The following is a 494581-nucleotide window of genomic DNA, read 5'->3' on the forward strand; positions in this document are numbered from 1 at the left end:
TCATCACCCCTATACCTGTACCCCAGGGACCCCCTTAGGCTCAAGAGGCCCAGCTTGACAAGCACTGAAGGAACCCAATGCCACTTTGTCTACCTTTTGGCTACTGTAGATCCACACAAAAACTTGTTCATGACTGCCCGTAGCAGCACTAAAAAATAGTGCTGTTATATCTAAGACTCCATTGCCTAAAAGATAGTGCTGCTATGAGCAGTCATGAACAAGTTTTTGTGTGGATGCATATTTTCATTTCTCTTGGGTATATACCAATTACTAGGTCAAAAAGTAACTCTAGGCTGGGCACAGTGGCTCACACTTGTCATCCCAGCACTTTGGGAGGCTGAGGCAGGTGGATCACTTGAGGTCAGGAGTTAAGAGACCAGCCTGGCCAAGATGGTGAAACCTGTCTCTACTGAAAATACGAAATTAGCCAGGGGTGGTGGTGCACACCTGTAGTCCCAGCTGCTTGGGAGGCTGAGCCATGAGAATTGCTTGAGCCCAGGAGGGGGAGGTTGCAGTGAGCCGAGATCATGCCATTGCTCTCCAGCCTAGGCAACAGAGCGAGACTCTGTCTCAAAAAAAAAAAAAAAAAAAAAAAGTAACTGTATGCTTAACTTTTTGAGAAAGTGCCAGACTGTTTCCCAAAGTAGCTGTACCACTTTATATCAGTCTTGGCAGTATATAAAGGCTCTGATTTCTCCACATCATTGCCAAATCTTATTATTATCTGACTTTTGGATGATAACCATCCCAGTAGGTGTGAAGTTGTATCTCATTATAGTCTTAATTTGCATTTGCGATGACTAATGATGTTGAGTATCTTTTCATGTGCTTATTGGCCATTTGAATATCTTCTCTGGAGAAATGTATTCAAGTTCTTTATCAATTTTTAATTAGATTACTTTTATTATTGAGTTGTTAGAGTTCTTTATATATTCAAGCCACTGGACCCTTATCAGACATATGATTTGCAAATATTTTCTCCCAATTGTATGTTGTTTTCACTTACAAAATTATCTCTAGATCAGTTGTAATTCACTTTCTTGATAGTGTCCTTTGATACACAAAAGTTTATAATTTTGAGGAAGTCCAGTTTATTCTTTCTTGGGTTGCTTGTGCTTTTGGTGTTGTATCTAAAACTCCATTGCCTAAGCCAAAGTCACAAAGATTTACTGCTGTTTTCTAAGAGCTGTATAGTTGTTTTATTTGTTTGTTTGTTCTTTTTTGAGACAGGGTCTTACTCTCTCGCCCAGACTGGAGTGCAGTGGTGTGATCTTAGCTCACTGCAACCTCCTCCTCCCGGGTTCAAGCGATTCTCCTGCCTCAGCCTCCCGAGTAGCTGGGACTACAGGCATGCACCACTACTGCCCAGCTAATTTTTGTATTTTTAGTAGAGATGGGGTTTCACCATGTTGGCCAGGCTGGTCTCGAACTCCTGACCTCAAATAATCCACCTGCCTCGGCCTCCCAAAGTGCTGGGATTACAGGCGTGAGCCACCACACCCAGCCTAGAGTTGTATAGTTTTAATTCTTCTACTTAGGTCTTTGATCCATTTTAAGTTAATTTTGTACATAGCGGTAAGTGTTCAACTTTATTCTCTTGCATTTGGCTACCAGTTGTTCCAGCACCATTTCTTGAAAATACTGATCTTTCCCCCATTAAATTGTCTTGGCACCTGTGATATAGTGAAATACATGTTTGGTTTTCTTCCCCATGTTCTGATGTGCAGCTCCTAAAACCCTTAGAATCTCTGGAGTGATAAGAGTGTCTTTTGTATGCTAATGAGACGACTGGTGGCTGGGGACCCCTGGACAGCTTCAGGACAGGGGCTGGTCAACAGAAAGATCAAGGCATGGTTAGAGGACTGAGACTCTCAGCCCCAAACCCCAAGGAGTTGATAACTAAGTTATCAACTAATGATCAATGATCAATTATTTAGTCAATCATGCCTATGTAATGCAGCATCCATAAAACTCCAAAAGCACAGCATTCTGGGAGCTTCCAGATAGCTGGCCACATGGAGATTCCTGGAGGGAGGCATGCCCAGCAAGATCATGGAAGCTCCGTGCCCCTTCTCCCATTCCTTGCCCTAAGTATCGCCTCCATCTGGTTGTTTGTCTGTATCCTTTATTAATAAACAAGTAAATGTAAGTAAAGTGTTTCCCTGAGTTCTGTGAGCTGCTCTAGCAAATTAATAAAACCCAAGGAGGAAGTTATGGGAACCCTGATTTAGAGCCAGTTTCTCAAGAATACTCACTTACTGGCATCTAAAGTTTCTCAAGTACTACTCACTATTGGCATCTAAAAGTGGAGGGCAGTCTTGTGGGACTGGGCCCTCAGCCTGTCTCCAGGTAGACGATATCAGAATGGAATTGAATTAGAGGACCCCTAATGCCCACTGCAGAATTGCTGGGTGTGTGGGGAGATGACCTTCACACATCCGGTATCAGACGTATTGTATTGAGTGGTGTGTGAGTAGAGGGAAAAGCCACTTTTTCCCTATATCTTACATATTGGATGCCTTTTCATTTTATTTCCTTGCCTAATTGCCCAGGCTAAAACCTCTAGTACAATGTTGAATAAAAGTGTCAAGAGCTGACATCCTTGTCTTGTCCCTGTTCATGCAAGGAAAGCATCTGGTCTTTCACCATTCAGCATCATGTTAGCTGTGGATTTCTTCTGGTGTTCTTTACTATGCCAAGGAAATTCCCTTCTGTTTTTTATTTGTTGAGTTTTTATCATGAAGTGATATTGGATATTGTCAATTGCCTTTCCTGCATCGATTGTGATGCTTTTTGAAAATGTGATTTTTAGGCCACGTGTTAGTGGCTCATGCCTGTAATCCCAGCACTCTGAGAGGCCAAGGTAGGTGGATCACCTGAGGTCAGGAGTTCAAGACAGTCTGGCCAACATGGTGAAACCCTGTCTCTATTAAAAATACAAAAATTAGCCAGGCATGGTGGTGTGTGCCTGTAATCCCAGCTACTCAGGAGGCTGAGGCAGGAGAATTGCTTGAACCCAGGAGGCAGAGGTTGCAGTGAGCTGAGATCGCACCACTGCCCTCCAGCCTGGGCGACAGAGCAAGACTCCATCTCAAAAAAAAAAAAAAAAGTGATATTTGTTTCTAATCCTGTTGATATGGTGTATTACATTCACTGTTACTGTTCAAAGTCACCAACAAATCATAGGCAGAACCAGCTTGAGATCCAGAGTGTCAATCTAAAATAATTTAAAAGGTTACGATCTGATTTAAAGAGAGTTTATTCAAGCACACAGTGTGAAGGTGGCCATCTGGGGAGCAGAGCTACAATGAAGAATGGTGATCAGTGCTTCAGTGTGTGGGGAAAAATGAGGACCATTTATACAGGCAAAACAGAGGTGCTGAACAGAACTACAGCACTGTCCGTACAAAGGCTGACATATGGATATACTGACTACACTCTAAGAGAGTTGTTTAACACTCTATTGTAAAAAGGCAACAGTCCCAAGGGTCTCTGTCTGCACCTCTTTTAGTCTAGGTTTGAATAAAGAGCAGAGAGTCTGGTTAATGTATAACATCTCAATGCAAAGGTCAGAAAGTAAAGGTCATGCACCAAAGAAGAAAAACAGTCATATTATGTGAGTCAGCTTCCAGGACTTTTCCCTTTGGCATAATAAATTTGGAAGATCCTGAAACTTAATTTTCTTTTTATAAGAGGCTCCTAGAAACTGGACTAAGACTTCAAGTTCATCCTCTTAAACTGTACCCTGTTGCTGCCAAGGTGCCAAGGCCCAACAGGGCCAAGACAAATGTCTGGGTCTACATTGAGCTTTACAAGAGACCCCCTCTTGGCACCCTGGAGAATGCTGGCTCTTGCTCCAGTGAGAAGCTTGTTTTTTAGGTAAGGAAAGTGAAGCCCCTGGCACTAGGTTTAGAAGGCCTTCCTCAAGTCTGCAGACCCCCTCCACCAAGGGCTCTACAGTCAAGGAAGTTATGCAGAACACACCAGAAAATCGCACCAAGAATCAGGAAGATCTCAACTTGGATGAGAACAGACAATCAGTATGTGTGAATACCAAGATGCCAGATGTTGGAATTATCTGACAGTGGTTTGAAATAGCCATAATAATAATGTTTTAATAAGCAATTATAAACACACTTGAAACAAATGAAAAATTAGAAAATCGTAACAAAAAAATAGAAGAAAGAAATCCAAGTGGAAGCTTCAACTGAAAAATATAATAACCAAAATTTAAAAACTCAATGTGTAGGCTCAACAGGTTTCAAAAGTGAGGAGAAAGAATCTATGAACAAAAAGAACAACAGAAATGACCAATCTAAACAACAGGGAGGGGAATGAACAGAGTCAGAGAAGCAGAGGGGAAGCACTTGGGGTGAGTGCAGGGCAGTGCCTGTTTACCACCCTGATTGGAAGCATTTCAGTATTTTAGTTGGTATGGCTGTATCCCTGCATGCCTGTGGATCATCAGTTTGGAGGCATAAAACCCCAAAAGGACAGGATTCTGGGAGCTTCCAGATAGCTGGCCACATGGAGATTCCTGGAGGGAGGCACGCCCAGAAAGGTCATGGAAGCTCCGTGCCCCTTCTTCCATTCCCTGCCCTATGTATTGCCTCCATCTGGCTGTTTATCTGCATCCTTTATTAATAAACAAGTAGGCCAGGTGCAGTGGCTCACATCTGTAATCCCAGCCCTTTGGGAGGCTGAGGCGGGCGGATCACAAGGTCAAGAAATCGAGACCATCCTGGCCAACATGGTGAAACCCCATCTGTACTAAAAATGCAAAAATTAGCTGGGCACGGTGGCATGCATCTGTAGTCCCAGATACTCAGGAGGCTGAGGCAGGAGAATCACTTGAACCCGGGAGGCAGAGGTTGCAGTGAGCTGAGAGCGCCACTGCACTCCAGCCTGGCGACAGAATGAGACTCCGTCTCAATAAGTAAATAAACAAACAACTAAATGTAAGTAAAGTGTTTACCTGAGTTCTGTGAGCTGCTCTAGCAAATTAATCAAGCCCAAGAAGGAAGTTACAGGAACCCTGATTTACAGCCAGTTTCTAAAGAATGTATTAACCAGGTGACAGCCTACTACTTGCTACGGGCATCTGAAGTGGAGGGCAGTCTTGTGGGACTGGGCACTCAGCCTGTCTCCAGGTAGATAGTATCAGAATGGAATTGAATTAGAGGATGCCTAATTCACTGCCTAATACACTGCAGAATTGCTTGATGTATGGGGAAATGACCTTCACACATCCGTTATCAGACGTATTGTATTGAGTGGTGTGTGAGTAGAGGGAAAAACCACTTTTTCCCTATATCTTACATATTGAATGCCTTTCATTTTATTTTCTTGCCTAATTGCTGGGCCCTCCCATGCCTCCCACTCACTGCCCCCCTAATGCCTCACCTTCAACTCTCCCCACGGGAAAAGTTCACAGTCCCCCCCACTCCTGCCCACTTTGCCCCATGAAATAACCACAGTACAAGACTGGACAGAGGATAAAGCCATCCAGGGGGCTGTAAGCTCTAAGGACTCGGGCCAGCTTGCCCTTAGGACAAGTCAGTAACAACACAACTGAGTGTGTAAACAGGGGACCCCCAAGACCTTGGACCTCAGGAACACAGGACCCCAGACTTCACCTTGGCCAGTATGGGAGTGTGGGGTCTGTCGTTGACAAGGAATAAGTACCCTTATCCTGGCAAACCAGAGCTCACCTGTGGTTCATCAGGCTCCAGCCAGGAAGGAATGGCCAGGATGTGCCTGACAGAGAGGCTGGGAGTCTTCTAGGGAATTTCCGCCTTGAAAGGAATTATACCAGGAATTGCAGGGATGCTGGAAATCCTAGATCTTAGGTAGTAGCAATGTTTATGCAATGAGGCCCAGCTGCAGCCTTAAAAATTGCATTGCAAAATCTTTCCCCCTGGATAAGAAACCAGCAAGAAAAGAAGTGCTAAGGTCAAAGACAGAATCCCAGGAGGAGTCAAATCTAAGGTCAAGGGTCACTCACGGCTCTCCTGGAAGTGAACTGAAGATGCAATGTCCAGCCTGCCCTAAGTCCATTTGCAAATAATCCTCCTTTGGCCTTATCCTTTCCACATTACACATTTGGATCTTTTTACACTCCCCCCGCCCCAACACATACACACATACACACTTAGTACTGATGCAATTCCAGTGTTTGAACAAGAAAACTACAAGTCCCTAATAGTTGATCAAAGGAAACCTCAGTAAGCAAATCAACATGTTCCCTCTTCCTCCAAAGCAGTAGAAAGGTAGCCACTGTCTTGGGTCAGGAAATGGTCCCTGGAAGGGTATTTTTAAAGACACCCAGATTCCCAAGGGTGCTGCTATGCCGTGTGAAAGCCCCTTCAGCTGCTAACCTGGGAGTTCTGAGGGGCTGTCTCTGCTTCTTGCCCAAGCTGACGATACAGAAGTGAACATGGGCCCTGAGGAAGTCCTACTTTTCTCCCATCTCCCTTCTCCTGCAGTCAACACACAGGCACCCCTGCAAGATGCCTCATCTCTAGGAGGGATATGAGAGCCTGTATCTCCAATTAACACAGGAAGTGAAAGAACAAAACCACAGCTCCTAGGCTGTAACAGAAACAGGATTTTAATACAGTATTCATCTCTATTGTATCCATTTTTATAGTAAATAAATTTTGCCCCTCTTCAAAGCAGCCAGGGCTGGGGGAGAGCTCTTAGGGAGCGGGGACAGGAGTGTCTCATGTTCTCCTGGGCTTCAAGGGATCCCAGAAAAAGACTCACCTTGCTGTCCTTCTCATCTGGGCTGGAGGAGCCGGCCCAGGGTCCCTGGGGGGCCCAGCTGTGCCCTGCTGCGTACGTAGGGGTCACAGTTGAGCGTGCCTCGTGTCTGTCCAGCCACTGGTCCAGGGCTCTGCTCTGGGGGCCTGGTGGCTGGATGGGAGGGCAGGATGACCTGGAGGGGACTACCCCAGGGTCTCAGACTACCCTGCCACCCACTCTCACTCTGTGCTCCGGGCACTGTGCTGCGTGCTTGGTGTCCCGGTCCCGAGAGTGATCATTTAGCATCAGCCCATTTCATAGAGGAGGAAAGCGAGGCCCTGAGAGGTGAGGTGCCCTGCCCCAGCCACAGGGCTGTTCAGTGATGGAGCCGGGAGCCCAGTGCCAGCTGTCCGACACTCCAAACCCACACTTAGCCCAAAGCTGCACTGAGCCCTGGGACAGTCCGCCCAGTACACCAGGTCACTCACAGGCACCTGAGCTTGACTGTGGCCTTTTCTCCTTGGCATTGAGGCCGTTGCTGGCTGACTCAGGTGGTGGTTCTGACTGGCAGGACTGCTTATAGCTACAGGACAGGGTGGCAGCCCTGAGACTACCTGGAGCCACACCTCAGCTCTCCCTCCCAATGCCTGCCCAGCACCTGCAGTCTGGATGGCCCAGCTGTCACCACATACTAGAGGATGACTCTGACCAGGAGCCATAGCTTCAGGCTTCCTGCTACTGGCCACCAGAGAGAGTCGACCCCTGCCCTCACCCAAGTCCTTCCCCAGCCTGATCTCTCATCCTCACTGAGCTGCTCCATGGTCTGGAACCAGGTTCCAAAGTCCTCAGGTGGAAATTATCTGCAGCCACCTGAGGCAGCTGCAGCTCCCTAATTACTGTGCATTCCTGGTGCCAGAGGGAAGAACAGCAGGGTGACAGGGCCCGGTGGGGGGTGCTGGAGGAGCCCTGGTGGGGGTGTGGAGTGGGGCTAAGGGTCTTGGCCTCTCTAGGTCTTTGCTTTTAAGAGGCTCCCACCTCCACTCCAATCCCATCCAGTCCCTACTTGTTCTCAGAGTTGGGTTCAAACAGTCCCTCCTCCAGGAAGTTGTCCTTGATTCCAGCGCCTACCCCCACCCTCCAGTGGGATGGTTCCTCCTCTGCTCTGTATCAAGCCCTCCCAATGAGTCTAAGATGTAGGGGATGGGTCCAGGGAGTGTCTGGCAGGCGGGGAGTCTCCGACTTCCACGCCCCCAGCCTCCCGCAGTGAATGCCACAGCTGCTTACCTAACTCCTTTCCTGGAAGTTGATCAGATTTGCCTGGAAGTCACACAGCCAAAGCCCATCAAAAAGTCCCTGGCCCCTGACCACCTCCCGACCACATTCCTCTCACGTTGCAGTACCAACAGGGTCCACCAGGGGGCAGGGCGTGCATACAAAATGGGACTTGAACCTGGGTCAGACTAGGCTCCAGAGGAGGCGGTCACGGCAGCGGAGGCTCAGGGACTTTAGAGCCCAGCCCTCTCTGATGACAGACAGGGAAACCGAGGCATCGAGCTGGAAGGGATTGTTCACCTACTCCCGTGCTCTCTAACTTCACTCTCCTGCCACCATGGACAGCGCCCGAGGGAGCGTCTGACTCCAGCGCAGCTACAATCTCCTGCAGCTGGGCAGCGAGGCAGCTGGGCCGCTTCACTACACGGGGAACGGGGTCTGGCGGCTCCGTGGAGCCTCCGTTCCCCTCATCAATACGGTGGGCGCGACGCCCGGCTCACAGGGGAAGTGTGAGGACCGCCTAAGAGGAGGTTTGCCGAGAGCTCAAGACTCGGTGAGGGGCTCTCTCCTCCCAAGCTCAGGACCCTGGCCCCGCCCTGCCCCTCCCCAGCCTCAATCGCATCTGGATAATCCTTCATCGCAGTGCCCAGCATCACCAGGTCAGATGGAATGGGCCAAGGAGGGGTCGGACCCTGTGCCCATGGGGTGGGGTGTTGATGAGCACTGGCTCTCCGGTACCGCCCTCGGGTTGATCAGATCAAACAATCTGCAGCCACCTGGGGCAGCTGCAGCTCCCTAATTACCTAATCAAATCCCTCACACTCAGCCTCCCGGACCCACCCAGGCCTCCCACGTGGAGCAGCCAAGATTTGCCCCCACCCAAAACCCGTCCCCACACCTCTCTGCGTCTAGCAAACTCGCTGTAGCCACTCCTACAGCCGGCTTTGGCAATCACAAAGGTTGTGAGGGGCCAGCCCTGGTTCTCCCTGCTCCTCTCCAACCCACCATCTCCACCCTCTGCGCCAGCCCAGCTCTCCCTGACCCTTGCTCTGGCCACTTCTGTTGGAGGCATTTCAGGCACTGCTGGAGAAGCAAGGCCCCCTCCTCTCTTGATGTGAGGCCTACGCTGGGAGGGAGGAGTCCTGCCCTCTGACTCCCAGGAGTTTCTCCCACCCCACCTGCAGCTGCTGCCTCTTCTGGGCTCTCTGGGGCTCCATCTCCAGGGTGGCCACCCTGAAGGTCCCCTCCTGCCAGGGTCGAGGGCAAGGTCAGTGAGGATATCCTCTTCACCCCTTTATTCTCCCAGCCCCCTGACCCTGGGGCCCTGGACACCTGGCCAGATCAGCTGGTACTAGTACTACTGCCACCACTTCTGGGGCGCTTTGATTCCAGCTTCACTCCCTTGGCCTCCCTGAACCTGTGTGTTTCCTCCTCTGGGAAAGTGCGGCAGGAACTCCACCTGCCTCACAGGCTCTCCTGAGCACCTGGTTCCTAGCACTCACAGCATTGTTCCTGCCATCACACCCCTCCCCCAGGGCAGAGCCAGGCACAAAGCCCTCCACATTCCTCTCCATTGTCACCATGTGAGTCCTGCACCACAGGGCCATCATCCCTCCACTTTTCAGATGAGAAAACAGAGGCCAAAGAGGAGAGTGACTTGCCCAGGGCCCCATAGGAGAGGCCAGCTTCCTCCTCCTAGCTGGAGGCCCCATCCCAGCTGCCTTCACCATGCCCCTCAGCACCACTGCTGACCAGGGTCCCATCCTCTGGGCTCTCGATGTGTGTCCAGGCCCCCAGCCAGGCCCAGCCGTGGTGGGAGAAGACAGGGTAGTCCCAGGAGGCCCAAATGAGTGGCTCCTGCCTGCCTCAGCCACAGGATTCTCTGCCCCAAAGGCTGGGCTGAGGCCATGCAAAGGCTCCACCTCCCCAGGGAAACCCCCAGGAAGTTCCCCTGCACAGAACACTTTCTTCCTCCACTCAGGAAGGGGGACTCCGAGGTGCTATCTCTAATTGACAGGCTAGGGGTGCCCAGGGTGATGGGTGAGGCCACTTTGCTTCCTCTTTTGTGTGGATGCTTGTGAAATCCTCTCAGGAAGTAGCCACCGGGGATCCATTAGTCCCCATATACTCCTCATAAACCATCTGGGATATGTGTCATTGCAAATGAGGCATCAGGGCCGGAATCTGTGACTGATCAGCAGTGCCTGCTATGGTGCCAGAGAGGGCAGTTGCAGAGTGCACATACCTGTCCTCTACTCTAGCCATTTGGACCCATGGCTGGGCAGCCTTTTTGACTACCTGGCCTATGGGATTCCTCGGCAGTGCCCATCCCTGGTGCAGGCAGGGAGCCCCCTCCCCTTGGAGCTGCAGTCCAGACAGAAGAGCAGCTGGAGGCCAGCTTCCTGAGGACCCTCTACCTTCCCCATCTGCCAACAGCCTGGAGGGGGCTACCAGCCAGTGCGATGGGCCAGCCAGGGACCCAAGCCAGGGACCTGCTCAATCTGCCACCTCATCAAGCCCTCCTGGCTCAGCACAGCACAGCCACCACTATGACCCATTGCTGGGACCTCCTGCTCTCTGAAGTGCCCCCCACCCCCACCCCGCCTGCCCATGGACCAGAGGGGTCCCTCTGCTATGAATCCAGAAAAGATGCTATGAATCCAGAAAAGATGGAGACTGAAGATTTTCAAAGAAACTCTCAATAAGAAACTGAAAAACCACACCCTGTCCAGTCCTTCCACCCTCTCAGTTCCCTCCCTCCCAAAGGCTTGCCCCCATCTCCTCCTCCACTTTGCCATGGTGAGCAGAACCCTGCACAGTGCACTATCTTACACACCTTGGAAATTTCTGGGACTGTTCCTGTGCAGAGGGGAAAGAAGGAAGGAGAAATTTGGGAATCACGGGGAGGGGTATGAGTGCAAATCCCATTTACTTAAGAAGTCACAGACCCAAACACCCTAGATGAGAGGTTCCAACAGGTTCCTCTGAGTCTAAGGGCCCCATGAGACTGGGGAGGGGAGGGGAGTCTCAGGTTGGTCCACTGGGCCCCCACTCCCATTTCAGCTGAGCAGGTCTGTTTTGACCAGTTTTGATTTCAATCATCAGAGAAATTTGTTGCTGTGAGGTAAGCTCTTGATAGTCTCCGATTTGGCCCCAGCCTATATCTGACAGGTAAGGAAAGGTAACCTAATTTGAAGCAGAACTGCTGGCCTAAGATCCCAGGGAGGCTCAGAGACCCCACCCAGGTTCCCAGTCCCTACCTCAAGGGTTCACAGCCTCCCAGTGCCTCCTAGGCTCACTGAGAGGCAATGCCCAGCCCAGCCCCGTGGATGTCCCTGATCCACCCTGGTGCTCCTATAGAGAGAGGCCTTCTCACCTGGAAACTTCTCTCCATGTGAATTGAGGTACTCTGCAGAGCAGAGAGGATGGTGTGGAGTGAGGAGAAGTTCTTGAGGACTCAGCACTCCTGGGGAGGAGGGAGAATGAGCCAGGAGGTGGGGAGCTGGAATCCCCCCTGCTCCACTCCAGCTCCTCCACTGACATCTCCCCTCCTGGAGGAGACAGAAGCCCCGGGGAGCTGTGACAGGGAGTAGGGGCACACCTGGGACCTAGTGAGCAACACTCACAGGGAAGGAGCCCAGTAGGAAGTGAGCATCCCATCTCTGAGACACATGTTCAAGGCCAGCATGCCCCTGACAGGAAGGCCTAGGGACTGTGTGGGGGCTTAGACCACAGACCACACACCTGAGAGCTGACAAGGAGGCCATTCCCAAGGCTGCAAGAGGGAGCATATTAGTCCGTTTTCACACTGCTAATAAAGACACACCTGAGACTGGGAAATTTACAAAAGAAAGAGGTTTAATTAAACTTACAGTTCCACATGGTTGGTGGCTGGGGAAGCCTCACAATCATGGTGGAAGACGAGAAGCAAGTCACATCTTACATGGATGGCAGCAGGCAAAAAGAGCTTGTGCAGGAAAAGCTCCCCCTTATAATAACCATCAGATCTCGTGAGACTTACTGTCACGAGAACAGCACAGAAAGACCTGCCCCCATGATTCAGTTACCTCCCACTGGGTCCCTCCCACAACACGTGGGAATTCAAGATGAGATTTGGAAGGGGACACAGACGGGAGCTCCCTGGGCCTCCCACAGCAAACCTTGGCCACCTCGATTCAAAGTTGCACCACCCTGCGCCGGCCCGGGCCTTCACTCTCTGGTCTCTGCATCACATGGTGGTTCACTGAGGGCACCCAGCACATGATGACCCAGGACCCAATATTGGTAGGCACAGGAGAGTGGCATTTTCACTCAGCCCTTCCTCACTAACTCCAAGCACCAGAAAGTGGCTTATGCCTGTCCCTCCCCAGATGGCATCTGTCTCCTTCTTGATCAGCCATCTAGTCTGTCTCCCCATTTGGATACATGTCGTCTTCCCCAGGGGCAGCTTTGTTTCAGTGTCTGTCTTAGAATCCACATTAGGTGCCTAATAAGGGCTGAGGTGGGTGAGGTTTCCTGAGCACAAGTGGGCAACCCATGCACCTGGCTGCTCCTCAGTGAGCACCCTCCACCTACAAAGGGACCAGGCCCTGACCTGCCTTCCCTCTCTCCTCTCATTCTGCACAGTCACTGTGTGTGGCAGGTGCTGTTATGTCCCATCTCTGCCCTGTACATGTGGACAGTGAAGGTCTGGAGGTTAAGAATCTAGTCCAGGCCATATGGTTGGTAAGAGGTGGAGATGGGATTGGGCCCGCATCATTCGACTGAGGCTCAGGGAAAGGTCCCAGAGGGGAGGCTGTCCCAACCCTGCCCTGAGAGCCCAGCGCTCATTGCATCCATCAGAGTCAATTGCTCTGCCACCAGCATAGGAAAGAATCCCCCAGGAGGCTGGGGACCTCCTCACTGGGCCAGTTCTGTATGGTCCCAGGCTAGGGGCAGGAGTGCTCTGGGACTGATTCTATCTTGGGCTGTCACTGGAGCAGGCTCCTTCCCCGGAGTGCCCTCAGGGTACTTTTCTGGCCAGGTGCCCAGGATAGAAGAGATAGTGTTAGGGGGTGGGGGTGGGGGGCAGCAGAGTCACATACCTGGCCTTTCCTTCCACATTGCTCTTCTAGGGCACCTTGTTTGGATGTGGGCCCCTGTGCCTGCCCTGCCTGTCCAGAGACGGCCCCACCCAACCCCTCTGTGACTGTCCTGGCAGAGACAGCCCTGGTCTTCAGGCAGGGCAGGCATAGAACCTACATGGGCTGGGTCTTGCCAGTGACTCTTGCTCTGAAGGGCTACCTGCACCAGGAATGAGGTTTGAGGTAGAAGTGTGAGCGGGTTGCTCACTACAGCTCCTGTTCTAGGTCCCCTAGAGGTTGGGTCTGGAGGGGTGGATGTGGAAGGAGGCGGGCAGAGCTGGGATGGGACTGTGGTGGGGATGGCTCTGAGCCCCAGCCTCCCTTTCACTTCCCAGGGGACTTGGATCCTATCCATAACTCTCACTAACTAATTTCCTCCTGCAGAGGAAGCCCCCAGACCTCAGCCCTCTCATGGGAATCCTAAGATGTATGAGATCCAGGGTTCTGCCAGCCCCTCCCCAGCCACAGACTCCCATATGCCCCCAACTGTTCTGGGGAAACAGGAGCCTGTCCTTCTAGACCTGAAGTCCACTGACATTTTTAGTTGATCCTGAGGTCCATCATCTCTGTCAGAATATGGCAGGATGCATGTGTATCTGGAAGAGGCCAGGAGGACATCACAATGTCAACATACTGTGGACGCAGCCTGCTTATGATGTCTAGTGCACCCATGACTCCCCAGCTAGAATTCAGACAATCCCCAGGGAGTGCCTTCTGCAGGCAGAAAAGTACCTGCACAAAGTAGGTGCTCAATGTATATTTGTTGAAAGAATGAACCCCAACCAGAATTTTCCCAGATATCTGAGTTAGCGTAGGGCCCCTCCACCAGCCCCCAGGGAGCCCTGTTCTGGGTACCCCAAGCACAGGGATCAGCCATGTGGAAACTCAAACCCTCTTCACAAATGGGAAAACAGGTTTGCTTTCCATATGCTTTCCCAAACATAGGAAGGCCATGAGTGAGGCAGAGAGCTACTTCGTGTTCAAAAAATAAATAACAGCCACAGCACATCTGGCAGCCATTTCCACAGAGCCAAGCACCAGGTCAGCACCTGCCATGGCTCACCCCATTTAGTCCCTGCAAGAACCCTGTGAGATTCATCCTCTTACCACCTTTCTTCTCAGAGGAGCAAATTGAGGCTAAGAGAGGTGCAGCAAAATTCCTGAGACACACAGCTAGCTGGTGGCAGAGTCCCCACTGTGCTGTCGAAGGGACAGGCTCCCACCTATTGAATACCCAGTCCAGGAACTGTGGGGTAGAGACGAAGAACCAGTGGTTTCCCAGGAAGGTGGTGCTGTAGGGTATGTGTCTGCTCTGGAAGCCTGGTCCAGGGATGCCACCATATGCTCCTGAGTGCCCACCTGGAGGGTCCACATTGTGCAGATCTCGCCCAGGTGCAGGGTTAACTCATTTTTATACTGAGTGGGACAAGGAAGGACACAGAGTCAGAGGCAGCACCAAAAACCACCAGGAGAATCGTGAGCTAGAGCTCAGACCAGGAAGCCCCAACTCCTTGGGGACTTGTGTGTGAAGAGGGATGTGAGTGCCCACAGCAAGAGAGGTTAGCATTCCCCTATTAAGAGCTTGTATGAAGAGCATCACTCTAGTGCGTCCTAAAAAAATCCCCATTGTTGAGATGGAAAACAGAGGCTTAGGGATGTCAAATGGCTGCTCAAGGTCACACAAGACAGAACTAAGAACTGCCCAAAGCTAGGGCCGCATCACCTTCCCCCTAAGCTACCTGAAGCTTAGTCTTCTTCTGGCATGGAGGGAGAGGATCTGGGGGAACCTCATTCCCCACCCCACTGCCCCCACCAAGTTGAGAGACCAGTTTACAGTGTGGATCCACTGCTATGGTGTGCATGTTTGTCTTCTCTAAAACTCATGTTGAAGTGTAGTTGCCATTGTGACCATATTGGGAGATGGGACCTTTAAGAGGTGTTTAGGTCATGAGAGCTCTACCACCATGGGTAGATTAATGTGAGTATCGTGGAGGTGGGTCTGCCCCCTCTTGCTGTCTCTCACTCTCTCTTTGCCCTTCTGCCCTGTGAAGCCTTCCGCCATGGGATGATGCAGCAAGAAGGCCCTCACCAGATGCCAGCATCTTGACTGTGGACTTCCCAGCCTCCAAAACTGTGAGAAATAAATTTCTGTACAATATAAATTACCCAGTCTATGGTGTTTTGTTGCAGCAGCACAAAATGGACTACAACACCCACCCTAGGAGAGTCCTTTAGACTTCAAAGCAAGGCACTTAATTTTCTTTCTTTTACAATAAAGGCAGTCTTGAGAACCTGAGCTATGAGGATCCCAGATCCAGCAAAGGGGCGAATGCCTGGAGGTTCCAGGGTGCGAGAAGGGCTGTCACGGCAACAAGAACACGAGCAGACAACTGGGGGAAGAGAAAATCCAAATGGCTGGCAAACAACTGACAGGTGCTCAAGCCTGTAAGTGGGAAATTAAAAAGCAAAGGAAGCATACGGTGGCATTTGCCACATGGACACCAGATTATCAGGAATGTAAATGAATGACATCCCCCATTGTCAGGCTGGATGCAGGGAAGCAGCCACCATTGGAGACTGCTGTGGCAACGCAACTGCCACAGCCTCTCTGGAAAGTAATTTGGCTGAAGCGATTTAAGATTTCTCATATGCATACCCTTCCACCAGCAACCCTATGCCTGGAGTCTGTCTTCTGTAGGGAAGAAGTATGTGGTATGAGCCAAATTATGTCTCCCAAAATTCATATGTTGAAGTGCTAACCCCCAGGACCTCATAATGTGACTGTATTTGGAGACATAGTCTTTAAAGAGGTCATTAAGGTTGAGTTCATTGAGGTGGACTCTAATCCAGTCTGACTGATGTCCTCATAAGAAGAGGAGATTAGGGCACAAAGAGGCACAGAGTAGGGAGGTAGAGGTTGCAGTGAGCTGAGACCAAGCCACTGCACTCCAGCCTGGGCGACAGAACAAGACTCTGTCTCAAGAAAAACAAACAAACAACAAGGACAACAAAAATGAGGCACAGAGTAAAGACAATGTCAACACAGAGATAAAAGGCGGCCATCTGCAAGCCACAGAGAGAGGCCTCAGAAGAAACCGCCCCAGCCCACACCTTGGTCTCAGAATTCTAGCCCCAGAATTGTGAGAAAACCAATTCTGTTGTTTAAGCCACACAATCTGGGTACTGTTATGGCAGCCCTAGCAGGCCAGTGCTCTCTAATAGGACACACATAAGGTGTTCCCCGCAGCCCTGCTGAAATGGCAGCAGAATGGAATCACATCCAGGTCCACCAGCATTGGAAGGTGGAATTGCTGTGGCAAAAAAAAAAAAGCCCTCCTTTTGGAATATTGTGAAGACAGGTGAGGCCAAGGCTCTGGCCCTAGTGGGCTAAGATGATGTGTTCTGGGACATGACAAGTTGCAGAGACACATAAAGAAGAGCTGAACCAACCCCCACCGCCTCCATTTTTGTGTATAAACCACCCTATTAAGCCTGATGATTTCTAAGGCTTGGAGCAGGTCTGGAAGGGCAGGGGAGCTGATTCTTACATGGGATATCTGGGGCAGGTGGCTAAAAAAACAAAAATAGTAGCAACATGCAAAAATGCTCATGGCCTGGTGTGATATGAAAACAATGAAAAAGTCTTTTCTCTGATATTCCTACAAGTGTGTGAAGTGTCTTTCCACCTTACCAATTTGCAGGTGGAGGAGGAGTGGCAGCCCAGATTTCTGCGGGGTAGAACTGTGGGCCACTCTAGTGGGAAGGCCCTGCTTGAGAGACCCCAGGAGTCCTTGTATACAAAACTGGGTTCTGGACCCGGGCTGTTCATCTCGTGATACTGGCAGTGGAGACACCAGCACCACCACCCTCCCCCATGCCCGCTCTCACTCCAGACCAGTGCTGGTCATTATTGGTGGCATGGTGCACCTACCCCTTGTCTAGGAAGATGGAGGAGTTGAACCCATCAACCAGCTCCTCACTGATCTCTCACATGGAGCTCTGCACAAATGATGCTCGGCAGCCAGATCATCAGACATCAGGGCCCTGCCTGGCCATCACCGCAGCGGGAAACTCACATTAGAAATTCTGCTCCCCAGATAAGGCACAGGTAGGCAACTGCATAGAGGAAATGAGCTGAAGTCTCAGGAGCACAGGATAACATCTGGGGAAATGTCCTTCACCCAGCACTCACCTTCCCATCTTGCCAGGCCCACCAGGGTTCCAACACCCAACAACCTGCTCCAGCCCAGGAAGGGCCCAACGCTCATCCCTTGCCTTCCCTCCACTGCCTCCCTCCACACACACGGCGATGGAGAGGGGTGTGGGGCTGCCCAGGTGGGATCACAGTTGTGGCCTGGCCCGGACTTCTCTGTGTTACCTTTGGGTACTTCCTGCCAAATGGCCAGAGGTGCCAAAAGTGAGTGCTGAGCCAAAAAGCCTGCAGCAATGGAAAAGGCCCTCGTGCCGGGCTTTCCTGGAGTCAGAGCCTCAGAAAGTCGGGATACAGCAGGAGAACATCTTATTCCCTCTAGTGGCTCCCATCGAGTGAGCTGGACAGGGGGTCTCTAGAATGTGAGTGCTGGTTATCAAAGTTCTAAGTTCTGTTGGGGCCTATCACCAAGGAAGTTAGGTCACTTCTCTAAGGTTCCATTACCTCGGCTCCTTCCTTCAAAGAGCTCCCTCCCCAAAGGTCTCTCTGAGCCATTGACTGCTCACCCTCCTCCTCTATGTCATCTCCTTAACTGTTCACAATTTTGCCAACATCCCCCCTCTGGGAAAACCCAAATGCAGCGAGGGCCCTAGGTTTGAGGAGATACAGCTGGGTTCCAACCCTTCTTTTTCTTACCAGTTCTGTGCCCTGGAAAACTCACTGTACCTCTCAGAGCCTCTCCAGTCCCCTAACCTGCACAATGCAAATCATCCCAGCATCTGCTTCCCAGAGACATCATCAGGCATACATGAGATAATTCTCATAACACTCATAGGTTGGTGTCACAAGTAACAAATGCACAAACTCAAGAGAAGGAAGAATTATAAGGATAGATGGGATGCAGCACGGACTTAAACTGAAGACATGCCCGGGTTCCAACAGTGTAATATTGGAAAAGTTACTTCCACTCTGGGCCTCATTTCTCATTCTGCACCATGAGAGAGTTAACATAAAATGAAACTGGTATATGGTCATCCTGTGGCATAAAGCCTTCCAGTGGTTTCCTGTTATATTTAGAATCAGACCTAGGTGTCTCATCCCAGCCTATGTGGTAGTCTGCATGCATGCACAGCAGCTTGCAATGAACCTCACTGCTGGGATTCATGCCCTTGTTTAACCATAAAGTGGTTACTGACTCCCCTTCTGACTAAGAGTATACAGCAAAGTGACGGGTTGTCTCTCCTGTCTGAGTCAGTTAGGGCTGCTATAAGAAAGTGCCACAGACAGGGTGGCTCACCAATAACAGAAATGTATTCCTTGCAGTTCTGGAGGCTGGAAGTCTGAAATCAGGGTATCAGCATGGTCCAGTTTTGCCGAGGTCCCTCTTCAGGGTTGCAGACTGCCAGCTTCTTGTTGTGTCCTCAGATGGTTGAAAAAGGGTGACGGAGCTCCCTGGGGTCCCTTTGAAAAGGGCACTAATCCCATTCATGAGGGCTCCACCTTTATGAGCTAATTATCTCACAAAGTCCCCACCTCCTAATATTATCACATTGGGAATTTGGCTAACAACACATGACTTTTGGGGGACGTAAACATTCAATCCATTGCAACTTCCAATATTTAGTTACAAAAAAAGCACCAATTCCCTCGTACTTGCTGTCTCCTGTGTTTCTCCCTCCCTTTCCTTGTCCTTCTCTGTCCCTCCTCCTCTCGCTGCCTCTGTCACAGTCCTCTAACTGAGGAAGCAAGCTTTCATGTCAGGAGCTACCCGACATAGAGGCCCACATGGCAAAGAACTGGGGAACATCCAGGCCAACAGACAGAAAGGAACTCAGGCTTAGTCCAAACTGGTTCTGCCAATACCTACATGAGTGAGCTTGGGAGCAGCTCTTCCCACAGCCCAGCCTCGGTTGAGACCACAGTCCCAGCTTCATGGGAGACCTTCAGGCAGAGGCACCCAGGTAAGCCATGCCCAGGTTACTGATCCACAGACTGTGAGATATTAAATATTTGTACTTTCACATTGCTAATGTTGTGAGAAGAATGGGTAACTCACCTAGTCTACCAGGCCCCAGGATCTGGCCCTGCCATCATTTCCCTCCTCTCCCATCCTCCCTCCAGGGCTCCCCCAAGCCACACTCCCCAAGCCACACTGGCTCTTTCTCTTCTTTCTTCTTCTTCTTATTTATTTATTTATTTATTTTGAGACAGAGTCTCACTCTGTTGCCCAGGCTGGAGTGCAGAGGCACGATCTCAGCTCACTGCAACCTCCACCTCCCAAGTTTAAGCAATTCTCCTGCCTCAGCCTCCCAAGTAGCTGGGATTACAGGTGTACACTACCACACCTGGCTAATTTTTGTACTTTTAGTAGAAATGGGGTTTCACCATGTTGGCCAGGCTGGCCTCAAACTCCTGAACTCAGGTGATCCACCTGCCTCGGCCTCCCAAAGTGCTGGGATTACAGGCATGAGCCACCACACCCAGCCTACACACTTGCTCTTTCTAACCTCCTCTGCCAAACCCACCTCTGTTTGGGAGTCTCTGCTTCAGTGGTGCCTTCTCCTTGACACATTGTTCCCAAATGTGTGCAGGGCTGGCTCCCTCTGGTCCTTCTGCTCACAGCATAAAAGTAAGGCCCCTCTGAGGCCCACCCAGTGACTTCCCAGGCCCACCTCTCAGCACTCGACTTCATTTTCTCTACAGCACTTGCTCTTTTCTTTCACATGCCTTTGTCCATCTCCCCCTCCAGACTGTGAGCTCCTGGAGAGCAGGGACCACTTGGCTGATCTCAGCACAGCATGCTGGGCCCACTGGGGCACCTGCACAGGGTGAGTGCTCAGGCGTAGTTGCTGCATGAATAAATGGGAGGATCGCAGACTTTCCACCTCCCCACCTTCTGACCAGCTAAGACTGTGGAGATGATCAATGCAAATAAAAGGTGTGAGTCAGACCTGAGGAAGGAGGACGGCAGGCGTGACCTCTGCGTGACTTTTCCCTGGCACCAGTTGCTGGTAAAGCAGAGTAGGCACCGCGGACACAGGAGGCTGACCGCCTCCTGGTGGCCAGCCGTAGCACTGCAGCCCCAGGCCAGAGCGCCTCGACTTAAGTCACACACTCCGGCTGGCTGACCTCAAGGCAGTGGTTTTTTGGGGGTCTCCAGGGGGCAAAGGAGCAGGTCCGCAGGCTCCAAAGGGCAGTGTGAGGAACCTCGGAAGCCTCCCTTGACCCCTTTTTGCCTCCACTTCCTTTGGCGTCAAGCATCCTTATCTCGGCCAGGACAATGCTTCCCCCTACTTCCAAATGCAGACTCAGGATCCAACAAGGATCAGCCTCGTTCCTGGACCACAGACACGGTGTCCGACGCTCTGGCACCCTCTGCCCTATAGCAAGCCCTCATCACCCAAGCCCCAAACCTAACTCTGCTCTGAATGATGTCCAGGGAGTGGAGAGCATTTTCCCAGGGTCTCAGAGCACAATGGGCACTGATGGATAAGCCATATCAACAGACACTTTCTGAGTATGTGGAACCCTTGGGGTCACTCACCCAAGCACCCCAATTAATACAGGAGGAAACGGAGGCTTTCTCTCCCATAGTCTCTGTCCGCACTAGCAGGGAGGGCTCATCCTACTTCCAGGTGCCCAGACCAATGGCCTGAGGACCCCGGCCCTGGCCTCTCAAGGCTGTGCTGGGGCCCTTAGGGAGCCCTATGTCTGCCCTGCTCATGCCCTGGGTTCCTGAGCATGTTGCCGATGCCACTGACTCATAACAGAGCTGCCTCCAACCTCTTTCTTCTTTCCCTCTGGGAGGAGGCTCAGCACTGGCCTAGGAAGCTGGAGCCCTCCCTTACCTTTTAGACTCTGTGCATTTTCTGTGGTCTAAGCCAGGCCCTGTCTCTTTCTGGAATTCGGTTTCCCAAATGCACAATGAGGGGATGGGTGTGAAACTGCCTCAGTGTGCTCAGTGAGGATGCAGCGTCAAGTTCCATCAATACAGGACGGGGTGTCAGGGTGGGGTGGCTCAGGTGCATATGGTGAAGAAGCCTCCCTAACTCGGGCAGATGCTGAGGGACACCACATATAACAGCCAGGCCTAGTGCCCATGGCCAGGCATGCTCAAGGGGCCCTGTGTCTGGACCAAGAAGAGAACATGCTGGTGAGTTCCTCCTTCACTGTGTCCACAAGTGCAGTACACAAGGGAGCCCCAGGCAAGGTTGGTCTCATGCAGCCAGCTCTGTGCCTCCCACACTTGCAGGGGCCTGGGTCACATGTTCACCACTGGAGCCAAGAAGTGGTGTCAGTCTCACTTAAGCACTAAGAGTGAGGGCAGGGAGGGGTAGTTTCTTAAGAAAAAAACTGAGGTGCTGTCTTCAATAGAAGATGAGTTGGATGTCAGAAAGATAAAAGCACCCGATCTCAGAATCATACATATAGACCCCATATCTACCTCTGCCACTAGGCACACGGGGATATATATGTCCCAGAGAAGGTAGGTGTCTTGTCCAAAGTCACACAATGAGCAATGGCAAAACTCATAATTTGGTTAACATTCACTATGGCTACATATACTAGAATCCCTAAAATAATAGTGACATGTATTAGTTAGGGTTCTCTAGAGGGACAGAACTAATAGGATAGATGTATACATAAAGGGGAGTTTATTAAGCATTAACTTACACAATCACAAGGTCCCACAATAGGCTGTCTGCAAGCTAAGAGTGAGGAGAGCCAGTCCAAATTCCAAAACTGAAGAACTAGGAATCTGATGTTTGAGGGCAGGAAGCATCCAGCATAGGAGAAAGATGCAGGCTGGGAGGCTAGGCCAGTCTCTCTTTTCACATTTTTCTGCCTGCTTTATATTCTAGCTGTGCTGGCAGCTGATTAGATGGTGCCCACCCAGATTAAGGGTGGGTCTGCCTTTCCCAGCCCACTGACTCAAATGTTAATCTCCTTTGGCAACACCCTCACAGACACACCCAGGATCAATACTTTACAGAGACAGGCCATCCATACTGACCTTGAACTGACCACCACAGAAGTTTATAAATCATGTGTTTCTGTTCGAGCATCTTGTATGTGCTTTCCATCCTCAATGCGGTCTCATGGTCCAATGTGGCTGCTGGAGCTCCAGCCTCGACCGGCCACCATTTTTGCATTTCAGAGAGCAGGCAAGGCAGGGCAAAGGGGGCCCTCTCAGCTGGGTCACTTCCATCTGAGCAGTCTCCCCAGAGTCCCACACCACACTGTGGTCACATCTAATTGGCTGGAACTTAGGTCATTCTTAGCTGCAAGAGAGGTTGGGAACTTTTTAGTCTTTTAGTTGGTGAATTGCTGTCCTGAATAAAACTGAGCATCTGCATGTAAGAATAAGAGGAGAATGAAAACCGTGGAAACTAACAGTGCTCTCTCTCTACAGTAAATGCCAAGATAGAGAGGAAGGGATGGGGTTGCTTTCAGATGAATTGGGCATTTGTTTACCTATCACAGCCTCTCTTTTCTCACTGTTTATTCATTCACAGAGAGAGAAAAAGCTTGGTTCCAAACCAGGATATATGAATGGGACCCCTGCTTTCAACTCCCTAGCAGAATGTCTAGAACCACTGTGTTGGCTTTCATCTGTTTGTACCTTGTAAGTAAATCTGAGAACATCCTTTCCTGTTTCATAAATGGGGCAGGGAGGGGCTGAGAGCTGTGAAGCTTTTAAGACAAGCAGCATGTCCCTAAAAAGCTGGGTCAAAATTGAATGTCTGTAAATTTTAAAAGTACAATGTATTCACCCCAAGGACACTTTGACCCTCATAATAAATATTACCAGTAAAATGAATCCACCCAAAATAAAACTTAGTCCATTCAGGCTGCTACAACAAAACACCATAAACGGGATGACATATCAATAACTGAAATTTATTCCTCACAGTTCTGGAAGCTGGGATGTCCTAGCTCAAAGTCCCAGAAGATTTGGTATCTGGTGAGGGCCAACCCCCTGGTTCACAGATAGCTGTCTTCTCACTGTGTCCTCAGATGGCAGAAGGCAGAAAGGGAGCTCTCTGTGGCTTGTTTTGTAAGGGCACTGATGCCATTCATGAGGGCTCTACCCTCACAACCTTATCACCTCCCAAAGGTCAAACCTCCAAATACCATCATACTGGGGGACAGGTTTCAAAACAGGAATCTGGGGGGACACAAACAGTCTATAGCAAAAACTGATAATGGTTAAAACTGCACGTGGTAAAATTTATCATTGACTGAAAATTGATGGAAGAAAAGTATATTTAACATTTTGATATGCATAATTTGACCAAGGAAAATTGACTTGGTAGGAATAATAATCCCTAAAGAAAGCTTACAATAGCAGAATCTACAGTCAGTAAATTATGATGTGGATCCCCAAAATATCAAGTCATTTACATAAAAAATTGATCTTGATAAAAATAACTTCAAGCCAGGCCTGGTGGCGCACATCTGTAATCCTAACACTTTAGGAGGCTGAGGTGGGAGGATTGCTTGAGGTCAGGGGTTTGAGACCAGCCTAAGCAACATAATAAGACCTTGTCTCTACAAAAAAAAAAAATAAACATTCTGTCCACTGTAGCATCCTAAATTTATAACAGTCTAGTTTGAATTAATACCAACTTAGCTTCAACAGCACACAAAAATTCTGCTCCTATACGGTTCATCCCCTCCTACCTTTATGTTGCTGTTATCACAATTAATATCTTTTTTTCCCTTGAGACAGGGTCTTGCCTGTTCACCCAGGCTGGAGTGCAGTGGTGTGATCATAGATCACTGCACCCTCAAACTCCTGGGCTCAAGCAATCCTCACACCTCAGCCTCCTGAGTAGCTGAGACTACAGGCATGTGCCACTATGCCTGGCTATTTTTTTTTAATTTAATTTTTTTTTTTTTTTTAGATATGGGGTCTCTCTACATTGCACAGGCTGATCTTGAATTCTTGGCTTCAAGTGGTCGCTCAACCTTGGCCTCCCAAAGGGCTGGGATTACAGGCATGAGCCACTGTGCCTGGCCATAAATTACACATTTTACATGTATGCCTGTTAAAAGATTTATAATTACTTTTCATGTATTTGTCTTTTGAACTGCATAGGAAATAGTTACAAACCAAAAATGCAACAATACTGTTTTTATATTAATCTATGCAGTTATCTTTACTAGAGATCTTTATTTCTTCATATGGCTTCAATTTGCTGTCCAGTGTCCTCTCATTTCAGCCCCCAAGGACTCCCATTAGCATTTCTTGTGAGAGCAGGTCTACTGGCAGTGAATGTTCTCAGATTTTATCTGTGAATGTCTTAATTTATCCTTCATTTTTGAAAGATAGTTTTGCCAGAGAGAGAATTCTTCCTTGAGTTTTTTCTTTCAGCACTTTTTCATTCCACTGCCTGCTGGTCTCCATGGTTTCTGATGAGAAAGCAGCTCTTAATCTTATTGAGGAGTCCTTGTGTGTGACTAATCATTTCTCTTTTTCTGTTTTCAAGATTCTCTTTGTCTCTGACTTTTGACACTTTGATTATAATATGTCTTGGGGTGAAGCTCTTTGAGTTTATCCTAGGAGTTTGTTGAGTTTATCCTTGGAGGTTTGTTGAGTTTCTCGGATCTGTAGATTCATTTCTTTCATCGAATTTGGGACATTTGCCAGTCATTATTTCGTCAGATGTTCTTTCTTTCCCAACTCTCTCTACTCTTTCTGAAACTCTCATATTGTAAATTTGATTCACTTGATGGTGTCCTACAGGGCCCTTAGCCTCTGTTCACTTTTACTTATTCTTTTGTCTTTGTGCTCCCCAGACTGGATAATTTCAATTGCCCCGTCTTCAAGTTCATAGACACTTTTTTCCACTTGCTCAAACCTGCTGTTGAATGCCTCTAGTTAATTTTTCATTTCAGTTATTACAGTTTTCACCTCCAGAATTTCAGTTTAGTTCTTTTTTATTTCTATTTATTAATTGATATTCTTTCTTTGTTCATATATAATTCTACTGATTCCTTTTAGTTCTTGGTTTATGGTTTTCCTTATCTCATTAAACATATTTAAGGCAGTTGACTTAATGCCATTGACTAATAATTCCAATGTCTGGTCTTTCTTAGAAAAGATTTCTGTAAACTTCTTTTTTTCTGTGAATGGACCATGTTTTCCTCTTTTTTTGTATGTTTTGTAATTGTTTGTTGAGAGCTAGAAATTTTAAATACCATGTTGCACTAACTGGATATCTAATTCTTCAATACCTCAGAGATTTCTTGTACTTTATGAGGACTGGGTCATCTATTTATGACTTTTTAAAACTATTTTTGCAAGATATATATTGTTGTTTGTGGTCACTAAAGTTTCTGTTCCATCATTTCTGTAATCAACCAGTGACCCGACAAAGATTTCCTTAAATGTCTGGTTCCCAAAAGACATGGGGGTGGGAGCACAAGTATTGTCTCTTTAAATCCCCAGGAAGCTGCTTCCTGGAGGTTCAGCTCATGGAGGTTGAAACAATGGCTGTCAGCCTCTGTGCTGGCCCCTGAAAAATCAAAAGCAGAAATCAGCACTCAGAACACAAAACCTAATATTTGAAGGACAAAGTCCTTATTGCTTACCCTAGCTCTAGCAAGTCACACCAGGAATGTGGGCCGCCACTCCTAAGGATGCACACATACACACACACACACACACACACACACACACACACACAGCTTTGTAAATAAAGCTCCCATAATTACCGTGATATTTACAAGTGAGCTTATAGTTCAACCTGTAGTGTACAAAGGAAGGAAAATACCATGTTAGTGCTGACACACCATATCACTCTCAGATTAAGAACCACATCGTTAGAGGAAATCTCCTGCACTGTCTTACTCCAGCCAGCAGCTTGCTAGCCCTCCTTAGCCAACTGCTAGCCCCCAGGTGCTATACTTTTCTAATTATAAATATAAAAATCCAGTCTTAAGGAAGTTGCTGCTGAGAGTGAGGAGTCCAGTTTTAAATGAAAAAGACTGTGTGAGGCGATGAGGGAGAATTGGGAGGAAGATGAAGAAGACTATCTCTTGTACCTATGGTAGGGGAAATACAATTTGGGGCTAAGTAAACTCCAGAAAGACCCCCAAAAAGAATGATTCTAACTTCCTCAACTGGTCTGAGCACTAGGGCAAGTGAGGTAATTTTATCTAGTAAAGATAAATTTGTGTATCCCTATGTCTACTGGTGTAAACAAGAATATCCTGCTCAGCTTCTCTCTGGGTGGAGTTGGCTGTTGGGGGATTTCGAGTAGCAGTATTATCTGACCTGGCACCCCCGTTTTATGACAAATATTTTGTAATCCCTTCATTTACTTTCCTAAAGTGAAATTCACAGATAAAAATAGCATTGGAAAATTCACTGTATAGTAAAACTGTGGGGAAAATTATTTGTGTTTATATATAAGGCAGAGGTCTGTCATCTACATAGATGACTGGCATGACATCCACATGTTGGTTGAGACAAGGGGAACTTCTCTGATATGGGGGAAGTACCACAAGCATCCCAGCCCCACCCACTCAATGCCAGGAGGTGCACCTGATCTTTTTGACAACCAAAAATAACCTCATAAAAGTACAAAACAACGTGCCCCAGGCTTGGGGGCAGGGGGCTTGGACTGGGGCAGAGCCCACTGTCTCAAGAGTGGTTGAGTATCTATGGGGAGTGGTTATTTCCCATAGATAACCACTGATGAATAGAAATTGACCAAACAGCCCCAAGAGAAGCCTCTTTCACTACTTTCTGTGTTCACTTTGCCACATAAGGGAATCCAAGGCTAGAACCAGAGCCAAAGGGCTCTGGAGTTCTATGCAACCTCCCAATTTAACGAAAGGTCAAGTCCTAAATGATCCAGGGCAAGCAACTAACGGGTAGTGATTCTTCCTGTATAGTACACTTCTAATCGGAGCCCACACTTCTCGAATACTGTCTGCTTCTTTCAGTGTCAGCTCACCTATACTGAGCACCTCCTCTGCACCCATGTAGTTTCTCCTCACTGCCTCCCCAATTCCTCACCACTAGCAGCTATTGCAGTATAATTCTTGTGCCATCTGGTTTATTGACTATTACAAAATCAGTCATATTGTGGTTGATTGCCTTGCTTAAAATATTAGTTACCTCACCTCCACACCCCACCCCACAGCGGGGGCCCTAAGCCAGCTAACTCTTAACGATATCCACATCCTTGGAATCATTCTTATTTTGGGGTCCTAAGACTGAGCTATATGAATGAACTACAAGTCAGGAGAGGGCAAAGGTGACCTCTTAGACAGCCAAGACCCTCCTCTGTTGGTTCTATGACCTTTCTCTACACAATATCCCTTTAAGCTTTCATTATCCCCTGTTTTCCAGTGTGCTGTGGCTGTGTGGCCTCTAAAGCTTTAGTGATCAGTCCCTTCTGGGGATTAGGCCCTTTCAGCTGACTCACCTTGGAGGGCTTTGTGGGCAGATTAGGGGGTTTTGCTTGATCAGCACATCCTTAGCTTTACCGGGGCCTGGATTTTAGCAGGGCTCCGGCAATCTCTGCCTTTTGTTTTTTGTTTTGTTTTGTTTTGTCTTTTCTCCTTACTCAGTTGAAACAAATGCAGTTGTCTAGAAATTCCTCTGCATTTGTTCATGAGGCAATTAAAGCTGATGGGAGAGGCAGTGATTATGGTGTTAATGATTAACCAAAAGTAGATCTGTCCAAAGATTCCTTTTGTCGTGGATCTATTTTTCCTGACCTTATGTAAGCAAAAAGTACTCATGTGGCTGGGTTCCATCTGTATACATAATTTCAAACATGCTGTAGTTTAGTTTCAAATAGGGGTATTGTTAAAATTATTTGCAATCAAATAACTCAGCAACCAAAGATGAATAAAATGTAAACTCTTTTCAAGTTGTTCACAAGGGAGATGAGATATAAAATCACTTGTTATGTTCTCTCTGCTATAAATATATTTAAGGAACAAAGCAGTCTAGAAGCTCAGCTAAAGGAACAATGATTGTCAGGTGGGGGATTCGAGGAAGGCTTCCTGAGAGAGGAACTACTCCAGACATTGAATAATGTTATTACCAAGTCCCCGCTGTTCATTTGATGGGTCATAAACTGATAGAAATGAAAGTTTTGTTTTTGGTTTTTGCTTTCTTTTAGGAGTCAATATAGAGAGGAAGGGAAGTGAGATGACAGCACCTAGAGGTCTATCAAGTTGTTGCTCTAAATTTTGCAAGTGACAAAGCTGCCTATGGTGGTTGTAAAGTCTGACAGGCTCTTAGAGAAAGGATGAGGAATGTATTGTTCTTGGGCTATATTGCTAAGACCAAAAGAACTATCAGATAAGAAAAAAAAAAATGAACTACAGACATGTTCCTGGACCATGCTTGCTGTCTCACCCTCATTCTAAATGGTGCTTGCTGATGAGAGATGAAAAAGAGGAAGGACAGAGATTCAACTCAACCAATAGTATTGGTCCTGCCTGCTTTGTACAGGCATTTTGGTGTTTGTATCCAATGTGACTCTCTCCAAATATATAGGCTCCTCAGGTGTGGACAAAATGCATGAAGGGCTTTGGATGGAGGTTTCACACTGGAAATATGTCCATCTTTCTCTGCCAAGGATAAGCTACCAACAAAGCTGTCTTCCTTCCCCATACTTGGGCCTTGATTTGCACTCCCTTCCCACGATAACCTCTCTCTTGTCTCTGGACAGGCACAATGACCTGCCAGCCTTCTGCTTAGTGGCCAGCTTTTACTAATTTCCCCTTCCATCTACCTTTCCTACCCTAAAAACCACATTAAGCAGAGTACCAAGGACCTCTCTACAGCCCTTGAGGATGGGAAATTATGCCTGCCTCTCTTAAAAGAGATCTAGATGCTCCTGGCCACTGCCCTTGTTGTCCAAAGATATGCTTGGGCATTTGCAGAGGAAGAATGCCTTCCATCTGAGTCCTGTTCATTTCAAAAACTCTGCTATTTGGCCCCAGGATATATGCTTTCCTCTAAGGAAATTTTTAACGTGGGTTCACAGTGGAGCTTTAAGGACTCTATATCCTCTCTGAAATCATACATCAAAATTTGCTTTCATCTATTCTGACTTCGCCACAAAAGGGTAAGAACCATTGTGCCTACGGAGTAACCAGTCTGTTCCATCTCTGATATCTCTTAATTCTCCTGAAATCCAATTATATCCAGGGTATGGGGGTGAATTCTTGAACTCCCTGGGTCTTGGACCACTTCACAAAGACAAACAAACAAAAAAAACAACGTTCTAATCTGCCCTTGCTCTGTCAGATACCCAGGCAATTCTGAGAACCTCCTGATGTCTTGGACAAAAATCTACCTGCAGAACAGACACTTTACCCAAGAACACATATGAAGGGCCAATAAACACATGAAGAGATGCTCAACATCATTAGTCCTGGGGAAATGCAAATTGACACCTCGGTGTGCTATCCCTATACATCCACTGGAATGGCTAAAATTAGAAAGACAGGCAATACCAAGTATTGGAGAAGATTTAGAGCAACTGGAAGTCTTACACATTACCAAGGAGAGAGTAAAAGTGGGAGTACAAAATGGCACAGCCACATTAGAAAACAGTTTGACGGTTTCTTAAAACGTTAAGCGTACACCTATCCCACAACCAGATGTTCTATACTTAAGTCTTTATGCCAAAAAACCACATCACCACACAAAGACCTGCATATGGCTGTTATTACAGCTTTATTTATAACAGCCCAAACTGGAAACAACACAAATGTGCATGAAATGTGAATGAATAAACAAATTGTGATAAAGCCATGCAATGGCTTACTATTCAGCACTAAAAAGGAACCGACTACCACTATGTGCAACAACATGGATGACTTTCAAAACCATCATGCTAAGTGATGAAGCCAGACACAAAAGATGACATCCTGCATGATTCCACTTATATGATATGCTAGAAAAGGCAAACCTATGATGACAAAAATCAGATCAGTAGCTGCTAGTGGATAAAGGTATGGGGAGAGAATTAACTGTAAAGGGGCACAGGAGAAGTTTTGGAATTATGAACTAATCCCATATGTTGATTGTGGTGGTAGGTACACAATTAAAGACGTTGGTCAAAACTCATCACACTGTACATTTAAATATGTATTATATGTCAACTATCAAAAAAGCTGGTTTAAAAAAAACTAGCTGCAGAGCTTCATTTTTCTTTACATATAGGGCAGTCTAAACATGGAACATCTTTGCAAGGATAAAGGATCTCAAACTTGGGTTCAACTCACATTATTTTATGATTTATTCTACATATTAGACTCTGAAATTTTTTTTTATTTCCTGCTACTACTAGCACTCTTTCCTTTGGCAGCTGCTTTTTACATCTTTCCCTTCTAAAATGTGGAGCCACAGGATGTTGTGAGTACTGCAGAGACCAAATTGGGGCTGGTTGTCTTTTAGGTCTGTCTTGGTCCATTCCTGCTGCTATAACAAAATATCTTAGACTGGATAATTTATAAATAATAGAAATTTTTTTCTTACAGTTCTGGAGGTTTGGAAGTCTAAGATCAAGGTGCCAGCAGATTTGGCATCCTGTGAGGACTTGCTCTCCTCTTCAAAGATGGCACCTTCTTGCTGAATCCTTACACAGTGGAAGGGGCAGAAGGCTCCCTTAAGCCCCTAAGGGCACTAATTCTATTCACAAGGACGAAGCCATCATGACTTCTCAAAGGTCCCACCTCTCAACACCGCAAGAATGGGGATTAGGTTTCAACATGAATTTTGTAGGGACACAAACATTCAGACCATAGCAAAGTCTATTAAAAATCCACTGCAATGTTTGGAGTAGACTGGAAGGGAAAGAACAGAAAGACATCTGAAATAGACTGAAATAGAGCAAAGGAGATGCAGAGAAATTCCAGAGAGAGACATTTAGGCAAACTTAGTCAGGGACCAGATCTAGGATATGAAAGAGAACAGTGTTCAAAGAAAAGCCCTGTTCAAAAACTCTGAACAATTCCCTACCGCCTTTGGGGAAACATCCAAGTGTCTGAGAGCTGGATATCAGGTTTTCCAGATTTACTTCCAATTTTTCTTTGTATTGCCTACTGCATCTTTTCACTGAATCAAAAGCTCTATAAGCACAGGCTTATCCATGAAAATTTGTTATTTAACAGCAGGTGTTCAATATATATTAGTTGATTGTCCATTCACCTTCTGACGGATGTTTGTATTCTTTCCATGTGGGGCTACGGCCAACACAACTGCCATGAGCACTCTTGTACAGGTTTTTGTGTGGACATCTGCTTTCATTTCTCCTGGGTAAATACCCAGGAGCAGAATTGCTGGGTTGCGTGGTAGGTTTGGTACATCCCTACAATACCATTCAGCAATAGAAAGACATGAACTATTGATACATGTAACAACATGGATGAACATAATTTGCTAAATAAAAGAAGCCAGGCAGCCCCCCAAAGGATAGTACATACGATTCCATACATAAAAGTTTTACATATAACTCTAGAAAAAGCAAAATAATCTATAGCAACAGAAAGCAGGTGAGCAGTTGAGGGGGCAAGTGACAGGGAGGGACAAGATATAAGAATTACAAAGGATCACAGTAAAACTTTTTTGGGTGATGGATATGTTCATGATTTTGATTGCAGTGATGGTCTCACAGTGATATATATATATCAAAACTTATCAAACTGTACATTTTAAACATTCAGTTTATTGTATGTCTTATACATGGCAGTCAAGCTGTAATAAAATACCGGTTGAATAAGCAGCAGGTTCTCAGTAAATGCATAATTTATCAAGCTGTACATTTTAAACGTTCAGTTTATTGTATGTCTTATACATGGCAGTCAAGCTGTAATAAAATACCGGTTGAATAAGCAGCAGGTTCTCAGTAAATGCATAATTTATCAAGCTGTACATTTTAAACGTTCAGTTTATTGTATGTCTTATACATGGCAGTCAAGCTGTAATAAAATACCGGTTGAATAAGCAGCAGGTTCTCAGTAAATGCATATCCAATGGTGCAGAGAAGTGTTCAATGTTGGCTGCAGGGATGCAAAGCAGGTGCCAATAAGTGTTGGTGGAATTAATGTGCAGAATAAATAAGTATTCACTTATTAGGTGTTCAATAACTTTAGAGTGAATGAATAAATTTGACAGATATTTATTGCTGATCGTGTGCTAGGCACTATCCTAGGCTCTGGGAATAGGTTAAGGAACCAAACAAAAATCCTTGTGCTCACAGAGCTTTAATTTTAGAAGGATAGCAGACAATAAAAGCATAAGTAAAATACATATAGTGTGCTAGATAGGTGCTAAGGAGAAATAAGGTTGAGAATGGGGATAGGGAAAGTCAAGGAAGGAGGTTGACATGTTAGAGACTGTGTCCACCGTCATTGAAAGGGTAATGCTTGAGAAAGGCCTGAAGGATATGGGCGGACAGAGTGTGTGTCTAGGGCAATAAAAAGTAACTGCTCCAGATGTTGAAGAAAATAATGTGCAGGAGTTGAACTGTTTGGAAGGAGGGTGAGCCCCATAGAAGGAGCCACCCTCGCCCCCTGCTGAGTCCCGGCTCGCTCGGCCCGCGCGTACCTGCGTTGTCCACCAGGAGGCGCTCCCGCACCCGCCCCGCAGGCGTCTTCCGCCGCCGGCCGGTGCGTGGGCACGCGCAGAAACCGCTAGGTGGCGACGGTTTCCCTTCCCACGCGCGGACGCCGGCGTGGGCCGACGCGGCCGGAGCGCCCGCGCGTGCGCAGAGCCGAGGCCAGGCTGCCCTCGAAGCGGGGCGGGGCGAAGCGGGGCGGGGCCGAGCAGGGCGGGGCGGGGGCTTGAGGTGATTCCCAAGCCGCGGGGCGGCTCCGGTGGTGCGGGGAAACCGAAAGTGGGCGGCGGCCGCGGCGGGGCCCCTGGCGGAGACGGCGGCAGGAGCTGGGCCCAGAGACGCGGGGACGGGCCGTGGGCCCCCGGAACGAGGTGAGTGCAGGTCCTGCGGGCTCCGGGCGCGACAGGTGCCGGGCGACGTCGGACGAGATTTCGGGCGGGCGCGGCGCACCTGGGTCACCGGTGGGACCGCGGCCAGGGCCGGGGGCTCCAACAGGCTCGGGGCCTTTTCCCTGCAGCCGCAGGGGATTGCCCCCGCCCCGACGCCTGGGAACCGGGCTGGGCGCCGGGGGAGTTGGAGTTCCAGAGCGTTGTGTTTTAAATCTCTGAAGGGACCCTGCTCCGGGCCGGGCGTTCACGCGGGAGTCGGACGGAGCCTCCTGCCGCCTCGGAAGCTCTGCGCCGTGGGGGAAATGCAGCAGCGGGGTGTGGACGCGGGCGGGAGATGCGGACCAGGAAGTGGTTCCCGCTACCGGCGCGACAGGCCGCAGCCGCCGCCCCCAGCGAGGGATGTCCGCGCTCCCCTATTTGAACCCAAGTATTTTACACCACGAACTTCTCTTGAAGGTCTCTATAATCTGGAGACGAGCCCCAGGCAGGCCGCTTAAGTAATGCAGGACACACATCCCCATTTCTCTCAAACGAGGAGCACCCAGTGGGTACAGAGCACCCAGCTGGGAGGGAAACATGGATCCGTGAGTAAGTTGTCTCTCAACTTTCAGTAGCATCCCCTCAGCAGGGTCAGACTCTCAGCTTCAGCTTGCTAGGAGGGAGCTTGGAGCCGGCATATCTTTCTGCTCCCATTCACTTGAGAGGTATATTTCCATTAATAGCTAAAGGTACCATTCTCAAATAATTTCTAAGAGCAGGGAAGGGAAACAACCACATTAGAACAAGTCCTGGCCCAGAAGAATTCTGATCACCGCCCATCCAAACCAAACCAAACCAAAAAACCACAGATCTAGTTCATTAACCCTCCTACCAACACCTCTCTGCTCTCCAATCGTGCCGGTGAAAAAAATGCAGAGAAATGTTCTCTCTAGAGAGATAGGCAACAGCTTAATAGCAGAAGTAAAACTTGGACCCAAATCCCTGTCTCGTCCTGGGCTGCCTTGATGTGTATGAATGTGTTGCATACTGCAAATAATGTGAACTTTGCAGACCTGGATTGAAATCTGGGCTTCTCATTTTACAAATTGTGTGATCTTGAACAAATTACATGCTTTCTCTTAGCCTGGTTTTCTATGTGTCAAATAGAGGTACCTGGCTTACTTTGCAAGGCTTTTCCAAGATAACCACTGTATATCCTTTGCCTCATAATAATTGCCAAGCAGTATTCACTCTCTTCCTCCCAACAAACGGTCCATGTTTTACATAATTGGATTTTAGTTTTTTGAGGGCAGGGACACAAAGATCTTTGTGTTTACTATATAATATAAATGGGCACATGGTGGATATTTTTGCATTTCCTCTCAGCTGACATTCATTGAGCATCAGTTACGTGCAAAGTACTGTTCTGGGTATAGGGAATTGCCCCTGGGGCCAGCTGGATTAGCACTCACATCTCCTGTGCCCCAATCCAGGGCCCTTTGGTGGCACACAGCCTCCGTCTTTGGTAGTTGCACGGTGAGACTGTGAGGCAGCAGTTGGCAGTGCCTTCAGATTTCAGTCTCTGTAGATTGAAAATGAAGTGTAATCCCCTGCTAATGCCCTTTTAAGTGTACAGGTTGAACATGGCTGAATGAACTATTGTATTGTGCATCAAGAGATTTTAAACTCCTTGCAGAACCCCTCTTTTAAGTTCTCTGTGCAATATAATCTAGCTGGATACTTAATGTGAATATAAAGAAAAAATATAATCCAACCCCGAGTGCCTAATTTGTGTTTGTCAAGTGCTGTTTTCAAGAATTGAGATTTGACATAGAGTGCTTTGCATCTGGACACTTTCACAGAAGTTCCTTGGTGAAATTTTATATTTACGTGAACTGTTGTTTCTTTGTGCCAAACCTGCTTTTTCCTCCCTCCACTCCCACCTCTGTACTTTTGAAAGCTTCATTCTTGTCATTATTTCCCTGTAAGCCAAATATGTTTACAGTTTTGTCTTTCAAACTAAAAGTAATTAATTTTGCAATTTTTAGTTGAAGACATGTATATATGCCAATCAGAACTTGATCAGTGCAAGCTACCCAGTGTGACTTCAAAGTAAGCTTGGCATTTTAGCCTGTGCAGCTTTGTCATGAGTAAGCAAACTCGGTTTTCATTACATATTTGGACCTTATTTCAGCCTTCAGTGAATCCAAGGAAAGTTGAGAATCATGGCTCTTGCCCACCTTTCTTATCTTCCTTGTGAAAAAAAGAGACCTGAAGTGACTTGTCACAGGTAATCAGTAGCGGAACTAGGATTAAGACACAAACTCCTTACTAAGCCACTTTATTATCTCAGGGTTTTTTCGTCTAGTATGTAGACTTATGGAAATCCCTTACTTACGTACATTCGTGGTATGCAGTTAAAATGCACGAATAATTTGGAACTTGAGATCACAAGAATAAAAAAGATAACTCCCTGAAAAAAACTCTTAAGGAAGTATACCATCATCTGAGGGTATTAATCATCTTTTTCCTTTAAAAACCGGTTGGTGAAGGAGTAATTGAAGTGGTAACAGACTATGATTAGAAAGAAAAGAGCATTTAAAAGTGTCGCAAGGTGAGAAATCATTTATTGGGTAAAGATCTTAGGAAAAAATTTTCCCTCTGAGGCTCAGTTTATTGATTTGTAAGATAAGGAGCTTGGGTTAGCCTAGACGATGCCTAAAATGTGTCAGCACAGACATTATGGGACTTTAAGTTCCCGCTGTTGCTAAAATAGTGTCTTCAAGGAGAAGGGCAGTTAGTTATTAGAAGTATATGCCCTAAAGAGATATCCAGATACTTCAAAATTGAACATCTAACTAAAAGAAGCTAAGAGAGATTACTTGGTGTTTTCAGTTTACCCTAATAATTCTTCTGATTTGTTTTAAGATTTAGTGCCACTCGACAACTTAAACTGATGACATGAAAAATGTAGTAAGGAAGATGAGCCAAATCATACAGTTGGAAATAGTTGAGCAAGAAGAAACTTAGAAAAGAGAAGGCATAGGATGGAAGCCAGACTAGCTCAGCTAAAGGCCTTTGACACCAGTAGTTAGAGGAAGCAGATAACATGCAAATGACTGAGCCAGGGAGGATCAATCAATGGTAGAAGGCGTTTATCTGGGATACACCAAAACCAGGTTCTTCAGAATAGGACTTCCTTGGGCCATTTTCAGGTATAGTAAAGAGAAAAGCTGTGAATTTACAAAATGCAGTTTTGAAGTAGAGTGAGAATTATTTTAGGCCACTTAAATTATTTAAATTTTGTTTCCCTAAAGATTGTCATCACTCCCCAACTCCCCACCCCACCTCATGTGCATTATTAGTGTCTTGGATAATTAAGATTAACTGGGTATAAGCGAAGAAAAAAAGGAAAGCACGAAAGCATAAAAAAGATAGTCTCAGCTACTCAGGAGGCTGAGGCGGGAGAATCACTTGAACCCGGCAGGCGGAGGTTGCAGTGAGCCAAGATTGCGCCACTGCACTCCAGTTGAAATTCCTATGATATACTTTCTTTTATGCTTCTAATGGATGATGTCTAAGATATTAAACTTTATTTTTATAGTTAGAACAAAGTATTCTTATATACCTTGAGAGTATAATTGCCATCTTCCGAAAGTTTCAAAAAAAAGTCATCATGAGCCACGTAACAAAACTCAGAGCATTTCCAAAGTGATATAGTTTAGAAAATAATGACGATTTTTTTTAAAGCTTACACTTTCTTTTTCGTTCACTGCCTGAAGTGATGTTGCTAATGTGGGAATTGAAATCAGACTGGCAAGTCGTGCATTTGAATACAATCACATTTAGCCTTCCAGGTTTTACTGCATTTAACTGCTTCTCACCAGCTTGGAGACCCACAGTCTTATACTCCAAGGGATTCCCCTTCCCTTCAAAAAGTTGTTTGCAAATAGAGAGTTATAGTCCTCCATGAAAGATAGCATACTTTAAAAAGGCAGGCAGGGGGAGGGAACTTAATTTACAGATTGCAACCATGTGGTCAAGCGTTGATTCTCAGTCTCCTCAAGTATGAGGCCATTTTTTGTAGCTTTAGAAAAATTTCGTGAAACCTCATACACTAGTAGTTGTGCTTGCAGTATCCATTGGTCAATTAAACATATAACTACCAAAAGCTGTTGTGAATTTAATATCAGTTTGTGTTTATGGATCCCAATAATATCTGCACACTCTGAAAAACAGGACTATAAGTACATGTGAGACATTTACTAATATTCAAGCCGTGCCTGCTGCTTGTCAGGATGTGTGGGCTCCTTGCAATCATGCTGCGGCCCTGACAGGGCCTAATCTGGCTCAGAGTGGACATGCTCAGAAATAATCTACTTGATGATTCTCAACCACAGTTTGGTGTTGCGATTGGCTGTCTCATTCAGTTTATAAGAATTGTTAACATTTGCAGATAATTTTTTAGTAACTTAAATTGGATTCAGAGTTATGCCTTTAATAGCTCACCTATGTTATGCTGTATTTTAGTGAGTAGGAGAGAAAAGGAGTGGTAGGTGGATGGAGAATTTCTTATTCATTCAACAAATATTTATTGAGCTCTCGGTGGGCTAGGCACTAGGGATTCAGCAATGAACAAAACAGACACAAATCCTTGCTTTCATGGAGCTTGCATTGAAGTTGGGGAGAAAGATAAAACCATTAAATGGAGAAGAATATTGGATGGTGATAAGTGCTAAGGAGAAAATCAGGGAAGCTGGCATCTCAGTTTTGATTTTGAATAGGGTGGCCAGAGAAGGCCTTACTGTGGAGGTGACAGTTGAGCACGTACTTTAGCTGAAGGAGGTAAGGCTGTGAGCCACATGTGCCCCTGGAGTCAATATGTCCCAGGTAGAGAGAATGGCAAGTACAAAAGCCCTGTTGTGAGGCCATCTCAGGCATGTTCAAGGAAAAGCATGGAGCCCAGGATGGGTGAATGAAAATAAAGAGAAGAGAGAACTTAGGGCAAAGAAGTGGGGGTTGCAGGTTATGCAGGGCCCTTTTTGGCTCTGTAAGGACTTGGCTTTTTGTCTGAGTTAACACAGGAAGCATTAGAGGGTTTTGAGTGACGTGATATAATAGTATATATTATATGAAAAGATCACTCAGGCTGATATGTGGAGAACAGATTCTAGGAGGTGAAGTGGAAGCAGAGAGACCAGCTAAGAGCCCAGCTGCTCTGCTCCAGGAAAGAGATGTTGCTGACACGGACTAGGACAACTGCCATGGAAGTGGTGAAGAGTGAAGGAATTGTAGACATCCGCCTTCCATCTTTATGTATCACATTGCTTGGGGGAGGATTGAGAACTAATACTGACCTCACTCATCTTACAGATAAAGAGAATGAGATCCAGGAGAAGGGGCTTATCCCAGGAAAATGAGTGAGCAGTGGCATTAAACTTGCGGAACACAAGTAAAAGGAGGCTCAGGCATAATCTTCTGCAATCCCCTGCCCTTCCCCCAAAACCAAATCAAAATATATCAATGGCCAGGTGTTAGCAACTTTACTATTGAAATATTTTAAAGTAGATTTTAACTGTGATAATATGTGCATTAAAAAGGGGGTGAAAGGCCAGGCACGGTGGCTCACACCTGTAATCCCAGCACTTTGGGAGGCCAAGGCAGGTGGATCGTGAGGTCAGGAGTTCAAGACCAGCCTGGCCAACATGGTGAAACCCCGTCCCTACTAAAAATACAAAAAGTAGCCAGGCATGGTGATGGGTGCCTGGAATCCCAGCTATTCAAGAGGCTGAGGCAGGAGAATTGCTTCAACCTAGGAGGCAGAGGTTGCAGTGAGCGGAGATCACGCCACTGCCCTCCAGCCTGGGTGACAGAGCAAGACTCTATCTGGGGGAAAAATAAAGGGGGAGTGAAAGTAGGAAGTATGTGTGTGGCATAAGCTTTTCTCAGGTCAGATTGAGAAATATAACTTAGAAAAAACAGTCTGACAATGCCAAGAAATCAAGGTGGGTAAATGTGAGGTTGGATAGGGTGGGAAAAGTGAAAAATAAGGATGAGCACTTCTGTGCCGTGCAGATTCACACTGGTATTTTATTTAATTTTCTTCCAAGAGTCTCGGGGCAAAGGATAGAACAATTAGGATGGAGGTCACGAGACATCTGCTATATAAAGGAGAAGACACATTTAAAGAGGGTGGGACTAGAGAAGCAAGCATTAGGCAAAGCTTCGTACCTCACTCTGCTCTGGCCGTTAAACAGGTCATGGGTGGGGACAAGAGGAAGACTCTACCTGAATGCCGCTCCTTAAAAAAAAAAATTGTGAAGTGCCCTTTTTGGGAGATCCCTGCTTGCAGCTGTTTCAGAGCAGAAATAAGGAAGATAGAAGGGACATTTCAGGGGCAGTGGTCTAAAATGGTTCTCCCAAGGGTGGAAGGAGTGGAAGGCTTTCGCAGAGGGCAACCTGTAGAACAAGCCTCTGATTAGACTCTAAGACAGGGCTGGACCTGTCCTTTCAAACCTGAATCACAGTGTTCTGTTAGGTTTTAGTAACAGGACACCCATTAGTAAAATGCATTTATCCGACATTTTTTCCCCATAAATTAATGGTTGCTGTCCACTCCTAATGTAGCTGAGAAAAGTAGACCACAGAGGGGAGGTGGCAGTGGAGCAGATGCTCTTTCCAAAATGAAGGGAAGGAGAATACCATGGAAACTCTATTCTTAAGGCAAAGGGTAAGGCCTTCTTACTGAAACTCTGGCAGGGGAATATAAAGTAGTCTGGCCAGGGAGGAGTCAGATATATTGAACAGTCTAATTTGAGTCGTTTACACTGGTCACACCCAGATGGATATTTTCCCTGGATGTGTGCTAACCACCTGACATTATATCTATATGTAATGCGTATGTAGCTGATAGCCAAGGCCCACTTAGGCATACGGATATACAAAGATGCAAAGCCCAGTTTCACTCAGAAGAGCTCTAGATGAACTGATGGGAGGGATTGGGTTTTGAAGGGAAGAAGAGCACATAGATGGGGAAGGTGGAGATCAGAAATGGATAGTCAGGGTGGATTGGCACTGAGGAGTAAGCAAGTGATGCTTTAGTATGTCCTCTTGCAAATTAAAACTTGGCCAGTCTCCACTGTTGCTTTTACTACTTGTGGAAATAACTGTATAGTAGTTCAGTGATCTTTGACTCATGAGTCATGAACCATTGTTAAACTATTTTCCGTGTCATCAGTTTACTATTCAGGACCCAAAATTCATACTTCAGCATTGACATCTGGCAACCGTGAAGTATAGGTCCCAAAGCTGTCCTCTTTCCTGCTCCCTGGCATTCATTCAGAGTGTGGACTTCAGAGGTAGTGGAGGTGTGCAGACTCTGCAGTTCTCTGTCTCTGCCATGAATTTCTATTGAGTATCTCCAGCTGTTCCATTGTCTTGGAATCCACACCAGCCCTGTGACTAAGTGGAGTCAGCTGTGGATTTCACACCACTGTTTTTTTCTTTTTTACTCTGCTTACCCTTTCTTTCCTGTCTTGTCTCCTGTTCTTAATTCTTCAGGGTTTGCTGGGTGTTTTTCCCAGTACCAGTAGACAGGGTGATATAATGGGAAAAGTGTGGCCTTTGGCATCAAACAGACCTGGATTGAAATCCTAGCTTATCTACATCCCGCGATATCTTAAGTATTTAACTTATCTGAACCTTGGTTTTCACATCTATAAGTTGAGGATAATAGCCTCCCAGCATTATTATAGATACTAGATTTTTAGAAAAGCCATTTCTCAGAATTTACATAAGAGAAATAAAAACATGTGCCTACCTAAATACTTGTACATGAATGATCAAGGCAACTTTATTTATAATATCTCAAAATTGGATGCAACCCAAATGTGTATCAACATTTGAATTGATAAACAAATTGTAGTATACCCATACAGTGGAATACTACTCATCAATAAAAAGGAATGAACTGAGTTAAATGCAGTAACATAGATGGAACACAAAGCACTAGGCAAAAATAATCCATAGTGACAGAAAGCAGATTGGTAGTTGCCAGGAGCCAGGGCAGTGTGTGTATGAACCAGAGAGGGCTGACCACAGAGAAGCATAGCTTAAAAGAACTTTTTTTTGGGGGGGGCGGGTGGGGGAGGGTGTGGTGGTTAAAGATATGCTGTACATGCAGTAAAAATCCCTCTTTATAGCCAATCACCTCCCCTTACCCCCAGCCCTTGGCAACCACTGATCTAATTTCTGTGTCTGTAGTTTCGCCTTTTCCAGAATGTTCACATAAATAGAATCATGTATGTAGCCTTTTGTGTCCAGCTTTTTCCTTTAGCATAATATAAGAGTCATGCATGTTTTATGTATCAACAGATTGTTCCTTTCTATTACTGAATAGTATTCCACTGTATGGCGCTACTAGTTTGGTTTATCTACTTACCTTTTGATAGACATTTTGATTGTTTCCAGTTTGGGGGGCAATTATAAATAATGCTGTTATATACACACACACGTTTCTGTGTGGACATATGTCATCATTTCTCTTGGGCAATAATGTAGGAGAGGACTGCTGGGTTATATAAGTGTATACTTTACTTTGTAAGAAATTGTCAAACTGGCCGGGGCAGTGGCTTATGTCTGTAATCCCAGCATTTTGGAAGGCCAGGGCGGGTGGATCACCTGAGGTCAGGAGTTCAAGGCCAGCCTGACCAATATGGTGAAACCCCATATCTACCAAAAATACAAAAAAATTAGCTGGGCGAGGTGGTGTGTGCCTGTAGTCCCAGCAACTCGGGAGGCTGAGACAGGAGAATTGCTTGAACCTGGGTGGCAGAGGTTGCAGTGAGCCGAGATCGGGCTACTGCACTCCAGCCTGGGCCACAGAGCTGGACTCTGTCTCAAAAAAAAAAAAAAAAAGAAATTGTCAAACTATTTTTCAAGGTACTATTTTGCATGCCCACCAGAAATGTATGAGAGTTCTAAATGCTCTGCTTTCTCATCAGCACTTCGTATTGTCAGTTTTTTAAAAAATTAAGCTGCTCTAATAGATGTGTAGTGATACTTCATTGTGAATTTAATTTGCATTTCCCTAATGACTAATGCTGTTGAGCATCTTTTCATGTGTTTTTTTGCCATCTTCATTTTTACTTTAGTGACATATGTATTCAGGTGTTTTGCACATTTTAAATTGGGATCTTTGTTTTATTATTGAGTTTTGAGTATTGTTTATATATGACTACCAACTTTACCACGTCTGTTATGAAAATATCTTCTCACAATCTGTGGCTTTTCATTTTTGAACAGCTTTTGGAAGAGCAGACATTTTAAATTTTGATGAGATCCAATTTGTCAATTTCTTCTTTTTTTCTTTTTGAGACAGGTTCTCACTCTGTCGCACCATGACGGCTCACTGCAGCCTCTCAGGTAGCTGGGACTACAGGCACGTGCGACTATGCCCAGCTTTTGTGTGTGTGTGTGTGTGTGTGTGTGTGTGTGTGTGTGTGTGTGTGAAGACGGAGTCTCACTATGTTGCCCAGGCGAGTCTCGAACTCCTGAGCTCAGGTGACCCATGTGCCTTGGTCTCCCAAAGTGCTGAAATTACAGACGTGAACCACCGTGCCCAGCCAATTTTTTCTTCTATGGTTCTCAAAAGTCTTTGCCTAACCCAAGGCCACAAAGATTTACTCCTGTGTATTTTTTAGAAGTTTTATACTATTAGCCTTTTCATTTAGGACCTAAATTATTTATTTTGAGTTAATTTTTTGTATATATAATATGAAGTTCATTATTTGCATATGAATGACCAGTTTTACTAGCACTGTTCATTGAACTTTCTTCATTGAATTTCCTTAGCATCTTTGTTAAAAATCAGTTTACTAGGCCGGAGGTGGCTCACACCTGTAATCCCAGCACTTTGGGAGGCTGAAGTGGGTGGATCACTTGAGGTCAGGAGTTTGAGACCAGCCTAGCCAACATGGCAAAACCCTGTCTCTACTAAAAATACAAAAAAATTAGCCAGGCATGGTGGCACATGCCTGTAATCCCAGCCAACTTGGGAGGCTGAGGCACAAGAATCACCTGAACCCAGGAGGCAGAGGTTACAGTGAGCCAAGATTGTGCCACTGCACTCCAGCCTGGGCAACAGATCAAGACCCTGTCTCAAAAAAAAAAATCAGTTTACCATATATGGGTTTATTTCTGGATTACATATTCTGTTCCATTGATCTATATGATTGTTCTTTTGATAATATTATACTATTTTGACTAATATAGCTTTATAGTAAATCTTGAAATCAGCCTTATTGCACTGGCTAGGACCTCCACTGTGATAATGAATGGGAGTGCTGAGCATGGGCATTCTTGCCCTGTTCCCAGTCTTAGGGAGACAGCACTCACTCTTTAGCTGTGAGTAATGATGTTAACTGTGGGTTTTTTCACAGATGGTCTTTATCAGGTTAAGGACTTCCCATTTTATTCTAATATTCTGAGAGTTTTTTATCATAAATACATTTTTTATTTTGTCAGCTGTCTTTTTTTCACCTATTGATATGATTGTGTTGTTTAATTTCCTTTAATCTGTTGATGTAGTAAGTTATATTGATTGACTTAATGAATATTGAACCATACCTGCATTCCTGGAATAAACTTTAACTGGTTATTATGTCTTATCCTTTTCACTAATTGTTGGATTTTATTTGCTAATGTTTTGTTAAGAATTTTTGCATTTATGTTCATGAGGGATATGGTCTGTACTTTTCATGCAGTGTCTTTGTATAGTTTTTGTATCAGCATAATGCTTGCCTCATAAAATGAGTTCAGAAATGTTCTCTTCCCTCTGTTTTCTGGGAGAATCTGTAAGAGTAGTATTGATTCTTCTATAAATGTTTGGTAGAATTTGCCAGTAAAGCAATCCGGGCTTCAGGTTTTCTTTGTGTGAAGATTTTTAACTGTAAATTCAAATTCTCTAATAGCTATAGGGATATTTGAGGGTTATTTATTTCTTCTTGAGTAAGCTTTGACATTTGTGTCTTTCAATAAATTTATCTATTTCATCTAAGCTACAAACTTACTGGCATAACTGTTTTATCATGTTCTCTTTTTAATGTCTGTAGGATCTGTATTGATGGCCCCTCTTTCAATCACATTATGGTAATTTGTGCCTTCTTTTTTTTTTTTCTATGTTTCTAGGAGTTTATCAATTTTATTGATGGTTTGAAAACTAGTTTTAGTTTCATGATTCTTTTCTCTCCTATTTTTAAACTTCATTATTGATCTGTTTCATCATTTCAGAATTGATTTCTGCTCTCACCTTTATTTCCTTTCTTCTGCTTACTTTTGATATAAATTTCTCTTTTTGTTCTCAAAGTAGGAGAATAGATCATTGATTTGCCACTTTTCTTCTTTCTAACAGAAACATAATGCTATAAATTTTCCTCTAATACTTTTACCGCATCCAGCAAAATTTTACATTTGTGTCTTCATTTATTTAAAAATATTTTTCTAATTTTGGAGGTAGCCTTTCTCTTTGACCCTTGGTTATTTAGAAGTATCTTGTTAAATTTGCATGGAGATTGTTCACATATCTTTGTGTTAGTGATACCTAATGTAATTTTGTTCTATTCACAGAATATACTTTTTATAATATGAGTTATTTTAAGTTGTTTGAATATCATTTTAAGTCCAAGAATATATTTTATTTTGGTGAACATCTCATGTGCTCTTGAAAAGAATGTATATTCTGCTGTCTTTGGAGTGGAGTGTTCTGTCAATATCATTAGGTCACTTTGGTTGATAGTGTTTAGATCTTTTATATTCTTTTTTTTTTTTTTTTTTTTTTTTGAGATGGAGTCACTCTGTTGTTTAGGCTGGAGTTCAGTGGCATGATTTTGGCTCACTGCAACCTCCACCGCCTGAGTTCAAGCAATTATCCTGCCTCAGCCTCCTGAGTAGCTGGGATTACAGGCACGAACCACCACGTCCGACTGAGTTTTTGTATTTTTTAGTAGAGGTAGGGTTTCACCACATTGGCCAGACTGATCTTGAACTCCCAACCTCAGATGAACCGCCCACCTCGGCCTCCCAAAGTGCTGGGATTACAGGTGTGAGCCACCACACCCGGCCAGCTCTCTTATTTTCTTACTGATTTTATTTTTTTGATCTACTGGTTCTATCTATTGACGAGAAAGGAGTTTTGAAGTGTCCAACGATAATTGTGAAATTGTGAATAAGTTTTTTCAGCTATCAGATTTTGTGTGTTTGGAAGCTCTGATGTTTGGTGCACCTATGCTTAGGATTGTTTTATCTTTCTGATGAATTAGCCCCTTAATCATTATGTAATGTCTCTCTTTATCTCTGATAAGATTCCTTGTTCTGATATTTATACAGTCATAGTGTTTGCATGGTACATCTTTTTTCTTTTTACTTTTAACCTATGCATTCATATTTAAAGTGGGTTTCTTGAAGGTGGTATATAAGTAAGTCTTGCTTTTTTATCCACTCTGCCAACCCCTAATGTTTTATAGGGCTATTTCAGTTATTTACAGTTAATGTAATTATTGATATGATTGGCTTTAAACCTGCCATTTTGCTGGATGTTTTCTATTTTCTCTACCCTTTTTTTTCTCCTTTTTCCTGTCTAATTTTTTTTAACTTCTGCTTGCATAGGTATTGTCTTATTACATTTTACCTTTACTACTGGCATATTATTATACCTTTTTAAAAAATTTTAGTGGTTGCCATATGGTTTACAATATCCCTCTTTATCATAGTCAGCTTTCAAATGACACTACAGCGCCTCATGTGTAGTGTAAGAACCTTCCATTGGTTCTATTCTTCGTACTACCTTTGTACATTTTACTTTTACATATATTATGTACCCCACATGAGGGAATTTTTTTGGATGATGGGAATGTCTGTATCTTGATTGTGGTATGATTACATAGGTGTGTATATTTTTTAAAACTCAAGAAGTGCTACATATAAAATGAGTTAATTTTATTTTGGGTAAACTTTCCCTAAAGGAAGATTTTGATATTTAGTCTTGTGCCAATAACAATGTTTTGGTCAACAATGGACTGCATAATCATTTGTCCTGTAAGATTATAATACTGTATTTTTCTATACCTTATCTATGCTCAGATATGTTTAGACATACAGTACTTACCATTGTGTTAAAATTGCCTACAGTATTCAGTATAGTAGCATGCTGTACAGGTGTGTAGCCTGGGAGCAATAGGTTATACCATATAGCCTAGGTGTGTACTAGGCTATACCATCTAGGTTTGCAAGTCCACTCAATAATGTTTACACAATAACTAAATTGCCTAACGACACATTTCTCAGAATGTATCCCCATTGTTAAGTGACGCATGACTATACACACAAACACACACACACACACATCTGTGAAAAGAATAAGAATACAGACCTAGTATAGGGCTTTTGTAGGTTATAGTATTAATTAAATGTTGTTGGTCCTGGTGATAATAATTTGAAAAGAGTTAATGTTTAGTAATGGAAGGTACATAATGCATGCAGTCGTACATTGCCTAACGACAGGGATATGTTCTGAGAAATGCATTGTTAGGCAGTTTCATTGCTGTGCAAACATTATAGAGTGGACTCACAAACCTAGACAGTAGAACCTACCACACAACTGAGCTATGTGGTATATAGCCTGTTGTTCCCAGGCTTCAACCCTGTTCAGCATGTTACTGTACTGAATGCTATTAACATTCAGATAAAGAGGGATACTGCAACCATTAACACAATGGTAAGTATTCGTGTATCTAAACGTAGAAAAGATACAGTAAAAATATGGTATATAAAACAAAAAATGGCATACCTATATAGGTCACTTGCCATGAATGGAGCTGGCAGGACTGGAAGTTACTCTGGATGAGTCAGTGAGTGAATGGTGAATGAATGTGAAGGCCTAGGACATTACTGTACACTACTGTAGACTTATAAACACTGTACACTTAGGCGACACTAAATTTATTAAAAGTTTTCATTTCTTTTACTTTTCATTTATTTTTATTTTTTTGACACAAGTCTCATTCTGTCACCCAGGCTGGAGTGCAGTGGTGCTCCATTGCAGCTTTGACCTCCTGGGCTCAATGATCCTCCCACCACAGCCTCCTGAGTAGCTGGGACTATAGACATATGCTGCCACATCCAGCTAATTTTTCTATTTTTTGTAGAGATGGGGTTTCGCCATGTTGCCCAGGCTGGTCTCAAACTCCTGGGCTCAAGTGATTCTGCCCACCTTGGCCTCCCAAAGCATTAGGACTGCAGGTGCGAGCCACTGCATCTGGCCTCTTTTACTTTTTAAACTTTTTAAATTAAAAACTAAGACAAAAACACACACATTAGCCTTGGCCTATACAAGGCCAGGATTATCAAGATATTACTAGGCTATAGGAATTTTTCAGCTCCATTATGATTTTACAGAACCTCTTTTATATATGCAGTCCGTTGTTGACTAAAACACTGTTAAGTGGCACATGACTATGTAGATTTTTGTTTGCTATTGAAACCTTGCTGTAACTTCAATATTATGTTTATAATTAATAGCAGGACAAACAGGCTGATATTTTGTTTTCTTTTTAAGATGGACGAATGATGGAATTGATAGAATTGTATGTCATTCTTCTTTTGTGTTTTCTAAGCCAGAGAAAGAAAATGGCTATTTGTCTAGAATTCTCCGCTGTCCAGTATGGTAGCCAGTGGCCACATTTAATTTAAGGTAAAATTTTAGTTCCTCAGTCATCCTGGCCATATTTTAAGTGCTCAGAGCCATATGTGGACATTGTGGACATTGCAATAATATAAAACATCACAGAAAGTTCTATTGAACATCACTGTTGAAGGAAAAGTAACAAATTGCCCATGGTTTGCCTTCCTCTTTCCTTTAATAAAAGGGTAAGCCATTTTTTCCAGGCTACTTATTCTCTGAATGTATCTCCTAGTATGTATCTATACATTCTCTGAATGTATCTCCTGAATTTGTCTTTTTTTTTCTCTGCAAAACTACAACTAGATGTAATCATTAGTCCAAAGGAAATGATTCTTTCCTCCTTTTATTCATATGGCATTATGACTCTGCTTCTTTTTCTTCCATCTCTCTAGTCCCTTTTTCTTAGCCTTTTATAGGTTCGTCTTCCTCTATCCATTTCTTGAATGGTAGCCTTCTGCAGAGGTCCATCTGTAACCTTGTTTTTTACTCCCTGGATGTCAAGTACCCCATATAAGTCAAAGACCAACAAATCTGTGACCAGCTTAGACTTCTAACCTAATTTCCTAGTGAATATATCTGCATGGCTGTTCTATAAGCATTCCAACTTCTCCGTGTCCAAAATGAATTGGCCTCTTCCTCTCTTGCAAACCTGCCTTTATCCCACCTCAATGTGGGTCATTACTCTCTACCTTACTTCTAAGCTGGAAACATTGGAGCCCACCTCTTCATCCAAACCAATTAATCAATTCCTGCTGATTCCACCTCCTAATTACCTCTCAAATTGATTTTTTTATTTATTCCTAAGGCCCTGTATTGTGGTCCTCCACATTTCCAAGTATTCTGAAAACTTGTTAATCTTTCTCCTTCCCATTTATCTTCTCCATTGCTGAGTAGTGATCTTTCTAAAATACAGAGCTGATCATTTTTTTCCCCTATTTAAAATATCCCTAAGGCCCCCGTTACTTTTGGCAAAAATGCAAACATGAGCATAATATAGTAGTCTCAGGGTCTGCCCCTCCCTGGCCCTCTGAGCCCTCAGCTTGGAGTCTTTGTTCAGTCACGTCCAGCCACCTAACTGTCTGGAATTTTTGGAACACACCATGTGCTTCTCTCTCACCTCTGTGCACTCGCACATCCTGTTCCCTTCCTTGGGCTGATACCACTCCCAGCCCCACAGCCCACCCTCTTCCTCCTTGTTAGGTGATTCCATCTTGCTCTTCAGGACTCCATTCAGGCTTCCCCGCCTGAATCTGGGAACATTCCCTGATATATTCCCTCTTCAGGCTGGTCTTGTGCCTTCTGACTTTCCCCTGCATTCTTATGGTATTTGTGCTTTTCTCTACCGTGGCAGTTGTTTCCCCATATTGTAATTGCACAGAAAGTATGCAGTAATAATTTATAAAGTAACAAGTTTCAGCTCTGAAAATCTATTTGAATTCACAAACGAATGAGCCATATTATAGTAACCTTCTACTGTGTTCTTATAGGCAAAGATGCTGGAAGGAGATCTGGTTTCAAAGATGCTACGAGCTGTTCTGCAGTCTCATAAGAATGGAGTAGCATTACCCCGGCTCCAAGGAGAGTACAGATCCTTGACTGGAGACTGGATCCCCTTCAAACAGCTAGGTTTCCCTACACTAGAAGCCTATCTGAGAAGTGTGCCAGCAGTGGTCAGGATAGAGACTAGTAGATCTGGAGAGGTAAGAAGGTAATTGTGCGTGTCAGAAGAATCAAACCAATTCATAATTGCCTCTCTGGCACTTCCAATCTCCTACCTGTGATAGACGTCTAAGTGAAAGTACTAGCTTAGTTGTTTGGGATTGGTAGTGACAGAGAAAACAGCATGTAAAGCACAGCCTACATTCTTATGTCTTTTTCTTATTCCTCAAATTCTTTTCATTGTAAAAATAAGATTTTAACCACACAAAATTAAAAATATTTACCCAATGTCAACATCTAAACAAAATAGTTGTACTGGAGGCCTTAAGTGCATAAATATCACACCTGCCTATTACAGACCTGTTACAAATGTTTTTGCCAAAGTCACTAATGACCTTGTGATCACCAAATCTAATAGACAGTTTTAAATTCTCATCAAGTCAATTCCTGCTATCTGGACCTAGTCAGTCCAGAGCTGATCCTTCATCACTTTTCATAACTACCGGGGCCTCCTTGCTGTTGTGTCTTCTCTTCTGTTCTTTTCCTCTCCTTCACACCAATATGATCATATCATTATACCGTTTTAAATCCTTCTGCCTCTCTGGAAGAACACAGTTTATAGATAGTATAGGCCATTTAGTGGTAGCCGGTTGATCTGTCATTGCTCTTCCACTGCGACCTAGCAGCTTCACTTCTTGGTACCTACCCATTGTACAGCATAATAGATATGGACAGACCACCAACCAAAAGAGAAACAAAAACACCCACACCCCCTCATACACTATGGTTTCCTGGGTATGTTTCTACATGTGTAAATATGTGGATCAGGTCTGGAGTGTTTCTCACCAAAACCTGACATAGTGGTTTTTCTATATGGGGGGATGAGGAGGCAGTGGTGGAGGAGGACAAGGGAACCAGGAGCAGGAAAGTAGTCAAAGGGGAAGTTCACCTTGTAGTTAATAATTTTCCTAAGGAGAAGATATAAATTAATTAAATGTTATATGAATAATAAAATATGCTTTGGCATCCCTGATCGTTCCAGACAGACTTAAGCCCTCCTTTCTGTCTACTTGCACCTTGTAATACATCCGTTATCACACTTGACACAATGTTTTCTGTTTAATTTCTTGCTTCTCTCTTTTTCCTCCATAAGTTTATTAAGGATGAAGGGCTTAATAAATCTGTGTTGAATGCATGAATGAATGAATAGCTGAATGAATTAATAAATTAATGCTTTATAGAGTTACTATACTGTAATTTACTCAACTCTTTGTTCCCCTGTTTTGGACATTTTAAATGTTTCCAGGTTTTGACTATTAAAATACCCCCGTTGCTCATACTTGGGTAGGTAACATTTGTTTTTTTAAATTATGTTCTTGTAATATAGTCTCAGAAATAGAAATACTGGGCCAAAGAGTAGGAACATATTTTAGCTTGTGACATAAAGCCTCATTGTTTTCCTGTTTTTGATTTCAAATTAGAGTCAAAGACTTGAAAACTACACAGGTCTGTAGAGAGCATCTTGTCCCAGTAGTCTCTATCTTCAAATCTTTTTTCGATATCATATCATACCAATTTTTTCTTTAAAGATACAGAGCTGAGCTACAGTGTTTTGAGAGATGTGGAAGCTCCGGAGACCCTGCTTGCCCTGCCTTGCTCTCATGCCCCTGCCAGTAGCAGCCCCTTGAGGCCTCTCCATAGAACTCTATGGCTCCCATGAACACAGTTTGAAAACACCAGGTCTAAACCACCCCTGTTTTACAGCTGAGAATACTTAGATTTGCCCAGAGTCACCCAGCAGATCCATCACAGAGGCAAGAGAAGGATTTAGTAGTCTTGTATTCAACATAGTAGTTATGAGTACATACTTTGGACTCAAAGAGCCTCGCCATGTGACTTGGAAGGTTGCTTAACTTTCCCGAGCCTCTGCATTCCCATGTGTAAAGTGTGAATGAAATGTACCTCACAGATTATATGATATTATACATCAGATCATAGGTTGCTTTTTGTTCATTTGGTAATCTCATAGTATCTAGTACACTGTAGATGCTTAATACCTATTTAAAAATAAATGGAATTTTCAGTTTAGGAAAGATAATTCAATGTACTAGACTATGCCAGATTCCTCTTGCAGAAAATATAATTTTCTTCTAGCATTATCAAGGAGCGAGACACATGAATATTTGCATACCACTTGACTTGGGATATGTAGGCTCACTAAGATCCACTTTTAAGAACTGGCCTCTAGGCAACACGGAATCTGAGAAATGTTTCTCCTCTTACCCTGCCTCTAATGAATAGATTACCTGCTATGCCATGGCCTGCACAGAAACTGCAAGAATTGCTCAGCTTGTGGCTCGTCAAAGGAGTTCTAAAAGGAAAACCGGGCGTCAAGTTAATTGTCAGATGAGAGTGAAGAAAACCATGCCATTTTTTCTAGAAGGTAGGAGCTTTTTACATGCTAAAATTTTTAGGGCTGTCTACGAATACATTATCATAGGGAATTATGGAAATATTGTTTGTATTATGATAAATACTTGTATCTGTTAACATACATATGTCAGGGGAAAGATCCTGAAGCTAGCATTTCCATTTGAAATTCTTAAGTGAATGCGCTGAGCATGACTTACTAAGTGAAGTAATTACACAGTGGGAAATAACTCAGAACAGATTTTAATTGAGCTTGTTACGGTAGTGTGTAGTTTTATTTTTTTTAAGCTCATTTCAGGGAATGTCTTGTCCAGAATGTTGGCTGCACCAAGAACCTATGATTTTATGTCTTATTTGACAAATTATGTCTTCTGGTAGAAAACCTCTAGTTTCAGAAATATATGAATTATGTAGTACAGAGAAATGTTATAGACAACTCAGCCTTTGTTTACCGAACACTTATCTCAAGGATCTTACAATCAGTTCTAAAACTAAATTCCCATGAAGTGGTTCAATGATAATACAAAGCAGTAGATGACTAAATGCCACAGAGAGCATTTAGGACAAGGGAGCAATCATTTTGAATGAAAAAGGCAAAGGGGAGACTTGACCCCAGACCGCAAACAATGGGTAGAATTTGGATTTATGGGGAAGAGACGGGAGGACCAAGATATAGCTGAGTGTGCTGTATTTGCAAGAACATGAGGTGGCTGCCACTGAAGTGTTCAGTTGGTGAGAAGCAGGAGTTACTGGCCAGTCTGATGGATGAAGAACCTTATCTGCCAAATACTCACCAATCTATTCTTTCCCTGTTGACCAGCCCTCCAGTGGCAACCTCCTCGTGTTCTTACAAACTGTTCTGAGAATAGACACCCACAGAAAACATCTGGTCAGGGGAGTGTCATAATGAAAGTGGGGTTTGGGGATGCTAATTGATTTCGTTATGTATGCCTAACTTCATAGGAAAACCAAAAGCAACCCTCAGACAACCAGGATTTGCTTCAAATTTTTCTGTTGGCAAAAAACCTAATCCAGCACCGTTAAGAGACAAAGGAAACTCTGTTGGAGTTAAGCCTGATGCTGAAATGTCTCCTTATATGCTACACACAACTCTTGGAAATGAAGCATTCAAAGACATTCCAGTGCAAAGGCATGTGACCATGTCCACCAACAACAGGTATTTGGCCTCTGACTCACAGAAGTTTGGTGAATCTAGGGTAAAAAGTGTTACAAATGTATGTTCAGGTTAAGAAAGAAACACTTTCTATTTTATCTAAGTTCACATATAGTAGAGACATGCATCATTACCAGTTAAGTTCACTTCTAGCTGCCTGAACATCATTCTCTAAGTGCATCTCTATTCTATATTTTCTCTGTATTGTCAATCTCTCCTTGTAAAGTTCATTTAAAAGCTCTCACAAATTGTTTTGAGATACTGTTTCAGTATAACTTATAACTTTTTCAGAAAACCTTTTTTTAACGATTTTGTGGGTTTAAGTAAAATCTGATGGAGTTTCAGACACTCCACTGTGCTGCAAATATCATGCCCATGATTATGTAGTAGCATCAGACATCCATGCATCAGAATACCAGACTGGCAATAATAAGACAACCTATAAGTCTTTGTTTGGGTGCTGCCATTCACTAGTCAGGTAAATTAAGTTGTTTCATCTTTTGGGTCTGTGGTTTGTTCATTTGTCCAAAGAAAATGTTAAACGAGATGATCTCAAAGTTCCTTTCTGGTTCAAAACTATGGTTTTATAAGGTAGCTCAGAGGGTGGCAAACTACAATCGATGGACTACATCAAGCCCACAGCCTGTTTTGGTAAATTAAGTTTTATTAGAACATGGCCATTTTGCTTTGTTTGCATATGCCTCTGGGTGCTTTTGCAAAATAGTGGCAGAAGTGAGTAGTTGTACAGAGACTAGATGGCCTACAAAGCCAAAAATCCACTGGTGGACCCTTTACAGAAAAAGGTTGCTGACCCCTGATGTAGATGCATCAAGATCACATTCTTCTGTCCTACTTGTGCCTTTTCAAAACAAATTTTGTTGTATTATATTCCTTTAAATCAGTGTTCAAAAATTCTGTTTTGTGAAAGATAATTTCCCCCCAGGAACTTTCCCCCAGATACTAGAATATTTATGAAGAATTAATTTTTTAAAAAAGTTAGGTAGAGTTGGTACTAATTTTTTATATTACAGAATTTTTAATAAAGTAACCCTAAATATTTTTATAATGGTATACATTTAATATTATTTATAATTATTATAATTTTTATAAGGTCTAGAAAATACATAGTTAAAACACAGATCTTGACCCAAAGTGCTAGTTGAATCCAGTATGTGACAGAGGTATTCTCTGGTTGTGTGCCTACATTTCAGCAATACATTTTGAATGATTTTTTTGGATGTGACCCTAAAAGGACGGGCAACAAAAGCAAAAATAGACAAATGGGATTACATCAAGCTAAAAAGCTTCTGCACCACCGAGGAAACAGTCAACAGAGTGAAAAGACAAGCTATGGAATGGGAGAAAATATTGCAAACCATATACCTGATAAGGGCTTAATATTCAAAATATAGAGAACTCAACTCAATAGCAAGAAAACAACCTAATTTTAAAAACGAGCAAAGGACCTGAACAGACATTTCTCAATAGAAGACATACAAATGATCAACAAGTATATGGAAAAATGCTCAACATCACAAATCATTAGGGAAATGCAAATTAAAACCACAATGAGATACCACTTCCCACCCAGTAGTATGTAGTATGGCTACTATCAAAACGCAGAAAATAACAAGTGCTGGTAAGGATGTGGAGAAAAGGGGAACCCCAATACACTGCTGGGGGAAATGTAGGTTAGTACAGCTATTATGGAAAACGGTATGGAGATTTCTCAAAAACTTAAAAAGAACTGTCAGCAATCCCACTACTAGGTATATATTCAAAGGCTATGAAATCCGTATATCAGTTGAAGAGGTATCTGCACGCCCATGTTCATTGCAGCAGCATTCACAATAGCCAAGGCATGGAATCAACTGAAGTGTCCATTAATGAATGAATGGATAAAGAATATGCGTTGTATCTACTGAATGGAATACTTACTCTTCAGCCTTTATAAAGGAGGAAATCCTGTCATTTGCAACAACATGGATGAACCTGGGAGACATTATGTTAAGTGAAATAAGCTGGGCATAGAAAGAAACACCACATTATCTTATATGTGGAATCTAAAAAAGTCAAACTCATAGAAACAGTAAAATGGCAGTTACCAAAGGCAGGGACGTGGGGTTAGGATGGGGGTTGTGGACGTACACAATTTCAGTTAGGAGAAATAGGTTCAATACATCTGTTGTATTTCATGGTGACTATAGTTAATGATATATTGTGTACTTGCAAATTGCTAAGAGTAGATTTTAAGTGTTCTTACCACAAAAAATAAGCATGTGAAGTAATGCATGTGTTAAGCAGCTTGATTTAGCCATTCCACAGTGTACACGTATCAAAATATCACATCATATTGCATACCATAAATATATACAATTTTTTCTTGTCAACTAAAAGCATGCAACTATAATAGGGCCCAGCAGTTGCGCTCCTGGACATTTATCTCAGAGAAATGAAAACTTATGTTAACACAAAAACCTGTCCACTTATGTTCACTATAACTTTATTTATATTAGCCAAAAAATAGAAACAACCCAGACATCCTTTGGTAAGTGAATGGTTCAACAAACTGTACACAGAATATGTCTCCACAGTAAAAAGGAGTAATGAACTATTGATACACAGAGCAACTCTGATGGATCTCAAGGGAATCATGCTGAGTGAAAGAAGCCAATCTCAAAAAGCGACATACTGTGTGATTTTATTTATATAACATTCTTGAAATTATAAAATTATAAAGATAGATAACAGATTAGTGGTTGCCAGAGGTTAAGGATTTGGGTGATTTGAGGGATGGGTATGGCTATAAAGAGAGAGCAAGAGGAACCCTTGTAGCCATGGGACAGTTCTGTATGTTGATTGTACTGGTGGGCACGTGAATCTGTACGTGTGGTAAATTGCACAGAACTACACACACACATCCATATGCAACTGGAAATCTGAATAAGCTCTGAATTGTACTATTGCCAATATTCTGGTTTTGATATGTACTATGCAAGATTTTACTATTAGGGGAAACAGTGAAGGACACATGGGACCTCTAAGTACACTTTTTGAAATTTCCCATGAATTTATAGGTATTTCAGAATAAAAAGTTTTCAAATTGACAGCAGGCCAGGCACCATGGCTCATGCCTGTAATTCCAACACTTTAGGAGGCTGACGCAGGAGGATCTCTTGAGACCAGGAGTACAAGAACAGCCTGGGCAACATGGTGAGACCTCATCTCTACTAAAAAAAAAAAAAAAAAAATTACCTGGACATGGTGGTGTGCACCTGTAGTCTCAGCTGCTTGAGAGATTGAGGTGGGAAGATCACTTGAGCCTGAGAGTTCCAGGGTACAGTGAGTTATAATCACACCACTGCACTCAAGCCTGGGTGACAGGGTAAGACCCTCTTAAAAAAAAAAAGCTACATATTTTAATTAAAGACTGCTTGAGATGTTGTAAAACATTTTAATCAAGTCTTTTTTTAAGCACATAGTATTTGAAAGATATCTTTTAAGAGAAATCTAAATACTACCCAGTGGCAGATGTTATGGGTAACATTTCTAGTTATAAAATCAAAATATCAAAATGGAACAATAGCAGAAACATCTATATCTACTTATGAAATATTAATGTAGTAAAAAGCAGTTAAACCTGTTATGAAGGACACTTAAACTTTTTGAGGTCACCAAACCTCTTGAAAAGCTGATGAAAGCTGTAAATGATCTTCCCAGAAAAATTCACACATGTACATTTACATATGCATACATAATCTCGTGCCAGTCAGTAGATTCATGAACCCCCAAAGCTCATTCTCAAGAGTTCCGGTTAAGAACTCATGCCTGCCTGTTAACAAATTGAAAAGTTCTAGAAAAATGGCATGGCTAGTTTCCTGTAGAATAAATTAGTAGAGATAAAATGTGTGGGGAAGAGGGTATATGTACTAAGGCTCCTATTAAATTGTTCTCTAAACAGATTATAATAATTTGTTTTCTTCTAGAAGAATATGAGAGTGATTATTTTCTTGTATGCCTGCCAATATTGGGCATCTGTTTTTTGCTTTGCTACTTTGAAAAGTGAAAAAAATCTATTTATGTTTTAATTTTTATTTCCCTGATTTTGATTCTTAAGGGAGTTACATTTTTGTCATATATTTTTTAGCCCATTATAGGTCTTATGTGAATTACATGTCTTTGTCCTTTACATAATTTTTCTATTGGCTCTTTTCCTTCTAACATATAAAAGTGGTTTATAAATTAAATAAGTTGGCCCTTTGTAATATCTTGACAGTATTCCCTCAGTTTGTTTAATTATTGTATTTTTTGTATACAAAAACTTTAAAATGTTGCATGCTTATAGCTATCGATCTTTTACTATGTGACTTCTGCTTTTAGGTATTATGTTTAGAAAAGCATTTCCACTCAATATTATGTAATATGTCTTCTGTTTTCTTTTGTAATTGTTGTGGCTTCATTTTTTACATTTTAGTCTTTAATTCATCCAGAATTTATTTTATTTTATAGTGTGAGAGTTGGAATCCTTTTTTATTGTTAGCCAGATGTCCTGTATCAGTCATTACACAATCCTTTCTTTCTCTGCTGGTTTGTAATTCTATCTTTACCAGTACTAAAGCCTTATAAACATATGGTTCAGTTCCTGGGCTTTCCATTCAGAATAATTGATTACCTCCCTATTCTGCAGTACCAGGCTATTCACATTATTATAACTTCATAATAAGTGCTAATAACCTTTACTCTCTACTTCCTCCTCTATCTCCTAATTTGGTTTATTAGTTCCATTGTGTGCTTTTATTATACCTACTGCCCTTATCATAACACTTAGTAGACTTTGTTCTTAGATTTTGTCAATGCATTAATTATCTATTGCTGTGTTACAGATTACCCCAAAGTTATTAGCTTACAACAAGACACATTTTCTTACCTCATAGTTTCTGTGGGTCAGGAAGGAAGACACGGTCAAGCTGGGTCCTCTGCTTCAGGGTCTCTCATGAGGCTGCTGTCAAGGTGTCAGCCATGGCTGGGATCTTATCTGAAGGCTCAGTTAAAGATAAATCTGCTTTCAGTCCTACTCACATGGTTATTGGCACAGTGTACTTCCTTCTGAGTTGTTCATTAGTCCCTAGGTGGCTATTGGCCAAAGGCCATCTTCAGTTTCTTGCCACATGGTTCTTCCCAACATGGCCATTTGCTTCATCAAAGCAACAAAGGAGAGATTATACTAGCAAAGTTGAAATTAGAATCTTCTGTAATCTAGTTATTTGTGATCCCTTCAGCCTTGAAGTCTTCTATTGATTAGAAGCAGGTTACTCAAGGGGAAGGGATTACACAAGGCTGTGAATACCTGGAGGGAAGAATCTTTGGGGTTATCTCAGCAGCTACTTACCACGGTCCGTTTCTCAACTATACCGTGTAGTCCCAGAGAATAGGGCATGTTTATCTTGCTGATCATTGACAGTTACTGTCTGACATAATGTCTGGCACATAGTATGTCTTAAATATTTATGAGCTATAAATATGTCTCTAATAAACAACATATGTTTAGATTTGGAAGGTTTTTTTCTGGACCAGTCTAACTCTTTGTCTTTTAAGAGACAATATATTTTATTCTTAGTGTTATAAAACTGCTTAGACCTCTGTCATCTTATTTTATTATGTCTGTTTTTCATGCATCCTAGCAGTTTTCTTTGAAGAGCTTTCTTTTGCTATATACACTTTTTTCTTTCCTCTCCAGTAGACCTCTTGATGACTGAACCATAACAGTCCCTTCCATAGTTTCTGTGTACTCACTCTTTGCTCATATCCCTCTACCTTCTACTGGAGCCTTCGATGCTTGTTTAAAGCAGGGGAAGCTTCCAGTTTACATGTTTTGGGCTGGTGTGCGGGAAGGAGTACTATCTCCCTACCAGTTCTGCAAAATAGGAGTTGGATATATTTTTGGCATCTTCTGCTATTACACAGATATATTAATATAGAAATAGGATGATCTTATAATTGCATATACCAAATAAGTTTTTATTGGTAGCCTAGAACCTAATCATTTCTTTTAGAATTAAAATTTTATAAGAAAATGTGCTTCATTTCAAGGAATTGATCTAATTTTTAGACTGTTCCATACTATTCAAAAACTGGCAGCTATGTGTACCATGTCACTATCACTCACTATAGTCCCGTACCCACTGCTGGGCAGGTTGTAGTCATTTATTCATTCGGTCATGATTCATTCAGTCATTCTTACAATATTCATTTGCCTTGCATGTATCAAGCTCTGCCCCAGGCACTTGGGAACACAAACAATTAAGACACTTAGAGTCTAGTGTGGGAAACAGACATGAATATAAATGATGTGTGTGGGGTTTATTTATGTGTCTTCATATTTGGAAAAATCTTCCTACATATATCCAGTATAATTTATATAAAATTTATTTTTAGTGAGGGTATGAGGTAGGGATCTATTTCTTTTTTTCAAATAGTTATTTGACCAGTCCCTCACCTGTCTGTTTTGAAATGCCACTTTCATTATGTACCAAGATATAATGCAAATTGCATGTTTCTAAGTTCTCTACCATTTTACCTGTCTGTACAACTCATTTAAGTGTTGTAACTTCATAATGCATTTCAACATCTGGTGATGCAAGTCCTTCATTTTTTGGTTATATTCCAAAATGTTCTTTGTTTCCAACTGTTTATTTTTGCATGGTCTTCTTTATTCTGTTTTACCAGTTTCTTATAAGTGATTAATTGGAATTCTGACATCCAAGTTTTGAAAGAGGCTTTCAAAGACCTAGTTTAAATTTAGCTTTTAACATACTTTTCTCTGAGTGAATATGAAACATGAAAGATGATGCCAGGTTTTATTTTTATTTTTTCTGATTTTAAATTATTTTAATGACTTGTTTTGCTGTTAAATGCCACTGAGACTTTAAATGAAAAGTGTAGTGTTTAAAACTTGGTATAGACTTTGTTATTTACATTTATTTTACTTTTTTTTTTTTTAATATCTTAGGTTTAGCCCAAAGGCGTCCCTTCAACCACCTTTGCAGATGCATCTCTCAAGAACCTCTACTAAGGAAATGAGTGGTATGTTTTCCAAACATTTTTGAGATACATATTGGCTTCCGGAGTCAAGAAACATATCTGGTGGTGGCTTTTGACATTTGCTCTCACCTTCTCCTGTTTGGAATATATCCTTCCTCCCCTTTTTCCTAATTGCTTTGCATCATGAATCAAAGTGATCTTAAGAGAAAATGGTGCCTCCCAAAGATATCATTATCTAAACACTGACTTGAGGCCTTCCTCACCCCAGCCCTACTCTGTGTCACCTCTATGTGTGGCCTGCAGAGATGCTTGTGTCCCTTACTCTCTCACCTCTTAGGGGGTGCACCCCTGAGACTTCAGAGGCTGAGGCCTCACATAAAGGAAACATCTGCTGTGGATTAAAAGTGCATAAATATGGGACTTAAATTTATAAAAGAGTTTCAGATACTCCACCACTTAAAAGCTAGCACCCTAAACTGTGTACAGTTACCACTAATCATCTAAATATGAATATAAATAATTCTTTGGGTAATAGAATCCAAGTGGGCTGTTAGGAAAACAATAGGAGACATAGTATAAGTCAAAGAATCTGAAGGTTAGAAATGCAACCACTTGTTATCTTTTCTTCTCCAACCAATGTGTAAATCCCCTGCTCATAGACCCACCCAGGGAGACAGTGTTTTCGTATCAGTGCTTATAGTGTGTGAAATGTAAATGTGATTTTACATTATTTGCTGCTTTAAGTGTGATTCTTACTTAGTTGAAATGCTTTTTTTTTTATAAGAACACATCTCCAGTATTTCTTAATGGAAATTAATTGAACAATATGATTTTTGTTTACATGAATTACTTTTACATAGGCATTTTCTGAAACATGACTACATGGCAAAGTTGAATATCCTTTTAGAAGCTTAAATTAGTATAAACTACTTCTACAGAAACAAGAGGACTTATTTCAGGAGGATTGCAGTTCACCTGGCAGAGCTGATAGGCACACATGTGTACACAACCTCTCCTACATGATGGACACCTCCATTACTACTTTAATTTGTTTAACAAAAGGTGCAGGGACTTAGATGGCCCCAGTGGCCCCACAGAGCAAGTGCATTTGCAGACACAGCTGTCGGTCAGCTGCTGACACATTCTCATTATGGGAAGGTCTGGCCAGTTATGAGAAACTTAATCTTTTCCTCCTTCCCAGTCCTTTTATATCATTATTTGGGAAGAACTTAAATAAATTAGCTATACCCTTAATAGGAAATATATGTGGATATCCTGGAGCCTTCTCTTCTCTGTGCCAATCTAAGACTTAGCAAGGCCAGATCCTGCCCTTTGATGGAAGAGCAGAGTCAGCGTCCAAGTGTCCTCAAGGAATAGCTCACTCTGGGCTTCCTGGCATTCTCAGAGGCAGCATCCCCAAATCAGACTGTCTCTACCTGCAAATTAAAAATTACTGAATCCCAGCAGAGATACTATCTGCTTAAAATATGCATATATTTTGCATATAGATGGTAATATTTAATATACTCAGATCTGTATCTCAGTGAAATTTCGTAGAGATTTGGAATAAATTTCATAGTTCTTAAAATTCCAGGACTGTCAGCTATAGTAAACACTCAGATTTCTTTATTTTCTGGGGATATTAACTCTCACATTCTAAGTTTTAAGTAAAAACGAAATGCAAAATAGCTATAAAGCCAAAACTTTATAAATACACACTTATGAAAGATAAATGATTGATATTGGGGAAATAAAAGTTATCTGTGGGTTCCAAACCTTTTATGTTTATAAACTGAGGCTAGGATGATGATGATTATAGATGGATCAATTTTTTAACTTTTGTGTGTTGCTAAATTATTTGTTTTCCATTAATAAAGGTGAAAATTGATCATAATATTCAAACTCAGGCAATTTTTTATCTTCTACAAAACTAGTATAAGATCAAAAAGTTATTTGATCTGTTAAGGAATTATTCCTATGTTCTGTGGAATATAGCTTTAAATTCAGTATTGTCTGTAAACTAATATATAAAATGCAATCTTCCTCAGCAGGTAGAAAACGGTTGGTTAAATAATTTAATTATTCTTTATGTAGCAAGATCATCTTGATGTTTAAACTATGAAGCATCCTTGCAAAATAAAGGGACTAGGTTCCCTCTTTGGGTGTTTCTTGACCCACAAGAAACACTGCTGGTTATTTCAGGGTTAAAACTTAGAATGAAGTTGTCACGGTGCTGCTCTGCCTAATCCTGCTCCCTTCTAAGTCCTTTGGCTACCACAAGCCCACACTATAGCAAAACCTGAAGATGCAAATATTAGGTAATGGGGATAATCTAAAATGTTAAGCATTTTGGTTAATTCTATTATTTTTTTAATTTAAAGATAATTTAAATCAGACTGTTGAAAAACCCAATGTCAAGCCTCCTGCCTCTTACACTTATAAAATGGATGAGGTTCAAAATCGCATAAAGGAAATACTAAACAAGCATAACAATGGCATTTGGATATCTAAGCTTCCACATTTTTACAAAGAGTTATATAAAGAAGACCTTAATCAAGGAATTTTACAACAGTTTGAACACTGGCCTCATATTTGCACGGTATGTTTTTCCTTATTCCTCCCTTCTGATACCTCCTCCCTGCCCAACTTTGAGATCTTGAGTTATTAGTCATATCACCTTTTATCCCCAGAAGACAAAGCACTTTACATATGTTACCTCATTAATCTTTATCTCTTAAGATTAACATATGTCAGTTCTTATTTATAGAAGTATGTCAAAGTTGAAGGTTCTCCTGTGTTGTAATTGCTATTTTTATATATTTTGTTTTATGTCATTTTTAAAATGCATTTAATATGTGATAATATGTAAACCATTTTATAATGATTGAACTGTTACCAGTAAACACTGATAGCTTTGCCATTTTAATAAATCTGAACTTATTGGGAAGAATTGTTTTATTAGCCTCAAATTTTATTTGCTCACTCTTGAGCATTTTTAAAGACTTGTAGCTGAGCAAATTTTAGTTATTTTGACTAATTATATAGAGTTCTTAATTTTTATTTTGAAATTAATAATAGTGTTTATATTATAATTTTTACAAGCTATCTTTAGAGAGAAAATTGGAAATTAGAAAAAAAATTTAAAAATGATTTATCAATTTCCATTTCTATTCCTACTTCAGAGTCTGTGATTATAAGATTATGGATCAGCATAGTTTATTAAAGATCTTAGTTCAGCCAGAAGTAGAGACAACTGGATTCTTACACCAAAGTAACTAACTTTTAGATGTTTCTTAGTGGTTTTGCTTACATAAGATATATTTAAAACATAACTTTTAAATGGTCACATTAACAGCTACTCGATGCTTCTAGGCTTGTAGAATTAAATATGCATGAGGATTATGTATGCTTTGGTAGAGGGCTTTTATTTCTTTAACATATATTTTGGCCCCCAAGCCTGTTGGGCAGTGTAGGGCATTCCCTCTTTATAAGCACCTGGCCTAAAGAAAGCATGTATTTTTTTTTTTTCTTTTTTTGAGACGGAGTTTCACTTTTTGTCACCCAGGCTGAGTACAGTGGAACGATCTTGGCTCACTGCAACCTTCGCCTCCAGGGTTCAGGTGGTTCTCCTGCCTCAGCCTTCCGAGTAAATGGGGCTATGGGCGTTAGCCACTACGCCCAGCTAATATTTGTGTATTTAGTAGAGACAGGGTTTCACCATGTTGGCCAGGCTGGAGTCTCGAATTCCTGACCTCAGGTGATCCGCCCACCTCGGCCTCCCAAAGTGCTGGGATTACAGGCATGAGCCACCATGCCTGGCCGAAAACATGTGTTTTTGTAACCACTTTTTCCTCCACTTGAGTCTGTGGCCTCTTAGAGACTGGTGTCATTCAATCATTCATCCATCCCATTTGCTCATATACTATTTACTGTGCACTTGCATGTGCTAATTTTTGCCTTAGGTGTTTTAAGAACAAAGACGATGAAGACACTTGGAGTGTAGTGAGGGAAATAGGGAAAAAAATGATTAGGACAATGTGACAAATGTTAGAATATACAGTCTAAGGTGGGAAAATAAGGAATGTTAAACTCTGGAAATATGGCTCTGTTTCCCTACTAATAAACTCAAGAACAATTAATATTCGTAAGAATGTGACCTCTGATTTATGTGGAATATAGGGTTAGTTCTCCTAATGGAAATTCCCAGGGTTACTTTTTCAGTTCAGTTCAGTTTTTTCCAGTTTTTTTCAGTTCAGTTTTTTCCATTTATACTCCATTCTGGGAAGAATTTTCCTCACTCGATGCAGGTTTAGTGACATTGAGGTATTCCCTTAGAAGTCTCATTAGGCTGTTCAGTTTGAAGGTTCAGGGCCTGTGGCCCCTTCTTGAAATGCATATGGCTCCTTTATGGTTTAAATCCATAGAACTTTATGAGTTCTTTTATTTCAGCTTTTATTTTAAATATAGGGGATACCTGTGCAGGTTTGTTACATGGGTATTTGCACACCGTAGAAAGTTTTCTGTAAAACTTAGAGCATTTTTTTAATCATCAGGATACATATATAACTCATTTTTAAGCTCTGATAAAGAAGTCTTTAGAGTAAAAACTTTAAAAATATACTTCACTGGTTCTTAATGTAATGTGTTTCTAGTTTTTTTATATTCCATGATAATACTAATATTTGTGTAGCTTTATTATGGCCTTTCTGGGAAATTTTAATCTTTGCTACTCTACATGCCTTCACAATTCTAGAATTTCTCTTGCTAGGATTGTAGATGAGAGAATATATATCTCTTTGATTTAAAAACTTTTCCTAAAATGAATAGTTTTCTACTAAACCTCTGGTGCTAAAACAACTGACTGTTTTTTTGGTTGCTTTTTATAGCACTTGAATTCATCTTTTATTGCGTTATTATATTCCGTCCAAGCAATGAGAGTCAGAAGCAGAAACACAATATAACTTTCCTATCTATATATTGTGTCTGTTACCTTTGTTCAGATATAATCAGTACCAAGTATTAGGTTATAGTAATTTGCTTAGTCAAGTGGGATGCCAGAAAACACCAATCATATTGATGTCTACTGATACCTTTCAAAACTGTTTAACCTCTGAATATTTTTCAGCAGACTGTTGTTAAACAGTTTTAGACAGTTAAACCATGGTTATTTTTAAACAGCTTTAAACACTTACACAATGGTTATTTTCCCCCTTCTTATAACTTCTTCTTTTCACCTTGCTGCAAAGCAGAAACACTGATACCATGCCTAGGACAGATGTTACTACAAGCAAAATTAGATAGTCTCAAGGCAGTGCAAAAAGTTTAGGATAAGACAGAACTTGGTAATGGGTATCTCTCTTTATGGCTTGTCTCTCTATATGGCTTGTCATGTAACTGAAGGAGAAATCTAAGTGCAGTGTATTTCTTTTTTTAAGGGTTTTTTCCTCCAACCAGATAAAATATTCTATATTAAAAGATTGAAAAATAAAGTTATAAGAGAAATAAAAATCACCCATCATTCTACCACCCAGAGATTACTACTTACAGGAATTCCATTTGAATATCAGAATGCACAGCATCAGCTTTAGGGACCAAATAGCAGCTTTGAAATTTTATCTTCAGGGAGGCTCTAATTAGTATGCTGTAAGCCGCTTCACATGGATATTGGAAAACATTTTGATGCAGGCAGAAGGATGCTTTGAATCTGTTGTCCTTAACCTTTTGGGTCTGTCCAGTAGCAAAATGTGTACTGAGAGTTTTCAAAGCTAGGGAGAACACAGAGTTATTCACAACAATGAGCCAGCTCCAAGGTATTCCTAGACAACTTGTGAGGGAAGTGGAAATTGTGCAGAAACTGTCTTGAAAAGGCAAAGATTCCAAGACAGTAAGCCTGCAGATCAAGGACACTGCACTCTAAGAGTTCCCATTGGGTCCTAGGAGTACAGCAACACCTCTTGGCTGTTCTAGAGCAGTAGTCTTGTTAATAGTGCTCTCGTTTAACTGTTGTATTTGACTTGACTGGTATTTATAAAATGCTTCCGTGTGCTAGCCACTGACCTGGGTGTTAGGGATAAAACAGTAAACAAGACAGACATGGTCCTTGCCCTTATGGAACTTTCTGTCCAATGGGAAAATAAACATTGAACAAATAATGATAAGCCTGCAATGGTTATGAAGGAGAAGTACAGGATGCTGAGGGAATGTCTAAACAGGAGACTCTACATAGTCTGATGAGTCAAGTAAAGCTTCCAGGGGAGGTGGCTGTTAAACTAAAACCTGACAGATGGGTTAGTGTGAGTTAGGTAAAGAGGGAGGAGAAAAGCACCTCAGACAAAAGAAACAGATTGTGCCAAAGCCCTGAGATAGAAAAGCATAGTATTTTCAGGAAGCTGAAAGAAATTCAGTAAGAAGAGAGTTGCTCAGGAAGAAGCTGAAGAGGCAAGCAGAGGCCAGGTCACTTCATTAAGGAGTCATCATTTGGTGGAAACACAGCGGGTCTCAGCCTTGAGGTCACCCAGGATCCATGGCCTCTGGCTGACTTTGATTTCTAGAAAAATTACAAATCTTGGTCAGGCACATTGGCTTATGCCTGTAATCTCAGCACTTTAGGAGGTCAAGGCAGGAGAATTGCTTGAGGTGAGGAATTTGAGACCAGCCTGGGCAACATAACAAGGCTCTGTCTCTACAAAAAATAAATTTAAAAAAATTAGCTGGGCATGGTGATGCATGCTTGTAGTTCCATCTGCTCAGGAGGCTGAGGTGGGAGGATTGCTTGATCCCAGAAATTCAAGGTTGCAGAGCTATGATGGCACCACTGCACTCCAGCCTGGGTGACAGCATGAGACCTGTCTTAAATTCCAAATCCTGCAACAATGACTGCTGAACACCAGAGATTTTATTGAAAATTTCTACTCTCTGAAACGGGTAAAGAAACCTCTCCATTCTTACATTAGCCAGAATATCTGTCTCCCATGTCTTGCCTGAAGCTGTTAGAGAGCTGAGGGGCTCATTGGTGGGCAGAACTAGATGCACTCAGCTAAGGAGAATTTCTGTCAGTAGCCCCAAGACCTACTGGTAGGCAACCAGCAGGTAGCTGGGAAACATTCTATGTTGGGCTGGAGGCACACCAAGCCTTAATTATAAAACATAACATTTTGTGAATGACAAAATTATAGAACATAAAATGTTGTGAATGAGGAAAAACTGCCTAATTACACTAATTATTCATAGCTTCTACAAGGATGTTTTACTGTTAATCTGGTTTTATTATATATCATTTTCCTATTCATTAGAAATCACTGAGCTTTAAGTTGTTTCATATCTAATCCTGCAGACTCTTAAAAATTCTTAAAATTCTGAGTTGCATCAGTATAGCAGTTTCTCTAATATCAAAGGAGGCAAGAGTTTCTGTCACTTACATAGAGATGTTTTTATATTTGGGGATGTTCAGGAATCTAACTTAATTTTAATTACGGTAATTAATTGTATGAGATAATAAAGCACCTTTTTGCCCATGTAAAATGAATTGCCTTTTTAAAAAGCCTGGAACTTCTGGGGTAAAACCAAAACAACTTGGATTTCTAAGGAAATGGAACATAAACAGCAATCGATATCCTCAGGCTTAGTGGTATTGAATATACTCTATATATTGAATATATTCTAAATAATGCCAGCAGAAGCAGAAGTGAAGAGGTAAACTGAAGACTTGGAAGTATAATCATAATATTTTTTAAATGGAATCTAACTTATTTTCCATTTTTTCACCAGTGAAAAGAAATATATAATGAACACATGATTGGAACAATTTTTAAATTTAAATTCGGTGAACGTCTGAGTAGAAAAAAGATAAAATAGCACTGTTGTGAAATCAGAATAGCGAAGTTGAGGAATAATGAGAAGTTGCTGTTCTGGAACTTGAAACAGAAACTACCCATAAGGCCCCATAGTACACTAGAAGGAGTTTGGGCTTTGAGGTAGATTTTTACCTTATCATTTCTTAGCTGTATACCTTTCAGCATACAGACCATCCTCTCAGTGCCACAATCTACTCTAAAATGTCACTAATTCTACCCATGTCATAGGGTGGTTGTGAGAATTAGATAAAATATATAAAGCAGCTATTAATGTGGTATCAGAAACATAATAGGTGTTTAGTAAAAGACAACTGCTGTTAATTTTTGAGAGGCACCCCAGCCTAAAGCAGGCCAAAACCCACTGCTCAACCAGGGACATGCCCAGCAAGCTCTACAAGGAAACTGAATACAAACAGAGGAAAAGCTAAAGAGGGAAAAACAAAACTTTAACTTGAAAAGAAATAAAGAGCAGTGGAGGAAATGAAGTCAAAATAAACTCCAAGCCAAAGAGAGTTCCTGACGTTTTAACAATCCATGAATGGATCCCAGTCCCCCTACCCTCCCTGCACCTGCCCCAACTCCTGCCCAAGGTAATGAGAGCAAGGAATAATGAGAGCAAGGAATGTGTCCAATGCACATTGAAAGCCACAGCTACTGGCCAAAAGCAATTCCAAAAAGCTCTGCACATGTTCAACTAGGAGAAGACTCCATTATCTTCCTTAAGGAACATGAGCAAGAGGCCTAACCTCAGGCCATGCTAAAGGGAAATGACTTGAAGTTTATCCTAATATAAATAATTGCAATGTGTGTCTAAAGAGCATTGGTGAAAGGTCTTTCCTAGTTAAAGGGGTGGGAGTAAGCGGAAGTGTTGACCTTGAAGTACATGGAGTCTATTAAATGACTCATCTAAGATGGCAGAGAAGAGTTTCTCTAAGTAGATGGTTTGTCAACAGTCAAGGATTACCCTCTACAAGGATCTTTTTACTTTTACCTTTGATTAAGTCTCTGTGGAATATGCTACAAAACCTTAACTTTCTCAAAGAGAATTGACTGAAAAACTGTAACCATTTCTGAATATCTTGGGCTTATCATCACTAGCCTCAGTACCTTCTGGCAGAGATGGCTGTGGTTGTAGGTGATATGGAACGGTGGATTGGATGGGTTTAGCTCCTGCATACAGGGTACACCACACCGGCTGCCCTTGCATGTTTCACATCTGTCCTGATCAGTGCATCTGCATTGTGACATAGTGATGCCATTGGGGACCATTTCCCTATCTCTTTCTCAGTTGTCTGACTTTTCCAGCACTCGTCAGCTTTAGCATAAAAAGGCCACCTCTTAAGGAAGTCATCAGCTGGTCAACCTTTCTGTGAACTGGCTAATCGTAGGGTGCAAGCTTCTGGTCAGTGACTTTGATGTTTTAGTTGTTGCTAGGCACTCAGGGATCTTTTATTCACTACTGAAGTCAAGTTTTAAAATGGGATTATTTTTTGCTTTTTCTTTGTTGTTTTTGTTTGTTTTGAGCTCATAACCATTATTAATGCTTGCAGTGCTAGAAAGCAGGTCTCTAGGTAAATGTGATTTTGCTGTACTGTCTCAGGTTTGTATTGGGTGGTGACCATATAAAATGAAATTTAGAACTTAATTTAAAACTTCAACAAAAATGACTACTACCCTGTGGAAACAAAACTGTGCCCATATAAATGCTTTGGAAAGCTTGATTTAACTGGACAATACCAATTCTGTTATAGAACCCTAAAGAATATTCTAATTTCAGAAGAAAGAGTAAGCTTACCTCAGAGGCCCATGCTAAAGAATTAGCAGGTAAGCCTTCATAGACTCAAAGGAGTTTGGCTTCAAGAACTTTTAAGTTTACAGCACAGGTAAAACTAGAAAGAAAGAAGTAAAGACCCTTAGAGTTAAGGAGAAGCAAGTTTCTAGGCGTGTAGGATGAAGACTTCTATTTGTCTGAACAAACAGACTCCTGAAGAAATTCATATTTTAAGTTTTTGGGCCTGTTTTGGAAAAAATACTCAAACTATGTTTTTCCTCTGCTGTCACACCACAACAATCAACACAGAAGGCTTCTGTGACCAAATGTGGGCGTTTTCCCCAGAAACCAAGCAGCGGACACCAGCTGGGTGCCCTCTAATTTAATACTAACACTGTCTACCTGGAGATAGCATCAGATCCCACAGGGTGAAGGCTCAATCCCCAAAATTGCTGGTCCTCTACATATACACTAGTTGCGCAGATCCAGGCCTCCAGAACTTCTGACTGACCAGCTTCAAATTGGGGTTCCCAAAACCTCCTCTTTGGGTTTGATTAATTTGCTGGAGTGGCTCGCAGAACTCAGGCAAACAGTTATATTTACTGATTTATTACAAAGGATATTACAGAGGATACAGATGAAGAAATGCATAAATGGGGGAAGCAGCATGGAGTCTCTGTGCCCTCTCTGGGCCTGCCACCCTCCAGGCAGCCCTCCAAACCTGTCATCTTGGGGTTTTATGGAGGCTTCATTACGCAGGCATGTTGATTAAACCATTGACCATTGGTGATCAGCTTGACCTTCAGTGCCTCTTCCCTCCCGGCATTTGAATGGTGGGGCCAAAAGTTTCAACCCTCTAATCCTGCCTTGGACTTTCTGGTAAGCAGCCCTACCCTGAAGCTCTCAGTCAGTATTAGCATAGAAAAAGATAAGCTCTTTGGAGATTCCAGGGATTTTAGGAATTGTATTTAGGAAACTGGGAAGGAAGACCAAATATATATTTCACGGTATCACAGCCTCACATCTGCCAAGCCTAGTATTTCTGCTCCAAACTTACAGAAATCCAGAGGGGTGTGAGGGAAGTGTCTCATTCAAATTGTGATTCCAACTGTGGCAGAAATCAAACTGATTATCATGAACTTACGGGAATAGAAAGTTTAAGGCGTATTAGGTACAGCATCTTCTGATGATCAGCAAAGGAAAGGGCTTGACTCCATGGTCTAGGGAGTTCATCTTTAATGTTACCTGTCTCTCCTGCTGGAGGTGGGGGTGGGAGTGTACACATGGTACGTGAAGTTACAAGTCATGCTAGTTCCCAGTCGTTGGACTGATGGATTTTTTGGGTGGACATTCAGAACCAAAGAGAAAATTACAGAGCCACAAAACAAAGAAAACATGAAGGACAAGGATAGGAGTATTGTCCTGAGTCTTCTCCCACAGTAGAGGAGGCCTTCTGACTCCCTCCTTAGGTATATGCCTGAATCAAGTGGGCTAAAGGAACTAGATGCCGTAAAAGTTCCCTTTTGAGAGATCTACCTGAAGTGGTTAGCAGTTGATTATCACACTAAGGAAATAATAAAAGCCATGTTTCAAGTAGATGTTGGCTTGCCTTGGTCATTTGTGAAGACCATAAGATGGCTGTTCTGTCTTGGGAAATGAGGCAGGAGATGAACATGTAAATCTTTTCAGATGCACCAGAGCCCAGTAAAGAATGGACACCACACTGTCCATTATAGCAATTCTTTATCTTTAGCAAGGTTCTTGTGGGATACATATAGTAGTAGGTCTCTTTCCTAAACCTATTTGCCAGAAAATTAAAAAGAGGTGGCACTTTTTGTAGATGACAGATGGTGATCACAGTAGAATGCCCAGGAAAAGCAAATTTCTATTCATATGAAAATTTAGAGAGTTTGAGCTGGGTGATATTGTAAAATATATATTTGGCCTTCTCCATTCTCTGGCATACAATTCCTAAAATCCAAAGTGACTCTCCAAAGTTAGGTCTCTTTTTTTTTTTTTTTAAACTAATGAGTGATGACTGGCAACCCCTAGTAGCTTTAGGATGGGGCTGGTCACCAGAAAGACCAACGCATGATTAGAGGGTTGGGACTTTCAGCCCCAACCAACCTCTGGGGAAGGTAGAGGGCCTAAAGATTAGGTTGATCGCCAGTGGCCAATGACTTAACCAATCATGCCTGCGGAATGATGCCTCCCTAAAAACCCAAAGCAGGAAGAGCTTCCAGATAGCCAAACATATGGAGCTTCCTGTAGGGTAGCAGAGAGGGCATGGAAGCTCCACACTCCTTCCGGCATACGTCACACTAAGCATCTCTTCATTGGTATTTTTTTGTAATATCCTTTAATTTATACATATATCTGCCATACACACACACACGTGTATTTTTTTAGAGACAGGTTTTGCTCTGTCCCTTAGGCTGGAGTGCAGTGCCACCATCATAACTCACTGCAGCCTGGACATCCTGGGCTCAAGCAGTCTTCCCACCCCAGCCTTCCAAAGTGCTGGGATTATAGATGCACACTATCACATCCAGCTAATTTTTAAAATTTTTTTGTTGAGATTCTCACTATGTTGCCCCGGCTGGTCTTCAACTATTAGTCTGAAGTGAGTTATCCTCCTGCCCCAGGCTCCCAAAGTGCTGGGATTATAGGCGTGCGCTGCTGCACCCAGCCATATCCTTCATAGTAAACCAGTAAACATGTTTCCCTGATTTCTGTGAGCCACTGTAGCAAATTAAAACTAAAGAGAGGGTCTTGGGAACCCCAGCTTGATCCAGGTGGTCAGAAGTTCCAGAGCCGCAGGCTTGTAACTGGTGTCTGAAGAGGAGACAGTCTTGTGGGACTGAGCCCTCAACCTGTGGGATCTGATGCTGTCTCCAGGTAGATAGTGTCAGAATTGAGTTGGTGGAATTCAGCTGATATCCAATGCAGAATTAATTGATTGACTGAAGTGGGGAGACCCCCCCACCCATTTGGTCACACAAGTCTTCTGTGTTGATGATTGTTGTTGAATGAGAAAATAGGAAAAACTTGTTTGTGTTTTCCATACTCATAACTGAAAAAGAATTATATTTGCTTTAAATTATATTTTTTAACTTTAAAAGGAGTTTCATGAATTGTTGCCTTTGAATTGAAAAACCCCTCAGCTGGCCTGGCATGGCAGCTCATGCTTGTAATCCCAACTCCTTAGAAGGCTGAGGCAGGAGGATCACTTGAGCCCAGGAGGTGGAGGCTGCAGTGAGTCGAGATTGCGCCACTGCACTCTAGCCTGGGCAACGGAACAAGTCCCAGCCTTAACAAAAAGAGAGAGAGAAAGAAAAGAAACCCCAAAGATTGGAATGAAGTATGTGGACCAGGTATTTTTTCCATATCACTAAATTTATCTGTGAATATTTGCCTAAAGTGTTGAAGGATATCTGAATCAATTCCAGGTAGAGTCAGGTTCGGTGCCTTGTTAGGCCTATGTTTAATCTTAGTAAATGCTTATTTGAATGTATAGAAGCCAAATCATTGGAGAACAAGTGAAATGTAGGCACATAACTAACTGTTTTGAGATAAAAGAATAAACCATTAAAGACTGGAAAGTGCTTACAATTCAAGGAACTGGTCATTAGAGTGGGATATGGTTATCTACTTTAAACAATAAGAATAATATAAAACTGCTGAGGGAAAAAATCTGTCTTCTAATTCAGATGATTATTTGGCTATGGTTTGTACTTTGGGTAAATTCAGACTTATTGGTCAAAAATTCACTTTATAGGCTGACTGGCAAAGTTTGACTTAAATGCTGCAGACACAGCCCTGGAAGCTTAGTACCTCCAGATGATCTTTAAGTATTATTCTGGAATAAAAGCCAGAAAAAAATGGGAATTCTGCTCTTGCCCTGGACCAACTCAAGTGGACATAACGTCCCTAACTTCAGTTAAGACAGCAGTTCCTATTTGGAAGAACTTGTGCTGGTCATGTCAGAGGTCATTGTTAGAGGTTTGATAGGTATGTTATTAGGTAATTGGCACTAATCACATCTAAGGCACAGATGGAATGGCAGTCTGGGGACTGGGAGAGGGGAGACTAAGCAATGAAGCATCCCAGATTCTCAGTACACTCCTTGGAAAGAAAAAGATAATAAAGCCGAAGAACCCTCTTACCTTCTTTGGGTTAGAAGAAGGCTATATGGACAGTGGGGGATGGGGCTTAGGAAGTTATTTTAGATAAGATGGGTTATCGTCCACTGAAAGTAGTTTCTACCACCCACTTCAGAGAAAGTATTGAGATTGGTATGTGAAAACTGAAGAAAAGTTTTAAGGTGGGCTTTACAGGCTCATCTGGGTTTGGCTGCAGAGAACCACCACATCTAAATCTAAAATTAGTCAAGTGCTGCATAACAACATTTTGGTCAATGATGGACTGTATGTATACACAATGGTGGTCCCATAAGATTATAATGGAGCTGGGGGCGGGGGGCAAGAAAGCTGACTAGAAGCAGCAGCTTTTGGAGGCTCCCATTGAAAAAAACCATAATAAGTGTGTGAATCCTTCATTGGCAACCCAGGGTATCCAGGTTCTCTCAGCAAAGTAGAGTAGAAGGCTGGCATGACTCACAGAGAGAATGAAGAACAGTATGGTACGGCAGCCCACCTGAGAGCCACATGGGGAAGGGGAACCCTTTTCCCCCAGCCAAGGGAGGCAGTGAGTGAGCAACCCATCAGTGTGCTATGTTCAGGAGACCCATCTTACATGCAAAGACACACACAGGCTCAAAATAAAGGGATGGAGGAAAATTTACCAAGCAAATGGAAAGCAAAAAAATAAAAAAGCAGGTGTTGCAATCCTAGTCTCTGACAAAATGGACTTTAAACCAACAAAGATAAAAAAAGACAAAGAAGGGCATTACATAATAGTAAAGGGAACAATTCAACAAGAAGAGCTGACTATTCTAAATATATATGCACCCAATACAAGAGCGCGCAGATTCATGAAACAAGTTCTTAGACACCTACAAAGAGACTTAGACTCCCACAGAATAGTAGTGGGAGACTTTAACACCCCGCTGTCAATATTAGACCAACAAGACAGAAAATTAACAATGATATTCAGGACTTGAACTCAGCTCTGGATCAAGTGGACCTAATAGACATTTACAGAACTCTCTACCCCAAATCAACAGAATATACATTCTTCACAGCACCACATGGCACTTATTCTGAAATTGACCGCATATTTGGAAGTAAAATGCTCCTCAGCAAATGCAAAAGAACTGAAATTATAAAAAACAGTCTCGGCTGGGTGTGATGGCTCACGCCTGTAATCCCAGCACTTTGGGAGGCTGAGGTGGGTGGATCACGAGGTCAGGAGATTGAGACCATCCTGACTAACATGGTGAAACCCCATCTCTACTAAAAATACAAAAAATTAGCCGGGTGTGGTGGCAGGCACCTGTAGTCCCAGCTACTCAGGAGGCTGAGGGAGGAAAAATGGCGTGCACCAGGGAGGCAGAGCTTGCAGTGAGCCGAGATCGTGCCACTGCACTCCAGCCTGGGGGACAGAGCAAGACTCCGTCACAATAAAAGAGAGAACGCAGTGCAGTTAGATTAGAATTCAGGATTAAGAAACTCACTTAAAACCACACAATTTCATGGAAATTGAACAACCTGCTCCTGAATGACTCCTGGGTAAATAATGAAATTAAGACAGAAATCAAGAAGTTCTTTGAAACAAATAAGAACAAACAGACAATGTACCAGAATCTCTGAGACACAGCTAATGCAGTGTTAAGAGGGAAATGTATAGTCTAAATGCCCACATCAGAAATCTAGTAAGATCTCAAATCGACACCCTAACATCACAAAAGAGCTAGAAAAGCAAGAGCAAACTAATTCAAAAGCTTGCAGAAGACAAGAAATAACTAAGATCAGAGAAGAATTGAAGGAGATGGAGACAGGAAAAACCCTCCAAAAAATCGACGAATCCAAGAGCAGTTTTTCTTTTTGAAGATTAACGAAATAGACCTCTAGCTAGACTAATAAGAAGAGAGAGAAGAATCAGATAGACACAATAAAAAACGATAAAGGGGATATCACCACTGACCCCACAGAAATACAGACTACCATCAGAGAATAGTATAAACACCTCTACACAAATAAACTAGAAAATCTAGAAGAAATGAATAAATTCCTGGATGCATACACCCTACCAAGACTAAACCAGGAAGAAATCGAATCCCTGAGTAGACCAATAACAAGCTCTGAAATTGAGGTAGTAATTAATAGCCTACCAACCAAAAAAAGCCCGGGCCCAGGTGGATTCACAGCTGAATTCTACCAGAAATACAAGAGGAACTGGTACCCTTCCTTCTGAAACTATTCCAAACAATTGAAAAGGAGGGACTTTGCCCTAACTCATTTTATGAAGCCAGCATCATCCTGATACCAAAACTGGGAAGAGATGCACAACAACAAAAAAACTTCAGCCAATATCCCTGATGAACATCAATGTGAAAATCCTCAAGAAAATACTGGCAAACTGAATCCAGCAACACATCAAAAAACTTATCCACCATGATCAAGTCGGCTTCATCCCTGGGATGCAAGCCTGGTTCAACATATGTAAATCAGTAAATGTAATCCATCACATAAACAGAACCAAAGACAAAAACCACATGATTATCTCAATAGATGCAGAAAAGGCCTTTGATAAAATTCAGTATCCCTCCATGTTAAAAACTCTGAATAAACTACGTATTGATGGAACATACCTCAAAATATGAAGAGTTATTCATGACAAATCACAGCCAATATCATATTGAATGTGCAAAAGCTGGAAGCATTCTCTTTGAAAACTGGTACAAGATGAGGATGCCCTCTCTCACCACTCCTATTCAACATAGTGTTGGAAGTTCTGGCCAGGGCAATCAGGCAAAAGAAAGAAATAAAGGGTATTCAAATAGGAAGAGAGGGAGCCAAGTTGTCTCTGTTTGCAGATGACATGATTTTATATTTAGAAAACCCCATTATCTCAGCCCAAAAACTTCTTGAACTGATAAGCAACTTCAGCAAAGTCTTAGGATACAAAACCAACATGCAAAAATCACAAGCATTTCTTTACACCAACAATAGGCAAGCAGAGAGCCAAATCATGAATGAACTCCCATTGGCGATCGCTACAAAGAGAATAAAATACCTAGGAACACAGCTAACAAAGGACATGAAGGACCTCTTCAAAGACAACTACAAACCACTGCTCAAGGAAATAAGAGAGGACACAAACAAATGGAAAAATATTCCATCCTCATGGATAGGAAGAATCAATATCATGAAAATGGCCATACTGCCCAAAGTGATTTCTAGATTAAATGCTATTCTCATCAAACTACCATTGACATTCTTCACAGAATTAGAAAAAACTATGTTAAATTTCATATGGAATCAAAGAAGACCCCTTATAGCCAAGACAATCCTAGCAAAAAAAGCAAAGCTGGAGGCATCACACTATCTGACTTCAGACTGACTATACTACAAGGCTAGAGAAACCAAAACAAGTTGGTACTGGTACCAAAGCAGACAAATAGACCAATGGAGCAGAACAGAGACCTCAGAAATAACACCACACATCTACAACCATCTGATTTCAACAAACCTGACAAAAGCAATGGGGAAAGGATCTCCTATTCAGTAAATGATGCTGGGAAAACTGGCTAGCCATATTCAGAAAACTGAAACTGGACCCCTTCCTTACACCTTATACAAAAAATAACTCAGGATGAATTAAAGACTTAAATGTAAAACCCCAAACCATAAAAACCCTAGAAGAAAACCTACGCAACACCATTCAGGACATAGGCCTGGGCAAAAACTTCATGACAAAAACACCAAAAGCAATTGCAACAAAAGCCAAAATTCACAAATGGTGTTAAACTAAAGTGCTTCTGCACAGCAAAAGAAGCTATCATCAGAGTGAACAGGCACCCTACAGAATGGGAGAAAATTTTTGCAAACTACCCATCTGACAAAGGTCTAATAATTATCTAAAATTTACAAGGAACTTAAACATATGTACAAGAAAAAAACAACCCCATCAAAAAGTGGGCAAAGGGTATGAACAGACACTTCTCAAAAGAAGACATTTACACAGCCAACAAACATGAAAAAAAGCTCAACATCACTGATCATCAGAGAAATGTTAATCAAAACCAACCACAGTGAGATACTATCTCATGCCAGGCAGAATGGCAATTATTAAAAAGTGAGGAAACAGTGTTGGTGAGGCTGTGGATAAATAGGAACACTTTTACACTGTTGGTGGGAATGTAAATTAGTTCAACTGTTGTGGAAGACAGTATGGCGACAATTCCTCAAGGATCTAGAATCAGAAATACATTTGACCCAGCAATTCCATTACTGGCTATGTACCCAAAGGAATATAAATCATTCTACTATAAAGACACACACACACACACAAATATATATATATTTTTTTTTTGAGACAGAGTCTCAAACTGTCACCTGGGCTGGCGTGCAATGGCATGATCTTGGCTCACTGCAACCTCTGCCTCCCGGGTTCAAGTGATTCTCTTGCATCAGCCTCCCAAGTAGTTGGGATTACAGGCACCTGCCACCACACCCAGCTAATATTTTGCATTTTTAGTAGAGACAGGATTTCACTATGTTGGCCAGGCTGGTCTCGAACTCCTGACCTCATGATCTGCCCGCCTTGGCCTCCCAAAGTGCTGGGATTACAGGTGTGAGCCACTGCACCCGGCCACACACGTATGTTTATTGCAGTGCTATTTACAATAGCAAAGACATGGAACCAACCAAAATGCCCATCAGTGATAGACTAGATAAAGAAAATGTGGTGCGTACACACTATGGAATACCATGCAGCCATAGAAAGGAATGAGATTATCTCCTTGCGGGGACATGGATGAAACCGGAAGCCATTATCCTCAGCAAACTAACACAGGAATGGAAAACCAAACGCCACATGTTCTCACTCCTAAGTGGGAGTTGAACATTGAGAATACATGGATACAGAGAGGGGAACAACACTTACCAGGGCCTATTAGGGGGTTATTAGGGGCCTATTAGGGTGGTTGAGGGGAGGGAACTTAGAGGGCAGGTGGATAGGTGTAGCAAACCACTATGGCACATGTATACCTATGTAACAAACCTGCACATTCTGCACATGTATCCCATTTTTTTTAGAAGGAAAAAAGATTATAATGAACCTATATAATGGAGTAGGCTATACCATCTAGGTTTGTATAAGTACACACTATGATATTTGCACAACAGATGACACGTTTCTGAGAATGTATTCCCATCGTTAAGTGATGCATGACTGACTACACTAATTGGGATTCTATATGGCAAGTTAATCATTCACTTATAATGCTGTTTTCCTTATCCATTGGCTCCGAAAGTGTGCGTTTCAAACCTCTGGATACCTAATCTGTATTCTTGTATCTTATTGAGTGTCATAAAGCACAGCGAAGATTGGCATTTTAAGATTTCAGATTTTAAAACATGGGTCTCTAGAGAAGTAGACTAACCATCAAGAGAAAGATGAGGAATGCTCCAACTATTTGTGTCCCTATGGCTTAAAATGAGGGACATAAACTGCGCCAATCATATAACATGCCATTTAGAGGGATCACAGAGTGCCAGCAGGAGACCATGACAGATTACAGGAGGTGCCATTAGACCTCTGCTTTCAGTGATGCTTTAGGCTTTCCAGGTGTGGAAGTTTTCCTCAGTCCTCAAAACTTAAGCATACATTGGTAAAAGTATGAAGAGGAAAACCTAATGTTTTATATTAATATCGTTCACTTCCTATGTGATGTAGAATATGTAGTCAGACTAAAAGGAATTTTATTACCAAGTTGCCTATGTCTTTTAACTTGTCAAAACTCTTCTCTGATAACAAGATAGCGCCTTCTTTCTTTGTACATAAATGTTTATGTTCACTCTTCCTAAGCATTGTATGGAGAGTGAAGTAAAAAGTCAGTGTTCTTTACTAATAAGCTACCTAACCAGCATACTTTAAAATTCTGTTCTTCTGGGTGGACCATGGTTCATGTAAACTTGTAATTATTACCCTAAGGGGTTAAATTGCAGCTAAGGGGTAGGTAAAATAGGATCTGACAAAATAGAAATATTTTGGAAGGCAAGGAATTTTAACTTCAGTCTAATGGTCTCGTACAGGGTTCAAGAAACTGCTTTTGTAAAGGTCCATGGTAAATGTTTAGGCTCTGCAGGCCAAGAGCTGCAACTAACAGATGCAGTCCATCACAGTTATTCAACTGTGTCACTGTAGAGCAAAAGCAGCCAGAGAGAATATGTAAATAAATGAGCATGACTGTGTTCCAATAAAACTTTATGTATATTGAGTTTCATATAATTTTTGCAAGTTATGAAATAATTCTTTTGATTTTTTTTCTAGCATTTGAAAATATAAAAATCATTTTTTAGCCCATGAGCCATGAACTGCATTGGGCCATGCTCTAGTAGTAGAGCTGACCTCTGCTCTAGTAGTAGAAAGGCTTAAAACTCAGGGAGAAAAATTATGCCATACATCAGTTTCTCTTCTCCTTCTTCTCTTACATAAAAATATGTCATCAAGCTGTGCCTCTCAGAAATGGCATGCAAATGAAATTCAAGATTGGATGACATACAAGTGCTAGGTATTTTTAATACTTGTTTGTTAGAGTGACAACACTTGCAGCTAAACTTTCTGCTGTGGTTGTTTTAAAACTGTACTTATCTCTGGAGCATCTTTTTCTAAATAATGGAAAGCCAAGGGTTTTCTCAGGCTATTGCAAGAAGAAGAGAGATGGCACTCCTATTTTTTCTAAATATTTTCTAGTTTTCTTCCCAGTGGTTTATTCCTGACAGTTTTAATACCTTTTCACAACTTATTTTTAGTCAGTTTTGTAAGCTATTGTTTTGGATTTGGCAGAAACAACTAAATGAGAGTACACGTTACAGGGCAGAGCACTTGTGATTTTCTAGGGCAGCTGGAGTCTCGATGCCGCACAAATGAATTTAATACTATTTTATTTTCCTTTTTATTTCTGAAATGTGGCTCATGTTATTTGCAGGTGGAGATAATGCATTAAAGTCCTAGCAATTGAAAAGAGTAAATCGTACACTTGATTAATTTGGAAACAGCATGACTCTCAAATTTAGAATGCATTAATGTGTTTGTGGGTTGTTTATAGTCACTGAAATATCTGTCATTTGCTTTATTTAAAAATTTCAGGTGGAGAAACCTTGCAGTGGTGGCCAAGATTTACTTCTTTATCCAGCTAAGAGAAAGCAGCTTTTGAGAAGTGAACTGGATACTGAGAAAGTACCTCTATCCCCACTACCTGGTCCCAAACAAACACCACCGTTGAAAGGGTGTCCAACAGTTATGGCAGGAGACTTTAAAGAAAAAGTGGCAGACCTGCTGGTGAAATACACAAGTGGCCTTTGGGCCAGTGCACTTCCGAAAGCATTTGAGGAAATGTACAAAGTGAAATTCCCTGAGGATGCCTTAAAAAATCTTGCCTCACTTTCTGATGTATGCAGCATAGACTACATTTCTGGAAATCCCCAGAAGGCCATTCTCTATGCTAAACTTCCATTGCCCACTGACAAAATCCAAAAGGATGCAGGGCAAGCACATGGTGATAATGATATCAAGGCTATGGTTGAACAAGAGTATTTGCAGGTAGAAGAAAGCATTGCTGAAAGTGCTAATACCTTTATGGAGGACATAACAGTTCCTCCTTTAATGATTCCAACTGAAGCATCACCATCTGTATTGGTGGTTGAACTGAGCAACACAAATGAAGTGGTTATCAGGCAAGTTTCATTTTCTAATTCTTTAGGATTCTGATATACTTTTGTCACTTGTCTATTCTTCACATGGATGTTGAGGGTTAAAGGAAGAATAATATGGCCGGGTGCGGTGGCTCACACCTGTAATCCCAGCACTTTGGGAGGCCGAGGTGGGCGGATCACAAGGTCAGGAGATCGAGACCATCCTGGCTAACATGGCGAAACCCCGTCTCTACTAAAAATACAAAAAATTAGCAGGGCGTGGTGGCGGGTGCCTGTAGTCCCAGCTACTCGGGAGGCTGAGGCAAGAGAATGGTGTCAACTTGGGAGGTGGAGCTTGCAGTGAGCCAAGATTGTGCCACTGCACTCCAGCCTGGGCGAAAGAGCAAGACTCCATCTCAAAAAAAAAAAAAAGGATAACATATTCTTAGTTCTATAGAGTTATAGTGAGGCTTAATAATGTATTAATATTTGTTAATTGTTCAAAATATACAGCTATCCTAAGACTACTAATAGCTTTAAACATTGGAATGATAATATGAACTTGAAAAAAAGATTCATGTCAAAAGCTTGTTGGTAACTATATTATGTCAAAAGCAATACCTAGTTCGCAGAAAAGGCAAGTGCCCTACACACTGCATAATACTATTTATAATCTGGGACTATGTAGTATTTCCTAAAAGTAAAAATAGCTCAGAGCTGCTTTCCTTGTATAATACATCAGATTAGACCTTGGACCCAAAGGTGCTCTATTTATTTGAGTCTTTCAGTATCGTTGCCTGAGAGGAGGTGTCATTGCCTAAGGCATCATTGCCTAGGTAGCTAACAATAACTAGAATAACAAAAAACAGTACAGCTCCAGGCACCTGTCTTGGACTTTTGGAGAAAATGCAGAATACGTGGAAAATATAGAAAGACTATAATTTGCAGTCTCCATTTGGGAAAAAGAATGGGAACCTATGTAGCTGAACCCCTGGAGGTACCAGTCCAGGGTGTGGCCATGGCTGGGCAGATCAGAAAAATGCTGAAGCAAACAGAATCTGGGCTCCTTCAACCAAATGGTCCTTTGGTTTGGGCTGTCCCTCCTCCAGAGACCCATAACTGAGATGGAAAAGCCCAAAGAAGAACCACAAAAAATAATTAGAATCCTTCAATGAAAGAAGAGCTCAAAAATTTAAAGCTCTTCCATTTGAACAAATGAAATCTGAGTAGATAATAGAGTGAACCTAGTATCTTCAGATGCTCAAACTGGAAGAACCTCCAGAAACTTTAGAGAGGATAAAGCTTTTATTCTAAGATGTGGTGTGGCCTGAAGATATAAATAGGTTGCTGAAGGCTAGAGGTCCCAATATGTTTCACTATTGTATTGAAGTAAAGGAAAGATATTGAAGGCCACATTACCACCTTTTACCATTTGACTATACTATAAAGAAACTTACACGGCAGGATCCTTTGGTATCTGTAACTAGTAACTGTTGGTGCCATAGTCAGAGACCAAGCACCGGGCCAGACCAATCACATGGTTTCTGTTGTTCACACCAAGGTTTGTCAAGGATGATTATGTCCAGGGTCGTCAGATTATTTAAATACCTTATCCCAGTAGGAATTTAAATCCTGGAGTCAGCATTTTATGTGTTCAGCAGAGTGGCTGGCAACCAGCAAGCAAGATGGGTAATGTCTGCCATTAGGTTGACCTTAGGTTATTGGCTTCTGCCCTCCCCACAAGACTTTGCAAACCTCCACCAGACTGAACCCTGTTCTGTACTGGCATCTTCACCCAGGCAGGCAGTAGGCACTGGAAGCTGGATCTCTGGCTCATTAGGGCCTGGAGGGTACTATGGCAGAACCCTCATCTCAAATATGGGAATCCCTTGTCTCAGAAATTAACTTTGTAAAACTTTGTATTTAGGGCATCTCTAAATTGGCCTATCCATCATTCTTTGCCCCCCTTGCTCAGGTAATTTGAGGATAATATATGACCTCATTCTCGTCATTACCCACTGTCATACAAGCTGTAATGTCAGTCCTGCACTGTGCCTCATCCAACACCGTCCATCTTCCCCCTATCTGTGCAGCCCTCCTTCTCTCCTGGCTGCTTAAGAGAAGAGAAGCTGCCTGCAGATCCCAAGCCATTTCTCATCACCTTCCTCCCTTCTGGCAGGAGCCTGTGTTTGGCAGACCACCACATCAGGGCTGCAGCCCAGGCCTCTGCCAGTTGAGCACCCAGGGCTACATAGCAGCACTAGGGGGAGGCCCAGTGAGACTCTAGGTCCCAGCAAATGGGCAGTCGGGTGCAGTTGCAGACCTTCTGGAGGACTTCAGAGCCAAGAGTGCAACTGCATTCAAGGCAGTGCCTTAGTATTTGCAAAGCTCAATACATTTAAATGATAATACCTGGCTCAGTGACACATACACATCCTCCCAACTACTCAGCAGGCTGAAGTGGGAGGATTGCTTGAGCCCAAGAGTCCAACCTAGGTAACACAGCAGTGAAACCCTGTCTCAAAAAAAAAATTAAACTATAAGAGTATGGCAAAGCTTCTGCAGCTATTTCTGAAGCCAATAATATGCACATAATATTTCATTTTAAAATAGCCATTGCACATGGTTTCCATTTTGTGTAGGACTTTCTGAGTTTTGTTTTTTTTTTTTTTTTTCTCCTTGTAATGAATAGCTTGACTATGGCATCTTCTGCCCTGCTGATAATTACCAAGAATACATAGAAATAGTCCTAAAGGAACCATTTCTTAGAGCTGTACAGGCCTACTTGGAGCCTGGGTGAAACCTGGAACAATACAAAGAACAAGGTTCTTGTGGCATCTCCCCTGTCTCCTGGGCCAAGTGATGCTGGTGCTGTTAGAGTATAGCCTTCCAGCTAAAAAGGCCTCGATCCTATGGCTGGGACAGCTTCTCTTACATGACCCAAACTTGATATGCCAGGTTTTACACCCTAGAAGGAGACCCTGGACGAAATCATCTCTGAGGACTAAAGCGCAAGAAAACAGTAGCCTGTTTTGATAACATGAACTGGAACAAGGTGACCACAGTTGTCAACAGTAGAAAAGTGTAGAAAGGAATAAGGACATAATCCTGAAAAAAAATATTTCTCAACAAGCATACAGTTTTAGAGACATTTGACTAGAATATGGTACCTCTTTTAAGGGTATCAGAAGTCAACATTTTGTTGTAATTTGTTCAAATTCTTTAATAAGTTTGGAGGGGGGGTGTCAACGTTGTGTTTAGTGTACTCACAGCTTTGTTTTTTCTCTAGTAAAATTTCATTGCTTTTCAAAGCTTGACCCAGCCCTAGTTAGGTTAAAACTATGTTCTAGAGTCTCTTCTTAGTAATCTGTAAAGATTTCCAGCAGCCTTAGTCAAGATCCAGCATCGACCCTCACTTCTCTGGCCTCCAGGCCTCCCTTGGTGTCTCCATTTTCCACGTCTCCTCCTCTCTCCCCTTCCTGACTTTTCTCAGCCTTGTCCTTCCTGAGGACACTATCGCTGCTTCCTGTTATGCCCTCTCGTTGTCTGGATTGCTCCACGTTTCCTTTGTTGTGGGATATGTTGGACCAAATGTTTGCTGTGTTGTTTGGTGTGTGTTTTGTGCAGTCTCCATTGTCCCTTATCTGAGAGGGAGTCTCACTCTGTCATCCAGGCTGGAGTGCAGTGGTGTGATCTTGGCTCACTGCAACCTGCAACTTCCACCTCCTGGGTTCAAGCGATTCTCCTGCCTTAGCCTCCCAAGTAGCTGGGACTACAGGCGCCCACCCCCACACCCAGCTAATTTTTGTATTTTTAGTAGAGATAGGATTTCACCATATTGGCCAGGCTGGTCTCAAACTCCTGACCTTGTGATCTGCCTGCCTCGGCCTCCCAGAGTGCTGGGATTACAGGTGTGAGCCACTGTGACCAGCCCCCTTATCTTCTTTTTCAAGAGATAAGTATTTCACTGAATACACGTTCTCCTCCCTGTTGATATAAGCAAGTCTGAGACTGGAACCAAAGATGGCAGCAGGGAAAAAAGAAGGACAAAAACGAATTCCTATTGCTTTTCTTCTTCTAGGTTACTTCATTTGCATTCTCTTCTTTTAACTGATTCAGGTATGTGGGCAAAGACTATTCTGCTGCTCAGGAATTAATGGAAGATGAGATGAAGGAATATTACAGTAAGAATCCTAAGATCACACCAGTCCAGGCTGTGAATGTTGGGCAGTTGCTGGCCGTAAATGCCGAGGAGGACGCCTGGTTACGGGCACAGGTCATCTCAACAGAAGAGAACAAAATAAAGGCAAGCACTGTTTACTTTGTCATAGCATTATGGATACAAATACCTTATTATTTTCCAAATGTAAATATTTTTTACATTTTTGAAATTTAAATGTTGTATCCTATAATTAAATGTAGTTTTCAATGGAAGTTGAAAAGATAATATCTGTAAAAGGTTATCCCTGTCAGCCTTTAAATTCGTGGTAGTTATTATTATCTCAGAGTTTTAGTTAAAAAAATAAATTCCCCATGGGAGTATTCATAACACATTATCCAATCAGGGAAAGACACTTCCTATTCCTAGGGGATGTATAATGAATACTGACCAGAACTCTGTGGGCCTCTTATCAAGGCCAGTACTTCGGAGTGAGGGAAGCCATACAGACCAAAGGAGACAATTCTTCTTCTCCCTCTTCTGTAGCCAAGACACAGGTCCTTCTCCACAGCTGCTCCCAGCGTAGCCCTCTCCACCCTCTTGAAAAGGCCAGTGGGCCCGTTTGCCACTTGCTTCCATCAGCAGACTCTTCTGGGCTTGGCTACATTCGTGGATATCAGCCTCTGCCCTTTGCCTCTTCATACTGTCAATGCAGAGACCAAGAAGCACAGTTTCCCTGAGAGCGGTAGTGTCTCAGGGCCTTGGAACACCCAAATAACATGCAGAGAAATTAGGTATTAGCTCCGTGTGCTGTGTGGTCAGTTGTACTAGTGTATTTTTAATGTGTTACTTCTTTCTATCTTGGTGGAAGCTGTGTGTCTATTTGGAATTTATCCTTTGAATAATGGGCCTGCTACTTGATAGAGAATTTGGAGGGAGAGAAAGTCTTTTCTTTCTCGATTGTTAAGATGTCTCCCTTCCCTAAAGGGAAATGCGCTTTAAGACTTGGGTTCATTTCTGTCCTTCATGATGGGAAGGACACTGTGTAGAAGGGTGACCCTAGTTCCCCACTTCTATAGTCCCTTGTATTTATACAGAGCGCTCTTGGACTGTGAGGGGAATGTATCTAAGATCTTTTGGTTTTCTCTAGATTTTGCAAGCAGGGAAATATGTTTCTATTTCTGCAGCCTCTGTTCCATAATACAAAACCTTATTCCATGTGCCACTATCAGCCGCCAGCCAGTAATCCTGTATGTGTCACTGAGTGCAAATGACCAGTCCCTGAACACAGGCTTAAGTCCATCAGTTACTGGCCACTGAACCCTAGCTACAAGTGGGAGTTAGGAGGTCAGAAAGGGATACTGCTGTTTCTTAGCAGGTTGCTCAATAGGAGAGGCCCTGACCCTCTCCAGAAGTAAGCTCACCCAACCACCCAGCCACCCTTTCCCATTTGCAGAGGCATTTAGGAAACTCCCCAGCTGAATCTACAGAGGCACAAATTTTAAGTAATTTGACTGACTTTAAAAATCTGAAAATTGGAAAATAGTTTGCCAGTTTCTTACGAACACTTAACCATATGACCCCTAAGGCCCACAAGGTGTCTTGTACATACATGTGTGTTGCAGTATTATTATTAATAGCCCCAAACTGGACACAGCCCAAATGTTCACCAACAGGTGGATCATAAAAACAAATTATAGTTTATTCATGTAGTAGAACACTGTTAACAATACAAAGGAATTAACTACTGATATAAATAGTTTCATGGACAAACCTCACAGATTTTGTGCTGAGCAAAAGAAGCCAGGCACAAGAGAGTAATGTATAATTTCATGTAAATGATGTCTAAGAGCAGGTAAAATTCATCTGCAGTGATAGAAATCAGATCAGTGGTTGCCTGGGACAGGAGGTGGAGGGGGGCTAATTGCAAAGGGCAAAAGGAGACTTTTTGGGGTGGTGTAAATGGTCTATATGTTGATTATGGTGATGATTATATGGATGTATACATTGATCAAAGCCCATCAAACTGTATTGTAAACAGGTATCTTTTATTCAGTGTAAATTATACTTGGATAAAGTTTGAAACCTGGAAGAAGCTAAGGACCACAATGGTCACTGGACCAAAGGAGAACACAGGGCTTGGGCACTAGTCCTGAGTCTGCCTGTATTTGGGTGTGTGCCTTTGGTCAAGTCCCTCCATTCCTCTGGGTCTCTAGTTGATAGGAGATAACTATCCCTAAACGTTCCTAGATAAACTTCTGTTTCCTGGCCATTTCACTCCCCCGGCCCTTAGGAAGTTCAACAAAAGCTAAGCTATTTTGAGGCACAGAGATTTCTTATGAAGAGAAGAATCATACGTAAATCCTAATGACACATTAACAGTGTAACAATATTTACAATAAATAATGCAGCTATTCCACAAGGATATCTCCCAGTCTGAAGTCTATAGGGCAGTCACTTTCTTTCCTCCCTCCCTCCTTCTACTTTGGGAATTCAGGCTCTCGTGTCAGATAGAACTGAGTCTCAGCTTTGCCATTTCTAGCTGTGTGGCCTTAGGAAAGTTATTTAACTTCCCTGATTGCTTATCTGTAAATTCAAACACTCCCATCGTGTTGTATATACCTGATACACTTTTTCACTTTTTACTGGAGCCAAGAACAAAACATACAAGTCCTTCTTCTCAAGAAGCTTACATTCTAGTGAGAAGAGAGAGATGACAAGCATACAGTAAACACACAAAACAATTTTAGTACAATGAAGGAAATAACCAATAAAGGAAATAACTATGATAGAAAATAACTCTGAAGCAAGAGATAGGCAGAGTGATGTGATCTCATTTAGATGCTTCAGAAATCATTCTGGGACTGTTGTGGGGGAATGGATTGTATTATAGTAGGGCACAGAAGGAAAGTAATACTGGTTAGGTGGCTGTTGTAATAGCCAGCTACCTTGTAACCTGGATTAGTGAAGATGGAGGTAGTGGAAGAGATTCAGGATATATTTGGAGGTAGAACTGACAGGACACTGACCTGTTGGAAGTGGATGGTAAGCAAAAGAGAAGATTCAAGATAAGCTACTGGGTTTGGGGCTTGAGCAATTGACTAGATATTGGTGCCATTTGTTGAAATTGGGAAGTCAGAGAGAAAAACCATTGTGGAGAACAATTGAGAATTTCATAGGACCTGCTAGGTTTGAGAATAGCTATCAGATGTCACATGGATGAATTTGGAGCTCAGGGAGCAGTTAGGACTGGAGATGTGTCAGGTTGGGAGGCATCAGCATATAGGTGCTATGTGAAATCACAGGACAAGATGAGATCCCCTAGAGAGAGAATACACGTAGAGAGGAGGAGGGGCCTGGGCCCAGGTCCTGAAACCCTTCAGTATTTACATGGAGGCATAAGGGGAGCAGAAAAGCCTGTAAAGATGGCCAAAGAAGAAAAACCAAGAGAGTGGTGTCACAGAAGCCAGAAAAAGAAAGCGTCTCATAAAGAAGGGAGTGACCAGCCTCGTCATTGCTGCTGAGAATTATGGGCTGGATGTGAAGAATAAAAAAGGTAGCTCGGTATTTTGTGCAGTAGCAAGCTCTTGGGACAGCGGTGATTGTAGCAATCCGGGCCTGAACTTGTTCCCCACATCCCCTTGAAGCTGACAGAGATGATTTCTCCCTTTATTTGGAGAAACCCCAGCTACTTAGCACCAGTCTTGCTTCGCTTGAATTGAACTTTGTCTGGTGGTAAGTACTGATTCCTTCCTTGCTTTCCCTGTCAGATCCTTGGTGAGTAGGAGAAACAGGAGATGTGGTCACCCGCTGAGGCTGGTGCCAGTTTGGCCTGACCCAGGCCCACATCCCAGGGGAGTCTGCTGGGTGATAGGTAGTGCTGGGAGACCTTTGGCCACTTGATGGTGCCAGAGAACCAGGAATGGACTGGGGCCTTATGCCAGATTATGTGACTACTGGCCCTGATCCCAGGACATTAGAGAGAGAGAGACTACTGAGCCCTCACAGAGCAAAGGACACAGAGCAGAGTGTGGTGAGAGTCACACTGGCCAATGCATGGACAAGTGTTTTATAAACTGCAGTTGCCATACAAACATGTATGATTAAAAACAAGAAAAGAAGCTACAAACAGTTCAGAAACACTTTCTTTTGAGGCTTTGGAGCAGTTATTCTTTAATCTGTTCTTGTGCTAAGAATACATTCTGAATTTCCCAGGAGTCATGATTTCACATGCTATGTCCTATTGTCAGACCACGTTACCTCCATTTTGGGCCTGGGAAGAACAGAATCTAAGTTGTAGGTGGTGATAGCTATTAAAGGAAATGAAAGCTGCCTGACTCCTGAGGCCTATGAGAAGCAAAAGCAGGTGCTAATTTAGGATTGGAGAAATAGACTTGTGCACTTAAATGGCCAGCTGCCTGACATGCAGCCCTACCAGCGATCTAGGCCTAAGTCAGTGTTGAGTCAGATGTGGATTCTAAGAGATGGTCTTTCTGATACAAGGTAGACAGGCCCCACAGGCCCGCTTATCACATGGCCAAGGAAAGGAGTTAGTGGTGTCTTCTGCTTTTTTCCCTTAGATTCTCTGCTGGGAAGGGTTTTTGTTTCGTGTGTTTAGTACCATAATCTAGGTACTAAGAAGCTGGCCTGTGGACTTTATTTTCAGGGAGGCAGTGAAAGGAACCTACCTCATGTTACTTGGTATTAAGGCCAAGACTTTGCCCTGGTGTTTGTTGTTTTGTTTGCTTTGTTTCTTTCAATAACCATCATCTCCTTTAATTAGAGATGCATATTAGGTTTTCAACATTTCCCTTAGATTCTTAGTTATTCTAAACCATAGCTTAATGTTTCTAGATTTTTATTTTTCTCAAAAAAAGGCTTTGTGTTTATATAATCCTTTTAAACTGAAGATTCTATAAATATTCTTAAAAATAATATCCAGGCTCTTAACAGTCTGTGCTAATGGTGAGGAAAAGTTGTTCAGGTTTCTGCAAACACAGACCTCTGTTCAGCAGACTTAGGGCCTTTTGCTGAGCTGAAAGAAGACCTAACCCAGCTTCACACCCTTGAAAAAAATAGGTACGCCTGTTTTTTAGTTTAGAATTCCATGTTGTTCAGCAGTGATACCATTGTTGTCATTGATGAAGCATCTCGGTCCCTGGAAGCACAGTAGCTGAGAATAGCCATCACAAATGCTGCTTTGGGGATTTAGAATCTGATAAATACCACAAGGATGATGCCTGCCATAGAAACAAATACTGCTGTCCAGGGAACGGGTGGAAATGTGTAACTCAAAAAAGAATAAGCTGATATAGGCATTATGATATTAATGAAAGCACCAAAGGGGAGGGGAGCAGAGTTGGCAGAACCAGGTAGATAGGCTGCTGAAAGACTGGCGACAGCAAGGTGGCAGGGCTGAGCAGTCTTGTTCTTCCCATTGAAGGGGTAGGGTGAGGTAGAAGACTGGGACCTGGAACTAGGACCCCTGGTTTCCTTGGTCTCAGCTCCAGCCTTTCTCTTCTGTGGTAAGTCAGGGGCACCTCCCCAGCTTTTTCCAGGTGCCACTCTGCCACTCAGCTTGCTGATCATGGAATAAGATTGAGCCAATTAAGTGTATCAAATGAATTTTTTAAAGAGAGGATAAAGAACTAAACATTCTGTGTTTTTAATCATTAGGTATGCTATGTTGACTATGGTTTTAGTGAAAATGTTGAAAAAAGCAAAGCATACAAATTAAACCCGAAGTTTTGTTCACTCTCATTTCAAGCTACAAAATGTAAGCTTGCAGGTAAGAGGAACTTTTTAAAAAACTCTCTCCATTTCAATAGGCTATTACCACTGTACATTTGGATAGTTGAATCCTAAAATGGACTAAGTATCTCATGTTATAATGTGTTACTTCTTGAAAGGTTTAAATTCATGTCGAATGTATTCTTTATAAGATACCATTATAAAAATGTTATGTTTTTATATTTTGTGTTATATATAAAAACGTATTATAATTTCTTATAAAAATTTCAGCCATCTTAAAGGGATTTTTCTTGTTCTAACTGCCCTAGTAACAATTGATAGAGGCCCTGTTTCATGACATTTGATGAGTTTCAATATGTTGTTCAGCATGTTGTGAGGTGACTCTCAGCCCCTTTCCCACTGAGATGTACTGTGGTGATGCTGTGAGGGTGTGACTGACACACCTTCATGTGCCCAAGCATGGGTTTGATCACAGGTCACATGCAGTTTTTGGCATAGTAGATGTATCATTGTTCTTTTCCTTCCTCCTAAAGGAAACAGAGGAATCCACCTGTATGAGAGTGCCATGTAGGGATAAACTTAAAGGACAGATGACACATTGGTCATGTCCGTGATAAGGAAAGGCATTGAAATATGCACCATGCCGGGGGGGACTTGAGCCAAATGCAGAAAATGATCATAATTATTTCATGAAAATTAGTACTCTGAAGAAATGCCTCCTTCCCAGTGGGATGAATTCTTATGTCACAGGAGCTGGGTTTGACTCTTATCTGTGAGATTAACCTGAAGAAATTTTAAAAACTTGTTAACAACTTTTAGAAGTTGGTGTTGGAAAGAACGTATCAAGGGCATAGGACAGGATTTAGGGTGTTGAAATTAAATGTTTGAGAAAAGTTCAAAGTTATATGTCTGGAGAACAGAACAAGAAGAAGAAAAAACTCGGAGGAGTCTGAATTTTAGCTTGTGGATTTAAAGTAGAAAAATATGGAAATAGGCATTATAGTACCATTGGGGGAATATGAGCTAGTTTTAATTCATTTAATACATTAACTTAGAATTGTCATATATGTTATGTGGAACTATAATTTTCTAAGAATTTAAAGAGTAGTTGGACTACAACAAAATTCATCTAATACCTGTGTTAAACACTACTTAATCTGTCTTTGATAAATCAGAAGGTTCTTTGGTATCCTAAGGGTCAATAAAAAAGAAACAATAGTGGTTGTCTCAATTTCCAATAAATGTGTGTTCATTTTATAAGAAAAATAATTGTATATATGTAGGAAGTGCATTACAAACATATGACTGGAAGACATAATTGATGGCTTCTCATATGTGTTAGTTTTTTGGTTTTAAATATGTGTTCATGTATAAAGTGAAGACTGTTTCTCCCAAGGTAGAAATTCTGATTGATTATCCGTTTCTCTGCTTGTTTTAAGATTGCCTGCCTTAGTGTATCATTCAAAAGGGCGTTTACATTATATTTTTTTAAAACCTAAGAGGTAAGATAAAGATTGTAAAACAAAGCTTTCATATAAAATTTAATAATTTTGCAGTAGGCTTATAATTTTAATAATGGTCAAAACAGACACAATCCATCTATTCATCTTGAAATGATTTTTCTAATTAAGTAGAAATTAAAAGATTCAATATTTTTCAGGCTTGGAAGTCCTAAGCGATGACCCTGATCTAGTGAAGGTGGTTGAATCTTTAACTTGTGGAAAGATCTTTGCAGTGGAAATACTTGACAAAGCTGACATTCCACTTGTTGTTCTGTACGATACCTCAGGAGAAGATGATATCAATATCAATGCCACCTGCTTGAAGGCTATATGTGACAAGTCACTAGAGGTTCACCTGCAGGTACCACTGTGATCACTGTTGTTGCTTGTTACACATTTTGTATGAGAGAAAAATCACCAGAATATTATACATTTTAGGCTAACAATTGATAGAGACAGATTACATTTACATTGAGGGGAAAAAAGGAGGGAGTGGGGCTAGAAGGGAAAAAAGTACCAAAATGTTCAGAGTAATTGTTTCTTAGGAACTGGATTTTTTATTTTCCATTTCCTGCAATGAGCATCTATTGATTTTATATGAGATTATTTTGTAAAGATAATAAGGAAAAATAACACAAAAGAAGGGAAAATTGGGTCCATGAAGATGTTGATTATTAGCTTTAACTTTTTTTTAATGTGAAGAACATAAATGCCCCAAAAGAAGGAAGCCTTTAAATAAATTATAGAATATCTACCCAAGAGAATAGGATGAGATGTTAAAAATGGTCATTTTAAAGATTTCATAGAAACAATGGGAAAACTTCTGTTTTAATAAGTAGAACCACTGTGAATGTCTTTATTATGGTTTGACTAAAAATGGGTAAAATTGAATATTTACTTTGATTATGGTTTTTTAAAATTACTCAAATTCATATGACCTCTGGACACAGGTTAGAAAGTAGACTGATGATGGATTTGATTTTGTGAGAGTTTATTTTCACTTCTGTTAATGTTACAAAACATGGTTTATGTAATTCTTTTTCTAAATAAATGGGGAGAAAATAAACCAACATTAAAGATAGTCTTGGCCTTTCAGACAATGGAGTATGGGAATGTATGCACAATGTCTATTTTGTGCTTGGCATAAATGATATTAGACATTTCTTTTAAAAAGAAAAGAATCCAAATTAGTTTTGTACATTTAAGCTATAAATTGCATTTCATCTTACATATACTCTAACTTAAAGATTTTAAAATGCAAAGACTTGTTATGGGATGTTTAGGTAGATACCCTTTAGGTAGGTAAGAGCTGCATTCTGCTCTCAAGCATTCACGAGGTATCCTTTGTCTGTTATAGGTTGACGCCATGTACACAAATGTCAAAGTAACTAATATTTGCTCTGATGGGACACTCTACTGCCAGGTGCCTTGTAAGGGTCTGAACAAGCTCAGTGACCTTCTACGTAAGATAGAGGACTACTTCCATTGCAAGGTATAGCAGAACCTCTTCTACCTCTAAAATTAGCCCTAAAATTACAAGCAAGAGTAATTTACTAAATTGCATAAGTATGAACAATTTTTTTTGTATGAACGATTTTTTAGTAGTCTGAAATGGAATCTCTAGAATAGTAGGTAAAGAGCTCCAGACTTCAGAGCTTTAAAAGAAAAACACAACACTAGTTTCTGCAATGTAAAACGAAGATAGCAATAGTGTGTACCCTATAGGATTGTCCTGAGGACACTGTGCCTGGCATGTAGTCAGTGCACAGCAATCGGTAGATGTGTTATTTATAACATGCAGTTGATGATGCCACAGTGCAGCTGCCTGTGACTGTCTGCTAGAGCCAGCTGACTCTTCTGCCTTAGGCAAGGAGAAACCTTGGAATTTAGGAGGATAATAAAACTTTCCTCCTTAGTTCTGCCTTCATCTTCCTCCTTACCCATCACTCCTTGAGCTCTTTATGGACCCTGAGAACCTGCCACCTGATAAATTTGGTTCTGCAGTTCAAATTGTATTAATAAGCTCCTTATCCTTTAATTCTACTATTTTTTTCTGAATCGAGCTCTGTAGAGGTTTTATTGTGCTTTAAGTTCCTAAAATGGTTTCCTTACCTCCATTAGGACATTATGGTCATATTTCAGAATATGCTGTGGTTTCCAAATCACTAAACCCTACTGCCACTTCTGCCCTTACCCCCTCGTCCCTGGAAGTGAACTCTTCCCTCTAACCCACAAAGCACATCAGGCACCTCAGGGCATTCATATTCAGGTTTATATTTTAGCTATTTGGGTACTTATTTGCCTTTCTAGACCGTATGCTTCTTGAGGGCATAGACTGTGCCTTACCAATTTTCTGCATCCCTTACAGTATCTAATCTAGTGTCTTATGTAGAATAGGTATGCCAAAATATGTGCCGAATCAGCTTAAACCCGCATTCAAAGTACAGTCTGGAATTGAGACATTCCTATAGCTTTATCTTGTTCTGTGTTACAGAGGTTTAATTTTAAGTCTATCTTTGAAAAATCTGAAACCCCCAGCTTGGCTGACTCTAGTGACTCATTTGTATGGATGTTGTCCTTATAACCTTTGGTGGTGAAAAGGACTCGATATTTCCTACTGCACTCGTAACCTAAGTGAGACATTGCCTTTGGGGAGAGTAGAAACACACACCCTGAACAGAAAGAGACCATGGACAGGTACCCCCAACTTCAAACTACAGCAGAAGAGGAAGATGAGGAGACTTCATCTTTACAGCTGTGATTTGTTGGTATTTAACTGGCACTGACATACATATTTGTGTTGATAACATTTCTTTGTTTTGGAATTAAAATGTTATCTTTGCATCTAAATGTGAAGAGATGAAAATGAAAAGAATAGGCCCACAGACAGCTCTCGCAACCTCCTCACTGTTCTTCTTTTTGTCAGATTCAACACCTCTCTTCATGTGTAACTGATGGAGCCAGTGCCTAAGTGAATCATAATGATCTTATGCTAATGTTTTTAGACATGTTAACAATGCTGATTTATGAGCCATGTGCATGTAGGGAGAGTAAACTACTGATGTCAACAAATGTATGAGTAACAAGACAAAAGTTTTATAACCCTGTGTGTTTGCTGCATCCATTGCTGGAAGTCTGACTACATGTCGGTTAAGTCTGCCAGTGCCACAGCGATCTGTTTTTCTAATGGTGTAGCAATATGCTCTTTGCTAAGAGTAATAAGAGTATCATGCATTTCTGTTTTGCAGCACATGACCTCTGAGTGCTTTGTTTCATTACCCTTCTGTGGGAAAATCTGCCTCTTCCATTGCAAAGGAAAATGGTTACGAGTAGAGGTAAAAATCAGTCACTTGGCTTTTTAATCTTAACTTATTGTGAAATATTTCAAATATACACATAGGTTTTTTTAAAAAATTGAATAAATACTCACAGACTCATCATCAGTTTATGAAATAAAACATGACCAGTATGGTTGAAATTTCCTGGTTGAAGTTATGGTCGAAGAAAGTTTACATCTCCTTTCTTCTGCCTCCACCCCAGTTTCATTTGTGTTTTTCTCATTCTTACTTGTTTATATTCTTACTGTATTTGTACTTGTAGATACACACTTTTACTATATATTTTTAATATTTAAATAGTGGAAATATATTAATGAATATGTGTATATAATATAAAGGCAAATGAATAAGTGTAACTAAATGAATAAATATTTTCAAACTTTATGTAAGTTGTAAGAGGTATTGGTCATGCTTTTTCATTCATTATGTTTGTGAGATTCATTCATGTTGATGTGTGCAGCTGTAGTTCATCTATTTTTACTGCTGTATGATTGAACACTATTAATATGCCAACGTTATCACTCCATCTTCCTGATGATGGATATTTAGATTGTTCCTAATTTTTTGAACCTTCCTGTCTGTGTCTTCCAGGGTACATACATAGGAATGGAGTTTCTAGGTATTGGGAATGCATATCTTCAATTTTACTAGATCTTGCTTAATTGCTCTCCAAAGTTGCCTTCCATTGAGAGTATATCCCTTTAAGAACTGTGGCTTCATGGGGCAGTGTCAGATCCTCCCTGCCTCCTGCCTGGATCTAAGGCCATGTCTCCTGCCCAAGACAATTTTGGCTTTAAAGTTCACATACTCTTCTATTTCTAGTCACTAACAATTGTCTTATTTTCTTGCAAGCTCAGTTACGAACTTGAAGGGAGTTTTGTTGTGGTTTATCTTGCGTTTCTATATGTTTTTAAAAAGGCAAGTTTTGGATTTTTGTGATTGCTTTCCCTCCCTCTCTTCATCTAGTTTGAGGTGGCACACACCTATAATCCCAGCACTTTGGGAGGCCAAGGCGGGAGGATCACTTGATGTCAGGAGTTTGAGACCAGCCTGGTCACAATAGTGACATACCATCTCTACAAAACCAAAAAGAAAAAAAAAAAAAACTAAACAAAAAAAAATTAAGAAAAAAACATTGGCTTGATTTTTTTTTTCTTTTTTTTCTTTGATACAGAGGTTCTTAACCTAGATGCAAGGACCTCAACTTTCAGGGGGGTCCCTCAACCCTCCTGGAATTGTATGCAAATTGTGTGTGTGCTTGTATTATATATTTTGGGGGAAAAGTATGCATAATTTTGTAAGATTCTCAAATCAACCCCCAAAAGGTAAGAATCGTTGCTTTACTGAATTTTTTAAATGCTGCACAGCAACATTTTGATAACTTAATTGAATTGATTTTTTTCATTATTTAAATAAAACTTGGTCATGTCTACTTGAATGAGAGTAGCAGTTTTGAAGTAATTATTGCTATTAATGTGACTGTATGTCAGAAGGCTGAAATCTCGGGTCATATGACCAAGGGGTATGTGCCTAGGTATAAACTTCAAAAACATGACTCGTTGAAAAGGTCATGGCATTCTTCAGATCTTAAAGTTCTGTGTGATTTAATTTAAAATATATAAGTGTATGCATACTAACTTTTTCAACTTTTTATTTTGAAATAATTTTCCTTTTTTACAAGTTGCAAAAATAGCACAAAGAGGTCTCATTGGCCTTTTACCTTCTCAAATGTTAACATCTATATAACCATTGCATAATTATCAAAGCCAGGAAATTGACATTAATACAAAACCATTAGTTAATCCACAGAACATACATTTCCCAAATTGTCCCACAAAGTACTTTTTCTGCTCCAGCATACAATCTGGATCCCACATTGTCTTTAGTTGTCATGTCTTCTTAGTATACTCCACCCTGGCAGTTACTCAGCCTTTCTTTGCTATTCCTGACTTTTTGAAGAATAGCATTATGTTGTAAAGTATCTCACAATTTGAGTATCTTCATGTTTAAATTTAGGTTATGCATTTTTGGCAGAAAGAAGCCTTCTTAGTGTATGTCCAAATATTTTAGATAAATATCTAGTATTATTTTTGTTATTATCAAATTGTATATTGTCTACCTTCAAGGTAGACAAAAGGTTTGAGTACTCATTCTCTTAGTGATGTATGGAAAGTCAGAGAAGGAAAAATAATTAGTGAAAAGCAGATCCTATGTTTAATCATGTATTTATTCTTGATAGTTATACAAATAATTGCAAAGGTAATTATTGTTTTGACCCCAAAACAATAGTTTTTCCCTTATATTTTAATATTTTGGAGAACAGACTGTATCTTATAATCAGCAATATATAATAATGTATCAAATCATTTTATAATAAATCACGTCCTAGAATTGGAGAAATAATAAATATTACTATACTTATTTTACTGTTTATTGTCAGTTTGCTGATTATTACTGATTAACTAGATGTTGAAAGCAATTCTACTCTAAAACAATGTTTAGTAGGCTGGGCGCGGTGGCTCACACCTGTAATCGTAGCACTTGGGAGGCCAAGGTGGGTGGATCTTTTGAGGTCAGGAGTTTGAGACCAGCCTGGCCAACATGGTGAAACCCCATCTCTACTAAAAAATACAAAAAAATTAGCTGGTTGTGGTGGTGGGCACCTGTAATCCCAGCTACTTGGGAGGCTGAGGCAGGAGAATCACTTGAACCTGGGAGGCGGAGGTTGCAGCGAGCTGAGATTGCACCACTGCACTCCAGCCTGGGTGACAGATCAAGACTCTGTCTCAAAATAATAATAATAATAATATTTAGTAAATAAATACATTTTAAATTAGGGGAAAATTTTAACACTGATAGTCTGTTCCTTTTAATATGCATTCAGGATTGTACAAAATGTAATTGCACAGAAGCATTTTGGTCTTTTGAATATGCTAATAAATGAGCCAACACTTATCTCATTTCAGATCACAAATGTTCACAGCAGCCGGGCTCTTGATGTTCAGTTCCTGGACTCTGGCACTGTGACATCTGTAAAAGTGTCAGAGCTCAGGGAAATTCCACCTCGGTTTCTACAAGAAATGATTGCAATACCACCTCAGGTACTATGTTACCAGCCTGGGAGATTTGCTGGAACAGATTTGGATGTGTTCATAATCTTATTGTAAGATGCCTTCTCAGTTTTGATCTCATTAATTTTTAAGAAAATTGGAAATTGTCCAAATGTGGTTGTCTGCTGGTTTTCAGAAGTAAAACATTGCTGACTTAGACAAGAAGACCAGTCATATTTACATACTGTTGTTTGAGAAATGTTTGTTTTCAAGAGCATCCAGTCATTAAGCTGTGTTGTCCAGTTACAGGTTCCATTTTGATAATTAGATGCCAGTACTGACTTATGTACAGTTCCAGAATATTGTGTATAAATGTTTATTTTTAGAGTTTTTAGTTTATTTAGGTAACCATTTTCTTTGGAAATCTGTTTAGACATAATCATTTTCTCGGTGACTTCCCCACCATACATTTTAATTAAAAGATGAACTTCGGCTGATCCTTTCTTTATTCATGAATGTTCAGATGATAAGGATTTTGAATATTTTGAATTGTTTAGAACTACTCACTACCTTTAGGAGAAATAGAGGATTTTGTGCAGAAATTAATATCTTTTAAAAAATAAAACAATGCGGTATTCTACAACTTCAAGATGCCCAGTTACTAATATTTTCAAGAAGACATCTTCTGCCATCAAACTCAGTAAATAAAACATTGTCCATAATTAGCATGGCTTTTGACATGTCTCTCCCTCCCATCACCATTGCTTTTTCTAGCCGTGACTATTACAGAGAAGCTTTTTTCAAAATCATTTTTACTGTCCATTGTTCAGCCATAATTCTGGAAATTGATGGGCCTTTAAGTGCTACTCTGACTTAATAATACCTCTTGTTGGAACAGCCATGCAGGGCCAGGCTTACCTAGAAAAGATCCCCTGGGCTGGAGGGCAGTTGGGAATCTGTCCCACCGCTGTGATTGTCTGAAAGTCCACAACAGTACCACCTGTATGCTACGGCATTAACAATCACTAAACTTTTTTTTTTCATAATCTTGTGTAGGTTTATTATTTGACAAATGGGAAGACTGTTGGTTGGGAGTACTTTAAAAGCCAGCCAGCCCAAGCCTCTGGCTCACAACATCTCTCCAAGAGTCTAAATCAGAGTACCAAACTGATGGACTGTAAGCCAAAGCCAACCCTTAAATACTGAGTTTTGGCTCTTGGCTCTTACAGTATTTTAAAAATGTGAACTGGTTGCCAGGATTTTAAAATTAGGAAATTTCACACAAAAATTCCTACTTCTAGCTTCTCTCTTGACAAATTGGAAAATCTGACTGCTGAGCACTCTTCTTGTGGGGAAGTGCTCCTTAGGAGTTTGGGGCCTTCTCCTCTGCTGGCCCCATCGGGTCTGCCCCACTCCCTCGTTGCCTGCCCAGCCCCTGCAGATATTCAAGTGTGCTGCCTGCTCTAAAGTGACCTCCTCTCCAACAAGAAAGGTACCACATCCAGCCAGCAGAGCAAGGAAAGGCTTAGAGCTCCTGAGGGAGGAAGGCAGGAAGACAGGAAGGGGCTCAGAGAGGAAAAGGAATCCTGGAACTGGGTTTCATCCCCTTCACAAAATTGTTTCCGTTGATTCGAGGGTTTGCTTGAAGCTGAAGGAAATCCCTGAGTTCACTTTTTAGCCTCTGTTGTAGCCATTCTACAGATGCTTGTATAGTGGTGGTAGGAGCTAAAAAGCACTGGGGAAAATGAAGCTTTTAGGGACCTGTGGATTTCAGTTTTTCTCACCCTCCTTAGTTCTCATTACAGCCTTGTTCAAAAGGCAAACAAATGTGCCTGGTACCCACGAGGTACTCAGGAAATGCTGAATGAAGCAACAGGAGTCAGATTTCCTCCAAATGACAATTGATTTTTTTTTTTTTTTAAGTTGAGCTAGAGGGTAGACCTTGATAAAAGTCCCAACCCTGTCTTTGCAACTTTGGTATCTTATACAGTCTTTCTGAGTCCATTTCCCCATCTGTGAAATGGGGCTGCAACACCTGTCATGCAGAAGTATTGTACGGTGGGAAGTATATGGAGTGCTGGGGGTAAGCCCTGGCTCATAAAGGAGTAAAGACAATAGTAGTTATATAAATAGAGTTAGGAACATAGCAGATGCTCAAACCAGGAACTGTGATTGTCGTTATTAGCTGTTGTTGCTTGCTGTCTATCTTGGTACCATTTGATTTGTAGGAAAATAATATTAACATTACTCATAACTAGGTATTTTAACATGGTGTGTTCACTTTTCCATCATATTTTCTTTTCAGGCCATTAAGTGCTGTTTAGCAGATCTTCCACAATCTATTGGCATGTGGACACCAGATGCAGTGCTGTGGTTAAGAGATTCTGTTTTGAATTGCTCGGACTGTAGCATTAAGGTTAGCTATCTTGTTGGGCCTGATACATTTAGAAAGGGAGCTGGCAGCTGTCAGGGCTCATTTAGTTTTTGTGAAGGAATTTTATCTCACTGTAAAATGGATGCTTCCACATCCAACACATTTTTTATATTCAGCAAATTGGCTACATGTGTAGCTGTAAGATATTTTATGGTTTAATTCTTATTTAAGAAGTTATCCTGTCTCTCCAGTATTATTTTTAAATCCTTCTTATAATTTTTCCCATTATTAATGTAGAAGAGATGGTTCTCCACTTCTGTTTTGCTTCATGATAAGGGATTAAGTCCCCAACAGAGGGACCACAGATCTCTTGATAAATGTTTCTAAAGATCATTTAAATAAGTCCTCTATTTCTTTTTTATTCACAAAGTAGAATAGATTATAAACAAATCATTTATTTATAATTGTGGTTCTCAGCCTCTTTTTCCTAAAGTTTATTTAATCTGCCATACTTATTTCACTAGCTCTTGTTTCTTTTTCTGTACTTTTGCATCTTTAAATCAAAAACATTGCTCATATATCCAAGAATACAAATTTAAGAAGATAGTTTTTCTCTGTTAACTGATGGAAATTGTATGACTGTTTTATATAAACATTTAAAATGAAATGTCCTTGAAAAATATCTTCATGAAGACCTCTAAATTATTCTAGCTAGCAGTGATTTTTCTGTCTTTGTATTCCTCTGGGGTTTATAGTGTACAATTACATGCTTAATTATATACTATTCCATATTCTTCAGTTGTCACATGATAATACTGTTTTCTCAGCTACTCTTTAAGCTCCTAAAGCCAGAATATTGGATGGTTACTCAATAAAAGTACTTTTTGTTAATTTTTAAAACTGTACTTCTGTATTATAAATTTCAAAATGAATTTGCAGTCAGTATTTAATTAGTACTTCAGAGGATGAATGTAATAGAGGCATCTTGTTGGGAAAAAAAAGAAATTTTAAGTAAATCACTGTAGATGGGTTGCCTTGCTGTTATCTCCCTCTCCGCAGACCTGTGTTCCTGCCTTTCATTTCTAGCCCTATTTGGTAAAAGATAAATGTGGCTGGAAGTATCTTATTTTTATCATTCCTAAGATAAACCAGAGTTGCTGATGAGAATAGCCAACAGTCACCTAGCTCCTTGGGACACACAGCAGTACAGTCCCAATTATTAATGTATGATATTTCCATACAAACACCCCTCTGGCCGAAAGAGCAAAGATGGTTAGGTAGTCAGAGGTCTCCTGGACAAAAAGTGTAAAACTAATTTTGACCCGTTCTGTGGAGCTTGCTTCCTCTTTTTCTCCCCAGGTCCCTCTCCTCCCATGTAATTGGCGATGGGGAAAGGGGTGAGGACATATACTAGGACCAGACAAGGAATTTGAAAGAGGGGTGCTTACAGATATGGTGGTTGTCAGAGCTTTTTCCTTCCCTTCCCAGTCTTGAGGACACACCAGCCTTAAGCAGAACGCTCATAAATCATTTTGCCATCATTGTGATTGTTTTTTATTATTGATGCTGGGTGATGAGTATATCAGGGTTCATCATACTTATCATTTCTACTTTAAGTGTTTCGAAATATCATTAATTTAAACTATTTTAATCATGATATATAGAATCCTTTCTGTCAATGATAATGACCTTAGCAAGTTATAAAGTTTTCTCAGACTTTTTAAAGATTAGTAAATTTTTTATTTCCATAAGGCTGCACTGTTCCCTAGACTATTTTGACTTCAGAGCCCATTCATTGCCAAGCTGTGATAATTTATTTTTCCTTAAATAAAATGGATTTTAGCAAGGGTTTTGGCAAAATACTGTGTTTTAATGATTAAGGTTACTATAACTGCCTCTCAAAATTTAATGTGAACTTGTATTTCTTATATCATTTTTTGTGTTTTCCAAAGGTTACAAAAGTGGATGAAACCAGAGGGATCGCACATGTTTATTTATTTACCCCTAAGAACTTCCCTGACCCTCATCGCAGTATTAATCGCCAGATTACAAATGCAGACTTGTGGAAGCATCAGAAGGATGTGTTTTTGAGTGCCATATCCAGTGGAGCTGACTCTCCCAACAGCAAAAATGGCAACATGCCCATGTCGGGCAACACTGGAGAGAATTTCAGAAAGAACCTCACAGATGTCATCAAAAAGTCCATGGTGGACCATACGAGCGCTTTCTCCACAGAGGAACTGCCACCTCCTGTCCACTTATCAAAGCCAGGGGAACACATGGATGTGTATGTGCCTGTGGCCTGTCACCCAGGCTACTTCGTCATCCAGCCTTGGCAGGAGATACATAAGTTGGAAGTTCTGATGGAAGAGATGATTCTATATTACAGCGTGTCTGAAGAGCGCCACATAGCAGTGGAGAAAGACCAAGTGTATGCTGCAAAAGTGGAAAATAAGTAGGTCCTTGGACAAAGCATTTTATTCTACTCCTAAGAAAAATGTGTAAAATGATGCCAGAGTCTTAATCTTGGCGGGGGGACTTCGAACTGTACTAATGGGAATTTTGAATGTGAAACAAACACAGTAATTTTTCCGATTTTCTAGTATTTAAAATGATGTCACTTATCAAAAAATCTATTGGCCATATTCCTGTTAAAACCCAATTATATAACTAAAATGAATGTTTAAATATTTTTTCTATTTTTCTATTAGAAAAATATTTTTATTCAGAAAATAACCAGATTTTTTCATTTAATGACTTTTTATTTTAAAAATAAAAATATTATGGAAAAATTTTAAAATATAAAAAAAGCATAAGAAATTAAAATCAACCACCCACACATAACACTTGTTAAACTACTTATGTATTTCCTCTAATTTTATATGTGCATATTTATATAGTTGGTATATTATTAGTATGTATAATTTTGTACCTGCTTTTTTCACCTAACATTATGTCATGAACATTTTTCCATGTGATAAAATTTCTTCAGGAACCTTTATAATGGCTATTTTAATCATGATATACAGAATTCCTTTTTCCCAATGAAATCATAATTTACTTACCATTCTATTTTGTTATGTAAGGTTTTCTCTCCTGTATTTTTCACTATTATAAATAATAGTGAATGTAAATCTTTGCATTTCTGATTATTTATTTACGGGATAGATTCCTAGAAGAAAAGTCACTTGTTGGAAGATGGCAAGACTCTTGCTTTATGTTGTCAGCTGCATCCTGGCATCTGTGCCATCTTTCATAAGGAGCAACAATGCTTATTTCACTACTCTTTGGCCTTGGGGCTGTGAGAACATACTTTCTCTTACATTTCTTTAGCGCTTCAGTGTTTTTTCTAATATTTTCACATTTGGGTCCACACCCTCCTCCCCAAAGCCCTGCAGGATGTGCTGGTTTCATCCAAGTGAAGCCCAGACACCCCACTGTCCACTTTCCACTCAGGCCATGAAGCCCTGGGAAATGGCACAATGCCCATCCTGTTCCTTTGCCAGCTTGCTTAGGAGAAATGAACAAGCTTATTTATCAATGCTGAACACAAAGAACAGTCACCCCTCCCCAACACACACACACACACACACACACCCCAAAACTCAGTTTAAAAGGTCAAACTGCTTATTTTTTATATGAAATGTTTTAATTCTTTAAGATAGCAAACATAGGCATGTATAAAGTTTTGTCATTTTCATGGGAGAAAAAAACTAATTTTTAACTCTCAGTGAAGCGTATAAAAGCTCTCATTTCGAAAAACATACAATTTGTATGTCATAAGCTTTTCTTCTCTAAAAAACCATTTCTACTGTTGTGTTATTTATAACCACAAGCATAAATAGGTTTAATTCAGCTTGTGTAGGTTTGCCTCAATCAGAGCTCTTTGTAAGATAATTCAATCACAGTTAAAAACCAAACTAATGTTCTGGGGGGCAGATTGATGATTAAAGGTGAGGAGATCCTCCTTGGAGTAAAGGGGTTGGGTAGGAAGGAGAACACATCAACTGGAGAGCTCCAATATGAGCCCTTGCACTCCCCACTCTGCCCTCCATGGCTTTGAACCATTCTGCCCCAGGACTCTTGGACTTTAGTTAATTTGTCCCAGATAATCAAGGGATGTTTTGTATATAAAAACAGATAATCTGATTTTTTTAAAACTTCATGAACTGAATCAGTATAAAATGTTTAGAACTTCTGTCTTCCTTAAGACTCAGGACTATTTACTAAACTTTGTTCCCAACTATGGTAAGTTAAGACTTAGAAATTTTAGATACATATTTTTATTACAGCGGTTTCCAAATCTATCGCAGCATAAGAACAACTTGGAAAACCTATTAAAAATGCAGATTCTTCTTCCTTACCCCAGGCATTCTGAATCAGAATCTTTGCAGGTGGAGCTCCAGAATCTGTTGTTAACAAATTCCAGGTGATGCCAGTACTGAATTTTAGTAATCTAGTCAAAACTGAAGTCTTCCCTTAAGCTATTAGTTTTGAAAGTTGAAAACTAAATAGAAATACAACACATCAGTTTTCTGGGACTCTCTCTTCACTGCCCTATACCACTTATTTATGGACTAAAAACACAGACCACCACCAATTTGCCCTGTACAATTTTAAGATGACGCTGTTGGTGGAAACCAAGTGTTTTTACCTCCTTTTGTGCTTACACAAATTAGCAACCTACACCGAAAGTGTTTCCACCTGTGAAAATTTCTCTTCAGTTTGATCTGAAGTTCTTATTTATAGTAGCTTGTCTTCATTTTAATAATAATGATGATAACTATCATTTGCCAAGTGCCTATTATTAGCCAAGTAATGTCCCAGGCACTTTCCATGTATTATTTCTGTAAGTGAATTTACATTAAATATTAAACATGAGATGATTGAGGCTCAGAGCTTAAATGAAGAGCCCAGGTGGGACTCTAATTCAGGTCTATTTGGCCCCCAAAACTCATGTACATACTATGTATCCTTTCTGTGTCCCAGTTGTCTCTGGGACTCATGGAGTATTGCTTGCTGCACTTTGAGCCTGTCTGAAAGTTTCTGGAGTTCCCTCAGAAGCCCCCAGTTACAGTGTTGAAAGCTGACCTTTTTGTTTCGGGGTTTCTCTGTAGTTCATCCTATAGCAGCTGCATGGGTTTCCTATACTAGGTGTATATGGGCTGGAGAAACAGTCCATTCCAGCCAGCCCCAGTCCAGCAGTGTGTTGTGGTACAGGGCTTGCTGTTCTGGTGGGCTTCTGGCTGGCAAACCTGTTCCAGAGAATGACTGACCATGCCACCTGAACTAGAGGCCAATTTCCACCATTTAGCAGCAGAGACCACCTCCATAGACACTTTCTTTCAGCTGTTAGGAACAATCTTCCTTTCCTTCATGTAGTAATACTTTTTAATCATGTATTTGAGACTATAGGACTTTAAAGTGATCTTTCATTATTAACCTTGAAGTCTGGGTTTTTCTCATTTTAATGATGTTGATGTAGCTTCTGTAGGGGTAAGTAGATTCCTGTGGATTTCCTTCTGGTGCCTTGAGCTCCAGATCTGAAGCCATACTCCACCTCCCTCATACTCCTCTACCTTTTCCAGGTTCTTTATTTTAGGTGGTGGGTTGAATCTTGTGTTTTGTTCTTTTTTTAATGACCTTGTCATAATTAAAATTGCAAACTTTTTTTGTACAAAACTGATTTGATCTGTCCCCAGCGTGCCTTCCTAGTCTGACTTCTCTTCCATTCTTCCACACATTCCACTCTCTAACTATACTGGAAGGTTTGCTCTGCTCCAAAACACTATGCCCTCTCCAGTCCTCTGTGCTTTTCTTCTCAAGCATTTCTTCATCCCCAGCTGGTCCTGCTTGCCTCTCTCTTTCCATCGTCCAAGCATGTACCATATCCAAACATGTGGCCATCTTCTGTCCACCCTCCTTCAGTGAAGGGATCCCCTGGCTTTGTCCTGGTCATCCTCCATGGTGTTTGTTTCTTCTAATTAATGATGGTTGACAGTTTATATGTCTCTTTCCTTCACTAACTCCAGGGGCTTATAAAAGTCTCTTGAATGAGCAAATTCTATCAAATAAGACAGTGGCAAAGCAGAGAATAGTAAGCTTTGGAAAAAGGAGCAGGAAATGCTTTTAAAACTTTTTTGAAAATATAGTTTTAAATTTTGATAAACATAATTTGCATTAATTTTTCTTTTTATCATAAAATATTTCTTGCCCTTAAAGCAGGTACTGAGTTTATGTGTTTTCTCTTCCTTTTTAATTTAATGTACATCTAGGTGGCACAGGGTGCTTTTAAAAGGAATCCTGACCAATGGACTGGTATCTGTGTATGAGCTGGATTATGGCAAACACGAATTAGTCAACATAAGAAAAGTACAGCCCCTAGTGGACATGTTCCGAAAGCTGCCCTTCCAAGCAGTCACAGCTCAACTTGCAGGTAATTTCTGTGGAATCTGAACTCATGCTACAACAATGCAATATTGTCATTTTATCCTGGGTACTTAGCAAGTACTGAATCATTGGCCTCTTGAGTTTAGGTATGTTGGGTTTTTGTTTTTTTGTGCTAATAATATTGCAACCATAATGGAAATAATTTTAATGATGTCTTACAGTCGTGCTCTATCATTATATCTGCTGTTTCTCTTTTCTCTACTCCTTCTGTCTCTGGTTTCAAGCATGAGTATATTTCTAAAGCTGTGATCTTAGTACAGATATAATACTGCATTCTGCTTTTCTTCATCTAGTGTTGTTTTCTAATGACTTTCTGGGTGGTTTTATGGTTGTCCTACTTGTTTTTAATGGGTGCAAAAATTCTATCTAATCAATACTTCCCTATTGATGAACATTTTTATTGTAATATCAAGAAAAACCCTGCATCTTTACACTAGCTAAAACGAACCAAAAAACAATGGAAACAACCTATTATAATAACCAGTAGGAGGATCATACTTTATTATTATCGCATAAATTATAATACATCTACATAATAGAGTATTATGCAATCTTAAAACATTCCTGGGTCATGGAATATATGACCATTTTCATGACCAAGTGAGTTTCCAGTTTGCAGCACAACTAACAGCATACAAGGGAGCAATTTCACCACATTCACATCAGCCTCTTGATTGTCATTAAAATGGGAGGAACCAATTTAACAGGCATACAATGACACTTCCTTGTAATGTGGTCTAATGAGACTTCCCTTTTATCTTTTGTGAAAGCAATACAACTGTTGGTGGCTCCCCTGTGAGCACCCTACCATTATGTAGCATGAACAGCTGGATGAAGCTCAACCCAGAGGCCTTGTAGCGTTAGCAGAGGTTTTTGAGGCCCAAAGAGTTGAGGGGTGCCTCCCTGATCACTTTGCTGCTGCTCACAGTCCTCAGCACCTTGCCCCATATGTGGAACACAGTGACAGAAGTGATGTGATGTCAGCAATGAAAGAAATTGTGTATATAGGTTCTTCTTTTACTTATTGATCAGCTTTTATTGGAAGCCTGTGTATTGCCTTATTTTGAAATATTGCCAGCTTCTCTGTGTCTTCCTACTAGAATTCAAAGGCAAATCCTATGGTAATTGGATATAAAGCAAAAATAACACTGTCATGTAGCATGGCCACCAGTTAGTGTGGTTTAGATTCAGACCTTCTTCTTCAGATTTAATGGTTTTTTTTTTTTTTTTTTTGTTTTCACTTTCTAATGCTCAGGTTTTCCTAACAACACATTTTGTTAAATGTGACAGTTATACTCCCCAGAGAAGGCTTCTCTGTGAAGAATGAGTGCATGGTACCATCATCCCCATCACCAGCATTGTGGCTAAGAGTTATTGGTACTTATGGTGTGCTAGGCGCTCTACCAGTCACTTTAGAGCTTTCTTCCTGTTTAATATATGCATTCGGTGCTACAAGTTTCCCTCTAAGTACAGCTTTGGCTGCATCCCACAAGTTTTGATGTGCTATATTTTCATTCAGCTGAAAATACTTTTTCATTTCTCTTGAAATGTATCCTTTGACCCATGTGTTATTTAGAACTGTGCTTAATCTCTTAAGTATTTGGGGATTTTCCAGCTATCTTTCTGTTACTGATTTCTAATTTAATTCCATTGTGGTCTGAGGGAAAACATTGTATTATTTTTAAATTGTTAATGTGTGTTTTATTTCCCAAAATGTGGTTCGTCTTGATGAATGTTCCATGTGAGCTTGAGAAGAATGTATAATCTGCTGTTTTGAGATGAAGTATTCTATAGATGTTAATTACATCCAGTTGACTTATGATGCTGTTGAGTTCACTTATGTCCTTACTTATTTTTATGCCTTCTGGATCTGTCCATTTCTGATAAAGGGGTTTTAAAATCTCTACCTATCAGAGTGGATTTTTTTCATTTCTCCTTGCAGATCTATCCATTTTTGCCTCATGTATTTTGATGATCTGTTATTAGATGCATGTACATTAAGGATTAGTATGTCGTCTTGGAGAATTGACCCCTCTACCATTATGTAATGCCCCTCTTTATCCCTGATAACTTTCCTTGCACTGAAGTCTGCTTTGCCTGAAATGAATATACCTACTCCTGCTTTCTTTCAATTAGTGTTAACGTGGTATATCTTTCTCCATCCCTTTACTTTTACTCTATATGTGTCTTTATATTTAAAGTGGTCTTGTAGATAATATGTAGTTGAGTCTTATTTTTTTTTATTTACTCTGACAATCTCTGTCTTTTAATTGGTGTATTTAGACTATTGACATTGAAAGTGATTATTAATATAGTTGGATTAACATCTACCATATTTGTTACTGTTTTCTATTTGTTTTCCTTGTTCTTTGCTCTTATTTTTGTCATTACTCTTTTTCTGCTTTTTGTTATTTTAATTGAGCATTTTAAGTAATGCCACTTTCTCTCCTTTCTTAGGATATCAATTATATCTCTATTTTTTCCTTTTCTTAGTGGGTGCTCTAGAGTTTGCTATATACAGTTAGAACTAATCCATGTCTACTTTCATGTGACATTGCACTGTTTCATAGACAGTGCAAGTACTGTATAATAACAAAATAATGTTAATTCCTTCCTCCAGGCTCCTGTATCATTGCAGTCATTTACTTCACTTACATATAAGCAGATACATGCACATGTGCACACGTGCACACACACACACACGCATACAGAATCAAATACATTGTTGCTATTATTTTGAACAAACCCTATCTAATAGATGAATTAAGAAAAAGAAATATAAAAGTTTTACTTTACCTTCACTTATTCATTCTCTGATTTTCTTTATGTCGATATTAATTTCTGACCTATATTATTTTCCTTCTCTGAAGAACTTCTTTAATATTTCTTCCAAGGCAGGTGTGCTGGCAACAAATTCTCCCAATTTTTGTTTGTCTGAGAGTCTGTATTTCTCCTTTACTTTTGAAGGATAATTTCATAAGGTACAGAACTTTAGCTGGTGGGTTTTTTCCTTTCAACCCTCTAGTCTCTTCTTGCTGCATGATTTCTGAAAAGTCAGATGCTTCTCTGAGAAGTCAGAACAAAGATTCTTATCTTTGTTCTTCTATGGATAAGGTGGTTTTTTGCTTCTGGTCTCTTTCAAGACTTTTGTTCATCTTTGATTTTCTAAAGTTTGAATGTGATATGCCTAGATATATTTTGGTGGGGGGGGGGGCATTTATCTTGCTTGGTGTTCTCTGAGCTTCCTAGATCAATGATTTAGTGTGTGACATTAATTTGGAGAAATTCTCAGTCATTATTGTTTCAAATGTTTCTGTTCCTTTCTCTCCTTCTAGAATTCTTATTATGCATTTGTTACACCTTTGATAGATCTTGGATTTTTGTTCTGTTTTTTTTTTCAGTACTTTTTCTCTTTGCTTTTCAGTTTTGAAAGTTTCTGTTGTCATATCCTTGAACTCAGAGATCTTCCCTCAGCCAAGTCTAATCTATTAAGAAGCCCAAGACATTCTTATTTTCTTTTATAGTGTTTCTGACCTCTGACCTCTAGCATTTCTTTTCTTTTCTTTTTTTTTTTTTTTTTTTTTTTTGAGACAGAGTCTTGCTCTGTCACCCACACTGGAGTGCAGTGGCACGATCTCAGCTCACTGCAACCTCCGCCTCCCAGGTTCAAGCAATTCTTCTGCCTCAGCCTCCTGAGTAGCTAGGACTACAGGCATGCACCACCACACCTGGCTAATTTTTGTATTTTTAGTAGAGACAGGCTTTTTCACCATGTTGGCCAGACTGGTCTCGAACTCCTGACTTCGTGATCCACCCACTTTGGTGATCCTCCCACCTTGGCCTCCAAAGTGCTGGGATTACAGGTGTGAGCCACCACACCCAGCCCACATTTCTGTTTTATTGTTTCTTAGAATTTCTGTGTTTCTACTTCCATTATCCATCTGTTCTTAAATTTTGTCTGCTTTTCCATTAACACTGGTACCGTATTAATCATAGTTGTTTTAAATTCCTGGTCTGATTATTTCCAGCATTCCTGCCATATTTGACTCTGATTCTGATGCTTGCTCAGTCTCTTCAAACTGTGTTTTTTTCCTTCCATATCACTTGTAGTTCTTTGTTGAAAGGTGGACATGATACATTGGGTAAAAGGAAATCTGGGTAAATAAGGCTTTTGTAATGTAGCAGCAGCAATGTGTGTCTGGGGTGTGAGGGATGTTATGTAGTCCTATGATTAGGTCTCAGTCTTTTGTTGAGCCTGTGCCCCTGGACTGGGAACTTCACCAGTGCTTCTTGGGGTCTTTCCCCCTAGCTTAGGTGGAGCAGGATGGCTAGAGGGGAGTGGAGTTGGGTATTTCCCTTCCCCCAGGAAGGTTAAGCTCTATAAAACCCTGTGAGGTCAGGCTCTAGTAAAATAGTTTCTTCTGAGGACAGAGCTTGTTAAGAAAAACAGAAAGCTCTGGTGTATTTCAAAATGTTCCTTTTCTCCTCCCCCAACTGGAAGCATGAGGAGATTTTTCCCTGATATTCACTGTGAGTACCAGGTAGTGCTTCTGGAGGTAAAACTCTCAAAAGTGTGGGAGACAGGGCCCTATAACTGGGTTCCCCTGGAGTTTTTAACTCTCAGACTTATTTACATGTACCCCTAGCAATTTGTCAGTTACAGTTTAGGTTTCCCTCCTCTGGCTTCCAGGCCTCTGCTCATTGGTTTCTGCTCTAGTACGCTTTGACTCTCAGTATCTTCCTGTCTGTCTCTCTGGTTTTGGGGACAGTGAATTGCCCTGTGACCTTCCTTCTCTGATGGACCTAGGAGTAGTTGTTGATTTTCTGTTTGTTCAGCTTTTTGTTTCTTATTAGGAGGCAGTAGCAACTTCTAAGCTCTTTACATGCCAGATCGGTAGGCAGAAGTTCTACCAACTGCTTTACTTCATTGAACTCTCCCCATGCTAGGAGGTTTAGGTACTGTTACTATAACTGTTATACACATCAGGGAATAGCAGCTTAGTGAAGTTAAATATCTTGTCCAAGATCCCACACCACAGCCTTAAACTCAGCACTCTGCCTCTTCAGTGTGTGCCTTTCTTCACTGTATACTTCCTTCTCCATGAAAAGTGTGGTTTTTGAAGTCAAAAGGCTGAGATTCAAGTCATTTAACTTCTAAACCTACCCCATGATTATTTATAAAATTACCAGTAAATTCCTATCCTGTCTATGTGACTGAACTAATATGTGGATCAGATGAAAAAGTGAATATGAAATTGCCTTTTGAACTAAAACTCATAGTCCAAATACATGAAAGTTTCTTTGTACACTTACATCTGAAACAGCATTGCTGTTGGGTCCCATCCATGTCCTGAGTTCCTTTTCTAGGCTCACCTCTGCCAAGCCTTCTTTCTTCCTTTTGACTTGCTCCTAAGTCACAAAATCTTCCTGGGTATCACATTATCCATTTTGAAGGGAGGACCTCCATTTTATAATTAATTGAAAACATATGAACTGGAACTATTAAACTATATGTGGCGGAGAGTATGTCTCTCTTGGGCCAACATAGGCATCCACTAGAGAGAAGCGAGGTAGACTAGAAGTTTCATGGAAGTCACTGGTTGTGACATGGCCATTGGAGTCATCACTTTGGTAGACTTGGTTCACACCTAGCCAAGCCCTTTGACATATTTAGGAATATCTCTAGATGTAAAGGAGCTCTGTGGAATCTAAGTGGAACCCATGGGAATGCCCTGAGTGTTTAAACTGGAATGCTTTAAGGATTCTCCAGGGACCTTGGGATTACCCCTTACTCGCTCACAAATGGGATCACTGGATGCCCACCCTTTCAAGGTTCCCAGTGTATTGGGGGAAATTTCAGCCAGATATCGGGTAAAATTCACCCCCGATATTTCATGTAGGTTCTTTTCTATTTTCCCTAAGTGTCGGCCGGTCTGAGAAATAAAGGGACAGAGTACAAAAGAGAGAAATTTTAAAGCTGGGTGTCCGGGGGAGACATCACATGTCCGCAAGTTCCGTGATGCCCCCTAAGCCGTAAAATCAGCAAGTTTCTATTAGTGATTTTCAAAAGGGGAGAGAGTGTACAAATAGGGTGTGGGTCGCAGAGATCACATGCTTCACAAGGTAATAAGATATCACAAGGCAAATGGAGGCAGGGCGAGATCACAGGACCACAGGACCGGGGCGAAATTAAAAGTGCTAATGAAGTTTCGGGCACACGTTGTCATTGATAACATCTTATCAGGAGACAGGGTTTGAGAGCAGACAACTGGTCTGACCAAAATTTATTAGGTGGGAATTTCCTCGTCCTAATAAGCCTGGGAGCACTACAGGAGACTGGGGCTTATTTCATCCCTACAGCAGTGACCATAAAAGACGGCCGCACCCGAAGCGGCCATTTCAGAGGCCTACCCTCAGGGACGCATTCTCTTTCTCAGGGATGTTCCTTGCTGAGAAAAAGAATTCAGCGATATTTCTCCCATTTGCTTTTGAAAGAAGAGAAATATGGCTCTGTTCCGCCCGGCTTACTGGCAGTCAGAGTTTAAGGTTATCTCTCTTGTTCCCTGAACATTGCTGTTATCCTGTTCTTTTTTCAAGGTGCCCAGATTTCATATTGTTCAAACACACATGCTCTACAAACAATTTGTGCAGTTAACGCAATCATCACAGGGTCCCTGAGGTGACATACATCCTCCTCATCTTACAAAGATGATGGGATTAAGAGATTAAAGTAAAGACAGGCATAGGAAATCACAAGGGTATTGATTGGGGAAGTGATAAGTGTCCATGAAATCTTCACAATTTATGTTCAGAGATTGCAGTAAAGACAGGAGTAAGAAATTATAAAAGTATTAATTTGGGGAACTAATAAATGTCCATGAAATTTTCACAATTTATGTTCTTCTGCCATGGCTTCAGCCGGTCCCTCCATTTGGGGTTCCTGACTTCCCACAACACCAGTGAGTTGTTGCTTCATTACATCTGGCCTTGACCTGGGCATTCTTTGCATCAGTGCACCATGGCCATGCACAAAATTTTCTGAATCCTAGAAGAAAGGGAGCCATACTGTGGAATCATCTTTTACCTTACCAATGGGTTACCTTTTTTCTTCTTAAATAACATGGCTCAAAGATTGTCAGGGCTGCTGCAGATAAAATGAAATTTCTAGGCTTCTCTTGTGGGAAATAAATAATCAAAGAATTTAGCCCATTTGCTATATAGATAGCAAGTCTTCCAAAATTATGTCTGAAATTTCCATATCTTAATTACTTTGGGGCATAATTTACAGTTTATGTAATCCAGTATATGTGGACTTAATTGTATTTCTTGAAATATGTATATATATATGTATATATATATATATATATTTTTTTTTTTTTCGAGAGGGTCTCACTTTGTCACCCAGGCTGGATGGAGTACAGTGATGCAGTCACGGCTCACTGCAGCCCTGACCTCCCAGGCTCAAGCGATCCTCCTCCCTTAGCCTCCTGAGTAGCTGGGACTATAGGCACAGGCCATTACACCCGGCTAATTTTTGTATTTTTTGTAGAGACAGGGCTGGGCTATGTTGCCCAGGCTGGTCTCGAACTCCTGAGCTCAAGATACCTGCCCGCCTTGGCCTCCCAAAGTGCTGGGATTACAGGTGTGAGCCACTGTGCCCGGCCAATGTGTACTTTCTTGTCCCAGTTTTGTTTTAAAATCGAATTTAGAATTCTCTAACTTGATTTCTCATGATCTGATCCAATCAGGTTCTTTTATCATAGGTGAGATCAGCTGATTTGCCTAAGACCACACCACCCGATAGAGGAAAAGCTGGGAATAGTAACTGAGTCTGTTGACTTTCAATTCAGTGCTTTTCCCACGATGCTGTGTATAATTTTAAATAACTATACTGTAAATGAATCATACAATAATTCTTTTTTTTTATGATATTTGGTCCATCAGAAAAAAAATTTTTAATGAAAGAAATGTCATTTAATATGATATTGATATTTTATTCTGTTATTAGTTTAAATATGCATATACTTTATGGGGGTTGTACAGTAGTCATTATTACCTCATTTTATAATACAATGTTAAGTCTCAAATGAAACTTGTTTTTTAGTTAAAGATTTCCAGAGTGACTCCATTCAGAGTAGAAAAACTATAAGCTGGAGTGTTTTAAGATTGTTCAGTAACCGTTTTTCAGTTCAGGCAAGTCTAACCTGGGATGCTTAAGTTACTTTGGAATTGACTAAATAATTTTCCATCATAATGGATCAAAGAAAAGCTCCTTTGACTCCTCACTGCTCCCTCTTCTTCCTCTCTTCCTCCTAGGAGTGAAGTGCAACCAGTGGTCTGAGGAGGCTTCTATGGTGTTTCGAAATCATGTGGAGAAGAAACCTCTGGTGGCACTGGTGCAGACAGTCATTGAAAATGCTAACCCTTGGGACCGGAAAGTAGTGGTCTACTTAGTGGACACATCGTTGCCAGACACCGATACCTGGATTCATGATTTTATGTCAGAGTATCTGATAGAGCTTTCAAAAGTTAATTAATGACTGCCTCTGAAACCTTGACAACTAATTCAGATTTTTTAGCAATAACAAAATGTAGTAGGCTTAAAAAAAATCTTAACTCTGCTACATGGCTCTGACTGCTGTGGGGGATTGAAAAGAATATGCTTATGTTTGATGAAAGATATTTAACAAGTTTTGTTTTAACAGAGTTGACTTTTCAAAGAAAATTGTACTTGAATTATTACTATAATATTAGAATAAAAATGTTTATCAATATAAAAGCTGACTACCTTTTAATTTCTAGGCTTCATGATCTTAAGATGAAAGCTTCCGTTTCATGTTGTCTTCCTTGCAGAGCTGGGTTCTTCTCCAGTGAAGCTGAGACTATTATGACTTAACTCTACCCTGATGTAGTAGTGTATCTCAAAGCAAGTGATCACCAAAGCATGTGAGGACTTATCCTGAGTCTTAACACATCAGCATTTCTAGAGGAGCAGCCCAGGCAAACCAACGTGACCCTCAACCCAAATCTTGAGTGGCTTCTCTTCTCATTGCCCACAGAGTCCAGCTAGGACCCAGGCTTTCTACAATCCTCCTACCCAACCTCCTTATCTACCACTCCCTGCCACACTGTACCTTTATTTGGTCACTGAACCCCTGCTTATTCCATTCTGTCAACCTGCATCTCATTCTCCTCCCATCATTTTTGCTTGTCAGTGTCCTGCCTGACCTCCTGGGCCAACCATGAAGCTTTCTCTGGTACCCCTTTCTACTCCATCGTACTTTGATCATGCCTCTCTTGGTGCCCATATGTCACTGTGTTTTATAGTATATGACTAGTCTGTGCACCGATTACCCCAGCTAGATCATGGTCTCCCTGAAAGAGGGACGGGTCTTAGTCATCTCCGGTGATATACCAGTAAATGTTTGACAACTGGTTCTGTTGAGTGGGGAGCTGAGCCTTGATTTGTAGTGTCTGAAAATTCTCATATTGTAAATGGTCCCACCATTGTTGATTTTCAGCTAATAATATGACAAGACTGAATGTGGAGTTGGGAAGAGACTCACCTAAGCAGCTCTTGAGACCGCATATGACAGGCTCTCCAGCACACCACCGTCTGAGCATCCACAGCCGTCAGAATGGCATCTTACACACATCAGGCACTCCTTTTGTGCTTGCTAATTGATGGGCAGATAGATTGGCAGACAGGTTATAGGCTTTAGCAGTGGTCCAAAGATGAGGTGGGGAGGCCCTGGACTAAGAGTGGAGCAATGGTGTTGAAGAAAAAGTGTTGATGACCTTGTAAAGTTTTTAATTACAATTATTAGACAGCTTAGATACAGATTGGGAAGAGTGAAGCCAAGTCTTAAGGTATGAGAGCCTAGGACCTTACTCAGATGGAGTGGGGGAGTGGGAAGCTTAAAAATTTGATTTTGAACACACTGAATTTGAGCTAATAGACTTCCATGTGAAGATATGCAGAATCTTGGAAATGTGGAATAAACTTCAGGGGCAAAAACCAGGCTGGAAATAAAAATTCTCAATGTCATTTGTTTGTTTTTATTTGAGAAAAATCCAGAAACAAATGAGAACAGAAAGAGGAAGGTAGAGACCAAATATTTGAAGTTTTTCATTTTAAACATGTCAAAATTATCTCTAGCTTTTTAAAACTCAGTATTTACAACAAGTGATTCAAAATTCAGGAGTGCTGAATGCCAGTGATTTATCACTTATGATGAAATAAAAATATCCCAACACAGAAATGTTTAAGTGAAATAAACTGGTATGTTTTTAATAATTGTTTCATTCTCTAATAAAAAAATGGAAAAATCCTCAAATTGTCTACAGGTTAGGAAAAGGTTTCTATTTCACTGACTTTAGAAATGTTTCCATTACTTTTATTTATTTATTTATTTATTTATTTATTTATTTATTTTTTGCAAGGCAGAAGAATTTTTCTTAGTACAGAACAAAATGGAGTCTCCCATGTCTACTTCTTTCTACACAGACACAGCAACAATCTGATTTCTCTTTCCTTTCCCCACACTTCCCCCGCTTCCACTCGACAAAACCGCCATCGTCATCATGGCCCGTTCTCAATGAGCTGCTGGGTACACTTCCCAGATGGGGTGGCGGCCGGGCAGAGGGGCCCCCCCACCTCCCAGACAGGGCGGCTGGGCAGAGGCGCCCCCCCACCTCCCTCCCGGACGGGGCGGCTGGCCGGGCGGGGGCTGCCCCCCACCTCCTGGAGGGGGCGTCTGCTGGGCGGAGACGCTCCTCACTTCCCAGATGGGGCGGCTGCCAGGCGGAGGGGCTCCTCACTTCTCAGACGGGGCGGCTGGGCAGAGACGCTCCTCACCTCCCAGACGGGGTGGTGGTCGGGCAGAGACACTCCTCAGTTTCCAGACGGGGTCGCGGCGGGGCAGAGGCGCTTCTCACATCCCAGACGGGGCAGTGGGGCAGAGGCGCTCCCCACATCTCAGACGATGGGCGGCCGGGCAGAGACGCTCCTCACTTCCTAGACGGGATGGCGGCCGGGAAGAGGCGCTCCTCACTTCCCAGACTGGGCTGCTGGGCAGAGGGGCTCCTCACATCCTAGACGATGGGTGGCCAGGCAGAGATGCTCCTCACTTCCCAGACGGGGTGGCGGCCGGGCAGAGGCTGCAATCTCGGCACTTTGGGAGGCCAAGGCAGGCGGCTGGGAGGTGGAGGTTATAGCGAGCCGAGATCACGCCACTGCACTCCAGCCTGGGCAACATTGAGCACTGAGTGAGCGAGACTCCGTCTGCAATCCCGGCACCTCGGGAGGCCGAGGCTAGCAGATCACTCGTGGTTAGGAGCTGGAGACCAGCCCGGCCAACATGGCGAAACCCCATCTCCACCAAAAAAATACGAAAACCAGTCAGGCGTGGCGGCGTGCGCCTGCAATCCCAGGCACTCGGCAGGCTGAAGCAGGAGAATCAGGCAGGGAGGTTGCAGTGAGCCGAGATGGCGGCACTACAGTCCAGCCTCCGCTGGGCATCAGAGGGAGACCGTGGAGAGAGAGGGAGAGGGAGAGGGAGACTGTGGGGAGAGGGAGAGGGGGAGGGGGAGGGGGAGGAGTCCATTACTTTTTAAAATAAAGCAATAGATTGTTTCTTGATGTAACCACAAAATTAGTGCTAAGTCAGTGTGACACAAACAAATGAAATGTGAATGAACCCTTCCTCATACCATATTCAAAAGTCAATTCCAGATGGATTGAAAACCTAAACATTGGCCGGGCATGGTGGCTCATGCCTGTAATCCCAGCACTTTGAGGTGGGCGGATCACTTAAGGCCAGGAGTTTGAGACCAGCCTGGGCAACGTGGCAAAACCCTGTCTTTACCAAAAAATTAGCTGGATGTGGTGGTGCACAACTGTAGTTCTAGCTATTCAGGAGGCTGAGGTGGGAGGATCACCTGAGCCTGGGAGGCAGAGGTTGTAGTGAGCCGAGATCGCGCCACTGCACTCCAGCCTGGATGACAGAGACCCTGTCTCAAAAAAAAAAAACAAACAAACAAAAAAAAAAAACAAAAAACTAAACATGAGGCTGGGCACAGTGGCTCGCGCCTGTAATACCAGCACTTTGGGAGGCTGAGGCGGGAGGATTGCTTGAGCATAGGAGTTTCAGACCAGCCTGGGCAATATAGCAAGTCCCCTATCTCTACAAAAAACATTTTTTTAAATAGCTGGGCATGGTGGCTCATGCCTGTAATCCCAGCACTTTGAGGGGCTGATGTGGGGGTTAAGGGGTTGGCTTGAGCCCAGGAGGTTGAGGCTGCAATGAGCCGTGATCACACCACTTTACTCCAGCCTGGCCAACAAAGCGCAAGACTCTATCTCAAAAACAAAAACAAAAACAAACAAACAAAAAACCTAAACATGAAAGGCTAAGGTGGGAAGATAACATAGGAAGATAACTTTATAACCCAGGAACAGGAAAGAGTTCTTAAACAGGACACAGAGTGCTGCCAATAAGGGAAAAGATTGCCAGACTGTATTTAAGAACACCTGTTTATCAAAATACGTTAATAAGGTGAAAAGGCAAAAGAGTGGAATATAACTGAGGATACACACACCATTGAATCTATTCAATACACAGGACTATCCAGAAGAAAAATGGACAATAAATCTGAACAATTCACAAAACAAATCCAACTGGCCAATAAATATGAAGTGATACTCAACACATTAGGATATAGGGAAATGCAAGTTTGAACCTCAATGAGATACCATTACTCACATATCAGAATTTCTAAAGTGTTTCAATTTTTGTAACTTCAAGTGTTGTTGAAGATGGGAAACTGCACTGTACAATGGTACTATAACTTTGGAAGAGTTCAGGCTTATCTCTGCCGAAGTTGAGGTTAGGCTTTCTCTATCACCCAGCACTTCCAACAGCAGGCTGTGCGCGTGGACAGGAGGATTCTGGCAAGGAATGTTCGCAGCAGCACTATTTGTAATAGCTAAAACCTGGAAACAACCTAAATGCCCATTAATAGTCAAATGGATTTTTTTTTAAACTGTGGCATATTCATACAGTGAAAAACTACAGCTGCATAAAACCACAGATTAACAACAGATTTGAACAAATGAAGACATACTACAGAGGGAAGAAAAAAAACAAGGACATGATCACCGTAAGGGTCAAGAAAGTGATCATCTTTAGAAGGGAGTTGGGACCCAGGAGGGACAGGTTGGCTTCTGGGCTGTAGGCAATGTTCTCTGAGTGACTGGTTGCACAGGTGTTCACGTTGTAAAAAGTCATGAAGCTGCACATTTATTTTGTTTACACATACAACATAACTTATGTTGTATGTTCTTATATGTTCGATTCACAACAAAAATGTTTTAAAATAATCTGAAATATTAGATCACTGCTTATTTTTAAATGTATGGCATATACCCCTTGAAAAGAGCGTTCTCATTGTGAGGACTTTAGAGAAATTCATTTTCTTGAGAAACAAAATTTGGTTAATGAGTGTTTCTCATTAATAATCTATACATCAGGATTAAGAGCTGATTTTATTAAGGTCTACCCTACCAAAAGCTTTCCCATAATAATCCAAAATAAGACGTTTTCCTATTTCTATATAAATTCCTTTGCATGAGACATTTGTTTATTAAAACACTTAAAATTGTATTTGGAATAAACCACCTAAAGTGGTTTGTTCTGAAAAAAAAAAAAAAAAAAAAAAGCCTTTTAAGAACTTGGGTCTTTTTGTTGTGGTCATTTAAAATCAGTATTTTAGACACTCCACTCGCTCTCAGTGTAGAGAGAATGTATTCGATTGCGTGTTGGAACTACGTGTAGACAAAACGATCGCGGTTAAAGCTTGCGGCTCAGAGCCCACCTGGCCGCGCTGCTGGGAAACGGACGGAGCGGCGCTTCAATCAGAGGTGAAGGTGCAGCAGCTGCTTAGCTGGCTTTGGTCCATCACTTCTGGGGACTTCAGATTCTCAAAATCTTAAATTCTAAACCCCACAGGAATGCAAATCTGCCCACCTTTTCCCACATAACTCTACCGTCGCTCAAACTCTTCCTGGTACCAGCGGGGAAGCGGAGGAGACCCAGGCAGGGGCCCGCGCTCGCTCGGCTGCAGCCCGACTCCCCTGCGCTCCCGGCCCAGGGCCGCGTCCCGACGGGGAAGTGCGCTGCGCCCGGGCGCCCCCGAGTGGAGGGGGGGGGAAGGAGGGAGCCGGCGGCGGGCGGGGCGGGGCGCGGTGACAGCCGAGCCGGGCCCGCCCCTGGCTCCCACCCCCGAGCCCACAGCTCCCGCCCGCCCGCGGCCGCCCGGGAGCTCGTCCAGCCCCGCGCTGCGCTCGCCCGCCCGCTGCCCGCCGGAGCACCGCGGCCTCCGCCCGCGTCCATCTGCCCGCCGCCCGCGCCTGTTCCGCAGCCCGCGTCCGCGCCGGCCCCACAGCTCTGCGTCCGGGTAAGCCCCCACCCCGCCTGGGGTCCCCCTCGCGCTCGCGGGGCTCCCTGCCCCCGCTCCGGGGCCTCAGCCATATCTGGGCAAAATATTCAGCTGTCGCCGCCGCCGCCAAGAGGGACTGAGCGTGGCTCCCTCTATAAATAGCTGCCGCCTCGGGTTGCCTCTGGGGCTAGGGAGCCCGGGTCTCGGGGTTCCGAGCCCAGCGCTCCCGTCCCCGCCTCCCCGCGCGCGCAGCCCTGGCCAGGGCGCCCTCCGCTCTGGACCTCCGCACCGCGTCTGTGAACGCGAGAAGGACCCGGGGTTCTGGAGGAGACGGCGCCCCGGGCTGGGGTCCTGGCGGAGGGGCGCCCCCGCCACCCGCAGGACTCCAGCGCGGCGGGGCTCTGAGCCCGCGGGGTGCTCAGCTGGGTACAGGTGCCAGCCGGAGCTGGGCTCGGGGGCGCGGCCTCTTCTCCGCCTGCAAGAGTCTGGGGGTGGGAGTGGGGGAGTAAAGGCTCGACTGGACGTGGATCCCAGGTTCGCGCTGAGAGTGTTTGGGGCAGGTGAAGTTTCCCAAACTGGGAGAGACAAGGTTTAAAGCACCACGACACGCGCTACGCGGCCAAGTGGAGCTGGAAAGAGCTTGGAGGCGGGAGCCCCAGGTTGTCGCCGGCTCTCGGCATGGCCTTGGCAATCCCCCTCTTGTTTCTGGATCTCAGTCTCCCATTTGTAGGGGCGAGGTTTGGTAGCCGCGATGGAGCTGGGAGCCCAAGCCCTGAGAGCTGCAGGGCGCGCTCTTGGCCGCCTGCGCTCCCCACACCTGTTCACCCTCTCCGGGCCTGGGACGCTGGGGTCCCAGCCGCGCACATGCGGAGACGCTGCAGAAATCGGAGACTGACTGCCCCAGACTCGATCGTATCCTGGGACTCACTAAGGCCGTCGGATATCCTAAGCCGTACAACCCTAGGAAGTGCACTTTTGGGGTGCCTATGGGCATCTCTCTGCTCCGTAGCCGGCAAAGCAGCCTGTGAGCCACGCAGCTTCAGATGCGATGAGCTGGGCAGGGGCAGTGGTTCCAGTACAGCCGCTCCCTGGCCACAGTTTCCCGGTCTATATCGGGCCTATGATGCGTCCTCCAACCTGCGCAGCGCCGCCCCCTCCTACACCCTTCACCCACCGCTACTATTACAGACCCTGTCTCCAGCCCTCGCCCTATGCCCTCAGACTCTCGGAGACGACCTGGCCCAAGCTCCTCCGTGTCTGAATCGCAGAACCAGACCCTGAACCCAGGTGCTGGGCCCTCAGCGTGAGAACCCCTAGGGCCCCCACCCCATCTTTCTTCCAGAGGTGACTGCCATTTTGTCCTCTGTGCAGGGCCGCAGAGCCCCCTGCTCAAGGTCACACAGGGCCGGTCACGCCAGAAGTTCTGCAGTCTCCCAGCCTTTCCCATCTCTTTCCGCACCCTTCCCACTGCTCAGGCAGGTCCGGGAGCTCTGGGAGCACCCGATCAATGCCCCCTCTTCTTGAATCTGCTGCTGTTCTGGACTTTACCTTGTCTGGACAATAGCGCCCTCATCCTGAAGTTTCCTTTTTGCTTCTACTTTACTTTCTGTTATGTGTTTTTTTCTAAAGCCATCTCAAAGACTTACAGAAAAAAGAATTAACGGGAAATGGAGTCAGATAATAAAGTTTCCATCAGTTAGAGCCACACAACCAACAGGCAGAGTGAAAACAAGAATACTGTCACTTTGGTGTATTATCTTTAATGAGCTAGTCTTACAAACCCGTGTTTTAGAGAGTCATTGACCCTTGAGTTTCTCCCAGCCTAAGATGAAAGCCAGTGTCCTCTAAAAATAGCCTCCGCCCCACCTTATCAGGGTCTCACACCTTCTCCCTCCTTCAGGGTAGGGCGTTTTCTTGCAGCTCAGCAAAAACAGAAAACACAAAGTAGGTGTGGCAGCTCTGAGCAATGGGAGGTGGACTGGCCTGGAGGTTAGGATATCTGGCTCCAGCCCCAACTCTGCCACCCACTCAGAGGAACCTTGAGCAATGAGGGGGCAGACAAGGTGGTCTCTAGTGGACCTGGAGTGGAGAGGGCTTAGAGTCTTCCTTGGAAGCCTTTCTAGCATGACCCATCCTGTAAGGAGGAGCTGGGGAAGGAGTGAGAGACAGTGGCTTTCCCAGGTGCCAAGGGAGGACAGAGGTGGGCAGTGTCACTTGCTGTGGAGAGACAGGAGTAGGGGGATGAGGACTGGGAAAAGACCATCAGGATTGGCAGGGATCATGAGTGACTTAGACCAGGGTATTGCAGCAGGCTCAAAAAATGAGATCTGCCAGTGACCCAGCCTGTCTGAGCCTCGTTTTCTCCTCATACAATGGAGACAACAATAGCCCCATTTCATAGGGGCTGCTTGTGAGAATTAAGTGAGATGATTCAGGGCAAGCCCTCAGCCCAGAGCCTGATATTGCAATGATAGTATTCGTTGTGGTGAGGGGGAAAGGCAGGAGCTAACAGGAGCTGAAGAAGTTCTCCACTTCTTCAGGCTGTAGGCTGAAGAAGGCTCTCAACAGAGCCAGCAACTCTTTCTAAAAGCTTGGATGAGAAAGGAAGGGAGAGGGAAGGTAGCAGGAACTGAGGACAAGGAACAGAAGGGAGGCAGGCATTCTAGGATAAAGAGTATGGCAAGTAGTGAGAAGAACCCAGGAGAGGGGAGAGAGTTAAAGGGGAATCTAAAAGGTGTGCCCATAATGAGGATTGGGGACCTTCCTTAGTGACTTGCAGAATGTCACAGACTCTGCAGGTGGCCTTCATCCCCTGGAATGAGCAAAAAAAGGTAAAACGAAGCAGATCCTGGCTCAGACCCCTATGTCTCTGGCAGACCAGTATCTGCGATGGAGGATGGTGATGGGCTGTGAAGAGTGTTTTGACCCTGCTCTGGGGCCTCATAACCTTGGCTTATTTATTTCTGAAATGACATCATCTATCGATGACTCCTGCTGAGCCCGGTCGTAATGGCCTTTTCCAGTCAATGTTTTGACTTTTCAGTCTTACTAATGGACCAGCCAGGCTGCCAACATTTCTAAAGAGGCCAGTTTACTTTTCCCTTAAAGCCAGAACACCAGATAAATCAATTATTGGGCTGCTAGGAGCCATTATCAGTTTAAAACCACAGGCCTGTTTCTATGGAAAAGCATGAACCAGATAGCACAATTCCGGGCCATTTCCTCTCTTTTGTTTTGTTTTGTAAAATCTTCCTTTGGCTAATCATGATAGAACCTAATTCTCTTTGCTCTTAATGAGAGAATGAGCTCATTGGAGTCAACTTAGGACACGGTCTGGGAGGTTTTCTTTCGTGTTAGGTGTTGCTGGGTTTTTGTCTGATCTGAAAAACTAAACAAACTCAAGCATGCCTTTTGTTTCTCCTTCTCTTATGTCCTTTTGGTTTTCTTTCAGAGAAAAAAATGATTTGTGAAAGGGTTGGACATTACCATCTGTGAGGAGGAAAGAGGGAGGGAGAGGGAGACAAGGGCTTGCGTCCGTCCACGCATGTCCATCCCTGTCTCAGTTCATGTTCTCAGGGGCCCCAGCCTCAGGCCCCACTCACTCTGGGGCTTCAAGGGTGGTGACCCCAGGGCCGTTTCTAGCGATGATTCTGGAGGGTGATGAGTTGTGACCACTGCGTTGTTGCTCTCCATGCCCAAAGGAATGAAGGAAAGCAGAACTGCCTCTGGGCATCCTTCAGCCTCCTTCATAGACTCATCGCTGCTGCCCATCGCTTTGCTGTTGGTGCCTTGGTGCCACTCCTACCCCTATTCTCTTTCCACCGCACACTCTCACAGTCTCATTCACTCCCACGACTCCAGTCACCTCCCAACTCCCTAATTCTTGCATCAAGCTGGACTGTGCTCCTCATCTATAGACATCTCTGCCTCCTGATTCCTTTCTCTTCACCACCCCATTCATTTGCCCACCAAGTCCTGTCAATGCTACCTTCCTTAATTTCTCTTACATCCATTTCTATCGCCACATCCAGTACCCCAGTAAGGACTTCCTCTCTCCCCTAAGCTGCTCTCAGAGCCTCTTAAAGGTATTTCTGCCTCAAGTCATTCCTTCTTCCATGCTGCTCTTAAAAGATCTTCACCTGCGTCAATTGTCTCCCTTCAGGGACTCCCCATTTCCTAAGGGATAAAGACCAGATTCATTAGCCTCTAAGACCGGGCCTCAAGCTACTTCTCCAAAATCATCTCTAGGCACTCCTCCAAATTCTCTTTACCTTCTGGCCATGGCAAAAGCATGCTGTGCCTTCATGCCTCCCTGCCTTTCCCCTGCTGTTCTTTCGGCCTTCAGTGCTGTTCTCCCTCTTCTCAGTCTGTGAACTTGTAATCACCCTTAAAAGCAAAGTTCTTCATTGATTTACCTGTACCCCCACAGCCCCCTGTGCCAACTCAGAGCACCAGCCAGAGTGTGTTCTAAATGGAACCACCCAATGATGTATCTCTGTCTCTGGCTAGACTAAAAGCTCCCTGAGGACGAGGTTTCTGACTCATTTATTTCTGCTTCCCCATGTGCAGCTCAGAGCTTAATGTGTGACATAGTACAGGCACTTCAGGTTTTAATAAATGGCTGACCACCGAATGAATGAATGAATGCATGAAATAAATGAATGAAGGCTCTGTGATAACCAGGACAGTCACACAACACCAACCAGCATTTACAGCATGTTCTCCTACCCGACCAAATCATCAGCTCTATGAGGGCAGAGACCACACCTATTCTGCTCCCCACTGCCAGCTCTCCAGCTCCTATCAGCCCCATCATGATACGTAGCTAGTGTGAATCCAAGAGCTCATTTGAAATTCACAGTAACCCCATGAGGGAGGAACAGCAAGTATTGTTACCTACCTTTTGTAATGGGACAGTGAACCCTAGTAGGAATTGTCCCAGGTCATCCAATTCCAGAAAACTGAAGTGCTCTCCAGGGTTTGACAAACTTGAGAAATGAGTCTTCTTGTTTTATATCCGTGCTTCTCTAACTTTAATGTGCATTGAAATTACTTGGGATCTTTTCAGAAATGCAGATTCTGGTTCAGTAGGTATGAGATGGGGCTTGAGAGTCTGAGTTTCTAAAAAGCTCCTTGCTTCTAATAAGCTCTAATAAGTTGATTAGAAAATAAACTTAATAATTCCTAATAAGCTCTAATAAACATCTAGTCAGGTGGTGTTGACTAGTATCTACAAACCACCACATTTTGAACACCAAGGTGAGTGCTAGTTACCACAAAGCTTCCTCCTGGCCATTGCATTAAGATAGTGGATTTTTAAATCTACAAATGAATTCATTTGTGCCTTGGATCAAAATCAAGGGCTCTTTCTGGTCAGCAAACTTCTTGCAAGTTTGGATCTATGAGCACAAGATGGGTGCCTGGGCAGTGCTGGGATGGGAACCTGAGACACCTGAGACCCTGAGACATCAAAACCACTCAGAAGTGTGCAAAGTGAAGGTAAGAGAGAGGGAGACGTGAGGACAGACTTCCTCCATGCAAACCAAGAGAGATTTAAAAATTCAGAATGGATAGCAACATTGCACGCATTTGCTTATTATGGTTTTACATTGTATTCCACTTACAGCATTAAAAAGGCTTGAGATGGCTTAAAAAATAAACTACATGACCAATGCAACTAGTAAGAACAGAAATTCTAGAAAGACAGGCAGAAACCCTGAAGATTAAGATCACGAAACTCCTGGAGAATCTGATTAGAGCTTATGAATTCTTGCTCCACAAAAATGAATATATTCATATACACAACAATTTGCATATCATTTCAGTGGGTGTGTGATTCCCCTGAAGCCTATTCAAAAGTCCGGGTTAAGAGCACCCGATACAGAGAATAAAGAGAGAAAATTATGCCAGTGCCCTGGCTGAAGATGACAACTGTATTTGGACACTCAAATTGGCTCTGAGATGACTCATGGCAGCCAAGGGGAAAGGGGGGGACAAGATGAATGGGAGGACTCTTGGTGTCTGATAGTAGAAGGAAGAACATCAATCAGTCTTTCAGGAGAGGGAACTATTTTCTTAACCCCAATCCTCAGTATATTGTCAAGACAGGCCACTAGACAGAGGGCATAGTAGTTAAGGCGGACTCCGGATCAGTCTGCACAAGGCCAGGGAACCTAGGAGCAATGAAGGGCAGACTCAAATCCTTCATTAGTCCTTTGGGGGGCCTTAAATAGCAATTGACACATAATGAAACACAATCTATCTTCCTGATTCACACACACACACACACACACACACACACACACACACACACACACACAGACTCTGGAGACCACCTTGCTGGATTCAAATCCAAGGTCTACTAGTTACTGGCTCTGTAATCTCAGGTAACTTTTAACATTTCTTTCTTTCTTTTTTTTTTGAGACAGAGTCTCGCTCTGTCACCCAGGCTGGAGGGCAGTGGGGCGATCTCAGCTCACTGCAACCTCCGCCTCCCAGGTTCAAGCAATTCTCCTATCTCAGCCTCCCGAGTAGCTGGGACTACAGGTGCACACCACCACACCTGGCAAATTTTTGTATTTTTTAGTAGAGATGGGGTTTCGCCATGTTGGTCAGGCTGGTCTCGAACTCCTGACCTCAGGTGATCCACCCACCTCGGCCTCCCACAGTGCTGGAATTACAGGTGCGAGCCACCGTACCCAGCCAACTTTTAACATTTCTGTGCCTGGTGTCCCCATCTATAAACTGGGGTTGTTGTGGGGATGAAATTAGTTCTTATATGTAAAATGCTTAAGACGTGCCTGGGATATTATGTAAGCGTGAGCTGTTATATTATGGGAAGGTGGCAGCATGGAGTACTGGTAATGAGTACTGATGGCCTGCCTGGATGTAAATCCTGGCTCTACCACTTATTAGCTTTGTGACCTTGGTCAGTGTACTTACTGGGTTAAACAGGGTCCCCCCCAAAAGTCATGCCCACCTAGCACCCCAGAATGTGACCTTTCTCTGGAAATATGGTCTTTACAAATGTAATTAATGAAGTTAAAATGAGGTCACACTGGATTAGGGTACGTCCTAACTACCCTATGACTGGTGTCTTAAGAAGAAGAGTGGACACACGCCCTTAAAAAGGCTTGAGATGGCTTAAAATAAACCTATATAGGCAGCATAACTAGTAAGAACAGATGATGATAGAGTCAGAGATTGGAGTGATGTGGCTGCAAACCAAGGACTGTCAGGGATGGCCAGCAGACACCAGAAGGTAGGAATGAGGCATGGAACAGATTCCCCGTCAAAGCCTCCAGATGGAATCAACCCTGCTGACACCTCGATTTTGGACTTCTGGTCCTCTGAACTGAGACAGAGTAAATCTCTGTTGTTTTAAGCCATCCAGTTTGTGGTCATTTATTATGGCAGCCCTATAAATCTAACATAGTCTGCACTTCTTCATCTGTAAAATGGGGATAATAAAAGTATCTGCTTCACAATTATTAAGACTGCAAGAAATAATCCATGTAAAGAGCTTAGCATTGTGCCTGGTATGCAGTAAGAACAAAACAAAGCTTCTATTATAAGGTACAGTGACAAGTGGCCAACAGTAGCCTCAAGGATGGTGTTAATAGTAGTCTGTTGTATGTCTCTAATTTATTTACTCAATGTCTTATTGAATTTTTATGCCGTTTTGGGGGTTTTGGGTTTTTCTTCGCTAATAGAGGTTTTTTTTTTTGTTTTTTGTTTTTTTTTTAGACAAGGTCTCACTCTTTCACCCAGGCTGGAGTGCAGTGGCTCACTGCAACCTCCACCTTCTGGGCTCAAGTGGTCCTCCCCCAAACCCCAGAAGCTGGGACCACAGGTGCATGCCACCATGCCCAGCTAATTTTTTGTATTTTTAGGCGAGACGGGGTTTCACCATGTTGCCCAGGCTGGTCTTGAACTGAAAAAGGGTATACCAATGTAACTTCTCTTCTGTGTGAGGACACTGGTCTCCCCACATCTTGTCAACACTGGGAATTCTCAGACTTTTAAATCTCTGTCAATCTGATAGAACTGATATCTCCTTCCACAATTTGCTTTTTTATAATTATAAGTGAGTTTTGTTATTATTTATATGTGTATTAGCCATTAGTATTTCCTTTTGTGTGAACTGTCTATTCCTCTCCTCTTTCCACATTTTCTGGCCTGTTCTGTTTTTTTATTGGAGGAACTCTTTGTCTATTAAACAAATCAGCCTTTTGTTTAATATGAAGCAAATATATTTTCCCCCAGCTTGCCGTTTGCTTTTTGGTATTGTTCGTATTAATTTTCATATTGGTTTTTTGGAAAATACAAAAACATGTTTCATAAAGCTCTATCTTACATTAACACCTGCTATGAGGCTATGTGATGAAGTTCATGTTTGTAAAATGGAGAATGAGGATAGGAATGAATTCCACAAGCTTTCCTACAAGTTAGCTTTTTTTTTTTGACACTGAGTCTCACTCTGTTGCCCAGGCAAGAGTACAGTGACACAGTCTCGGCTCACTGCAACCTCCACTGCCCAGGTTCAAGCGATTCTTTTGCCTCATCCTCCCGAGTAGCTGGAATTACAGGTGCCCACCACCACGCCTGGCTAATTTTTGTATTTTTAGTAGAGATGGGGTTTCACCATGTTGGCCAGGCTGGTCTCGAACTCCTGACCTCAGGGGATCCACCCACGTCAGCCTCCCAAAGTGCTGGGATTACAGGCCTGAGCCACCACACCCGGTCTACAGGTTAGCTTTTATTCTACAAGTGCTTTTGACTTACGGCTATCAAAGCTAATAATAATGCTAGGCATTTATTCATTCATTCATTCATTCAACGAATATGTCTTCAGCACTGGACAGGTGCAGGGCTTTGTGAAGGACCATGGGAGACAGAGATGTTTGTCCTCAGGTAGCTTTTAGTCTTGTGGGAGTAGGGGTGCCTGAAGATAATGCAATAACTCCCAAAGAACTCTGATGGCCTCTCTTGTTTGTACTACAATCGTTAGCTTCCTAGAACTCTCTTCTGCTGGTGTGGAGGGAAATGAAATGGAAGGGGCAGAGCGTGGGGAGAGCTAAGTGTGGCCTGAACCAGAAAAGTTGCAGAGACATAGGAGGAGTGGAGTGCAGCATGGTTTGAGGGCAGGTGGGCAGGCCAGCTGAGACAGGGAGATGTCTTCAGACTCTTTTCCTGGAACCCTGTTGCTTACAGATGATTGCTGTGGTGACTCAGACACCATGATGACCCCAAGAGATGCAAAATGAAAACATGCACCCGCGCGCGCACACACACACACAGACACACACACACACACACACACACACAGGCTTTTCCAATTTAAACCACTTGACAACTTTGACGTTTAGAGCATCGAGCATGGCTCATTGTGTTCTGGGATGAAGCTCATAGCAACTGCAGAAAGTGATGGAGTCAAACACTATGTTTAGTGTGTTTGTTTTTTTAGAAGGTACTTTCCCATATGACTAAGAGAATGAAATCAGCCAGTGAAAATAACTGCAAATGAGCCAGAAAACAAGTCTGTTAACAATAGCTGGTCTCTAAGTCCCCATCCTCCTCCATTCAGGGGCTCCACGCACATCTGTCATAATAGAACTAGGCCTTAAAGGGCCTTAAATCCTGTATTGTCAACTCCCCAATAACCACCATCAATCAAGACATCAACCCTCTCTGGAAGACCTCATCTAGGGCTCTGCCATCGCTGCTCACAGCCTATAGAGACAGGTGCTCACTACTTCCCGGCTTAGCCCAGTGTACCCCTGGGCAGTTTTTGTTTGTTTGCTTGTTTGTTTGTTTGTTTTTTGTGTCTCATTCTGTCACCCAGGCTGGAGTACAGTGGTGCAAACAGGACTCACTGCAGCTTCTTCCTCCTGGGCTAAAGCAATCCTCCCACTTCAGCCTCCTGAGTAGCTGGGACTACAGGAGTGCGCCATCACACCTAGCTAATTTTTAAATTGTTTGTAGAGACAAGGTCTCACCGTGTTGCCCAGGCTGGTTTCAAACTCCTGGCCTCAAGCGATCCGCCTGCCTCTGCCTCCCAAAGTGCTGGGATTACCGGTGTGAGTCACTGTGCCCAGCTGGCCCTCAGGCAGTTTTTATTGTTAGAAAGTTCCTTGTGCTGATCAGAAATCTACTTCCTGGTAATTTCAATAAATCTATGTCTTCTGCCCTCTGGGGAGCCACAGACCTCTTCTGTTCCCTCTTCCCCAGGTGAGCCCAGTAGAGGTTTGGAGAGTGTGACCATGTTCCTCCTGGTCCTTCAACTGTTCTTCATATGACACCTTGTTTACCTTCTCTGGACTCAGCACCACTCAAAAGAGAAGGCCTAATTCACAGCAGAGGTCATCCCCATGTCCAGAAGGCATATAAAATGTGCTCAGCATCATTAGTCGTCAGGGAAATGCACAATGAGTTCCCACTACCTGCCCACCAGAATGGCTAACAGGAAGGTGCTGACAGTACCAAGTGTTGACAAGGTTGTGGAGCAGCTGGAACTATCATACATTGTTGGTAGAAATGTAAAATTGTAAAATTACTTTGGAAAACTGACAATATCTACTGAAACTAAACATATGCCCACTCTATGACCTAGCAATTCCACTCCTGGGTACACACCCAAAAGAAGGAAGTGCTTATTTCTACCAAAAGACATATTCATAGCACTGTTTATAATTACCAAATACTGGAAATAACCTAAATGACCATTAAAAGTAGAGTAAATAAATAAATTATGGTATATTTCAGATAATGGAATACTACACATCAATGAGAAAGAACAAACTGTTACTACACACAGTAGCACAGGTGAATCTCACAGATACAATGTTGAATGAAAGAAACCAGATGCAAAAAAAAAAAACCCCAAAAAACACATCCACTATATGTTTCCATACAATGTTCAAAAAGCCAAAACTAATCTACAGTCTTAAAGGTCAGAATAGTACTATAAATATATTATTTTATATATATTATAAATAGTTACTTTTGAGGGAGATTGACCAGGAGGGAATTTAAGGAAGTTTTCTTGGGGGCTGGAAATGTTTAGTATCTTCATTTGAATGTCTACATAGGTATATAAATGTGGGAAAATTACATGAGTTGTATACTTAAGCCTTGCACACTTGACTGTATATAGCCAGTGTCTTGTTTAAAAAAGATAATTACCACCCACCCCCCACAAAAGAGTGTGGCCCAGAGTTGAGCTCCAGCATAAAACCAAGCAAGACTGTCATTGCCCTTACTTTGGCACTACACTTTTATTACAGCAGCTAAGGTCTCACCATGGCTTTGGGGATGAGCACCTTGAACTGTTGATTTATGCTGGGTCTACAGTCACCGGAGAGCCCCACATCTTTCTCATGGCTGCTCAGCCACGTCCACTCATCCGGTGCTTGCAGGCTGCAGGCTGGGCCTGAAGGAAGGTGAAGGAAACCGGTTATCGAGCTGTATCATCCCTTCTCTCATGTCCCCTTTACAGTACCCCTTGGGAGAACATTCAGTCCGTGTCCTGCTCTCACTTTGCAGAAGAAACCCCGAATCTCAGAGGCACAAAGTGGTATGCCTGAGGCTGCCCAGTCAGCTAGAGCCAGGGGTAGGGATTTCAGCCCAGGTTTGCATGACCCCTAGTTCAAGCTCTCATCTTTAACCAGGCTGACCCAAGATGGGGCCTCACCTGTAAAGGAAACTAAGGGCCCAGGGCATCTGTTCTGCTCCAGGGGTGGTGGATGAAGAGAGGACGGGTGTGACATTATCCCAGGATCTCTGTGTGAGTCTTATCTCCCCATGTTAATTATAAGCGCCTGAGAGCTAGGACTTCTTATTAATTTCTGTCTCTCCCAAAAAGACCCAGCATGCCCTCCCCATAGTGGGTACCCAGTAAATACTCACCCAGTGAATTAGGTTGTAGAAACTGAGATCCAGAGAAGTACAGCAGTTTGCTCAAGGTCATATGGCAGGTCCTCAACTAAAGTCAGGACTTGTAACCAGGCCCCCTGACTTCTATGGCAATGCTCCTTCTGCCATTGCACAGTGGCCCTAGTGTCCTCGAGACCCCGGGACTAGAAATTTCAATGGATTGGAAGACACTAGGGAGGAAAAGGACATTCACATGTAAGCCAAGGCTGAGTCTGGCCCTGGGGCCTTCAGAGCGTGTGCCCTGGGGCTAAGGCTGGAAACAGGTTGTACACCTGTGCAGGTGCACAGAGCCCTGCTTTCAGAGGGACACTGTGCTTGGTGGAATGTTCTGCAGTCACTGTCTTAAATTTTTTTTTTTTTGAGATAGAGTCTCACTCTGTTGTCCAGGCTGGAGCACAGCAGCACGATCTTGGCTCACAGCAACCTCTGTCTCCCAGGTTCAAGTGATTCTCCTGCCTCAGCCTCCCGAGTAGCTTGGATTACAGGTGCCCGCCACCACACCTGGCTAATGTTTTTTTTTTGGGGGGGGGGTTGTGTTTTCTTTTTTTTCTTTTTCTTTTTTTTTTTTTTGTATTTTTAGTAATGACAGGGTTTCACCATGTTGGCCAGGCTAGTCTTGAACTCTTGACCTCAAGTGATCCGTCCGCCTTGGCCTCCTAAAGTGTTGGGATTACAGGCGTGAACCACCGCACCTGGCCGAAATTCTTAATAATTTTATCTTTGAATTTATATTTTTAAGTGAAGTTTCAATGAAGTATGTGCCAGGGCTCAGAACCTCAGCTTGCATGAGGTCCCACCTCTTGTTGCCTCACTGCTTCCTGGGGATGGGTTCTTGGACTAGAGCTCCCTCGCCCCTGGCACCCTCTGGTTCCATTCAGCCTCCCACTTCCCACTCCTGCTGGGCTGCCAGTGAGGCCGCCTGGTGTATTCAGCTGGAAACTCTGCAGGGCAAGCCTTTCATCCACTGCTCTTACAGGTACCTAATGTCCTGGCACAGGGGTTGTAATACCGTTGGGAATTGCCCATGATATTGCAGTCGCTGTGCCAGGACATTAGGTAATCTGAATTAGAAGTGGACGAAAGGATTGTGTTGCGGCAGCGGCCAGGACCAGGCCACTCACTACCTGGATCGGGGCAGACAAGAAGATTGTGTTGGGCCAGTGAACCGTGGGAAGGGGAAATGCCTGGCATGACTTCCTGGCCCTGCCCTAGGGCAGGATGTGTCGGTCCTGGGTGTGATAAGAGAAAGAAATTGGCAGCCAGTGGGCTTCTTGTGCAGTACACGGACACCTATGTGGATCACGGTATTAATAATAAATAAAAAACACCATGACAGTCTGGGCATGGTGGTTCACACCTGTAATCCCAGCACTTTGGGAGGCTGAGGCAAGAGGATTGACTGAGTCCAGGAGTTTGAAACCAGCCTGGTCAACATAGTGAGACCCTGTCTCTACCAAAAGTTTGTAAACTAAAACAAAAATGAAAAAAAAAAAAACAAACCACCATGCCAGATCAAGAGAGAGACCATGGGAGAAACGAAGAGCTTTATATTTTGATACTTTGTTTTGTTTTTGTTTTGAGACAGGGTCTCAATCTGTTATCCAGGCTGGAGTGCAATGGCATGATCTTGGCTCACTGCAACTCCTGCCTCCCAGGCTCAAGCAATCCTCCCACCTCAGCCTCCCAAGTAGCTGGGACTACAGGCACACACCACCATGCCTAGCTAATTTTTCTATCTTTTGTAGAGACAGGGTTTTGCCATGTTGCCCAGGCTGTTCTCGAACTCCTGAGCTCAAGCAATCCATCCACCTCAGCCTCCCAAAATGCTGGGATTACAGGCATGAGCCACCACGCTCAGCCTATTTTGGTACCTTTAATGGCACTTTTGTCTTGCCTTTTGAGCAAAGGGTCCCACTGTTTTACTTTGCACTGAACCCAGCAAATTACGTAGCCAGTCCTGCCTGGGTGCATCTTTCAGCAAGGCAGAGTGAGAAGCCTCAGCTATTTTACACAGGGGATCCTTAGGGGAAGCAGGATGGTTTGGAATCAAGACATTGGTGACTGAGAGAGCTCAGCCCTCTCAGTTCAGCTCTCTCCCTCTCCCTGTTTCTCCTCGGCTCTCTTCTATCTGGAACCCATCACAGGTGACAACACGCCCCCGGGGACATGAAACTGCAAGCATAAAAGTAGTTATATTTTTATGCGCTGCAAAGGTCTCTGCACATCGGAGGAGTGGTTATTGGCATAATTATTGCACCACCTTTTATGACCCTGATCTCAGCCTTAAAAACTAAGGAAGCTAAGCCCCCTCAAACTTCCATTACTTTTTGTCTACTCCTTCCACACCTTACCCTACCCCTGCCCACCCAATCGATTGCTGGTTGACTTTCTTCCCCTGCCGGTCACTGGCCTGAGATAGGATTCAGTTTTCCACCCTCGCCCAGGGGTCTGTATCCCTGACTGACAATTCAGTTCAATCTGCAGTAACTTCACCTTCACTCTGAGCCAGGCAGGGGCTGGGCGCTGAGATGTGCAGATGTCAGATGTGATCTTGCCCGGCTCAATCTGGGAACACAGAGAGATGTGGGGAGTCCCAGTCTCCTCCGCTAGGCAGGGGCAGCGCTGCTTCTTTAGAGCTTCCTACAGAGGTGTGGGAGCAGAGGGGGGCATTATCCCAACCAGGGGTGCCGGGAGCCTGTGTGGTGAGGTGCGCTTTAAAGACATGCTCTCTATCCATCCATGGGAAGCAGTTGGAGCTTGGGAAGCAGTTGGAGCTTAGGAGTTGGAGCTTGGGAAGCAGTTGGAGTTTTCAGCTTGGGAGTAGCATGAGGACTGATTTTCACCAAGATCATTTGGAGGCTGAGTTGAGTGAGGATAGGAAGGAGGGAGAACTGAGGCAGGGGACTAGTTTGGAGACCACTGTACTCACTGAGATCATAAGAGGCAGTGCCGTGAGAAGGGAGAGGAGGGACAGATCCAAGGATGTTAAAGAGACAGGATTCCAGTCACAAAGAGACAACACAGCATGACTCCAGTCATCGGTGGCCCCCGGAGTAGTCCAATTCGCATAGACAGAAAGGAGAATGTGGTTGCCAGGGGCTGGGGGAGGAGAGAAAGGGGAGTTAGTGTTTAATAGGGACAGAGTTTTTAGTCTGAGAAAATGAAAAAGTTCTGGAGAGGGATAGTAGTGACGGTTGCACAACAACAGGAATGTACTTAATGCCGCAGAACTGTGCAACTAAAAATGGTTAAAATGGCAAATTTTATGTTTTGTGTATTTTACCACAATTTGAAAAGCAACTATAACAACAAAAAGATAGTGGGCCTGTGGGGGTGGGGAGGAGAGGCCAGACATGGTGGCTCACACGTATAATCCCAGCACTTTGGGAGGCTGAAGCGGGAGGATTGCTTGAGGCCAGGGGTTCAAGGCCAGCCTGGGCAACATAGCAAGACCTCATCTCTACAAAAAAATTTTTTTAAATGAGCTGGGCATGGTGATGCACCCCTGTAGTCCCAGCTACTCGAGAGGCTGAGGAGGGAGGATTGCTTGAGCCTGGGAGCTGGAGGCTGCAATGAGCTATGATTATATCACTACACTCCAGCGTGGGTGATGGGGGAAAAAAAAAAAAGTTTAAAATAAGAGAAAGAGCTTTGTCAGGCTCAGGCTGGCCCTGAGCTGGAGAGTGGGCTGGGAAGTCTATGCTGACCCCAAGGGTCTGGCCTGGGTGACTGACAGGCAGAAGAGGAGCTGCAAACCAGGCCAGGGGAGGGTGGTGGTGCCAAAGCCGGACACGCATGCTGGGTTGGGCATGTGGGGCCTGAGGACTCCAGGGGGAGGTACCCAGAAGGGAGCAGGGGCTCAGGAAGGGGCCTGGGCTGGATAGACACCATCTGAGTGTCCTCAGCTTATCACAGGTAGCAGGCCCCACACGGGAGAAGATGAGAACCAGCCAGGGAGAACGTGAGAAGAGGGCAGAGCCCAGAGAAACAGGTGGGCCAAGAATAATGCGTCATCAAGGAGACCTGGGAGGATTCAGAAAGGAAGCAGGGAAACCAGGAGAGCTTCGCTGCAAGGAGTGGGAGCTCATTAAGGTCCCTTAGGACAGCGAGTGGGCGTGGCCAGATGGGTGGGCCTGGACAGGCTCATGGGAGGACAGGGGGCTCGTGGGAAACAGGCTGAGCCGTACCATCCAGGCTTGAGGGAGGGGGGCCTGGGCATTGTTGGGTCTTGTGTGCTCTGTCTCTCATGGGCAGCACAAGCTGTCCCTCAGGACTCCACTCCCTTGCCCATTCTCATCCCCCATCGCCTCAGCTTCCACACGTCCGCGATGGGCCCCCCAGCTTCTCTTCACCACAGCTGCCCCAACACCTGCCCCATCTTCTCCTCCTGTCCCAGTTCCATGTTATTATGGGTTGGATTGTGTCCCCAAAAAAGCTGCACCTGTGAATGTGACCTGTGAATGTGATAAGGTCCTTAGGGAAGCCCTAATGCAATATGACTGCTGTCCTCAGAAAAAGGGGAAATTTGGATCCAGACATGTGCAGAGGGTAGACACTGCGAAGAAAAAAACAGGGAAAGGAGCCTCTGCCGGCCAAGGAACACCTGAGGCCAACAGAGCAGCTGGGAACAGATTCGTCCTCAGAGCGAGCCAGCCCTGCTGACCCTTGATTTCTGACTTCTGCCTCCAGAACTGAGAGCCAACACACTTCTGTTGTTTCTGTCACTTGGTTTGTGGGGCTTTGACGGGGGCATCCCCAGGAAACAAATACAAATGCTAAGAAATGAATGAGCTAAGAACTCCTCTTTTACCCAACTCCTCTTTTTGGTTTTTTCTTTGTCTTGGGCCACCTTGGGACCTTGTCACTGGCCTTCCAATCAATTGGCTACCCTTGAGCCAGGCACCCCTCTGCCCAGTCATCTGAGAGTGGAGGGGTGACCCGTGATATGAAGCATGGCTGCCCTGAGAGGTGCCCCTTAAAGGGTGCAGGGGAGTAGCGGGGAGACAGCTCTCTCAGGAGGGACAGGGGACATTGCAGGTGCTCTTGCATCCCTGCAGCCGAGGGAAGAGAGATTCCAGAGAGGGAGGTAGATGGCATTGTCTTGGGATACAGAATTTAGTGTAGAGGGAACCTGACATAAAATCCCTTTGGCCAAAGTGTCTTCCGGAAGACAGGGACAAATCCACAAATATCTGGGGCATAAAGGATGGACTTTCTAAGTCAACCTTGCCTTCCCATCCTCAAGATGTTCACTGTGGCTGAAATAACAAGTCAGTATAACTGGAAAATATTTATTTGAACTTGTGACTCAGCTCTTCCTGAGCTCAAGGAAGTGCAGTCCATAAATCAAGATGATGCCGCGTAAGTGCCTCCTCTGGAGTGTTCCCACATTGGCGGGCAATGCTGGAGAAGCCATTAGCAGAAGTGACTGGACCGGCTGCCCGTGAAAGATTTAAAAGAGCCTTGTGTACTCCAGGAGCTGCTCCTTCTCAGAGCTTTCATTTCTGAGGCTTTCCTGATGGATGGCCTCAGCCTTTGACTCCCTCATTTTCACTGTCCAACCTGCCGAGTGCTACTTCCTGGCACAGCTTGTAAATTCTATTTTTTCATATTTAACGGAGGCTTAAGGCTTCTGCCACAGAGAAGCGGGGTGGCCGGATATGCTGTAAGTGTAAAATAGACACCAGATTTGGAAGACTTGAGTTTGCGAAGGTGTTTTAAATATATTTACCTGTCCTTTTATTGCTCTCACCAACTCTTGCTCAGGGTCACCAGGAGCTGCTGCAGGTGGGCCATGCTGGGAGCCCCAGCGGCTTCATCACCCCCTTCCTGCCCATCCCTCCCCTCTCAGACTTTCAGTCCCTCCAGATCTGGTCCAATCTTGCCGTGGTAAAGATGGGAAAACAGAGCATCTGAGAAGATAAGGGATTTGCCCAGGATTCCAAGTACCCTAGACCAGGACCCAGAGGTGCTCATTCCCCATTCCTCAGGTGACACCACTGGGCCAGGCACAGGGCAAGGCACTGGGAACACGAAGACACATAGAACACGGGTCCTCTCCTGAGGGACCTCGGAGCCTGACGACAGCATGGCTCGGGGAAAGGAGGTAGAGACTCCAGCAGCGACAGCCTCATAATAATGGCTAATATCTGTGAAGCCAGTTGACTGCACCAGTCAACCCCAGGCTACAGCCTCATCTGCTTGCTACCCCATGATCCTCACAATACCTTACGGGGGCGAGTACGGTTAGCCTCTCACTATGCAGACCAAGAAACCCAGTCCAGGGATTTTCCACTTTTTATTTGAGCCACAGAATCCTTTCTTCAAGTGAAATTTTATATGGAACCCAAATAAATACATCAGGTAAAATCAGGAGTGAGTCCCCCTCACTTATCCCTAACCCTTTGCAGGGCCCTGGAGGCACTTTCTCAGAGCCTGAGATCTCCTGTTGGCATAGTTTAAAAACCAGCCAGGTCAGTCAATGCTTTCATTTTTCAGAGGAGGGAAGGAACTTAGCAAGGGTCACCCAGGGAATTACTGTCACAATTAACACTCCAACCACAAGTCCTATGAAGCTCAGGCCTGTGCTCCATCCCTGACACCTCTTCTCTTAGGAAACAGAGGCCTTTTATTAGCAGCTATAAAATACAATCTCTTCTAAGCCATATTTTAAGACCGAGTTTGCAGTGGGCTCTCTGAACACACTGTTTTCGCCTCCCTCCCACCCTGTGTCTTCCCTACCTCCAGTTCTCCCATTTCCTCCACCACAGGAGAATACTGCTTCGTAGCAACCGTCCTTGTGAGCCAAGTCGATGAGTGTGGCTTGAAACTGACAGCTTCATAGTTTACCTTAGAGTTTTTGGTTCTTCTCAGTTTATTTCATGTTGTGCCTCATCACTCCATAATATTCACAGGACTCTTGACGTTAGAAAGGGCTTTTTAAATCCAGTGAAATAGGATTTTAGAAATCAATAGCACCTTGGGGTGTGTATGTGGTGCATTAACTTTCCTGGGTGCAGTAAGAGGAGACTTCTTTAGGAAATTTCATGATTTGCCCCCCTCAGGGTGGCATCTCTAGGGGAGGCCTAGTGCCCCACCACATATCCCTCCTTCAGCAGTCCTCATAGTTGCCACCTCCTTTCCTTTCTGGCTCTTTTCCCAGCCCCTTTTCCCCAAGCTGGCTTTGATAAAGGATTTCTTTCTCCCCTGCTCCCTCGGCCTGGCTGGTCCATTCTCCAGGGTCTGTCCATGACTCTTTTTCTAAGGCTTTTACTATAAAGCATCTAGAAAATAAGGCAGCTGGAAGAGGTAACAAGTATGAGACACTCCCAGGGTTCCCAACCTGTCTGATGTTCCCCAGAAGTGTTTCCCAGCTGGTCCTGTCCTTGTGTCCCTTCTTGTGTGGTTCTGATGTGACCCAGAGGTGAGGCAAAAAGCGTGTTTTCCAAACTTGGTTTTGTGAGATTCCATTTCCGGGTGCAGTTTCTCAGAGACGTGCTTTTATGATAAAAAAGACTGGGGGAATTCTGCTTGCAACCTATTCCTCTTGGAGACTCCATTGTATACCCACATACCAACATTTTTGAAGAAGTCCTGCAGTCCAGAGTCCTAGGGAACTTCATATAACCCAAAACCCGTTTGAGCACCAAAAGCTTGTGTTTGCAGCCTCTCTAAGAGATGCTAGTTTTAAGGCAGTTCTGGACATCTCTGTGAGTTGGTTCTGGAAGACTCCAAGCCCTTCACTGGAGTCCCTCTTGGCCCCAGCACAGAGATCATGGATCCTCTCCCCATCCTGGCTTCACTTAGGAAAAGCCAAATTAGGCTGTTTTCTGAGGGCCTTCAGGAAGGTTTTTTCGTCGATACCAGAGCACTGTCAGCTGTGCTTTCTTTGGAAGTAATAGAAATGGATCAAGTGATGGGGGGCCATTTATGGTCTGAGCATTGCATTCTTGGGGCCTGGTCAAAGAGGACGTTAGGCCAAGCTGAGCCATTCTGAGAGAAAAGGATGGCACTGAGGTTTCTGTATTTGGGAAGCAAGTCCTTCTTATCAAGCCAGCTGTCATATACTTGGATTTCTCCTGCAAATAGGCCGACACATGCACAGGCTTACACTGATAAAATGTGCTCTCTGCTTTCTGAGACAGAGACTTTTTCTGTTAGCTTAGTGAACTTTGGTTTTCATTTGTTTTAGATGCCTTTAATTATTTTTCATTAACAACTATTCCCAGGTTTTGGATCGATTGGTTGACTGTCCTTTCCTAGTTTTCATTTTTCTCTACTTTAGAAAATTCCATCATCATTTCACAGATGAGCCACGGGTGGGTTGGTTGGTTGGCTTGCATGGAGGTCTAAATACGTACGTTGCTGTGAAGAAGGTCATATCTGTTACATAAGTTTGCCTGGGCTGCTGGAACACAGTTCCACACACAGCGTGGCTTAAATAACAGAAACGTACTGTCACACAGTGTTGGAGGCTAGAAGTCTGAGATCAAGGTGTCGGCAGTGTGGGTTCCTTCTGGGGCTGCCTTCTGGTGGCTTGCTCTCAATCTTTGGCATTCCTTGGCTTGTAGTAGCATCACCCCAATCTCTGCCTTCATTGTCACATGATATTCTCTTAGTGTGCTATATCTGTGTCCAAATTTCCCGTTTATAAGGATCCCAGGTAAAATATATTGGATTAGGGGCCCACTCTATCCAGTAAGACCTTGACTAAACTTAACTACTTATATCTGCAATGACCGTATTTCCAGGTAAGGTCACATTCTAACTTGCAATGTGTTGCTAGGTTACTGAGATACTGGGGGTTAGAACTTCAACATATGAACTTTTATTTGTATTTTATTTATTTATTTACTTTTTTGAGACTGGATCTCACTCCGTCACCCAGGCTGGAATGCAGTGGCGGGAACATGGCTCACTGCAGCCTCGACCTCCTGGGCTAAAGCGATCCTCCCACCTCAGCCTTCTGAGTAGCTGGGACTATAGGTGCTGCACGACCACACCCAGCTAATTTTTGTATTTTTTGTAGAGGCAGGATCTCACTGTGTTGCCCAGGCTGGTCTCAAACTCCTGGGCTCAAGCAATCCTCTCACCTCAGCCTCCCAAAGTGCTAAGATTACAAGCATGAGCCACTGCACCCAGCCTTATATATGAGTTTTTAGGAGACACATATAACTCATCACACTGATTCTATGCACAGTACTACATTTAGCCAAGCTGGAGGACAATAGCGCTCGAGGTCCTGCTGTCCCTCCTAGCTCAGCGGAGGCAGTGTGGTGGAGTAGAGAGCACCCTCGGACTGATGTCAGGGGTCCTGAGTCAAGCCCTAGGCCATCCCTTAGTTTTTTCACTAATAAAAATGTTTTAATTAAAAGACCTATTAGTATCCAAGAAGATCTTCAAGGTATAAAAAAGGGGAAAAAAAAGTGTGTGTGGAGAGGCTCAGATGAGTTAACAGGTCTGAAAATGTCATGGTTATGGGAAGTAGCAGAGACAGGGTCCAAACACACAGGGTCCAAATGCGTTGGGTGTCATCTGTGAAATGGGAAATGAACAGTAGGCTTCTCCAGCAAGAGAGAGCAGTCTGGGAAGCAGCAGAGGTGAACCCTGGTCCCCAGGGTCCTGCTGGCAAACCAATTCTTCCCTCTGAACCGGCTCCCTCTGGGGGGAAATGGGGGCTCTGGACTAGGCAGTCCCCTGGCCACGCCATTGGGTGACTCCGCAGAGAAGGTCTGCAGCCAGCAGACCTGAGTTTAAATGTGGATCTGCTGCTTCCTAGTAGTGTCGTTTGGGTAAGTCACTTAATCTCTCTAAGTCCTTCTCTATAAAATGGGGATAATGGTAATACCTACCTCACAGGTTAAATGAGAAAGTCCTTGTGAAGTACTGAACACACAGCTTGATATGCAGTAGTAAAAGTTAGCTATTTCTATGAACTACTTTTTGTAAGGATTGAATGAGATGGTGTAGGTGAGGGGCCTGTATGCAGTAGGTGCTTAATTAACCACCGATACTCCCCTGCCCCTTTTAAACTCAGTTTTGGCAGAGTTTCCAGCATTCATGATTCCCTCTGGGGTGTAGGGTGAAGGGTGGAGAGTTACACAGAAAAGTATTTGAACTCCTTAAAGAATAACATTGTTTTCAGGCACTCATAAGCCATTTACAATTGCCCATTTACTTGTAATTAATGTCCATGCCAATTCTAACCAATTACAATTCATTAACTTACATGCTCTCAGGACTTTACCTTGCACAGTTTTATTAGAGAATTAGCCAAACTTAGTGTAGTATTCCACCATAGTAATGATTATCCTGGCAATTCATAAAATGTACCCAGGCCGCTGTGTGAACGATGAGCCTCCATTTGCTCTGAGAGAGCAAATCTGAGACGGGTCTTTCTAAGGTTCTTGTCTTTCTGGTAGGTATTACTCAGCACAGAAATTCAGGAGACACAGACAAGTTCTTCCACGATGTCGTACAGACGAGAACTAGAGAAATACCGTGACCTGGATGAAGATGAAATCCTTGGAGCCCTAACAGAGGAAGAGCTGAGGACCCTGGAAAATGAGCTGGATGAGCTGGACCCTGATGTGAGTAGGTGCTAAAGGGAAGCACATTGTCACTAGCGAGGGGACCTGGGGAGGGACAGGTGGATGCTTCCTAAAGCCACCACTTCCTTTTTCCTTCCATGGCAATGACATTGGTATAACTTTGCCTTTGCAGATTTTTCTTTTAATGTGTTGTATTAGGGTTCTCCAGAGAAAGAGAGAACCAATAGGGTGTGTGTGTGTGTGTGTGTGTGTATGTGTGTGTGTGTGTCGAGACAGAGAGAGAAGGGGAGAGAGAGATTTGTTATAAGGCTTTAGCTTGCAAGGCTATAGAGACCAGCAAGATCTGCAGTTGCTAAGGTGGAGACCCAGGAGAGCCAATGGCACAGTTCCAATACAAATACAAATAACCAGCAGGCCGAAGACCCAGGAAGAGTTGGGTCTGGGAAAAGATGTTTTAGTTTGAATCCGAAGGCAGAAAAAAGCCAATGTCCCAGCTCAAGGCAGTCAGGCAGGAGGAAATTTCCGCTTACTTGGAGGAGGGTCAGCTTTTTTTCCCTACTCAGGTCTTCAACTGATTGGATGCCCACCCCCCACCGCCATATCAGGGGGAATAATCTGTGTTACTCAGTCTACTGATTCAAATATTGGTCTCATCCAGAAACACCCTCACAGACACACCCAGAAAAATGTTTGACCAAATGTCTGAGCATCCCATGGCCAAGTCAAGTTGACACCCAAAATTAACCATCACAGTCTACCCCTTGTCAACTTGGCACACATATACATCTCTTTAAACCATACTTAATTTCCAAATAAAGACAGTAACGATGTCATAATTCTGCCTAACATGATACAACTATCCTGGGTACAATGGAAAACACACTATCACCTTCCCCAGAAGAGGAGGTAAAGTCCATGAGTGATGTTTATTCTTCTCCTTGCTGTCCTGTAACTTAAATATTATAATGTAAAATTAATGATACTTAAATCCTATTATACAAAGCCAATACACCAATAACAGTAAAGTCGGTATCAAACAATCTTGTGTTACATGATAAGGGAATAAGAGAGGGAAAAAGCAAAGATATTTGCTACACACACACACACAATACAAGTGTTCATAAAATAAGGAGGAAGTACTCATGACAATTACAGTCTTCATTTCTGTAACTACTCAGATAGTTGTAGCTGGTATTTATAACTACCCTGTTTCATTCCCCATTCTTTGCCTTTAGCAAGCACCTCAGCTGGTTGTGGTTCTTTACCCGATGGGGTGACCTAAGCTTTCATTTCTGAAAGGCCTAGGCCATTAGTAGTCCTGCCTGGATTAGTTTGTTGTAGTTTTCCATTGACCCTAATCACAGGGCATGGTAATACTAAAAAACGCCCTAAGGGCTCTCCTGTATCCAGACATACTTTCTTACCTCCCTTGTGCAATAGCTATCCAATTTCTCCTTGGTAGTCAGCATCTGTCACCCCAGCCAGCCCAGTAACTCCCTTCTTTGCTCATTGATTCAGAGTCATGAGGAGCCCAAAGTGGCCTGGTGGCAGTTTTAACTTCCATTTTAATGGAATTGTTGTGTCTCCTAGTGGAACTTTGGTCCTTTGAAACTAAGACTTCTAGGCCAGCAGACCACAGGGTCATGGGAACAATGAACAAAAGTTTTGCTAGTGCATCACTAGGAGAAATGGTGAGTGGTGCCACTCCTATTTCCAATCTTGATTCCCTGACCCATGAATCCTAGCTATGGGAGAAATGGCATCCGCAATTGCCCACTGATTCAGAGCATATACAGCCTTCTGGAGAATGTTGCCCCGGCCTGTAAGGTGTGGCCACCTAGCTGGCACTGTAACTGAGTCTTCAAAAGGCCGTTACCCCGTTATATCGAGCCAGCAGCTTCAGGATGGTGGAGAACATGTGTCATGGAATGAATGAGCTGAGAAATAAAGGACCAGAATAATTCTTCTCATTTAATGTTTGATGTTTTATCATTGCATTTCATAGTTGGCACATTTAGAAGTGTGTTTAATACTCAGAATTCATCCCTGCAGTCAGGGTACACAGTGTCAAGAGTCAAAAGTCTCTTTGGTTGTGTATGTGGTTTAGCAAGTCACACTAGAACTGTGAGCATGGGCATAGAGGGGTTCGTAGGTGGCCTCCTAGACAAGGGTCTTCATCCTACAGCTATATCCCAGGCACCCAGGTCAATAACCAGCACAGAGAAGGTAGATAATCAAAGTTACTGAACTGAGTAAATGTTCCATGTTATATATTTTTAATTAAAAATGGAATGTATCACACCCTTTTTTTAAACCAGCCATTGCTCAACTCTGGTTTAATAGTGATCCATAAAGAAAACAACACTTCAATCTCACTCACCCAGAGATGGTCACTGCTAACATCCCGGGAGCACAGTTTGATGAAAAAATGCAGGACTAGAAGTTAGGTGTTTCGCTTCCAATCCCAACCCTGTCTCTTCCACTCCATGTGACCTTGGACCAAGCTGCCATCCTTCCTAGACCTCAATGTCCCCAGCCATGGAATAGCAGAGTTGGTTGGTCATTTTCAGGGTTAAGCTAACCTGACTTATAATCTGGTCTTATACCCAGGTGTGATTAAGTGGCTTCATTCCAGATAACTCAGAATCCTTGCCTAGGGCTCTTGGGTCCCAGGCCCCATAGAATTACACATCTCTCCAACAGTGTGTCCTCCTCTTCCTGATATTCACGATCTTCCCCTGCCTGCCAGGAGAAGATGGTTTCCTGATGAGGCTGCTCAAGTTGATCAAAAGTCGGCATTGGTGGAAAGAGCCTTGCATTTCTCTTTCTTCCCCCGCATCATCTCTCCCCATTAGCCTGTGTTTCAGTAAAAACAAGCCATGTAGGCAAGAAAAAAATCAAGCTGCAAAATTATTCTGTTCTAATTCTATCCTAGATCACTGTCACACAGAATTCCAAGAACAAACAACTTTATAAAGGGAGAACAAAAGAGGCATGTAGCCACTTCCAGTTAACTCAATAAATGTGACTCGGTTACCTGCCGAGCACTGTGCTGGGCACCAACAGGGCAGCCTGGCTGGGACTCTGCCTTTCAGGAGCACAGGCTGGTGGGGACACAGGCATAATACACTGAGCTTGACACAGAGCAGACAGGAAGCTGTGCCAGGAGATTAACTCTTACTGGTGCAAGGCATCACAGAGCAGGTGATACTGGAACTGAGCTCTGGATTTTTTTAATTCCATGCCGAGTGAGGGCCTTTGAGAAAGGCCGCAAGGAGAGTGTTGTGTAGGGAAGGAATTGGGGATGGGAATCTTAGTGTGGTTTCTGTGGAGGGTCAGATGCGACTAGAAAGAGGGGTTGGGATAGATAACGCGGGGGAAGAGGGGGCGGCAAGGCCGACTGACGGGTTTAGACTTTGCTCAGTGGGTTCAGGGAGCCCTTGAGGGTCAGAGACTCAGAGGGGTTTTGGGAGCTGATGCTGGGGACACATGGACTGGAGGGGTGTCAGGGAGATGGGTGAGAGGTGGGAGGCGCTCCCGCGGGGGAATCTCTGCCATTCCCAGGGAGAAGTGCACCTGAGGGCCCTGCAGGCCTTTTGGGCTGTTTGAGTTGCCCTGAGATGCTGCATGGGGATGAGGTTAGGTCAGGCTGTGACCGCAAATAAGGCAGGTGATGACAAGGGTCAGAGCCAAGCGACAGACCTGGGAGTGGAGGGGGACAGATGGAGGAGGCCTCGCAGAACCCAAAATACATCCACCAGCAACTGCATTCTGTTTCACCCCCAAACTGGCAAAGAGCTCCCGCAGGTCTGCCACCCGACATATCAGAGCATCCAGCCTCAGCAGCAAATACCCAGGGCCCTGCAGCTCTCACACAGCCAGCTTTCCCGCCCAGGTGATTAGCAGGGAAGGGACACTCCACTTGTGCTACTGGAGGGACAGAGCACCTGGGGCTCAACTTGCTGACGGTCGCAGGACCCAGGCAGGCACGGAGACTCGGATTTCAAACAGGCTCCAGAGTGTGTGCACCTCCCACTCTGGCAGGAGAAAAGTAATTGAGCACAGGGGTGTGGGAGCAGGCATGGGCCATCTGAGACCTGAGATTCTCAGACCACTGTGGTTTCCCAGTTGGCATTTTCAAAGACCCCTTTCTCTCTCAGTTCAAAGAAAAGAGAAGAGAAACCAGAGAGAGGATAGGAGATAATGGAGGCCAGTGAGTTTCTGTCCCAGCCACACAATTGATCCCTTCATTAAGATCAGCTCTGTTACCTGATTTGCAAGACAGTATGTGAGCTTCGAAAAGGCCTGGAGGGCCTCCCTTCTTTTGGAGAGCACAAACATTCCAGTTCTAGTTTCACCCTCCCTTGGCCCATGCTCTGAAATCACAGCACAGGGAGAGGCCAAAGATATGCAGACAATGAGAGACTCCTAGCCAGCCAGCAGGTGTCTGCCCCTCCCACGGCTTCAGAGCAGGAGCAGAGCCCAGAGAGGGGAAAGAACTTGGTCTAGGTCACACATCCAAGCAGAACCAGATCAGAACCCTGGTGCCTTGGCACCTAGGCCACTGCCCTCTCTGTTATAGTCCATATTCCTCCTGTTTTTGTTTAATGAGTGCTTAGATGGCACTCACTATGTGCAGGTGCTGTTCTAAGGAATTTGAAAATATTAACTTATTTGACCATCATCATGATCCTAGGAGGCAGGCGCTGTTATCATCCCCATTTTACAGATGAGGAAACTGAGAGGTGAAGTAACTTGTCCAAAGTCCCACAACTAGGCGATGGCAGAGCCACTGCGTGTGGGTCTGGAGTCCACGACGTAGCCATGCCACTCCAAGGCCTCATGGGAGTGTTCAGGGAGAGAGTTTAGACTGCAGATGTGCTCTGGTTTTGTGGTTGGGGGTCGCTGTAGGAAAATAATCCCTCTTTTTTCTGGGAAAGAGCCTGAGGTGCAGAAGTCCAGGTTCCAGTCCTGGCTCTGCTCTGGACTTGGGTACGTGATTTTCCTTCTTTGGATCTCAATTTTCCTGTCTGTAAAATGGATACAGTCGGCCTAGATGGCCTTGGAAGCCCCCTCTAGCTCTAACCACATATGATTTCTTTGAACCATTCCTGGCTGTCTTAGTACCTGAATTCAACAAACACTTCAAGGGGTGACGTTTCTGGTTATGCAATTGTTAAGCCCCAGTGTCATGTGGCAGAATGGAGTACGAGGACTTGGAAAGCAGCTCTGTTTGCAGCAGAGGATTCCAAACTTGTGCACGTTAAAAAAAAAAAAAAAGTCCCCAAAACTTTCTATCTCTCTCTCTGGAAAAACTCGAGCTTATCATGAGATTGTTGCACTTGGACTCCCTCGGGAAAGGAATGCTTCATGTGCTAAAAGTATCCGCTGTTGACTGATTCCCCAGAGGATCTGCCCTTTCTCATCTCTCTGGAGTTAAGTGGATGCTGCTCTGAAGCAGAGCCAGCTCCTCAGTTCAGATTGCCTTTGTACCAGGCAGTGGGGGCAACACAGAGAGAGGTTTTGAGAATGACAAGTCATCGTGACTTCTGCAGGGAGCAGTGTACAGTTTTCATATGAGTAATAGACGCTCAATACTTCCTGGGTGTGCCATAAGCAAAGCCCTACGTGGATTATCTCATTTAGTCCTCTGGGAGGGTTCAGTCATTAGCCCCATTTTAAAGATGGAGAAGCCGAGGCTTAGAGATATAAAGTAACCTGCCCAGGATGCAATCTGAGCGGTGCTGGGATTCCAACCTAGACAGTCTTGGCCCAGTAACCTGTGCTGTTAACCCTGGGAGCACCTCTGAGACTAGCCCAGAAGGAAACTCAGAGAGCAGATTGGGGAATTATGCGTAAATTCTTATTTCCAACTTGATTTCTTTTGAAGTTGTTATGTTATTTTCACAATAAATACTAATCTTTCAAGAAAAGAAGAATCCACCAACACAAGGAATTTAACTGTAAATATTGATTGTTAATGAGGATTTGGGGAAAGGCAGAACATTTTTTAAACTGTCTCAGTAAAAGGCTCAAAATATTCGCAGGAGAGAAGATGGTAGAGATAATTCAACCTTATAAAGAAATTGGGTCCTAAGAGTTGATTTTAAAGTCAGCTGTCAGGAATCTGTGACACAATATAACCATAGAAACAATAATGGAAAACAACAGACCCTCTGCAAAGCCTGAATAATAATAACGATGATTTTCTACTGAGGAGTTTTTTTTTTTTTTTTGAGACAGAGTCTCGCTCTGTCGCCCAGGCTGGAGTGCAGTGGCATGATCTCGGCTCCCTGCAAGCTCTGCCTCCCGGGTCCACGCCATTCTCCTTCCTCAGCCTCCCGAGTAGCTGGGACTACAGGCGCCCGCCACCATGCCTGGCTAATTGTTTTTGTATTTTTAGTAGAGACGGGGTTTCACCGTGTTAGCCAGGATGGTCTCGATCTCCTGACCTCATGATCCACCTGCCTCAGCCTCCCAAAGTGCTGGGATTACAGGCGTGAGCCACCGGGCCCGGCTTTTTTTTTTTTTTTTTTTGAGACAGTTTCACTGTTGTTGCCCAGATTGGAGTGCAACGGCGTGATCTCGGCTCATTGTGACTTCCGCCTCCTAGGTTCAAGTGATTCTCCTGCCTCAGCCTCCCAAGTAGCTGGACTTACAGGCGCACATCACCATGCCCGGCTAATTTTTGTATTTTTAGTAGAGATGGGGTTTCACCATGTTGGCCAGGCTGGTCTCGAACTCCTGACCTTAGGTGATCCACACCCACCCCCCCCACCACCCCTTGGCCTCCCAAAGTGCTGGGATTACAGATGTGATCCACTGCACCTGGCCTCTGCTAAGGTGTTCTTACATGCCAGGTGCTATGCTAAGCATTTTATGGGCATCATTTCATAAAATATTTACAAGGATCTTACAAGATTGATCCTCATAGGATGAGGTTTAATGTCATTCTGTAGATAAAGAAATAGGTTCCCAGAATCACACAGCTATTAAGTGATAGAATTCAGACAGACCCTGCTTTCCTTAGACCATAATGTGTCAAGAGTTCTGAGAACAGGCTGGGTGTGGTGGCTCATGCCTATAATCTCAGCAGTTTTTGGGGCCAAGGCAGGCGGATCACTTGAGGTCAGGAGTTCAAAACCAGCCTGGCCAACATAGAGAAACCCTATCTCTACTTAAAATACAAAAATTAGCTAGGCGTGGTGGTGCGCAACTGTAATCCCAGCTACTTGGGAGGCTGAGGCAGGAGAATTGTTCGGACCTGGGAGGCGGAGGTTGCAGTGAGCCAAGATCATGCCACTGCACTCCAGCCTGGGTGACAGAGCAAGACTCCATCTCAAAAACAGAGTTCTGAGAACAAAGGGCCATGAATTGCAGGACGAAATATGGAAAACAGAATTGGAGAATCCCAGAGCTCCAAGGACACTTAGAAATCATCTAACAGTACCCCACCCCAGGCATCTACATACGCGGTACCGGTAGAGAAAGCCTGATTTTGGAGTCTGTCCTGGACACACTTGGTGTTTTATGTATTTCATCAAATCCTCATACCCATCCTGTGAGGTGTCATTATTACCATTTCACTGATGAGACATCCAAGCATCAACAAAACCCTGAAGTGGAAAGAGGGGTAAGGACTCATTCAAGGTCACACAGCAAGTCAGCGGCCGAGCCAAGGCGCCCACCTGGTACTTCCTGTCACTCCACATGGCTTCCCATCAGACGATCATAAAATCCTCCCTACTTGTGCCCCAAATCATATCCTTTAAGGCAAAGACACTCTTGCCATCCAGGAAGCAGCCAAGTTTGGTCCACAGGGCCGTGATTCTCCTTTGTAACACAAACCGGCAGAATCGCAAGCCCAGGACAGAAGTAAACAGTTGAAATGGAAAGAAATAAATCTCTCCTCTAAAAATAGGCACACATCCTTAGAAACACTGCTGGCTGTGCACAGAGCCGAGGATGGGCCTGGTGGGGTGAGGGCAAGTCAGGCCAGGCATCTGTGTGTCCCCACCCTACCCTCTGCCCTCTGGACCCATGACCACCTCTCCCAACCCCTCCTCTGGCTGGGGAACCTCCTCGACCTGGAACCCCTCACTTCCTCACATTTTTCAAGGCTTGACCTTTCCTCCCCTCCCTCGGGAAGCCTTTTAGACTCTTTCACCTTCACACCCCTAGCACAGCACCTGCTCCACCCTGGCAACACTGAGCTGTTTCCTATTTGATTTTGACATGTTGAATAGGAAACATTTTAAACACATAGGAGAGTACAGTATATACCTATTTTCTCATCATCTGAATTTAGCAAATGTTAAAATTTTGCCTTATTTGGTTCTGATCATTCTTAAAAAAAAAAAAGAAATCACTACAGATAAAATTTAAACCCTGCCTTTCTGTCTCCCTTTCTATTCATCATCTCTGCCACTCTACTGAGCGCTTTCTATTGGGAGGCAGCAAACCAAGTATCCACAACATCATGTAAGTGACCTACATGAAGGAAGGAAGATGGGTCAATTTTCTTGAGCCATGTGGTCATCTTGGCTTATCTATTACTTTCTCACTTTATAAAGGTATGTGTATGTAAGAAAATGTTCACTTACCATTTACATTTTCAGAACTAAAAGCAACAGCAAAACCAGTGCTATGTAGTAACTGACCGTGGCCTCTGTGTCAGAGAAAACAGGGAGTGGTGGGGACTGAGGCAAATGGGAGTTTGTCTAAAGCGCCCAGCATTTTCAGCTCCACTAATTGTTGCCGGTATGAGAGTGCAGACCTGGTATTGCCACGTCACCTAATGTTTCCAGAGATGTTGGAAATCTGGATTTTTAAAAAATGTATAAGCTCCTTATTTTAAAATGCTGACAGCTTATTTAAATGCACAGACCAAACAAACCCAACCAAGTGTTAGCTTTTAATTGGCCTGTAGGCCTCTCAGTTTGCAGCTCTGGTTCTACCTCCTATGGCAGGTGTTTGTTTTAGCATAAAAAATAGACACATACACAAACATATACATGTGTGATTAGATGAAAAGCACCTAGCCCAGTGCCTGGCACGTGGTGGTCCTTAATAAATGTGAGCCTGAGTATATGATTTGTCCACTAGAATCTAAGTTTTTTGAGACTGGGAACCATACTGTATGGCCACAGATACAGTGCAGCCAGGTATAGTTGTGCAAGTTGGACACTTTCTCCAGGAGACACTGTTCACATAGACTAGAGAGTGAATAATGTCCTTGGCTTAGTGCAGTGCACAACCTGCACAACCAGATGTGACTGCCCTGACAGACCACCTCCATAATGCAGTGTCTGTTCAGTTGAATGAAAGTGAATGATCATACCCAGTGATGGTAAAACTGAATAGCAAGAAACTGCTTCCATATGGAGTTTAAACCTTTATTCTGAGGTTTCAAGATAAAAGGGCTCTGGACCCTCATTTTACAGATGGGGGATCCAAAACCAGAGAGCACCAGTGCCCCGTCTGTGGCCTCACAGCCCTGGGCTGAGAACCCAGGTTATCAGGTAGGGTGCAGCTTCGCTACAAGTAACAGAGACTCAGAATAATGTGATTTGTGCAGTGTTTTATCCATCCCTCAAGTAAAAGTCCACAGGTAGGCAATCTAGGGCTGGGATGGAGCTCAGCTCCCCAGACTTCTCAGAGTCCTAGACTTTGTCCAGCTCATCTTTCTGCCATTCCTAAGGTGTAGCCCTATAGCCATAATAGCCACATTCCAGGCATCCAAATAGAGAAAAAGGGATGGGGAGGGGGAGGGATAAAAGAAAGGAGAAAAGCCATGATTCAAGTCCCTTTTAAGGAAAGTTACCAGAAATTGCCACTGGACATTTCTCATATCATTGCCTGGAACTTAATTATATGACTCAACCTAGCTGCAAGGGAGCCTGTGAAGTGTAGCCTTTAATCTGAGCAGCCAAGAGCTCAACTAAAAAGTGGAGGCTTTCTTTTATTGCTAAAGAAGGGGAAGCTTGAATCGGGGACGATTTGGAGTCTGTCACTGTGGGTTCACTAGTGTGATGGCCTGATGTTCTACTCTGCTGAAAGCCCTGAGATGGATTGAGAGGAGTTGGCAGGACTTTAACCAAATCCAGGCCCTCAAAGTAAACATTATAAAGGTCTCACTCTCTAGCTTGGCATTTCCCAAAACCCACGACAGTGAACCTTGGTCTCATCCTAGACACTCCCCAACTCTGACATCTTTCATAATATGTCCCTCTCCCCAAAACCCAATTGGGGACAGCAGCTGGGTGGAAAAGCCAATGGCTTGGGACAGCAGGTGCAACATGGGCCTGAAGGGAGTCCAAGTCATACCATCCTGTTCCCAGCTGGAGCATCAGTGTTGTGTGACTGGACAACTCAGACCACATTCTCTTAGCACTCATGGCTTGGTGCTGGGGATTCAGAGAAAATTAAGATATATCCCAGCTGGCCCTTGAAGGGCACCCAGTATCCTTAGGGAGAGAGATACAGCATAGATATGCTCCACAGAGTAAGATGAGCATTATTCAAGAACTGGCAAGATGCCTAGGGGAGTTTGGAGCAAGATTCACCAGGTCAGTTTGGAGAATCCTGCAAAGGCTGAACAGGGTGCCCAAGGGAAGGGCTTTGAAAGATGAATGCAGGGGAGCTGGAGTGACAGAATTCCAGGTGGAAGGCACAGCCTTGAGCAAAGGCATGGCAGTGGGAGAGTGCAGGGCGTGGCTGTGGAATATGGAGCAGCCTGGAGTGGCTAGAACATGGGCTACTTGATGAAGGGAAGAGGCTCAGGAGGCTGGAGAGGTGGGAGTAGGTTGGAGTCAAATCATGAAAAGCTCTTCATGCCTGGCTGATGAATTGGTCAAGAATTCGTAGGTCAGGGAAGTTGGTGAGCATCTCCGAGTATGCTGGGGAGTGATGTGGTCAGGTACACATGTCAGTGGAGTCTAAGGAGCAGAGGTAGAGAGGCCTGAAGCAGGAAACCAGCCAGGAGGCTTCTCTGCTGGTCCCGGCAAGACTCACAAGGGCTGGAACGAGGGTGATGCCCACAGAAGGAGACATTTCGGAACACTGCAGCCTCAGACCCTAATGCCTCCCCTAGCAGGCCATGCCGCCCTCATCTGCTGGGCCTCTGCTGCACTGTGCTTTCTCTCTCCCTGCGATGCCCCTGCACTCCCTCTCTTCACCTGGCTGGCTCTTCCCTGGTCCCTCAGACTCAGTTCAGGACCACCTCCTCCAGGAAGCCCAGGGCTGAGTAAGGTGACCACACCACTGAGATGTGTATCTCCCCTGTGGCTGTGAGCCCCTCTGGGCTGGGATCGTACCGTCATTGTCTCAGGATACCCAGTCCCCAGCACAACAGGAACATGGAACATTTTCCCTGCACATGAGGCAGGAAAGGAGGATTTGGAGAAAGCCAGGGAGGGAAGGTTTGTCCCCACCTTGAATACCAGAGAGAGACTGTGCTGCTATGACAAATAGGTACCACCACAAGCAATTATTGGGTTTCAGCTACAGGAGTGCCTTTGGACGTCGGCATTAATGCCCTGTAAAGTTGACTGGGGAAATGGCAGCTATTGAGTTTCACCAGCCCTGCATCAAGGTCAGGGCAGCTGAGCCAAAGGCCTAGCTCTTTGTGGAGAGAAAGCAAAGAGAGGGAGGAAGAGTCCCAGAGTGTGTATGTTAGGGCAGAGGCTGTGTCTGGAGGGGGTGGGGCTCTTAGAGGTTTGGATCCTGCTGGTCCCTTTGTAACATCAAGACGCTGTGACTGAGGCAAGAGTTGGCTCACCCCGCTGCCCCTGCCACACTCTCAGGCTAAAGTATGTGAGAAGAGCGCTCCACTGCATCATTTCCAGTGGGATCTGGAAGCTGCTGGACAGTAATGCAAAGGCAGAACTCTGTATATTGGGATGGGACCATAAGTGCCTAAGTTTTTCATAAGGAGAAACCGACCTGGCAGATAACTGGAAAATAAAATCCTCAAGGCCAGTTAAAAACTTTTGTTTTCCAGTCAAATCCCTTGTAAAAGGCAACTAGGGGAGTTGCTGGCCTGTGATAGGTTTGGCCTGGCCTGGCCTGGCCTGATGTGGAGGCAGGTGGGCGTCTAGGGCACACTTAGGTTAAATTGTTTGAAATGGGAGGAGGGAAGAGGAGTCAGCTGGAAGTTCGAAAAGTGAGGCCACTTTGGTTTCACTCCTACCCCAGGACAATTACTCAATGCCCCTGGACCTCGGTTTCTCCATGTGTAAACTGAGACTCATTTGATAAGCAGGGGAGTCTCCACTCCCCTGCTTTCTAACACTTGTGGAGGAGACCTGGCTCTCACGTGCGGCCACATCTGGTTTCCAGGATTTGTTCCCAGAGGACGGCAGTCAGGTGGGATGGAAAATTTTCTGTGGGATGGAAGTCAAGAGTCCTGGGCTCTCGGTCCAGCGTATGACTTCAAGTGAGGCCCCTCCCTTCCCCGGCCCTTGGCTTCTTCCAATCCCTGATAAAGAGGTTTTACCACCTGTCCTGTCCTCTTCCAAGAAGCTGTGTGTAATTCAGTCACAGAATAGGAACCTGGGACCGCCAGAGCCCAGACCCAGGGGTCACGTTTTGCATTCCCTTGTTCTTAGATATAGCTGATGTATTTGGGAAAAGTGATAAAAATTCCTTGTTTTTTTGTCACTGTGAGGAACCAGGTTAAGGGGTTTTGCATGGTTTTATGCATGGTGAGCCACCAGTCTGAAGATAGTTATATAGATCCTTGACCATGCTAATATATATACATGCTAATTATATACAGTGTCATTTTTATGTAAGCTCAGGCTTCCCAGCTATGAGGCTAACAAGCTATGTGACTTTGGGCCAGTGACTTCAGTTTTCTATGCCTCAGTTTCCCCAATGGAAAATGAAAAAAATCATTGGTCTAGAGGATCTTTTAGGGCTTTATATTTCCGAGCTGCCAGGAGTCTGTGATCCTTTTAATGCATTGTGTGTGTTCATGCATGTGTGCGTGCATGCATGTGCACGTGTGTGCATGTCTGCACATGTGTGCACATGTGTGATCGTGCGTGCCTGTGTGTGCGGGTATATGTACGTGTGTGTGCATGTGTGTTGCCTCTGTGTGCACATCTGAACAAGCCCACAAGGTTCTAGGCAGGATGGCTTCTCACGTAGCCCTATCTATAGCAATGATAACTGTGCAGATACTTGATATTTAGCTTTACTGGCACCTGTTTGCAGGGTGTTAGAGCTCCTAACAGCACAGTTAAGGATCTGTCCAAGTTTCCATTGTCCTTTGAACAACTGGACTCCAGAGTGTGGGTGTGAAAATTAGACTGTGATGTTAGCCTGCCAAGCTGCACATCCGAGTTATAATTCTACAACATTTAAGGTGAAGCCACCATTTTAAAAATCAGGAGTTGGCAACTGCACACAGGAAAAGTTGCCTAATTTCCACCTCTATAGTCATTTTCAAGAACAAATTAAACTTTGTATTTTCAAAATTTAAAAAATTCTAAATTTAAAACCTATGTGTATACCTCTTGCTTTCTCTAGCCCAACACCTGATATGGTCAGGATACTCAGTAAATATTTGAGAAATAAATGAATGAATATTTTGGCTTTCTTACATGGAATCTTAGTTTGCTAGGAACCTTAGATCAGATGTGGCATAATGGCAGTTTATGGGCTGAGTCTGCCTTGCAGATATGTTTTATTTGGCCTGAACATTGTTATTAAAATATTTGGACTACGTGTCAATATTTTAAAATCAAGAGGTTTCACACAAAACTGAGCAGATCTAATAACAACATCCACATTCCTACATGTCAACAGTCCGCTGGAGCTGGGTAGTGTGGAGGCATGAACGCTCTAGTATGCCCCAGTCCCCAACACTCCCACGTAACTCACAGCTATTATATAATTTTAGCCTAAGATCAGAGATAATCTAGAATTTCCTCCTCCTTAAAACCTGCGCTAAATTTCCTATCAGGTAATGATAAAAAGATCATCCAGGTATTAGTCACTGACCTCCTCAGATGAGCAAATTTCCAATTGTTAAATAAGGACATAAAGATATCCTCAGATTCCTATATACAAATCTCACAACCTGTCTTTGGGGTAAGGATGTTTGTGTGACAAGTGCATGTGACTTTCAGTGCCTCTCATGAATTGACGGCTGCTTTGGTGGAGTCAGATTGATGCTTCCCTTTGAACTAACTACAAAAAAAAAAAGCACTTGCCCAGCAAATTTATCCTGTGCACATTTTAAGATTGAGATTTAAATTCCTTATAGGTTAAATGAGTTCAATTTCCCACAGGCACCATGAAAGTGTACCTTTAAATGTAATGTATAGGCTTGTTATAGATTCTTCTTTGCTATTCAGTAAAGTAGACCTTCCCCTCCATTTAGGATCTTGATTACCATGTGTTTAGTGAATAACTATGTGTAATTAAGATTTTTCTCTAGGCCAGGTGCGGTGGCTCATGCCTGTAATCCCAGCACTTTGGGAGGCCAAGGTGGGTGGATCACGAGATCAGGAGTTTGACACCAGCCTGGCCAACACAGTGAAACCCCATCTCTACTAAAAATACAAAAAAAAAAAAAAATTAGCCGGGCATGGTGGCATGCACCTGTAATCCCAGCTACTCAGGAGGCTGAGGCAGGAGAATCACTTGAACCTGGGAGGTGGAGGTTGCAGTGAGCTGAGATAGCACCACTGCACTCCAGCCTGGCCAGCACAGCCAGACTCCATCTCAAAAACAAAACAAAACAAAACAAAACAAACAAACAAACAAAACAGATCAACAAAGAAAAACTTTTCTCTAATTTTACTCTACTTTCTCCATTCACCTCTCATCTCCCTGGTTACTCCAATTTTTTTAATTTCTCTTTGTGGGATCATAGCCCTACATGTTAACACACTACCTGGACACATAGCATTCATTTAGCAGATGTTTATTGAATGAATAAGAAATAAGAGAATGAGAGGTGCTTTTCTATGCATACATGATCACCAAATACTCTCCTGGCCAGAGCCAACAACAGAATGGTTGTGGGAACTCTTTTCCTCACCTATTGAGTAGCCCGGGTGTGAGAGTCAGTATTAGGTTCTAATAATCATGAGAGCTCTATGGCGATATTTTCAGGTTCATTTAACTTCTCCACAAGTAATTTACATAATAAGGTAAATCACATTGTAAAACAGGCACCATTTGAAATTTGGCCAGCTCTAGCCTGGCCAGTCTCAGCATCACCGTGAACCACTGGCACATGAAGAGCCCTCTTGCCTCAGCATTCCATGACCATTTGGTGCAGTTACTGCATTAGCCACTTTTATCATTCTCCCATAGATGAACATATGCCATTTAAAAAAAACAGCTTTTTTGAGATACCATTCACATAGCATACAATCATCCACTTAAAGTGCACCATTCAGCCCGGGTGAGGTGGCTCACGCCTGTAATCCCAGCACTTTGGGAGGCCGAGGCGGGCGGATCACGAGGTCAGGAGATCGAGACCATCCTGGCTAACATGGTGAAACCCCGTCTTTACTAAAAATACAAAAAATTAGCCGAGCATGGTGGCAGGCGCCTGTAGTCCCAGCTACTCAGGAGGCTGAGGCAGGAGAATGGCGTGAACCTGGAGGTGGGGAGCGGAGCTTGCAGTGAACCGAGATCATGCCACTGCACTCCAGCCTGGGCAACAGAGTGAGACTCTGTCTCAAAAAAAAAAAAAAAAAAAGAAAAGAAAAAAAGAAAAAGAAAACAAAAATGCGCCATTCATTGGTTTGTTCTTTTAGCATATTCACAGAGTCGTATAACCATCATGATCAATTTTAGAACATTTTCATCACCTCAAAAAGAAACCTCATGCCCATTAGCTGTCACTCTCCATCTCCCTTCAACCTTCCCAGCTGTATTAACCTGTTTAGGCTGCTCTAACAAAATACCACAGACTAGGTGGCTTAAACAACAGAGACTTATTTTTGCACAATTCCGGAGGCTTAGAAGTCCCAGATCAGGGTCTTGAGGGGTTAGTTTCTGGTAAAGACTTTCTTGCTGGCTTACAGACAACAGCTTCTCTCTGTGTGTTCTCACGGTGACTGGTTGGGGAAGGAGGTGTTGCAGCAGCTCTCTGGTATCTCTTCTTATAGGGACACCAATCCTATCAGATCAGGGTTCCACCCTTATGACCTCATTTGACTTTAATGATCTCCTTACAGGCCCTGTCTCCAATTATAGTCACTCTGGGGGTGAGGGCTTCAACGTATGAGTTGGAGGCACACATTCCAGTCCATAACACCAGCCCTAGGCAACCACTAATCTACTTTCTGTCTCTACAGATTTGACTGTTCTGTACGTTTCATATATTGTATGGAATTGTATAATACATGGCCTTTTGTATCTGGCTTCTTACACTTAGTATGATGTTTTCAAGGGTCATTCACGTTGTAGTACTACGTTTTTTTTCACAGCTGATAATATTCAATTGTATGGGTATACCACATTTGTCTTATCCATTCATTAGCTGGTGAACATTAGACTTGTTCGTACTTTTGTTATTATGAATAATGCTGTTATAAATGTTCGTGTACAAGCATTTGGGTGGACATACATCTGCTGCATCATATGGTAACTTTATGTTTAACTTTTTGAGAAATTGCACAACTATTTTCCAAAAGGGTTGTATCATTTTACATTCCTACCAGCAGTGTATGAGAGTTCTAGTTGCTCTATATTCTCATCAGTACTTGTTATTATCTGTGTTTTTTTATTATTGCCATCCTGCTGGCTGTGAAATGGTATCTCATTCTGGATTTGATTTGCATTTCCCTAATGGATAATAGTATTGAGCATTTTTTCATGAGCTTTTTGGCCATTTTTATATAATCTTTGGAAAAATGTCTATCCAGATCACTTGCCCATTTTAAAAAATTTATTTATTTTTATTTTTATTTTTTTGAGATGGAGCTCTGTCACCCAGGCTGGAGTGCATTGGCACAATCTCAGCTCACTGCAATCTCTGCCTCCTAAGTTCAAAGGATCCTCCCACCTTAGCCTCACGTGTAGCTGGGACTGCAGATGTGCGCCACCATGCCCGGCTAATTTTTGTATTTTTAGTAGAGACGGGGTTTCGCCATGTTGGCCAGGCTGGTCTGGAACTCCTGACCTCAGGTGATCTGCCTGCTTCAGCCTCCCAAAAGTGCTGAGATTACAGGCATGGGCCACTGTGCCCAGCCACTTGACCATTTTTATTTTTTATTTTTTATTTTTTATTTTTTTTTTTGAGACAGTCTCACTCTGTTGATCAGGCTGGAGTCTAGCGGCGTGATCTCAGCTCACTGCAACCTCTGCCTCCTGAGTTCAAACAAATTTCATGTCTCAGCCTCCTGAGTAGCTGGGATTACAGGCATGCACCACCACGCCCGGCTAATTTTTGTATTTTTAGTGGAGACAGGGTTTCACCATGTTGGCCAGGCTGGTCTCAAACTCCTGACCTCAGGTGACCCACCCACCTTGGCCTCCCAAAGTGCTGGGATTACAGGTGTGAGTCACCACGCCTGGCCCATTTTTAAATTGGGTTATTTGTCATATATTATTGAGTTGTAAGAGATTTTTATGTATTCTAGATATGAAACTCTTATGAGATACATGATTTACAAATATTTCCTCCCAATCTGTGGTTTGTCTTCTCACTAGTGTCCTTCGCAGCACAAATGTTTTTAATTTTAATGAAGTCCAAGTAATCTACTTTTTTATTTTGTTGCTTATTGCTTTGATATCTTATCTAAGAAACCATTGCCTAATCCAGAATCAGAAGGATTTATGCCTATGTTTTCTTCCAAATGTTTTATAGTGTAGTTCTTATATCTAGGTCTTTGATTCACTTTGAGTTTTTATATATAATGGGAGATCACATGCTGTTTTTGAAAACGAGTTAAAGTGGTAAACAATCAGGAGTTTAAAAATATGCATCTATCTTTGGTTTTACTGACAATCATGTGATATTTTGTTAAACATACCATTTAATAGAAAGAAAACAAACTTTAACCTCTAATGAGGCTGATATTCTCAATATTTACTTTAAAAATGTGATAAGCTTAGAGTTATTAGAAAAGGCCTTTGACATTTTTGTTTTTACAAATCAACTGCTTTCAATAAAGACTTGAATAAATGAAGCCATATTTTTATGTTATGTAAATAATATTTTTGAAATACATTAAAAAATCTGTATTATATAACATGTTATAATTATATGGCTTTTTGTTTAATGCAGTGGCTCTCAATCAGGGGCAATTTTGCCCCTCAAAGGAAATTTGGTGGCTGGGCATGGAGGCTAATGCCTATAATTCCAGCACTTTGGGAGGCCGAGGCTGGTGGATCACCTGAGGTCAGGAGTTCAAGACCAGCCTGACCAACATGGTGAAACCCCGCCTCTACTAGAAATACAAAAATTAGCCGGGCATGGTGGTGGGCATCTGTAGTCCCAGCTACTGGGGAGGCTGAGACAGAATTGCTTGAACCCGGGAGGCAGAAGTTGCAGTGAGCCGAGATCACGCCACTGCACTCCAGCCTGGGCAACAAAGTGAGACTCCATCTCAAAAAAAAAAAAAAAAAAGGAAGAAAATAAAAGAAATGTGGCAATGTTTGGAGACATTTTTGGTTGTCACAACTGGGGGCAGTGCTACTAGCATCTAGGAGATAGAGAGCAGAAAGGCTGCTAAACAATCTCCAGTGGGTAGAGTGGCCTCCACAACAAGGAAGTGTCCAGCCCAGAATGTCAGTTGTGCTGAGGTTGAGAAACTCTGCTTTAACTAAATCCGTGGCCTCTACCAGATAGATTCGAAAAGAGATGAGAGTTTGCAAACCCTTCTCCCCTCAGTTACAACCCCTGAATTTCTTCTATCGCAATACTTAGCCTTTCTGGGGCCAGAACATGCCCCAGCATCTTACTGCCATTAAAACCCTTTATGGTAATGAAAATCTGTAGGCCTTCCCTGTGGGGATCCTTAAGAAGCATGAGCACTTGCTTTCACTGCTTAATTCATTTTATAATTGTGTGTTTTAGTTTTTTGAATTTATATTTGGATAATACATTCCCTGTTAAACATACATATTTGGGTAACCAATCTCCTATTAACATATATTCTACCTGATTATATAACAATAGAAGGGATCATAAGTAATAATTTTTGACCGTTTACTATGTTAGGCACTGTGCTGAGCACATTTTCTGCATTATCTAGTTTAATTTTCTCAACCACTCTATGAGAGAGCAACTCTCATTATTCACATTTTACAGCCATGGAAACTGAGGCACAATGAGATTTAGGGGACTTGCCCAAGATTGTGTAGTTGTATCATTATTACTCCAAGTCAGGGCTTAAGCCTGATGTAGGGTCAACTGTGAAGTGCAGGCATGTCACAAAGACTTTGGATTATTCATTATGGGTAGTCACACATTGATGTTTGCAGGGCAGTGAGGTATTGTCTCACTCTCTTGCATCACCATAAGCTCCCTGCTGTGGAAGAGAAGGCGTGGGCACACACAGCTAGCTACAGGAAGTCCCATCAAACCTGGGACATGCCCACAGAAGCATGGCTCACCTGGGAGCATCACCTGTCCTGCCTATCATGGTGGACAATATCTGAGAACTGCTGCTTAAGGAAAAGTGGGATGTGTGGAGCATCACTTATGTTCCTGATGCCCCCCACCCCAAAGTCAGTCAGGCCTTGATTTTCTACCTACTGTCCTCTCATAAAAAGCTCCAACTCCCAGTGTCTCTTTTGATCTGTGGCCTAAATCTCTCTGCAAGTACACCAGCACCACCTGCCAAGCCCATTATCTGTCTGTCCGGGCTCTGTGCTGGGTGGGCCCTGCTCACTTACAGCCCTCCCAGAGGCAGGATCACACCCCGGTCTCCTGATCTTACAGCCACTACTCTTACTGAAACAGCACTGTGGTGTTATGCATAGTACACCTTTTAAAAAATGATGCATTAGTTAGGCCAGATGTGGTGGTTCATGCCTGTAATCCCAGGGCTTAGGAAGGCCGAGGTGGGTGGATCATGAGGTCAGGAGTTCAAGACCAGCCTAGCCAATATGGTGAAACCCTGTCTTTACTAAAAATACAAAAATTAGCCAGGTGTGGTGGCATGCGCCTGTAGTCCCAGCTACTCGGGAGGCTGAGGCAGAAGAATTGCTTGAACCCGGGAGGTGGAGGTTGCATTGAGCCGAGATCACACCACTGCACTCCAGCCTTGGTGACAGAGAAAGACTCTGTCTCAAAAAAAAAAAGTAAAAAAAATTAAAAAGATTCCTTAAACAGTAGTATTCCCTCCCAAGCTGTATCCCTCTATGTGCCAGGCATACAGTGATCTTCATATCCCTGATAACAGTCCCCTCACAGAGGCAGCTTTCAGAAAAGGATATGGAGTTTGTGACAGTGACTGAAGATATGCATTTTAATGGTACAAAGATTGAAAGTGGGGCTGGGAACGGTAATCCCAGCACTTTGGGAGGCCAAGGCAGGCAGATCACTTGAGTTTGGGAGTTCGAGATCAGCCTGGCCAATATGGTGAAACACTGTCTCTATTAAAAATACAAAAAATTAGCCGGGCGTGGTGTCAGGCACCTGTAATCCCAGCCACTCAGGAGGCTGAGGCAGGAGAATCGCTTGAACCTGGGAGGCAGAGGTTGCAGTGAGCCGAGATTGCGCCACTGCATTCCAGCCTGGGTGCAACAGAGCGAGAGTCCATCTCAAAAAAAAAAAAAAAAAGGTTGGAGGTGGAATGACTCTTCAGTTTAGTCAGTTTGAGGGTGCATATCTTTTGGGTGATGTTCTGCCCATACCAGCCACCCATGTATTCCTCTAGCTCTGCAAATGCAGGGAACAGGGAGCACACAACGATTAGAAATGGTCATCCTCCTCTCGTAAATCTGAAGAAGAACGCTGGTTTTTGTTCTAGATCTGTCCTGAAATTCCTTGGGCAAATCTTTCCTTGCTCTGTGCCTCAGTTCCCCTAATGGGAGAGTGTGTGCACTGATGATCTCTAAGCATCCTTGCAGCTATAAACTTCTTTGACTCCCTAAGGTACTGGGGGCTGAGTTAAAGTGAAGCCCATGAGGATAACTCCAATCCCCCCAATAGGAATCTGCTTTAGCAGTAAGCCCACACCTAGAAGCCTGCTTATGTTTGAAGAAGAGAAGGGAACAATTGGTTGATGTTATGTTTCTTGAGATACCCATCTCCAGGGGCGACGTTCAAAATATTTAACCACCAGTGTGTTGTGAGCACAGACCCGTCAGGAGGTTAGAAGGCAGCGGGTAGGGCCAGCAGGGACTGTGGCCAGAGAGCATGCCCCGTCCTCCTCTTAGCTCTGCAGGGCACTGCTCACCTCGCTGCTTTCCTGGGCCTTTCTCCAGCTTTTTTTTTGGTCTGCCTCTTCCTGCCTGATTCTCCATCCAGGGCCCCAGCTTAACCCTCTTTTGGCTTCTTCTCTCTCCGGAGCCACCTGATACTCAACTCAACTCCTGTGAATATCTTTATGCATCCAAACAACAACTCAATCATATTCATCACTCAGCAGATGCTCTTTCAGTGCCCTCTGTGCTCAGACTGGAGTCGGCTGCCTTGACCCCTCACCTCCTCTCCTTCAAAAATGTTAGAGGCAGGGATGGGCTGGAGGATTGAGACCTGAGTCCTAGCCTCTCTCTGCCCCTTGTCTGCCTTTGACCTTGGACAAGTCCCTCCCTGTCCTGGGGTTTCAGATTCCTTACTTGTAAAACGAGGAACACCATGGATTCCATGAGCTCTGAGGTCCCTTCTGTTCGATGATGAGTTTCTGGAGAAGTGCAAGTCTTCAGCAGCTGACCACTCTCTCTTTCTCTCTCTCTCTTTCTCTCTCTCCTGCCCCCCCACAACCTCCAATGTAGAATGCACTGCTGCCTGCAGGCCTGAGGCAGAAGGATCAGACCACCAAGGCGCCCACGGGCCCCTTTAAAAGAGAGGAGCTCTTGGATCACTTGGAAAAGCAAGCAAAGGAGTTTAAGGACCGAGAAGATCTGGTCCCCTACACAGGGGAAAAACGAGGTACTGAACAATGTTACTGTTATAATATGCCACTCCCCATGCACCATTGAGTGCCGACTGTATGCCAGGCCCTGCCAGGCCCTGTGTTGGGCCAAATGTGACTGGGCCTCCTTGTCCTCATCCCTGCCTGGCCAAAACACCCAAACCCAACTTCAAAAGCATCTATGGATGATGTAGATTTCATGAAGTTTTGGGGGTAGACTGAGGAAAGACTCCTATCCACTCAAATCAGCAAAACTTTTCCCTAAACCCTCTTTCACTAGGATGTCCTGATTATTTTTTTACGCAAACCTAAACAGTTTTGAGAGTAAAAGAAGAAACTGTTAATAACGACATCAGGACTTTGGGAGACCGAGGCAGGCAGACCACCTGAGGTCAGGAGTTCAAGACCAGCCTGGCCAACATGGCAAAACCTTGTTTCTACTAAAAATACAAAAATTAGCCGAGCATGGTGGCACGAGCCTGTAGTCCCAGCTACTCAGGAGGCTGAGGCAGGAAAATCGCGTGAACCCAGGAGGTGGAGGTTGCAGTGAGCCAAGATCGCACCACTGCACTCCAGCCTGGGCAACAGAGTAAGACTCCGTCTCCAAAAAAAAAAAAAAAAAAAAAAAGACATCAGGACATGAAGCCTAAGCAGGGACCATCCTATGCAAACCAGGGACTAGAGATGCACTAACCATCTCCACCCAGATTCTCTCTGCTCTTTCTCCAAAGTTCCTCTCTCTGGCAGCTGCAGCTTCCCTTCCTTCGTCTGTCCCATTATACTCTCTGCTCCAGCCTGAGGCAAGCCATCTTGAAGGCCCCAGGAAACAGAGAGGGCCTCCCTGACCATCCATTCTAAGACTTCCCGTTGCTCTCCAAACCCTCTGCCCCCCTCCAATATCCCCCTCATCCCATTGTTCCACAGGCCTCCTTCTGCTGTTCTCAAACTTTCCACCTCAGGACCTTTGCACATACTCCCTATGCCTGGAGTGCTGGTCCTGCTGCCCAGCTCCATGCTGTCTTCTTCATGGCTGGCTCCTCCTGCCCGGTAAGATATAATAGTCAGAAACAGCCTGGAGCTACATCTATTTGAGTTGCAATCCTGGCACTACCACTTACTAGCTGTGTGAACATATGTAAATGTTTTAACCTACTGTGCCTCCATTTCCTTCTCTGTAAAACAGGGATGATGAAAATACCAGCCTCATGAGGTTGTAATGAAGGTTAAGTGAGTTCAGATCTCTGTCAAGCGCTTAGAACAGCATCTGGCAGGAAATGAATGCTACTTAAGTATTAGTTGTTATTGTCCTTTGGGTCTCAACTGTACAGTCTTCTCTTTCAGGGAAGCCATCCCTGTCTACTCTGTTCAGGACAGGCAGTCCCTCTCCAACTTCCTGGCTTGGTTATTTTCCAACACAGGAGCCTGTGTGTGTCCTTCAGAGCAACTCACATCTTATCAGCATCTCTTTATTTTTCATCTGTCTCTCTCACTAGCCTGTAAACTCCCTGAGGGCAACCACTTGGGCTGTTTTTGCTCAAGTGGTACTCCCAGCATGCAGCCAGTGCGAGGCCTGCCATATAGTAGGGGTGAGTAGAGAGTTGTTGGATGAATGGATGAGCTAAAATTAAATAAATGTTTAATGGATTTGTGCACTACTTCATTAGAATACCAGCTACAGGAATGTAAAGACCATATCTGTCTTGTTCATCATTTTGTTCCTGGCACCTAATAAATCCGTAGCACATAGAAGGCACCTAATAAATATTTGTTGAATGAAAGCACTAATTCTAATTAATTAATTGTGTAATTAATTGTTTCTTTTCAGTCTCTTCCATTCCCTCCACCCCTAAGAATGCAAGCATTGTGAGCCCCAGGTCCACATCTGTGGCTGGCTCCCCTGTATCGCAGTTGTATTTGCACAATGCCCAGCACTAAGTAGCTGCTTCATAAAATGAGTACGCACATGGGGGTAGACATTGTGCAGAGGACTTCAAACCATTCCAAATCCTGGACTTGGAGCTCAGTCCAGGTTTCACTGAAAACTGGAAGTCCAGGGAGGCCTAAGGGGCATCTAGATTATAGAACTTCTGAATTTTGAAAGGATCGCGTGGTCAGAGGGATCCTGGAGGGGGTGGCAGGAGAGAAGGTGAGGACGAGGGCAGGGAGTGGGGATGGGCAGCAGACCTGGGTGGACACCTAGCGAGGTGAGTCATTGCTGGTGTCCACTTCCTCATGTACCCACACCCCTCCCAGGGGAGGACCTGGAGGATGGTGTGAGGGATGGGGAAGGGAGTCTGAACGGTACAGAAATCAGTCCTGCCACTCCTCCAGCTCTGGACTGGGCAGAGCTGGGGAAAGCTCTCTAGCCTCCCAGAGCTGGACTGTCTTCATGAAAAACCAGGCTGACCAAGGAGAATAGTTAGCATTCATTCTACTTCCATACAGCAACAAGCCCAAAAGGTTCATCATCATCGTCATCATCATCATCATCTTGGAGTATTTGAATGCTAGTTGTTGGAGTTCTTATGACTTGAATAAGTGGAGGTCTCAGAGCCAGTGGGGCAGGAGACCCTCCAGCTCTGACTGGCAGGCTCAGGGCCATTCACTCCAGCCTCTACCAAGCACTTCCCCCACACCAGGCCTACAGTCAGCTTGGGCTGCTGGGAAACAGCACCCCACACCGCAAGACCTGATAGTATGTGGGAAGAGCCATAAACTGGCACAAAGCCCTGAGGAATTTGGAAAGGGAGGCCTTCTCATTCAAGTGGGAGAGACCAGAATATAGCTCCAGGCAGGATGTTTTCATTAGAATTAGATTTGGCTGCATGTGCTGGGGGGATAAATAAAAGTAACAGAGACTTAATCGAGGAATTTAATTTTCTTAGGCATTCCAGGGCTAGTAAGGCATATTCCTTAGCATCGTGGATCACAACCCTTTCCAGCTTTTCATTCTGCCACCCCTACAACCTGTCTTTGTCCTCATGGTCTATCTGGCTGCTGAAGCTCCAGCCATCACATTCACATGCCACTAGTAAGATGAAGGGAAGAAGTCTAGGTACCTCTTACAGTGGCTCAGAGTCACCATCCTCACTGGAGGAACCTGTTATGGGGTATAATAAACCACAGGTCTTAAATATTTATTGAATATTCATCTCAGCCATTGCATTAGTCATTTTAATACTTGAGTTCCTTTTTAGGGGTTTTATTTTCCTTGTGTGTTTTCCTCTTTTCTGGATCCCTGGAATCTGATATTAACAGAGGTTATGATACATTTTTTTCCCCAAATGATTCTGTTGTGTGTTTTGCTGATAGAGGTAATTGATATTTGCTGTAAACAGTTTACACAATAAAGCTAATTGATTCACAATCATTTCCTCACTGAAAATAAGCACTGATCCCATTTTAGGGAATATCTTTCTGGACATTTCTCTATGCGCTTCCCACTCCCTCTCAACCTTCACCACTATGACCCTGGTATTGCACCCACACCAACCTCCTAATCATCTCCGTACCTCCACCCGCCCTCCCTTCAGCTTATCCTCCATCAACAGCTACTGTGAGCTGTGTAGGTTTTTGTAAATTGAGGTAAAACTTATATAACATAAAATTAACCATTTAAAAATGAACAATCCACAACATTGTGCAACCACCACCTCTATCAAGGCCCAAAACACTTTTATTGCTCCAAAATAAAACCCTGTACCTATTACAGTTAGTTACTCTCCCACTCCCTCTGCCCCAGCCCCTAGTACCACCAATCTGTATCTATGGATTTACTTATTTTGTATACTTTCTACAAATGAAATCATACAATATGTGACTTTGTGTGTCTGGCTTCTTTCACTGAGCACAATGTTTTCCAGACTCATCCATGTTGTAGCACGAATCAGTGCTTTATTCCTTTTTATACCTGAATGATATTCCACAATTTGTGTATCCATTCATCCACTGGTAAACAGTCAGTTATTTCCACCTTCTGGCTATTGTGATTAATGCTGCTTTGAACATTCTTGTAGAAGTATTTGTTCGAATACCTGTTTTTAATTCTTTGGGAGTATATACCTATGGGTGGAATTGATGAATGATATAGTAATTCTATGTTTAATTTTTTGAGTAACTGCTAAACTTCTTTTCCATAGCAACCATACCACTTTACACTCCAATCAGCAATGTACGAGGGCTCCAATTTTCCACATTGTTGCCAACATGAATTTTCCATTTTTTAAAATTGTAGCCATCCTCATGGGTGTGAAGTGGTATCTCATTGTAGTTTTGATTTGCATCTCCCTAACAAGCCATGATGTTGAGCATCTTTTCATGTGCTTGTTGGCCATATGTATATCCTCTTTGGAGAAATGTTTATTCAAGTCTTTTACCCATTTTAAAATTGGGTTGTTTTTCCTTTTGTTGTTGAGTTGTAAAAGTTCTTTCTGTATTCTAGATACTAGACCTTATCACATATATGGTTTTTGAATATTTTTCCCCTTCTGTGTATTGTCATTTCAATTTCTTGATAGTATCCTTAGATGCTCAAAACTTTTAAATTCTGATGAAGTCCAGTTGATCTATTTTTTCTTTTGTTGCTCGTGTTTTTGTTATCATATCTAGGACTCCACTGCCAATTCTAAGGTCATAGAGACATAACCTTATGTTTTCTTCTAAGAATTTTATATATATATATATATATATATTTTTTTTTTTTTTTTTTTTTTTTTTTTAGATGGAGTCTTGCTCTGTCTCCCAGGCTGGAGTACAGTGACACAATCTTGGCCCACTGCAACCTCCACCTCCCGGGTTCAAGTGATGCTCCTGCCTCAGCCTCCTGAGTAGCTGGGACTACAGGCACGCACCATCACGCCCGGCTAATTTTTGTATTTTTAGTAGAGATGGGGTTTTGCCATGTTGGCTAGGCTGGTCTCGAACTCCTGACCTCAGGGGATCTGCCCATCTCACCCTTCCAAAGTGCTGGGATTACAGGCATGAGCCACTGCGCCCAGCCTGAATTTTATAGTCTTAACTTATATTTAAGTCATTCCATTTTGAGTTCAACTTTACATATGGTGTGAAATAGGGGTCCAACTTCATTCTCTTGCATGTGGATATTCAGTTGTCTCAATACCATTTGTTGAAGCGATTACTCTTTCCCCATTGAATGCACCTTGCACCCTAGTTGAAAATCAATTTGCCATAGATGTTTGAGTTTCTTTCTGGACTCTGAATTCTATTTCATTGTCTATCTATCTATCCTTACGCCAGCACTACACTGTTTAGCTTTTTAGTAAGTTTTGAAATCAATAAGTATGAGTGCTCTAACTTTGCTCTTTTTCAAGATTGTTTTGGCATTTGTCGCCCGTAATTCCATATGAATTTAAGGATCACCTTTTCTGTTTCTGGGAAAAGGACTGTTGGAACTTTGATAAGGATTATATTGGATCTGTAGATTGCTTTTGGTAGCATTGCCATCTTAATAATGTTAAGTGTTCCAATCCAAGAACTTAAAATATTTTTTCATTTATTTAGGTCTTTAATTTCCTTCAGTAATGTTTTATAATTTTCATTGTACAAGTCTTTCACCCCTTTGGTTGAATTTATTCCCAAGTTTTATTCTTTGGATGTATTATAAATGAAATTGTTTTCTTAATTTCCTTTTCAAATTTTTCATTGCTGATGTACAGAAACACTGCTAATTTTTGTATGTTGATCTTGTACCCTGCAATATTGCTGACTTTGTTAGTTCTAATAGGTTTTTTTGTGTGGAAATTCAGGGTTTTCTATACATAAGATTATGTCTTCTACAAATAGAAACAATTTTACTTCTTCCTTTCCAGTTTGGATTCCACTGACTTCTTTTTCCTGTCTATTTATTCTGACTGAAACTTCCAGTGCAATGTTGAATAGCAGCAGTAAAAGTGGGCACCCTTGTCTTGTTCCTGATCTTAGGGGATCATTTCCTCACTTCTATCAGGTCCCAGGTCACAAGCTGTCATCTCAGTGAGGCGTCCTCTGACTAGCCTTCCCAAAACAGCGGTGCACACCCCACCCACAACCCATCCTGTCATCTTCTAGGCCCTTGTCCTGCTTTGTCTTCCTCCATAATGCTTAATACCATTCCATATCTTTATACGTTTATTATTGCTCTCCTTTCACTACATCAGAAGCTTTTGAGGATTTTACTCACTGCTGTCCCCTAGCCCCCAGAAAGGTGCCTGGCACATAGGAAGCACTCAATAAATGTTGTTGAGTAAATAAATATACATATGCAATTTCTCATAAATGGAATTAAATTGTTAATGCTACTTTGTAAGCTTGCCTTTTTCACACAACATTTGTCCTAGGCATTCTCCTTCTTAGTAAGTAGCAATTGCCATCATCCTTTATACTAACTGCTGGAAGTCCATTGTATGGATGCACCATAATTTCTTCACCAGTTCCTATGGGTGGGCATGACAGTGACTGTCCTCATACGTACCTCTTTACTCCCCTTATTCCGTTATGAATCTGACACTTTAAAAATATGATAATGAGGCAAGGATGCATTATTTTTCTCCCTTTTCATATTTTATTTGTTTGTTTAGAAATGTTTATACATTTTTCTCTCATTTCCCAAGGTCTCAGAACCTTTGGTTAAGGTATCCCATACCCTGGCATTCTATTATATTTTTCTTTCATATTTTTTTCCTACTTACAGATTGTTTGGTCATGACCAATGCTTTTGATAGAGGGTAGTCAGCTTGGACCAAGTTATAAAATCATTCTTTTCAAGTGTGAGGGGTGCTGTGTTGGAGATCCCTGATTCCTATTCTTTGGAGAAGTTGGTCCCCAGAGGGAGAAACCTGAAGGGACTCTCAGCATGGAGGGACCCACAGGGCTCTACAATGGTCCACGCAGGGCTGTGGGTCCACCAGAGGCTGTTCCATTGCAGCCACTCCCGTAACAGGTCCCCTGTGTGTTTGCAGGAAAGGTCTGGGTTCCTAAGCAGAAGCCACTGGATCCTGTGCTGGAAAGTGTGACGCTGGAACCGGAGCTGGAGGAAGCCTTGGCAAATGCTTCAGATGCAGAACTCTGTGACATTGCAGGTAAGAGGCGTTCCAGGAGCTTTCCACATCCTCCAGAAGGATTTGACCCACATCTGCAGGGAGCCTTGTAGGGCTCATTTCAGCATGAACACCTTCTCTATTTCTAACAAGAACTAGAGGAGACCGAGAGTGTTCAAACAACAATCCATTCTCAAAAACCAAAACAAGGAAAATAGAGAGAAAACCACGCAAACCCACCACACCAGGGAGCCATCTGCTGTTGCCATGAGACCCCATGCCAGAGGGACGTGGGTGTATCTCAGGGAGAGCCCACAGACGCCCTTTCCCAGCCATTAGCGTTGAATCCTGCCCAAACCATTTGGGAAGAGAGGATAGAGGGAAAACAGACAGAGGGCCTCTGGTTTCTTTGGCTTGGGAGGCTCACTAAGGGCTTGATTTTTACAACTTTGCACTTTGCCTGCAGTTGGCTCAGTGAGCCGGCTTTGAGGGGTCACCCTTGTATATCGCATATTTGCCCCATGCCCTCCATCTTCATATGTGTTTCCATATGATCTTCAAAAACTACCCCCAAAACTCCAGAAGGTGGCCTGATATTCAGAGCCCTTTGCCCCACTCCCTGCCTCCCCCGACTTCTCTGCTGCTCCTGTCTAGTTTCTGTCCCACTGCTGTGGTGTTCCATCCCCACAGGAAGGTCAGGCTCTGGCCACATCCGGCACCTTGTGCACTCCCTCCCCACCTACTGTGCTCTCTGATCCAGGGAGTGGGTGGGTTTTTATTCTGCAGGCTTGGAGACTGCTAATCATAGCCCAGGTGATGGCAGGAGGGTGGGCGGGGTGGGGAAAGGCTCGAGGCAGGTGGGCAGGGGAGAGGGTAGAAGGGGATGCCTGTGACTGATTGGCTGTGAGAGTGAGGTAGAAGAGTGAAGCAGGGTAACCTCAGACACTAAGTGGTGTCGGTGCCATTAGTGATGGATGGCAAGGGAGGAGCAGGAAGAGGGGAGATACAGAGTTCAGTTTACAACCTGTGGCACTTGAGGCACCTGTGGGCCACCCAAGTAGGGTCAGTTGTATAGGAAGTTCTGGAGTGCTACAGGAGGTTCCCATTCAAGATAGAGATTTGGGCATCATTAGTGTTGTCAAGCTCCAGAAAGAATACATGGCCCTTGTAGAAGCCTTTGGTGGTGGGGGTTGGGGGCGGGGGTGCAAATCGTGGGAATGGGGCAAAGCTGGAATGTGGATCAGTTAGCCACAAATAGGCTGAGAACCAAAGGCCAAATCAAGATGGGCAGAATTGGATGCAGGAGCCACAGAGACAGAGTGAGGGTTCAGGGCTGGCCAGGAGACTCAGAGGCATGTAAGCCCAGAGGCCACGGCGGAGGTGGGAGGGCACCAGCACCAGCACCAGGGACTTGACAGGCCACAGCTGCCTTCTGCGACTTGTGAGTAGTGTTGTGCATGACTTTGGTGACATTCGTTCAGGGGTGGGGGAGCCACTGGGGGATGTGCAGGGGCAGTGAGAAGACTCAACTATACACAAGGGGCACTCTGGGTGGTGACAGGTGAAGCCAGGTCTGGGGGACCTGAGGAGTGAATGCGGAAAGCCAGTGTGTAGATCCCAAGTCCAGACAGCCCTTTCCTCAGGAGACAGGGAATTTGAAGGACAAAGGGCAATGGCTTGAAGGGTATTGGGACTGAGAGAGAATGGTTTTCCCTTTCACTATGAAGTACAGAAGCAGTGAGTGCTTCACCCAGCTGGGAAGGTAGCACTTAACTCCGGAACCTAGTTTGCTAGGGCAGGGATTTATTCTGTCAGAAGCCACACGAGTCACAGTAGATCCTCCATTGAGCCCGTATATTATACATCACACTTCAACCAAACCATCTCCCCGAAGTCCCTTGAGGTCGGGTTAATCTGTGAGGCAGGGAGGTGGCTGATGCCTTGGTGCGGCATCTCCACATGGACTGGGGCTGTTTTTACCCTGGACTTTCTCCTCCAATCACGCTTCATGACGTCACTCCCCTCATTAGGCAGCTCAAAGGGATTATCAAATGACTGCCGGCGCCTGCGGTTCCTGTGCCAGGTCAGAGCTGCAACTCTGTGCTACGTTTCTGTGTGGCTTTCTTGAAACTACTTCTCTTTATTTTTGTTGGCGTGGCTATTTATTGTTATCTGTAACGACGCAATATGCTGCCGAAGTCTGGGAAGGAGAGGGGAGCTGTAAGTCTACACCAGTGTTAACTGGCTAACCTTGGATGCCTGTCATTTGATGTTGGACATTTGAAAGATGGCAGCATCTCTGGGGAAGGAGGGACTGAACACTTTTGACCACCTACCATGTCCCAGGTTCTATGTGAGTTGCTCTCAAGACCTTATTGCATTTATTGACCAAAACAATCCTATGAAGGAAATTTTATTACTGTCCCCATTTTATGGATGGAGAAAGTAGGCAAGGTGTGGTTAAATGCCTTGCCCAAAGGGTTTAAACCCAGGCAACTTCATTCTAGGGCCTATGTGCAGCATCATCACCCAGTGTCACCTGAGTGAAGCCCTCCAGGGTAGGGGAGGACACAGAGCACAGAGGGTAGGCAACAGAGGGTGATGGGCAAGGCTGGAGAAGTTGGCTGGGGACCCGGGGAGGGGGTCACATTAGAAAAGGCTCTGGATGCCACACCAAGGAGATGAAACTTGGGACTAGGGGCATGAAGGAGAGCTAGATGGAAGCAGGAGTTTGAGTGGAGAGGAGGGGGTGTTCTGGAGGATGGGGGAATGGAGGAGGCAGGCCTTCGATGAGGCCGAGGCCTGGGCAGAGCTGTGAGATTGCATCTGAGATGCAGCTTCACCAAGAGCCCAGCTGTTCCTAGTGCCGGCTCAGAGGCCGAGCAGCTGAGATGGTACCAGTCTTTCTAGCCTGAGGCAGCAGAAAACAGGCTGGGTGGCTGATGAGGAGTGCTCTGCCGAGAGCTGACTTCAGAAACTCCGCATGAGATGAAGGCTGGACTTCGAACATGGTGTTGGAGGTGCTGGGCGGAGCAGGCCCACCAGAGAGTGGTGGGTGGTTGGAGCCTTTTTCACAGAGCGGGTGACTGGGACCAAGAGTGTGGGTAACTCACTGGAGGAAGAAGAGTAGGGAGAGGAGGACATGGGGCGTCCAGGTCACCTGTAGTTGGTATGGCCTGTCTCCCAAGTGGAACATTTCCATCAGCTCAGCTCTGGCTTGCTCACTCACACACACAGTCAGTGCTGTCCATTTAGTCTCTGGACTAGGCTCTGGCAAAAGAATGGTAAGAAAACAGCCCAGTTTCCACCCTCACAGAGTCTACATTAAACAAACACCAGGTAAGTATGAAATGACAAATGAGAGTGAGCGTCTGAACAGAATCAGTACAGCGTGTGAGGGAGGCACTTGGGGTAGGGCTGGGGGAGACCAGGGAAGAGCTATGGAGAAGAGCCTAGGAGCAGAAGAGTAGCAGTGAGAAAGTGCGGAGAAGGTCCAGGGCTTGGGAGCGGCAGGAGGAGCGGTTCCGGGCTGGGGAGGGCAGGCCCCTCTGAACGGAGTGGCCTGGCAGGCTTGCTATCTGCTGATGGGAGGAGCCTGGAGGGCAAGCTCAGGTGTGCCCTCCTAACTCAGGTGTGACACGGGTGAGATGCATCACTCATGTATTCACCTAACTGCTCACTAAGCCAGTGCACATTATTGAACTCCTACTGTATACTAGGATGAACAGGAGCCAGTCCTTGCCTTTGGGAGGCCCAGGAGGTGATGAGGAGGACAGACGAGAAACATGTATTTTTTTTTTAACCTTAAAATCTTTTATCACTTCAACATGTAGATTTCAACATTAAAAGCGTCCCTGCTGGGCAACAAGCAGAGTGCACAGGTTCCTGGCAGGGCTAAGTTCTTGGCGCATAGCCTACAGGGTTGTAGGTCAGAGGCTGCTGGGAGTCAGCAAGCACTTGTAATTCGCAGTGCCTCCCCTGCCCACTCAGGGAGGTGATGCTGGCTGGCTTTAGGGACCCTTCAGGTGGGGCAGAACCCAGGAAGGAAGTGGGGTAGGGAGACTCATCGTTTAGATGGGACAGCCTCGGGCCACTCACCCCCAAGGGCAGTTGGCAACCTGGGGGTCTTGCAGCTATCAGAGACAGGCTTAGCCAGGCCACCCCCTGGCTTCTGGCTACTTCCGTGTGCTTAGGCACCTGTCCTGCTACCCTGCCAGTGGCAGGGTGTATCTTATCCAGGAGCAGCTCAACTGCATCCAAGTCCTGGGCTGGAGCCAGTTTCTCCCACCTGTCCCTGGGATGCAGGAGAACATCTTCCAGCCATCTGCCCAGAGCCAGCCCGAGCAGCTGGCAGCAGGAGGAGCCGGGGATGTGTGCTGTTATCTCTCTGCGTCCTGAGTGGAATTACCAAATGAGTGAACTCTGCCAAGGCAGGGAGAGGAAACAGAACTCAATGTTCTTTTTCAGAGTTCAAAAATAGTCCTTTTTGAGTTTTGAGGAAGATCTAGACTTAAAAAAAAAAAAAAATCAAGTTCCCCAGTGCTAAATTCAGCCTTGCCAATATCTACAAAGAATGAAGCAACAGGCAATGTTGATGTGCCGTTTTCTCCCGTCACTCACTTCTGTTGACGTGGAGTGTGGCACAAAACCAAGTGAGAGGGAAAGTTGCGATTTTGTGCCTAGGGCTGGCAGAAGGTAATACTAGCCCCAGGCATTCTGCCCATCAGTGGAAATCTAGCTGGGCCCTTCCCTTCCTTCCTCTTTCCCTCCTTTCTTCTTTTCGTCCTTCCTTTTTGTAATTCTAATTTCCTCTGAGCTGCAAAATGGTTTTATTTCTTCTTAGCCCTGCTGTTAACATATGTAACCTCCTAGAATAAATATATGTTATCTGTCCTTAGGATGCCAAAGTCAAAGGGAAGTTTTAGAACTTTAGAACTGCTAGTGACCTAGTGAATGAGAATACTAACTTAAAAGCCACAAGAGTCTTTGCTGTATGGTTTTGGCGAACCATTTCCCTCTTGAGCTTGCTGGAAAAGTTGGGGGTGGGGGGTCTACCACAGCTACCCTGGATGCTGTTTGTTTGTTTGTTTGTTTGTTTGTTTTTAGACAGAGTCTCACTCTGTTGCCCAGGCTGGAGTGCAGTGGCGTGATCTCGGCTCACTGTAACCTCCACCTCCCAGGTTCAAGCAATTCTCCTGCCTCAGCCTCCCAAGTAGCTGGGATCACGGGCGTGTGCCACCATGCCCTGCTAATTTTTGTATTTTTAGTAGAGACGGGGTTTCACCATGTTGGCCAGGCTGGTCTTGAACTCCTGGCCTCAAGAGATCCACCCACCTCGGCCTCCCAAAGTGCTGGGATTACAGGCATGAGCCACTGTGCCCAGCCCCTGGATACTTACTGTAAAAGTCAAACAGGATAAAAACATGAGAAATTGTTGTGTCACTAAGTCCTATGGGTAGGTAAGAGATCAGTTTAAACACTCCATTTTACAGGTGAGAAAACTGAGCGTCCCCCCAGCCCCCAAAAAGGAAGTGACCTATACAGGGTTACCCAGAAAATTCATACCAAGGCTCAGCCTGAAATGCAGGTCTGCTTCCTCTTGGTCTCCCAGCAGTCTCGTGTAACTTCACCGCCTCCATCCCTTTTCTAGACCATCACAGGAAGCTGGCATCTGTGTGCCAAATGCACTTTCTATTTTCCACCTCTCTCCACTCTAAGCCACACCAGTCAGCCATATGAGGCTACATCTTTTATATGATCCCCGCAAAACCTGTACGAAACCCCAGCACATCCCAGAACCCCCGTGAGCTGCTCCGTGGGAGCTGGAGAGCCTGCCCCAGAATGGGACTCCTTCTTGGTGATCTGATTCACCTGCTGCTGACTCAGGCCTCAGCTTCTGTTGCCCACGTAGATGCAGCCTAAATTAAAACCCACGAGAGCTTGAAAAAATGCAGATGCCTCTCTCCCCACCAGTTCTCTTAGTGATGAACAAGCAAGTCTAATTTTAGCAGAGAAGAATCTTAGAATGTGAGAAACAGAAAGGACTTTGAGATCATCTCATCTTGTGGTTTTCGACTCTCACTCAGCAACAGAATCACCTGAGGAGGTTTAAAAAAAAAAAAATCGGCCGGGCGTGGTGGCTCAAGCCTGTATCCCAGCACTTTGGAAGTCCAAGACAGGCGGGTTACTTGAGGGCAGGAGTTCAAGACCAGCCCGGGCAACATGGTGAAACCCCGTCTCTACTAAAAATACAAAAATTAGCTGGACGTGGTGGCACGTGTCTGTAATCCCAGCTACTTGGGAGGCTGAGGCAGGAGAATCGCTTGAGTCCGGGAGGTGGAGGTTGCAGCGAGCCAAGATCATGCCATTGCACTCCAGCCTGTGCCACAGAGCGAGACTCCGCCTCAAAAATTTAAAAAAAAAAAAAAAAAAAAAAATATATATATATATATATATATATATATATGTCTATCTATCTATCTATCTATCTATCTCCAGAGATTCTGATTGGTTGGTCCAGGATGGAGAGAGGCACTGATATGGTCTTAAAGCTCCCTGGGTGATCCATGTGTGCAGCCTTGACCGAGAGCCACTGGTCTTGTCTCAAGCCCTCATTGGAAAGAGAGGTTGAAGCCTAGACAGGGGAGGAGAACTGCCCAAGGTCACACTGACATCAGGGGCATGGTCAGGGCTGGAACTTGGGTTTCCTGACTCTTCATTAAGGGCTCCCATATTGTCTCTCTAACAGGAAACCATATCTAATCAAGTGACTTGGATATTTTTTAAAAAATCACCACCAAATATTTGCTAAATACCGTATTCAGGGAGAGGTGGAAGAGAAAATATCCTTCTCTGACCTCCAGAAGCCTACAGTCTAGTAGCAGAAGCAGACGTGTATCTAGATATGTCTAACACCACATAGATTCTGAGGCATACACCAGGTGCTGTGGGAGAATTAGAAAGGGAGAGGAGGAATCCAGGAAGACTCCCTGGAGGAGGAAGAGTTACTCCTAGTCTTGAAGGATAGGGCCATAGAGTTGTTAGATAAAATACAGTATGATCAATTGAATTCAAATTTCAGAGAACAACAAATATGTCCCAATATTGAATGGGGCGTACTTAGCTAAAAAAAAATCTGGTGTTGGCCGGGCGAGGTGGCTCACGCCTGCAATCCCAGCACTTTGGGAGGTCAAGGTGGTGGATCAAGAAGTCAGGAGTTCAAGACCAACCTGGCCAAGTTGGTGAAACCCTGTCTTTACTAAAAATACAAAAATTAGCCGGACGACAAAAAATACAATATTTTTTGTATTGTATATATATATATATAAAGTATTTATATATTGTATATATAAAAAATACAAAAATTACAGGATGACACTCCTGTAATCCCAGCTACTCGGGAGGCTGAGGCAGAGAATTCCTTAAATCTGGGAGGTGGAGTTTACTGTGAGCCGAGATCTCGCCACTGCACTCCAGCCTGGGCAACAGAGCGAGACTCCATCTCAAAAAAAAAAATTTGTTGTTTATCTAAAATTCCAAGTCAAGTGGGTGCAGAGAATCACCAGCAGAAGGGAGAGTACTAGCAAAAGCAGGAGCAGCTATGAGCAGGGGCTGTTTGTGTAGCTGGAGCAGAGAAGCTGTTGGGAGGGGGAGTGCAACAACACTGGTGAGGTGGGGCCAGCCCAGGGAAGGCCTGTGAAGCCAGGCTCTGGGTTTGGATTTGGCTGTACAAGCCACTGTCCTCCCATCTGGACAGCTGCAACAGCCTCACAGCTCTGCAGCCACATCCATCTCTCCCCTCTGTAGTGAGTTCTCAACACAATAATCAGAACTCAGGTCAGACCATCTCACTTCCTGCTCAAGCCTCTAATGGCTTCCCAGGCTGTTCCTAGGAAAAGACACCCGAACTCCTTACTCAGCCTAGAAGACCCTGTAGAATCTGACCTTGCCTAGGTGAATAAAATCTACTCCAGAGGGTTATTGGGCAGATCAAGGAGGGGAGTGTCAGGCAATGGTTCTCAACCTTGGCTGCTCATTGAAACCATCCAGGGAGCTTTAAAAATGCAGGTGCCTGAGCTCCACCCCCAGATATTTTGGGTTAATTGGTCTAGGGTGGGACTGGGCATCAGGAATTTCAACAGATCCCCAGGTGATTCCAGTGTGCAGCCAAATTGGGAATGATGGATACAAAGTGTCTTCCCTGGCCCAGAGCATGTGCTCAGTGAGAGGGGTGGTGTTGCCATGCGTCTGATTATTACCGCCACACATCCAGCTTCTATCCTGTTTCCCCCAGCAGTGATTGTCACAGCTGTGTCATCACTGGTGTCCTGGCCTTGGCCTCTTCCTACTCTCCACCTCCCAACATGCAGCACAGAGCAGCTGGAAAGGTCTTTCCTGAAATGCCAACCTGACCTTCCTCCCTCACTGGCCTGCCACTCTCTGAACCTCGAGGCTTTCCCACCTGCATTCCTCTGCCTGTAATGTTCTATAGCCCTTCTCTTAACTTGACCAACACTTACTCCTCCTTTGCATCCCAAGTTCCTCTTTTATGCTGTCTTAGGACTGAACTTTTTCCTCTACCACACTCAGCATACCCTGTGCTGGTTTTTCATTGTGTGGGAACTTGCTTGGCTCCTCTCTCCCCCAGCACACTTTCAGCTCCATGAGCGGAGACCCAGTCTTTCTTATTCTCCACTGTCCCCACCAGAGCCTAGCACACAGTGCTGGGGTGGGCCTCATTACATGTTGAACAAATGAATGGATGAAAGAATGGCTGAGCACGGGAGCAATAAGATCAGGTTGGCATTTCCAGAAAGAGCTTTCCAGCTGCTTTGTGCTGCATGCTGGGAGGTAGAGGGAAGGAAGAGGCCAAGACCAAGACACCCGTGATGACACAGCTGTGACAATACAGCCAAAGAATGATCAGGCCTCCATTAGGATGGAGATGATGGGATGGGAGGGGGACAGATCTCAGAGACACTGGGATGGTCAAATGGGCTTATGGGGAGAAGGTGCCACATTCCCTGATGTTTTACCCTGAGGGACAGGCAGGATGACAAGATGGAAAGAGAGCCTTCCAAAGAAAGAGGCTGTCACTGGAAAGAGCCATTCTGGTTTGGCCACGTTGAGCTGGATGTGCCAGCAGGACATCAGGGAATCAGAGGCCAGGGGCAGAGCAGCCTGGGCTGGGGCTGGGGATTTCAGAGTCACATCAATAGAGGTGAGAGTAAAAGTAAAATAAAATTTTGAAGTTTTCATGCAAGTGTTTCTTGCCATTTCTGTGAGCCAGAGTTCCCGGGGTTTGGAGTGTGGGTCCCTAGGAGGCTCTTCTGTCTGCAGAGGCACATCATGAGCCCTTCCCTTGTCCCTGCAGCGATCCTGGGCATGCACACGCTCATGAGTAACCAGCAGTACTACCAGGCCCTGAGCAGCAGCTCCATCATGAACAAGGAGGGGCTCAACAGTGAGTATGCGCCCGCCCCCAGGAGGGACCTCATGCTTCTTGCTTCCTCCACTCACTGATGTTCTCTGGCTCATTGCAGAAGTTTTAACATGTTATATAGCCAAATCTGTTCATCCTTTCCTTTGAGTCTCCTGGGATTTGTGTCTTGTTTACAAAGGCCTTCTCTATCCCAGTATTATAGAAATGTTCTCCTATATTTTCTTCTAAAAGTTTTAGAGATTTACTTTTTATATTCAACTTTTTCTTTTTTTAGACAGGGTCTTGCTCTGTCAGCCAGGCTGGAGTGCATTGGCACAATCTTGACACACTGCAGCCTGGACCTCCTGGGCTTAAGCGATCCTCCCACCTCTGCCTCCTGAGTAGCTGAGGCTACAGGTGTATGCCAGCATGCCTGGCTAATTTTGTTTATTTTGTATGGAGATGAGGTCACACCATTGCCCAGACTGGTCTCGAACTCCTGGACTCAAGCAATCCTCCTGCCTCAGCCTCCCAAAGTGCTGGGATTACAGGCATGAGCCACCACACCTGGCCTTATATTCAACTTCTTAATCTACCTGGAGTTCATGTTTGTGTGTGCTGTGGGATGAGACCAAACTTTCATTTTTTCGAATTAATATCCAGTGGTCCCAACACCATTCCTTGCAAGATTTATCCTTTCCCCACTAGTTTGGGGCCTGCCTTTATCATCCACATGGATCTGTTTCTAGGTGCCTCCTCTGTTTCATGAGCCCTTTTGTCCTTTCCTGTGCCAATATTGCATTGCCTTAATTACTCCACTGCATTGTTCCAAAGCTGGCATTTTGGCCCCAAACAGAAATGAGGCTGCCAAAAAAAATAATTATTCCTCCCTCTGGAAGATTGATGCATTTCTTTCCCATCCGGGCTTCATCTTAGCCTCCCAAGAGTCCACTGAGGTCATGAGCCCCGGGAAAATGACTAGCCCTGCCTTACAGATGTAGACCCAAGGTTCAGAGAGTTTAAGTAATTCACCCAGTTCTTGCAGGACGTCAAAGGCAGAGTCCAAGTAGAACCCCAGCCTCCTGGCTCCCTTGCGGGGCTTCTTCTGAGTGGTGCCCCCTACCCCCACCCAGCCCCTGTGATGTGCAGCCCTCACGTGCCCCAACCCTGCACATGCTCCCTTCCACAGTATCTTTGTGTTGGCAGAAAGTGAGCCCCTTGTTTCTGTGAGCCACCTCCCTTTCATCGGTCACTCTAGGCGTGATTAAACCCACACAATACAAGCCTGTGCCCGACGAAGAACCAAATTCAACAGACGTAGAGGAAACGCTGGAACGGATAAAGAACAACGACCCAAAACTTGAAGAAGTTAACCTCAATAATATCCGGGTAAGGTCCATTTATTTCACTTTACCTGTGTGTGGCTGGGGGAGGGGGAACCATGTCACCCAAATGCAAACGGTCCAGGGTTGGTTGTGCAGAGTAAACAGGGTCCTGTTTGGATTCTGGGTGTTTCTGCATTGGGAATAGGGACAAAACCTTTGCAAATGGGAGCCTTTAAGAGGGGTGGGCAGTGTAAACAAGTGCATCTGGCAGTCCTGGTTTCTTTCTGAGGATGATATCAGGCCCAGATGTTTAGCACGGGCCAACCCAGCTTTGATCTGGAAACCTGCCACGTTATTCAAAACACTGAGAGATTCTCCGAGATAAAATCATGAGTCAGACACACGCTGCTGCATGGGATCTCAAGGCTGGAAAAGTCCGGTGCCCACTAGGCTCGGGGGTAACACAGGCCCTGGGCAGGCCCCTCCCCTGTGCCATCGCTGCTGCTATATCACGTTCATATTCAGCCTTGTTTTACAGCCACAGAAGGGAGCTGTTGGCCAAAATGTCCAAAGCGATATCCCAAGCTGTCTGCCCTTTTCTCTGTGCACATTTCCTTATGTGATCCCGGGGCAGGGGAGGGACAGGTGGACAGGCAGTCTCACCCTGAACAGGCCGCCGCAGGAAGAATTCAGAGACAAATGCAGCTTTCTACCCACCTGCTGAGCCCAGAGACCAGTGGATTAGTTCTGGGAGGGGGGTGGGGGTAAGACTAGAAGCCAGCCCCCCATGCCCCTGCTCCACTTTCTTTCCTTCTCCACTTTATTTTAAGCAGCTGCCAGCCCCACGGCACCATCAGATTGGAAACCTGCACCCTAGTGTTCACCCCCACCTGGCCTCCCCATGCTCTGCTCCCATGGGAGCTAAAGTGACGCTCTGAGAGATTGGTAAAAACACAGCCATGTTTTCTTTCATGTGCCCAGTAGGAGACATTGGCACAATTCAGAATGCTGCCCACTGGCAGTGAATGCTGCCTCAGGGCCACATGAGGGATGGAATCTCCCTGTGAGGCCCCAGCCTCCTCTGGGCCTCAGTTTCTCCTCTGCACTGTGAGCCTGTTGGACCAGATCAGTGGTTTTCACCTGAGAAGATTAAAAAATATATACCAACGCCCAGGCCTGACCCTAGAGATTCTGATTCTATTGTTCTGGGCCGGCCCAAGCATCACCATTTTGTAAAAGTTCCCCAGGAGTCTCTGATGTGCCGCTGGAGCAGAGACCCCCTGGGGTAGATGTCTCTTAAAGAGTATCATATGCAACCCCCTTACCTGTTTTCCAGAAACAGGGCCAGAGAGGGCAGGAGGCTTCCACAGAGACACCTAGCAAGTCAGGAACATTGCCGATCATTGGGACCAAGGCCAGGTTCCAGCCCCTCTCACACCCCTAGTCCTAGCTCTTTGCACAATACTACACGCCTTAATTTTTGCCTCTTCTCTGGCCCCCAAGTGCACAAAGAAAGAGGTTACAGGTCTTATCTGAAATTTTCAGGGAGGATTTTCTAAATCTGTTTACCAGAAAGTTCTCCCCAGATTTCAGTCGTCCGGGACAAAGCCTAAACCTTTTGCCCATTCAGCTTTTTGGCCAGAGACTTGCCAGGAATCAGAGAGTAGCCAGGCTAATCCACCTGCCTCAGCCTGTCCCAGAGGAGGCTTCTGGTCACTCTCTCTGTTGCCTTTCTTTGTGCAGAATATCCCCATCCCCACCCTCAAGGCATATGCAGAAGCCCTGAAAGAAAACTCATATGTGAAGAAGTTCAGCATCGTGGGGACACGGAGTAATGACCCCGTGGCGTATGTATGTACCTTTCTGTTCTGTTGCATTGTGGCTGGGGGCCTTGAAACAGAAGGGTTGAAATATGTGGCCTCAGGACTGGTTGTATCCCACTAACAAAGAGCTCTATGTGGTACAGTGGAAGGCATTGGACCAGGAGCCATGAGGGGTGTAGAGGGAACAGCCATCACCTGGCACCACCTACACGTCATCCTGGCCAATCCTCACACCCACTTCTGGTCTCAGATGTGCAGTTCTCCCCACTTTGCACTTAAAAAATCTAGGGTTCGGAGAGGTCAGGCAACTTGTTTTGTCCAGTCACACAGCAAGTGAGAGGTGGACCTGCAAGTCCAGTGCAGTCACGTGACCCCTAAATCTTCACTCGGCACATCATATTAGAACAAGAGCCTGCCCTTCCCTGTTCCTCAGTTTTTCCATCTCTAAAATCAATGGTTTTGGTTGGGCGCAGTGGCTCACACCTGCAATTCCAGCACTTTGGGAGGTCAAGACGGGTGGATCACTTGAGGTCAGAAGTTCGAGACCAGCCTGGCCAACATGGTGAAACCCCGTCTCTACTAAAAGTATAAAAATTACCTGGGCTTGGTGGTGCATGCCTGTAATCCCAGCTACTCGGGAGGCTGAAGCAGGAGAAGCACTTGAGCCCAGGAGGCGGAGGTTGTAGTGAGCCGAGATTGCACCACTATACTCCAGCTTGGGCGACAGAGCGAGGCTCCATCACAAAATAAATAAATAAATAAATAAAAATTTAAAAAAATAAAAATGATGGTTTCATCAGCAGGTCCCAATGACCAATTTTATTTTATAAGTCTCAAAAGATATTTCTGATCAAATTAAATTGTACTTACTCTGAAGTAGCCATCAACTCTTCTTTTTAAACATCCAGCACATATGTATTGAGAGTCTCTCTGTGCCCAACGCTGAATTAGGTTCTGGGAATACAATTGTGACCAGTCTCAGCTTCCACTTTCATAAAGATTCTGGTCCATTTGGCCAAGCAGACAACTAAAGGGTAACAGTACAGTGCAATTACTGCAAAGCTAGATTCCTGCAAGAAGGGCAGAAGCTAGTTTATCAGGGCTAGTAATTAACCATTTAGTAGCAATCGATTTTTTTCTGATTCTTAAAATAGGTAAGACAGTGTTCTTTCATATTTTTGAAATAATAGAAATAGCTCACAGTCTCTCATTGCTGTCAGTGGGGAACCTCTGGATTGATGACCTCTGACCTCAGATCTCCATGGTTCCTTGCCCATAGGAACACAGCTGGCAAAGCCACATGCCCTGTATGCTACTATGTCATGGGTCAGAAACCAAGCACATCCATTCTGGCCCTCAGCTCAGGTCCACAAATGTTTTTTGGGCATGGACTCTGCCAGACCAACAGCTGATATCAGCCTATGCACACCAGTATGCCCGTGTCAAACACTGAGATGCTTCTGGGCCAGTTGGTAAATCAGGCTGCCAGAGCTCTGTCAGGGCCCCCACCGCCTGCCCTAGCTTTTCTCCTGGCCCCGGTTCCTCCACTGGGACCCAGCATACAAGGAGTTAACACCTGGCAAGACAGGGCCTCCAGGACCTGCTCAGCCACCAGCATGTCCAGTTGGATCAGCCTAGCAGGTTGCCTACTGGTTGTTATTTTGATTTTTTTTATTAGATTTGATTAAGCCAGGCCAGGCCTTTCCTGGGAGCAGGAAGGTTCTGGTGGAAGACACAGAGAGGACTCTGGCTGGGTCCTTTCCCTCAGGAGGGCCAGCCAAGTCAGAGACAGACGCCATCATAGAGAAAGCTGACATGCCATCCCGGGGGCACACTGAAGTGAAGGGCACTGAGGAGGGGGCGATGATTTCAAAACAGAGGGCTTCCTGGGAGCTAGCCTCTCAGCAGGTCTCAGCAAGGCAGGGGCGACGGGGTAGGTATTCCTGGCTCGGAGCATCATTTTAGGCAGCAGGGCCCACCGATCAGTATGTCCTATCAGCTGCTGGTGTCTTTTTCCCTCCATGACGCATCGTTTCCACCAACTGCTAATTATCTCATTTCCTTCAGAGGCTCTGATTGTCATCTACACCCCCTGGCTGAGTTCCTCTGAAACGTGCTAGGGGCCACCTAAGCTCCTCTTCTCCAGTTTGCCCTGGTCACTTGCCCAGTGGGTGGTTTCCCAGGCTTCCCTCTTCTGCTCTGTAGTGCTCAGATGAAGAAAACCATGTCTCCATGGAATTTCCACAGGGCAATAAAGAGACAAGTGGGGAGTATGTACAGGAGGTTGAGGCTCCACTGGTCACTCAGTGAACAATGCCTGAGGGCCTATTATATGCTGGGTACTGTGGCCAACATGGGATAGATAGGATGCATTTTCAGCCCACCAGGAGTATATAGTCTAATAGCAGAGACAACACCAGTATGAAAACAACTCTGAACAGAGGAATCCAAGGTCCACAATGAGGGAAGTATGGCTCCATTCTATGAGGATTTGAGAGGGTAGGCTACAGCTAGCTGGGGAATGTCAGCAAGAGTTCTTGGAGAAAGAGACATTGAGAATGCCCTCGAAAGATGGGTAGAGCTTGGACAGGGAAGCAGAAAGGGAAGGGAATTCCAGGTGGGAGGGAAAGAAAGGGCAGAGACAAAGTGGGAAAGCACCGAGCAGGCATGGGGAGCTGCGAGTAGCCCCACTGAAGAGGAGCAGTGAGAGTTGATTCTGGACAGGGGAGTAGACCCAGGTCATAGAAGCTTTGCATGTAGGCTAAGCAGCATAGAATTCTCCTGTGGGGGATCAGGAGCCATGGCGGGTTGCAGGAGAGGAGAGACACAGTCAGAGTTGTGCTTGGTGAAGGACATGGTGGAGATCATCCTCCTGTTCCCCTAGGTGTCTTAGGATCTACCCAGAGGGGCCTCCAGCCTTGCTCGGGGTGACTCATGGGTATCCTTGCTTTCTCTTGTGCTTCAAGGCCCTTGCTGAGATGCTCAAGGAGAACAAGGTGTTGAAGACACTGAATGTGGAATCCAACTTCATTTCTGGAGCTGGGATTCTGCGCCTGGTAGAAGCCCTCCCATACAACACTTCTCTGGTGGAAATGAAAATTGACAACCAGGTGAGATGGGCAACGGTCTCCTCAGGTCTGTTACTACATGCAGCTCGCTGGCCTGCAGTGTTTCCCATGCTGCTGGATGGAGCTGAGAATGCTGATGATAGAAGCTCAGAGCCCAGCTTTGAGGGACCTCCAAGGTCCCTAAAGTTCACACCCTCTACCACGCTCACCTTCCTTCTTCATCGCTTCCACTACGTGCTCTTCCAGTTCTGATTGAGTCCCTCTCATGATGGGGGACACACTCCTTACCAACATCATCACTTCCATTCTTAGGCAATGAGAACATTCTTCCTTATATCCGGTAGAAGTCAGCTCCCCGTAAGTCCTGTTTGTTGGGCTTAGCTCTGTTCTCTGCTTCACTCAGGACATCTGTTGCACAGATCTCATGGACCACTAAGCTCTCCTTCTCCAGGTTAAAATTCCCAGTTTTCTTCATTCACCCCCATTCAATGCGGCTTTTGAATTTCCTCACCATTCACATTACTCTCTAGGCAATTCTAGTTTGTCTTTATTCTTATGGAGTTACTGTTTCTCTGTAACTTCTGTGGGTCAATCATTTTATCTGCGGGGCAACTCTTTCAGCTCTGACTTTCTAAGAGGATGCTAATAACAACATCTTACATGTTACATGTGTTGAGAGTGTACTGTGGACCAGGCTCTGAGATACACATCTTACATCCATCATCTTTGATCTTCACAACAACCCTACAGAATGTGGGTATCATCAGTCTCAGTTTTCAGAAAATAGTCCAGACAGGCCAAAGATAAGCCCCTTTTTCAGGGCCATAGGGTCAGCATTTAGGAAGCAGGATTTGAATCCAGGTCTCTTTGACTCTAAAACTCACACTTATTCCACTGCAGCATGTTGCTTTTGATGTTAAAATGCTTTCTTTTTTATGAATGGGGACTCAGTTTTTTTTTTTCCACTACATGAAAATTTTTGCTGAATGGTTGTATAAATGTATGCATGGGAAAAAGATTGGAATGAAATATTACAAAATTCTAAACAGTGGTTATACCTGAGTGAGACTATCACAAGTTTTTAACTTTTTTATTGTAAAACATGGCAAACATACAGAAAAGTGCATAAAACTTAAATGCACAGCTTAAGGAATCATAACAGGCATGTAACCCCTGTCCAGGTCAAGAAACGAAAACATTACCAACCTCCAGAAGACTTTGTCCCTTCCCAACCATAACCCTTTCAAAACCATTCACAACTTGCTCCCCACTCTCATGCCTCCATGCCTTTCCCTCCTCATGGAATGTCCTCCCCTGCCTCTACCCTCTTCTCTGCCTTCTGGGTTTAGTTGAAGTTTCACTTTATCTTAGTGGTGTTCTAGAGACAGCTTGAACCAGCTTGCAAGATCTGATTGTGGATATCTCTTCCTGAGACCAGCGATGGCACATTGGTGCCTTGAATTGCTCATGGTAGGTGGGAGTATTTACACTATGGAAATTGGCAAATTGGCACACCATGCATCAGGGCTTTTTTTTTTTCTTTGAGAGCCAGGTTACTACTGTCTTCTCCCACTAGTCTGCCATAGCTCCTCCAAACCTCTGCCCAAAGAGAGTTAGATACCTCTTCCTCTGGGCTCCCCTAGCACCTTGGCTTCCCTTGAGCTTCCCAGAAGCTGGTGCTATGTCTGAGGCATCTCCTTATCTCAGTGCCCAGCTCAGGACCTGGCCCTTCAGGAGTGCCTGGTAAGTAAGTTTGCCCTGGATGGTCGTGCATATTGTTCACAGCACAATGAGGTAGCAGAGAGCAAAATTCAACCCAGAATCCACTCTCCAAGCTGTGTGCCTCAGTATGGGGCTTTGTTCACCCAGAGAGGGCACTTTTTTCTAATTTATATAAAGCAGTCACATGAGCTGGCAGCAGCCGTGTCACGTGCATTTCCTGCATTGGACTCCTTGCATCTCTCGCATGCCGGTGGTCTTGCTGCTGCCTCGCTCATTCTCAGGCCCTCCCCACCCCTACCCCTTCTGCGCCCTCCCTTAGCCATTGCTGACTGTGCTCCACTGGAGGCAAGAGGGGCAGAGCAGATGGAACAAAGGCATGCAGCAGGCTTGGCAGTGGCCCTGGGCCAGGCCCTGGGATTGGCTACTCATGTGAATCCCAGCCTGGCCTGGCAGGAAGTCAGGGTCTACCCAGAGTCAGCTGAAACTTAACTCCCAGGGCAGAATGTCAGCAAAAGAGGACTGGGAGCAGGTCACTGTGGTGGCAGCTGCCAGGGAGTTGCCCCTTCCCTCCACACACTATCCCCCCAGAGTCCAAGATGGAGCCCATGCTAACCATTGCCCTTACCTTAGCTGAATACCCTGGTTCAAAAACATTTACTTCCCTGAGCCTCCGTTTCCTGGCTTGTAAAATGAGGATTATAAGAATCTCTGCTCCTAAGGAGATAACAGATGTAAACTCTGAAGTTGTTAACTTTTAGAATCACTGGGAAGGTGAACTAGGGGATTCACATGCTATTCTAAGAGTTAATTTCCTGAGCAGGTATCATGTGCCAAAACCATACTGGGTACTTTGTGTCTATTATCTAATTTAATGTTCACAAAGACTCTGTAAGTGGCATTACAACCCATCCCTGTATCACAGATGAGGAAACGGAGTGCCAGGCAGGCTATGCAACCTGCCCAAGGCCACACAAGAAGCAAGAGGGGCAAGATTCAAACCCAGGTCTGTGTGACTCCAGAGTCCATGTATAATGCTATGCCTGTCTGGGTTCTTGAAGCAGCTGTGGTTTCATGTGATGTCAGCCTGGCTTTTCTCATCTGTCCTCTGGCCTGGGGCCTGAGCACTGGTCAGCACCACCCGCCATCCAGTGAGCCTCTTCTTTGGTTCATCTTGACATTTTGATGAATGCTGGCTGCTTGCCAGGACTGTGCTGGGCTGTGTGCAGGACTGAGGCTCCAGGTCCACCCTCCAGAAGTTTCCTCACTGGATGGGAGGAAAGATGGTTGCAGAAATGACCATCATACCAGGTGCTCCAGCAGCCAGACAGTGGGCTGTGAGGTCCATCAGAGGGAGCAGTCTTAGTCAGGAATAGCAATCAGGGAGGGTTGCTTGGAGGAGGCAGATTTTGAGATAAACCCGTAGATGCTGGGTAGACCCTGACTTCCCACCCACAGGGTGAAAAGTATCTCAGGTGACATGGAGGCCATGGCATCCCAGGTGCAGAGAGGAGTGGGGAAAGCCATGGAGCCCATCCACACAGGCTCACGGTACCCCCAGAGGAAAGCCAGAAAGGGGGTTAGGAGTCGGAGAGCTTTGAATGGGTAGGTTTAGGGAAAGTGGGCTGTGCTGTGCTCTGGGAAGATGGTTCTGGCTGGATGGGAGGGGACTGGGGGCAAGGAGAGGGTATCAGGGCCCAGGAGATCAGCCAGGAGCTATGGCCTCCAGGACCAGGGGGCTGTGGGGAGGCGCTCCTGCCTAACTGGAGTTGGGTCCGGCAGGGGAAGGGCTGAAGGCAGGTCTCAGGGAGGGGGCTCTGCTGACTCAGGCTCAGGAGGAGGCCACCTGTGCCTCCCCTTCAGGTGCCCCAGCCCCAGGCTGGGGGGAGGCAGGGCAGTGTGACACAGAGGAGGTGGCGAGTGGCATTTGATTTATTCCTTTATTCCTCATTCCTGGTTAGTCACCGAGGTCCTTGGAGACGGGAGCTTTTTCCTCAGTCCTGTGCTTATAACCTGTGGCAGCAAGTCTCTGTCCTTCTTTCTCCTTATACGGCCAGGGAAAGGGACTTGGGGAGTTCTGCCCAGGGTGACACGGAGCTGGCTCAGGACACAGTTTGGGAACCAGGACTTTGAAGCTGTTTGTTGACTCAAATAGTCTCTCTATCTCCAAGCAATGTTCTGTTGCCACCTGTGGTTGCGCCAAGACCATGGTGAATTGGGAAAGGGCAGAGCAGACCCCAGAGCCAGAAGGCACTGAGACAACATCTAGCCCAGTCCTCCTTTCACAAGCGGGGAAACTGAGGATGAGAGAAGGGATGGGACTAGCCTGAGGCCACAGGCCAGGTTAGTGGCAGAGCTCGGTTGGAGCTGCAGTATCCTGGCTGCACTGATGGATGGATGGGAGAAACCCTGTGGGCCCCGAGGGAGCCTGCAGGCCCGGCCCAGGCCAAGCAGGCCATCTCCACACACGGCTTCTGTGCTGCTCTCACCAAACTCTCCAAACTCCCCACAGAGCTGCTCTTCCCCAGGACCCCCAGGGCACCAGGGACCCTGCTCCCCAGGCCAGACAAGGCCTGGGGTGAGTCCCACAAATGAGAATATGTATAATGTCTGGGGTAGTGGCCAGATTCCCCACTTTTTATTCCAATATTTGACAATGAGGATGTGCTTAATATTTTGAAGAGAAGTTAAAGTAGATGGATTGTGCTGTCTTGTTTTCCCAGATTGGATGATTTGTGTCTGGCTTTTTTTACTCAACGTTGCGATTGTATCAGTTTTTTGTAGCTGTGTAACAAATTATCCCCAAATATAGCAACTTAAACAGCCTCAGAATCCTGGCATAAAACAATAAACATGTATTAACTCACCATTTCTGAGGGCCAGGAATCCAGGAGCAGTGTGGCTGGCTGACTTCGCCCAGAGTGCATGATCTGAGGTGGAGAAACTGCTTCCACCATGGCTCCCTCACAGCGTGGGCAGGAGACCTCAGCACCTTACCGTGTGCACCCGGCCTAGGGCTGTTGGAGTGTCCTCACAATATGGCAGCTAACTTCTCCCAGAGTGAGTGAGCCAAGTCAGAGAAAAAAGAAAGCCTCAGATGCCTTTTATGACCCAGCCTCGGAAGTTACACAAAGTCATTTCCACCATATTCTGTTTATTAAAAGTGAGTCACAAAGCACAACCCACACTCAAGGGGAGAGAAATCAGACACCACTTTTTGGAGGGGGGAGGATCAAAGAATTTTGCAGATATTAAGTCATCACAGTAAGAATTATCTATATTATTTTGTGTCACAGGAGTTGACCAGAAAGACCTCTGTAACTGAGAGGTGACAGCATGCTGGCAGCCCTCACAGCCCTCCCTCGCTCTCGGCGCCTCCTCAGCCTTGGCGCCCACTCTGGCCGCGCTTGTGGAGCCCTTCAGCCCGCCGCTGCACTGTGGGAGCCCCTTTCTGGGCTGGGCAAGGCCAGAGCCGGCTCCCTCAGCTTGCGGGGAGGTGTGGAGGGAGAGGCGCCGGCGGGAACCAGGGCTGTGCGCGGCGCTTGCGGGCCAGCGCGTGTTCCGGGTGGGCGTGCTCTCGGCGGGCCCCGCACTCGGAGCGGCCGGCCGACCCCGCCGGCTCCGGGCAGTGAGGGGCTTAGCACCTGGGCCAGCAGCTGCTGTGCTCGACTTCTCGCCGGGCCTTAGCTGCCTCCCCACGGGGCAGGGCTCGGGACCTGCAGCCCGCCATGCCTGAGCTTCCCCCACGCCGTGGTCTCCTGAGCGGCCCGAACCTCCCCGACAAGCGCCGCCCCCTGCTCCACGGCGCCCAGTCCCATCAACCACCCAAGGGCTGAGGAGTGCGGGCGCAGGGCGCGGGACTGGCAGGCAGCTCCACCTGCGGCCCCGGTGCAGGATCCACTGGGTGAAGCCAGCTGGGCTCCTGAGTCTGGTGGGGACTTGGAGAATCTTTATGTCTGGCTAAGGGATGGCAAATCCACCAATCAGCACTCTGTATCTAGCTCAAGGTTTGTAAACACACCAATCAGCACCCTGTGTCTAGCTCAGGGTTTGCAAATGCACCAATTGACACCTGTATCTAGCTACTCTGGTGGGGACATGGAGAACTTTTGTGTCCACACTCTGTATCTAGCTAATCTAGTGGGGAGGTGGAGAACTTTTGTGTCTAGCTCAGGGATTGTAAACGCACCAGTCAGCACCCTGTCAAAACAGACCAACCAGCTCTCTATAAAATGGACCAGTCGGCTCTCTGTAAAATGGACCAATCAGCAGGATATGGGTGGGGCCAGATAAGAGAATAAAAGCAGGCTGCCGGATAACGCAGTGGCAACCCGCTCGGGTCCACTTCCGCACTGTGGAAACTTTGTTCTTTCTCTGTTTGCCATAAATCTTGCCACTGCTCACTCTTTGGGTCCACACTGCCTTTATGAGTTGTAACACTCACCGCGAAGGTCTGCAGCTTCACTCCTGAAGCCATCGAGACCACGAACCCACTGGGAGGAACAAACAACTCCAGAGGCTCCGCCTTAAGAGCTGTAACACTCACCGCGAAGGCCTGCAGCTTCACTCCTGATCCAGGAGACCACAAACCCACCGGAAGGAAGAAACTCCTAACACATCCGAACATCAGAAGGAACAAACTCCGGACACACCGCCTTTAAGAACTATAACACTCACCTCGAGGGTCCGCGGCTTCATTCTTGCAGTCAGTGAGACCAAGAACCCACCAATTCCGGACACATAACTAGCAAAGCTACCTCAGGATGGAGCAGGTATCTCAAAGGGGGAGGAGTTCCCATCCTGGGGGTGTGTAAACAGCTGGGAGATGGAGGGAATTTTAATGTCAGTTAGGGTCTGGGACTCTGGAGTTGGATAACCTAATTCCCAGGCCTCCTTTCTGTTGTGTTTTGAAGTATTCCCAGTTGTCCATATCATCTGGGAATGGCCAGAATTGGCTCCGTCAAATGTCCAAAGTGAGATTCTTGATGTTCCTGTTGCGTCTGGCCAGAAAGGGAGCCTCAGAGCCACCGGCTCCAGGATACACCTTGTAACACCTAAGGTGTTGGTTGGTAATTTTGTTCAAGAGCAAATCTGATCTCTTTCTCATCTGATGGGTAATGCTCTGACATGGTAAAGGTGTGAGGACACACAGCTGTCACACACTGCTGAAGGGCATGCCGACTTTTACATCCTTTTGTCAGAGCAGTCTCAATTTTAATTTGAAAGCGCCTATCTTTCAACCTAGCAGTTTTGATTTCCGTAGGAAGCCTGAGGAATACCCCCTCCCTCCCCTGCCACTGCCACGTTGTTCGTAACACGAAAAAACAGAAGTAACCTAAATATCCATCTACACCAGGGCGTCCCGTGAAGCCAATAGAAGGAATAAGGTCATTCTCTACATACTGACTCTGAAAGAGCTCTGCAAAATATTAAATGAAAAAGGTGGGCTAGGCATGACAGCTCATGCCTGTAATCCCAGCACTTTGGGAGGCCAAGGAGGGAGCTCACTAGAGACCAGGAGTTCAAGACCAGCCTGGTCAACATAGCAAGACCCCATCTCTGTAAAAAAAAGTAAAGGAAATTAGCCAGACATGGTGGCACGTGCCTGTAGTCCTAGCTACTTGGGAGGCTGAGCAGGAGGATCACTTGAGCCCAGGAGTCAGAAGCTGTAGTGAGCTATGATTGCACTGCTTTGTGCTGCTGCACTCTAGCCTGGGCAACAGAGTGAGACACAGTCTCCAAAAAAATAAATAAATAAATATTAAAATAAAATGAAAAAGGCAAGTTGCAGAACAGTAAGTATAGTATGAATTCATTTAAACAAGAAACAAGTACCACAAAACAAAACAAATCCCTGTACATTTCTGTCATATACTTCATGCATAGAAACACAACTCATTGGCCATGATGGTTACTTTTTTTTTTTTTTCTTTTTTTGAGACGGAGTCTTGCTCTGTTGCCCAGGCTGGAGTGCAGTGGCACGATCTCGGCTCACTGCAAGCTCCGCCTCCCAGGTTCACGCCATTCTCCTACCTCAGCCTCCCGAGTAGCTGGGACTACAGGTGCCCGCCACCACGTCCAGCTAATTTTTTTTTTTGTATTTTTTAGTAGAGACCGGGTTTCACCATGTTAGCCAGGATGGTCTCGATCTCCTGACCTTGTGATCCGCCCACCTCGGCCTCCCAAATTGCTGGGATTACAGGCGTGAGCCATCGCGCCTGGCCCATGGTGGTTACTTCTACGGAAGGGGGTGGGACTGGGAATAAATCGGGTGAGGGAGACTCTTTCCTTTTACTCAATCTGTGTTAATATCATATGAATTGTTAATAATGTGGTTATATTTATTCACAAGTGGTTTTTTACTTCTCAAGCAAATCTGAAGGAGTATGAGAGTTCTTTCCCAACCATCCTGTCCCTGGCTCTGCTGCCCAGAGACTGTTGCCAGTCCGGGCATGACCAACCCCTTGGTCTCTCCCCCTTTACACACTTTCAGGCACAGGCAGCTCACTACCTTACCAGGCAGTTCCTCAGCGTGTGGACACTTCTAATGGTCAGAGGCATTCCTCCATGCTGAGCCAAACACCATCTGCGTGTAGTTCCTCTCGTCAGTCCTACTTCTGCCTTCTGGTCATTCTCAGAGGCACTTAAGTGAGGTGGAAACCAGCACAGACTCTAGAGCTCGCTGCCTGTATTCAAATCCTGGTCCTGCAACTGACCCATGCTAGGATTTGGGAAAAATTTCTTAATACTTCTGTGCTTCAATTTTTTTTGCCTATAAAATGAAAATAATGAGGATGGGCATAGTGGCTCATGCCTGTAACCCAGCACTTTGGGAGGCTGAGGTGGGTGGATCACTTGAGGTCAGGAGTTCAAGACCAGCCTGGCCAACATGGTAAAACCCCATCTCTACTAAAAATACAAAAATTAGCTGGGCGTGGTGGTGCTACTCAGGAGGCTGAGGCAGGAGCATCGCTTGAACCCAGAAGGCAGAGGTTGCAGCAAGCCAAGATCGTGCTATGCACTCCAGTCTGGGCGACAGAACAAGACTCCATCTCAAAAAATAACATAAAATAAAATAAAATGAAAATAACGATAGTAGTTTTCCTTAGATTGACAGGAAAAATTCCTTAGATTGATAGGAAAAAATGAATTAGCTTTTGTAAAATGTTTATGACATTGTTTAGCATGCAGTAATCACTAAATAAGTTACTTGAAAAATAAGTCAGAGAACTGGTTTTTAGTCGTGGCTCCCCAGCCACTGGTTCTCTCTTCTATAAAATGAATGAGTCCTTTTAGTCTCAGGGTCCCCGGAGTCAGAGAAAGATGCAGGTATGAAGCTTCTTTGACATCTCTTTTTTTGGAGACAGAGTCTCACTCTGTCACCAGGCTGGAGTACAGTGGCATGATCTCAGCTCACTGCAAACTCCGCCTCCCTGGTTCAAGCAATTCTCCTGCCTCAGCTTCCCAAGTAACTGGGACTACAGGTGCGCTCCACCATGCCCAGATAATTTTTGTATTTTTAGTAGAGATGGGGTTTACCATGTTGGCCAGGATGGTCTCGATCTCCTGACCTCGTGATCCGCCCGCCTCGGCCTCCCAAAGTGCTGGGATTACAGGCGTGAGCCACCGTGCCCGGCCGAAGCTTCTTTGACATCTTAAGGCTTACTGTAAGGTGTATGCACGTGTTCTATTTTACTCCTTAATGTAAAAAGAATGGGTTTGCTCTGAGATGAACACTCCTGGAAGATCATGATTATCTAATGGAATCCTGTACCTTGTCGCACATGCCCAGACACATCTGTGTGTATCTAGGGTACTGGACACTAATGTGAGAACTGGGCCTAGAGGAACCTGGGGCAGTCCTTTCAGCCCCAGGTCAAGGTCAAGCCTTGGCTCTGTCATGAATAAGCCGAGGGAGCATGGTCCAACTTCCATCTACACATGGATTCAGTATACTCATCTCTAAGATGCAGATGCTGGCTCCTGCCTGCCCTGCTCACCTCCCAGGGATGTAGACAGGTCGAATGGGGGCAATGCATGTTAAGGGGCTTTGTACTCTGCACGAAGCATCAGCTTTGCAGAGGCAGTCCTCGAAGTCCCTGGTAGCCCCTTCACTCAGGGGAGACCAGTACTTTCTGAGACTAGCCCATCCTGAGTTTTAGCAGGGCATTTGCAGCAAGAGACCTCAAGGAGAGGCCAGGGTTCCTGCTAACTGGGGAGGGTGGGTGGAGGAGCTGCCAGTTCCTTCTTGGGGCCTCAGATGGTTGCTGTGCCATCTCCAGGCCAAAACGGCCAGATTCCAGGGCTGTGCTGAGTCCTCCAAGGACCGACCTGACCTCTTCCCAGCATTCTCAGGAGCCTTGCCAGAGGGGCCGGTGGAATTTCACCAGTGTCCCTCTGCCTGCCGTGGCCAGCTTTCTGAGCCCAGTCTGAACCCAGATGAGCTCTGGTGAACTCAGAATACCTGGGGGGAGTTCTCAATCAAGAGTCTCAGCTGCAATTCGTGCTTGTCCATTTGGATGCTGGGCTGACGTCGCCTCTATCCCTCCCAAGCATGTTCCTGTTTCCTCCATTCAATTCAATTCTGCACACCTCGACCGAGAGAAACTGGGTACTATGTCCTACCCGAGAGCTCATGGTCTACAGCAGCACTGTTCAATAGAACTTCCTGTGATGATGGAACTGTTCCATATCTGCATTAACCAACATGGTAGTCTCCAGCCAGTGGCTATTTGTTTGCTGGTTTTTGTAGTGACGAGTTTTCTCTATGTTGCCTGCCCAGGTTGGTCTCAAACTCCTGGTCTCAAGTGATCCTCCTGCCTCAGCTTCCCAGAGTGCTGGGATTATAGGTGTGAGCCACTGTGCCCGGCTACCAGTGGCTATCAAGCACTAGAAATGTGGCTAATAGGACTGAGGAAATGAACTATACATCGTTTTCATTTTAATTATTTAGATGTATAGAGCAACATGTGGCTAGTAGCTACTGTAGCTACTGTATTGGACAATACCGTTCTAATTGGTGAGACAGCTATAGAGGCAGGTGACCCAAGTAAGGCAGATGGACTCTGCCAGGTGTAGGGAGGGACATCCAATGTGCACTTGAGTGTGGAATGGGGAGAGATCATTTCCTGGGGTCAGGATCAGGAAAAGCCTCTTGGGGAGGGGGAATTTGCAGTGCATATTAAGGCAATAGGGATATACTTACAGGGAGGCTAAAAGCATTCCACATGGAGGCACATGAGCTTTTTGGAGTAGATCTCTGTCTGCACCAGGTACCATTATCAGACTGCCAGAGATAAACAGGCCGAGTAAGGAAGGAGAGAGAGAAGGAAAGCAAAGAGTCATTTGTGAGCCTTGAGTACCAGGCTGAGGAGATGGGGCTGTGTCCTGTTGGCTTAGTGAGGGAATGAGCTGAGATCATGCAAGTGGGGCACGAGGCAGGGCCTGGGACACAGTAAATTGCAGCAGTTCTTGGCAGTGGGGAGCCATTAGAGGTGGTTGTGTATTTCTGTTTGGTTTCTATTTCTGGTTTTTAAATTATTATTATTAAACTTTTAAAATTTGGGGATAATTGCAGACTAGTATGCAGTTGTAAGAAATAATACAGAGGAGCCGAGTGCAGTGGCTCACACCTGTAATCCCAGCACTTTGGGAGGCCAAGACGGGTGGATCACTTGAGGCCGAGTTCGAGACCAGCCTGGCCAACATAGTGAAATCCCATCTCTACTAAAAACACAAAAAATTAGCTGAGTGTGGTGGCACATGCTTGTAGTCCCAGCTACTTGGGAGGCTGAGTCAGGAGAATCACTTGAACCTGGGAGGCAGAGGCTGCAGTGAGCCGAGATTGCACCACTACACTCCAGCCTGGGCAACAGAGTGAGACTCTGTCTCAGAAAAGAAAGAAAGAGAGGAAGGAAGGAGGGAAGGAAGGGAGGGAGGGAGGGAACAGAGAGATCCCTTGTACTCTATGCAGTTTAGGTGGGAACTGTAGTTTTGTATCACAGCAAGGATAGTAACATTTATAAGGTCAAGATACGAAATATTTCCATCACAGGGATCTCTCATATTGCCCTTTTGTAGCCAAGTTCACTTGTCTCTTCCTTCTGCCTCCTTAACCCCAGGCAACCACTAACCTGTTTTCCATTTTAATATTTTGTCATTTAAAGAATGTTATATATATAATGTTATCTAAATGAAAATCATATATTATGTAACCATTTTGGACTGGCTTTTTTTTTTTCACTTGGCATAATTCTTTTTTATTTTATTTTATTTCTTTTTTCTTTTTTTTTATTATACTTTAAGTTTTAGGGTACATGTGCACATTGTGCAGGTTAGTTACATATGTATACATGTGCCATGCTGGTGCGCTGCACCCACTAACTCGTCATCTAGCATTAGGTATATCTCCCGATGCTATCCCGCCCCCCTCCCCCCACCCCACAACAGTCCCCAGAGTGTGATGTTCCCCTTCCTGTGTCCATGTGATCTCATTGTTCAATTCCCACCTATGAGTGAGAATATGCGGTGTTTGGTTTTTTGTTCTTGCGATAGTTTACTGAGAATGATGATTTCCAATTTCATCCATGTCCCTACAAAGGACATGAACTCATCATTTTTTATGGCTGCATAGTATTCCATGGTGTATATGTGCCACATTTTCTTAATCCAGTCTGTCATAGATGGACATTCGGGTTGGTTCCAAGTCTTTGCGATTGTGAATAATGCCGCAATAAACATACGTGTGCAGGTGTCTTTATAGCAGCATGATTTATAGTCCTTTGGGTATATACCCAGTGATGGGATGGCTGGGTCAAATGGTATTTCCAGTTCTAGATCCCTGAGGAATCGCCACACTGACTTCCACAATGGTTGAACTAGTTTACAGTCCCACCAACAGTGTAAAAGTGTTCCTATTTCTCCACATCCTCTCCAGCACCTGTTGTTTCCTGACTTTTTAATGATCGCCAGTCTAACTGGTGTGAGATGGTATCTCATTGTGGTTTTGATTTGCATTTCTCTGATGGCCAGTGATGATGAGCATTTTTTCATGTGTTTTTTGGCTACATAAATGTCTTCTTTTGAGAAGTGTCTGTTCATGTCCTTCGCCCACTTTTTGATGGGGTTGTTTGTTTTTTTTCTTGTAAATTTGTTTGAGTTCATTGTAGATTCTGGATATTAGCCCTTTGTCAGATGAGTAGGTTGCGAAAATTTTCTCCCATTTTGTAGGTTGCCTGTTCACTCTGATGGTAGTTTCTTTTGCTGTGCAGAAGCTCTTTAGTTTAATTAGATCCCATTTGTCAATTTTGTCTTTTGTTGCCATTGCTTTTGGTGTTTTAGACATGATGTCCTTGCCCATGCCTATGTCCTGAATGGTAATTTAGCCTAGGTTTTCTTCTAGGGTTTTTATGGTTTTAGGTCTAACGTTTAAGTCTTTAATCCATCTTGAATTGATTTTTGTAGAAGGTGTAAGGAAGGGATCCAGTTTCAGCTTTCTACATATGGCTAGCCAGTTTTCCCAGCACCATTTATTAAATAGGGAATCCTTTCCCCATTGCTTGTTTTTCTCAGGTTTGTCAAAGATCAGATAGTTGTAGATATGTGGCGTTATTTCTGAGGGCTCTGTTCTGTTCCATTGATCTATATCTCTGTTTTGGTACCAGTACCATGCTGTTTTGGTTACTGTAGCCTTATAGTATAGTTTGAAGTCAGGTAGTGTGATGCCTCCAGCTTTGTTCTTTTGGCTTAGGATTGACTTGGCGATGCAGGCTCTTTTTTGGTTCCATATGAACTTTAAAGTAGTTTTTTCCAATTCTGTGAAGAAAGTCATTGGTAGCTTGTTGGGGATGGCATTGAATCTGTAAATTACCTTGGGCAGTATGGCCATTTTCACGATATTGATTCTTCCTACCCATGAGCATGGAATGTTCTTCCATTTGTTTGTATCCTCTTTTATTTCCTTGAGCAGTGGTTTGTAGTTCTCCTTGAAGAGGTCCTTCACATCCCTTGTAAGTTGGATTCCTAGGTATTTTATTCTCTTTGAAGCAATTGTGAATGGGAGTTCACTCATGATTTGGCTCTCTGTTTGTCTGTTATTGGTGTATAAGAATGCTTGTGATTTTTGTACATTGATTTTGTATCCTGAGACTTTGCTGAAGTTGCTTATCAGCTTAAGGAGATTTTGGGCTGAGACAATGGGGTTTTCTAGAAATACAATCATGTCGTCTGCAAACAGGGACAATTTGACTTCTTCTTTTCCTAATTGAATACCCTTTATTTCCTTCTCCTGTCTAATTGCCCTGGCCAGAACTTCCAACACTATGTTGAATACGAGTGGTGAGAGAGGGCATCCCTGTCTTGTGCCAGTTTTCAAAGGGAATGCTTCCAGTTTTTGCCCATTCAGTATGATATTGGCTGTGGGTTTGTCATAGGTAGCTCTTATTATTTTGAAATATGTCCCATCAATACCTAATTTATTGAGAGTTTTTAGCATGAAGGGTTGTTGAATTTTGTCAAAGGCTTTTTCTGCATCTATTGAGATAATCATGTGGTTTTTGTCTTTGGCTCTGTTTATATGCTGGATTACATTTATTGATTTGTGTATATTGAACCAGCCTTGCATCCCAGGGATGAAGCCCACTTGATCATGGTGGATAAGCTTTTTGATGTGCTGCTGGATTCGTTTTGCCAGTATTTTATTGAGGATTTTTGCATCAATGTTCATCAAGGATATTGGTCGAAAATTCTCTTTTTTTGTTGTGTCTCTGCCTGGCTTTGGTATCAGAATGATGCTGGCCTCATAAAATGAGTTAGGGAGGATTCCGTCTTTTTCTATTGATTGGAATAGTTTCAGAAGGAATGGTACCAGTTCCTCCTTGTACCTCTGGTAGAATTCGGCTGTGAATCCATCTGGTCCTGGACTCTTTTTGGTTGGTAAGCTATTGATTATTGCCACAATTTCAGCTCCTGTTATTGGTCTATTCAGAGATTCAACTTCTTCCTGGTTTAGTCTTGGGAGAGTGTATGTGTCCAGGAATTTATCCATTTCTTCTAGATTTTCTAGTTTATTTGCGTAGAGGTGTTTGTAGTATTCTCTGATGGTAGTTTGTATTTCTGTGGGATCGGTGGTGATATCCCCTTTATCATTTTTTATTGCGTCTATTTGATTCTTCTCTCTTTTTTTCTTTATTAGTCTTGCTAGCGGTCTATCAATTTTGTTGATCCTTTTAAAAAACCAGCTCCTGGATTCATTAATTTTTTGAAGGGTTTTTTTTGTCTCTATTTCCTTCAGTTCTGCTCTGATCTTAGTTATTTCTTGCCTTCTGCTAGCTTTTGAATGTGTTTGCTCTTGCTTTTCTAGTTCTTTTAATTGTGATGTTAGGGTGTCAATTTTGGATCTTTCCTGCTTTCTCTTGTGGGCATTTAGTGCTATAAATTTCCCTCTACACACTGCTTTGAATGCGTCCCAGAGATTCTGGTATCTTGTGTCTTTGTTCTCGTTGTTTCAAAGAACAACTTTATTTCTGCCTTCATTTCGTTATGTACCCAGTAGTCATTCAGGAGCAGGTTGTTCAGTTTCCATGCAGTTGAGCAGTTTTGAGTGAGATTCTTAATCCTGAGTTCTAGTTTGATTGCACTGTGGTCTGAGAGATAGTTTGTTATAATTTCTGTTCTTTTACATTTGCTGAGGAGAGCTTTACTTCCCAGTATGTGGTCAATTTTGGAATAGGTGTGGTGTGGTGCTGAAAAAAATGTATATTCTGTTGATTTGGGGTGGAGAGTTCTGTAGATGTCTATTAGGTCCGCCTGGTGCAGAGCTGAGTTCAATTCCTGGGTATCCTTGTTGACTTTCTGTCTCGTTGATCTGTCTAATGTTGACAGTGGGGTGTTAAAGTCTCCTATTATTAATGTGTGGGAGTCTAAGTCTCTCTGTAGGTCACTCAGGACTTGCTTTATGAATCTGGGTGCTCCTGTATTGGGTGCATATATATTTAGGATAGTTAGCTCTTCTTGTTGAATTGATCCCTTTACCATTATGTAATGGCCTTCTTTGTCTCTTTTGAGCTTTGTTGGTTTAAAGTCTGTTTTATCAGAGACTAGGATTGCAACAACCCCTGCCTTTTTTTGTTTTCCATTTGCTTGGTAGATCTTCCTCCATCCTTTTATTTTGAGCCTATGTGTGTCTCTGCAAGTGAGATGGGTTTCCTGAATACAGCACACTGATAGGTCTTGACTCTTTATCCAATTTGCCAGTCTGTGTCTTTTAATTAGAGCATTTAGTCCATTTACATTTAAAGTTAATATTGTTATGTGTGAATTTGATCCTGTCATGATGATGTTAGCTGGTTATTTTGCTCGTTAGTTGATGCAGTTTCTTCCTAGTCTTGATGGTCTTTACATTTTGGCATGATTTTGCAGCGGCTGGTACCAGTTGTTCCTTTCCATGTTTAGTGCTTCCTTCAGGAGCTCTTGTAAGGCAGGCCTGGTGGTGACAAAATCTCTCAGCATTTGCTTGTCTGTAAAGGATTTTATTTCTCCTTCACTTATGAAGCTTAGTTTGGCTGGATATGAAATTCTGGGTTGAAAATTCTTTTCTTTAAGAATGTTGAATATTGGCCCCCACTCTCTTCTGGCTTGTAGGGTTTCTGCCGAGAGATCCGCTGTTAGTCTGATGGGCTTCCCTTTGTGGGTAACCTGACCTTTCTCTCTGGCTGCCCTTAACATTTTTTCCTTCATTTCAACTTTGGTGAATCTGACAATTATGTGTCTTGGAGTTGCTCTTCTCGAGGAGTATCTTTGTGGCATTCTCTGTATTTCCTGAATCTGAATGTTGGCCTGCCTTGCTAGATTGGAGAAGTTCTCCTGGATAATATCCTGCAGAGTGTTTTCCAACTTGGTTCCATTCTCCCCATCACTTTCAGGTACACCAATCAGACGTAGATTTGGTCTTTTCACATGGTCCCATATTTCTTGGAGGCTTTGCTCATTTCTTTTTATTCTTTTTTCTCTAAACTTCCCTTCTTGCTTCATTTCATTCATTTCATCTTCCATTGCTGATACCCTTTCTTCCAGTTGATCGCATCGGCTCCTGAGGCTTCTGCATTCTTCACGTAGTTCTCGAGCCTTGGTTTTCAGCTCCATCAGCTCCTTTAAGCACTTCTCTGTATTGGTTATTCTAGTTATACATTCTTCTAAATTTTTTTCAAAATTTTCAACTTCTTTGCCTTTGGTCTGAATGTCCTCCCGTAGCTCAGAGTAATTTGATCGTCTGAAGCCTTCTTCTCTCAGCTCGTGAAAGTCATTCTCCATCCAGCTTTGTTCCGTTGCTGGTGAGGAACTGCGTTCCTTTGGAGGAGGAGAGGTGCTCTGCTTTTTAGAGTTTCCAGTTTTTCTGTTCTGTTTTTTCCCCATCTTTGTGGTTTTATCTACTTTTGGTCTTTGATGACGGTGATGTACAGATGGGTTTTTGGTGTGGATGTCCTTTCTGTTTGTTAGTTTTCCTTCTAACAGAGAGGACCCTCAGCTGCAGGTCTGTTGGAAAACCCTGCTGTGTGACGTGTCAGTGTGCCCCTGCTGAGGGGTGCCTCCCAGTTAGGCTGCCCGGGGGTCAGGGGTCAGGGACCCACTTGAGGAGGCAGTCTGCCCGTTCTCAGATCTCCAGCTGCGTGCTGGGAGAACCACTGCTCTCTTCAAAGCTGTCAGACAGGGACATTTAAGTCTGCAGAGGTTACTGCTGTCTTTTTGTTTGTCTGTGCCCTGCCCCCAGAGGTGGAGCCTACAGAGGCAGGCAGGCCTCCTTGAGCTGTGGTGGGCTCCACCCAGTTCGAGCTTCCCGGCTGCTTTGTTTACCTAATCAAGCCTGGGCAATGGCGGGCGCCCCTCCCCCAGCCTCGCTGCCGCCTTGCAGTTTGATCTCAGACTGCTGTGCTAGCAATCAGCGAGACTCTGTGGGCGTAGGACCCTCCGAGCCAGGTGCGGGATATAATCTCGTGGTGCGCCATTTTTTAAGCCCGTCGGAAAAGCGCAGTATTCGGGTGGGAGTGACCCGATTTTCCAGGTGCCGTCCGTCACCCCTTTCTTTGACTCAGAAAGGGAACTCCCTGACCCCTTGCGCTTCCCAGGTGAGGCAATGCCTCGCCCTGCTTCGGCTCGCGCACGGTGCACGCACCCACTGACCCGCGCCCACTGTCTGGCACTCCCTAGTAAGATGAACCTGGTACCTCAGATGGAAATGCAGAAATCACCCGTCTTCTGCGTTGCTCACGCTGGGAGCTGTAGACCGGAGCTGTTCCTATTCGGCCATCTTGGCTCCTCCCCACCACTTGGCATAATTCTATGGAGATTCATCCAAGTTGTTGCATGTACCAATCGTTTGCTCTTTTTCACTGGTGAGTAGTATTCCATGGTGTGGATGTACCAGGGTTTGTTTGACCACTCACCTGTTGAAGGGCGTCTGGGTTGTTTCCAGGTTTGTCTATTACATATAAAGCTGCTATAAACATTCATGTACAGATTTTATGTAAACATATGTTTTAATTTCTCTGGGATAAATACCTGGGAGTCCAATTGCATTTTTAAAAAACTCAACTCTTGTGCACAGTGTGCCATTTTCTAGACCCACCAGTAGTTTATGAGTGAGCCAGTTTCTCTACATTCTCACCAACGTTTGGTGTTGTTGCTAATTTTTATTTTAGAGATTTTGATAGGTATGTAGTGATATCTCATTGTGATTTTGATTTGCATTTCTGTGATAGGTCATGATGTTGAACATCTTGTCATGTGATTATCTGCAATATGTACATCCTCTTCAGTGAATGTCTCTTCATATCCTTTCCCCGTTTTCTAATTGTTTGTTTTTTTTTTACTGTGGAGTTTTTTTCTAATTGACACGTACTTCACACACCACACAATTCATCCTTTTAAAATTCAGTGGGTTTTGATGTATTCATAAGGCTCTGCAACCATCACCACTATCTAATTCTAGAAAATTTTTATCACTCAAAAAAGAAACTCTGTACCCATTAGCTCTCATTCTGCTTTTATCCCCTCCCCCAGCCCCTGGCAACCACTAACCTCCTTTCCATCGCTATGGATTTGCCTCATCTAGACATTTCATATCAATGGAATCATACAATATATGGCCTTTGTGTCTGGCTTCTTTCATTTAGCATAATGTTTTCCAGGGTCATTCGTGTTGTATAATAGCACATATCAGAACTTTATTCCCTTTCTGACTGAATAATACTCCACTGTAAGGATCTACCACGTTGTGTGTATCCATTCATCAGATGATGGACATTTGGGTTGTTTCTTCTTTTGGCTATTCTGAATAATGCTGTTATGAGCATTCATGAACAAGTTTTTTGTGTGGACTTATGTTTTTATTTATTTTCCACCCAAGAGTGGAATTGCTGGGTCATATGGTAGCTCTATGTTTAACTTTTTCAGGAACTGACAAACTGTCTTTCAAAGGAGCTGCACCATTTTATATTCCCACCAGCAATGTATGAGGGTGCCACTTTCTCCACATTCTTGTCAACACTTGTTACTGTCTGTCTTTTCTATTATAGTCATCTTGGTATGTGTGAAGTGGAATCTCATTGTGGTTTGATTTGCATTTTCTGAATTATTAATGATGAGCACTTTTTCATATATTTATTTGCCATTTTTATCTTTACAGAAGTGTCTATTCAAATCCTTTGCTCATTTATAAATTGTGTTTTTACTGTTGAGTTCTAATAGTTCTTTATATATTCATATTTAAATCCTATATCTACCAAATATTTTTACAAATATCAATACAAAATATTTTTCCCATTCTTTGTGTTGTCTTTTCACTTTCTTGTGTCTGTTGAAGCACAAAAGTTTTAAATTTTGATGAAGTGTAACATCTATTGATCTATGGCATTGATTCTTTTAATCAATTTGGTAATATTGCAATATTAACAATATTAAGTCTTCTGATCCATGAAGACTTAAGATCCATGGGATGTTTTTTATATTTATTTAGGTCTTATTTAATGTATTTCAGTGTTGTTTTGTAGTTTTCAATATATAAGTCTTTACTTCTTTTGTTAGAAATAAATCTAACAAAAGAAGTTAGAATTAGTATTTTATTCTTTTTGGCCAAGCGCAGTGGCTCACGCCTATGATCCCAGAACTTTGGCCAAGGCAGGTGGATCACCTGAGTTCAGGAGTTTGAAAGCAGCCTGGCCAACATGGCAAAACCCTGTCTCTACTAAAAATACAAAAATTAGCCACGTATGGTGGCATGCGCCTGTAATCCCAGCTACTCAGGAGGCTGAGGCAGGAGAATTGCTTGAACCCAGGAGGCAGAGGTTGTGGTGAGCCAAGATTGCACCACTGCACTCCAGCCTGAACAACAAGAGTGAGACTCTGTCTCAAAAAAAAAAAAAAAAAAGAAGAAGAATTAATATTTTTTATATTATTATAAATTTAATTATTCTCTCAGGTTCATTTTCAGATTGCTTATTGCTAGTGTATAGAAGTACAACTGATTTTTGTGTATTGATCTTATATTCTGTAATTTTGCCAAACTCACTAATTTTTTTTTTTTTTTTTTTTGAGACAGAGTCTCATTCTGTTGCCAGGCTGGAGTGCAGTGGCGCGATCTCTGCTCACTGCAACCTCTGCCTCCCGGGTTCTCCTGCCTCAGCCTCCCGAGTATCTGGGACTACAGGTGTGCGCCACCACGCCCAGCTACTTTTTGTATTTTTTTTTTTTTTAGTAGAGACAGTGTTTCACCACGTTGGCCAGGATAGTCTGGATTTCTTGACCTCGTGATCCACCCGCCTCGGCCTCCCAAAGTGCTGGGATTACAGGCGTGAGCCACTGTGCCCGGCCGGAACTCACTAATTTTGTGTAGGGGTGTGTGTGTATTCTTAGAATTTTCTATATACAACATTATATCATCTGCAAATACAGATAGTTTTACTTTGTCCTTTGCAGTCTGGAAGCATTTTATTTATTTTTCTTGCTTAATTATCCTGTCTAGACCCCCCCAGTAAAATGTTGGTGAGAGCAAACATCCTTATCTTGTTCCTAATCTTGGAGGGAAAGCTTTCAGTCTTTAACTATTAAGTATGATGTTAGCTTTCTGTCTTTTACCTCCTGTTTAAGATTATATTTATGTTTTATTATTTTATTATATATGGTAATAGAAAATCCAAACAATACAATAAGATATAAAGAAGGAAACAAAAACTTTCTCCCCAAATCCCACCATTATCAATATACTTAAAAGTTTTTTTTCTGCATTATGTATATATATGGAAAATATAGACAACTTTACATACAAATCGTCTATTTTGTGACCAGGGTTTTTTTTCTTTTTTTTTCTTTCCATTCAATATTGGTTCATGGCCATCTTTACATGCTATGGCCAAGGATTTGCACCATCATTTTAGAGCTGCCCACATTCTATTTAGTATGGTTGAACTATCATTTATCTGAGCAACTCTCTATGAATTCTTTTTTTTTCAATTTTTATTTATTTTTTGTTTTTTGGAGACAGAGTCTCGCTCTGTCGCCTGGGCTGGAGGGCAGTGGCACAATTTCGGCTCGCTGCAAACTCTGCCTCCCGGGTTCAAGCCATTCTCCTGCCTCAGCCTCCCAAGTAGCTGGGACTACAGGTGCCCGCCATCACACCTGGCTATTTTTTTTGTATTTTTAGTAGAGACAGGGTTTCACCATGTTGCCCAGGGTGGTCTCGAACTCCTTAGCTCAGGCAGACTGCCCACCTCCGCCTCCCAAAGTGCTAGGATAACAGGCATGAGCCACCACGCCTGGCCTCTTAAGAAATTGTTTCCCTTTTCCTGGCACTATTATAACTGAGACTGTGATGAACATCCTCATCATATTCTTCCCAACATTGTTGGGTCTTTCTGTTTTTTTTTTTCTGATTTTTTTTCTTTATATCTTTGTCAGATGATCACTATAGATTTGGGGGCAGGGAACCATTAATAATATGATCAGAATTGGGCTTTAGAAAGCTAACTTTGGCATTGTCAACTTACCATGTGATCTTGGGAAAACCTTTTTTCCTTCTCTGGGCCTCAATTTTTTCATTTATAATTTGAAGAGACTAAATTACTGGTTATCAGACTTGGGTGCATATTGAAATCTCCTGAGAAGTTTTTAAAAACACAGCCATCAGAGTCCCACTCCCCAGAGATTCTGATTCAGGTAGTTTGGGGTATAGCCCGGACAGCAGGGTTTTAAAAGTCTCCTTAGGACTAGATGATTGAATGTCCTCCTTCAAATACTCTTCTGTCGTGGAGCTCTTACTTGGGCACCTGCTCAGAGAGAGGCTGTTGTAAAGCAGTGAAAAGATCTGTTCTTGGCATCCAGCAGACCTGAATTTGAATCCCAGCTCATTTGCTCCTGGCCGTGTGACCTTTCAACTTCTCTAAACTTCCATTTCCCTACTCTTGGAGAGGAGGCTAAAATCCCCTCCCACTACTCAAGAGTTTCTGCAGGTAGAGGTGGTTTAGGCACTGTACACATGGAATGAGTGGTGATTTTATTTTTTATTTTTTATTTTTTCTTGACTAAAGAGCCAGCCCCTGGGCAACAAAGTGGAAATGGAGATTGTGAGCATGTTGGAAAAAAACGCAACACTTCTCAAATTCGGCTACCACTTTACCCAGCAAGGACCCCGGCTTCGGGCATCCAACGCAATGATGAACAACAATGACCTTGGTGAGTAGAAATATGCTTCCTGCCCTGCCCGCAGTCCTGTTATTCCCTCCACCTGTGCTGGGGATGTCAGGGAAAATTCTGTAGATGCCTCTCCGAGTCTTCTTGAGCCTTGATTTTCACATTGATCGCGTCTTCCTTGTTTTCTGTGTTTGTACCTCATCTCCACCCTGGACTACGAGCTCCTTGACTTCAGGAGCTAAGGCTGAGTCCTCTCCTCCTCAAAGCACAGCTCAGCACAGGCTGGGCCCAGAGCACACTTAAGTGTGTTTGCAGAAGGAACTGAAATTTGGGAGGGCACAAGTCTCGCCGGGAGTATTTTCCTCTTCTGAATACCCTTTTCTGAACTCATAGCGTCCTCTCCAGGTCACACAGTCTAGATTTAGCCCCAAATCCCAAAACTACCTTCCAATAGGACTACCAAAATCTGAGCCTAGGAGACTTCACATTGATTTTAAGGTAAAAGTTGAAAATGTCAACTTCATAGTAAAGTAAAAGTAGGGTATATTAATGTAATCTCAATTAAAGGCATAGTTTGTTTTTTTCTAAAAGGAAAAATTATTATGAAGGAGACATTATCAGGAAATTTTAAAAAATAAAAAAATTAAGAAAATGAAAATATCACAATATTTTTTGATAATGAACACTTATATACCTATATGAACAAATAGGTATATAAGTCAACTGAATGAAGTTTGAGCAATCATGATCTTACTTGCAGATGCCGGTTGTTCACAAGCTCTGTGTAGTTATTGCTTATGTATATTCCTGCTGGCTGCCAAAAAAGAATTTGATATAGCATTCAACAAAGGGAGCATGACTGACAAGGCTATAGGAAAACAAGAGGGGGAAAAAAAACAAGAAAAGCAGTAGGTCTATATCATTAACATGAATGATGATTATATTGAGCCCTGAGTTTCCTAGAACCAAGACAGCAGGAAGCCAAGCCAAGTTACATTATTCTTATCACAGAAGGGAAGGAAGCATAATGAGTTTGAAAAAAAAAAAAGAAAAGCCTCTTTCTGGGACTACATTGTGAAATGAACTTGTGTTTTAAAGGACAGCATCTTCAGTGAGTTTCTCATCAGATTCAAACCTGCTCTACACAATGGTTTCCAACCCTCGATAAAATGCAAAGAGCCTAATATGAATGCTCCACTCAAAGTATGTCACTTCCTGGTGATTTATCTGAGGCCAGGTCACTACCTGGAAGCCCTCGAAGAACAGAGATGAGTGTGTAGGAGTGAATGCTCAAGGCAGGTGTGCACAGACCCCACATGCACAGATAACCACAGGATTACACACACACACACACTTTAGATCGAGTTATTAAATTCCACAAACATATACCAAAATTCTATAGGTTCCTGCTTGTAAGGATGTCACAGCCCAGGAGCTATTCATTCATTGCTCACTGCAAATGCCACTATTTTCTAGAGCCTCGGGTTTAGAAAAGCCCATTTTTTAAAATGTGTGCAGAGTCTTGGTTTATCAGAAGTATCCTTACTTGAAATAAAATAAGAACAAACACAAATAAGAATCATAATTATTACATCATCTCACAGATGTCATAGCTAAACTGAATGGTTGGAGAAGGCCAGCAGCTGTGATCTGGCTGCAGTACCAGCACGGAGAAGCCTTGCGTTTCTATTCTATATGCAATAATCTCATATTTGTTTCCCCCTCAGTTAAGTTTCTTCTGTGCCCCTTGGCTCCTATCTCTGGGCTAACCCAGTTTTTGTCCTCCAATGGCATGATGGTATGGAGGTCTTGTTTCTGGGGATAGAGGCTCTAGATGAGCAGAGGTCACAGGTGCTGCAGGGGGATACCAGCATCATCTAGGAGTTGGACAAAATGGCCTTTGAAAACTCTCCCAGTCCTGTGAATCTGAGAGTCCAAAATTCAGGCCTGACTCCCATCACCAAGAACTTTCAGAGGCCATTGTAAGAATGTAGGATGGTAGAACCAGAAGGACTTAGAGCTTATCCCTCCAGTTCCCTTAGAAAGAAACTGGAGCCTGGGGTGGGGGTAGGGGGTCTAGGCAGCAGCTCAGTCAGGTCACACCAGCTGTTAGTGACAGCAAGCATTTTCTGGGCAACTTTTGTGTGCCTAGGACTGTGCTAGGTGATATCAGAGGTAGCAGAAAGGCTACCTCTGACTGAAGAAGCTTTATAACCTTTTAGGGGAAAAAAAAGACTCAAAGGCATGCCTAAAAATTCAAGAATGCCTACAAATTCTATCTAAACAAAGTGAGGAAATGATTTATTGAGACAGAGGCCAGTTAGGCAAAGCATGCTGGTTGGGGATGGGGCTTTAGCCAGCCTTGAAAGGAAGAGATAGGTTGATGGAGGAGGTCTAGAGGCATCCCTCTGGGGGTTCTAGGAGTATTAGGAAGTAGTGCTGGGGGTACAAAGGAGAGACAGAAGGATCTAAAAGGATTGGAGGAACTGTTAAAAGGAGTTAGACCTAGGAGGAAAAATGAGTTCACAAAGTAGGAAGGGAAGGGCATTCCAAGCAGAGGGAACAGCATGAGCAAAGGCAGGACAGTTGAAAGTATATGGGATGTTCACAAGGAATGGGGCTGGGTAGGTGTTTGGGTGGCTGCAGCCCAAGGCCTTTAATGTCAAGCTCAGGGGCCTGGCGATGGAAGCAGGTGGGAAGCAGAGACCGTGGCAGTTTCCTGGACGGTGATGCCAGGTGATAAAATTGGGCCTCTGGGTTACCCCAGGGAACTGTGGGCAGCTGCTCCCTTGGGGTTTCCTACAGAAGGAATTAGAGATGAATCATCTCAGTGATTACAGGGAACAGAGTGCTACTTGGTGATGTAGGATCTCTAGCTTTAAAATGAAATTTGCGCCCATCTGCTAATTTTTGTAAGAGAAATGTTTGTTATGGCAGTGCCTCAGCTTCCTCCTGACTTTACAACAGATTATTTGCATCCTACATTAATGCCGCAGTGAAGCAGACAGACTTCATGTTTTCCAACTGAATATTTGTATCGTAAAAGCCTCCTGCCAGCTCCTCCTCGGGACTGAGGCTGTTAGCAGGCCTGGCAGCAGGGAGCGCAGATTGGGAAGGGAGCAGGCCTCTCAGGCCTCCTGCTCATTCTCACCTGCCTCTGCTGGCTCTTTGCCCATGGCTGGGGCCTCTGCAGTACTTGGGCTCCTCCTTGGGGGACATTGAGTCCCCAAGGCTATGAGGACAGCGACTGGCTCTGCAGACAGGCGGTATGCCCAGGATGCATCCTGACCAGTGCGTCTTCGGTCCTCCCCACCCTGGGCACCAAGCTCTAAACAGAGCGTTCTGTGAGTGCAGGGTGCCAGGGAGGAGCCGAGCTGTGGATCCCATCTGCGTTTTCCCACAGCAATACCTCAGATGACTGTCATCTCCACACTATTTATAGCAAAGAGCCAGGCCAAGCATGGCACTTCAGGTCCTCTAAATCTGCCACTGCAGCTCTCTCCACTTAGCAAAATCTGAATTGCAGCCTGTGAGTTAAGACAGTTGTGTGGGTTGGGGTATCGTGTGGAGGGAGAGTAACATGTTTAAAAGCAGAAAACATCCCTTCCTGGGAGTCACCATTTTACAGTATTCTCAGGGAAGACCTTTGCAGCAAGCAGCCCAGACATAGCACACTGCAAAGCAATTTCTAAAAAAAATGTATTTTATTGTCAATTGACAATTTGTAATTGTATATATTTATGTGATACAAAGTGCTGTTATGATTTATGAATACAATGTGGAAAAATTAAATTAAGTGAATTAGCATATCATCACCTCAAATACTTTTTGTGGTGAGAACGTTTATTTTTTAGCAATTTTGAAATGTATAATACACTATTATTAGCTATATTCACCATGCTGTGTAACAGAGCTTTATAAAACACCTTATTCCTCTTGTCCAACTGAGATTTTTGTATCCTGTGGCCATTATCTCCCCATTCCCCACCCACAGCTTCTGTAATGACAGTTTTACTCCCTGCTTCTATGAGGTCAATTGTTTTAGATTCCACATATAATTTGTCTTTTTGTGGCTGGCTTATTTCACTTAGTATAATGTTCTCCAATTCCACTCATGTGGTTGCAAATGAACAAATTTCCTTTTTTTTTTTTTTTTTTTTAAAGAAAAGGCTGAATCGTACTCCATTGTGCATATATCCCCCAGTTTCTTTATCCATTCTTGTTGATAGACACTTAGGTTGATTCCTTATTTTGGGTATTGTGAATGATGCTGCAATGAACATGGAGTGAAACATCTTTTCAACTGATTTTAATATTTTGGGTAAATATCCAGAAGTGGGACTGCTGGATCCCAAATCAGTTTCATCATAGTCCCCCAAACCTATCTCAGAAAAGGCAGCCAGGTACGGTGGCTCACACCTGTAATCCCAGCACTTTGGGAGGCCGAGGCAGGCGGATCACCTGAGGTCAGGAGTTTGAGACCAGCCTGGCCAACATGGTGAAACCCTGTCTCTACTAAAAATACAAAAAATTAGCCGGGCATGGTGGCAGGCACCTGTAATCCCAGCTCCTTGGGAGGCTGAGGCAGGAGGATCGCTTGAACCCGGGAGGCAGAAATTGCAGTGAGCCAAGACCACACCATTGCACTTCAGTGTGGGCAACAAGAAAACTCCATCAAAAAAAAAAGAAGAAGAAAAAAAGAAAAGGCTACTCCTTTCCTCACAGCCACCCAAGCCAGAAATCTGGGCCTGTTCCTAGATGCTGCCTCCACCCCAGCCAGCCAGTCACCTCCTTGCCAATCCCAGTGTCCTGCCGTGTATGTTGAGCCCTCGTCACAGTTATCTCCTCCAACATCCTCAGGCCCCCAGCTCCTCCAGGGCAGGCACCCCTGGCACTCATCCCAAGTCTCCTTCCGAAGCTTGCCTTGTCACCCCTCCACTTAGAACCCTCACTTGCCTCCCATTGCTCTCAGTCAGGCCCCTTGAAATGACTCCCAAGTCTCTTAATAATAGCTGACTCTTACATGGCACTTACTGTGTGTTAGAGACTGTTCTGAATACTTCCCATCTCACTAGCTCATGTAGTCCTCCCCACAACCAGGTGAGACAGGTGCTATTGTTATCCACACTTTACAAGAAGGAAACAGAAGTCTAGGGAAGTAGGTAATTAACATTACCCACAATCCGTGGGCAGGACCGGGATTTGAATTGGCAATGTGGCTCCAGTGCCTGGGTGCTCCACATTGGGAGATGGTCCCATCAGGAGGTCGTCTCTTGACATCTCCAACAAGCCATCCCTTTGCCATGTTACTACCATTCCAGGTAGCCTGAGTGCCCCCAAGTGACCAAGGAAAAGCTTACCCTTAGAGGGTCTTTACTCCCAATGCCCCCCACCTTCCCATCCTCTACCTTTTTGTTGTTTAAAATTCAGCTGACCTGTTAGTTGCCACCTGGGAAGGTCTGACCACTTCATTCTTTATGCCTCTCATACCTCAGAGAGCTGCCAGGGCATCTCTAATACTTCATATTTCTCAAACAGTAGTTCTCAAACATTGTATATCTTGGTTCCTGTTATACTGTGTCTTTACTTCTGATTCTTGTGCTTGGCACACAGCACTCAGTACATGCTGCCGAATATTTAAATGAATAGAAAGTGCTTTCCAAAAACATGATGGAAATGTTCAAATTTGGCAAGAAGTGGCAGAGGAGTTCAAGCAGCAGATGGAGGTTGGTCCGGACGACTGGAGAGCCCTTCTGGCATTCACAATAAAAGGAGTCTCTGGCTCTTGCAATAAGCAGTGAAGAGTTTTTTAAAGAAAGTAAAGACCAGACAGAATTGAAGGAGGATATTGGGAGACCCAGCTTTTACTCCCAGTTTTGTGACTTATTCGTAACTTGGAATAAGTTACTTCCCTCTCCTGGTCTCAACTTCCTTCATCATTAAAAAGGGAAAAAAATAATACCTGAATAAATGGATGCCTTTCCCTTCTCTCCATCCAGTCCCTGAAAAAGCCAGTGCCAGGGGGCCGGGTGGGGTGGCTCACGCCTGTAATCCCAGCACTTTGGGAAGCCGAGGCAGGCAGATCATGAGGTCAGGAGATCAAGACCATCCTGGCCAACATGGTGAAACACTGTCTCTACTAAAAATACAAAAAATTAGCTGGGCATGGCAGTGCATGCCTGTAGTCCCAGCTACTTGGGAGGCTGAGGCAGGACAATTGCTTGAACTCGGGAGGCGGAGACTGCAGTGAGCCAAGATCGGGCCACTGCACTCCAGCCTGGCAACAGAGCAAGACTCCGTCTCAAAAAAAAAAAAAAAAAATAGGCAAGCCAGTGCCAGGGGAACCATGCACACACACACACAGATCCGGCCCAGTGGACACAATGAGGGCAAGTAATGGAAAATAACCCCCCCACCAAGCCATAGGGTCCTTTCTGTTCCCTCAACCATGGGCCAGGGACTTGGATTTCAGTCCTGGCTCTGCTGCCAGCTCTCAGGGACTGGGGCTCTTTTCTTCTGCAGGGAGAAGGAGCTAATCCTCCCTGTGAGAATCAGATGCGATATGGATATGGAAACCCTACCCACACAAGGCTCAAGTCTACTGAGGGAGGCACTGGACTGAGGCTCAAGATGAGTCAAAAGTCTTGGTTCTAGCTGGGTGCGGTGGCTCATGCCTGTAATCCCAGCACTTTGAGAGGCTGAGGCGTGGGGGATCACTTGAGGTCAGGAATTCGAGACCAGCCTAGCCAACATGGTGAACCCCCATCTCTACTAAAAACACAAAAATTAGCCGGGTGTGGCAGCGGGCACCTGTAATGCTAGCTACTCAGGAGGCTGAAGCAGGAGAATTGCTTGAACCTGGGAGGCGAGGTTGCAGTGGGCCAAGATTGCGCCACTGCACTCCAGTCTGTGTGACAGAGCGAAACTCCATCTCAAAAAAAAAAAAAAAAAAAAAAGGCTTGGTCCTGTCTGGTACTAGCTTTATTGCTTTAAGCAAGAAATATACCCTCTCTGCCATACTTTCCTCATCCATAAAATGGGAATGGTAACTAACATTCCAGCAGCGTTGGAGGGGCTCCGATGAGGCAATGAGGATGGCCCTGGTGGGCATGCCTGCACAGCTACTATGGAGATGCTTAAAAGTCTGGTTCATGTAAACTCTTTGGTCACGTTGAGCAAACCTCTTGTGCTCTTTGGGTTTTGGTTTTTGTCCCCTCACATCTACCCCCAAGAAGTTGGACATTCTGATCATCTAAGGAACTGGGCTGGCCCCACCTCCCTTGTGGGTCTGCTTTGTATGGCCAGTGTCATGCACAAGCTGATTTGGTTTTTGTTGCAGCTCGTATTCATCGATCTGGTGGCTGCAGGTCTACCGCCTCAGCTTGGGAACCTGAAGACATCTAAGTATAGACGGACTTTTTTTCCCTCCACCATAGCTTCCTGTCTCTGCCAACACCAGCAGGCCTCTCGACTGCCACCTACTGGCTCTACAGACTTCTTTGACCTTTCTCTTGTGGCTCATAGAGCTTGCTGCTTGGTCTTATCTGCAGACACTACAATTAATTTCAAAACACTCTCCCTTGTTACAACAAACAGAGCCCCTCCTGCCCCTCCCTGCATCCTCATCATCCTTTAAGCTAACGTCTCCAGCCTGCAACCTCCTGGCTAGTGCTTTCCTCTTCATGGCATTTAACTACTTTGTCACTTGAACAGTGTTGAGCATAACTGTCTTGCCCCCGGGGAAAATGGCAAGGTTAAACATAAGGGGATACAGATACTGCAGGGTAATCTTTCGGGTGGAAACTCTCGTTTATATAGGCAGGAGGTAGGCCAGGAGCTCCCAGACATAGCTGGGGGAAATGTTTCCACCTGGTTAAGACCCTAATCTCATTAAGAAGACTGACTAAACTTTTAACTCTTATCTGAACACCGGAGTAAAGATCTTCAACTGGAGCTTCTGTAAGCAAAGAAAATAGCCGACTTATAACGTGGGACTGTGTGGTCAGCCACTTAGCAGATATCTATGAATGAATCTCCACTACCACAGACCCTCATCAATGAACACTGACAGACTGGAGGGCTGTTGTACAACTCACACATACTGTCCTTTCAAAACAACAGACTTCAGACTCTGTTAACAAACCAATTAGTGCGAGGTTTCACAGTGCTTTCTCAGCAACAGTGCTGGCCCCTGGTCTACAGGGAAAAGTGCCTTATATCTTATCTCCATTCCTTTCCAGTGAGGAAGAGGAGGCTTGCGGACCTGACTGGGCCCATCATTCCCAAGTGCCGGAGTGGTGTCTAGTGTGTGGCGGTGGAGTCCATGCCTTTGAACTGGATGTGTTCTATTGATGACCTGTGCTCTGCAGGGGAAACCAGAAGGCAAAATGCTGGCAGCATGAAACCCTTTTGTGGTTCAGTTCTTTATGCACTAAGGTTTTAGGTTGACTAGTGGTTGTAGTTGAAAATTTTATAAAATACCGTTAATGTGAAGTTTTTCTTTAGTCACAGAAGTTGAATCTGGTTATTATTTAAAAACTAGAAGCCCCCAAACCAGCAGATCTTACTGAAGATGATGTTCCAGCAGCAGCGACTTAGCCCCAGGAGCCCAGTTTCAATGGCCTTGCTGTGTGGTGTTTCAAGTGCATTTAAAATGTGTGACACAGAAACGGCACACTCTTCCACATGCTTTTGAAGTATTATAAAACACTTTATTACAAATTTGTCTTAGCTATTAGCAAATAAAACTGATTATCATTCTTTATTAACCCTCCTTGGAATTTTGAAAACCTCGATTAAAGTTGCCAAATTGATTACTGGATCCAGAACACAATTTTCCCCTCAGAACAGATAGACAGACTGAAGCCACTGAACTCTGCCAGGAGTCAACATGAGATTCCTTTTGCTGGATATGCAGAAATGATAGGAAAAAAACCAATGGTGAAATTTCAAGTTTCAAAAACCAACCTTTCATTACCAATCCCAGGCAACAAACATGTCCCTGAGTGTTCTTTAAGAACATTTGGGATTTATGTACAATTTAATACTGGAGTTAGAACTTTTTCCTTATTGAATGCCAACCTTATGATGGATGTGAAAATCTACGGCCAAATACTTTTGAAAACACCTTTCTATATTGCACAGTGGGCAAATGGCTTATGTGAGGTAAGACACTAGAGGGATAAATTTCCAGATCAACATGGCTATGGTATTTAGTAATGGCCCAGCTTAGAGACTTCAGCTACTGATCTCATCACTTATTAGACAAATTGCTGCTGACCTTACGCCTGTATATTAAGCCTCCGCAGGATGCCGGACAATGGTGAAGAAACTCCAGATATCAAGGAATTGGGAAATCCTGGCCAAACCACCCCAAGATGATTACACTGAAATGTAGTATTAGTACTGCTGCCAGATCTCTTTTTAACATCATGTGCGTCTCTTGGGATCCAGCAAAAGTGTTAAGCCACAATGCCCTTGTGCCTTTTAATATACCACAGTGCCAGTTAAACTAATATTTTTGTTTGTTGCTTTTGGGAGTTATTTTCATTAGTGATTTCAGCAAATCTCATGATAAAGGACAAGGTCAAGAACTCCAGAGCACTGAGCAGAGAGGCTGGTGATGAAAAGGTGAAGGCCTGCGCACTGAACTGTAAGGCAGTGGGCAGTACAGGGTAACTGGAGGCGGGGCCAGGGCCTCAGCGCTATGGAAGAGTGTCCACTGAGGCTGCACATGGCCCAGGAGTGGCACCATGTTGCAGGGACAACCATCCCCATTTGGCTTCTCCTTAAAACACAATTGCAGCTGCATTCTGCATCGCTGAAAACTGCAATATAATATTAAATCTGTTGGTCTATGCATGGCTGCGTATGTGTTTCTTGGAACCTGTGTGACAGGGACATGTGCCTGGCACACTGGCCAGAAGACTGGGCAGCCACCATGGCAGTGCTGGATGACCTCAGTAAGAATGTGTCATGTATTCCAGGTGCTGATCTAAAAACTGTGGCTCAAATGTCACCGAGCTTATATGAAGCTCCCAGAGAGAACATTTAAAAGCTCAGAGAGTAAGTGCTGGGGAAAGCAGAGCTATCAGAGGAAATCTCTCATAGAAACGAAACCAAACCAACAGAAAATGAAGAAGGCCACATCTTTAAGGCCACCTCTGCCTCTATCAGATGAGCTGCTGGTCTAGATCAGGGGCTGGCAAACTTTTCTGTAAAAGGCCAGACAGTAAAAATTTCCGATTTTGCAGGCCACATAGTGTCTGTTGCAACTATTCAACTCTGCCATAGATCATGTGTAAAGGAATGGGTGTGGCTGTTCAATAAACTATACAGTTGACCCTTGAACAATATGGGTTTGAACTGCATGGCTGCACTTATATATGGATTTTTTTCAACCATACAGGTTGAAAATACAGTATTGGCAGGGGGCGAAACCTGCGTACATGGAGGGCTGATTTATCACATACGTGGGTTCTGTAGGGCCCACTGTGGGACTTGAGTATGCATTGGGTTTTTGTATACTCAGGCGTTCTGGAACTATCCTCCATGTATACCAAAGGATGGTTATTTCTACAAAAGCAGGAGGTAAGCCCAATGCACAGCTTGCAGATTCCCCTCAGGCGAGAGACAGAGGTTAAGGGTAGATGGCAGATGACCTAAGTGGCTTGTTTTAGGAGGCCACTCCCAGGGCCACAGCTTTCATGTGTTTGCCACCAGGGTAGAAGGTCTGCTGACAAGGGCAATGACTACTAACAGCCCCAGCTGCATGGAACAGAAAGGGCATATGCTGTGGCCACCAGGCTCAGGCTCTATCCCTCAGCAGCTTTGGGATCCCATGCAGCTCACCTATTTTCTGTGCTCTAGCATCATCCAAATCAGAATGTCTCAGGTAAGTGGTAGACAACGTGACTCCTCCCCTCCCGCTGTGAAGTGTAGACGGCTGCCACGGTGGCAGCGGCCAGAACTGAAGTTCCCGATTTCTCTGTTTCTGCAGTCTTGCCATGCTTTCTCTGTATAGTCACCCCAAACCTACTTTTACCGAGGGCCTGGGAAAATGCCAAAGGTGCTGCTCACATAAGCACTGGCCCATCCTCATCAGCATCAGGCCCTGGCTCTGGGCTCACAGGCTGTCGCACATGCTGCAAGAGTTCCCTAGGTATGCGTGGCCGTCGGGCTGTGCACTCGCATTCCTCTTTAAAGCTGTCTTGCATAGGGCCTGAAACTTTCCTGCTCCCCTTGTCTTGACATGTGACACAACAGGCTGTGAATCCTTGTCCTTGACAGGCAGGGCAGGTCAAAACGAGCTGGCGGCACTGGGGAGTAGAGCAGAGTTTATACTGGTCCCAGCGGGCTCCACAGTATGAACACTCTGGGGAGGAAGGAAAAGCCATCATTATAAACACATACATTCACACACACGTGGACAGGCATTGCTCCCTTTGCTGACTAGAATCTCGTAGATCCTGTGGAACCCGGGGAAGGTTTCCAAATAGTAAGTCTTCTGTCTTCTAGCAACAACAACTAACCACCACCCCCACCACCCAGCTTATTTTTTTGTGGGGGTGACTTCTGGTAACTGTCTGCTTCCAGTATTTACTGACTTTTTTTTTCTTTTTCCCATCTAGAGAACAGGTGGTAACTAGATGGTAATGAAAGTTTCTCTCTCTCACCAGCTATTCCAAAGCTGGCCAACTACCTCCCAACCCCCTTGTTAAGTGGTCTTTTCCTCTTTGATTGTTCCCTTTTCCAGGGGGGACAACACACCTAAATACAGGCGATAACCCACCTACAGTGAACATGCGCAGTCCACACCCCTCTCCCCGAGGCCTGTGTCTCTCCTGCTGTTGCTAGGGCACTTGACCATCTGATTCCTAAAACTCACACCATCTTCTTCACCTGTTTTTCCCTGATGACCTCCTGTTACTATTGATAACATCATTCTTCCTCACTTTTCCTTACCTTGCTTATCTAAGCTACCTCTGAGCCTTCCCTCTCTCCTTCATACTCACACGCAGGTACCCATCGAGTCCAGCCAATATAACCTCTGTAAAATCAAATCTACTCTTTCTACTTGTTTAGAATTTATACTCCATCTAGCTCCAAAACAGATCGAAGTAGTGATCAATAAGAGACAACTCAAAACCACTAAAATGAAAATAAGACCAAGAAAGTAGGAGAGGACAATCAAACGCAAATCTTACTCAAATGTGCATGCCACCTGGGTCCACAGAGAGCTATGAGTTCCTAAAATCATGTGTGCTACGGATTTACTTGGTAGTCTGGTGAAGACTATAGATCCTGGCCTAGAAAAACTTTTTTGAGACAGGGTCTTGCTGTGTCACCCAGGCTGGAGTACAGTGGCATGATTTAAACTCACTGCAACCTCAACCTCCCGGGCTCAAGCAATCCTCCTGCCTCAGCCTCCTGAGTATCTGGTACACACCACCATGCTCAGCTAATTTAAAAAAGTTTTTGTAGAGACATAGTGAGCTATGTTGCCCAGACTGGTCTCAAACTCCAGGGCTCAAGTGATCCTCCTACCTTGGCCTCCAAAAGTGATGGGATTACAGGCATGAGCCTCTGTGCCTGACCTAGAAAAATATTTTTAAATGCATAAAATATGTAAGATTACAAAGGAAACCAACTATACAGAAATACAAAATATCAAAGTCTTTTTCAAAATCTGTAATATATAATAAGACGTGCCATTTATTAACACATTATATATCAACTCTTAGTGGTGGGCCTAATAACTATTTTCATTTTGAAGCAGTGATGAGTATAAATACTATTTTGAGATATCTGAGGCAACTAGAACATGATATGAAAGTATTGTGAATCCTACTGAAGACAAAGTCACAGGTACATTAATACAACTGGTACTTTGTTGCCTACATTCATAACTAAAGGAAATGCTTCATTTTAGTGAGGTGTTATTGAAAACAAAGATACAATTATTTTTCCATCCAAATTCACAGAATCCCTGAAATCTATGTACCAATTCCAGGTTAAGAGCCCTGAATTAGCCCAGTAGTACAGCTCTTGGCAGGTAGACAGGCAGGCAGGGCAGGTGAGATGATCCCCATGTTAATGGGCTTGTCCAGCTAGCAATGGTGAAGCCAGGATCCCAACCCAGGCCTCCTGACTCCTGGGCTAGGGTTCTCTCAGCTCCACAGCTGGGAAAATGGTGGCACAATGTACTTATTTTCCCTGCTTATTCAGTGCTCAGTAATGAGCACTGGCCTGTCTTCCCTGTGTCATTTTTCTAGAATAGTGAACTGACAATGTGCTTCATTTCAGTTTGGGCTCTGAGCCTGTGCTGACCTACCTGACACCACATCACTGTTGTAGGACAGAGCATAGCGTTCATCAAAAACAAACAACTTCCCTTTGTAAAAGCCATCAGGAAACTCTTCCAGGTACTTGTGGATGCCACCCTTGAGCTGGAACACCTCCTTGCACACTCCCTAGGTGTGGAAAAACAACAGGAAATCTGAAGAGCCAGCAGAGACCTGTTAAGATGCTCACGGAAGAACGGCGCATGGCGAGGAGTGCTGACGTAGAGGACTCATGGCCGCTGCTATCAGTCAGGGGCTCCTGGCTCCCACTGCGGGACACTGAGGAATTGCTGACCAAGGGGTCAAGGCACCAACTGGCCAGATCTTGCCTCCTAGGGGGATGGGTGATGACAGCAGGCAGGGCCTTCACCCTCTAGATCCTGGGAAGCCCAACTATTTTTGCTGCCCCCTAAATATAGGAAGACACCTGTTGGGACATGTAATGTTACTGAATTTGCTCTTCTCAGGATCAAGCAAAAGGATCAGGAAAAGGGAGATGTTAACTAATCTCTCCCTTTTACATCTGATGAGTCTCTATGACTGTTAAGTGTTTTTCATATCTTGAGATTAAAGACCCTCAGATTTTGTACTTACGAACTCCATGCTGGAGCCATACGAGGGGTGAAGGCATGCTTTGGCTGCCTGGGGGTGGGGAGTACTGGGGGCAGCGGACAGCTCCACGTAAGCTGCTGGTGGAGCTGCCTCCTTCACTGCCATGCCCACAGTGCCCCGGGGTGGTGGCTCACCTTGGCTTTGAGGTAGGCTGAACCCCGCTCACAGCGGATGCCCCCGGTACAGTACATCAGCACTCTCTTCTCTCTGAAAAGTTCTAGATTTTTGTCAACGTAGCTAGGGAAGTAACTGAATTTCCTGATGTCTGGGGCTAAGCAGCCTTGGAATCGTCCCTGTAACATAGGAGCAACAAAAGGAAAATTATCAGAAAAACATACCTGGTAGGAACAAAGGTTCTTTTTGTACCCAACAAACCCTACTTAGCAAAGAAGCCCCTGCCAGTTGCTAATCTCATCCCCACTCTGACCTTTCAACTTCAAGATCTCAACTTAAAACCGAGGCTGTGGGCTGTGGGTCACCTTCCCAGGGTCCTCAGGGGAACTGGAGAGGCTGCCCAAAGGCAACTTTGCAAGATCCTTGATACATGTCAAAGGCAGGCTCATGGGAGTCACAAAGTATATTATGTGCCTGGATGCCTTTAATTCATATTTTCTTAGACTCTCTCACCAGATTTCTGAGTTTTAGGACTTGGGTTTTCTCTGAAGCTGCCAGTACTGGGAGGAGATCCATGTGGCCACAGGTGGGCACACACAAGGTCCCCTTGGGAAATATACCACACTGTGGGAATGGGGAGATCTACCAATTCAGAGAACTCAGTTCTGGCTTTTACTTACTATTTTGCTTTCATAGAAGTTTCTGCAATCAAGAAGGATAGTATCACTTTGTTCTTGATTTGCCTGAGATAAAAACTTTTCTACTTCTTTATGAAATTCACCTGGGGATAAATGGATTCCTAAAACCAAACCAAAAAAATTATATTAAAACAAAGACAAAAAAACCAAAACCCAATCATGACTCACCCAGCCTGACTTACGTGTTGCTTTGTTTCTTTCCACCCAAATCTCTTCTCTTCATAATTACAACTGTCTGAAAAGAACACTACTTGATGATCATGATGAAATAACTTAGTAATTCCAGTAATTCCAGGTATCCTCAATCTCCCTCCTCCTAAAATGAGGGCAATGGAGACCTGGTAGTTTAGAAATAACTAGTCAAAGAATTTTGCATCCTCATACTTGGCCTAACCCTAGTGATAAAAACCAGGCAACTGGGATCTAAATTGCCATGTGAATTTGCTGGTCCATTGTATGGTCACTGGTAGGTCAGGAAATGGCCACTGCTCTATTGTCACTGTACATGGAGGAGCTGGGCAAGTACGTGGCTGACTACAGGCTTTGTAAACTGTTCTATATTAAGGTCGAACCCACGTTGAAGGCTAAGAACCCACAGGCAGGTGTGAGCAAAAAGTTATGGAATAAAGTTGGAATAGATACATTTTTAATGCAAAGGAGCAAGAAGAATGTGTCTAAGTGTGTGTGCATGAGTAAAAGAGAAAAGGGCAAGAGGGGTGGACAACAGAAACGACATATGAGAAAGAAAGTAAAGGAGAGAAAAAGACAGGAAAGCTAGAAGATGGGTAAGTATTAAAATACAAGGGGAAGCCTGGGGAACATAGCGAGACTCTGTCTCTAAAAAAAATTTAAAAAATTAGCTGGCCATGGTAGTGTGTGCCTGTAGTCTCAGCTACTTTGGAGGCTGATGCAGGAGGACCCCTTGAGCCCAAGAGATCAAGGCCTCAGTGAGCTATGATCACACCACTGTACTCCAGCCTGGGCAATAGAGCAAGACCCTGTCTCAAAAAATATATATACAAAGGGACTAATAGGAGAGAACCTCAGTCTCCTGGGGCTCTTTGCCTTGTAACTCTCTAGGATAGAAATATTCCCCTATCTTTGAGGGTCCAGAAATCTCAGTAGATTGTGAGGAACTTTTGGTGAATCTGCATTATGAGGTAGCCATGCCTCATGGGCAGGGGCTCTGGTGACTCAGTTACCTACCACTCATGATAAAGCTTTACAGCACCAAAGGAGCCTCATTCCCCTCAGAGAGGAACCCCAACAACCAATGAAACTACTCCACACCAAGGAGAGATGAGGGCCCAGAGCCAGGCCAAGGAATCTGGATTGCTACCTGCCTGAGTTATGGTTGTAATGAGAATGTAGTAAGGCCAGATTCTATATAAGGTACTGTCACACAATTACATGGATACAAAAAGAGTGGGGTGAAAAGGGAGATTCAAACATGGGACGTAGGCCAGGCATGGTGGCTCACACCTATAATCCTAATGCTTTGGGAAGCTGAGGCAGGCGGATCACCTGAGGTCAGGAGTTCAAGACCAGCCTGGCTAACATGGTGAAACCCCGTCTCTACTAAAAATACAAAAATTAGCCAGGTGTGGTGGCACATTCCTTTAGCTCCCAGCTACTCAGTAGGCTGAGGCAGGAGAACTACACAAAACTGGGAGGCAGAGGTTGTAGTGAGCATTCCAGCCTGGGCAACAGAGTGAGACTCCGTCTCAAAAAAAGGCCAGGCGTGGGTGAGGCAGCTCTCGCCTATAATCCCAGCACTTTGGGAAGCTGAGGCAGGTGAATCACTTGAGGCCAGGAGTTGCAGATCAAACTGGTCAACATGGCGAAACCCCGTCTACTAAAAATACAAAAAAAATTAGCTGGGCGTGGTGGCGCATGCCTGTAGTCCCAGCTACTCGGGAGGCTGAGGCAGGAGAATCTCTTGAACCCAGGAGGCAGAGGTTGCAGTGAGCTGAGATTGCGCCACTGCACCCCAACCTGAGCAACAGAGTGAGACTCCATCTCAAACAAACAAACATGGGATGAAAAGCATGGAAATGTGCTAAGACTTCTACCTGCAGGAAGCCACAGGAAACCAAACCTGTTCCCTGCTGCTATGATTGCAGTTGTTCTACTGGCCCTGAGAACGATTGTTTGGACAGTGACCAGCATGGATGTGTTTAAAAGACATCTCTTTACCAGGTGCGGTGGCTGATGCCTATAATTCCAGCACTTTGTGAGGCTGAGGTGGGCAGATCACTTGAGGTCAGGAGTTTGAGACCAGCCTGGCCAGTGTGGCGAAACCCCATCTCTACTAAAAATACAAAAATTACCCGGGTGTGGTGGCGCACACTTGTAATCCCAGCAACTTGGGAAGCTGAGGCAGGAGAATCGCTTGAACCCCGGGGGAAAAGGTTACAGTGAGCTGAAATCACGCCACTGCACTCCAGCCCAGGCAACAGAGCAAGACTGTCTCAAAAAAAGAAAAAGAGGTCCCTTTAAACTTCCTTCAAGTGAAAACAAGACAGCACTGCCTAGAGCCCACTCTCTGCCTGCAATGTCCTGCAGTGCCCAGGAAAAGCTGTTTGTAGTCATACTGCCTCCTGCTAAGATGGGAACAGTAAGCAGACAACAGCTCTTTCTGGCCCTCATCTCCCCATGCATGAGTCTCTTTCCCAGATGCCTGTATCCTAATCCCGTTTCCCCCTGGCTTCACTCTTAGACTTCTTTCAAAACTTTACATATTACAAAATGAACACCATGGAGTCAACCAGACCTTTGTGCTTCCTGATCAAAGAAGACAACAGTGCTTATGTAGTCTTGGTGGCGGGAGAAAAAGAAATCAAATTGGAATCTGATCAAGTCTCTAGTCCTGGTTGTTAATACAGTAGCTACTAGCCACATGTGGCTGACAAGCACTTGTGCTATAATAGGGGTGACATACATACTGAATCTCAAGGACTTAGCATGAAAAAAAGTAAACTAATAATTTTTTATATTGATTACATGTTGAAATAATATTTTTGATATACTGCATTAAGAAAACCATATTATTTAAATTAATCTCATCTATTTTTTACTTTTAAAGACATGGCTACTAGAAAATGTAAAATTGTGTAGCTCACATTATACTTCTATTAGCACTACTCTAAATCTAATGATCAACTTATAGGAAATAAAGAGGACAGAGAAATATATCTTGGGAATACAATTATTATTGTCCAGATTATGGGAAACTCTAAAGGTCAAATGATCCAGTTCCTTCAAAAATAAACTGCAAGGGGGGAAAAAAAGATGGAAACAAATCTATAGGTTGAAAGACACTTAAAGAGACATACTGATGAATCACAGTGAATGAACCTTATTTAAATCCTAATAGAAATGAAGCTTAAAAAGTATGAGACAACCGGGAATTGAGTGACTAAACCAACTAGATATTTGATAATTTATTAAGGAATCAGTTAAAATGTTTTAAGATGTGATATCGTTTTGCATCTTTTAAAACAAATTTTTATCTTTTAGACATACCTACTAAAAATATTTACAAATGAAATGGCCTGACATTGGGGTTGCTTTCAAAATAATCCAAGATGGGAGAAGGGATGGGGTATAGGTGAGAGCTGGCCATTAATCAGTTAACTGCTAAAGCTGCATGATAGGTACATAGAACTTCACTATATTATTTTCTCTACTTTTTTAATGTTTAAAATTTTTCATAGTAAAAACTACAATAAAACCCCCAAAAACCTGCCAAACAAATGTCTTTCAACCATTTACCATGGAGAAGATGGGGAAAGAACATTCTAGAGCACAGTGAAAACTGCTGTGGTGTTGAAAGCAACTTGTTTCCTGTAGCAAAAGGCCTATTTGCTCTATTCTGCTAATGAACTGTTTACAAGTAATAATTACACTCTTCCCAAACTGCTTGCTGTCTTTGGAAAGAGCAAACAACTAATTGATAAACCATCACCAAGAGGAATAAGATAGGTCACTCGAAGAGGTGAGTCTTCAACCCCACAGCACCACAGAGAAACAGTATAAGCACTGGATGCAGCCAAGTGTTAGCCACCCCACAGCTGCTTTAGAGAGGACTCATGACTGCTGCTGATCACAGTGCCTAGCTTTCTTATTTGTCTATTAAGTTTTGTCCCTGTGAATTAAAGCACAATCTTCTAAAAGCAAGCATACCAGGCTTCTTGTAGGAGATCTTTTTGGGGCTGATCCCCATGGGCACGATTTCTTCAAATACACCAACACGCAATTCTGGAAAACAGTGAGCTCCTCCTTTGCTGGTCTAGCCAATGAGAAACAAAACAGAATACAGTCTTGCTGTCCCATCTCCAGGTATAAGACAAGTGCCAATATAAGAATGATGGTCTGTTTTGTAATAACAATAGCTGAAGTCTTAAAAAACCTCTAGTTAGGGCCCAGAATGTTCCAGATAATTCAACATTGATAAATACTTACTGCATACCTGCCATGTGCAGGAATGTTAAGCTGAAAAAGTGTTTCTTTAGGTGTAAGCATTTAATTATAAAACTGCAACACCGCTGAGCAATTCTAACATGTGACTATACCCGGTTTTCATTCTTTTCCTATCATTGCCAGCATGAACGCTAGCAAGGCATTTCCCATCACCTTATCACTTATTATGACAAGGTATAAAGTCACTCAAACAAAGCAGCCCACCTGTGAGAGCAACAACTTTATTCCCCCATGTGGTATGAAGTGTTAATCTTACAATTCCAGATTTACTAAAAACACAGTGATCTGCTGACCAGGCTGGTGGTCTCTCAAGTGAGCTAATATGTCCAAGATTTGGAGTCCCAGATTGCATGAGCTGTAACATTCTTATTTTATAAGAAGGGATACTGAGGTCTAGAGCACTAGCTGGTCCAAAATCATATGGTGACTCAGTGAAAGAATGGGGACGAGCATACTCCTTCTATTGTACTGTCTCGTAACCTAAAGAGAAAAGCACATTTAAAGGGGAAAGGGGGCAGGTGCGGTATCTCACGTCCATATCTCAGCACTATAGGAGGCTGACGTGGGAGGACTGCTTGAACCCAAGAGTTCCATACCAGCCTGGGCAACATAGTGAGACCCCGTCTCTACAAAAAAATTAGCCAGACATGGTGATGCACGCCTATGGTCCTAGCTACCTGGGAGGATCACCTGAGCCCAGGGAGGTTGAGGCTGCAGTGAGCCATGATCACGCCACTGCACTCCAGCCTGGGTGACAGAGCAAGACCCTGTCAAAAAACAAAACAAAAAAACTCCCCAAGCCCCAAAAAATAAAGGGGAAAGGGTATTTATTTGGCACTGCTTATTTCTCTACTTTGAACTCCTCTTCAATAACATGCACAGAGGCAGAAGCAGATGGCTCTAGATCCATTTAATTTTCATTTTCTCTTACCTTAAAATCATCTTTACACAGGTCATCCTTAAACAATGGGAAGGAAAGCATGACTTCCACATAAAGTCTGGTAGCCAATTTGCTTCCACCAACTGTCCCATTGATTCCTTCTGCAGCAATTCGAATCTGAGACACAAGACGGTGAAAAAGAGAACAGATTGTTCTTAGCTTGGTTATCTTTCCAGGGAAGAACAATAGGCTCATGTGTGTCAATGAGTTTAACAGGAAAAGCAGAGACGCTGATGAGGACACCAAAGTGTTACTGGACAAAGATATCTGTGTTTTTCTTTTTTATTTTAAACTTTTAAGTCCAGGGATACAAGTGCAGGTTTGCTCTGCAGGTAAAACTGTGTCATGGGGGTTTATTGTGCAGATTATTTCACCACCCAGGTATTAAGCTTAGTACCCCTTAGTTATGCTCCTGATCCTCTCCCTCCTTCCACCCTCCACCCTCCAAAAGGCCCCAGTGTCTGTTGTTCCCCTCTATGTGTCCACGTTCTCATAATTTAGCTCCCACTTATAAGTGAAAATATGTAGTATTTGGTTTTCTCTTCCTGCGTTAGTTTGCTAAGGATAATGGCTCCCAGCTCCATCCATGTCCCTGCAAAAGACATGATCTTGTTCTTTTTTATAGCTGCATAGTATTCCCACATTTTCTTTATCCAGTTTATCACTGATGGGCATTAGGTTGATTCCATGTCTTTGCTACTGTGAACAGTGCTGCAATGAACATATGCATACATGTGTCTTTATAACAGAACAATTTATATTCTTTTGGGTACATACCCAGTAATGGGATTGCTGGGTCGAATGATAGTTCTGTCTTTAGGTCTTTGAGGAATTACCACATTGTCTTCCACAACGGTTGAGCTAATTTACACTCCCACCTATAGTGTATAAGTATTCCTTTTTCTCTACAACCTCACCAGCATCTGTTATTTTTTGACTTTTTAATAACAGCCATTCTGACAGGTGTGAGATGGATACCTGTTTGTTTTTTAAGACAGAGTCTTGCTCTGTTGCCCAGGCTGGAGTGCAATAGCACAATCTCGGCTCACTGCAGCCTCCACCTCCTGGGTTCAAGCGATTCTCCTACCTCAGCCTCCTGAGTAGCTGGGATTACAGGCATGCGCCACCAAGCCCAGCTAATGTTCGTATTTTTAGTAGAGACGGGGTTTCGCCATGTTGGCCAGGCTGGTCTCCAACTCCTGGCCTCAAGTGATCTACCCGCCTTGGCCTCCCAAAGTGCTGGGATTACAGGCACAAGCCACCGTGCCCAGCTGGATACTTGTATTTTTCTAAAATGGCATAGCCTTCAGTTCAGATGAGGTATTCTGTTTCATGCATGCTGAACAAAAGAATGTGAATAAAACTCCTGGAAAGCCCCATTTGCTATGGAGCTACAATAGTCCAACAGCCAAAGAAGTGAATTCTGAGCTTAATCTAAATCCAGGTAGCTTAACAGAGTCCTCCACAGAGGTCAGCAGATCTAGGCTCAAGATTAAGCTCTGCCACTCACTTGCATGTAGCTGTGAGAAAGTTAATTGACTTCTCTGAATCTTAATTTCTTTATATGAATAAAAAGGGAACTAAAGAGCACCAGAAATGAAAAGAACTGCTGAGGAGATACTACCAAAATCCTAAAGCACAGAGTACATCTGAGGGCTGAGGGTATACATGAGCATGTATCTCTGCATGGTGTTTGGAGGACAGCCTACCACTGCAAACCATCCACTGGAATACAAGTTCCACATGGGTGTGTGTCTGTTTTGCTCACCAGCATATCCCCTAGAACAGTGCCTGCCACATAGTAGGCACTCAATACGATTTGTTGAATAAATGAATATGCATCCATATCTGGGGCTCTTTGGCATCTCAAGTCCCATATTCTCTTTGAAATGCTCCCCTGGTTAGGGGACATTAGAGCCTGGGGTAAAGCCCCAGCCTTAAGAGGCAGTGTTCTGGGGGCCCTGCAGAGTTGGTTGTTTTCGTACTACAAAATCCTGTGGATGAGTTTAAAGATGGATCATCTTTAAAGGGAACTGAGCTCTCTAAAGAAAAGTGCTAGCAAGGGCAGCACATGTGGCATCATGGCACTGTCTGGAAAAAGAGATGATTTAATTCAAGGTCCTATATTGTTCTAGTCATATAACACTGATATATACCAGTACTTCATAATTTGAAAATTTTTAATGGCTGTCCTTTTTTAGGGTCCAGAGAAGACACATCAGTTGATGCCTCACTTGATCAATTCTTTTTTTTTTTTTTTTTTTGAGACAGAGTCTCGCTGTGTCGCCCAGACTGCAGTGCAGTGGTGCAATCTCGGCTCACTGCAAGCTCCGCCTCCCAGGTTCACACCATTCTCCTGCCTCGGCCTCCCAAGTAGCTGGGACTACAGGTGCCCGCCACCACGCCCGGCTAATTTTTCATATTTTTAGTAGAGACGGGGTTTCACCGTGTTAGCCAGGATGGTCTCAATCTCCTGACCTTGTGACCTGCCTGCCTCGGCCTTCCAAAGTGCTGGGATTACAGGCATGAACCATCGCACCCAGCCCTACCTGATCAACTCTTTAGGGTATGGATATAAAACAAGATTCATGGCACAAGCCAATGCCAACTCATTGGAAGTGGTATATAATTTTAAACTTTGAAAGAACATAAAAGACACAAACATATGCATGTGTGTAATATGATCAGAGAATATTTTAGGAAAATAAAAACCATCGATAACCCTACATGCCTAGATAATCCTTACTAACATTTTGGTATACACAACCTTCCATGTTTATACATGCACTTCTGGTTTTGTCATGAACATGCATTCTATATTCTCCAAATATCTACTGAGGGTCTACTACATGCTAAGCTCTGTTCCAGCACTGAGAATACATCAATTAAGACCAAAATTCCTGTCCTCATGAAGCTTATAAATGAAGATTATACTTTCAGATAGTAATAAATTCTTTGAAAAGCAGAAAGGGATAGAACGTGACAAGATCTGGAGAGGACTACTTCAGACTGCAGCTCTAAGGAGACAATATGTGAGCCGAGATCTGAAGTGGGGTATGCGCCATGTGAAGGTGCAGGGAAGAGCACTCTAGAGAGGAAGGAAACAGCAAATGTCAATACCCTGAGCTGGTAAATGACCCTGGCAGGTTCTAGAAAATTAAGAAGCTTGGAATCACACCTCTACGTATAGTACTGTAAAATGTTTTCCAGAGTTCCATGACAAAGATTCCGGGTCACATCCAGACTCCTTGAGAAACAGTGCTGCAGTCTAGTGAAGCCAGTTCTGGGCATGGGAGAGGGAAGCAGGAAGCCTGTGACATCTCTGCTACACAGGCTACTGTCCCCACTACCAACTTATAGTGGACTACATAGAAAAATAGAGCCCAATCAGTGTAAGAGTCAGAAAACCCACTCCAAAAGAGTTTCTGACTACAGCAGGTAGGATGAAGTATGTATGTCTAAGTACCTCTCTTGGGGTAGGCTAGTAGATTCTTTTCTAATTTATTTTAATCTCAGAACCCAAAGAGAAGACAAGCACATCTGCTCCCTATATAGCTAGGGCAGAGCATGCTCTAAACTCGTGCACTAGACTTTGAACCCCCAGGATTCTCTAACAGAAATCCTTCAAAGCTCCTTAGTGAGGAAGGCCTTGTAAGAAACTGAGAAGAACAATCATTAGCATTTATTCAGCACTTGCTATGAGACAGAAGCATTACATTATAATCCTGAAAGGCAGATATCATAATCCCCGTTTTACAGAAAAGGAAACAAAAGCTCAGAGAAATCAAGTAACTTGCCCAGTGGTATAGCTGATAGCTGGTAAATCTGGGATTCAAAACCAGATCTTACTAGCTCCCAATCTTATAACTTTTCCTTTCCAAAGCCTTCAATGTATCCCCTCAAATTTTTTGAGGCAATAAAGAATACACAGCAATAGAGTAGAGGCTTTTTTCCCATAATTCTACAACTGTCAGGTTCTTCTCTTTCCCTACTTAGGCACTGATATTTTGCCAAATCTCCAAACACAAAACTCTCATTAAACTGGGCATGTATCCTTGACACCTAGGAATTTATATCCAAGATCTAGGCAAGTGCTGCCACCTTGTGGGTAAGATCCCTCATTGCTAATTTAGCACTTGGGTTGGGCCAAGAAAAATGATCTGCCTCTAAACCAAGAGGCTGTTTTCAAACCTTGTACATTCAGGTTTACTGTGAGAGTATCCATCTTTCAGGGTGTGGAAGTTTTCTGAATAGGAATGGTGATGAAAGTATTAAATATTATTTATTTATTTACACCAGGAATTGTGCTAGGAATTAGGGATACAGTGCTTGAAAAAAATATAGCTTTTCCCCTTTAGGAGCTTACAGACTATGGGAGGTCACAGATATTAAAATAAAAGTTACAAATGGACAAATGTTATGAAAAACAATTACAAGATGCCATGAGAGAGTGCACTGGGAAAAATGAATTTAGATTGACAGGAAAGGTCTCTTTGAGGAAGTGTCATGAAAATTGAAAACTAAGCTTGAGTAAAAATCAGACTGGAGCAGCAGAGTGGGTGTAGGAGAGTTCCTTGAAGATAGTTTGCTTGTAAGAAGGCCCAAGGAGAGAAAAGAACTCGGTGGGTTCCAAAAAACTGAAAGACCATGTTGCTGGAGTATAATGAGCAAAGAACAGTATCAGACGAGAGGAAAAGGTAAGAAGGGGCCAACTCACGCAGGAACCTAAGGGCATTTTTAAGGCACTGGATTTCCTCCATATGCACCAGAAGTGGCAGCCACTGAAAGAGTTTGAGGAGGGAGTGATGTGATTTGATTCACCTTTTAGGATCATTATGGCTGTGTGGAGAATGGATTAAGTGGCAGGCAGGGATGGCAAGCTGAAGAGTAATTTGAAAGCTACTGAATGGACTGGGTAAGAGAGGGTGGTGGTTTGGTCTAAAGTGGTGAGTGTGGAAGAGAGAAGGGAACGGAATTAAGGAATATTTGAAGAGGTGGAAATGGCAGGCCTTGGTGATGAACTGAATGAGGTAAATGAAGTCATTATCTGTTGGAAAACATGGATGTGAAAAATATCACTGATCAATTCAGACCTGGGTCATATGTTGGGAAAGATGAAACAAGGCAGCACAGTGTCATAACCAGAGGGGGTTTTGGGGGAAACTAGTTCACTTCCTTTCGATTTAAATTTTGAAAATCATATAAAATACATAGACATATGCATGTGTATAATGTAATCAGAGAATATTTTAGGAAAATAAAAACCATCGATAATCCTACATGCCTAGATAATCCTTACTAACATTTTGGTATACACAACCTTCCATGTTTATACATGCACTTCTGGTTTTGTCATGAACATGCATTCATTCCTTCATTCTATATTCTCCAAATATCTACTGAGGGTCTACTACATGCTAAGCTCTGTTCCAGCACTGAGAATACATCAATTAAGACCAAAGTTACTGTCCTCATGAAGCTTATAAATGAAGATTATACTTTCAGATAGTAATAAATCCTTTGAAAAGCAGAAAGGGATAGAATGTGATGAGATCTGGAGAGGACTACTTCAGACTGCAGCTCTAAGGAGACAATATGTGAGCCGAGATCTGAAGTGGGGTATGCGCCATGTGAAGGTGCAGGGAAGAGCACTCTAGAGAGGAAGGAAACAGCAAATGTCAATACCCTGAGCTGGTAAATGACCCTGGCAGGTTCCAGAAAATTAAGAAGCAACTTGGAATCACACCTCTATGTTCTATAAAATGTTTTTCCAATTAATATATCACAAACATTTCCCTATACCAGGGTCGGCATATTATCCTTGCTTTTGCATATAGTTTTATTCAAACACAGCCATCCAATTCTTTTACATTATTATCTATAGTTGCTCTCATGCTATAACAAAACTGAATAGTTTTTTGTGCAACACCTAAAATTATCTACTATCTGGTTCTTCAAGAAAAAGTTTGCTGACTCCTGGTTTATGCCAGTAAATATTCTTATAAAATACCATGTTAATGGCTGCCTAATATTCTACTTAAATGCTCAGCAGAATTTCCCTAACTTTTAAGAACTCAACAGTGAATCTTTTTTATAATGAGCACAGCATTTGCAATCCAAGGTTGGCAGGCAAGATGGACCCAGTGAAGGAAGGAATATAGGAGAAGGTGTTACCTTGCCTGTGAGGTGCAGGTGCTGACACAGAGCTGTCTGCCAGGCACAGATCCATTGGGGATCCTCCAGGTCATGGTAGCAGTAATAAAGGAGCACCTCCCCTTCTTCACTGCCCTGGCCACTATAAAATGAAAATCCAAGGCAAAGAGCATTTGAGTCGCTGGCATAAAGAAGTCACAATTCATAAAATACACCCAGGCAGTCTGAGGGAAGGCTAAGATGAGGACACTCATGCCTGTCTTTGCTGTGATGATTGTTCTCCTCCTGAAATGAGAAGCAACTTCTTTTTATATTTGCTCTACAGAAGACAGTATCTGCACTGAACTTACTTTACAAAAAGTGAGTTTACTTTGATCCCTCATTTAATGGTCACATCCAAGAGACAGGTATTAGTAACTCCAATTCATAGAAAAGTTAGAAATTTGGTTCCATTCTGGCCTATCCTCTCACATAAAGCAGTATCTGTATGAATCATCATACAAAAAAGTTTCACTTCCATTTATTCTTATAACCCTCTTTCTATGATGCAGGTTATTATTATCCCCATTTAACAGCTGAATAAATTGAGGCCAATTCCTCCCAAGTCAGACAGCCAGAAAGTGATAGTAAGGACCTAAACGCCAGTCTTCTGATACCAGATCTATACTCTTTCTACTGCACTGGGCTGTCTTACACTAACTAGCTAGGCAGGTCTTTCATCACTTCTGGGCCTTGGTTTCCTCATCTGTAAAATCAGAGAATGGAAATAAACTATATTTTCCAAAGTATGTTATGAAGCTGTTCTATAAAATTATGTTTGGAAACCCTGCAGACAGCATCTCCCTCCTTAAGAATCACAGCCAAAGCCTCTTAAAGGCTCTGAGAAGTCTTGCAGTAACAACATTTTGACTGAGTGCTTCCCAAATTTGTCTTTAATACCCCTTTTTTCAATACCTTGTTAGCATCCTCTAGAACTAGTGTTCCACAGAACATATTTTAGGGAATGCTACAGTACACGACAATTAAGGTCCTATCCAGCTCTGGAGTCTGAGTCCCTCCTCAACAGCCTCATCATATTTCAGGGCCTAGTCTCTTCCATGCTTTCCATGCTCCTCCATGAAACCTTCTTGTCTATTTTAGATCCTATTTTCCTTTCTCTAAGCTCCTATAACAAGTTAGTCTCTGTAACATACAATTCAACTGATAATTATGTAACCCGTTATCATCTGCTAATTGCCTCATGTGTCTTTTTCGTTGTTTTTCTAACTAGTAAGTAAATTCCCTGAAGTGTGGGGCCATATGAAATGGAAGGGCCATATCTGTATAGCACAGTGTAGTTCACAACTGCTTATACTATCACCGTCCTATATAACTCATTCTGCAGTACTGGGAGGTAGGCAAGGCAGGCATTATTATTCCAATTTTAGAGGTGAGGAAATGAAGGTACAGAAAATTTTAGTGACTAGCTCAAGTGTGACTTCTACTTCAACTTGCTTTCTTGCTCCTTTCCAATAAGTAAAAGGGAATGTGGCACTGAGTAGTAATGACAAAAATTGATCAAATTTGGACTACAGTTGACCCGTGAGCAACGCGGGTTTGAACTGTGCAGGTCCACTTACTTGTAGATCTTTTTGTGCCTCTAGCACTCATGCAGCAACAAGACCAATCCCTCTTTCTCCTCAGCCTACTCAATGTGAAGGTGACAAAGATGAAGACCTTTATGACGAACCATTTAACATAAAGAATAGTAAATATGTATTACGATTTTCTTTTTTTCTTTTTTTTTTGTAGGGCAGGGTCTTACTATGTTGCCCAGACTGGTCTTGAACTCCTGGCCTAATGTGATCTTCCTGCCTTGGCCCTCCACAATGCTGGGATTATAGGAATAAGTCACTGCACCTGGCCTCTTATGATTTTCTTAATAACATTTTCTCTAGCTTACTTTAATACAGTATACAATATATAATATACATAACATAGAAAGATGTGTTCATTGACTGTTTACATTATTGATAAGGCTTCAGTCAACAGGAGGCTATTAGTATAGTTTTGGGGGAGTTAAAAGTTATACGCAAATTTTCAACTGCCCCTAATCCTTGGATTCCTGACCCCGTGTTTTTCAAGGATCAACTGTATTTCTATTTACCAAATAGTTCAATAATTGCTTAAAGTCAGAAATTTGTCCTCTGGAATTCTGTAATATGACTTGGTGAGTTTTTCAAGGCCAGGATCTAAACATCTAATCCTATGATTCAGTTTTAAAAGTTAATACACTTCCTAAAACATATTCAGCTCAGAAAACTGTATCTGGCAATAAAAACCTGATATTGCTTGGCTGTGTCCCCACCCAAATCTCATCTTGAATTGTAATTCTCACAATTCCCACGTGTCATTGGAGGAACGCAGTGGGAGCTAATTGAATCATGGGGGTAGGTCTTTCCCATGCTGTTCTCATGAGACTGAATAAATCTCATGAGAGTTGATGGTTTTAAAACTGGGAGTTTTCCTGTACAAGCTTTCTCTCTTTGCCTGCTGCCATCCATGTAAGATGTGACTTGCTCCTCCTTGCCTTCCAACCATGATTGTGTGGCCTCCCCTGCCATGTGGAACTGTAAGTCCATTAAACCTCTTTCTTTTGTAAATTGCCCAGTCTTGGGTATGTCTTTATCAGCAGCATGAAAATGAACTAATACAATAAATTGGTACTAGTAGAGTGGGGTGCTGCTGAAAAGACACCCAAAAAGGTGGAAGTGATTTTGGAACTAGGTAACAGGCAGAGGCTGGAACAGTTTGGAGGGCTGAGAAGACGACAAGAAGATGTGGGAAAGTTTGGAACTCCCTAGAGACTTGTTGAATGGCTTTGACCAAAATGCTGATAATGATATGGACAATGAACTTCAGGCTGAGGTGGTCTCAGATGGAGATGAGGAACTTCTTGGGAACTGGAGCAAAGGTGACTCTTGTTATGTTTTAGCAAAGAGACTGGTGTGGCATTTTGCCCCTGCCCTAAAGATTTGGGGAACTTTGAACTTGAGAGAGACGATTTAGGGTATCAGCAAAGCATTCAAGAGGTGATTTGGGTGCTGTTAAAGGCATTCAGTTTTATAAGGGAAGCAAAACATAAAAGTTCAAAAAATTTGCAGTCTGACAATGCAATAGAAAAGGAAATCCCATTTTCTGAGGAGAAATTCAAACTGGCTACAGAAATTTGCATGAGTAATGTGGAGCCAAATGTTAATCCCAAAGACAAAGGGGAAAATGTCTCCAGGGCATGTCAGAGGTCCTCATGACAGCCCCTCCTATCACATGCCTTGTTGTGGGAAGTCAGGGACCCTGAACGGAGGGACTGGCTGAAGCTGTGGCAGAAGAACATAAGTTGTGAAGATTTCATGGACATTTATTAGTTCCCCAAATTAATACTTTTATAATTTATGCCTGTCTTTACTGCAATCTCTAAACATAAATTGTGAAGATTTCATGGACATTTATCACTTCCCCAATCAATACTCTCATAATTTCCTATGCCTGTCTTTAATCTCTTAATCCCGTCATCTTCATAAGCTGAGGATGTATGTCGCCTCAAGACCCTGTGATGATTGTGTTAATTGCACAAACTGTTTGTAAAACATGTGTGTTTGAACAATATGAAATCTGGGCACCCTGAAAAAGAACATGGTAACAGCCATGTTCAGGGCACAAGGGAGGTAACTATAAGGTCTGACTGCCTGCGGGGCCGGGCAGAACAGAGTCATATTTTTCTTATTGAAGAAAATGAGTAGAAGAAATATCGCTGAATTCTTTTCCCAGTAAGGAATAACCCTGGGAAGGGAATGCATTCCCGGGTGGTCCTATGGACGGACACTCTGGGGGTGTCTGCCTTATGCGGTTGAAGATGAGGGATGAAATACGCTCTGGTCTCCTGCAGTGCCCCCAGGCTTGCTAGGATTAGGAAATTCCAGCCTGGCGAATTCTAGTCAGACTGGTTCTGTGCTCTTGAACCCTGTTTCCTGTTAAGATGTTTATTAAAGACAATGCGTGCACAGTGGGACATGAAACCTCATCAGTAATTCTAATTTAGCCCTGGCCTTGTGACCTTGCTCTGCCCTTCTGCCCTTGTTATCTTTTTTATTGCCATTTGAAGCATGTGATCTCTGTGATCCACTCCCTATTCGTACACCCTTCCCTTTTTGAAATCCCTAATAAAAACATGCTGGTTTTGTGGCTCAGGTGGGCATCACAGAACTTACCAACATGTGAAGCGACCCCCGGACACCTAGCTGTAAAATTTCTCTGTTTTGTACTCTTTCTCTTTATTTCTCAGGCCGGCCAACACTTAGAGAAAATAGAAAAGAACCTACGTTGACATATTGGGGGCTGGTTCCCCCGATAATGCCTGAGGGTCTAGGAGGAAAAAATGGTTTCATGGGCCAAACCCAGGGTCCCCCTGCTGTGGGCAGTCTAGGGACTTGGTGCCCTGCATCCCAGCCACTCTAGCTGTGACCGAAAGGGGCCAATGTAGAATTCAGGCCATGGTTCCAGAGGGTGCAAGCCTCAAGCCTTGGCAGCTTCCAGGTGGTGTTGAGCCTGTGAGTGCATAGAAGTCAAGAATCAGGGTTTGGGAACCTCTGCCTAGATTTCAGAGGATGTATGGAAACACCTGGATGCCCAGGCAGAAGTTTGCTGCAGGGGCAGGGCCTTCATGGAGAACCTCTGCTAGGGCAGTGCAGAAGGGAAATGTGGGGTCAGAGCCCCAACACAGAGTTCCCACTGAGGCACTGCCTAGTGGAGCTATGAGAAAAGGGCCATGGTCCTCCAGACCCCAGAATGGTAGATCCACTGAGAGCTTGCACCGTGTGCCGAAAAGATGCAGACACTCAACCCCAGCCTGTGAAAGCAGTCAGGAGGGAGGCTATACCCGCAAAGCCACAAAGGCGGAGTTGCCCAGTATCATGGGAACCAATCTCTTGCATCAGCATGACCTGGATGTGAGACACGGAGTCAAAGGAGATCATTTTGGAGCTTTAAAATTTGACTGCCCTGCTGGATTTAGGACTTGCATGGGGCCTGTGGCCCCTTTGTTTTGGCCAATTTCTCCCATTTGGAATGGCTGTATTTACTCAATGCCTATGCCCCCATTGTATCTAGGAAGTAACTAACTTGCTTTTAACAGGCTCATAGGCAGAAGGGATTTGCTTTGTCTCAGATGACATTTCAGACTGTGGACTTTTGAGTTAATGCTGAAATAAGACTTTGGAGACTGTTGGGAAGACAGAATTGGTTTTTAAATGTAAGGACATGATATTTGGGAGGGGCCAGGGGCAGAATGATATGGTTTGATTGTGCCCCCACCCAAATCTCATCTTGAATTGTAATTCTCACAATTCCCACGTGTCATGGGAGGACCCCAGTGGGAGGTAATTGAATCACGGGGATGAGTCTTTCCCATGTTGTTCTTGTGATAGTAAGTCTCACAAGATCTGATGGTTTTAAAAACAGGAGTTTCCCTGCACAAGCTCTCTCTCTTTGCCTGCTGCCATCTACGTAAGATGTGACTTGCTCCTCCTTGCCTTCCACCATGATCATCAGGTCTCCCCTGCCATGCGGAACTGTTAAGTCCATTAAACCTCTTTCTTTTGTAAATTGCCCAGTCTTGGATATGTCTTTATCAGCATGAAAACAGACTAATACAAAACCCTTTTTTAAGCTCTGACATTACATAGGGTAGAGGAATCATTAATGTCTCTGTGTCTTCCCACTTGTTTTTGAAAATAATATAATTTTCTTTCTTTACCTCTCCTCCCTAAAGAATATGTAGAATGGTCTCCAAGAAACCTTGCAAACAGGCTGGATGCAGTGGCTCACACCTGTAATCCCAGCACTTGGGAGGCCAAGGTGAGCAGATCACCTGAGGTCAGGAGCTCAAGACTAGTCTGGCCAACATGGTGAAACCCTGTCTCTACTAAAAATACAAATTAGCTGGGTATGGTGGTGCATGCCTGTAATCCCAGCTACTCGGGAGGCTGAGGCAGGAGAATCACTTGAACCTGGGAAGCAGAGGTTGAAGTGAGCCAAGATCACACCACTGCACTCTAGCCTGGGTGACAGAGTGAGACTCTGTCTCAAAAAAAAAAAGAAAAAACCTCACAAACAATGTCAACTGACTGGGTATATGCTGCTGCACAGGCTATGGTCTTTGGCTATATATAGTATGCATGTTATTGGCCTAACTTAGGCCTCTAGAATTCTGTGCCTTAAGGATCTAGCTGTTGCAAGTAGTTAAGATCCTGAAAGAATAGGTAAAGTGCAGGCAGTGCTGCTAGGTAATACACACTAAAAAGTAACAACTCTGAGGTATGGTGCCCAGCCTCCAAGATGATCCCTGATGATCCTGCCTCCTGGTATTTAGACCCTTGCATAGTTCTCTCCTAGACTGTACTGAGGTTAGTCTACGTGACCAATAGCATCAATAAAAAGTGATGGTATGGCAATCTGAGATTAGGTCATAAAAGATTGTGGTTTCTGTCTTGAAGTGTCTCTGTCTCTCACATATCACATGCCATGTCATGAGAGCACTCAGGCAGCCTATGAAGAGACCCCCACAGAGAGGAATGGAGGCCTTTGACTAAAAGCCACTGAAAAAACAAGCCTGCCACCAACCACATGAGTGAACCTGGAAACAGATTTACTGGCCCCAGTCAAGCAATGAGATGACTGCAAGTTCATGAGAGACTCTGAGCTAGTAACACCAACTATGCTGCTGTAAGCTGAATTTGGTACATAGCAATAATACAGAGAGTTTGGATCTAGAATTAGAAGAGAGGGAGGAGAGGTAACAGAAGAGTAAGTCTGAGCCGTCTTAGTAAAAAGACAAACTTTTATACCTTGGCATCCTACTTAAGTTCATCCTGATGGCATTAAAGCACTCACAAAAAGTTCAATCACATTCACTATACTCTGTTTAATTATGCAATTAAAGAAGAGTCTAATGCAGTTTGAAAGACTCCAGAAAAAAAAAAAGGTTAAATCAAAGAAAGTTTAGATGCTTTAAAATGTAAGCTACATTTACCTGCTTTCTTAAAAATTCCCTATGTGCAATGCTACATTCCCCAATAAACCTAGTAAATGATGCATTTTTCTGGATACGTATATTTGAAATCATACAGATAATGATATCTAGCTTAAAAGAAACCCCCCCTTTTTTTTGCTTAGTTTTTCCTGCCCTATTTATTTAAAAATGTTTAAAGCATGGCACAGTTTACAAGTGAAATACACAGATCTTAAGTGTAAAGTTTGATCATTTTTGACACAAGTATACCTGTGTAATCCACACCACTATCAAAACCAGAACATTTCCAATACCTCAAAAAATCTCTTGTGTATTCCCAAACTTTCTGCCAGAACCTTTCTATCATCATATATTAGTTTTGCCTTCAAGTACATGAAATCAGAAAATATGTATTGTCTGGCTATTTTCACTCAGCATAAGGATTTTCTCATTCACCCATATACGTTCTTGAATATTAGCAGTTCATAGCACTTTATTGTCGTGCAATATTCTTACATGACTATACCAGTTTATTCATTCTCCTGTTGATGGATATTTGCAGTTGTTTCCAGTTTTTTGTTATTATGAATAAAACTGCTATGAGCATTCTTGTACAAGGCTTTCTGTGGATATGTTTTTATTGCTGTTGGTATTATACCCAGGAGTGGGCCACAGGAACGATGCATGTTTAAGAAATTGCCGAACACTTTTCCAAAGTGGTTGTGCCATATTACATTCCCACCAACAGTGACTGGGTGTTCCAGTTGTTCCACATCCTCATTTCACATTTGACACAGTTGGTCTTTCTCACTTTAGCCATTTTAATGGGTGAATTGTAGTATCTCATTGTGGTTGGAAAAATACTTTAAATCAAACCAAAATACAGAATGAAAATCTTACCTTATCAGCTCATCAGGGTTAAAGCAGCTTATATCAGGGAGCCAAGCAGACACGTCATGGCTATGTGGAAGGCACTCTTTTAAAGGGTTCTTTTCATCTGCAGACGAAAGACTCTTTGAGGTGCTCAATGTCACAGCCAGTTGCTTTAAAATAGAAGCTGTCTGGTGATAAATTTCATCAGCATGTTGTGTTGCCACATGTCTATGGATGCTGGTTTGGTCTGTGAATAGCTGCCGACAGCATTTCCACAATTTTTCTTTACATTCAAAACTCCTTTTTGTTGGAACTTCTTTGGTTTTGACAAAAAGGGCAAAGGCCTGCAATTAGATTTCAAATGCTAACACTGTTAAATAACCTTAGGTTTATGGCTAATAGAAGTCTCACTAAGATTCTTTAGATTATCTTTCCACAGGGGCTTCTAGTTTTATGTTCCATTATGTTATACAATTCTCTGAGAAGTAACACTTCTCTTATTAGTAAGCTTTAGAAGAGACTATTAGAGAAATTAAAACTAGGCTTTATATTGAGGAGGTTAAATAACTCTCAGCATCATAATTTTATTCTCAGGATATAAGACTAAGTCACACTGGAAAATACATAATACAGTTTGGCCTAAAATATCACAAATAACACTATTAGTTATTTTCGAAAGGAATATGGAAAGTAAATTATGAAGTATGCTTACCATGGAATATTAAGCAGCCAGTTTTAAGTTATATGGAAAAATATTTTATGATATAATATTAAGTGAAAAAAATTGGATAAAATTGCTTATGCAATGTAATCTTAACCACATTAAAAAGTACATTGAAAAAGACCAGGAAGAAACGTACCAAAATATCTTCCTTCTTGGAAAATAATATTACTGTTTTTATAAAAATTACTTATGCTTATTGTAAAACAATCAAACAGAAAATTCTCTTAACCAGTTACCAACTGATGAACATTTAGATTGTTTCTAATATTTGCAATTAAAAGCCATGTTGAATGAGCATTCCATGCATCTATCTTTCTATATCTTTAACCACCTACTTAGAATATCTAAAATAAAAATTGAGGGGTCAAAGAACATGAAATTTTAATCTGTAATAGTGACTTCCAGGAAAAATGTACCAATTTATACTCTAACCAGAAAAGCATGTGGGTGCCATTTTATCCATAGCCTCACTGAGTTCTATCAGTATTTTTTATCATCAATATTTTTAATGTTGGTCCAAATAAAAGGCAAAAGAAATGCTACCCTATTTTTTTTTTTAATATTTTTGATTAGTAGTAATGCTGAATACTTTTTCCTGCTTAATCTATTTGTTTATTTCTGGCTTGCCTGTTCAAATCTGTTGCCTATTTTTCCATTATAGCATTTATCTTCTTACTGATACGTGTTTTTAGTGATCTTTTGTTGATCATAATTACCAACTTTTTTCTTCACTTGTCATTTGGTTTTCAACTTTGTTTATGGTCTTTTTTGACCTGGGGGGTGGGGAATGAAATCTAATCCATCTGTCTAGGATCCACCCTCCTCAAGTACTCCACCATGGCTATTCCAGGACCACACCTTGCCTATGATTACCCTTTGCCTGGGATGGAATTAACATCACTGGTTAATGTTCCTGACTAGACTTTACCTTGAGCTGGAGAGCAACCTTGATAACCGACTTCCAAATGTATCTGCGTTAACCACACATACATGATCATGAAACATTCATAAGAATTCTACCTTTTTCTTTGCAAACGAGTATTTCTTTTTTGTACTGCCATCTAATTCTGCTTTAAGACTGCTGCTGGGATTAATAAGACTCATATCTTTTAAATCCAGGTCAGAAAATCTTAAAATGCAGTTCTCCAGGTCATCTCCTTGGTCTGGTGAAGTGGAAGAAGGCATCTGGTTTGGTTGCAACAGTGAAGCAGATATTCCTTTCAGTTAAATACCTCCTAGAATATAAATAAGAAAGAAGCAGCCATGCTATTCTTTGATTTCTTGAAGAAAATATGAAGCTAATCAATCACGCAAATCAGCATGGGCAAAGTAGCCCAAGCTAACCATCCATTTACTTACTAAATCAATAGTATTTACTTAGGAACGACTCGAAGTCAAGCACTATTCTAAGCACTGAGAATATAGCAGTAAACGAAAGTGAAAAAGTTTCTGCCTGCTTAGAGTTTACATTCCAGTGGGGTGAAGTAAACAAGTGGATAAATTGATTTTTTATTTTTAAAGTCAGATGGTGTAAAGGTTATGAAGAATAATCAGCAGGGTAGGGAGGCAGTGATGGAGAAGCCCTTCGAACACAGAGAGTAGGAAAAGCCTTTCTGCAGCAATAGCATTTGAGCAGAAACCTGAATTAGGGAGCGAGCCATGCAGTCATTAGGGTAAATAATACCAGAAAAGCAACAGGTACAACCCAAATCAATCAAGATGTGTGCCAGCACCTTCAGTTATAAACACTTTCTTCTTTTTGCCCCTTAATTTCAGAGCTATGAAAATTTCCTTCCTTAGAAGAAATAGTTCCCAAGACAGCCCCACTGTAATATGCCAGAAGAAATGTCAAAATCGCTACTGTGGCCAAATCTTGTCAAAATGGACACACTACAACCATCATACCATGTTGGTTCTTTTGTAAAGCAAAGGTGACAGGTGACAAGCACTAAGAGGCACACTGAGAAAAAGTATGGGCTTTGGTTTGTGCTGCAGCAGTTTGCCAAGCATGTGAACATGGGCAAGCTACTTAAGGTTTCTGAGTTCTAAATCTCTCTTGTGGAAATTGTGCATTGTAGTATCTACATTACAGTACTGTACTGTAGACTGGAAAGAAATATTAATATATAGTGTCTGGCACAAACTAGGGTTCAATGAATGGTAATATTATTAATATTTTAATTGAATGCTGTATTTTAAATTTAACATTAAAATTTTATTTAAAAATTAGCTGTGACAGATTATATTTTCCAAAAATGGCTGCAGCAGTATTTCTGGTCCATTTCCCTAAGCCTAGGCAGGCTTGTTAACTACTCCCAAAAATAAAGCGTGATGGAAGCAATGCTGTATGACTGAGGTTGGGTTCTCAAAAGGATACGCTAGTGCAAGCTCTCATTCTGAGATGCTCACGCTGAGGAGACCAAACCACTGTATTGTGAGTAAGCCAATCCAACCCATGCAGAGACCACACACAGAGAACCAGGTGGAGAGGAACAGAGGCCTCCAGCTGACAGCCAGCATCAACCACTAGACCCTTCAGATTCCAGATTGGCCTCTGAGCTGAGAGCAGAGACAAGGTGTCCCTGTTGTGCCCTGTCCAAATTCCTGCCCCACAACATAACAACTGGTTATTTCATATTACTAGTGAACTGGCAAAGTTAGTTTCTTCAGGACAATATTGAAGGAGGCAGCCAGAGGTGGACACTGAAGGTTCTGAAAATAGTAACATGCAAAGTAGTCCCAAACTCCACAAGAGGGAGCAGAAAAAGCACCACTAAGAATGAGAGAAAGGAAGGTGGGAGACACTGGTGACAAACTTTGCCAATTCACAACTCTGCCTACAGGGTACCTCAACCAGGTGAAGGCAACAAGGAGCAGTTTATGTGTGGGGGAACACACACTGCTTGTTAACAATGCTGGATAGGACTGATGGAGACTAAACATACACAGACACACACAGGCAATACCAACTTTCTTATAAAGGACCTTTGTTCCTTGGATTCATAAATTAAGATGTCACTTGCACCACATAAAATGCATTTGAATCAGCTAAGTGGTGCTTTCATGGGGCTCAAAATGAGCTTTGTTATAAGGGTAAGGCAAGGTAATACAGATTTATTAAACCTAAATTCTCTTGTATTTGAAAAATAAGTGGAAGAGACTGGGTGAAGAAATACTACCTTCTTTAGCTTCTCTTTCCTTTCTCATGAAAATGTCTTTCATATAAAGTCCCACTGAAAAAAGTACATCCCTAACTCTACACAAACCTGTAAGCCTTCCAGGCAGAAGTAAAATAAGTAGAAGAATCTTATTCAACACACTTCCTCCATGCTCAAAGCTGTTTTATTGTAAAGGTAGAGAAAGTACATATATCATTTCCAAATTAAAATTCATTCAACAAATATTTATGGAGGGTCTTCTAGGTTCCAGGCATTGTTCTAGAAACAGATAACTTATTTACCTATAAGGGCAGTACATTTGGGAGGTAACATTGTCGAAAGGAATTACTATCCAATCCGGTCCCACCTCCAGCATCTTTTCCAATCTCCCTCTATATGACCTGATGTAGTCTGTCCCAGCATTTATGCTTTCCACTGCTTTGTTTCCCTTACTTTTTCACTTCTTTCCCTCCCCATATGCTTACTATGTATATGAAGACTGAACTCAAGTGTCACCTTTCACTTATGTCTTGTCTGCTACCCTGTGTCACTGCTTCCTTTGAAGGCCTGAAAAACTTAGTTTCCCTATACTCTAGGCTCATCTCTGACTATGCTCCCCATTCCCCATCAGATATCCTACTCTAGCCACACTGGACCATGCCCAGTTCCACAAATGAGCCATGTTCTTTCCTGACTCAAGGTCTCTGCACCTGAGTGTGGGGTGCCTTTCCCACCACCCCAAAATGATCTCCTCCGACTCTGCATCTTTTTTCAGTCTCAGCTTATTTTGATTTATGTACATACTCTGAATTATTATTATTTGTGGCACCTCTGCTATGTGCCGGGCCCATGGAATAGTCCTGGGAATGCAGCTATGAATGAAACAGTTGAAGTACCTGCTCTCTTGGAGCTTATATTCTGGTAAGGAGAGACATTAAGTAAGTAATAAACAAACAAACAAACAAACAAACAAATCATGAAAATACCAGCTAGGGATAACGGCCCCTGCTTCTCAGTTTCCTTTGCTGGATCTTCCTTATTACCCCAACCTCTAAATGTTGAACCACTCTATCTATACTTACCCTACAGGTGATCTCATCTACTTCCAAGGACTTAAAACTATATTTGCCTCAAAATAATTGAGAGAGAGGAGGTAATATCAATGAAACCAGATTACCCATGAATTAAGAATTACTGAAGTTGATGATGAGTACATGGGGTTTCATCATAAATTTTCCCTACTTCTGTAAATATTTGAAAATTACATGAGAAAAGAAAAAAGGGAAACATAAAGGAAATTTTCTGTTTAGAATACTATATAATAAATGACTCCATATTTATATCTTCAACCTGGGCCTTTCTCCCAAACTACAAATTCATATACCCCACTGTGTGTGAATTTTACACTGTGTGTGAAGCCAGCTAGCTTCAGCTTCAAATACAACTGTTCAAAACCAAACTTTCGTCTTCCCCAGTCTTCCTTATCTGAGTAAAAGACAATTTTATTCTTCCTGTTATTCAGACAAAAAAAACTTTGGGATGATTCCTGACTCCTTATTTTCTCACACTATCATTCACTTGTTCAGAAAATACTTTTTTTTGAGACGGTTTTCGTTCTGTCACCAGGCTGGAGTGCAGTGGGGTGATCTCGGCTCACTGCAACCTCCGCCTCCCAGGTTCAAGCGATTCTCCTGCCTCAGCCTCCCGAGTAGCTGGGAGTACAGCTGCACGCCACCACACGCAGCTAATTTTTGTATTTTTTTTTTTAGTAGAGACAGGGTTTCACCATGTTGGCCAGGATGGTCTCAATCTCCAGACCTTGTGATCCACCCACCTCGGACTCCCAAAGTGCTAGGATTACAGGGGTGAGCCACCATGCCTGGCCAGCTTTGCTTTTGAAGTACAATCCAATCAGATCACTTTGCACCACCATCTTTACTACCACCCTAGTTCAAGCTACTATCATTTGCAGCTAGAATTACTGCAAAAGCTGAACTATCTTCCTCCTTTGGGAGCATGAGAAGTAACTATTAAAAAAATAAGTCAGACTGGCCCTGCACAGAGGCTCATGCCTGTAATCTCAGCACTTTGGGAGGCCAGGAGTTCAAGACCAGCCTGGCCAACATGGCGAAACCCCATCTCTACTAAAAATATACAAATTAGCCTGGTGTGGTGGCGCATGTCTGTAATTGCCGCTACTTGGGTGGCTAAGGCACAAGAATTGCCTGAACCTAAAAGGCAGAGGTTACAACGAGCCAAGACCGTGCCACTGCACTCCAGCCTGGGCAACAGAGCGAGACCCTGTCTCAAAAAAAAAAAATCATACTCCAATGACTTCTCAATTCACTTGGATAATGTCCAAAGTCCTCACAGAGCACCTTCCCCCTACCTCTCTGATCTCATCTACCACTCTCCCGTTGCTCACTACCTATGATGGCACTATTTGTGGGTATTCCTGAATGGGTCGTTAGAATATATCAGCGCCAAGAGAGCAGGGGTTTTCCTTTGTTCACCTCTACATCCTCAGCATTCAGAACTCTGCCTGGCACCTAGGAGGTGCTAAATGCTAATAAATATAATATTCGTTGAATGAAATAAAACAGTGATTGGGTAACCAAAGAAGGCCTCACTAAGGACCTGACATTTGAGCTGAGACCTAAGTGACCAAGAGCCAGCCACGCAGATTTAGAACCAGAGACCTTCAGGTAAAGGAAATAGTATAAGTTCCTAAAATAAGAACAAGCTTGACTTATTGTAAGAACAGAAAGAGTGGTTGGAGTACAGTGAGGAGAAGTAGAACCCCACAGGCCATGGCATGGAGTGTGCAATGGAAAGTCGTAGGAGACTTTTTTTTTTTGACACGGTCTCACTTTGTTGCCCAGGCTGGAGTGCAGTGTGCGATCACCGCTCACTGCATTCTCGACCTCCTGGGCTCAAGGGATCCTCCCACCTCGGCCCCCAACCCTCCCCTCGAGTAACTGGGACTACAGGCGCCAAACACTAGGCTCAGCTAATTTTTTTTTTTTTCCTGTAAAGACGGTGTTCGCCTTGTTGCCCAGGTGGGTCTTGAACTCCTAGGCTCAAGCGGATCCGCCCGCGTCGGCCTCCCATAAGTGTTAGGATTACAAGCGTTAGCTACCCCGCCCGGCCGTCATAGGAGACTTTTAAACAAAGCAGTAACACGATCTGATTCTGGATTTGTGTTGAAAGCAGAGCAGGCAGGGTTTACAGATAATTGTTATGTAAAAAGAGGGAAAAGAGCTAAGAAAGACTCTAAATTTTTGGATTAAGCGGCCGACGGATGACGTCATTTACTGAAATGGGTAAGACCGAAGGAGAATTAGGCCGGGAGAGTGAAATTTCAGATGGCCATGGACAAAGCAGATAAGCCAGTATGGTGCTCATAAAGACATCAGGGGAGGGGACGCTCACACACAGGCATATAGGTACCCAATAACCCTTGAAAACAGATTACTAAAACAATCATTTGTTCCTTCCTAAGCAAACAACTTAAGGAAAATGACGGCCAGCCGGCAAGCCCGGAGCCGCACGCTCGCGTCAGGGCCGGCCTTTCCATACCAAGGGGCGGCACGTGCGGCACCGCCTCCCGCCCAGGCCCCACCCCGCATGCCGAGCTTGGCCCAACCTCTCCTCCCACTTTTCCCAAGGCGGCAAAAGCCGGAAAGTGGGAGTAGATGAGCACATACCCGCCAGTCCTGATCCTTTCTAAGGTCTCTCTTCCCTGCACTGTCTCCGCCTAGCAATTGTCACTGCTCACCGCCCTCGAGCCTATTCCCCCGCCGCGTATTTGGGTAGAAAAGCTCGCTCGTGACGTCACCAAGCTCCGGAAGTCTCCTGGCGTCGGCGCAAGGGCCGCCGGGAAAACCATTGAGAGGCCACCGGGAAACCATTGAGAAGCCCCGGAGGACCGGCCTGAGCGGAGGCGGAGACTAGAGCGGCCGCCGGCACGACCCGCCTTCAGGCGTACGACGACCGCGGCCCGGGGGCTCTGAGTGGCCAAAGCGGCGGCACTTTCTGCGTGGCCCCGGAAGGACATAGAGCGGAAGGCGGGAGAAAGAAGTAGCCGGCAGGCGGAGGCAGCCCGAGGGGGCGGTTGCATGTGTGCCAGACGTTCGTAGCCCACTGAGCTTCCTCACGCCGGCTGTCGCAGCGCCTAGCCCCACCCGGCGGCCTCTCCTGCGCTTCCGGGGCCGTGGCGAGCTAGTGCGCCTGCGTGCCGGCCCATCCGCGCGCCTTGCAGCTGTCCTTGCGTCGGCCAGCGGCCAGACAGTTCCTGCAGCGCTTACCGCCTGGCCTCTCGGTTCCGCGGCGCACCGGAGGGCAGCATGTCGCGGCGGCGGCACAGCGACGAGAACGACGGTGAGTGCCTGCGGCCCGGCCACGGAGGCCGCTCCCGGTTGGGAGCCGAGGCTCGGCGTCTTTGGGTGTCCACGGAAGAGACTGGAAGCTCTTCTCCCCGGGAACGTGCGGGGAGCCGCGGAGGGAAAGAGGAGAATATGGTGGCGGTGTGGTCGGGCGGCTTCTAGAAAGCGACTTCTCCCCCGCCCCAGTTCTTTGAGTCAAGGGCCGATCCTCGGGAAAGAAGGCCTGGTGAACCCCATGGGTAGACCCTTGGTCTCTAAGGATGCTTCAGAATTTCGTCCGTAAAACCACGGAGCAGGGAAGCACACCTGTGTCTGTGCTGCCGCCTCTTAGGGACCCACTGGTCCTAGTGTCTCGTTTTAACCTTCAAAGCTGCACCTGAAAAGGGCTCGGAAGAATTCACTGAAGGAAAGGACTGAGAGATCTCATGAGTTGCAGTCTGAACTCTGTTCCGGTAGTGGTTATCCGTTGATTTCACTTCTTTCAAGCTGCAGGGAAAGAATATTGTCTTACCTGCGCCCAAGAGGTCCCTAATAAACAGACACAGGTTACTGCAGATTTTGAACTGGCCGTAAGCGCATTTCCCTTGTGTGAGAGAGAGTGCTAGAAAACTAACTTCAGGCCTCTGAGAGAGTTAGAACAGGGGTTCCCATCTCCGTTTGGATGATTGTGCTCGTGGAGATCAGTGTTGCCTTCATAAAGATGGAATAATTCTAGTTTTAACAACAACAAAAAAAAGATGCTTATATTACACATAAGCCTTACAATCGGTCAAAAACACAAATCCACACACCAAAAAAGTAAAACTTAGAGTAATTCTATTGTTAACATTTTAGTGTATTGTTTTTTGAAGAGAGTGTATAGTAGTGGTTAAGAGATGAGACTTTGGAACCAGAGGGTTTAGGTTCAAAGCCAGACCCTACCATTTACTTGGTGATCTTGTCCAGGTTATGAAATCTCCTTAAACTTTAGTCTGTAATACAGAAGTAATGATATTTATATCTTCTGGTTTTTGTGAAGGTTAAATGAGGTAATACACATCAGCAACAATGATGTTTTATCATTTGCCAACGCTTAAGAGGCGGTAAACGTTAGCAGATGCTGTCAATGTAAGAAAAAAACCCATAACAGACATTTTAAATTGAGTAAATTTTATCTACTAACGTTTGTCTCTCCTTGAGTGTTGTGGCAGTTGAGGTGGAGGCAGAATCGCATGCATTTAGTTTTAATAGTGAAACACCAGATTTCTACGAAGGAATGGCTTGAGAGGATATTCTAGTCCAGCTTTCTATCTGACACCTAAGGGTCTAGAGACTGAGCATAACTAAGATGGAGGGACAGCTGTCAGTTCCCAAACACCAGCAAGAGCGAATCCAGTCCGGGGCTCTCTTCACTACACAGGTATAAATTAAATAACTATGCTGCGTGCTTTGATTTCTAACACGAGGTTTCTTGTGTAACCTCTGTACAAGGCACAGAAAATACAATTCCCTCCCTTTTTTTTTTTTTTCTGAGACGGAGTGTCATTCTTTGTCAGGCTGGAGTGCAGTGGCGCGATCTCGGCTTACTGCAACCTCCGCCTCTCAGGCTCAAGTGATCCTCCCACCTCAGCCTCCTAAGTAACTGGGACCACAGGCGCGGGCCACCACGCCCGGCTAATTTTTTTTTTGTTTTTGTATTTTTTGTAGAGACGGGGTTTCGCCACGTTGCCCAGGCTGATCTTGAACTCCTGAGCTCAGGTGATCCACCCGCCTCGGCCTTCCAAAGTGCCGGGATTACAGATGTGAGCTACTGCGCCCGCCGATAATACAATTTTCATATGCTTTGTAATTGACTAGTCAAAAACTAATATACTTCTCAAGTCATTACTTGGGGGCTGGAGAACTTGAGTCTTTTGTTCTTTTCTTTGTTGTTCTAATGCTTCCTTTTTCTCACTTAGAGGTAATCCCTAAAGAGAGAGGAAATGTCATTGTAGGGCATCCTAGAGAATTGGAATGCTAATATGTAGAAAAATAACTTTTGCTTTGGTTATTGGGAGACTTACATAACTTTCTTGGAGTTGGCTTGTTTTTAACACCAGCTGGCAGCCAAATCACTGTCCATTTGGGTCTTGCCGCGAGAACCTCAGAGTAAATAAGACAAGTAAAACAAAGCATTCATTAAGCAAAGGTTTTTATGGTTGATATTTTAGTGTGGGAGAGGCAGATACAATTCATGTTTGATAATACAGCAAATCTGAAATTTTTGTCAGTTGCCACAATTTGGATAACGATCGCTGGAGTTTACCCTACACAGTGATCTGAATCAGATTATTTTGGATGCTTTCCTTTTAGTTAAAAATCTATTTTTTAAAAAATAAATCTTAGAAGCTTAAGGATTATAGAAGGCTATTTTAAAATAGGGTAGGAATTATTACAGTCAGAATTAAATAGATGCATCTGAGCATTTCTGGACAATTGTCAGCTGCTGTCAGTCACTGCCCTGACTTTCCGTATGCTTGACTCTCTATATATAGAGTGTGTGTATATATATAAACTATAATAGAATGTATTATATATATTTATATATTATATAAATTTATATTTATATATTATAAATTTATATTTATATATTATATAAGTTTGTTTATTATAAGTTTTATATAAATATATACTCTAATATATATTTTACATATAATTATATACTGTATATATAGAAGCAAGCATATGGAAAGTAATACATATATATATATATATATATATATATATATATATATAAAATCATTTATTCAACAAATACTTAACAGTGCCAAGCTCTGTCCTAATTACTTGCCATACAGCAGTGGACAATATAAAGATAGAGCCTCCCCTCTAGAGTAGAGAGAAGACAGTCAAGTAAAGTATAGTGTATCATATAGTGACAGGCGCTATGGAGTGATACCAGGTAAAGAGGGGAGAGATTTCTGTGAGGGAGAAGTTACTATTTTATGTAAGTTGATTAGAGAAGGCTTCGGTGTGAATGGCATTTGAACAAAGACTTGCCGGAGGTAAGGTAGCAGCCATATAGCTGTATGGGGAAAAGCTGTGATCCAAAGGTAACCATGGGCACAAAAGCCTGAAGACTATAGGGTTCCTGTCATGTTAACAGAAGAGCAAGGAGGCCAGTGGTGCTGGAGCAGAGTGAGTGAGGGGGAAGTTGTAGGAGATAAGATTAGAGAGATAGCAGAGGGTTGCATCTTATAGGGAGATTATAAAATTATACTTCTGTGTTGAGACTCGACTATCAAAGATTAAGGGGGGTAGGATTAGGAGGCTATACCAATGAAGTTCATGTAGTAGTCCATTTATAAACAAGGAAAAGGAAATGCTAAATGGAAAGTAATGTGTATGGATACTAGTCCAGTGCTAAATCTTAACTAATTGCTTAGACTTGCTTTAAAAATGTCTCTGAAGCTTTTTAGTTACTATGGGATATGCAGTCCATTGTTTGTTCTTTTAAGAAAGTATTTAGATTGTTCAAAATCTTAGCTAGAAACAATACGAATACAATTTTGGGAATTTGGGCAATTTACAAAAATTTCAGATTTGCTGTATTAGCCCCATTTAAGCTTCTTAGAATTAGGTCCTTGTCTTTTGGACTGTGGCTGATTTTTTTACTTAACTAAAGAAAAAAATAGAAGTGAAAGGATTTGTTATTTTGAGAGAGTATAGTTTATTTCAGAAGTGATGGTTGCCTGTTTTAAGTCTGCGGGCTCAAGGCATGTTATCTTTCAAGTTGTTCAATATCAAAATAGATGAGCCAAAAAGAAGGGAACAGTGTGCTTAAGGTTTAAAAACGTAATGTTGAAGTTGTTGGTTTTAGTTACTTTACTTTTCTATTTTACAGGGTTGGTTTTTGTTTTCCATTTTGTGGGTCTAAAATTTCTTGTAAGGCTATAAGATGTACAGTGTACCCGTATAAAATTAGGATTGACTTATAGAGGGGAAATTTATTTGGTTTATTAAGATCCTTTCAGATGGATTTTATACCTGCTTCTCTATACTAGCCAAGTCTGTCTGAGTGAAGTGGTAATGTTATCTTTAATTTACATTTTAAAACTTTTACATAGTTAAATTTTAATAAAAAATCTGTTCTTGCCTTGGGAACTACCATAGATACGTTTTCTTCAGGGTACATTGAGCGAATTCCCCAAATTGTATTCGTATTGTTTTATTTCATTTCCCTGTTCCCTTACCCAGGTTGTCTTATGAGTTCAATATCATGTTTCTGTTCGTAAGTTCAGATTTTGTCTGTAGTCTTCACCCCTTTATAGTCTCTCAACTATCAGGTGAAAGTGGAACATTTCTTACCTCTTAATACTTTCTGCCTCCTCCCATTCTCCAGACAAATATTGTCCTTTAATATAGCCAAAATGAACAAAGGGTTTGCAGTTCAGAGATGTGACTATGTACATGTATTTTCTAGTTGTTTCTCAGAAATCATACCTTCTCTTCCCACAGCACTATTTTCCCCTTTTCAAGCTTATAAGAGGGCCTAGGAGGGTTGCTTTAAAGGCTGTGGTATGATTCCAAACTGGAACAAGCCAGCTGGAAAGTTAAGTTAGGAAGACTGTAGAGGTGGAATAAAGGGTTGGCAAAATAGATGAGCCAGAAAGAAGGGAACAGTGTGCTTAAGGTTTAAAAAACAGCAACAAAAAATAACTGCTCTCATTCAGCTAGTTTTTCAGCATCTGCATTCTCCCAACCTCACTGAAATTTGGTTCTGAGGAGCTCTGCTTTCTAGAATACGGTTTCTTAACATCAGCACTATTGACATTCTTGGCCAGTTATTTGTTTTGGGAGATGCCCTATGCAACGTGAGATATTTAGCAGCATGCCTGGCCCCTACCCACTAGATGCCAGTTGCTTCCCCTAGTTTTGACTACTAAAAATGTCTCCAAGGTTTGCCAGATGACCACTGGGGGCAAAATCTACACCCTGTTGAGAACTACTGCTGTAGAAGAAGGCTATTTGAATGTCCTAGCTGGCAGCTTGCGTAAATATTACATCAATTATGCTTTTTTTCAATAAGTGAATCCTGGAAATGAAAGACCTTTGTGTGAAATTTGGCACTTTGGGTGGTGGAACCTTGATAGGTCCTGTGACTTAGGTTTGATCTATACTTAAGAATCAAGGTCCCTGAACCTCTGTGCCACACATGTCTACAACTTTACACAGGCAGATATCTCCAGGAATAAATACATCTCAGCTCTCATGCTGCATGCGTATTATACTTTTTGTGGCATTATCCTTTCAAAATTATAGTCAGTGGACATTCAGTCAGGTTATCATGGTAATTAATGGGTTGGGAAGTTGACGTACAGAGTGTCTTACCCTGTAACCTTTATAATACCCCCCCTCAGATCCTATGTGGATAGTAATAGATTCGTTTTATTCAGCTTCAGTTCATGTGGTATCTGAAGATCATTTCAGTCATTCAATAGATTTAACATTCCAAGCTTAGAATAGCCAGGTGCTGTGTTTTATGAGAATCACCATACATCATTTTCAAGCCAAGTGTTCCATAGGCAAGTAAGTGATTATGAACTTTGTAACAATAATTCCTTTGGCTGTTCAGATCTGAAGATTGAAGTTATATGTAACTTGCTACTGTGTAACCATATATCCAACTGCAGATTTTCATTATTAATACCGATTCCCTGCACAGTTACAGGCTCTTGCTTTCTTGTCCATATGCCGACCAAATAATTGAATCAATGGAAGTCGAAAATTGGATTGTATTAGACTAGCCAAAGTGTTTAGCAGCAGCATCAGGTTCCATACTTAACACTATTATTTTAATTTTTTAAGCTTTATGTTATACCACAAAAGGACTTAGGTGAGTGTGTTAAGGCTTTAAACAAAGTGGTAAGAGATACAAACAGCAAGGGTCTTAATAGACAGGTGTTTGAGGTTAATTTTTAGCACACCTTCATTCAACTTGAATTGTTGAGCAATCAAAAAGACAGATGCTTGGTAATGATTTTAGAATGGTAGATTTAAAAAACATAGAGATTATTCGAATGATATGGTTTTTAAATAAAGCAGTTATCAGTAATTCAGTTAATAAAAGCTAGTTAAAGCAGGAATTGTAAAACGTGGTCCTTTTTTCCACCAATTTTTTGATATAGTGCTCAGGACTTTTCTTTGAATATACGTATACTGACTGTCGTTCCCATTATTTAGGATAAACTATACCGTTGTGCTGCATCATATGCAGAACTGAAATTGTTAATTGAAGACTTGAGATTAGAGCTTAGAAACATGTGAAGCAAGTGAGAAATCCTAATGTTTTATGCTCCTTTTTCCCATCTTTTGAAGCTTTCCTCTTTATAGCTGATATGACAGCTTTTTTTTCTGATCAAGTCTTTCCAAAGCATTCGACTTGGTTTTGCACCCTTATTTTGTCATTTACATAATACATTATTAGACTAATGAATACTACTGGTACTAACAGGTTTCGGAACAAGCAACTGAGGATCAGTAAACAACTCAAGTTAAAAGAATGGGAGTAGCGGTACATGAGTATTCTAACTACTAGTGTTTAACATGTTGTTGGCAGCTTTCCAGCTTGTCCACAGAAATGGACAGGGCTGCTGATTGCATAGCTCCATGGGCACTACTCACACAAAATTTAACATAAATAATGCCTCCTGGAGTTATTGTATATAGTGGCTCTGGGAATGGGAGGCTGTTGGTTAATCTAGCTTAGTCTGAGAAATGGAGGGTCTGTGAAGAGCTTCTACTCTGTAAAAACATAGGGCCTGGTAGAAAAGAGATTATAACCTAAAAAGGTTAAATAAAATTTGTGATAGCAGATTTATCATGTAATGTTAATTTTTTATGTTGCTGAAATAGGTGGGCAGCCTCACAAAAGGAGAAAGACCTCTGATGCAAATGAAACTGAAGATCATTTGGAATCTTTAATATGTAAAGTAGGAGAAAAGGTATGTCACACAATAGGCACAGGCTGTGATGGGTTTAAGAATGTGGTTAACTGTGCTTTGATTAATTTTTGCAGCTGAAAAGTTGGACTACATTTTGGCAAAGCTGGTATTACCATGCATCTGTATCCCAAATTGAATCCATGTTGAAGCCCCTGGGATGTAGATAATTGATCATTTTTAGTACTTTAGTAATTAATAATTTTCATAGAAGATGAGCCCTTAGAAGGGACCTAGGGTATAGACCCCTTAATTTATGCATGAACTAAATCAGCCCTGAATACTTGAGGTAATTTGCCCAGAGTAAGAGAGTGAATTAGTAAAAGAGGTAAAATGGAGCCCATGGTGTCCTCCCATTTCTAATACTTATTCTGTTATCATAGACTGCTTAGTTTTTAAATTTCACTCGTCCACTTTTCATGGATTTCTGAAGAACAATAACTATCTGAATTGATTTATACTAAACCCATTATAGCTCTGTATGCATGTAAGACTATTTTAATGATCATGCAGAAGTTTTTATTTTAGTTCACTAAAATAGCAATTGAAAGGACAGATGATTGGTAATGATTTTAAAATGATAGATTTTAAAATATGTATATATTTACATTTAAATAGATTTTTAAAAATAAATTTATGTTGCTGAGTACTTGACAGATATTTAATGTGATGTCCTCTACAGAGTGCCTGCTCTTTGGAGAGCAACCTAGAAGGCTTGGCTGGTGTTTTGGAAGCTGATCTTCCTAACTACAAGAGCAAGATCTTAAGGCTTCTTTGTACAGTGTATGTATGCAAAAGATTTATGAATCCAGGTGATAATGTATTATCTACTCTTAAATGCTTTGGGAAATGTTCAAAATACATGTTTATGTTCTATATGTCCTTGGCTTTACTTCTATGGGGAAATTTGTACAAATGAGCCAACCTTTGGCGCTTTGGCGAACTCTTTTTCTTAGGGATAAAACTAAAATTGAACATTTTCCTTGTATGTTCTTACAACCTTAGAATCATTTTAGTTGACTTTTTATAGAGATAGTAGATACTGTCTCATTCAGATATATATTTTTAAGCATGTACATTTAAATGTATGATACTTACATTTTTAAATTAGTACCAGACAAATTTGGGAATTGGTAACTCAGGTAATAGCCCTTCTTGGAAGACTGAAGATGCTTTGGAAGCCACTGTTAATAGGCATACTCTCTGGATAAATGGGAGTCTTTGTAGTTACATGAAATTGTAATGTATCCATGAGGTGTTTTTAAATTATGAAGGTGATGTTTATCACTTCTCAGCCTTTTAGTTTAGATCAAGTGAAGGTAACTTTAAGAAACTACTAAGGAAATCTTCTGAAATCCTTTATTAAAATGGAGTAGTATTTACACTTAAACTGTTGGAAGCCTTGTTTGTTTAAGGCTGAACTTGTATTGCTTCGCAGTGTTCTTTTTTAATTTTTGGTTTTGGGAGGGTTTCAGGGACCACAGTTACCATCAACACAGGTATTTTTTTTGAAGACCTTGATTGTCCCTGATGTTCTGCTAGGTACTTTAGGAAAACAAGTCAAAGAGAATCTCTTGCCCACTTAATGATTATGAATTCTTATTGCTTTTTGAGCTAATTCTAAAGGCTGCCTAAATTAGGAAAAATTGCTTTTTCTAAAGGTTTATTGTAATCCTTTCCCATACTTTTAAAATAACTTTAATGAAATCAGCACACTTGGAGTAAGCAACTGAGACGTAAACAAATCTTAACTATATCAGAGTATGTTTTTAAAAAATTCAATAATTAAACTGGTAGGAACTTAGATGAAACTCGTTTTAATTGTGCATCTTTTCTAAACAACTAGAATAGTGTTTCTCAAAGTAGAATTCTAGTTCCATGACATTTGGTTAGCTAAGTTTAGAAATTCTGAATGCTGCACGCCCCCCCTTAATGATTCTGTATTAAAGAGGCTTGTTTCACCCAGGATTTCTGAGCTATTTTACCATGGAAACCATGTTCTGTGGAAATGCTATTCAGTTCCACTAAGCACACTTGAAGAAAAACTGTTGTAGCATTAGTTTTATTTATTTCAGTATGATAACTTTACAATTAAATCATTTACTTTCTTAACTCTTAGATTAACTGATGAATTAAAATGAAAAATTACGGGACTATGTCTGTAACATTTCTCAATGACATGCTTTTTCTGAAGTATTTTTAAAGACATAGCTAAAAGTAATCCTGTTCCAAAGTTAATGGAATGATAAAAAGATTCACATAAAATTCAGCAACTTAACGCCATTGTTTTGGGGTTTTCTTGTTATACTGGGTTCTTAAATCAGTGCACGCCTATTACCTGAGAAGCTGACAATTTATACAACATTAGTTGGACTACTGAATGCCAGGAATTACAATTTTGGTGGAGAATTTGTAGAAGCCATGATTCGTCAACTTAAAGAATCATTGAAAGCAAACAATTATAATGAAGCCGTGTATTTGGTAAGTTAGTTTGTTTGTTGGTATGTTATGACTACTGTTGGGATGGAGGGAAAAGGTGAACTACAACCAAATAATTTAAAATGCTCTCCTAAAACATTCTCATTCACTTTCATAGCTTCATAAGCCACCTTTATTTTGACGATACCCCCAAATCTGTAACTGTATCTCCAACCTTTCTCCTGAGCTCCAGTCCAGTATTCCAGATGCTAGCTGCATAGCCTTCAGATACCTTACTAGGAAGTGCCTAAATTAATGCATCATTCATACCTCCTTTTTTCTGCCCTCTCCCCAGCTCATACAGTGGCCACTGTGTACTGAATAACCCATCTAGAAAGCTGAGCATTAATTTTTGTCTTCCCTTTGCCCTCTCGTACCATAGGTGTTCCCAATCCCTGTCAATTCTGTCTCCCTAATTTCTCTCAAGTCTGTCCTTTCTTAGTCTCCAGGGCCTCTAGCATAGTTTATGCCTTCCTCCAGATGTTCTTAATAGCCTCTTAACTGATCTTTTTGCATCTAGATTCTCTGCTTTTCACTTTGTGTTCTACAGTGGCACCAGACTGGTCTTTCTATAACTAGGCTCTGCACATGTTGGTTACTGGTTAAAAAAACCTTAGTTCCTTCCCATTGTCTACAGTGAGTGGTCTTAAAAGCCTGGTGCACAAGATGATTCCTTGGGTTTCAGGAAGTGAATATTAAGAACTCTTATTTATCTTAAGTGGAAATGAAATTAAACCTTACTAATAATACATAGATTAATGGTGATCCAGTGTATATCATAAATACATATGTATGTGTTGAAGATATGTGATCAAATTCTTTTTTACTGAGTACACAATCAAAAAAGTTTGGACACCCATCAGGCTATAGGATTAAAGTCCAGACTCTTTAGCCTGACCCTTTATGGTTTCCCCAGTCTGTTTCTCTATTCTTGTCTCCCATATGCTCCCCAGCAATATCAAAATAACTTGCAGATCCCTAAACACACCTTGTTTTTGAACCTCTATGCCTAGACTGCCCTCCTTGCTCACTACTTGAGGCTGTTGCTATCCTTTATGACCTAGCCTAATTGTTACCTCCTTTGTGATGCTTTCCCCAACTCCCTTTGTCATTGTTCCTAAAAAATGCTTAATTTGCCTTTTAGTGTGGGAGTCATTCCTTTGTATTGAGATTGTGCTTGTTCCACTAGAATGGGTCCCCTAACAGTGACTTTTAGTAGTGTTTAGCAATAGCACACTAAGCACACCCAATAAATATGTGTTCTGTAATTTCCATTTCTGTAATTCAGTGAAAATTACAGCCAAACAGAAAAGGAGATTATAGGTTGAAGTAGCTAGAATATTTTACAATCTGGATTCTTGATGTAGTATAGCATAGAAACGTATGAACTCACAGATTACTGTCCTTTATATAGTCTTTGTTACAACTTCTCAATTCTGCCATTGTAGCACAAAAGCAACCATAGACAATATGTAACTGAATGAGCGTGGCTATTCCACTAAGTTTACTTATGGGCACTGAAACTTGAATTTCATGTAATTTGTATATGTCATAAAATACTCTTGATTTTTTTTTCACGCATTTAAAAATGTAAAAACCATTTTTAGTTCCCAGCTATGCAAAAAACAGGTAGTAGGCTAGATTCAGCCCTTAGGCTATAGTTTTTTAGACCAATAGTTTAGCCTATACAAGATTGCTTATTTTGTAGTTATTATAAAGAACATTTAGGTTTAATAGCAGAAATTGTTTGCCCCAACAGGTCCGTTTTTTATCTGATCTTGTGAATTGTCATGTGATTGCCGCCCCATCAATGGTTGCTATGTTTGAAAATTTTGTAAGCGTAACTCAGGAAGAAGATGTACCTCAGGTAAGAGAACCCCTCATGCTGAATCTTGAGGGGTTCTTGAGGGGTTACTGAATCCTGGTACTTCCATATAGTACCAGGAATTTTTCGCTGATAACCCATTAGCAATAAAGAAAAAAATAACAGCAGACTATCACACTTTAAGTTCTTACTATCTAAAAATTAAGCTGACTGGCACACTGGTGGGTTCTCATAATATCTGTATGTTGATTTAAATGATGCTGTCTAGTAAGATTAGAACTAATATATCTAGAAATGCTCTGTATAAACCAGATGTCTTATTTAAGTCCTATTAAATAGCTTCCATAGGATTTCATTCAAGAATAAATAAAATATGAATGAATATAATTAAAGCATATTTTAAACTTAACTTTTTAAAAATCCTTTAGGTGCGACGAGATTGGTATGTGTATGCATTTCTGTCATCTTTGCCCTGGGTTGGAAAGGAGTTGTACGAAAAGAAAGATGCAGAGATGGACCGCATCTTTGCCAACACTGAAAGCTATCTTAAGTAAGGGCACAGCTCATAGTACTCTTTGTTGCTTAGGTAAAGGATATCTTATATCAGTGATACCATTTGAGTTTCTCAAAAATAAGCTGTAGAGTTCCTGAAGGTATTTTCTAGGTAATCCTGTTCTCCTGCTGTTTTAACTCACTGAGACCTCAAAGTAGTCAGATATGGTTTGCTTACTTTTGCCAGTGCAAAGGACAGTTGGCAATATAGCTTCTTTTAAGCTGCTTTTATATGTTTGTTTATAAAAGACATAAAACACCCTAGTGCAATAGTTCCTCAAATATTAGTGTGGATAAGAATTACCTGTGGTACTTAAAATACTCAGACCCCAACCCCCAGACCTGATAAATTATACAATTTGAGAGAGAGGTTTGGACATCTGTATTATTAACACATTTCACAAGTGGAGAACCACTGTCCTAGCACATACAGTATATTTAGTTCATGTAAATTAATCTTAAATCAAGCTCTTAAAACAGTGGTCCTTAACCCTCCATCCAGCCAGTACTTCTTAAGTAATATGACACATTTCAATTAAAATAGTCACATGTCTTCCCATTACTCATCTCTCCTAAGCCAATGTAAAAGCTTGGTTTATATTGTTAGATACAATAATAATAAATAGGTCTTTTTAGTAAATTTATGCTTAACTATCCAGCAACATGGTAATGGTTATGTGGCCCTTAGGTTTTTACAGATTGATTTTGTTGTTAAGTTTCATTTTCTCTTTTTTAAGTGCTTTTTTTGGATAACTGTTAATAGCTACTTAGTTGGTTATTAAGTAAAGTTAAAAGAAGCTTAAAAAATAAGAATCTTTTGGCCGGGCGCAGTGGCTCACGCCTGTAATCCCAGCACTTTAGGAGGCCAAGGCAGGTGGATCACCCGAGGTCAGGAGTTTGAGACCAGCCTGGCCAACATGGTGAAAACCCATCTCTACTAAAAAATACAAAAATTAGCCGAGCGTGGTGGTGGGTGCCTGTAATCCCAGCTACTCGGGAGGCTGAGGCAGGAGAATTGCTTGAACCCAGGAGACGGAGGTTGCAGTGAGCCGACATGGTGCCGCCACTGCACTCCAGCCTGGGCAACAGAGTGAGACTCCGTCTCAAAAAAAAAAAAAAAAAAAAAAAGAATCGTGTGTGTGTGTATACATATCCTTTCTCTTTTTTATTCAAATGATAGCCCAATATACACACTGTTCTTCACTTGGCTTTTTTTTTTTTTCTTACTATAACTTGGATTTGTTGCATAAAAATACTTAACTCTACTTCATTCTTTTTAACAGTTGTAGGGTATTTCACTTTTTAATGTACCATGATTTCCGTAGTCTCCTGTTGGTGGACGTTTAGGTTATTTTCAATCTTTTGCTCTTATAAACAATGTTTCAGTGAATATCTTTGTGTATATGTTTTTATGTACATGTGCAAATATATTTATGGGGGATATAAATTTTTAGAAATGGCATTGCCGAGTTGAGGGTTCTAAACAATTTTGATAGATTTAGTCAAATTACCTTCCAAAGAGATTATACTTTCCCAAAGAGATTATATCAGTTAACCTCTTTGTCAACAATGTTTGAGACTGAATCTTGACCTGCATCTTGATGATACACAGTACATTATCAAAACAGTTGATATCTGCCACTCCAGTAGGTAAAATGTTATTTCATTGCTTTAATTTGCATTTTAATAACTGTGAGGGTGACTGAGCATCTCTTGTTTTTAAAAGCCTAAATGTAGATTTTCATTTTTATCTTTAGAAGACGCCAAAAGACTCATGTACCCATGTTACAGGTATGGACTGCTGATAAACCACATCCACAAGAAGAGGTAAATGGATTTCAGTCCCTTGTGATACAAACACAGTCAGCTCTTGAATAGATTCTTATCTCTGTAAGATACTCAGACCATTCCATTTTACCCTTTGACTGTGTTTCTACATTTCATGATAGTTCCTTCTCATAGCTCAAGGTGTATGGTAGGTCTTTAATAGATGATAGAATGTAATTGAAATATTCCCTTGTTCTTTGGAATGCCAGCTATTACAGAGTTGACATATATTTATTTAAATGCTTAATTTGAAAAATGTCAAAACAGACAGTTCCAAACAGGTAGACTTTGTAAGTAAAATAAAAACAAAAACTTAGCACCTTTTTTTGTACCATCTTACAAGTTAGCTTACTTTTGTATCCTGTATTTTAAAGGGTAGTGATTTTTTCATTTTGTCTAGTCAAAATGTTAATTATATTAATGATTAAAAATTAATCTGTCTTTAGTATTTAGATTGCCTGTGGGCCCAGATTCAGAAATTGAAAAAGGATCGCTGGCAGGAACGGCACATCCTAAGACCTTATCTTGCCTTTGACAGCATCCTGTGTGAAGCACTGCAGCACAATCTGCCTCCTTTTACACCACCTCCTCACACTGAAGATTCAGTGTACCCAATGCCAAGGGTCATCTTCAGAATGTTTGATTACACAGATGATCCCGAGGTAAGTGACCGACTAAAAGTCCTAGATATTGACCTGTGTTGCATTGTGCTTGTGGGTTAATCCCGCTTGAATTATGCCTGTGGTATGTTTTAATTTTGAGTTGTTTTTATCTAAGAAGGTCAGTAGCAATGAAGTTAACTTTTTAATTCAGTGAATGATATCACCTCATTATGCAAGAAATTATATTTGGCATGTGTAAATAGATTACAGAGACGTGCACAGTTTGCAGGCTAAGAGTGTGGGTTTTGGGTTTTTAGAGCTACGTTGGTTTGTGTTTTAATCTTGGTTTAGCCAAATACTAGCTGTGTTAATTTGGGAAGGTTATTTACCTCCCTGTGCTTTCATTTCCTGAAGGTAATAATAATAGTATACATCTCATAATAGTAGTATATATCTCATGTTATGAGGATTAAATTATTCACATGTAAAATGCATAGAACAAGAACAGTGTCTGTCACATGATGAATGCTCAGTCATTCTGGCAATTTTTCTTTCTTATTTTTTTCTTTTCGAAATGGGGTCTTACTTTGTTGCCCAGGCTGCAGGTGAGATCTAAGCTCACTGCAACCTCTGCCTCCTGTGCTCAAGCGATCCTTCCACTTCAGCCTCCTGAGTAGCTGGGACCACAGGCATGTGTCACCTAGCCTGGCAAATTTTTTGTAGAGTTGAGATTTCGCCATGTTGCCCTGGTTGGTCTCAAACTCCTGGGCTCAAGCAATTCGTCCGCTTCGTTTTCCCAAAGTGTTGGGCTTACAGGCATGAGCCACTGCACCTGTCCATAATTATACTTAATAAGGTTATTTCTCAGTAAAAGTACCTAGTTTTAGGTATGGTCCCTCTCTAGGCAACACAGCCTGTCTTGTGATTATTCATATTGTATGATTATTTGAAAACAAATGTTGGAAGTATTTTTAATTAAAAAATTCCAAAGATTAGTCTAAGCTGACTTTATCATTTTTAATATACATGTTCTTTATTTCAAAGTCAAGTTTCCTGGCAGCCATTGTACTGTTATAATTGTATATTGTACAATTAAGAAAATTTATAATTTTCATTGTGGGTACTATCCTGTGTATTGTAAGATGCTCAGCGGTGTCCCTGATCTCTACCCTCTAAATGTCAATAGCACTCTCCCTGCCTCAGTTTTGACAACCAAAAATATCTCCAGAGAGTGCAATATGTCCCCTCAAGAGCAAAATTGCCCCCAGTTGAAAACTATTGCCATAAAAATTAATATTACCACCTAAGTCAAATTTGAGTTTCTTCTATTGTCTCTTTTCTGTTCTATGGTAAAGTGCTAATGACCAGTAGGAATTTAGTATATATGTAATCTATTTTGGAATAAAAATTTCTCAGATAATCAGTTACATATACAAAATTATCAGCTTGCTGCCGTCTTTGCTATATTCCATATGTAACCAAATACTTTAGTCAAAATTATGTAATGATCTACTTAGATATGTCTAACTGAAAATCTGGTTTACATTTAAGACTGCTAATGTTTGTGGTCGGGTATTTTTTTTTTTTTGTGCAGGGGAAACTAGAATGGGACCTCAAAATTTGTTTCTCCTGAATTTGTATTTAATTGGTATCACCTCTGTAAGGTGCATATCCATCCCTTGCTAGAAGAGTATAAATATATAAAATACATATTACTCCCAAAACGAACAGGATTTTGTTTCTGTTCTGGCCTTTTACAAGTTGTTTATTAAAAAACATTAGAAATTGTAAAAAAAAGATTAGAATCATCCAAAAGTCATTATTAAAGGTTTATTTTGTGTGTTTTGAACCTGTTTGCTATGAATATACTTAAGAATAAAATAATGCCATGTAGGGAATATGTTTTGAGCTTAGACAGTATATTATGGGCATTTTTCAATTCATGCATGACTTTTTATGGCTATGTGGTGTTTGAATAGAATTTTCTCTCTGCATAGTTATTAATGGAAATAATTCACTCTCGGTTTAAAAAATAAACTCTGTAAGACTTGTATTATCCAAAATTATTTAGTTTCATATAATAATTGGTGTGTAAAGTAGGCAGTGGTTGTATGGTTAGGTATGAGATGTGGTAGAAAAAACACTACAGCTGATACTCTGGGGTATAAGTGAACATGACAATGGAATTTCCTGAAATATAGAGCTTTAACACTTCAGAACTTTTATCCCCATCACCCAGTTTAGTGCTTGGAACATAATAGTCTCTCAAATATTTGTTGAATAAGTAAAAGAAATCTGTTTTCTAGGCCTGTAGTGTACACATTTGGTTTTCTTTCCAGGGTCCTGTCATGCCAGGGAGTCATTCAGTGGAAAGATTTGTAATAGAAGAGAATCTTCACTGCATCATTAAGTCCCACTGGAAGGAAAGGAAGACTTGGTAAGATTCTTTTCATGGTACTTTTAGAAGGGAGAGAAGCAGCAATTTTGATAATTCAGTAAGAGCAAAATATATGTTGAGAGTGTAAGAAAATTTTATCCTCCTGACTCCCTGTCTTGCTAAAATCAATTTCTAAAAACACTTGCTTTACTTTCTCAAGGCTCTTCACCCTTGTATAGTACTTTTCGAGGTGCTTTATAGTAATAAGCGTATGATGCCAGTGTGTTTGGTGTGGATATTTAGTATATGCTATGGAGAGCTTGAATGGCAAGTTATTTTGGGTTTGGATACCAATAGTTTTGCTCTGTTTTCTAGCATTTAGACACCCAAGCTTTGGAATTTTTTTTTTTAAATAAAATTTTCTTAAACTTTGGGAAGTTTGGTTTAGATTTTAAGGTGGAAATGAATATAGTATTATGAGAGTGATCTACTCTATTAAAACTTCTTTAAGTTAGTACATCTGAATATGCTTCCTTAGTATTATTACCTAGACTCCTTTTGAGCTTTCAAGAAATTTTGGATGCAGTAAAGATTTTCCTTGTGGTAGACAGAATAATTTATGCCATAGTTAAATGAAGTAACTGAAATCTAGGACATTTCAAAAAAGATTTTTCTTTGCTTATATCTAAACACATTGCTTTTGAAACTGCTTATTTGACTTTTCTTGTGTCTTCGTATACTTATTAAACTTAAATTACACTTTTTATAGTGCTGCACAGTTAGTGAGCTATCCAGGGAAGAACAAGATCCCCTTGAACTACCACATAGTTGAGGTATGAATTCCATGTGGAGCGTGTTTCTGAGTTTCAGAATCTTTCTGTTGGCTTTAAAGTATGATCTACTCTTGGCTTATTTATTTATTTATTTATTTATTGCTACTTGTCCAGCATTCAGAATTAATAGAAGCAAGGAAATTGCTGTCGGTTTTGGTGCTCTATTAGCCATGTTAGTAAAGAGAAAAAAGATTGGAACCAGTAGCCAAATGGAATTTTGAATTGCCTATAAGTTATTTATATAGTATGTCTTCATTCATGGATAGTTGTTGTGGATAATGTAAGTTACCTCTAGCTCTGTCAATACATTGTCCACTTAACAGACGTATAAGTGATTTAAATACTTTAAAATATCATTTTAGACAGATAACATATCTTTAATTGTGTTTATCTGGCCTCTCAGTACTAGCATAAACTTAGTTAGTGTATTATTTCCTGTAACACAAAGTGTAGATGAATCATCATTTATTCTTAGAAATCTAAAGAGCCAAGCAGTTTAGAAATAGAGTAGCAACACTTTTGACTTCATATTAACTCATACAAAAGGTTGATGTTAGTATACAGTTGAATACATTATAGAGATTTATATCAAAAAACAGTGTTCACTTGACACGTGAGTCAAACTGTTAACTGCATTTTTTTTTTTTCCAAATGGAGCCTTGCTCTGTCGCCCAGGCTGGAGGGCAGTAGCGTGATCTTGGCTCACTGCAGCCTCCGCCTCCGGGGTTCAAGCAATTCTTCTGCCTCAGCCTCCTGAGTAGCTGGAACTACAGGTGCACACCACCACGCCCGGCTAATTTTTGTATTTTTAGTAGAGACAGGGTTTCACCATATTGGCCAGGCTGGTCTTGAACTCCTGACCTCGTGATCTGCCTGCCTTGGGCTCCCAAGGTGCTGGGATTACAGGCATGAGCCACTGTGCCCAGCCCACTGCATTATGTCTTTATATTAAAGTATTCATGGGCCAGGCTTAGTGGCTCATACCTATAATTCCAGCAATTTGCGGGGCTCAGGCAGGCTGATAGCTTGAGCTCAGGAGTTCGAGACCAGCCTGGGCAACATGGCAAAATCCTGTCTCCACTAAAAATACAAGAAAAAAAAGAAAGAGCCAGCCATGGTGGCACGCACCTGTGGTGCCAGCTACTTAGGGGTGGGAGGATCACTTGAGCCTAGGAGGTCAAGGCTGCAGTGAGCTGAAATTGTGCCTCTGCACTCCAGCCTGGGTGACAGAGTGAGAGTCCGTCTCAAAATAAATAAATAGTGTTCATGAAAGAGACAGCATAGGATGTATTAAGAGTCGTATCCTCTACCGACTGAGCTAGCTGGGCCTGATAGGATGTATTAAGGTTCATATTTTGTTAATATTGCACTTTGGTGCCTTTTTAAAAAAAGTACTGTGTATTTCCTATCTTTACAAAACTTGGATATACTTAATGCTGTGAACTTGGCTCAATGACATGTCTGAAATGCAAAATGTCATTTTTAAATCTGCAAAATGTATAGAAATTCATCAGACCGAAGTGTAGAAGTGTGAGAGATAGGTAAGAGTAAAGGATGCAGACTAGGGCTTTAGAATTCTAGACAGGTGGTCCACCAATTATACAGAGAGAGTAGGAAGGAAGTTTCTGAATAAGAGGCATGGCAAAGAAGTCTTGGACTGCCAGAAAGATCTGAGCATCTATTTCAAGTAACAGTGTGGAATGACTTGATTTTCTTGTTTCCTGACCCCAAAGTCTAAAAGAATTCTTTTTTTTTTTTTTTTTTTGAGATGGAGTCTCGCTCTGTCGCCTAGGCTGGAGTACAGTGACACGACCTCAACTCAGTGCAACCTCCGCCTCCTGGGTTCAAGCAGTTCTCCTGCCTCAGGCTCTCAAGTTGCTGGGACTATAGGTGCCCACCACCACACCTGGCTAATTTTTGTATTTTTTGTAGAGACAGAGTTTCACCGTGTTGGCCAGGCTGGTCTTGAACTCCTGACCTCAAGTAATCTGCCTGCCTCAGCCTCCCAAAGTGCTGGGATTACAGGCGTGAGCCACTGCGCCCAGCCTAAGAGTTCTTGTTATTTATAGGAATGAAACTGTCATGGATCTTTTGAGCCCCTCAAAAAGCTGTACATCCTGGCTCAGCTGTGGTGCTTTCAAAGTTGGAATTTAATTGCATAGTTCTCTGGGAGGAGTGTAGATCGAATAAGCATTAGTGTCGTGTGTTTTTATTTGATCGAATTATAGAGAGAAGAAATTTTCATTACAGTTTTCAGTTTTAGATTTTTGTGTTTGAAAGAGCATAATTTTAAATATTAAAAAGTAATTCCATTTTCATATGAATGCCATGGAGTTAGAGCTCAGATTTAGAATGTTAAGGTCTTTCTAATAGAAGTGCAAAGATAGCAGTTGGATTGAATTGTGACTCATGATTCTTTTGTAGGTGATCTTTGCAGAGCTGTTTCAACTTCCAGCACCCCCTCACATTGATGTGATGTACACAACACTCCTCATTGAACTGTGCAAACTTCAACCTGGCTCTCTACCCCAAGTTGTATCCTTTTCTTTATTTTTAAACTTAATCTCTTTGGCCTGGTCTTAAAAGATTATTAAATATTTCTGCTTGTGGGTTTAAATTTTGTAGGTAAAAAATGTGGCTTTTGAAGTGTGTTGTGTGTGTGTATTACATGTATGTACTTGTATGTCTGTAAATACATATGTACCTATACATATGTAGATACATCCTTCACTATTTGGGTCAGGGAGTTCAAAAATAGACAACAATAAAATTTGTTGCCTAGATTGACTTTTCCTCTCACAATAGATTTCTCTGAAGCATGTGATGCTTGCTGTTTGATACAGCATTTTACCCACAGTAGAACTTCTTTCAGAGTTGGAATTAATCTTCCCAAACCCTGCCACTGCTTTATTAGCTAAGTTTCTATGATATTCTAAATCCTTCGTTGTCATTCAGCAGTGTTCACAAGGAGTTGATTCCATCTCAAAAAAACACTTTCTTTGCTCATACATAGAAAGCATCTTCTTATTTTTTAAAGTTTTATTATGGGATTGCAGCAATTAATAATGGAAAAGCTTGTTTTATTGTAAAAATTACCAGTATGTGACACAGAGACAAGAAGCAAGCAGATGCCATTGGAAAAATGGTGCCAGTAGACTTGCTTGTTGCAGGGTTGCCACAAACCTTCAGTTAAAAAAAAAAAAAAGAAGCAATTTCTGCTAAGCACAATGAAACAATGTATGCCTGTGCGTATGGAGGGGCATGGGGAAATTTGGGAGGTGATGAAAATATTATCTTGATTTCACGAGTGTATGCAGGTCAGATTCATTATACATCACTGATATTTCAAAGCTGTAAGAAAAAACAAAAACAAGATTGATTGTGTGAAAAGATGTTCAGCATTATTAATCATTATAAAGACTTGAAATGTTTTATTTCTATTCTTGTCTATTACAACTTATTTGGGATAAAAGTGGAGAATAGTTTTCCTTATCCTAAATTCACAGCTTGCACAGGCAACTGAAATGCTATACATGCGTTTGGACACAATGAACACTACCTGTGTAGACAGGTACAGTAATCGCTTTACTGCTGAGCTGAGTTAGCAGCTTTTACTTCCTGTACTTCATAAAGGAATTTGAGAAAGACATTTTTAAGAATTTCCATGTTTAGTTTTTTTCTTGCCTCCCAAAATAACCTTTGTATAATAACCAGACTCATACTTAATGTAACATTACGTTTTTTGATGTCCATGCTATGATTTTCTTTAATTTCATTCTCTAGTCAAGTATCAAAGACTATACTTTGGCTCTGCCATTTATAAAATGTTTTATCTGCAATTTCTTTTTTTTATTTGAGACAGGGTCTTGCTCTGTCACCCAGGCTGGAGTGCAGTGGGATGAGCATAGCTCATTGTAACCTTGAACTTATGGGCTCAAGCAATCCTCCTGCCTTAGTCTCCATCCCGAGTAGCTGGGATTACAGGCATGAGCCACTGCACCTGGCCTACAATTTCATAAAATTTTTTTTTTTCTTGCTTCAGTTTCATCATCTTTTATATGGAGAAAATAATATGTACCTTGGAAGTTGTGAGAATTAAATAATAAACATGTTAGGTGCCCGCACAAAACAGGTACTAGAATTATATCTGTCATTGACCTAAAAAGGATAAAGAGAGTTGGCAGAAGATACAACTGCATGTAGGGGAATATGCTTTTCATTAACTCTGTAAAGTCGGGTTTTATCTGTTTGAAGGCTTATATAAGTTTCTGTTCTAAATCCCAGTTATTCTTCCTTTTTCTCTGCCTACCTCCCCCTTCTCTACGTAGGTTTATTAATTGGTTTTCTCATCATCTAAGTAACTTCCAGTTCCGTTGGAGCTGGGAAGATTGGTAAGTGATGGTTTGTTTTATCTTTTTCTGTAGTCAAAAAACTACTAATGTTTAAAACTGTAACATAAAAGTGTCTGAAATATTTAATTTCTTGGAAACTATTTGTAGTTAAGTACAAATAGTTACAAGTGCAATTATAACTTAACAAAACTTGTAAGTTGTTATAAGTTAACAGATAATTATAGTACAAATGGGTGTAAGTGCAGATTATATGTAAGCATTGATAAAACTACATTTCCTCCTTAGGTCAGATTGTCTTAGTCAAGATCCTGAAAGTCCCAAACCGAAGTTTGTAAGAGAAGTTCTAGAAAAATGTATGAGGTAAGTTTTTTGTGTTTTCTCCTTTTAACTTCTTTGGGAGGATTTCTTTCTCTTCTCTGCACTTGTGATGTGTGTTCAGAATATTGGATTCAAAATCCACTTACTCATCTTCCATCCCATTTTTAATCAAGACTTAGGCTAAGAAAAATTAGGCAACCATGCCATATAGATTCCATGTGAATTTAAGCCAATAAGTTCTTTTAAAGATGTCACAGGCCGGGCGCAGTGGCTCACGCCTGTAATCCCAGCACTTTGGGAGGCCAAAGCGGGTGGATCACATGATGTGAGGAGTTCAGGCTAGCATGGCCAACATGGGGAAACCCCCTCTCTACTAAAAATAAAAATTTGCGAGGCGTGTTGGCGAACGTCTATAATCCCAGCTACTTGGGAGGTTGAGGGAGAGTCCTTTGAGCCAAGATGGCGCCACTGCACTCCAATCTGGCCGACAGAGCGACACTCTTATCTCAAAAAAATAAAATAAAAAAGGTGTTATATATGAAATGAATTCAGATTTATAGAAAAGTTGGCACAACATTACAAAGAATTCTGTATCCTCTTCACCTAGATTCCATAGCTATTAACATTTTATCATGTTTGCTCTCATGCTCACTCCCTTTTCGTCTCTCCCTAGAGACCCATTACGTTGGTTTTCCTTTGAGAATAAGCTGCATACCCAGCTGATGTAATGGCCCATTATCCTTTAATGTTCCATTACATATCTTCCCAAAACAAAACCACTCTCCTACCTAGCCAGCATACAACCTTTTAGATCAGAAAATTAGCTGTGGTACAATCCTACCACATAATTCACAGGTGCTGCTGAAATTTTGCCAGCCGTCCCAACACCTGTATTTCCTGTCTGGTCTGGAGTGTTTTTTTTGTTTTGTTTTGTTTTGTTTTTGAGTTGGAGTCTCGCTCTGTCACCCAGGCTGGAGTGCAGTGGCACGATCTCGGCTCACTGCAAGCGCCACCTCCGGGTTCACGCCATTCTCCTGCCTCAGCCTCCTGGTAGCTGGGACTACAGGCGCCCGCCACCACGCCTGGCTAATTTTTTGTAGTTTTAGTAGAGACGGGGTTTCACTGTGTTAGCTGGGATGATCTCGATCTCCTGACCTCGTGATCCGCCCGCCTCGGCCTCCCAAAGTGCTGAGATTACAGGCATGAGCCACCGTGCCCAGCCTGGTCTGAAATCTTATCCAGGTACATATATAGTGTTGAGTTGTCATTCTCTTCAGATTCCTTCAGTCTTGAACACTTAACTCTTTTTTCTATCTTTGTGTTTTTACCAGTTTGAAAGAGTCTAGACCTTACTTGGATTGCTCTGATATTTCTCATGAGCAGACTGAGGTCTTAAATTGTTAATGCTCTTGGTGTGTCACTTCTAGAGGCACATGATTCCCACCACTGGTGATGTTAATCCTGATCCACCTGGTCATGTCAATATCTGCCAGCTTTCTCTACCTTAACCTCACCATTTTTCCCTTTAGTAGAATTGATAAGTATTTTAGATATTCTGAAGTTTTACTCTTACTCTGTTCTTCATCAGATCTCCATCCTGCTTTTAGCAGCTACCACTAAGATGGTTGCCAAGTGATGATTTTCTCATTCCATTATTTTTTCTACATTTATTAGTGGGCCTTCTGTAAGAGCTGTCCTTTCTCCCCCATTTATTTATTCCTTTATTTATATATCAGTAGGGACTAATTAATTTATATTTCATTCGATGGGTTATAAACTATGAGGATTATTTATTTTGATGCCCAAATTGTCCCTGGTATGTACATGAGGAGCCCCGGTAAGCTCTCTCTCTCTCTCTCTCTCTATATATATATATATATATATTTTTTTTTTTTTTTTTAACGTCCCCAGCCATTCATTGAGCATTCCCTTATTTTCTAGAACAACATATTTAGGATCATCTTGCGTTTTCTTGCCCTATCACTGGAATCATCTATTTATTCATGGAGCCCTAGTTTCTAGTAAAGTAGTAATGGAATATGGTATTTAGGAGCCAAGATCTGGGCACTTGATATGCTCATTGCCATTGGGGTGTCATTGGTTCTAAGCCTCTTGGTGGACACACATCCATCCATCCATAACTGTTTTTATGTCCACCTGTGTGTATATATGCCTCCAATTCCAACTCAATACCTTATTTCTACACTTCTTCTCTACCATGATTTGTAAACACCTTCTCAGGCAGTAACAAACTTGGCTTCCATTATCCTCAATATTTATTTATTTGATAGAATATAGCCAGTTTCCAAAGCGTGCAGTCATCTCCACCATGCCCCATCATCACCCCACATACTTGGCCACCAGGCTCATGAGCTCACTCACCCGCACCTCAGTGCAAGCCAGTGAGTTTTGCAGTATGCCTGAGATTTGGTGTGCTGGCTTAGACAAAAACTCAAAGGATTTTTTTTTCCCTTTCACTTCTTGGTTGTCAGCTGAGTTCAAGTTGTTGGAGATCATGACTTTCCAGGTAAGTCGGGTGTTACCGAAGAATGGGACTGATAAAAGATATTTTCTGAGGCTGTTATTTGTATTGTAGGTTGTCTTACCATCAGCGTATATTAGATATTGTTCCTCCTACCTTCTCAGCTCTGTGTCCTGCAAACCCAACCTGCATTTACAAGTATGGAGATGAAAGTAGCAGTAAGTAATGAAACTAATCCCTCTGTCTTTAAAAGGTACCAGTTCAAGTATATCTGAAGTTAGTTGTTTAAAGTGGAGAAATTGAACTTTTTCTTTTCTTGGGGTTTATATTTCCTGTATTTGAAAGGTGGTCTATCATTAGCCACTGTTTTATTTGCCCTGTCATCATTTTGAGGATTTGGTTGTGATAAAATTAATTACTACTGGCTTATCATTTTTTCTCTTTTGAATGTGTTAAGTATAGCAAGATGAATTTATAGTTAGAACTTACTAAACTGAAAACGTGTATTTGTCATGGTGATGGAGGTTACTTGAATTCATTATCTTGTTCAGGTGTGGTATTGAGAACATAGATGCACATATTTGTGGCAGTATGCCTTTAAAAGTAAATTCTTAATTATGATTTTCTTACCTTTTGGTCACATAATCTCTGAAATTGCACCATAAATCAGGGAGTGTAATTTGATGTGCCATTTTGCCCTTTGCATAGTATTTACACTTAATGAAGGTAAAGTATTATACATTGTTGATCACTGGTAGAGTTAGGTGTGGAGTTTTTCCAACTTGTTCTTTGCAGATTACACTTAACACAGCCCCTCCATGATCCTTCCATTTTGTGTTGTGTAGAGGTTCTTTGTATCTCACAACTTTCTGCTGTTCTTTGCTTTTCATACTGTGTGCCTGTTTCTCCACCTCTGTCTCTGACTGTACCTGTTTTCCTTGAAATGAACTGTGTCGGTCCTGGTACATTTCCTATTTCATTATGTCAACTCTGAAGAATAGATATGATTATCAAAACTACAATGAGGAAATGACTTCCAAGAGGTCAAGCTAGAATGAGATTGCTTTTGAGTGGTGGAGCCCAAATTCAGGCGTAGGTGCACTAACTGAGTGGCCATGCTGTTAGCCACTGTGCTTTTTGGCAGATCAAAGGTTTATGCAGTACTTAGAAGTGCTGGGTTTTGAGTTTTGTCCTGTACTGGTTCCGAGAATGATAAGGTGTAGTCTTTGCTATCAGAAAGCTCAGGCTTTTGTTGAAGATTAAGCTTTCTTTTTGCCCCATAGGAATAACTCCGCCTAACATTCAAGGCCTTCATAACCATTGTTCCTACTTTGTTATTTTTCACTTCTCCCCACATGGACCTCTATTTCTGCCAGGTCCATGTACTTTTTTATTTTTTCCATACTCCCTGTTCTTGACTTTGCCATTACCCCAGTCTGGAAAGCCCTTTCTAGCTCCACTTCCTTTTCTCCTTCTAGATTCTAGCCCAAGCTCAATAGCTGTAAATATTTTTTAACCGTTAGCAAGCCAGTTTTGTATTGCTTCCTGGCTGTGTCTAATGTGAATATCTTGGTTCCCCAGCTAGAATGTAGACTGGTGACAGGGGATTCTGTTTTTCTTCGCCTTCTTTTTTTTAGAGAAAAAGCTCACAGCAGGTGTAATATGACTGTCCTCACATGACTGTTGTAATTTACTTTATTCATTCCAGTAACTCATACTCTATAACAGGATTGCCTTTTTTGTTACCTCTTTGTCTACCTTACATTAAAAGCAGATTTCTTGTTGCTCTGGTGATGCCTTACGGTGTATATTAGCACAAATTTTTATAATAAGGACTCAACTGATACCAACCAATAGTAAATACAAGGAGTCCCATCACGTGAGCATCTGACTTACGTAGATTCAAGCTTGTGGACTCAGCAAAAAAGAAAAGTACAAAAACAAAACCTCTCTGAAGTTGGCAGCCATTACCTTGTTGAGACTCAGACTTCATTTCCACGGTCCCGAGGAAAGAAAGAGGAAGTGGGTGTTGGCAAAATGAAAGAGAAGTACGTTGGTTCTGGGATTTTGAGCCCAGGAGAGTTGAGGGCATTAAAAGACAGTTTAACTGTGTCCACTTTTCTCCTTACCATTCATCTTGAGGATGATCAGCACCTTGTGCTCTAAATTTTACTTAGCTAAGTGTCCTTAATGAATTGTTGAAATGAGAATTGTCCCTTTTTAGGTGAAAAACCATTAACCTATTAGAAAAAGCTTTCACATACGGTATTTATATGTGATTAAATATTGACCTTGGGATAAAGAGCATCCTATTTTGAAAGGAAGAATTTAAAAAAAATTTTTCTCAGTTATTTAACTGTTCATTAGAATAGTCTTGAAACCTGATCTGTCATTCCCCTTACCCCCAATTCTGTGTTTAGATTCTCTTCCTGGACATTCTGTTGCCCTCTGTTTAGCTGTTGCCTTTAAAAGTAAGGCAACCAATGATGAAATCTTCAGCATTCTGAAAGATGTACCAAATCCTAACCAGGATGATGACGACGGTAAGTGGAATTCAGTATTTCTTAAGTGGAACTATGTATAGGCCAACTTAAAGCATAAACATAACTCTGGCAACATGATGCTCTTAAAGCAATATATCTATATCTGTTTGACCTGTTCAGACTGTTGTTCTTAGCACCCCAGGTATTTTCCCCTTATATAAAAAGAGATCCTAACATTTCTGTGATATAGCTTACTTAAGAATATAAACTTCATCGTAAATACAAAGTGAAATATGTTACCATTCAAGGATTTTTAACCCCTGCTTTCACCATAGAGAAGTTCCTGAATAGAAAGACTTGGTGTGTTATAAAGTTGGATGTTTTCTCCAAGTTAAGCTATTAGAATAATAATGTTTAACATTTACTCAGTTATATACCATGTAATTCCAACCAGAATCCTAGGAGTTTTTCTGGGCAAGAGTGGGAAAATTGACAAAATAATTTATACAGTTGCCTGAATCAATAAATGGATATGCACATAGAAAAACTACTGAATCAAAATAAGATATTAGTGGCCTTTGGGTATTTATTACTGGGATTTTGTTTGGATATCTCTAAGAAATTTGTATTATGATATTAGAGAAAATGAGTTTAGAAAGAATAAGCCAAAATGATGGCATTAAATTCAGATGTTGTCAGACATCTTAAGACATAAGCTTAAGTGTTTTTTTTTTTTTTTTTTGGTATTAATATAATAGAGGCTATGAATAAGGAAACCTGTGTGATTTTTTTTTTTCAAGGAATGGATGATAGAATTAAGACAGTCACATAAAACTAAGACTTAAAATTACAAGTGGTTTCATATTTTCAGTGTTTGAAATCAGTGACGGTCTTTTATTGTTTATTAGAACCAAAAAACATTACACAAATATCTGTGTATAGATGTGAGCAACCATCTATTTAGCATTTGAGGTAAGGCACCAAGGAATTGCTGTGCTTACATTTTTCTGTTTTACTATAAAATATTTTTCAGATGAAGGATTCAGTTTTAACCCATTGAAAATAGAAGTCTTTGTACAGACTCTGCTACACTTGGCAGCCAAATCATTCAGCCACTCCTTCAGTGCTCTTGCAAAGTATGTATGAGTACAGAGCCTTGCTTGAGAGTTTGGAATTTTGCTTGGTGAACACCAGTGGTATGGTAATTTTTACCTAAGATTGTTGAATATGAAGATCTTAATAGTGTATAATTGGACACAGTGGGTTTGGGTTTGTGGTAGCTGAAATCCATATCCTAAGGCTTCCGTCAGTCTGTTTGTACAGTTGGCATATGTACATGGTAAGTGCTTTTTTTCATATAGACATTTAAAGAAACTAGTGAAAAACCTAGGTTTTTGGGACAGTCATATGCAGTTGGAAGTTCCCACGCTAAATATCTTTCCAAAGCAATGTAAGAAGAAATTAGAATCAGCTACACTGTTGGGAGTCACGCAAAGGTTGGCATCTGAAGACAGGTATTTTTAACTTGTCAGACAGGGTCCAAAGGAAGAAAGAGCACATAGATTTTCCTTCTGCCAAGCAGAGAAACTGGACATCTCACCCCATCTCTGTCTCCAAGGCTTTATATTACTTGCAGGGTTCCCACAGAAGATGCAGTTTGAATATTTCACCATGTTTGAAGACAGTTCCTTAGTCCTTACCTATTCTTTTAAACTGTAGCCCTGGGCTAACGGTAGTATATTGTAAATGTCTTGAGATTTTGTGACAGCTTCCTTAAAAACTATCAATCTGTGATCACACTTTTTGCATCCTTAATGGTTAATACTTAGTTATTTTGCATTTATATATTGCATTATAAATTGAGTAACATTGAAAAGGCTTTGAAAACACTAAAATGTTTAATGAATAAGTATATATGGTATTTTTTTCCCATCATTATCAAAAGGTTTCATGAAGTCTTCAAAACCCTAGCTGAAAGTGATGAAGGAAAGTTACATGTGCTAAGAGTTATGTTTGAGGTCTGGAGGAACCATCCACAGGTAAAAATTATTTAATTAGACATGTTGAAGCTCTGATTGTATGGGTATAAAAATAAGGCCGTTAATTGCCATTGTTTTGTTTGTAAAACATGAAATTTGACTCTGCCTAGATAATGGTTTTTAGATCTAATTCTTTCAGTGCTATGGGAGTAATGATGTTTCATTCATTCTTGAAAGAGTAAGCATTATTATGATTTGGTTTTGAACTATAATATCTCAATATGTTTTAAATGTTCAGGAAAAGGTTTATCTAGTCTATCCAGTTTCTAAATGCAAGCTCCAGATTTCTCAAACCTTGATATATATTGTGTATGACAAAGAAACATTTAAATAAATTTCATAAAACAGTGAGTGTGTAATGATAAAACATTGTTTTACATTTAACTTCTGGGGTTCATTGAAATTATGTATTTTTTTGAATACGTATTAGTACCTGAAATTTAAATTTTTTTTTGGAGACAGAGTCTCACTCTGTCACCCAGGCTGGAGTGCAGTGGCGCAATCTTGGCTCACTGCAACCTCCGCCTCCCGGGTTCAAGTGATTCCCCTGCCTCAGCCTCCCGAGTAGCTGGGATTACAGGCGTCCACCACCACACCTGGCTGATTTTTGTATTTTTAGTAGAGATGGGGTTTCACCATGTTGGCCAGGCTGGTCTGGAACTCCTGACCTCAGGTGATCTGCCCACCTCGGCCTCCCAAAGTGTGCTAGATTACAGGTGTGAGCCACCGCGCCTGGCCAGTTTTTTCAAATTTTAACTGTTACCATTCAGAGTTTTTGTTTAGTCAACCTGTTTCTTGTAGTGCTAGAGCAAAGCAAAGGGGAGAATAAATCTTAAGACCTAATGATCAGGCCAGGCGTGGTGGCTCTTACCTGTAATCCTAGCACTTTGGGAGGCCGAGATGGATGGATCACTTGAAGCCAGGAGTTCGAGACCAGCCTAGGCAATACAGTGAAACCCCGTCTATACTAAAATTACAAAAATTAGCCAGGCATGGTGGTGCACACCTGTAATCTGAGCTGCTCAGGAGGTTGAGGCAGGAGAATTGCTTGAACCTAGGAGGTGGAGGTTGCAGTGAGCTGAGATCGTGCCACTCCACTCCCGCCTAGGTGACAGAGCAACTCTGTCTCCCAAAAAAAAGACCTAATGGTCAGATTGATCAATCAATTCCATAGCCACCAAAACTAAATTTTATAGCCCTCCTATTTTACTTTTATAGCAGCAGTGTGGTGGCACATATATATGTGTGTGTATGTGTGTGTGTGATTTACTTGAATAATTCTCTCATTGTAGATGATTGCTGTACTAGTGGATAAGATGATTCGTACACAAATAGTTGATTGTGCTGCCGTAGCAAATTGGATCTTCTCTTCAGAACTATCTCGTGACTTTACCAGGTAATATAAATTATTTTATGAAACTTGTGTTCCCTAAGAATTGATATATGTGTGGTCTCTTATACATAAGCTTCAAATTCTGGTCCAAACCAGGTTGATATTAATATACTAATGGTCCAATCTGGTAGGATTGGACATGGCAAAAATTCCTAGACAGTGGAAACATACACAGCCTATCAGGTTGCAGCGTCTCTTAGCAGGGACACTCTTAAGTTGAATCAAGGCTAAGCCAGTGAAGTAGAAATCCTGTTGAAGGATCCAGACTGTTGGGAGAGAAAACTAGCAAGAGCCAGCTATGTGCAGAGTCTCAGCTAGTCCAGATGGAACTCGGGAAGGGTTCCAGCTTCAGTGGGGATGGCACCTAGAATGCACACCAGGAAGTAGGAGAAATCAAAGTCAAAGTAGAGTAAATCATGGAGGGATCCAGGAAAGCTTGGTGATTAACAAGACACCTGAGGGATGGGGGAAAGGGGTTCTCACCACAGTCATAATCTTAGGTTTAATGCAGAAGATTCATTCTGCCCTCATTCCCCCTAACGGAAAGAAAGTTTTTGCTGTTTGGTTCTTATTTATGAAGTTCACGGACTTTACAGCTGATAGGACCAGGGCAGCAGGAGTTGACACAAAGCAGGAAACTAAAGCAAATTACTTGTAAAAACATAAAAGTCCATCACAACCTTTAACTTTTCCACTGTATCTGTTACTGCCAGAGGACACTGATCAGAAATATACTGAATTGTTAGGGTGATAGGGTGTGATCTAAGGTTGTCATACCGGCCAGGTTGGCCTTCATAAACAAAGACAACAGAAGAACCTTTTCAGATTTGTAAACTCTCAGAAAACTAACCACCCGAGTATGTTTTAACCATTGTCCTGAGTGATTTACGTTTTCAATTCATTTTATCCTTACCGCATCACCGTAGAGAAGGTTCCATTATTGTCCACATTTTACAGAATAGGGAAGTGTCACAGAGTGCTTTATCCTGCCCAAAGTCACACAACTAAGTGCAGAGCCAGCATTCAAACCCAGGCATTCTGGAATCTGTATAGTGCTCAACAGCTCCATCTGTTCTTTAACACCTAGCTCAAATATTTGTAACTCTGCAAACCTTTCCCTGACTATAGTCCACCCCCTCCAGAGTTAAAGTGCTCTGCTCTTTTGTCCTGTTTCCTAACATTCTAGACTTGGAGTTTTATGAACAGATTGTTTTATTATCTTCCACTTAAACTATTATTTGGGTCAAAATTTGTAGAAGGAAGTACAGTTCACCCTTGAACAACAACAGGGGTTAGAGACACCGACTTCGCCCCACCCACCCCACCCCACACAGTCAAAAATCTGCATAGAACTTTTAACTGCATGGAAAATTTAACTAGTAGCCTACTGTTGACCAGAAGCCTTAGTGATAACGTAGTCAATTAACACATATTTGTGTTGTATGTGTTATATCCTGTATTCTTACAATAAATCATAAGAGAGGAAACATTCATGAAGTGAGAGTGGATCATCATAAAGGTCATCTTCATTATCTTCACATTGAGTAGGCTGAGGAAGAGGAGGGGTTGGTCTTATTGACTCAGGTGGAAGAAAACCCATGTGTAAATGGACCTGCACAGTTCAAACCTGTATTGTTCAAGGGCCAACTGTACTATTCTGTGCTGGGTTAGGAGACCTAGTTTATAGACACAAAAGTAGCTGAGAAGTTACTTTTTAAAAGAAAAACACTTATGCAACAAACATTTCAAAGCACCTACAAAGTGATCTTAGTATGTATTTGCTAGTAAGAAAGCTGACATATAATTATCTCATTCTTAGAGCCCATCAGTTGATACCTATTATCAACTAATGAGTTTCTTAAACATTCCAAGAGAATAATTGGCTGAGTGTGTGCTAGTTAAATAATATAAAGCATGGGAAATAAGTCTCAGGTTAGGTCACCATTTTGAGAAAATTTCTACACATAATGTTTACATTTAGGAGAGGAAAAATGTATTTCCATTTTTAATGTTAATGTCCATCATAGTTTGCCATTTCAATTCAGTAAGTATGTACCTCTGGTAAGGGATGGAAATAAGAAAAATGACTACACAGTGCTGCCCTCAGGGGGCTCGCCTGAATCTAATGGGTGTGAAGATAGATACTTGCACAATTTACAATAAAAGACCAATTTGTAAGTATTGCTGGAGAAAGATGACTAATTCAGCCCCAAGGACAGAAGGCTGTATCAGCTGTTAAGAATGAAATTACAAAAGTTGAAAGATTTTATTTTCTGTAACCATAGCTTGACATACAGTAACCAAATGCCATATTTCTTTAAGATTGTTTGTTTGGGAAATTTTGCACTCTACAATTCGTAAGATGAACAAACATGTCCTGAAGATCCAGAAAGAGCTGGAAGAAGCTAAAGAGAAACTTGCTAGGCAACACAAACGGGTAAGTTTTGTGTAAACTTGTAAGTAGTTAAAGAAAATATACCAGAAACTCTGGAGAGGATTCAGAGTTCATTATCTTGATGATATTTCATTTTTTCTGAGCCCAAATTAATGCAGAGCAGAAATTTTTCTGAGCCCAATTTAATGCAGAAGCAGAAGAGGAGGAAGGAGCAGGTAGTGTGTTGTGTGCTGTTACACTGCATGATGAACCAGTTCAGGAAGCCACAAACTTCACTTCCCATAGTTCACTATCTCTGGGTCGGCCTCACGTTTGCACAAGGGAAGTAGCAGAAGGGAAGAGGACACTTGTATTTCTGTAGGAGTCTCTGGGGGAAGAGGGAGAGGACTATAGATACTTAACACTTTCCCCGTACTGTGAGGAGGAATGGGGCAGTCATTCCCAAGTTAACGGAATACTTCTCATAGTATTAATTTAGTATTTTAGCCATTTTGGAGGGAAGCAGTGAGTGACTTAACATGATACTACTATTCATTATGAAAGTATTTTCCAGTGTTATGCATATTTACCATAGTAGAAGGTGAAAAAAAGTTGAGTTTAGTGCCCTATAGGAACCTTTCGCAAGTTTGAGTACCAGTCTCCATGTAGACATACCTGTATACATATATGGATATAAACACTCAGACCTGAAATACTGTAAGGTAAATGGTGTCATCTCATTTTGTAGATGTTATAAAGTGAGACATAGAGAAGTTAAGTAACATAGCTAGTAGGTTGCATAGCTGGTAAATGACCAGAGCTAGGTTCTGACACAGGTCTGTCAGACTCCAGAGACTTTTCTCTCATGCCACACTGTTTCTAGAAGTGTGCTGTCCAACACAGTAGCCACTAGCTGCACGTGACTATTTTAGTTAAATACAATTTAACATTCAGTTCTTTGGTCACACAACCATATTTCAGGTGCTCAGTAGTAACGTGTGGTTGCGGTCGTAACAGGCTGCACATATTTATATAACATTGGCCCCATTGAAGAAAGGTCTATCTATTAGGTAGTAGTGCTCTAGAACCTTACCTTTGAGTGGTGTTAGGAAAGGACAGTCGTGTACCCACGTGTCTAGAACATAGAGCAGACCTCATAAATGGGCTGTGTTTATAGAGAGAAAAGCAAGATTCTGTGATATCCGAGAGCAGGGTTCTGATAATTTTGCTTAAAGTGGAGAGATCAGTAGATGGGGCCTTAGCAGTTAAGTATTAACCTCGAAGAATTACCAGGCTTTCTAGATTCAGTGATGCCACCTTCTTGCTGAAAGTACCTTGGTATGTAACACCTTAGAGCCACGTTCTGGCTCTGCCACTTTCTGACTGGGTGATGCTGGGAAAGTCATCTAACCTCTCAGCCTTTTTTCTCTGTAAAATGGAAATAAACCATGCCTTGTTTTTCTTTTCCTTTAAAAAGAAAAAATTAAATTCTATAAACTCTTCAGAGTGAGCTGGGGGCAGGGATTATTAAAGCTTTACAGGAGTATATTGAGCCCATCATTGCCAGCAGAAAGTCTTAAACAGCCCACTTTGAATTATTATATGTCGGCTGGAGCCATTTCTAAATTATAACAAGAATGAGCAGCCTTGGCCCATAGGACTTGCCCAGTTTTTCTGTATGGCCCATTAGCAGATGAATGATTAGCAAGCTGTCTCCCTGTTGTTACTGCTCAAATGGTCAAATAGTGATAAATTGTAGCCAAGTCCCCCCATGTTGTTACCAAGACAAGTGCCACTAAATTTCCCTGGCCTAGATAAGAACCCATGGAATTTCTGAATGAGAAGACAGTGTCTCTGAACCACAACAGGACTTTGAGGTATATATGTGTGGGTGGCGGGGTGGGGGGGTACTTTCACTATAGAATATAAGTCTTAACATTTGGCCAGACACAGTAAAATGCTTCCCCTGGAGGAGATTTAACACACTGGAATCTAAATGGTATTTTCCTTTTGTTCATTTGCCTTCTATAGCGAAGTGATGATGACGACAGAAGCAGTGACAGGAAAGACGGGGTTCTTGAGGAACAAATAGAACGACTTCAGGAAAAAGTGGAATCTGCTCAGAGTGAACAAAAGAATCTTTTCCTCGTTATATTTCAGGTATCTTGGCTTGGGACATTTATACATAAAAGGAAACAATACATTTCTTTAGTTTTAGTTTTTAAAAATGTTATTTTTCATTGTAAAAGGAATACACATTCATTTATAGAAGAGATTAAAAATACAAAAATTTAGGAAGGAAATAAAAGTTCACTACTCAGAGGCAACCATGTATGTCTGAGTTTCTCTGCTGTTTACTTAGTATTCTCGCATGAGCATTTCTCCATGCTTGAAAAAAAATTGTGGGTTGCTTTTTTTATATATGTCTCGTTTAATTATTCCTCATTGCTGATCATTTTCCTTCCATGAACATTTTAATGCATAGATTCCTGTTAAAATTTCTGATTACTTCGTTAGAATAGATTCCAGGAAGTAATATTACTAGGATAAGTAATTTAAGACATTAAAGGTCTTTATGTATTGCCAGGAAGAATGTACCAACTCATGTTATTACCAGTCTGCCCTTCTAGGTTGACTTCATGAATAATGGAAGCTAGGCACACACACCACAAAGACAGGGTGGAACAGGCAATACTTTGGGGTTTCTTTGTCATGAATTTTTTTCCAAAGTATAAGATTCTGTCTGTAGTACTACCTTAACTTCTTCTCCCTTTCCAGCGGTTTATCATGATCTTGACCGAGCACCTAGTACGATGCGAAACTGATGGGACCAGTGTATTAACACCATGGTATAAGAACTGTATAGAGAGGCTGCAGCAGATCTTCCTACAGGTATGTGGGGAACTTCGATTAGGTAATAACACTATTCTCAGCCACAAAGATTTTTCATTAAAAAAAATCCTTGTCAAATTTGTTAGGAGGTTATATAGTACCTGTTAGACCCTTTAGTTCATGTCCATTTGCTGCTACCATTGCTCATCAGAATATTTAGGCTTAAACTGATTCTGTACCACTTAGATTCCTAATTGCCACCCCCCCAACAACCCCCCGCCCCACCTTTTTTTTGAGATGGCATCTCACTCTGTTGCCCAGGCTGGAGTTCAGTGACACGATCTCAGCTCACTGCAACCTCCACCTCCTAGGTTTAAGCAATTCTTCTGCCTCAGCCTCCCATATTGCTGGGATTACAGGCACCCGTCACTACTCCTGCCTGATTTTTGTATTTTTAGTAGGGACAGAGTTTCACCATGTTGGCCAGGCTAGTCTCAAACTCCTGACCTCAGGAGGCCTCCGCCTCCCAAAGTGCTGCTGGGATTATAGGCGTGAGCCACGGTGCCCAGTCTCCTAATTGTCATTTTCTATGCTGGGGATCCTAGCTGTAATATAAAATGTAGAGGACAAAAATATCAAGAGGACAGTAATTGGATTTATAAGTCCCTAAAAAGCCAGTGTTATCCAATGTGCAGGTGGTAAACTGTCCACAGAATCAAGGTAAGCTCCCTGGGGTCTCTCTGCAAAAGCAAAATGCCGGCACCTATTCTCACCTAGATTTAAGTTAAAGGTATATAGGAGAGTGGAGCTAATTCATTGTATCTTCGGACACTACTCCCCTAAATCTTCATTTGTTCATTCTAGAAGAATGATTAATGTAGAAGTCACTCTAAGTTCAATTCTTTGAGCCTCCAAATAGGAATTCCCTCTGATTTTATAGTTACTGCCAGTTTTAAAAGCTTTAACAGTCTCTAGTCCTATAAGAATCTCTGAGAGTATTCATGGCTTATAGAGGAACACATAGACAAGAGTATTTCGTTTTCTGACTGTTTATCTTCCTGTCAGTCCGTCTGGCTGCTTTTTAAAAAGTTACAATGTATTATGCCCTGACTGGGGAGAGAGCTAGCTGAGCCTAGTCCGTAATAGTACTAGGAGCAAGCAGGCACTGCTGCCACTGCCTTGAATCATGAATTCTGTTTACATAGAAGTTGGTAAGAACTGGATTTTTTAAAAAGCTATTGAGCATCCATTTTTTTCATTTCCCTTTTTATTTTTTTAATGTTGGGGATTTTCAGGGGTCCATTGTTCCTATCAGCACTTTTTTTTCCCCTTCCTCTTTTCATCATTCTGCAGCATGGGTGGGCTGCTGAAGGAAATGTTCCACAAGATTGCTTATATGCTTTTTCCTGACCTAACTACCCCCTTTTGTGTGTCCACAGCATCACCAAATAATCCAGCAGTACATGGTGACCCTGGAGAACCTTCTCTTCACTGCTGAATTAGACCCTCATATCTTGGCCGTGTTCCAGCAGTTCTGTGCCCTGCAGGCCTAAGGGTCATTTTTTCCTCATGTCAAGGTTTTTTTTGATATCTTAAAATAATTTGTCTTATTTTTTGATGGTTTGAATGCTTGCTTTCTTGTAGTATCCTTTCACTTCTTAAAGGAAACAAAGGGGAAGAGGACAGTGAATGAACATGGCATTACTTTTAATTGCCCTGAAAAGCAAATACTTCCTAACGGCAGTAATGTGACTATGACCATGATATATTATATATGTGACAGATACAAATTCTCTGTGATCAGTTTGTTATTTTTTTTCTCCTTAAGGCACAAAATAATTGGTTTGAGGTATGTGAAACACTAGAGGTCAACCTTACATAGTATATAGAACTGATGGGTTTACCCAGCTACCCAGTAGCATAACTTTTCACAGCTCGGGGATGAATTAACATGGCTGAAATAAAACTAAAAGTATGGTTTTTAAACTTTGGCATTTCATGATTTATCATCTCACTCTACTCTAAAACTGGTGGTTTCTTACTGAAGGTGTTCTCCATTTGAAATTTTATCTTCAAAGTATTTTTAAGTAGTATCTTTAAGACATGACTTGTTAGTAATAAAAGTGTTACTAGTTGGAAGAGTAGCTCTCAAATTTGTCTTAATGTAAATCACCTGGGAATCTTTCAAGTTATTTTGAAATTTAAACCACCGTCTGGGGGTGGAACGCAGACATCCTCAGTAATCCTTAAAGTTTCCCCAGGTGATTCCAGGTTTGGTCACCATTATCTTAGAGCATCTACTCACTTCCTCTAGCCTTGGGGTTATTTGTCCAAGGTCTTGTAGTGAGTTACAGAATACTAAAGTGGATGTAGAAGTGGTCAGATTGACTGAAACTATACCCTGAATTAGATGTGAGTTTAGATTTTGTTTATATGGAACCTGATCCAAAAAACTACGAAGTCCTGAGCTTGTTTCCTGTATAGTACTGATGCTGAAATAAGATGACAGCAGTTTGTAAAATAATACACAAATATGAGGAATTGTCTGACATTCCAAATTTCGAGGATTTTTAGACTTTTTTCATTAAACCTTAGAAAAAAATTACCAGTAATCCTACAACTACTGGTAGTGTTGTTGTGCATTTGCACAAAATAGGTATAATTTTTTCTTATTACATCCCAAGTTTATGATGCATTAAGCGTTTTGCATATTTTGATATATTTTTGCTTTGGTTTACCATACATTTTAGTGGCTACAGAATGTAGTCTGCTTAATAAATGGGAATTCCTAGAATGTTTAAATACCATACTATTTAAGACAAAATACAAAATATCCAGAAAAATCCAGGTTGCGTGGCTGGTTAGTAAAGGACTAAAACCCAGGTTCTTGGCTAAATGTTTTCGTTTATACTGTTTATCTTTCCCATTGCTTAAGCACAGCACAAACTATGTAATTATATATAATTACAGTTGACCCTTGAACAACATGGGTTTGAACTGTGTGAGTCTCCTTACACACAGGTTTTCTTCCACCCCTGAGATGGCAAGACCAGCCCCTTGTCTTCCTCAGCCTGCTCAACGTGAAGATGATGAGGATGAAGACCTTTATGATGATCCACTTCTACTTATTAAATAGTAAATATATTTTTTTCTTATGATTTTATTTTCTTTTCTCTAGCTTCATAAGAATATAGCATATGGGCTGGGCGCAGTGGCTCACGCCTGTAATCCCAGCACTTTGGGAGGCTGAGGCGGGCGGATCACAAGGTCAGGAGATTGAGACCATCCTGGCTAACACAGTGAAACCCTGTCTCTACTAAAAACACAAAAACTTAGCCAGGCGTGGTGGTACATGGCTGTAGTCCCAGCTACTTGGGAGGCTGAGACAGGAGAATCGCTTGAACCTGGGAGGTGGAGGTTTCAGTGAGCCAAGATTGTGCCACTGCACTCCAGCCTGGGTGATGGAGCGAGGCTCTGTCTCAAAAAAGAAAAAAAATATATAGCATATAACATACAAAATGAGTTTATCAACTGTTTGTTATTGGTAAGTCAGCAGTGGGCTATTGGTGGTTAAGTTTTGGGGGAGTCAAAAGTTACATGCAAATTTTTTACTGTGCGGGGTGTCAGCATCCCTAACCCCATGTTGTTCAAGGGTCAACTGTAGTTTAAAATGACTCCTGTCTCAAAAAACCAAAGGATAACCTTTAAGGGATTGGTAACTTTGACTCAAAACTGCTTTGTAATCTTTTCACAATGTACTGAAAAGTGTGGCTAGTTATGTTTGATCCACATTCTAGAGAAATTTGTAGGTTTTAATTTCTTTTCTCTTGGTCCTCTCTTCATGTATAATGGTTGCTTTTAACAGCTGTTCGCTGATGTGGTCCTGCTCTGTCCCAGTCTAGCAGCTTTAGTGTATGGAAAAATTGAACTAGGAATTGAGTTTTGAAGAAATAAAGGTGTAAGAGCAAACATTCAACAGTTGCTGTCCCCAGTAATGAAGTTCATACAGACAAAAGATGGCATGTCACTGTACATCATACCTTGCAATAAATATTCTGTTAAATTGTGCTGGTGCAATTTAACATGCTTTTGTCAAAGTAAACATACTGTTTTCCTAATTTATAACTGTACTTGAAAATGAAAGATGAGGAAGGGACCTTGCCAACCTATGTAGAGCAGGTTTAGCTGTTAGTGATTTCTGGATACCAGGATTGTCTTAAACTGGTAAGGGTGTAGAGGGTGAATAGAAGCATCCCTTAACTAGACAAATCTATTTTCTGTAACATAGTGGCCTTGGTAATACATGCTCATTAACTAGTGGTTATTATGTGCCAGGTGCTATAGGTTCACCCTATTAACTACTTCAAACAGTCCTTTGAGATGATTATGCCCTCTTTACAGATAAAAACAGGTTTTGGAGTAATTTACCCACGGTCCACAGCTAGTAAGTGGAATTTGAACCTAGATCCAGTTGGCCCAAGAGCTCCTTCCCCGCCCCCATAATGCTCTTACAACAACCTGAACCCCTAGTTATTCTGTTGTCATCATCTGTTGTCATCAAGCTGAAAGCTTTTTTCCCCAGAGACATCTTGCTGCCCATTCAGAATCAATTTTTACTAAGCTGTAATATTTAGCATAGCACGTATTAGTCATTGAGTGTGAAGGTGTTTAAAAAAAAATCAAACTTGAAAAATACACAAACATTTCTGTGTAGTCTGAATTATTTGGACATGACTTGTTTTGACTTAGCCTTTCTCCAAGCATAATCTCCATTAAAGAAAAAAAAATGGAAATGTTTAAACTTCCTATTCTATTTGTACAGTAGGATAAAATGTCATGTCAAACAATTTGAAAATATCAGGTTATTTTAACTAACTGGAATTTGTTTTTGTCAAAAAATAATGCATAGACCCAATAATTCTTTTGACAAGCTACAGGAAAATTTCACTAAAGTTGATGCAGATGCCTGCGGTGATGTGAGACTTCACCTTCCTTTCCTTAGAAGTCTGAAAGCAGCATGGAAGCAAGCCTGGGACTAAATGAACATACTCCTAAGGCACTTAGGTGCATGCCTGGCACCTGGTTGGTAAATGCTCAGTAAATGTTAGCACTACTTAAAATAAACATCAGTGCCTTCTTTGATCAACAATCAGATAGTCAACCATGAAAACAGCTCTTTTCCATTTTAATCCAGCATTTAAAAAGCTATCTAGACTAATGTTAAGTCCCACAATAGAGGCCCCAAGAGTACAGAAAACATGATCAGACTCGTACAACTCAATGTTTATTTCTGCTATTAGGGCTTTTTCCAGCAGTAGTTCCCCACTGTTTCCACCATCGTGGAGACAGAAATCGTCCTAAAAAACACATGACTAGAACCTGGGGTACAGTGGTGCACCACCATTGCTATTATTTGTTTCTTGGTTAAGAATCCAGTTCAGCCTTTGTTGAACCCTTTTCCCTCTACCCCAATCTAGGGTTTGCCTTGGTATCTTGTCCTCAAATTTGTAGCTGACCTACCACTTCTGCACCTACTCTAGCACTCAGCTCCCATCTCTGTTGTAAGAAGGCAATCACAGACATGACATTGTGCACACAACCAGGCCAGGTGACCTTCACTGAAACTTGCTTTTAAGCCATAACATACATAATTATTACTGAAGTATTACTTATACAAGGGTTTCATTCATCTATGAAGATGTTGCTTTTTTTTTTGAATTTTGAAAAGGACCAATCTAAATTTCCTTTATTTAAATATAAAATTCTATAAAACAGGTCACTGAACTAAAAAATCACATTTTTTCATATGTCAGTTCATGGCCACACATAGTACAAGTCTTACGGTACATGTCATCTTCTAGGTTTTCTTCTGGTCCATACTCATGTTGATGAACAATCGTCTCCCTTTTCCACACGCTGCTTCTTACTGCTCGCCGCAATTCTGAAAAAAAAATTTTAAAGTCATCTTTTCAGTGGTGCTATTCAGGTGAATCCAAAAATCCAACTCCATCAAGCTTTCAGCCATGTACATGTGTGTGTGTCTATGTGTATTTAAACCATATATAGTTTACCTTAATTTTATAACAAAGTTGATTATACAAACTTGGCAAACTTACTTTCTTACCTCACTAGTTCGGCCTGTGAATCAAGTTGTCACTGGAGCAGTGTGAAACAAGAGATTCAGAAATGGTTATGTGGGTTGGTGGTATGCAAAACAGAACCATATTCAGAAGTGAGTTGAGTAACACAATAGGACACATTCAGGTACGTTTGACTTCAGATAACAGAATGCCACAGTAGGAAAAGGAGTCAGCTGAAATAATTAAGAAAAAGGAGTGTTTTTAAGTTCCTGTTAGGAGCTACGTCAATAAGCATCAAGTCAAGCTTTGCAAGAAAACTAGAAAGTAGAGAACTCTACCACTATGCTGGTATGTTTTCATCTTAGAAAAAGTGCTTGTGCAATAAGACCTCAAGTCTGTTGAAGTTCTTATAAGATGACAGCATTATTTTAGGAGAGGGCTAAAAATAAGAATCACAGAATGTTAAGAGCTGGAAAGAACCACAGAGTTTTGATTTTACTTCACTTTATTTTGCAAGTAGGGAAACTGAGCAAAGATAGTTTAACTGTGAAGCCAGGACACTGGTCATATTCTAATGTTTGGAGCTTTTTCTGCTACTTCGTGTCAAAATCATTTTACAAAGAAAATTATATTGGGTTCTTTGAAAGCAACCAAGTAAATCATATTTTAATAAAAAGCAACACTTTACACTTCTATTCTCACCAGTGATCCACCCAGTTCTTCATTATCTTTGACAGTGGCATTACCTAAGGGAGATTATGATAGCTGTCTTGTATAATCTCAGCTATAAAAATAACATACATCAAGTAATCACATATTTTCCCTGATCCATTTTAGATCTATAAGTAGTATCAAAATACTACTTGAACCTTATTTTCAGCTTTTATGAGGATGAAAACACAGGGCTATGTATAAGGCAGTGTTCTTACCACTTTAAATGCATTTAATCCTCACAACCCTTTAAGATAAGTAGAATTACTCCAATTTTACAGATGAGAAAACCAAGGCACAGAGAAGTTATAAGTTGCTCAAGGTTATATAGTTGATGGATACCTCTAGCATGAAAAGTACTTTGACATTATTTTAGTGCATATACCTCTAGATAGTTTTTGGTCTGGAAGAAAAAAATGTTCATCCAAACTCTTCATTTCTTTCAGCATCCTCTCATATTCTGAAGACCTTGGTTTTTCTAGATATAGATCTGGAATGCCCTCCTTCCTTTAAATTTTACTTAGGATATTTTCTAAATAAAAAATGATATGCTAACCAGAACTCCACAGATGCCCTCTGGTTTCAGATAATGTAAGGAAGATGTTGCCTACTTGAATTCTAATACCTGCTTTTCAACTTGGTTCTCACCTTATCCCACTGAAAATCCTACAAAATTTTACTGCAGCGCAATCATGCTAAACTAACTTCTCTGCCTAATTTGAATATTATGTGTACTTAAAAAGAGGTACCAAAGAAAAATTTTCTGAATACTAAAAAAAAATACTTGTAGTAAAAGTCTGTCTGTCTAGCCATAATTGAACCTAAGGTTTTACATTGACTTTGACTTTTTCTCCCCACTCTTCAGCCAGTATGTCAGGCTATATAATGGTGAGAATAAAGCCATATCTTTAATACTTACTAGACATTCCTAGAAAAACTTGTGCCAGAAAGTAAGAAAGTATTCGGGGCCAGGTGCAATGGCTCATGCCTGTAATCCCAGCACTTTGGGAGGATTACCTGAGCCTGGGAGTTCAAGACCAGCCTGGGCAACACAGTGAAACCCCAATCTCTTAAAATAAATAAATAAAAAATTAAAAAAATTTTTTTAATTAGCTAGCCACGGTGACATGAGCCTGTAGTCCCAGCTACTTGGGAGGCTGAAGTGGGAGGATTGCTTAAGCCGAGGAGTTTGAGCCTGCAGTGAGCCATGATTGCACCACTGCACTCCAGCCTAGGTGACAGAGCAAGACTGTCTCAAAGAAAAAAACAACAGAACATAAGAAAGTATTTAAAAATGGATAGGTTTGGGTTTTTCTTTTTTTTTTACCCTTCTTTCCCTTTCTGAACAATCCAGTCCTATGGAGCAAGCAAGCATCCATAGGAGGGTGAGAGAGCCCAAGAAAAAGGGCTCCCTCCAGAAGAGGAGGCAGCAACAGTAATGGGAATTAGTCACACATAGGGCTTTGATCAAGTCACTATATTAAGGATCATGGGAGCCACCAGGTTTCTCATCATCCAAAAAGCCAGTATAAGTAAAACTAAAATGAACCATGAAATTTTAAAACTGGATGTATCAGTGTAAACTCAAGGTTTACATATATTTATAGACAGAGACATAGAAATACAGATACATGTGTTGTGCTAGAAAGCAGAAAGGAGTGCTCAAGAAATGATGACATAAGGCTGGGCATGGTGGCTCACGCCTATAATTCTAGCACTTTGGGAGGCCGAGGCAGGTGGATCACCTGAGGTCAGGAGTTCGAGACCAGCTTGGCCAATATGGTGAAACCCCATCTCTACTGAAAACACAAAAATTAGCTGGACATGGTGGCATATGCCTGTAATCTCAGCTACTTGGGAGGCTGAGACAGGAGAATCGCATGAACCCGGGAGGTGAAGGTTGCAGTGAGCTGAGGTTGCGCCACTGCACTCCAACCTGGGTGACAGAGCAATACTAGGTCTCAAAAGTAAATAAGTAAATAAAAAAAGTAAGGAAATGACATGTCAAAAGATACAAAAGCTAGTCACTAGGCCAAATCAGACCATTTGAGCAACAAAGTAAGGACAGAAATGAACCAAAGCCACTGGAGAAAAACAGAAATTAATGAATTCATACCAATGATAAGTAAATGGGGCAAAGGATGCTGCAGAATGCTGACTGCCAATTGCTTAAATGCAGAAGGAATGCTGGAATTAGAAGACAGTTCTTATAACCATCATACTAAAGACTGGTTCTAGCAAGCACCATCAATGGATGGACACTAAATCTAGGGGGATACAATTTCTTTTTGCTTATCAAATCAAAATCAGAATTACCACTGAGGGCTGATAGACATCAGTGCCTCCAGATATGAGGCCCGGAGAAAAGCACATCACTTACTGTCCCTAGCCTGAAATGCATACCCTGCATCCAACCAGCAGGACACACCAGAAACTGCCCCAAGTGAGAAGCATGTTTTGAAGGGCAGGGCAGGGGAAGCAGACTTTTCTTCAAAAATGTCAATGTCATAAAAAATACGAGCTGTGTAAATATCCCAGAAAAGTTTAGAAAGACTTGGTACCTAAAGCCAATACCCAATCCTAGACTGGATTCTGTTCTAGAAAGGAATTACTAAAAAGAACATTAGATCAACTAACAAAACTAGAATATGGAGGGCAGATTAGACATAAATACTAAATCAATGTTAAATTTACTCAAGTTAACAATATACTTTGGTTATGTAACAAAATATATCCCTATTAGGAAATATACACTGTAATACTTAAGGGTAAAGGGTGGTGATGTATACAACTTAGTCTTAAATGGTTCGGAAAAAAATAAATACTGTGTATGTATAGAAAGAGCATGCAAATGATGATGCAAATAGCATAAAGTGTTAACAGTAGGTAATCTGGAAAAAGGATATATGAGTGGCCCTTTGTATTATTATCCTTGCAATTTTTTATAAGTTTGAAATATTTCCAAACAAAATAGTTTAAAAAGACAGGAGCTACCTTGAAGGGGATTCTACTGGGCAAATTTTGGACAATTTCAACACCAAAATGAATCATGACTGGAATGGACTATAATACATTGACTTCAGAATAAGAAACAATCAGTCCAGCTGATGCTTAAAAAAAAATCAGTTTCTAAGAGAAGAAAAGCTCTTCTTTCCAAAAGCCAAATAACAATTACAGAAAGTGAAAGAAATAGAAAATCACCATTTATATCCAATATAATAACTAAAGTAAGACTCAGCCCTGTGTACTAAAACCACTGAGTGAAAGGTAAGGAATGAGATATTCACATAGTATTAGATTTCTCACTAATTACAAAGGATAAAGGGTACCTTTACAATGGAAAAACCTGGCAGACACCACCTTAACTAAGCAGTCAAACTACCACTCCCTTAAAAGACAGAGCTGGTACCATGTGTCTACTGATAAATGCTCAAACACATCACCTTGAAAGTATTCCTACCAAAAACATTCGACCTGAGTCTAACTGAGGAAACAAGCAGCTAACAAATCTGAATGGAGGGACACACTGAACAGCAGCTGGCCTGGGCACTGCAAAATGTCAATGTCGTGAAAGACAAAAAAGGCTGAGGGACTAGTTTAAAAGCAGCTATCAATATGCATCATCCTTGAATAACACCTGGATCCGACAAAAAGCTGTAAAGGACACCAAAACAACTGGAGAATATTAAATTATACACAAGGTAGCAGCATTATATTAATGCTAAGTTTCTTGAGTATGATCGTTGTTCTTTAGCTATGTAGAAGAACACCATTGTTTTTTGTTTTTTGAGACAGGGTTTCACTCTTGTTGCCCAGGCTGGAGTGCAATGGGGGGATCTCAGCTCACTGCAACCTCCACTTCCCAGGTTCAAGCAATTCTCTTGCCTCAGCCTCCTGAGTAGCTGGGACTACAGGCACACACCATCATGCCCAGCTAATTTTTGTATTTGTAGTAGAGACAAGATTTCACCATGTTGGCCAGGCTGGTCTCAAACTCCTGGCCTCAGGTGATCTACCCGCCTCGGCCTCCTGAAGTGTTGGGATTACAGAAGTGTTGGGATTACAGGCATAAGCCACTGCTCCCAGTCGAATGCCATTGTTCTGAGGAGAAACATGCTGAAGTGTTTATAAGAATCACAATGTCTGCAACTTAAATGGCTTGGCAAAATATGTGTGTGTGAAAGAAAAAGTAAATATGGCAAATGTCAACATCAGGTAAATAAAAAAAATTTAAGATAAATACTTTTTTCACATTACTTCATTTAACAACTTAAAACTTAGGAAAGCAGAAATCAACTACCTACTGCTGAGAATGAGAAGGAGGTAGTTTTAAAAACAAGGTAAGGCTTTAGAAGAGTGAAAAAAGGTCTGTAGGTCTGAAATCGACTTTCGGGGAGCTGAGGAAACCTGGGGTGGGTGCAGGTCCTACGCAGTACTGAAGGCCTAATTGAAGCTGGAGACAAAACAGTGGTTTACCACGTTCCAACCTCCTAGTTCCATTGGCCTAGAATTTCACAATGCTGGAAGCTATTAACTAAGGACTGCCTTTCATGGAAATTTATAACAATTTTCAGTGTAAGCAGTCTTGTTACTGATATATTCAGGGACTGCTTATACTTTTTACAGACGAAAAAATTCTCCTAAATCCTTTTTTAAATGAAAATGTTATTTTATACCAATCTAAAACTTGTATTCAGTTTAACATCTTGGTTTTGCAAAAGAGGTGGTCTGTATTCATGGAAACCCAATGCTGCTTCTGAGGTAAATTTAAAAGACAACTAGCTGCGAGAGACAAGATACTTCTAAATACTTTATGGTAGGACAGTAAGTATTGACTCATGGTGCCCCTTGTTAACAGGAGGAAAAAAAATTACAAGGAAAAGACACAATGACAATATGATGCTTTGGTCTTCTTTAGTCCTCCATAAACTAAAGCAGAGTAACAGAGAACTGAGTCTCCCGAACTCTCTTGAGAGATGACTCCAGAGTCATAAATATAACCACAGGCCCACAATGTACAATGTCCACAAACTTGGGACCCCCATAAGAGATTTCTTACCTACCTCTTTTGGGAGGAAAGTACATAGTAATAAATAATGAAAATGAATTTATTTTCCTTTTTTTAGAAGGGTAACCTCTACCAGTATGGAATAAGAGAAAGCTGGTATAACTAAAGAAATGCCTTATCTCTACCTTATTTATAGAGTAGACATGCAAACCCAAAACGTTCTGTACATTTGAACCAGCTGAACGTTCCCATCTAATATTAAGGCCTGTGCATCCTGAAGTTTTGAAATCAAAACATTTCTATATTCTGTAACTGATTTCTGTAATGTGTAACAGTCCTCTCTTTCAGACTCCTTAAGATGCCTGTTCACTACTTTATCCTTCAAGGCTCTCCTTGCTACTGAAGAGAGGAAGGACTGGTGTAGGGCACTGAAAAGATTAAAAGGCCAAATTCAAAAGAACTCTCCAAATACTCTCTATCGGTCCTTTGAATATTTTGATACAGAGTTTTGATACCAGTTAAAAAAACTGAACAGCAGTTTCTGCCTTGTATCTAACAAGGCAGAACAATTTGAATTCACTAACAAGAAAACACTTTCTTGTCTTTCACCTTATTTTTATCTATCTATCTATCTATCTATCTATACACACCTTATACTATTTAAACTGTAAAATTCTTTTTGGTAGTAAGATCAATTCTCAAACTGCTAAAGTAGAAGATCATATTCTCAAAGCAGGTAAATATAATCTCTTACCTTCCCATAAAGAAGTAAACTGTGTCAGCTTCTTTGTGGATCAAAATCAGAAGACCAAGAGGAACCAGGTTCCAATTTCTTTTCAACTAAAATACTTTTAGACTTGCTTTTATTCCTCTCTGTTCTGAGCCTTCTGAGAAAACTGCACAGTAAGCTCCTTGTGTCTAATCTCTACAGTGTCTACTCCAGTCTCAGCCCTTTGTGGCCTATTCAGGAAGGCGGGAACAACCTCTAAAGTAAATCAACAAGAAGCCATAATTAAAGAAGGCATCACACTGACCTCTCTGCACATTAAACACCAGAAGACAGTGGAGTAATGTTACAGAACTTAGGTATTCATATGCACAAAAGCAGTAAAACATTTCTATTTACAGAGACACTTGGAAAATATATCACTCATGTAACCACTTTGGAAAATGTCCTCAAAAGACATCCTTCATTCAAATAACAAGCGAACTGAAAAAGAAACCAGACCCAAGAGGTCTAACTCTATGAAAAACTTCAGGGCAAATTCAAACTCTTCGAAAATGAGGACAATTGACAGTAGCTTATCTGGTGATTAACAGCAGCAATTTAATGTAATGAGAAAAAAAGCTAATTATATTAAAGTTTATATTTCTTTAAAAAGTAATACCAGTGAAAACTAAATCTTTTAAGAGTTCTGTTCATACTACTAATATATATGCCACATAGAATTCTTATTAAAAAAAGCATGTGATGAAATGGATGCCATCATCTTTCAATCTGTTTGTCAAATTACAGGAATTTAGTTACCATTAGATGACACTGACCAAATTACAGAATTAGTATCTAAGAAAGTACAGACAGCCCTCGTTTTAAAAAATATTTCATCACTTTGCAGATACAGGTTTTTAATTAATACTTATTATTTTATCCATGTATTATTATCTGCACCAAAATACCACCTGGAAATGGTTTAAGGAGGCAGCAAAGAGGTAAGAGTTGAGGTGATTTCAGGTAGCTGGAGTTAACAAAAAACCCTAGGCTAGTATATAACTAATCTATCACTCTGTCCTCCCTTTCGCACCTCTTAAAATGCCTTTTCACTACTTTATCTTTCAGGGTTCTCCTTGCTACTACAGAGGAAGGACTGGTGTAAAGCACTGAAAAGATTAAAGGGCCAAATTCATCAGAACTCTTTCCAAATCCTCTCAATACAGCAGTGGCTAATTTTGGGAAGGTTCTTTAATGAAATGCTCTTATATGGCACAGCTTATTACAGGAAACCTCTCTACAAAGCCATGAATGTGTGCCTTACCTTGTGATTCAGGAATTGCTAAGTAACTATATAAAAAGATGTGTATAAGGATGTTGATCATGGAGTTGCTTAACTTCGTGTCAAACAGTGCTTCCATTTTTATTTTAAAAAAAAATTTAAGGATCTTAGGATAGAAAAGAACAGGAAGAGCAAAAATTAAAATGTTGCTGATGATTGTCTCTGAGTAGGAAAATCATGCAATAAGAGCTCTTTGTAATTCTCTTTTCTGCACTGTAACTGAATTACACTTGTAATGACAAAGGAAAAACAAATCCTCACAATGAGAAGGATTACAACAACTTGTGTTCCTCACAACAAGGAAGGCTTACATTCAATTTTTGGTTTTGCTTTTTTGTTTTTAAGACATCTGACCTTATTCACTCTCCAAAACCACTTATGAATCCTAAAAACATGAGCAAAATTATATGGATAGGACGTTCACTTTCAATGAATTAATTTAGTATATATATAAAACCGAATATATACATAAAGTATGTGTTATCTCTACACACTGTACACTACAATGGGACTCTGCATAATTACTGCATGAAGAACATGTATGTTTCCTTTTTTAAGACTCTTTTAGGGATTCTGTGATAGAGCACAAAGTGACCTCTGTGCTCCTGCAGCACCGCACGTTCATCACTATCATGGTACCTAGCACACTTGCACGATTTTAAGTTTCTCTCCTGACAAACTCTGACTCCAGAATTTATGTTAGCACAGTGCCTGGCACATAGCTGACACTTAGTAAATACTGGATGTATTGATGGATGGATGGATGGATGAACATACAGACAGACTTAACAGACATACATACCTGGATGGATAACAGGGACAAATTAATGCAGCGATAGATGGACAAGGGAATGCATGCAAAGACAGATGCATGGATAGAGAAATGACTACTTCATGGAGACTTTCAGTCAAAAAACCCTGCTTCCAGTCCCAACTCTGCCAATAACTATCTACATAACAAGTCACTCCACCTTTCTGGGTCTTTTGGTCATATATAAAATAAAAGTTCCTTCTAGCTGCTGAATTAGATGACTAAGACTTAGGGCATGGCTTTTCATTTTAAGCAATTAGAGGGGATTGTTGGTAGGTGTGTTTTTTATAACACACCTGTTGATCATACTTAAGATTTAATTGATGCCAAATCCTTGACCAGTGATACCACTCCTGATCCTCACATTGTTCCTATATAAAAACATGATTCACTTTAAGATGATGACGTACATGCTTTTCAGAAATGTCGTACTGTGAGGTTTGAGCTTAGTGCCTTGAAGACCAACATACTGAGGGCAAACTGTAAGTCATTTTTTTCAACCTCTAAAAAACACATTCCAATCTATTGGTGACATTAAACAGGAAGAATCTAGCTAAAGGCTTTTTGCAAAATGGTAAAACACAATCCTTCACGATATAAAATGTGGCCATCTACCTTTTACTTTTTTATCAAATTTCTTCTGTTTCATTTTTTCTCGGTTTTCCTGTCGGACTTCCTTTGCTTCTTCTAATGCTTCTTGACTACCCCAAACTTCAAGAGACCTCTTCACAATCTACAACACAAAATCCATATTTAAATAAGTTGTGATTCAGACTTGCGAAATATTATAGTTATAACTGTCAAATCCAAAGGTACCAAAGAATGATCTAACTCAAGTATAAATTTATAAATACTTATTAGAAATTTAAAGATTTTAAATATTAATGATCAGAAACAACTCTAATAAAACATCTATCTAAACCTATGAAACTGTCAGTAAACGTATGCTGAATTAGATTATAAATAGAAAAGTTGTCCTCTGACTGTATTGTCACAGGAATCAAAAGTACACGTGGTCAGTGAGTTTGATCAACTGTGGTGGGCTCACCAAAGAAACAGTTTGTTGACAGATTAGCCACATCAGACCTAAATATGAGGTCATCTCCAAAAATCTCCAACCGCAGGAAATTACCAATTACTACTACTCATCTCCTTCAAGATCAATAATTGTCTCTATCGACTTGACTTCTGATCTGCAGGATATATTTTTTTTTAATTTTGGTACCAAGATGATGTAAAAAGTCTTCATTCTACTTTTAAAACTTTACATTATATACCTTTACTCTTTATAGTATTTACTTAGATTTTAAGAGAATTTACACACTAAGAATTATGCTCAGGATACCTCTCACAATATGTTAAAAGGACCATAATATTAATCAGCATAGCCAAACTCAAATTTAACATAATCAAGTGATACACTCATATTTCGTATATTCTGAGACATCACGTTTTCCGCAATTTAACATCCCTGAAAATGCTGCATCACCAATGCACTTAATGGTACTTTAACAACTGTGAGTCAAAAAGTGGTGCAGAAGAATTGGACTCTGAATGTAAAGTTTAGGAATACCTTCATAAGTCTTTTGCACTTGCATTTTCCCTTTTATGTGTGCAAAAGTCGTGATATATGACAAACTATAATAAAGTCTAATGGCACTATTTCACCAAGTATAAAAAGCATCAAGTGATAAGAAAGCATATGTTGATTTTAATCAGCGGCATTTAAAAATATTTAATGGTACATAAAACAATAGTGAATGTTCTAATCAACAGAATCTTAGTATTTAATGAAATTCAGTACACGTTTTGTTTTACAATATGGCTTCTTAATTTTATTTGGAGATATGGGATTTTCTAGTATAGTATATATTCAAACTGTGCTCTAAAGCAATGCCTCCCAATATTTTAAGCTAACAGCACAAAAAGAATATTACAATATTTGTACCACTCTGAGGTAGATACAAGAGGCTGCTTGTGACTCAAAGAAACTGGCCTGGGCACTAGCAGTCCTAGCCACTAAGTGGATCACCGTCTTGGCACACCTATAACCCATCTGCAGCAAGTGGAGTTGAGACGATCTGCTCTGAGATTATAGAGCTATATGGACACTCGCTAGCATTCCAGATGGGTAGAGTTAGATTTTAGGTATTTATGAAATTCTTGAAATTTTTCTTTTTTTAAAATATTTCTTTTTTGGTGGGAGATGGAGGTGAAAGAGGGTAAGGAAACAGGGCCTGACTCCCATTCCAACCTTTTTTAGTTTCCAAATTGTACTCTTAACATCACCCAATAGCAACAGGTTTCTTTCAAAGTGCCATATTAGAAGCAAAATGAGGCCAGGCGTGGCGGCTCATGCCTGTAATCCCAGCACTTTGCGAGGCCAAAGCAGGAGGATCACTTGAGCCCTGGAGTTCGAGACCAGCCTGGGCAATATGGTAAAACCCCATCTCTACAAAAAATACAAAAAACTAGCCAGGTGCTACTCAGAAGGCTGAGGTGGAAGGATTACCTGAGCCCGGGAGGTCAAGGCTGCAGTGAGCCATGATCTCACCACTGCACTCCAGCCTGAGTGACAGAGTGAGACCTTATTGTTTGAAAAAAGAAAAGAAAAAAGCAAAATGAGAAAACATGTTATTAAATGTCATTATACATGACTGTGAAGCATATGCAAAACTAGGGAAAAGAGTTTTTCCACACTCTGTAAGCAAAAGCCAAACCAATTATGACTAGTTTGTTATTAAGAATTTACCAGAGTGAAAAATAATAAATACAACTTATTAGAGACCTGTAACTTTAAGTAGAGTTTCATATCACCCCATTGTGAATGATGTGGATTCTTCTTCACAATAAATTTAAGAGGTGGCTCTCTTTTTTCTAAATCACAGTCTTTCAGAAGATATTCTTGTTTTGCCTCTGTTTTGGTTATAAGCTTGTGTTTATCATCAGCATCTCTGAAAACAGATTAAGTCCATTATATAAATTAGTTATTTTAAATAAGCTAAGTTTGCAAATAGCCCAGCAACTTAGGGGCACACACAGCAAAAAGGACATATAAAATACTTTTTCCTGCAACTCTCATGGTTAAATTAGCAACATAAGAATTCTAACAGAAAAATACTTTATCTTTTACTTATTCTGGTAAGTTACATTATCTAGAGAAAAAAACATTCCTAGCAAAGGGAACAGCAAGGGAAAAGGCTCTAGGGCAGGGGTGTATTTTGCAAAGAGAGCTTACAGCAAGAGGACCAGTGTAACTAGAAGACCTGAAGTAAGCGATGGTGAGGAGTGGTGGGAGATACAGTCAGAGACAGTCAGGACCTTGCAAGCAATGGTGAAGACAATGGTTAGAAACCACTAGAAGGTTTTGAGCAAAATACTATATGAAAAGGAGACCCTAGGGGTGCGAAAGGGGTAATGGGGGAGAGACCAGTTAGAACACTACTGCGGTGGTCCAGGCAAGAGCTGATGGTGGCCTAGACTAAGGCAGCAGTGGGAGAGGATGAGATGCCGATGAATTCAGGATATGGTGAACCTAGAGCCAAACAGGTTTGGAATTAATACACACAGGAGAGTGGAGACATAGCCAGCGAATGAAGCTGGCTTTACTGAAATGGTAAACACTAAAGAGCAGGTACAGATCAGGGAGGGGAGAAATCAAAGGTTCTATCAGAGGATTCTATCACAAAAACATAAAAGTTAAAACTGGGAAGAGCTATACAAAAGCTAAATAATTCAGAAGTATAAACTAACAGGAGACATGTAGACTATATGGTACTAAAACTATCATCTTTGATGATGTTGAAAAAGAATGGAGGACTGTGTTCCTGATTATGATTAAATATAAAAGTGTAATGTTTCCAGACTTTTCAAGGTGTTGGCAGGACCACGTTCCTTTCTGGAGGCACTAGGTAAGAATCCATCTCCTTGCCTTTTCTAGCTTCTAGAGGCCACCTGCATTCCTGAACACGACCCCCTCCTTCCACTTTGACAGGCAGTGATGATGGCTTCTCACATTGCATCACTCACTTCTTCACTAATCGCATGTCCCTCTGACTCTCAGCTTTCCTCTTCCACTTCTAAGAAAGCTCATGTGCTTGTATTCGGTCTACCTGGATAACCCAGGATAATCTCCCCATCTCGAGGTCTTTAACCTTAATCATATCTGCAAAGTCCTTTTGCTATGGCAAGGTAATATATTCACAACTTTCTTTAAACTGGTACAAGAGTTGCTTCCATTTTCTCTTGGAAATAAAATTCTATGTAGTGTTTCAGTTCCCAAAAGCTATACTGGCCTTTAAGAATGACGACAATACTGTGGACTTTAACCACTGTGTCGGTGGGAAATGAGTTTGTAATCTATAGTTCCAGCTGTGGTGCCAGAGCATTCCCAGCCATGTATCTGATCATGAGACCAGGGACCACATCTCCCTCTCTATCTACCAAGGATTCTGCTCAGCAACAAGCCAATCATGATGGCTCCCAATGTCTGCAGCAGGGACTCTGAAAGGGCAGGTCCTTCAGGCAGGTGAGGAGTTGATTTAGGACTGTAGGGACAAAGTAAGCACAGGGAACAGGTAAGAGGGCCAACTAAGATTCCAAGATAAGACCTTCAATGTGCAAAAGATATCAACACAGCATTTGGCTGAGTAAACAGTAGTGATAGGAGAACCACGTGAAGTGAGAAAGGTTATTCTGGGTGATATAAAAAAAAAGGATAAAGTCTAGAAGAAGAAAAAGAATGGAAGAATATAGTTCTTCCTCATCTATTCTCTCTATGAGGGTAGCAAAAGATGAATGAAAAAGGTATTCGGAGCTACTGTCCTTTCACTGAAGGCCCCACTCCTCTGACCAAGATGTAACACACCCTGGAATAATTAAGAAATAGAGGGATCATTAGGGCTGGGTGAAGAGAAGGGTTAGCAGCCTACTACTGAGAGACGTTAAAAAACAAAAACAAAAAAAAACTCAGGCCAGCAGAAAAAGAAAAGGAAATTTCTATGGCAGAACCATCGGCATCCTTCCTATTTTATGGGGTATATCATAAGCTTTAATAAGCACAGATTTACAGTATTTGGCAAAATAGAAACCATAGAAATTTTAGGAAACACCCAAAATGAAATTCATAATTACTAAGAAAATATCAAATCCAAACAGATATAACTTGTTTTGCCCTAAACCTACACATAAACATTAGCAATTAAGAACACCATCTAAAATAAGTACCTGCAGTTATCACAAGTTGGCAAATCAAAGTGGTTCATAAGATAAGAATCCATAAATTCTTTCCCACATTCTTCGCATATTACATAATCAAATTCCATAACAGGTCCTAAGAAAAGGAAAATGAACTCTAGTTTCCTTTTTTATGACTAGAACAATATATTTTCCTCTATTTTATTAGCTTATCAGCATGTATGCAATGCCTGACATAAATACATTTAAGTAAAAGACAAAATAAGACCTTATGTTTATCTAAAAAAAAAAATTAAAGAGGAAAAAAGAAAAGGAAGTAACATAAAGAAAAAAACGTAGCAATTCCACAAATATTTCTGAATCCCAGCCATGTACAAGGTACTTGTATTAGTGCTACATTAGTTATAAGAAACTACCACAGACAGAGTGACTTAAAACAACACACATTTATTATCACACGGATCTCTAGTTTATTCTGACATGGGTCTCAGCAGGCTAAAATCAAGGTGTTGGCAGGGCTGTGTTCCTTTCTGGAGGCTCTAGGCAAGAATCCATCTCCTTGCCTTTTCCAGCTTCTATAGGCTGCCTGCATTCCTTGACTCATGACCCCTTCCTCCATCTTCATAGCCAGCAATGGTGGCTTCTCACACGGCATCACCCACTTCTTCCATAATCACATGTCCCTCTGACTCTTGGCTTTCCTCTTCTACTTTTTTTGTTTTTTTGAAATGGAGTCTTGCTCTGCCACCCAGGCTGGAGTGCAGTGGCACGATCTCAGCTCAGTGTAACCTCCACCTCTCGGGTTCAAGCGATTCTCCTGCCTTAGCCTCCCAAGTAGCTGGGATTACAGGTGCAAGCCACCATGCCCGGATAATTTTTGTTTTTGTTTTGTTTTGTTTTTTGAGATGGAATCTCGCTCTGTTGCTCAGGTTTTAGTGCAGTGGTGCAATCTCAGCTCACTGCAACCTTCACCTCCTGGGTTCAAGCGATTCTCCTGCCTCAGCCTCCCAAGTAGCTGGGATTACAGGCACGCACCACCATGCCCAGTTAATTCTTGTATTTTTAGTAGAGATGGGGTTTTACCATGTTGGCCAGGCTGGTCTCGATCTCCTAACCTCGTGATCCACCCACCTCAGCCTCCCAAAGTGCTGGGATTACAGGCATGAGCCACTGTACCCAGCCCTAATTTTTGTATTTTTAGTAGAGACAGAGTTTTGCCATGTTGGCCAGGTTGGTCTTGAACTCCTGACCGCAGGTGATCCACCTGCCTTGGCCTCCCAGAGTGCTGGGATTACAGGCGTGAGCCACCGTGCCCGGCCCCTCTTCCACTTTTAAGGAAACCTGTGTGCTTACATTGGGTCTACCTGAATAACCCAGGATATTCTCCCTATGTCAAGGTCTTTAACCTTAATCATATCTGCAAAGTCCTTTTTGCTATGATAAGGATAATATATTCACAGGTTCCAGGGTGATTAAGGCATGGACATCTTTGGGGGCCATTATTCTGCCCACCACAGCACTGCTGAAAGTACAAAAGAGATTAGTCCCAGAGTGGTAGGGCAAAAAGGGATCTGCTTACAGACAGGGCACCAACATTGCACAAGAAAAAGCAATAAACAGCATGGTAATAGAAGAGAGACAACAACAGAATTCACTTCCAAATGGAAAAAAATTTTGTCTCCCTCCATTCTATCCCCTACCAACAAAGCAAATAGCTTCTTCAACTGTCTCACCTTGTGGATTATAAACTCTTTAAGGGGAGAGGCTGTATTCAGCCATGTATCCTCAACTCCCAGCACAGAAAAACCACTCTAGGTAAGGTAAAGCTAGATTATTTAAGGACTTCAAATGCCTAGCTAAGGAACTTAATCCTGTAAGAACTGTTTCTCCCAGCAAGTCTTTAAATTTTACTAGTAAGGCTGGCACAGTGGCTCACACCTATAATCCCAGCACTTTGGGAGGCCAAGGTGGGTGGATCACTTGAGTCCAGGAGTTCGACACCAGCCTGGTCAACATGGCAAAGCCCTGTCTCTACAAAAAAAATCCAAAAATTAGCCAGGTGTCAATTAGCTGGGTGACGGGCACCTGTAATTCCAGCTACTCTGGAGGCTGGGCAGGAGAATCGCTTGTGCCCATGAGGTGGAGGTTGCAGCAAGCCAAGATTGCCCCACTGCATTCCAGCCTGGGCAACAAGAGTGAAACTCCGTCTCAAAAACAAAAACAAAAAAAATTAGCCAGGCATGGTAGTGTGTGCCTGTAGTCCCAGCTACTTGGGAGGCTGAGGTAAGAGAATCGCTTGAACCCAGGAGGTGGAGGTTGCAGTAAGCCAAGATCATGCCACTGCACTCCAGGCTGGCGACAGAGCAAGGCTCTTTCTAAATAAATATATATATATATATATATATATATATATGTAAATAAATAAATTTTACTAAGAAGTCTTTAGGCTGAATGCTCCAACTCTCAGAACTGCCACAATTTCCAACAAGAAGAAAAAAGGAGTTGTCGGCCAGGTGCAGTGGCTCACGCCTGTAATCCCAGCACTTTGGGAGGCCGAGGAGGGTGGATCACCTGAGATTGGGTGCTCAAGACCAGCTGACCAACATGGAGAAACCCCGTCTCTACTAAAAGTACAAAATTAGCTGGGCCTGGTGGTGCATGCCTATAATCCCAGCTACTCGGGAGGCTGAGGCAGGAGAATCGCTTGAACCCAGGAGGCAGAGGTTGCGGTGAGCTGAGATCGCACCATTACACTCCAGCCTGGGCAACGAGAGTGAAACTCTGTCTCAAAGAAAAAAAAAAGAAAAGGGGAATTGTCATTATGTCATTAATTGTTTGTTTCAAAATATTCCTATCACTGCCTTCCCTTACCTCCTTCATTATAACACACTAATCTCCAAACTTTAAGAAAACAAACAAACAAAAAAATCATGCTTTTTTTGTAGAATATTAGAGAAGCATATCTATAGACAAAAGGAAAACTAAAAACTTTGGAACAAGGCTAGTGATAGTCAAAGTGGTATCTTTGAAAAATTTACCAGGATGCATTAGAATGAAGAGAAAGTGTGGTAGAAATACCAATTAGGAAGCTATTACATAGCATTATTAATCAAAACATTTAAAATGTGCAGTTTTCTAATTTAAAATATTCTTTATAATGGGAATTCCTAAATAAACACAATGATAATTTTCAAACTGTCACTCCCTTTTACATTTACCACTCAGAAACTGGCAGTCTACCATAAGCAAGAGTTGTGTAATTATTTCATTATATATTACAATGTAATAATAATGGAAATAAAGTACACAATAAAATGTAATATGCTTGAATCATCCTGAAACCATCCCCAGCCACCCCCCAACCCCACCCTGGGTTTTGTCTTCCACAAAACCAGTCCCTGATGCAAATAAAAACAAATATTTTAATCCTTCAAGTCTCAGCTTCTGCAAACAACAATATAGACACACATAGATCAAAGCAGAGCAACCACCTACATTGATGAATGCACAACACTTCTGTAGCTGCAACTAAAGACTGGAATAGGTCTTTTTTTTTTTTTTTTAATAAAAAGCTGTTATATTGCACTGTTGGCTGCCAAACTTATGAACAAATAAAGTGTTTCTATCTTTTTCCCAAAGAGTGTGAAAGTACCCTCACTGTGAAGATATGTGTACATATAAGTGATTTACCAAAGCACTAACCTTAGATCATAGTTACATCCTTCTTTTTATGCTGGTCTATCTTATACTTTGTAAGCTGCTTTCTTTCTCCACAGATAAATAAAAGAATGTCCTAAATGTTATCTCTTGGATTCTGGTGCCTCATTTCAGCCTATCAAGATAATTTTGAGTATTTATTCTACCAATCAATATACTGGCTAACCCTGCCTATTATAAAACAACAGAGAGCAGCAACCCCTAAGTACATCAGCCACAAGTTAAATAATCATTTCCATATGCATGGCTGTTTCTTTGATTGTTTTTTTAATCTACTAGCAAAACTGCCAAACTTTATCACTTTTATAAAGATAATGTACTCACTGATTAAAGTAGTTATGGCATTATTTAGCATCACTTTGCATAGAATTATGCATGTTACTCAAAATAACCAATCTAGATACTTATTTTTGAAAAACTCACTTTACCTGGTTGATGAACAACTTTTCCAATTTTCTGTTCTTCTTCTTCTTCCTCTTCTAAAATGAAGCCTCCTCCTGTGTCAATTATCTTTGGGGCTGCTTTTACATTAGCCATGCCTACAAAAGTAAGTAAAAGCAGTCAACAATTGAAGTAGGTAAGCCTGTATGTTACCTTGTTCATAAATAGAAAATTCCTTTGAATTCAATATATCTCAAACAACACAAGGATGTCCACAATCACTACTTCTATTCAACATTATACTGAAGGTCCCAGCTAGTCTAACAGAGCAAGAAAACCAAAAAGGCATAAAGGATGAAAAGAAAGAAGTAAAACAGCATCTATTCACAGATGATGTAATTATGTGTGTAAAATATCCACAAGAATCTACAATTAGAATTAAGAAATAACAACCTAGGAAGAGATGTGTACAACCTCTGCCCTGAAAACTACAAAACACTAAGAGAAATCAAAAAGGACTTAAATGGAGAAATATACTGTGTATGGATTTTAAGCCTCAATATTATAAAAACGTCAATTCTTCACAAATTTATCTAAAGATGCAAGGTGATCTCAGCTAGAACTCCAGCAGTGGGGTGCGTTGTGTGTGTGTGCGTGCGCACGTGTGCACCCGGAAATTTCCATTTCATATTTTGGGCCATGGTTGATTGTGGGTAACTAAAGCCACAGAAAGTGAAACCTTGGAAAAGGGAGGTCTAACGTATGCATATCTGACAAAGGACTCACATTCAGAATACATAATAAAATCCTCTAAGTCAGTAAAAGACAACCCAACTTTTAAAAACAGGCAAAAGATTTGAACAGGCACTTCACAAATGAGGATATCCAAACGGCCAAAAAGCACATGAAAAGGTTCTCATTATCTCTAATCATTAGGAAAATACAAATTAAAACCATAATGAAGTATCATTAGACTCTCACCAGAATGTCTAAAATGAAAAAGACTGACAATACCAAGTGTGAGGATGTGGAACAACCAGAACTGCCATTTTGCTGGTGAGATTGGAAACTGATATAATCACCGTTTGGCAATATCTACTAAAGCTTAACATAACTACACCTCTCCTATGACCCAGCAATTCCATCTCCAGGCATATACACAAGAGAAGTGAGTGTGTATGTCCACTAAAATACATAAAAAAGAATGTGTACAGAGGTTTCATTCGTAACAGCCCCAAAGTGGAAACAACCCAAATAGCCACCAAAAGGAAAATGGAAAAAATTGTGGCATAATACAAAAGAATCTATACAACATCTAAATGCACAAACTACCAATGCACGCAACAAAATGTGTGAATCTCTCAGATACTATGTTGCGCAAAAAAAGCCAGATACTGTATGACTCAATGTACATGAAGTTTGGAAATAGGTAATACCAATCAAATGGTCAGAAGAGTATTACTTCTGAGAGTAGAGAGTGGACACCGACTAGGAAGGCGCAATAGGAAAACTTCTAAGGTTCCGGAAGTGTACATGTCTTGATCACGATGGTGTTTACACAAGCATTCACATAGGTAAAATTCAGATGAGTACATTTTACAGTATGTTACACCTCCATTTATTAAGACAGATTAATATGTTTTATTCTGCTACAGTCACTCCCCTTCTCTGGCCTCAATTTCTCCCTCTATTAAATGAAAGGATTAGATTATAAACTTGTTTCCACTGTTAACAGCAATTCTCACACTATAATGCCTGTTCATCTCTCTGTATCCCTTCATTAGACTGAGTGCCTTTACTTGTATACTTCTGACAAATAGTAAACATTCCATGAGTACCAACTGGATGGATAGAAATGAATGAACCTACCAGAATATGTAATATAAATAGCAAAGTAAATGAATGGAATGACAGTAAACACAATGAGAATTAAGAAGAGGGAAAGCTGGAGTAGTCGAGCCCATGACTTGAGCAGGATCCTAAACAATGCTAACTCATGCCCAAAACAAAGTCCGATTTCTCTCTGCTGCTATGCCTTGCTGTTTCCCCAGGACCTTAGCACCACTCTTCGTATTCTAAGCAAGTTTTTTCAGTCTTTCATGGCATATGTCATGGCACACAGAGAAAAAGAAAATTGTATAGTACCATGAAATAAAAGTGTCACAAAGATAAAAATCTCAGCACTTACCTAACTCTTGAAACATGGTGGGTTGTACACAATGCTACAATACAGTTCAGTTCTTGGGGAACTGCCTAAGAAATCTTAAAGAATGTTCATTCTACCTTGCTTTCCATGATCAAAAGTTTAATTTAATGTCAGTTTTTGCTATTTTGCACCTTCCGTTCCACAGCCATGTCGTAGACCTGGAAACCTTTATGGAATCATGACTATGAATTAATCAGTGCAAATGAACTTTCTGTCTGACTCTAGCGTGCCTCAAGTTTAGAAAGGAATAAAAGGTAACCACTATAAAGTAGAAAGGATGAGACCAGTACCATCAAAAGTAGCTGGAATTTGCAGTTTCGGTGTTAGTATGAACATCAAGACATGCTGCCAGCCTCAGACTCTTCTCACTCTCACTACATCTGGCTGATAAAAAAGAGTAATACAGCTCTAAACTGTGCTCGACAAAGGGCAGTATAGAGCTTTAGGAACACATGTACTTCATGTTATAGAGGCAGCCCTGAAGAACTGCCTGTCAACCAAACTATATTTTAAGTATCCTGTTAAAGATTATTAGTTGACCCCAGTGGCAAATTCTATAAGAGAATAATCTGCAATGAGAGATCAGTCCTTAATTTACTTCAATCAATAAACACGTTTTGAGCAACTAGTTTTTGCCAAGAAATCGCAGAGGTCACATGTCCAAGAAATAGACTCATGGAATCTATGGATTAGAATCTTAAAGGTTTACTATCCAGTCCCTTCTTCTGATTGCTGAGTAGGAGATTCTGATTGCTGAATCTCCTCTCCTCCACATAAGTAAGCGTTCTTCCAGTTCCTATTTGAGCGCTTCTAGTAACGGGAAGCTCATGAGAAGCAATCCATTGCACTTTTGGCAACTCTAATTGTTGAAAGCTCTCCCTAACAAACACCAAGATCTGCCTCTTCCATCAACTAGTTCTAGGTATAGAGGCCAGAATCAAGAACTAGTCTAACTCCTCTTTCCGGGACAGCTGAGGCCCTGACACCTGGCAGTGGCTGACACCTCCCGGCCGGGGCGGCTGCATCCCTAAACGAAAAATCGAAGCTGCCAGCAGCCGAGGTGCAGCGAAGAAGGCCCGGGGCTGGGGGTCAGGAGGCCCGCGTGCGACAGAGGAACGCTCTGTGGTCGTGGACAGGACGCTTTGACAAGGCGGCTGGCTGGGCGGATTCCCTCTCCGACTCGGGGAGAATCTGCACACATACGCCAGCGGAGTTGACGCGACCCCCGGGCCCCGGGACTCGGCTTGCACGAGCCAGTCTGGGGACCGGGGAGGCGGGGAGAGGGAAGGGGAAAGCGCGGACGCGGCCCAAACCTCCAGTAGCCGCAGCCGCCGTCGCCGAGTAGGGCCGGGCAGCCAGCCGGGCCTGGCGCAGCATCAGTGCCCGCTGCCGCTTCCGCTCGATACTCGCCCGCACCGAGGCAGGCAGCTCCGCGGGTTGCTCTAAAGCCGCCGCCTCCGGCAAAGCCCCGTCGGCCGCCGCCATCTCTGGCCCACTCCGAGGACCTAGCTCCCAGCTCCACGCACGCGCACTGCACGCCGAGGCGAGCCAGCCGCCCTGCACCGCCTCTGCGCTCCCCGCACCCAGCGGCCTTTCTGAGTGAGAGCGCCTGCGCAGTTAAGGGGCTCGGGGTGGCCTGCCCGGGCGCTGGGCGGAGTCTGGGTATGCGCGGACACGGAGTACCCGCCTAACTACCTGCTCTCTTGTCATCCGGGAGAAGGGTCCGTGCTGAGATCATATCTCACGACCTGGTCACCTTTAAAATAGGTCTCGCTTGGTGATTCAGAGTATAGGCTTTGGAGTCAGGCCTGGGTTAAGTCTGAGCTCTTGACAGTTAAAGTCTGTGTGACCTTGGGCAAGTTATTTAACCAGAGTTCAGTTTCTTCAGTGGTAAAATGAGGATAATTATGGAACCATTTACCGAGTCTTTGGGAGGATTAGATTGCCAGGACAATAACCTGGCACGTAGAAGACCTCAAAAAATGGTAACAGTGAGTAGTAGTAGTGCCAGTCATAGAGCCCAACAGATGATAGTCCTGATTTTATGTTGGATACACGGCCTAGAGACACAGCCTTAGATTTAAAATGAGAAGACCTGGGTTGAAACTCCCAGTTAACTTGCTGTGTGACCTCAGGCAAATGCAGGACTTGCTCCAAGGCTGATATGCATAAGGTTGGCTATCTTTCCCATGGAATATTCCTTCAGTGAGGATGAGCTACTGCCAGGTAGACAGTGGGTTTGGATCTGGGCCAAATATCCTGACTTCCCAAAAGTGTGGCTAGTGTAACAAAAGAAACATAGCAGGCTTTCCCAAAAATGTATGCTTTCCCTTTGTTACAAATAATGCTTAATTGAAACCAGAAAACATTAACTTCTAATTACTACATGTACCATTTAGGACTGGCTTTTAGAAAGACAACCTCACACACTGATGTTTCCCACTAATGTTCAATGGTTAACCTTTCAGAAACACAATTCAGTGTTCTAATTTATCGGTCATATATACATAAAGCTGCAAAACCTCGTATAAAGCAGTTACCTGCTGAAATCTTAGGTTGAATTGGAGATAGAATCTCAAGCCATCCCCATCTCCCTTCCCCTCAGATCCTTCTTTCTCCCTACCCATCAATCTTGCCCAGGTGAAACTATTTCAAATTCCATAACATCAAAAGCACAAGCAACAAAAGAAAAAAAGCTGGACTTCATTAAAATTAAAAACTAGGCTGGGCACAGTGGTTCACACCTGTAATCTCAACAGTTTGGGAGGCCAAGGCAGGAGGATGACTTGAGGTCATGAGTTCAAGACAAGCTGAGGCAACACAGTGAGACCCTGTCACTATTAAAAAATAATAATAATTGGCAAGGTGCAGTGGCTCATGTCTGTAATCCCAGCCCTTTGGGAGGCCAACACAGGAGGATTGCTTGAGACCAGGAGTTCAAGACCAACCTGGGCAATGTAACAAGAACCCATCTCAGGAGGTCAAGGCTGCAGTGAGCTGTGATGGCACCACTACACTCCAGCCTGGGCAACACAATAACATCTTGTCTCAAAAAAAAATTAAAGTCGTCGGCAAAGCCTGAGTCCTGTCCTCTCACTCTCCTCCCTGGACAGCATAAGCTTCACCACTCGCTCCACCTTCTCCACCAACTACCGGTCCCTGGGTTCTGTCCAGGCACCCAGCTACGGTGTCCGGCTGGTCAGCAGCATAGCCAGCGTCTGTACAGGCACGGGGGCTCTGGTTCCCGGATCTCCATGTCCCGCTCCACCAGCTACCTGAGCAGCATGGGTTCCGGGGGCCTGGCCGCGGGGATGGCCAGGGGTCTGGCAGGAATGAGAGGCATCCAGAACAAGAAGGAGACCGTGCAAAACCTGAACAACTGCCTGGCCTCCTACCTGGACAGAATGAGGAGCCTGGAGGCCAAGAACTGGAAGCTGGAGAGTAAAATCCAGGAGCACCTGTAGAAGAAGGGACCCCAGGTCAGAGATGAGCCATTACTTCAAGACCATTGAGGGCCTGAGGACTCAGATCTTCACAAATACTGTGGACAATGCCTGCATTGTTCTGCAGATTGACAATGCTGGTCTTGCTGCTGATGACTTTAGAGTCAAGTATGAGACAGAGCTGGCCATGCGCCAGTCTGTGGAGAGCCACATCCATGGGCTCCGGAGGTCACTGATGACACCAGTGTCACTCGGCTGCAGCTGGAGACAGAGATCGAAGCTCTCAAGGAGGAGCTGCTCTTCATGAAGAAGAACCACGAAGAGGAAGTAAAAGTGTTGTACCCGAGCGAGTTAAAAAAACGCCACACTTTGAGATGAATTAAGAGTCCTTTATTAGCCGGCGACCGAGAGACGGCTAACGCTCAAAATTCTCTCGGCCCCGAGGAAGGGGCTTGATTAACTTTTATACCTTGGTTTAGAAAGGGGGGGTCGTCTAGTTAAAACAATTTTACAGAAGTTAAGTAGTCAAAAAGTTAAAAGGATAAATGGTTACAGGAAAGTAAACAGTTCCAGATGCAGGGGCTTTAAGACTATTACAAGGTTATAGATGCAGGGCTTTGGGCGTTATCAAACAGATGAATTCTTGGGGACTGTGGATATAGCTTGCCACAGTATCTTATCAGTTAATTGCATTCTTGGATGTGCTGGGAGTCAGCTTGCACAAGTTAAGTCCTTGAGGAAGGGGCTGCCAGTGAAAGAGCCAAGATGGAGTTTGTCTGGTTCTCTTAGCTAAGGGAGAGTCTGTTCAGGTGGAAACAAGCCTAGGTGAAAAAGGAAAAATGAGGTTGGGCATTACAAAAGGCCTACAAGCCTAGATTGCCAGCTCTGGGTTGACCATGGAGGTAGATGCCCCCAGTCTCGGGACCTTGCCAAGATCATGGCAGACATCCGGCCCCAATATGATGAGCTGGCTCGGAAGAACTGAGAGGAGCTGGACAAATACTGGTCTCAGCAGATTGAGGAGAGCACCTCAGTGGTCACCACGCAGTCCACCGAGGTTGGAGCTGCTGGGATGATGCTCACGGAGCTGAGATGTATAGTCCAGTCCTTGAAGATCAACCTGGACTCCATGAGAAATCTGAAGGCCAGCTTGGAGAACAGCCTGAGGGAGGTCGAGGCCCGCTATGCCTTGCAGAGGGAGCAGCTCAACGGGATCCTGCTGCACCTGGAGTCAGAGCTGGCACAGACCCGGGCAGAGGGACAGTGCCAGGCTCAAGAGTACAAGGCCCTGCTGAACATCAAGGTCAAGCTGGAGGCTGAGAGCACTGCCTACTGCTGCCTGCTGGAGGATGGCAAGGACTTCAATCTTGGTGATGCCCTGGACAGCAGCAACTCCATGCAAACCATCCAAAAGACCACCACCCGCCGGATAGTGGATGGCAAAGTGGTGTCTGACCAACGACACCAAAGTTCTGAGACATTAAGCCAGCAGAAGCAGGGTACACTTTGGGGAGCAGGAGGCCAATAAAAAGTTCAGAGGTCAAAAAAAAATTGAAAACTTTTCTACGTCAAAGAACACTATGAAGAAAATTGGGGTAAAAACCCCACAGAATGGGAGAAAATATTTGCAAATCAGATATCCAATAAGGGTCTAGTATCCAGAATTTATAACAAACACTTTCAGCTCAACAACAGAAAGACAACCCAATTTAAAAATGAGCAAGGGACTTAAATTGACATTTTTCCGAAGAGGATGTACTGATGGCCAACAAACACATGAAAATATATTCATCATTAGTCATTAGGGAAATGCAAATTAAGGCACAGTGAGATACCACTTCACACCTCCAGGCAAGCCTTCCTCCTGTAATTTCAACCCTGCCAACAAACCCCCTCTCTCAGTCCCCCTCCCACCACCATCCCCTCCTCCTTCTCCTTCGGCTCCGCTCCCCCACCCCCTTATCCTGGTCCTCCATCCCAACCTTCCTTCTCCACTGCACACCCGGTCTTGCACCCAACCCCCTTCTGCCAAAGGTCACTCCCACTACCAAAGGTCTTACAAAGTCCTTCCCTTGAGAAAGGTGTTAGGGCCGAAGGCATAGTCCAAGTTCATGTTCCCTTCTCCCTAGCCAACCTCTCCCAGCTTAAAAAGAGACTTAGCTCCTTTTCCACCGACCCCAGCTCCTCCCACAAGGAATTTCTGTATGTCACTGAATCTTATGACCTTACCTGGCATGACGTTTATGTCATCCTCTACTCCTCCCTCATCCCGGATGACAGGGAATGTATCCAGACAACCACCCAGGCCCATGCAGACACCCTCCACCAACAAGATGCTGCCCATAACCTTATAGGGACCCTAGCTGTCCCCAGAACTGACCCCAATTGGGATTATGAAGCAGTTTCCTCAGACAGACAGAAACGAAGCTATATGATATCATGCCTCCTAGCTGGCATGGATAAAGCTGCCCTTAAGGCTGTAAACTCTGAAAAGATAAAAGAAATCACTCAAGGCCCCAATGAAAACCCTGCTCTTTTCTTCTCCCGCATTTCAGAGGCCATAACTAATTATACCACCTTAAGCCCTGATACCAATGGGGGCAGAATCTACCTACCCATTTACACTTCATTTCCCAGTCAGCCCCCAACGTCTGAAAGAAACTTAAAAAACTAGAAGATGGCCCTCAAACCTCCCAAAGAGACTTAATCAAAGTGGCCTTTATGGTCTTTAATGATGATGGCTAGAATTTAAAAAAAGAACAAAAGAAAGAAAAGAAAAGAAGTATTGGCAAAGATGTAAAAAAAATTGGAACCCTCATACATTATTGGTGGGAATGTAAACTAGTGCAGCTGCCACGAAAAACAGTTTGTCCCTCAAAACACGAAACATAGGATTACCATATGAGTCAGTAATTCCACTCATGAGTATGTTCCCACAAGACTAAAAACAGGTGTGTGAAGAAAAACTTGCACACAAACGTTCACGTAGCACTATTCACAATAACCAAAAGCTGGAAACTACCCAACTGCCCATCAACTGATGAATGGATAAACAAAATATAGTATATCCATACAAAGAAATATTATTCAGCCATAAAAAAGAATGAAGTACTGACACATGCCACAACATGGATAAACCTCGAAAATACGATGCTAAGTGAAAGAAGCCAGACATGAAATGCCACAGAGTGTATGATTCCATTTACATGAAACATTCAGAATAAGCAAACCTACAGTGACAGAAAGCAGATTAGTAGTTGTCATGGGCTGAAAGGAAGAGGAACCGGGGAATGAGTGCTTAATAGATAAGGGGTTTCCTTCTGAGACAATAAAAATGTTATGGAACTAGATGGTGGTGATGGTTGCACGACATTGTGAATGTACCACATGTCACTAATGGTCCATTTTATTTTATATATATTGTACCACAATTTAAAAAAAACTCAGTATCTCTCTGGGCTCAGGTAGGTAATAGAAGTTAATGAACCTAGCCCGTTGTGAAACTGAGGCGAACTGGAGTGTGGAGATCTCCCTTAAAGAGGACACCTACTATACAACTCCAGCTGATAGTTTTAAAGAAAGAATTTGGGACCCTTGTTGCCAGATTTTTCAATCTTTCAAGAAAAGCAAAAATCAAATTTGAATGCATGTAGAGGTCTCTTGGTAACTTGTTAAAATGCATATTTTAACTCAGTAGGTCTATGGTAGGACCCAAGAATATGCATTTCTTTTTTTTTTTAGACTTTATCTTTGGAGTAATATTAAGTTCACAGTAAAACTGAGAGTAAGGTACAAAGATTTTCCACATACTCCCTGCTCCCACACATACATATCTTCCCCCATTATTAACGTCCTCAACCAGGGCGGTGCATCTGTTACAACTGATGAAGCTACATTGACACATCATCATCACCCAAAGTCCATAGTTTACATTAGGGCTGTTCTTGGAGTTGTACATTCTGAGTTTGAACAAATGTATAATGGCATGTGTCTACCATTACAGTAAAGAATGTGAGTGTCTAATAAGAAATGCCATTATCTCTGGTGGTGCTACGGCACCACAGATCACACTTGGAATGGTAAGGGTCTAGATTACAGGTTCCCAAACTTGGCTGTACCGGGAAGCACCCAGAGTGTTTAATAAATACCAATGCTTAGGCCCCACCCCCAGGGATTCTGATGTCATGGGGTCAGAGTGAGATCTGAGCATCAGGATTTTGTAAAGCCCCACACCCCCCCCCCACATCATTCTAATGGGCAGCCAAATTTGAGAGCCCGCATACTAGATGGCCCTTATGGACTCCATAGCCCTAATGATCTCTCATGTGGTGAAATATTTCTAGAGGACAAGGTCACAGTTTTCCCCCAAGGTAACCTTTTGAAAATAATTAATCCGGAGAACCTCCTCCCCAACAAAGCATTCCAAGCCTCAATGCTGGAGAATGTGACCTACAGCTCGGATGTTGTATAGGCTCTAGATTCTGTAACTCTTGGCAGCTTTTGTAACTGTGTTCTTCTTTGGCCGGTAACTCCTTCTTTGGTGTACTGACTTTCGTTAGCAAGTTTCGTATAGTTGGGTAAAAATGACTCCTTTGGAGAAAAGAAGAATGCATATAGCCCACAGGGTGACAGAGGCTTGAGGGCTTGCCCAGAGCAAAGCAGCATGAGTCATTTTGGTCAGGGCACAAAAGGGAAACAGGCAAGGAAAATAGAGCAGTAGATGTGTTCTTGAGTCTCCTGATTCAGTCTCGGGGAAACCTGTGACTGCATTTATCTCCCTGCTTTCTACCTCCCTCACCTCCCAAACCAGCTGTGGTCCTGGCTCAAAGAGGAATACTTAACAAAACATAGAAAGAATTGAAAGCCGTCACCGAAGCCTCAAAAAGAGCAGGAAGGTAAGAATGGAGGCCAGAAAGGAGAGTGAGAAACTTGGCAGTGTTTCCTGACAGGGCCTGCTCTCTAAGTGCGTTACCGGGGTGACTCATGCCTGAGATGACAGGGTATGAACACATTTGTCTTTATTATCTAGTAAATAGTACCTGTGTGTGGCTTTCTTTTTTGTTTTTATTTCTCCCCTGGTTCCCTGGGGCTTTACTTCTTAATGTGGTCACTTTGAACATCATTGGCATCAATTCACAACAGGGAAACATCTGTGAGAAGAAACACACCAAGCGGGGAATCTTTCTGGAACAAGGATGCAGCAACACAGAAATTAGCCTGATCCTGTTGCCTTAAGCTGCATTCATGTAGTAATCCAGGAAATGCAGTCTCTTTTTTCTGTGATTGGCCAGACAAATCCTCCTTCTGAAGAAACTTAGATTTCAGCCTCCCCGAACCAAAAGAAAAAAAAGAATTGGGCAAAAACATCATAGTGGAGCATCTATCAACAAAATATGTGCACGGAGAGGTTTCAAAATCATCTTGAAGACTCACAAGAATTGTCTTTCCAAAAGCAGTAAGGAGTAGAAGTGTACAACTGATTCAACTAAGGACAGGGCCATCAGCTCTGGATGCCAAAATCTTCACCACTCACAGACCAGCAAGGGCAGGTCTTCCCACTCGGCATCCCTAGATCCTGAATATGGCCCAGAGGTCTTTAGCTTCCCGTTGCAGCTTTTTGGAAGCCGGACTCTCTCCTCTGGCTGTCCCTGATCCTCCTCTGTGCTGGTGCTGTGGCACTTAGCCCACCAGAAGTGATACCCACCTGCCGTCCTCACTAGCTTTTCAGGTCCTTAAGAGCTAAGGCTGTCTGATTCATCCCAGTATCTCCAGGGCTTAGCATGGTATCCAGCACAGAGTAGCTGCTCAGCAAATGCTTGTGGAGTTAAATAAATTGAATGAATAATACTGAGTAAGACTACTTGCATATCTCTTTAGCACTGACAACTCATAGTCCAAAGCTGCACCCTACAACCGCCTTGTCTCTGCTTGTGTGACTTTGGTGATGGGGAACACTCCACTTGAGAACAAACAACCCATTCTATTGTTGTCTAGCATTGGCCATTATTTATTGTAATAATAACAATAACAATAGCAAACACTTATATGGTACTTACTATAATACTAGGCAGTTTTTAAGCATATTCACCAGTCTCAGTTTAGAGATGAGACGACTAAAGCACAGAGATGCTAAGCAACTTGTTCAAGATCATACAGCTAATAAGTGACAGAGCTGGGTTCAGGCAGGCACAGCCCAGCCCCAGCATTAATAGTCTCAACCACCAAATTATAAGTCTCTAAACTGGAACAAGTCTCCCTCTTACCCTCTTACTTCCTCCACCAGAGATTGTCCTGCATGGGTTAGCACAGAGCTGGAATCAGACCAGGTTCTTGCCAGTACCCTACGTGGCTAACCAGGTGGCTTGAAACAGAGAGGGCATCTCTGCCTCAAGCTTAGTCTTGGAGTTATTGTTGCCCATCATGGGTAGAGCCAAGGGAGGATGAATATGGTCCAGGGTTCACCCATTATGTAGATGAACTCTGGTCATAATGGGGTTATGGTCTTGTGGTTTCCTCCTCTCTTACCCCAAATGGGAGTTTTCCTTTCAATTATCTTTATAACAAGTGTGGTTGCAGCTTCAAACCACAAACCACTAATATTTTTATTGGCAAGTGCATCCTCTAATACGTATAGTTCTGTTGAATGGGTGAAATATTTATCACCAGATGCATTTGTTTTTGTAGTGTTTATAATGCTTGGAAAGGGGCTGAGTGTCTCTGGCCTTAATCCCTTCTTTGGCTCTACTGCCACTGTCCTGGTTTAGCTCCCCCCAAATTTTACCTGTATAGCCTCTGAACTGGTCTCCCAGACTCCAGGCTGACCCCTCTAATCCATCTTCCACATTGGCTTACAGCTCCATCTTTCTAAAGTACAGCTTTTGCCATGCCATTCCTTTGCTCAAAAATCATTTATTGACTCCCAGTTGCAGCTAATTGTAAGTTCCCATCACCTGGTTCCTGTAGCCCTTCAGGAACTTTCCTTCCATAAACCTTTATCATGAACCTTATACATTAGCCACACTGGACAAGTTTGCATTTTCTAGGCCTGTCCTGTGCCCTTCTGTTTCCATGCTTTGCTCATGCTGTTTTCTTTCCCTGTAAATCTTTTGTTTATACATTCACTCATTCTTTCATTCGTATATTCATGCATTCCACAAAGTTTACTATGCACCTTCTTCAAGCCAGGTCCTATGCTGGGAACCAGTAATGAATTAGTCATGGTCCTCCTCTCAAGGAGCTTAAAGTCTAATCTAGACTCCTTCTGGTCATGTCCATGACCACCTGTCACAATCTTATCGGAAAGGATACAATTTCCCTCTCCTCAAAGCCTTTTTCCAATGTTTCAGCTGGAAGTAATCTTTTCCCCCCTCTGAGGCTTATCCCTGGCCCCTCATCCCCATCTTCTAAGGACCCCCATTTTCCAACCTTGCATCTTGTATTATAATGATGCTGATGCTTATTTCCCCTGGATGATACAAGATGTGCCTGGCTTCTTGAGGCAGAATTCCTTTGCATCCAGGGACCAGCAGAGGAGCTGGCCCACAGTGGACTCATATCCAGCCAATGCTGCTGATTGACACTTCATCCACCACTGGTGAGAACACAATTAGAGAGATTACACAGAGCACTCATAAAAGGTAGTGTCTCCCAGCTTTGTTGAGATATAATTCACATACCATACAAATTACCCATTTAAAGTGTACAATTCAATTATTTTCAGTATATTCACAGAGTTGTGCAACCATCGCCTCAATCAATTTTAGAACATGTTCATCACCCCAGAAACAAACCTCATACCCATTAGCAGTCAAACCCCCATTTCCCCTCAAGCCTCCTCAGCCCTGGGCAACCATTAATCTGTTTTCTTTCTCTATAGACAGAAATTGGACTATTCTGGACTTTTCACATAAATAGAATCATGCAATACATGGCCTTTTGTGTCTGGCTTCTTTCACTTAGCGTAATGTTTTCAGGGTTCTTATGTATTGCATGATATTTTGGTTTTTTATTGACAAGCCACATTCCATTATATGGATGTACCATATTTTATTTATCCATTCCTCCACTGATGGACACTGGGTTGTTTTTACTTTTTGGTTATTATGAGTAATGCTGCTGTGAACATCCGTGTAAAAGTTTTTATGTGGATGCATATGATCATTTTAATCAGATATAGAATTTGGAGTGGAATTGCTGGGGAATATTTAACTCCATAACATTCTGAGGAACTGCCAGACTGTTTTCTAAAGTATCTGCACTATTTTACATTCCCACCAGCAGTATATGAGGGTTCCAATTTCTCCAGATTTTTGCCAACACCTATCTTTTTGTTTATAGCCATTCTGTTGGGTGAGAAGTGGTATCTCATGGTGGTTTCAATTTGCATTTCCCTAATGATGAATGATGTTGAGCATCTTTTGAGGTGTATATTGACCATCGGTATATCTTATTTAGAGAATTATGTGTTCAAATCCTTTGTCCATTTTAAAATTGATTCATTTGCCTTTTATTATTGAATTGTAAGTGTTCTTTATATATTCTATATATCACAGGCTTTTTAATTTTTTTCTTTATGCTTTCTCTATTTTCTAAATTTTCTACAATGACTATGAGGTACCTTGATGAGCAGAATGCATAACCAGTATGTACCAACATATATAAAAATGTAGAAACTGTCCTCATCAAATTTATGAATGACATAGAACTGGAAAAGATGACTAATGTGTCTTTTGACAAAATCAAGATCCATTCTTGGAGGAATGGAGCAATGAGTGAAATATAAATTCCTCACTTCAGTTAAAAAATTCTGTAAGGGTGTGATATGGTTTGGCTGTGTCCCCATCCAAATCTCATCTTGAACTGTAGTTCCCATAATCCCCAGGCATCATGGGAGGAACCAGTGGGAGGTAATTGAATCATGGGGACAGGTTTTACCTGGCTGTTCTTGTGCTAGTGCATACGTCTCATGAGATCCGATGGTTTTATAAAGGGCAGTTCCCCTACACATGCTCTCTTGCCTACCGCCATGTAAGAGGTGCCAATGCTCCTCTTTCACCTTCTGTCATGACTGTGAGGCCTCCCAGCCATGTGAAACTGTGAGTCCATTGAACCTCTTTAATTTTTATAAATTACCCAGGCTCAGGTATTTCTTTATAGCAATATGAGAATGGAGTAATACAGGGTATATGAGGAAAGGGTCTCTTTCTGCATGTGTGGGAAGCGGCCTTAGATGACCTCAGGACAATGTTCAACCTTCAGTGTCTATGATTTTCATGTTAGGTAGGGGTAGATCACTATTGAGAAGGGCTCATAAAATAATCTGATGGCCTTGGTGTCCTACAAGCTAAGTGGAAACCAACAGTGTGACATGGCTTCTGAAAAGAGATGGTGTGACCTGAGGTGACAAGAACAAAAGCAGGGCCTGAACTGAGGGAGGTGTTTGTCCCGCTGTTTGGGGCTGCTTAAACCACATCTGGAGCTTGTGTTCAGATCTAGACACCACCAGGGAATCAGAGAGCCATCTATGTGGCCAGGACGGGGAGGGAAGAGTTAAGAAACCCTATCACAGGAAGAAAGTGCAGATTCATGACCAGGCACTGCATCTCCAAAGGGCTCCTCTAGGGCAGAGGGCATAGATATGGTCTGCCAGGACTTTATGCTCTCACTTACCTGGACATTCACAGTGGTCTGCCTGGGCAGGATTTCTTCTCCCTTCAGACCATGAGACCCAGGACTGCTCCACGTCCCCCATCTCTCAGAAGCTAAAGACGGAAGCAGCAACAGGGTGAGAATCTGACCTGAGGTCCACACTGCAGAGATAAGAAGGTGCCAAAGACTCTACTGGCTAGCAAACTCAGGATGCTGTGGAGTCCAAGCTGGTAATAAAAGCAAGTCAGGTGTTTGCCTTTAAAATGTATAGAAATGTCTTTATTTACACAAACAAATACATTGTACTCAATTTTTCTTTTTCCTCCTGTTAAAATTTCTCTTTTCCTTTGAAAAAAACTTCAGGCCAGGCACGGTGACTCATGCCTGTAATTCCAGCATTTTGGGACGCTGAGGTGGTAGGATCCCTTGAGCCCAGGAGTTCAAGACCAGCCTGGGCAACACAGGGAGACCCTGCCTCTGGAAAAAAATAGTGTAAAAATTAGCCAGGTGTGGTGGTGTGTGCCTGTAGTCCCAGCTACTCTTATTTGTTTTTACAATAAGAAAAACAACAGCACATGTGTGAGGCGAAGTAACCTCTGCTGGTCATCCTCAGTGCTGGGGGACAACGCAGAGGGGAGGGGCAGCAGTGACCGGCTGCAGCAGGCCCAGTGAGGCCGTCTCCCACTTTGTTAAAGAGGAGTTAGAAATCTGGATTTTAATGTGAAATCTTCCAGTTTCTAAATGTTTACACCAATGTTTAAAAACACACACAGGCGGCCAGGTGCGGTGGCTCACGCCTGTAATCCCAGCACTTTGGGAGGCCAAGGCAGGCAGATCACGAGGTCAGGAGTTGGAGACCATCCTGGCCAGCATGGTGAAACCTCATCTCTACTAAAAATACAAAAATTAGCTGCTGTGGTGGCACGCACCTGTAATCCCAACTACTTGGGAGGCTGAGGCAGGAGAATCGCTTGAACCAGGGAAGCGGAGGTTGCAGTGAGCCGAGATTGCGCCACTGCACTCGAGCCTGGCAACAGAGTGAGCCTCCGTCTCAAAAAAACAAAACAAAACACACATAGGCTCTAAATCCCCTTTCAACAACTCCACTGAAGTCTTCTCAACTTGCTTACATATCCCTGGGATGTGGAGTTCACCCCCACGGTAGAAGCCTTCTCTATCTGTGGACTGCTCTGATCCATAGAAATGGATTCCTCAAATTAAATTGGGATCAATCTCTTTATAGTACAACTGCAAAACCACCCCTGACCTGCACAGCCTCTGCCATTAGTCCTCACGCCAGTGTCTAGACCACTCCATTCATTCATTCATTCACTCACACATTTACTCCTAGGGCTCGGTTGCACAGCATCATTGAATCAAGTGGATTAAATGTGTTTTCTGCATCTCTGAGTCCCTTGGAACCTCCTAACCACATACGCCTGGGTACAGAGAAAGGCCCAGAGACACCCTAGGTCCCCTCCTAGCGCCCCTTCTGGAGGAAGGCTACCACAGGGAAGAAGTTTCCTTGGGCACTTTGTATGTCACTTTCCTTCTGGGAAGCAGCCTGGCACGGTGAACAGCAAGCATGGGGTTTACTGGACTTGTGGCCCTGAGCAAGCCACTGATGTCCCAGCCTAGGCCTGCCCACATGTTCAGTAGAAGTGCTGACACAGAGGAGCGGAAGAAACAGGGCTGGGTTTGAATCCAGGCTCAATCAACTTGAGCGGATTATTTAATATGTATGAGCCTCAATTTCATCCTCTATAAAGTTGGGATAAAACTGCCTACTCTCCAGGCCTGTTCTTTGCATTCAAAATTAGAAATAAATTTGCACGTTGAATGTCCTGCTCAGCAGATGCCCAGGAAGAGGGGCAGTGATTGTCATTGTTACTGATAGCCAGTAGAGGGCACCAAACCATTCTTTAATGAAAGCGGCCTCGGTTGTCCTGGCCACAAATGCAAGAAAGCCTTTACACCCCAGGCTGCAGGAGGTTCCCTAAGTATGTAGGTTATTCATACACACGCTCCTTTTTTATTGGAAAGTTAGAAATTGCACTACATTGTACCTTGGGGGTGAAGGTGACATTAACAAAAGCAGTTTGGAGTAGTGGAAAGGATACTCCAAAGGGGAAGGCTTGCAGGATGTGGGTTCTTGCCCTTGCCCTAGCCCTTGTGCTGTGTGACCCAGACACAGCCTGTGTCTGGACCCCCTCTTGTAGCCTGAGAGGGTCGGACCAGGAGATCTCTAAGGGACACTCCAGCTGTCTATGATTAAGATTCTGGGACAAATAAATGTCATGAGGCAGCAGGTGGGGGGACTGGGTGGGGGGACATGGAGTAAATGACCTCTGGATGCCCTCACTGGGGCTGGGACTTGATGATTTGTACACAGTCAAGGGAAGCCACATACAGGCTAATCTTGGCCTCACAAAGGAGTGTGGTTAGAGTTGTTGGGTGGTGGCGATGTTTTCCTGCAAGCGCACACGATGTTTATCGTCTTCGTACAGGTTGATGCTGAAGCCACGAAGACCACCCAGCCTGACAAAGAAAGGAATTCTTGTCTGCGGTTGACAGCCCTCAGGTTGACGGCTTTCCATTTGCCCCCCGAGGCTGTCACTCGCAGAACAATGGCAACAAGCAGGGTGGCTCTCACCTGAGACTGGCGCTGCCGCCAGAGGAGGGGGCAGGCCAGAATGGAATGGGGAGGTGTTGTTTCTCCTCCCAGGATAGGAAGGTTATAGGATCACTCCTGCCTACAGCGGACATGCTTGGAGAGTCTGTGGAGGATTATTTTCGTGTGGATGGTGTCTCATCCCATAGATCAGAAAGCGGGAAGTAGTTAAGATGTTACTCTTCATTTAAAAAAATTATAATGAACTACGGATACACATAAAAACATAAATAAATCTCAAAAGCATTATATTGAGCAAAATAGGCCATATATAAAAAGAGTACGAACTGTACAATTTCTATTTCTTCAAAGGACGCAAAACTAAGCTACAGTGATAGAAACTGGGTCAATGGTTGCCTCCTTAGGCAAGGGGAGGGTTGACTACAAAGGCTGAGAAGGAACTTTCTAGGGGATGAAAACATTCTAGGTTTCGACTGAGCGATGACATGGATATATACACATTTGTAACTCATTGAACAATGCACTTAAAAATCAGTGTATTTTACCGTTTGCAAATTATACCTCAGTAACACTGATAAAAACTGCACTACAAAAAAAGTTATAATGACTTTTCTCATTCTCAAAAGAAATACATGTTCGTACTAGAAGACTGAAAAAATCAGATTTAAAAAAAAAAAAATTAGCCAGGCACGATGGCTCATGCCTGTGATCCCAGCACTTTGGGAGGCTGTGGGGGTAGAATTTCCTGAGTCTTGGAGTTTGAGACCAGCCTGGGCAACATGGCGAGACCCCCAACCCATCTCTACAAAAAATTTAAAAATCAGTCAGGTGCAGTGGTGTACACCTGTAGTCCCAGCTACTCATGAGGTTAAGGTGGGAAGATTGCTTGAGCCCAGGAGTTCCAGGCTGCAGTGAGCTGTGATCACACCACTGCACTCCAGCCTGGGTGACAGAGCTAGACCCTGTCTTAAAAATAAACAAATAAATAAAAATAAAATAAAATAATCCATAATTCCATTACCCAGAGGTAAACATAGTTATCATTTTATATTGATAGTGCCAGTCCTTTATTTTCAGAAAAATGAGATTATACAGTTTTATAGTCTGATTTATTTATGCATTGAATTGGCAATACATATACACAGTTAAATCTTCAGAAGGTACAAAACAGCATAAAGCAAACTTGTCCATCCCACAGCCATGGGCCACATATGGCCCAGGATAGCTTTGAATGCGGCCCAGCACATATTCGTAAACTTTCTTTAAACATTATGAAAATTTTTTGCAATTTTTTAAAGCTCATCAGCTATCATTAGTGTTAATGTATTTTATGTGTGGCCCAAGACGATTCTTATTCTTCCAGTGTGGCCCAGGGAAGCCAAAAGATTGGACACCCTTGACATGAAGTAAAAAATAAATCTCTCTCCCATTCTCACTCTCCAGAAGCAACCACTTCTATCAATTGCTCATATATCCTCCTAAAGATATGTCATGTACTGAAAAGCACATATGTATGATGATCTTGAAGGGAATAAGTGAAAGCACACTATACACAAACCTGTATTTTTTAATATAACATGACAACACAAATATCTTTCAATGTCATGAAAATGTTTCTATGTCATTTTTAAGCAGACTTTTGATTAAAGTAGAACATAAAAGCAGAAACATGCAAAAAATCATAGGGGTAAATCTCACAGAAACATGCAAACAATCATAGGTATAAATCTTCGCATATTGACTCTGCTTTTATATTCACCACCAAGATAAAATACGAGACCATTACCTGCATCCCCCAAAATCTTTTGGACCCTCTCCAAGTTACTGTCACCTCTTACCCCAAAAGCAACATAATTCTGACTTCTGATTTCTAAAAATGGTCTTGTCTGGCTTTTGAACTATATGGTAGATTATACAGTATTTATTTTTGTCTATATTTTTTCACTCAACAGTATATGAATGAGATTCATGTTGTTGCATATAGCTATAGTTCATTCACTCATTGACATATATAGTATTCTTTTGTATAAATATATCACAATTTACTTATCCATTCTACTGTTGATGGACATGGGGGTTGTTTCCAGGTTTCAGCTATTTCAGCTGCTATGAACATTCTTTAGATGTCTTTTGGTGAACATAGGTATACACTTTTGTTACCTACCTGCTCAGGAGTGCAATTTCTAGACCATAATGTTCAGCTTTAGTGGAAAATGCTGATAGTCTCCAAAGTGGTTGCAGCAGTGTATGAAAGTTCCAGTTGCTCTACATCTTTACCTAAAACATCAATTTTAATATCAACACAGCATTTCATTATATGGATACACCATACTTCATTTTATCAGATTCCTATAGATCAGGGATTCTTTGCCATAGACCTCTGGCACTCTGATAAAGCCTGAGGACTCTGTCTCAGAATGCGACATAGTAAAACGTGGGCATTATCATTAACACACTAAATCACACCATCCAGTAGCAGGTCTAATAACCAAGCAATTTCAAAATTTCAAAATGAGCATCAACATAAAAATATGTTTATTGGCCTTTGTGCTGCTTCTCCCACACAAAATCATTTTCTTTGTTTCTACATTTATTGGCAAAAGTCAATGCATATTCTTGACTTTTGCCAACTTTTAATGGCCCATATATATTTAAATTTGTATGTAAGCACTCTTCCTGTGTTATGGATATGAACCATCTCTGTGAAATGTTACAATTGTTTTCATTTGTCATTAGCTTTGCCATTTTGTGGTCTTTAGAAAGAATTGATGCCCTGTGTTCAGTGCGATGACAAAGATTGGCTAAATAAGTGATAAAGGGAATAGTGAAGGTTGTTTTATCCTTACAGCAGTCCTGGAGGTTAGACAGGTCCTAGGGCTCATTATCCCCATTTTACAGAGGAAAAGCAGAGCCCCAAGAGGGTAAATGCTGAAATCATAAGGCTAGGACGTGTTAGAGTTGCATCTCAACAGTCCTTAACTCCTGACTCAAAGCCTTGAAAAACCCCTGCTCACCAGGGAAAGGAAGTCAAAGGTCCAGGGTGTGTACACAGACAGCCCTTGAAAGGAATGTGGGGTTTTGTGGTTTGGGTTTTTCCTCCCCTTTCTAAGCACGCTTCGCATGCCAGCAAAGGGTGTGCATTTGTGTATTGGGGGGCAGGAGGGAGGTGCAGGGTTGCATGTCATTCCTCAGCCTTTTCATAAAGGAGGTCAAAGCATGGAGCTTGTGATGAAGCTCAAAAGTCCCTTCAGGCTTCTGGTGGTGTGCACCTGTAGAACTCCTGCCAGGAATGACTTGAATGAGACTCACCCCAACAATGAGAACTAGGCTTTGGGTCCATGTAATATGACTCATTAAATGGTTTATTGTGACCCATACATGAGCTTCAAATTTATAAAATACCCCCTTTGTTATTTATTTATTTATTTTGAGATGGAGTTCCACTCTTTTTGCCCAGGCTGGAGTGCAATGGCACGATCTCAGCTCACTGCAACCTCTGTCTCCAGGGTTCAGATGATTCTCCTGCCTCAGCTTCCCAAGTAGCTGGGATTATAGGTGCCTGGCTAATTTTTTTGTATTTTTAGTAGAGACAGGGTTTTACCATGTTGGCCAGGCTGGTCTTGAACTCCTCACCTCAGGTGATCCTCCCGCCTCGGCCTCCCAAAGAGCTGGGATTACAGGCATGAGCCACTGCACTCAGCAAAATACCCCCTTTGTGACAACAGAGATAGACAAACTCTGCTTCATGGCCTCAAAACTAAAATTGAAAAGATTTTTTAAAGGCTTTACATGCCTATGACACTGCATATCCCAATGAGAAGTCTTCTTTGTGGAAGATCTCTATTTCATTTTATTTTATTTCATTTCATTTTTGAGGCAAGGTCTTGGTCTGTCACCCAGGCTGGAGTCCAGTGGGGGTGATCTTAGCTCACTGCATCCTCAGACTCCTAGGCTCAAGTGATCCTCCCACCTCGGCCTCCCAAGTAGCTGGGACTACAGGCCTGCATGAGCCACCACATCCAGCTAATTTTCTTGATATTTTGTAGAGATAGGGTCTCTCTATGTTTCCCAGGTGGGTCTCGAACTCCTGGGCTCAAGCAATCCTCCCACTTTGGCCTCCCAAATTGCTTGGAGTGTGAGCCACCATGCCCAGCCTAAGATTTTTTAAAATGACTTTCTGGGCAAATGTTATGGGCACATGCTATATATTGTGCACTCCTTTTGGAGATTCACAGTGAAAATTAATATATTTGAGGCTCCAAAAGCCATGCAAAGATAAGCCTGTTGAATATCTGGATGTAGGGTTTACCTGACATCTCTGACCACTGAACCTCTTCTCAGGTAACATCTAAGACCTCTTACCAAATGATGGTCCCATGGAATTTAATTTTGGTTACCACTGCTCTAGAACATACTTTCTATTAAATATGTTTGCTAGTAACAATTGCAATATTTTAAAACATTAACACATCCCTCCATTAATTCCAATATATGACTTTGAGAAATGTTGACAATGGTTTTGAGCCTAAACAGATACAGGTTAAATCCTGAGGCTGAACATGGTGGCTCATGCCTGTAATCCCAGCACTTTGGGAGGCCAAGAGGGGAGGATTACTTGAGCCCAGGAGTTTGAGACGAGCTGGACAACATAGCAAGACCCCATCTCCACACACAAAAAATCAGCCTATGGTTCCAGCTACTTAGGAGGCTGAAGCAGGAGGATCATTTGAGCCCATGAGGTGGAGGCTGCAGTGAGTCAGGCTAGTGACACTGCACTCCAGCCTGGGCAACAGGAAGAGATCCTTCTCAAAAAAAAAAAAAAAAACGAAAAACAAAAAGAAACATTCTAGTACAACAAACCCCAAGAGGTTGCCCACATTCTTTTAAACATGTGCTGTGCTTTTAAATGTATCAAATATTCCTTACTATAAGTGCCCTATTGGCTGGGCGTGGTGGCTCACGCCTGTAATCCCAGCACTTTAGGAGGCCGAGGCAGGTGGATCACGAGGTCAGGAGTTCAAGACCTGCCTGGCCAACATGATGAAACCCTGTCTACTAAAAATACAAAAAAATTAACTGGGCATGGTGGCGTGTTCCTGTAATCCCAGCTACTTGGGAGGCTGAGACAGGAGAATTGCTTGAACCAGGACCCAGGGGCGGAGGTTGCAGTGAGCCGAGATTGCGCCACTGCACTCCAGCCTGGGCGACAGAGCGAGACTCCATCTCAAAAAAAAAAAAAAAAAAAAAGTGCACTATTTTCAGAAGTGGATTTTTTTTTATCATACAGATATTTTAATGCATAAGAAATTTATTATGATATACTTTCACTGTGCTGTACCTTTTGAGTGACTCAGACTTGGCATCTTTATTAATATTCATAAAACATCTTACTTTCAAATGTTTTAGTATTATTAATAATATCATTAATTTTTATTGAAATTGTATATGTAATTCTCATAAAAATACATAAGTGAATTATCCCTTTGGGGCCTTAAAATATTTCTGAATAGAATATCTTTTTCATATAAGAGCAATTGATGAACACTTTTAGGTTTTTAGAAAACATAGAAAAGCAGTAAAAGTTGATTATCTATTCTCTCAAATACAATCACTATTAACATTTTCATCAAGTCTTTTCTTCTATGTGTATACAGATTTTACATAGTTAAAATCTGGGCCCTCTGTTTAACAAGAGTATTAGCATTTGTTTTTATATTCAATAAGTGTATAAACGAAGAAAACAATTTAAGGTAAGACTTTCTGCCTTCCAAGAGATGGTGGTGGTTTCAAATACTTGGGGCCCAGAAGGAAGAATGAAGATGTTCCTTCTAAAACGCAGAGGACAATTCAGCTGTTCCGAATGATGGCCCTGAGTGTCAGCTAACCCCCTCCTGCAGCTAAGTCCCCCTGGGTCCCCCTGCAAGCTCTTCCCACCCCGGGTGCTGGGACCACCTCTTCCCTCAATCAGACATAAATCAAAGGACCAAGATTAGGAAGGATGGGTGATTTTGACCTTTCTATAACAGAGAAAATCCAGATAAATGGTCTTCTCTGAACCACCAAGTTTTGCTTTTCTTTTTCTCTCAAGTTGGTAATAACATGAACAATGACACATTACCTTAGAGCTTGAACTGATGGTCGAGTAGATAATCTAATGTGGGCCTGATGAGACCCTTTACAGATGAGGTAGTTGAGACTCAGGGGGCTTCAGTGACTGGGCCAAGATTCCCTTTTGGCTGGTAAGTGACAGCTTAGAATCCAAGCTGTGGTCTTTGGAGTCCAAATCTCTGGCCTTTCCTCATTCTGTGAAGACCTGCACCCCTTCTTTCAGGCAGGTATAAGACACCGTGTAAAATGTCAAACAAAAGTTCAGCTATCTTTGGCTGTGTGGAGATGGAAGATATTTCAATACAACAGAATTAATAGGCTTATTTTGAAATCCTTCTAATTCCTCAGTCAACTAATCTGAGCCCTAGCTCTGGGCCCTAGATTGCTGGGTTTTCAGCTGTGGCTGACAGGTGCATACTTTCTGAGCAGAAAACACGCAAGGCTGGGAAGTGGCATGGTTTTCATAATAGCCACAGGTGTTCCAATCTGCCTTTCTGCTTCACGCTTTTTATACTTTACCAGACAGCAAAGACATGTTGATGAAGACTGGTTTGCCCTTCTGAGGTTGTACATGACTGGAAGGATTTGTTAGGTAAGGGAACTTGCATTTTCCTGCTGTGTTTCCCCTGGGAAAACAGGACTCTCAAAGACAGTGCCAAAACTTTGAATCTGGAAGTTCTGGCCTAAAGCTGAGTAAGGAAAGTTTTAAAAAATGACAACAACAAAATTAGGGTGAAATACAAAGTGCATGCTAACCAAGCCAAGTTTGAGATTAGAGTTGCAATTTGCTGGTAACAGCTGGACCATAGAGAGAAACAAAATTGTATGTTTCTTTTTTTCTTTCCTTCTTCTTCTCCTCCTCCTCCTCCTCCTTCTTCTTTTTTTGAGACAGGCTCTTGCTCTGTCACCCAGGCTGGAGTGCAGTGGTGTGGTCTTGGCTCACTGCAACCTCCGCCTCCTGGGTTCATGTGATTCTCTTGTCTCTGCCTCCCAAGTAGCTGGGATTACAGGCGTCCACCACCACACCCAGCTGATTTTTGTATTTCTAGTAGAGATGGGATTTCACCATGTTGGCCAGGCTGGTCTTGAACTCCTGACCTCAAGTGATCTGGCCTTTTCGGTCTCCTAAACAAAATTCACCATGAAATGCATGCCCTTTGCCATTTGACATCATTACAAATGAAGAGATTCCCAGGTCAGAGGCTAATAGTGTCCCAAATTGAACCTCTGAACCTTCTCTTTTAATTCCTCAAATTTTCCTGGAAGACTGGGCTGGAAGACATGTCCTTTCCCAGTCTGGGTCTCAATTTCCTTGTCTATAAAATGAGAGTTTGAACACATGACCACTAAGGATACTTCCAGTACAGTTTCTAATCTTTTTATGTCAATTCAGCTTAAGAATCAGTACTGGGCTGGGCGCTGTGGCTCACGCCTGTAATCCCAGTACTTTAGGAAGCTGAGGGAAGAGGACCACTTGAAGCCAGGAGTTCAAGACCAACCTGGGCAACAAAGCACAACCCTGTCTCAAAAGAAAAGAAAAAAAGAAAGAAAGAAAAGAGGAAAGGAAGGAAGAACTGAACACTGAGCACGTGTCCTCTCACAGTCCTTGCTCCTGGCTCTGACAGTGCCTAAGATGAACATTTCCTGCCTGCAAGAGCCCTCTGGTCACCAAGGGAGGAGGAGGCCAGTGGAGAGGCTTGCGCTGCAGAGCCACACCTGGCAGATTGTGCAGGAGATGTGGTGCACTGAGGGAGTTGTGGAAGTAGAGATTCTGCCTGGATAAAAAGATGAAGAAAGGCATCATGGAGGAAGTGGCATTGAGCTGAGCCTTAAGGATGAGAAGGATGTAAACACGTGTTGATGAGGAAGAAAAGGGATTCTAGCCAGGGGAAGAGCGTGAGCAAGGCAGGGAAGCAGGGAAGAGCAAGGCAAGTCCATGTTATCATGAGATGAACGCGCTAGAAACTTAGGGCCTGCGCAGGGGGGTCATGAAAGATTAGGAGGCTTTGAACGCCAAGGCAAGGGGTGTGTAAAGCATTTGGTTGGTACTAGAAGCCACTGAAGGCCTGAAAAAAAGGGATGTAATGTCATCAGAACTGTGCTTTAGGAGTATTAATCTGGGAAAATGTGCAGATTTGTTTTCCTGAAGGCCCCCCAGGTGGCAAATGAAAGAGCTGAGATTAGAAAACACATCTGGCTGACTCCCAAGCTTAAGCACATAACACTTCAAGAAGGCCGTAGAGGCTGGGCATGGTGGCTCACACCTGTAATCCCAGCACTTTGGAAGGCCAAAGCGGGTGGATCACCTGAGGTCAGGAGTTTGAGACCAGCCTGGCCAACATGGCAAAAACCCATCTCAACCAAAAATACAAAAAAATTAGCCAGGTGTGCTGGTATGCGCCTATAATTCCAGCTACTCGGGAGGCTTAGACAGAAGAATCACTTGAACCCAGGAGGCGGCGGTTGCAGTGAGCTGAGATTGCACCACTGCACTCCAGCCTGGGAAACAGAGCGAGACTCTGCTTCAAACAAAAAAAAAAAAGAAGAAAGAAAGAAAGAAAAGAAGGCCGGAGAAACACTATGGATGAGATTCAAACCGACAATTGCTGTTTCTAGACACAAGTGTCCCACCCAAAGGAATATACTGAGAGAGACAAAATAACATCAAACAGGGAAGGGGTGGAGATTCACCTGCTAATTTCTGGTGTAGTGGGTTGGATGGTGGCCCCAAAAGCTGCGTTCACATCCTAATCCCTGCTACCTGTGACTATTACCTTATATAGCAAAAGAGTGATTATTCCCTTATGTGACAAAGATGTGGTTAAGGATCTTGAGAGGCAGAACTTATTCTGGATTCCGTGGGTTGTCTTATAAGCAATCACATGTGACTTTATAAGACAGACACACAGAGAAGAGGAGGAAGAAGCAATGTGACCACAGAGGTTGGAGTGATGTGGCCACAAGCCAAGGAATGCATGAGGCCATCAGAAGCTGGAAGAGGCAAGGGATGGACCCTCCCCTAGAGCCTCAGGAGGGAGTAGGGCCCTCTTTACACCTTGATTTCAGACTTCTGACCTCTAGAACTGCGAGAGAATACATTTCTGTAGTTTTAAGCTACCCAGGCTGTGGCAATTGGTTATAGTTGCCACCAGAAACTAATATACTAGATTACCTTTTGTTAAATTTAATTAATTCCAGGCTGGGCAACATGGCAAAACCTTATCTCTACAAAAAATACAAAAACTTAGCCAGGCAAGGTGGCATGCCCCCGTAGTTCCAGCTGCTTGGGAAGCTGAGGTGGGAGGATCTCCTGAACCCAGGAGATCGAGGCTGCAGTGAGCCCTGATCACTGCATTGATGACAGAGTGAGATCCTGTCTCAAAAAACAAATCAAACAAAAATTCATTTATTCATTCATTTGAATAGGTAATACATGCATATAGTTCAAAACGTTACCAGTGTAAAGGATATATGCTGAAGAAGAGATCTCTCTCCTTTCCATGGCCAGGAGCCACCTAGTTTTCCACCCCGGAAGTATCCAACCATTACTTGTTCAAGGTGACTAATCTTTTGCGTGTGACTACAGAATTTTGCAGAGTATCTCAAAATAATCTGGAAGGTAGAATGTGGTCATGGGGTAATTAATGGAAAGACACCTTGTCCTTGCAGACAGGCAGACCTGGGTTCAAATTCCACCCCAGTTCCAATACATAGAGACTCTCTGGGCAAGCTCCCCAAGCTCGGAGGGCCTTGGCTTTCTCCACTGTAAAATGGGGATGATGAGGTTTGCTACCTCTAGGACTGCTGTGAGGAGTACATGAGATGACTTGGGTGCCACTCACAGTGGGTGATGGTGTGCGGCTATGCAGGGAATTCCCATCTTTTGAATTCATGTCTCTGCTGCCCATGTGTCCTGTAGGGGCTGCTTCTCAGCTCAGGCGTTTCTCTGCTTGGACTCAGTCAGCATGCCCTTTGCTGACATGCCTAAGAGACACAGCTGCATTCTTGCCATTCTGGGGTTATTTCTGACTGGCTGCCAGTGGAAATAACTGGTATTTTTTAGGTGTTGATAGAAATCAAGGTTATATAACATCAGTAAGCCAACTTTGGAACCCCTAAAGAGAGAGGGGTGAGCATCCTGAGGGAAGCAGATGAGCCTGGGCTGCAGACACGGGGCTCTGGGCCTTTGTTCATGCTGTCCTTCACCCATGATGCCTTCTGTCCCCAGTACAAAAATTCCCATAGCAGCCATGCAATGGCGTCTTCAATGTAAATTGAAAAATACAGGCGTTAGAGGATTCTAATCCACCTTGGCCAGGATTCTTTTCCTCAGTGAGCCTCAGTTTTCTTTATCTGTAAAATGAGGATAGTGTTCTTTTCCCTATCTCAGAGTCATCATGTGGGTTACAAGGTAAGAATCAGGGACCAATTTAGACATGACCTACTCCACCCCTTATTTTACAAATGAGGAACTTGGGACCCAGAGAAAGTAAGTTACCTGCCCAAGATTACCCAGCAAGTCAGTAGCTGAGCTGGGGCTGGAACTCAGCCTTCAGGAGAGACCCTTTTTCTTTTTAGCAGGCTGGTGAGATGTATACAATAAACCATAACATGCTATGTAAATGTCATTTGAGGTTACCTGTCTTAAAGATGCCTAGACATCAGTGTACCTGTTTCTTTTCGTAAAGTTTTGTTCCAATGAACGAAGCCCCAAGCCTGTGCTTTTCAGCCTTTGAAGGAAGCCTACAGGGTATTTGAGTTATCTTTGCAACTGTGGGCCTCTGGTCCTAATTCCATCATGGCCACTGTCTGCTGAAGACAGCAGTGACTTTGCCTGGCCCTCCCTGCCCCTTGATCAGGAATGCAGGGAATTAGCCTCATGCATAAGGCCACTTGACCTTCTGCAGGGTGACATGGTGATGAGGACAGGCGGGGGGACCTTTTAGTGGCAAATGGTTCTTCCCTGAATTGGGTAAACATTCTTGAAATGTACACATCACTCTCAAATATTTGTCTCCCTGACTTGTACTTTTTTCTTTCCAAGTTGTATGGAACTAGAAAACAACCTGGGAGGTTTCCAATCAATGAATACCACAATCCAAAATAAAATGTCTTCTTTCTTCTTTCCTATCATTAAAAATAAAATGAAAGAGTACACTACCTTAAGGAACAAGGCCATTTTCATTGTGTGGAGAACAGTGGTGTTTGAAATAGCAGGAACAGGCAGAAAGGAGGTTTGGTCACCTTATTTTAAACAGCTAAAGCCACCCAAATCTCTATTTCTGTTCTCTCATACCTAGAGACACAAAAAAATTCACAAAAAATAATAAAACCTAGTTAGAATGTAAAGGAGTCAATCAGTTTTCACTTGCAGCAGATTAAATGGTCTAGAATGAAATGAGAGGCATGGAGAGGTCTCCTGGCCCCTCAGACGTGCTCTCCAAATGTGGAGGCCAGTTCTTTGCATCACTCCACAGTGCATCCCCACACAGATGGCAGAGTGTGAAAGCGTATTGCAACCCAAATCAGCATCTTCCCTTTAGTACAGTATTTAAAAGGACTGGCCAGGTGCAGGTGCTCATGCCTGTAGTCCCAACACTTTTTTTTTTTTTTTGAGACAGAGTCTCACTCTGTTGCACAGGCTGGGATTCAGTGGTGCCATCTTGGTTCACTGCAGTGTCCGCCTCCTGGGCTGAAGCAATTCTCCTGCCTCAGCCTCCCGAGTAGCTGGGATTACAGGCACGCATCACCACACCTGGCTAATTTTTGTATTTTTAGTAGAGACTGGGTTTCACCATGTTGGCCAGGCTGGTCTTGAACTCCTGACCTCAAATGATCTACCTGCCTCCGCCTCCCAAAGTGCTGGGATTACAGGCATGAGCCACTGCGCCCTGCCTGTAATCCCAACATTTTGAGAGGTGGCAGCAGGAGGACTGCTTGAGGCCAGGAGTTTGAGACCAGCTACATAGCAACATAACGAGACCCCATCTCTACAAAAAATCTTAAAAATTAGCTGGGCTTGCACTTGTAGTCTGAGCTACTTGAGAGGCTAGGGCAGGAGGATTGTTAGAGCCCATGAGTTTGAAGTTAATGAGCTACAATCGTGCCACTGCACTCCAGCCTGGATGACAGAGCAAGACCCTTTCTCTAGATAAAAATTTAAAAATAGAAAAAAGTTTACAAAAAATACAAGACAGCCTCGGTTAAAGCAGAAGTCACTGGCTGCTTTTCCATTTTTGATAGCAGAAGCTTAAATAGATGTGAGTGACTGCAGTTAATGGAAAACATGAAGTCTTCAGCTAAGACTTTTGATCCATGAGAAAACTTCTTCCATTTCAGTTTGAATTCCTTCAGCAGTAGTCATTGAGAACCTACCCATAGAGTAGGTACACTCTGCACTCTGCCAGGTGGAGGGATTAGATTTCATTCTTCCCTTCTGTAAGAGGGGAAGACAGACATATCACCTCTTAATTCAAAAACAAGGTGCAATGAGGCAGGTGCTAAGTAGAGGTGCATGTAACGTAGTCAAGGTAATGTAAAACAGAAACAGAAAAATTCTGATAGGAGGGAAATAATCAAGAAAGCTTCATGGAGGAGTTGGGGCAAGAAGGATTCTGGGCTGGGTGTGGCGGCTCATGCCTGTGATCCCAACAGTTTGAGAGGCTGAGGTGGGAGGATAGTTTGAAGCCAGGAGTTTGAGACCAGCCTAGTGAATATAGTGAGACCCGTCTCTACAAAAAATTTAAAAAATTATCCAGGCATGGTGGTGCGTACCTGGAGTCCCAGCTACTTGGGAGGCTGATGTGGGAGGATCACTTGAGCGCAGGAGTTTGAGGCTGCAGTGAGCCATGATTGTGCCACTGCACTCCAGCCTGGGTGGCAGAGAGAGATCCTGTCTCAAAAACAAAAACAAAAACAGGTTAACATTAGGGAATACTTTGTGATGATATATGGGAATTTTCTGCATTACCTCTGTAACTTTTCTATAAATAAAAAATGTCCCCCTAAGGTGTCACACCCTTTGAAGATTCTTATTCAAATCAATGTTTTCCATGATAGTTGGAAAATGATGATCTTCCAACTTTAGCACCATCTTCACATTTAATGGTTGGCATTTTACTGTAAGCAGGAGCCCTCTCCTCTCTCCTGTTTCTTATCTACTTATTATTGATCTATTTATTCTTGCACAGACTCATAGATTCCTATTTTTCAATGGTTTATTTTCTTTATTTTCTTAATTATGTTGATGCTCAAATTGTCCTAGATTTGGCCAGTGGAAGCCTCTTCAAGTTGATTTCCTTGTCCTTTTGACAGGTCCCCATCACTTTTTTGAGCACTGCCTTACTTTCCAGCACAAGGTATTTAATGCTTATTTTGTAAAGGAAAAGTGTGTGATTAGAACAAAAAAAGGGGCCCTCACAGATCAACAAAGATGGTTGTGCATTGGCAATTATAGGTATAATTAAGTGCAAATTATTTTGAGCATATAACACAGAAAGAAATAACTGCACAGAAAAAAGAAAGGACCATAATAAAAGACTAAAAGAAACTCTTGGAATTATGAAAAGTTTTTTTCATATTGTTCTTTTTTTCTGTATATTCAAAATTTTATGTAATGAGAATGTATTAGTTTTATAATGAGAAAAATTACATAAAAGGTTTTTCCTTTTTAAGAATAATGGAGTGGACGAGCTCTGAGACATTACAACAGGATAAATAAATATGTCCAAAACACCAATAAAGATGCCTGAAAACACCTCTTCACGATCATCAGTCACACTATCAAAAACTATCAGTCCTATGGCTGAACCAGGGTTGGAAAATGTGGGTTTCTATATCTTATTCTATGGTGTACCTCTTGGGTTACTTTGTCTAATCACTTCATCAATTTGGGTCTTAACTTCCTCACCTGAAAAAGAGGATAATAACTTCTTGCTATATTAGCAATGTAATGAGACTCAAATGAAACCATGTATATGAAAACTCCTTTAAAATGCTACAAAAGTAAATGGTTTTATAAAAGAGCTTTTTTAAAAATGGCTGCTTTATTGAAACGTTTTAACAGTTTCTTTTTTAAAAAAGCAGCCAATTTGGAGGACCTACGCATTTGGATGGTGAAGCCCTTTGGCAGTCTGAGTAAGCCCATTTGGGTTCTGTGTTGCAGCCTGGGCAACTACCTCTCCATGGCTGCATCTTAATTGGGGTCCCCAGAAGAAACCCTGGAGGAAGATTCATGTGAAAGTGATGTATTAGGAAGTGCTCCCAGAAAAAATGGTAAGGCAGTGGGGCACCGTATCACACAAGGCACTCGGAGGAGAACTTTGGCTTAATCCCACCAGGGAGCTCTGGTGAGGGTCACACCCGTGAGTCGTCCTGGTCAGGGGCTGGGGGCTAGAGTACTTATGCCTCAGCACCCATCAATTACTAGAAAAAGAGTGGGTGGGGGTGGGTAATCTCCCAGGTACTTCCAGCTCTCCTGTGTGCGGACAGAACAGTCGCCAGCAGCCCTGGACTCTATCCTCTGACAAAGAGATGCAGATGCTGGCCACAGGTAGGCCCCCAATGGTAAAGGAATCTAAATGGATATGCACTGACAATATCAGCTCAAAGAAGGACTAATTCCTTCCAGGCTGGACGTTCAGAACACGAGAAATGAGAACAAGAGACACATAGGACAGGCCTCTCTGGAGACGGCCCAGAGAGGTTGAGTGACCTATCAGGGTCACTCAGGTGGCAGAGTCAGGATTCCAGCCCTGGTGTATCTGACTCCAAATCCCATGTGCCCTTTTCTGTGCCCTACTGTCTCACTACATGAGCTAATGCCTTATCTATGGAGGACCACCCATAGGAAATCTTTCATGTACCACAAAATCCTACACACCCCATCTGCCCTCAGAAATCCAAAGCCCTCATGGGTGTCCCCAGGTTGACATTAATGTCCCCTTCCCTATAATCACCCCTGTCCTCTTGAATTTGTCCAGCATCAGGGATCAAGGTGAATTAAATTATGACCTTATGAACTCCACAGAGAGACACCTATGTCTCAGATACAGGGTGGCCCATCTCCTGGCTGCAACGGCAGTATTAGTGATTTAAGTTAGATAAACAGGTACCATCCCTAACAAAAAACCTTGTGAGCTCATCGGCTTGTTTCTCTTTTATTGTATTTAAAGGCAATTTCCCCACATCCTGCATCTTGAACATGAGCAAACATGTGAAGGAGCCAGACACACAGAAGCTGAAGCCATGCAGACCTCACATGTAGCCAGGGAGCAATGGTCTTGAGTCCCAGTTTGATGGCTGGTCCTGCCACAGACGAGCTGAGGGATCTTGTGCAAGACACACAATCTCTTTGGGACTGATCATCCTCATCCATAAAATGGGAAGGCTGTCCCTACCTATCATGTTATGGTGAGGATAAACGATATATCAAAAGGGCTTCATAAAATGTCAAGCTCAGCCGGGCGCAGTGCCTCAAGCCTGTAATCACAGCACTTTGGGAGGCCGAGGTGGGTGGATCACCTGAGGTCGGGAGTTCGAGACCAGCCTGACCAACATGGAGAAACCCCATCTCTACCAAAAATACAAAATTAACCGGGTGTGGTGGCGCATGCCTGTAATCCCAGCTACTCGGGAGGCTGAGGCAGGAGAATCACTTGAACCCAGGAGGTGGAGGTTGCAGTGAGCCGAGATCACACCATTGCACTCCAGCCTGGGCAAAAGGAGTGAAACTCCATCTCAAAAAAAAAAAAAATGTCAAGTTCAATGCACATGTGAAGGTATTGCTATCCACATTCATTCTACCAGGATGATTTTAATAAAACCAAATGTGGTCACTTCTCTTTTTTTGGGTAATTGATCCAACATCCTCAGACACTCAGACCCCAGCCAAGAGTTAGGATATAAACCTGCAAGGCCTCTGGGCAACTGTACAAGATAACATGAACCCATGCACCTTCCTTTTAATGAAGCAACCAGGCTCTGACACTCGGTGAATGTGTTTTCTTCTAAGCAATTCTAACAAGCTTAGTTATCGCGTCTAGTTTTTCAGAGTAGAAGTAAACAAAGACTCAAGAAGTTGGCCCACTGACCCCAGCAAAAAGCAATATTTAACAGCCTGACAGGAGAAATGCCCAAAAGAGTATAAATGGCAGCTGTATTCATTCAAAAGCATAGTCTGGGGTCAAAATCCTACACATTCCAGGAGCTCCTGTTATTGGTAATGACTGCAGATGCTGAGAATCAGGCTTTGTGATCTGTGCTGTCGATCTAAGAGGGCAGGGACAGCTAGTAGAAAAATGTCCAATAGCACTAGTAGTTAAAACAAAAAGCACATAAAACAACAATAAAGTCTATGATTGGCATATATTTTCTGAAATGAAAAATCTCTATGCTGGTGGTGATGACATAAAACTGAAAACTACACAATTGTTTCAAAGGAAAGGTAAAGCAAATTTTGATTACATAAAATATGACGTCTTCTGCATCCAATAGTGGAAAATGTGGAAACTATACAGGAACATGGAAACTTGCTTATGATGTGTTCTGCTAGAAGCTGCAAGACACTAAATTGCATGTACAGGCCAAATACAACTGCCCACAGCCATATGCCTATGAAAAAGATACTAGAAAGGATATCAGGGTGTTTTCCTTCTTTCATCCCCTCCATCCTTTGCATTTACAGATGAGGAAACTGAGACCAATGGGCTGTTCCTGCTGTTGAGAACCTGTCCCTACAGTTTCCGTGTGGCCCACAGGGGCAGAGTGGAGGAGCTGGTGACCATGCAACAGGAGGATCAGGTCATGAAAGACACCTGGAGCTGGGGTGGAGACAGCTAGTTCAACACGTGGCTTCAGCACACACCCACTGAGCAAAGGAGCCTACTCAATGCCAGGCCCTGAGGGAGAGAGGCAGACCCGACCCAGTGCTCACTATCACGGGGCACATGGGAGGAAGAGACGATCTCTGCCTGAGGTGATCAGAGAGGGCATTAAGCAGGAGTGGCATTTGGATCTCAAAGCAGGGTGAGGACATGTGGCACACTGGAGCCAGTTTGTACCAGCTTTTGGAGGCTAGCTGCTTTTAGGAATTTCACATGCCAGTGCTTAGACATAGGTATTATTAAAAATAAATTTGACAAATTTACAATTTGATAAATAATATTTGAAACAAAGGTAATACCCAACACTTGTCACATCTGAACTATTTCACTATGTTTTACTATTATCTATGCTCTTGAGATTGTTTGCAACTATTGCATTTGTATGGTGAAAATACTACAAAGCTCTGTGCTACTATACATCTCTTCCCAACTCTGTATCCAGGGACATGATGTTGGTAGCTGAAACTGGCCACGGTGGGAGTATTTACACTATGGAAATGGGCAAATGCTACACATCAGGACTCCAGTTAATGTTTCGTTGATTGTGCAAAGTTTAGACTCTGAACTTAAGAAAGGGGTGAAGAAAATATTAATAATGCAGATTAAATTTCAAAGTCTGTCATGTCTATAGCTTTTATATATTGTGAATAGCACCCACAAATGAGGAAATATTCTATTTAAAACTAATATCTGATTGAATTCTGATTCAATGAAAGTAATATCTGTGTCACTGATAAATGAGTGAAGTTCCATTATATGTCTTCATTATATGTCATTTTTTCTTACCTGTTAGGGTAAATGAAAATATCAATCAACATTTGTGAAAAACTAGGCTCCATGACATGAGTGACTTCATTGCTGAGTCCTATAGTAAACAAGCATTTGTTTGTAGTTTGATTTTAGAACACGATTTTTGGTGATAGAATTACAAAAACTGCTAGTGGATTTTTTTTTTTTTTTTTTTGAGACGGAGTCTTGCTCTGTCACCCAGGCTGGAGTGCAGTGGCATGATCTCGGCTCACTGCAAGCTCCGCCTCCCGGGTTCACGCCATTCTCCTGCCTCAGCCTCCCGAGTAGCTGGGACTACAGTCGCCTGCCACCATGCCCGGCTAAGTTTTTGTATTTTTTTTAGTAGAGACGGAGTTTCACTGTGTTAGCTAAGATAGCCTCGATCTCCTGCCCTTGAGACCAGCCCGCTTCCGCCTCCCAAAGTGCTGGGATTACAGGCGTGAGCCACTGCGCCCGGCCAACTGCTAGTGGATTTTACAACAAACAGCAGCACTGAAGTTAAAGGTGTATGGAATTTACAGTAGAGTATTGCATGTTACTATTTTTAAATTGTGGGCTACACATTCTTTATATTAGGAAAATTTGTAATTAACAAATACATATATTAACTTGTATACTTATATTAACTTATATACATATATATGCATACATTTTTGAGAATCCATTGTAGGAACTCAGATAGGAGAAGACAGGGCAGGAGAAGGTAGAGGAAGATACAGTAGGGATTATAATCCCTACTGTATAGATACAGTGTCTTCTATAGCAGAGTGACACTGTAGGAGATGTGGTAGCTGCTATCTCCTGGGGGCCAGCATCCTTACTGCCCTAGATTCCTCTGGCTCTTGTCCTTGGCCCAAATAGCTTTCAGGAGAAAGGAGGCAACCCTGGGTGGGGCCACTCCCAACCTCCCACTGAGTGAGCCTGGCTACAGACTGTGCTGAGCTGGACCATCCCAGGAGAAAATGCTTTGGAGCCACTGGAGAGAGGGGACCCTGTATTTTCAAAGCATCCCTGAGCTGGAGACAAACCTAGCAGGGCCAAAAGATCCCCTCATGCGATGCCAGCCCTCTCTAGGTCAAAACCCAAGTAGGAGAAGATGAGGCAGAGAGGGAAGGTCTGGGCATGCTGTGCTGATTCCAGGATCCCTGCACACCCACCAGGGAACCTGTGCTTCTGCCCTTCAAGAACACACACTGCAGCCCAATTGTGTTGTTACTCTGCCTAATCCTGCCATTATGTTGAATCCTAGTGAGACAGGAAATCCAAGAAGCTCTCTGCCTTCACTGTACATGCCCATCCTTCCTTTCTTTTTACTGTGGTGTCCTCATTACTTACTGTTCTTATATGTTTTTAAATCTCCTCAGTGTCTGTAGTCAGGTTTCTCCTTCAACCCCTAGCAGTATTTTTGTACTTGATATTACTTGTCTTATATATTTTTTCCCTTAATTTTTCCTAAGGCCGGTGATTTTATCAGTTTTTCAAAGAACGCTTTTTGTTTTGTTGATCATCTGTACTAGTTTCTTTTTTTACCTGAGTTAGTTGTTTCTATTTTGATATTCCTACTTTCAAGTAGGTTTCTTCCTTCTACTTCCTCTGAGTTTATTTTTTTCTTTCTCTATTTTTAGTATCTTGAATTGAAACTTTAGTTGGTCCCACTCTTTATTTTTTAAATTTTTCTCTTTTAATAGTGAGGACACTTAAAGCTATGAATTTCCCTCTGAGTATTGCTTTGGCAATATCCCATAGATCGGATATCCATTCATTCAACAAATTTTTTTCTAGCTTTATTGAAGTATGATTGAGAAATAAAAATTATATATATTTTGGGTATATAACATGATGTTTTGATATATATACACATTGGCAAATGATTACTACAGTAATGCTAATAGCATATTCATTACCTTACATAGTTACTGTGTGTGTGTGTGTGTATGTTGTGTGCATGTGAGATAAGGCACATGAGGCCTACTCAACAAATTTCAAGTATATCATACATTAATATTAACTATAGTCATGATGCTTACATTAGGTCTCCCGTACTTATTCTTCTTATAACAGATTTGTAAACTTCGACCAATATCTCCCCTCACTCCCCAGGCCCTGGTAACCACTGTTCTACCCTCTTGTACTATAAGTTCACCTTTTTTTTTTTTTTTTTGAGATGGGGTCCCACTCTGTCACCCAGGTGGGAGTGCAGTGGTGCAATGTTGGCTCACTGCAGCCTCCATTTCCAAGGTTCAAGCAACCCTCCCACCTCAGCCTCCCAAGTAGCTGGACCCCAGACATGCACCACCACACCCAGCTAATTTTTTGCATTTTTTGGTAGAGACAGGGTTTCACCATGTTGCCCAGGCTGGTCTCAAACTCCTGAGCTCAGGCAATCCACCTGCCTTAGCCTCCCAAAGTGCTGGGGTTACAGGCAGGAGCCACCATGCCAAGTGGCTTTTAAAAGTTCAACTTTTAAAAGATTCCACATGTGAAATCACGCAGTTCAGCAAATATTTATTAAGTACCTACTATGTGCCAGGAACTAAGAAACGGTGTTCTCATTATCATTCACTTCTAAAATGTGCACTTTCCATTTGGATTTCTCTTTAACCCAAGAGTCCTTTTCAAGTGTATTTTTGTTTCTAGGTGTATGGGTTTGCAAAGGGAAGCTGTCTTTCAATAATTTAGTTCTAATTGCTTTGTATTCTGATCAGTGAATATGATTTGTTAGATGGTAGTGTTTTGGGATTCATTGAGATTTCCACAACTTAATATTTTTTCTTAACATATTTTTAAGTTGAGGTATAATACACGCTCAGTAAAGTGCACTCATATTAAGTGTACAACTTGATGAATTTTCACAAAATATGTATCTATGTCCCCACCATGTGGATCAACGTATAGAACATTCTCAGTACCACAGATGACTTCTTGCCTCCTCCCAGTCAATACCCTTCAGAAGTGACATCAGGATTGATTTTTCCATTTGTAAGTTTTTGAAATTCTTATAAATGGAATCATACAATATGTATTCTTTTGTGTCTAGCTCCTTTCACTCTACATTATATCTGTAAGATTCATCTATACTTTTGCAGGTAGCAATGATTTATTTCATTTTCACCCAGGGATAGTAGCCAATTGCACAATTACAATTTATCTATTCTATTGTTAAAAGATACTTAGGTTGTTACCAATTTATGACTATTAAAAACAGTGCTGCAATGAACATTTTTTTTTTTGAGACGGAGTTTTGCTCTTTTTGCCCAGGCTGGATGCAACGGCGCGATCTCAGCTCACCACAACCTCCACCTCCCGGGTTCAAGCAATTCTCCTGCCTCAGCCTCCCAAGTATTACAGGCATGCGCCACCACATCCGGCTAATTTCGTATTTTTAGTAGAGACGGGGTTTCTCCATGTTGGTCAGGCTGGTCTCAAACTCCTGACCTCAGGTGATCCACCCACCTTGGCCTCCCAAAGTGCTGGGATTACAGGCATGAGACACCGCATCCGGCCAATGAACATGCTTATAAGTGTCTTTTAATACACAAGCGCATTTCTGTTATGTATATATTGGGAGTCCTAATTACCTTTTAATTTGGGGATTCTTAGTGTAATTTTTTTCCCTATGCCACTTTAAATCTTATTTGGTTAAAGGTAGGATATAAAACATCTTAACGTGTGTGACTATGTCAAATAAATCAGGGACTTTAACTCACAGTAGCACCGCCCCCACTTTAGCTTGCCTGACCCCTTAGTGTTTGGACTTAGAAGAATCCTAGGCCCCAGATCTCTCAGACAGTGGCTCCCAAACTTCTGTCTCAGAATCATCTGGAGGGCTTGTTAAAAATGCACTATCCTGCCCCTGCCCAAACTTATGGCCTTGGTCTTTCCAGGAGCAGGACCCAGCAATCTGCCTTTTAGAAAGTATCCCCAGGTGATTCTGCCACTCAGCCAGGTATGGAAACTTTCCTGATTTCTGTGTTTGCATGGACTATGGACCAACGAGGCAAATTATCACCATCTCAGACAGCCTGATTCCCCCCTACTTCCCCAGTCCCCTTCTGAGGACAGCAGTTACAATTGGTTCTTCCCCTGACACCACAACCCCTACCCCACCCCCGTCTTCTTCCATGTCTTTGCTCCTAAAAGCCAAAGTAAAAAAAAAGAAAAGTGGATGGTTGATTGGAACCACCAATAAGTTTGAGTGCATCTGGTCTCTTTCCTCATTGCGCTCGTGGGGAAATTGAGGCAGGGGAAGGAAGAAATAGCCACAAGGAGTCAGGGTCAGGGAAGAGCCCCACCCTCACTACTTCTACCCTCTACACTAAGAAAAAACGTCCAGCAGAGGGAAGTGCTTTAGCCTCAAGCCTGCTGAGACTATCAGTGTTCTGAACAAGGCTGCATGTTTTACAGAGAGAATGCGGGCTTGGAATCAAACACACCTGAGGTCAAATCCTAGCTCCTCTCCTTGTAAGGAAATAATTTGAGGTCTCTGAACCTCAGGCCCCACATCTTGAAAATGGGATTAGGACTGGTGTTAGGATTACAGCTAATACACATGAAGTGTGGGGTGCATGGGATGTGCTGAGTAAATGGCTGTGATTATTATGAAGAAAATCTAGGTCACCCACAAAGTCCTGTTGCATTACCTGGAATATTACATAGGCTGGTGGCAGAGGCAGAGGGAGGAGGGAATGTTGACTTCCCGTGTTTTACCTGCTGTCTTTAAGTTCTTCCTTCCTCTGTGATCTGCGAGCCTTAACTCTAAGTTCACCCAGGACCATCCCACTGGACACACATGGTTGAGCAGCTACTCAGGATTGGGTCCTGTGAGAGACAGTGGGGTTTTGCTCCTGCCGTTGAGAAGCACCCAACCTGACAGGTAGACGGGCACCTATGTGGACAGCCACACTGTAGGGGGCAAACTGAGAGCCAGGGTGAGGAAGTGGTGTTTACAGCGGGCCCCAGGAGCCAAGGAGGACATCAGTAGTCAAACTCCGTCCGGGAAAACACACCAGATGCATGCAAGCCTGGCAGTTTACAGATGGGCAAGCAGACAGGTAGGGACTGGGGGAAGCTCTCCCAGTGGCCCTGAACCCTGGCTCTCCTGTCTCCCAGTGCTCCATCTTTCTATCTCTTTTGGAGTTTATCTTTTAGGGAAAGTTGGATTGATATAGTGTCAATAAAGAGGCCAGCAGATATGCAAGAGCTTAGTATGAACTTGTAGGCATAAAGCAAATCAAATATGTTAAGCAAACTGAGAGTCATAGAGTTCTTTGTATGCCTATCTGAGCTAATATTTCACAAAGAAGAAAGACGCATCTCCTTCCACAGCAGAGTACATGTGAACTTGTGTTAATAAGTGTTGTTTACAGAGTATTTTGGTTTCAAAACGACATCCACATGGAAGTTCAGGGGCAAGAGCAAGAACTCACCTATGACAGCACCTTGGTCTTTTCAAGGCCAGGCCTTGAGCTTGGAGCGTGGGTCCTGGCAATCAGAAGGCCTGTGTTCTAGGCTATCTGTGCTTGACTTGCTCTGTGATCTGGGCAGTTCCCTGTCTCTCCCTGGGCCTCAGCATCCCTGTCTGTGAAATGAAAGCTTTAGGCTAATTGTCTCCCAGGGCTCTTTCAGATCCAGAGCTCTCAAATGTTGCCATCTTTGTTTTTTGTATACTTGCAGCGGCCCTGGGAGGTTGACATCATCCTTCCCATTTTATAGGTGGAAAGTCAGGACTTTGAGGAAGGAAGAATCAGAAGTCACCCAAGAGTCAGAGGCTGAGCTAGATCACAACCCAGAGCCCATACCTTTCTAGTATAGCTTCTAGAAAGTCATGCATGTGTATATTTGTGTGTACATATGTGCGTGTGTATGAAGATACATGTCTCCATGTGTGCCCCAGAGCTGCCCTGTGCTTATTCCCTGGATGCTGCATGTGTAGACTTGTTATCTGGGCTGAGCTTATTCCAGGCAGTTCCACCCTGTGGGAGGGGAGAGAAGAGGGGCAAGGTGGAAGCGGCGAGGGAGCTACACCTACATTTTTGTGCTGCCCACTGATTTTAGCTGCTGAAACACAGGCTCCTGGCTGCTGTGTACTTAGCTAAGTCTGAGTGACTCCATACATGGGCAGTGGGCCGGAACGCTGCCCGCCAAGCATCAGAACTGACAACTTCTCTCACAACTGGGATCCAGGTCTGCAGGAGCATTCAAGGCCTTTCTTGCACACAGAAACACACATACACAGGCACATGTGCATGCACGCATGATGCACAGAGCAGGTGCCTTTCCCTCTCTGGCCTCAGTTTCCTAATTAGTAAAATGAGAGACTATCTTTGCTTGCCAGAGTATCCTTAGAGTTCAGAGACATTAAAGTTTGCTTTGCAAACTATAAAGTACTGGGAAGACCTTGCGGAGATAATGCTCATTCAATCTGCCCATATAAATAACAGAGAACGGAACTTTTCCCCATTTCTTTAAACCATACAGTTAGCCCCGTGGGCTCCCTCCAAATAGATATTGGATTAACTTACTCTAATACATAGATAATACCCTATTCTATTAATACAAAATTGGTGATTTCAGCCTCAGAAACATGCTATCTGATGTATCCTTTTCCCCACCGAATCTGGAATGGTTTGATTGCCAGAGAATACCCTGATTCATGATTCAAAAGGAAGATAATGTAGCGAGATGACTAATAGAATGGACTCTGGAGCTAGAATGCCTGGTTCAAATCCCAGTTCTGCCACTTGCAGTTGTGTTGCAATGCCTAGGCCCTGTCATTTAATTGCTCTGTACCTTAGGTTCATCATCTGTCATGTGGCATGACTATAGCGCGTCCTCCACTGGGCTGTTGTGAATGTCTGCACATATAAGACTGCTTGATATAAGTGGTGGTTATTATTTGTCTTCTTGGAAGAAGAGTAGGTGGTGGTGATGATGATGGTGATGTACATATTCAATGTGAATCAGTGATTGCCAGTGCCAAGGCTAGACCTGAGCTAGCCCATGGCCTCCTCCAGCCTACACTGGTTTTGGAGGAATGCTCTATTGTTAGAGGGAAGGGCAGGTACTCTACCCTAACTTCCTGACCACAGCATTTTCCACAGGAGCTCCCACAAGAAGTTTTAATGAGGTAAGCACAAGCTCTCACCAATTCCAAGCAAAAAGGTGGGGCTCTCTGCACCTCTCTCTACCAGTGCTGGCGTCACCACCACCGTCATCTGTGCCTGGATGCAGAGGTCTTGCGACAGAAGGTTTGGAACCCTGAGGACTATAAGGACTCAGAAATTTGTTAGGACTAGACAAAATGAATAATTGGGTTCCAATTTCTGTTCTGACCCTGGCAAGCTGAGTGACCCTAGGCAAGTCATTTCACCTGTCTGAGCCTTTGAAGATTACAATATTGGTTGTCGTTCTTAAGGCCAGGATTTGATCAGATCAGAAAAGTCTCACTTTCCAAAGGGGATGTCAATAAAAAGTATTTACTTAGTTGGGTGAAGGTGTGAGGACAGATCCAGCATGGAGACTTTGACTCTAACCCGCTAAGCTGCTAAGAACCATCATAAGATCTTGTATTGAAAAATTATTTATGGGAGTAATTTTATGTGCAGTTCATACGCGGTACAAGAAGCCAGTACACAAAAGGTCAAGTCATGGAAGCTGAGTCTGTTCTGAAGCTGCCCATCCCAGAGAGTGAGAACTGGAGAAGCTTCAGGGCATAGTGTGAATAGCACTGTGGCAAGAGTTAGGGACATGGGTTTGGTGTTAGGCAGACCTGGGTTTGAATCCCTCTTTGGCCACTTACTAACAGCTGGGTGGCCCTAGGTACATCCCTCAGCCCTCTGTGTCTCAGCTTCCTTGTCTATAAAATGGCCATATGGTTCATGTGACTGTGTGCAAGATTACATAAAGTGATACAGTGAAAAGCTCCCAGCACATAAGTGAGCTTAATAAATGGAAGATGCTGGTCTCATTTAGGACTCTCTTGGTTTGAGTGACGGAAATCAAACTCACACTAGCTTAAGTAAAGTAGTCATTTTGTTGTTTTAAATAACCAAGAAGGGCAGGGGTGGGGTTGGCCTTAGGGCAGTCGGGGACAGGGACTTAGACATCAGCAAGACTCTCTCTTCTCAGCTTCTCATCTCTAACTGTTGGCTTCCTTCTGCCCTGCCACAGAGGTTTCCTATGGGGTGAGGACATGACTTCCAAAACCTCTCAGTTCACCATTCCATGACCTATCAGGAGAGGATTCTTTCCCACCAGCTAAAAAACATCCCGGGAAAAGGACTCTAATTTGCCAGGCTATGTCACATGACCACACTGGACCAATCACAGTAGCCAGGAGGATGGCTCCTCTGATTGGCTCAGCTTGGGTCATATGCCTCTCCCTGGGCTAAGGGACTTGTTCCCGGCAGGAACAGAGGGTGGGGATGCTGCAGGAATTTCTCCTCAGGAAGTCTGTATGTGGGTGCGTTAGGAGAACAGTTCTCTGCACTAGGTGCTGAGGGTGGCATGAAGCCCCTTCTTCCAAGAGCTATATTGTCTTAGTGTGGCTTTGGTACCATGTTTATCCCAAAATGTAGTCTTTGTAGAAACAGCTCGACTTAATACAGCTTAATGCTGACCAAATCCACCATCCTCAGCTGCTGTTTGCAGAGCTTAGGCAGCGTTCCCAGCAGAGGAAGCCCAGGAACTGTGGCAGTCTCACTGGAGGGCTCCGCGTGGAGCTTTCCCTTCACCAACCCATAGCCCCCGCCTCAGTAAGACCCTGGCCTCATTTCCTCTGTCGACCCCCTGCAGATCTCAATGAGCCTGGGAGCACGGTAATTAGAAAAAAAAAAAACAACAACAAACAGTCATAGTGTTAGAAGGGACCTCAGGAACCACCTGGCCCACTTCACAGACGGAGAGACTGAAGCCAAGCAAAGGCAAAGTGCCTGCCTACCCAGGGACACATTGCTCCTTTGGAACTATGTCTTCATCAAGCGCCCTCTGACGAAATAATCTGTTCAACAAACCCCCATGACAGGAGTTTACCTATAAAATAAACCTACACATGTACCCCTCAACCTAAAATAAACATTTTTTTAAAAAAGCACCCTCAGCTCCTATCTTATGGTAGGTCCTCAGTAAATATTGAGTGAGTCAGGTGTGGTGCCTTGTGCCTGTAATTCCAGCTAATTGGGACGCTGAGGCAGGATGATCCCTTGAGGCCAGGAGTTCAAGATCAGCCTGGGCAACTGGGCAACATAGTGAAACTCTTTCTCTACAAAAGAAAAAAAAAATTAACTATGTGTGGTGGCACATGACTGTAGTTCTAGCTACTCAGGAGGCTGAGGTGAGAGGATGGCTTGAGCCCAAGAGTTTGAGGCTGCAATGAGCCATGATCGCACCACTGCATTCCAGCCTGGACAACAGAGCAAGATCCTGTCTTAAATAAATAAATAACTAAATAAGAATGTTGGGTGAATGAATGAATAAACTGAGATTTAAATCCAGGTTCATATTATTTCTGATATATCATTCTACTTCCCCTTGAACCTAAAAATAATTTCTAGACTAAAGTCCTTTCCTGCTCTAAGGGAGATGGCTCCTTGACCAGGATGGGCAGGAGGTTATGTAGATGACCTCAGTGAGCACAGTCCTAGCTGAAGTGAATGAGAACTGGTATGTGGTATCGGGGCAGGCAGATGGGAGGAATGGATTTGAGAGAGGTAAGCACATACTCATCGTTGCCTTTTAATAACTCATGATTTGGTCCTGTTTGTGATAGGCAGGACAGCATTCCACTCCCATTCAACAGATGAAAAAGTTCCATCAAAATTCCTCTGCAGCTTAAAGAAGGCAAGCACTCAGTGAACCTTACTTGCCTAGTGATTTGTGGAGTTTAGACCCCTTCCCTGGTGTTCCAGCTTCTGGCTCCCTAAACATCTGAGGCAGCCACTTTGTTGCCTCATCCACAGGCCCTCAGCACCTGATATGCCACCTGGGGTATCTCCTGCTGGTCATTTCTGGCACAGGCCAGATGTGCTGGGGGAATTAACAGCCCCTCCTTGGGAGCAGTCCTCAGCCAGTGGCTGACAGGAGTTGGCGGACACACCCTCCAGCTGCCTTGCCCCTGGGAACTCAGGGGCTGTGCATATGGGCCGCACTGGCTCCCAGAGCCCCCAGCAGGACCCAGCTCCAGTTGCCTACAGGGGAGGCTTGCTTGCTAACACACCATGATTGTTCTTCCCCTCTCCTGCTTTACTTCCATGCTCCCTAGCAGCATCCCCTCCCAAACAAACTACTTGCATTTGAATCTTTGTCTTAGAGTCTGCTTCTGGAATAACCCAAACTAAGACTACCACCTTCTAAAAAAAAAAATGGCAGAGTGGGTGAACCAGCTGGCTACATAATGGCAAATATTGTTTATATGAAGTAAGTCCAAGTTAGGTCTATACCTCCATGCCCTCTCACCACTTGCCTGCTCCTTTCCTGGCCCCACCCTCACCAGTCTTGCAAGTTTCTTCACCACTCATGAAGGAGGGGAACACCTGTGAGGGTGTCACAAGTCATGCTACCAAGAACCAGAACCATACAGGGCTTGACTCCATCCCTGAGCCCCTGGGTGACAGTTTCCCATGGCTCTGACAAGGTGCTAGAAGTGAGCTGGCATATGCTCTGCCTTCTCAGACAGGCTACTGGTCTGGTCTGTCCTGGTGTCTGTCAGACATGAGCCCAGCCTTATGTCACCCAGTTCCTGAACTGACGACTCCCCAGGATGATCTATGTCCCTGATAGCACAACCTCTAGACCACTGGGTCTGAGGACCAGAGTGGTGGAGCCATGGGATGCTGGAGCAGGAAAGTCATGTAGGGACTGGGAACTTGTTCTAACCCTCCCATTGTTGGGGGGATGCCTTAGACCTGGGAGGACAGGGTCTTGTCCAAGGTCACACAGTGCAACAGGAGTGGAATGGGGCATGAACTCAGGGTTTTTTCTTTTATTTCCAGTTCAGCATTTTTGCCTCATTAACAGACTGTATGGAAAGAGGAGCAAGGGGGCATGGCAGAAGAACAAGGGCCCCGGATTTCAGACTTGGCTTGAAACCCACTTTTGCTGTTAGCTGTGTGACCTTAAGCAAGTTACTCAGTTCCATGTGCCTCAGTTTCCACGATTGTAAAGTTGAGGTTCTATTAATCATCCAACAGGGTTGTTAGGAGGCTGAGCAGAGATAATTGAGATGGAACACACCTGGTAGTAACAGATGCCCAATAAGCACCGGGTGACTCTGAATCTATAAAGGGATCCCTCTTATTTTACAGCCTTCCACCTGGATGACACTCAACAAATTTTAAACAGAAATATCCTCATCTTCTTCATAATCACTTCTGGAAAATTTACAGCAGGGTCTAGTGCAGAATTTCCAGATCGTGTGATTCAGAGTTCTGCTTCTGAGAAAAGGTGCCATGTGAAAAAAGAAGGAGCTACCAAGTAAGTTTGGAAAGGGTTGCATTAACATCGTCCACGTTAACACACTGCAGGACTTCTGAGGGCCTTCGCTTAACTTTTTTTGTCAGGAGCACTAAATATCTCCTAGTCTTTGGGGATGCTGCAGGGAATAGGTTTGGGAGACAGCTGGTCTACTGGAAAGGCCACCTGACTGAAGCCTTGACTCTTTTATGTCTCTCACTTACTCATTGTGTGCAGTTCCTGAACCATTAGAACTTGTTTCCTCACTGGTAAAATGAGAAGGGGGATGATAAGTAAGGGCGTTTCCGGTTCTGATGCGCTGGATCTTGAAGCTCTTCTCCACCACTAGCGCCCTGCTTGTAACCTTAGCACACGCAACTCTGAACAGGAATAGTCCTGGGAGAAGGGCGGAAGGTTCCAGGAGGGCGCCTGCCTGCCTAGAGTCCCCTTGCCGGTCTCACCCTGGAAAGGTAGGCGGAACTAGAACAGGCGGGCCCCACTGCCTGCAGCCTGCGAGGAGACGCCAGGGCTGCAAGCCCCCCCGCCCTCCTCCGCCCCTGCCGGGACAGTCAGCCGCTAGGGGATTAGGAACGGGCCCAGCGCCCATTCAAGCCATTCAGCGAGACAGGAAGCCAAGCGCGCTCCTGCCCGCCCGCCTCTGCCGGGCAGGTCTGCGGGATGACGCGCATTGTGCTGGGGACTCGCCCAAAGGGAGGCCCAGCCGTGGGGAAAACCGCGTCCCGCGGGAATCCGACGCCCGGTGACGGGGGCACCTGCAAGGCTTCAGGGCGAATCCCTGACTCCCAGCCCGGGGCTGAGTCCTCGTGGGGCCGCCTCCGCGCTGCCCAGTGCTGCCGGTTATCTGCTCACAGCGGGTGGCTCCGGGCCTTCAGGAGCGCGACGGGCGCCATCCCTTCCAGTGCCTCCCGGGACAAGGCCAGGGTCATCGGCACACGGAGTTTCAGCCCGAGTGCCGGAGTCTTTCTTCAGGACAATGCAGAGATCTGCACAAAAGGCAGGCAGGCGGGTGAGGACAAGTTAATCTCTGTGAGCCTGGAGGCTCTTGAAGGCCTTGGGGGAACGGGCATGTTCATTTTCTCTGCCTCATTGGAGGCATCGAATCCTTAACCTAGACAAGCTGGATCTGGCTTTGAAGACTACTAGAAGACAGGGATTCCTTGTCGGCTCCCAAAGGCCGGTGCGGGGAGGCTCGCTTGAGCCCAGGAGTTCAAGACCAGCCTGGAAAACATGGTGAAATCCTGTCTCTATGAAAAAAAAGAAGAGGAAGAGGAAGAAGGAGAAGAAGGAGAAGGAGAAGAAGATGAGGAGGAGGAGGAGGGAAGAAGGAAGAAGAGGAAGAGGAAGAGGAGGAAGAGGAAGAAGAAAAGAAGAGGAAGAGGAAGAGGAAGAAGGAAGAAAAGAAGAAGAAAGAAGAAGAAGAGGAAGAAGAGGAAGAGGAAGAAGGAAGAAGAAGAAGAAGAAGAAGAAGAAGAGAAGAAGAAAGAAGGCGGCCCAGTGTCTTACTCCTCTTTAGTCCCAGCTATTAGGGAGGCTAAGGCACGAGGATCGTCTGAGTCTGGAAGTTTGAGGCTGCAATGAGCTGTGATTGCACCACTGCACTCCAGCCTGGGCGACAGAACGAGAGACCCTGTCTCACACACACACACACACACACACACACACACAAAACAAAACCACACACACAGGAAAGAAAAAAGAATGATGGGCTTTCACTGTCTGGGATCCTGCTGGATTTGTGCTTTGGCTACTGCAGAGTGTTGGAACTTCATGCATTTCTAATTTGGCCATGTCTGTGTACCACCTGTGTGGGATACTTCTCCAGGCGACCTTGGACTCATCCAGTTCTACCCCCTTTCTGCCTTGTAGTTCTCAAGAATAACTGTAGAATATGCTGGAAGGGCAACATCCTGAGATAGGGAGTGGCTGGCTGGAACAGCCTGGCTCTGTGCCAGTCCTCCCCAGAACAGAATGTCTTTCAACGCTTTAGTCCAGCGAGTCTTGTTTTCCGGGGTATAAAACCCAGGACAGGCTGCTTTCCAGGGTCCTCCGCTGCCGTACAAGTGGGAGACACACAGTCGAGATTCCTTTCCCCTGGACAGCTTTCCGGAGCCTTAGGGCTCAGGCCTCAAATGCGTCCTACGCTTCTACAGTCCCTTGCTGCATCTCTGTAAGCAGTGAACCCACTTCATGTAACTTGTTGTGTGTGGGCGTTCTATCTCATCCCACTCAGACAAGTTGGTAACCAGTACACAGTGAACCTGATTCACAACTTGTAGTATTACTGATTCAACGTTTTTCTTATATCAACTTGCTTATTAAATTTTTGCTAAGCTGTATCTGTGAAATAAAATGAGATTTATGTGCTAGTAGTTCCTACTACAATAAAAATAATTTTCCAACCATTAAAAATGATTTGTCCCTGATGACCTAAAATCAGATTGAGACTCATCAGTGCTAAGTTAGAGAGATGGGATTATATAGTCTGTAAGTGCCCTTCAAATCTTGAGAGCTCCTGTATTTTGTGTTTTTACAGAGTATTTTGTTTAATCCCTATTTCAACCCTATAAGGTAGATACTATCCTTGAGTTTTCAAATGAAAAAAAAAACAAAAACTGAGATTCTACGATATTCAGTAATTTCCCCAAAATCCCACAGCAAATGACAGAGCTAGGATGGGAACCCAGGAGTCAGAAATCGGAACTTGTGTTCCTAATCACTTAAGCTATATCACAAATGAGAGAGGTGGATGATTCTATGACTGTAGGGCTCTAAAATGATGTGAAGGAATGAAATGTCTTCACATAGACAAGAAATGTCTATGTCCTAATTCCCAGATCCTGTGAACATTACTTTATATGGTGAACAACGTGATTCAGTTAAAGATCTTGAGATAAGGAACTTATCCTGTATTACCTGGGTAGGACCTGCATCAATCACATGTATTTTTTAAAAGAGGGACGTTTGACACAGACAGAAGACACATAGAAGAGAAGGTGATATGAAGACAGAGGCAGAGATTGGAGTGATGCAGCCGCAAGCAACGGAATACTGGCAGCAACCAGAATCTGGAAGAGGCAAGGAATGGATTCTCCTGCTGGAGCCTCCGGAGGAAGTACAGCCCTGCTGGCACCTTGATTTGGGACTTCCGTCCTCCAGAAAAGAGAGAATACATTTCTGTAGTTTCAAGCCACCAAGTTTGTGGTAAAGTTTTTTACAGCATCCACAGGAAACTAATACCAGTGGTAAAGTGTACTTTACCTCCCCGTTTGTCATAGTTGCTCTTGATGGCTGGAATGGTCTGTTTGGGGCTTTGATATGGTTTGGCTCTGTGTCCTCACCCAAATCTCATCTCCAATTGTAATCCCCACATGTCAAAGGCGGGATCTGATGGGAGACGACTGGATTGTGGCGGCGGATTTCCCCCTTACTATTCTCGTGACAGTGAGTGAGTTCTCACGTGATCTGGTTGTTTGATAAGTGTCTGGCACTTTCCTCTGCACTGTCTCTCTCTCCTGCTGCCATATGAAGAAGGTCCTTGCTTCCCCTTTGACTTCTGCCATGATTGTAAGTTTCTTGAGGCCTCCCTAGCCATGTGGAACTGTGAGTCAATTAAACCTCTTTTGTTTATAAATTACCCAGTCTCAGGTAGTATCGTTACTAGCAGTGTGAAAACGGACTAATACAGGCTTGTTAACATGATTCTTGCCTTTGGATCAGCTTGGCATCAACTGACTCTGAAACATCAGTAGAAAAAATAAAATCAGGTAAAAATGAGAGAAAGAAAATTATACAATAAGCAAGTTATATAATAAGCACCTATATTGTTATTATTGCACTTAAGTTTTACCTTGAGCCTCCAGACAGCTGAGGCAAAACGAAAATCAGGGCGGATGATATAATTTTCACTTTCTGATAAAAAGGAATCAGTTTTGCTTTTCAAGAAACACACATCTTTCCTTTATGTTGTATTCTAGGAATAACTGAGCAAGTATGTCTTCACACAGTGGACACTGAACAAGGCAGGAGATAAAATGCTCAACAGTGACTCAGACAAGATCTAGGGCTATCCTCACGTGGAGGGTTCTCATGTTATCCCTTCATAAACACTACAGCCCAATAAAGAAACACAGTTCAGCATCCTGACCACCCAGACTGGCACCCAGGAATAAGCCCTCACACGGACAGAGTACACCAGGGTTCACAAAGTGCTTTCACATCTGCCATCCTACATATGTTCAAACAGCCAGTCAGGGCAGACAGTGTAATCTGCGTTTTACAGATGCGAGAACTGAGGCTCATATTCTGGAGATTGTCCCAAGGTCACACAGCTGGTGAGTGGCAGGGCTGGGGTTCCCTGAGGCTCCAAGAACAGGTCTCCCAGGCGTGCTGCCTGGGAGTGAAATCCAAATGCCTCCTGTTTTTCTACAGGAATTTCATACACATCTGTCTTATCTCTCCAAGCACACTGAGCCTTTGCAGGCAGGGTCTTTTCTCCCATGTTTTAGGAAGCCTTGGTTATCTGCCCAGGGCTGGTAGGTGAAAGATATCCTGCCATGTGTCAGGCCCTGCCCAGGAGAGACACCCCATGCTCCATCTGGTCCTTTAGGTCAGGTCCCAAGCTATCTGAGAACAGTGGCCTAAAGGAGAGGAGTTGAGGAAGGGGGTTAGGGAGCAGACCCAGCACTGTCCAATAAGATCCAAGGAGAGAGGGCAACGCCCCTGCCAGCTAAAGGTGTGGCCAGGGTGCTGTCCGACCCACAGTGCTGACTGGTCTCTAGTTGCTGGGAAAAGAGAGACCTCCAGGGAAGTGGATTTGTCCTTCCTGTATCCCACCCTTCCCAATCAGTGGTTGAAGGGGTTGGAGACACTTTCTCAACTGAGGCACTGGAGGAGAAGGAGAAGGGGGGACTGAATGCTTCTGCTTCTCCCACTTTCTTCCTACTCCTGCCCCTTTGCGCCCTTCTCCCTAATTCATCCTGTTCCTCTTCTCTCATCCCCTTCCAACCTCCCCTCCATTCCTCTGGAGGTACTCGTTTTCCACCTCCCTCCATCCCTACCTGCTCTGTTTATTTCTTCCTCCCTCTTTCCTCTTCACCCACTAGATGTGCAAACACTTGCAAGTTTCTTAACCTCTCTGAGTGAAAGCCCTAACCTCACAAGGTGGTTGTAAAGCTCAGTGGTCAGCATAGAGAAAATGCCCAATCCAAGCGTGTTCTACTCACTCACTCCCATTTCTTCCAGATGGGAAGGAGGACAGATAGGGGCACCACATTAACTCCCTTCCTCACCACCGCAGAGCTCCCGCATACCAACTGTGCCCCAACCAGTGGAGAAAGCCTAGGGTCACAATGGACCTCCTCTTCCACCTTAGGAGACAGACCATGGCCCAGGATGTCAAGCTACATCCAGCAGGGCTATCGGGTGACATATAATGATGGATGATGATCTCTAAGAGGGAGTGGGAATCATGATTTACCATACACCTGCCATGTGCCAGGCATAGGCTGAGCATTCTACATATATGGTCTTTATGAGAGCCCTACGAAGCAGGTGCTATTTTAGTAACCCTGTTTAACAGATGAGTAAAGAGGTTTAGAGAGATGAAAGTCAGGGAGTGACCTTCCCTGGGTCACATAAATATTAGGTGGTGAAGGCAGGTCAGTCTGACTAAGTGACATGCTCTTTGATTTAACTTTTTTTTTTTTGTCTGGCTCTGTCCCCCAGGCTGGAGTGCAGTGGCATAATCTCTGCTCACTGCAGCCTCTGCCTCCCAGGTTCAGGCAATTCTCCTGTCTCAGCCTCTGGAGTAGCTGGGACAACAAGCATGAACCACCACACCCGGCTAATTTTTGTATTTTTAGTAGAGATGGGGTTTCACCATATTGGTCAGGCTGGTCTCAAACATCTGACTCAGGTGATCCACCCACCTCGGCCTCCCAAAATGCTGGGATTACAGGTGTGAGCCACCGCACCCAGCCGATTTAACTTTTTATTATGGGAAAATTAAGCATATAGAAGATTAGACAGAATAGTGTAACCAACCCTCACTCACCTGTCACCCAGCTTCATTGATCAGCTCTTGGCCAGTCTTATTTCATCCTAATCCACATCCATTTCACCCTTTCCTTATTTTGAAGCATATCTCAGACATCATATAGTTTTGTCCATAAATACTTCAGTATGTGCCTTTACAAGACAAAGCCAATTTTAAAAACGTAACTAAAATACCATTGTTGTGCCTTAAAACTTTGTAAAATTTCTTAAGATTACCAAATAACAAGGCAGCACATTTAATTCACATTTCCAATCATTGTTCTACTCTCCCCTGCTGCCTCTTTTAATAAAGATAATAATACCTCTTCCACTGCAAAGCCCTTCCACACACATTATCTTATCTAATGCTCATTATCTGCCCTTGGCCCTACACAGGGTTGGACTTTCTTCATTCCGGAAATGTGAGAAAGTCTTTCTAGAAAGGCTCAGAGAAGTGAATGGACTCACCCAAGGTTACACAGTAGGTTAGGGGCAGAGTCCCTAACCTCCTGTCTCCCAGCCCTTGCCTCTGTTCACCTTAGGGGCCTCCCAATGGGAGGTTTCATCTGTCAAGCACAGAGGCCAAGGCAGTGATGGGGGGTGTCCTGGAGGAGCAGGATGAGAGACTCTCCCTGCAGTGGTGGCAGCCTGGACAGTGCATGTTCTCAGCTGGAGAGCTACAGCCAAGCCTCTTTCTCTTAATAACAACAGTACTAATTCCCTGGCACAGGCTTGTTTGTGTGCAGTAGCTCCCCAAAGCCTAGGCCGTGGCTGGGGCTTATCATCTGGCCTCCCGAGTGGCATGCCTTAAGCCCCCTGCACTAGGGCAGATTGGATACTGAAGCCCAAAAGGAAGGCACAATAACCACATCACTCAGTCAGCCCCATTCTAATTCTGCTTTTCACCTAAGTACAGAAGGAGGGCAAAGGTTGCTCTGTTTTTCTTCTGGGAACCTCCTTGCCTAGCCAGCCCCACACATGCAGAGAATGCCAAGGATTCCATTCTAAATCCCCTGGCTTTTATGGCTAATTCTTCCATTAGTCTGCAAGCTATAGAGCAAACCCTTCAGCCTGGCATTCAAGGCCTGCAGTCTGCCCAACACCACCGAGGTAACCTATCACAGATAGCAAAGAGACCATGGTGCAATTTCAGGGAAAACAAAAAAGCTTTATACAAGCTAATTACTGGAGTTGTCCAGTTAGAGCTTCACTTCCTTAGCTTTTGAATGTGTTGTCTGTCTAAATGCAAACAATGTCGCCACCAATGGTGTCCATTACATCTTCTTCCATACCTCAAATTTAAAGTCCTAATAATACTGCTTGCTACTCATTTGCACAGATGGACTGTGACATTTCATTTTTCTTTGACTTTCCTCATGCTGTTTCCTCTGCCTGGAAACTTATTTCTTCCTTCTTCATCCACTAACTACCAGGTGTATCTCAGAACTCAGCAGAGACATCACCTCCTCCCGGGAAGATTCCTAAATGTCTCCTTCCCCTCATCAGCCTTTCCACTCCCTACATTGGGTGAAGGTCCCTTTCATGGGCTTATCTTTATCTTAGCACTTACTTCAGTGTACCAAACTCAGCAGCTTGTGAGCCTTCAAGGGCAGGGATCATGTGTTGTTCATCTCAGTCTCCCCCAGGCCTAAATACAAGGCGTGGCACATACTAGGATCTCAACTTAATGTGCTCGTTGAAATACTTTATCTCCCTGAACCTTCACAACAGCCCTGTGGGTCAGGCTGCCCAGGAGTCGTGATGCCTCTCATTTTATGGATGTGGAGGCTAAGACAAAGAGGGGTGAGTGACATGTCCCAGGCTCCATGCTGAGAGGGAAGCCAGCATCTCACTAATGCCTCCTGGTCTACCTGCCACCCACTTGGACCAGCCCTGGATGCCCAGGTCAGAGGATGTGTGACAAAGTGGAGCAGAAGGCAGGGCCTCCAGGCACATGCAGCACAATCCCTGTTGCCCCAGGGTAAAGCCCAAATTCCTCCTCCTGGCATAATGACCTTCCCAAGGCCATCTCTCCAGGCTCATCCTTTAAACTCCTTCTCAGATACCCCTGTTGAGCCACACCTGCTTATCCACCTAAGCTTTAAGGGCCTGGGCTCACCTGAGTTTTAAGAACCCTGTACTTGGTGCCTAAACTGTGTCCCCATTGCACCCTGGGACTTCACAATCAATTCAACTGGATGAAGAGGCAGAACAGATGTTCACTGAAGTCTTGCAACGTCAGAGTAAAAAAACAGCAGTGTTTGGAACACACAGATGGCTCAGCCCTTCCCAAACTGTGTTTGTGGAATACTACAATCCTGAGAGATGCTTATAGCTATTCCTCCCACAAAAAACCCCATGGGCAATACATAATAACAATGCCCATAGCATCTTACATGCAATGTTGTCTTTCATCCTGATAATATCCCTAAAAGGCAGGGTCCATATTTTCCTCTGAACTGTGAGGAAACTGCAGCTCACAGAGGCTAATGAACTTCCCTGTGGTTGCACAGCTAGGCAGTAGTGCAACCAGGATTCCAAACTCATCTTGTGCATTTTGCCACTTTGCAAGTCTACCTTTCTGTCTACTGCATTGTTCCTCGAGGAAATTCAAAATGTCATTAGCATGCTGAACATCCTGAGGATTCTTGTCTAAATTTAACTAAGCATTGGCCAGGTGCGGTGGCTCACGCCTGTAATCCCAGCACTTTGGAAGACCAAGGCAGGTGGATCACAAGGTCAGGAGTTTGAGACCAGCTTGACCAATATGGTGAAACCCCATCTCTACTACAAATACAAAAAATAGCTGTGTGTGGTGGCGGGTACCTGCAATCCCAGCTGCCTGGGAGGCTGAGGCAGGAGAATTGCTCAAACCTGGGAGACAGAGGTTGCAGTGAGCGGAGATCACTCCACCGCACTCCAGCCTGGGTGACAGAGCGAGACTCCATTAAAAAAAAAAAAAGTAAGCATCTTCCACACTTATTTGAGGCTGGAACAACTCCCTTCCCACCACTACTTTTTGTTTGCTGAATCCTATTCCTGTCCCACAGAATACAAATGTTTCACTGAACACAGTTTGTGAAGTGCTGCCCTGAAAAATATCAGCTCTTGTCCTGACAACCTGAGAGCACAGGATGGAGGCCGTGAAGGAAGCCTGGAGACCTCTGTGCAGAGCCTCTTTGTTGTACATGTGAGGTTCTGAGACCCAGAGAGTAGCAGGTGTTCTCAGGTTGCACAGCCAAGGAGGGGAGGCACCATGGCCAAGAACGGCCTTTTCACTCCAGGCAGGCTGGCAGGGCTGGCATTTTGGAAAGCTCTCAGCAGACAGAATTCACACACCTTCCTGTAGAGGCCGCACAGGATTCAAGAGATGGAAACTGCTGGAAGGAGCACTGTCTTATTGAAAGTAATCTCAAGATCCCAGGACCACAAAGCTAGATGTTTCACATCAGTCTAATTCCCCCAACACACAGGCCTAGAGAGGAGAAGGACTTATTCAAGGCCACAAAGCAAGTTCAAAGCACAGCTGGAACTAGAATCCAAGTGTCCTGCCCCCTGCCTCCAGCTCCAAGGCTCTGTCTGGCCTTTCCTGCAGTTGTTGATATGTCTGTCTGTCTTCTCAGCCTGGCCAGAGGCCCTTTGAGAGCAAGGTTCATGCTTGGCTTCCCAGCTCCCAGCACTTAGGACTAAAGAAATATTGGTAAGTGAAGGAAGGCAGGGCCTGGTGGCTCAGACCTATAATCCCAGCACTTCGGGAGGCTGAGGCAGGAGAATCACTTGAGGTCAGGAGTTCTACATAGCCTGAGCAACATAGCATGATCCCATCTCCAAAATAATAATAATAATAATAATAATTAACCGGACGTGGTGGTGCGTGCCTGCAGTTCCAGCTACTTGGGAGGCTGAGGCAGGAGGATCACTTGAGCCCAGGAGTTTTGAGTTACAGTGAGCTGATCACATCGCTGCATTGCAGCCTGGGAAACAGAGCAAGATTCTGTCTCAACAACAACAACAAAAAAGGTGGGGGGGGGGAAATGAATACATAAAATATTTGATTTTTACCAAAAACCCTCTTTCTCAGCTTGATCATTTACAGGGCTGGGATTATCTTTTGGCTACTTCCAAAAATGATTGCACCCTCAAAGGATAAATATTTGCTACCAAAAAGTAACAGCAACACTTATATTGTGCTTAATATATATGTGTGTATACACACACATACACATGGCTGGTATGAGGAGTATGGCAGTAAACATGACAGATTCTGTCCCTACTGTTCATGCCTTCATAAAGCTTACATTCTGGTAAAACAGATCATCATTAAACAATTTATTTCCCAATTAATTAGCCAATTAAAATGGTGGTAATTGCTACAAAATAGCAGTAAACTGCACTGTGATTAGCTTAATCAGAATCGAAAGTGCTAATCTGCTGAAGGTCTTAAAAGCTGTCATTAAAAGAAACTTTTCCATAGCTCCATACAGCAGTTGTAAAAAGAAAGCAGACAGAAAGAAGTTCTTATTTATCTGAGGAAAATTAAAAGAAATTCTTAATCAACACATATTCCTGCAAAACAGGACTCCTTACAAGCAAATTAGAGAGAAGATATTCAAGAGATATTCAGCAAGAATACCTTCTGAGCACCCACTGTACCATGGAACCTGATGGTAGCTATCCCAACAATACCATTAAGTAGGAGTTATTACCGTAGTTAAAGAGGAGAAACCAAAGGGTCAGAGAGGCTAACCAATTCTTCAAAGTTCAGCCATGCAGCTACCAAGTAGGACCAGGATTTAAGCCCAGGATGATGTACAGCAATGCCCAGAATCTTTTCCTACACCATGTTGTGTTTTCTAATCTTAAAAGCTGATCAACCAAGAGTTGAAACTTTGGACTCTGACATCATAGGTATGCAAAGTCTTCTTGTCAATGCCATCTCTCCTTCATGGGGCCCTGGAGAAAGAACATTGCATTTTCTGGGAACCAAGAGGATCAAAATGAGAAGATCATGTATGATGCAAACCACACTTCTTGGGGGAATTGTTAATTACTGGAATTATTGCATTCTTTTCCTCTGAGATATAGGTTTCCTGAACAAAAAGCTTTAATATTTTATTTATGCAAATGGAGAAACTATTCTATATCCCTCAAATAAGATGCTTAAGTGGGATCTTTTCTCTGCATTTTCCTTCTCTAAGGCAATTCCATCTCTTGGCGCAGCCAAACCTTGCCCAGAATTCCTGGCCCCAATTTCATGAGCAAAACTATATCCCACTAATCCAGTTTTCTCGTAGTTTAAAAGGGACAGTGGAGCTGCACTTTTCTTTTGAAGGAAAAAGGGCTCATCTTTTTCTGGATTCATCCATTGGCCTGGGAACGTTCTTTATCTGATCACCACATGGGCCTGACTCCACAAATGCCTTTTCCCATCAACGGGAGTACTTTGGAGCATTTTCTAACATCCAGAAAGAATCCAACTTTGGAATAGGGAAGTATAGACTATGCCTTGGCCAGTGTGCCTTCCTGGAAGCCGGCTCTTGGAACCTCACTGCTCCCACAACCCCTAGCCTATTCTATCATGGTGGTCTGGGAACCTGAATGTCCACCGCACTGCTGCTCCTGAAACAGACATTCTGTCTTCTTGAGAGTGAGCAGGGAAGAGGGCACCTGGACAGGCATGTATGAACAGCCCTCCCTCCTCAGGAGCTTGCCTTTCAGGTTTCCTAAGAGCTGATGTGCCTGTGGATTCTATAATGAGGAGGGATTTGTTTGTTGAAGGATCTTTTCAGCTTCATTGCTTAACTCAAAGGTGAGAAGGGGGTGGGGGCAAGATGAAAACTACTCTCCTTTGCCTTCCTGCATAGTTCAAATTTAAGCTTTGTCTGCAGCTGCCCTGAAACAGCAGCCAAGATAGTTTTAAGGATGGGGACGCAGGAGTTCTAGCCCTGGATTGGCCCCTTTATCTGCTATATAACCAAGGGCAAATCTTCCCTCTCTCTAGGCCTAAGTCTCCCCATCTGTACAATGAGATGATGGGGTGCTATGATCTGTGCCTCAGCTCCCTCCTCTGTGCAATGGGCCCATTGCGATAAATATCCTGCTCCACCCTCCTGATTGTTAGATCAACATGGAGGGATGTCAACTAGATCTGAGAACTGAAGGCCTCCTTTAGACAGTTTGATGTATTAGAACTATAAAGCAGGGGCAAATTCTCATTGGCTTTGATATTTCTTTGGTAGTGGCTAACAACCAGTCTGTGCAGCAAATGTAATTTATTTTCTTTGTTTTCATTTCAAAAACCTTTTCAAATTGCAGAAGAGCTGTGAAAGATAGAACAGAGAATTCTCATATATTCTTCACCCAGCTTTCCCTGAGGTTAACATCTTATATAGCCACAGAACAATTTTCAAAACTAAGAAATTAACATTGGTACAATACTAGTAATGAAACTATAGACTTTACTCAGATTTCACTAATTTTTGTACTAATGTCCTTTTTTGTTCCAAAATTCAACACAGGGTACCACATTACATTTAGCTGTCATGTCACTTTACTCTCCTGCAATCTGTGACAGTTTCCCAGTCTTCCCTTTTTTCATGACCTTGACATTTTTGAAGAATACTACTCAGGCATTTTGCAGAATGACCTCAATTTGGGTTTGCCTGATGTTTTCTCATGACTTGACAGAGCTAGTGAATTTTGGGAAAGAATATCACAGAGATGAAGTTCCATTCTTATTGCATCATAGCAGTGGTATGATATTAATACTGTTATCACTGGTGATGTCAAATTTGATCACTTGGTTAAGGTGGTGTTTTCCAGGTATCTCCACAGTAAAGTACTGTTTTTTCCCTTTCCCCATAGTCTACTCAGAAAAGAGAATCACTGAGTTCAGCTTACACTACACACAGTTCAAGAAGTAAGGAGTTAAGCTCCACCTCCTGGAGGGAGGAATATCAGGGTTTGTGGACATGTTAAAACTATCACAGTTGACGCAGGATAGGTAAGCCCTAAAGTGGGGCTTAGCCCAAGAGGGTTCTTGGCTTCACCCAGGAAAGAATTCAAGGGCAAGTCGGTGACAGAGTAGAAGAAAACAGCTTTTTTGAAGCGGCAGTGTGTTACAGCTCCAGTGGTGTTACAGCTCTGTAACTGCTCCTGCAGAGCAGGGCTACCCCATAGGCAGTGTGCTGAGAGTAGCAGCTCAGGGCAGTTTTGCAGTGATATTTATAACCTACTTTTAAATACATATAGATTAAGGAGCACTTTATGCAGAAATCTCTAGGAAAAGGGTGCTAACTTTTGGGTCATCAGGTCATTGCTATGGAAAGGGGAAGTAACTCCTGGGTGTTGCCACGGCAATGGTAAACTGACATGGCATGCTGGTGGGCATGTCTTATGGAAAGCTGCTTCTACCCCATCCCTGTTTTAGGTAGTGTCCAATTTGATCCAGTGTCCAAGCCCCACCTCGAGTGGAGTCCCACCTCCTACCTCACAGTGATTAACAAATATTTAACAGGAGGTCCTCTGAGGCTGTATAAATATCCAGTTTCTTCTTAAAATTTTGTCCACCAATTTTATCATAGTCAGTGGATATTGCAATTACTGTTATAGTGTTCTAATGGTGATCTTCTGTTTTCTTAGTTTCTTCTATATTTACTATTTGAAATTCTTCTATAAGGAAAATTTATCTCTTCTTCCCCGTTTATTTATTTATTCAATCCATTTTTATTTATATCAATATGGACTCATGGATATTTATTTTATTCTTCAGGTTATAATGCACTACCACATTTATTAACCTTGTTGCTCAACTTTAGCCACTGGGAGCTCTTTCAGGTTGACTTTTACGTCCTTTTGTCATGCCCTATCTTTATTTTTTCAATATACTTTCTTACTTGCTGGCACTCCTTTAGGATTTAGGACCATCTTGTATTTATTTTCCTTGACTCAGCTCTAGAACTACCCATTTCTCCAAGGGGCCCTGGTTCCTTTTATTGGAGAATGGTATTTAGGAACCAAGATTTGGGGGCTGAGAGTGCCCATTGCTACTGGGGTGTCACTGCTTCTAGGCCTTCTCAGCAGACAGAGCAAGGAAATATATATATAAACTAACCTATGAATATACATGTGTATACTTATTTCTGAATCTATTTGTATATACATTAAAATAAACATGAATTTATGCTGACACCAGCCCTGCAGGGTTCATACTAGTCTTTCCCCTGTTATCAATTGTGACTTTTTCTTTGACAATGAGAAACCTGACTCCCATTATCTATCATTTATTTATTTATTTATTTGTTGATCTTGTATATATATTAAAATAAACATGAATTCATACTGACACTAGCCCTGTAGGGTTCATATTAGTCTTTCCCCTGTTATCAATTGTGACTTTTTTCTTTGACAATGAGAAATCTGGCTCCCATTATCTATCATTTATTTACTTATTTGTTGAACCCTTACATACATATAAAGTAGCTTCAGAATGCTAACCTGTACTCCTATGAGAAATACATCTACCAACTACACCACAGTGTTTATAAATGGCTTGTTTTGTCTTTAACTACATATAATTTTTAATATTTAAAACAAGGCTTGGACTCACACCCCAGCTTTGCTACTCACTGGCTGTGTAGATACATATAAGGCACACACCTAACTTCTCTTTTATTTCAGTTTACTTACCTGTAAAATGAGGATAATAAACTCTGCTCTACCTGATTCATAGCCCTGATGGTGGGGATTAATTATAGGAGATATAAAAGGGCTCAGAAGAATTGCCTAGTACCCCTCAAATGCCCAATATCATTACATCACTGTCACTGAGCTCCAGGTTTGGGCCTTGCACATGGCAGTTTCTGCCCTTTGAGTCTTGTCCTGCTCTAAGGCACATACAAGGGACACAAATGTCCACTCCTTTCTGCATCCAACTCAGTGAGTCTGATCCAAGCTGGGAGGGAGGCTGGTCTCTGACTAAATAAACACAGACATTAAGAGCATCTGGGCTCTTGGAGGCTTTCACTACTCACTGGAGCATTTCAGCCTGACCAGCCTGGCCAGAGCCAAAGCTCACAACTGGCCTTTTCCCTCAGCTGCCTCAAGCAGTAGCCTTCCTGGGGGCCTTCCCCTTCATTTGGAAGACCCCCACACCCTGGGATGGGAAGCTTTGCTCTCACTCTGTGCTGAAGACTGGCAAGGTCCATTCCTTTTCTGGTCCCCAGCTTCCCTATCTGTAAAATGAGGGAGTTGGATTAGATCATACGTCACAAAGCGGTAGCCAGATCCAGCAGGCACGTGTTCCATTCGGCCCACAGAGCATTTTCAGTATGTTTTTAAAAAAATTAAAACACTTTCTATTTTAGAGCAGCTTTAGGCTTACAAAACAAATGGGCAGAAAGTACTGAGAGGTTCCACATAGTTACTCTCCCCACTCCCACCTTAACAGTTTCCTTTGTTATTAACATCTTGCATTAATATGGTGCAAGTGTTATAACTGATGAACCAACATCAATACATTATTATTAACTAAAGCCCATAATTCATATTAGGGTTCATTATTTGTGCTGTACAGATCTACAGGTTATGATAGATGCATGAGGTCATGTATTCACTATTACAGTAGCATGCCGAATAATTTCACTGCCCTAAAAATCTGCTGTGCTTCACCTATTCATACCTCCCACTTCCTCCCAAACCCCTAGTAACCACTGATCTTTTTTACTGTCTCTATAGTTTTGCCATTTCCAGAGTGTCAAAAATGATATGCAATCATACAGTATGTAGCCTTTTCAGATTGGCTTCTTTCACTTAGCAATATTCATTTAAGATTCCCCCATGTGTTTTTGCAGCTTGATAGTTTACTTCTTTTTTTGCTGAATAATATTCCATTGTATTGATGTACCACAGTCAATACCCATTTACCAGTATGTACCTATTTACCAGTATGATTTTTTGGCTGGAACTATTGCCAACATTCAAGAATGAGAGGCATTACTTTGAAATCCAGATTTTCAGATTCTCTTGAAGAATGCGAAGATTTGGTGACACAGGGTCTATCTTCCCAGATGGCAATAATTGGTGAGAAGTGAATAGCAGTAGCTCTCTTTGGATGGGGCACGAGGGATTGAGGCACATGCACTACGATCCCCTCCTGTCGTTCTTATGTGACCTGCCAAGTCCTGGTAAGAACTTAGACCACGTTTGCATCTTATTAGCCGAGTGTCTCCAGGCAAATATGCTGATTGTTTTTCATTTGCACCACTTCCTAGCCCCCAATCTTACCTCCACCCTTTTCTGTCCTGCTCTGTGTCCTGAGACTGAACCTGTAGACTGCATCTCCCAGGCTCCCTTGCTGGCTAGCTTCCAGGTGGGCTTGGCTGCAGAAGGCATTGGCAAGAGATCAGAGGGTGAGAGGAGAAAGGGACCACTCTCTACTCCCACTGCACTCCTCCACACCTAAGTACCTACTTTCTGGAAGGAGCTGCAGGTCCCCAAACCGTGGCTTCTGCTGGGCAACCCTCCCTAACAGTCCCCATCCTCACTGGGTGCTGGCAACTCCATGCCTCCCTTTGCTTCTTCCCACTGGGCTAGCCTCTGGGTCATCTCTTGTTTCCTCTCTTAACTTTATTATTCCTCTGTAAGTGATCCTTTCATTGAAGTCTCTATTTGAACCATCTGGGTGCATTCTGTTTCCTGTTGAAAGTGATAAAGCAAAATGCTTATTTTCTCGTGCCTCAGTGTCCTCATCTAAAAATAAGAATCATATTAATGCCCACTTCGCAGGGATGATATGGCAATCAAATGAGAAAATGTATTTATGATACCTAGTTCAGTGCCTGGCATAGGTAAGTGCTCAATGAACGTTCATTGATATTATCATCATCACTCCCATTGGAATTTATAACCTGGGGCTATACGATCTCTATAGGTCCTTACAGCATGAATGGAATATGAATGGGTGATTCTCTATACAAAAGTTGCTGCCAATCCAGATATTATTTTAGTCTTTTGATCTCAAGGTAGAGTTGAGGCTTAGACAATAAAAATTATAATTATCTCTTGTTGCCATTTATAAGCAAGAGGACTATGCCTTTTACAGAGAGGTTTCTTCACGTGATGTCAGCCATTTGGAACTTTCATGCCCTGTTACAGATAACAGGTAACATTTATGGAGCATTTTCTCTATGCCAAATAACCTGAGTCTTTATATGTGGAATTGTATAATGCCACACGTTACTGCCTCTACAGATACAATCACTGAGGTTCAGAGAGACAAAGTGACTTCTCCAACGTCACACGGTCAGTAAGTTTTTAAACTAGGACTAACCCAGGTCTCCTGGCTCCAGGTCTGGTACATTTCCCATTATATACCCTGCCCCTTTATGGGCAAGAACTCTGCCACACCAATACCCATGAGCTCTCCTCACCACAAAAATCTTCCCACTTCTAAATAGAAACATCACTCAGCCTTATAAATTTCCTAATTAAGGTGGCAGGATCTTGAGAAGTGTAAAGTGATATTATTGAAGGTGGGGTGGAAGTCTGCCCTTGACCACCCCTTTTCCTTGCCAGGCTCCAGGAAACAAGCATCCACTCTCACTTCCTGATGTCAGCCAGTCTCACCGAGTCTACGCCCAGTTTGATCTCCTTTGACGTGTCTCCTTGTGAGAGGGGAAAACCGAGTCAGCTGGAAGAGCCCAGTGAGAAGGAAGCAAAAAATGAGGCTCAGGCAGAGAAACCAAATCCCTCCACTCAGATGTGAGTGTGACAAATATGTGCGTAATAAAGGAAAGGAGGGATGAATGAGTCAATGAATCCACCAAGGCGTCAGACCTGGGGATCAGACTACAAGGTCTGAACCCATCCCCCTTGTATCACCTTGCTGAGCCTCAGTTTCCTCATCTGTGGAATGGGCTGCTACTGCCTGTCATTTGGGAGTTGCTTTGGAAGTTGAAGGAGATCACATGCACATAGCACCTGGCACACAGTATGACCTCAGGGATGGCTGATCTCTGCCCTCTTCCTTGTTTCACATTCTCCCGACACATTCCTTGACTTATCTGAGCCCTCTGGAAATGTATTCCAGCTTGAGGTCTCCTAGGTTGTTATAGCAATGATATCTAAGAATCATTATAGTTGAGATTTGTAGAAAGCAAAATGTGCAGCAACCTAAAGTTCTGACTCCTTGGACATATATTTGCATGCCTTGGCATTCAGTGATGTGCTGTCAATATGTCAGGTGCTTAAGAAATATTAGTTGACTTGATTTTCAGTCTAGATAGTTGAGGTTTGGATCATTGTCACCTCCTCATACTCTTAGTAAGCACTCTTACTAGGCACTTGGACATTCATAAAATTTCCAGAGCCCCCAAAAGCCTGAGAGGTAGTTAGGAAAATATATGTTATCGCCATTTTTATGGATGGGGAAACTGAGTCTGTGAGGTTAGGCAACTGTCAAGGGTCACAGAAGTCCCCCAATTCAGAATCCGGTGGTCTTTACATTCTAATGAGCTGTCTGTTTATCTTGGAATAGGAAAAAAAAAAAGGTGGTATCATCGAGCTAGCCTCTGAGTAATATTTCTCTCAGCCTCAGGAGAGGAGAAGCACCTTGCCAGGGGCACAGCACAATGGGAACTGTGTTGGGACAAAAATATGAGTTCTCTCACTCTTTGCATCGAGCTTTTCTCGTTCTGCCATGTGCCTTAGATTCAAAAGGAATAGATGTAAGGCAGGGAGTACTTGGAACTGACAAAATAAGAAATACTTCCAGTCCTCAGAGTCCTGGTAAATTAAATTCCCCTAGAGAGTGACTAGGAGAAGAGTTTCCAAGCCCAGCGTTCTGCATGCCTGGGGGAGCCGAAGCTGGAATGTTTCCCAGGAGTCTAGGCCTGGCTGCCTAGCTGCTGCCTGAGAGGCTCAGAGATGGCATTCGAGCCCCAGATCCCCTGGCTGGAGCCAAGCATAAGAACCCCAGGGTGCTTGGATTCACACAGTGCCCTCCCCAGCACTGTTCCTGACCCAGCTGTCACAGGTGGGTGGACACCCAAGCAGGGGCTGGGAAGCAGAGATGGCTGGAGCTGCTAAGAGGGGCCAGGGCTCCAGGGCACACTTGACTTGTCTCTCAGTGGAGCCAGGGACATGCTCCAATGACACCCATGGCTGCTTCCTCATAGGGCACCCTCTGCCTCTCTGGAGCCTGCCGCTGGCTCTATCGAAAGGGGCCAGTGGGAAATAGTCATGGGGTCCTACTCTGATCTGAGCAGCCAGAGGGAGTGACATGAGCTGAGAGTTGTGAATAAACCCCTGTACTTTGTACTTACTTACTCAACTTGACAAACATTCCCCATGGACTTGCCCTCTGTCAGACTGCACTGGGAACTGGGGATTCTGTAGTGAATCAGGCACTATGTTTGCTCTTCAGAATCTAGTAAGAGTTGGGCTCACATAGCCAAAATGCAAAGCAGAGCATGGCAGCGCCCTGGAAGATGAATTCCAGATTCCTGCTGCCTGGTCCAGAATCAGCATAGCCCAACAATGCTAGGTGACCTTGGTCAAGTTGCTTAATCTCTCTACCCTCAGTTTCCATCCTTACCCTTCTTTCTCAAAGAGCTACTCTAAGAAGAAAATAAGACAATTGGCCTGGACATACTTTGGAGTCAAAGCTGAATAGGGAGAGACGATTGCTAGTGTTTCATAGTGTCATCAGTAACATAGACACCATTTATTCAGTATCTTCCCAGGTACCAAGCATCTGACCAGTGTTGCATGTCATTCTTCCAACACTCCTGGTACAGCTCTATTATTATCTATATTTTAGAGATGAGAAATTGAGGCTCAGAGAGGGGAGGTGACTTACCCATGGTCACACTGCTTGTAAGTGACAGAGCTGGGATTGGAACCAGGACATTTGGATTCCAGAGCCTATGTTCTTTCTGGACTTTCTTCCTTATTTCTTTCTTACTCTCTCTCTCTCCCTCGCTCTCACTCTCCTCTCTCTCTCCCCCCACCTCTCCGTCTACCTCCCCCTCTCTCTCTCCCTCTCCCTCTTTCTCTCCCTTTCCCTCTCCCTTTCCCTCTCCTTTCTTTTTGGATGGCCCCTGGTAAATCCTCTTCACTCTTTAATTCAGCAATGACTTCTTGAACCCTTTCTCTCTGACAAGCATTGTGTCAGGCTCTGAGCATATAGAGGTAAGCAGGCTTGAAGCCTTCCCTCCTGGACTCACAGCTCAGTGGGGAGAACAAGCAATGAAGAATAATTATAGGCATAATGACTCTCACACAAGGGCAGAGACAGGGCCCCATGGGAGTGTGAACTTTATCTAGGAATTGAGCAAGGTCTTCCAGAGACAGTGATATTTAGATAAAATCTGAAGGCTGGCTAGGAGTTGGCCAGACAAGAATTCAGGGAGGAGGGAACAGCATGGAGTCTGGAGTCCAAAGGGCTCAAGGAACACAACAGGACAGATGCGCCATTCGAGAAACAGAAAGACACCAATAGCACAGGCTGCAGGGAGGAGTGGTACATGGATTGGCAGCAGAGGGAGGCAGGAGCCCTGTGACACATGTCAAGGAGTTTGGACTCTCTCCCGGGTGTCCTTGAGAGCAGATCTCATAGGGTTTGCATACCCTTCCTTTTACATCTTCATGGCTTCCTCATCCCCGCTCTGACTGTTCAGTCGGCAGCTGAGGAACGAGGAGGGGCAGGATCTAGGGGAGCTGACAGTGACCAGACGAGCTGAGGTCAGTGCAGAGCTGCGGATAGGACAAGGAGGGACTGGGCAGGGACCAGGACAGTGAAGCACTTGGGAGAGCTTTCAGTGGTGCTCGGACTTGAGGGCAGTCAGGAATCATTCATTCATTCATCATTCGTTCATTCTACAGATGTTTACTGAATGCCTACTATGCTCTGGGCACTGTTCTGGACACTGGGGGAGACCTCAGAAAACAGACATAATTCTGTTACTTTCTAGTGGAGAGACAGAAAACAAACATAACAAATGAGACAGTCACACATTATAGCAGAAGGTGACAGGTGTAGGGAAAGAATAAAGGAAGGAAGGCTCCCAAAGGCGAGGAGGGCCAGGCAGCTATGACTGATAGGATGCACGATGAGGGCTTCTCAGAGAAGGTGCCATCTGCACAGGACGTGAAAGTGGGGAGGAAGGAGCCAAAGGCACCCACAGGGAAGAGTGTTTCAGGCAGAAGGAACATCAGGTGCGAGACCTTGAGGCAGAAGGATGGAGGCTCTGTGTGGGGTTGGGGTGAGGGAGCAGGAGTGGGTGACCTCAGAGAGGTATTGGTCAGGGAGGGCAGTGAGGTCAGAGGTCAGGTAGGTGGAGCCTAGAGGGCACAGTGAGGACTTGGCTTTTCCTCGGGGTAAGATGAAGCGACACTGGGGAATTTTGATCAAAGAGGCGGCATGATTTAACTTCTACTTTCACAGGACCCGCCTGGCTGCTGGGTGGGTATGAGAGGGTTGGGGTAAGAAGGGAGGCAGAGAGATCAGTTAGGAGGCTATTGCAGTAGTTCAGATGAAATTAGTTTGAAGTGGGAAAGTTGAGTTCAGCACAGAAGAGGTTAACGATACCAGTAATGGAGCTACCAAGGAGGTAACTGGGGGCCAAGGTGGGGCCAGAATAGAGAGGGACAGAGAGAGCCCACCTTCCTGTTTCCCACCTGTGTGAGTCTGGGAAGCTGAGATGTCCAAAGGGGAGTCCAGGCTCTTGGGGTGGAGGCCCCTATCCATCCAGCCTTCTAAAATCTGTATTTTCTAGACCCTTCTTCCCTGCCTTTCGACTATTGCCTGGATCTCCTGCATCGAGTCTCACCTCCCCGAACCCATCCTCCAAGCTACCTCAGAGCACTCTTCCAAAACACACCTTGGACACCATCATTCCCTTGCACCAAGACCTTCAGTGGCTCCCTTTGTTTCAGGGCAAAGTCAGATCTCCAGTTCCCTCATGATCTGGCACCACCCTAACCTCCCAGCCTCATCTCTCACCATTTCCATCACATACTCAATACCCCAGCCACATTCAGTGCCCTGCCCCTTCCCAGACAGACCTCAAGCTTTCCTTGTCTTTGCTTAATAATAGTCACTCCAGTTGATACAGCTTCACCATCAAAGTCCTCCAAGAAACCTTCTCAGACCTTCATCCCCTTCCCAAGCTGGATGAGATCACTCAGAACTTGAAAAGCTGGTGGAGCAGCCACCTTATTTCTATCAAGAGCCCAGGGAAGGGGAGTGGTAAAGGAAAGTAATGGTGAGCACTCAGGGGCAGAATGGCCAATGTGTGAGACTTCAAACCACACAAGAGGAAGAGAAAGGCAAGCATCCCCAGCTAGCCTGAGGCATATTGGCCCATGATCCTTAGAGGCAGAATGTGGAGGGAGCTCCGACGGGTTATGGCCAAGTATGTTCTTGGGCAAACCACTCTCCAAAGAAGGGAAAGAGAGAAGCTCCCTGTTAGTAAACTACCACCATGTGCCAGGCACTTTTCCTGCTGTGTCTACTCTGTTCAGCAACACTGTGAGGCGGGGATTATGATCTCTTATCGGTTCCTCTGGTGACTTCTAACCAAGGCTGTGGCAAGGTTTTGTGCTATAGGTGGCATTTGCCCTGAGCTTTAAAACTAGGTAGACTTTGGGCATGTAGAGGTAAAGTTGGGATGTGGAAGGGAACAAAGGGCATTTTAGGCAGAGGGAATAAAATAGAGAGGGAAAAAAGGAGGTAATTGTGGGTCCCTGGATTTTAAAAGTAGAGTTGCCATTGTTTCATTTTTTTTAAAAAAGAGTATACTCTGAGGAGTAGCTGGAGCTAAGTCTGCGAAGGCCAATTAGGATCTGTTCTTGAAAAAGAGCCCCAAATGCCAGGCTAAGGCAGGGAAATTAAGAAGCAGTCCCTTCCCGTTGCACTCAGAAGTTTCCAAGCTGGTGGCTTCAGTGGAGAGAGGAGAACAGAACCCAACAACACAGAAGAAAATGGCTTCTCCTATCATAGCTAACCAAGCAATTTTAGCAGGCTTTTGGAGGAAAGAAAAAAGCAACAACAAAACCTGCCAGGCTTTGCTTGATGGTGTCTACAAGGGAATTTTGGAAACAGACAGGCTTGTGGATCAAAATATAAAGCTCACCACTTAAATAGCTTTATTTCTCAACAGCTGCACTAAGTCCCTAAGCCTCCCAACACACAGGAGGAGGTAATAGGCATCGCTACTCCTTGCAGAGGACAGACACCCCAGTCTGCAGGCACCTCGGGCCCCAGCTCTGACCTCACAGGGGAAGTGGGGCCCCATCCCCAGGGGGTAGCTTAGGAAGGACCCAAGAGGGCAGGGGAGTCACTGAGTGGGGAGTATATGTTCTTAGATCTTGGGCCACTCTCATCGAGTTCCACCCTAACCTGGCATTGAGGCCCAAACGGGAGATATTTGGAGGCCTATTCAAGGCTGAGGAATGGATTTCAAAGGGTCCCAATTGCCCACCACTCCCAGCTCCACGTTGGGCTTCCATTTGCTTTGCCCTGGTCATCGGCTGTGTGATATAGTCAGCACTGCAGGGCCTCACCATGAAGGAGCTGTTGAAAAACCCAGCCCCCGCCCCCGGCCCGTGCTCAACACCCCACAACCCACCTGCCAGGCTGTATAGGTCTATCAGCCTCCACTAAAGATCAGAGAACATCAGAAAATTGCAGCCATAAAACCGGATTCCAAATATAACTCTTCCAAGGGACAAAAACAAAGAAATATAAACCCTCCATGAGTGGTTTTCTCATGTTTCTTGTCTTGAAGACCACTTTCCTTTTCCTTCTCTGTGAGAAAAATCCCTTTGCCAGTCCTTCACCAGGTGAGTCCTCACAGGAATGAGACTAACTCAAAGTCAGGGAAATCCATCATACAAAATACACCTAGCAGGAATTTCTCAAAGACCAAGTCTAGAATAGTCACGCAGGGCCTCAGCAGAAACACATGAGGTGAGCTTGGGCACTCAAAAGACAGTCCTCTTCTATGTGTCTTCACCAAAATGAAATGAAAATGCCACTGGTTCTCCCCACCACCTCCCAAATGGTAATATTTGGAACACACACACACTTTCAAAGCTAAACAATAATTCTCAAAGCCAGTGTAGACTCTAGACTACTAGAAGACATTTTTACAAATGCACATAATCTGCACAGATTCTCCCGCCCACATGGATATCCATCTTATACGTGCCCCTTTTTGCTCACACCAGTTGGAATTGTGTTTCTATCACTTAAAATGGTAAGAGTCCCAACCAGTGCACCTCATCTCCCTGTATTGGTTAAGAGGCATTCAGCCAGCCGGGCACGGTGGCTCACGCCTGTAATCCCAGCACTTTGGGAGGCCGAGGCGGGCAGATCACCTGAGGTCAGGAGTTCAAGACCAGCCTGGCAAACATGGTAAAACCTCATCTCTACTAAAAACACAAAAATTAGCCTGGCGTGGTGGCATGTGCCTGTAATCTCAGCTACTTGGGAGGCTGAGGCAGGAGAATCGCTTGAACCTGGGAGGTGGAGATTGCACTGAGCCAAGATTGCTCCTTTGCACTCTAGCCTGGACCACAAGAGTGAAACTCTGTTTCAAAAAAAAAAAAAAAAAAAAAAAAAAGAAGCATCCAGCCTCAAATAACAGAAATGTATTATGTCACAAAACAGAAAGTGTGGAGTTGGGATGGGCTTCAGGGTAGGTTGATTCAGGGATTCAATGGTGTCTTCAGGTTCTTCCAAGCTCCTTACTCTGCCTAGAAACAAGGACACATCAATTTCGAACATCACATCTGTATGGAATCTTCCACATGATGTCAATCTGAGGAAGTAGGGGAACCGTTTCTTACTATGTCTGCCTCCCAGGGATAAGGCAAGGAAAACTTCCCCAAAGTCCTCAGCAGATATTTCCTGTGTTTCATTGGCCAAAATCAGATCTCATGGCTTTCCTCAATCAGTGAGTTGAGATAGAGACACTGGCAAGTGAAATGGGATTTTCCCTAGACCAATCAAGCACTCCTCTGAAGTTGGGGGTGGGGTCAGAGACCCCCAGGGGTAGCTGGCTGTGTCTGTAAGTGTATGATGGGGTTACCTCAATCACACTCGGGTTCTGTTAGGAAGGAACAAAAGGAAAACGGCACTGGCAGGTAGCCCACGATGTGCACTGCACTACGTCCAATGATTACCTTGGCCAAAGCTTTCCTTAAACTTGGGCCACATCAAGTTCTCAGGCAGGAAGTTTTCTCCCCCTAGTCTCTGCAAGAGAATGGTGATCATAAGACATCCACACACAATGTCCAGAATCAACCTTCAGGTGTCGACATTTGTCCTAGTCACTTTGAGAAAGGTTCTCTGGACTGCTGTCATGGGATGGACTAAAGTGAGGTGGTGCTGAATGCAGGAAGTCAGTCCAGCTGTCAGCCCAGCACCAGTAAAATCAGCAGACACCCCAGCCCAGGAATGCCAAGGCATGAGTCAGGACTAAGTTTTCGGTCAGAAGGGTGAAGAAAAGAAGGGTGTGTTGTCAGAGGGAGACTCTTGGGGATTTTGCCAAAGGAGGATCTTGGGGCCCTGAGGCCTTCTGTGCAGGAAAGGCAGGGAGACAAGACTCTGTGAGTTGGAGGTGGAGGGAGGGGCCCCCAGTGCCATACCCTTTACATGTCCTGAATGGTGCAAGGCAGGTTGGGTGAACAGGACCCTCACTAGGACTGACCTTGAAGCTCTTCGCTCCGTCAGCTCACCAGTCATTGCTTGGTGATGGGAACAGAGTGTGGGATTTGGTTTCCCCAGCCTCACCTCAGTCTGAATTCTCCAAACACTCTATGCTGTTTCTTGCCTTCAAGCTTTGGCTCTGCTCTTCCCTCTTCAAAAAGGCTTTCTCCCACCCAGGCCTCCTAACTCATCCTTCACAGTACAGCCTTCGCAGTCCCAACTGAGTGAATAGCTTCCTCCTTCTGCTCCCACACAGCTGGAGGGCTGCACGCCTCCCTTTGGGTTGTAGTTTCTATCCACATGCTTATCTGTCCCTCTCACACAATGAGCTGGGGGCTCTCGGGAGCTGGGACCATATCTTGTTCATCTTGGTGGCCTCCACAGTGTCCAGCACAGCATAAGTCAACAACACCTGCTAAGAAAGGAGGATAGGAAAGGTGGAAAGAAGAGAGGCTCCTGTCACTTCTTCTAGAGCTGAGTTGTCCAGTATGGTAGCCACCAGCCACATGTGGCTATTTAAATTTAAACTAATTGGGCCAGGTGCAGTGGCTCACGTCTGTAATCCCAGCATTTTGGAAGGCCAAGGCGGGTGCATCACCTGAGGTCAGGAGTTCGAGACCAGCCTGACCAATATGGTGAAACCCCATCTTTACTAAAAATACAAAAATTAGCTAGTCATGGTAGCATGTGCCTGTAGCCCCAGCTACTCAGGAGGCTGAGGCAGGAGAATTGCTTGAAGCTGGGAGGCGGAGGTTGCAGTGAGTCGAGATTGCGCCACTGCACTCCAGCCTGGGCAACAGAGGGAGACTCTGTCTCACAAAAAAAAAAAAAAAAAAAAAAAATTAAACTAACTAAATAAAAGTTAAAATTTAGTTCCTCAGTCACACTAGCCTCAAAGGCCTCAATAACCCTATGTAGCTACTGGCTACTGATTGGACAACACAAACATAGAACATTTCCATCATTGTAGAAAGTCCTTTTCTAGAAACTCAAACTATGGCTGCAGAACTAAGAGGGGCAGACCATCTGCTACAAACACCATTCTTTTCCAACCCAGCACCCAGCACTAGGCCAGACACAGCCTCCTTCCTCCTCTCTCTCCTTCCTTTCCACCCATCTTTCTCCACACCCCTTTCCAGGAGCAGATCATAATCCCGGAAGAGACAACCTTGAACACCATAATCCCAAATATTGAAAAATCCTGAAGGATCAAAATCCCAAAAACACAATTCTGGAAAAAATAATTTAAAAATTCTTGAAAAGATATTTATTTACATCTTTAAAAGAAGATTTATTTGAGAAACACAAAAACACATAGGCCACTTTACACAATAAAATAGGCAATAATATCATACATATTTTTGCAAGCATAAATACTCAAGTGTACTAACAACAGTTATACAAGTATGACAGTTATGAGCAGATGTACTATATTCATAAAGAAATAGGTTACAAATGGAAATGTATAAATGCATACCACCATAGTTAGTAGTTGTAGGCACCCAGATTTATAACGGCAGTCATCTGAAATACCATGATGAACATCCTAAGTCTTTTGATGACATCAATAAAAAACCATGGTGCGTCACCACCAAATATGCAGTCACCCAAAGGGCCAAGATCTCAAGAAATGTTATTTTTACAAATGCAGATGTACAAAAAAGGACATATTTTCCTTTACTGAGGAAGCTTCAATGTTTTTACATACATGTACAATGCTTACACACAAGCCAACATTGTGATGCTGTACTTTCATGGAGTCAAATTTGTAAAAGCTGCATAAAACAAATTAGAACTCTGAAAGCCTCTATACAATTTATACTACAAGTATTGGAAATGATGCAAAGATGAGATATGAAGGGTAGTGAATTGTAAAAAATAATACTGACAATTTTAAATAGTAGGGGGAAAACCCCAAAAGATTTAAAAACTAAAAAGAAAATTTGACATATTGAAAAGTGTATTATAGGGATAGATTATGGGCAATTGCACAGAGATAGTCCATAAGAGCTAGCTGATTTTCATGATTATTAACTATGTTTTGAAGTCTTGCATCATGATAAATAGCTGCTTATTATTTTTTTGGACACAGATCTCCTTGGAAAATACATTCACATTCATTTTCTATGTGGCACTGCTCTTTTTGAAATCCTTCTATGATACAATACACACTGACATTAGCATTTCCTATTAAATTTTCCAATCTTTTGAGCCCTGCTTCTGTGTTGTTTTGAGTACTCCAAAATGCATTCCACAAGCGTGCATATACAGACCACAAATTTGGTGGAAACGATAATGGCGATCAAACAGTAACACATTGTAACACCATTGGCTGTCTCCTTATCCTACCACGAAAATAATTGTTTTCAAACTAGTCAATAACGTCACCAGCTTCTTCAGGCAAATGTGGCTTTAATTCATTAAAAGCTCCTGGAATGTCATCAGCTAGAAGGAATGTCAATGCAGGCCAAGGAAACATTCTTAAACAGAAGTTTTCATAACTGCAATATTGCTTGGCCAAACAACTCATCTGAATTTTCCACCAGATGCAAATAAAGACAACAGCAAGGTAATAGTTCCGCCTAACGTGATGCAACTAACATAATGTAACTGCTCTGTGTGCAACCGAAACCCCCACTAATCCCACCTCCAGAATTCAGCTTTCAGGATGATGGTGTTTGGGATTGTGTTTTTTTGGATTAAGATCCAAAAGCCACTCTTCCTGTCCCCCAACAGGGTCAAGTGAGTCAAACGAGTCATTCACAGCAGCTTCAGAGTTCACAAAGCCTTTTTACAGTTTGCGTATCTCCAACCCTTCGCTACAATCCTAGACAGCAAGGAGGGAAGGAATTATGATTTTCATTTTACAGGTGAGGAAATCAGAACTCAGAGAGGTTGTGACTTGCCCAAGATTTCCCAACAGGCAAATGTCAGAGCCTGGATCAGACTTCAGACTCAGGCCCCCTCTTTTTCTCCAGTGCCGTGTCACCTCTCACTAAGGGGTCATCTAATCCAGCCTGCTATCTGATATACTAATGCCTTCAACAACGTCCCTGTCCAGTGACTATCCAGCTTCTGCCTAAACACTCCCCAAGACACGAGCCTCACTACCATTCCCTGAAGCAGCGAGATGCATCTTTAGACAGCTCTGCCAGAAAACACTTGCTCAGTCAGGGTCAAAATCAGCCGTCTTGTAACACTCCTGTCTGAGACCTCAGTAATCATGCCATGCAGCCATTCAAATGCCTTCTGCGACACAGATGCCGGCCCACTTCCAGCATCTGCTCGCTCACCTCCAGTTTGGGGAATTCAACACCACTCAAGCCGACCCTTTCCTTCTTTGAGTATTTAAAAATCATCCTCCCTCCCGCAACTCCTCCCCACTGGCTTTGTCCTCTGTGGCCCCCACAGACCACATCTGTTCCTTCTGCCCCAGGGTAGCCCCTCAGAGACAACGACCATGCCCCTAAGTTTTATTTTTCTTCTGGCTGCAGCCTTAACAGGTCACCAGGGACGGGATGCTCTGTCCTGCTAGCCTGACTTCCTCTACTTCCCTTTCCCCTGAGCACATGGACCCCCACATTTCCACAGGAGGCCAACGTCATGTCTATAATAACAACTACTGCCATACACTGTGTGTTCACCATGTGCCAGGCACCTTAATGAGTGCTCTGCTTGTATTCCATCTTCAATAACTCTGCATTATTATTCCCATTAGACTGCCTATGTATACATGGCTGTCACTCTGGGTTGAGGGGACAACTGCAGGAATCTGAAGGATGGATGTGACCAGAAACAACCCAGGTTTGAACCTGTGTCAGTCCCAAGACTCCAGGCCCCAAGGAAGGTGGAGGAGTTCAGAGGTATACAGAATCTGATTATGGGCACAGACCACAGGGGCAAAAGACTTGGGTTTAAATTGTAACCGTTTACCGACTATGTGACTTTGGGCAAGTCACTTCACCTCTCTCAGCCTCCATTTCTTCATGTTTAAAATGGAGCCAGTAGCAGGGAGCTAGTAGTATGGAGCCCACATGTTGCAGTAAGGAGACAATGAATGCTGGCTCAGTGCTCAGCCATGGAAGCTAACACCAACATTGTCATCAATATTATTACAGAGAGATCATACCCAGGGCTGAGGCTGGTGCATGTCATAGTCTTGTCCCCCCTACACACACACACTGAGCCTGGTCAGACACAGTGTCTTCCTGCACCCCCACGCACCTTCCAGCAAATGCCTGAAACCTGAGGTGGGTGCAGATGGGCTATATGAGGGAGGGGTGTGAGAAGCCTGAGGGGGCATGGCTTGTAATGAACTGGGCATCACTCAAACTTCTCTACAGTAAAGAGAAAGGGCAATGGACAGGAAATAAAGGGTGAAAGAGAGTGAGGAGATAGAAAGAAAAAGACTGAAAATGCTGCCATCTCACTGCTAATGAAAGCATGGCTTCAGGCAAGTTATTTTCCCTTCTGAGCCTCCATGTGCAACTCTGTCAAATGGGCTAGTAACTCTGTCTGAGCCTCCATGTGCAACTCTGTCAAATGGGCTGACTGGGGTGAGGATGAAGTGAGGTGCTGCACCTGGAAGCCCCCAGCCAAGGTGTAGCCCACAGGAGCCCTCAGGGAAGCTCTGCTCCTGGGCAGGGAGAGCTCTGTCCAGCACGGCAATCCACAAGAACAACAATATAATCAGAACAACATGATGCCTACTGTTTTCCAAATACTGTGTGGGGCCAGTCCTCACAGCAACCTTTGAGGAAGGTGTCATTATCCTCACTTACAGGTGAACAAACTGACAGTTAAGCAGGAAGCAGGTAACATGTACAAAGTCACCCAGTAAGCCAAGATGCCAGGACTGGCACCTGGGTCTGGCTGATGCCAAATTTTGTTCCCCGAAAATCAAACTGTGGATCCCCTGTGAGCCAGGCACTGGGTGTGAGAGCCTTTCCATAAATCTTCCCTCCTAGCCCAAGGATCACCCTGGACCACTTCCACTGGGGATGATGGAGGAAGACTAGACAGAAGCCCAGTGCCCTGAGTTCTGGTCCCCTCTCTGCTACAAGACGCTGCATGGTCACAGGCTACTCCTTCCTGCTCCTCAGCCTCAGTTTCTTTATCTGTATCATGGAGGTCCTGGAAGTCCGGACTTTCAGGGTTTTCTGACTAACACTGAGATTGCGCACACAGTAGCAGGAAGTTGGAGGAGGAAAGTCATCTTAATGGGAGCAGAGTACTGCATTCCTCTATCCCTTAATAACCACTAATTAGTTAATCCCTGTAGCAGCAAAGTGAGTTATCAGGTATTATTAGCCCCAATTTACAAGCAGGAGGTTGAAGGAGAGAAGAACTGACAGAGGGATTGGTCCCAGGCTCTAGGCAGAGTTGGGATCAGTGAAAACCCAACAGACACTACAAATTGCTTCAAGATTGGGGGAGGAGCAGCAGAGAAGCGAGGGAGGCCTCAAAGGGGAGGAACCACACAGGAAGGTGCTTCTGATCCTCATGAAGTTGAGGTCCCTCTGAGGGCACCTGGGCCTGCTCTGTCTATGCACAGATGTGTGGACCTAGGCCCAGAGATGGAGAGAGACTGGCCCAAGGTCACACAGCCAAAAGTGCAGACAAGGAGTGCAGAGCTCCATCGGTTCTCAGCTGAGGCTGTTCTGATGGGGGTTGGGGCGATGGCTTCTAAGAGCTGAGCTTCTTCCATGGCCCTCCCTGAATTCCTAGAGAAGCAGCCAGCTGTAAGCCCCCAGGGATGGTGTGTGTACTAATGGCCTGTGACAAAGGCAGAGGATAAGCTCCCTGCTCTGCAGACTAAACAAGGCACAAGAAGCCAAGTCAAACAAAAGCTGAGGTTTTGTGTCGGCCCAGCTGGTGGGCTAGAAGCGGCCCAGCCTCTTGGGAGGCCAGGCCCTGAGCCATCACCTGGAATCTCCTCTGGTGGCCTTTCTCCCTTTTGCCACTGAGGGCTGCACAGAAGCATGTCCACAACACATGTCCTCACTCTGTGACCAACCCTGCTTTGTAGCACACAATGCACTTTCATCACAAGGCCCCAAGATGACAAAACTGAGGCTCAGAGAGGGGAAGGAAGATGCTTACCCCAAGTCACATAGCAAGTTAGGCAGGAGACTGGGCACAAGACCTCCTGACTTCCGCACCACCACAACCCTCAAATTTTTTTTAATGAGTGTTTTTCTTTAAAACATAGTATGAACACTGGAACAGAGGGAAATGCAGTATTCCAATTTCCATCCACAGTGTTGTCCGACCTGGCATCTCACTGGAGTCCCCAAGCACAGGCCCTGGCAGCAGACCAGGCTGGGTTCAAGTCCTACTCCTGCCTTTTGCTAGCCCCACGGCTTTGGCAAATTACTGCAGTTGGAATTATTAACTGTTGGAATTATTAAATTGTTGGAATTATTAAGTGAACTAATGGGCACAGACATTTTGTTCCACACTTAGCATATAGTAAGCACCCAATTATTGCTATTGCCATTAGCAGCTCCGGCACTTACCTGCCAGGTGTGCAAGGCCCTCAACTGCTAAGCCTTCTGTCTCAAATGAGACATCACCAAGATTTCTCCTAACTCCAGAGCCCTGTAGTCTCCACCACCTGGCCCAAATGAAACGATGGACCCCAGAATCAGGGAAGTATGGTGGGAACCTGTGTCACTTCCCTGTTTCTCTTTCTAACCAGGCTCCTTGCCCCTCCCCCAGGCTCCACACACCTGCAGCAGAATGTTCCGGGATGTGAGTCTGCACAGCAGCCAGTCTGCCCATTCTCAGAGCTGCTCAGTTGAGTCACTCCTAGTGTTGTTCTGGGAGAAGGTGGAGACTTTCATGTCCCTTCTCTGGCAGTGCTGCTCCTAAGCGTGTAGGGAGACAAATCCCCCTGCCTTGTTTTGGGTACAAACAGTGGAAACATAGGCATCCTACCTGCAGAAGACTTAGGAGTCAGTCTCCATCAACCCCTTGGATCACGTGTCAAAGGGGTCCTCACCACAGCCCTAATCGTGCAGGGATTGCTCTGGTGTTTTCAGAACACAGCTCCTGTTCTATATTGCAGAGCTCACTTTCAAAAAATTGAGAATGATTTGGCTTCAGGCCTGGGGTCATTTCTCACTTCTTGTCTCCTGGTTCCCAACAGGAGCAAGAAGAGATCTGCCTGGTGGGGATTAAGGTGACACTGCTCTCTACCAGCTAGGGAGGTGCAACAGGACATGTGAGGAGATTACCTACCTGCCCCTGCTTACCTTTCTGTGTGTCAAGTTTAAGCCCCTAGAGGGTTATGTGTAATACTGTTTAGGAATCTTAAACGATAGAGACCCTATTGCTGGGATTATAGGGTGTGGAGACATTCTCGCCTTTCACACTGAGGCTTGGGATGGCTGCCAACCTCAGTGCGTCATGCCAGTTGCTGAGCCCTACTTTGCACAGAAGTGACTTATTCCAGTGTATTTAAAATAACTAATGTCCCAGGAGCCCCTTATCTTTAGAGCACATTCTGCCATTGACTGATATGGACTCAAAGGAAAGTTTCCAGACCCAACTGTAGCTGGGAAATTATTGGGTCTGTGTTAAAAGACTCCACTCCTCAGGGTGCTTGCCATGAGACTTTAGACAGGTCATTTTCCCTGTCTGGGCTTCCATTTCCTAACCTGTTACCAAAACATAATAACTTCCAGCAATGTCTGGTTTTCATGGCTAGGTGAACATCCTTTCTAATACCACAAATTCAAGGGCTTATTATTGTTTCCTGAAAAAGTATAGAGTTATGGCTTCCAAGCATCAGTTGAAAAGTAGAAAAGTAGAAAAGTCACAGTAGAAAAGTCAGTATAAGATAATCGGAGGACTGTTATTGGAAAGAACTGATTGGCCTTTAGTCAAGTGTGTGTCTTTCCTAATTATTTTATTGGGGGCTATTAAAATGTCCTTCTTTTGGAAAATGGTGGCAGATCTTAGCTTTTGAAGTTTATAAGTTTCTTTGTTTGGCCTGACTTGGAAAACAAAAAAAATGGACATTCCATGCAGATTTCCCCTATTTTTACTTGAAATATTGGTCAATCCAAAAGTCTGAGAACTATTGGCTTAAAAGACCAAGACTGTGCCTATTAAACTGGTTTTACTGGCCATGAAATGGTTAAGTAGTAACATCCCAGAACTGCTATAATCATGGGATGCTAGTTACTCCCTCTACTCAGATCCTAATTAAAAAGTACCTCCTAAAAATGAATTTTTAGGTGATGAACAAGTTCCGAGAGACAACATAGTACGGTGGTTAAGGACACAGGCTCTGGAGTCTTGCCATCTGCGTTCAAATTCTGCTTCTGCAATTTACCAGCTGTTAACCTCTCTGGACCTTAGCTTCCTTATCTGGAAGGTGGGGATAATAAAAGCACCCAACCCACAGAATTGTTTTAAGGATTAAATACATTAAGCCATGTGAAACACTTAGAACAGGGTTGGCACATAGCAAGTGTTCAAAATACAGTACCTATTATTATTATAGGCATTTACATTTTAGTAAAGCAATAAGTGTGTCTCCAAGTCAATGAATTCCATCTCGGTGTGTGAAAGTTGTAGCTGCAATATCGAAAGTACTCCCTGTAATCTTTGAGAACAACTCGCAGAGAAAAGGAAAAGTAGCAAAAAGTTGAGTAGTGTTAAATGTTTTGATTTCCAAAATAATAAAAGAAAATGTATCTGAAAGACTGCACTTATCCTCTTATCAACAAGGCAGTCTGTCCGAAAATAGAAAACAAATGGCAAAGAGATGAAAATAGTGGAGAAAATGTAAGAAAAATAAGGACGAATTCAGTAAATTTGACTAATAGTACTTCCAGACAGTGAAAAAAAGAAGGTGAAAAATTATTTTCTTTAAAAAGAGATTGATTTCTCCAGAACCCAAGGGCATAAGTCTCCAGAATGAAAGAATCCTTGAGAATCAGGTCCATAGATTAAAAAACAAACAAACAAACAAAAAGCTCCACAAAACAATTACTGCAAAGTACAAGAATACTGGTGATAAAGAAAAGATTCTATGAGGTTCCAAACAGCAAAACCAGGTCACGTACAAAAATGGTCAGCAATTATAGTGATTGAAGACTTCTCAGAAAGTAACACTGGAAGTGAGAAGATGATGGAACATTGCCTCCAAAATTCTGAAGGAAAATTATTTTTGACCTAGAATTCAATTCCCAGCTAAATGAAAGAATAGAATAGAGACATTTCATACAAGCAAAATTTCAAAATATTTTCTATCAGGGCTGTGCTGAGCCATATTGGAGGCCGAAGCAAAAGGAAAAGTCAGTAATGCTGACTTTGTCTTTATCTAAAATTCTGATATGTTTTTCATAATGATTATTTTGCACTAATTTTTATATTTTAAAATGCTGTTTAAAATATCATTTATTGTGATTATTGAGATTTTGGGTGCTCTCTTGCATTTTGCACTTGAAGCAAGTGCCTCACTTTCCTTTCTCTTGTCCCATCCTTAATTCCCATGACCTTTCTTGGGAAGTTACTGAAATATGTGCTTCCCTCAAAAAAGGAGAAAATCAAGAAGGAGAAAGACATGGACACAAGGGCAAGGCATGAAACACGGCAGAAAGATCAAGGGAATTCCTGTAGTGTTGGTGAAGGGTGATCCTAGGGTGATAACCATGCCCAAATCAGAGAGGCCAAGAGACCTAGATTGCAGCAAGACAGAAGGCAAGAAGTGGAAACTGGTAAGTTCATACGAAAACACAGAGAGGAGGGCATTAAGGATGGTAATAATTTTTTTTAATTCAGCAAATGAAAACACAGATAATTATTATCTCCAGACAAAACCAAAAGTCCAAAAATGGAAATAAATAAATAAATAAATAAATAAATAAATAAATAGTATTCTACTAGTTCAGCTGTGAAAAGCATTTAGATAATACTATAAACACTGACTATTGATCTAATTAACATTATGATATGACTATATTAGGAGGATGGGGTAATAGGAAGGATGGGTACACATGGTGGAAATAGGTGTAAAAGAAAGCTAAATCTTTATTTTCCATAGTGTTAAGCCCAAAATCTGAAATATTAAGTAGTAGCTGACACCGAAAGCACATGCAACAAAAGCAAAAATAAACAACTGGGACTATATCAAATTAAATAGTTTCTTCACAGCAAAGGTAACCATCAACAAAACAAAAAGACATCCAACCTATGGAATAGGAGAAAATATTTCCAAATCTAATATGTCCGATAAGGAGTTAATATTTAAAATATATAAGAAATTCAGACAATCAATAGCAAAAAACCCCAAATAACCAAATTTAAAAAGGATCAAAAGACCTGAATAGGTATTTTTCCTAAGAATACAAATGATCAACAGGTATATAAAAAGAATCTCAACTGGGTGCAGTGGCTCACACCTGTAATCCCAGCACTTTGGGAGGCCAAGGCGGGTGGATCACCTGAGGTCAGGAGTTTGAGACCAGCCTGCCAACATGGTGAAACCCCATCTCTACTAAAAATACAAAAAAATTAGCTGGGCATGGTGGCACACACCTGTAATCCCAGCTACTCGGGAGGCAGAGGCATGAGAATCACTTGAACCTGGGAGGCAGAGGTTACAGTGAGCCGAGATTGCACCACTGCTCTCCATCCTGGGCAACAGAGTGAGACTCTGTCTCAATAAATAAATAAATGTAAATAAAATGAAAAGAATCTCAATATCACTAAACAACAGGGATATACAAATCAAAACCACAATCAGATATTACCTCATGCTTGTTAGAATGGTTATTTCACAAAAGTCAAAAGATAACAAGTGTTGTCAAGGATGTGGAGAAAAGGGAGCCTTGTACACTGTTGGTGGGAATGTAAATCGGTACAGCCATTATGGAAAACAGAATGGAGGTTCCTCAAAAAATTAAAAATGTGACTACCAGATGACCCAGCAATCCCATGTCTGGGTATATATTCAAAGGAAACAAAATCAGTATGTCAAAGAGATATCTGCACTCACATGTTCACTGTGGCATTATTCACAATAGCTGAGATATGGAAACGACTAAGTGTCCTTAACAGATTAATGGATAAATAAAATGTAATACACACACACACACACACACACACACACACACACACACAATGGAATATTATTCAGCCTTTAAAAAAGGACATTTCGCTACAACTTGGATGGACTTGGAGAACATTATACTAAACGAAATACACTAGATACAGAAAGACAAATACCACATGCTGTCACTTATGTGTAGAATCTTTTTTTAAAAAGCCAGACTCCTAGTAACAGAGAATAGAATGGTGCTTACTATGGGCTGGGAGGTGGCAGAAAAAAGGAGTATTTGTCAAAGGGTGCAAGCTTTCAGCTATGAGATGAATAAGTTCTGAAGACCCAATGTACAGCATGGTTACCATAGTTAATAATACTGTATTATGTACTTGAAAATTACTGAGAGGGTAGATCTCAAGTGTTTTCATCACACACACACATACACACACACACACACACACACACACACACACACACACAAATGTAACCACATGAGGTGATGAATATATTAATTAGCTTGATTGTGGTAATCATTTCACAATGTATATACACATCAAAACATCATGTTGTACACCTTAAATATATACAATTTTTATTTGCCAATTATATCTCAATTGTTAAAAATCAAGTAATAGCAAGTTAATTGAGTTATATAGAGATGTGGAAGAAAATACTAAAAAAGTGAAAAGAGGTGGAAAAAATTTGCTTTTGGGTGGGGGATATGGGAGAAGGCAAAGCAATAGGGCTACTCTTTTTGTGTCAAATCTTACAGAGTTATTTGATCTTTAAACTATGTATCTGTATAACTTTAAAAAATATAAAAACTTTCTAAAAACGATGTATTGATAGCTGTTTTCAGATTAGTTGAAACATTTGGGAAGAATTAGAGAAAACTACCTAGATGACTCATCCAAGCAATTATTAAGTCCAGGAAAAACAAAAAGAAGTACAAAAAGAGAGACATAGTAATATGGTTTGGCTATGTCCCCACCCAAATCTCATCTTCAATTGTAGTTTCCATAATCCCCACGTGTCATGGGAGGTAATTGAATCATGGCGGCATTAACCCCATGCTGTTCTCATAATAGTGAGTGAGTTCTTACAAGAGCTGATGGTTTTATAAGGGGCTTTTCCCCCTTTGCTCAGGACTCATTCTCTCTCCTGCCACCCTGTGAATACGTGCCTTCCACCATGATTGCAAATTTCCTGAGGCCTCCCCAGCCATGTGGAACTGTTAGCCAATTAAACCTCTTTTCTTTATAAATTACCCAGTCTTGGGTATTTCTTCATAGCAGCATGAGAATGGATTAAGACAGTAAATTTGTACCAGGAGTGGGGTGCTTCTGTAAAAATACCTGAAAATGTGGAAGCGACTTTGGAATTGGCTAACAGGCAGAGGTGGGAACAGTTTGGAGGGCTCAGAAGACAGGAAGATGTGGGAACATTAGGAACTTTCTAGAGACTTGTTGAATGCCTTTGACCAAAATGCTGATGGTGATATGGACAATGAAGTCCAGGCTGAGGTGGTCTCAGATGAAGATGAGGAACTTCTTGGGGACTGGAACAAAGGTCACTCTTGCTATACTTTAGCAAAGAGACTGGCAGTATTTGGCCCCTGCCCTAGAGATCTGTGGAACTTTGAACTTGAGAGAGATGATCTGAAATTGGAACTTATGTTTAAAAGGGAAGCAGAGGCTGGACACAGTGGCTCATACCTGTAATCCCAGCACTTTGGGAGGTCAAGGTGGGCAGATCACCTGAGGTCAGGAGTTTGAGACCAGCCTGGCCAACATGGCAAAACCCCGTCTCTGCTCAAAATACAAAAATTAGCTGGGTGTGGTGCTGGACACCTGTAATCTCAGCTACTCAGGAGCCTGAGGCAGGGAGAATTGCTTGAACGTGGGAGGCGGAGGTTGCAGTGAGCTGAGATCATGCCACTGCACTCCAGCCTGGGCAACAGAGTGAGACTCCATCGCAAAAAAAAAAAAAAAAAAAAATGAAGCAGAGCATAAAAGTTTGGAAATTTGCAGCCCAACAATGGAATAGAAAAGAAAAACCCATTTTCTGGGGACAAATTCAAGCCCATTGCAGAAATTTAAATAAATAAGGAGGAACCGAATGTTAATCACCAAGACAATGAGGAAAATTTCTCCAGGGCATGTCAGAGATCTTCATGATAGTCCCTCCCACCACAGGCCCAGAGGCCTAGGAGGGAAAAATGGTTCCCTGGGCCAGACACAGGGCCCTCCTGCTGTGTACAGAGTGCCTTGCATCCCAGCCGCTCCAGCAATGGCTAAAAGGGGCCAAGATACAGCTCAGGCTGTTGCTTCATAGGGTGCAAGCCCCAGGCCTTGGCAGCTTCCACATGGTGTTGGTCCTCCATGTGTGCAGAAGACATGAATTGAGGTTTGGAAGCCTCCATCTAGGTTTCAGAGGAGGTATGGAAGAGCCTGGATGTCCAGGCAGAGGTGTGCTGCAGGGGTAGAGTCCTCATGGAGAATCTCTGCTAGGGCAGTGCAGAAGGGAAATCTGGGGTTGGAGCCCCAACACAGAGTCCCCACTGGGGCACTGCCTAGTGGAGCTGTGAGAAGAGGGTCGCCATCTTCCAGGCCCCAGAATGGTAGAGGGCTAAATCCTCTTCTATGAAAATAGGAAATCAATAGTGTTTAAAATTGATAAATCAAGAAATAAATCAAGAAATAAAAGTATGAGCGTATCATTTAGAAATGCAGATATAAGTGGCCGGGGGCAGTGTCTCACACCTGTAATCCCAGCACTTTGGGAGGCAGGTGGATCATGAGATCAGGAGTTTGAGACTAGCCTGGCCAAAGAGATCAGCGGGGCCAACATGGTGAAACCCTGTCTCTACTAAAAATACAAAAATTAGCCGGGCATGGTGGCAGGAACCTGTAATCCAGCTACTCCTGCTGAGGCAAGAGAATTGCTTGAACCTGGGAGGGGGAGTTTGCAGTCAGCCGAGATCGCACCATTGCACTCTAGCCAGGGCGATAGAGTGAGACTCCATCTCAAAAAAGAAAGAAAGAAAGAAAGAAATTCAGATATAAATATCAGAAGAAACAGCTGAAAGGGTGGAAAATGATTGTCTCAACTCTAAGGAGTGAAAAGTAAGGAAGAGAGTTAGTTTTTATTATAAATAAGACTTCCAGTATTATTTGACTTTTCAAACTGCATGTATTTCTTGATTAAAACAAAATTTAATTTTAAAAAATAAAACTAGAAGCAGGTAACAGCTACAAGGAGGGTAACTGAGGTTCCAGATAAGGAAGAACTTTTTAATATCCAGAGGTATCCAACAGTGGAGCTGGCTGTCCCTACAAATAGAGTTCCCTCGCCATCTAACAGAAGTATTTAAACAGAAACTATATGCTCAGCCTACCAGAAATAAGGTAGAAGGTTCCAGCTTCATTAGGGAAGTTAAACTAAATGAGCTTTCCTACCCTTTTAACTCTAAGACCCTTTTCAATTTTATGCATTTGTGGGAGCTGGGATGTTATTGTCATTTATCTCCTAAATAATTTATCTATGCATTTTACAAGCATTTGCTTGGTACCTATTTCACGTCTGATGCTGCACCAGGTCCTGGGTTGGGGATAGGACAGCTGAGATAGACAGGTGTGGTGTCTGCTTATGAGAATCATTGAAGGGCAGTGCTAGAAAGGCCCTCCGAGTTTGTCTGGTCCAGGCCCTTATTATACAGAAAAGGAAACTGAGGTCACAAGATGGGCAGACACTTGTACAGTATTATACAGCATTAGTGGCAGGGCCAAGATCACATCCCGACCTCTGCATTCCTGTGCCAGTACTCTTTTCCTCACCATTCCTCCTCTGAAGAGCGCTTCCTTAAAAATAGTTCTAACAAAAATGAAGCTGCTTCTTCATGTCATTTTACTGATCTCATGTAGGCAGTATTGTGTCAGGAATCTTATATTTGAATTGTAGCAACGTTTGGTTTCCTGGATATCTGCTTCAGAGGTCATGTGGTGAACCCTCCGAGACACCAGTCAAAGTTTGCTGAACCCAAACCTCCAAGTCGTTCACCTGAAAGATCTAAACCAACAGAAATGAAACAAATTGGCATTGCTTTGTCTCACTATCTCGTGAGATGCGTGAGAATTCTTAAGCAGACAGTTACTGCCTGTGTCATGGGTAAAATCCCAAATCATTTTGTGGGGTTTGTTATTGTTCCAACAGCTATAAGAGAGCCAATATCTGCATGTACCAACATCTCTTTGTAGTATCGCTTCCTGGATCCTTTTTTTTTTTTTTTTTTTTCCGCTTGATTTGGGAGTCATGTCTCTGCTGCCTTGAAAAAAAATGCCACCATCTCGCCAAACTTCAGTTTCCCCATCTGTCTGTTTGCTCATTTAAACAAGAAAAATCAAGGGCATTAGACTAAACCAGTGGTTCTCAGCCAGGGGCAACTTTGCCCTCACCCTTAGAGGACATGTAGCTCTCTGGAGACATTTTCAATTGTCATACTTGGGGTGGGGTGCTGCTGGCATCTAGTGGAATAGAGGCCAGGGCTGCTGCTAACATCCTAAAATGCACAGAGCAGCTCCTTCAAACCCAGAATTACCTTGTCCAAAATGTCATTAGTGCTGCTGTTCAGAAACACCAGGCTAGATTCTTTGGCTTCAAGAGACAGAAACCCAATTCCAGCTTGGTTAAACAAAAGAAAAAAAGAAGACAGGGTGGTTATTGGAAGGATATTATCATTGCTTAAAAACAAGACAAAACAGGCTGGGTGCAGTGGCTCACGCCTGTAATCCCAGCACTTTGGGAGGCCAAGGCGGGGGAGAATCGCTGAGCCCAGGAGTTTGAGACCAGCCTAGGCAACACAGTGAAAACCCATCTCTACAAAAAATACAAAAATTAGTCAAGCATGGTGGTGCATGCCTGTAGTCCCAGCTACTTGGGAGGCTGAGGTGAGAGGATTGCTTGAGCCTGGGAGTTGGTGGCTGCAGTGAGCTTTGATTGCACCACTGAACTCCAGCCTGGGCAACAGAGTGAGACCCTGTCTCAAAACAACAACAACAAGAGGTAAGAGCTAAGCTGAATTAAAAAAAAAAACAACTCAGGATTAATATGCCTTGGTGACTAGAATAAGTCGTTCAACCCCATATGGGGCTACCTCTCCCCTCTCTCTGTCTTCCTTCTGTTCTCATTCTTTTCATGGTACGTAGGACTAGCCACCCAAGCTCTGGGCTTGTATCCTCCCAGTGCCATAACCAGAGAGGAAAAGGTCCCTTTCCCAGATCCATTATCGCAAATCCTGGATTGGGAAAGGATTCTGATTGGTGAAGCTTGGTCACATGCTTATCCCTGATATAATTAGGTATTACCTCCACTTGTGAATTTCCTGTAGGTACAGAATCCAAGAAGAAAAGTGTTGCTGTTGCTCATCCCTAAGATTTAGAAGTTAAATGTTTTTATTTTTAAAAGGTAAAGAGAATCTTTGATACAATTTGTACTGGCGACACTACTGGAAACAACCTGAGTTTCACTTAAGTGACCAACATCAAATTGCTCCAAATCAAACAAATCAACACCAAATTGAGCCAAAATGTATTCTTTTGTATGATTGTTGTAAGAGAAAAGAACTGACATCTTAGAACAGAATAGGGAAAACAAAAGAAATCCAAAGCAACCCTAAGTTCAGTTTAGCATCTATAAAATTAGCAAAAACATTTTAAAATGGTAATTCGCCAATGCTGTTGAAGGTATTAGAAACACCAGTATATACACTGCTGTTGGAATATAAACTGTTTACTTCTTTGGGAAGTATATTTGGTAATATACATCAAGATACAAAAATCAATTCTCCTCTTAAAAATCAATAATTAAGAGAATACTTCAACAGAATAAAAAGGCTCTGCATACTATATATATATATATTTGTATTACTTGCAAATGATCAAAAAGTGCAAACAACTACAATAGTAGAGAAATGGTTTGCCAGAGTGTGTTGCGTCCACAGTATGAAGTATTTTACAGCCATTAAAACCAATCATTATGAAAGCATGGCTGTGGCGCTCTTAGTCCCATCTGCAAAACCCCTGTGAGTCCTGTTGGTCTCAGGAAAGATCCAAGCTCTCAGAATAGAACCTTGCTCAAGTGTTTAAGCAGGTCAAGGCCAAGTTCTCCAAGGTGGCCCCAGTGAATATGTTCAGCTTAAACAAGAGCCCATGAGATACTATGTGGCAGTGGGTTGGCAGGAGTTGGTAATGGGCACTCCAGCATTGCAGGAGCTTGGTAACCTACTGTTGGCCCTGCTCACAATGAGGCTGTACACATTCTGCTGACCACGAAGGGGACTGTGCACACCTGGAGCATGGATGTGTCTTCTGCAACAACTCCCAGCCAAAATTAAGAGGATGGTCAGAGGCATAGCGGGGAGAAGGGGTCGAGTACAATCAGAGAAGCTAGGAAGACTTCTGACTCTATGCTCCAGGTAGCTGTAAGAGGGTCTCAATAAACTATGCCTCCCAGTGTTCACGTGTATGTGTACTACCCTTCCCTTGGACCTGGACCAATCCTGGAACTCTCACTTGTAATAAAAAGAATATGGCAGAAGTGATGTTGTATGACTTCTGAGGCTAAGTCAGAAAAAGCCTTGCTGCTTTGACCTGAGTCTCTTGGAACATTCTCTAAGGAGCCGTGAACTACTATATAAGAAGTCTGCCATACTGGGGAAGCCAAGTGTAGGCACTCCGGTTAACAGTCCCCGCACAGCTCCGCCTTCCAGCCATTCCCACTAAGACATCACACATACAAGGGAAGTTGTCTCGGATCCTCCAGATCAGCCCATCCACAAGCTGAATACTCCCAAGTGACTTCAGCCAGTACCACACAGAGCAGAAGAATCTCTCAGCTGATCCTGGCCCAAATTCCTGACCCACAAAATTATAATACAAAATAAAATGGTTGCTATTTTAAGCCACTAAGTGAGGGGGCAATTAATATGCAGCAATACATAACCAGCATATCACCTTTGGGAGATGCTTGAGAATAAACTCATTATTCCAAAAGCAGATAAATTAAAGATAAAGAATCAAGCATTTGTCCTGCCTTTCCTTTATGAACTATTTCAGAGTAACCAGATAGTTGATGAGACCAAGCTCTTCTTTATAGAAGAATTACAGCTAATAAAGGAAGAAGGAATATCAGAATTAGAATATCATGTGAAACCTCTGATGAAATCACAGTGTTAGACAATAATCATCAATGACTGCTAATATCATTAGGCAAAAGGCCAGCAAGGAATATTAGAATGGATGGATCAGGCTGCAAACACCTGAATCCACTGATCAATATCTTCTCAATAACCCAAGACTGGAGAAAACTAGCGAGCATGTGCCTTCTGATGTGAGGCAACAAGGAATACACAGTACCGCCTCTAAAACTTTCTTGCCCTCAAATTCTGTTCCCCTGAATCTGATAGAAATTCTAGACTTCACTACCAGGAACCAGAGGAACATGTTAAATGATCCCCTGGGGATGCAGTCAGCAAAATCCAGAACATGGAAAATTCTACAGGACAACCAAGTTTCTTCAATATGTAATTGTTTTTTAATAAAGGAAGAAGGGGAGCATATTAATTAAAAGAGGCAAAGGGCTGGGCGCGGTGGCTCCTGCCTGTAATCTCAGCACTTTGGGAGGCCGAGGTGGGTGGATCACTTGAGGCCAGGAGTTCCAGACCAGCCTGGCCAACATGGTGAAACCCTGTCTACTAAAAATAGAAAAATCAGCCAGGTGTGGTGTTGGGCACCTGTAATCCCAGCTACTCAGGAGGCTGAGGTGGAAGAATCCCTTGAACTCAGGAGGAGGAGGTTGCAGTGAGCCGAGATTGCACCACTGCACTCCAGCCTGGGTGAAAGAGAGAGAAGAGATTCTGTCTCACAAAAAAAAAAAAAAAAAAAAAAAAAAGTGCCGGGCACGGTGGCTCACGCCTGTAATCCCAACACTTTGGGAAGCTGAGGCTGTTGGATCACTTGAGGTCTGGAGTTCGAGACCAGTCTAGCCAACATGGTAAAACCCATGTCTACTAAAAATACAAAAATTAGCCAGTTGTGATGGCACATGCTTAACATGCCTGTAATCCCAGGTACTTGGGAGACTGAGGCAGGAAAATTGCTTGAACCCAGGAAGTGGAGTTTGCAGTGAGCCAAGATCGCACCACCGCACTCCAGCCTGGGTGAAAGAATGAGACCCTGCCTCAAAAAAAAAAAAAAAAAAAAAAAGGAAACAAGAGATATGTCAACCAAATTCAATGTGTATATCAGAATCCACAAAGTCTGTGGATTCTGATATATACATTAGTGTGTGTGTGTGTGTGTGTGTGTGTATTTGAACATAGACTAGGTATTTAGTGATATTAACAATTATTTTTAATTTTAGGTGTGATATAATATTGTGTATATTTTTTAAAGATAAAAGATGTATTTAGAGATAAAAAGATATATGCATCCCAGGTATATCTGGGATTTGCTTCAAATGAATGCAGTGGTAAGGGGGTAGGAATAGACAGGGTATAAGGAGGCAAGATTGGCCATATGTTGATATTATTGAAGCAAGGTGATGTCGATGTGGAGGTTTTAATATCTTTACTTTTGGTATATAATTTATATTTGCATTCAAAAATAAAACAAATAGCTCTGATCAAAAAATAAAAATATTGGGGGCAGAGGGTGCAGGAGATATTTCCAGTGAAGTATCTCTGCGTGATTGAGCACAGTAAAGACATTCTTTACTGCTTCCCCTCTCACCAAATCCTCCTGCATTCATAGGACTAGAAACCTAAAGAGGCATCTGAAGTCACATCTTAAGGATGCATAATGGAGGGGAGTTTGGAGAGGGAACAAAATTATTAAGGAGGATTATACTGTCACCACTCGACACAATGGAGACTGCTGCTTTTAACTGCCTTAAACAAGTCTTGCTTCATACCAGAGCTGCGACTCAAGGAGGCGTCGCCATGGGAAGTGGATCCTGCCCAGCCGATCAAATCTTTCTTCTTGGCTGGGTCTTTGAGTGCAGGTTTTCTGCCTATACAACAAGAGAATGGATGTGGCTCTTAGAATGCACTTGAAATTCTTCTTCCTCTTCATGGTGTCTTTGTGGCCAGATGTCTTGGAAGGCCCAGGAATGAAGGCGCCTCTGGATAAAGTGGCCATCCTGCTTCTGAGAGCATGGGGGACCCAGGCAAGTTACTATCTTTCTGTGAGTCTCTGTTTCCTCCAGATGCAGTGAGCAGCGGTATAGCATAGGGTTAGCCAGAGGGCTCTAGAGACATCTGGTTCCCGCAACTCACCAGCTCTGCAACCTTGTTAGGCCATGCAACTCCTATGTGCCTTATTCCCTATTTATAAAGTAGGGATGATAACTTCCACCTCACATTGTTGATGAAAGGATAAAATTAGATAATGCGTATAAAGTGCTCAGTGTGGTACCTAGCATAGATCCACTCTCAATAAATAGTTATTACAATTATATTTATTTCTTCATAAAATGTGTATTGCAGCTAATAGCCATTATGGCTCCTCCTAACTCTAATGTTTGAGGATTCATTCACTGATACAACAAACTGTACGTCAGGTGTCAGTGCTAAGGTGAAGACATATCTGGTATTGGGGTTAGGGGCTGAAGTCAGCATATTAGGCAAAAACTCAGCATACTCAAAATTACTTTTGGAAATCCCTCTACCATCAGCTGACCACCCAATCATTTGCTCCCCCATTCAGAGGTGATGCTGGGGAGGTGCTTCTTGCGGGGTGGGGAGCCTGCATGATCTGGGCAATGGAGTAATAGTGGCTGAGGGATCTTTCAGGATGTGGCATTTTGTTTCCTCCTAGGGCCTGGAACGTGAAAGCCATAAACTGTCCTCCATTCAGAGCAAAGCAATGCTCCCTCCATTGCTTCTAAGTTCCCAGCCCCAGTTCTGGATGAGAAAATGGAGAGCAGCCTCAGTAGTCACTTTCCTTCAACTTCAAGGCTGCCATGAGATGGTCACCACCTCATGACCAGGAAGGAGCATGCTGCTTTGGTAGACTACACATACCTCCCTGTGGCAGCCAGGCCCCCACCACCCATTCTCATCATTCCACACAAACGTGAGCCCCTACCATGAACAAGATGTTGCATGGAGCACTGGCAGAAGCAGAGTGAGTTGAAGGTGGCTTCCTCCCAGGACTGCATGGTCACAGACCCCAGCACCAGCAAAGTATGGTCATCAGGACCACAGGAAGGGCCAGAGATGGGCTATGGGGCACTGGGGTCAGGAAGAGTGCCCCATCTTCCTGAAGGGTGATACTGGACCTGGTCCTTGGAGAATAAGAAAGATCTGATGAAGCAAAACCCTGGAAGGAGGGTATCCAAGATGAAGAGAAAGTATGAGGTGCAGTCTGGAGGCAGGAAAGATGGGCTGCATCGGAATCACACCAGGTAGAATGGTTGGTTGGTTGAATTGGGAGGTGGAGCTGGAGAGGTATGTAGGGCAGATGGCAAAAGGCCTTAAATTCAGGCCAAGGAGAGTGGACTTGATTATGGAGGCAACAGAGACTGAGGGACAAGAGCTGGGATTGGAAAGAGGCCCCAAGCATATATGAAGCTCCCCTACTCATGCCTGCCCCACACCTTTTCATGGGATGTTGTACAGCACACTCCCAGATTTGGAAAGCCCCATCTATAAATCTTTCAGTCCCAGGATCACTCCTTTCTACAGTGGCTTCAGCAGCAATGACAGAGTCAAGAGAGGTCACCCTTTAGGTTTCTCAACACAGTTGCCCTTCCCCTCTGGAAAAACTACATCACGGTGGAATGGGAGAGGTGGAGATGAAGGCTAAACACAAGAAAGAGGTTAACTACTCATAGAGTGTCAGACGAAATAACCTGAAAGTTCTCTGCTACAAAACACTCAGAAATGCTGGTAAGAAAATTTTCAGTCATTTTAAATGTACAGCTAAGCTTACAGGAACATGAGAGCATTTTCCTTCTTTTTTTAAAAAAATAGACTTGGGGGTACAAGTGTTGTTTTGTTACATGGATACATTGGATAGTGTAGTCTGGGCTTTTAGTGTAGTCATCACTCAAATATTGTCCGCTGTACCCATTAAAGAATTTCTCTTCCTTTACCCCCCTCCCACCCTTCCAACTCTCCAATGTCTGTCACTCCACAGTGAGGGCATTTTCAAGGTCAAAATGAAGGGAGAGCTGAGCACTGGAGCAGGTAGAAGGCTGCAGCTGCCTTGCAGAGTTTACAGCAGGAGATGTCAGGGCAACAGTGGAACTGCGAGGTTGCTTCCAAGCAGGAGGACAGCCTGGGAAGGACTGTGCTGGGAGGCCCTCTGAGAGTCTCACTCTGTGAGTGACTCTGAGTCCCTGGCTGCCCTCTGCATACAGTGCTTGGAAAAGCCACGCATATTTTGTCTAAAGAAACCACTGGTAAGGTGGACGAACCCGACTTGGCTTACCTCTAACATCCCACATCACTTCTGCTCTTCTCTGAGTCTTAATTTTATCATATTTTAACTGGAAATGGTGTCACCACAATAGACCTCACAGGACTGCTGGAAGAACTTGTTCAGTATTCAACTAATATGTATTAAGCAAGGAGCGTGACAAGTGCTGGGATATGGAGTTGAACAGGAAAAAATCCCTGCCTGCAAGGAGCTTACGTTCTGGTGCATAAACAGACACTCTATAAACAATGTGGACATGAAGTGGCAGAGATCAGCACTAGGTAGAGAGGAAGGAGCTCCCCCAAGCCTTGGCCAGGAGGGTTGGCAGGCCCTGGGGGGAGGTGGTGTTTGAACTGAGTCATGAGGGATGGATAAATAGAAATCTTTCACAAGAAGTGGGCAGGGCATTCCAGGAATGAGCTAGAAAGCCCAGAGTCCAAAGCAGCATGACATGTACAAAAACTACACATGGCACAGGTAAAATGTGGGTGGGATGCGGAGACAGAAAAGGGTCAATAGGGACACAGCTCACATGATTGGAAGATGAGACCCTGGATAGACTCCAGTAAAACTTATGTGAATTTCAGAGAACTCCTCCCTCCTTGCAATAATTCACAATCCTATTCCCACCACCATGACACCCAGTGGTATCCTCAGAGTAGGAGTCAGCTTACTGCTTGGACTTAACCTACCTTCCCCAGAAAGCAGAGCTTGAGGCAGAGGGCTTTTGAGCTGCCATAGATGATCCTCAACTTACCATGGTTTAACTTATGACTTTTCAACTTTATGATGGTGCAAGAGTGATACACATTCAGTAGAAACCGTAGTTCAAGAGCCCATACAACCATTCTGATTTTCACTTGCAGTACAGTGTTCAATAAGTCACATGAGATATTTAACACTTTATTATAAAATAGGCTTTGTGTTAGATGATTTTGCCTGACTGTGGGCTAATGGAAGTGGTTTGAGCACATTTGAGGTAGGCTAGAGTAAGCTATGTTGTTCAGTAGGTTAGGTGTATTAAATGCATTTTCAACTTATGATATTTTCAGTTTTCAATGGGTTTATTGGGACATAACCACATCATAAGCCAAGAAGCATCTGTATTTTACTAGGGAGCAGGAGTGAGGAACAAGGAGAGCGAAGCAGGCAAGAGGGAGGATACAAGGATATATGATGGAGACGGCCACTGCTAAATGCACCTCATTATTCAACCTCATGGAAATGTCCCCCGAGAAACCATGCAATCTGTGTCTCAGGTAGGGTGACCAACCATCCTGGTTTTCTCAAGATGGGGGGATTTTTCCAGGATGTGGAACTTTCAGTGCCAAACCCAGGAAGGTCCTGGGAAAACGAGAATGAGCTTGTTCCGTAGAATCAGGACCACTGGATTTGAGGATAGAAAAATGGAAAGATAGGGAAGGTAACAGTTGATGGTCTTGATTGCTTTATGAAGTGCGACATACAGAGATGGGTGTGGGAAACTAAAAATGGGGTATGAATAGTTGAAAGAAGTGGAAGGATGAGTAAAAAGATGCCCTAGTGGCACTAACAGCCTGGCTAAAATTGAAGACCTTGAATTGTTGCTGAATAGTATTGATTTATTCAGTCATTCATTCACCCATTTTGAGTCATGTCCGTGATTGTTGGTTACCATGGGAACATTGATCAGTGATGTAATTTTGGCCATACCAATACATGTCAGAGTCTCATGGAAGTTCAGAGCTCCACGCTGTCAACCAGGGTCATGACTCCATCATGGCCACACCATTTACGTTACTGAATGTTCTCATTCTCTACCACAGCTGCCACTACCGAGTGGATGCTGATGCTTCCGAAATCTCTAGCCCCAGTCCAAACCTTTTCCTGGGCATCAGACCTACAAACACCCAACAGGCACCTCAGTCTCAACATCTCCAAACCCATATTCATCATCTTACCCCCAAAACCTGCTCCAGCAAGGGAGTGGACTTTCCCAGACAGTCTGTGTATATGAGGATACCAAGTTACCTTCTCACTATCTACTTCCTTGCTTGGTTCTGAAAATGCCATCTCCAAAGGCTTCCCCATGGTTTGAGGAATCATGACTTTCAGGGGATACATGTGGGACAATCTGGAGGAAAAGTGTTTGAGGCAGAGAAAACAGCTAGTGCTAAAGCCTTAAGGCAGGAAAAAAGTGTGTTTCAGGGATGTAAAGAAGGTCAGTCTAACTGAGCTTGGTAGACAAGGAAGAGTCTGGTTCAAAGGGAAGCTGGAGAAGTAAACAGGAGCTAGATCACATGGAGCACTGTAGGTCAAGTGAAGGAGATTAGACTTTCTTCTTGGAGCACTGCAAAATCATTTAAGGGTTATAAACAGAAGAGCTGGTGCATTAGCCAGGGTTCTCCAGAGAGACAGAACCCTTAAGATATATATAAATGTAGAGAAAAAGATTCATCATGAGGAATTGGCTTATGTGATTATCTGCTATCTGCAAGCTGAAGGCCCAGGAAAGCCAGTGGTGTAGTTCTTATCCAAGCCCAAAGGCCTGAGAATCAGGAGTGCTGATGTCCGAGAATAAAAGAAGATGGATGTTCCAGCTCCAGAGAAGAGAGAATGTACCCTTCCTCGACATTTTTTGTTCTTTTCCAGTCCTCAATGGACTGGGTGATGCCCATGCATGTTGGGGAGGGTGGAGCTTCTTTACTGCCTGCTGATTCAAATGCTAATGTCTTCTGGAAACACGTGCACAGACATACTCAGAAATAATGTTTTGCCAGCTATCTGGGTATGCCTTAGCCCAGTGAAGCTGGCACACAAAATTAACCATCACAGTACGCATGATTTGATTTATACTTTTAAATACACCTTTAAATTTGATTTCCACCCTGGCTGCTGAGTGGACAATAGAAAGTACAGGAACAAGACAAATAGGACATAGGCAGGGAGACCAATTAAGGGAGACCAGGAGATAGGCAGGGAGACCAGACTGCAGTAATCTAGGTGAGAGTTGATGTTGGATGGGACTAAGACGTAATTGTGATGATGAAGAGAAGTTTCAGATTCTTGATTAGTTCTAGGGGGGACGTTCAACAGGACTTAAGTATAAGGCATGAGGAAATAAATCAAAGATGTGTCCAAGGTTTTAGGCCTGATCATCTGTGTGAATGTGTGTTATTTACTGGGATGGGGAAGACCTGGGGGAGGAACATGTTTGGAGGTGAAAGGAAAAGCAAGAGTTTGATTTGGGACAAAGCAAGTCTGAGACACCTATTAGACATCCAAGTAGAGGTATAAAATATAAGGTTGGATATATATGAGTGTGAGCTAGACAGAGCTGTATGTAGTTTTGGGAGGCACTGCAGCATATTCAAAGCCTTGGGCCAGAGGAGCTCAGGAGCTCACCAGGGAGAAGATGGATCTAAAGAAGGAGATCTATGGCCAAGACTTGCAGCACTATGACATTTAGAAATCAAGCAGCAAATGTGCAGGGCTGCTAAGGAGACTACAAAGGGACAACTAAAAAGATATGATATTCTAGAAGCCAAGAGAAGAAAGCAGTTCAAGAAGGGTGTGGCCAACTCTATCAACCATATAATACGCTGCTGAGAGATCAAATAAGGACAGAGAAGTGACCACTGGAGGTCATCAGCAGCCTCGTGAAAAACAGTCTCAGTGGGGTGGAAGAAAGAGAGGACCCATAGCACAGGGCTGAGCAGAGAATCAAAGGTGAGGAAGTAGACACAGGAGACAACTCCCTGAAAAGGGCTTCTGTGAGGGACAGCAGAGAACTAGATCAGCTACAGGAAAAGGTAGGGTAAGGAAAAGGCTCTGCAAACCCTGGAGATACTGGAACAGGTCTGCATTTTGGGGGAATGATCTGAGTGGAAAGAAAGAACCTAGAGATGCAGCAGAGATAGGAGAATTGCAGAAGCAAAGTCCTCTAAAAAACCAAGAGGCCAGAGGATTAAGCTTACAAGCGAAGAGGGTTTCTCTTGGTAAAAGCAAAGATACTTTATCCACAGCAATATGAAGACACGAAGGAAATATTAACACAAATTCAGATGAATTGGGAGGTATGCTGGGAAGATAAAGGTCCTCCTTTATCAAGGACACAGCCAAACCATATCAAGGAGGACCTATATAACTGCTTCTATTTTTTCAGTGAAATATGAGATGAGGTCATCAGGTAAGAATGAGGGAAGATAACAAGGTGGATGGCCCTTCCTGACAGATAAGAGGCCCCAGTAAGTGAGGGAGGCAAGGGAGGCAGGAGGTAAAAATGTGAAATAGTTGTTTTGAAGACTGGGAAGTGGAACACATAGTGAAGGGTAGGATTGCTGAGCAGGGCTGAGTGCTCATTTGAGATCTGTGGTCATGAATTTAAAGCAAGACCAGTTGGTCTAGATATATGTTTTTCTCTCATGACGTTTACCGGCTTGAGTTCAGGTATGTAGTAGTCAGATGTGTAGGCTTAAGCTGAGAGCAAATATGAAGGAAGAAGAGTGGAATACAGGAATTAGAATACTTGAAATAGAGTAGTTATGATGATGAACCACAGAAATTTAGCTGGTTAAGGAAGGAAGTGAGAACCTGAGGGAAATGACAGATAGTGGGAAAAGTGGAAGGGCCAGTGTATTGGAAGTCTTGATGAGGTGGATTGGAAATACTGCCCCAAGGGAGCTGGGATGAAAGGAGGTAGCAGGCAGAGAATGTAGGTTTTTGGTGATGGTATGGTCATGGACATGACAAAGGTAATGAGTGGCTGGAATGGAACAGATCAAAAGAGTAAATTAAAAAGAAGATGTATTAGTCTGTTCTCACAATGCTAACAAAGACATAACCTGAGCCTGGGTAATTTATAAAAGAAAGAGATTTAATTGACTCGCAGTTCAGCATGGCTGGGGAGGCCTCAGGAAACTTACAATCATGGTGGAATGGGAAGCCAACACGTACTTCTTCACATGGTAGCAGGAAGCAAAAGTGCTGAGCAAAAGGGGGAAAAGGCCCTTATAAAACCATCAGATCTTGTGAGAACTCACTCATTATCACCAGAACAGTATGAGGGTAACTGTCCCCATGATTAAATTACCTCCCACTTGGTCCATCCCACGACACGTGGGGATTATGGGAACTACAATTCAAGATGAGATTTGGGTGGGGACACAGCCAAACCATATCAGAAGATCAAAGAGAAACATGGAAACTAGAAGCCAATGTATTGGATGTCTCACCCATATGAATGTTGAAATTACCAGGAATGGTGTCAGGAAAAAGGATAGACAGGAAGACAGTGTGCCAGTGCTAAAGACACCCACTAATGAGGGTAAATAGAGCATTCATATGGGCATTAAAGGAGTGGAGAGTTGAAGGAAGAGGGAGAAGGGATGGGTTCAGAAGTGACCACAGAAGGCAAGGAGGACCACTTACACAACTTCCCCACCTCAGGCCCTCAGGTACCCAGTTTTTAAGAGGAAAGACACCTTCCACCTCAGTAGGTTGTAAAAGAAATAATGTCATGAGCAGATATTCAGCTTTCATTTAATGCAAAAAAGTAAGTGAGCACTCAGAGAAGTAATTGAGGATATTGGAAAGAGTGTAATTGACAGCCATGAGTTCACAAACCCACAGAGAAAAGGTTTGGGAGCACAGGAAGGAAAGGAAAATTGAGTCAAAACAGAGACTCTTCCAAGTGGCATGGGAATTAGGGTCCCCTTGACCTGAGGAGCTTGGGTTTCTGGAGATGACTGAAGTGGACAGGAATGAAAGGCATCCTGAAATTAGTCTTAAGAGTCTCTTAGGGGAAGGTGGACTTGAGACAAAAGGCACAATGCTGGTTAGCAACAATTCTCTACTGTGCCTGTGAGTAATGCAGAAGCCAGAATGAGTCCCTGAAGGGATTGTTCTCTTAAGGGGAGTTCACTGTGAAGGCTTCCGGGGAGGGTCCATCTACCCTGAAAATGGATCCCTAGGGTTGACTTTTCCAACTCCTCAGGTGGTGCAGTGTTATGATGCTCTGGAGCACAAGGAGCTCAGAGCCTGCCACTGTGCTGCTGGGTGGTGTGGTGGTGTGGCGGGCAGGCTCCCAAATCATTCCACACAAGTGACATTTGTGTAAACACCACTGTAATTTCTCTGTTGGAGTCTGCAGACCCATCCTCAAGTTATCAGGGAGAATTTTAATTTTTCTATATTGATAATAAGCTTAACAAATAATAAAATCATATTCTATGTCCTCTAGATGTGAGGCTACCAGATAAATTACAGGACTCCCAGTTAAATTTAGATTTCACATAAACAGTGAATGCTTTTCTAGTATAAATATATCTCAGATATTGCATGATACATATTTCTACCAAAAAATTATACTTTATAACTATTGCCACCTGATGTTAGTACCTGTGTGTATGCATTTATTATATGTTTATTATACAATAAAGAGATTTATTATAAGGAATTGGCTTAAACAATTTGGAGGCTGGCAAGACCCAGGATCTGCAGGATAAATCCAGCAGCTGGAGACCCAGGAGAGCTAACGGCATAGTTCCAGTCTGAAGGCTGCAGGCTCAAGAACCAGAAAAAGAGTCAATGTCCCAGTTTGGAGGCAGTCAGGCAGGAAGAATCCTCTGTTACTCAAGGAAGAGTCAGCCTTTTTTCTAGTGAAGTGTCAACTGATTTGGTGAGACCCACCAACATCAGGGAGGGCAATCTGCTTTGCTCAGTCCGTTGATGTAAATGTTAATCTCATCCAAAACCACCCTTGCAGAAACACGCAGAATATTTGACTAAATATCTGGGCACCCCAGAACCCAGTCAAGTTGACACACCAAATTCACCATCACAGTGTTCATGTTTGCACTGTTTATGATGAAACTGGGACCAAGCAGTAACATTAATGAGAGGCCTGATTCTCCTGCCTCAGACTGCCGAGTGCCTGCAATTGCAGGCGCGTGCCGCCATGCCTGACTGGTTTTCGTATTTTTTTGGTGGAGACGGGGTTTCGCTGTGTTGGCCGGGCTGGTCTCCAGCTCCTAACCGGGAGTGATCCGCCAGCCTCGGCCTCCCGAGGTGCCGGGATTGCAGACAGAGTCTCGTTCACTCAGTGCTCAATGGTGCCCAGGCTGGAGTGCAGTGGCGTGATCTCGGCTCGCTGCAACCTCCACCTCCCAGCCGCCTGCCTTGGCCTCCCAGAGTGCCGAGATTGCAGCCTCTGCCCGGCCGCCACCCCGTCTGGGAGGTGGGGAGCGTCTCTGCCTGGCCGCCCATCGTCTGGGATGTGAGGAGCCCCTCTGCCCGGCCGCCCATCGTCTGGGATGTGAGGAGCCCCTCTGTCCGGCTGCCCAGTCTGGAAGGTGAGGAGCATCTCTGCCCGGCCGCCATCCCGTCTGGGAAGTGAGGAGCGCCTCTTCCCTGCCGCCATCCCATCTAGGAAGTGAGGAGTGTCTCTGCCGGGCCGCCCATCGTCTGGGATGTGGGGAGCGCCTCTGCCCTGCCGCCCCGTCCGGGATGTGAGGAGCGTCTCTGCCCGGCCGCCCCGTCTGAGAGGTGAGGAGCCCCTCCGCCTGGCAGCCGCCCCGTCTGAGAAGTGAGGAGCCCCTCTGCCCGGCAGCCACCCCGTCTGGGAAGTGAGGAGCGTCTCCGCCCGGCAGCCACCCCGTCCGGGAGGGAGGTGGGGGGGTCAGCCGCCTCGTCCGGGAGGGAGGTGGGGGTGTCAGCCCCCCGCCCGGCCAGCCGCCCCATGCGGGAGGGAGGTGGGGGGGTCAGCCCCCCGCCCGGCCAGCCGCCCCATCTGGGAGGTGAGGGGCGCCTCTGCCCGGCCACCCCTACTGGGAGGTGAGGAGCCCCTCTGCCCGGCCAGCCGCCCCATCCAGGAGGGAGGTGGGGGGGTCAGCCCCCCGCCCGGCCACCCGCCCCGTCCGGGAGGGAGGTGGGGGGGTCAGCCCCCTGCCCGGCCAGCCGCCCTGTCCGGGAGGGAGGTGGGGTGGTCAGCCCCCCGCCCGGCCAGCCGCCCCATCCGGGAGGTGAGGGGCGCCTCTGCCCGGCCACCCCTACTGGGAAGTGAGGAGCTCCTCTGCCCAGCCACCACCCCGTCTGGGAGGTGTACCCAACAGCTCACTGAGAACGGGCCATGATGACAATGGCGGTTTTGTGGAATAGAAAGAGGGGAAAGGTGGGGAAAAGATTGAGAAATCGGATGGTTGCCGTGTCTGTGTAGAAAGAGGTAGATATGGGAGACTTTTCATTTTGTTCTGTACTAAGAGAAATTCTTCTGCCTTGGGATCCTGTTGATCGGTGACCTTACCCCCAACCCTGTGCTCTCTGAAACATGTGCTGTGTCCACTCAGGGTTGAATGGATTAAGGGCGGTGCAAGATGTGCTTTGTTAAACAGATGCTTGAAGGCAGCATGCTCGTTAAGAGTCATCACCACTCCCTAATCTCAAGTACCCAGGGACACAAACACTGTGGAAGGCCGCAGGGTCCTCTGCCTAGGAAAACCAGAGACCTTTGTTCACTTGTTTGTCTGCTGACCTTCCCTTCACTATTGTCCTGTGACCCTGCCAAATCCCCCTCTGTGAGAAACACGCAAGAATGATCAATTAAAAAAAAAAATCCACAAAATTGATAAATTCATGGCTAATCCAGAAATAATGAGAGAAAGAAAATGCATATTATAAATATCAACATTGAAAGAAAATTGTCACTACAGATCCTTAAAGACAGTAAAAGGACGATGAAGAAATATTTTGAATAAACATATGCCAACAATTGGGGCTACTTGCTAATCATCTATTGTGAAGAGCTGTTTAAAAACATAATACATATAGGCAAGGCGCTGTGGCTCATGCCTGTAATCCCAGTATTTTGGGGGGCTAAGGCGGGTGGATCACCTGAGGTCAGGAGTTCATGACTAGCTTGGCCAACATGGTGAAACCCCATCTCTACTAAGAATACAAAAATTAGCCAGGCGTGGTGGTGGGCGCCTATAAGCCCAGCTACTCGGGAGGCTGAGGCAGGAGGATTGCTTGAACCTGGCAGGCAGAGGTTGCAGTGAACTGAGATCACGCCATTGCACTCCAGCCTGAGCCACAGAGTGAGACTCCATCTCAAAAAAGTAATAATACATATAAAGAGAATGTATACAAAAATGCTTATATTACACACTGATGCCAACTATAAGCCAGGCTTTTTGTATACCATATTTCACACATCCTCATAATTTCATGGGTAGAAATGATTTGCTCTGCTTTATAGGTGAGGAAACTGGAGCTGAGAAATAGTAACTTTCCAAAATCTTCACAGACAATAAAGAAAAGAGTTGTTATTTGAATCCGTTATCTACTTAGCTCCACAGTATATGCTTTTAAATGATATAACATGTTGCTATAGTGATACATATATATTTTGCCCTAATTGATACTAATTATATCTTCTAAGTCTCTCTTTTCTCATCCTCTCTCACGTTCCAAATGCTAAAATTGTGTATTTTGATACAAAAAATAAAGCAGCTGAACTTTTTTTCTTAAAAGCAAAACATATATTACAAAGTAATGGGACAATAATCTGTGATCTAAAAGTCCTAAGAAATTATAATAACTAAGAAAGAACAAATGAGTTTTAAGTAGTATGAGCATAATATAAGATAATCATAATCACAACAACCTCCAAGCTCTCTGGGTCAGGAAGCAGATTTTATGCAGCTTCATATTTGCCATAGGAACTTTGTCAAATTCTATATCTGAAAGTATTATACAACTTAAATGGACATGACAGAATAAAAATAAAATAAAATTATTACCAAATGAAAAAAAAAAAAAAAACATTAATGAGAAAAGGGAGGCAGACCCAATCCCAAGGTGTAATATGGCCATGTTAACTAAAATGAAAGAATATCACAGCCCTGTAAGAAGCAAGCTTTCTCAGAAGTTCAAATAGAGAAAGTTCAAACTGAGTCATCCACACACAGCATTACAGTCATGACAAATCCCAAAGAGCCTGCCCCTTAACAGGTTAGCCCCATAGTAACACTGCAAGTAGCCATTTAGTGTCAGCAACAAAAAAAAAAAAAAAAAAAAAAAAAAAAAAAAAAAAAAAAAAAAAAATTCCATCATATTAAACATATGGGTTTCTATTTTGATTTTGTTTGTAGCATCGTATTTAATTCATAAATTTGTTTTGGTTTTATTGTTTAAAGGCTATATCTAGTTTTACATTTCTACATACTTAAATAATGTTAAACTAAAACTCATTTAAGTTACACATTAAGTACCGAGGAGTTTGTGAGATTTTTCTCCTTTTAAATGGGTTCATTAGTCTGTTATTCTTAGTTTGAGAAACACTTATTATAATAATATAAAAGCATTTATGGCCCTTTTTTAGGGGATTTGTGTTTTGGAGCATTTCATTTGCATAATTCATTGAACTAGATATTATTAGAGGGGTTTTTTTAAAATAACAAATTGAAAAAAGTGTGTACTGTGTGCTACACTGAATTAGAAAATGTTGCACATTATATCTCCTCTTAGATATACACAAAGCATTTTAGCGAATAAAAGACTTGGAGAAATCGGGCAGAAAAAGATATCAGATGCTTTTCTCAGTGTTCACTCAGTTTCATTCAGTGTTCCCAAGCTTATCTGAGCAAAGACTACCTCTATTGCAGCAACTATCAATATCCTAAGAAATAGCTTTCTTTGAAAAACCAGTTTGGAAAACATTCATCTATAACACTATCTAGAATAAGGATATTCTATTAACATTTTTGTGCCAAAGACTCTTCTAGCAGCCTAGTGATACCTATGGACATCTTCTTAGAATAATGTTTTTAAATGCATTAAAAATATAAAGGAATACAAAGGAAACCAATTATATTCAAATACAGTTTTCAAAATAACTTTAAAACAAATGGGAGTATCTGAAGGAGAGGAGAAGAAGGAAAGGACAAAAGAAATATTTAAAGAAATAATAGAGGCCGGGCCCAGTGGCTCATGCCTGTAATCCCAGCACTTTGGGAGGCCGAGGCAGGCGGATCACTTGAGGTCAGGAGTACGAGACCAGCCTGGCCAACATGGTGAAACCTCGTCTCTACTAAAACTACAAAAATTAGTCGGGCATGGCGGCGCATGCCTGTAATCCCAGCTACTCGGGAGGCTGAGGCAGGAGAATCACTTGAACCCAGGAGGCGGAGGTTGTGGTGAGCTAAGATCACACCACAGCACTCCAGCCTGGGCAACAAGAGCAAAACTCCATCTCAAAAAAGAAAGAAAGAAAGAGAGAAAGAAAGGCAGAGAGAAAGGAAGGGAGGAAGGAAGGGAGGGAGGGAGGGAGGGAGGGAGGGAGGGAGGGAAAGAAAGGCAGGCCGGTCAATGGCCACATATTGTATGCTTTCTTCATGTGAAATATCTAGAATAGGCAAATCTGTACAAACAGAAAGTAGAATAGTGCTTGCCTGAAGTAGGGAGGTGGAAGGTGGTGAGGAGGGTTGGGAGATGATGGCCAAAAAGAACAGGGTTTCTCTTTCGGATAATGAAAACATTCTAAAATTGAGTGCAGTGATGGGTGCACATCATCAACACATATAATAATATACAGTTAATTGTACATTTAAATGGGTGAATTGTATGGTAGATAAATTATATCTCAACAAATGTGTTTAAAAACGAACGGTCAAAAGTTCCCAAAAGTTGGAAAGTATACATGCAAAGATCTAAGAAGCCCAGTGAATTCCAAACAAAAGAATGACACCAAGGCACATTTCAAAACAAATGATAAAGGAAAAATCTAAAAAGTAGTCAGAGAAAGACACATATTATATACAGTGGGAACAAAGATAAAGATGACAGCAGATTTGTTATTGGAAGAAAATGCAAGCTAGAAGACAGTGGGGAAAAAATCTTTAATGTAAAAATGTCAACCGAGAACTTCACACACAGTAAAAGTATCTTTCAGAAACAAAGGCAACACAATGAGATACCACTTCATATCGATTAGAATGGCTATTATCCAAAAAACGGGAAGATATAACAAGTGTTGGCAGGGATATGTAGAAATTGGAACCCTTGTACCTTGCTGGTGGGAATGTAACAAGATGCAGCCACTATGGAAGACAGTTTGGTGGTTCTTCAAAACATTAAACATACAATTACATATGACCCAGCAATTCCATTCCTAGGTATATATCCCAAATAATTGAAAACAAGTGTCTAAACCAAAGCCTATACACCAATGTTCATAGTAGCAGTCTTCACAATAGCCAAAAGATAGGAACAACTCCTTTTAATCACATTTATCAGCCAAAAATAGTCACATGACCATGCTTTATTTCAAGGGGACAGAAGAGTATATGCATCCACATACTTAGAAGTAAAAGAGAATTGGATAATTGGTGAACATTAACTATCTTCCACGATTACCTGTGATACTAAAAATTATTTCCACACCAACATATTGCAAAGAGATTGAAACAGAACTTGCTCAAAGAATGTGAACTGTCCCATGAACCAGAGGTCCTACCCAGAAAAAGTGGGAGAACTGCAACTCCAGCCACACCTTATTCTCTCAATACATTCCCAGTATGGACGGCCAAAATTCCAGAAACCCCAAGGACATCTGGGTGGCAGCTCTATTTGATTAAAAAGTCTCTTAACTGGCAGAGGTTGCCGTGAGCTGAAATCGCGCCATTGCACTCCAGCCTGGGTAACAAGAGCGAAACTCTGTCTCAAAAAAAAAAAAAAGTCTCTTAGCTGCCTAGAAACCAACGTTCTTCCTTTTCACTTGCTATGCATGCTATCAGATACCTCTACCACTTGTTCATTCAATATCCCTTGTCTATGCCCAGCTGATGGAGAAACCCATCAGGTACAGTCCACAACCAGGAGTCTAAACAAAGCACTATGGGAACACAGACGAAGGAGCAAATCATTTTTGTAGTGTTTTGCACTCTGATCTAGCCACATTTTTCCTGCTTTTGTGATACAAACCTGCGTCCCCCAGCTTCCCAACTCTGCAGCTGAGCAGCTTTGTGGCCATAGGCAAATCCCTTCACTTAGAATTCTGAGGCTTGGTTTCCTCAGCTGTAAAATGGGAATGATAACACCTACCTCCTAGGATTATTGTGAGAACAAGAATGAGATAATGTCTATAGAAACGCGTTTTGTGTCAGTCCAAGTTATCACCCCCATCAGCATCATCGTGGCTGTCTTCTACCGTCTAGAAGGGGAGCCCCAGGGCTGGAGAAGGCCCAGGGAAGAGAGGGGTTCCCAGGCCGACCCTCTTACTCTGGGGGAGTCGGGGCCTCTCTCCTAATTAACTCTTCCTGGCAGAAGTTTCTTGCTGGACGTGTTTGCCTACCAGTGAAAAGCCAAGTGAGGCTTCCAGGGGCCTCCCACTGGCCCTGACACATCAGGTAAGAATGATGATTCACCAAACTCTAACAGCCTTGCTGACAGGCCCACTGGCCCAGTCCAGGCAGAGGCCGGAGAGGGCTGCCCAGGCAGCGGGGCCATTAGGTTTTATAGAAGTGAGAGAAGGAGAGAGGGAGGGGAAGAAAAGGGAGAGATAAAGGAAAAGAAACAAAGGCCCCAAAAGGGAAAAAGAACAGAAGAAACACAAAGTAGAATAATGGTTAGGAGGGGCGGTGGGATGGGGAGTTGTTTAATTGGTATAAAGTCTGTTTTGCAAGATGAAAAAGTTCTAGAGCTCTGCTGCACAACAATGTGAATACAGCTAACACTACTGAACTGCACACTTAAAATGGTTAAGATGGTAAATTTCATGTGACATGTTCTCCACAACAATTAAAAATATTAAAATACATGTTTAAAAGAAATGAGGCCGGGCGTGGTGGCTCACGCCTGTAATTCCAGCACTTTGGGAGGCCAAGGCAGGTGGATCACGAGGTCAGGAGTTCAAGACCAGCTTGGCCAACATGGTGAAACCCCTTCTCTACTAAAAACACAAAAAAATTAGCCGGGCGTGGTGGCGGGAGCCTGTAATCCCAGCTACTCGGGAGGCTGAGGCAGGAGAATCGCTTCAACCCGGGAGGCGGAGGTTGCAGTGAGCCGAGATCGCGCCATTGCCCTCCAGCCTGGGCGACAGAGGGAGACTCCGTCTCAGAAAAAAAAGAAAGAAAGAAAATAAAAGAAAAAGAAAAAGGAGAGGAGGAAAGGAAGAAAGGAGAGAGAGGAGAAAGAAAGGAAGCAGGCGGAAGAGAAGGAGGGAGGGAGGAAGAGAAAGGAAGCAGAGAGAAGGAAGGCGGGAGGGAGGAGAAAAGGAAAATTAAAAGGAAGGAGATGGGGAAGGGAGAAGGAAACGGACGGAAAGAGGGAGGAATGAGAGGGATAAAAAGGAAGAGATGGGAGATGGGAAGAAAGAAAAACAGCTGACAGGGAGGAGGAGGAGGAAGGACGAAGCGGCGCAGGTGGACAGGTGGCCTCGCATCGCTTCCTCCCCAGGCCCGGCCCAGCGCGGGGGCGGGGCAACCGCGGGGCGTGGCTGCGCGTGACGTCACCGCCCCCGCCGCCCCGCCCCGTCCCCGCTCCCGGGCCTTGTGAAATCGCGCGCGCTGGCGGCCGTCGTAGACCGTGCAGCTCTCCTTGGGTGGCTGCGAGTGCCTTGGCCGTGGGCCCTGTGCGCGGCCAGCCCCGGCGGCGGGAGGGCGATAATTGCCCAGAGACGCAGCACTTACCTGGGCCGGTTGTGCAAGGCGCGCGGGGGGAGGCCCCGGGCGGCGGCTCTCACGCCTCAGCGGCCAGGCATGCGCGGGGGCGAGGGCGGGCCAGGGTCCCGGGGAGCGCCTCCAGCGGTTCCCGTTGCGGACGCCGCCCCATTCTTCAGGAAAGAGCCGCCGCCCGTCACCGCTGGGGATGGGGAGACCCGCGCTCCCATCCCGCTTGGCCACCTGCTGGGGTGAGTGGCGTCGGTCTAGTTCCACACGTGCCTCTGAACCCCAAGCGCCTCCTCTGTGTACTAGGGGTAAAAACGCCACCTCTCTGATCCTCTGGTTGAGAGGATTAGAAATGATGCAGGTGAGGCCTGGAACACTGCCAGACACACATTAGGTACATGGAATGGTGGCCTCGATGCCCACAGACTGCCAGTCAAAACTAGGGTTAAAGTTGTGTCTCCCACTGACTTGCTGGTGACTTTGGGATGTTTACCTCCCCTCTCTGGTCTTCAGTTTCCTCTTCAGAAATTGGAGTTTGATGCTCACCTTCATCGTGGGCCAGGATGATGGCCTGTGCTAGCCGTCCTTGAAAAGGCGAGGCCGGGCTGAGGGTGCACTGGGTTTAGACATAGCAAGTGTCTCCTGTCACTTGTGCCTAGTTCCTGGGGCCATGGTCCTTGGAGCTGCTGTTAGAGAGGGATGGAGTGGGACAGGGTATCCTGACCTTACACCAGGATCCCTAGAAGTGTGATCACACATACACACATAGGCACACACATATACACATACATCACACTACATACACACAGGTGCACACACAACCCAGGGAGGTCTGACAGGAGCTGCAGTCACCCAGCACCTTCTTTGAGCCTTTGAGGCCAGTCCTCCCCAGGGCTTTAAGGTGGTGTTGCTGTCCCAACCAACAAGTAAGGAACTGAGGCAAGAGGAGGGCAGGTAAGCTTGGTCCTGGGGGCAGCCACTTGCAGTGGGGCCTCATTCTACACCAACACTTTGAGATTGTAGTCCAACCTTGGGAAGGAAGCAGAGCTAGTCACTTGCTCAGGCTCAAGTCTGGGGTGCCCAAAGACAGTTCCATAGGGGAGCCACTCTTTGGATCTGGCCTGAGAGTCCCTGCTTTCCTCCTTCCCCTTTTTAAACCTTGAAAGTATGCAGGACAAAAAGACTCAAAGAATTATATAAAAATAATAAATACCCGTCATCCAAAATAAAAAATGTTAAATTAAAAAAGGAGAAGTGGCTGGGCGCGGTGGCTCACGCCTGTAATCCCAACACTTTGGGAGGCCGAGGCGAGCGGATCACAAGGTCAGGAGTTTGAGACCAGCCTGGCCAATATGGTGAAACCCCGTCTCTACTAAAAATACAAAAAAACTAGCCGGGCATGGTGGCACGCTCCTGTAGTCCCAGCTACTCGGGAGGCTGAGGCAGGAGAATCGCTTGAACTCAGGAGGCAGAGGTTGAAGTGAATCCAGATTGCGCCACTGCACTCCAACCTGGGCAATAGAGGGAGACTCCGTCTCAAAAAAAAAAAAAAAAAAAAAAAAAAAAGGAGAAGTTAGAGTATGATGGTTCCCACTTCACCAATCTGTTGGGAGGATTAAAATAATAAGGTGACCCTTGGAAAGTGTGAGGGATATACCTGCATCAGATTCTCCCAACCACTGTCCTCCTTGCCCTCAGCTTCCGTGACAACAGGCACTCCTGGTTTTCTTCCTACCTCTCTGGCTGCTCCTTCCAGTCTTTTTGCAGGTTCCCACTCACTTACACATGCCTTAAAAGTCGGTGGGCTTAGGGGTAACCAATTTAGGCATCCCTCTCTTGTAGGCATCCCTCTCTTGTAGGCATCCCACTCTTCCTTGGGATGACTTAGTGATTACATCCTCTCCAAGACTTCAGGTCCCAGTGTCCTGCGATTGTATGAGATTTTAATTTTGTTCGTTTTGCTAATTCATATCTTCTGTATTTGCTCTCAAATTGTGTGATTTTTTAAATAAATCATTTTTAAATAAAATGTTTATTGATTGATTGGGTATTTTTATCCCAACATGGCTGGGATCCTTAAGCCTCTTGGAGCTCCTTGGAGGGGCCCGAGAAGCTAGGACAAAAATGCCTCTCACCTATATCCAGTTCGAATACATAGCCATGTCAGTGGGAAGGAAAAACAGTTGCTCCTTTGGTAGAAATGGCTACTGGAGGAAATTTGATTCATTGAAGAACTTGGCTTGGGAATTTGCAGACTGGTAGCACTCATCAAGGCCTTGGAGATCTTCGGATTCTACCCCCTCATCTTGGAATCAGGAAACTGGAAACCCAAAGATGATTGATTACTGGCCCCACCTGCCAGATGGCACAGGAAGGTAATGGCAGAGCCAGAATTTGAACATGTTTCCTCACTCTGTGGTCCCTGCTCATTTTGAAATATGTCCCTACCCATCCCAGCAATTGACCCCAAGACAGTCTACACACACACATACACACACACACACGGGCAGCCTAATTTTCCATCCAAAGTCTTTACATTCAGAAAGCAGATTAATCTTGGATTCACTTGATTTCCCATGGGGATCTCTCATACTAATCCTTCAGAAAAGTGAACCAACTTAAATCCCCCACCAAGCTCTGTTCTAAGGAGGAATATTCAACTCTGTGGCAATTACATTCCAAAGTCCCTATTTTCTGTAGAGAGCTTCCCTGGTGTTAACCACTTTTCCTTAGTTATTCTTTTATTTTTTTATTTTTATTTTGTTTTATTTTATTCTTTTATTCTACCAACAACTCCACAATGTAGGTATTAGTGTTCTTTTGCTCTGTGAGAAAACTGAACTTCAAAAAGGTTAAATAACTTTCTCAAAGACACAGCAATAAGTGGCAGAACCAGGATTCAAACACTCATTCTCAGGACACCAGACCTTGTACCTCAGTGTTCCCTGGTCCACCCTGCCAGACCAGAGCAGAGGTCCTTTGTACAGGTTGCAGGGAAGCTTTTTTGAGACTCACAGGAAATGAGAGCTAAAATGACCTTGTAGGTCCTCATTTCACATTTCGTTCCATCTTTCAAACAAACCACATTGTACAGAATGGTTTAAACCATGACTTCTGGACAGAGAATCTGAATTTAAATCCTGGCTCAACCACTGACTAATTGTGCAACTTTGGGCAAGTTACTTAATCTCTCTGTGCCTCAGATTCCTCATCTGTAGAGTGTGGATAATAATAGTACTTAATTCATAGAGGTGTTATGAGGATGAAATGAGTTTCAACATGAAAGTACATAAAACACTGCTTGACACATAGTAAGCTCTCCATAAATGGAGAGCTTTTACCAGGGTCGTCATCATCATTGCTACACTATTATTACTACTACTAAGAGTTTGTGATACACTGGGTCTTAAGATAGTGAATGGGAAGACAAAGATGACATAGACACTGTCCTCTCCTTACAGAACTCATCCTGTGGAAGGAGAAGGATACAGAAACTATATATGATTACAATTTAATAATATAGTAAATGCAACAAGAGTGATGTGTGTGGACACTCCAGAGAGTAGACAAGACTTGTTCAAGGCAACAGCAAAGTTAGGACTTGAGCCCAGTTATCCTGAGCCTCTTTCTATTCCACCTTATTGACTGGGAATGTGCCTGTGGACTGCACATATAGGTGTGACCCCAAAGTCCTCGCACATGGTACCAAAAAGAGCTTCCTATGGCCATGGCTTCTCCAGCTGAAGATGTTACTAAAGTGAAGAGATAGTCAATGAACATCTGTTGAATGAGTAAATGAATCAAAGGCCCTGGTGAGAGGCCAGCCAATTTTCTCACCCCACCCAACGTGTAGGCTTGAGGCAATGGCAGGGGAAAGCAGTTCTACATGAGCCCTGGAGGACAGCTGGTCCCCCTCTTCATCCTCAAAAGGATGTTTCCTCATCCTTTTGTTCCTTTTGTTCCTTCATCCTCAAAAGGATGTTTCCTTCATCCTCAAAAGGATGTCTGTGATGGCACTGCCATACACAGACCCCTCCTTTACCACAGCTATTTCTGATGCCCTCAAGAGAAATTTTAACTCACTCAAATCAATCATTTGCACAATTCTGTGATTTGTATGTGCCCAACTCTGTAGAGGGGAAGGTGAATCAACAACACTCCCTACCCTCGGGGTGCTCAAATTCCAGCAGGAAAACATGACAAATTGCTAGCCTGCAGGGTAGAAAGTGATCAGTCCCTGAGAAAGGGGCAGACCACAAAGACAACCAGCATTCAGATAATTAGAGCTCTCACAGACAATTAGAGCTCTCACAGTACAGTCGACTGAGTAATGTTGCCAAAGATGTGCATCCATGAATCTTGGGAACCTGTGAATATTACTCTATATGACACATGGGTCTTTGCAGGTATGATTAAAGTAAGGATCCTAATGTGGGTAGGATATCCTGGCTTATCCACATGGGCCCTAAATGTAAACATTTGTTTCAGCAGCTATAGGAAAATAATACAGATAGATTGCTGACTGTATGCTAAGCATTCTCATTGAGTTTTTTCCATGAACTCCAAAGCCAGACTGCCTGGGTTCAAATCATGGCCCCTTTTCTTTCCATCTGTGTGGCTTTAGTCAATTTTCCTCTGTGGGCTTCAGTTTCCTCATTTATAGAAGAGAAATAATATTTAGTAACCTCCTCCCCCATAGGAATGATGTAAGGAATGATATGTAGGAGATATTCTAAATGCTCACCATTATTTGGTTCTCCTTTCCTTCCTAGTTGTTTGGGAATCTACACTTCCTGCCCCCTGCAGCAAGAGGCACCATGTGGCTAGTTCTGGACAATGAAATGTGAGCGGTGAAAAGCCCCAGTGGGACCTGGGTCACATGACCACAAACCTATGGGCACATCACAAGCTCTCTCAGACTCAGTGACAATATCGGACTTCTCCAGTGTCCAATGTCCCTTCCAACCCTCAGTCCCCAGGACGCTGAGCACCATGTGACAAAATGGACAGTAAACAAGAGAGCAGGAGAGAAGAGATTTAAAGGGTTCCTGCAGCAGTGTGAAGCATGCAGTGTGTGCGTGGTGTGGATTCCCCAGAGGATACGTGCATAGCACCAAAGGTGATCGTAGGTAGCTCCAGGATGAACTTCATTGTTATAATAATTAATTAATTTAATTAATTATGGCAAATTATACTGGGTTTCCATCCAAAGTTTCTTTTTAGAGTAAACGTACATTTTTTAAAAATGAGTTAGTTTAAAGAAAAATATTGATTACTCTCACAAGTGGTTTGTAGATATGACAAAAATTGTAAAGGCAGAATCAAAAGACTAAAATTATGGTGAACGTCCCTGGAACAATGAAAAGAACATGGGCTTTGGAATCAGGCCAGGGTTTGAATCCAGTTCCTCCAATTGTTAGCAGTGTGACCTCATTACTCAAGCTCTCTGAGATTGTTTCCTCCTCATTACTTTTTAATGGAGATCATTAACCAAACCTCATGTTGGTGGGGGTGATGGCAGTGTGAAGGGATGGAGTGGGAGGAGGTGCATGGGGGTGTGAGGGGGGGGGCGGTGGGGAGGTGTGAGGATTATGGCTTACTTTCACCACTGCTGTTCTTACATTCCTCTTTCTTATTGTTGCCCCTGGGTCTTGACCCAGTTTGTAAATTGGGGTCCAATCCAACCCAATTCCCAGATGCCTGGCCAGGCTCCGGGGACAGAACCCAATAGGACCAGCTTCCTGCCCTCCAGGAGCTCCCAGCCGAGTGGGGCAACTAACATGGTCTCAAAGATCCACAGTCCACAGCCAAAATGCCATGGGAGACAAGCAGAGGTGGTGGCATGGAGGCCCTGAGATGGCTCTGAGGAGAGCCACAGGCACCAGAGATGGATCTTGACCCGTGAGTAAGATTTCAACAGGCGCTGAGGGTAGGGAATGCAAACCAGATTTCCTTACTCTCTGAGCCTCAGTTTCCTCTTTGGTAAAATTTAAGTAATATTTCCTATGTTTTTGCTATGATACTGTAAGGATTAAGTGGGATAAAGCTTAGGACGCACCTACCACAGTGCCAGGCTCATGTTAGGCCCTGGATAAATACAGGCAATTACTTTCCTATTATGCTGGATGATAAAGCCCCGGTGGGTGGCCCCTTTCATAATGAAACTGTCTCCTCCTTCCCTATGACTCACCTGCAGGGGATTGCCCAGGGGCACAGATGTCCCAGGCTCCTGGGTGGGTTGGAACCATCAAGCTCCCTGAAGAAAGGCTCCCAAGACAGGGAACATAATTATTCCCCCAGGACAGAGTTGGACTTCAAGTGCAGCTTTCCACCATCTATGGAGAGAAAGACCATGTCTTGGAGTCAGCTCCAGACCCTTCCAGCCTCCACGGAAAAGCCTGCTGTGCAGGAGCCCAGAGAGACCACCTATTGGGAAGAAACAGGAGACCAGGGCTTAAATCATTCGTTGCTGTCTGAACAGCATCACAGCCCTTTCTCCCTCCAGGCCTCCGTGTTCTAAGGGTAGAAGTGGGCTGACTGAAAAAACCACCAGGATAGCAAAGACCAATCAGAGCAGACACTGGCAGGGGTCTGGAGGTCCCCCCTGGGCTGGGTGTTTGTCCTCTGCTTGCTGGGGATAGGGTTGTCCAGAGGTCCTGGGATGGGCCGGCACACTCAGAACAACAGGAGGAGACCACTTAGGGAACTGGAGGGAGCAATTCTCAGCCTGCTCCCACCAACCTCCTGCACAGGGCAGTTATGAGCCAGATGCAGACGTGCTTTACCAGCTGGATGTCCATCTGCCCATCTCCATGGGCCATTCTTCCCTAGCTCCCTAACCATGAAGAGAGAACTAGACACGTAGCCCAGCCTCACAGCCTCTCTTCAATGCTGAAAACGCACAGATCTTGCCCACAGTTACACAGGTGAATCAGTTGCTCAGGCCCTGGCCATAACCAGTCTCCTGCCATCTGACCCAGTGCAGCTTTTCTTCCCATTGCTAACTGTCCAGAGGCAAAGCATCCCTCAGGGGCAGGTGGTGACAAGGACCAAGGTGGTAAGAGTGAGAAGGGCCTGTGGCAGAGGTGTAGAATGTGCACTGGGGGCATGGTGTGCTTCCCACAGTGGAAAAGGGCCTGTCCCCTTCCCCCTACTTCCCCCTGAGTGCTGGAGCTGCGTCTGGCACATGCTGGCTCCACCTCAACGTCAAATGTGCATCCTCCAAGTCCCTCTCCCTGACGAAGGCCCACATTCCCAAAGAAGAGTCTGGGGCCTCAAATTTTTTTTTTTTTTTTTTTTTTTTTTTTTGTGAGATGGAGTTTTGCTCTTGTTGCCCAGGCTGGAGTGCAATAGCATGATCTCGGCTCACTACAACCTCCGCCTCCCGGGTTCAAGCGATTCTCCTGCCTCAGCCTCCCGAATAGCTGGGACTATAGGTGTGCACCACCACACCCGGCTAATTGTGTATTTTTAGTAGAGACGGGGTTTTACAATGTTGGTCAGCCTGGTCTCAAACTCCTGACCCCAAGTGATCCACCCCCCTCAGCCTCCCAAAGTGCTGGGATTACAGAAGTGAGCCACCGTGCCTGGCCAACCTCACAATTTTTGTAAAGCTTTATTGAAGTATAACTTACACACCATGAAATTCACCCATTTAAGTGTACAATGCTATGACTTTTAGTAAATTCACGGAATTGTGTAACCATCACCATAGTCTAGTTTCAGAAGTCTTTCCATCATCCCACAAAGATTCCTCATGCCCATTTGCAATCAATCCTTATTTCCATTGCCAGCCCCAGGCAAACCACTATCAGTTGCTTCTATAGATTGGCTTTTTCTGACATTATGTATCAACAGAATCATATAATATGTGGTCTTTTGTGTCCGGCTTCTTACACTTAGCATAATTTTTTTTTTAGTTTTATCCATGTTGTGGCATGTACAGTACTTCATTCCTTACCTCATTCATTTTGTATTCCTGGCATCCTGCCAGTGCCTGGCAGATAGTAGGTGCTTAATAAGGGGCTGAGGAATTTCACATGGAGACCAGATGCCCTTCCAAAATGAGGGCAACTATCTGCAAAAACCCCACTCAACTCCAAGCTGCTACGGACAAAGGCGCTGATTGTCATGTCTGCTGCCGATGGTATGAACATAGCAATTTGTTTTCATACCTACGACTGTATGGAGTGAACTGTCATGCCCTCCATCTCACATGTGCTGCAGCATCCCCTCCACTTGTTTTGAATTTGCCCTTATTCCCCCTTCATCCTGGCTCTGAAAACCACAGTGACTCATCCTTCTGAGATTAGCTCTCCTTCTTCAACCCTGAGTAGCTGTATTGCCTGAACTAGTTGGAGAAGAACTCTCCAAATACAACTAGAGCTCCTTGAGAGGAAAACAGCTCTGTGGAAAAATGTACTTACCTTGAATTGGCAAGGGCCACCGCCAGTCTCAGAAAGATAAGAAATCGACTTTTCCTCTCTTGCCTTGGCACCAGATTCACTGGTAGCTCTAGGAAGGAAAAAGGTTGACTATCTTTTGTATGGTCAATCTATAAATATTTCTGTAGAAAACAGAAGCATTAAACATTTTCTGCATAGGCTCTTGGGCTCCCAGCCTCGGGCCTAACTCAGTTCAAACACCTACTGTGTTTCTATTTTGTGTCAGGTGCTATAGTAACCTTGGGAGGGGCAGGCAGAGACATACAAGTTTTTTCTTCTTTTGATTGTGGTAAAATACATGTGTAACAGAAAATCTGCCATTTTAACCACGTTTAAGTATGCAATTCAGTGGCATTAATTACATTTACAGTGTTGTACAACTGTTACCACCATCTAGTCCCAAATTTTTTTGGTCACTCCAAACAAAAACTGTGTAGTCACTAAACAATAACTTCCCATTCCCTTGGTCCCCAGTCCCTAGTAAGCTCTAATCTACTTTCTGTCTGTATAAATTTGCCTATTCTAGATATTTTATATATGTGGAATAATACAATGTTTGTCCCTTTGTGTCTGGCTTTTTTCACTTAGCATAATGTTTTCAAGGTTCATACATTTTGTTGCATATATCAGCACTGCATTCCTTCTTTATGGCTGAATAATATTCCTATATACATACAGATGTATATAGAAATATATACACACATATATAGGAATATATGTACACACATATATATAGGAGACATATATATGTGTATATATATACACATATATATACACATATATACATATATATACACATATATATGTGTATACATATATACACATATACACATATATATATATATATATATACACACACATACATACCACATTTTGTTTATTCCTCTGTTGCTGAACACGGATTGTTTTCACCTTTTAGCTATTTTTGAATAGTGCTGCTGTGAACATTCTTGTACAAGTGTTTCTTTCAACACTTGTTTTCAGTTACTTTGGGTATATACCTAGGAGTGAAATTGTTGGGTCATATGGTAACTCTATAGTTAACTTTTTAAGGAACTGCCAAAGTGTTTCAACAGTAGCTGCACCATTTTACATTCCCAAGAGCAGTGTATGAGGTTTCCAGTTTTTCTACATCATCTCCAACACTTGTTATTTTTCACATTTTTAATTTTACCTTTTCTAGTAGATGTGAAATGATATCTCATTGTGGTTTTTATTTGCATATCCATAATGACCAATAAGGTTGAGCTTCTTTTCACATGCTGATTGGCCACCTATATAACTTCTTTGGAGTAATGTCTGTTGTAGTCTTTTGTCCATTTTTAATTGGGTAGTTTGGGTGTTTCTTTGTTCTTCAGTTGTAAGAATTCTTTGTATATTCTGGATATTAAACTTTATCAAATGTGTGATATGAAAATATTTTCTCCCTTTCCATGGATTGTCTTTTTACTCACTTGGTAGTTTCATTTGATTCAAGAAAGTTTTTGGTTTTGAGAAGGTACAATGTATCTATTTTTGCTGTTGTTGCCTATGCTTTTAATGTCAAAAAATGATGTTAAGAAACCATTGCCAGGCCGGGTGCAGTGGGTTCACACCTGTAATCCCAGCACTTTGGGAGGCCGAGTTGGGTGGATCGCTTGAACCCAGGAATTCAAGACCAGCCTGGGCAACATGGCAAAACCCTGTTGCTACAAAAAATACAAAAGTTGGCCAGGTGTGGTGGCGTCCACCTGTAGTCCCAGTTACTCGACAGGCTGAGTTGGGAGGATCACTTGAGCCCAAGAGATTGAGGCTGCAGTGAACCGTGATCGCACCACTGAACTTTAGCCTAGGCCACAGAGTAAGACCTGTCTCAGGAAAAGAAAACAAAAGAAAAGAAACCATTACCAAATCAAGGTCATGAAGATTTGCCCCTATGATTTTTTTCCAAGGTTTTTATAATTTTAGCTCTTACATTTAGATCTTTAATCAATTTTGAATTAATTTTTGTGTATGACATAAGGTAAGGGTCCAACTTCATTCTTTTATATGTGAATATCCAGTTTTTCCAGCACCATTTGTTGAAGAGACTGTTTTTCCCCATTGAATGGCCTTGGCACCCTTTTCAAAAATCAGCTGACCATAGATGTGAGGGTTTATTTGTGGATGCTTAACTCTATTCCATTGGTCTAATATGCCTATTAGCCTGTTCCCCTGGTCTGCATGCCAGTACCACATGTTTTGATTACTGTAGCTTTGTGGTAAGTTTTGAAATTGGAATGAAAGAGTCCTCCAACTTCATTCTTTGTTAAGATTGTTTTGGCGATTCTGGATCCCTTGAAATTCCACATAAATTTTAGGGTGAGTTTTTCCATTTCTGCAAAAGAAACCATTGGATTTTTTTATGGGAATTGCATTGAGTCTGTAGATGACTGGGTAATCTTGACATCTTATCAATATTAAGTCTGACAACGCATAAACACAGGAATGTCTTTTTACTTATTTAGGTTTTCTTTAACTTCTTTCAGCAATGTTTTGTAGCTTTCAATGTACATCTTGCACCTCCTTGGTTAAATTTATTCCTGCATATTTTATTATTTTTGATGCTATTGTAAATGGAATTGTTTTCTTAATTTCTGCTTTGGATTTTTTATTGCTAGTATACAGAAAGACAACTGATTTTTGTACATAGATTTTGTATCCTACAACTTTGCTAAATTCATTACTAACTCTCACATTTTTGTGTAAGTGGGTGGATTCTTTAGGGTTTTCCATATATAAAATTATGTCATCTTAAAATATAGTTTTGCTTTTTTGTTTCCAATCTGGATGCCTTTTATTTCCATTTCTTTTCTACTACCCCTGGCTAGGACATCCAGTACCATGTTAAATAGAAGTGGTGAAAGCAATAAAAGCTTCTGGTCCTGGATTTTTCTTTGTTGAGAGGCTTTTGATTACTGATTTAATTTTGTTACTTCTTACAGGTCTATTTGAGTTTTCTATATGTTTGTAATTCAGTCTTGGCAGGTTTTGTGTCGGTTCTGGAAGTTTGTGTGTTTTTAGAAATTTGTCCATTTCACCTAGGTTATCCAGTCTGTTGTTGTACAGTTTTTCATAGCATTCTCTTATAATCCTTTTTATTTCTATAGTCAGTAGTAATGGCCCTTCTTTCATTTGTGATTTTAGTAATTTGGGTCTCCTGTTTCTTTTCTTTTTCTTTCTTTCTTTTTTTTTTTTTTTTTTTGAGACGGAGTCTCACTCTGTTGCCCAGGCTGGACTGTTTCTTTTCTTTTTCTTTCTTTCTTTCTTTTCTTTCTTTCTTTTTTTTTTTTTTTTTTTGAGATGGAGTCTCACTCTGTTGCCCAGGCCGGAGTGCAGTGCTGTGATCTTGGCTCACTGCAACCTCCACTTCCCGGGTTCAAGCTATTCTCCTGCCTCAGCCTTCTGAATAGCTGGGACTAGAAGTGCATGCCACAATGCCCAGCTAATTTTTTGTATTTTTAGTAGACATGAGGTTTCACTGTGTTAGCCAGGATGGTTTCGATCTCCTGACCTCACGATCTGTCCACCTCAGCCTCCCAAAGTGCTGGGATTACAGGCTTGAGCCACCGTGCCTGGCCTCCTGTTTCTTAGTCTAACTAAAGGTTTGTCAATTTTGTTGATCTTTTCAAAGAACCAGCTTTTGGTTTCATTGATTTTTCTCTATTTTTCTATTCTCTATTCTGCTTATCTCTTCTCTAATCTTTTGTTATTTTCTTCCTTCTGCCAGCTTTGTGTTCATTTGCTCTTCTTTTTTTAGTTCCTTAATATGTACTGTTAGATTGTTGATTTGAGATCTTTCTTCTTTTTTGATGTAAATACTTACAGTTATAAATTTCCTTCTGAACACTGCTTTTGCTGTATCTCATAAGTTTTGCTATGTTGTGTTTTTCATTTTGACTTGTTTTAATGTATTTTCTTATTTCCTCTTGTGATTTCTTCTTTAACCTATTGGTTAAGAGTATGTTATTTAATTTCCACATATTTTTGAGTTTTTCAGTTTCTTTCTGTTATCAATTTCATATTTTATTCCATTATGGTTGAAAAATATACTGTTTATGATTTTAATCTTTTAAAATTTATTAAGACTTGTTTTGTGGCATAGTATATGGCCTATCATGGAGAATGTTCCATGTGTACTTCAGAAGACTGGATATTCTGCTATTGCTGAGTGGAGTGTTTTATGTGTTCGTTATGTCTAATTGGTTTATAGTGTTGTTCAAGTCTTCCATTTCCTTATTGATTTTCTATCTGGTTGTTCTATCCATTATTCAAAGTAGAGATATTAAAGTCTCCAACTATGACTGCAGAGCTGTCTCTTTCTTCAAGTTTGTCAATTTTTGCTTCATATATTTTGGGACTCTATTTTTAGATATGTATATGTTTATAATTATTATAAAATTTAATATTTATTAGTGGATTGACTATTTTATCAGTATATGATGTCCTTCTTTGTCTCCTGTAACCCTTTACTTAAAATCTGTTTTGACAATAATATATTAATAGCTATCTCAGCTCCCTTTAGCTCACTCTTTGCATGGGATATCTAGGTTAAAAGCATCTTCTTCTGTGAATCCTCACAATAGTCCATTAGCAAAGTAGTAACCCAAACTTGTTTCTTACAACAGAAGTGACTGAATTCACAAGAGCCTGATGATGAATATAAGAACAAAAATCCTCTAACCTAATAAGGGAGGGAATGCATCCCATAAATGAAGTACATCTAAAATGTTGTGGAGGGGCATCAACTCAACTATTTATTTATTCCTTAATCTTATAGCCCTGAGCACCTACTCAATGCCAAGCCCTGAGCTGGACATAGCATTTAATCACTCATGGCCTCTGCTTCCAGGACTTAAAGGATGATGCAGGCAAACAGAGCCATTTTAAGACATTCTTGAGCTACATCTAAGTTTCTTCACCTGTGAAAAAGGGATATTAGCAGCATAACTTCACAGAGGTGTTATAAACGTTAAATTAATTTAAAATATGTAAAGCGCTTAGAACAGTGCTTAGAGCATGTAAGCACCCAATAAATGTCACCTATGATCATTATTATTGTCACCATGGGCCTTAATCACTCTTTCTTTTGTAAGCCTTATCCCACCAGTTAAAGTTAAATGTTTTTTCTGTAAAAGATAGGAGATTTCAGTAATTTTTTTAAATTTAGAATTATTTTCAATTTTACAGTTTTCTTTTTATGTTTGGGAATCAATATATTTTGGGCAAGCTCTTGAAAACTCCCAAGACTGTAACTCTGGTCTCCAGTGGCTAAAGTGGCCCTGCCCAGAGTGATCATGTAGGGCCGCACAGGTGGTGCTTACTGCACAACTCCAAGGAAAACCAGTCTCATAGACTACAAACTGAATGCCCTCATCCCCATTCCCAGGGATGTGTAGTGCAGCATTCCTGGCCTTGTCGGTGAGTAAGTCAAAGACTACTACACAAAGCAATAAAGATCACTTCCAGTTGGGAAAAAGAGAAGGCTTTATGGAGGGATGGCATCTGATGAAGAGTGAAAGAGCCAGTCTGCAGAGATGCTCTGTGAAGGGCATTCCAGGCAGAAGGAACAGTAAAAGCAAAGCAAGGGGGCTACAGTTGGGGAAGAGCAGGTAGCTCTATTTGGTTGGAGTAAAGGATGTGTGAAAGGGGAAGAGGGAAGTAAGTCTGGAGAGAGGTAAAGAATCCAGATCATGGACAGCTTTGAGTGGCAGGCTTACAGTTTGAATTTTGTTATGTAGGCAATGAGAAGTCATTGTACGTTTTTGAGAAGGGAGGTGTCATTATCAAGACTATGCTCAAAGAAGGTCCCTCTGGAAGCTAGTATGGGAGGTAGACTGGAGAGGGCAGAGACTGGGAGAAGGAGACCAGTAAGGAGATGATTGCAATAGTCTTGTAACTGACAGAAGGAATGGAGAGGAGAGACAAAATCAAGATGATGCTGGGGAGGTAGAGTGGACATGGAGCATTAGAATGGCCACCGGAATAAGTGTAGTGGACATAATTCAAATTTCCAACCCATGTGACTCCTCTCCCTAATGTAGGATTGGGTTCACAGGCTGCAGCTCCATTCTCTTCCCCAGACCCTCTGATGACTGTTGCTTGGGGTAGAGGATTTGAAAAATAAGTCCCAGATTGTAGGATTCTAACCTATGTTGAAAGTGGTTGATTATATTGTTTTTGTGTCCGTGTTGTTTCTCATCCTGATGACTGGATTATATAACAGTTGGATGCTCAATTTTGTAAGAGGTTATTAACATATCACATAAAAAGAGGTGTGCATTTGTGAGGCCTTAAAAATGTGGTTAGGGAAGTTCTGGCTACAGCAATTAGACAAGAGAAAGAAATAATGGGCATCCAAATTGGAAAGGAACAAGTCAAATTATCTTTGTTTACAGGTGCTATGATCTTATATTTTAAAAAACCCAAAGACTCTGCCAAAAAAGTATTAGAACTAATAAACAAATTCAGTGAAGTTGCAGGATACAAAATCAACACACAAAAATCAGTAGCATTTCTATATGCCAAGAGTGAACATTCTGGAAAAGAAATAAAAAAGTAATCCCATTTACAATCACAACAAATAAAATAAAATCCATATATGTTTTAGGATTGATTTTTCTATTTCTGTGAAGAGTGTCCTTGGTATCTTGATAGGGATTGCACTGAATATGTAGATCGCTTTAGGTACTATGAACATTTTAACAATATTGATTCTTCCAATCCATGAACATGGAATATCTTTCCATTTTTTGTATCCTCTTCAATCTCTTTCATCCATGTTTTATAGTTTTTGTTGATGAGATCTTTCACTTATTTGGTTAAGTTAAAGGACTTTTCTCAAGATCTCACAGATAGTAAAACATACAGACATTACTCAAGCCCAGGTGATCCATGCTGACCCCGAAGTTCAAGCTTTTAAACACTTTGTTACACTGCCTTCCAGCAAAATCAACTCTATAAGCATAGTGATATTCATGGAGAAATGAAAGCTGAAAGTTCAGGTGGTTGGGTAAGGGTTACAACATTAATAATATAATTCAACATTATTTGAATAGTAATATTTTAATATTTTTAAAAATAAGAAATAGGATGCCAATGGTAAGAGTTCCTAAGGACAACAGGGTAGAAAAATATCTGGAGGCTGGGCGCAGTGGCTCATGCCTGTAATCCCAGCACTTTGGGAGGTCAAGGCAGGTGGATCATGAGGTCAAGAGATCAAGACCATCCTGTCCAACAGGGAAACCCCGTCTCTACTAAAAATACAAAAATTAGCTGGGTGTGGTGGCATGCGTCTGTAGTCCCAGCTACTCAGGAGGATAAGGCAGGAGAATCGCTTGAACTTGGGAGGTGGAGGTTGCAGTGAGCCGAGATCGCACCACTGCACTCCAGCCTGGCGACAGAGCAAGACTCTGTCTCAGAAAAAAAAAAAAAAAAAAAAAAGAAAATGAAAAAGAAAAAAGAAAAATATCTGTAGTTAGGGTAGGTAGCTGAAAGGCATCACTGAGAGCTTGCTGATCTGATAAGAAAGCTCCTTTACCAGACAGAGGGGCATGACTTGTTCAGCTCAGTGGGACCAGCACAGGGCAGGCAAAATCTTGGGAAATGCTTGGTGAATGAATGAATGAGTGAGTGAATGGGTGAGTGACCCTGAAGAGCTGCATAGGAGACTGCTAAGGCTACCTGTTGGGATAAGTGATGGCTGGTGCTTGGGACAGAGTGTATGAGTCCCAGGAGAGTGTGTATGTGTGTATGTGTTTGTGTGTGTGTGTGTAGGTGGGACTTGGAAGGTGGGAGGAAGAGACAGGAGCCTTTGAGAAGCTGGTGAGGGAAATGTGAGGCGAAAGGCATGCAGAAAGAGAAGGTCAGAGAAGAGGGGGCTGGCAGAGGACTTCTGCCCTCACTGGCTTCATCCCAGCAGCTTAGACTTGTTTATTCCCTTAGCAGTTCTGAACCCTCACAGATAACATCATGTGGGTCTCTGCGGGAGGTCACCATAAAGCCTGCACAGTTCAGCCATCCATCCTTGCTACTCCTGAGGATTCAGCTCATTCTACCCACTCATGTCTCAGGGTTCTGTCTTCCCTCGCTTTGCCTGAAAGGTTCAGGCTTCCTGCAGAGAACTCAGGTCTTGCTAGTTGCTTTACCCCCACTGTCTCATTTCATCCTCCCAGCAACCCTGCAGATGGGTTCTTCAGTGATTCCCATTTTTCAGATGAGGACCCTGAGACTTGGAGAAGGAAAGTAAATTGTCCACAATCACATACCTAGCAAGGGCTGAGTGAGGGATCTGCTGGACTGGTTTCAAGTTCTAAATTTGCTAATGACTTTCTCACCTTCCACACTCATAAGGTGGGATTAGGATCCCTGCTGTCCTTCCCTGAAGGGGGGCTTTGAAGAGCCATTGAGATGATAGAAGTGAAACCACTTTGTCAATTAGGGAGATAAGAAATGGAGTGTGAAAAGATCCAACCTGGGTTCGAACCCCAGCCTCACTGCTCATTTCCTGGGTAACCATGATAAATTAATCTCTCTGGACTTTCATTTCCTTACCAACAAAAGGAGGTGATAATATGTATCAGGAGGATTTAATTAGATATCAGATATGAGGCTCTTAGCACACTCTGTGACATAGGAAGCTCTACTAAATGGCAGCTCTTAATAACAGACTGTGAAGTCCAGGAGCTTACTAACTACAGTATTTTTTTTTAACCAAAGGACAAGAAGACATAGAATCTAAGCCAGACTGATGTCAGTGAATGTGATTTACATGGAAATAAGAAAATTCTGAATAAACAAAACTCGCCATACCAGGTGTGAAAAATAAGATCCTGAGGCACTGGTATTTTTAGCAGCCATTTTGCCTGTCATTCTTGTTTCATTTTCCTAACTCTCTGTGGGGATGAGTTTTTAAATAATTTAACTGCTAATCTTCAAACAAATTCTCATTCAAGGAGATTAACAAATGCCCTCCATTCATTTTTTCTTTCATTCATTTAGTAGGTATTTGTCCATTTAGCAGATATTTACTCAGTACCTGCTTTGGGCCAAGCACTGTGACAAGTGCTGGGGATATAGTGGCCGTTCCTGGCATCAACAACTTCTAGTCTAGTCCAGAAAACAGACAAACCAATCACCAGGTACAGCTTCCTTGAAGAGGTGGCACATGAGGAGTCATCTGGTGAAAGGTAGGAGAGTGGGGTGAGGGCAGGTCAGGATCAGGTAAGAGTAAAGCAAGAGAGATATTTGGGGGAAGGGCAGGTAAGAAGGCATGGTGGGGAGAAGCCCAGAGAGATGGGAAAAGTCCTGATCAGGAAGGATGGCTCTGGAACTTTGTAGCAGATTGAACATCTGCTTGAGCTAGAAAAAGCAGGCAAGGGCAGGGAGTGGGGAAGATTGATCACGGCCTCCCCAGAAGGGTTTCGTGTGGTTGTTTGTTTAGCTTTGTTTTTAGTTCTAGGATCTCAAATGGGCTAGATTCTGAACCTAGCTCCATGTTTAACCTGATGTTTGATCTTGGCAAGTCACCATCTCTCTCTAAGTCTCATTTTCATCAACTCTAGCTGAGGCTAAGAGAGGAAAGGGGAGGAATCCAAGATTATAAACCTTGAACCCAGGGTCCTGGCTCAACACACTGGCGAGTACATGAAACAGATCTGTTCATATCTAATGCTGGGGGGAAAGAGTGCTTATCGAATTGAGGATCTTTCAAAGGTAAACCGCATAAATAAAATAAATAGCATGAACATGAGTAAGTATGTGGCTAAGGTTAGTGTCTATGGCAGGATGTTATGGAGTCTAAGAATTAATAAATTCAAAATAAGAATAGATGCATTTGAGTAAGATTGGTATGTGAGGCCAACCTAACAAAATCACATACAGCCAGCATTTACCTCCTCTCACTCCAGAAAAGCCTGTCTTGCCCCTATTCTTTAAGATTATAAGGATATGGGCATCTTAGTCCATTTTCTGCTGCCAAAATAGAATAGCACAGACTGAGTAATTTTTTTAAGAAATTTATTTCTCATGGTGCTGGAGGCTGGGAAGTCCAAAAGCATGGAGCCATCATCTGGTGAAGGTCATCACATGGAAGAGGGTGGAAGGCAGAAGACAGAGAGAGGAAATCAGGCAAACGGATTATTTTTATTAGGAGCCAACTCTCGCAATAAGTAACCCACTCCTGCAATAATGCCATTAATCCATTCATGAGGTGGAGCCCTCTTGACCTAATCACCTCTTAAAGGTCTTGCCTCGGACGGGCGCGGTGGCTCACACCTGTAATCCCAGCACTTTGGGAGGCTGAGGCGGGCAGATCACTTGAGGTCAGGAGTTTGAGACCAGTCTGGCCAACATGGCAAAACCCCATCTCTACTAAAAATACAAAATTTAGCTTGGTGTGGTGGCGGGCACCTGTAATCCCAGCTACTTGGGAGGCTGAGACAGGAGAATCGCTTGAACCCAGGAGGCAGAGGTTGCAGTGAGCTGAGATCGCCCATTGCACTTCAGCCTGGGCAACAGAGCAAGAGTCCATCCCAAAAACAAAGAAACAAACAAACAAACAAAAAAGTCTTGCCTCTCAACAGTTGCAATGGCAATTAAATTTCAACATGCGTTTTGGCTGGGACAGTCAAACGATAGCAATGAGCAAGCACAAAAAAATGAAGCAGTTGTCAACACTGATGTCTTTCAGTGAGACCAGCTATAGAATGATTGCTAGCCAACTCCTGTCCAAAACCTACCTGGAATTTGGCAATATCTACTACAGATTTAAAATATTAATGTCCTATGACCTAGCAATTCCACTTCTGAGAATCTATTTTTTAAATAATGAAAGTTGCAAAGACTCCTGTACAAACATATTCATTGCCACATTATTTATAATAATAAAAATTAGAAACAAATGTCTGTTTTAAGCTGGGTTTCCCCCAGAAGTTGACCCTGAGACAAGGTTATGGATGCAAGTAGTTTATTTTAGAAGTGACCCTAGGAAGCACCAGTAGGGGGATAAGGCAGTGGGTCAGGCAAGGAAAGAAACCCTGTAAAGGGTAAGTTATCAAGCCGGTTTCCACCATGGGCAACTGGGGCTCAGTCCCACAGGGGAACCCTCAGAGACACTGCAAATCATACCTCAGAATGACCCCACCTGACAAGTGAGGAAGCTGGAGTATTTACCCATCAACTCTATATCTGTCATCATTTTCTGTGACTCCTGGGGGCATTAACTTCCTAGAACTTTCATTTTGTTCCACATGCAGGCTAAGTATACTCTCATAGATAGAAGAAAGTCCTCAGGAAAGTCATAGGTGTTCCCAGTAAGCAGCCTCCAGTGAATAGAGGTAAGTCCTATGTGACACAGCAGAGCACTGACAATGTTGAACATAGGATAAGTCGGTGAAAGACAAGATGATAGATGTTGAGGAAAAATAAGCATAAAGCCAATATACACTTATTTGGTGTTCCTTAAGAGATTAGAATAAATGAAGCACATGACAATATAAAAGCTAGAAAAGAGAACTTTTACAGAGACGGGAAAAAAACTGGTGTATGTGGGATTGAAAGGTTTAATCATGTGCTGTGCAAAATCAATAAAAGAGGCTCCATCTAAATATATTCTAGAAAACATTTAGAACTGAGAGCAATTTTTAAAATCCACACAGACAGAAAACTAAAGTTACCACAAAAAAACAAAACTCAATTTAACTTCAAACTTGTCTTTTGCAAAAGTAGCATGAAAGATAATAAAGTAACATTTACAAAGTTTTTGAGAGTAAGAAATGTTGCGTACCAATAACTTCATATAAAGACAAGTTGGCTTTTATATAGAAAGAAAACAGAGAAATTTGGGAGAGTAGTTCCACTCATTAAAAAAAAAGAAAGAGGATATAAAGCCTAAAGCATTTCCAAAGATGAAGTTCTATTAAAAATGAATATCTCAGTCAGAAATGTACCACACAAAAAATGAGGTGGCAGATCAGAACTGCAAAAACTGTAGACTTAAGCTATTAGAACTATCTAAATAAAAATTTTAAATTGTATATACTATGTATCAGAAACTAAAAGAGTCTTGAAAATATGAACACAAGGCTATGACAATAACTTAGCATTTATAGAATACTTCTCTCAACAATAGCAGAATATGTATTCTTCTCAAGCTCAAATGGAGCTTGAGAAGATAGACTAAGACAGACCACATTCTGGGCCATAAAACGCACCTTAATGCATTTAGAAGAATAGAAATCATGCCATTAATGTTCCCAGACCACAATAGAATTAAATTAGAAACCAGTAACAGGAAGTCCTAGCTAATGTGATAAGATAAGAAAAGGAAATAAAAGGTATACAGATTGGGAAGGAAGAAATAAAACTGTCTTTGTTCACAGATTACATGATTGTCCATATAGCAAATCCCAAAGAGCTGACCAAAAACAAAACAAAAACCTCCTGGAACTAATAGGTTGTAGGATACAAGGTTAATATACCAAAATCAATTGCTATCCTATAGACCAGTAACTAACAAATGGAATTTGAAATTTAAAATAATTCAATTGAAATTAAAATTTAAATTTAAAATATTTTATTAAAAAATTATAAAATAATACCAGTCATATTAGACTAAAAAAGAGATACTTAGGTATAAATCTAACAAAATATGTACAAGATCTATATGAAGAAAACTATAAAAATTTTATGAAAGAAATCAAAGAATTAAAAATAAATGGATAGCTATAATCATGTTCATGATTAGGAGGACTTAATGTTGTTCAGATATCATTTCTTTCCAACTTGATCTATAGGTTCTACACAATACCAATCAAAATCCCAGCAAGTGATTTGTGGATATTGACAAATTGATTCTAAAGTGTATATGGCTGGCCAGGCATGGTGGCTCACCTTTGTAATTCCAGCACTTTGACTGGGGAGGATCATTTGAGGCCAGGAGTTCAAGACCAGCCTGGGGGAACATAGTGAGACCCCCATCTCTACCAAAGAAAAAAAGTTTATATGATGAGGCAAACAACTCACAATAGCCAACACAATACTGGAGGACAACATAGTTAGGAAATTGACACTATTCAACTTCAAGGCTTACTATAAAGCTACAGCAATGAAGGCAACAGTGTGGCATTGGCAAGGGAATTTTAAAAGTCCCAGTAAAACATAATAGCATGAAAATAGGCCCATACAAATATAGTCAACTGATCTTTGGCAAAGGAGCAAAAGCGATTCAATGGAGGCAGAACAATCTTGTCAAAAAGGGTACTGGAACAACTGGACATTTTTACATGCAAAAAAAAATTAATCTACACACAGCCTTCATACCTATCACAAAAATTAACTCAAAAGAGAACATAAACCAAAATGTAAAATGAAAAACGATAAAACTCCTAGAAGATAACACAGGAGAAAATCTAGATGACCTTGGGTTTGGCAATGACTTTTTAGATACACCAAAGGCATGATCCATGAAAGAAAAAAAAATTTAAAGTTGGACATAAAAACAAATTCTATTCTGCATAAGATACTGTCAAGAGAATGAGAAGTCAAGCCATAGACTGAGAAAAGATATTTTCAAAGCATATATCTGATAAAGAACAGTTGTCCAAAATTACAAAGAACTCTTAAAACCTAACAATAAGAAAGCAACCCAATGTTTAAAATGGGCAAAAAAATCTGAACAAACACCTCACCAAGGAAAGTTATACAGATGACAAAGGATATCATACATCATTAGGGAATTGCAAATTAAAACAACAATAAGATACCACTTTACATCTATTAGAATGGCAAAAATCCAAAATACTAACAACACCAAATGCTGGCAAGGATATAGAAGAAAAGGAACTTTCATTCATTGCTGGTGGAAATGCAAAATGGCACAGCCACTTTGAAACACAGTTTGGCAGTTTCTTACAAAACTAAACATACTCTTACCATATGATCCAGTAATTACTCAGATAACTTGAAAATGTATGTCTGTACAAAAGCCTGCACACAAATGTTTATAGCAGCTTTATTCATAATTACTGTTATGGTTTGAATATTTTTGCCCCTTCAAAATTCATGTTGAAACTGAATCCCCAATGCAACAGTATTATTAAGAGGTATAGCCTTTAGGAGGTGATTGAGTCATGAGGACTCCACCCTCATGAATGGGATTAGATACCCTTATAAAAGTGCTTGGCAGAGGGAATTTGCGCCTTTTTACACATCCGTCCATTCTGCCATGTGAGGACACAGCATTCCTCCCCTCTGGAGGATGCAGTAACAAAGCACCATGTTAGAAGCAGAGCGAGCAGTCCTCATCAGATACCAAGCTTGCCTTGATCATGGACTTCCCAGCCTTCCGAACCGTGAGAAATGAAAAAACCCAGTCTGTGGTATTTTTTGTCACAGCACAAATGGATTAAGACAATTGCCAAAGTGTGGAAGTAACTAAGATGTCCTTCAATAGCTGAGTGGATAAATAATTACATCCATACAGTGGAATATTATTCAGTGATAAAAAGAAACAAGCCATCAAGCCATGAAAACACATGGAGGATCCTTAAATCCATATCACTAGGTGAAAGAAACCAATCTGAAAAGGCTACCTACTGTGTGATTCCAATTATATGATATTCTGGAAAAGGCAAAACTATGGAGACAGTAAAAAGACCAGTGATTGCCGGGGGAACTAAGGTATGAATAAGTGGATCACAGGGGATTTTAAGGCAGTGAAACTATTCTGTATTATACTATAATGATGGACACTTGCCATTATACATTTTTCAAAACCCATACACTATAAATAAAGAGAGTTAACCCTAATACAATCTACAGACTTTAGCTGGTAGCGATGTGTCAATGTTGGTTCATCAATTGTAACAAGTGCACCACACTAGTGGGGAAAGTTGATGGTCGTATGTGTGTTGAGGGGTGGGATTGCAGTATGTGAAAACTCTTCGCATTTTCTTCTCAGTTTTGCTATAAATCTAAGCTGCTCTAAAACAGTATATTAATTTTTTTAAAACTGACAAGAAAAAAACATAAAACCTAGTAGTCCTACAATTGTCACACACATTGAATTGTTTAAAAAATTTCCACAAAGGAATCAGCAAACCCAAAAGATTTTAATAGCAAAATCTTTCAAACACTTAAGAAAAAAAATCCTAATAGAAAATGGGGCGGGGCATGGTGGCTCACACTTGTAATCCCAGCACTTTTGGGGGCTGAGGCGGATGGATCCCCTGAGGTCAGGAGTTCGAGACCAGCCTGACCAACATGGAGAAACCCCGTCTGTACTGAAAAATTCAAAAATTAGCTAGACGTGGTTGTGGATGTCTGTGATCCCAGCTACTCAGGAAGGCTGAGGCAAGATAATCACTTGAACCCGGGAGGTGGAGGTTACAATGAGCCGAGATCACGCCGCTGCACTCCAGCCTGGGCGGCAGAGCGGGACCTCCATCTCAAAAAAAAAAAGAGAAAAGAAAAAGAAACAGAAAATGAGACTCACTGCGGTCTGACTGTTTGTGTCCCCCTCAAAATTCATATATTGCTACCTAATCCCCAGTGCAATAGCATTAAGAGGGGAGGCCTTTGGGAGGCGAGAGCATTCATGAATGGGATTAGCACCTTTATAAAAGAAGCCAAAAGGAGCTTGTTCACCCATTCTATCATATAAGGACACAGATAGAAGGTGCCATCTTAGAAGCAGAGAGAAGCCCTCACCAGACACTGAATGTGCTGTTGACTTGATCTTGGACTTCCCAGGCTCCAAAACTGTAAGCAATAAATTCACGTTGTTTGCAAATTGCCCAGTATCTGAGTTATTTTGTTACAGCAGCCCAAACAGACTAGACAGGACTATTCCCCAATTATTTCATGATGATACCATAAACTTGACACAAAACCTTGAAAATAACATTAAAAGAAAGGATAATTGATTATGGATCAACCTTATTCATGAGCTGGATACCAAACTTGCAAACAAAATATGAGCAAATCAAATCCAATAATATATAAAAATGATAGTATATCTTGCTCTAGATAAGGTATATCGCCAAAATACAAGGTGGTTTAACATTTTCAAAAATCAGATTAATATTAACAGGTTAAAGAATATGATTATCTCAATAAATGCAGAAATAGCATTTAAAAAATCAACATCCAATCTATGACATAATTCCCTAAAATCTAGGCACAGAGGGAAACTTCTTAACTTGATAAGTGTATCCCCCCCAACCAAAAAAAAACTATGGCAAAATACTATATTTATTTGTGAAACATTAAAACATTATTTTTAGATAGAGATCAAAACAAGGATGCCCAATATCATCACTTTAATTCATCATTGTATTGAAAGCAATAAAGCAAGAGAAAAGTTACATACATATTTGAAAGGAAAAAACAGAAGTGTCGTTACTCACAAATTATATAATTATATACACTCAAAACACAAAGAACTCTAGAATAAATTATTAGATTTTTTAAGAGAGTTTAACCAGTTGCCAAATAACCAGTTACAAAATTAATGTAAAAAGTTCAGTGCTGTTATATCCATCAGCAATAAACAAGTAGAAACTTCAATTTAAGAAGACCTAATATTTTCAATTTTATTTTTTAAAAAGACAAAGTGTTAGAAATAATTTCAATAAGATGCACAAGGCCTTTACTGAGAAAATAGAAAACTTTATTGATAGACATTAAGGAAAACCTAAACAAATTATAAATAAAACATGTTCATGAATTGAAAGGCTCAATGTCATACAAAGTATTAGCCCAAGCCACTAATTTATGAGAAATACAGAAGATAAAAACATGTTGAACTACACCATAAAAATACAATTCAGAATATGGAAAACTCTATAAGACCAACAATCCAGCTTCTTCAACAAATAAATTCCAGAGAAAATAAAAGATGGAGCAATACTTTATGTATTAAGTGAGATAAGACTACTGAAAGCCAACCCAAAACAAAATGTAGAAACAAAAACAAATAAATTCATGAAATGAATGAATGAGTTGGAAATTTAAACCTTGACTTTTAACAAGTCATCAAGTTGCCCTTGATGATATTAAAGACTTATTGTTAATTTTTGGGGAGTACAACAACAGTATTGGGGTTTTGATATCTTTTAGAGATATACACTGAAATATTTACAGATGAATTTAAATGACGTCTGGGATTTGTTTCAAAATAATATGAGCACAGGGGACGATGGGGGCACAGATGGTACCAAATTGGACAGGATTGATGGCTGTTAGGGCTGGGTAATGAGTACAAAGGGATACATCATACTATTTGTTTTGTATATGCTTAAAATTCCAATTTTTTAAATTAAACATATATATCAAATATACATGTTATCCCTTACTCATTTATAGACTTCATATAATCCTAATCAGAATCCCAACAGAAGACAAAATAAATGTAACATATATGCTAATAGAATACTAAGCAACATTTTACATGATGCTCTTAAAAAATATTTAACTACATAGAAAGTCATTTATACATATTATTAAAGCAAATTATGAAGGATTATGTGTAGAAAACTTCCATTTATATAAAAAATAGGCCAACTGAGGACCAGAGCTCAGACAAGGAGTTTTTGCAGAAGGTTAAGTATCAGAGAGGTATGTCCAAGTGAGTGCTTCTTAACATTCACTATGCTTTGGAATCATCTGGGGGGACTTTTTTTTTTTTTTTTTTTTTTTGAGGCTGAGTCTCGCTCTGTCATCAGGCTGATGTACACTGGCACAATCTCAGCTCACTGCAACCTCCACCTCCCGGGTCCCAGTTCAAGCAATTCTCCTGCCTCAGCCTCCCGAGTAGCTGGAGGCGTGCACCACCATGCCCATCTAATTTTTGTATTTTTAGTAGAGACGGGGTTTCACTATGTTGGCCGGGATGGTCTCGATCTGTTGACCTCATGATCCACCCCCTCGGCCTCCCAAAGTGCTGGGGTTACAGGTGTGAGCCAATGTACCCAGCCTCATCTGGGAGGACTTTCAAAATATACAGATCACCAGGCCCTACACCAAAATATTCTATTTCAATTGGCCTGAAATGGAGCCCAGGCATCCATAGATTTTAAAAACTCTTCAGGTGATTTCAATGTATTTCCAGGTGATTTTAATGTGCAGGACTGAGAACCAATTATCTAGATTTACAAAGAGAAGCATAGAAAGATGGGTGGAGAATAGAAATGTGATAGAGATGTAATAGATATATGATTGATGGACAGATGAAAGATTTTTAATAGGTAGATAGATACGTAGGTGACACATGGATAGATGATAGATTTTTGAAACATGATGGATGAGACAGAAATATGGATAGATAGATAGATAATAGGTAATTAAGTAGATAAACAGTAGACCTGAAGATCTGAAGGAAGGGAAGAGAAAAAAGAGGAAAAAGGGATGGGAAAAGAAGGAATGGAATTTGGAATGACAGGTCAGAAATGGCCCACAACTCAGACCCTCAATGGACAAAAGAAAATGAAACAAAAATGAATTTGGAAAAATAAAAGGTGAATAGGTACAGCTAATGCAATGAAATGTAAAAGTTGTCTGTTCTTTGATCTATTATTTTTATTTAGAATCTATACCCCCTACTCATTTCACAAAGATATCTGTGATGTCTTAAAAGTTAAAGAATGGGGAGTGACTGCTTAGTGGATAAGGGGTTACCTTTTGGGATGAGGAAAACATTCTGGAACTAGATAGTGGTGCAGATTGTGAGTGCACAATCGATTGCATGGCATTGTGAATTACTCGATGTCATTAATGGTAAATTTTATGTTACATGTTTTTTACCACAATAAAAAAAATATATCCAAGAAAGATGAATTTTAAACTAAGAGAACCAATTCAAAAGAGCAGAGGATGTTGCCAGACCATTGGGGTGAGTTAATAATTACCACCAGCACTAAATTCCTTCCATGTCTCCTAGCAGCAAAGCAAAAGAAGAAATCTGGCAGATTATGGGGTTTTCTGTATATGTTCATGGACTCTTTGTGTAGCAAGATCTCTGTCTCCTTTCATTGTGCCCATTTCTTTATCTCATTGTATCACATGCTGATGATGGCAGGAGTGAAAGTGGGAGTCCTTCGGAAGGTTAGACCCAGTCAGGAAAGGAGGATTTGCGCCGGCTGGAAGAGGCAAGTCTGAGCTCAGCTCCCTCCCAGTGGAGTGATATCCACTCCCAGCCTGTCATCAAACGGCTCCTGAAGAATAGCAGGCCCTGCCGCTGCCTGGCCTTGGCCTCACCGGTGGGGCAGATGGCTGTTTGTTCAGTCTGAGCCTGGTAGAATCAGCCCTGACACTGATGGCCCTGTCTGTATTATGGAAGAGGACCCGGCTTACCTGCCCGTAGACAAACAAAGCGGATGATTTGACAGGCAAAACAGAGCCAGCCTCCTGTCTCCCAGGCAGCTAAGGGGCTATTCAAACCCAAGACCTGGAAGATTTTCATAGGTGCTGACATACGAAGCCGGAATGCAGAAGGGACAAGACAGAACTGACACCTGTGCAGTCAGGCGTGGCCAGCCACTCTGGGTATCCACACTGCGCCTTCAGAAGCTTGGAGTAGGCTCCACCCAGGAGAGAGACAGGGAAGAAAAGGGGGAGGGGTGGGAGACAGAGAGGAAGGGGGAGGGGAGATAAGAGGGTAGAGGGAGAGAGAAGGGAGTAGAGGGATAGGGAAGAAGACAGAGAGGAAAAGAGAGAGATCGAAATTTGGGGGAGAGGGCCCCAGTTTTCAGGCCTGCACCTTCAGCAAACCTCACCTTTGCCGCTGCCCTTGTTATTGTTCGACAGAGGAAAACCTTCCAGGCCACTCTCCTGGGAGCACAGAACTGCTCCGGAGAGCCAGGAATACTGACCAAGCCACTCACAGCAGGGGCCGGGAGGGGCTGCAAAGGAGCATGTATGGAGTTCCCACTGTATCGTTGTATGCGAGAGGCACTAGCTGGGGGCTTTACCCTCAGTCGCTGATAGCACCTTCAAGGAGCCCCTAAGGTACATACCCTATTATCTCTCTACTTTGCACATGAGGAAACTGAGTCTCTATAACAGTAATTTGCCCAAGTCACCCAGCTGGGAAGTGGCATAGCTGGAATTTGAACCCAGGTCTCCCAAGCACCTGAGCCCTGCTCTTTCTCCCTGAATTAAGCCAGTTCGTAAGACCTACAAGGCCCTGGAATCCATCAAAGTGACTGTGGTTCTTTCCAGATCTGTGACCCCAGCCATATGCCTTCTCTTTTCTGAGTCTCAACTTCCTCATTTGCAATATGAGAGGAAATTGTTGTAAAAACTAAATGAGACAGGAAGGTGAGAATGCTTGGTCATCATTGGTATTAGGTCAGCATTGCAGAGCTTCATCACACTTTTTTTTTTTTTTGAGACTGGGTCTCGCTCTGTCACCCAGGCTGGAGAGCAGTGCAATTACAGCTCACTGCACCCTCAAAGTCTTCAGAGATTCTCCCACCTCAGCCTCCACAGCAGCTGGGACTATAAGTGTGCAACACTGCACTTACCTAGTTTTTTAAATTTTTTGCAGAGATAGGGGTCTTGCTATGTTGAGAAGGCTGGTCTCCAACTTCTGGCCTCAAGCAATCCTCTCACCTTGGCCTTCCAAAGTGCTGGGGTTATAGAATCACACTTCTTGACCATTCTCAAAAACCACCGCCACCCTCAAAGAAGGTGGCCAAATCTACACAGATAGAACTTTACCTGTCCCTCGCTCAGGACTCTGAAAGAGCATTCTCTGCCCAGAGCCATGAGCAACCTGAAAGCAGAATTGCACCCCATTTGTCTACCCCAAGTGATCATCACAGAAACCAACACTTAGTAGGGACTCAATAAATGCTATTGAATGAAAGAAAACATAAATCTGAATGAAAAGTTAGCCACAAGACATGTCACATGCTGTGACGAAAAGAGTTGGGAATCAAAAGAACTGGTTCTGGCTCTACTAATAATGCATTATGGGCACTCACTGGCCCTCTCTGGATCTCAGGGATCCCATTAATTGAACTGAGAGAGGTGGAGTAGGTATTCTTTGGCAGTCCATTTCAGCTCTGATTTTGTGTGAGGCTGTAGGGTTAATGGGAAAGAAAGATCACACCTTCTGCAGCCCACCCTCCCCTCTCCATGAAAAGCCAAAGCTACATTATGGGCATATTTGAGGATAGTCAGGGAACATTCTAAATAAATGGCATCTATGTAACTCCTGATTTAATCAGAAACAGACCAGCAACATTCTCAACAGCCAGATCCTTCAGTCTATGGAATACAGACTCACTCATGTGTGCACTGAGCCTTACAGTTTGCAAAGTGCTTCACCTCCTTTGTCTTATTTAAACCTCAGCACAGTCCTGTGAGGGGCCCTACAATGGCAGAAGTCATCACCCTGTTTTACTGACCATGAAACTGAGGTCACAGGGATGAAATGACTTACCCAGAGGCATACGGGGAAACAGTAGTAGAGCTGAGATGTGAACCCAGAACCAGGCTCCTGACCCCAAATTTAGCCTTCTTTCCTCTACACAGTTCACCTGTACACAGGCTGTGAGCAGGAGATGAACTCATTCAACCAAAGCCTGATTTGGAGGTTCACAAGTTTATCACCTGGGTGGAAAACTGCCCAGCACAGTGGAGCATTTTAAAGTCAAATTTGGAGCAGAAGAGTGCATGCAGTGATACCAGATGGGCTTGTGGCCATGGAGAGTTGGCTGTATGGGAGGCAAGAGGCCAAGCCTGGGCTGCAAGCCTCATATGCCACTCAGTGCTGCAGCTGGAAGGATGGCCTACATTCAACCTCTGAATATGGAGATACTGAAAGACAGCCATGCCCATAGATACATACCCACTGCCCAAGCTCCCTTCCCCATGCCTACCCTGTTCCCCCAGCTGTCCTGGTTGTCTCAACCCTTCCCCTGGGATGCCCAGGACCCACTTGCAACTAAAAGGTTAAAGCCTGGCATCGCAGGGGCCCGGTCTGAGCAGGCTTCCATTCTAATTGATCCAGGGCATATTCTGATTGGCCAATACCTCCTGCCCTGCAGAGTGTTAAAATTTTTTTCAGTTATAGAAAAATTTGAATTTTATTAGTTAAAACATTATATCTATGATACGTTCTTACCAAACAGTAGGAAATTGTAATTCCTGCAGCTAACATGAATTCTACTCAAGAACATGCTATTTCGGTTCTTTTGATGAAATTTTCTACCCTCAAAACTCTTCTTTCATCAATTAAAAAAAAAAAGACTAATTTACATCAATCGTTGTTATGCAACAGCTATTGCCATTTAATGGAGAAAGTGACCACCATTTCCCCTGCATTATTTCTACCATATAATCAGTTCCTAATAACCTATTATTGTCCTCCCATAAAAATCTCTGCATCCTAATGTCTTGGCCTGCTCATTTCATTGTTGGTAGAGCCTTTCTTTCCTATAACCTACAATACCCTCTTGTCAGAAAAGCATCCTGAACACAATAAGTATGATGACTGACATAATAATTTTACATTATACTCTACCCCTGCTCCAGGCTCTCTAATTCAGAAAATAGAATATTGTTAATATCACTCCATCAGGCTAGAAGAGACCTTGGGGAATGTCTTAGTGCTTCTCTATCATTTGAGTTTGAAGATACTTTTTTAACAGCTATAAATTCCACAGTCCTTGCAACATACAAAGTAGATAGACTTTTCAGTAAACACTGAGAAATTTTATGTCCAAAAAATGACCAAAAATTCAGTAACATCTTAAAATGAATTTGCATTTTATTTGTCACGCAGCTTGACATACATTTGAAAAGTAGTCATATATGCATATATACACACACACATACATACACACACACACATATATATATATAAAATACAGGTTGAGTATCCCATATCCAAAATGCTTGGGAACAGAGTGCTTCAGATTTTGGATTTTGGGGGATTTTGGAACGTTTGCATGTGCATAAAGAGATCTCTTGGGGACAAGACTCAGGTCTAGACACAAAATTTATTTATGTTTCATATATACCTTATAGACATAGTCCAAATGTAATTTTATACAATATTTTTATAATTTTATGCATGAAATAAAGTTTGTGTACATTGAACCATCAGAAGGCAAAGGTGCCACTCTCCCAGCCCCCCATGTGGACAATCTGGTTGTTTGGCATCACCATCATTCCTGACTCTGAATTTATATGCTTCTGATTAGCAATCATTTTCTTATGCTAATTCACACCTAAGTACTTGATAGTAAAAAATATGACATACCATTAATGCAGTAAAAAACTAATGTGTTCAGGGTAACTGAGCAGCACAGTAGCATCACCAGAATGCCTGCATCAACTGTAAAACAACAGCAACAAATAACAGCAGGCTTTCATTCCCCATCTATAATGCTGTTTTGATTAAAAAGTTACTGTACACTGTATATTTGGGGTGGGGAGTTGAGCCGGGCATGATGGTTCACGCCTCTAATCTCAACACTTTGGGAGGCTGAGGTGGGAGGATCACTTGAGGCCAGGGGCTAGAGACCAGCCTGGGTAACATAGTGGGACCCTATCTCTACAAAAATAAAAGAAATAAAAATTTAAACAAAATTAGCCAGGCATGGTGGTTCATGCCTGTAATCCCAGCTACTTAGGAGGCCAAGGTGGAAGGATCGCTTGAGCCCAGGCCCTCAAGGCTGCAGTCTTCTATGATCGTCCCATTGCACTCCAGCCTGGGCAACAGAGCGAGACTCTCTCTCTCAAAAAAAAAAAAAAAAAAAGCCCACAAACAGTTGAAGGATCAGGAAGAGGGTATGCTGAGGCCGAGATGGAGTCACTGGTGAGTTCCACCAAATGTTTAATGAATAACACCGATACTTCATAAATTATTCCAATAAGATAGAAGAGGAAGGAATACTTCACATCTCAATCCGTGAAGCCACTATTACCCTGATGCCAAACAAGACGAAGATATCATGAGAAAAGCATAGACCAATATATTTTATGAATATAGATGTAAAATCTTCAAGAAAATGCTAGCAAACTGAATTCAACAACATATGAAAAGGATTATACACCATGCCCAAGCGGTATTTATCTCAGAATGTAAGGTTGGTGCAGCATATGAAAATCAATCAATATACTATGACATATTAATAGAATAAAGGACAAAAACTACACAGTCATCTCAATAGAGGCAGAAAATACATTTGATAAGATCCAACTCCATTTCATGATGCCAAAAAAAAAAAAAAAAAACCTCAACAAAGTAGGCATAGGAGAGAATTTCCTCAATCTGAAAGAGGGAAGATATGAAAAACTCACTGCTAACATCATACTTAATGGTGAAAAAAATGAATGCTTTCCCTAAGATCAGGAAGAGGAAAAGGATGTACATTCTCCCCACTTTTTTTTTCAACTATTTTCTTAGATTCAGGGGGTACATGCGCAGGTTCATTACACGGGTAAATTGCACGTTGCTGAAGTTTAGTGTACAAATGATCCCATTACCCAGGTAGTCAGAATAGTACCCAACAGGCAGTTTTTCAACCCTTGCCCTGCTCCCACCCTCCCTCCTCTAGTAGCCCCCAGTGTCTATTGTTCCCATCTTTATGTCCATGTGTATTCCATGTTTATCTCCCACTTCTGAGTGAGAACATGTGGTATTTGGTTTTCTGTTCCTGCATTAATTCACCTAGAATAATAGCCTCCAGCTGCATCCATGTTGTTGCAAATAAAATGATTTCATTCTTTTTATGGCTGCATAGTATTCCATGGTATATGTATAGCACTTTTTTTTTAATCCAGTCAATCATTGATGGGCATCTAGGTTGATTCTGTATCTTCGCTATTATGCATACTGCTGCATTGAACATATGAGTGCATGTGTCTTTTTGGTAGAATGATTTATTTTCCTTTGGGTATATACCCAGTAATGGGATTGCTGAGTCAAATGGTAGTTCTGTTTTAGTTCTTTGAGAAACCTCCAAACTGCTTTTCACAGTGGCTGAACTAATTTACTTTCCCACCAACAGTGTATAAATGTTCCCTTTTCTCCGCAACTTTACCAGCATGTAATTTTTTGACTTTTTAATAATAGCCATTCTGACTGGTATCTCATTGTGGTTTTTATTTGCATTTCTCTGATGATTAGTGATGATGAACATGTTTTCATATATTTGTTGGCCTCGTGTACATCTTCTTTTGAGAAGTATCTGTTCCTGTCCTTTGCACATTTTTTAATGAGGTTGTTTTTGCTCATTGAATTGTTTTAGTTCGTTATAGATTCTGGATATTAGACCTTTGACAGATGCATAGTTTGCAAATATTTTCTCCCATTTTGTAGGTTATCTGTTTACTCTGTTGATAGTTTCTTTTGCTGTACAGAAGCTCTTTAGTTTAATTCGGTTCCACTTGTCAATTTTTGGTTTTGTTGCAATTGCTTTTGGGGACTTAGTCCTAAATGCTTTGCCAAGGCTAATGTCCAGAATGGTATTTCCAATGTTTTCTTCTGAGATTTTTATAGTTTTAGGTCTTACATTTACGTATTTGATCCATCTTGAGTTAATTTCTGTATATGAAAAAAGGTAGGGGTCCAGTTTCATTCTTCTGCATATGGCTAGCCAGTTATCCCAGCACCATTTATTGAAAAGGGAATCTTTTCCCCACTGCTTGTTATTGTTGACTTTGTTGAAGATCCAATGTTTGTAGGTGTGTGGCTTTATTTCTGGGTTCTCTGTCCTGTTCCATTGGTCTATGTGTCTGTTTTTGTAGCAGTACCATGCTCTTTTGGTTACTGTAGCCTTGTAGTATAGTTTGAAATTGGGTAGTGTGATGCCTATGGCTTTGTTCTTTTTGCTTAGGATTGCTTTAGCTATTTGGGTTCTTTTTGGTTCCATATACATTTTAGAATGATTTTTTCTAATTTTGTGAAAAATGACATTAGTAGTTTGATAGGAATAGTGTTGAATCTGTAGATTGCTTTCGGTGATATGGCCATTTTAATGATATTAATTCTTCCAGTCCATCAGCATGGGATATCTTTCCATTTGTTTGTATCATCTATGATTTCTTTTAGCAATGTTTTATAGTTCTCCTTATAGAGATCTTTCACCTTCTTGGTTAGACACATCTAACTTTGTGAGTGTGGCTATTGTAAGTGGAGTTGCATTCTTGGTTTGGCTCTTAGCTTGAACATTACTGGCATATAGAAATGCTAATAATTTTTGTATACTCATTTTTAAAAATAATTTTTTAAGAGACGAGGTCTTACTACATTGCCCAGTCTGGTCTTGAACTCCTGAACTCAAGCGATGCTCCCACCTTTGCATCCCAAAGTGCTGAGATTACAAGCATGAGCCACCATGCCCGACCCTGATTTTTATATATTGATTTTGTATCCTGACGCTTTACTGAAGTCATTTATCAGCTCTAGGAGCCTTTGGTGGAGTCTTTCTTTAGGGTTTTCTAGGTGTAGAATCATATCATCAGTAAAGAGAAATCATTTGACTTTTTTGCTTCCTATTTGGATGCCTTTTATTTCTTTCTATTGCCTGATTGCCCTGGCTAGGACTTCCAGTACAACACTGAATAGGAGTGATGACTCTCCCCACTCCTATTCAACACCATATTGAAGGTTCTAGCCAGAGCAATTAAGCAAGAAAAGCAGATACAAGGCATCCATATTGGAAAGAAACAAGTAAACCTATCTCTATTTGCAGATGACCTGATGATCACCTCTATTAGCAGATGATTTGCAAAGAAAATCCTAATGAATACACACACACACAATTAGAACTAATAAACAAGTCCAATAAAATTGAAGGATACAAGCCAATATACAAAAGTGAAGTATATTTCTATATGCTAACAATGAAAAATTAAAATGAAATTAAGAAAATAATTCCATTTACAATAGCATCAAAAAGAATAAAACATTAAAAATAAATTTAACAAAATAATTGCAAGGCTTGCCTACTTAAAACTATAAAACATAGTTGAAAGAAATTAAAGAAAACCTAAATAAATGGAAAGACATCCCATGTTTATGGATCAGAAGACATAATATTATTATGATGGCAATACTGCACAAACTAACCTACAAATGCAACATAATCCCTATCAAAATCTGTTTTATAGAAATTGATAGGCTGATCCTAAAATGCATATGAGAATGGAAAGGTCACAGAATAACCTAAACTATCATAAAAAAAATAAGAACAGGCCGGGCCTGGTGGCTCATGCCTGTAATCCCAGCACTTTGGGAGGCCGAGGTGGGTGGATCACCTGAGGTCAGGAGTTCGAGACCAGCCTGACCAACATGGAGAAACCCAATTTCTACTAAAAATACAAAATTAGCCAGGCATGGTGGCGCATGCCTATAATCCCAGCTACTTGGTAGGCTGAGCCAGGAGACTCTCTTGAACCCAGGAGGCGGAGGTTGTGGTGAGCCGAGATCGCACCATTGCACTCCAGCCTGGGCAACAAGAGCAAAGCTCCATCAAGAAAAAAAAAAAAAAAAAAAAACGAATAAAATTGAAAGACCCACACTTCCTGATTTCAAACTTACTACAACGACAGTAATCAAGGCAGTGTGATACTGGTATAATGCTGGACATATAGATCTAGAGGGAAATTTATAGCTATAAATGCCTATATTACAAAAGAAGAAAACATTATATTTTGCATTTCTCAAAACCCATAGAACTACACAACACAGAATGAGCCCTAATGTAAACTATGGATGTTAGTTAATAATAATATATCAACATTGGCTTATCAATTGTAACAAATGTACCACTCTAATGCAAGATGTTAATAACTCAATAAAATGCTAGCAAACTTAATCCAACAATATATAAAAAGGATTATACACCATGACCAAGTGGTATTTATCCCAGGAATGTTAAGGTTGATACTGCATATGAAAATCATTAATGGAATAAAATTCAAAGTCCAGAAATAGACCCTTGTATTTATGATCAAGTGATTTTTGATGAGGGTGCCAAGACCTTTCAATGGGGGAAAGAATAGTCTTTTCAACAAATGATGCCGAGACAACTAGATATCTTCCCCGCACCACCCCCCAAAAAAGAAGCTAGACTATGACCTCACATTATATACAAAAATTAGCTCAAAATGGATTACAAACTTAAATCTAAGAGCAAAACTATGAAACTCCTAGAAGAAAATGTAGGAGTAAACCTTTGTGACCTTAGATTAGGGGATGGTTTCTTAGATATTATTCCAAAAGCACGAGCAACAAAAGTAAGCTATATTGAACTGCATCAAAATTTAAAATTTTGTGCTTCAAAGGACACCATAATACAACCCACAGAATGGGAGAAAAGATTTGCAAATCATATATCTGAAAAGGGACTTGTACAAAGAATATGTAAAGAATTCCTACAACTCAACAGTAAAACAAGTAACCCAGTTTAAAAATAGGCAAAGAATTTCAAAGACATTTCCTGAAGCAGATATACAAATGGATGATAAGCATATGAAAAGATGCTTGACATCATTAGTCATTAAAGAAATGCAAATCAAAACCACAATTGGTTACCACCTCACACCCACTTGGATGGCTAAAAATCAAACTGACAGAGAATAACAAGTACTGGAGAGGATCTGGAGAAATTAGAATCACTGGGAAGGATGTAAAATGGTGGAGTTGCTGTGGAAAGCAGTCTGGTAATTCTTCAAAATGTCAAACAGTTAGCCAGCAATCCCACTCCTAGGTATATATCCAAGAAAACTGGAAACATGTCCATACAAAAATCTGTACACAAATGTTCATAACATTAGTCATAATAACCAAAAAGTGGAAACAACACAAATGTCCATCAACTGAAGGATGGATTAAAAAAAATTCATATAGACACAAGGGAATATTATTATGAAATATTATTCAGTGATAAAAAGGAATGAAGTAGTGATACATGCTATGATATAGGTGAACCTTAAAAATTATGCTAAGTAAAAGAGTCAGCCACAAAAGGCTACATATTGTATATTTCCACTTGTATTTAATGTCCAGAATAGGCAAATCCATAGAGTAGATTAGTAGTTGCCAGGGGCTAGGGAGAAGAAATGAGGAATGACTGCTAATAGGTATAGGGTTTCTTTTGGGGTAATGAAAATCTTCTGGAATTAGATAGTGGTGATGGCTGTGTAAGTCTGCGATTGTGTTAAAACCCAATAAATAGTATACTTTAAAATAGTGAATTTTATTTTATGCAAAATATATCTCAATAAAGCTGGATTTTTTTAAAAGGTCATTATAGCAAACCAGGCAAGAGATTGTTGTAGCTTAAACCAGGATAATGGCAATGAAAATGAACAGAAATAAACAAACTGAAAGAATTCTGGGGAAGTAGGAAAGATAGAACTTCAGAATTGATTGGCTATGGAGGGAGAATGAGAGTGATATGTTCCAGATAAATTAAGAAGCTAAATAATTTAAAATCATGGAACACAAACATTTGTAGGAAATATGCGTATAAAAAGTTTAGAAGGAAAAATACAAAAATGGTAATAATAGCTATGTTATAGTAAGAGAAATTAAATAACTTTTTAAAATCTCATTTTCCAGAATTTCTATAATGTGACTGACTATATTGCTTTTGTGTTTAAAAATAGTTTTTGGCCAGGCGCGGTGGCTCACGCCTGTAATCCCAACACTTTGGGAGGCTGAGATGGGTGGATCACCTGAGGTCAGGTGTTCAAGAACAGCCTGGCCAACACGGTGAAACTCCGTCTCTACTAAAAATACAAAAATTAGCTCGGTGTGGTGGCACATGTCCATAATCCCAGCTACTCCAAAGGCTGAGACAGGAGAACTGCGTGAATCCAGGAGGTGGAGGCTGCAGTGAGCCAAGATTGTACCACTGAACTCCAGCCTGGGCAACAGAGCAAGACTCTGTCTCATAAATACATAAATAAAAATAGTTTTTAAGTTTTGTAAAAATTATCAAAGAACAGGGTATCATATTTATCCCAACTATGAAGAAGTAATGATTTCCTATTAATTGAATCAACAGAAAAAATTACAAAGGAAAATATTCAAACATGAATATATGAAACTTTTTATGTATACAATCAAAATTTTAAAATAAAGAAAATCAAATTCATCAATGCTATATACCATATACATGCTAATATAGGCTTATTAATTTTTTAAAAATCAACCATCCAGTATAAGTAGAGAGAAAAATAACATTAAAGACAGTCGATTTTCAATGACAGTGCCAAGGTAATTCAATGGGAAATGATAATTTTTTCAAGAAATGGTTCTGGAATAAATAGGTACCCATGTTGAAAAACAAATGAATCTCAACTCTTACACCATCTAAAACAACTTGAAGTAGATCATTAACTGAATATAAGAGCTAAAATGTACAGAAAAAATGTAGAATATTTTAGTGACTTTGGGTTAGGCAAAGATTTTTAAAATAGGGCACAAAAAGCACCAACTATAAAAATAAAAATTCAATAAATTGGACCTCATCAAAATTTACATTTGCTCTTCAAAAGGCACTATGACAAAAACGAAAAGACAAACCACAGACTAGAAGAAACTATTTGCAAAACATATATTTGACAAAGTACTGGCATAAAGAATATAAAGAATTCTTACAACTCAATAAGACAGCAAACAACCCAATTAAAAAATTGGCCAAAATTTCACCAAAGACATGTCATTAAAGAAGATCTACAGATGGAAAAAAGCACATAAAAAGAAGCTCAACATTGTTTGTGGTAAGCAGCTTCTAAGATGGTCCCCAGTGATTTCCACATTCTCGTATTCACACTCTGTGTGATCCCTTCCTCTTGAGTATAGGTTGGACATAGTCACTCCTTTCTAACAAATAGAATATGAATAAAAGTGATAGAAAGCAGCTCTGAGATTAAGCTACAGAAAGACTGTGGTTTCCATTTGGGTTCTTTCTAGTTTTCTTTCTCAGTTCACCAGCCTGAGGATGCTCGGGCAGCCTATGGAGGTCCACATGATGAAGAACTGAGGTTAACCAACAACCATGTAAGTGAACTGGAAGTGGATTTTGCAGTCCCAGTCAGCCTTGAGATGATTTCTACTTGACTGCAAACTTATAAGAGACCCTGAACTAGCCTCACCCAGCCCACCTAAGCCACACCCAGATTCCTAACCCGCAGAAACTGTGAGATAATAAATGTTTGTTGTTTTAAGCCAGTAATTTGGGGGTAATTGGTTGCACAGCAGTAGATAACAAATATATTATTAGTCATGAGGTAAATACAAACTAAAGCTACCAATGAGATACCTATACACTCCCTAAAATAGGTAAAATTTAAAAGACTGAAAATGTCAAATGTTGTTGAGGAGTAGGGCAACTAGAACTCTCATCTACTGGTAGTGGAAACGAAAGAAATACAGCTACTTTGTGAAACGTATTTGGCAGTTTCTTAAAAGTTTAACCATACTTTCTGCACCCATAAAAAAGAACAAGATCGGCGGGGTGCGGTGGCTCACGCCTGTAATCCCAGCACTTTGGGAGGCTGAGGTGGGCGGATCACGAGGTCAAGAGATCGAGACCATCCTGGCCAACGTGGTGAAATCCCATCTCTACTAAAAATACAAAAAATTAGCTGGGCATGGTGGTGCCCGCCTGTAGTCCCAGCTACTCGGGAGGCTGAGGCAGGAGCATCACTTGAACCCAGGAGGCGGAGGTTGCAGTGGGCCAAGATTGTGCCACTAAACTCCAGCCTGGCAATAGAGCGAGATTCCATCAAAAAAAGAAAGAAAAAAAAAAAAAGAACGAGATCATATCTTTTGTGGGAACATGGATGGAGCTAGAGGGTATTACCCTTAGCACACTAATGCAGGAACCGAAATTCAAATACTGCATATTCTCACTTATAAGTGGGAGCTAAATTATGAGAATTCATGGACACAAAGAAGGAAATAACAGAAACTGGAGCCTACTTGAGGGTGGAGGGTGGGAGTAGGAAGAGGGGCAGAAAAGACAGCTATTGAGTACTGGACTTAATACCTGGGTGATGAAATAATCTGTACAACAAACCCCCATGGTACAAGTTTACATATGTAACAAACCTTCACATGTACCCCTGAAACAAAAAGTTAAAAATAAATAAATAAATAAATAAATAAATAAATAGAAAAAAATTAACCATACTTTCAAAAGGAGTAATCTCTATTGAAAAAAAAATTTTAAATAAATAAAATAGAAATAAATTTAAGCATACAACTACCATATAACTCAAACATTCCTCTCCTAGGTATTTACCCAAGAGAAATGAAAACATATGTCCACACAAAGACTTATACTCAAATATTCATAGCAGCTTTATTTGTAATAGCCAAAAATGGAAAAAACCCAAATGTCCATCAATAAGTGAATGGATAAACAAATTGTGATGCACCCATATAATGGATACTATTTAGCAATATAAAGGAATAGACTATTAATACCACAACATGGATGAATGTCAAAATAGTGTACACTACATTATTTCATTTATATAAAATTCTATAAAATGCAACCTAATCTATAGTGATAAAGTAGTTCAGTGATTGCTTATGGGTATTGGGAGTGGGGAATAATTTGGTCACAAAACAACAGGAGGAAACTTTTAGGGGTGATAAATATGCTAATTATCTTGATTTTAGTGAGTTACAAGATACCCTTGGAGACAACTTAGTAACACTATATTAACCATAAAAAATTTGTGGCCCCATAAATCTTGTTCTTGGGAATTTGTCTTAAGAATATTTCAAAAAAATATAAAAAGCTTTTCATACAAATACATTCATAGTAATTTCACCTACACCAAAGATACTGGAAATTACCTAAGTGCCTAGCTACTGTGAAAGGGTTAAATCAACACTAGACCATTTCCTTCACAATTACAGATGAAAAACAAGAAGTGAGGAGCAGCATTTAGCTATGTTTATAAAATAATGCAAATGCACTTTGTAAAAAACTACGGAATTGTACTTATGCTATGGTTACACTTATGTAAACATGCATACTTATGCATAAGAACACAAAGGTAAGAAAAACAACAGAAAATTCTAGTAGATGAATGATAGGTAATTGGCATGTGGGTGACTTTTTCTTCCTGATTTGTCTCCTGTAACATTACAATGTTTTCATAACAGTTTTTAAAATGTCTTCTTGTTGGTTTTGGCTCAGGCTCCCAACCCAGTGATTATTCCATGCCTTGAGTCTGTCAGCTCCCAGCATTAGCACCTCAGTGTGGTCAGCCACAAGCCCAATCAGCCTGCCTTCCTCTGTGTCTTCCTCTAAGTCAGGAGTGTCCAGTCTTTTGGCTTCCCTAGGCCACACTGGAAGAAAAAGAATTGTCTCGGGCCACACGTAAAATACACTAAAACTAACAATAGCTGGTGAACTAAAAAAAAAAAAAAAGAAAGAAAGAAATCTCATAATGTTCTAAGACAGTTTAAGAACTTGTGTTGGGCAGCATTCAAAGTTGTCCTGGGCTGCATGAGGTCCGCAGGCCACAGGTTGGATGAGCTTGCTCTAAGTCATTGATAAAATGCTGGACAGGCTTAGGGTATGGTATAAAGGATGCCCCCTTTTCTTCTCTTGGTGGAAATCATCTGTCACTGTTTGACTCTTTAGGTTATTTCAATCTAATAAATGACAAATTCTAGAAACCCACTTCCCAAGGAAGGGGTACTAGAAGGTGGATTAACAAAGTGAACCTGAGGAGCGAGTGGAACTGCTTACCTGTGCTTGGATAGTCTTGTTCATTCACTGGGTAAAGCTGATGTCAATCATCTCTGGCCAGCAAATGCCCCAACTTTCAGAGGCAGCTCCACAAACCAGAGATGAGAATATAGTAGGAAGTCTATGAGAGGGTTAAAACTTTGAAAACAGAAGTGACAGAAGCCTGCACAGGCTTTCAGAGAGCATTAATATGATTCTTTCCATAGCTGGGCCCCTGCTTTGCTTAAAAGAGTCTTGTAGGGCAAAGCCCGAGTGGTCAGAGAGCTACTGGAACACCAACCCCACAAGGCAGCTAACTGACAGCCTTTCCTAAGCCTTGTCAACTCCACCTCCTGGCCATTTCAGAAGCAATCTTTCCTCTCCTTCCTTTCACTTCTTTCCATCCTCGCAACCCTTACACACATCCAGGGCTTCACCACTGTGTTAGTCCTCTGACCCAGAGCTCTGTTCCAGCAGTATGTTTGGTCCCACCACCTATGGACAGTTTGGCCTCGCCAGGGCTCAGGGAAGGCAGGGAGCGCTACACACCAGCCACCCAAGGTGAGGCCCCCTACACAGACCTGAGCAGCTGTTCCTCATCTTTTCATATTCCTGAATTACATTTAAACCCACAACAGGAGGGCAAGCTCAGCTCTCCTGGCCAGCCCCAGGGTTCCCTAGAGTCCTACCCTAGTGGCTGATAGACATGATGACCATGCGGATGGCTTCAGGACTGACAAAAACACCCCTGAACCTATAGAAGCTGGGACCCTGCTCAGTGCTGAATCTTTCCCCGACCCTCCTGCCAAAAGTTGGGCTACATCTGCCCAGGCAAAGGCCAGGGCTACATGCACATGCAAGACCCTAAGTTTCCAGGACACCAGGGAGAAAGGTTGCTCCTGTGAGACCCTCAGACCCCAGCCCAGTAGGGCCAAGTTAGCCAAACTCTCCCTCAAAGCTTCTTATTTCTAGACCCCAGGATAATCCCTGGGTCCCCAGTACCTGAACCTAGGGTAGAAGATGGTGCTCCGAGTCTGAATCTCCCCTCATGCCTGCTTATCACCTGCAAGACCCCTGCTTCTGGGCTGCTTTGCAGTTGCCCACCTGTCTAGATGGCCTACCTTTCCATTACCATGCCTTCCAGATCCAGTGCTCTGCCAGTTATCCTGGATATGCTCCCAATGCCCAGTTAGTGACAGGCCTGAGAGTAGCCCCTGGGTCTCCTGATACATTAGTGTATTTAATATGTGCAAAGTGGTTACAACAGTGTGTGTTCATGGAAGAGTTATGTATGTCTGAGTTAATATTACTAACTTTCACAACTCTCTTACATTACTATTTATCCCCATTGTATAGATCGACAGGTTGAGGCTGAGTGGATAAGTGACTGGCCCAAGGCTGCACAGCTTGGAAGAGGCAGAGACAGGAACTGACCCAAGACTGGATGACTGAGTAACAGGCTCTCACAGGAGGGTCACATTGTGACAGAAGACTTGGTGGGGGGCAGTGTCCTCAGATGCTGGGAAAGGGAAGACCAAGGGAGAGTGGAAAGGAGCTGCATTGTGTAGGGAGGGGGTCTTGAATGACAGGCCCAGGAAATAGCACTTGATCTTGCAGGAGGATGATGGGAAGCATTGAGGGTTTGTGCAGAGCCAGCAGGAGCGCCCGCTGGGAGCGGACTGTTTAGAACCTTGGACATGTGGAGAAAGCTGATGCCGCATAACCCTGTGTGCCTCTCCTCCCTAAGTTAGGCTCTGCCCAGCAGAGGAAGCTCTTGGGCAGAAAGGCGGAGGATCTGACTCCCACGGGCTCCAGGGTCCTCCTGGGTGGATGTCCCTCCGTCCTGTCTTGCCACTCTCTGTGCCATCCTCCAGGACAAAGGAGGCTCGTATGGGCAACTGGAACCCGGCTGGAGTGTGCAGCTGGCCCCCTCACTTCCAGCCCGCAGGCTGCCGCGGGGGTGACTCCCGGGAGATGCGCCTAGAGAGGCAGGACACCTGCACGCATATTCGTAACAGAGGCAGAAATACTGACGGCGAAACCTAGAGAGACTTGCACTCCAGGCCCGGGGGGTGGGGGGGCGGGGGAGAAGCCTTAGGGAGAGTGGGGAGGAGGCCAGAGGAGAGCTGGCTGCTCTCTCGTGTTGAGGTTCAAGTGTCTTCCAGCTCCCCGCGCCCCCTCCTCACCGTGCCACCGCCCACCTCATGCTTTGGGCGCCAAGCAGCCAAGCAACCGGGTTGCGTTGTAGGGGGAGGCAATCAGCCCTGTTACCCCTCCTCAGGCGGCCGGACTGAGCTGCGGGATGGGATCCCTACAGAGACTGGCCTGGGTAAGGGGAAAAAATCACTGCCTCTTCCTGTGCCTCTAGTGGTTGAACTAGAATCCTGGCTAGCTCATCTCGCTTTTGAAGGGGGAAGGGGAGTAATCATCGGCTCTTTTGAGATTGTCTTGCAAACCATGGACTCTCTCCCCAGAAATGAACACCCACAATCTAGTGTGTAAATTTCAGGTTTCCAAGTGTTCCAAAGCCGCGCACAAATTTCGGAACCAGACCAAGAATCCTGGACTCTAGACGTTGCCTGGGGGCCGATCCTGCGCCCAGGGTCCCAGAATCTAACTGAAATGCGCCTGCGGGCCGCCACCTTCGCCCCGGGCCACGGCTTTGCCAGGAATGCCCGCCGCCACAGCTGAACTCCCGCCCGCCCGCCTGGGTCGGATCAGACGCGGGTAGTGGCTTGCGCTTCGTGGTCCTCGGGTCCGGAACGCAGGGAAAGCGCGTGGAGCCAACCTAGAGCGGGAGCAGGGTCTGGCTTGACTCTGTCCCCGATTCGTTGTGCGCAGTGGGACAAGTCCGCGCCGTCCGGAGCCGACTTCCCCTTCTCGTTGTGGCCGTAAAGCTGCTGGACCTCCAAGCCGGCTCCTGCGCTCCCCGCTGCTCTGAGAACACTGAGTGTCCCGGGCCCGCGCAGACTGGGTTGGGAGAGGGCTCTGTGGGAGGGCTTGCGGGGAGCGGGGTAAGAAAGGCTAGGTGCTTCTTACCTACGTAAGAAACGTTGGTGGCGGGATCTAAGCAAACGGGGAGGTGGGAAGCAGAAGGTTCCCCTTCCTGGGCCCCAGTTCCTCCATCCTGTCCCCTGGGTGACAGTGATTCGCTGTTCATAGTGTTTAAGTGGACCAACTTAAAGGGAGAGAGCGCTTGCCGAGCTCTGGGAAACCGAAAGGGTCCACGCCCGCGGGAGCCTCGGAGACTCAAAATCCCCCGCTAGACCGCAGAAAATGTTACACTTTAATCAACCGCTACTTCTTCCGTGGAGAGGGGCGGTGGGTGGGGGTGTGCGCATCTCATCGCGGCCTGTGAGTGGAACAGGCTAGAATTATCCCCAGCGTCTTTTTTCCATGTCCAAGTTTCGCCTTAAAACAATTTAAAAGAGGAAGAAGAGGACCGCGCGTCTGTAAGGCGCTCCACTTTATCACCTTGACTCGGTGGAAGAGAAAGCACAGATATGGGATATCCCCACATACACACTTCACAGATAGAGAAACTGAGGCCTAAGAAGGGCAGTGGATGGTTTAAAGTCGCTGGGTGGGTCTTGAGCAATCTTGGGTGGAAACCCTCACAACACTGGTGCTGCCTTACATGGATGTCTTCTGTGGTCAGCAGGACGAGTGTGACTTGGGGGCCCCCTTTTGTGACAGTGTCTTGCTCTGATGCTCTCTAGGGCCATACAGCCCACTGACCCAGACAGAATGCACTGGAGTAACCTAAACAGGTCACTGCGATGCTGCTGTAAGGAGATCCTTGGATCAGATTTGCAAGTGTGGACGCCTGGAGTTTTGTTGTTCAGTAAAAAGGGCAGCCCAGGCCAAAGAATTAAGTACAAGTAAGGCTCTGAGAACTCAAGAAAAGACAGAGAGGCTTTGGGGCCAAAGAGTAAGGCCCAAAGACCTGAGTTTCCTTCTCAGCCCAAGGCTTTTCTCTCTACAAGTCCCTTCCACAATCCAGGCCCAGTCTCCTTCCAGCTTGAATTTCCATGGTTTCTTTAATAGAAGAACTGGTTACCTCTGCGTCTGCATGCAGGGGAATCTCCGTCAAGGAATCTGGAGGAATTTTCCTTGACTCCTTGGACCCCTCTCGTTTTTATTTACAAAGTCGCCCATTCAAAACTGAGGAAAGCAGCTGTTGCAGAAGAACATCTTCTAAAGATTCCCAATAGCACCTCCAGCCCCCTATGCACATAAAATGGCCTGCTGCAGGCTGGCTTCTCCAGGGGTGCTGGGAATACTTGAAGGGCTGAAGATCAGTGGGAAGCAGAAATCACTGGCCTGCCCACATCAACACCAACCCACCCCTGCTGGATTGGGAGAATGATTTCCAAGGGTCTGGAACCTGCCCTTCCTAACTTCCAGATGATTCATAAACGTTAAGGAGCACTGTGGCAGAGAAGAGGGGAGGACTTGGCCATGACCATGTTCCTTCTCAAGAAACTGAGAAGGAAGCAATGGGAAGAGATAGGAAATGCCCCGAGGAGATTTTTGTGTATGGTTTTGATCCAAACGGGTAAACTTGTGACCTGTGTACTCACCAAATCATTTAATGTGAACTCACTGTGGACTCACAGAATCTTCAAATGCATTATTCAAAGAGAACATTTATGAAATAGAAATTTAGGGGTCCTTGGTTTGCGAAAATCTTAGAATCATGATCTTGGAAATTCTAATCTCATGATGCTAGGTATTTGGTCTCGGCCACAGGAGTAGCTTGATATTAACAAAGTTTGAGAAAACCATCAGAATTCTAGAAGAATGAGGTCACAGACACAAGACACTGAAGAACAGAAAATCCTGAGACAAGAAGGCTTTTAGCCATAGTCGTTGCAGCTTAAAAGTAGAGGATCATAAAGTCATGGGACTAATCATTACAGCATATAATCACAAACATTAGAAGAATTATTGGAATCAGATTATTTGAACTACAGAATAGCAGATCCAGCACTAACATTTTAGAATTAAGGAAGGAGAGAACTGCGGATTTACAGGATTCAAATTCTTCCAATCAGACATTCCTAAACAGGAATTCAAATTAAATAATATATAACTTAGAGTGGAAAAAATAAAAAACTGGAGAAGTGGCAGCTTCAAGAGTGGCATCATATTTTCAGGCACAAAATCTTAGGTCCCCGTTTTTTGTTTGTTTTGTTTTGCTTTTAAGAGACCGGGTCTCCCTTTGCTGCACAGGCTGGAGTGCTGTGGCTACTCACAGGCACAATGATTGTGCACTACAGCCTGGAACTCCTGGGCTCAAGCGATCTTCCTGCCTTAACCTCCAGTAGCTGGGACTACAGGCTCCCGCCACCGTGCCTGGTTTAGTCCCAGTATCTTAATACATAGGTTTTTAGACTTTGACTAGAAGCTTAAGTCAAAGGAATATAAGCATAGTCAAAGTTAGACTCCCAGTCTTGGAATCTTAGAATTACAGGGTCGCAGGATCGCAGGATCGCATTCTTTAGATTTATGGAATCACGTTAGGACAACGGTCGTCCAGAATTTAAAATCTAGATATCTGAATCTCAGAATCTTGAAAGTTACTGAGAGCCACGAAATCCCGTATTAAAAGGTGCCTATAATATAATCCAGTTAAAAATTTTAAAATTTGAAGTTTTTCCTCCTTTGTAAAAACGAAACAGGACGAAATCTGGGTTTTTTGCTTCTCCATTACTTGGGAAGAAGGAAACCAGGAGTTTTGTTTAGCGAGTGTAAAGCCCCTCTCCCTTCGTTCGACCAACCCTCTGCCGCAGAAGGTTGTCAAGCAAACGCTTTGAGCGTTTCCACACACCGGGTCGACGGAGCAAGGATCTGGGCTTTGCCTCGCTCTTCCGAAGGCAGCTGCCCAACGCTTGGCCGGGCTTAGCCTGCCCTCAGCTCACCGCCACGAAGAACGCGACTAAAACCCTGGAAGGCATGCCACCCGTTACTGGCCAGAACTCTCGTCTTGGGATCTCCCACACTCACCTGGCACCACCATCCGCGCGGCTCTGCACCCACAGCCCCGGCCCGCCCCCCCCCCCCACCCCGGAAAGCTGCGTCCGGGCTGGAGCCACTGGAACCCGCGCCAAGGCCCGGAATCCTATACGTAGCAGGGGCCTCGGAGATCAGCACACGCCCTCCAGCTGCTATTTAACAGAGTAGAACACTGAGGCCCTGCGAGGGGACAAGGACAGGCCCTGGATCTCCCAGTGAATGGCCAGGGAACGAACCCGGGCCAGAGGGGCCGCGCCGCGAGGATCTCAGGTTAGGACCAAGTTCCGGCTCAGGGACAGCAGGAAAGGAACTCAGAAATTGGACACCCATGAAGCAAACGTGTCCCGACTGCCCGCCCCTTCCCCCGGAGACGCGCCCACCCGGCCACCGCTCTCTTCCCACTCCCCCATTACCCGCAGCCCTCACTCCCCGCTGCGGGAAGGGGCTGCTTGGCTGCCTCTGGGGGTCTTCAGAGCTACCCTGGTCCCGGGGGATTGGAGGAGGAGGTTACCTATCCTGCGTCGTCTTTAATCCGTGCACCACTATCCATCAAATAGAGACAGATCCTGGGCCTCTCAAAGACGGATGATTGGGGGTGGTGATTGGCCTATCCCTAAATATCTACCACGCAAGGACTCTTGAGAGATCCAGACCCCGGTACAGTCGAGGGACCTGGGGCCCAAAAAGGGAAAGCGGCTACCTCTACCACACAGTTGGGAAGCGCAGTCCTAAAGGAGACGCAGGTTGGAGACTCCGCTAAGCGGAGAAGCCGCAGTGGGGCCATGGCAAGTCACCTTCCCTTTCGGGCCTAGGAATACTCATTCGAAAGATGGGGGGACTGGAGTGCCGAGTGGCTGTGGCAGCCACGATTGGGGTTTGGAAACCATCCTGAAAGGCCCGGGGAGCCAGTCTCCTGGAACTTCTCCCTCCCCATTCCCACAAAAACCAAGCGCCCTCTCGGCCAATTCTCACCCTCTCAGGACAAAAAAGTGAGATGAGCCCGTCCTTTCACCTGCGAGTCCAAGCCCTTGGCAGAGGCCTGAAAAGTCCGAAAACTCCGAGTTCGGGCGCTGAGGTCTCCCGAGCCGGTTCCTGAACTCTCCGGGCCTCAGTCGATCGGGGTGCGGAGGGGGCCGACCCGGGGGATCTCCAAGCGCCCTCCCCGCCCTGACGCTGTGGGGCTCCTACCGCGCCGCCACAGCTGCTCCTACCTGGGGAGGTGCGCCCGGGCCCCGGGGGGCGGGCAGTCGGGGGGCGGGCAGGGAACCGGTGCCGCCCCACGCTTCGTGGCCCCTTTAAGGAGGGGAAGCCGGCGGAGGGAGGAGCCGGTCCGGTGTGTGCAGGGGAGCGCCTCGCCAGCGGTCCGCAGGGCTGGAGACCCACGCCGTGGAGAGGACCAGCCTCAGGTCGCCCCGCCTGGGCCCGCGCCCCGACCTCGCTGCCCCCGCCTCGCCTCTCTGCCCGTGGCGCTTACGGCCACCTTGGCCTCGGGGGCAGGGCATGGGCGGCCCCCGCCAGATCGCCCAGCGCCAGTACTAACTGCCCTCGCTCTGGCCTTCGAGCCCGAAGCCTCTTCTGCGCGCACAACCTAGGCAGTAATCCTAAACTAGCGGGCACCACAGACCAGCTGCAGCCACCCCAACCCAGGGATCACTTCCGGACCCCTCGACCGCCCGGCACCAGCGCGCAAGGGACCCTTCAGCCGGAGACCAGAGTCCAGTCCCGGTCACGAGGCCACCGCCGCTGCCCGCCTCGAGAAGCACCACGCGGGCTGAGCCGTCGGCTAGCGGGTCACTCCCGAGCCTCTGTCTGCACCGCGCCAGCCCCAGACCACGGACGCTGAGCCTCCAGCGCGTGCCAGCCTGGGCCGCTGGGCTCTCGGGGCCAGCCCGCGACGATCCCCTGAGCTCTCCGCAGAAGGGCCGAGCGTCCGTTCCGGGGACGCCAGGCCCGCCCCCGCCCCCCGACAGCCGCGGGGATCCAGAGCCCGGGGGTGCGGGACGCCCGCGCCATGACTGCCGAGAGCGGGCCGCCGCCGCCGCAGCCGGAGGTGCTGGCTACCGTGAAGGAAGAGCGCGGCGAGACGGCAGCAGGGGCCGGGGTCCCAGGGGAGGCCACGGGCCGCGGGGCGGGCGGGCGGCGCCGCAAGCGCCCCCTGCAGCGCGGGAAGCCGCCCTACAGCTACATCGCGCTCATCGCCATGGCCATCGCGCACGCGCCCGAGCGCCGCCTCACGCTGGGCGGCATCTACAAGTTCATCACCGAGCGCTTCCCCTTCTACCGCGACAACCCCAAAAAGTGGCAGAACAGCATCCGCCACAACCTCACACTCAACGACTGCTTCCTCAAGATCCCGCGCGAGGCCGGCCGCCCGGGTAAGGGCAACTACTGGGCGCTTGACCCCAACGCGGAGGACATGTTCGAGAGCGGCAGCTTCCTGCGCCGCCGCAAGCGCTTCAAGCGCTCGGACCTCTCCACCTACCCGGCTTACATGCACGACGCGGCGGCTGCCGCAGCCGCCGCCGCCGCCGCCGCCGCCGCCGCCGCCATCTTCCCAGGCGCGGTGCCCGCCGCGCGCCCCCCCTACCCGGGCGCCGTCTATGCAGGCTACGCGCCGCCGTCGCTGGCCGCGCCGCCTCCAGTCTACTACCCCGCGGCGTCGCCCGGCCCTTGCCGCGTCTTCGGCCTGGTTCCTGAGCGGCCGCTCAGCCCAGAGCTGGGGCCCGCACCGTCGGGGCCCGGCGGCTCTTGCGCCTTTGCCTCCGCCGGCGCCCCCGCTACCACCACCGGCTACCAGCCCGCAGGCTGCACCGGGGCCCGGCCGGCCAACCCCTCCGCCTATGCGGCTGCCTACGCGGGCCCCGACGGCGCGTACCCGCAGGGCGCCGGCAGTGCGATCTTTGCCGCTGCTGGCCGCCTGGCGGGACCCGCTTCGCCCCCAGCGGGCGGCAGCAGTGGCGGCGTGGAGACCACGGTGGACTTCTACGGGCGCACGTCGCCCGGCCAGTTCGGAGCGCTGGGAGCCTGCTACAACCCTGGCGGGCAGCTCGGAGGGGCCAGTGCAGGCGCCTACCATGCTCGCCATGCTGCCGCTTATCCCGGTGGGATAGATCGGTTCGTGTCCGCCATGTGAGCCAGCGTAGGGACGAAAACTCATAGACACATCGGCTGTTCACACGTTCCCCGCAATCTGAGAACGAACAGGAATGGAGAGAGGACTCAACTGGGACCCACGTGGAAAAGACCGAGCAGGCCACAGAGGCTCGGTCTCCCCGCGCACAGCGTAGGCACCCGGTGTACTCTGTAAACGGGAGGAGGTGGGGCGAGGCAGCCAGAGCCCTTGGACTGGCACAGGGACCCTCGATGGAGCGAAGCCCTCAAACGGGATGCTTTCTGGTATTCTATCGGGGAGGGTCCTTGGCGGTAACCAGAGGGCAGCGTAGTGTCAACACCAGAGACCAGGATCCAAATTGTGGGGAATCAGTTTCAGCCTTCCATGTGCTGCCGGAACTCGGGCCTTTTTACGCGGTTCGTCCTCTAGTGCCTTTAACTGCGTTACTACAATAAAAGGCTGCGGCAGCGCCTTTCTTCTTAAAGTGAGGAGGACAAATTTGCAAAAGAAATAGGCTTTTCTTCTTTTTTAAATTGGAGAAATCTCTGCTCTGGTTGACCTGGGCTGGTTTTCCCTGTCTCTGAGAACTTGAGACCTAGCTCCGAGTTGAACTGTGCGTCAGCACTCCAGTCCCATCACCTGAACCTTCAGTCTCCCCCATCTGTTACACTAGAGGGCTGCAGGACTCTATCCACCGCCCCCGGGTTATCATTCAGGGCCCCATCATCTTGGATGCTGCCCTGCGTATTTGGCAGCAATGGTGGGCCACCCAGGGCCTCTGAGTAGCCACCCAAAGCCTAGCCGCTGTTCTAGGGAACGGAAAAGAGTTCATGGCCAAGCGTCTAACCTAAAGTCCCAGGATTGGCTCCAGGCAGCAATTATATCATAACTTATTGAACTTTTGAGCAGGACGTGCTGGTAATTTCATGGCTGTTACTGCCCAGTCATAAATCTGCTTTTCCATTATAAGGCAGAGAGAAGTACATTCGTTCATTTGTCCACTGTTTCTTGTCATCACGCAGCCCTGGACCCAAAGGGTGAACTAAAGTTTAAGGAGATGAGAGGATTCAAGGAGCCCGTTGGTGACGCCTTTCAGTAGCTGGGGAGGGCTCTTCCATCCCCAGCACCCCCTGCTACACCTCAGCAGCCTCCCCCATGCAAAAAGGAAAGAGAAAAATTAAGTTAGGGCAGTCAGTAAAGTGAGCTTTAGAAAGAAACTGGAATTTTAACTTCATTTTGTATCTTGCTTAAGTAGCAGGCTCACTAAAATTAGAGAAAGTCCAATAACTCTCCCCCTTTCCCTTGAGAAATCTTTAAGTTTCGATTCTGGAGCAAAAACTTTCAGCATTAAATATTTCAGAGGCTCCATTCACAGCTTTCAGATAAACTGGAGTGTTCAGATGGACTGTTTTAATAAAAATCTTTGAGCAAGTGAGTTATGGCAAGAGAAACTCAGCCTCTTTCTGTATAAACTTAACAGGGAAGGGCTGGGGTGTGAAAAAGAAGATTGTATGAAAACCATTGGTAATTTTTATTTTTTATTTTTGGGACTGCACTATCCTGTTCACGAAGACATGTGAACTTGGTTCAGTCCAAATGGGGATTTGTATAAACCAGTGCTCTCCATTAGAAATATGGTGCAAGCCACATATGTAATTTTAAATATTCTAGTAGCCACATTAATAAAGTAAAAAGAAACAGGTGAGGTTAATTTGAATGATATACTTAACCCAACATATCAAAAATATTATGATTTCAACATATAATCAATGTAAAAATTGAGATGTTTTGCTCTCCTTTTACATGAAGGGTTTACAATTTGGAGTGTGTTTTACACTTACAGCTTCTCTAAATGTGGACTAGTCACCTGCTAGGTGTTCAGTAGCAACACTGTGTTGTGCAGTGCAGGTCTAGGTGCTGGCCCTTCCTGGCTTTGGTGGTGGTACCTGGAAGCACTTGAGCGCTGACCCTGCCACCCGTCGGCCCAAATTCCAGACCCAGCCTTGTGACCTTGAAGAGTGCAGGTATTGGGCCGCCCTCCTCTCCCTAAGAATCTTTGCAGGTATGGAGTTCAAGGGTTCTCCTTCATTCAGCTAGACAAGCTGGCTGTCCCAGGTGCAGAGGTCAGGATGACTTGCCTGGTTGAGAAGAATGGGAAAGTAAGAGTTCTCCACCCAGGAGTTTTGTTCTGGGCTGCAGAAGAGCCCAGGCGTGGGACTGGGGCTGGAGAAGGCTGGTTTTTGCCCTTAGTGCCAGAGTTGAGGCTTTCTCTGTTTCCTAATGAGCAAGTCCAGTGCTTTGACAGCACCACTAATCTTAAGCCAGTCCCTTCTCCTCTCGGGTCGTCATTTGTGAAATGGGAATTTGTGACTGCTACCTCAGATAATTTTCCTGAAGTTAAACGAGAGGAGAGGTGAAAAGCGCTTTGTAAACTGCAAAGCGCAGAGCATAGCAGGGCTGAAAGGCTTTAAATAAGCGCTGCCTTGTAACAAAGCCTCCTGGAGTGTCATGATAAAGCCCCGGGAAGGAGAAAGACAGGGTGGGAAAGAGCGGACATTTTCGTCCCCCATTCTACTTGTCAACTTGCGGGACAGGTAAGATTGTGCCAAAGGCGAGGGTCAGCATCAGGAGAGAGAGGACGCTGCGGGGAGGGACCTGGTTGTGTGCTTCAGGTGCCCCAAGGGACACGGAGACGCGCGAGGGTTGGGATCAAGGCGTTGAAGACAGAGCGACAGCCCTTCTCGGCCTCCCACCGGCCGACGACACCAAGAGCTCGCGCACCGGCCGGGCCAGGTGGGAATGGGCGCCGCGCAGGGGAGCGAGTACCTCGGAGACAGTGCGCGCCGCCCGGGGCCTCATCCACAGCGGGGTCGCGGGCGGCCCCCTTAGCCCGCGTGACTGTGGGATCCTGAGAACATTCCGCTGTATGTCTTGGAACCTTCTAACCCTAGGAATTTGCAAACCCCTCCCAGTCCCTCATCTGGGGGCTCAGAGACTGGAGGTGCCTTTTTTATTTTTTTCTTCTTCACTTTATGAACACAGAAAAATCGTTTGTCCCTCTCCGGGCCCTGCACCCGCCAGCGTCGTGTGCAGGCGTCCCCGGGCTGTGGATAATTAGACACGTTCTTCCCTCATTGCCCAAGGCTCGTTAGAATTCGCCCTAGAGCTGTATCATGTATTTTCTTTCAAATTAACTTTGCTTGCAATTAAGCTTAGGGAACCAGCAACAAAAGCAAACTTGGCCCGAGGTCGTTCACCGCGAAAATGGATTAGAGAAACTTCTTCCCCGATTTAAGGGGAAAGATTCCTGCGGCCAGCGCTTTGGGGAAAGTGCCCCGACCGCAGAGGCGACGACAGGGGAGCAGGAAGCTGCTCACGGTAGTCGGCGTTGGCGGCAGCGGTGGCCTTCCTCATCTGGGCGATGTGGGCTCCTAGAAGAGTAAGGATAACATCCTGGAAATGACTTCTGTACGGTTTGAGCCCAACTGCACACTCATGACTTGGAGCTGCCCTGTGGAGTTACAGTTTACCAAACACATTCATGAACATAATCTCATTTACTAAAAACTTTGTGAGAATTTTCTTTTACTAAAATTTTTTCTTATTACAAAATCAGTAGTGTTCATTGTTTTAAAAGAAATAACAGGTAAGAAAAATAAAGAGGGAGGGAAATAACAGCAAAAAAAAAAAAAAAAAAAGGCTGGCGGGGGGGAACCCATAGTTGGCCCAGAGAATGCGCAGTTAACGCTTAAGTATATATCTTTTCTGGAGTTTGTTTTTGCTTTTGACTTTTCCCCTATACAGGAGGCCTGAGTCTTGACTTTGTCACTAAATTGCTGTGAGGTCTTGAACAAATTCCTTCTGGCATGGAGTGGGCCTGTTTCCCCACCTATAAAACTGGGTGCAGGTCCCCTTTTACCCTTTCACATTTTCTAATGCCTCTTCTTTTGGTCACTTGAATGCAAGATGCACTTCTGCAAGGGCCAGGAGCAAGGCCTGGGGGCAAAGGGAGGCAAGCCCTCCCTGTTGGTTTACACAAGAGATGGAGGTCGGCTGCAAGGACATTCCCTGGGAGCTTGCTAGAAATATTGGTTCTTTGGCCTCACCCCAGACCTCCTAGACCAGAACCTGCCTTTCTATAAGACCCTTAGGTGATTCCTATGCCCTGGTCAAAGAGAAAGAACTTTGAAAAAATGTGTTATTGAGATTAGAGATGCCAGAATAACTTCTAGAAGCCTCCTGTTTCTGGCCCGGAACCCCAGCTAGCACTCCAGCGCTGTCTTGTGGCTCTGACCACAGAGAGCAGAGAGGGCAGGGTGGCAAGGGGACAGAGATGGGGTGGAGTGCTTCATCTCCTCCTTTGAGTACTTTCTGAGTCTTGGAATCCTAGCCCTTAGACTGTACCTCATCTCCTGTTTCCAGCTGTATGGGTGACTGTGACAATGACATTCAACAAGAGTATATCTGAAAACATCTTGAAAGCTGGGGTGACAGAGCCAGGGCAGGAAGCCACGTCCTGATTTCGGGCTGAGGCACTGTAGGGACCTTGGGTTCAAGCTCTATACCCTCCCTTAGCAACAGTCAATTGCCTGAGTATAGAATAAACTTTGCCTCTGACCCCTCAGCTCTAGCCCCAAGTCTGAGGTAGTTGAGGGTTTAGGAGAAAAATTAAGCTTTCTGTTCAGGACACAATGGCCAACTGGAAGGGGTCCCTGTCTCCAAGTCAGTCTGGGCCAAAGGATCCTCTAGTAAAAGCCTAAGGTCCTCCTCAGTGCCCTAAGGAACCCTCCCCTGCCTTGAACACATACGAGCTTGACTTTCTGTGTGTGCTCAGCCTGTTCCTGAGGGTAGACATGACAAGATAGCTGGGGGAATATGTCCCTGATGAAAAACAGTTCAGACAGGGGCATGTACCATGAAGGATGGGGAAGGGGCCCAGATTGGGAAAGCATGTTCCCAGGATCACATTGCACCACATGGGGAGAACCAGGATTTTCATCTCATTGCTTGTATAAGTTCCCAATAGAAATAAATAGGAATATTGTGAGTGTGTGTGGAGCCTCCATAGAGCCATAGAAGGGGTGTGTGACTTGCCCAAGATATGACAGTTACAAGTGTCCAAGCTGGACTAGAACCTCTGCCTCCCCCAATGGAGACTGCATTTGATTATCATCTTAATGAAGGTAATATGGAAGTAAAAGTAATCTGGTGAGGATGTGAAGGTAGGGGCTAAGGAGTGGGGATGGACTGCAGCTTGAGGAATGGACTTACCTGTTAAATAAATAGCTTAGAACTACCTTGAGAGAAAGTAGTGTAGTTAGTGCTCCTCAGGCCAAACTAAGCAGTGAACAAAATTTTAAATGGGATGGACAGGCAGAGTAGGGGCGAGATGGAATGCCCTTAGTGAGTTCTGCTCTCCTGCCCCGGCCCTCTCTCCAGCATCTCCTCTCCCTGGCTGAGGCCAAAGCCAGCCTTTGCAGAGCCCCTGGCATGGTCCTCAATGCTTGGCCTCAAAAGAGGAATGCTGTCTGCTCCCTGTGGAGTTCCTGAACCCCTCTGCCAGCCCCACACTCCCTCTTCTGAGAACGGAAGCTCGGATTTCCAGCTCAGCCCAGAAGGGTTAACCAGGAAGCACCTAGTCAGACACCCAGGGAACAGCTGTCAGCCCCTCCCAGGGTGAGGAAGAGATTGGGAAGCCAGAATCAGGGTGGATCTCAGCCATGGGGCAGAGCACCAGTTTATCTCGCTATCTGAGAACCTGGAGCAGTTTCTCAAGTGGGGGTGGTCAGGGCAGAGCCCCAGTCATGGTTTCTCAGGCATGGAGGTGCTCTGCAACCAGGCAATAAATTGAGAGCCACCACCTCCCAGGACTCAACTCCCACCTCTGCTCACGGCCCCAGCAGCCAGCCAGGGCCTCCCAAGAGTACTCCTGCCTCCATTCTGTCCGTGCTGCCAGCTTGCCTCCCTGAAGCTGAGCTCCAGTCCTGTGGAGAAGGCTGCCTGCCGTCTGCAGTAGAACGCTTCAGTGCCTCACCTGGCACTTGGGACCCTCGGTCATCCTTATGTCAACCTTCTTGCCGGCCACGTCTCCCATAGCTGCCTTCCCACACCCCTAGGCTGCAGCCAACACACCATTTGCTGTTCCCTGACACTCCCATGTGTTCCTGTCATCATGAATTTGCCCTGACCATTCCCTCTCCAGGAACCACCTAACCCCATGCCACGCTTCCACAGCCGCCAGCCCTCCAGGACCCTGTCATCTCTCCCGGATCACAGTGCCAGCCCCTAACAGGACCCCCTGCTTCCTCCCCTGCTCCCTTGGCAGTTTTCCCTACAGCAGCCAATGTGTGACCCAGCTCAAAGCCCAGCCAGACCATGTCACTCTCTCACAGAGGCCCAGACCTCAGGAACAGGGAGTGCAATTAGGAACATGGCGTTTCCACGAGCAGTCCTGTGAAGGGTTTCTCACAGTATGAAGAAAACTACATTTAATATGAATGTTTTCAAAAATTTCCACTCCCACATCATAACACATTCTCTTTTTTTGAGATGGAGTTTCACTCTTGTTGCCCAGGCTGGAGTGCAATGGCGCAATCTCAGCTCACTGCAACCTCCGCCTCCCAGGTTCAAGCAATTCTCCTGCCTCAGCCTCCCGGGTAGCTGAGATTACAGGCATGCACCACTATGCCTGGCTAATTTTGTATTTTTAGCAGAGACGGGGTTTCTCTATGTTGAGGCTGGTCTCGAACTCCTGACATCAGGTGACCCGCCCACCTCAGCCTCCCAAAGTGCTGGGATTACAGGCGTGAGCCATCGCGCCCGGCCAACACATTCTTTTATCCCAAATTTTTATCAAAACCTCACACAACTATTCAACCTTGTGTGAAGTGGGGTCCGCCTTCATTTTCCCTGCACAGGTGCTCATAAAGAATGGTGTCCTCTCCTGGGGACTGTGCTCAGGGCTTTTGATGGCAGGGCCATGTTGAGGACAACTGTCCAGCAGGCAACTCCAGACAGGCATGAAACAATCCACCCTCTTTCTGCCATATAAATATCAGCTTATTTTGAGAAGAAAGTGTGCCAGACACTGCTAGTTGTCTACCCACCCATTTTCTTCACTTCTTGTTTGCTCGCAAGACCCTGATTTTGTTCAGGTTTCAGTTGGTTGTGTCTTATCCCTTGGCAGTGAATCTTGACTTGCATAAGGTAAGCGCAGTCACTATCCTATCACTCTTGTCAGAGATTGATTTGGAAACAGGTACAGGATACTTTCTGGGCCAATGAGATGTTCAGGAAAGTCTGCTGTGGACTTCTGGAACACATTCATTTGGTCTTAACAAAAAATAGGGGAGGGCATGGTGGTGTATGCCTGTAATCCCAGCTACTCAGGAGCCTGAGGCAGGAGAATCACCTGAACCCGGGAGGCAGAGGTTGCCGTAAGCCGAGATCGCACCACTGCACTCCAGCCTGGGTGACAGAGCCAGACTCTGTCTCAAAAACAACAATGACAATAACAACAACAACAACAAACAAATGTATCCTAACTGATACAGAAAGTGACCATGAAAGGGCAGGGGAAAACTGATTCTTGATGTATTCCCTTTGAGACTTCTCTTGGCTTCTTATAAATAAATGTGCAGCTAACAGACTATCTAGCCCTACCCCTTGTTTTATGGAAGAGAAGCCAGAGAAAGTAACTTTCCAAGGTAACAGTGAGTTATCATTGTAGACCCTAGTTCAGGGCCCTTCCACAGCTCCAGGGGCTCAGCAGGAACAAAACTAATAATAATCCCAACATTTTCCAAAAGCCACTTTGTTCAGGGAGTACCAGCCATTTTCACAGGTGTTATCTCTTTGGATCCTCACAGCTCCCCTGGGAAGCAGAAGGTTTCAAATGCACCCTTTTCAGGCAAGGAAACTAAGGTCCAAGAAAAGGGGTAATGAGCTCAAGTCATGTGACCGTTGCACACAGGAGGGACCAACCCTCAACCCGGGTGTAACAAATCCTCAGTAAAATGAACCAGAAATCTGAGGCTCCTTCCTCCCTGGATGTAGGAATCAGGAGGCTGGGAGAATCACCTGTTAGTGTTGACTGGCGCTTGGGAATCCTCTGGCTTCGAGCCTCTGAGTAGGGTGGATTCTCCATATGCCCCTGGCTTATCTCCATACGGCATGTAAGGCTTAAAGATAGTGTCTTTGAGTGTGTGGATCCAGTTGCTTCGGATCCAACAAAGTAGGATGGTTAGTGACCAAGCTGAAGGGAACTGGCGTTTGCTAAAAACAAGCCCTGCCGTTGTGGGACTCCTGTCACCCCACCCAGAACCCTCCCAGCTTCAGCCAGGGTTGGTTCCACCAAGGCGAAAGCTGCAGGAGCAGGCCTGTAGTTTACAGAACACCTGGGAGAGGCTGTGGGTAGCTGGGTAATTTCCAAATTAATTGCAGGAAAAAACTAACAAAACAATCTGCAGGCTAAGCATCCCGGGAGCTCACCCATGAGACTGACAGCCTGGAATCCAGCAAGTACAATGCCGCCGACCACAGACAGGAGGGCCTTTCCTCCTTTCGGGGAGGAGGGCTGACTTCCAACAAGGACCCGTCTGGGCCTGCAGCTGGGCCAAGAGGAAAGCAAAACTCTAGAACCAAAACAGCCTTTCCACCCAAAACCAAACTACAATAAACATAAGCAGCTTTCCCGGAACTGCAAGTTTGGCTAGACCAGAGAATGATCCCCTGATGGAAGGCTTGTTTTCTCAGCAAGGGAGTTTTGGGCCTCATTTTGAAAATTTCTTCCTAAATTCAGACTCAGGAAACTAAGGCTGCTCCCACTGCCCCCTGCAGACTACACACAGGCACGAAATGAGCCTTGAAGCCTCTGCTGTACTCTTTTTTGTTTGTTTGTTTGTTTGTTTTGAGATGGAGTCTCACACTGTGGTCCAGGCTGGAGTGCAGTGGCACGACCTAGGCTCACTGCAACCTACACCTTCTGAGTTCAAGCGATTCTCCTGTGTCAGCCTCCTAAGTAGCTGGGATTACAGGCGCCCACCATTACACCCAGCTAATTTTTGTATTTTTAGTAGAGATGGGGTTTTGCCATGTTGGCCAGGCTGATCTCGAACTCCTGACCTCAGGTGATCTGCCCACCTCAGCCTCTCAAAGTGCTGGGATTACAGGCGTGAGCCACGGCCTGCTGTACTCTTCATAACCGTCAAATCTTACCTTTGTTGATACTTTGCAGCTTCCCAAGAGGCTGTCTGCCTTCGTGAGAAAAGCACTGGTTTAAGTCCTGGCTTTGATACCTGAGAAGTCTTAGTGCCCCCGAAAATCCCCTACGGAGGTAGTGACTATGAACTAGAAAACAGTGGGAGCATAGTTGAAGCCAGGCAGTCTGGGTCCAGAGCTTCTTAGTAGGTGCATGCCACTGTGCCCAGCTCTATGTTTAATCTTTTGAGAAACCACCAAACTTTCCCATAGTTACTGCACCATTTTGCATTCCCACCAGCAATGCATGAGGATTCCAGTTTCTCCACATTCTTACCAGCACTTGTTATTTTCTGGGGTTTTGTTTGTTTGTTTCTGTTTTCTTATAATCATCCTGGTAAGTGTGCAGAGGTATCTCATTGTGGTTATGATTTGCATTTCCCTAGTGACTAATAATGTTGAGCATTTTTTCATGTGCTTAGGGGCCATTTGTATATTTTCTTTGGAAAAATGTCTATTCGAGTCCTTTGCCCATTTTTGAATTAAGTTGTTTTATTGTTACTGAGTTTTAGATGTTCTTTATGTATTTTGAATATTAATTCCTTATCAGGTATATGCTTTACAAATATTTTCTCTCATTTACTAGGTCATCTTTTTCACTTTTTGATAGTATTCTTTGATGCACAGAAGTTCTTAACCTTGATAAAGTTCAATTTTTCTTTTTTGTTTGTTTTCTACTCTTTTACTGTTATACCCATGAAGTCATTGTCAAATCCAATGTCATGAAGATTTTCCCAAATTTTTCATCTAAAAGTCGTATAGCTTTAGCTCTTCAGTTTAGGTCTTTGATTCATTTTGAGTTCTTTTTTGTATATGGTGTAAAGGACCAAGTTCATTCTTCTGCATGATATATCTGTTTGTCTCAACACCATTTACTGAAAACATTGTCCTTTCCTTTATGGCATCCTTGAACAAATCAATTAACTGTATACATGAGGGTTTATTTCTGGGATCTTTGTCCTATTTTATTGGTGTATATGTCTGTCCTTATGCCAGTACTGTTTTTCTGTTTTTTGTTTTTTTTCCTTTTCTTACAGACAGGGTCTTGCTCTATTTCCCAGGCTGCAGTGTGGTGGCACAATCATAGTTCACTGCAGCCTCAAACTCCTGAGCTCAAGGGATCTTCCTGCCTCAGGCTCCTGAGTAGCTAAGACTACAGGTACACACCACCATGCCCGTTTGTTGTTGTTGTTGTTTTTGTCTTCTATTTTTGTAGAGATAGGGTCTCACTATATTGCAAGATCAGACTGGTCTCAAACTCCTGGCTTCAAGTGATCCTCCCACATCAGCCTCCCAAAGTCCTTGAATTACAAACTTGAGCCACTGCACCTGGACTGCCAGTATTGTTTTAATTGCTGTAGCATTGTAGTAAGTTTCAAAGTTGGGTAGTGTGAAGCTTTCAAGTTTATTTCTCTTTTTCAAGATTTGTTTTGGCTATTCAAAATGCAGTTTCATGTGGATGTAAGTATCGCCTTTTCTGTTTCTGTTGGAATTTTGATTGCATTGAATCTGTAGAACACTTTGGGTAGAATAGACATCTTAACAATATTGTCTTTCTATCCATGATCAGGGATGTTTTTCCATTTATTTGTGCCTTTAATTTCTTTCAGCAATGTTTCAGTCTATGTCTTTCACTTCCTTGGTTAGATGTATTCCTATTCTTTCGTTCGTTTAGCTGCTAATGTATTTCATTCTTTTAGCTGCTATTGTAGGTGGAATTACTTTTCTAATTTCCTTCTTACAGCTGATTTTCTATGTTAATATTATATTTTGCAACTTTGTTGAATTTGTTTAATAGCTCTAGTAACCTTGTGGATTCTTTGGGATTTTCTACATATAAGATCATGTCATCTGTGAATAGAGATAGTTTTACCTCTTCCTTTCCAGTTTGGGTGCCTTTTATTTCTTTTTCTTTTCGGATAGCTCTGGCTAGAATTTCCAGTACAATGTTGGACAGCATAAAGCAAACATTCTTCTCTTGTTCCTGTTATTAGGAAGAAAGCTTTCAGTTTTTCACCACTGAGTATGATGTTAACTGTGAACTTTTAAATAAATACGCCTTATCATTTTGAGGAATTTTCTCTCTGTTCCTAGTTTCCTGAGAGTTTTTCATCATGAAAGGATGTTGGATTTTGTCAAATAATGCAACATCCTTTTCTGCATTGAGATGATCATGCAGTTTCTTCCCCTCTTCATTGTATAAAAGTGATGGATTGATTTTCTTATGTTGAACCATCCTTGCATTCCTGAGATAAATCTCACTTGATCATGTTGAAAATCCTTTTAATTTGCTCTAGGATTTTATCTATTAATATTTTGTTGAGAATTTTTGCATCTATATTCAAAAGGAATATTTGTCTGTAATTTTCTTATAATGTCTATCTAGCTTTGGTATCAGAGAAATATTGCCCTCATGGAATGAATTAGGAAGTGTTCCCTCTTCTTCAATTTTATGGAAGAGTTTGGTAAGAATTGGTTTTAATTCTTCTTTAAATAGTTGATAGAATTCACCAGTGAAGCCATCTGATACCAGACTTATCTTTGTTGGGAGGTTTTTGATCACTGATTTAATCTCTTTACTTGTTAGAGATCTGTTGAGATTTTTCTATTTCTTCTTGAGTCAGTTTAAGTAATTTGTGTATTTCAAGCAGTTTGTCCCTTTCTTCTAGGTTGTCTAATGCAGTGGCATACAACTGCTCATAGTATTCTCTTATAATCTTTTTTTTTTTTAAATCTCTGTGAGGTTGGTGGTAATGTCTCCACTTTCACTTCTGCATTTAGTTATTTATGGAACATCTTTATTTTCTCTTTGTCAGTCTAGCTAAAGGTTTGTTCATTATGTTGATCTTTTCAAAGATCCAACTTTTGGTTACATTGATTTTTCTCTACTGTTTTACTATTCTCTATTTTTTAACCTCCACTTTAACCTTGATTATTTCCTTTCTTCTACTAGTTTTGGGTTCAGTTTGCTCTACTTTTAGTAAAAGTAAAATTTGGGCTGGGCATGGTGGCTCACGCCTGTAGTCCAGCACTTTGGGAGGCTGAGGCAGGTGGATCATCTGAGGTCAGGAGTTCAAGACCAGCCTGGCCGACATGATGAAACCCCATCTCTACTAAAAATAAAAAAAATTAGCTGGGCATGGTGGTGGGTGCCTGTAATTCAAGCTGCTCAGGAGGCTGAGGCAGGAGAATCGCTTGAACCCAGGAGGCAGAGGTTGCAGTGAGCCGAGATCACACCATTGCACTCCAGCCTGGGTGACAAGAGCAAAACTCCATCTCAAAAAAAAAAAAAAAAAAAGAAAAAGAAAAGAATGAAAGAAAAGAAAAAGTAAAATTTGGTGTAAAATCAGGTTAGCAACTTGGGATCTTTATCTTTAATGCAGTCACTTACAGCTATAATTTTTCCTTCTGAGCACTTTTTTCACTGCATTCCATAAGTTTGGGTATGCTGTATATTCATTTGTCTCCAAGTATTTTCTAATATCCCTAATATCTAAATAAGTGATTTCTTTTTGACCCATTGGTTAAGAATGAGTTTTTAAATTTCTATAGATTCATGAATTTTCTGTGGTTTTTTTTGGGGGGGGTTGTTTGTTTGTTTGTTTGTTTTGAGACAGGGTCTCACTCTGTCACCCAGGCTGGAGTGCAGCAGTGTGATCTCAACTCACTGCAACCTCCACCTCCTAGGCTCAACTGATGCTCATGCCTCAGCCTTCCAACTGGCTGGGATTACAGGGTTGGGCCACCATGTCTGGCTAATTTTTGTATTTTTAGTAGAGATGGGGTTTCACCATGTTGACCAGGCTGATCTTGAACTCCTGACCTCAAGTGATCTGCCCAGCTCGGTCTCCCAAAGTGCTAGGATTACAGGCACGAGCCACCATGCCCAGCCCTGGTTTTCTTTTATTGATTTCTAACTTCATCCTGTTTTGTTCAGAGCAAATACTTTGTATGATATCTATTTGTTAAAATCTATTAAGACTTGTTTTGTGGCTTAATACATGGTCTATCTCAGAGAATGTGCCATGTGCACCTGAGAAAAATATGTATTTTACTGTTAGGAAGAGTCACGTATATATGCCTGTTAGGACTAGTAAATTAATTTTTGTATATGGTATGAGGTAGGAGTTCAAATTCATTCTTTTGCATGTGGATATCCATTGTCATGGCACCATTTGTTGAGGAGACTGTTTTTCCCATGGAATGCTCTTGGTACCCTTGTCAAAAATTAATTAGTCATAGGTGTATGGGTTTATTTCTGGACTCTCTATTCTATTCCATTGATCTATATATCTATCCTTATGCCAGTGTCACTTCAGTAAAGTTTTCTAGTTTTCTTAAAAAAAAAAAAACAAAAAACAGCAGATTCAACCCACTTTCTTCTGGCCTTTAAGTCCAATATTATAATTAGAATAAACTGCTCCCAAAAGGATGTGAATAACACACCCTACAACCTGGACTGAGGTTTTTTCATTATTACACTCATGACTTCTGCTCCAATATGTGTTTGAACACTGTTTGAGTGAGAGGCGGTGTTTCTTAACATTCTCTTCTTCTGCATATCCAGAACAAATAATACAAAGGGAATCTAGAAACTACCTAACCCCATAGCCAGATCATTCTGACAATGCTATAGAAAAATTAGGTAGGATATGCCATATTATAAAGTAGGGCCATGAGTTCAAAAAACAAATAACACATGGACTAGCTAGGGAAGCCACAATAGGTAACAGCATGCGTTTTAAAGGCTTAGCCAATGCTAAGCTCCCTGTGAGTCAGGAATGTCATGAGGCTTCCATAATAATAAACTTCATTTGTAGCAGCATTAAAAGAAATAGAGTGCCCAGAGTGAGGAGGCAATGGTCATACCTGACTTTGCCCTGCTCAGGGTGTCTGAATTGCCCATGAGCTTCACACTTTTTGATGGGCATTGATTAACTGGACTATGTCATAGAAGACAAACGGAATGGCGCAGTGGCTGCAACCTGTGTCCCAGGAGGAGGAATTAGGTGAATTAGGCTTGTGTAGCCTGAAGAAAGCCAGTCTGGGGTACATTTCCGTTTCTTGAAGTGTCTAAGGAGTTTCCAGAGTGGAGAAGGCAGGAGAGGGAGCATAGATAGGATCAATGCTATGTAGCATCAGATTTCAGCTAATAAAAGGAAGAAGTTTCAGATAATTGGAGGCAGCCAAGGGTGAAGCTAGCTGCCTCAGGCAGTAACAAGCTCTTCATTCTGGAGGGGTGTCCAAACAAAGTTGAAAAAGCAGTCAGTGGGGATGTTGTAAGGGAATTCATTCGCTGGGTAGGGGTTGGGTCCAAATGACTTTTTTTTTTTTTTTTTTTTTTTTTTTTTTGCAAGGGTCTTGCTCTGTCCCCCAGGCTGGAGTGTGATTCTCCTGTCCCAGTCTCCCAAGTAGCTGGGATTACAGGCACGCACTGCCACACCCAGCTAATCTTTGTATTTTTAGTAGAGACAGGGTTTCACCATTTGGCCAGGCTGGTCGCGAACTCCTGACCTCAAGTGATCCACCCACCTCAGCCTCCCAAAGTGCTGGGATTACAGGCGTGAGCCACCATGCTCAGCCCCCAAATGACTTTTGAAGACTCTTACAGCCCTAAGTCTCTAGGATATCAGGCATCCACTGAAGACTCACCCACATACCCATTTCTTAATTCTACACCCATCCTCTAACAGGCATTCAAGTGGCACTCCAAAGGAACAAGGCATTGCAGGCTTTCTACAGCACTATCAATCAGGGTTCTTTGGTTGCAAGTAAAAAAAAAAAAAATACAACTCTGAATAATTAAACAGTAACAGGAACATATTAGAAGGCATGAGACAGTTCACAAAACTCAAGAGAAAGCTGAAAAATCAGGCCTTAAAGAGGACACAATTCAAAACAGTAGCTAATACGTAGGCTCCAGGAACTAATAAATGAGTTGTGAGTCCACTGTCAAGGTGAAGTTGTCACTCACTGAGCCACTGAGCTCACAATTCAGCTTCCAGGGACACCGTGGGGAGTATGTGATATCTCCAATATCACATACTTCCGTTGACTAGTAGGGGACGAAGCACATTGACCAACAGACAGTTCAATCATGACCAAATCCAATAAAGAAGTCTTCCAGAAAGCAATTGCAAATCAGGAAGATGTTATCAGAAGAAAGGGATCCTGGGCTGGCACCATAAAGGATTTGTGCCTTGCTTTTTTCAGGTTAAGACAGCAGGGACTTGCCACGGAGACTCTAAAGTCTGTTCCTCCAACCTTTCCCATTGCAGTGAGAGCAATAATTTCCCTGACCCTATAAAAGGCATGCAAAGTGTATCCAGGTCAAGAGCTTGGGTAACATCAACACTGTGAAATGTGGGGACAGATATCTTGGTGGAAAAAGCACTGAGACTTCTGTTTCCATCAGCAAAGAAGACTAAACACCAAGGGAAACAACTAAACTATCTGAATAAAATATCCCTTAAAATGCATTGCTTAGTAGGCAATTTTTTAAAATTTTTTAAAATCCACAGAGGCCCAAAATGAAATGAAATCAGGAATTCTTAGAAATGAGCAAGCCGTAATTGCCCTGAGGGTAGCTGCCAATCCCGAAGGCTCAGCACTGTTTTGTAGGCTTTTTGAGGTACAAGAGACAAGAAATACGCATCGAGGGCCTGTTCAAGGTGGAGACCACACAAGAAGACTATACAAAACTTGGGATTTCCAAAGGTCTACATAGTCAGAGTAGGGGTGAATGAATATAAGCATATTTTCTTTTTGCCTTGTATATCCCAGACTTGGAGCTGAAAATGACCCAAAAATGCCACAGGGGACAAAACAAATTGCCCCCAAAAGCCTCCTCTAGCCAAATAAGCAGAACAGGGGAAGCCTAGCAAGATGGAAAACTTTTAGACAATAAACTGCTCCCCTCTAGCCAAACACCACAGAAAACTGTGACCCCACGTGTAACCACACCAAAAAGGTCAAGTAAGGAGCCTAGGTGCAACTTCATGCCACTGTGATAGGCTCAGTGATGGTCCTCAAAGATATCCAGGCCCTCTGAGACTATAAAAATTCTAGAAGATAACATTGGAAAAACCCTTCTAGACATTGGCTTAGGGAAGGATTTCATGACCAAGAATCCAAAAGCAAATGCAATAAAAACAAAGATAAATAGGTGAGACTTAATTAAACTAAAGAGCTTTTGCACAGCAATAGGAACAGTCAGCAGAGTAAACAGACAACCCACAGAGTGGGAGAAATCTTCACAATCTGTACATCTGACAAAGGACTAGTATCCAAAACATACAACAAATTCAAACAAATTAGCAAGAAAAAAACAAACAGTCTCATCAAAAAGTGGGCTAAGGACATGAATAGATAATTCTCAAAAGAAGATTACAAATGGCCAACAAACATATAAAAATTCTCAACATTACTAATGATCGGGGAAATGCAAATCAAAACCGCAATGCAATACCACCTTACTCCCACAAGAATGACCACACTCAAAAAATAATAGATGTTGGCGTGGATAGAGTGAAAAGGGAAAATATACTTCAACACTGCTGGTGGGAATGTAAACTAGAACGATCACTATGGAAAACAGTGTGGAGATTCCTTACAGAACTAAAAGGAACTACTCACTCTGTCCTCCAGGGTGAAGGCAATCATAGCTCACTGCAGCCTTGAACTCCTAGGCTCAGGAGATCCTCTCCCCTCCATCTCATGAGTAGCTGGGACTACAAGCACCTGCCACCACATCCAGATTTTTTTTTTTTTTTTTTTTTTTGGAGAGATGAGGTCTCACTGTGTTGCCCTAATTTTCTTTTTGTTTTTGTAGAGACAGGGTCTTTCTATGTTGCCCAGCCTGGTCTTCAACTCCTGGACTCAAGTGATCCTTGACTCAAGTGATCCTCTTGCCTCAGACTCAGGAGTGACTGGGATTACAGGTGTGAGCTAGTACACTGGGCTGACAGTTCCTTCTAAAGCAAAACATGCAACGACCATACAATTCATTAGTTGCACACCTGAGAATTTATTCCAGAGAAATGAAGACTTATGTTCACACTAAAACTTGTACATAAATGTTTATAGAAGCTTTATTTACATAGTAGCAACAAATAATACTGGGAATAAACAGATGTCCTTCAACAGGTTAAATATGGCACATCAGTGGTTAAACTGTGGTACATCCATATCATGAACTACTACTCAGCAATTAAAAGGAATGAATTGTTGATATATACAACACTTATCTGTAATCTTCAGGGAATTATGCTGAGTGGAAAAAGCCTATTTCAATATATAACATTTATATATCATTGGTGAAATGAAAAAATTATAGAAATGGAGAACAACTTAGTGATTGCCCAGAGTTAAGGAGTGGGTGTGGGTGGGAGGGAAGTGGCTGTGAACATAAAAAGGCAATATGAGTGGCGCTGGACATGTTCCGATATTGATCTATGTAAGTATATCCTGGTTGTGATACTATACTATTGTTTTACAAGATGCTACCCTTGGGTGAAACTAGGTAAAGGATACATAGGATCTCCATGTATTATTTCTTACAATGCATGTGAATCTCTGAGCATAAAAAAGAAAATCACTGATGAATACATGCCTTCTGATCCCATTCATTAAAAATGCAAAATGGATAAAACTAAATCATATCTTTCTTGTTTAGGGATTCATACCTCTAGGAGTGATGTTAGAAATACTTTCAACTAGTCTGAAAGATTCGTCATCCAACACCCCCTAACAGCAATTAGGTTTACTTCTCTTTGAGGGGGGAATAATCCAGGAGTTATTAAGAAATTATTTGGCCGGGCGCGGTGGCTCATGCCTGTAATCCCAGCACTTTGGGAGGCCGAGACGGGCGGATCACGAGGTCAGGAGATCGAGACCATCCTGGCTAACACGGTGAAACCCCGTCTCTACTAAAAATACAAAAATTAGCCGGGCATGGTGGCGCGTGCCTGTAGTCCCAGCTACACGGGAGGCTGAGGCAGGAGAATGGCGTGAACCCGGGAGGCGGAGCTTGCAGTGAGTCGAGATCGCGCCACTGCACTCCAGCCTGGGCGACAGAGCGAAACTCCGTCTCAAAAAAAAAAAAAAAAAAAAAAAAAGAAATTATTTTAGGCAGACAGACAGTAAGGGTAAAGGTTCTCAGTGGAAATTTTCCTGTAATAAGAAACAACCCCCAAACCATCTATTTTCTAACAGAAAAGGTGGCTAGAAGGGCCCAGCAGGCAAGCTTTGATATGCAAATGTTGGCCATTAGAAACTGGGTTCACTCA

At 43.1% G+C, this 494581-nt stretch overlaps 6 protein-coding genes, 3 long non-coding RNA genes and 1 pseudogene across 27 annotated transcripts, besides 53 other annotated features; 5 read left to right on the top strand and 5 right to left on the bottom strand.

Annotated features, from left to right (window-relative positions):
• Positions 6767–7273: an enhancer, noted in NCBI's record as "H3K4me1 hESC enhancer chr9:100148028-100148534 (GRCh37/hg19 assembly coordinates)". NCBI's record gives its function as "activates a minimal SCP1, AML or CMV promoter by ChIP-STARR-seq in naive H9 embryonic stem cells {active_cell/tissue: H9 hESC(naive)}" and the evidence as "EXISTENCE:reporter gene assay evidence [ECO:0000049][PMID:30033119]".
• Positions 7274–7779: an enhancer, noted in NCBI's record as "H3K4me1 hESC enhancer chr9:100148535-100149040 (GRCh37/hg19 assembly coordinates)". NCBI's record gives its function as "activates a minimal SCP1, AML or CMV promoter by ChIP-STARR-seq in naive H9 embryonic stem cells {active_cell/tissue: H9 hESC(naive)}" and the evidence as "EXISTENCE:reporter gene assay evidence [ECO:0000049][PMID:30033119]".
• Positions 9030–9594: an enhancer, noted in NCBI's record as "H3K27ac-H3K4me1 hESC enhancer chr9:100150291-100150855 (GRCh37/hg19 assembly coordinates)". NCBI's record gives its function as "activates a minimal SCP1, AML or CMV promoter by ChIP-STARR-seq in primed H9 embryonic stem cells {active_cell/tissue: H9 hESC(primed)}" and the evidence as "EXISTENCE:reporter gene assay evidence [ECO:0000049][PMID:30033119]".
• Positions 9645–9844: an enhancer, noted in NCBI's record as "active region_28660". NCBI's record gives its function as "activates an Ori minimal core promoter by ATAC-STARR-seq in GM12878 lymphoblastoid cells {active_cell/tissue: GM12878}" and the evidence as "EXISTENCE:reporter gene assay evidence [ECO:0000049][PMID:35858748]".
• Positions 9875–10024: an enhancer, noted in NCBI's record as "active region_28661". NCBI's record gives its function as "activates an Ori minimal core promoter by ATAC-STARR-seq in GM12878 lymphoblastoid cells {active_cell/tissue: GM12878}" and the evidence as "EXISTENCE:reporter gene assay evidence [ECO:0000049][PMID:35858748]".
• Positions 11857–17712, bottom strand: LOC286359 (uncharacterized). The gene is made up of 6 exons (NR_026847.1): positions 17518–17712; positions 17071–17197; positions 14499–14555; positions 14250–14385; positions 13676–13735; positions 11857–13299 (listed from the first exon to the last, which is right to left on the bottom strand). It is a non-coding gene; the product is annotated as an uncharacterized LOC286359 (long non-coding RNA).
• Positions 20316–20503: a silencer, noted in NCBI's record as "fragment chr9:100161577-100161764 (GRCh37/hg19 assembly coordinates)". NCBI's record gives its function as "represses an EF-1alpha promoter that drives an FKBP-Casp9 reporter gene in an ReSE screen in HepG2 liver carcinoma cells {active_cell/tissue: HepG2}" and the evidence as "EXISTENCE:reporter gene assay evidence [ECO:0000049][PMID:32094911]".
• Positions 32804–33153: a silencer, noted in NCBI's record as "silent region_20099". NCBI's record gives its function as "represses an Ori minimal core promoter by ATAC-STARR-seq in GM12878 lymphoblastoid cells {active_cell/tissue: GM12878}" and the evidence as "EXISTENCE:reporter gene assay evidence [ECO:0000049][PMID:35858748]".
• Positions 32804–34099: a biological region, named in NCBI's record as "H3K4me1 hESC enhancers GRCh37_chr9:100174359-100174860 and GRCh37_chr9:100174861-100175360".
• Positions 33098–33599: an enhancer, noted in NCBI's record as "H3K4me1 hESC enhancer chr9:100174359-100174860 (GRCh37/hg19 assembly coordinates)". NCBI's record gives its function as "activates a minimal SCP1, AML or CMV promoter by ChIP-STARR-seq in primed H9 embryonic stem cells {active_cell/tissue: H9 hESC(primed)}" and the evidence as "EXISTENCE:reporter gene assay evidence [ECO:0000049][PMID:30033119]".
• TDRD7 (tudor domain containing 7) lies at positions 33117–117146 on the top strand. 6 transcript variants are annotated; one of them, NM_014290.3, is made up of 17 exons: positions 33117–33259; positions 49481–49693; positions 51954–52095; positions 53046–53259; positions 60266–60339; positions 62679–62896; positions 81199–81785; positions 85863–86049; positions 91579–91690; positions 93314–93516; positions 94513–94647; positions 96404–96490; positions 99460–99594; positions 101849–101959; positions 103870–104372; positions 108193–108353; positions 116684–117146. In NM_014290.3, the coding sequence occupies exons 2-17, from the start codon at positions 49487–49489 to the stop codon at positions 116902–116904; spliced, it is 3297 nt and encodes a 1098-aa protein (NP_055105.2). In that variant the 5' UTR covers positions 33117–33259; positions 49481–49486; the 3' UTR covers positions 116905–117146. The 6 variants fall into 6 exon arrangements, with proteins under 6 accessions (NP_055105.2, NP_001289813.1, XP_047279069.1 ...); XM_047423111.1 differs by lacking the exon at positions 33117–33259 and adding an exon at positions 33782–33865; NM_001302884.2 differs by lacking the exon at positions 49481–49693.
• Positions 33174–33383: a silencer, noted in NCBI's record as "silent region_20100". NCBI's record gives its function as "represses an Ori minimal core promoter by ATAC-STARR-seq in GM12878 lymphoblastoid cells {active_cell/tissue: GM12878}" and the evidence as "EXISTENCE:reporter gene assay evidence [ECO:0000049][PMID:35858748]".
• Positions 33468–33762: a silencer, noted in NCBI's record as "tiled region #2004; HepG2 Repressive DNase matched - State 1:Tss". NCBI's record gives its function as "represses a minimal TATA promoter and a strong SV40 promoter by Sharpr-MPRA in HepG2 cells {active_cell/tissue: HepG2}" and the evidence as "EXISTENCE:reporter gene assay evidence [ECO:0000049][PMID:27701403]".
• Positions 33600–34099: an enhancer, noted in NCBI's record as "H3K4me1 hESC enhancer chr9:100174861-100175360 (GRCh37/hg19 assembly coordinates)". NCBI's record gives its function as "activates a minimal SCP1, AML or CMV promoter by ChIP-STARR-seq in primed H9 embryonic stem cells {active_cell/tissue: H9 hESC(primed)}" and the evidence as "EXISTENCE:reporter gene assay evidence [ECO:0000049][PMID:30033119]".
• Positions 33704–33963: an enhancer, noted in NCBI's record as "active region_28662". NCBI's record gives its function as "activates an Ori minimal core promoter by ATAC-STARR-seq in GM12878 lymphoblastoid cells {active_cell/tissue: GM12878}" and the evidence as "EXISTENCE:reporter gene assay evidence [ECO:0000049][PMID:35858748]".
• Positions 85274–86473: an enhancer, noted in NCBI's record as "BRD4-independent group 4 enhancer chr9:100226535-100227734 (GRCh37/hg19 assembly coordinates)". NCBI's record gives its function as "activates an origin of replication core promoter dependent on BRD2, P300/CBP, MED14 and CDK7 cofactors, and independent of BRD4, by STARR-seq in HCT116 cells {active_cell/tissue: HCT116}" and the evidence as "EXISTENCE:reporter gene assay evidence [ECO:0000049][PMID:35650434]".
• Positions 89646–89705: an enhancer, noted in NCBI's record as "active region_28663". NCBI's record gives its function as "activates an Ori minimal core promoter by ATAC-STARR-seq in GM12878 lymphoblastoid cells {active_cell/tissue: GM12878}" and the evidence as "EXISTENCE:reporter gene assay evidence [ECO:0000049][PMID:35858748]".
• On the top strand, positions 122201–222764 carry TMOD1 (tropomodulin 1). Of its 3 annotated transcripts, none has more exons than NM_001166116.2 (10): positions 122201–122288; positions 145162–145329; positions 167206–167362; positions 174302–174421; positions 183753–183842; positions 185059–185189; positions 186869–186976; positions 189915–190058; positions 212312–212456; positions 220655–222764. In NM_001166116.2, exons 2-10 carry the CDS (start codon positions 145210–145212, stop codon positions 220717–220719), a joined length of 1080 nt encoding a protein of 359 aa, NP_001159588.1. In that variant the 5' UTR covers positions 122201–122288; positions 145162–145209; the 3' UTR covers positions 220720–222764. The 3 variants fall into 3 exon arrangements, with proteins under 3 accessions (NP_001159588.1, NP_003266.1, XP_047279781.1); NM_003275.4 differs by lacking the exon at positions 122201–122288 and adding an exon at positions 122687–122824; XM_047423825.1 differs by lacking the exons at positions 122201–122288; positions 167206–167362.
• Positions 122504–123223: a silencer, noted in NCBI's record as "silent region_20101". NCBI's record gives its function as "represses an Ori minimal core promoter by ATAC-STARR-seq in GM12878 lymphoblastoid cells {active_cell/tissue: GM12878}" and the evidence as "EXISTENCE:reporter gene assay evidence [ECO:0000049][PMID:35858748]".
• Positions 124610–124754: an enhancer, noted in NCBI's record as "145 bp enhancer 268 fragment used in the MPRA reporter construct; PK_construct_4103". NCBI's record gives its function as "activates an SV40 promoter by MPRA in K562 cells {active_cell/tissue: K562}" and the evidence as "EXISTENCE:reporter gene assay evidence [ECO:0000049][PMID:23512712]".
• Positions 124673–124690: a transcriptional cis regulatory region, noted in NCBI's record as "GATA motif; enhancer activity is reduced when this motif is scrambled". NCBI's record gives its function as "necessary for full MPRA enhancer 268 activity {active_cell/tissue: K562}" and the evidence as "EXISTENCE:site-directed mutagenesis evidence [ECO:0005528][PMID:23512712]".
• Positions 132133–132622: an enhancer, noted in NCBI's record as "active region_28664". NCBI's record gives its function as "activates an Ori minimal core promoter by ATAC-STARR-seq in GM12878 lymphoblastoid cells {active_cell/tissue: GM12878}" and the evidence as "EXISTENCE:reporter gene assay evidence [ECO:0000049][PMID:35858748]".
• On the bottom strand, positions 134058–137492 carry TMOD1-AS1 (TMOD1 antisense RNA 1). The gene is made up of 3 exons (XR_930157.3): positions 137234–137492; positions 134714–134910; positions 134058–134237 (listed from the first exon to the last, which is right to left on the bottom strand). It is a non-coding gene; the product is annotated as a TMOD1 antisense RNA 1 (long non-coding RNA).
• Positions 136841–137341: an enhancer, noted in NCBI's record as "H3K4me1 hESC enhancer chr9:100278102-100278602 (GRCh37/hg19 assembly coordinates)". NCBI's record gives its function as "activates a minimal SCP1, AML or CMV promoter by ChIP-STARR-seq in naive H9 embryonic stem cells {active_cell/tissue: H9 hESC(naive)}" and the evidence as "EXISTENCE:reporter gene assay evidence [ECO:0000049][PMID:30033119]".
• Positions 149197–149296: an enhancer, noted in NCBI's record as "active region_28665". NCBI's record gives its function as "activates an Ori minimal core promoter by ATAC-STARR-seq in GM12878 lymphoblastoid cells {active_cell/tissue: GM12878}" and the evidence as "EXISTENCE:reporter gene assay evidence [ECO:0000049][PMID:35858748]".
• Positions 150729–150778: an enhancer, noted in NCBI's record as "active region_28666". NCBI's record gives its function as "activates an Ori minimal core promoter by ATAC-STARR-seq in GM12878 lymphoblastoid cells {active_cell/tissue: GM12878}" and the evidence as "EXISTENCE:reporter gene assay evidence [ECO:0000049][PMID:35858748]".
• Positions 151867–152025: a silencer, noted in NCBI's record as "fragment chr9:100293128-100293286 (GRCh37/hg19 assembly coordinates)". NCBI's record gives its function as "represses an EF-1alpha promoter that drives an FKBP-Casp9 reporter gene in an ReSE screen in K562 erythroleukemia cells {active_cell/tissue: K562}" and the evidence as "EXISTENCE:reporter gene assay evidence [ECO:0000049][PMID:32094911]".
• Positions 168608–168902: a silencer, noted in NCBI's record as "tiled region #7780; HepG2 Repressive non-DNase unmatched - State 23:Low". NCBI's record gives its function as "represses a minimal TATA promoter and a strong SV40 promoter by Sharpr-MPRA in HepG2 cells {active_cell/tissue: HepG2}" and the evidence as "EXISTENCE:reporter gene assay evidence [ECO:0000049][PMID:27701403]".
• Positions 176770–177271: an enhancer, noted in NCBI's record as "H3K4me1 hESC enhancer chr9:100318031-100318532 (GRCh37/hg19 assembly coordinates)". NCBI's record gives its function as "activates a minimal SCP1, AML or CMV promoter by ChIP-STARR-seq in primed H9 embryonic stem cells {active_cell/tissue: H9 hESC(primed)}" and the evidence as "EXISTENCE:reporter gene assay evidence [ECO:0000049][PMID:30033119]".
• Positions 177980–178481: an enhancer, noted in NCBI's record as "H3K4me1 hESC enhancer chr9:100319241-100319742 (GRCh37/hg19 assembly coordinates)". NCBI's record gives its function as "activates a minimal SCP1, AML or CMV promoter by ChIP-STARR-seq in primed H9 embryonic stem cells {active_cell/tissue: H9 hESC(primed)}" and the evidence as "EXISTENCE:reporter gene assay evidence [ECO:0000049][PMID:30033119]".
• Positions 180035–180144: an enhancer, noted in NCBI's record as "active region_28667". NCBI's record gives its function as "activates an Ori minimal core promoter by ATAC-STARR-seq in GM12878 lymphoblastoid cells {active_cell/tissue: GM12878}" and the evidence as "EXISTENCE:reporter gene assay evidence [ECO:0000049][PMID:35858748]".
• Positions 180155–180574: an enhancer, noted in NCBI's record as "active region_28668". NCBI's record gives its function as "activates an Ori minimal core promoter by ATAC-STARR-seq in GM12878 lymphoblastoid cells {active_cell/tissue: GM12878}" and the evidence as "EXISTENCE:reporter gene assay evidence [ECO:0000049][PMID:35858748]".
• Positions 193832–194071: a silencer, noted in NCBI's record as "fragment chr9:100335093-100335332 (GRCh37/hg19 assembly coordinates)". NCBI's record gives its function as "represses an EF-1alpha promoter that drives an FKBP-Casp9 reporter gene in an ReSE screen in K562 erythroleukemia cells {active_cell/tissue: K562}" and the evidence as "EXISTENCE:reporter gene assay evidence [ECO:0000049][PMID:32094911]".
• Positions 219639–219698: an enhancer, noted in NCBI's record as "active region_28669". NCBI's record gives its function as "activates an Ori minimal core promoter by ATAC-STARR-seq in GM12878 lymphoblastoid cells {active_cell/tissue: GM12878}" and the evidence as "EXISTENCE:reporter gene assay evidence [ECO:0000049][PMID:35858748]".
• Positions 219769–219838: an enhancer, noted in NCBI's record as "active region_28670". NCBI's record gives its function as "activates an Ori minimal core promoter by ATAC-STARR-seq in GM12878 lymphoblastoid cells {active_cell/tissue: GM12878}" and the evidence as "EXISTENCE:reporter gene assay evidence [ECO:0000049][PMID:35858748]".
• Positions 219929–219978: an enhancer, noted in NCBI's record as "active region_28671". NCBI's record gives its function as "activates an Ori minimal core promoter by ATAC-STARR-seq in GM12878 lymphoblastoid cells {active_cell/tissue: GM12878}" and the evidence as "EXISTENCE:reporter gene assay evidence [ECO:0000049][PMID:35858748]".
• On the bottom strand, positions 221101–254389 carry TSTD2 (thiosulfate sulfurtransferase like domain containing 2). The gene is made up of 10 exons (NM_139246.5): positions 254264–254389; positions 248419–248633; positions 246702–247018; positions 238778–238898; positions 232595–232720; positions 231367–231472; positions 227164–227282; positions 226504–226662; positions 225748–225886; positions 221101–223788 (listed from the first exon to the last, which is right to left on the bottom strand). The coding sequence occupies exons 2-10, from the start codon at positions 248581–248583 to the stop codon at positions 223490–223492; spliced, it is 1551 nt and encodes a 516-aa protein (NP_640339.4). The 5' UTR covers positions 248584–248633; positions 254264–254389; the 3' UTR covers positions 221101–223489.
• Positions 254310–254639: an enhancer, noted in NCBI's record as "active region_28672". NCBI's record gives its function as "activates an Ori minimal core promoter by ATAC-STARR-seq in GM12878 lymphoblastoid cells {active_cell/tissue: GM12878}" and the evidence as "EXISTENCE:reporter gene assay evidence [ECO:0000049][PMID:35858748]".
• Positions 254310–254702: a biological region, named in NCBI's record as "Sharpr-MPRA regulatory region 9871".
• Positions 254408–254702: an enhancer, noted in NCBI's record as "tiled region #9871; HepG2 Activating DNase matched - State 1:Tss, and K562 Activating DNase unmatched - State 1:Tss". NCBI's record gives its function as "activates a minimal TATA promoter and a strong SV40 promoter by Sharpr-MPRA in HepG2 cells, with weaker activation in K562 cells {active_cell/tissue: HepG2 | K562}" and the evidence as "EXISTENCE:reporter gene assay evidence [ECO:0000049][PMID:27701403]".
• Positions 254842–294769, top strand: NCBP1 (nuclear cap binding protein subunit 1). 5 transcript variants are annotated; one of them, NM_001351504.2, is made up of 23 exons: positions 254842–254936; positions 261815–261903; positions 262583–262712; positions 264225–264381; positions 266138–266245; positions 266632–266753; positions 268513–268582; positions 269029–269244; positions 271524–271621; positions 272331–272394; positions 274819–274929; positions 275901–275965; positions 276723–276785; positions 277032–277106; positions 279661–279764; positions 281967–282089; positions 283063–283165; positions 283975–284068; positions 285361–285464; positions 287784–287898; positions 289867–289995; positions 290614–290727; positions 292107–294769. In NM_001351504.2, the coding sequence occupies exons 3-23, from the start codon at positions 262690–262692 to the stop codon at positions 292218–292220; spliced, it is 2172 nt and encodes a 723-aa protein (NP_001338433.1). In that variant the 5' UTR covers positions 254842–254936; positions 261815–261903; positions 262583–262689; the 3' UTR covers positions 292221–294769. The 5 variants fall into 5 exon arrangements, with proteins under 5 accessions (NP_001338433.1, NP_001338435.1, NP_002477.1 ...); NM_001351506.2 differs by having other exon boundaries at positions 269121–269244; NM_002486.5 differs by having other exon boundaries at positions 262583–262683.
• Positions 254867–255702: an enhancer, noted in NCBI's record as "H3K27ac hESC enhancer chr9:100396128-100396963 (GRCh37/hg19 assembly coordinates)". NCBI's record gives its function as "activates a minimal SCP1, AML or CMV promoter by ChIP-STARR-seq in naive H9 embryonic stem cells {active_cell/tissue: H9 hESC(naive)}" and the evidence as "EXISTENCE:reporter gene assay evidence [ECO:0000049][PMID:30033119]".
• Positions 255260–255339: an enhancer, noted in NCBI's record as "active region_28673". NCBI's record gives its function as "activates an Ori minimal core promoter by ATAC-STARR-seq in GM12878 lymphoblastoid cells {active_cell/tissue: GM12878}" and the evidence as "EXISTENCE:reporter gene assay evidence [ECO:0000049][PMID:35858748]".
• On the bottom strand, positions 275419–318361 carry XPA (XPA, DNA damage recognition and repair factor). 8 transcript variants are annotated; one of them, NR_149093.2, is made up of 8 exons: positions 318142–318361; positions 314670–314780; positions 310555–310660; positions 308117–308282; positions 305944–306061; positions 303221–303451; positions 296792–296980; positions 295930–296608 (listed from the first exon to the last, which is right to left on the bottom strand). NR_149093.2 is itself a non-coding variant. In XM_006717278.2 (7 exons), the coding sequence occupies exons 1-7, from the start codon at positions 318311–318313 to the stop codon at positions 275729–275731; spliced, it is 789 nt and encodes a 262-aa protein (XP_006717341.1). In that variant the 5' UTR covers positions 318314–318361; the 3' UTR covers positions 275419–275728. The 8 variants fall into 8 exon arrangements, 3 of the variants coding, with proteins under 3 accessions (XP_006717341.1, NP_000371.1, NP_001341904.1); XM_006717278.2 differs by lacking the exons at positions 296792–296980; positions 303221–303451 and adding an exon at positions 275419–275745 and having other exon boundaries at positions 296510–296608; NR_149094.2 differs by lacking the exon at positions 310555–310660.
• Positions 296754–296823: an enhancer, noted in NCBI's record as "active region_28674". NCBI's record gives its function as "activates an Ori minimal core promoter by ATAC-STARR-seq in GM12878 lymphoblastoid cells {active_cell/tissue: GM12878}" and the evidence as "EXISTENCE:reporter gene assay evidence [ECO:0000049][PMID:35858748]".
• Positions 317753–317812: an enhancer, noted in NCBI's record as "active region_28675". NCBI's record gives its function as "activates an Ori minimal core promoter by ATAC-STARR-seq in GM12878 lymphoblastoid cells {active_cell/tissue: GM12878}" and the evidence as "EXISTENCE:reporter gene assay evidence [ECO:0000049][PMID:35858748]".
• Positions 317823–317872: an enhancer, noted in NCBI's record as "active region_28676". NCBI's record gives its function as "activates an Ori minimal core promoter by ATAC-STARR-seq in GM12878 lymphoblastoid cells {active_cell/tissue: GM12878}" and the evidence as "EXISTENCE:reporter gene assay evidence [ECO:0000049][PMID:35858748]".
• Positions 318423–318522: a silencer, noted in NCBI's record as "silent region_20102". NCBI's record gives its function as "represses an Ori minimal core promoter by ATAC-STARR-seq in GM12878 lymphoblastoid cells {active_cell/tissue: GM12878}" and the evidence as "EXISTENCE:reporter gene assay evidence [ECO:0000049][PMID:35858748]".
• KRT18P13 (keratin 18 pseudogene 13) lies at positions 319893–321814 on the top strand (annotated as a pseudogene).
• Positions 320646–474101, bottom strand: PTCSC2 (papillary thyroid carcinoma susceptibility candidate 2). The gene is made up of 11 exons (NR_147055.1): positions 473937–474101; positions 430916–431060; positions 426861–427045; positions 426509–426650; positions 425272–425411; positions 345434–345551; positions 343821–343955; positions 338670–338934; positions 334716–334828; positions 329941–330032; positions 320646–321092 (listed from the first exon to the last, which is right to left on the bottom strand). It is a non-coding gene; the product is annotated as a papillary thyroid carcinoma susceptibility candidate 2 (long non-coding RNA).
• Positions 324725–325924: an enhancer, noted in NCBI's record as "CDK7 strongly-dependent group 2 enhancer chr9:100465986-100467185 (GRCh37/hg19 assembly coordinates)". NCBI's record gives its function as "activates an origin of replication core promoter dependent on BRD2, BRD4, P300/CBP, MED14 and CDK7 cofactors, with strong dependence on CDK7, by STARR-seq in HCT116 cells {active_cell/tissue: HCT116}" and the evidence as "EXISTENCE:reporter gene assay evidence [ECO:0000049][PMID:35650434]".
• Positions 324909–325028: an enhancer, noted in NCBI's record as "active region_28677". NCBI's record gives its function as "activates an Ori minimal core promoter by ATAC-STARR-seq in GM12878 lymphoblastoid cells {active_cell/tissue: GM12878}" and the evidence as "EXISTENCE:reporter gene assay evidence [ECO:0000049][PMID:35858748]".
• Positions 362504–362613: an enhancer, noted in NCBI's record as "active region_28678". NCBI's record gives its function as "activates an Ori minimal core promoter by ATAC-STARR-seq in GM12878 lymphoblastoid cells {active_cell/tissue: GM12878}" and the evidence as "EXISTENCE:reporter gene assay evidence [ECO:0000049][PMID:35858748]".
• Positions 378786–379985: an enhancer, noted in NCBI's record as "CDK7 strongly-dependent group 2 enhancer chr9:100520047-100521246 (GRCh37/hg19 assembly coordinates)". NCBI's record gives its function as "activates an origin of replication core promoter dependent on BRD2, BRD4, P300/CBP, MED14 and CDK7 cofactors, with strong dependence on CDK7, by STARR-seq in HCT116 cells {active_cell/tissue: HCT116}" and the evidence as "EXISTENCE:reporter gene assay evidence [ECO:0000049][PMID:35650434]".
• Positions 392904–393405: an enhancer, noted in NCBI's record as "NANOG-H3K4me1 hESC enhancer chr9:100534165-100534666 (GRCh37/hg19 assembly coordinates)". NCBI's record gives its function as "activates a minimal SCP1, AML or CMV promoter by ChIP-STARR-seq in naive H9 embryonic stem cells {active_cell/tissue: H9 hESC(naive)}" and the evidence as "EXISTENCE:reporter gene assay evidence [ECO:0000049][PMID:30033119]".
• Positions 393406–393905: an enhancer, noted in NCBI's record as "NANOG-H3K4me1 hESC enhancer chr9:100534667-100535166 (GRCh37/hg19 assembly coordinates)". NCBI's record gives its function as "activates a minimal SCP1, AML or CMV promoter by ChIP-STARR-seq in naive H9 embryonic stem cells {active_cell/tissue: H9 hESC(naive)}" and the evidence as "EXISTENCE:reporter gene assay evidence [ECO:0000049][PMID:30033119]".
• Positions 407295–408379: an enhancer, noted in NCBI's record as "VISTA enhancer hs1595". NCBI's record gives its function as "enhancer in: facial mesenchyme[3/4] | other[3/4]" and the evidence as "EXISTENCE:transgenic organism evidence [ECO:0001131][PMID:17130149]".
• Positions 424422–424991: a silencer, noted in NCBI's record as "silent region_20103". NCBI's record gives its function as "represses an Ori minimal core promoter by ATAC-STARR-seq in GM12878 lymphoblastoid cells {active_cell/tissue: GM12878}" and the evidence as "EXISTENCE:reporter gene assay evidence [ECO:0000049][PMID:35858748]".
• Positions 429915–431114: an enhancer, noted in NCBI's record as "CDK7 strongly-dependent group 2 enhancer chr9:100571176-100572375 (GRCh37/hg19 assembly coordinates)". NCBI's record gives its function as "activates an origin of replication core promoter dependent on BRD2, BRD4, P300/CBP, MED14 and CDK7 cofactors, with strong dependence on CDK7, by STARR-seq in HCT116 cells {active_cell/tissue: HCT116}" and the evidence as "EXISTENCE:reporter gene assay evidence [ECO:0000049][PMID:35650434]".
• Positions 448499–448720: a silencer, noted in NCBI's record as "fragment chr9:100589760-100589981 (GRCh37/hg19 assembly coordinates)". NCBI's record gives its function as "represses an EF-1alpha promoter that drives an FKBP-Casp9 reporter gene in an ReSE screen in K562 erythroleukemia cells {active_cell/tissue: K562}" and the evidence as "EXISTENCE:reporter gene assay evidence [ECO:0000049][PMID:32094911]".
• Positions 472714–473215: an enhancer, noted in NCBI's record as "H3K4me1 hESC enhancer chr9:100613975-100614476 (GRCh37/hg19 assembly coordinates)". NCBI's record gives its function as "activates a minimal SCP1, AML or CMV promoter by ChIP-STARR-seq in naive H9 embryonic stem cells {active_cell/tissue: H9 hESC(naive)}" and the evidence as "EXISTENCE:reporter gene assay evidence [ECO:0000049][PMID:30033119]".
• On the top strand, positions 474247–477738 carry FOXE1 (forkhead box E1). Its single transcript, NM_004473.4, has one exon. It carries the CDS (start codon positions 474936–474938, stop codon positions 476055–476057), a length of 1122 nt encoding a protein of 373 aa, NP_004464.2. The 5' UTR covers positions 474247–474935; the 3' UTR covers positions 476058–477738.
• Positions 483602–485418: an enhancer, noted in NCBI's record as "VISTA enhancer hs1596". NCBI's record gives its function as "enhancer in: facial mesenchyme[3/11]" and the evidence as "EXISTENCE:transgenic organism evidence [ECO:0001131][PMID:17130149]".

This window comes from Homo sapiens, chromosome 9, assembly GCF_000001405.40.
Source record: "Homo sapiens chromosome 9, GRCh38.p14 Primary Assembly".
NCBI lineage: Eukaryota > Metazoa > Chordata > Mammalia > Primates > Hominidae > Homo > Homo sapiens.

Coding starts and splice junctions, on each gene's coding strand:
- TSTD2 (NM_139246.5), bottom strand. CDS start 248,583: ATGCCTTCTTCCACTTCACCAGACCAAGGAGATGACCTGGAGAACTGC. Junction 231,473..232,594: donor TGTGTAAAGATGATTTTAAG/GTAAGAGAAAAT, acceptor CTCATTGGCTAG/ACCAGCAAAGGAGGAGCTCA. Junction 227,283..231,366: donor GATCTCCTACAAGAAGCCTG/GTATGCTTGCTT, acceptor GTTTGGTTTTAG/GAATCCATTTATCCCCAGGT.
- XPA (NM_000380.4), bottom strand. CDS start 318,313: ATGGCGGCGGCCGACGGGGCTTTGCCGGAGGCGGCGGCTTTAGAGCAA. Junction 314,781..318,141: donor GGCGGCTGCGGCTACTGGAG/GTTTGGGCCGCG, acceptor TTACTTTTGTAG/GCATGGCTAATGTAAAAGCA. Junction 308,283..310,554: donor CCAACTTGTGATAACTGCAG/GTACTTATTTTA, acceptor ATCTGTTTTCAG/AGATGCTGATGATAAACACA.
- FOXE1 (NM_004473.4), top strand. CDS start 474,936: ATGACTGCCGAGAGCGGGCCGCCGCCGCCGCAGCCGGAGGTGCTGGCT.
- NCBP1 (NM_002486.5), top strand. CDS start 254,903: ATGTCGCGGCGGCGGCACAGCGACGAGAACGACG. Junction 277,107..279,660: donor GTTCTAGAAAAATGTATGAG/GTAAGTTTTTTG, acceptor TTTGTATTGTAG/GTTGTCTTACCATCAGCGTA. Junction 287,899..289,866: donor TTGCTAGGCAACACAAACGG/GTAAGTTTTGTG, acceptor TGCCTTCTATAG/CGAAGTGATGATGACGACAG.
- TDRD7 (NM_014290.3), top strand. CDS start 49,487: ATGCTGGAAGGAGATCTGGTTTCAAAGATGCTACGAGCTGTTCTGCAG. Junction 62,897..81,198: donor ACTGGCCTCATATTTGCACG/GTATGTTTTTCC, acceptor TAAAAATTTCAG/GTGGAGAAACCTTGCAGTGG. Junction 101,960..103,869: donor GCTCGGACTGTAGCATTAAG/GTTAGCTATCTT, acceptor TGTTTTCCAAAG/GTTACAAAAGTGGATGAAAC.
- TMOD1 (NM_001166116.2), top strand. CDS start 145,210: ATGTCGTACAGACGAGAACTAGAGAAATACCGTGACCTGGATGAAGAT. Junction 167,363..174,301: donor CTACACAGGGGAAAAACGAG/GTACTGAACAAT, acceptor GTGTGTTTGCAG/GAAAGGTCTGGGTTCCTAAG. Junction 190,059..212,311: donor AAATGAAAATTGACAACCAG/GTGAGATGGGCA, acceptor TCTTGACTAAAG/AGCCAGCCCCTGGGCAACAA.